At 46.4% G+C, this 567,778-nt stretch overlaps 12 protein-coding genes, 1 long non-coding RNA gene, 2 other non-coding genes and 2 pseudogenes across 33 annotated transcripts in view; 7 read left to right on the top strand and 10 right to left on the bottom strand.

Annotated features, from left to right (window-relative positions):
* Hmga1 (high mobility group AT-hook 1) overlaps positions 1 to 3,459 on the top strand; it is an 8,279-nt gene extending 4,820 nt beyond the window's left edge. For 5 of the 6 annotated variants that reach the window (XM_042684255.1, XM_042684253.1, XM_042684258.1 and 2 more), the window contains 3 exons: positions 276 to 359; positions 1,025 to 1,075; positions 2,282 to 3,459. In XM_042684255.1, the coding sequence (XP_042540189.1) occupies positions 276 to 359; positions 1,025 to 1,075; positions 2,282 to 2,335 (189 nt within the window). In that variant the 3' untranslated portion in view covers positions 2,336 to 3,459. The remainder of the gene's footprint in view (positions 1 to 275; positions 360 to 1,024; positions 1,076 to 2,281) is intronic. The other variant, XM_042684257.1, reaches the window with a different exon arrangement.
* Positions 3,460 to 3,616: 157 nt separating this feature from the next.
* Positions 3,617 to 6,029, bottom strand: Smim29 (small integral membrane protein 29). 4 transcript variants are annotated; one of them, XM_042684314.1, is made up of 6 exons: positions 5,933 to 6,028; positions 5,159 to 5,272; positions 4,756 to 4,939; positions 4,539 to 4,564; positions 4,172 to 4,277; positions 3,617 to 3,997 (listed from the first exon to the last, which is right to left on the bottom strand). In XM_042684314.1, the coding sequence occupies exons 3-6, from the start codon at positions 4,864 to 4,866 to the stop codon at positions 3,932 to 3,934; spliced, it is 309 nt and encodes a 102-aa protein (XP_042540248.1). In that variant the 5' UTR covers positions 4,867 to 4,939; positions 5,159 to 5,272; positions 5,933 to 6,028; the 3' UTR covers positions 3,617 to 3,931. The 4 variants fall into 4 exon arrangements, with proteins under 4 accessions (XP_042540248.1, XP_042540250.1, XP_042540247.1 ...); XM_042684316.1 differs by having other exon boundaries at positions 4,816 to 5,272; positions 5,933 to 6,029; XM_042684313.1 differs by having other exon boundaries at positions 4,756 to 5,272.
* Positions 6,030 to 31,135: 25,106 nt separating this feature from the next.
* LOC122111065 (diphosphoinositol polyphosphate phosphohydrolase 1) lies at positions 31,136 to 81,740 on the bottom strand. The gene is made up of 5 exons (XM_042683766.1): positions 81,367 to 81,740; positions 62,129 to 62,239; positions 36,737 to 36,781; positions 33,391 to 33,475; positions 31,136 to 31,841 (listed from the first exon to the last, which is right to left on the bottom strand). Exons 1-5 carry the CDS (start codon positions 81,463 to 81,465, stop codon positions 31,663 to 31,665), a joined length of 519 nt encoding a protein of 172 aa, XP_042539700.1. The 5' UTR covers positions 81,466 to 81,740; the 3' UTR covers positions 31,136 to 31,662.
* LOC122111067 lies at positions 77,038 to 77,380 on the top strand (annotated as a pseudogene).
* An 8,242-nt stretch (positions 81,741 to 89,982) lies between the features above and the next one.
* Positions 89,983 to 98,555, bottom strand: Rps10 (ribosomal protein S10). The gene is made up of 6 exons (XM_042683767.1): positions 98,476 to 98,555; positions 97,438 to 97,587; positions 96,619 to 96,790; positions 92,623 to 92,700; positions 90,810 to 90,865; positions 89,983 to 90,070 (listed from the first exon to the last, which is right to left on the bottom strand). The coding sequence occupies exons 2-6, from the start codon at positions 97,585 to 97,587 to the stop codon at positions 90,029 to 90,031; spliced, it is 498 nt and encodes a 165-aa protein (XP_042539701.1). The 5' UTR covers positions 98,476 to 98,555; the 3' UTR covers positions 89,983 to 90,028.
* Trnaa-ugc lies at positions 92,932 to 93,000 on the bottom strand. The gene has a single exon. It is a non-coding gene; the product is annotated as a tRNA-Ala (tRNA).
* A 3,604-nt stretch (positions 98,556 to 102,159) lies between the features above and the next one.
* LOC122111064 lies at positions 102,160 to 102,753 on the bottom strand (annotated as a pseudogene).
* A 9,485-nt stretch (positions 102,754 to 112,238) lies between these two features.
* On the top strand, positions 112,239 to 159,289 carry Pacsin1 (protein kinase C and casein kinase substrate in neurons 1). 3 transcript variants are annotated; one of them, XM_042684362.1, is made up of 10 exons: positions 112,239 to 112,336; positions 149,877 to 150,002; positions 151,022 to 151,178; positions 153,238 to 153,473; positions 153,884 to 154,039; positions 154,150 to 154,325; positions 155,078 to 155,198; positions 155,301 to 155,428; positions 156,015 to 156,202; positions 156,622 to 159,289. In XM_042684362.1, the coding sequence occupies exons 2-10, from the start codon at positions 149,940 to 149,942 to the stop codon at positions 156,729 to 156,731; spliced, it is 1,335 nt and encodes a 444-aa protein (XP_042540296.1). In that variant the 5' UTR covers positions 112,239 to 112,336; positions 149,877 to 149,939; the 3' UTR covers positions 156,732 to 159,289. The 3 variants fall into 3 exon arrangements, with proteins under 3 accessions (XP_042540296.1, XP_042540297.1, XP_042540298.1); XM_042684363.1 differs by lacking the exon at positions 112,239 to 112,336 and adding an exon at positions 141,491 to 141,560; XM_042684364.1 differs by lacking the exon at positions 112,239 to 112,336 and adding an exon at positions 142,079 to 142,146.
* Positions 159,290 to 161,920: 2,631 nt separating this feature from the next.
* Spdef (SAM pointed domain containing ETS transcription factor) lies at positions 161,921 to 168,445 on the bottom strand. 2 transcript variants are annotated; one of them, XM_042684319.1, is made up of 5 exons: positions 168,007 to 168,445; positions 165,482 to 165,679; positions 164,653 to 164,700; positions 164,388 to 164,534; positions 161,921 to 162,126 (listed from the first exon to the last, which is right to left on the bottom strand). In XM_042684319.1, exons 1-5 carry the CDS (start codon positions 168,443 to 168,445, stop codon positions 161,948 to 161,950), a joined length of 1,011 nt encoding a protein of 336 aa, XP_042540253.1. In that variant the 3' UTR covers positions 161,921 to 161,947. The 2 variants fall into 2 exon arrangements, with proteins under 2 accessions (XP_042540253.1, XP_042540254.1); XM_042684320.1 differs by lacking the exon at positions 164,653 to 164,700 and having other exon boundaries at positions 161,933 to 162,126.
* Positions 168,446 to 195,884: 27,439 nt separating this feature from the next.
* Ilrun (inflammation and lipid regulator with UBA-like and NBR1-like domains) lies at positions 195,885 to 249,522 on the bottom strand. 2 transcript variants are annotated; one of them, XM_042683802.1, is made up of 5 exons: positions 249,177 to 249,522; positions 230,518 to 230,672; positions 224,977 to 225,174; positions 218,972 to 219,300; positions 195,885 to 198,977 (listed from the first exon to the last, which is right to left on the bottom strand). In XM_042683802.1, the coding sequence occupies exons 1-5, from the start codon at positions 249,332 to 249,334 to the stop codon at positions 198,942 to 198,944; spliced, it is 876 nt and encodes a 291-aa protein (XP_042539736.1). In that variant the 5' UTR covers positions 249,335 to 249,522; the 3' UTR covers positions 195,885 to 198,941. The 2 variants fall into 2 exon arrangements, with proteins under 2 accessions (XP_042539736.1, XP_042539737.1); XM_042683803.1 differs by having other exon boundaries at positions 219,197 to 219,300.
* A 25,994-nt stretch (positions 249,523 to 275,516) lies between these two features.
* Snrpc (small nuclear ribonucleoprotein polypeptide C) lies at positions 275,517 to 290,081 on the top strand. Its single transcript, XM_042684021.1, has 7 exons — positions 275,517 to 275,556; positions 275,652 to 275,727; positions 276,050 to 276,092; positions 280,542 to 280,650; positions 283,858 to 283,947; positions 285,664 to 285,768; positions 289,740 to 290,081. Exons 2-7 carry the CDS (start codon positions 275,720 to 275,722, stop codon positions 289,862 to 289,864), a joined length of 480 nt encoding a protein of 159 aa, XP_042539955.1. The 5' UTR covers positions 275,517 to 275,556; positions 275,652 to 275,719; the 3' UTR covers positions 289,865 to 290,081.
* A 3,577-nt stretch (positions 290,082 to 293,658) lies between these two features.
* Uhrf1bp1 (UHRF1 binding protein 1) lies at positions 293,659 to 341,215 on the top strand. The gene is made up of 21 exons (XM_042683848.1): positions 293,659 to 293,936; positions 312,191 to 312,353; positions 312,453 to 312,491; positions 312,868 to 312,959; positions 313,262 to 313,451; positions 315,325 to 315,465; positions 316,103 to 316,273; positions 316,911 to 317,103; positions 319,342 to 319,428; positions 320,146 to 320,316; positions 320,655 to 320,794; positions 321,139 to 321,280; positions 322,207 to 322,400; positions 322,572 to 324,001; positions 326,628 to 326,824; positions 330,860 to 331,011; positions 331,097 to 331,247; positions 335,243 to 335,508; positions 335,915 to 336,023; positions 336,111 to 336,217; positions 336,618 to 341,215. Exons 1-21 carry the CDS (start codon positions 293,893 to 293,895, stop codon positions 336,741 to 336,743), a joined length of 4,305 nt encoding a protein of 1,434 aa, XP_042539782.1. The 5' UTR covers positions 293,659 to 293,892; the 3' UTR covers positions 336,744 to 341,215.
* A 559-nt stretch (positions 341,216 to 341,774) lies between these two features.
* On the bottom strand, positions 341,775 to 349,139 carry Taf11 (TATA-box binding protein associated factor 11). Of its 2 annotated transcripts, XR_006147988.1 has the most exons (6): positions 348,865 to 349,139; positions 347,561 to 347,709; positions 344,304 to 344,391; positions 343,885 to 343,981; positions 342,198 to 342,378; positions 341,775 to 342,064 (listed from the first exon to the last, which is right to left on the bottom strand). XR_006147988.1 is itself a non-coding variant. In XM_042683856.1 (5 exons), exons 1-5 carry the CDS (start codon positions 349,033 to 349,035, stop codon positions 342,248 to 342,250), a joined length of 636 nt encoding a protein of 211 aa, XP_042539790.1. In that variant the 5' UTR covers positions 349,036 to 349,139; the 3' UTR covers positions 341,775 to 342,247. The 2 variants fall into 2 exon arrangements, 1 of the variants encoding a protein (XP_042539790.1); XM_042683856.1 differs by having other exon boundaries at positions 341,775 to 342,378.
* A 1,330-nt stretch (positions 349,140 to 350,469) lies between these two features.
* Anks1a (ankyrin repeat and sterile alpha motif domain containing 1A) lies at positions 350,470 to 514,761 on the top strand. Of its 5 annotated transcripts, XM_042683850.1 has the most exons (26): positions 350,471 to 350,758; positions 410,663 to 410,743; positions 412,744 to 412,900; positions 415,314 to 415,376; positions 423,082 to 423,378; positions 424,507 to 424,582; positions 424,947 to 425,048; positions 425,145 to 425,246; positions 426,775 to 426,971; positions 429,401 to 429,493; positions 435,033 to 435,153; positions 451,834 to 452,426; positions 488,578 to 488,644; positions 493,515 to 493,621; positions 501,279 to 501,377; positions 502,072 to 502,224; positions 502,367 to 502,474; positions 503,756 to 503,917; positions 505,116 to 505,241; positions 505,573 to 505,644; positions 505,804 to 505,890; positions 508,800 to 508,937; positions 509,576 to 509,746; positions 510,092 to 510,190; positions 510,746 to 510,843; positions 512,212 to 514,761. In XM_042683850.1, the coding sequence occupies exons 1-26, from the start codon at positions 350,556 to 350,558 to the stop codon at positions 512,213 to 512,215; spliced, it is 3,576 nt and encodes a 1,191-aa protein (XP_042539784.1). In that variant the 5' UTR covers positions 350,471 to 350,555; the 3' UTR covers positions 512,216 to 514,761. The 5 variants fall into 5 exon arrangements, with proteins under 5 accessions (XP_042539783.1, XP_042539785.1, XP_042539784.1 ...); XM_042683849.1 differs by lacking the exon at positions 512,212 to 514,761 and having other exon boundaries at positions 350,470 to 350,758; positions 510,746 to 511,352; XM_042683852.1 differs by lacking the exon at positions 510,092 to 510,190.
* On the bottom strand, positions 418,602 to 418,708 carry LOC122111571. The gene has a single exon (XR_006148022.1). It is a non-coding gene; the product is annotated as a U6 spliceosomal RNA (small nuclear RNA).
* A 6,781-nt stretch (positions 514,762 to 521,542) lies between the features above and the next one.
* On the bottom strand, positions 521,543 to 539,166 carry Tcp11 (t-complex 11). Of its 2 annotated transcripts, none has more exons than XM_042683855.1 (9): positions 538,987 to 539,166; positions 536,493 to 536,580; positions 528,654 to 528,774; positions 525,170 to 525,390; positions 524,500 to 524,636; positions 523,844 to 524,058; positions 523,576 to 523,757; positions 522,652 to 522,815; positions 521,543 to 521,999 (listed from the first exon to the last, which is right to left on the bottom strand). In XM_042683855.1, exons 1-9 carry the CDS (start codon positions 539,120 to 539,122, stop codon positions 521,767 to 521,769), a joined length of 1,497 nt encoding a protein of 498 aa, XP_042539789.1. In that variant the 5' UTR covers positions 539,123 to 539,166; the 3' UTR covers positions 521,543 to 521,766. The 2 variants fall into 2 exon arrangements, with proteins under 2 accessions (XP_042539789.1, XP_042539788.1); XM_042683854.1 differs by lacking the exon at positions 538,987 to 539,166 and adding an exon at positions 533,942 to 534,040 and having other exon boundaries at positions 536,493 to 536,575.
* LOC122111122 lies at positions 539,098 to 544,035 on the top strand. Its single transcript, XR_006147989.1, has 2 exons — positions 539,098 to 539,172; positions 543,965 to 544,035. It is a non-coding gene; the product is annotated as an uncharacterized LOC122111122 (long non-coding RNA).
* The last annotated feature ends 23,743 nt before the right edge of the window (positions 544,036 to 567,778 follow it).

Below are 567,778 nucleotides of genomic sequence, written 5' to 3'. Positions count from 1 at the left end.
CCCTGGGACAGTGGCCAGTATGACTATCCTGCCCAGCTTCCTCATCTTGTATGGAAGCTTCTTTCTTTGGGCTTAGCAACAGCAATAAGGACCAGCATGTCTGAGGTCTTGGGTATAATTCCTCTTCTTTGAGGACAGCCCTAGAGGGGTGTCTAGCTGGTTTAAGATGGTCAGATTGGGTGGTGGCCTGCTGCCCATTGTTGGGGTGACTTAACTCCACTGGGGTGGTGCAAGTGGTAGCTGGGTCCCTGATTGTTGCCCATTTGTCATTTCAGAAGGAACCCAGTGAAGTGCCAACACCTAAGAGACCTCGCGGCCGACCAAAGGGGAGCAAAAACAAGGGTGCTGCCAAGACCCGGGTGAGGCTTGAGATGGGCTGCCCTGGGCAGATGAGAGCAAAGGTGCTCAGCAGCTCTGCGGAGGGCTGCAAGGCTGCATCTCTCACCCTGGGTCTCTGATAACATGAGTAACTGCAATGGGGACTGAGATCTCAACATGAGTGGCCCTGATTGATCCTGCCCCAGGATCAATGGGGAAATCAAGTCAGGAGTCTGTAGCTATCCTGGTCTAGAGAAGAAAGATAAGGTAGAGGAAATTGAAGGGATTCTGCCAGATCCAGACCACCAACATGTCACTTTTATTCCGGAACCTAAAGGGGTAGGTGGTAGGGTCAAGAGGAGAGGGCCACATTCACAGTGGCATCCTTTCAGGAAAATTGTTTTTTTATTTTTATTTTTTCTAAGACACGACTCATATCCTCTGAGTCACAGCTGGAGGAAGAAGGGGTCGTGGGTGGGTGGGTGCTGGGTGGGGGACAGGTGTGGCTGACCAGTCATCAGCAGCTGGCCTTGGGGTAGGCCTGCTGGAATGGGGTCCTGGACTGCCCTGAGCAGAGGTAGGCAGTCTGCCTGCCCTTCTGCCCTGCTCCCTTCCCTCCCTGCAAGGCTGCAGGCCTTGGGGAGCACAGCCCAGTGTTTTTTTTATTTTTACTTAAGGTATGTTTTTTTGCTTTCTGATCTTCTAGAAAACCACCACAGCTCCAGGAAGGAAACCAAGGGGCAGACCCAAAAAACTGGTATGTGTTCCTTGCTTGGGGGCTTAATTGTGGGGAAGAGGAGGTTAATTCTGTGTATCTACCGTGGAAAAACTACTGACACCTTTGGGGCCAGCAAGTACTAAGACAACTAGTACTGTTGTTCCAGAGGAGCCTTGTGTTTTGGTGTGCACGTAGCCCACACTGGACTTGAACTCTCCTTCTGCCTCTACTTCCTAGTACTAGAAGTGCAGGTGTGTGCCACCACATTGTCTGCCCAGGGCTTTTAAAGTTCTGTGCCTTTCAGAAGTGAGGGTTCTCATATAGTGTTCTAGAAAAGGGGTGTCTGTGTTTCATCTCATGTTCCTCCAGTTAGGGTGAATGGAATGAATCCTTAATAGGCTTCTCTTAGAGGAAGAAGTAGCAGAGGATCTCGTCTTGGGGTTCTGCAGGAAGTGGGAGTTACAAGGCAATTCTATCACTGCTCATGGGAAGGGAGGTACCATCCCATTCTTGGGTCTCCAAATTGGTTGTGGGCTAAGACAGGGCACTTTCAGGGTACCATGCAGTGACAGGCACCCCACCCCAGACTTCCTGCACCTGGCTCTTTTCTACACATATAACCTGTTTCTCAACTCCCTAAGACATTCACTCCTTGAGCTAAGCCACTGCTGGGGTGGGGGGGGGGGGGGAGTAGGGGGCACTTCTGGCCAGGGTCCAGAAGTGAGTAACAGGAAACAAGTTGTTTTGGAGTTTGTGCCTGGCACGCGGCTGTGGGGCCCTGTGGTGTCCTGACATTCCCGCCCAGTGAGTGAGCCCTGCTGTAGCACACACTTCCCTTCCTCTCCACCCTGGGCTGGGGTCAGCCCTGGGCCACCCAAGGACAACCCGGAGTCAGGGCTCCTGTGCCCACCCAGGGCCTGGCATCTCCTCCTGTTGGCCTCTTCCCATTTCCTGCCCTAGAGAGCCAAGTGCTTTCCTCCATGCCTTGGGGCTCTGTCTTGCCTGAGCCACCTGGGGGCTGAGGGGCCTGGCTCTGCTGCTGTGCCAGACAGAGCAGCATAGCATGTGTGTGGTTTTTTTCCTCCTTTTAAATCCTTCGTTTTTATGAATGAAAGCTGCACGGAGGTTGCTGACTCACCCACACACTCAGGCCTGACTCATCCCCCTTCTGGAGAGCCTGTGGGGAGTGGGGGGAGCCTTGGGCAGAGGGAGGTCAGGACCAGAGCTGCTCTGCCCTCCCTACAGGAGAAGGAGGAAGAAGAGGGCATCTCCCAGGAGTCCTCAGAGGAGGAGCAGTGACCGCACAGTGCCGACTGCTCCCTGGCCAGGAGCAGCTTCCCTCTGGGACTGGACAGCTTCGTTCAGCTCCCACAGCCCCCCTCCCTCCCCCCGCCCCAAACTGCCCCCAGTCCCCATGTGCCCTCCCCACCGCACACTACAGCACACCAGCGCTGCAGGGCTCCTGTGGCGAGTGGGGAGTGCTTTCCTCCACCTCCCCGCGCCCTTCCCACCCACGCACACCTGCCTCTCCCAGACAAGGCTAACTTCCCACTTAGCCGCAGCGTGCACCTGCTGCGCCCCCACTCCCTTGTGGAGAAATTGCTCTCTGAGCTCTTGGTTTGGGAACTTGCTCTGCTCCTCCACTGTTGCCTCTAGCTTCCCTTAAAGGGGCCTGGGAGGGCTCCCCTGGCCTTACGGGGGCCCATGCCCCATCCATTTTGACATGCCCACTCTGGCTATACTGGCATCAACAGGGGGTATTCGTCCCCCAGCCAAACTGTCCCCAGTGGCCCATACTGCTCTCCCTCACCTCCCCTGCTCCCCTGCACTGGGTTGGACAACCCCTTGTGGGGAACAGGTAAGAGGGCAAGAGGTGGGGCCCCACCCCCCCAGCTTTCCCATGGGATCTAGCATCCCCACTTCTGCTCTAGGCGGTTCCCCTCATCTGTGGGGCACTAATAAGGAGCTCGCCCTGCCTACCCCCTCCCTCGCCTGCCCACCCCCCAAGGTTCTGGTTCCATCTTTTCCTCTGTTCACAAACTACCTCTGGACAGTTGTGTTGATTTTTTTTGTTCAATGTTTCATTCTTAGACATCATCATTGCTGCTGCTACCAGCGCCAAACATTCAGTTCATAGCCTCCCATTCAGCCCACGGTCCCCTCCTCCCCCAGGATACTTCATGGGGGAAGGGGGTCTGGGGCACAGCAGGCTGGGTTGCAGACCACCCCAGTCCCAGGGAAGGTGGGGTCCTGCCCCGAGGATGCTGCAGCTGAGTTGGGGGGGGTCCATGTTGATTGTGTGAAGGGTGTAGGGGCCACTGTCTCCCCTTGTCCTGTTGGGGAGGGGTGGCCATTACTTGTCCCAGCCTGGGGCTCCCCCTTTGGTTTCCTATTTGCAGTTACTTGAATAAAAATATCCTTTTCTGGAATGGAGTTTGTGGTTTGTGTTCTAGACTTAGAATGTGTACAGAGGAGAAAACCAGGCCGCTGGCCTTGTTTTCACTCCCCACAGGCTGGGGACAGGAGGGCAATGCAGTAGCAGCAGGGAAGTCCTTTTAAGCCCTTAAAAAATAACCCACATTACCAGCCACAAAACATTTTATTTACAATATATATATATGTGTGTATGTACTGAGTGCTATACATCTGGGTTGGTCACCATGGAAACAGTTCCAAAACCCTCTTGGGGGATTTATGCCAAAGCCAAGTCCAGGCAGGCTGGAGAAAGCAAAGCTATCTCCCAGCAGCCCCACCCACCCCAAGGGGAAAGCTGCCTTGGGGTGGGTGTAGCCTTAGTCCACAGGGTTGATGGATAAGTGGGAAAGAATTGAAGGCCCAGTGCTTGGGGCAACTGTAAGACCCACCCTAGGGGTTCTGTAGGTCAGGGCTATGGGGTCAGGTCTTGACATCCAGCAAGGGCATCCGCTTGTGCTGGTAGCCGCTCTGCCAGCCGTGTACCACCTGTGGGGAGAAGCCATGCTTGAGGGTTGGGTTTGGCCTCCTGGAAGTCTGCAGGGAACCCCTCACCCTTCATAGTCATATGGAAGAGTGCAAAAGCTCTTTCCAGGCTCTGGTTTGAGCAAGTAAGGGCAAGAACAAGTGCTCCCGCCTTCACTGTCCCCTTAGAGTGCTCACCTTGGGGTCTCCCACATCAGAGAGAAGCTCCTGCTCTGCCTCATGCAGCTCCTCAGCAGGGTCGTAGCTGTACATGGGGAGGAGGTGATGGCGAAGGCGGTCCACCCTGGGGAATAGGAGGGGATTAACCCCAGCTCCACTGGACAGCAGACTGCCTCATGTCCACCTCCTGACATGAATTAGGTATTCCTGACCCTGGGGCTATGAAAGGGGTCATCCCAATGAGGAAGCTAAGAGCAGGACCGGTGAGAACAAAGTGCCCTATCTTGGATCTGGATAGCTGAGGTGTATGTATCAACAGAAAGTAGAGAACTTAGTATAGGGAAGAAATCTGGACGTGGGGGTGGGGCAGGGGCAGAACACTCACCGCTTTTTCTTCTGGATATACATTACCTGTAACAGAGACAGCACTGTGAAGGAAGGCTGTGGTGCCCAGATAGGCCCACTGTTTGGGAGTACCAACCTCTACCCCCTTCTCTCCATTAAGGAACAACTGAGATGCTATGTGCACTAGACTAGGCCCACCCAGCACATGCCTTGGCAAAGGTGTGGATGTCTATTTGTGTATGTCGGAGGCTCCTTACCACAGCCACCACCACTCCGACCAAGGTGATGAGGAAGAAGGGCCCCAACACATAACCCACCATGGAGTCACTGTTGGCTTGGGGGGCATTGGGCACTGTCGTGTTACTCATGACATCGGCAGGTGGAGAGCTGGGTGGTCAGCATGGGCAGCAGCGCCTCGGGAGGGCGCCTCCACTGGGCTCCCTGGGAGAGGAAGGGAGGTTTATCAATTCTGCCTACAGAGTTAACAACACACTCTGGTCCCTCCCCTGGAGCTGGAGATCTGTGAAAACTCAGGTCAGCCAATATATCCAGGTAGGTGTCTGCTGAGTGATTCCTCCCCCTGCTGCTCTTAGCTGGTGGGAAGGGAACCACGGAAGGCCCAGCTCCAGAGCCTGCTTCCTGCCCAGCTCCTATGCCTACATCTGGGTGGGGCCCAGCTTAGATACTGGTTCAACATTTGCAAGTCTCCACTGCTGGGGAAAGGTTAGGTGCAGTTTCTCGGCTCCTGCTCCAGACCACTGGGAATGTCAGCACCTATCCAGTGAAGCAAAACAGAAAGATTAAATAAACCGGAGGGTCCTACACCGACGCCTTAGGGTGATTTAGTCCTGAGTCCCGATTTAACCCCCCTCTTCTGGCTGAGAGCCCCAGGCCTAGACTTGTATGCCCTTCTTGTCACCCTAGACGCAGCAACGGTCTCGTGCCAGTGTGGACACTGGGTAGAGCTGGACTCAATCTTCGAGATGATGTCACCGCCCTCTGGTCCCCAGCCGGGGCTCCGCCCAGGTCCCTCCCTCCTGTCCTGGGCTGACCGCGGAGGTGGAGGGTCAGCCCAGTCAGGAGAGAGATCGCCCTGGGGCTGTTGCACAGGACGCCCCGAGTTCGTACCCCGGGTTCGCTCGGGTCTATCCGGGGGACAAGATAACAAGCTACGAGACTCGAGTCCGCGGGGCACTGGGTTTGCCGGTGCTCAGTCGCAAGCTCCCGGTCCCGGACCGAGGTGGTAAGCCCGGATGGAGCGGGCATCGGGCCGCGCCTAGGCGGACAGGGGTAGCTCTCACCAAGGTGGGAGGCTCCGGGGTGTCGGAAGAGCGCCGAGGGGCCAACCCTCACGGGGCGGCCTGGAATCTCGGCACCCCGAGGCGCGGACCCAACAGGGCGCTCCGCAGCCAATCCTCCCCCGCCGTGCCTTACCTCCCGCTGCTGCAGCGCCGACCGGAACGCCCCGAGTTGGCTCCCTGGCCCCGGAAGAACAGGCGTGCGCGTGATCAAAGGACCCGGGAGGTGGGCGGGGCCACGGCCTGGCCGCAACCAATCCCGTGGTGAAAGGAGTCTTCCGGAGCCTCCAATCCAGAGGAGGGTGGGCGGTGTGAAGGCGGGGACGGCCGGCTTGCAGGACCACCCCACAGCTGCAGGGGGCAGTCGAGGGCCGCGCGGTTGGTGGGGGTGGGCGCAGCCCAGGCCACAGCGCCAACTCCGGGCGCTGGAAGTCAGTTCCTGAGGCTGGCTTCACCTTTCTGGATGAAGCCCGAGTTTAGGGTCACTCCATGACCTAACACGGTTGTTTTTTTGTTGTTTAATTGTCTTTAGTACAAAGAGGCTTCAGTTCAACATGTCAGTTTGTACGATGCATCTTGGTCAGCGTTACGTCTTCCACCAGTCTCCCTCATCTCTCCCGCACCATCCATCCCCTCAAGTTTAGGACTCTGGCCAGGCTCGAGAGGCCTAGGGCCCAGTGGGCATGTGCCCAGTTGTGGGACCATCAGAGGAGCAGCTGTCGGGAGGAATAAGTGAAGACATAAAAAGAAGCCCAGTATGTACAGTCTTGAATGTTAAGCTTCTCGTGATCACCTCTTGGAGGTTTTGGGGAAACACCAGCAGAACAAAGGGGTCAGTGAAACTTTGGCAATCTTGGGTCAAAGCTTTCCTGGTCTGATCATCAAAATGGCCCACACTCACTCAGAAATCTGAATAAGTGGACTTTACTGGTTTCAATATCCTGTTTGTGATTACAGTTTTGCCAAATACTCCATCGAGAGAAACTCGGACAAGTGCACAAGAGAGCTCTTTTCTTATTGAATGCAGGTCCTCACATAGCTTAAATGAGTGCCCATATATATATAATTTTTTTGTCATGAAGTAAATATTAATTTGTGACAAATTTTCAAGCCAATTCACTTAGAAAGAGAACTTTTTTCAAGAAATTATGCTGAAATAACTTGGCATCCTTATTTTAAAAAATGAAATAAAGAAGAAATTCCACTCTACCTTGCATACTATACAAAGTATTATTCAAAACAAAGTATAAGTATATAACCTAAAATAATTATAAAGAAGATTATGAAGGAGAAAATCTTTTTTTTTTTTTTTTTGGTCCAGTCGTGGAGCCTGAACTCTGGGCCTGGGTGCTGTCCCTCAGCTCTTCAACTCAAGGCTAGCTCTCTACCACTTGAGCCACAGCGCCACTTCCAGTTTTTTTTTTTTTTGCTTATGTGGTGCTGAGGAATCGAACCCAGGGCCTCATGCATGCAAGGCAAGTGCTCTACCACTGAGCCACCTTCCCAGCCCGAGAAAAATCTTTATTTTGGTATGTTTTTAATTGTAAAAAATGCTGTACAGTGGGGCTGGGAAGGTGGCTCAGTGGTAGAGTGCTTGCCTTGCATACATGAGGCCCTGGGTTCGATTCCTCAGCACCACATAAGCAGAAAAACCTGGAAGTGGTGCTGGTGGCTCAAGTGGTAGAGCGCTAGTCTTGAGCTGAAGAGCTGAAGGACAGTGCCCAGGCTCAGAGTTCAGGCACCATGACTGGCAAAAGAAAAAAAAAAGCAAAACAAAACAAAAAAATGCTGTACAGAGGGGTTAGTTACATTAGTAAGGTAATGAGTACATTTCCTATTGAGCATTGTTGCCTCCTCCTTTGTTTTCTCCCTACCATCCTTTCCCTCCCACCTCCACAACTGCCCCCCCATACATATAATTTTTGCATGTATGCTTATAGTTTTATACCAAATCCTCTTCTCATCACAGATGATTGGAAAATAAAACCCAGGGGGATAGAAACCACCAAGGACAATCAAGAGAACAACTCTCACAGTGGCTCATGCCTGTAATCCTACTACTCAGGACACAAATTTGAAGACCACAGTTCAAAGCCATCCCAGGGAGGAAAGTTTGTAAGACTCTTTATCTCTAATGCTAGATTATTAGACTTTGCCAAAGAACCACACAGACATCCAGGTACAGAGAACAAAGGAAGGCTTATTGCCAGGAAAGGGGGCCGGCAAGACCCCTTCTCACAAGGGAGAAGGGAGAAGCAGCACCGGCTACTGTCTGACGTGACCTATATAACCTAGGAGGCTTAGGAGGAGCTAGAAGGGGCTAGGAGGCGGAGACCTTGGTGTGGATGTGTGGGCCAGGGGCTTCATCAGGACTTATGGCTGCTATCCAAGTAGTAAATAAGGGGTCCTCAGCTGCCCAGACCTGAAGGTCAATTTAAGGGGCTCCTGTTGCTTTATATGGTGGTAGCTGCCCCAGAGAAATGCCATCCCAAGGTAGAGGGGGTTGGAAGTTATTTACTGCTTTTACTTCATGGGCCTCCTGTTACCTAGGAAGGGAGCATGCTAAGCTGTGGAGAGGGAAGGAGTGAACTAAGCTATGGGAAGGGACTCATTTCACTAACAGCCAATAAACTACCAAAAAGCCAGAATGGAGCTGTGGCTCAAGTGGTAGAGCACAGGCCTTGAGCTGAAAAGCTGAGGGATAGCACCCAGGCCCAGAGTTCAGGCCCATGTCCAGAAAAGAAAGAAAGAAAGAAAGAAAGAAAGAAAGAAAGAAAGAAAGAAAGAAAGAAAGAAAGAAAGAAAGAAAGGAAGGAAGGAAGGAAGGAAGGAAGGAAGGAAGGAAGGAAGGAAGAAGGGAACAGCTCTCAATCAGTATATAGAGGGTAATGAGGACAAAGTCACAACAGAATGTCAGAGATCAGTAGCAAAAAGATCCTTGGGGGGGGGGGGGGGGAAGATCCTTGGGAAATCCTCAGATATTTAGAAATGGGATAAAACACTTGGATCAAAGAATAATTAGCACATATTTTGAACTGAATAGAAATAAAAAAGCAGAATCTGGAGGAGGCCTATAAAATAGAATGTCTCTATTTAGAACATCAGAAGAAAAATGAAACAAAACAAAAAAAGTTACCAGTGTAGAAATCAATTACACTTGAAAATAGAAAGGGGAGGACTGGGAAGGTGGCTCAGTGGTAGAGCGCTTACCTTGCATGCATGAGGCCCTGGGTTCGATTCCTCAGCACCACATAAGCAAAAAGAAAAAAGCCGGAAGTGGCGCTGTGGCTCAAGTGGTAGAGCGCTAGCCTTGAGCTGAAGAGCTGAAGGACAGCACCCAGACCCAGAGTTCAGGCCCACCACTGGACCCCCCCCAAAAAAAGAAAATAGAAAGGGGAAAATCATGAAACCAAACCTGCTTCTTGAGATAATCAACAAAATGGATCCAGAAGAAAAAAACACACACACACACAAAACAACAAAAGACAAAAAAAATCACCAATAGTAGGAATGACAGAGGTGAGTGACATCACTACAGGTTCTACAGACAAGAAATGTAAGAGAAAGTATTAGGAGTAACTTTTTACAATGTAGGCAAAATGGAGAATAGATGGCAGGACACAAATTATTGAATTGTACTAACACAAATTTACTGAACTGCACTAAAGAGGATATAGATACATATAGGGCAATTAGATTGAACTGACATCATCTTAGCTTTAATAGCATACAGTAATTAATTGCTCTTATCAGTTCTATCCCCTGTCTTTGGGTTGCTATTTTATACATTCATATTTATAAATTTCATACATAACATACATTTGTAATTATTGCTTCATGTTTTTGTTTTTTTTTTTTGGCTGGTCTGGGGCCTGAACTCTGGGCCTGGGCGCTGTCCCTCAGCTCTTCAGCTCAAGGCTAGCGCTCTACCACTTGAGCCACAGCACCACTTCTGGCTTTTTCTGCTTATGTGGTGCTGAGGAATTGAACCCGGGGCTTCATGCATGCAAAGCAAGCACTCCACCACTGAGCCACCTTCCCAGCCCTCATGTATTTAGTTTTAAATCATATAAAAGACTGTAAACAAAAAATGCAATAAGCTTTTTATATTTACTTATGTAGTTATCTTTGCCAATAATCTTTTTTTTTTTTTTTTTTTTGCCAGTCCTAGGGCTTGAATTCAGGGCCTGGGCACTGTTCCTGAGTTTCTTTTGCTCAAGGCTAGCACTCTACCACTCGAGCAACATGGCGCAACTTCCAGCTTTTTCTTTTTCTTTTCTTTTTTTGGTCAGTCATGGGGCTTGAATTCCAGGCCTAGGCAATGTACCTCAGCTCTTCAGCTCAAGGTGAGTACTCTATCACTTGAGCTACAGCACCACTTTGGGTTTTCTGGTGGTTAATTGGAGATGAGTCATCAACTTTCCTTCAGGCTGGCTTTGAATCACAATCCTCAGATCTCAGCCTCCTGAGTAACTAGGATTACAGGCATGAGCCACAGGTGCTAGCCCGGCTTTTACTTTTTGTGTGTGTGTGTGTGTGTGTCTGGTCGTGGGGCCTGAACTCTGGGCCTGGGCGCTGCCCCTCAGCTCTTCAGCTCAAGGCCAGTCCTCTATCACTTGAGCCACAGCGCCACTTCTGGCTTTTTTCTTTTTTTTTTCTTTTTGTCGGTCGTGGGGCTTGAACTCTGGGCCTGGGCGCTGTCCCTCAGCTCTTCAGCTCAAGGCGAGCGCTCTCCCACTTGAGCTACAGCGCCACTTCCAGTTTTCTGGTGGTTTATTGGAGATAGGAGTCTCACGGTCTTTCCTGCCCGGGCTGGCTTTGAACCGCGATCCTCAGATCTCAGCCTCCTGAGTAGCTAGGATTACAGGCGTGAGCCACCAGCGCCCGGCCTGGCTTTTTTCTTTTTGCTTATATGGTGCCAAGGAATTGAACCCAGGGCCTCAGGCATGCAAGGCAAGTGCTCTACCACTGAGCCATCTTCCCAGCCCCAGCCCAGCTTTTTCTATGTGGTACTGAGGAATCAAACCTAAGACTTCATACATGCTAGGCAAGTACTCTACCACTAAACCACATTCCCAGCACCCCCAATAATCTTTCTATTTTGTGTGTATGCCAGTCTTGGGGCTTGAACCCGGGGTCAGGATGTTCTCCCTTAGCTTTTCATTCAAGGATAGTGCTCTGCCATTTAAGCCACTGCTCCACTCTTGACTTTTTGCTAATTGAATACACACGCACACAAACATCTTCCTTATTTATATCTATATCAATAGATAGATAGATAGATATGGTGAAGCTAGAACTCTCTGCATTACTGTAAAATGGTACATTCTGTAGATGGTACATATTGTAAAATGGTACATTCACTCTGGAAAACAGTATGGAGGCTCCCTAAAAAACAAAACAACAACAAAAATAAAATAGGGGGCTGGGAAGTTGGCTTAGTGGTAGAGTGCTTGCCTTGCATGCATGAGGCCCTGGGTTCGATTCCTCAGCACTACATACTCAGAAAACTGCCAGAAGTGATGCTGTGGCTCAAGTGGTAGGGCATTAGCCTTGAGCTGAAGAGCTCAGGGACAGTGCCCAGGCCCAGAGTTCAGCCCCCATGACCAACAAATAAATAGATAGATAGATAGATAAAAATAAAACAGTAGCTGTGCTCAGTGGCTTGCACCAGTCATCCAACCACAGTGGAAAGTGTGTAAATAGGAGGATGGTGGTCCGAACTGTCCCAGGCAAAAAGTAAGATCCTATTTCAAAAACAGCTAGAGCAAAAAGGTTGGAGTATGGCTTAAGTGGTATAGAACCAGCTTAGCAAATAGGAAGTCCTAAATGAAAGCCCCAATACTATCAGAAAAATATTGTCATACAAGAAAAAGGAGAACACTTTATCTTGATAAAAAGGTTAATTCAAGGGCTGGGAAGGTGGCTCAATGGTAGAGCGCTTGCCTTGCATGCCTGAGGCCCTGGGTTTGATTCCTCAGCACCACATAAGCAAAAAGAAAAAAACTGGAAGTGGCGCTGTGGCTCAAGTGGTACAGCGCGAGCCTTGAACTGAAGAGCTGAGGGATAGCACCCAGGCCCAGAGTTCAAGCCCCAGGAGTGACAAAAATAAATAAATATGTAATAAAAATAAAAATAGGTTAATTCATCAAGAATATCCAATAATTACAAACAAAACCAAATAACAAGGAAATAGTGACAAACTAAGTGGGAAATACTTTTTTTTTTCTTTTCCTTTTTCTGAAGAGGTGATTGGAATTTTCTTACACATTTAAATATGCACCTATCTACTATTTAGTATCTAATATATCAAGAAACATACACCTTATAAACATGTATACAATAATGTTTCCGTGGCATTATTTTGTTTTTCATTTTTTATTTAATTTGCTTTGTTTGCTCTGTCTTTGGTGTTGGGTAGAACTCAGGGCCTTGAGCACACTAAGCAGGCACTGTACCACTGGGCTATACCTCAACTCCTGTTTAACTTTTTTTTTTTTAACCAGTCCTGGGACTTGAACTCAAGGGCTGGTCACTATCCCTGAACTTCTTTTGCTCAAGGCTAGTGCTCTACCACTTAAGCTATAGCCCCACTTCTGGCTTTTTCTATTTATGTGGTACTGAAGGATCAAACCCTGGGCTTCATGCATGCTAGGCAAGCACTCTACCACTGTCATATTCCCAGCCCCCTATTTAACTTTTTTTGAATAATTATAATCTTGTATAATTATGGGGTAAAAAGTGGTATATATGTATATAATATGGAATTACTAAGTCAAGGTAATAACAGGTCACCTTCAATACTTATCATGTATTCTTCCTAAGTGCAACTTTGTATCCTTGTCAAGTCTCAACCTCCCGCCCCCATGTTTAGTAGCACCATTCTGCCCTCTACTTCAATGAGTGATTTTTTGCATTCCACACATTGTGGGGTTTTTTTTTCCCCCTTCCATCATGGGGCCTGAACTCTGGGCCTGGGCGATGTCCCTGAGCTCTTCAGTTCAAGGAGAGCAATCTACCACTTGAGCCACAGTGCCACTTCCAGCTTTTTCTGTTTATGTGGTACTGAGGAATGGAACCCATGGCCTCATGCATGCAAAGCAAGCACTCTACCACTGAGCCACCTTCCCAGCCCCTCCACACATTGTTATATGGTGCAAGAAAATGGAGAAGCCACATTTGAGAGGTCAAATCTTGGAATCTTTCTTTTTTTTTTTTGTCGGTCGTGGGGCTTGAACTCAGGGCCTGGGCGCTGTCCCTCAGCTCTTCAGCTCAAGGCGAGCGCTCTACCACTTGAGCTACAGCGCCACTTCCGGTTTTCTGGTGGTTTATTGGAGATAGGAGTCTCATGGTCTCTCCTGCCCGGGCTGGCTTTGAACCGCGATCCTCAGATCTCAGCCTCCTGAGTAGCTAGGATTACAGGCGTGAGCCACCAGTGCCCGGCTTAAATCTTGGAATCTTTATTAAAAGGCTGGGGACTGCACAGCAGACTCTAGTCTCGAAGACCAGCAGACCAGAACAGGGCTTGCACCAACCAAGCTTTTAAAGGTAACAACCAGAAGCTTGGGGTGGAGACCAAGCCTTAACAAAAGCAGACCTCAAATGGACATCCTCAAGTACAAGCTCAGATACCCAGAGAACTTTTCCATCTAGGGAAGATATACCTCAAACTTCCATCTAGGGAAATCTTAAAGGATACTTAGAGGCAGGTGATTCAAGCCATTTAGGGAGATAATCAAGGTATAATCAGAGTATACTGTATATGCAAAGCTTTCCTTCCAAGGCTATCTTGAGCTCGGCATCTGCATTCAGTGAATGGCCTCTCTTACCTCTAGGCTTTTTAGCACTAGGAATAGAACTCCCTCCACCCAGCAAGAGGCACAAGGATGGCTGTAAGAAATTATTTACTCTGGGGCTGGGATGGTGGCTCAGTGGTAGAGCGCTTGCCTTGCATGCCTGGAGCCCTGGGTTCTATTCTCCAGCACCACATAAGCAAAAAGAAAAAAGCCGGAAGTGGCGCTATGGCTCAAGTGGTGGAGCGCTAGCCTTGAGCTGAAGAGCTGAGGGACAGCGCCCAGGCCCAGAGTTCAGGCCCCATGACCGGACCCCCCCCCCCAAAAAAAAGAAAAGAAATTATTTATTCTGACTCCTTACTTAAATTAGTGACAGTCTGTGGCATCTGTCTAGGAATACACAATTATATGCTAATAGTTGAGATTTAGATACCCTGCTTTCAAGAATGAACAGAGGGGGCTAGGAATGTGGCTTAGTGGTAGAGTGCTTGCTTAGCATGCATGAAGTCCTGGGTTCAACAGAAAAAAACATAAGTGATGCTGTGGCACAAGTGGTAGAGTGCTAGCCTTGAGCAAAAGTAGCTCAGGAACAGTGCCAGACCCTGAGTTCAAGCCAGGACTGGTGAGGGAGAGAAAGAGAGAAAGAGAGAGAGAGAGAGAGAGAAAGAAAGAAAGAAAGAAAGAAAGAAAGAAAGAAAGAAAGAAAGAAAGAAAGAAAGAAAGAAAGAAAGAAAGAAAGAAAGAAAGGAAGAACAGAATATCCCAGAGAAATCAGTAAGGCTATTGAGGACTTACAAAACATTGAAAACCAAGCAGACATATCAGAACACTCCATCCAACAACATATATCTTTTTCTCAAGTGCAGGAGGAACATATTCCAGGAAAAAACATGAAAAAATATGTTAACATACAAACACAGGCACATCTCCCAACAAAGGAAGCCCAGGACTGGATGGCTTTGTTGGTAAATTCTACCAAATTTCTTTTTTCTTTCTTTTGGGGGGGGGTTCGGTCATGGGGCCTGAACTCTGGGTCTGGGCACTGTCCCTCAGCTCTTCCTTCAGCTCAAGGCTAGGGCTCTACCATTTGAGCCACAGCACCACTTCTGGCTTTTTTCTTATGTGGTGCTGAGGAATCAAACCCAGGGCCTCAAGCATGCAAGGCAAGCACTCTACCACTGAGCCACCTTCCCAGCCCCAAATTCTACCAAATTTCTAAAGGAGAATTATCATCAATCCTTAAAGTCTTCAGAGAGGAGGGAACACTTCCCCATCTCAGCATTACCCTAACACCTAAGCCCCTCCCCCAGGGCCTGAGGGTATCGTATTTGCTCCAAAGCTTTTAGGAAAAGGGGACAGACAATTACCAAATCAATGGAGCCCACTTCTGACGCCACTTCCTCTCCATCCCTAGCTGCCCTTCCTGTGTGTTTGGGATCAAATACAAGTCCAGTGCTCACTCACTGCCCTCTCCGTCAGTTTCTGCTTGTCCTGGTTTTCGACGGTCTAAGTGACCAGGTGAGGCTGCTCTGTGGGGGGAGGGCGGCTTCTGATGTCTAACCTCTCTGACTTCTGTTATCTCTGTATTTTTCTAAGTTTTGCGACGCATTTCCCACATTTGTGAATTTATTTTCACAAATGGTGTGAAGTAGGAATTTGTTTTATTTTTCCCATTTGGCACCAAAACTGTAAACACTGTTTACTACAGAGCACATGCTGTCTCACTTAGAAGCATGCTTCCTTTGTGCTGACCGCATTTCCACAACCACCAGGGGTCTCGTTCTTGGTCCCATGTTCCTAGCTATTTCCGTTTCCATTCTTCACATTGTTACTTTTTTCTTTTTTTTTTTTTCAGTGCTGAGGATGAAACTCAGGCCTTCACATATGCTAGACAAGAGCTCTACTACTGAGCTCTAGCACAAGCCTTCTTTTAAGTTGTGAGTGTGTGTGTGTACATGCACACACGTGCATACACACCAGTATGAGGGCTTGAACTTATGGCCTGGGTGCTGTCACTTGGCTTTTCATTCAAGGGTGGTACTTTACTACTCCACAGCTCCACTTCTGGCTTTTTGCTGGTTCATTGGAGATAAGTATTATAGACTTGCCAGCCCACGCTGGCTTTGACCTCTATCCTCAGATCTCTACCTTTCGGGTAACTAGGATTACAGATGTGAGCCACCAGCACCTGGCTTCTATTAAGCCTTGATGCTGATGGGACATAGGACGTACATAGTTCAGTGATTTTCCTACTAGCATTTTCCATTTGCCTTGGCTGTCCTCAGTGCTTTCTCCTAAGATTAGAATTAAATTTATCTGGCTGGGATATAGCTAGCTGAGTAGCAAAAGTGCTTACCTAGCAAGGCAACATCCTGGATTTGATCACCACTACAAAAACAACAACAAAAGACAAGAAAAGTACAGTTAGAATTAAATTTGTCAGGCTGGGCACTAGTGGCTCATGTCTATAATCCTAGTTACTCAGGAAGCTGAGATCTAAGGATCACAGTTCAAAGCCAGCCTGGGCAAGAAAGTCCGTGAGACTCTTATCTCCAATAAAAACCCCTCAGAAAACTGTAAGTGGCACTGTGGCTCAAGTGGTAGAGTGCTAGCCTTGAGCTGAAGAGCTGAGGGACAGTGCCCAGGCCCAGAGTTCAAACCCCACAACCGACAATAAATACTCAGAAAAAGCCAGAAGTGGTGCTGTGGCTCAAGTAGTAGAGCACTATCCTTGAGCCAAGAAGCTCAGGGACAACCCCAGGCCTAGAGTTCTAACCCCAGGACTGGCAAAAAGAAAGAAAATGAGAGAAAAAAAAGAATTAAATTTGTCATTTCACTAAAGCAGTTGTTTTTGCTAAGTCTCCATTTCCTTGCCCATGAGCTGGGCTTCATAGGGCTGTACAGACTCAGTGGAAGGCAGTGAACAAGCCTGTCACCAAGTCTTGGAGCTCTGTGAACCTCAGTAGGAAGCCAGTCATTTTCTGTGTGGGGCATGATGCAGTCACTGCTGTTTTTAAAGCCTTGGCTGGCTTCTGAGTTATGAGGAGGAAAGTTCAGAAGGCTGCTGCCAGGCCGCCTGACCCTAGCTCACCTTCCCAGGGCTCACTGACCAGGCCCCTCACTACCACCAAGCCCATGCTCTGCCTTCCCACACCTGCATCTCCAGCTGAGCACCCCTGTGTCCCTCCTGAGCCATCTGGTGATGTTTCCTCTTTTGGGGCAGTTCCTTAGTCATTAATCTTTTTCAATCACATTTACCACTTGTATTGTTACTGCTTTTTTTTTGGTGGTTGTTGTTATGGGGCTTGAGCTCTAGGCCTGGGCACTATCCCTCGGCTCTTCAGCTCAAGGCTAGCACTCTACCACTTGAGCCACAGCACCACTTCTGGTTTTTATGGTAGTTAATTGGAGATAACAGTCTCACAGACTTTCCTGCCAGGCTGGCTTTGAACTGCAGTCCTCAGATCTCAGCCTCCTGAATAGCTAGGATTACAGGCATGAGCTACCGGCAGCCAGTTTGTTACTGCTTTTGTCTGTAGTAACTCTGTTTGTATTATGTAATTGTGTGTGTGTGTGTGTGTGTACTGATACTCAGGCTTAAACTCAGGGCTTTGTAATCTCTTGCTCAACTTTTTTTTTTTTAGGGATGACTCATTTTCTTTTTTTTTGTCGGTTGTGGGTTTTGAACTTTGGGTCTGGGCGCTGTCCCTCAGCTCTTCAGCTCAAGGCGAGTGCTCTACCATTTGAGCTACGTTAGGTTTTTAAAAAGAGGTAGCCAAGGGCTGGGAAGGTAGCTGAGTGGCAGAGCACTTGCCTTGCATGCCTGAGGCCCTGAGCTCGATTCCTCATAAGCAAAAAGAAAAAAAAAGCAGGCAGTGGTGCTGTGGCTCAACTGGTAGAGCACTAGCCTTAAGCTGAAGAGCTGAGGGACAGCGCCCAGGCCCAGAGTTCAGGCCCCGTGACCCGACCAAAAAAAAAAAAAGAGGTAGCCAAGTAAGAACATCACCACGCATGTGGTATTCAGGTAAGGGGTAAGTTTATTCATTGTTCCAGCTGGCACCAGGCCATCTTGGTCCTCCACGTGGTGGGGAAAGGCCTGGGAAAGAGAGCTGGGAGAGCTGGGAAAGAGGGAGAAAAGAGCTAGAAAAGAGAGAAAGCTAGAAAAGACAGTGTATGGGAAAGAGAGAGTTAGGAAAGAGAAGGAGCTGGGAAAGAGAAGAGAAGAGAGGGAAAGAGCTGAGAAAGAGCTAGGAAAGAGCAGAGAGAGGGTGTCTGGGCCTGCGCTAGGCCTTATATCTAGGGTATGAGTGGAGAAAGGTGTGGCCACATCAAATTCAGATGTGACCTCATCGGATGCAGATGTGACCTCTTCCAGGTGTCCCAGTTGCCTAGGTAACGCAGGTTCTGGGTGGAGACCTTGCTGCCAGGAGGGTGGAGTTTGCTAGCTATCCAAGAGCCGACCTTACAAGCTACAGCACCACTTCAAGTTTTTCTGGTGGTTTATTGGAGATAAGAGTCTCACCATCTTTCCTGCCCAAGCTGGCTTTGAACTGAGATCCTCAGATCTCAGCCTCCTGAGTAGCTAGGATTACAGGCATGAGCCACCAGCACCTGGCCAGGGATGGCTCATTTTCAAGTTGGCTTTTTGCTAGTTAATTGGAGATAAAAAGTCTCTTGGAAGCCGAGTACTGGAGGCTAATGCCTGTAATCCTAGCTACTCAGGAGGCTGAAATCTGAAGATAATGGTTGAAAGTCAGCCTAGCTAGGAAGAGGTCAGTGGGACTTCTATTTCCAATTAACCACCAGAAAACCAGAAGTAAGTAGGCACAGGTGGCTCACGCCTGTAATCCTAGCTACTCAGAGGCTGAGATCTGAGGATCACGATTCAAAGCCAGCCTGGGAAGGAAACTCTGTGAGACTCTTATCTCCAATAAACCGCTAGAAAACTGGAAGTGGTGCTATGGCTCAAGTGGTAGAGTGCTTGCCTTGAGCTGAAGAGCGTGGGAAAGCGTCCAGGCCTAGAGTTCAAGCCCCAGGACCAAAACAAAACAAAACAAAAACCACAGAAGTAAAATTGTGGCTCAAAGCGGTAGAACACTAGCCTTGAGCTAAAGAGGTCAGGGCAGTGCCCAGGTCCTAAATTCAAGCCCCATAACTGACAAAAACAAAAACAACAACAACAAAAAAAAAAAACAGCCAGGGCAAGGAAAGTCCATGAGACTCTTATTTCCAATATAACTACCAAAAAACCCTAAGTGGTGCTGTGGCTCAAGTGGTAGAGCACTATCCTTGAGCTGAAGAGCTGAGGGACAGCACCCAGACCGAGTTCAAGCCCCACGACCAATAACAACAACAAAAAAGTATTTTGGATTTGTTTGTCTGGACTGACTTAGAACCAAGAACCTCAGATCCCAGCTCCTTGAGTATTTAGGATTATAGGTGTGCCTGGATCCCTGGAGACAGGGGAGGGCATATGGATGATAGGTTACTGAACTTGTCAGTCCCAGTCCAGTGTTTGGGACTGGGACTGGAGTTTCCTGTGACCCTGCCCCCTAGCCTGACCCTATTTAGGCCTGGACCAGCTAAGGGGCGAGGACGCCATGCCACATGTCTCTGTGTTCATAGCCTGTCTCCAGTCACCATGGCGTCCTGCTTCAGCTCTCTATAGGAGCTGAATTGGTATTGTTTTTGTTCTTTCTTTTCTCTCTAGCCTGTTTCCGAACAGTGTTAAGTGTATTTGTGGGCTGCAGGCCTTTGTAACAGTTGGCTGTCTGCAGACTGCTAGCACTCTAATAAAAGACTCCAAGATTTGATCTTTCAAAATGTGGCTTCTCTGAATTTTCACCTTACAACAGTAACTGAGGACAGTCACCTAAGACCAGAGAGCCTGTCAACAGCAGGGCATCCACTTTAATGTCACTTTGTGTCACACCTTCCAGTGAATGACAGTCCACTCTCCCTCTTCTAGCCCATTTCCTGTGGATTACTCCCTCCACTGCATGCCAACGGCTGCCTAAGGCAGTGCCTCTGTGAGAATCGTGTCTCGAGTTCAGCACACAGCTAGTATTCAGGAATATGGAGCCTAATGGCTTGCACCCTCAGATTCGGAGATGCTAGCTGGGTGTCGCAGCCTAGGAGAAAACAAGGCCTTCATATCCCAGATCTGAAACTAGGCATCAAGCATGCCATCAGGCTTTTGGGCCCAATGACCAGGTCTCTAGGGATAGGAGCCTGCGTGACAGGATGAGGGGGACTGCCATGTGGAGTGGCCAGGTCAGAGCCGCCAACCCGCATCGGGGTAGCGTCTCCATACTGGCCAAGAGCTGCCCTGGTGTCCTTTTGGCTTGGTGTCCACTCAGTACCGATACCCAAATTTTGAGGAGTCCTCTTTAGATTTCTTGTTTAGCCACAAGTTGTGAAGGGTATTGGAAGCCTAGCCTATAAACAGAAGATCCCACACTTTGCATTTACTCTGAGAACAAAACTAAGAACTAAGTAGTAAACACGATGCTGGCAAGCCACCATTGGACTACTTGAACACAGAGATCTCACATGGTGGAGTGGAGGGTTCAGACTCCATCCCGATGAATGATGCTCAGTAGGGGTTTCCTGAGTGTGCCACTTGCATCAGCATGGATGAGCTCAGTTCATCATGCACATGACTCTGACAAAAGAAAGAACCCTTTGACAGGAGCCCGGAGCTGAGTGTGATGGTATAGCCTGAACTTTTACCACGTGGAGGCTAAGGCAAAGGGATCAAGAGCAAGAGGATGATAGATGGAGAGTGGAGGGGGAGAATGATGGAAGGGGTGAAACTGATTAAGATGCATCTTACTCATAAATTGACATATTGCATGAAACCCCTTTGTGTAACTACTTAAGTAATTAAAAAGAGAGTTGGAGGGCCGCGTGAGTTACATCATACTATACTGTTTTGTTTTTTTAAAAAAGAGGAAGGGGGGCTGAGGAGGTGGCTCAGTGGTAGAGCGCTTGCCTTGCATGTCTGAGGCCCTGGGTTCGATTCCTCAGCACCACATAAGCAAAAAGAAAAAAGCCTGAAGTGGCGCTGTAGCTCAAGTGGTAAAGCGCTAGCCTTGAGCTGAAGAGCTGAGGGACAGCGCCCAGGCCCAGAGTTCAGGCCCCACGACCAGAACCCCCCCCACCCAAAAAAAAAAAAAAGAAGAGGCTGGGAATGTGGCTTAGTGGCAGAGTGCTTATCTAGCATGCATGAAGCCCTGGGTTTAATTCCTCAGTACCACATAAACAGGAAAAGCTGGAAATGGTGCGGTAGCTCAAGCAGTAGAGCACTGAGCAAAAGTAGCTCAAGGACAGTGCCCAGGCCCTGAGTTCAAGCCCCAGGACTTGTGGTACAATAAATACTCTTCTTTCTGTTTGGGGCCAAGAGGGATGCCACTCCTTCAATGCTGCTTCCTAACTGCGCCGCCTGCCTCCAGCTCCTGCCTGTGCACATCTTCATAAACTGCCTCACTGCCAGGTGTCAGTGGCTCACGCCTGTAATCCTAGATACTCAAGAGGCTGAGATCCGAGGAATGCAGTTCTAAGTCAGCCCGGGAAGGAAAGACTTTTTTGTGCTGGTCCTGGGGCTAGAACTCAGGGTGTGGGCGCTGTCCCTGAGCCTCTTTTGCTCAAGCCTAGTTCTCTACCACTTGAGCTGCAGCATTATTTGTTGCAAGATGCTCATCTCCAAGAAACTACCAAAAAGCCAGAAATGGAGCTGTGGGCTCAAGTAGAAATGAGATGACCTTGAACAAAAAAGCTCAGGGACAGTGCCCAGGCCTTGAGTTCAAGCCCTAAAAGCAACACAAAGACAATTAAAAAAACAAAAAACCAACTCCCCCCCTGAAAAAAAAACCCCCAAACCCGACAAACCCTGACTTAGGTACTCTGAACTGCACCCCACTCAGGCTCCCGTGGTGCGCCCTGGTGCAGGTGTAGACGGGGAGCACAAAGGCCCTCCAGTGCGGGCACTGGCTGTCTCCCACTGCGCTCCTCAGGCGCCTTGCAGCACAGCAGACGCAAGGAAACACTTGATTCTAATTGCCCCTGGCATCTTCACCTGGCTCCTCACTTCAGTTCCCTCAATAGCAAATCTCCCGTGGGGCCACCTTTAACCCTAGAGCCATTCCCAAGAACTCAGCAAGAATGGTGCATGTTTTCTCTCATACGTAGAAGCTAGATCTAAAACACGAGGACAGAGTAAATTATACAGGACTCTAGGTATTCATACCCAGTGAGACCAAGAGGATACTCTTATGAAAGGAACACAAAGGAGTAACACTTGGGGCTGGGAAGGTGGCTCAGTGGTAGAGCGCTTGCCTTGTATGCATGAGGCCCTGGGTTCGATTCCTCAGCACCACATAAACAAAAAGAAAAAAAGCCGGAAGTGGCGCTGTGGCTCAAGTGGTAGAGTGTTAGCCTTGAGCTGAAGAGCTGAGGGACAGCGCCCAGGCCCAGAGTTCAGGCCCCACGACCGGACCCAAAAAAAAAAAAAGGAGTAACACTTATGTGCCATTGACCATACACAATATTTATTGAAGAATTCCAGGGAATGGAAACAAGAGTTTTTTTTTTTTGTTGCTTTCCTTTTTTTTTTCCCTTTTTGTTGGTTGTGGGGTCTGAACTCTGGGCCTGGGCGCTGTCCCTCAGCTCTTCAGCTCAAGGCTAGCTCTCTACCTCTTTTTTTTTGTTGTTGGTTGTGGGGCTTGAACTCTGGGCCTGGGCGCTGTCCCTCAGCTCTTCAGCTCAAGGCGAGCGCTCTACCACTTGAGCTACAGCGCCACTTCCGGTTTTCTGGTGGTTTATTGGAGATAGGAGTCTCATGGTCTCTCCTGCCCTGGGCTGGCTTTGAACCGCAATCCTCAGATCTCAGCCTCCTGAGTAGCTAGGATTACAGGCGTGAGCCACCAGCGCCCGGCAAGCAGAGCTCTTTTTCCTAAGCTCTTTTTTTTTTTTTTGGGTCAGGTTGTGGGGCCTGAACTCTGGGCCTGGGCGCTGTCCCTCAGCTCTTCAGCTCAAGGCTAGCACTCTACCACTTGAGCCATAGCGCTACTTCTGGCTTTGTTTTGCTCATGTGGTGCTGAAGAATTGAACCCAGGGCCTCATGCATGTGAGGCAAGTGCTCTACCACTAAGCCACCTTCCAAGCCCTTCCTTTTATTTTTGTCTTGTTTATCTGTCTTTGAGGGGGGCAGAGGGGGCACAGAACAGGAAGAACAAAGGGAGAACGTGTAGCGTGATACTCACTAGACACTTTGTTGAAAATGAACTGTACGACTTATGGGTAGGGACTGGAGGGGAAAATTGGGAGAGAGCAATAAAGGGGTGACATCACCCAAAAAGAAATGTTCTCTTTATCTGACATATCCAACTATAACCCCTCTGTACCTCACCTTTATAATAACACTAAAAAAATTTAAAACTCAGCAAGGAGTGGGGATGAAACCAAAAGATTAATATAAAGATCTCAGGGAAACCACTGGAAAGAAGAGACCAGACACTAATGGTGACGTGTGTAAAATACTGGCTTTTATTGGTTGGCACAAGATTACAACCTACAATTCCAGTGCCCTTCCCTCCCGCACAGCTCAGATGGAAGGAACGGATTTTAACACATAGAAAGGAACAGTGCACACACAGGGTTAAGCATTTGTTTTTACACAAAAAGGAGTTGGCTATGGGAGTGGTCAATTCTAGCATAGTACCAAAGCTTTCTTTATTTCTTTAGATTACAGGGGAAGGGTCTGTCTGTCCCCCTCTGCTTGCACCACATAGGGGCTGTGTTTGTGTAAGACCTAGGGAAAGGCTATACAGAGTTGGCCTACTGAAAAGCGGGGGGGGGGGGGGGGGGGGGGGGGGAAGTGGATGACATGTGCTGTGTACCTGTCTCTGGCCAAACCTGAGGTTGAGGCTAGCCCCGGTCCCTCTCAGCCCTGCTCCTCAACCCTCCTGTATGGGAAAAACTGTGAAGGAAGCCTGGAATCCTATCCACACCCCTAAGAAAGTTTCCTTCTACTTTCTCCACTCACTGTAGTGCCAAAGTCTCCTTAAGCACACTCCAAGACTCTGGGCAAGAGGCCAGAGCTGGGCAGGTGGCCCTGAGCAAGCAAGACATGCTTGCCTTTTCACACAGTGCCAACAGTATCTGGGAAAATAAGACCATGCACCCGCAGGCTAAGCATGTAGATTGAGGGCAAGGCCACTGTTATACCAACTCTCGATTTCAGGGCCCTGCACCAAGTGCCAAGAGGTTTAAGGACTACATCAACCCCACTCCCTTCTCCACAAGTGACCTTCCTTGGATCCCCAATTCTCCCAAACTTATTTGGGGTTATTCTTGCTGCCCTCTCCAAAGATGACTCAGTCTGTTTGTTGTTAAACTCTCTGGCTCTGGGCTCTGGGTCTCTGCCTCAGTTCTGCACATATTACTGAACCTGATCATGAGCACAAGGAGGAGGGGACAAGACAGACTCCTGACTTTGGAATTAAAACACACTTCCCTATGTAAGTTGGCCAGAGAGTACACCTGCATGTCTAGCTCATCTTTTAAACCAGAATGGTCCCAGAGTCCATTCTCTGAGGCTGACCATCTTCTGGTCCCTTTCTGAGGCTGTAAAGCTGAGTAGAACAGAGGTGATCATGGTGGGAAAAGTCCCTTCAAAAGCCTTCAGCCCCTGGCAGGTTACACACCACAGCTGGGGCTACACAGAGATGGGGCCTCACTACCACTCACAGTCCATCTTCTGCCAAAGTCCTGGATAGGATGGAAAGCTGGGTCCTTGAAATAAAGGCCAGGTTGGCAAAACCAAGTTTTCACATGCTCCCAACCAGGTTTCTATTCCTTTCTCTGATGTACCTGCGAAGGTGAGACGCCTTGCTTACTTTCATTTGCAATGAATGGTTCCCAACATCTTCAAATGTTCCTGACTTCCTTAATAAGCACTTGGCCACCTGGTAGCCATTTTTCTGAAGACAGATACACTGACTAAAATCTTGCTTATTCTACCCACCATCCTTTCTTTGATTATAAACCAGTTTGAAAGTATTCAGACCATAACAGAACAACCCAGCACTTACAAAATCATTCCACATACTTAGTCTTTTACAATCACGTGAACCGATTTGCCTTTCTAACTACCAATACTACACTATGCTGCGGGGTCCTGAGCAACACAGGCTTGTCTATAAGCACAGACAAAACAGAAAGGCCAAGTCTCTCAGAGGCCAAACTAAATTTCAGTAGCAAGGTTGTTGGTTTGACATGCGATTTCATAATGTAGCCCAGGCTGGACAGGAACTTCAGACTTTCCTTCCTTGAGTATTGGAATTATAGGCAAAAAACATTTTTTTGGGTGCCAGTCTTGGGGCTTGAAGTCAAAGCCTAGGAGCTGTCCCTAAGCCACGGTTCCATTTCCAACTTTTTTTGGGTGGTAACGGGAGATGAGAGTCTCACAGATTTTCTTCCCCAGGCTGGTTTCAAACAGTGATCCTTAGATCTCAGCTTCCTGAGTAGCTAGGATTATAGAAGTGAACCACCAGCCCCTGGCATGGCTGGAGGAGCTATTGTACTGGATTGCGGAGATGATCTGTAAGTGGAATGACCTCAGGAAAGTAAGTATGTAGTATATAATTCTCCCAGACCTGAATGTATGTTCTCTGACTCAATCTAGACTTTTCACATGTGGCCTATATTGTGCTTGGGGAAGGGTAAGATAAAAGGATGGAGTATTTAAATGATAAACCTGGCAAAATGACAATGCTATTTTCACCTTTTCAAGCCAATATCTAGGAATTTAAGTGTCTTTTCTGGTGTTGCCTCATAAGGAGTTAAGTAACATTTGGGGTTCAGAACTGAAGACTGTCAACCAAAGAAAATCTGGAGTGGTTAAACAACTGCTTGCTAGAGAAACAGCAATGACTTCCACCTTCTAGACACTGACTTTACTCTTCTGGCCATGGTGGCATCGGTCTCTTCAGCAGAGCCTCTCTGGCCTACTCCATTCTCAGTAATGATTTTCCTTCCATACAGTTCCCCTCCCCAGGGACCAGTCCCATTTTCCAAGACGAGCTCAAGCTCACCAAGTCATCACTATAATCAGAGCTTCAGGGGAAGGACCGCTAAGACCATGCGACTGTGACCTCAGGAAGAAGTGTATGCAAATAGCCCAGAGTAAGTGAGCTCTCTTTTCATGTATGAATTTTAAAGAAAACTCAGAAGACAAGCTTTTTGAGAGCTATCACTTTTTTTTTTTTCTTTTTTGGTGCTAGTCCTGGGGCTTGAACTCAGGACCTGGACACTGTCCCTAAGCTTTTTTGCTCAAGGCTAGTGCTCTACCACTTGAGCCACAGCCCCACTTGTTTTGTTTTGTTTTTTTGGCGGCTCATTAGAGAACAGACCAGATTTTCACAGAATGTCCTGCCCGGGCTGGTTTTGAACCATGATCCTCAGGTCTCAGCCTCTGTAGTAGCTAGGATTATAGGCATGAGATACCAATGCCAGGCTTAAACTGTCACTTTCTTGGATGTCCTGGTCAGCATATTTCATCCCTGCAGGATTATCAGCTCAAGACAAGAGTTTCTTGGGATACTGTAAGACATGCTCACAGTGTGCAGCAGGGCTGGGAGGTTACTGGCCTCCAAAGTAGTCTGCCTGAAATCCAGGAGCCTATGACCTGTGGTGACTCCAAGCAGTTGAACACATGGGCAATAGAAATTTTCATGGACTACAGCCAGTGCTCTGCAATTCACAAATTTTTCCCTAAAATCTCAAATGTCTTACTGCTTCAGTAAGACACCTAATGTGACTTGGGAAACAGCCATTCTGGGTAGTAAGGTCTCTACCACAAAGCTTACCAGAAAGCTAAAAAATTGATCCTCCCATGCTTTCGGGCCCACTCCAAATGTGGAGGCCTGATAAAGGCAAGGCTGAGCCACCAAAACCACAGCTCCACAGGCCAAAGGGAAAAAAGACTAATAGGTTGTCAGCTACCACATCCAGGCAGTGGACAGGTAGCACCTGGACCTATAAGTCTTATAGAGGCCCCCATGTCCCCCTAGTGCTGCACGCTGTAACTATTAGCTCCTGCTTCTGCAAGACACTCAGATTACTTTCTGGGGCTGGGAAGGTGGCTCAGTGGTAGAGCGCTTGCCTTGCATGCATGAGGTCCTGGGTTCGATTCCTTAGCACCACATAAGCAGAAAAAAAAAGCCGAAAGTGGCGCTGTGGCTTAAGTGGTAGAGTGCTAGCCTTGAGCTGAAGAGCTGAAGGACAGCGCCCAGGCCCAGAGTTCAGGCCCCACGACTGGATCCCCCCCCCCAAAAAAAAATCTGAAACAGATGAGACCATGATGGAGCTGTATTATCAATTACAGCCAATTCACATTTATCTCTTAAAGCAAAAAATCTTTTCTCCAGAAACTGTCCCAATTCTAAATGGATCTAGAATATATTTCAGAAATATTAAAAACACTGTTGTGGCAAAAATCACATTGTAGTTACTCAATGTTTTCAGTGAACTAAAACAGTTGAGTGTGGCTCAGACCGAGCTTTTTTTCCTTCAAAGAAGACAGGGCCTCAGTAAAGCATGAACACAGCACTGGAGAGAAATGAGAGACACACACCCAGGTCTAACAAAAGCCCCCAGTGTACACTGTATGTGAAGAAGAGAAAAGGAAGAAGAAAGGAGGAACAATTCCACACAGAACTACTTTTTTTTCTTCTTTCAAAACCACTAAGAGCTGTCTCTTTCTTCTAAGCCAGGCTAAGGGGTGACTTTTAACATCAAAAGATAAAACACTTGTTACCAAGGAACTTGGCTACACCGCAATCCTGTAAAAAAAAACGACTGCAAACACTCCCAGAGGCTGTGGAGCCCAGTCAAGTACTCTCCTATCTCGTGAGACTGCGGCGCAAGGCAGAGAGCAGATGTCCTGCTCTGCTACCAGCCTTGGGACCTTCCATGGTCTCAGCGAGGTGAGGACTCCTACACTCTGACCCAGCCAGGTGGCTCAGCCCAGGCCCCATCCAAGGCATATGGGCGGAGTATGCTTCCAGAAATATGCCAGGTGCCGGTGGCTCATGCCTGTAATCCTAGGAGGCTCTCAGGAGGCTGAGATCTGAGGATCACGGTTCAAAGCTAGTCTGGGCAGGAACGTCCATGAGACTCATATCTACAATTAACCACCAGAAAACCGGGACTGGTGCTGTGGCTCAAGTGGTAGAATGCTTGCCCTGAGCTGAAAAGTTCAGAGACAATGCCCAGGGCCAGATTTAAGTCCCACAACCGACCAAAAAAAAAAAAAAAAAAAAAAAGGCTGGGAATATAGCCTAGAGGTACAGTGTTTGCCTTGTATACATGAAGCCCTGGGTTCGATTCCTCAGTACCACAAGAAAAAGCCAGAAGCGGTGCTGTGGCTCAACTGGTAGAATGTTAGCTTTGAGCAAAAGAAGCTCAGGGACAGTGTCCAGGCCTCAAGTTCAAGCCCCAGGACTGGCAAAAAACAAAACAAAACTACAGTCCATTTATTCAATATGCTTGCTACAAAAAGCAAGACTTGGGCTGGGAAGGTGGCTCAGTGGTAGAGCGCTTGCCTTGCATGCATGAGGCCCTGGGTTCGATTCCTCAGCACCACATAAGCAAAAAGAAAAAAGCCAGAAGTGGCGCTGTGGCTCTAATGGTAGAGTGCTAGTCTTGAGCTGAAGAGCTGAGGGACAGCGCCCAGGCCCCACGACCAGACCCCCCTCCCCCCCAAAAAAGCAAGACTTGTGGGGTTGGGGATGTGGCTTAGTGGTAGAATGCTGCCTAGCATGAAGTCCTGGGTTTGACTTCTCAGTATCACATAAACAGAAAAAGGCTGGAAGTGGCGCTGTGGCTCAAGTGGTAGAGTGCTAGTTTTGAGCAAAAGTAGCCCAGGCACAGGGCCCAGACTGAGTTCAAGGCCCACGACTGGCCAAAAAAAAAAAGCAAGACTCATGTTTCATGGGCTGTGTGCTGATTCTGGAAAGCTACAGAAAATCTAATGTGGTTGAGTCCAGTGGCTCTTCTTTCTCCCTTATACCACACATACATCTTGGTCCAAAAGGATAACATGATCTCATACGTGTTTTTCCAACAGCTGCAATTTATAAACAAATTTTTATTTATTTTTTGTGACAGGGTCATATTATATAGTCCACATTGGCCTCAAACTCAAAATCCTCCCACCTTAGCCTCCGAAGGGCCAGAATTACAAGTATTATAGTTTAAAAAAAAACTTAAATAAAAAACACTCATTGCTTTTTTTGGTCGGTCATGAGGCTTGACTCTGGGCCTGGGCACAGTGGGCCTGGGCGCTGTCCCTGTGCTCTTCAGCTCAAGGCAAGTGCTCTACCCCTTGAGCCACAGCGCCACTTCCAGTTTTCTAGTGGTTTACTGGAGATGAGTCTCACGGACTTTCCTGTCCAGGCTGGCTTTGAACCGTAATCCTCAGATCTCAGTCTCCCGAGTAGCAAGGATTATAGGCGTGAGCCACTGGTGCCTGGCTCGCTGTTTGTTTTCTATCCTGAGATACTCTGATGGTATTTCACTAATGACATATGAAAATTTACTGTGAGCACAGACTAAACAGGAATTGTTTCCATCAAGCCTTAAAGAGTCCATTATGGGCTCTTTAGTAAGTGTCAATGACATACTCTGCATATAGGGTAGTTGTATTTCTTTTGTTACTTTTTATTTTCTTTGGGGAGTTAAAGGTTGTTGTAATGGTGGGCCTAAGTAACCAATCACAAAAGGATCCCAACTATACATCACTTACAATAACCATAATGTTTACAGTGCCAGGGTGGAAAAACACCAGTCTGGCTCATCGACATCCTGGAGCTGCAGAGAACAGCACCAGACCTAGCAATGGCAGTGTTAGACAAAGCTTCCTTTTGTTGGTTCCAAAAGCATCAGCAGTCTCTCTAGGACACATTCATCCCGCTGAAAAGGATTACTTGGCACAGCTCACTTTCTTGATTCAGACTCCAACCATCAACACTGGATTTTTAAGTGGTGGCAAGTTGTAACACCAGCCCAGTCAAAGAATCACCAGATCACTGAAAAGCCGCCCCGTTCCACAACTATCAGTTTCTTTATCAGGAACACTGTTTTGTTGCAAAGCACATCCTATCCCTAACATAAAGGTAGAATTCATCTGGAAGAATGTGGGGCTTTTTGGGTTCTATTTGGTGCTTAGATTTATGTTCTGCTATTTATTTGGACAGACCTTCAGAAAGCCCCAAGTGAGGTGAGAAGCAGTGTGTTCGTTTTTAAACAGGACGTGTGAACAGCAAGTAGGCATTTTGGTCTGAAATCCCATGGTGCTGTTTCAATCTACGGGACCCTGCTTCTGGACAGACTTCTCTTCCCAGAGGTGGCATCCTAGGAAAACTGCTGTACTACTTTTTTGGCTGTGGGTTTTAATACTGGGAGGAAGAATGCAAACTGAACATAGGCAGCAGAATTTAAAGTTCACTAACATATGTATTCCAAAACTCTGAACACTAGATGATGCAGTCTGCCAGATATATATGTTTTTTTCCCCTGTGGGAGGGAAGAGCAAAAGCTTTTCAAAGTTTGAGTATTTATTAAAATTCTTAAAGAAAACTATGATTTTAACTTCACATCTTGGCTGTGTTTCGACAAAGGAGAGGCTACTGAGAGTGACAATCTCCTGTACAAAGCCAGGAGTCCATCAATGTCTACCTCCCATCCTAGCCTCTGTTCCCAATCAAGACCATTTACTTCCCAACCAAGCAAATAGGGCTAGCACAAAACCAGCATCACTGCAGCGAGCCAAAGCATTATATAGCCATTCTAGCAAACAACTGTGTAGCCTCTAAAAGGTTGCCTTTCACATTTCAGTGGAAAGCAAGTGGACATTTCTACACATGCTTCACAGTGCAACCATAGCACTGCAACACTACAGAGATAAGTGTTTTTCCACACGGCCCCCCGCATGGAGATGGACTGGGCAGGGGTGCTTCAAAGCACAGGGCGGTCAATATCCAGGTCAGCAGGGTGTAAGGCATACATGGATAGGAGAGGCTGTTGTAGGCAAAAAGTAGCGTTATGGGAAAGATTTCTAATTGGCAGGATGGAAAAGGTGCTTGATGCTCCAGTTTTTGAGACAGTAATCACAAGAATCCAGTTCAATCTCTATTGTGAACATGTAGGGCAGAATCAGTTTCTATCACTGTTTCTCTGGATCTGGGCTGAGGCCATATGCTCCTGGCTTGGTAATGGCAAAGAAAACAGGTTTCTTACTGTTCCTTTCTTAGCATAAAAATACAGCTTAGAAAACAGAAGGCCTTGAGTCCTGGGAGTGTTACGAGGGTAGCTAAATTCTTCCTGTACTCTATATAACTACAGTCCTTGACAAAGCAATAGAGAATAAACAAGGGAACGTGCTTAGGTACTACATCAAAAGCAAACACATAAATTAACTGGAAAGGTCTCCATGCCAGAAATATTCTGAGTTATAAACAAAATTAAAAAAAAAACTTCAAAAATTAACCAGCTAAATTCCTCTAAGTCATTTATTTACATATTATATGTTCAGTATATAATGTGTAGATAAATGTATCCTGTGTAAGTGACCAACCTATTGGACTGAACAGCATACTGTAGAACAAATTCTTGCAAAAATTTCATCTTACATTGGTATCTTTTAATAAAAAAAAATAAAAATCAGAGAAAATGTCTGGTCAGGCTGGGATGAGACAAACAGGAACACTTCAGAACCCAGGGTAGGGAAAACGATTTGCTTCTCTTTAGGGGGGGAGGAGAGAGAAAAGGGAGGGACAGTTCATGCACAAAAGTACTTACATATTACTTCCCCAGCCCCCACCCTCAGTAGAAAGAAGAAAAGCCCATCACTTAACACCAAACAGCAACATTATCAATATGCCCCTCTCTGCGGCCCATCATGCCTTTTTGAAAGAAGAGGTCTGTGAAGAGGTGAAGAGAGCCAGGGTGAAAGGGAGGATCTGCACTTCAGTCTAGTTTCCAATTTCCATCTCTGACAGGAAGTCTTCAGTCATCTGATGCCTGGCATCGAGCTCTGAGTAGAAACTGAGTATGTGGGGGCCACCACTGGGGTGCCGTTGTTGGCGGAGTAGCCTTGCCTCAACGTCTCAAAATACGAGGCCTGCACAGGTTTGTGATACTGCAGCACTTTTACAGCATCTTCTATTTTAAACCATTCCCGCTTCCTTCCTGCGGAGGCAGAGAGAAAGAAACTAGTACAAGAAATGAGGACGATATTAACACAATGCTTCTCAATGCTTTTAAAATACATTTCATACAAGTTTTTCCCTTACTTTCTTTTCTTATAAAAGTAATGTGCTCTAAAAATAGAAGTGCCTTATATAGAAAACCCTGAGACTAAGTGTGGTGCAGCCACCCCAGAGGGCACTACTGCGGGTGCTTTCCTCTGCTCGTGCCCTCTGGCTCCCTTGCCTTTTTGCCTTGGTAAGTCCAGCATCCCATTCCATGTAAAAATTAATAAGAGTATCAGCTACCAGAATTACTAGTATGGTTGAATTTTAATAATACTAACTCTTGTATTTAAAGTTTTTTTGTAGAGTGCTAGCCTTGAGCTGAAGAGCTAAAGAACAGCACCCAGGCTAAGTTCAAGCCCCATGACCGACAAAAAAAAAAGGGGGGGGCTGGGAAGGTGGCTCAGTGGTAGAGCACTTGCCTTGCATGCTCAAGGCCCTGGGTTTGATTCCTCAGCACCACATAAGAAAAAAGCCAGAAGTGGCGCTGTGGCTCAAGTGGCAGAGCACTAGCCTTGAGCTGAAGAGCTGAGGGACAGCGCCCAGGCCCAGAGTTCAGGCCCCACGACCAGGAAAACAAAAAACAAAAACCCAAGTGTGAACATTAGGTCCTAAATTCAAGACCTAGTACTGGTGTAACACATGTACACACAACTGATAGATCTACCTAATAGGACATAAAAAAGGAGAAAAAAAATCGCACACAATCATTACTTTTCTTTTTTGTGCCAGTCCTGGGCAATATTTGTTTTGTCATGGGACTTCAACTCTGGGCCTGAGAGCTGTCTCTCAGTTCTTCAGTTCAAGGTGAGCACTATACCACTTGAGCCACAGCGCCACTTCAGTTTTCTGGTGGTTTACTGGAGGTAAGAATCTCACGATCTTTCCTGCCTAAGCTGCCTTTGAACTGTGATCCTTAGATCTCAGCCTCCTGAGTAGCTAGGATTACAGGCATGAGCCACCAGTGCCCGCCTGCAGTCTGGGCAGTATTGCTTTGCTGTTTTGCACTTGAAGCACACCTCCACTTCTGGCTTTTTGTAGCTAATTGGAGATTTGAGTCTCATGGACTTTGCTGCCCAGGCAGGTTTGGATCTCAAATCCTTAGATTTCAGTTTCCTAAGTAGCTAGGATTGTAGGCATAAGGCTCTCATTATTTAAGTTTTCCCATGGCATGTTCACTATGGTGTTTAACACTTCTCTAAGATTGTATAACATTTCCTCAGTGACAGAAGCAGAATGCTTGCCTAGGCCCTGAGTTCAAACCCTAGGACAGACACAAAAAACAAATACAAAAATGATATGGGGCTTATACGTGTAATCTGACCTGATTTCAGCTTTCTTTTAGACATTTCAAAATATTTCAAGTTCCAAATGTATGTCCTTATTTTATCACACGTGACCATCTATTACTTCTCAGGCTCTTGTTTTTGATTTGGCAATGCCCAGTGGTAGGGTGATGACTGGTTATAGGAGCTCCTCAGACTTACCAATGTTAACTGAGTCTTCCCAGTCTTCAAGCACCTCGGTAACAATGAGCACATAGACATATGTCCTGTGCTTCCTTTCCTGATTCTGAAACACAAAGAGAAGGCTAGAGTGGGAGTTCTTCCTTGGACAGCCTGGCTGTGATTACTTTTTTTTTTTTGTCGGTCCTGGGGTTTGAAATCTGGGCCCGGGCGCTGGCCCTGAGCTCTTCAGCTCAAGGCTAGCATTCTACCACTTGAACCACAGCGCCACTTCCAATTTTCTGGTGGTTTATTAGAGATAAGAGTCTCACAGACTTTCCTACCCAGGCTGGCTTTGAACCGCAATCCTCAGATCTCAGTCTCCGAAGTAGCTAGGATTATAGGTATGAGCCACTGATGCCTTGCTAGCTGTGAATACTTTAAGAGACATACCGTTACCTACAGGTCCAGAGATGTTAAAGACTTTCCTTACTTTTCTTTCTTTTTTTTGGGGGGGGGGGGGGGTCTGGTTGCGGGGCCTGAACTCTGGGCCTGGGTGCTGTCCCTCAGCTCTTCAGCTCAAGGCTAGCGCTCTACCACTTGAGCCACAGTGCCACTTCCGGGTTTTTTCTCATGTGGTGCTGAGGAATCGAACCCAGGGCCTCAGGAATGCAAGGCAAGAGCTCTATCACTGAGCCAACTTCCCAGCCCTTTCCTTACTTTTCTTTTTTCTTTTTTGCTGGTCGTGGGGCCTGAACTCTGGGCCTGGGCACTGTCCCTCAGTTCTTCAGCTCAAGGCTAGTGCCCTACCACTTGAGCCACAGCACTACTTCCGGCTTTTTCTGCTTATGTGGTGTTGAGGAATCAAACTGAGGGCCTCATGCATGCAAGGCAAGCGCTCTACCACTGAACTACCTTCCCAGCCCTCCTTACTCTTCTTTATTGGCTTACATTAGTTATGGGGAGGCCACACACACATATATTGTATTCCAATCAATTTCAACCCTCCATCATATTCGTTGCCTCTCTCCCTCTAAATCCTTTTGCTTTTTACCTTGCTATACCCATGGCCCTTAAAAAACAGTCTACCTGCTGGGCGCTGGTGACTCACGCCTATAATTCTAGCTTCTCAGGAGGCTGAGATCTGAGGATCACGGTTCAAAGCCAGCCCGGGCAGGAAAGTCCGTGAGACTCTTATCTCCAATAAACCACTAGAAAACTGGACATGGCACTGTGGCTCAAGGGGCAGAGTGCTCACCTTGAGCTGAAGAGCCCAGGGACAGCACCCAAGCCCAGAGCTCAAGCCCCATGACCGACCAAAAAAAACAAAAAACCAATCTACCTAGATGTGAAGGCAATCTGGCTGTAATTATCTGTCACGTAATGATTGCCAGGGTTGATTCAGCTGATCTGGCTGACTAGGCAGGTGTCCCCTTCCTCCCTCACCGCTCCATGTGTGTCCCTCCCATGCTGGGTTGAAGAGGACAATCATCCCTGATAGACAGGACGGGTCTTTGGTCAAGGTTATATGAGTAGCTGCACTCCCCTATTAGAACCTCCATACTCTCCCCTATTAGAACCTCCAAACAAGCTCTCAAAAAAGTCTACCAGGACTAGAAATGTGGCTCAGTGGTAGAGTACTTGCCTAGCATGCATCAGGCCCTGGGTTCAATTCCTCGGTACCACAAAAACAGAAAAAGCCAGAAGCGGTGCCGTGGCTCAAGTGGTAGAATGTTAGTGGTAGGGTGCAAAAGAAGCTTGGGGAACAGTGCCCAGGCCCTGAGTTCAAGTACCAGGACTGGCAAAAACAAAAAACAGTCCACCAGCCAAGTGTCGGTGGCTCATGCCTGTAATCCTAGCTACTCCTAGGAGGCTGAGATCTGAGGATCACGGTTCAAAGCCAGCCCGGGCAGGAAAGTCCATGAGACTCATCTCCAATTAACCACCAGAATACTGGAAGTGGTGCTATGGCTCCAAGTGGTAGAGCACTAGCCTTGAACTGAAGAACTGAGGTATAGCCCAGGCCCAGAGTTCAAGCCCCACAACAGAGGAAAAAAAAAAAAAAAGTCTACCCTGAATATGAAGCATACTCTTTGGCTAGGCCTGGAAAACAAAGGCTTTACAATAATCTTGCCCACTCCTTCCCCTAACTGCTACTTCAACAGGAGTGCGGTTACCTTTTTAAGAAAAAGGACCGGGGTGCGGGGGAAGGATGGGAAAGGATGGGAAGGGGAAACAAAGGAGGAGGCTGCAATGCTTGATAAGAAATGTACTCATTATCTTGCCCATGTAATTGTAACTCCTCTGTATAGTATTTTCACAATAAAAAAAGAAAAAGGACTGCATGAATTTAACTAGCTATGACACTAGGCGAGAGGACAGGAGGGGACACTATGGAGGCTTCGGCTTTTGGTGGCCCCATGATACACACAGGCTGAGTACCATACATCTCCCTTCTCCTACTCACCCTCCACCCCCCACCCCTTTTGTCCGTCATGGGGCTTGAACTCTTGAGCCTAGGCATTGTCCCTGAGCTCTACCACTTGATCCACAGCCCCACTTCCAGTTTTCTGGTGGTTAATTGGAGGTAAGAGTATCACAGATTTTCCTGCCTAGGCTCCCTTTGAACCCCAATCCTCAGATCTCAGCCTCCTGAGTAGCTAGGATTACAGGCGCGAGCCACTGGCACCCAGCTCTTTCTTTTCACCTTCATTCATACCTTTGCCATGCTTCCTCAGCTTTCCTTCCACCTCAGTAACTACTTATGTTCTACTTTTTTTTGCCTCATCTAATACTTTTCCTTATACCATGAGAGGAAGAAAATGGTAGTAATGGGGAAACCCCCCCCCTCAAAAAAATCTTATGAAAGTCCTAAGTATGGGCTGAGAATGTGGTTTAGTGGTAGAGTGCTTGCCTAGCAAGCATGAAGCCCTGAGTTTGATTCCTCAGTACCACATAAACAGAAAAAGCCGGAAGTGGCACTGTGGCTCAAGTGGTATAGGCTAGCCTTGAGCAAAAGAAGCCCAGGGACAGTGCTCAGACCTGGTGCCAGTGGCTCACGCCTGTAATCCTAGCTACTCAGGAGATTGAGAACTGAGGATCGAGGTTCAAAGCCAGCCAGGGCAGGAAAGTCCGTAAGACTCTTATCTCCAATAAACCCTTCAGAAAATCTCTGTGGTTCAAGTGGTAGAGTGCAAGCCTTGAGCTGAAGAGTTGAGGGACAGTGCTCAGGCCCAGAGTTCAAACCCCAGAACTGACAAAAAAAAAAAAAAAAACCCCACTATTCTCTGCTGTCCGGCTTTGTTGACAACTGACTGGAACACAGATGTTTTACTTCCTAGATTAGGACTATGTTAGCCATTTCTCCCAAATATAATAACAGACTTACCTCAAAAATCCCAACTAATCTTCCCAATGTCCCTTTTACTCCAGCCTAAAAGAAGAAAAAGAAAAATTAGTATACTGACATGGTTATGGTGCTGGCTTCATTCTGAAAAATAACCTAAAGCAAAACAGCTGGTGGCATGGCTCACAGGGCAGAGCATCTGCTTAACAAGAATAAGGCTTGAGTTCAAAACTCAGTACTGCCCCCCCAAATCAACCAACAGCCGGGTGCGGGTGACTCACGCTACTCAGGAGGCTGAGATCTGAGAATCATGGTTCAAAGCCAGCTGGGGCAGGAAAGTCCCTGAGACTCTTATCTCTAATAAACCACCAGAAAACAGGAAGTAGCTCTGTGGCTCAAGCAGCAAAGCGCTCGCTTTGTGCTGAAGAGTGCAAGGAGTTGAAGAGCCCAAGCCCAGAGTTCAAGCCCCACAACTGACAAAAACAAAAAGAAAAGAAAAGAAAACAAAAAAAACCATGAGGACACAGCTTGGCAGACTCCAGGACTATGGTTATACAAAGGTTTCCTGCAGTTCACATCCAGACTAGTAATGGCAGTGCGCATACTAGGAAGGAGTCCCTCTCAGCAATCCGACTAGTCTCTACTCTCTTCCTACTGAAAAGCTGACCAAACAGATCAAGGTGATCAATCAAGGCCAATGAAGGCATGTCTAAAGTATTTTGAAATATGCATTATACCATGTATTCATTCATAGAACAACCTCCACATTGGAGGTCTAACTTGATGATTTTTTTTTTGTCGGTCATGAAGCCTGAACTCTGGGCCTGGGCGCTATCCCTCAGCTCTTCAGCTCAAAGCTAGCACTCTACCACTTGAGCCATAGTGCCACTTCCAGCTTTTTCTGCTTATGTGGTGCTGAGGAATTGAACCCAGGGCCTCATGCATGTGAGGCAAGCACTCTACCACCAAGGCACCTTCCCAGTCCTGGAGGTCTAACTTGAGACAGAAAACAGTGCTGAGGTCATAGGTACAACAGTATACAGGTGAGATGCAGGGCCCATAGAGTGAGATCCTTGGCTGACTTGCTTGGCTGTAAGAGATCAGAGGTCAGCAGCCTGCAGGATATCTCAGAAGAGCACAAGTCAACAAGACATATTCCTGTGACATGTTATGACAGTAAAATGACAAGACAGTGCAGAGGGCAGGGCAACGTCAGTGGCTGCTTAGACTACCTTAATACAAACCTTCTGTCTGCCACTGTCGTTTTTTTTTTGCCAGTCCTGGGGGCTGAACTCAGGGCCTGGGCACTGTCCTTGAGCTTCTCTTGCTCTACCACTTGAGCCACAGTGCCACTTCCAGTGCTGGTACTGAGAAATCAAACCCAGGGCTTCATGCCTATGAAGCAAGCACTCTTATCACTAAGCCACAATTCTAGTCCCTGTCCTTACTTTTTAGATGTCTTCCTAATGCAGGTTAACCTTTTACTCAATTCCAATTCACGAATTTTCAAGTATAGCCAGGAGATGTTTCTTTTCTTTTTTGTTCCCCACTTCCCTCCCTTTTTTTTTTTTTTTGGTCGGTCGTGGGGCCTGAACTCTGGGCCTGGGCGCTGTCCCTCAGCTCTTCAGCTCTCCACTAGCACTCTACCACCTGAGCCACAGTGCCACTTCTGGCCTTTTCTGCTTACGTGGCACTCAGGAATTAAACCCAGGGTCTCATACATGCAAGGCATGCACTCTACCACTGAACTACCTTCCCAGCCCTCTCTTTTTCTTTCTTTTGGTAGTGGGGCTTGAACTTGGGGCCTAGGCACTGTCCTTGAGCTCTTTGGCTCAAGGCTAGCGCTTTACTACTTTGAGCCACAGTACAACTTCTAGTTTTCTGGTATTTAATTGAACATCAGTGCCTCATGGACTTTCCTGCCTGGGCTGGCTTTCAACTGTTATCCTCAGATCTCCACCTCCTGAGTAGCAAGAATTACAAGTGTAAACCATTAATGCCCAGTGAGGATATCCTTCATTTCTACCTGCCCTTTCCACACAGTTCTATTTCTACTACATATGCTTATGTTTTTATTATTCCCCAGCTTCAGTAATCAGGCCTTAAGCTCTTGTTCAGTTTCTTGCTCAAGACTGGTGCTCTAACCACCTAAACCACAAATCCAGTCTCACTTTTTACTGGTTATTGTAGAGATGGACTCTCAGACTTTTGTCTGTGCTGACTTTGAGTAGAAATCCTCCAAGTCTCAGCATCCTGAGTAGCTAGGACTATAGATGTGAGCAATAAGTAACTGTTTTGTTCTTTTAAAATAAGTTATTTCTTCATTTTCTCTTTGAATATCTAGAAAGCATACTCCTTTTCTCTGAGGTAAATTCATGAATTTATGGGTTTTTTTATTTTGTTTTGTTGGTCCTGGGGCTTGAACTCTGGGCTCGGGTGGTGTCCCTCAGCTCTTCAGCTCAAGGTGAGAGCTCTACCACTTGAGCCACAGTGCCACTTCTGGTTTTCTGAGTGGTTTATTGGAGATAAGAGTCTCACAGACTTTCCTACCCCAGCTGGCTTTGAACCGTGATCCTCAGATCTCAGCCTCCTGAGTAGCTAGGATTATAGGTGTGAGCCACCCGCGCCTGGCTGAATTTATGTTCTGAGAGGTTCACAACTCTCCTGATCCAGATTTGGGGTACTGGTTGGTATTCCAGGGGAATATGGTAGCTACAGAACCAGAGTTGCTGGCATGCTGCTTCCTGGTATCCTTTCATGTTCCAGTCTTCTTCAGGAGAGGCCCTTGAACTCATCTTCCTCCAAATGGCTCACCCACCAACCACACAAAGCCAGTCAGGCTGTGGCTTTTCCTTGGCTGTTCTGCAAATCCATGGAAGTGTCTGCTTTCCTTTTGGACCAGGCTGTCTTTTTAGCATTTATTACACTATATCTGTATTTGTTGGGAACAGAAGGTGAAAGGTGTAGAAAAAAAAACCTGGAAGAGCCTGGGTAGGGTTAGCAGTCATTCTGATTACTACTGCCACTTTACCTGCTTGTGGACCAATTAAAAATTAATGTAGGGTGGGGGGAGGATTGGATGGGGGGGGGCGGGGGGAGGATTGGGTGGAGGGGGGCGGGGGGAGGCTGGGAAGGGATGTGAAGGGTAAACAAAGGAGGAGGCTACAATGCTTGATAAGAAATGTACTCATTATCTAGCCCATGTAATTGTAACCCCTCTGTGCAGTATGTTCACAATAAAAAAAATAAAATAAAAAATAAAAATTAATGTAGGGGGGCTAGGAAGGTGGCTCAGTGGTAGAGCGCTTGCCTTGCATGCATGAGGCCCTGGGTTCGATTCCTCAGCACCACATAAGCAAAAAGAAAAAAGCCGGAAGTGGCGCTGTGGCTCAAGTGGTAGAGCGCTAGCCTTGAACTGAAGAGCTGAGGGACAGTGCCCAGGCTCAGAGTTCAGGCCCCATCACTGGACCCCCCCCCCCAAAAAAAAAAATTAATGTAGTGGCTGGGAAGGTGGCTCAGTGGTAGAGTGCCTGCCTTGCATACATGAGGCCCTGGATTTGATTCTACAGCACCACATAAGCAGAAAAAGCCGGAAGTGGCGCTGTGGCTCAAGTGGTAGAGCACTAGCCTTGAGCTGAAGAGCTGAGGGACAGCACCCAGGCCCCACGACTGACAAAAAAAAAAAAAAAGAATTAATGTAAAAATCTTCTAAATACAATAGCTACTCACTAAGTATAGGATGAACAGAATTTTAAATAAGTATTCTGAAATTTTTAAGTGATTTTTAATAATAGACACAACAGAAGCTGATAATATAGACCTATGTTCTTGGATGATTTTTATTTATTTATTTATTGTCAGTTGTGGGGCTTGAACTCTAGGTTTGGGCACTGTACCTGTGCTCTTCAGCTCAAGGAGAGTGCTACTACTTGATCTCCAGTACCATTTCCAGTTTTCTGGTTGTTAACTGGAGATAAGAGTCTCATAGATGTTCATGCCTGGGCTGGCTTTGAACTGTGATCCTCAGATCTGAGCCTCCTGAGTAGCTAGGATTACAGGTGTGAGCCACCAGCACTCGACTTGGATGATTTTATTTTAAAAATATTATTCTTATTTTTGCTAGCATCAGGGCTGGTTAAAGTCATAAGGACTTTTCTGCCCAGGCTAGCTCAGAGTCGCAATCCTCAGATCTCAGTCTCCTGGATTGCTAGGACTATATAGGTATGAGCCACTGGCAAGCGCCTTGAATTCTTACCAATTATGTCAAGAAATTTTATTCTTCACTCTCCCCATGTGCCTATTTTCTTTACTACTTTATAGCCCTATTCTATATCCATCTATCCATCTTGCTCCTGCAATGCAGGAGCCTGGTTCCAGGCAGCCCAGAATGCCTGCACCGCCACCCTCAGGTCTCAGCCTCCTGAGTAGCTAAGTTATAGGTGTGAGCCACTGGTACCCAGCTGTTTTATTTATTTATTTATTTTTTGGGTCCAGTCGTGGGGCCTGAACTCTGGGCCTGGGCTCTGTCCCTCAGCTCTTTAGCTCAAAGCTAGCGCTCTACCACTTGAGCCACAGCGCCACTTCCGGCTTTTTTCTTTTTGCTTAAGTGGTGCTGGGGAATCGAACCCAGGGCCTCATGCATGCAAGGCAAGTGCTCTACCACTGTGCCACCTTCCCAGCCCCTGTTTTTATTTTATTTATTTATTTTTTGGGTCCAGTCGTGGGGCCTGAACTCTGAGCCTGGGCGCTGTCCCTCAGCTCTTCAGCTCAAGGCTAGTGCTCTACCACTTGAGCCACAGTGCCACTTCCGGCTTTTTTCTTTTTACTTATGTGGTGCTGAGGAATCCAACCCAGGTCCTCATGCATGCAAGGCAAGCGCTCTACCACTGAGCCACCTTCCCAGCCCCGTTTTATTTTTTAAACTGGGGTTTAGTTGTTGTCTTAGGAAGAAATGCTCTTAAAGAGGATTTTAGAGTTGAGGGGGAGCTTAGTGCTTGTCCTGCATGATTTCTACAAAACAAGTAATTCAGGTTACCCATTCTGATAAGGAAGAATCTTCTTCCTCAGAGCAACTTTCATATCCCCACTCTGTCTCCAATACTGCCTCAAGCAACCTGAGAGCAAGTTATTTTTGTCTCTCATATGATTTGTGCATGCAGGATCCCATCTGACAGATGGCTCAAACATTTGCCGATAAAAATTTGGTTTATAATACATTAAGTTTAGTCTAGTCAGGGTGCTGGCATGGGCCTGTTTTTCTCAAATCATAGGGAAAGATCTACAAGTTCAATCAAAGTGCTTTCCCTGAACTTCAAAGGATACAGTAAGTATCAGCCAGGAATTGTGGTACATGCCTGTAATCCCAGCTCTCAGGAAGCTGAGGATCTCAGGTTTCAGCTCAACCTAGGCAACATAGTAAGAGACTTTGCCTCAAAACAAACAAACAGAAAAATTTACCACCCAAACAATAAAATATGCAATGTCAATTCTAATATTAATCTAGTTAACAAAATAAACTATTTTATTTTGGTTTTGGTAGTATTGGAATTTGAACTCAGGGTCTTGAGTTTGTTAGGCAGGTACTCTTATCACTTAAGCCATAGTCAAACCTTTATTTTTTAAAAATAATTTTATTGTATTGTTAGGGTGTTGTACAGAGGGACTACCATTTTATACTGTTTCAGTTGTTTGTTTGTTTGTTTTTTTGGGGGTCCGGTTGTGGGGCCTGAACTCTGGGCCTGGGCACTGTCCCTCAGCTTTTCAGCTCAAGGCTAGTGCTCTATCACTTGAGCCACAGTGCCACTTCCGGCTTTTTTCTTTTTGCTTATGTGGTGCTGAGGAATTGAACTCAGGGCCTCATGCATGCAAGGCAAGCGCTCTACCACTGAGCCACCTTCCCAGCCCCTCAGTTTGTGTTTTTGCCAGTCCTGGGGCTTGTGAATTTTCCTGCTTGGGCTGGTTTCAAACTATAATCCTCAGATCTCAGCCTCCTGAATAGCTAGGATTATAGAGTGAGCCACCAGCACTGGGCTGTCTTTTTTTTTTTTTGGCCAGTCCTGGGGCTTTTACTCAAGGCCTGGGCACTGTCCCTGAGCTTCTTTTACTCAAGGGTAGCAGTCTACCACTTGAGACACAGCCCTGCTTCTGGCTTTTTCTGTTTATGAGGTACTGAGGAACTGAACACAGAGCTTCATGCATACTAGGGAAGCCCTCTACCACTAATCCACATTCCCAGCCCTCAGACTTTTTTTTTGGTCAGTTGTGGTGCCTGAACTCTGGGCCTGAGCACTGTCCTTCAGCTCTTCAGCTAAAGTCTAGTATAGCGCTCTACCACTTGAGCCACAGTGCCACTTCTGGCTTTTTCTGCTTATGTGGTGCTGAGAAATTGAACCCAGGGCCTCATGCATGCAAGGCAAGCACTCTACCACTGAGCCACCTTCCCAGCCCTTTGACTACTTTTTAAAAGAAAGAAAAAAAAAAAAAAAGCATGAATGTCTCTTTCCTTGGAGGAAGGGGTTATTATTGGGGTAGAAACACTTGTCTAAAAGGTCTGGACTGACAGGGATGACCTCAGTGATTGTCATCTTTTCCTGGGTATGAGTAAAGAGCTCAGGAGAGTGGGCCTAAAGCAATCTACCACAAAAACCCTGGCTTTGATGTTCAATTTGGATATTCAGTTTGGATGGGTGAATCATCACTTTCTTTGCTTTTATCTTTTAGCAGTACTAAGGGTTTTTTTTGTTTTGTTTTGTTTTTTGGGGTCCGGTCGTGGGGCCTGAACTCTGGGCCTGGGCGCTGTCCCTCAGCTCTTCAGCTCAAGGCTAGCACTCTACCACTTGAGCCACAGCGCCACTTCCGGTTTTTTTCTTTTTGCTTATGTGTTGCTGAGGAATCGAACCCAGTGCCTCACGCATGCGAGGCAAGTGCTCTACCACTGAGCCACCTTCCCAGCCCAGTACTAAGGTTTTTAAATTCAGGGCCTCAAACTTGCTAGGTTAAGTACTCTACCACTTGAGCCATGCTTCTAGCTCTTTCTTGCTTTAGTTCTTTTTCAGACAAAGTCAGACTTTTTGCCTGGGGCTATTCTCAGATTACAATCCTTTTACCTATATCCTTCTCACATAGTTGGGATTATGGCTATATATTAGCATGGCTTAGCTTATTTTTTTTTTTAACTTTATTTTTTATTTTTTTTATTGTGAAAATACTGTACAGAGGGGTTACAATTACATGGGCAAGATAATGAGTACATTTCTTATCAAGCATTGTAGCCTCCTCCTTTGTTTCCCCTTCCTGGCTTAGCTTATTTGTTCAGATGGGGTATCACTAACTTTTTGCCCAGGCTGGTCTTGAAGCCCAATTCTGATCTCAGCCTCCCAAGTAGCTGTGATTACAGCCAGCTTTATTTATTTATTTATTTTTGTCGGTCGTGGGGCTTGAACTCTGGGCCGGGGCGCTGTCCCTCAGCTCTTCAGCTCAAGGCGAGCGCTCTACCACTTGAGCTACAGCGCCACTTCCGGTTTTCTGGTGGTTTATTGGAGATAAGAGTCTCATGGTCTCTCCTGCCCGGGCTGGCTTTGAACCGCGATCCTCAGATCTCAGCCTCCTGAGTAGCTAGGATTACAGGCGTGAGCCACCAGTGCCCGGCTTACAGCCAGCTTTAATAAGCCACTGTACCTCCACCACCACCCTCACACACTTTCTTTTTCTTTTTCTTTTTTTCACTTTCTTTTTCTTTTCCCTTAATATGAGAGAGTTTCTTTCCCTGCAGCCCTGACTGTTCTTGAACTCAAGATCCTCCTGAGTGCTACAGGGTGCTGGGATCACAGGTAAGCCCCACACCTGGGACTGGACCATTACCATCTGAAAGAGTTTTGTTCCCTCTACCATGGGCATTTTGACTGACACAGATAGTTTTACATAAAGTACTTTCTATCCTCCTTACTATCAGGAATATCTAGATTCTGTTCAGGTTGTAGACTTGACACACACAGAAGAGACATGCCTAAGCAAGCATGGGGAATCCAACTGACCTCTGAGTGACCAGTTCTGCTAGTGGCTCCTGGGAGACTGTCTCTTATGGACTGTGGGAAAGATGTCCTCCCATGATAAAGGAAGCCCTCATTTGCTAGTCAGGTGGGGCACTGCTGTGGTCATTTTGTGACCATAAAAGGAAGGTAAAAAGACAAAGAGAAGGAGGGAAAAAGGACAAAGGGTAAACAAATACAGCAGTGAAACTCACTGTACACTACGTTGAAAATGAACTATACAACTTATAGGTAGGGACAGGAAGGAAAAACTGAATGAGGGAAGGGGTGACAAGGTCCAAAAAGAACTGTACTCACATGTTGGGCAATGGGGGCTGACACCTATACTAACTACTCAGAAGGCTGAGATCTGAGGATCATGGCTCAAAGCCAGCCCAGGCAAGAAAGTCTGTGAGACGCTTATCTCCAATAAACCACCAAAAAATCAGAAGTGGTGCTGTGGCTCAAGTAGAATGCTAGCCTTGAGCTGAAGAGCTGAGGGACAACGTCCAAACCCAGAATTCAAGCCCCACGACCTCAAAAAAAAAAAAAAAAAAAGCATCTTGGATCAATGTCACCCCTTCTATCATTCTCTCTCAAATATGAATTTTTTTTTTGTCCTTTCTTTTTTGGTATACTGGGGACTGAATCCAGGACTCCATACTTGCTAGGCAAGCATTTTGTCACTGAGCTTCATCCTAGCCCAAACATAAATCCCCCCCCGCCCCCCCCAGGTTCTGAGGCTTGAACTCTGGGCCTAGGCTCTGTCTCTGAGCCTCTCTGTGCTTAAGGCTAGTGCTCTACCACTTGAGCCACAGCAGTACTTCCAGCTTTTTCTGTGTATGTAGTACTGAGGAATCCAGGGCTTTATGCATAATAGGCAAGCAATTGATCACTAAGCCACATTCCCAGCCCAAACATGAATTCTTTTGTTGTTGTTGGTCGTGGAGCTTGAACTCTGGGCCTGGGCGCTAACCCTCAGCTCTTCAGCTCAAGGCTAGCGCTCTACTACTTGAGCCACAGCATCCATTTCCAGCCTTTTCTGTTTATGTGGTGCTGAGGAATCAAACCCAGGGCCTTAGGCATGTGAGACAAACACACCACCATTGGGCCACCTTCCCAGCCCCCAAACATGAATTCTTTTTTTTTTTTTGTTGGTCATGGGGCTTGAACTCAGGGCCTGGGCACTGTCCCTGCAGTTGTTTTGCTTAAGACTAGTACTTTAACATTTGAGCCACAATGCCACTTCTACCTTTTTCTACTTTTGTGGTACTGGGGAATTGAACACAGGGTTTCATGCATCCTGGGCAAGTACTCTTCCACTAAGCCACATTCCCAGCCCTTTCACGTTTTTTGTTTTTGCTTTTGTCAGTTGTGAGGCTTGAACTCTCGGCCTGGGTGCCGTTCCTGAGCTCTTCAGCTTAAGGCTAGAGTTCTACCACTTGAGCCACAGTGCCATTTCCAGTTTTCTGGCAACTAATTGGAGTTTCACAGACTTTCCTGCCCAGGCTTGGCTTTGAACCACGATCCTCAGATCTCAGGCCCTTGAGTAGCTAGGATTACAGGTGTGAGCCACCAGCACCTGGTCCTTTATGTTTTTTTTGTTTGTTGTCAGTCCTGGGGGCTTGAACTCTGGGCCAGGGATCTGTCCCTCGGCTCTTCAGCTCAAGGCTAGCGCTATATCACTTGAGCCACAACACCACTTCTGGCTTTTTCTGTGTATGTGGTGCTGAGGAATCAAACTCAGGGCCTCATGCATGCAAGGCTAGCATTCTAGCACTGAGCTACCTTCCCAGCCCCTCCTTCATGGTTTTTTTTTTGGGTCCGGTCGCGGGGTTTGAACTCTGGGCCTGGGCGCTGTCCCTCAGCTCTTCAGCTCAAGGCTAGCACTCTACCACTTGAGCCACAGCGCCACTTCCGGCTTTTTTCTTATGTGGTGCTGAGGAATCGAATCCAGGGCCTCGAGCATGCAAGACAAATGCTCTACCACTGAGCCACCTTCCCAGCCCTCCTTCATGTTTTTTTAATGAAAGATTTCAAACATCAAAAGGAAAACTGCTAGGCATTGGTGGCTCACACATGGTTCAAAGCCAGCCCAGGTAGAAAAGTTCCTGAGACTCTTATCTCCAAATAACTATCAGAAATCCAGAAGTAGCTCTGTGGTTCAAAGTGTAGAGTGCTAGCCTTGAGTGACAAAGCTCAAGGACAGTGCCCAGACCCTGAGTTCAAGCCTTACAATTGAAAACAAAAACAAAATATTTACAAATCATGTTGTATCTTTTTTTGTTTGGGGGGGGGGGGTGTCTGGTCGTGGGGCCTGAACTCTGGGCCTGGGCCCTGTCCCTCAGCTCTTCAGCTCAAGGCGAGCGCTCTACCACTTGAGCCACAGCACCACTTCCGGCTTTTTTCTTTTTGCTTATGTGGTGCTGAGGAATTGAATCCAGGGCCTCATGCATGCAAGGCAAGCGCTCTACCACTGAGCCACCTTCCCAGTCCCTCATTTTGTATCTTTATTTTTTAAGTAAGATCTTATTGAACCCAACTACACTTTTGGGGCTAGGGATACATATGGTGTTTTTTGTTGTTGTTGTTGTCGGTCATGGGGCCTGAACTCTAGGCCTGGGCACTGACCCTTAGCTCTTCAGCTCAAGGCTAGCACACTACCACTAGAGCCACAGCGGCAATTCCGGCTTTTTCTGCTTATGTGGTGCTGAGGAATGGAACCCAAGGCCTCATGCATGCAAGACAAGCACTCTACCACTGAGCCACCTTCCCAGCCCTGAGTTCAGACTCTTAATACCATACGTACGTAGAGCTGGGAAGGTGGCTCAGTGGTAGAGTGCTTGCTTTGCATGCATGAGGCCCTGGGTTCGATTCCTCAGCACCACATAAGCAAAAATAAAAAAGCCAGAAGTGGCGCTGTGGCTCAAGTGGTAGAGCACTAGCATTGAGCTGAAGAGCTGAGGGACAGCACCCACGCCCAGAGTTCAGGCCCCACGACCAGATCCAAAAAAAAAAAAAAAGAGTCTGAACTCAGGGGCTCATACTTTCAGGTGAGACTTTACCATTTGACTCTCTGCCTTATGAATAGCTATAATTACAGGCAAACACCACTATGTACAGCTTTATGTAAGCTCTTGGTTCAAGTGATACATCTCAGTCTCCCAAGTGCTAGGACATACATGTGCCTCGACATGTCTGGCTGGTGTTCTTTCTAAAAAAATAAAATAAAAAGAGGGCTGGAAATGTTGCTTAGTGGCTTGCCTAGCATACATGAAGCTTTGGGTTCCATTTCTTAGTACCACATAAACAAAAAAACCAGAAGTAGCACTGTGGCTCAAGTGATACAGTACTAGCCTTGAAGATTCCCGTCTCCTAAAAGAGGTGATTAATTAATCACTTTAAGTCACTCTTAACCACTCCCTTGAATATCTTAACCTTTTACTATTCAAGTATTTATCCATTATTAACAGGATATGGTATTTTCTGCAAGCTTTTATTTAATTAAAAATATGACACCTAGCCGGGTGTCAGTGGCTCATGCCTGTAATCCTAGCTACTCAGGAGGCTGAGATCTGAGAATCACAGTTCAAAGCCAGCCAGGCAGAAAAGTCCATGAGACTCTTATCTCCAATAAACTACTCAAAAAACCGGAAGTGGCACTGTGGCTCAAGAGGTAGAGCGTTCACCTTGAGCTGAAGAGCGCATGGAAAGCGCCCAAGCCCAGAGTTCAAGCCCCATGACTAATAACAACAACAAAAATTGTGTTTGTTGTTAGATATTCCCTCCTCCCTTCTTCTGGTCAATATAATGAGTGTGAAGTTGTATCATTTATTTCCCGAACTGTTTTTGGTGCTGCTGAGGATGGAACCCAAGGCCTTGAACACACTGGACAATGGCTTTCTGCTGAACTACAGTCCTAGACTTTTTTTGAGAGTCTTGCTATGTAGCTCAGTCTGGCCTTTATCTCTTGTAAACTAGGCTGGTTCAGACAGTCCTCCTGCCTCTACCTCCTGAGTGCTGGGATTATAGACATTTACTACCATGCCATATCATTTTTATCTTTTTGGGGGGGCAGCGGGGTATGCCAGTCCTGGGACTTGAATTCAACTTAGTACCTGAACTCAAGTCCTAAGCCCTATCCCTGAGCTTTTTGCTCAAGGCTAGCACTCTACCACTTGAGCCAGAGCTCCTTCTGTTTTTTTCACCAAAAAAAAATATAATACTAATAATAAAAAATTCGTTTTTGTTGGTCGTGGGGCCTGAACTCTGGGCCTGGGTACTGCCTCAGCTCTTCAGCTCAAGGCTAGCATTTTACCACCTGAGCCACAGAGCCTCTTCTGGCTTTTTCTGCTCATGTGGTACTGAGGAATGGAACCCAGGGCCCCATGCATACAAGGCAAGCACTTTACCACTGAGCCACCTTCCCAGCCCCTAAGAAATGTCTGTTATTTAAGTGTTTCAATCTAAATTCTATTTTGTCCGATGTTACTATAACTACTATCCCAGTTTTCCCTGATATATCTTTTTAGATTTTTTTTTCATTTTTAGTCATTTAGGATTCTTGTTTGAAAACAACCTATAAAGTCTTATTATTCCAAATCTATGTCTATTCAATTAGTTAAGTAACATTTACTGTAGCAACCTATGTGAAGTTCCTTCAAGAGGAGATAGCATCAGAGTCTTTACATTTATTTCCTGTGTAACAAGCTCTGCCCAGGCACCTCCAATCTATAAACTCACTGAATTATCCTTAGCCACTCACTGAGGTGACAGCTAAGGTGGACTTGTCTGAATCAAGTGGCTTCCAGGAGCTTAAAGACTGTGGAATTTCCACAGGCAAGGCTAAGTATTTGTAGAAGCCACTGTGAACTGTGTAAAGCAAGCTGTGAATATACTTCCTAATGACTAAAAATCCTTTTCCTGGAATGTGGGGCTGGCTGGGAAAGCCAACACAACTGTTTTGGAAGACTCTTCTGGACTCAATTCATTTAGCAGAAGGTGACTGGCTCCTATCCCAGTAATTCAACCTCTATTCAATAAGGTTCCAACAAAAACTAGCTCAAATGCAGTTAAGAACAACAGGGTAGATTCTAATCTCTACACTCAGCCACTGAATTAACCATTCATCAATGGGTAGCATTCATTATAGTAACAGATAAATCAAGTAAAAAGATATATTGTCTTTTATTCTAATTGAAAAAATGTTTGAAAGGTAATTTAGCAGTAGTTTACAATATAACTGTGCTAACAGCAGGGTACCTTTAAGTTAGACCCTCTTAGTAAGTTTACTTTTGGGGGGTAAAAGTAACATTTTAGCATCTAAGCTAATCAAACATAGAATTGACTGAATTTATAAAAACTTGACCTAGGGCTGGGAAGGTGGCTCAGTGGTAGAGCGCTTGCCTTGCACGCATGAGGCCCTGGGTTCAATTCCTCAGCACCACATAAGCAAAAAGAAAAAAGCCGGGAGTGGCACTGTGGCTCAAGTGGTAGAGCGCTAGCCTTGAGCTGAAGAGCTGAGGGACACCAGAGTTCAGGCCCCACGACCCACAAAGGAAGGACGGAAGGAAGGACGGAAGGAAGGACGGAAGGACGGAAGGACGGAAGGAAGGAAGGAAGGAAGGAAGGAAGGAAGGAAGGAAGGAAGGAAGGAAGGTCCTCAGTTTGAGGACTGCTTAGGCCATGTATCCTGCCTCAAAAGATGGAAATGATCTATGAAGCCATGAAAAGACACGAAGGAACTGTAAGTACACATATCTGAGAGAAGCCAGTGTGAAGGGGCTGCAGATTGTGTGATTCCAAATATATGACATGCTGGAAAAGGCAAAACTAGAAACAGCAAAGAGATCAATGGTTGCCAGGGGTTTGGGAGGAGAGAAGAAAGAACAGGATGATTTTGAAGACAGGTAAAGTGTTATGTATAAAAGCACAAGAGAAGTTACATATCATTATAGATTTGTTCAAATCCACAGAGTGTGTAAGAATGAACTCTTGCTGGGTGTTCATGGCTTATGCCTGTGATCCTAGCTATGCAGGAGACTGAGATCTGAAAAGTGAGTTTCAAAGCCAGCCTAGACGAGGAAGCTCTGAGACTTTTATCTCCCATTAGCCACCAAAAAGCCTGAAATGGAGTTGTGGCTCAAGTGGTAGAGTGTCAACCTTGAGCAAGACACTCAGGGCCTGACCTTAAGGCCCAGCACCAGCACACACATGAAGGTAAAAGATGATGAAAATGGGGCTGGGAAGGTGGCTCAATGGTAGAGTGCCTGGGTTCAACTCCTCAGCACTACATAAACAGTAAAAGCTGGAAGTGGCGGTGTGGCTCAAGTGGTAGAGCGCTTGCCTTGAAATAAAGAGCTGAGGGACAGCGCTCAGGCCCAGAGTTTAAGCCCCACGACTGAACTCTTTCTTGGTTACTCTAAACCATTGGGTAATAATGATGCAACCATGTTGGCTCACTGGTATACCACTGTGGTATGGGGGTTGCTAATGAGGGAAACCACACATGAGTGGATCAGCAAGAATATGGAAACTATAAACTCCACTGACATTTTTTTTTTGGTTGGTCATGGGGCTTGAACTTGGGGCCTGAGTGTTATCCCTGAGCACTTCTGCTCAAGGCAAGCCCACTACCACTTGAACTACAGAGTCACTTCCGGTTTTCTGGTGGTTTATTGGAGATCAGAGTCTCTTTGAACCGTGATCCTCAGATTCCTGAGTAGCTAGGATTACAGATGTGAGCCACCAGCACCTAGGTTTCACTGACTTTTTCTGTGAGCCTAAAACTATTTTTTTTTTTTAAAGTGTGTGTGTGTGTTGGGGGAATTATGCCAGGTGCCTCATGGCTATAATCCTAGCTATCCATGAGGCTGTGATCTCAGGTTCACAGTTCAAAGCTAACCAGAGCAGAAAAATCCCTAAGACTTTTTTTTTTTTTGGGGGGGGGGGGGAGGGGTTTGGTTGTGGGGCTTGAACTCTGGGCCTGGGCACTGTTCCTCAGCTCTTCAGTTCAAGGCTAGCACTGTATCACTTGAGCCACAGTACTACTTTCGGCTTTTTTCTATTTATGTGGTTCTGAGGAATCGAACCCAGGGCCTCATGCATGGGAGGCAAGCACTCTACCAGTAAGCCACCTTACCTTCCCAGCCCGTAAGACTCTTATCTGCAATTAGCCAGTAAAAGTTGGCTAATTGGATATGAGAATCAAGTGGTAAAATGACAGCCTGAGTGAAAAAGCCAAGTCAGAGTGTGAGGCTCTAGGCTGGGATATAGCCCAGTGGCAAGGTGCTTGCCTAGCAAATGTAACGTCCTGGGTTTGATCCCCAGCACCAAAAAACCCCAACAAAACAAAACACCAGTGTGAGGCCCTGTGTTTAAGCCCTAGCAATAGCGTGCACGCATACACATACACACGTACACACACACACACACACAAGATGTATCTAATATGGTGGTCTACACTGTAATCCCACAACTCAGGAGGCTGAGATGGGAGGATTAGGAATAGAGGCGTAGAGGCCTGCCTGAGCCACACAATGAGACTGTTAAAAACAAACTCACATAACAAGAAAACTAACAACAACTAAAAAATACAATAAATACAATAAACACAATAAATACAATACAATAAAAATAATATAATAAAAACAAATTTCAATAGTTATAAACTATGACATAGTCACACAGACTACTACTACTATGCTGTATAAATCATGTGCAAGCATCAGTGCTCTTGTCTGAAACAGAGAAACTTGGTAAAACTTACTTCATAGGTAGACACTTAGCAAGATCTCAAATACTGATTATTGTAACTGCTAGAAAAGAGTAATTTGAATCAGTGGAACACCAGTAAAATCCTAAGCTGGGTCTCCAAAAGCCCTGGGCTTTCATTCATCCTCTTATCCCCTAATCAGGACAATCCCAGTAAAGTTAATAAACTATATTCAACACAAGGGTGCAACACCTAAGCGCCTCTTATTGAAACAAACTCTAAAGATATGGATACAAAATACTTCTTTAAATTTGTTTTTTCTTTTTCTGATTCTGTATTCTTTACCTTGTATACAATATGTTCTTGTGTATATCTGTGGAAGGTGAGGGGTGGACATAGAGCCCCAGGAAAAAGGGTGAAAAAACACAGCAGTGGAACACACTGGCTGCACTGGACATTGATGAAAGTGAACTATACAACTTGTGGGTGAGGGGGCTGGGAAGGTGGCTCAGTGGTAGAGCGCTTGCCTTGCAGGCATGAGGCCCTGGGTTCCATTCCTCAGCACCACATAAGCAAAAAGAAAAAAGCCGGAAGTGGTGCTGTGGCTCAAGTGGTAGAGCGCTAGCCTTGAGCTGAAGAGCTGAGGGACAGCGCCCAGGCCCAGAGTTCAGGCCCCATGACTGGACCCCCCCCACAAAAAAACAAAACAAACAAACAAAAAACAACTTGTAGGTGAGGATGGAAGGGAGGGAATGGGAGAAAATGAGGGAACATATGACACTCTAAGAAAGGAAATATACTTGCTACTTTACGCACACAAATGTAACCCCACTGTTTATCCCAATTAAAGTCAATTTAAAAAATAAACTATATTCACAATTTTATATTCCTTTAAAAATGTAGTTAGGTGAGCAGGTATGAAAATAGAAAATTGAGGAGCTGAGACGGTGGCTCAGTGGTAGAGTGCTTGCCTCCCATGCATGAGGCCCTAGGTTCAATTCCTCAACACAACATAAGCAGAAAAAGCCAGAAGCGGGGCTGTGGCTCAAGTGGTAGAGTGCTAGCCTTGAGCTGAAGAGCTGAGGGACAGTACCCAGGCCCAGAGTTCAGGCTCCACGACTGATTAAAAGTCAGGATTAAGGGAGAGTGATGGGGGGAACTGAGAGAAATACATTGAACACATGCATGGAGATATCATGATGAAATTTCCCTTTGTATAGCTAGTACTGCTAATAAAATATATGTAATTAGGAAAGAAACCTTTTCTTTTTTTCCCCAGTCCTGGGCTTGAATTCTGGGGCCTGAGTGCTGTCCCTGAGCTTCTTTTTGTTCAAAGCTAGTGCTCTACCACTAAAGCCACAGCGCCACTTCTGGCTTTTTCTGAGTAGTTTATTGGAAGTAAGAGCCTCACAGACTTAACAGTTTGGGCTGGCTTCAGACTACAATCCTTAGATCTCAGCCTCCTGGGTAGTTAGGATTATAGGTATGAGCCACCAGCACCTGGCTAAGAAACTATTTTTGGCATTAGAGGGGAGGCTGCAACCACCACCTTGCAGAGTCTTCTGTAGCTATTTTGTGAAGCCTCAAACTGGCCCTTCAGTGTGCTGCTGCACTCGTGACCTGTGCTTTCCTTTCATTCCAGCTAACTGAGCCCACAGCAGGAGCCTCACAAATAGTTACCAATGAAGCCTGAGTAACCAAGCAACTACGATCTGGGTGACAAAAGGAACTCCCAGACCTGCCAAACAGCACTTCTCCACAAGTGTGCCTGCCCCCCAGGAATACTGTGGAAATGTGTGCGGGTGTTTTTGATCTTCATGATGGTGGGGGGAAAAGGAGGCAGGGCTGGCACATAAGAGGAAGGAACCAAGATTACTCCATGTCCTACAAGAGAAAGGGTGCCTAACAATGATTCTGTAGGACTTTTCAAAGTCCTACCGCACATTCATGTGTGAGAAACTTGGTTGTAATTTCTAAGCCTAGAACACAAATATGTTGTAGTTTATGAATGTTAATATTGGAGAATGAATTAACTATGACACATTTACTAAAAAAAAAAAAAAAAAAAAAAAGAAGTTGTATAAAGTCTGGTAAGGTAGAGAACCACTCAAACTAATCATCAACTACAGAAAGAGGAGCAGGGAATGCATATGAGGACATCACATACCATAATACCTTCCTTACAGACAGAAGCCATACAATAACACTTCTCACCCAAATTTGAAAAGTTGTTTTCTAATCCAATTTATTACTTCTGTCTGAAAATAGTCCCAAAGAGGTTAAAGTAGGAACCACTGGAAGTAGCACTGTGAATCAAGCGGTAGAGCGCTCGCCTTGAGCTGAAGAGCACAGGGACAGTGCCCAAGCCCAGAGTTCAAGCCCCATGACCAACCAAAAACAAAAACAAAAAACAAAAAAAAGAAGGAACCACTGTACTTAAGGTATGCCAAGCTACAGTCCAGGTTTATAAAGAAATGCTAAGTGATACCCTCTCTTCTGGTAAAATTATTTCCCTTATTGTCTTTTGTCATTAACTTGAACCCAGATCTAACCGTTAATCCAATTTGGCTATTCCATTCTATTTATACCACTAGAAAATATTATACAGTTGACCCATTGTGACAATGAGATGTACAGGACACTATGTTGAAAATGAACTTTACAATGTCAGAGGAATGGAGGGGACCGGAGGAGTTGAGGAAGTTGGGAGGGAAGTGATGGTAGGGGGAAAACAAAGGAGGAGGTAACAATGCTTGCCACAAAATGTACTCATTACCCTACTCATATAACTGCAACCCCTCTGTACGGTATTTTTACAATAAAAACATAAAAAAGAAAAAAAATATTATACAGAGGGCTGGGAAGGTGGCTCAGTGGTAGAGTGCTTGCCTCCCACGCATGAGGCCCTGGGTTCAATTCCTCAGCACGACATAAGCAGAAAAAGCTGGAAGCGGGGCTGTGGCTCAAGTGGTAGAGCACTAGCATTGAGCTGAAGAGGAGGGACAGTGCCCAGGCCCAGAGTTCAGGCCCCACGACCGGACCCAAAAAAAAAAAAAAAAAAAAAAGAAAATATTACACAGAAACAAAGTTAAGGTCTTAGATATGCTCATGATTCTAGGAATGCAACTGATCCCAGTACCTTCCAATAAAGCAAAATTATGATTTCAGTTAATATTTCCATTTCTTTCTTTTATGGAGCCAGGGATCAAATCTAAGACCTTATACATACTAGGCAAGCACTCTATCACTAAGCAATACCCCCCAACCCCATATTACTTCTTTTTTTTTTTTTTCCTCAAACAGTCAAATTCTGGGGCTGGGAAGGTGGCTCAGTAGTAGAATGCTTGCCTGGCATGCATGAGGCCCTGGGTCCGATTCCTTAGCAACACATAAGCAGAAAAAGTCGGACGTGGTGCTGTGGCTCAAGTGGTAGAGCACTAGCGTTGAGCTGAAGAGCTGAGGGACAGTGCCCAGGCCCAGAGTTCTGGTCCTCTGACCGACAAAATAAATAATTAATTAAAAAAAAAACCCAAACCAAAAAACCCTCAAATTTTGAGCCAGGCGCTGCTGCCTCACGTCTGTAATCCTAGCTACTCAGGAGGCTGAGATCTGAGGATCACAGTTCAAAGCCAGCCCAGGCAGGAAAGTGCGTGAGACTCTTATGGCCAATAAACCACTGGAAAACTGGAAGTGGCACTATGGCTCAAGTGGTAGAGCGCTAGCCTTGGGCTGAAGAGCTCAGGGACAGAGCCTAGGCCCAGAGTTCAAGCCCCACCACAGACAAAAAAAAAAAAAATTGAATTCTGGGCCTGGGCCCTGAGCTCCTTTTGCTCACGACTAGCACCTACTCTACCACTTGAGCCACAGTGCTATTTCTAGCTTTTTCTGTGATTTAATTGGTGATAAAGAACCTCACAGACGTTCCTGCCCAGGCTGGCTTTGAACTGCAATCCTCATATCTCAGCCTCCTGAGTAGCTAGGATTACAGGTGAACCACTGGTGCCTGGGTACTTGTCTTTAAGGTTAAAATTTTGCAGGGGCTGGGAAGGTGGCTCAGTGGTAGAGCGCTTGCCTTGCATGCATGAGGCCCTGGGTTCGATTCCTCAGCACCACATAAGCAAAAAGAAAAAAGCTGGAAGTGGCGCTATGGCTCAAGTGGTAGAGCGCTAGCCTTGAGCTGAAGAGCTCAAGGACATCGCCCAGGCCCAGAGTTCAGGTCCCAGGACCAGACCCCTCTCCCCCCCCCAAAAAAAAGGTTAAAATTTTGCAAACCATTCTAACAGATATTCCTAGTCTAAGGTACCTATTTATTTAAACTAAAATGGTCACTAACTCTAATTATGTAAGAATGTATCTCTTACATATGTACATGTCTTTTCATGAAGGTACCATCTACTAAGTTTTTGCAAAAGTCAAATTGACAGAGTCACTCAATCTCAATCCCCCTCAGGTTGACTCTAGAAGCAATCATGGAGGTAACCACAGAACAGCCAGCTGCCATTTCCTGACGATGTAAAGCGGAGAGGTATTCCTCTGAAAAGAAAAGAGGTATCCCAGTGCTGGGACCAGAGCTGAAATGCACTTTGGCCAGGTGAACAAGAGCAAAAGCTGAGCACAGGGATTATGCCAAACCCTGACTAGAGATTGTGTCTATGCCAAGATTTCCTTTCACCCCTGAACTGTAACTGAGAAGGCAGGCCCTTTCTGAGTTCGCAGCTGCCAGAAACAGGAGGTTCAGTACTGATTTACTTACAGGCCTGAAACATAACACCAGAGATTTGTAGGATTCATTCTGTCCTCTAATGTAAAATTGTCTCACATCAGCTTCTATTTTAAGTCATGGTATGCTTTCTCTGCTCAAGAGAAATAAGAAAACGTTTAATTTCTTTTGCTGTGTTTTTGTGTAGATGTTCTTTGTGCTCTTTCTTATATGAGTAGAACGAAGACATTACCTCAAACAAAGCATTCATATTAGGTGAACAATTTTTTTGTGTGATTTTTATAACTTAGTACTAAGGCCTTTTAAAAAAGGAACTATTAAAAAAAAACTATTGCAGTGAATGAAAAGATATGATGATTCTAACATCTATAAGGCTGTGACCAAAGAAGCTAAAAATATGATCTGTTACCAAGTAAAAATAAAGACATGATGATCCTGGGGGCAGACACCAGTGGATCAACATCTGTAATTCTAGCTACTAAGTAGGAGGATGAAACCTAGGGGATGGCAGTTTGAAGACAGCCCAGGCAGAAAAGTCCATCAGACCCCAATTAGCTAGCAAGAAACCAGGCTAGAGGTGTGGCTCAAGTGGTAGACTACCAGTTTATTTTTTTGTTTTTTGGGGGGTTTTTTGGTCAGTCATGGGGCTTGAACTCTGGGCCTGAGCACTGTCCCTCAGCTCTTCAGCTCAAGGCAAGCGCTCTACCACTTGAGCCACAGCACCACTTCCCAGACTACCAGTTTAGTAAGCAAGTGTAACAAGTGCAAGGCTCAAAGTTCAAACCCCAGTACTAGGGCTTAAAAAAAAAAATGCCATCCTGACAAACTCAAAATCTGTCTCAAACTCAAAATCTGGTACTCATTATATCATTGCACCCTCTCCCTCCCCCTTCTCCTCCCCCTTCCCACCCCCCCTCTTCTTTTGCCAGTCCTGGGGCTTAAACTCAGGTCCTAGGCACTGTCCCTGAGCTTCTTTTGCTCCAGGCTAGCAAGCTACCACTTGAGCCACAGCACCACTTCCTGCTTATATAGTATTAAGGAATCAAACCCAAGGCTTCATGCATGCTAGGCAAGCACTCTACCACTAAGCCACATTCCCAGATCAGCACTTCATACTTTCTAGTTCAAGATTCTGCATATGATTGGCATATAAGTACTTATGCCTATTTTCTACAAAAGCCAAATGGATTTAAATCAAAATTATCTAGCTTAGGTACAGTAACTGGTCCTGTCACACTTATTTGAAGTAACCAGACAAAGATTCTAATGTCCTTAGGTCTAGGAAGGCCAAGTACAGAAACCAACCAGTCCTTCAGGTCCTGACTATACCGTATACATTCTTCATTACCCCAAATCCCTTCAGAAAATGGAACTCTCCATTCTGCTACAGGGTAAATAACTCACCATGGGCTGGGCACTGGTGGCTCATGCCTATAATTCTACCTACTCAGGAGGCTAATATCTAAAGATTGTAGTTTGAAGCCAGCCAGGTGAAGGAAAATCAGTGAGACTCTTACCTCCACTAAACTACAAAAAAATCCGGCTCAGCTAGTAGAATGCTAACCTTGAGCAAAAAAAAGCTTGCACCCACATCCTGAGTTCAAGCCCCAAGTCTGGCACAAAACAAAACAAAACCCAAAAATACCTCACCCTGTACTTTAATATTCCCTGTCATTTCCCTTATGGAAGAAATTGGAAAGAGGGTCACCACCACACTACCTACTACTACCCCAAACAATGTCCCACCAAAATAAAAAATTTTTTATAAGCAGGTCTAAAAAAATGCCTTCTGAGAGGCACCTCTGAGAAGGGAATCTTTGTGTCAGAGTTGGCTCTTCTGTCAAGAAGCCCCTAGTATACAACATGCTATACTGTTTCTTTAAATCTTAATTTTAATTTTTTTAATTATAATATTCTTGCTATGTGTAATGGCAAGCCTGTAATCCTAGGCAGAGATTAGGGAATGGCAGTTCCAGGGCAGCCCAGGCAAAAAGAAGTTCACAAGACTCCATTTCAACCAATGGTGAGCATGGTGGTGTGTACCCAGCTACAAAGTAAGCACAAGTATGAGGATTGCAACCCAGACTAGTGGGGACATAAATCAAAGATACTACCTCAATAATATTCAATGCAAAAAGGGACTGGAGGCATGACTCAAGTGGCAGAGCATCTCCTTAGCAAGCACTAAGCCCTGGGTCCAATTTCCAGTACTGCCAAAATTGTTTGTATTATCTGTGAGATGTTAAGCTCACTGAGGGAAAAACCAAGTGTGTTTTATATATTTCCATATCCCCAGAATGTGCACTGAGTATTTGTTGAATACCTAGGATACAACACACAATGATCAGTAAATAGCTATGACGGTACAGGTTCTAAAATGGAGTCTGCCAGAGCTTCTCTCTCCACAGATTCAGGTCTGTGTGATAAAACCACTGACACACTATAACTCAGAAAGTTCCTTGAGGGGCCGCTCGACGTCTTTCCCTAAAGGGGATTCTCAGAAAATGCATCACACTTTCTTTGAAGGTTAGTACAGAAAGGCAGGGGAGAATGGTGTACATGACTAAAGCAGTTACTACTCACAGGAAAACTGGACTGATCAGGATTCTTAACCGTATCAAGAGAATCCAATTTGATAATTGTTAAGAAAAGGATTTATTAAGGGATAAAAACTGCTTACAGAGGGCTGGGAAGGTGGCTCAGTGGTAGAGCGCTTGCCTTGCATGCATGAGGCCCTGGGTTCGATTCCTCAGCACCATATAAGCAAAAAGAAAAAAGCCGGAAGTGGCACTGTAGCTCAAATGGTAGAGCACTAGCCTTGAGTTGAAGAGCTGAGGGACAGCGCCCAGGCCCAGAGTTCAGGCCCCACGACTGGACCCCCAAAAAGATAAAAAATAAAAATAAATAAAAATTTTAAAAAAAAACTGCTTAGAGAATCATTGGGGGAGGTGAAGAAACATTTTGAAGGCCAAGAACAAGTCCCAAAAATTCACTGAAGAACTGGGCTCCTAAGGGAGCTGCTGCGTGGGAATGGGTCAGGAACCTGCCAAATAAGAGCCACCAGCCAAATGAGGAAGTTGACATTACAGCTGCCAATTCTAGAACTGTATCTTCTCTGTCAAAATGTGTGTCACCCAAATGATGGCTAGCTCCCCTCAGAAATGGCCTGGCTTCTTTCCTTGTTACTATAACTGAAGCAGTTTGTGTAGGCTGAGGGCATGACTCAAGTGGCAGTGTACCTGCTTAGCAAAGACAAGCTCTTCAGTTTGAACCCCAGTACCAGCAAAAAAAAAAAAAAAAAAAAAAAGCAGTCTGTGCAGAGTGTGTGTGTGTGTCTTGTTTTGAGACAGAGTCAGACTTCATGTCTAAGACAAAGTATAGAATCTTACCTGCCCAGGCTAGTGTGAAATTCAAACTCCTTCTATCCTGCAAATACTGCGATTACAAGCTGGGAATGTGGCTTAGTGGTAGAGTGCTTGACTAGCACGCTTTAAGCTCTGGGTTCAATTCCTCAGTATAACATAAACAGAAAAGGCTGGAAGTGATGCTGTGGCTTAAGTGGTAGAGTGCTAGCCTTGAGTACAGAGAGGCTTAAGGACAGCGCCAAGGTCCTGAGTTCAAGCCCCAGGACCCACAAAAAACAAATAAGCAAAAATACTGGGATTGCAGGAGTGAACCACTATAACCAGCTATGTGCAGTGCTTTCTTTTTTTTTTTTTGGGTCCGGTCGTGGGGCCTGAACTCTGGGCCTGGGCGCTGTCCCTCAGCTCTTCAGCTCAAGGCTAGCACTCTACCACTTGAGCCACAGCGCCACTTCCAGCTTTTTTCTTTTTTGCTTATGTGGTGCTGAGGAATCGAACCCAGGGCCTCATGCATCCAAGGCAAGCGCTCTACCACTGAGCCACCTTCCCAGCCCCTAAAATCAGATTCTAATAGTCAGGTATGTTGGTACAAGGAGTGTATAGTAAGACTCTGTCACGAAACACAAAGGGAAGCTGGGCGCCGGCGGCTCATGCCTGTAATCCTAGCTACTGAGGAGGCTGAGATCTGAGGATCACGATTCAAAGCCAGCCTGGGGAAGGAAACTCCAGGAGACTCTTACCACCAATAAACCACTCGAAAACCGGAAGTAGCACTGTGGCTCAAGTGGTAGAGTGCTCACCTTGAACTGAAGAGCTGAGGAACAGTGCCCAGACCCCTATGTTCAAGCCCCAAGACTGACCCCCCCCCCAAAAAAATCTGATCTGGTAAATGGCACATAATATGATTAAATAAAATTGAAGATATTATCACCTCTCAAGCTGTTCCTTGCTTGATAGCTCTGCCTAATAGACTGTTTAGCCACCATTCCACAGCTAGGTGAATAAGTGGGCCCTCCTCATCGCCTTTCCTTTCCTTCCTCCAGAGGCTAAGAACAAGCCACTTGTACAAATCCAGCCTGCTCCTCTATTTCTTAGAGCTGATACGGATCTTCTGCCAAAGGCAACAAAGGCATGTTGGAAGAGATCCTTGAGAAATTACAAAGGACTATCAGGTTGCATTAGATATACTCATTAATAAGATCCCTTTCCCACAGATAAACAGAACCAAGTCACAACTCATCACTCCCTTATTCAAGAAGGCAAGACTCAAGCCTGTAATCCTAGCAACTCAGAAGACTAAGATAAGAGGACAGAGGTTCAAAGTCAGCCTGGGTAGGAAAGTCCCTGAGACTCTTATCTCCAATTAGCCACCGGAAAAACAGAAGTAGAGTTATAGCTTAAAATGGTAGAGCTCTAGCTTGAGTGGAAAAGCTCAGGGACAGCACTCAGGCCCTGAGTTCAAGCTCCATGACCAAAACAAAAAAAAAGGCATGTCTAACCATTAAATACTATCCCTCTGTGATGCTGTTTATTCAGTGAGTGGTAATACACAGAGAGAACAGATTCAAGGTTATAAGGTACAGTTGTGGCCTCTTTTTCCTCCATGCTTACCTCCTCACAGACTTCACGAACTGCTGCCACACTTGGCTCCTCCTCAGGCTCCATGCCTCCTCCAGGGACAATCCATCGGTCTGGATGGCGACTACTGCTCACAAGCAGCACCTGAAGTCAAAATTCAAAATAACACATTCATATAAATTCAGAGTTTAAACAGCTAAAATGGCAAAGTAACTAAGAACTCTTGTATGAAAAAGCATGTATCTCCTAGTAATTCCCTCTCCTCCTGCAGTCCTTTGTTCTATTATTTCTTTTTCTAAAGGCCTTATAATACCCACCCCACAGGGTGACAAAAAGACTAAAAACCACAACTGTTCCTGATGAGTCTGTAAATGCAGAACGAGCTGGCCAGAAGAAAACTACCGGGCAGTCAGTGGTTATTGCCACAGTCTAGCACTTTCCCTCCAAGGTTCTCATTCTGGTGGGTTCCAGTTCCTGCTCCATTAGATGGCCATAGGCCAGTATACTCTAAGCTCTCAGTGTATACTGGGAACCTAATGCTCTCATCCACAAGAAAAAAGTACAAAAATGTCCCTATCTCCTTCAACTACAACATTTAAAACAATCTACATTGATATATAATTTTACTAATAAAGGTTAAAAAAAAAACTAAAACTACAGGTCAGGCACTGGTGGCTAATGCCTGTAATCGTAGCTACTCAGGAGGCTGAAATCTGAGGCTCAAGGGTTTGAAACCAGCCCAGGCAGGAAAGTCCAAGAGACTCTTATCTTCTTATTTCTAATTAATCACCACCATTACCCCAAGAAAAACACACCAAACAAACCAGAAGTGGAGCTGTGACTCCAAGTGGTAGAGTGCTAGCCTTGAGCAAAAAAGCTTAGGGTAGTGCCATGGCCATGAGTTAAAGCCTCCACCCCCTTCCCTGCCCCCCAATAAAGGCTAAAAATATAGGTTTATTAATTCAAACTTGACCACTACTCTGGTGTTGGTTGAAATAAAAGTTTGTGATTTCTCTAGTTTTACTTTCCTTTCCTTACCCTTCTCTTTGGAAAGACACTATTCCATTTTGAGGGAGATATGTTCCAGATATTCTAGGTTTAAATTCTGGAAATGTAATCTAGACCACCAAAAATCTAATTTACAAGTGACACAGCATAGTCCTAATATTAATTTGTAGATAAAGATATGCAGTAATACACATAACATGATCCTGTTTCCAATAGTGCAAAACCCTGACATTCAAGGCCCTTCAACACTGCCATTACTGCCAGAAAGCTCAGTAGTATGCTGGTAGCACAAGGGCTACCTATCCTTGAAACAAACCAGAATGCTCACCAGACATTCCATGTACTTCCAAACTTGCCATGCTCTGTAAATGGCCTCTTTAGAGGAGTCTGATCTCATTACCTATGTACACCTTCTTAAAAAAAACTAAAACCAGGGGCTGGGAAGGTGGCTCAGCGATAGAATGCTTGCCTTGTATGTATGAGGCTCTGGGTTCAATTCTTCAGCACCACATAAGCAGAAAAAGCCAGAAGTGGCGCTGAGGCTCAAGTGTTAGAGTGCTAGCTAGCATCGAGCTGAAGAGCTGAGGGATAGCACCCAGGCCCACAGCTCAGGCCCCACGACTAACAAAAAAACAAAGACCACAGGCTGGGAAGGTGGCTCAGTGGTAGAGTACTTGCCTTGCAATCATTAAGCACTGGGTTGGATTCCTCATGACCAACAAAAAACAAACAAATGAACAAACAAAGATCACACGAGTCACTGGTGGCTCACACCTGTAATCCTAGCTACTCAAGAGATTGAGATCTGAGGATCACAGTTCCAAGCCAGCTGGAGCAGGAAAGTCCATGAGACCTCATCTTCAATTAACCACCAAAAAAGCTGGAAGTGGAGCTGTGACTCAAGTGGTACAGTGCTAGCGCTGAACACAAAAAAGCACAGGGACAGCACCCATTCCCTGAGTCCAAGCACCATGCCCAGCCATAAACTGCATTATTTTCAACCACACAGGCCTAGAGCTGTAAGAATCCACTGAAAAAATCCTCCTCACTATAAGCTAATTTTGCAAGCCACACACTCAATGTACTCCTGAAAAACAAATTCATAAGACATTCATTATAAAATCAAAAGCAGGTGCTATACTCCCAAAGTAACATAAGCACATTTCAACCTACTTTTAAATGTGAAAGTTTAATCACAATGTATAATGTTGCTGACATTTTGAAAGAAATCAGGAGAGTTGGGCTAAACACTCTGCATCTAAAGCCATTGGTCATAAAAATCAAACAGACAAAAAAAAATCAACACTAAACTTTTACCTTTAGAGTTCTCAAATGAGGTTATTAAAAAAAAAAAATCTCTCTTTTCACAAAAAAAAAAAAAAAATCTCAAGGGTCTGGAACTGTGGCCTACTGGTAGAGTGCTTGCTTAGCATGCATAAATACCTGGGTTCGGGGTTGGGAAGGTGGCTCAGTGGTAGAGTGCTTGCCTTGCATGCCAGAGGCCCTGGGTTCGATTCCTCTGCACCACATAAGCAAAAAGAAAAAAGCCAGAAGTGGTGCTGTGGCTCAAGTGGTAGAGCGCTAGCCTTGAGCTGAAGAGCTGAGGGACAATGCCCAGGCCCAGAGTTCAGGCCCCACGACTGGACCGCCCCCCCCCAAAAAAAGCCCTGGGTTCAATTCCCCAGTATCATACGAACAGAAAAAGCCAGAAGTGGTGCTGTGGCTCAAGTGGTAGAGTGCTAGCCTTAAGCAAAAGAAGCTCAGAGACAGCCCCCAAGCCCTGAGTTCAAGCCCAGGACTGGCCAAATAAATAAATAAATAAATACCAGTACAAAAAAAGGCTAGAAGCAGGGCTTAGTGGTAAAGCCCCTGCCTAGCAAGTACAAGGAAGAATTCAAACACCAATAGCAATCACCCCTACCCCCAAAAGAAAGTCTATTTTAACACTACTAAAACATTTTTTTGAATGCACTGGGTATATGTAAATTATACTGTTGAATGTACTTTAATGGATCAGCAAAAGCTTCAGTGTAAGCATGAAATGATTAATAACAGCCATAACTAATTTCTACAACAATTTGAATGTTTCAAGCTCTATTCATGTAAATATAATCTAATTAAATTCTCACAATAACATTAGGAAATAGACATTATTAGTGAACATACTTCAATTTCACATTTGAAGAAATTGTGATTTAAAGTATACAACTCATGGACTGGGAAGGTGGCTTAGTGGTAGAGTGCTTGCCTCGCATGCATAAGCCCTGGGTTCAATTCCTCAGTATCACATAAATGGAAAAAGCCAGAAGTGGCACTGTGTCTCAAGTGGTAGAGTGTTAGGCTTGAGCAAAAGAAGCTCAGGGACAGTACCTAGGCCCTGAGTTCAAGCCCCAGGACTGGCAAAATAATAATAATTATAATTATAATGTATACAATTCAGCTGGTACTGGTGGGCTCACGCCTGTAATGCTAGCTACTCAAGAGGCTGAGCTCTGAGGATCACAGTCAAAACCAGCCCAGGCAGGAAAGTATGAGAGGCTCTTATCTCCAATTAGTAACCAGAAAACCAGAAGTGGCATTGTGGCTCAAAATGGCAGAGTACTAACCTTGAGCAAAAGAGATGAGGAACAGGGCCCAGCCTTCGGATTTTAAGCCCCATGACCCACAAAATAGAAAAAAAAAAAAAAGTGTACAACTCAGCTGGATGCCAGTGGCTCATGCCTATAATCCTGGCTACTCAGAAGACAGATCCAGAGGATCATTGTTCCATGCCAGGCCAGGTAGAAAAGTCCATGAAATTCCAGCTCCAAAATAATCAGTAAAAAGCTGAGTTGAAGGCATGACTCATAGTAAAATGCCATCCAAACAAGCAAGCTGAATAGGCCTGAGGCCCTAGAGTTCAAACCCCAGTAAAAGGGGCTGGGAAGGTGGCTCAGTGGTAGAGCGCTTGCCTTGCATGCCTGAGGCCCTGGGTTCGATTCCTCAGCACCACATAATCAAAAAGAAAAAAAAAAAGCCAGAAGTGGCTCAAGTGTTAGAGTGCTAGCCTTGAGTTGAAGAGCTGAAGGACAGCGCGCCCAGGCCCAGAGTTCAGGCCCCACAACCGGACCCAAAAAACAAAAACAAAAACAAAGAAACCAAACCCCAGTAAAGGAAAAACTAGGACTTGAACTTCAGATCTGATGGTAAACATAGGTTCTTTCCAATGTGACTCCTTTCGACTGCTGCAGTAGTAACCACCTGGCGCTAACACTCATGACAGTCCTGGAATTTCTACCTGAATGGACAGATTATGCTTGTAGCTTCTGTTCTATAGCACAGGGGTTCTAATAGGTTAAATTAACAAAACATGCTCAATGCATATGATTAAGTACAACACCCAAATCCACAAGGACCTGGTTTTCCCTCTACTTTTCTGGATGACCAAGAGCTGACTAGTTCATATACTGATAGGCTACTAACATGCTAGCAGTCACATCTAGGTTCATTGGGAGTACTCTAGGCTCCCAGATTCACAGCTCTTCTCCAGGAAGATAGAGTTACTTGCATGTCTTTTAAAGTTAATTTTGATGGGCTGGGATGTAGCTCAGTGGCAAAGCGCTTGCCTAGCAAGTGCAATGTCCTGAGTTCGATCCCCAGTACCAAAAAAGAAAAAAAATAGACAAAAATAATAAAGCTAATTTTGATCCTGATTATTTCCAGTCCACTAGAATTTAGTAATTTCTACCAGAGGAAGATCATTCCACAAAGATGATTCCTCAAAATGGCAAATAACCAAAAGGAAAGAAAAATATAAGCTGGTACCAGTGGCTAACACCTATAATCCTAGTTACTCAGGAGGCTGAGATCTGAGGAGTGCGGTTCAAAGCCAGACTGGGCAGAAAAGTCTATGAGACTCTTATCTCCAATAAACCACCAGAAAACTGGAAGTGGTTCAAGTGGTAGAGCTCTAGCCTTGAGTTGAAGAGCCCAGGGACAGGGTCCAGGCCCAGAGTTCAAGCCCTATAATCAACAACCACCAAAAAAGAGGGTCTGGGAAAGTGGCTTAGTGGTAGAGTGCTTGCCTTGCATGCATGAGGCCCTGGATTTGATTCCTCAGTACCACATAAGCAGAAAAAGCTGGAAGTGGTGCTGTGGCTCAAGTGGTAGAGGGCTACCCTTGAGTTGAAGAGCTGAGGGACAGCACCCAGGCCCAGAGTTCAGGCCCCACAACCAACAAAAAAGAAAAAGAAAAATCTAAAATTAAAAAAAAACAGGAAGTGGCGCTGTAGCTCAAGTGGTAGAGCGCTCGTCTTGAGCTGAAGAGCTGAGGGACAGCGCCCAGGCCCAGAGTTCAAGCTCCACGACCAACCAAAAAAAAAGACAACAACAACTTAACTCTTCTTCCACCCACAGCACTAAAAAAATAACTGAATTTGCACCCCAGGCTTTGAAGAGGAGAAAGGGTAGTAGGCTTGTATTTTAGCGGCAAGAAGAAATGCATCAGTTGTGGGAGATTAAGGAGTGTTGGCAGTGTTGGATAAGTGGGCCCAAAATAGATGCATTAAAACACAGTTATGATCCACACATATTTTTAGAAATTGTACTTTTATAACTTTCACATGTTTAGTTCAAAATTAATCTAGCTATCAGTTTTGTCTTTGGAAATGCCAGAGGTTCCTCCTATCTTCATAGTCACCATCAGAGCACAGCACCAATTATGATACTGACCTGCAACCTAACTGTTTTTTTTGTTTTTTTTTTTTTGCCAGTCCTGGAGCTTGCATTCAGGGCCTGGGCATCATCCCTGAGCTTCTTTCTTTCTTTCTTTCTTTTTCATCGGTCATAGGGTTTGAACTCTGGGCTTGGGTGCTATCCCTTAGCTCTTCAGCTCAAGACAAGCACTCTACTGCCTGAGCCAAAGCACCACTTCTGGTTTTCTAATGATTTATTGGGGAAAAGAGTCTCATGGAGGGTTGGGAAGGTGGCTCAGTGGTAGAGCGCTTGCTTTGCATGTATGAAGCCCTGGGTTTGATTCCTCAGCACCACATAAGCAAAAAGATAAAAGCCAGAAGTGGCGCTGTGGCTCAAGTGGTAGAGCACTAGCCTTGAGCTGAAGAGCTGAGGGACAGCGCCCAGGCCCAGAGTTCAGGCCCCACGACCGGTCCCCCCCCCCCCCAAAAAAAAAAAAAAAAAAAGTCTCATGGACTTTCCTGCCTGGGCTGGCTTTGAACCGTGATCCTCAGATCTCAGACTCCTGAGTAGCTAGGATTACAGGCCTGAGCCATCAGCGCCTGGCTCCTTAAGCTTCTTTTGCTCAAGGACAGCACACTACCACTTGAGCTTCGGCACCATTTCCAGCTTTTCCTGTTTATGTGGTACTGAGGAATCGAACCTAGGGCTTCATGAATGCTAGGGAAACACTCTACCACTAAGCCACATTCCCAGCCCAAACCTAATAGTTTCTGCTTCCACCACTCATCTCCCCTCCCCTTGTATCCCTGCCTCCAGCCAAAACAGTCTCACTCTGTATTTCCTGTTTTGTTTGCGGGTGGATGTGATGGTGGCACAGATTAAGAATAGCAGGAAGGAGGGCTGGGAAGGTGGCTCAGTGGTAGAGCGCTTGCCTTGCATGCATGAGGCCCTGGGTTTGATTCCTCAGCACCACATAAAGCAAAAAGAAAAAAGCCGGAAGTGGCGCTGTGGCTCAAGTGGTAGAGCGCTAGCCTTGAGCTGAAGAGCTGAGGGACAGCGCCCAGGCCCAGAGTTCAGGCCCCACAGCCGGACAAAAAAAAAAAAAGAATAGCAGGAAGGAAAAGAATGAAGAGACACTTGGTGGTCTCTTATGATCTGATCTCCTTTAATCATAAGAAGCTGCTAAAGCCAGGTGCTGGTGGCTCACACCAGTAATCCTAGCTACTCGGGAGGCTGAGATCTGAGGATGTGGTTCAAAGCAAGCCCAGGCAGGAAAGTCCTTGAGACTCTTATCTCCAATTAACCACCAGAAAACCAGAAGTGGCGCTGTGGCTCAAGTGGTAGAGAGCTAGCCTTGAGCTGAAGAGCTCAGGGACAGTGCACAGGCCCAGAGTTCAAGCCCCATGACTAGAAAAAAAAAATGCATTCTGGGCTGGGAAGGTGGCTCAGTGGTAGAGTGCTTGCCTTGCATGCAGGAGGCCCTGGGTTCGATTCCTCAGCACCACATAAGCAAAAAGAAAAAAGCTGGAAGTGGCACTGTGGCTCAAGTGGTAGAGCGCTAGCCTTGAACTGAAGAGCTGAGGGACAGCACCCAGGCCCAGAGTTCAGGCCCCACCACTGGACCAAAAAAAAAAAAAATGCATTCACAGAGTAGCAGAGGCCTTGACCAAGGTACTTCTCTGAACAAAGTTCTGCCCATCATCCTCTATTGTGCTGGACTTCATTTGTCATATTACTGATAAGGGTCCTAGGGCAGCCGTGAAGCTCCAACACTGGTAGGCATTGTCTGCTGCTAAGTTTTAACATTAGTGGTTGCTGCTGGCAGCAGGGCCAGAAAGGCTGTAACAGCAACAGAAGAAAATGCAGTATCATTAAGCCAACTTTACCATTTGATAACCATAACACCAATATTAAAGGATATGGCCTTATGAAAACCCGATGATTCTCTGCCTTCAGTAAAAGCTGGTTTTCAACTTCAGGAACTAATCTTTAGGGAGAAGACCCAAAGTCTATAGAGCATCATGATTGTTATTTGTGTTATATGTTTGCCCTTGTGTCCAATTCCTCTGGTCCTATCTTGTTTATATTGAAAGCCCAGAAGCTGTTTATATACATTAGAAAACTTAAAAGTAGGGCTGGGAAGGTGGCTCAGTGGTAGAGTGCTTGCCTTGCATGCCTAAGGCCTTGGGTTTCATTCCTCAGCACCAGATAAGCAAAAAGAAAAAAGCCGGAAGTGGCACTGTGGCTCAAGTGGTAGAGCGCTAGCCTTGAGCTGAAGAGCTGAGGGACAGCACCCAGGCCCAGAGTTCAGGCCCCACGACCGGACCCAAAAAAAAAAAAAAAAAAAAAGAAAGAAAACTTAAAAGTAAACTATATTTTTCAAAAGTGTGATTACGAGACTTTGTTGGTAACCTAGATTGCCAATTAGTGTTTTGTATGGCTCCTGGGCATCACAGACCATCTATGCCAGTCTTGATTATCTGGATTCTTAAAGATATGGTTTATTTCTATTACCCACAAAACTAACTTTCCTTTTGTCCAGAATTGAATTCATTCTACCATCTGCTTGCCAATCTCTTAAGAATACTGCTACAGGTAGCTGGGCACTGGTGGCTCACACCTGTAATCCTAGCTACTCAGGAGTCTGAGTTCTAAGGATCAAGGTTCAAAGCCAGCCCGGGCAGGAAAGTCCGTGAGACTCTTATCTCCAATAAAAACCACTAGCAAACCGGAAGTGGAGCATTGGCTTAAGCGGTAGAGCGCTTACCTTGAGCTGAAGAGCACAAGGACAGCTCCCAAGTCCAGAATTCAAGCCCCATGACCATCCAAAAAAAAAAAGAATACTGCTACAGGTAGAATCAGGAGATAGTTTCCTTGTCCTTCTGTACTCGTACCATTTATTTGCCTGTACTAATAATTTTCCTCAATCTGAGCTATTACCCTAGCACCAGGATTACTGTCAGTCCACAATACAGCACTAATTCTACAGAAAGGCACAGTGGTACACACCTTTATCTCAGCTATTTGGGAAACTTAGGTGGGAGGATCACTTGAGTTCACAAGTTCAACACTAGCCTGGATGGACAACACAGTAAAGTCCTGTTTAAAAAAAAAAAAAAAAACTGCTAGATCATCATTCCAAGATATAGAAGAACATGCAAAAGAAACATAAAAGGCTGCATGATCTATTTATCCTTACAGACAACTATGGACCTATTATGCACAGAGTGCCATACAATACTATAGAGGGCAAACCATCAGCAGGAGACATTTAAAAACTCTTACTTTATAACCTAGTGGCCTTGTGAAAGGATGTGTGCCCAATTTGCTGTAGAGGTGTGAAAATCTTTATAATGGGAGAATAAACACTAAAACGGCCTTCAAAAGTAAGCTTTTTTTTTTGGGGGGAGGGGGAGAGGAGTGTATTGAAATCTATAAAAAAAAAATAGCCATGTTTCTGACAAATTAGGCTTCTTCCCACAATACACATGAACTGGTGCCAGGATTCGTGATCTGTCATGGTAGTGACAAGAGAACAAGAAATACTGCTGCTAGCTGGTAGAGATTACAGCTCTATAATTGTAGTATGGCCTCTCATTCCACCAGTTTGGTTTTTTTATTTAATGCTGGTGCTTTAAGCCACTTTTAGAAATACATTTTTGTTTAAAAACTTTTCCATTTTATTTAACCCCTTTTTGTAGATTTGGCATAAGGAATGCAAGGATTCAAAGTTAATAGTATCAAAATGATACAAGACAGACTAAAGTTCACTGGGAGCTCATGGCTCATGCCTGTAATCCTAGTTACTCAGGATTACTTCTGAGAGCAGGAGGATCAAGGCTCAAAGCCAGCTCATAGGTATTAAAGTCCTCAAGACTCTTTTTCCAATAAGCCAGAAAAATGCTAGAATAGTATGGATCAAGTGGTAATGGGACAGCTATAAGGAAAAAAGCTGAACAAGAGTGTGAGGCCCAAGCAATGTATCTCATACCCGTAATCAGCTACTCAGGATGCTGAGATTTGAGGATTAAGGTGTTTTTTTTTTGTTTTTGTTGGTTGTGGGGCCTGGGCACTCTCCCTGTGCTCTTCAGCTCAAGGCTAGCCCTCTACCACCTGAACCACAGCACCACTTCCAGTTTTATGGTGGTTAATTGGAGGTTAAGAGTCTCATGCACTTTCCTGCCCAGGCTGGCTTTGAACCTCAATCCTCAGATCTCAGCCTCCTGAGTAGCTAGGATTACAGGCATGAGCCACTGGCACCCGGCCTGTGGATTAAGGTTTAAAGTCAGCTCAGGCAGAAAAATCCATGAGACTCATATCTCTAATTAAAAAGCTGGAAGAGAAGCTGTAGCTGAGCTTAACCAGTGGAAGTGTGACTTAAGTAATAGAGCACCAAGTGAGACTGAGAGATAGAGTTTAAGACCAAACTGGCTTGCCGGGCATCTTGACTCAGGCCTGTAATCCTAGCTACTCAGGAGGCAGAGATCTGAGGATAGCAGTTCAAAGCCAGCCCAGGCAGGAAAGTCTGTGAGAATCTTATCTCCAATAAACCACTCAAAACTGGAAGTGGTATTGCGGCTCAAGTGGTAGAGTGCTAGCCTTGAGCTGAAGAGCTGAGGGACAGCATCCAGGCCCAGAGTTCAAGCCCCATGACAAAAAAAAAAAGATCAAACTGGAAACCGGCACACTCACAAACACTAAACATTGTGCTCCAAGTTAAAGCCCTGATAGAGGGACAGGGTGGGGGAGTTGATTAAGTGGGGGAAGAGGGGTAATACGTACACATATATATATATATATATATGGAAAACTTTCCCTCTAAGTTTCCATTTTTCCGGACTCCCAAGAGTCTTTTTTTTTTTGGGTCCAGTCATGGGGCCTGAACTCTGGGCCTGGGTGCTGTTCCTGTGCTCTTCAGCTCAAGGTGAGAGCGCTGCCGCTTGAGCCACAGCTCCACTTCCGGTTTTCTAGTGGTTTATTGGAGATAAGAGTCTCACGGACTTTCCTGCCCTGTCTGGCTTTGAACCGCAATCCTCAGATCTCAGCCTCCTGAGTAGCTAGGATTACAGGCATGAGCCACTGGCGCCCAGCTCTTCCAAGAATATCTTTAACACACCATGGTGTCACTCATCTGCCCACTCCTTTGCCCACAACATCACTCTAATTCACTCCTTCACTCTATCCCACTGCTACCACAGCTCTCACTTCCAGAATAGCATTCCCCAACCCATTCCTTCTGGAAAGAAGCCCAGAGTTCATTCTGCACGTCACCCTCACACAAGCTTTTCCTGTGAAGAACAATATGGCTTCCTAAACAAATTGAACCCAAATTCCCCATCTCTTAAATCAAGGCTTCTAGGCCCTCAACTTCCTTCCTGCTGGCATCCCCCATATTATTATTGGTTAATAATATGCCACTAGCCCCAATCCACACTCAAACATTCTGGGGTGTCATGTAAAACTCAATTCTTACCCTCAATCATGCTGGGTCCTCTTTTCCTAACACATGTTGACCCCTGTTTTCTAACTAAGTACATTTTACTCATTTCTTAAAACCCCAGATTGTCTACTTGAATCCTGTGCCTCTAAAATGAAGTACCTCTAAAGCACAGGCTCTTTTACATTTTTTCTAATTGTCCATATACTTTAAATTCTGACTCTAAAGACACTTGTCTAAATGAACTGAAATGGCTAAAGGTAATTTAATCAGTTCATCAATTTAGAAAAGCATTCTTCCTGGAAAGTAGGGAACATGTCCAGTTTAAAATCATCACTGTACCTAGAATAGTGCCTTACATAAAGGACTCAATCTGTTCTTGTCAACTAAGATAGAACTTGCAGACTACAAAATGTGCTCTATAAAAAGCATCCTACAGTTTTCTTAAATTTGGATTTTTAAAATTCATTTTTAAAATTTGGTTTTTGATACTCATAAAGTTTAAAAAATTAAAAATCAAAGCCGGATGCTGGTAGCTCACGCCTGTAATCCTAGCTACTCAGGAGGCTAAGATCTGAGGATCGCAGAAGTGGCACTGTGGCTCAAAGTGGTAGAGTACTAGCCTTGAGCAAAAGAGTCCAAGGACAGTGCCTGCGCCCTGAGTTCAAGCCTCACAACCAAACAACCAAACAACCAAGCCCACATATCCATCTAGGATATGACTATGTTGATAAAGCATTTCTTGAAAATATCAATTACATCTGCATTAATGTGACTGAATTACTTTATGACCCTGAGTTCAAGCCCTAGTACCAGCATACAAAAAAAAAAAATTCTATCGACCTCCACTTCCAACTTATTCTAATATTAACTATGTTCAAAATACAGATATGACATACATTGTTGGTTTTGAACCACTATCAAATGTCATTAAAGCAGCATCTAATGCCTAATTATAGTTTATTTATGTGTCCGTAAAAAGTTTCAGGATATGCCAGGCACCAGTGGCTCAAGCCTGTAATCCTAGCTACTCAGAAGGCTGAGGTCTGAGGATTGAAGTTTGAAGCTAGCCTGGGCAGAAAAAGTCCCTGTGAGGCTCTTATCTCCAATTAACCACTCAGAAAACCAGAAGTGGAGCTGTGGATAAATGTGGCAGAGTGCTAGCCTTGAGCAAAAGAAACTCAGGGACAGTGTATAGGCCCTACATTCAAGTCCCATGACCAAGGGGGGAAAAAAAAAAGGCACAGGAAATGTGCAAAGTAAAAAAAAAAAAAAAGCCTTCAGTAGTAACTGAGGCACAGCTAGACTGGAGAACTGAAAATAAAAAGTATATCTATTTATCTATCTATAAATTGGAGAACTAGAACATTATGTATCAAATACCCAACACAAATCCTCCTAGATTGGGACTGGAGACATGGCTTAGATAGTAGGGTTCCTGCCAATGAGTGTATCAGATAGCGAGTTCAAGTCTCAGTCTCAGATGGAAAAAAAAAAAAAAAGAATGATCCTTTTAGATGTCAAAGACTCTAGTTCAATGACCATAAGGAATCCTAAGTATCCTATTATAGGATTTTCGGCAGGGGGAGTGAGGTGCTTGACTGGAATATATTGTAAACATGTATAGAAATGTAACGATGAAATCCCTCTCTATGTAACTAAGGTAAGCTGATAACACTAATTAAAATTTAAAGATTCAGAACAGATTTACAACATAAAGATACATAACTTACAATTGGGCTGATACTAAAGATTATAGGACACCCTCCAAGACACTGGAAATATACACAGTACAGGAAGCCTCTGGAAAATATTTATTTATTTATTTATTTTGGATCCGGTCGTGGGGCCTGAACTCTGGGCCTGGGCGCTGTCCCTTCAGCTCTTGCTCAAGGCTAGGGCTCTACCACTTGAGCCACAGCGCCACTTCAGGCTTTTTTTCTTTATGCTTATGTGGTGCTGAGGAATTGAACCCAGGGCCTCATGCATGCAAGGCAAGCGCTCTACCACTGAGCCACCTTCCCAGCCCTGTGGAAATTTTTTTTTTTGGGGGGGGGGGGGGGAGGGTTCCGGTCTGAACTCTAGGCCTGGGCGCAGTCCTTCAGCTCTTCAGCTCAAGGCTAGGGCTCTACCACTTGAGCCACAGCACCACTTCTGCCTTTTTTCTTTTTGCTTATGTGGTGCTGAGGAATCGCACCCAGGGACTCAGGCATGCGAGGCAAGCGCTCTACCACTGAGCCACCTTCCCAGCCCCTCTCTGGAAAATATTTAACATGCTGGTAGACACTAGCTTTCAGTATGCTTTGGCTATCAGTTCCTCCACTAGACAAGAATTTCAAAGTGGGGAATGATTACACATCATTTATATATTTAACAAACAATACTCAGCATCTCCACATTCTAAATTTTAGAGACAGAGAAGTGAATTAAGCTAACAAAATCAGACAAAAATCTCTTTCCTCCCAGACAGCTTGCCTTCTAGTGAAGAAAACAGGCAATAAAACAAAAACATAATTTTTCTGCTGGCAGTATGTCCTACTAAGAAAAAAAGAAGTATCAGAGACACAAAATGACCACAGATTAGTGTCTGATTTATCATACTGATCATAAAGACCTACCTGATACAATGGTAACTTAGCAAAGACCTGACATGAAGGATGAACCATACAGACAACATGAGGAAGAAAACAGAACAGAGGCCAGTGTGGCTGGAAGAGAGGGATGAGTAAGAGGGAGAGTGGGAAGAATGATGTCAGCCATGGCAGGGCCTAAGTGGTCACAGTTAAGACTTTGGATTTACTCTGCAAGTGTCATGATCTGATTTCTATGTTGAAAAATTATTCTAGCAGCTGTGGTAGAGAAGACTATAAGGGCAGAAGCTGGAAGGCCTATTACCTGGCAACAGTCCAACGGTAATAGTCCAGGTAACAGGCAGAATCCGGCAAAGCTAAAGTTGCACAGTGAAGGGTGAAGAGTCAATGTCTAGAGTTGGGTTCTCTGCCAGAGTGGATGTGGGTATGAGAAAGGGAAAAGTCAAGGATGATTCCAAAGTTTATAACCTAAAGGAGGAAGAAATTATTTTTCTGAAAGCATAGATTGCTATTACTCCAAGGGAGGTGAAGTTTTGTTGTTGTTTTTGCCAGTCCTGGGTCTTGAACTCAGGGCCTAGGCGCTGTCCTTGAGCTCCTTTTGCTCAAGGCTAGTGTCTACCACTTAAGCCACAGTGCCACTTCTGGCTTTTTCTGTGATTAACTGGAGATAAGAGTCTCATGAGCTGGGAATGTGGCTTAATGTTAGAGTGCTAGCATGCATGAAGCCCTGGGTTCGATTCCTCAGTACCACATAAACAGAAAAAGCCAGAAATGGTACTGTGGTTCAAGTAGTAGAGTGCTAGCCTTGAGCAAAAGAAGCTCAGGGGCAGTGCTCAGGATCTGAGTTCAAGACGCAGGACTGGCAAAAAAACAAAAACAAAAAAACCAAAACCTGGGCTGGGAAGGTGGTTCAGTGGTAGAGCGCTTGCCTTGCAGGCATGAGGCCCTGGGTTCAATTCCTCAGCACCACATAAGCAAAAAGAAAAAAGCCAGAAGTGGTGCTGTGGCTCAAGTGGTAGAGTGCTAGCCTTGAGCTGAAGAGCTGAGGGACAGCGCCCAGGCCCAGAGTTCAGGTCCCACGGCCGGACCCCCCCCCCAAAAAAAGCTGCTTTTTGGGGGAGAGGCAACTATGTGTGCAGAACTCTGTCCCAGCCGCTCCTGCTCCTGCTCCTGCTCCTGACTATAACTGCTGTTTGCTTGAGGAACAAGTGGATCAGAAGCTAGGTCTCAGCGATGGCTTTTAAAGACACCGGAAAAACACCTATGGAGCCAGAGGTGGGATTCACTGGATTCGGATCACCCTCACCAGCAGAAATGTGAAGTCTCTAGAGAAGGTATGTGCTGACCTGATTTGAGGCACCAATGAAAAGAATCTCAAAGTGAAAGAACCAGTGAGTATGCCCACCAAGACTGAGAATCACTACAAGAAAAATCCCTTGAGGTAAAGGTTCTAAGACATGGGATTGCTTCCAGATGAGGATCCACAAGTGACTCACTGACTTACACAGTCCATCAGTAACTTCCATCAGTATTGAGCCAGGAGTGGACGTTGAGGTCACCACTGTAGATGCCTAAGTCAAATGTTTTTAATAAACTGACTTATTGCTTATTATTAAACAACAACAACAACAAAAAACCAACTATGTGGGGCTGGGTGCCAATGGCTCACACCTGTAATCTTAACTACTCAGGAGACTGAGATTTGAGGATCATGGTTCAAAGCCAGCCTGGAGAGGTAAGTCCAGAGATTCTTATCTCCAATTAATCACCAGAAAACTGAAGTGGCACTGTGGCTCAAAGTGGTAGAGCACTAGGCTTGAGCAAAAGAGTTCACAGATAGTGCCTAGGCCCCAAGTTCAAGCACCATGGCCGACCAAAAAAAAGAAAAGTCAATATTTTGAGAAATGAACAGCAGAAATGTCCAGTCACTACAGCAAGCTGATTGAAAGCACCCATTGTGATCTTAGAGAAACAATATTAGACAATGAACAAGATGTACACCAAGAATTCCAACCAGTCAGGGACCTACTAGAAGCCATTTGTCATGGTTAATGCCACTGGGGGGATTGCCACCTGAGCCTCACTCCCTTCTCTAGAGCCTGTGGAAGGTGTGGTCTACAGTGACGTACTTCTAGCTACTCCACTGGGGCATTTTAGAGACAAACACTCAGGCCACCAGAGTCTGTGCCCACTGAGGATCTCTGGTTGTCTCTCATCTCTCCATCCAACCTGGTGAGTTAAAGGAAAAAAACGAGAAACAGTTCCTCTTTACTTGAGAGATACAAGGCTTCTAGTGGAAAACTCAATAAACACCCAAGTGTTAAATTTAAAAGTTTTTTTTTGTTTTGTTTTGGGTCCCATCATGGGGCCTGAACTCTGGGCCTGGGCACTGTCCCTCAGCTCTTCAGCTCAAGGCTAGCGCTCTACCACAGCGCCACTTCCAGCTTTTTTCTTTTTTTGCTTATGTGGTGCTGAGGAATCGAACCCAGGGCCTCATGCATGCAAGGCAAGTGCTCTACCACTGAGCCACCTTTCTAGCCCAGTTTAAAAGTTTTATCCTGTCTTTTTTTAGAAATAGTTTTAATGTACAAGGCAACCTAACTGAGACAAACTTAGTACTCATTTTTCCCCTTCATTTAAAATAAGACTCTTTAGGAACAGCTTTGACTTACCTAGGCATAGTGATGTCATTTAGTATTTATTCTGCATCACTGAGCTTTCTAAAAGTATTTCACAATCTTATATCCAATATAGAATAATAATATCTTACTCAGCAAGTTTGATTTCTGTTTATGATAAGTATCAAATACAAGATTATACATATATGTGTGTGTGTATATATATATATATAAAATTGGCACTAAGGTTTGAACTTAGGGCTTTGCACTTGCAAAGGAGACACTCTCCCACTTGAGCCTCTCCACCAGTCTTTTATTAACTTATTAATTAATTATTTATATGGGGGGGGCTGGTCCTAGGGCTTGTTAATTTTAGTTTATGAACATGAAAAGCAGCCAGAAGTTTAGAAAAAAAAGAATTCATTTCCACCATGCTGTTGGATCCCCACTAAACTCTAGGCTTCCCTCCCTGTCTATTTCCTTCATATTTGTAGCAGAGAACCTAGCATTCAATGAGGCTAGGTTCTAAAATTCTGGCTCTTCTCATTGCTGGACAATAAATAAAGTTCCTCAGGCTGAAGAACTCAAGGACAGCACTCAGGCCCAGAGTTTCAAGGCCCATGACCAACAAACAAAAAAAAATAATAAATAAATAAAACTGGTTGAATGTCCTAGGAAGTTCAAATTTCATTTTCCCACAATGTATGGCAGCTAGTACTTCCAGTCTCTGGCAGATCTATTAAGAACATAAAAAGTTCTCCTGGAACTAAAAAATTATTTTCCTTCCAACACAATTATATAATCTGAGAGTTGAATAGCACCCTAGGAATTATTTTGTAGTACAAAAATCACTTCTAATAAGGGAACCTCAATTAAAACTACTCTGGATAGAGAGAACTGCTTATCATTAAAATCCCACATAACAAGAGTGCCACACCCATAGTAGGCTTGTGTAATTGAACTTAAAAGTCTAAAATCAGCCCACTTCATTAATTTTCTTTTTCTTCCCAGGCTTTAGCTTTAACACCCACTGAATCTATAATTAAAGATTTACATGATTCTTCTGTTCATTAACCAATGTTCAAAAAGAAATTCACTAAAGAAAACTCCATAACAGGCAAATGCTTTAATCTACTAAAGAAACCTCTTTTAACAGTTTAAAATTTTAAGCTTCTAAAATACGAGTCTTATGGCTTGTTCGACTTGCACAGGGCAGTTGGGTAGCTGCAACTGGAAAGTTATTGTAAAACATTAGCACTATTAATTTCAGTACACCGTAAAACTTTTAACAACAAAAAAGGGAAATTAATTAATCACCTTCATAAGGTTTCCAATTTATCCAAAATACATGTTTTCAAATTCTAGTATGTTTTTTTTTAAGTCTTGCATCATTCATACAACTAAATTATACAGCATCCTACTTATAATTGGGGTGCTCACAGACTTAACCATAGTAGTGCATAGTAAGACATGTTATTATGCTAATTAGTTTTTCCTCCAGTTACCAGCCTGTGATCCCATCTGATTTCCTATAATATGACATGATAATGAAGAGAACAAAGCCTCAAGAATAGTCACCACCACCAATAGTTGTATTTTACCCAAGTATGCATTCCAAACAGTTCATAAGTTACAGCAGGTCCCTGTTCAGTAGCACTCAAGCCCAACATCTTCTTTGGGGGCTTTTCATAATAAATGCCTGGACACAAAGTATGTATTTCCAAATCTTTCCTGCTTTTCTGAAGAGGGAGACACACGCCATCCTTCAACAGCACAATTAGTGCTTCACAAATTTTCTCCAGGCAATCCTTTAAATTTCCATTTCCTTTTAAATATCTCTGGACTGCAGCTCCTGGCAGCCCAGCTGTCCCTTTCATCACAGCTTCTTTTCATAACTAACGGGTCAAGTTCCGTTCCCCCATTTCAACACGAAGCACTGTACTGCAGGCCCTGCCACCAGAGCCCACTGCTAAATGCTGTAATGTAACAGATTGGATTTCACTGTCCTTCATTGTTTCCAGGCTAACTGCCATTTTACCACCATACACACGAGAGAAATGTGTTCCCACAGGCATCTTATGAATTTCCAAAAGGAGCTATTCTTTGTGGATTTGCAAAGCATGTGCCTTTCTCTAAAATCCCTTCATCACCACAGAAACAGCGTTGGGAAACTGAGATTCCCCACAACTCCCTCCCCCGCCCCTCAAGTTACCCTAAGCAAACAAACCAAAAAGAAAAAAAAAGAAAGAAATGGATTCTAAAATACTTTATTTTCTAGGAAATTTAATCCTAAGGATCTTCCCACAGGGCAGTAGAAGACTACCAGAGCAAAGATCTTAAATCTCGCCGTAGGTTCTTTCCAGTTAAAATGAAAACGTTTCAGTCCGCAGAAATCATTTTATCAAACGTCCTTTCTTCTTGGGCCACACCGTGAGGAATAGCCAGCAAACTGGAAAAACTAAACACGACGCCCTAAATCTCTCTAAGACCTCCCCCAAACCTACCCCCGCCGCCGGGCTCACAGACCCTTAATCCCCCGGCACATCCCAAATGTGCCTAGGAAACCGACCACTTCTCGGCCACAAAGGCCGGCCTGCGCCTCGTGCCCCGCGGGCCTCCGCACACACGTGCGGCGCTGACAGGCGCGGAGCAGCCGGGCTCCGAGCAACGTCGGGGACCCTAGTCCACCGCCCTCCCCCGCGGCCAGGCTCCCAGGTGACAGGCGAGGGCCCCGGCGAGGCGGGCCCCCGCTCCGGCCGCGCTCCCACCCACTTCCCCTCGCCCCTTCTCCTTCCCCCTTTCTCGCCTCAGGAAACCCCGCCGGAACTTCTTCGGGGCCGAGCGGAGCGACACACACCCCGGGCCCCGGCCCCGGCCCCGGCCCCGGCCCCGGCCCCGGCCCCAGCCCCAGCCCCGGCCGGCGCCCCCAGCCCGGCGCCTCACCTCCTCCTCACTCTCGCTACGGAAACACAGGCACGCGGCCCGCTTCTTGTAGCCGTCGCCGTCATAGGTACGAGTCTGGTTCGACTTGAGCTTCATCATCCTCCGGGCGCGGGTGGGAGAGCGGTGCGGGTCGCGGAGTCGAGGGGCGGGGAGCCTGCTCGGGGCGGCCGCGCACGCGCGCGCTCGCGGGACGGCCGAGGAAAGCAGCGAGGAGAGGGGAGGGAGCCGCTTTCTCCGCTACACTGCTCCGCCGCTCGCCGGCCGCGGCCGCCTCATTCCCGTCGACCCAAGTTTCGCGCCTCCGCCACCGCCGTCACGAATGCTGTCGCCGCGGCTGCCACGGCCGCCGCCCCCTCTGCTGCCGCTAACCCCGACGACGATCGCGCCGCCATCTTGGGCGCGCTGCGTCAGCGGCGTAAGGCCGCTGCGGCGAGCGGACGGCGCCGCGCACTCTCGGCGTAAGCGCTGTTCGGGAATCCCGCCCTCCCAGGGCCGCGAGGCGTAAACGAACGTCTGGAAGAAGAGCTCCGCGCGGGTGCGGACGACGGCTACGCAGGCGGCGTGGGCGAGGGGCCTGGTGACGCGCGCGGCGGGAGACCGGGCACGCTGGCGGGGGTGGGGGGGTGGGGGGCGGGAGCGGGGAAGGGGAGGAAACCCCACCGTCCCGCAGCCCCGGTCAGCGGGAAGCAGGGCCCTTGCCCAAGGTCATGGCTCGAGTCCGCCGCCCCGGCTGGCCCAAGGTCGCGGCTCCGGGGCTCGGGTCCTGCCGGCCGGCCGCGGAGGCGTTGCTCTGGGGGAAAGTCTGCGGGAAGATGTGGAATGGAATGAAACGCGAGGAAGAGGCGCAGCCCGCGCTGTCTGGGACTGGGAACTGCACGGGAGCGATGCCTGAAGCTCTGGATCCTGACGGACCGGAGCTGGTCCGTTAGAACAGTTGTTTATTCTGCAGATAGCAAATGCTGGGTTGGTAGAGAGCTGGCCTAGTAGTGCAGGGCCCTGGGCGGAAAGAAAATGTACAATGCTGCCCACAGTAAGGCAGAAGTTTGATGTCTCTGAACTATCCACGTGATAATGAAGTTTATTGTTTCATTGCTTGACATCCTCAGCCCCTTCCCACCTAGCCTTCCGCCCTTTAGGGTTTTTCTTTTGCCACCCGATATTGACACTCCTCCAACCCCTGTCAAATCCATCCACTCAAGGCAGCAAGAGAAATCCTTACCACATACTGATCAAGTTGTGCCTGGTAGTTTTCTTTCTTTTCCTTCCTTCCTCTCTCCCTGTTTCTTTTTCTTTTTGGTCAGTCCTGGGGCTTGAACTCTGGGCATGGACGCTGTCCCTCAGCTCTTCAGCACTCTTGTCACTTGAGCCACAGCACTACTTCCAATTTTCTAGTGGTTAATTGGAGATAAGAGTCTCATGGACGGGCTGGGAAGGTGGCTCAGTGGTAGAATGCTTGCCTTGCATGCATGAGGCCTTGGGTTTGATTCCTCAGCTCCACATAAGCAGAAAAAGCTGGAAGTGGTGCTGTGGCTCAAGTGGTAGAGCGCTAGCCTAGAGCTGAAGAGCTGAGGGACAGCGCCCAGGCCCACAGTTCAGGCCCCACTACCAACCAAAAAAAAAAAAAAAAGTCTCATGGACTTTCCTGCCCGGGCTGGCTTTGAACCATGATCCTCAGATCTCAGTCTCCTGAGTAGCTAGGATTACAGGCATAACTTGCAATCTGACACTGGCTTTCACTCATTGGCTGGCACTCTACCACCTGAGCCACACTTCTACCCCAGCACCTGGTAGTTATGCCTGGTATAAAACTCTATAGTTGTTCTTCCTTGCATCTTAGGTAAAATTTCAAACACTACCAGGAGATTAATATGCTAGCTTTGCCTTTCACTTTATCTTCTATATTCCAGTCATTCTAAATGATCTATGTAATACTTTCTTGAACCTCTAGACTTTTTCTTTGAACATGGTATATTTGCTTTCTGGAAAGGACTCTCAAACACTGCATTTTCATTTTCTTGCTTCTCCCTTTTGTCTAGACGGGCTAGATTATATTTGCCCATTAAACAAAAAAAAAAAACAGTCAGGCGCCAGTGGCTCACACCTATAATCCTAGCTACTTGGGAGGCTGAGATCTGAGGATCACAGTTCAAAGCCAGCGCATGCAGGCAACTCCGTGAAACTCTTAGCTCTAATAAACCACCAGAAAACTGGAAGTGGTGCTGTAGCTCAAGTGGTAGAGCACTAGCCTTGAGCTGAAGAGCTGAGGGACAGGTTCAGGCCCTGAGTTCAAGCCCCACAATGAACAGCAACAACAACAAAAAGAACGATTAAAAGTAACTTCTAGGTAGCCCTCCCTAACTGCTTCTGTGCCTCCTAGTGCCTAGGTTCTGATTTATCACATCATTTGCCACACAGTTGTCATTGTCTTCTTGTATTTATTCACTGTATATTTCAGTGTTTTTGAAGAAAGGGGCTGGTTCTTAATTATCCTTATTTCACGGAGCAGTTATCATGAAACCAGGTATAGAACACAGCGCGCGCGCACGCACACACACAGCTAAACAACGAAAGAGCATCTATTGTCCATTAGAGCAGTATTATAATTGTGGAGTCATCAGTTGCCCAGTATAGAATGACCTCACATCCATGGGAGCCTTCATCCAACATACCTAAAAGCCTTCTGAATGAAGATCATACAGCATTCTCTTGATCCCACATCTGGAGCCATCTGAAATAACTTCCAAGAGAGGTGGTGAGTTAAATACAGAAGACAGATTTTTTTCACAGGTTTCTTACTCCATCTTGGACCTGGAAGTAGGCATTACTAGGGCAATAAATGTAAGAATAACAACAATAAGGTGAGGTAGGCACCAGTGGCTCATACCTGTAATCCTAGCTACTCAGGAGACAAATCTGAAGATCATGGTTCAGAGCCAGCCTGGGCAGGAAAAAACATGAGAAACCACCAGAAAACTGGAAGTGGCACTGTGGCTCAAAGTAGTAGAGTACTAGACTTGAGCAAAAGAGTTCAGGGACAGCATTCAGGCCCTGAGTTTGAAAGGAAAAAAAAAAGCGGGGAGGGTGGGGGGGGAAGAATTTTGATGGCTACTGAAGCCTGTACATTGTGGTTTATTTATATCATGTTTATTTTGTATGTTTGAATGGTAGAGCAATGGCTTAATACGTACAAGACAACATCTAAATAAATGTTTTTGATTTCAATGGAAGGTGAAATTTTCAGATATCAAAATATTAGTTGACCATCCCCCATATTAAGAAACTTAACCTCTAACTTAAAAAAAAATTGTTACAGCCGGCGCCGTGGCTCACACCTGTAATCCTAGCTACTCAGGAGGCTGAGATCTGAAGATCACGGTTCAAAGCCAGCCCCAGCAGGAAAGTCCAAGAAACTTTTATCTTCAATAAACCACCAGAAAACTGGAAGTGGTGCTGTGGCTCAAGTGGTAGAGCACTAGCCTTGAGCTGAAGAGCTGAGGGACAATGCCCAGGCCCAGAGTTCAAGCCCCATGACCAACAACAACAAAAATTGTTATTATAAAGATGATGTCGGGTTGGGAAGGTGCTCAGTGGTAGAGTGTTTGCCTTGCATGCATGAGTCCCTGTCAATTCCTCAGCAGCACATTAGCAGAAAAAGCTGGAAGTGGCACTGTGACTCAGTGATAGAGCGCTAGCCTTAAGTTAAAGAGCTGAGACAGTGCCCAGGCCCAGAGTTCAGACCCCACAACCGACGCAAAAAAATAAAAATAAAAAAAAATATATATGTAGGTGATGTAGCTGGGCACCAGTGGCTCATGTCTGTAGTTCTAGCCAATCAGGAGGCTGAGATATGAGGATCCTGGTTGGTTGAAGCCAGTTCAGGCAAGAAAGTCTATACATTTCTTATCTCCAATAAACTACTCAGAAAAAGCCGGAACTGGTGCTATGGCTCAAATGGTAGAGTGTTATTCTTGAGCACAAAGAAGCCCAGAAATGGAGCCCAAGCCCTGAATTCAAGCCCCAGGACCAGCAATACATACATACATACATACACATACACATAAATTGTGATGTACAGTGGGGTTATAGTTTCATAATCAGATAAAGACGACATTTCTTTTTGGGAAATGTCACCCCTTCCTAGTTCCAACTTTTTGTGTACTTTGATGAACTAGAATTACTTTTTTGGGGTGTGGGGGAGTGAGGCAGTACTCTTCAGGATTTAAAAATCTCACTTGATTCATAGAGTTTGTAAGTTTTGTCCCATTTGGAGGCCTGCTTAGTCCCTCAGCTTGGGCATCCTCTCCCATTTAATAATTGCTTTTAAAGATGCCCTTTTCCTCACAATGGCCTCTTTGATATGTCAGTAAACCATGCAGCGCTGATTTTTCCAGAGGCTGTTCTTTTGGACCTGTGCCATGCATTTATCGCAGGCTTCCAATAAAGCACTTTTAAGTAGAAATGGGCTCCAAGTTTTCTATGGGCTGTAACTTTTAAACAATCCCTTTCATCCCCCTCCCTGCCCATGCCCTCATTCTGTCCTCATTTCCCTTTCTAAAACTGAGCAATCAAATGATAGATTTCCCTCTCCTCCCCACTAACAGGCCCCTGTGTATTGCAGCATTGACTGAGCCACTTACCCATGACCACACCGTGCCCCAGTGTGTCACTGTGCAGACCAATTTCAGTCCACTCTATTCTACAGTGAGGACACTAGAACCTAATACTCTTTGTACCTTCAATGGATGTTACTCCTCCCCCCCCCCTTTTTTTTTTTTGGTCAGTCATGGGGCTTGAACTCTGGGCCTGGACACTGTCCCTCGACTCTTCAGCTTAAGGCTAGCGCTTTCTCACTTGAGCCACAGCACCACTTCTGCTTTTCTGGTAAGAGTCTCTCGGACTTTCCTGCCTGGGCTTTGAACTGCAATTCTCAGATCTCAGCCTCCTGAGTAGCTAGATTACAGGTGGGAGACACCAGTATCCAGTGATGTTATCCTTTTCTGCACCACCTGCCACTTTAATGTTGTGGAGTGACTTAAGTATCATTTACAAGATAAAATCTGGGTTCTTACTTTTGTGTGTGTGCACCAGTATTTTGGGGGCTTGAACTCAGGGCCTTTTCACTCAAAGATGGTGCTCTACCACTTGAGCCTCATCTCCATTTCACTGAGGAATCGAACCCAGGGCCTCATGCTTGCAAGGCAAGCACTCTACCACTGAGCCACCTTCCCAGCCCCTCCATTTCATTTTTTGCTGGTCAGTTGGAGGTAGGAGTTCAAATTTTTCTGCTGAAGCTGGTTTTAAACCTGGACTGTCAGAACTCTTGACTCCTAATTTAAGATTACCAGTAATTTAAGATTGCCAGTACCAACAAATCCACATTCTGCATATCTGTGGATGTGCAGAGATGGCTTAAAAAATTAGCCAGACCCAGAGTTGATAAAAATGAGGAAGTTTAATAAACCTTTTTTTTTTTTTCTTTCCCCTCCCAGTCCTGGGGCTTGAATTCACAACATAAGCCATCCGAGAGCTTTCTTGCTTAAGGCTAGCACTCCACCACTTAAGCCTCAGCTCCACTTCATTTTGGTTAATTGGAGATAAATCTCACAGAATTTCTTGCCTGGGCTGGCTTCAAACCATGATTCTCAGAACTCAGCTTCCCGGGTAGCTAGGATTACAGGTATTACGGATGCCTTTGATTTGCTCCTTGTAGTTTTTCTAGTTAGCCTGAGGGGCTTAAGGGCAAAAATTTGAGCCTGTCTGAGCACTCATCAGATTTCTGGCCAGCTGTGGAATGACTGCAGGGGTATTACAACCTACCAGAGGGGCTCACAGGCTTGTCTTCATCCACATACTCTGGATTCCTTATTGTTTCACTAGTGCTTTCCCCCCTATTAGTATTGGGGCTTGAACTCAAGGCTTCAATGCTGATTAGACAGATGTTCTACCACTTGAGTCATATACCTAGACCCCAAGGTGACCTTGAAGAATGTATGTACTCTGAGCCAAGCCTGATAATGCAGGCCTGGAACTCTAGCATTTGGGAAGCTGAAGCAGAATGTTAAGTTCAAGGGCAGCCTATGCTACAGACTAAGGCTCTTGTCTCAAAAAACAAAACAAAAAAATACCCCAAAACAAGCCGGGCGCTGGTGGCTCACGCCTGTAATCCTAGCTACTCAGGAGGCTGAGATCTGAGGATCGCGGTTCAAAGCCAGCCCGGGCAGGAGAGACCGTGAGACTCCTATCTCCAATAAACCACCAGAAAACCGGAAGTGGCGCTGTAGCTCAAGTGGTAGAGCGCTCGCCTTGAGCTGAAGAGCTGAGGGACAGCGCCCAGGCCCAGAGTTCAAGCCCCACGACCGACCAAAAAAAAAAAAAAAATACCCCAAAACAAAACTCTTAACAAATTATGAGGGAAAAGACTCCTCCTTGAAAAAATGACATTTTAGGGCCAGAAAATTACCAAGGCTGGCCTTGGTGGAGAGCAGAAGGGCTGGAGCAAACATTTCAGTGTGGAACTCAGTAAGGTATGTGGACATGGGGTAAACCACTTGACATCATTCAAGCCAGCTGAAAATTTGAGTAATCTTTGGCAGGGCGGCCAAGGACGTGCTGAAACAAGCATCCCCAAACACTGCTTCTGACAAGCAAGCTTCTAGTTCTTGGTGGTTCAGGTTCCAGAGCTCACCTCCCAAGTTGATCGGTATATATGGAGTTACCATCAGCTGCCATCTAGTGGCCTAAATTACACTGCTACCAGGACTTGTGGCTCTAGAATACCACCTCTGTAGAATGTATTTTCTTTTGGCAGTCCTGGAGTTTAAACTCAAAGTCCTGCACTTGCCAGGCAAGTACTCTACCACTTAAGCCCTTTTTGCCTTAAGGTTTACAAACCAGGCCAGCCTGCATCTCGATCTTATGCCTCACCTGTAGTTGGGATCCCAGGTGTACACCACATTCTGCTGGTAGAGGGCCTCACAAGCATTTTTGGCATAACTGACTCTCCAGACGCCACTCTATTGAACAGCCAGGATTCCAAGTGTGAGCCACTGTGCCTGGCTTTTTGCTATAGGCTTGGCACATAGTACACCACAAATGCTTCTCAAACTTCCAGAACCTAAAAAACACTTGTTTTGTAGGATGAAAGCCCCTACCTTAGTGGGCCAGTCCTGGGTTAATCTTGATGAGCTCCCCACAATAGCACATACCTACACCATATTACCATACTGCTTGAGGCAAGGCAAAGTTGGTATCTCGCTAAGTCTTCATGGGTCTCTTAAGCTCTCACCAGCTATACTAGGGCTCCCTTCTGCTATTGTTTGCAGTATGAAAAGTTCTACTCCTCATTTCCCATCAAACCTCTATAGTACTCATACCAAGGAAACCTGGTCTCACTCAACTACTCTGCTTATAGACACAAGACCTTGAGAAAACCTTTTCCTTTTGAGGGATTAGAAAGTGTTAGAAAGGGGGCTGGGAAGGTGGCTCAGTGGTAGAGCGCTTGCCTTGCATGCCTGAGGCCCTTGGTTCAATTCCCCAGCACCACAAAAACAAAAAAGCCAGAAGTGGCACTATGGCTCAAGTGGTAGAGCACCAGCCTTGAGCTGAAGAGCTAAGGGACAGCACCCAGGCCGAGTTCAGGCCCCATGACCAGACCCCCAAAAAGAAAAATTCCATGCTTCTAGATGTCTGGGCAACTCCTTTCACATTTTTTCTTTGCCAGTCATGGTGCCTGGGCACTGTATCTCAGCTCTTCAGCTCAAGGCTAGTGCTCTACCACTTCAGCCACAGCACTTCCAGCTTTTTCTGCTTATGTGGTGCTGAGGAATCAAACCCAGGGCCTCATGCATGCAAGGCAAGCACTCTACCACTGAGCCACCCTCCCAGCCCCTCCTTTCACATTTTCATGCCTTTCAGTATTAGGGTTTGAACTCATGGCCCCATATACTCCAAACACTCACCACCAGACTACAATGCCAACTTGTATATATTATCCTCCGGTCTCATACAAACCTGAGCCTTAAAAAGTAAATTTGGTCTATACACCTCTAGTACTTCTCCTTGCCTGTGGCAAGATTTTCAAAGTATTTGTCTCCTTTCCCTCTGGCATTTTCCAGACATTAGGGAACAAACTTTCATTTCAGATCAATGAAAATTTCCTCACTATGGGCACTGTCTATGTGACTGGTTTATGGAAGGAGCCAGTATCCCAGCCACATCCACAGTGTCACTGAACCCAACTCTGCAGGGAGCTGTCAAAGAGAAGAGGGCACAAGACTAAATACAAGTTTTAATAGCAATGATGTCAATGGACAAGGACAATGCTCCAAACCAATCCAATCTTGCCCATTTACATTCAGACCTTCAAACCATTCTTTTTTTTTTTTTTGGTCTGTTGTGGGGCCTGAACTCTGGGCTTGGTGCTGGCTCTCAGCATTTCAGCTCAAGGCTAGCACTCTACCATGTGAGCCACTTCCGGCTTTTTCTGTTTATGTGGTGCTGAGGAATTGAACCCAAGGCCTCATGCATGCCAGGAAAGCACTCTACCACTGAGCCACCTTCCCAGCCCCCTTCAAACTATTCTTGTTCAGGCAATGAAATACAAGTAAAAGGGACACATTTTTTTCTGGCTACAAGTTTATTCAACACAAAACAATCTCCATCTTTACTGGGGTGGCTGACCACGTCCACGACCAAAGCCACCTCTCTGCAAGAGAAAGAACATCGGCGTTAGTTGCACACTCCATTTTTCCTTTCTCAGGGTCTTGCCAAGTTTCTGGTCTCATTACTCCCAGCAACACCCTAAAAGCAGGCAGCCAAAGTGCTGACACCTAGGCCTGTTTCCTCATTGGCAAAATGGGAATATGGCCACCCACCCAGTGTCCACACATACATATGTGTGGGAATGACTGGGAACTAGCCATGATGGTGTTTCTACTATGCAGACTTCCTTCACACAAGCAGATCTAAGTCATGTGCTGTAAGGACTGGCACTGCAGGTGATATACAGCGTATATGACCTACACTATCCAATCTCACAATGACCTCAACGTAATTATTACTTTTATTACATCACAGATGAGAAACTGAGGCAGGGTGAGTCCGCTTAAGACCATACCTCAAAGATAATCTGATTCCAGACCAACCTTGTTCTGAAGCCTATTCAATCTCTAGTTGAATTTCAGATTTTACTTTCTCAATCTGGGAGTTATGATGATCATAAATAATGAAACAGAAAATACAAACTTGCCATATGAAGCGATTCATTTGTAAGGCTCACTTCAGGAATGTATAAATTTATCAAAGTTTGCATACTACATCTCATGTACTGTATGACTATTTGGAATTTGAGGGAAAGGGAAGAACAGAACTTAACACCCTATATACCACAGGCTGATGCCAGTACCAGCAACAGCTTATGGAAAACACGCAGGGGGGATACTCACAAACTGGAATTCAGTTGCTGACCCAGCCCCAGCCTCGGCTTTCTTGTCAGCACCAGCTGAAAAAGACAAACACCAATTTAGAGCAAGTTTGTAGAGCAAGGGAGACAAGTCACACAATTCAGCTCTTGATGAGCTACCCCACAATGCACCAAGATCACCGATCACCACCCAGGACTAGGAAACATCTTCTGAGGCACTTGCTCCCTCCTCCCCTGTGACCACGCGCCCCCTTCCACACTAACACTCCAACTCTTCACAGCCCCAGGAAGCATATTCTAACTACATTGTACCCTCATTTTCCTTTCTTTTATTTTTTTTGGGTCCAGTGATGGGGCTTGAACTCTGGGCCTGAGCGCTGTCCCTCAGCTCCTCAGCTCAAGGCTAGCGCTCTACCACTTGAGCACAGTGCCACTTCCAGCTTTTTTCTTTTTGTTTATGTGGTGCTGAGGAATCGAACCCAGGGCCTCAGGCATGCAAGGCAAGTGCTTTACCACTGAGCCACCTTCCCAGCCCTGTACCCCCATTTTTCCATCACTGAGGCACTCATCTCAAACCAGCACCTAACTTGCAGAAAGAGCTCAGTATGGGAAGAACTAAGAGGCAAAGGCAATACAGGCTCACAGAAGCAAAATCAAAGCTGAAATCTCAGCACCTGAACTGAGGATCAAAAACAAGGCCAGCCTGAGCTTACATAGCAAGCAAGACCTTAGCTCAAAAAAGGCCCTATTCTATTAGCAGACCTAGTTCAAGTGGAGATGTGCACAAAATACCTGTGAGACTTCCAAGATGAAACAACACATTCATATGTATTGTTTTAAGTAACAGTAAAACTAACTTGCTAAGTATGGCTACTAGATTGTGCATGTATTTGTAGCTAACATGGAGTGGAGTTGTCCAGCCTGTTAACAAACATGGTTTCAATAAATACCATTAAAATTGGAATCTCTTTTCACACAACACCCACAAGTTTGTTCACCACTACCCTTGTGACCACATAAGCTGCAGCATGCCCTTCCCTTACTCATTTGTTCATTTCAGTTTAAACAGAAAATATGACCATGAGGGAGCGAAGTCAAAAGTACACCTCTTTTGTAACTTCCTTTTACTTCACAATCAACTGCTTTTGCTACAAAGCCAGACTGCCAACTGAGTTGAATCCTATTACTCTGCTCACTACCTTCCCCAGAATTAAGCCCAAGTCCTTACAGTAGCCTACACTTTTATCTCCCACAGCTGCCTAGACAGACGAGCCAGGCCTACTCCCCAAGGGCCTTTGCCTAGATTGTTCCATCCCTTGGAGCCGCTGGCTTGCTTTCACCCCTTTCGGTTGTTTGTGCAATATTTTTTCCACAAGACTGCTCTTGAAAATTCTCACCTGAAAATTTCAACATACAACACCCATTCTTCCTGTTACTAAATACTAGTTCAATGAGGCGGCCTTGGTCAACAGTGCAGATGACCTCTATCTAACTCATCACTCTTCCAGAACAAACCTGTGGTTCTCAGTCAAGGCAAGCACATCTACTCAAAACAAGATTTTCCACTATTTTTGCAGTAACAGCTGAGCAAGCCTTGTCCTCCAGCTCCACTGCAGGAGCAAAGATTCGCTAAGTTCTCAGTTTTATTCTAGTTACAGGTCTTCAGGGCTCAGAGGATTTCTTCATAATTCCCACACAGAAACACAGGGAATGTGGCTGTTCTGATCTGGAGATTGGAAACTAGGACCTTTTCTGATCACTTTGGCATCTTCAAGGACCGAAGAATACAGAGTTCCTATCCCAAACCCAACCCCAGATCCAGATGCATTACTCACGGGGCACAGCACTCCGTCTGTAGGTGTCTCTGTCAGCTTCACCTCTTGTGAGTCTTGCAGGCCGCTCACCCTCCAGACCTACATAAATTAAGTCACACTTGTGAACATAGGGCAACAAGGCAACTTTCCCTGTCAGTCATGGGTACTGCACACATGGGCACATGGGGTGGGTGTCATCTCTGAGTTTTTCTTTTTTTTTGGTCAGTCGTGGGCCTGAACTCGGCCTGGGCGCTGTCCCTCAGCTCTTCAGCTCAAGACTGGCGCTCTACCACTTGAGCCACAGCGCCACTTCCGGCTTTTTTCCTTATGTGGTGCTGGGGAATCGAACCCAGGGCCTCATGCATGCAAGGCAAGCGCTCTACCACTGAGCCACCTCCCCAGCCCCATCTCTGAGTTTCTCAAGGATAACATTCTACCACTTTGAGCCACAGTGTTATTTCTGGCTTTTTCCAAGTAGTTATTGGAGATAGAATTTCACACTTTCTATGGCCCTCCCATCTCAACTTCCTCAATAGCTAGGATTACATATGCATGAGCTATCAGCGTCCAGCCCACTTGAAACTTTCTTATAGCAAACAAAACTTGCTCTCATGGGCAACCACTTACACGTGATGAGCTAATAGGGATAGCAACTCCAGCAAAGGAATTTCTATTTTCCTGGATGGGGAGGGGGAGGATATGGGAAGGGATGGTAAGGGGAAACAAAGGAGGAGGCAACAATGCTTGATAAGAAATGCACTCATTACCTTGCCCATGTAATTGTAACCCCTCTGCACATATTTTCACAATAAAAAAATTTTTTATTTTCCTACAGAAACCTGTAATCAGTAATTTGGGCTAGTGAACTCAATTAAAATGCCACATACATACAGAAAGTGCTTGTGTTGTTTCTCAACATAAAGCATTTTCTACTTACTTGCCAAATATAGATACAGCTTTTTTGGTCGGTTGTGGGGCTCAAACTTGGCCTGGGCACTGTCCCTCAGCCCTTCAGCTCAAGGAGAGCGCTATACCACTTGAGCCACAGCACCACTTCTAGTTTTCTGGTGGTTAATTTGATTTAAAGAGCCTCATGGACTTTCTTGCCCAGGCTGGCTTTTAGTGAACTAACTACTCAGCCTCCTGAGTAGTTAGTATTACAGGCATGAGCCACTGGAACCTGGCACAGCTTTTTTTTTTTTTTTTAAATAGACATTTGAATAGTGGAAACTTAGTATGACCCACATTTTCTCTAAGTGAAAATTTTAGTACAAACAGGGAAAAAAGGCTTAACTATATAACCCGGAAGCACGAAGAACTCTAGTTCCTGTTGGGCTTCTGTATATAACTCACCAGTGGGATATTAAGGTAGTTTATTTATTTACTTAATTAGGAATCTCTTTTCTGCCTAGGCTGGCTTTAAACCCTGATCATAGCCAGGATTACAGATGAGAGCCACCAGCACTGGTAAGGCAGTTATTACTTCAATTTAACATGTCAATATATGTAGTCAATGCATCTTGACCACCCTTTACAATGAGATTTTTTTTTGTCAGTTGTGAAATTTGAACTCAGGGCCTAAGTGCTGTCACTGGGCATTTGAACCACAACTCCACTTCGGTTTTTGAGTTGTTAATTGAAGGTTTTTTTTTTTTTTTTTTTGGGGGGGGTCAGTTGTGGGGATTGAACTCTGGGCTTGAGTGCTGTCCCTGTACTTTCTTTTTTTGGGGGGTGGGGTCCAGTAGTGGGGCCTGAACTCTGGGCCTGGGCGCTGTCCCTCAGCTCTTCAGCTCAAGGCTAGTGCTCTACCACTTGAGCCACAGTGCCACTTCCGGCTTTTTCTTATGTGGTGCTGAGGAATCAAACCCAGGGCCTCAGGCATGCAAGGCAAGCGCTCTACCACTGAGCCACTTCCCAGCCCCTGTCCCTGCACTCTTTAGCTCAAAAGGAGCGCTCTACCACTTGAGCCACAGCACCGCTTGCTTACAGTTTTCTAGTGTTTTATTGGAGACAAGAGTTTCACAGACTTTCCTGCCCGGGCTGGCTTTGAGCTGTGATCCTCAGATCTCAGACTCCTCAGTAGCTAGGATTGCAGGCATGAGCCACCGGTGCCTGGCTTGGAGTTAAGCCTTATGGGGTCTTTTCTGCCCAGCTGGCTTTGAACTGCAATCCTCATACCACAGCCTCATAAGTACTTGGAGTACAGGTGAGCCACCAGTGCCTGGCTTTCAGTCATGGGACTGAAATCTTGGCCTGGGTGCTTGTTCCTGAGCTAATCTTTAGCTCAAGGAAAGCACTCTGTTACTTGAGTCACAGCGCCACTTCCAGTCTTCTGGTGGTTAATTGGAGATGAGTCTCACAGACTTTCCCGTCCTGGCTGGCTTTTGAACCATGATCTCAGCCTCTTGAGTAGCTAGGATTACAAGCATGAGCCACTGGCACCTGGCTTCCAATGACATTTTTTTTTTAAAGATAGAGATTTTTACCTTTTATGTACCTTCAGGACCAGAACAGTAGTTCACACCTATAATCCTAGCACTTGAGAACTAGAGGTAGGAGAATTTTGAGTTTGATGCCAGCCAGGGCTACAAGCAAGATAATGTTAAAAAAACACAAAAAACCATAAACGTAAGCATTGTAAGTATTTAGAGCTGGGAATGTGGCTTAGCAGAAGAGTGCTTGCCTAACAATGCATGAAGCCTTGGGTTTGAATCCTCAGTACCATATAAACAGAAAAGGCTGGAAGTGATGCTGTGAGTGCTAGCCTTGAGCAAAAGCAGCTCAGGGACAGCGCTCAAGTCCTGAGTTCAAGCCCTGGATTGGCAACCCAGGAACCCCCCCCCCCCAAAAAAAAAGGTATTAATTTCATCTGGTAAATTGCCTTGAAACTTTTTTGGGGGGGGGGGGGGGGTCCGGTCGTGGGGCCTGAACTCTGGGCCTGGGTGCTGTCCCTCAGCTCTTCAGCTCAAGGCTAGCGCTCTACCACTTGAGCCATAGCACCACTTCCGGCTTTTTTCTTTTCTTTTTTGCTTATGTGGTGCTGAGGAATCGAACCCAGGGCCTCAGGCATGCAAGGCAAGCGCTCTACCACTGAGCCACCTTCCCAGCCCCTGCCCTGAAACTTATTTGCCATTAAAGTATAAGCAATCTTTAAAGTAGATAAAATACAATTGGACCTGTAGTACCAAAAATAAATTCCAGGCCCGTGTAAGCCAACTGAATCACAAAGTGTGGGTAGGGATGATCTTATTCACCAATCATCATATTTAAGATTCTTCATCTTGTCACCTCAGCCCACAACCTTGGCAGCTCTAATGAAGTTCATGTGACAAAATGCAACTACAAGCCAATAATGACCTCAGCAGTCAAAGAAAATTCCCACACACAGTATACATCCTCAGTGATTCCATACACATCTGCATTCTCCTGCCTACTTTTTCGCAATTCCTGCTCCCCTAGCCATCAAAGTAAACAATTCTTCACTTCCTTCACTTGTAAAAACATTCTTGCTATGACATTCTTTCGTGGGGACAAGCACCATCTCACTCTGCTGGAAAATATTCAGCACTCTGTCCCAGGTACAGACCAAAACTGTATTCATGTGGGGCTGGGAAGGTGGCTCAGTAGCAGAGTGCTTGCTTCGCATGCATTGAGGTCCAGGGTTCAATTCCTCAGCACCACACAAGCAGAAAAAAATAGAAGTGGGGCTGTGGCTCAAGTGGTAAAGCACTAACCTTGAGCCGAAGAGCTGAGGGACAGTGCCCAGACCCAGAGTTCAGGCCCCACGACCGACAAAAACAACCAAAAAACTGTATTCATGCTTTCTTATGAACGGCCTGAAGATGTGGATCCAGTTAAAGATTCCAGGACTTGACCAAAGGTCCTGTAAGCCACAGTCCCTCTAAAGATGACACTGATGATATGTTCTAAGAATAGTGTCTCATTGCCTTCTAAAATGCATTCTTTTCACCCCTCAAAGAGGGACTTCAGAGCAGATCCTCAGAGATATCACCATACCTTTTGGCCGAGGCCTTCCAGTCTCAGGTCGGCTGCGGCGCAAGGTAGCAGGCACAATCTCAGGGGGCAGGTGGAGGTAATCACGGAGATACTGGATACCCTCGTTGGTCAGGTACCAATAAAAATGCCTCCAGGCAAACTGTTCCTTCACGTAGCCCCGAGACTTGAGAGACTGTTGGGCAAAAAGTTACTGTTAAGACATGACTAAAGCTGTACCTCAGGGCTCACATCTGTAATTCCATCAGTAGGCTGAAAAAGGAAAATGAGTTTGAAGAGGGCTGGACTAAATATCTAGGCCCCATCCCAAAACATAATAATCCTGGATACTTGGAAGATTCTGAGATTGGGAAGACCATGTTCCAGGCCAGTTGGGACAGAAAACCCCATGTGACTTCAGAGGGAAGCTGGGAGCAGTGGTACATGCCTGTGATCCCAACAGGAAGCTCAAAGTAGGTAGATCTTAGTCCAGGACCAGGAATGAAACCTATCCTTAAAAAGCCAGTAGAGCTTTTGCTGTGGCTAAAGTGGTATAGCCTGGAGCAACAAAGCTAGGGACAGTGCCAAGGCTCCTTGAGTTCAAGCCACAATTATCAGTGCACTGAAACCAACCAGTACAAAACAAGAGCTGGAGGTGTGGCTCAGCAGAATTCCATCCTGATAAGGGCCACTCCCCAAGTTCAAACCCCAATAGCTGAAATCCTTTCAGTACTGCCGAAGACAACAGCTCTACAGAGAGCAGCAAACATGCTTAAGCCTGTCTAACCTCACTGGAATTTGCCTTCAACACTGGTTGGAAAGCCCTCCATCTCTACCCCATACCTGCATGGCCTTCATGACATGAAGGTTGGGCACATTCTTGTCTGCCAGTTCTGGGTGCTTGGGCATGTGGACATCCTTCTTGGCCACCATAACCCCCTCCTTAAAAAGGAGTTCATAAATGGCAATCCGGTTTTTCTTGGGCATCAACATCTACAAGAAATAAGTTATAAAAAGCATCTCTAAGCAGTGTGGCTAAGGCCCAATAACCAAAGTCCACCACCCTAAGGTGACCACACACCATTCATGCCACACTGCTTTTACAGAAAAGCATTATCAATTATCACACTGCTTTACAGAAAGACATTATCAATTACACTCCTGCCAGCAACTAGTAAGGGTCCTAAGACACACTGTAGTAGACACACAAAAGGGAAGGCTACAAACTCCTAACCAACTCATCAGGGATGAGTTTCTTCCCCTACCCCCTCACAATTGGTCGAAAAATGGCGCCAGAACGTTAAGACAACACGGGGATGGGGGTGTAAATCTGCTTTACCTGCAATGCTCTCACAACAGTGGTATTCAGGGTCTCAGATGGGCACCGACCCTGTAGACTCCCAGTATATGGGGACCATCAAGAGACTATCTACAGAGCAATCTCGAGGTTGTTCTCGTACAAGAGGAGGACCAAACAAGAGCCTTCGCTTCCAGACATGCTCGGTACCCAAGCCGAAGGGTTGTCTTTCGTGCCCTCGCCCCCTAAAACTACCCCCAAAACTAAGGACGTAGGAGGGTGCAGTCTGGAGGGAAAGGAAAAGCGTGCCAGAGGGACGATGACTCCCTCACCTCGCCTGGCCAGCCCCCAACACACCAGAGCTTCAATTCCCCGTGGGGCTCTCCGCCATCCGGAAAGCCAATCGTCGCTTACAAGCACCCCACTCCCTTGAACTGCGTCCCCAGCCACACTCGCTGCTTAAAAATGGGAGTGCGGAAAGGCAGTGGGAAGACCCCCGCCCCGATCCCAAGGAGGTGCGGTCCCTGTGGCGGCAGGACGGCCCGGATGGGGACCGATGGAACCCGAACTTCAGAAGAACTCACCACGGCGGCTTCAGGGTCCGAGGCCGAGGCTGGAAAGGAAGGGGCATGCGCGACGCGGCGCCTCTTCCGGACTACGTGGCCCCGCCTCTAGCCAGGACCCGCGCCCTGGTTGTGGTGGCCTTGGCGGTGCCTGAGGAACGGGTGGCTCAGTTACAACTCGGAGCGCACGCTCGAGGAAACGCCACCGAGAGCTTCTGCGCTTGCGCGCTTTGTCCGGGACTGGTCGCCACATTTAGTCTTTGCTTGATTTGAGACTCCAGTCCCTTTTTTGTCTCCGCCCGTAGTTTAACTTAGACAAATGATATCCTGCCCCTTTGAGACGGTAAAGAGGAAAATGCAGCCGGCGTCGGACTCCTAGCTACTGAGGCTGAGATCAGAGGACTGCGGTTCGAAGCCAGCTTGAGCAGAAACGTCTCCCTGAGACGCCAGTGACCACTCAAGACCCGGAAGTGGCGCTGTGGCTCAAAGCGAGCACAGAGAGGCTCAGCGACAGCGCCCAGGCCCCGAGTTCAAGCCCCACGACCGGAAAAATAAAAGCCTGGTGCCGTGGTCCGCGCCTGGGATCCTAGCTCCTCGGGAGGCTGAGAGTTCAAAGCCACCCGGGGCAAGGAAAGGCCGTGAGACTCTCATCTCCAATCAACGACCCAAAACCCGGAAGCGGCGCTGTGGCTCAAAGCCAGCACAAAGAGGCTCAGGGACAGCGCTCAGGCCCAGAGTTCAAGACCCATGACCGACAAAACAAAACAAAAACAGCCTAGCACGAATACAAAAAAAAACAAAATCCTGTTAACCAAAGATACTCACTTACTAACCTTTTGGTTTTTATTCTAAACTTGTATCCACCCACACACGAGTTGTTAACAAAAATAGGATGTATTTTGTGTGTGTGAAGTATATTTTAGAGCTTTTTTTTCTCATCAATATATCATGAATCTGGTGGGGTTTTTTTGTTTTTTGTCGGTTGTGGGGCTTGAACTCTGGGCCTGGAGGTAAGAGTCTCACAGACTTGCCTGCCTGGACTGGCTTTGAACGATGATCCTCAGATCTCAGCCTCCTGAGTAGGATTACAGGCATGAGCCACAAGCACCCAGCTTGAATTTTCATCTTAATAATTATGGAGTAATCCACTAATGAATGAATGCCTTGCTTTGTTCTGTTGTTTTGTGCTGATACTTGGGCTTTAACTCAGGGCCTTTCACTCTCTTGGCATTTTCAAGAGGGGCTGGTGCTCTATCACTTGAGCCAGAGGTCACTTCTAGGTTCTTCCTAGTTAATTGGAGATACATTGCAAGGATTTTCCTGCTCTTCAAGTGTTTCTGTGGTTTCATTGTTTAAAAATGAGTATTCTGGCCACACCTCCCTCCTTCCTACAGCAGCCTCAAGAAGGTAGTTAGAGTTTATTCAAAGTACAATGAAACCAGCATGGAAGCTTACTTGGAAGGCAGAGATGGGGGGACTGAACTTTGAGACCAGTCTAAGCAAAGAGTTGGTAAGACTTCATCTCAGCCAATGTCTGCTGCATGCCTATTTTCCCAGCTATAGGGGAAACACAATGGTTAGGTACAGTGACATGTACCTGTCACCTCCACTAACATGGGGAAACCCAAGAGGGAGATCTCAGCCCAGGCTGGACACTACCTTAAAAATAACCAAGGCACAAAGGGACTAGAGGAGTGGCTCAAGTGGTAGAGCCCCTGCCTAGCAAATGCAAGGCCCATGGAAGTGGCGCTGTGGCTCAAGTGGTAGACCGCTCGCCTTGAGCTGAAGAGCACAGGGACAGTGCCCAGGCCCAGAGTTCAAGCCCCATGACTGACCAAAAAAAAAAAAAAAAAGGACATGCAAATGCAAGGCCCTGATTTCACTCCCTCATACTGCAAAAAAAAAAAAAAGAAAGAAAGAGGAAGGAAGAGAAGCAATGAAAAGCCACCTAAGGGTTTCCAGCACTAACTAGTACAGTATTAAATGCATGATTTAGACATTGCGGGGGGGGGGGGGGGGGGGGGGGGGGTAGTGGGGGTGGGGTTTCCTCCCCAAGTTGAAAATGAGTAGACATGGTTGGTTAAGGTTTCCAGATCTCTTTGCTTTTGAAATTTCTTTTAATAAAATTTGTCAGCCAGGTGTTAGTGGCTTATACCAGTAATCCTAGCTACTTAGGAGGTTGAGAGCTGAGGATCATAGTTGGAAGCCAGCCTGGACAGAGAAGTCTGTGAGACCTCTAATCTCTAATTAACCACCCACTAAGCTGGAAATGGAGCTGTGGCTCAAGTGATAGAGGGCTAGACTTGAGCAAAAAGGCTTACAGACAGCGCCTAGGCCCTGAGTTCAAGACACAGGATGGGCGCGCGCACGCGCGCGCACACACACACACACACACACAATAAATTGCCACAGGCAGAATGAAGGAAGGCCTGGGGGAGGGGGTCACAACTGACCCCATGATGGTGTGGCTTCTTGCTGGGGTTTTGGGGACTGCGGGTACAGTGGTGCTCTAGCTATGACAAACCAGACCTTCATTCCTCAATGACACCCCCGGGCCTCACCTCTCCCCGCACCTCCCTTCACACATCTAGAATAGCCCAGCAGCTCTTCCCACTCACTCCAGGCCTCCACAGAGGAGCCATCTGTGCTGCGAGGCCCACGTGGCTTGTGGTAGGTAGGTAATGACTGCTTTGCTCCCAACATGTGTGTGCAAGTGCAAGAGCACAGGGACAGGGTTGGGAATGTGGCTTACTGGTAGAGTGCTTGCCTGGCACGCTTGAAGCCCTGGATTTGATTCCTTCGTACCACATAAACAAAAAAAGCGGGAAGTGGTGCTGTGGCTCAGTGTAGAGAGCTAGCTAGTCTGGAGCAAAAGCAGCTCAGGGACAGTACCCAGGCCCAGAGGTCAAGCCCCAGGACTGGAGGGGGAAAAAAAGCACAGAGAACTGCACATCAGCCTTTAGGGGAGCACCTTTGATTTCACCTTCCTGCCTGTCTTTTTTTTTTACTCAGGGCCTTGCATTCTCTCTTGGGTTTTTCACTCAGGGATGGCGCTCTGCCACTTGAGTCACAGCTCAACCTCCAGCTTTTTACTGGTTAATTGGAGATAAAAGTCTTACAGAAGGTTGGGAAGGTGGCTCAGTGGTAGAATGCTTGCCTCACATGCATGAGGCCCTGGGTTCAATTCCTCAGCACCACATAAATGGAAAACACCAGAAGTGGCACTGAGGCTCAAGTGGTAGAGCGCTCGCCTTGAGCTGAAGAGCTGAGGGACAGCGCCCAGACCCAGAGTTCAAGCCCCATGACCAGCCAAAAAAAAAAGTCTTACAGACTTTTTCTGCCCAGGCCTCATAGCATGATCTCGGATCTCAGCTTTCTGAGCAGCTAGGGTTTACAAGCATGAGCTGCCAGCACCTAGCACCTATTATTATTATTTTTTTTTTTTTTTGTCCATCTTAGAGCTTGATCTCAGAGCCTGGGTCCTGTCCCTGAGCTTCTTTGCTTAAGGCTAGTGCTCTACCACTTTGAGCCACAGTGCTACTTCCAGTCTTTTTGTGGCTAATAGATGGGAGTCTCATGGGCTTTCCTGCCCAGGCTGACTTTGAATTATGATCCTCAGATTTCAGCCCCCTGAGTAGCTAGAATTACAGATGTGAGCCACCAGCGACTGGTCACGTTATCTTTTTTTTTAAACGATAACCAACGTTGATTTATTTGCGTTTATTTTATGCTAAATTTATTCCCGTGCCATAAGTTTTTGTTTCTTCTGGGATACCTTTTTCTTCTGTGCAACCTCTTCCTCTGGTTTAGGAACAATTTGCTTCTTCTCAGTAAGGATCATCTCAATGTGGCAGGGGGAGCTCTTGGATGGGTTAATCCTACCATTGGCTCTGTAAATTCGGCAGCGCATCTTAGGTGCTTTGTTCACCTGGATGTGTTCAATGACCAAGGAATCTACATCTAAACCCTTCAGTTCTGCATTACTCTCTGCATTCTAAAGCATGTGCAGCAGAAATTCAGCACTCTTTTTGGGCCACTGACCCTGTGCCCAGCCCCACTGTTTGGCCTGGGCACACCTGCCAACTCCACCATTGAAACGCCGGAATGGCACACATTGCTTCTTTAACGTGACATCTTTCAGATATGTGGTCGCTTTTCCGATATGCACACCCTTGATGGCCTGGGCTGTTTCTCTGGTGTTCTTAAAGTGTACATGAAGATTGGAACCTCTTGACTTTCATGAATTTGTGGGGTTTTCTGGGTCTAGAGAGTAGCGAACCATTTTCACAGGTCACCTCTGGCTGCTTACAGGAAGGGCACCTGTTATCTTTTATTTTATTTTATTTTTTGGGGGGTCTGGTTGTGGGGCCTGAACTCTGGGCCTGGGTGCTGTCCCTCAGCTCTTCAGCTCAAGGCTAGCGCTCTACCACTTGAGCCATAGCGCCACTTCCAGTTTTCTGAATGGTTTATTGGAGATAAGAGTCTCATGGACTTTCCTGCCAAGGCTAGCTTTGAACCATGATCCTCAGCCTCCTGAGCAGCTAGGATTACAGGTGTGAGCCACCATCGCCAGGTTTCCAGTAATGTTTTATGAGCCCATCTGATAGAAGGAAGAAAGGGAAGGGTAGAGCTGAGGCAATCAATCAGTAACTGACATAGTCACTTCTCTCGGGCCCTTGTCTGACCTTCAATTCCGTTGTTCTTATTCTGCTTCCTCCCTCCCTACCAGGTATTAAGGAGCAAACTCAGGACCCTATGCTTGTGGGCAGGTACTTGAACCACACTCCTAGTCCTTTTGCTTTCCATTGTATTTTTCAGATAGGGACTCATGCTTTTGCCTAAGCTGGCCTGAAACGTTGATCCTCCTATCTCCACCTCTTGAGCAGCTAGAATTATAGGCATGCACTACCACATCTACTCTACTACTGTTTTTTTCCCATGCTTGGCAGTATCCCCAACAAGGATGCTGATCCCACAGAGCCGGGAGGCTTACAAAGTCGGTTCCAAGAGCACAGCAGCACAGACGCTTGTCCTGGCCCTCCCGTCACTTGCTGCTGCTGCTGCTCCTCCTCCTCTTCCTTCCTCCCTTTCTTCCCTCCCTCCTCCCACCCTCCTCCCTTTCTCCCTCTCTCTCCCTCGCTCCTTCCCTCCCTCTCTCTCTCTCTCTGTTTCTTTCTTTCCTTTCTCTCTTTCTCTCTCTCTTTCTCTCTTTCTTTTTCTTTCTTTTTGTTGGTGATGGATCTTGAACTCAAGCCTGAGCACCGTCCCTGAGCCTCTTTGTGCTCAAGTCACAGTGCCACTTTTTTTTTTTTTTTGTCAGTCATGGGGCTTGAACTCTGGGCCTGGGTGCTGTCTCTGCGCTCTTCAGCTCAAGGAGAGCGCTCTACCACTTGAGCTACAGCGCCACTTCTGGTTTTCTAATGGTTTATTGGAGCTAAGAGTCTCACGGGGTCTTTTTTTTTTTTTTTTGGGTCCGGTCATGGGGCCTGAACTCTGGGCCTGGGCGCTGTCCCTCAGCTCTTCAGCTCAAGGCTAACGCTCTACCACTTGAGCCACAGCGCCACTTCCGGCTTTTTTCTTTTTGCTTATGTGGTGCTAAGGAATCAAACCCAGGGCCTTAAGCATGCAAGGCAAGCACTCTACCACTGAGCCACCTTCCCAGCCCTTACGGGGTCTTTTCTGTCCCCGCTGGCTTCAAAGCATGATCTTCCGATCTCAGTCTCCTGAGTAGCTAGGATTACAGGTATGAGCCGCCGGCGTCTGGCCACACACTTGATATTCTTAAACTTGTTGCTTTCCTGAGAATACCTGCTACCTGTCTTTGAGTTCTCTTTTCCTGCCCACCTTGGAGTTTCCCCTCAAGGTTTCTGTCTTCCAACACAGGAACAGATCATTCAGTAATTTGTGCTTCCTCAGAGCCTGGCTTTCCCATGCAGCACCCTCAAGTAGCAGCTGCTAGGTCTTTAAAGCTCTCCTTGTCACCTAAGTGAGGCTAGGAGGTGCGTGTCACTCTGCCTTCTGTTGGTCAAATCAAGTCACAACACTGGCCCAGATTCCAGGGTACTGAGATGGACCCCACCCGCAATGGGAAGAGCCCCAAATGAAGCAGAATGGGGATGGATGCTGCTATCTTCAGAGATTTTAGCTTGCCCAGCCTCCAAACTGCCACTCAGGAAACTGGCCCAGGAGTGACTGAAGCCTACTCAGCCTCACCCAGGCATGCATCCGCCACCTCGGGCTCAGCTTGTGGAAATGAATTAGCTCTCCCCTTCCCTCCCATCCCATCACTCACTGGGCCCTCCCAGGGCGGGCAGGGCATATGGCCCTGCCAGTGGGTAAGTCAAGCCAAGAGTTCTGCCAGGGAGGCCCAGATGGAGCAGAAGGAAAGCACAAATCAACCCTTGTGGCCAGCACCATAAATAACGCTTCTGGGTGTGCACAGCTCTACAGGCCCTGTCTCTCCTGTCTCTGCCCTAAAAGCTCCCATCTCAGCCCATCCGGCTGACATAACCACTCCTGTGGCATGCAGGGTGAGGGCAGTGGAAGGGAAAGATAATTTGACATGGCAGGGTCATTCTGAAAGTCATTCTTTACTTCCACCTTGCTGCTCCTCCCTGCATGGACCTGACTGAGCCTCCAGGCTGTGGCTGGGGGGGTGGGGGGGCAGGGAAAGGGAGGATGAGCCACCACCTGCAGCCTTGACATTCTAATGGGGCAAAGGGCAGGGCATTTTTCTCGCTGATGCCTCAGCTTTTTTTCTGGGGTTGCTGGCAATGGTGGCCAGGAGGATGCCATATGGCGACTCTGCTACCCCAGCCAGAGAACTGGCTTTTTTTTTTTTCTTTTGCAAATAGGTGAGCAAGCCTTGGGCATGTGTCAGTTGTGTTCTGCACCTTGCTTTCTCCTTTCAAGGTGAAGATTTACCTTAATGCTTCAGGTCAAATCCCACACGAGTCCTTTTTATCTATAAGAAGCAGAACCAGCATTCTGTCTGCCAACGCTCTCAATGTCTGTGCTGTCAGGCTCACTGTGGGCCCCAGGGGATCAGAGGATGGGAAAGAAGCAGAGTGAGTGAGGAAGCCCTCTGAGACAAGAGATGACAAGTGTCATTGTTGCCCCATGGTGCTTGTTCTCCACTTACTTGATAGCATTAAATTTGAACTGAGAAAGATCCTACAGCTCTAAATTTCAAAGGGCATTCAGAGTTGGTCATGGTGACACATGCCCATAATTCCAGCTCTCGGGTAGAGGCAGGCAGATCACTGGTCCTAAAAAAAAGTGGGGGGGGGCTAGGAAGGTGGCTCAGTGGTAGAGCGCTTGCCTTGCATGCCAGAGGCCCTGGGTTCGACTCCTCAGCACCACATAAGCAAAAAGAAAAAAAAAAAAAAGCCTGGTCAGGTCCCATGTGGGAATCACCACGGATAGGGAGGTGGCCTCCTTTCCTTTTCATCTAGTGAGGTGCTGATGGCTCACCTATAATCCTAACTACTCAGCAGGCTGAGAACTGGGGGCTTGAGGTCTGAGGCCAGCTAGAATAAAAACATTCTCTAGACTCCACAATAATTAGGTAAAAGAAGGCTGGTGCTGGCACCTGTGGCTTACTCCTGTAATCCTAGCTACTCAGGAGGCTGAGATCCGAGGGTCATGGCTTAAAGCCAGCCTGGGCAGGAAAATCCATGAGACTCTTATCTCCAATTAACCATCAGAAAACTGGAAGTGGCACTGTGGCTCAAGTGGTAGAGTGCTAGCCTTGAGCTACCCCATGACCAACAACAACAAAAAAGAATGCTGGAGGTGTGGCTCAAATGGCAGAATGCCAGCGTAACAAGAGCAAGTCCAAACCCCAGTACTGCCAAAACAGAGAGAGAGAGAGAGAGAGAGAGAGAGAGAGAGAGGGAGGGAGGGAGGGAGAGGGAGAGGGAAAGGGAGAGGGAGGGAGGGAGAGAGAGAGAAGAAGAAAAAAATAAGAAAGAAATAAAGGCCAGTCCTGCTGCCTCATGATTCCTAGAAAGGAGATTGACATCTGCATTTTAAACAAGGTTTCCAAATCTCTTTGCTTTGGAAATTTCTTTTACTAAAATTTGTTGGCTGGGTGCTGGTGGCTCACCCTTGTAATCTTAACTACTCCGAAGGCTGAGATCTGAGGATCTGAGCATCTAGCCCAGGCAGGAAATTCCTTGAGACTTTTTTTTTTTTTTTTTGGTCAGTCATGGGGTTTGAACTCTGGGCCTGGGTCCTGTCCCTCAGCTCTTCAGAGCCACGGCCTATTTCCGGTTTTCTGGTGGTTTATTGGCGATAAGTGTCTCATGGACTTTCCTGCCCAGCCTGGCTTTGAACTGTGATCCTCAGATCTCAGCCTCCTGAGTAGCTAGGATTACAGGTGTGAGCCACTGGTGCCCAGCTTAATTTTGTTTTTGTTTTTAATTTTTGGAGATAAGATTTCACCATGAAAAGGTCCACGCTGACAGTGAATTTGGCATTCTCCTGTCTCAGTGTTAGGATTACAGGCACATACCACCATTCTCAGCTTTTTTATTTTTGAGAATGGTATTATAAATGTTCAGCTCTGCCACAATCACCTCCTATATATAGACGATTGATCTTAATAAATTTGGTATTAGTTGATTATTGATATTTGAATTAGCCACATGGATATTATTGTTCAGGACCCATTAGATATGTGTATTTAAGGTACAGTACCACTAGGTGGCGATAGCGTTCAAATCATGGAGACCTGTTCCAATAGTGGATACCCTAAGGACACGCTGAAAAGTCCTGCCCTCTTTGAGAAAGGTCTCTCCAAAGGGCTCAATGAGCCTCAGTTTCATCATCTGTAAAGTGAGGATGATTACCTAAATAGGATCGGATATGTAAAACCCCCTTGGGCATAGAAAGCACTCAAGTGAATTTGTATCTTTTCTAGCTTAGAGCATGCATACTGGTGGAACCAGACTGTATGGGTTTGAATCTCAGCTCCCAGCTCCACCTTTTACCAGCTGTGTGACTTTGGGCATGTGATCTAACCTTTCTGGTCTCAATTTCCCTGTCTGTAACATGAGGGCTAGTAATCATGGCTATTCCCATTGTCATAGAAAGAGCCTGGGTCAGGGAAAGGCTGTGTTGGCCTGGTCTTTGTAGGTCTTGGAGCGCACCTTCACCTACATAGGCTGGGTCTGGATCCTAAACCCAGACACTTGCCAAGGTATAGGGTTCCTTCTAGGTGGTGTCCTTAGGGTGTTTTAAAATAAATCAGACATGAGGCAGAGTCAGAGAAAGCCACAATCCCCGGGCTCCTGACAACCTGGTCTCAGGATGGAAGGCACAGCCAGCAATGGCTTCTATCCATCAAGTAGGAGATGGAACCTATTTGCAAGTGTGAAACCAGCTAGTGGGAGGATTAAAAAAAAAAAAAAGGGCAGAGGAGCTGTGAGGCTCTTTTGAAAATATTTTTGTCCCTCAGGAATGTCCTGCACCCCTCTGTGCCTGCTGCTGAAAGCCAGCTCAGAAAATAAAGCACCGTACTGGGGTAGCAGGGCCAATGGCTTTTCTCTGTTCTTTCCAGCCAGGCCAAGCCTGCATACACGTTTGCAGAAGTCAGGAATCGGGTGACTGGCAACAGCACCTGACTAGAAGTCAGAAGATCTGTTTTTAGCCCCAGCTCTGTCACTGAGGTGCTGTGTGACCTTGAATGAGTCTGTTTCCCTCTCTGGGCTGGAGCCTTTTATTGCTAAAATTGGAATACCATCCTACCTCCTTTTCCAACCAGAGATGTGGTCCAAATAGAAAACATCTCAAAAGCCTTACCTGTTCCCCAAAGCCAGCATGTTGAATGGAACAAAAGGTATCTAAAGGCTCCCGCCACCTGCCTCTCCTAGGCCAGGCATGTAGTATTAATTACCAATCCATTATTCATTCACTGATTGATTTATTTATTTCACATGCTTGTTTGGGGCTGGTTTGTCCATCTGTCTACAAGACTTTCATATCTTTCACTGGAAAAAGATATCTGCAAACCCCTCAGGGAGGGCTGTGTCTACCTCCTTGCTCTGAGTCGGGGTGTCCGAGGAAGGCGGCTTCTGACAGGACGACCAGGAGCACTCCTAGAGACCCAGATCCACCACAATTTGATGGGACAGAGAAAAATGAGGTGTTTTGAGGGGAAATAAGAGAAATGGAGAGTGCTAGAAAGAGCAGAAAACACTGTCAAAAGGGAGGAAGTCCTGATCCCCATGGCTCATGTCTGAAATCCTAACTATTCAGGAGGCTAAGGTCTAAAGAGCCTAGTTCAAAGCCAACCTGGCAGAAAAGTCCATGATACTATTATCAGCAATTAACCGCCAACCCCCCCACCCCCCATCCCACCCCCAGAAGTGAAGCTGTTGTTTAAGTGGTAGAGCACCAGCCTTGAGCAGAAAAGCTAACAGAGTCCAGGTTCTGAATTCAAGCCCCCAGAACCTGCCCCCCGCCCCAATGTCTATTCTCTGAGCAGGGGCACAAAACAGTAAGACAGAGAAGAAAGCAAGAAAGACAGAAAGAGAAGGCTGGGAAGGTGGCTCAGTGGTAGAGCGCTTGCCTTGCATGCATGAGGCCCTGGGTTTGATTCCTCAGCACCACATAAGCAAAAAAGAAAAAATTTGGAAATGGCGCTGTGGCTCAAGTGGTAGAGTGTTAGCCTTGAGCTGAAGAGCTGAGGACATCGCCTAGGGCCAGAGTTCAGGCCCCACGACCGGACCAAAAAAAAGAAAAAAGAAGAGACAGAGAAAGACAGAGAGACACACACACAGAGAAAGGAGGGAAGTTGATCTTGCATGAACATAGCATTACAAACAGAAAGTCTAGAAAAAAAACCTAGTTTAATGTATCTTTTTTTTTTTTTTGGGTCCTGAACTCTAGGCCTGGGCGCTGTCCCTCAGCTCTTCAGCTCAAGGCTAGCGCTCTACCACTTGAGCCATAGCACCTCTTCCGACTTTTTTTTTCTGCTTATGTGGTGCTGAGGAATTGAACCCAGGGCCTCATGCATGCAAGGCAAGCGCTCTACCACTGAGCCACCTTCCCAGCCCCTAGTTTAATTTTAGGAAGCATGGAAGTTCTGTGTCAGTTCTTAAAATAATGTTTTATTTTTGATTGTGCAGGGCAGGTGTGTGTGTGGGTGTTCCTTTTCCATTTTCCCCCAAGTTGTGGCCACTGAGGTCTGATTCAATCCCAGCCTGATAGAACACACTGGGCTGCCTCCTCCACCTCTCTTCTGGGTTCTGATCTGGCTCATGGTTCATGGTGCCCCAGAAGGTGAAGACCACTTCCCTTGCCTCCACTTCCCCTTTCCTATGTTTTGCCCCCTTCCCAATCTGTACATATCTTCTCTTGCCACCCTCCATCAAATGCCTGGTTGCCAAGGGACACTGCATGTCCTCTATCAGTGAGGGCCTAGGCTGGACTTTCTGCCTCTTCAAACCTCACCATCAAAGCACTGGACAAAGCTAGGCATTGGTGGCTCAAACCTGTAATCCCAGCTACTCAGGAGGCTGAGATCTAAGGATCACAGTTTGGAGCCAACCCAGGCAGGAAAGTCCATGAGGCTCTTATGTCCCTGAGTCTCATAACCACCAAAAAGCTAGAAATGGAGCTGTGGCTTAAGTGGTAGAGTGCCAGCCTTGAGCAAAAAAGCCTTAGGGACAGTGACCAGGCTCTGAGTTCAAGCCCCAGGACTGGCACACATAGAAAGTTCTGGATGATGCACAGAGACCAGGCTAATGCCTGAGAAAGGAAAGGGAGAATTTCCTGTCCTCTCTTTTCTTTAGAACCTCCTGGGGGTGTGATCAGCCTCTTTTCATTAAGACAGTTCTAAGGATCTAAGAGAAGCAGGGGCTCATAGAACTATAGCAGACCCAGGGCTGGGAAGGTGGCTCAGTGGTAGAGCGCTTGCCTTGCATGCATGAGGCCCTGGGTTCCATTCCTCAGCACCACATAAGCAGAAAAGCCAGAAGTGGTGCTGTGGCTCAAGTGGTAGAGCACTAGCCTTGAGCTGAAGAGCTGAGGGACAGCGCCCAGGCCCAGAGTTCAGGTCTCACGACCGGACCCCCCTCAAAAAAAAAAAAAAAAGAACTATAACATACCCAAAGGGGAGACATTTGGGTGGTGCCTATAGGTAACATTTATAGAAACAATAGGTACTACCAGGTGCTGATTGATGACTCATGCCTGTAATCCCCACCCCTCAGGAGGCTGAGACCTGAGGATCATGGTTCACTGTCAGCTTGGGCAGGAAAGTCCATTTCCAATCAACGACCAAAAGCTAGAAGTAGAGATACAGCTCAAGTGGTAGAGCACCACCCATGAGCAAAAGATCAAAGCAAGAGCATAAGGCTCTGACTTCAAGCCTCAGTACCAGTACAAAAGAAAAAAGAAAATAAAAATAAGGTACTGTATTTTGCATACCTCGTAGGTTTCAGGTGCCAGTCTAGGTGCCTTACATTCACTGTTTGGTTGCAGTAACTCCCTGGGGACAGGGACTGGGCAGCTGGGCTCAGGAACTGTTGGAGTGGGAGTAGGGGGGTCTGTGGGGCTCACTACCCACCTCTCACCTTTGACAATCTGGGACCTCTTCAGCTTTAGCCACTCTCCTGTCCTTTCTCTCTATTTTGCACTTAAAATACTACTTAAAACACACAGTAGCTCTTCTGCTACTGACATTGAACACGAGTCTTCTTCCCCCACAAGCAGTAGAAGGGCAGAGGTTTGGTCTGTCTTGTCTCTGCCATAGTCCAACGGATCAGTGGTTGCCTGGCACATGGTAGGCCTCCCACAGACATGTACTGAACAAATCACGTGCTTGAAGCCCCCCTCCACTGCGCAGTGTGTGACTTTCTGGAAGCATTCAGGGTTCAAAGTAGGAAGAAAGAAAGCTTTTGGGTGGACAAATCTGAGTATTTCCAACCAGCCAGCAAAAAGCCGGAAGTACTGTGCTGGGGGCTGGGGGCTCACGCCTGTAATCCTAGCTACTCAGGAGGCTGAGATCTGAGACCTGTGGTTCTGGAAGTCCATGAGACTCTCATCTCCAATATACTACTCAGAAAATGCGGCAAATGCTGTTGTGGCTCGTCGTAGCTAGCCTTGAGCACAAAGAGGTTCAAGGACAGTGCCCAGGCCCAGAGTTCAAGTCCCAGGACCAGCAAAAACGAACAAAGCCAGAAGTGGAGACGTGGCTCAAGTGGTGGAGCGCCAGCCTTGACCCTCACATCCCTAATCCCAGGCAGCAGAGAGAAGGCCTGGTGTCCTCTTTGATGACAGTAAGCCCCACTGGGTCTGTGGCCTGAGGGTTGGTGACTGCGCACGGGGTACGTGGGCAGACGAGGGCACAGGTAGAGCACCCCCAAGCCTCACCATACATTTAGGGACTAAGGGGAGACCAAACACCCAGGCAGACAGGGCGGGGCGGGGGAGGCGCAGGGGGCGGGGGCCGCCCGCGGTGCGGCGGGGACCCCCGACTCCCGGGGAGCGCGCCCCCGCCGCGCGCCTCGCCCCCCGCCCGCCCGCGGTTCGGGCTAAGCCGGTCGCCGCCTCCCCAGCTCCGCGGCGCCGCCACCTGCGCAGCCACCGCGCCGCCCCGGCCGCGCTGCCATTGGCTCGCTAAAAATGCTTCTCTAATCTGCGCTCGCCTCCCCCCTCCCTGCCTCCTCCCGGCCTCCTCCCTGCCTCCCGCCCGCTCCCCTCGCCTCGGCTGGCGCTGACCTTCCCCGGCCCGGCAGAGCCGGGAGAGACGCGGCCGCCGCGGCGCCAGCCTCCGCCTCCTCCCCCGGGAAGCCCGCCGGGCTCCAGGCCGGGCCCCGCCACACCCGTGAGGGCCCGCGGCGCCGCCGATGGTGCCCTGCGCTCCTGCCGCCAGGTAGGGGGGCTCTGGCGTTGGAACCAGAGCTCAGGTGGAGGTGATTGGGGGCAGCTGCCGAGGGCGAGGTTGGCGGCGGGGACGGTGCCCGGGGCAGAGCCGGGCTGGGCCGGGCAGGGTCGGGTCGGGGCAGGGTCCGGGCAGGTGTCGGAGCCGGGTGGGCGCGCGCCGGGCGATGCCCTGCGGGCGCCGCACTCGCGAGCTTCATCCAGGCAGTGCCAGGAGGTCCCTGCGCAGGCAGCGGAGGCCGTGACCCTGGGAGAGCGCAGGGAAGAGGTTTTTGTTTTTGTTTTTGTTTGGTGGGGAGGGGGGGGGAGCAGCGGCCTGGGTGATCCAGGTTCCTGGGCCTGTGTGTTGGTAGTGGTGGGTCTGGTACCAGCTGGGACGGGTGGGCTGCTGCTATCTTGGTGCTTAGGCTATTTATGGATCAGAGTGGGATGGGGAGACGCACAGCAGCTGATGCGGCCTGTCTGGTTGGGATTACAGGTACTTCCCCCTGTCCTTCCACCCCTTCCCCCATGGCTGAGTGAGGAGGAGAGGTGCAGGAGGAGGAGGAGGAGAGGGAGGGAGGGAGGGAAGGGGAGGAGAGGGGGTGATGCTGAAAGGCCCAAAGATGCAGCAGAGGCTCCACTCCACGCCTGGCCATCCCTGCTGGCTTCAGGCTGCCTGTCACATACTCTTCTCCCCACATCCTTTGCTTTCCCCTTTCAGGGGGCCATGCAAAAGGTTAAAGGGGTCATTAAGGTGCCAGGGACAGAGTGGCATTCCCCCTCCACCCAGGCCGAGTTTGGCCAAACCCACCTTTAAACCCCAGTTTACAGCCGTAGCTGCCTGGTAACCCCCCAAACCCAGCTCAGACCCCAGGGACAGTGACACACGTGGCTACCTTTTATTTTTCTAAGCATAACCAAAAATAGCTCCCACCGCCAGGGGCCTCTTGGCACTGCCGGGGTGCCAAATGGGCTGTCCGTCAATGGTTTAAGAAGCTCTACTCACTCTCCTGGGCATCATACATCCAAATCCCCCCTCACAACCCACTTCCCTCATCGCCCAGGTGAGATCCTTGATCCTTGCCTTCTTCCTGGTGTTCTTAGACCCAGGCTAAATCGGCCTTGTGGTTTGGTTATTTATGCCCTGTCTGTCGCCCTCTAGATCAAAGTGCCTTCAGGCTAGGAGTCTGATTCATCTCTGTCGTCACCCCTGAACCCAACCAGGCGTTGCACTAAGTAAAAGGAATGATTGCATGTGAACTCTAGGGAATCGCTGGCCGCCTGAAGGGTCAGGGGAACCCCCTTCTTGCGCTGTCGTTCTAAACCCCAGGACCAACGAGCTACCCAAAGCAGACAGGTCCATTCAGGCGCTTCCTCTGCCTGAAGCTGATGGGCAGCTATGGCTTTTGGAGCCAAAGGTTGAAGTTCTGCTGTTCTAGAAGGTTTTTTGATCCTCTGGTGTGAGGGCTCGGGGCCAGTCCTGGGAGCTCCTGGTGAAGGTCTCTTTGCTCTAGGCTTACCGGGTTGGCACTTGTGTCTTGGATGTTATCCTCTAACCAGGGGTCTCTGCCGCTGTCTCAACCATTGAGAAGAAATCCCAGGCGGGCATCTGAGGGTGGAGGGCCCACCAGGTCTTCCTCAGCCCCTGGGGTCCTCTCACTAAGCTCTGATAAGTCACATGAGCTTGTCCCATGGAGAAGAAGCATGCCCAGGTGTGGAGAAGAAGGGGCTGCTCTCAGAAGCTCTGGCCTTGCCACAAGACCACAGACAAAGTGTGGGAGGGCTGTCAACATTTGCCATGCACTTCCTGGCCCTCCCTCCCCCCCAGCTCCCTGAAGGGGCTGGGCCACCCTCCCAGCCCCCATGAGTCCCCTCCCACCCTCCCTCTGCCTCCAGCTGCGCAGAGCTGCTTTCAGTTCTCACCTGCAAGGCCTCCTCTCTCCTGAGACTTCTCTTCCTTCCAGAAGCTTCTCCTTCTTGTACTCCACCATAACTCCCCCCCCCCCCCCCCCCGGGGCCCCTATTCATGTCACAGGGTCTTTTCCTGATTTTGACTATCATCTCACCTGAGCTATGGAGACCCTGGGTGCAGGATCTGTGTCCTGTCCCCCCCCCCCCCCCACACACACACATACACACCATGTCCCATTTCCAGTAGCTCTAGCTTCTATTTGTGGAGTGGGTGAGTGATTTAAGTCTCTTCACCAACCTCAGGAGCAACCTTAGGAGGTGAGGGCCCTGGTGGGACATTCGTATGTGCCCAGTGAGGATGCTTTGGAGAATGGCTCCCTGGCAACTGATTGTGGCACACAAAGGACAGGGGTGGGGGCTCACGAATGTGGGGGTCCTCCCTGGAGAAGCAGGAGCTGTAATGCAGTTCCAAAGGCAACCTCAGGGGATCCTGTGGCGCTGTGGAGCCAGAGTAGCCCTTCAGAGTCCTGCCTGCCAGTAGACCCCAGCCTCCAGCATCCATCTGGCCCTGGGTGTGGCCTGCCTTTGGGCAGGCTACTAGCAGAGAAGGCCTGCAGCCAGCACCCCCACCATCCAGGGCAATAGATGGTGTTCAACATCAGAAGGGCAGGCTGAAGCCTGGAGATGGGCCCAAGGGAAAAACTGGCTCTGGGGAGACAGGAGCTCTAACACCAGGGAAGTGGGTGGTGCCATCTTGGAAGAGAAGCTGGTCTGTGAAGTGGGGTGGTACCCCTGTAGACCTCAAGCTCGGGCCCCTGGGCTGGGAGCATCAGAACCATGACTACTATTAACCATCACTAGGTTTAAAATCCTGAGTGGGGACTGGGGGAGGCTTGCCAGATAAAATACAAAGGCCTAATTAAATCTATTTGTTTTTCTTTTGTTGGGTCAGTCATGGGGTTTGAACTCTGGGCCTAAGCGCTGTCCCTGAACGCTTTTGCTCAAGGCTAATGCTCTACCACCTTGAGCCGTGGCACCACTTCCAGTTTTCTGGTGGTTAATTGGAGATAAGAGTCTTATGGACTTTACTGCCCCAGCTGGCTTTGAACCACAATCCTTAGCTGTCAGCCTTCTGAGTAGCTAGGATTACAGACGTGAGCCACCAGTGCTACGCAAATCTATATTTTAAATAACACATTCTTTTTTTTTCTTTTTTGTAAATTGTGTGATTTGAACTCAGGGCCTGGGCACTGTCCCGGAGCTCTTTTGCTCGAAGCTAGTACTCCACTATTTTGAGCCACAGCACCACTTCCAGTTTTTGAGTGGTGAATTGGAAATAAGTCATACAGGGACTGCGCAGGCTGGCTACAAACTGTGATCCTCAAATCTCAGCCTCCTGAGTAGCTAGGATTATAGAAGTGAACCACCAGCACCCGGCAAAGCTTCTGTGTTCATATTTGCATAGCAGCTTGTTACTGCTGCACAGCTAGCTGCCGCTGGGACCCAGCTCTTAGGGCAGTGCCAGGGAGACGGGAGCTGCTTCCTCTTCACTGCAGTCACCTTGTGCTCTTTAGATCACATACAACAAACATGATTACCCATAAAAAAAACACAACAATAACCAAAATGCACTTGACAATGGTTTGGTTTTTTTGGTTTTGAATCTAAAAGATGAAATGTAAATTGCCTTCTTCACTGGTGGTGTTTGAGTCATGGGCTGCTATATGTTTTTTTTTTTGTTTGTACCTAGTTTCTCAGTGGGCCCCTCATGGGCTATTGCCTCTCTTGGTCTTTGCTGTGACCATGTGAGTTTCTCCCCATTGTATAGATGGTACTGAGGTGCAGTGGCTTGCCTGACATCACACAGGGAGCTGGGGCTGGGCCTGGACCCACAGGCATGCAGTCTGGCTCTAGAGGGGAGGTCCACTCTGCCTCTGCATGCCGTGTCAGGGCTTGGGCAGGCTTGCTCCAAAGGCTGGGGTGGTTGATCTGTAGGAGGAGATCTGACGAAAAGGATGGCCAGCTTCAGAGGGGCAGAAGGTGGGCATTGCAGGGAAGGAGGACTCAGGATCTGGGAGGATCTGTGCAGGACATGGCAGGAGGACATGACTATAAGGCTGGTAGCCCAATGGGCCCAGATTGCTGATGCTGGACATCTTAAATAATTCACCTCATTGAACCTTCTGGGTAGGAGGTCCAGGGCTCTGCCACTCCTCCTAGGACCTGGCAGAGACCGAGCATTCCTCAGCCTCACTCTGCCACACTTGGGCCTTCCTGAGGCCACACATCCCAGGAGGGCCCACCTAGAGGCAGCAGAGGAAGATAGGAGGTGGGGACTGAAGGTCCAGGCTGATGACCCCATACTGGCTTACTACTTAGTGTCTCTCCCAGTGTGTTTCCTCTGTGTGCCAGGTACTGGGACTTGAACTCAGGGCCTGGGAGTTGTCCCTGAGTGTTTTTCACTCCAGGCTAGTACTCTACCACTTGAGCCGTAGCTCTACTTCCAGCTTGTTTGGTAGTTAATTGGAGATGAGAGTCTCATGGACTTTCCTACCCCCAGCTGGCTTCAAACTGCAATCCTTAGATCTCAGCCTCCTGAGTAGCTAGGATTACAGGCGCGACCAACCAGCACCAGGCCTTTCCCTTGTTTCTTTGCAATTTATCAGAGAAAGCAAGTGCTTTGTGCTGTAGTTTCCCGCCGTGTGGACTGTATTCCCTGGAGAGGAATTTATCTCGTTCCTCTGTCCTCTCTGGAAATTGGTAGTTGGGATTCATTTGTCTTCTGACGCCTCCTCATCCAGCCATCGGTACATCCTCCTACCTCTGGCTTCAAAGGCCCTAGGACCCAGTCCTCCTCTGCTCCCTTCTCAGCCTACACATGGAGATCCTGGACTACTGGGGCAGCATCTACTGGGGTCTCTACCCTCAACTTGGCCCTGCAGCCCAAGAGTTCTTTTTAACACCTCATTCATACCACCTATTTCCTCTGACCAATAGAGAGCTCCCTGTCATTCAGAATCAAACTAGAGCCCTGGTTTTTTTTTTTTTTTTTAAATAGCCTAGGTCTGTAGCAGCACACACGGTGTATGTGCACTGGCTGCTCACCTCCTGGGATCTTATTTCAGGCCAACACTCCATTGGTCTCTTTGCCATTTCTTTTCTTTTTTTTTTTTTTTTGTTTACTTTTTATTGTGAAAATACCGTACAGAGGGGTTACAATTACATGGGCAAGATAACGAGTACACTTCTTATCAAGCCTTGTTGCCTCCTCCTTTGTTTCCCTTTCCCATCCCTTCCCATCTCCCCTTCCTCCCCCCTTCCTTTATTAATTATTATTATTATTGTTATTTTTTACTAAATGTCTTTGTTGTTTTTTAATTTCTTTTTTTGTTTCTGAGACAGGGTCTTACTATGTAGTCCATGCTGTCCTTGAACTCCCCAACCCTCCTTCTCCACCTCCCAAGGGTGGAATTACAGGTATGTGCATTCTTGGACACTGTTTGAACATGGAAATACCCTGTTTTAGAGTCTTTTTATTTATTTATTTATTTAATTTTTTTTGCCAGTCCTGGGGCTTGAACTCAGGGCCTGGGTTCTGTCCCTGAGCTTCTTTGCTCAAGGCTAGCATTCTACCACTTGAGCTACAGCACCACTTCTGGCTTTTTCTGTGTTTGTGGTACTGAAGAATGGAACCCAGGACTTTATGCATGCTAGGCAAGCACTCTACCACTAAGCTACATTCCCAGCCTGTCTTAGAGTCTTGACATTGGTATTTGTCATGCCTGGAATCCTCTATCCCAGAGATGTGCACAACTTACATTATTCCTGCCAGGCATCAGAGAGGTATACCCAGGCCACCAAGTCCACGACAGCCCTTCTGTTCTCCATCCTCTGACCCTACTTTCTTTACTTCTTTTTTTTTTTTTTTTTTTTTTTTTTTTTTTTTTTTTTGTCGGCCGTGGGGCTTGAACTCTGGGCCTGGGCGCTGTCCCTCAGCTCTTCAGCTCAAGGCGAGCGCTCTACCACTTGAGCTACAGCGCCACTTCCGGTTTTCTGGTGGTTTATTGGAGATAGGAGTCTCACGGTCTCTCCTGCCCGGGCTGGCTTTGAACCGCGATCCTCAGATCTCAGCCTCCTGAGTAGCTAGGATTACAGGCGTGAGCCACCAGCGCCCGGCCCTACTTTCTTTACTTCTTAAGAGGCATCCTCGCTGTTAGGATCTTCTTGGTATCTGGTCTGTATCCCTTACCTGGACCCAGCAGCCCAAGGGCAGGGGGTGCTTGTCCCTCACCCCACCCCTGAACAGACTCCTCTTCCTGTGATACTGCTAAGCTCTTCTCCCTCATTTCCTGTAAAATAAAACAACCCCTTGCTCACTCAGGCACTTAGCGGTGCACAAAATACTTCCCATCCCTCACAGTATGCTGCAGAAGTAGACTCGAACTAGGGATCTTGGCTCACTGATGGACTACAGGCCTGTACAACTCAGGCAGAAAAAGAGGTGCCCCCGGCTGCAGCCTGCTCCCATGTCCCCTTCTAGAACAAGCACCACAGGCTCTCCTGCAGGGCTAGGGACCTGGACTTAGGGTCCCCTTACCCGGCAATTCTGCAAGGTAATTCTCCAGACAAGGCAGCTGTGAGCAGCCAGCACCCACAGTGCCTGGGAGGGATGCCTCCTAAGAAGGCACCCACAAGCTTCTCTATGGCACTCAGCATTTCCTGCTTTGAGCCTGACCAGGCTCTGGGATGGTGTTTATTGGTGTAATTATCATCCCATTTCACAGGAAGATGAGGTTCTTGGAGGTGGCCTAACTTGCCTGAGGTTGCACAGCCAGGAATGTGGGCAGACTGGAGCTGGGATTTCTCTCTCTCTCTCTCTCTCTCTCTCTCTCTTTCTCTCTTTTTCTTTCTTTCTCCTTCCTTCCTTCCTTCCTTCCTTCCTTCCTTCCTTCCTTCCTTCCTTCCTTCCTTCCTTCCTTCCTTCCTTCCTTCCTTTTTTTGTTGGTTGTGGGGCCTGAACTCTGGGCCTGGGCACTGTCCCTCAGCTCTTCAGCTCAAGGCTAGCACTCTACCACTTGAGTCACAGCGCCAGCCTTTGCTGCTTATGTTGTGCCGAGGAATGGAATCCAGGGCCTCATGCATGCAAGGCAAGCATTCTACCACTGAGCCACCTTCCCAGCCCTCTTTCTTTCTTTTTTAAGTCTAAGCTGTGTTTGTTAGGCAGGTGCTCTACCTCTGAGCCACACCTCCAGCCATCTTCCTTTCTGTTGAATATTGTAGGAATAAGTACCAAGTATGGCTGCAATCATCTGAACTGGGCTCTGGCTGTCCAGTGGTGAAGGACACACACTATGTCCTTGTTCTCCCCACTTCCCAGTCAGAGCACATGCCCAGCACTTAGTTCCTCACCATCCTGGAACTGGGGAGCTGCAGTAACCCAGTGTTACAATGGCAGCCATAAACTATGTACTAGGTACTATGCTAGGCTTCTTCACAAATACCCCCTTTCTAACTAGGCTGCAAAGAGGCCTTAGTGTCCCAGCCCAAGTGTCTCTATAGGGGAAAGATCACACAGCTGTCTGGATATCTGGATATAGTTTGCTCTCTCTTTCTCTCTCTCTCTCTCTCTCCTTCCACCCTCCCCTCCCTCCCTCCCTCTTTCTTTCTCTCTCTCCCTCCCCCCCTCCTTTGTCCCCCGCCCGCCCCCAAGCAGGATATCTGGTGCCCTCTCTATCAAGAGACCCCATCAAGACGCCAGGCCGCTGCAGCCTGCTGAAGGTGTTGGGTGACTGGCAGCCATTACACCTGCCCCACTTAGCCCTGCCCCAGGCGGGGCACCTCTGATGCAGCTCTCCAGTTCTGATCTCAGTCCCCCACCTTCCCCAGCCCATAGTGAGCCCTTCTGCCAGCCCCTCAGCCAGGGCCTGAGCATGGATGACTCCTCTCCTCTGGGTGGCATCAGAGGATCTGGTAAGCGCCTGGAAGGCAAATCACAGCAAGCTTTCACTCCCACTGGAAGGCTGCTGCAGGAGGATGTAAGGAGGGGCCCCCCAGACTTTCTGAGTGCTGGACCTGCTCTCACTAGGGCCGCCCATTGTCCAGCCCCCAGTATCTCTGCACCAGTGCTGGGTGCTGGAGCTCTGCTCCGAACCAGAGGTCTGGGGGAGGCTGAAGAGGGACCGTGCTCCCCACTCTAGCAGAACTGGCGGAATATTTGTGTGAACTGTGGACACGAAACGGCATAGGAGGCACATGCAAACGAGCCTACCTTGTGCACATGACCCAGCAGGGTGGCTAAAGAACTTTCCCTCTTCACCTGTGTGAAAATACGCTGCCCATGGCCGGACAAAAGATCCATCCTTTCCTCTTATTTGTCTATTTTGAGAGAAAGCCACCACCATTTAGATATCTTTTTTTTTTTTTAATTTTTAAATTAAATTAAATTTTATTGTATTTTTGTCGGTCGTGGGGCCTGAACTCTGGGCCTGGGCACTGTCACTCAGCTCAAGGCTAGTGCTCTACCACTTGAGCCACAGTGCCACTTGTGGCTTTTTCTGCTTATGTGGTGCTGAGGAATCGAACCCAGGGCCTCATGCATGCAAGGCAAGCGCTCTACCACTGAGCCACCTTCCCAGCCTCCCTCTCCCTTTTTTTTTTTAATGTCCCATGTTGCAAAGACTGAGGCGCTGGCTTGGAACTCTCACTTAAAGCTAGCCTCCAGTAATTCATGGATTACTGATCTAGTCTGTTTGTAATATGGACATCGGGATTGTTTCTGACGTGTGGCTGTGTTCCGCTTGTTTCTCAGTTTTTCCTAGCTATGATGAAACACCCGAGTCAGGCTAAGCTGGTAGGAAAGAGGTTTATTTACTCACGGTCTGGAGCTTCAAGGGCATGCTGCTGGCACTGGCTGGGCTCTGTCGAGGAGCTCAGGGCAGTCATCTTCATAATGGTGGGACCATGGGTGGGGAAGAGAACACAGCCTGAGACGGAGGCCAGGCAGTGAGGTCTCTGGTGGCTGGTGAGGGCCAGAGATGGACTAGAAAGGCTCCAGGACAAAGCAGACACACCTTTCCAGGGGCACTGCTGCCAGCCGGGGCCACCCGGGGCCTTCTTTCTCTTCAACTGTGGGGAAATGAGAGCGTGCTTCTTTCTTGGTGAGAAAGGGTCTGGATTGAGGGAAAGTCCAAACTTGGGGACAGAGGAGAGGAGTAGTTGGGGCCCAGTGGGGGAGATAGCAGCAGGGGACTGAGGATGCGGGCTGAGTGTGGGGCTCTGTCTTACACAGCTCCCCTTTTCTCAGAATGGGTCAGCTGGGAGCCGGGAAGCTGGGGGTGTTGTGGAACGTGTCTCCAACACCATTCCTCAGCCGCTGGGCAAAGTCGGTGCTGCCACCCCTGCTCTGGCAGATGAGAAAATGGGGTGGGGGTGGACTAACTGGCTGGGAAAGGCAGGGCTGGGGATTCCGGGGCATCTGTAGGCTGCAAGGGCCCCGGAGTATGGCTGGCAGAGGCCAGCTGCACACCTGCACTGTGCTTTGACTGTCCCCCCTCCCCACAAGTGAAACGTGACCAGATGTCACAGGCCGCACCGCCGAGGGGGTAATTAGGCCACGAGAGCTCTGCTCCCAGGAAGGAGCATTGGGGTCACTCCCACAGGAGTGGGTTGTGGTGAGTTCACCCTTCTCTTGCCCTCTTGCCCTTCTGCCTTCCACCAAGGGAGGACTCATTATGAGGCTCTGGCTAGATAGCTTGGCTCCTTGACCTTGGCTGCTCAGCCTCCAGAACTCTGAGAAATGAATGTGATCATTATAAACTCCCCCGTCCGCGTCTAGGCCAGAGCTTTATTTATCACCCGGCATTCCCAGGCTGGCACTGGGAAGGACTTGCAGACTCTACCACTAGCATCTGTTTGGACTTGTGTGTGACTGTCCTTGAACTACCAGACATTTCGTTTTCTCCAGCATGTGGTCGCCCAAGAAAGTGGCATTCAGGCCCCTCTGGGGAGGCTCGCTGGGACCATTCTGGGGTAGGTGGGGGCTTCTTCCCAGTGCCTTTTTTCCATTGATTTTGAAGCCTTGCTCAAGTCTGAAGGCTGGAGAGACCTTTTTTATTTTTTGTCTGTTTGCAGTCCTGGGGATTGAACTCAGGGACTTGTGCTTACTGGGCAAGCATTCTACCTCTTGTGCCACACCCACAGTCAAACTGTGACTTTTTTTTTTGGCCAATCTTGGTGCTTGAACTCAGAGCCTGGGCGCTGTCCCTGAACCTTTTTGTGTTCAAGGTTGGGGCTGTATCACTTGAGCCATAGTGCCACTTCTGGCTTTTTTTTTTTTCTGAACTCTGGGCCTGGGCGCTGTCCCTCAGCTCTTCAGCTCAAGGCTGGCGCTCTACCACTTGAGCCACAGCGCCACTTCCGGCTTTTTCTGCTTATGTGGTGCTGAGGAATCGAACCCATGGCCTTATGCATGTAAGGCAAGCATTCTACCACTGAGCCAATTTCCCAGCCCCTCACTTCTGGCCTTTTCTAAGTAGTTTATTGGAGATAAGAGTCTCATGGACTTTTCTGCCCAGGTTGGCTTCAAACTGTGATCCTTAGATCTCAGCCTCCTGAATAACTAGGATTACAGGCATGAGCCGCTGGCGCCTGGCAAACTGTGACTTTTATTGGGCTGCTACTCTCAGCCCCAGTTGTTAGGCCTTGGATGAGTTTGATTATATAGCGTGGCAGTGTCCTTGCTGGCTGCCCATCTGACCTGCCCCTGGGGATACCCAGTGTAGTAACGATTTCCATAGCCCTGTGGTCCATGCTGACCTGGCTGTTAGCTGTGATCATCGCCCACACCCTGCATCTGCCCTTCAAACAGGGCCACCACCTGGCCTCTCTCTGTGGGGTCCAGTTGTCTTTGCTGCTGTCAGGACGCCCAGCTCTGTTCCAACAGTACCAACCATTAGGTTTTCCAAGGATGGTGCCTTGAGCTGCTCAGGGCTTTCCATTTGACTTTGGTGACTGTCTCCTGGCCTGTCTTGCAGAAGACACATGACTACTGGGTTTCTGGCCTCATCCCCAAGTCTTTTAATCTCTTCTTCTTCTCTTTGTCCCCAAGTCTCTTGATCACTTCTTCCCCTGTTTGACCTGTAGGCCTGGCATCTCCCCCTCCTACTGTGTGCCATTGCCATTTCCAAACAGAATGTTAACCCCATCCTGCCCAGGGCCTTGGGAAAGGATGCTTATTCTGGCATCATGGGATTGATTGTCCTTTATCCAGTTTATGTCCTGCCCCCAGCCTCCCCCCACCCTCCAGACGAAGACCAGAAGCTCCCCTGGCTCCTGCCAGCTGTCCAGAAGCAGCCTTTCTCTCCCCACACCCAACCAGCAGCCTGGCGGGGGGGGGTCACTTAGTCCCTGCGTGGCACTCTGGAGGAGATGGTTTCCATCTGAAGGATATCGTGCAGGGGGTTCTGAGGGGTCTCTTCTGCATCTCATTCCTTCCCAAGCAGCTCCCCCATCCCCCAAGGGATGAGAAGACAAGTCTTTTTGGTTCTCTCGGTCCTTCCGGTCTGTCTTATGTAACCTCCATGGTTTGCCCCCTGCCGCAGCTGCAAGAGACGAGCGCTGATATTCTAGGAGGCCCCTCAGTGCTCACACTTGGCCTTTAGTTAGTGATGAGTCACTCTCAGCCTAGTCGCCTCCTTTGAGTCTCCACAACAGCCATCTCATTCCTGGCCTTTGTAATGGATGACTCCACCCCTCACCTCCCTTCGGCTCAGACCTCAGTTCTGCGTGTCTTCTTCCTCATGGAAAGTGTGCTCATGGCATCCCTGCTGCCTGGTCCTGCATCTGTCCTAGCATGGTGACATGTGGGGGACCCAGCTCCCAGGTCCTGCATTCAGAAGCAGTCTCCTGGAACCTCTTCTGATACCAGCTGGGCACCTGTGGGGGGGGGAGGCGGACGGGGGAAGGGGCATACTGGGAGGGCTCCCATGAGCACCTCTTGTATGAGTGGGGGTCAAGGGAGCAGGCAGGGGACAGCAGGTGAGTGCAGACACCTGGGCTTTTTTTTGAGATGAGGTCTTGCTATGGTATCCAAGCTAGTCTTGAATCTATAGGCTCAAGAATTCTTCTCGCCTTAGCCTCTGAGTAGTGGTATGTACCACCCTCTCAGCAACACCTGTGGGCAAGCCTCAGTGGACATCTGGAGAGGGCCAGCACTGGGCTGGTGCTTCAGACTTGTCCTGAATGAAGCCAGGGATCAGCCATGGTTGGATGTGAGCTGTTCCTGGGACAGGGTGGCTCTGGGAGAGGAGCTCTAAGAGTCACAGCCAGGGCGTAGAGTTCCTTAGTCCCTGTGGGACCTCTGGGCTGCATGGTACACAGCCATTGCACATGAGTTGCCTAGTCTCAGCTGAAGATGGGCATGAGGGTGTCTAGGGGCTGATGTCAATGTTGCCGCTGGAGGAGCCCGTGAGCCATTCCATTGGGTATACATGCAGTGAACTTCAGTAGGCATGGCCAAATGGATTTCCAAAATGGCCACTCCATTTTCCAGTCTCACCTGCAGTCTGACTCAGTTCTGCCTGCTTTTCTTCCTCACCAACACTTGATACGTTCTGTCTACCATGGAGGTCTGGACATTGCTGATTTCTGCCATGCAACCAGAATGGGGCACCAGTACTCCCCACTGGGTGGGAGGATGTATGATTTGGGACTCCCTGGGAAAGCTGCTGGGCTGTATCAGATATCTAAGCCCACAGATCCTCTTCACGACCAAATCCCAGCAGGCACACTGGCACACTGTCAGATGGCCACACGCTGCAGGGCTTGGTTCATTATGTCTTTTCAGGCCACGCGTCCAGCTCTGAGGGCTGAACATCACCTGTGAAACCAGCCTTATGTGGGGTCTCACGGGGACACTGAGAGGCAGCCAGGGTGACTCACCCTGCCCAACATTTCATGGTCTCCCAAATGACTTCCCCGCTGAGCTCCTCCAGGCCACACAGCCCTAAAAGCTACAGAGAATGTAGCCGGTGCTTCATTAGGCAGAGGAGGAAGCTGAGGCAGAGGCAGGAGTCTTGAACCCAGTGGGTTCCGAATCTGGCTTCCAGATGGTCTCCCAGAACCCCTTGACTAGACATGAGGCCTGCGCTTCTCTACCTTTAATGCACACAGAAGGCTCGCTCTGTGGGCCTTGTAAGGCCTGGCAGTACTGAGTCTGAACTGATAACTGCACTGCAGGCCATGCAGGGCTGCAGACTTTGGGTAGGGATGAGTTCAGTAGCACGCCTTAAGTCCTGGGCTGTCCTGGCTTTGCACTCTGCTAGGCATCTCCCCCCCACTCTCCCCACCTCCCACTTCTCAGTTGCTATCTAGATGTGACACATAAATGTTATGTTGGGACATATGAAGTTCAAGTGTCTCTTGGGGAACATGCCTCCTTTCTTCCCTCCCCTTCCTCTTCCTGTTCTCTTCTTTATTTTATTTTTTTGTCAATGTGGGGCTTGAACTCTGGGCCTGGACACTGTCCCTGAGCTCTTCAGCTCAAGGCTAGCACTCCACCGTTTTGAGCCACAGCACTTCTAATTTTCTGGTGGTTAATTGGAGATAAGAGTCCCACAGACTTTCCTGCCTGGCTGGCTTTGAACCACAATCCTCAGATCTCAGCCTCCTGAGTAGCTGGGATGACAGGCGTGAGCCACCACCCCTGGCCCCTGCTCTCTACTTCTCTTCTCTCCTCTTCTCTTAGGGGACATGCCTCCTTTTTCCTGGAGCAAGCATCATGGGACATGCCTCCTCTCTTCCCTCCCCTCCCTCTTCCTGCTCTCTTCTTTTTCCTTTTCCATCTACATTCCTAATTCCTACCCTCCCCTCCCCACAAAATGAGCAGGATCTCAACTAGGCATTAGTCAGAAAAGCTAGATGAGTAAACTTATTTATACTAATGTGTGAATGACTCATATCTCTTCCCTCAACTCTTCCAGCGCCTATTTAGATGTGCAAAAGAAGGTTTTGTTTTTTTTTTTGTTTGTTTTTTGTTTTGGGTCCGGTCGTGGGGCCTGAACTCTGGGCCTGGGCGCTGTCCCTCAGCTCTTCAGCTCAAGGCTAGCGCTCTACCACTTGAGCCACAGTGCCACTTCCGGCTTTTTTCTTTTTACTTATATGGTGCTGAGGAATTGAACCCAGGGCCTCATGCATGCAAGGCAAGCGCTCTACTACTGAGCCACCTTCCCAGCCCAAAAGAATGTTTTTATTGTTGGAAATATGAGAGAAGGATCTACAAATATAGGCTGTGCCCCTAATATTCCCTAAACCTGGGATACTGTGGGGAGCAGACATGTGTTTCCCTCAAAACTGACTAGGAGCACTGGGTTTGCCTTCCCCGAACTGAAGCACATATACCAGGGTGGAGTTTAGGAGGAGATTTGTCCATATTGAGATTTATAAAGGACAGAGACTAGCCTCATGCCTGTAGTCCTAGCTAGTCTGGAGGCTGAGGTCTGATGATCAAGATTTGAAGCCAGCCTGGACAGGAGAGTCCATGAGATTCTTATTTTCAGTTAACCACTTGAAAAGCCAGAGGTGGAGCTGTGACTCAAGTAGTAGAGCACCGACCTTGAGCACAAAAGCTAAGGGACAGCACCCAGACTGAGTTCAAGCCCCAGGGCTAGCATGCACACATACATACACACGCACACACCAAGCTGCTACTCCATTAGAACAGCTATTAAGATGAAGGCAGAAAATGACAAGTACTGGAGGAAGTGGAGCCAGCCCCGTGCATTGCAGTGGGAATGTAAAATAGCAGCTGCTGTGGAAACGCTGTCATTCATTAAAAAGTTAAACATAGAACTACCACGGGATCCAGTAATTTGAGTCCCTGTTTTCAATTGTTTGGGGTATTGAAAGAATTCGGGTACCCAGAGTTAAAAACAGGGACTCAGGCTGGGAATGTAGCTTATTTGTAGAGTGCATGAAGCCCTGGGTTCAATTCCTCAGTACCACATAAACAGAAAAAGCCAAAAGTGGTGCTGTAGCTCAAGAATTAGAGTTCTAGCCTTGAGCAAAAGAAGCTCGGGACAATGCCCAGGCCCAGAGTTCAAGCCCCAGGACTGGCCAAAAAACAAAACAAACAAACCCCCAAACCAGGGACTCATACTGATATGGTCACCCCACTGCTTATAGCAACATTATTCACAATAGCTCAAAATTAAAAAGAACCCAGGAGGGCTGGGAAGGTGGCTCAGTGGTAGAGCGCTTGCCTTGCATGCCTGAGGCCCTGGGTTCGATTCCTCAGCACCACATAAGCAAAAAGAAAAAAAGCCAGAAGTGGCGCTGTGGCTCAAGTGGTAGAGTGCTAGCCTTGAGCTGAAGAGCTGAGGGTCAGCGCCCAGGCCCAGAGTTCAGGCCCCATGACTGGACCCCTCCCTCCCAAAAAAAGAACCCAGGTTTCCATCAACAGATGAATGGAGAAACAAAATATGTACATAAAATGGAATATTACTCAGTCTTAAAAAGGAAAATTGTGATAGATGCCATGTATGACCTTGTAGATGCCATGTAGACCTTGTGTGAACCTTGAAACACTATGCTAAGCGAAGGTAACAAGAGGCAGATGCGTGTGATTCTACTGAATGTGAGGTGCCTTGTGTAGACCAAGTCCCAGAGACATAAACAAGAGCCGCGGTCAGGGGCCGGGAGAGGCGGGATAGGAAGTTGTCTAACGATGCTGAATTTCTCTTTTAGAGAATGAAAAAAAAATCTGTAAATGGATGGTGGTGATAGTTGTCTGAACTAGGAGCTGGGAAGGTGGCTCAGTAGTAGAGTGCTTGCCTTGCGTGCATGAGGCCCTGGGTTCGATTCCTCAGCACCACATAAGCAGAAAAAAAAAGTCGGAAGTGGCGCTGTGGCTCAAGTGAACGTACAAATGCCCATTGAACCACTTAAAACTAAGATGGCAATACTTACATCATGTGTATTCTATCATATTTTTTTTGTCAGTTGTAGGGCTTGAATTCAGGTGGTTAAAAGATAAGAATTACATGGACTTTCCTGCTTCGGCTGGCTTCAAACCAAAATCTTCAGACCTCAGCTTCCCAAGTAGTTATGATTACAGGCGTGAGCCAACAGCACTTGGCTATCTTGTGCCATTCTCCCGTCTACATTGCCCATGTCACCCTGGCACCTGTTAAAGCTCACTGCAACTATTGTTCTTCATGCTGATTTGCTTCTTCCTCTTGTATCAGCTTGTGCGTGTGTGTGTGTGTGTGTGTGCGCGCGCGCGCACATGCACCTGCCTTCCCGTCCTGGGGTTTGATTTCAGGGCCTAAGCACTTTCCCTGAGCTTCTTTTGCCTAAGACTAGCACTCAGCACCACTTCTGGCTTTTTCTGTTTATGTGGTACTGAAGAGTCGAACCCAGGGCTTCATGCATGCTAGGCAAGCACTCTACCACTAAGCCGCATTCCCAGCCTCAGCTTTTTTTTTTTTTTGGAGGGGGGTCCGGTTGTGGGGCTTGAACTCTGGGTCTGGGCGCTGTCCCTCAGCTCTTCAGCTCAAGGCTAGTGCTCTACCACTTGAGCCATAGTGCCACTTCCAGCTTTTTTCTTTTTGCTTATGTGGTGCTGGGGAATCGAACCCAGGGCCTCAGGCTTGCAAGGCAAGCGCTCTACCACTGAGCCACCTTCCCAGGCCCAGCTAGAATTCTTTAAAACAAAAAATTGAGCCGGGTATTGGTGACTCATGCTTGTAATCCTAGCTACTCAGGAGGCTGAGATCTGAGGATTGTGGTTTGAAGCCAGCTTGGTCAGAAAAGTCAATGAGACTCTTATTCCCAATAAACTACTCCCAAAAAGCTGGAAGTGGCACTGTGGTTCTAGTAGTAGTGCATTAGTCTTGAGCAAAAGAAGCTCAGGGGCGGTCCCATGCCTTGAGTTCAGGCCCCAAGACTGGCACCAAAAAAAGAAGAAAGAAAGAGAGCGAGCGAAATGAGGGGGGAGGGGAAGAATGGCACATACATAGACAGGTCAGTGGTCAGGAAGATGATCCTGTATGGTCTGCTGGTGTGAAGCTGTCAGATCAGCTCTAGAGCAGGTGTCAGGGGACTTAGGGGAAGTGAGTGCTCCGTGTCTGTCTCATTTCCTAGGGAAGCTGTAGGGAGACTTGTGGGCCATCGGTGTTAGCCAGTGACGTGGCGATATGAGTACAACACAGCTAATTAGTTATTAGTTTTCCCACCATGGTCAGATAGGTTTTCCTCCCTTTTCTGATGGATCAAGATCTCAAAAGGACATTTTTGTATCTATTCTCTGGATCCCACATGAGATTTCTCTAGGATAGATGTCAAGTGGTGCCAGTCCCAAATCATCATCAACGCACACAATATCACCAGGTATGCGTTGGAACCACCAGTCAGAAAGACTACTGGGTCTATCACCGTTTGTTTTATCCGTTGTGGTGCTGGGGCCTTGCACATGCTAGACAAGTACTCTACCACTTGAGCTTCACACCCCCTCAGCCCGTTTTGCTTAGTGATTTTCTACTAGGGGCTCATATTTATGCCTGGGTCATCCTGGACTTCCGATCTGACTGTATTTATGCCTCCCATGTAGTTCTGATGACAGGTGTGTCCCCACACCCAGCATTTTCTAGTGGTGGAGATAGGGTCTTGTGAACTTTTTGCTCAGGCTGGTCTCAAGCCATGATCTTCCTGGTCTCTGCCTCCTGAATACCTGGGCTTATAAGTGTGTACCACAATGCCCAACCTCAGATCTCTCTTGAAAGGATTATTTCAAATGATTGAAAATTGTGATCTCTGTTCAGCTGAGTGAGCCCTGTAGACCATGGAGAAATCAACTCAAAATGGCTTCAGTCATTGTTTCCCATATTGCTTGTTAAAATGTGACTCTAAATCAGGAAGTCTTGGCATCTGGGGTGGAGCCTGAGATTTTCCCTTCCTAAGGAGCTTCTCCTCCTCCTCCTCCTCCTCCTCCTCCTCCTGAGATTTTCCCTTCCTAAGGAGCTTCTCTTCCTCCTCTTCCTCCTCCCCCCCTCTTCCTCCTCCTCCTCCTCCTCCTTCTTCTTCTGTGGGGCTTGAACTAAGGGCCTAAACACTGTCCCTGAGCTCTTCAGCTCCAGGCTTAGTGCTCTACCACTTTGAGCCACAGCACCACTTCCAGTTTTTTGGTGGTTAATTGGAGATGAGTTTCATGGACTTTCCTTCCCAGACTGGCTTTGAACCCTGATCCTCAGATTTCAGCCTCCTGAGTAGCTAGGATTACAGGTGTGAGCCACCAGTGCCTGGCAGGAGGTAGGATTCTTAAGCTTGGCTGTCTCTGCAAATACATGGAACACTTTTTGCTGTGGTTTAAATATAGAGTTTCATTTGTGCTCTACCACTTCAGTCCCATTCCTAGTCCTTTTGCTTTTTAGTTCACTTTTCAGAACAATTTTACACTTTGTCTGATTAGCCTCCTGAGTAGCTAGAATCACAGGCATGTACTACCATGGCCAGCTCTTGGGGGTACTTTTCTGTGTGCCAGTCCTGGGGCTTGAACTTAGGGCCTGGGCATTGTCCCTGAGCTTCCTTTTACTCAAGGCTAGTACTCTACCACTTGAGCTAGAGCAGAACTTCCAGGTGTGTGTGTGTGTGTGTGTGTGTGTGTGTGTGTGTGTGTGTGTGTGTGTGTGTGTGTGTGTGTGTGTGTGTGTGTGTGTGTGTGTGTGTGTGTGTGTGTGTGTGTGTGTGTGTGTGTGTGTGTGTGTGTGTGTGTGTGTGTGTGTGTGTGTGTGTGTGTATGCTGATTCCGGGTCTTGAACTCAGAGCCTGGGCACTTGCTCTGAGCTTCTTTTGCTGAAGGCTAGTGCTCCACCACTTAAGCCACGGCTCCACTTCTCGATTGTTGTTAATTTTAGTGGAGATGAGTCTATGAAGGTTTTCTGTCTGGGCTAGCTTTGAATTGCAATCCTTAGATCTCAGCTTTCTGAGTAGCTGGGATTACAGACACAAGTTGCCAGTACCCAGCCCAGTTTTGTTTTGTTTTGTTTTTTTCATTGGTTGTAGGGCTTGAACTCTGGCCCTGGGTGCTGTTCCTCAGCTCTTTAGCTCAAGGTGAGTGCTCTGCCACTTGAGCCAGAGTACCCCTTCCAGTTTTCTGGTGGTTAATTGGAGATAAGAGTCTCACAGACCTGCCCGGGCTGGCTTTGAACCCTGATCCTCAGATCTTAGCCTCCTGAGTAGCTAGGGTTACAGGTGTGAGCTACCAGTGTCTGGCAGCTCAGATTTAAAAAAAAATTTTTTTGGGGGGGGGAGTAGTTTATTGGAGCTAGAAGTCTTATGGACTTTGCTGCCCAGGCTGGCTTTGAATTGAGATCCTCAGATTTCAGCCTCCTGAGTAGTTAGGATTATGGGCGTGAGCCACTGGATTTTTTGGGTGCACTTTAAAAATACCTTGCTGCTTAGGTCCTGCACTTGAGTATACCAATAATGTCTGCAACCAACATTCACTTCCACGAATAAATCAGACCTTCCTACAATCTTTGCACACACAACACAACCTTTGCACACACACATACACACACACACCACCACCACCACCACTACTTTTTTGTATGTCTGTTACTGGGACTTGAACTCAGAGCCTCTAGCCCTCATTAGTCTTTCTTGCTCTTGGCTAGCAGGCTACCACTTAAGCCACACCTCCAGCCCACCCCACCCACCTTGCATGATGAGTTCAGGAATAGAGGCAGAAACACCACAGAGTCCTAGGTAGGGGACTTTTGGGGCAGAGTTTTCTGTGTGCAGGGTGAGCAAAAAGCACAGCCCCTCTACCCTCGTCCTTGTGGGTGGGCGGGTCCCAAGGGGCTCCGGGCTCTGGCAGGTCACCCTCGGCTTACCCCCAGTATTATTGCTAATGCTATTTTACCAAGAGCTTAATCATCACACTAAATATAGCATGTGACTTTAAAGGTTGGCTGCAGCCTTACAGGTGACTTTTGCACTTTTTGGGGCCAATTTTTTTGCCCCCAAAATGCAGTCCTATCGCAGAGCCTCTAATACAGAACTGTCATATCTATCACAGCTAGATTTTGATGTATAAGAACTCCATCAAGACTGACATTGAACATGCTTACTTTCTTTTGTGTGCTAGTACTGGGGTTTGAACTCAGGGCCTGGGTGCTATCCCCCTTAGCTTTTTTCCTCAAGTCTAGTACTCTACCACGTGAGCCACAGCTCCACTTCTGGCATTTTTGGTAGTTAATTGGATAAGAGTCTCATGGTCTTTCCTGCCTGGGCTGGCTTCGAACCATAATCCTCAGAGCTCAGCCTCCTGAGTAGCTAGGATTATAGGCGTGAGCCACCAGTGCCTAACACTGAGCTTTCTATGACGTGGCGATGCTCACACTGGCACTGTGTAGTTGGTGACCTCTAGCTGTGTGTGACTACTGAGCATGTGACATGTGATGAAGGAAACTGAACTGCTTTGTGTCTGGGTGGTCCTAGGGCTTGAACTCAGGGCATGGCTTCTGCCCCTAAGCTTTTGTGCTCGAGATTAGTGCTCCACTACTTGAATCACAGCTCCATTTCTGGCTTTTTAGTAGTTAATTGGCGATAAGAGTCACATGGACTTTCTTGCCTGCGCTAGCTTTGAACTGCAACCTTCAGATCTCAGCCTCCTGAGTGGCTAGGATTACAGGCATGAGCCACCAGGTTGGGCTAAAGAACTGATGATTTTGTTTGAAACTGAGTTTCCAACTTCATTTAATTCCAATTAATTTAAATAGTCACATGACACTAGTGATTTCCGTACTGCACAATGTAATCTGCCCTCCTCACATGCTGGCTCAAGATGGGCCACAGAGGTGCTTGTGCATGGTAGGCCTAGAGCTGGGTGGATTCTGACTGAGGTGGCACCAGGCCCATCAATCTCAACCTTCGGGCCTCTAACATGCCACAGAGGGCCTCTGTTGTTCGGAATATTGCAAAAAGAAAATACTGCAACGAAATTGATTTTTTTACAAGCTGTGATGGCTAGAGCTATTGAGAAACCTAAAATTTTTTGCTTTGATGAGAATCGTTACAATTCAACATAGAAATTGTAGTCATCTTAGTCTGATTGGAAATTCTACCCTGTAATTAATTAACAGATGATTTGTTTGCCATTTTTGAAAATACAGAGTTTGTTTGGAAGGAAATAAGAATGATAGGAGAGAGGGAGAGAGGGAGGAAGGATGGAAGAGAAAGAGAGATGGAAGGGAGGGAGGGAGGATTGGGAGATTTGGCCAGATGTGGTAGTATACGAAGATGAATAGAGAGTTCAAGGCCAGCCTAGGCAAAGTTAGCAAGACTTTATCTCAAAACAAAATATAGCTGCGTGTCAGTGGCTCATGCCTGTACTCCTAATTACTCAGGAGGCTGAGATCTGAGGATTGTGTTTCAAAGCCAGCCTGGGCAAGGAAAGTCAGTGAGACTCTTTTTTTTTTTTTGGTCGGTCGTGGGGCCTGAACTCAGGGCCTGGGCGCTGTCCCTCAGCTCTTCAGCTCAAGGCTAGCACTCTACCACTTGAGCCATAGCGCCACTTCCTGCTTATGTGGTGCTGAGGAATCGAACCCAGGGCCTCAGGCATGCAAGGCAAGCGCTCTACCACTGAGCCATCTTCCCAGCCCTCAGTGAGACTCTTATCTCCAATAAACCACTAGAAAACTGAAAGTGGTGCTGTGGCTCAAGTGGTAGAGCACTCGCCTTGAACCGAAGAGCTCAGGCACAGTGCCCAGGCCCAGAGTTCAAGCCTCACAACTGACCAAAAAACCCCAAATATATGTGTATGTATATATATATATATATATATGTACATGTGTATGTACATAAGTATACATGTATATGTGCATATATAAGTATATATGTATATATGAAAGGGCTAGAGTGTAGCTCAAATGATGGAGTCCTTGCGTAATATGTTCAAGGCCCTGGGTTCAATCCCCAGGACTGCAAAAACAAAAAAAGCAAATCCCAGGGAGGTATGGAGCAGGACATCTCATGCACATGTGTCTGATGTTGAGGATTGTTCAAAAAATGCCCTACCAGAAACACAACTTGGCACAAAAATACTTCTGAGAGGACTTCTGTCCAGCAACTATCTACTATTCCTCTTCAGACTAGCACCATTCTTGTTTTTGTTATTGTTGTTGTTGGTGGTGGTCATGGGCTTGAACTCTGGGCCTGAGCACTGTCCCTCAGCTCTTCAGCTCAAGGCTAGTGCTCTACCACTTGAGCCACAGTGCCACTTCCAGTTTTCTGGTGGTTAATTGGAGATAAGAGTCTCAGGGGCTTTCCTTTCCTGGCTGGCTTTGAACCCTGATCCTCAGATCTCAGCCTCCTGAGTAGCTAGGATTACAGGCATGAGCCACGGGCGCCTTACCCATTCTTGTAAGTAATCCTGTGGCCAAGGATTGCTTCAACATCTGCTGCCACCCTCCTTATTCTGCCTTCAAAAGCTTCCGTCTTGAGCTGGGGTGTAGCTCAGTGGCAGACACAGCTTAGCATGTTCAATGTCTTAGATTACACACATACGCTACCCTGCCCACACACTCCAGTGCACAGCTGTTCCCAAATAAACCTAGTTCATCTTTTGAGGATCTGGTATTTGGTCTGACAGTGTGCTGTCAGCCTGTCAGCCAGGCCCAGGCTGCATGGAGCGCTGTGCAGAGCTGAGCCTATTTGAGCCACCTGTGTCAGACTGTTCTGAGCTTCCTTATCTAGTTTGGTTCCCTTGAGATACCAAGGTGAGGAAGGGCTGGGGCTACCCTGTTTGTCAGCGTGGAGATATGTTCATCCAACCAGGAAGGTCCTGAGCTCCACATTTAGAGAGAGCCTGTACCCCAGCTTCTGCACCATTGTAGCCCAGGCTGACTTCAAGACTTCAAACTCCATCTCCCTACCTCAACCTCCTTTTTTTTTTTTTTTGGTCCATTGCAGGGCTTGAACTCTGAGCCTGGGTGCTGTCCCTCAGCTCTTCAATTCAAGGCTAGCACTCTACCTCTTGAGCCACAGTGCCATTTCCGGTTTTCTGTCTGTTTATTGGAGATCAGAGTCTCACGGACTTTCCTGCTCAGGCTGCCTTTGAACCTTGATCCTCAGATCTCAGCCTCCTGAGTAGCTAGGATTACAGGCGTGAGCCACCAGTGCCCAACATGCCTTAACCTCTTGAGTGCTAGGATTACAGGGGTGCACCACCTCACCTTGCCTCATGCAATAGTACTTCTGCTTTGTTTGTTTATTCATTTGTGTTACCAAGGATTGAATTCAGGGCCTCATACGTGCCTAAACCACTGGGCTACATCCCAAGCCCTTCGTTGCATTTTGAAGTGTAATTTATGCTTTGCTGTTGTTTTGTGTTTGGGCTTTGAGAACTGAATCCAGAGCCTTGAGCTCATTAGGCAGCATTCTGTCACTTGAGCTATGCTCCCAACTTTTTATTTTATTTTTTATTTTATTTTATGGTCGGTCGTGGGGCTTGAACTCTGGGCTTGGGGCGATGTCCCCACACTCTTCAGCTTAAGGTGAGTGCTCTACCACTTGAACCACAGAGCCACTTCCGGGTTTCTAGTGGTTTATTGGAGATAAGACTCTCACGGACTTTCCTGCCCTCAATCCTCAGAGTAGCTATGATTACAGTCGTGAGCCACCGGCACCCGGCCTCTTTTGTTTTTGTTTTGTTTTTGAAATAGGGTCTTGGGATCCCTCTAAATTTGCCTGGACTGGCCTTGATCTCTTGGTCCTCCTACCTCTACCACCTGAGTACTTGGGATTACAGTCAGGTACTATCATGCCTGGGTAGGTTATGAGTTTTTTTGTGTTTCTTTTTTTTAAATGAAAGCATAACAAATCTCAGCTATGCAAATCAATGAATTACACACCTATCAGATGAAGATAACAGGCTTTGCTGTTTTCAGAAGCATCCACTGTTCTGAAATTGATTTTTCAGAAGTTGCTTTGCCTATCCTTGATTTAGTGATAGTGGTTTTGAGTGTATCTCTTTGTATAGACTTTTTTATTTTTAGTTCATATTCTAGGCAATACTGTATAGCTTTTGGCCTATACCCATATACCCATACCTGACTTTCTACTCATCTGCTCACCTCCCATCTACTGGCACCATTTCACTAAATCCAGGAGAAGCATAGAAAACTCGACCTCACTTTAAGACCCTTTATTCTCCCCGTTTAGATCTAATTGTTTTAACTAAGTCCTCTGCGTGCTCTGAGAGGCACATCCAACCGTATTTCTGTGATTGCTTCGTATCTCCAAATGATTTTTAAAAAACAGCCGGGCGCTGATTACATGCCTATAATCCTAACTACTCAGGAAGCTGAGATCTGAGATCGAGGTTCAAAGCCAGCCCGGACAGGAAAGACTGTGAGACTCCTATCTCCAATAAACCACCAGAAAACCGGAAGTGGCGCTGTGGCTCAAGTGGTAGAGCGCTCGCCTTGAGCTGAAGAGCTGAGGGACAGCACCCAGGCCCAGAGTTCAAGCCCCATGACTGACCAAAAACAAAACAAAACAAACAAACAAAAAACTCAATACAAGAAGACTCTATCACATTCATTCACCGTTTTTCTCTTTCCCCTTTTCTTTCCTCCCTCCTGATGGCCCAAGGTTTTTTCTTTCATCATTTCCTTTCTGTTCCTGGAAAGGCCTTTAGCGCTCTTTCTAGTTTAGCCGTTCTCCACTTCTGAGAACACGGGATCCCGTTCATTGCTGAAGGAGATTTTCTCCAGATGTGGCTTCCAGGTTTCAGTCCCTTTCTCTCACTTCCTGGCTTCTGACTTGCATGTGTTTTTCCTTTTAGATAATGTTCCTCTCCTTCCTTCCCTCTTCCCTCTCCCTCTTCCTCCTTCCTTCCTCCTTGTCCCTCTTCCCTCGTCCTTCTCTCTGACTCTCTCCCCATCCCTCCCTTCTTCATGTATCCTTCTCTCTTCTTCCCTTTTCCATCTTCCCTCTTCCCTCCTCTCTCCCTCTCTCTCTGTCTGTCTCTCTCTCCGACTCTGTCTCTCTCTGTGTGTCTGTCTCTGTGTCTGTCTGTCGGTCTCTCTCTCTCTCTCTGTCTCTCTCTCTCTCTCTCTCTCTCCAGATTTTGAGCAGTGAGGACTGAGCTACTCCAAGCCTTAGTTTACACACATATGGGATGATTCACTGTGTAAAGACAATTGTGTGAGCCGGGCACCACTAGTGGCTCATGCCTGTAATACTAGCTACTCAGGAGACTGATATCTAAGGATCACAGTTCAAAACCAGCTGGGGAAGGAAAGTCCATGAGACTCTGATCTCCAATAAACCATTCAAAAACCGGAAGTGGCACCGTGGCTCAAGTGGTAGAGCTTTGGCCTTGAACTGAAGAGCTGAGGGACATTACCCAGGTCCAGAGTTCAAGCCCCATGACCAACATCAACAAAAAAAAGACAATCGTGTGAGTGGAAAGCACCATGCATGCTGCCTAGGCTCAGCCAATCATACTTGATGCTGGGTAAGGATTCTTTGCATCCTCTGGTGGCCTTTCAGAGCCCCCTGGACAATCTACTCTTCCTCATTCCCAGTGTCCATGAATGTGTCCAGCCTCCTGCCCAGATCCTCGGTGGATCTTGGCCAGTTTATTCCTCCAGAGATATCCAGCCCTGCCCACCATGCCTGGGTAAGTGTTGGAGAGGACTCTGGCATTTTGACAGTCATGGTAGCATTATGCAAATACATGCAAAGTAGCAGCTAATGAGCCCTGATTGCATTTGCCCTGGTGCTGGGGAACACATGGATGACTGCTGAGATGGGGGAAGGGGCACTGAATGCTGTAAATGTGTGTGTGGGTGTGTGTGGGGGGTGGACAGGGAAGCAAGGTCGAGGACAGCAGAAAGGCAGCTGCCCTGTGGCCTGGGCAGATTTTGCCCCTTGCCTGTAGGCTGGCCCTGCCTTGGGGACAGGAGTTGAGGCCAGGTGTGAGGGGTGTAGGAGGCCTTTCTGGGACCCACACATAGGGGAATAGATGCAGATGGGGCCCGGTTAGGCTGACTGCTCTCTGTGCTGGGGAAGTGGAGGGAAGCAGGAGGGACAGCTTCCCCCGCGAGATCCATCTGGACTCTGGGAGTGTGGGAGGGCAGGGCTCCTGTTGGCCACACAGCAGCTGTCTTCAGTAGCCCAGATTGAAAGGCTTGTTAGGAGAAAGATGATCCCGAGCCGGGGGCCGGCAGGTGGGCAGGGGGCTTTGCTTTCAGCATGGGAACTCAATCCCTCCCTGCTCCCCAGCTGAGGCCTCCGCCCTCTCCAGGGCCCCTCTCTGCCCAGGGGTACTTGGCACCCCACCCTCTTGGCCTGGGGCACCCCCCCCCCCCCCGTCCTCTGCTAAGCACCTTAAGTCCTGGGAACAGCTGATGGCAGTCTTCTTCCAAGGCTAGAAGCCACCTCTGCGCTCATTTGGAGGACCTCATGCCCACCACTTGACTAGAACTTCAAGCGTGAATGACCCTGTCCTGTCCTTAATCTAAAGATAAGAACTGAACTTGACTATGAAACTTTTCGGACTTGAGTGGCTGTTGCCCAGTTAGATCTTAACCAACCCTTCTTCCCTCCCTCCCTCCCTCCCTCCCTCCCTCCCTCCCTCCCTCCCTCCCTTCCTTCCTTCCTTCCTTCCTTCCTTCCTTCCTTCCTTCCTTCTCTCTCTCCCTCCTTCCCTTCTTCCCTCCTTGGTACTAGGGTTTGAACTCAAGACTCTAAGCTTGCTAGGAAGACACTTTATCATGTGAGTCTCACCCTTAGCCTTTTTTCTTTATTTTGCCAGTCCTGGGGCTTGAATTCAGGCCCTGGACACTGTCCCTGAACTTCTTTTGCTCAAGCATAACACTCTACCACTTGAGCCACAGCTCCACTTCCAGCTTTTTCTGTTTATGTGGTACTGAGGAATTGAACCCAGGGCTTTGTGCAAGCTAGGCAAGTACTCTACCACTAAGCCACATTCCCAGCCAGCTTTAGCCTTTTTACTTTAGTTATTCCAAGGTAGTCTCTCAAATTTTTTGTCTAGGCCCAGCCTCAGACTTCAATCCTCCCATTTATAGCCTCCCACACAGTTGGGACTATAAGCTCATGCCACCACATCTGACCTCTTTGTTGAAATTGTTGTCATTCACTTTCTGACTGAGTGGTCAGTCCTTTGGATCTCTTCCTCCTGAGTAGCTGAGATTATAGGTGTGAGCCACCATATCTGCCTAGATCTTTCTTAATGATATCAAGAGGAGTATAGAGAAAACTTGGTAGGTTAAGGGTTGAAATACCAGTTCTTGGCTATACTACTGACTCACCCTGAGCAAGTGGCTCAGTCTGAGCCACTTTCCAAGTGGGCCTGGTGGCTTTTCTATGGCTAGCTGCTTTGACAGTCAGAAACACTGCTGAGAGGCTCCAGACCGGAAACGATGTTGTCTAGCTCATTGTCTCTCTGGCGTGGGGGGGGGGGGCTTCATTTTGCCTACAGCTGCATGGAATTATCTAGATCAGTCACTGGCACATGGTGGGTACCTAGGAAGTATCTCTCAAGTGGGTGAAATGCCCTGTCTCCTCTGTTTCAAGATGCTTCTCCTGCTCGTACCTGCTGTATCCCTGCCACGATGCTTTGGCAATCTGTGGCCGTCGCAGCTTCGTGGCAGCCATGTTATAACCGAGGGGTCTCAGAGGTGATGCGTGCAGGCGGGGCTCTGATTGTTATAAAGGACTTTTTGGTGGGTTTCTGTCATTTTATATCTGACTCTTTGGGGTAAGTGGGATTGCTGAGGGGCCCAGGCTGCAGGGACCCTTGCCTGAGGCCTGGAGGCGGTACGGGGCTGGGCACAGGTGTCCCGTGGGCTTAAGTCCCAGTTTCTCCATCTCCTCTGGGTTTTCTGCCATCCCTCCTTCTATGTTGTCCCTCTTGGGAGCAGCAGAGTTTTCTGGAACCTGGGACTCTCTCTGAGGAGGGAGGAGTCATTTTATTCCTACTCTGCCATAACTTGGGGTGCTAGTACTGAAGGGCTCTGGGCAGGATGTAGTCTGCACTGGAAGGAGGATATGCAGAATGGGGCACTGTTGGACTCCACCCTCACCAGCTCAAGTTCCCTTCCGGCAGCAGTGCTGAGACACTGTTGGGCAGATTAGTGCCTGAGCCTCTGCGAAAAGCAGCTCAGTCCCCTGGTTGGGACACTAGACTCTTGTCACCCAGCAGGAGTGGGGATGGAGGATAGGATCGGTGTGTGTGTGTGTGGGGGTGTTGTATGGGCAGCTGTAAATCTGTGTGGGAAGAATTTGTGTGTTGTGCATGCATGCAGATACACGTGCATATCTCTATCTTAGAAATGTGTAATGTGTCTATGTGTTACACATATGTATGTAGGTGCATTGTACAAACACATGCCATGGGTGCCTGCATCTACAGTTGTGTTGTGGGGTGCACACGTGTGCAGACACACGTGGGTTCGCCGATCACAGGTGAGCAGTGCGGCATTCTAGGAGGACCATGTGGCTGCCGTTGCCCAGTGGGAAAAGTGGGCAGAGCCGGAGTCCCAGGCCAAAGTGCCAGCAAGCCATCCTAGGAACCTTGCATGCTCAGGGAAGTGGTTTTTTTTTCTGCCGTGGGCCTCAGGTCCAGTCTGTAAAATGGGTTTAAAATCTTATTGCACGGAATTTCGAATGCATATCTCACAGTCAGCTTGGCCCGGGGAGGAAGGAAACCCCTCCAAATAACCTAATGCAAGAATTCAGTGGCTGCAAGTAAATGTTTTGCAGAACAGCTGGTGGTGAGAGTTTAGGGACCCGAGGTCAGGGCAGGAGGTCTGGAAGAGGAGCTGGAGGCAGGATGCTGGGGAGGCCCAGGGGGAGAGGCTGGAGCAGGCGGGGGGGGGGGGGGGGGGGGGGGAGTGGGGGGGCGCCCCGCAGCCTGCCAGGGCCGGGCGAGTGCCCCCTGGCGGCCGCAGGCGTCCCCTGCTGTACGCGCAGGGAGGCGGGCGCTGCGCAGCTTTGCCCCGTTGCCATGGAAACGAGCAGAAGGAGGTGGGTGGCGGGGAAGGAGGCGGGCCGGGAGGAGGGAGCGGGAGGCTGGGGGCGGGGAGCTGCCTCCCGCAGTTCTGGCGCCGCTGCCTTCGCGATCCAGCGCTGGAGGGGGACCCCAGAGGACAGAGCCCCCCTCGCCCGGCGCCAGCCCCCTCTCCGCCCGCCACCACGGAGCAGAAGGAGGATGGTCAGCGCCTCCGGCCCCGGCCTGGCCCAGCCGAGGCAGTAAGCTCCCCCCTGCCCGCAGCTGGGTGCCCACAAGGGCCCAGGTAGGCATTCCCGTGTCGGGAAGAGGCTGCGTGGGGGGACCCCGGGCTGCCCCTGACTTCCTGCCAGCCCGCCTGACAGGCGACACACAGGGGGGCTGGAGCCAGTGACCTGGTGGGGAGCCGGTTTGGGGCATAGCCTGGGTCCTGGGGGACCCTCTTGGAACCCAGTCCTCCCCGTCAGGACCGCCCCCTGTGGCTCTTTGATCCGAAGCTCTCCCCCATCTCCGCACCCAGGGCCTGACTTTGCAGACCTGCCCCTCCCCCCCCCCAGGTGGGGGTCAAGGGGACTAGACTCTCCAGGGACCCACCATGCTGCTCTTTAGACTAAAGGCGGGAGATTGAGGAGGGGAAAAGGGAGAAGGTCCCCACCCCCACTCTGCTAGGCTCTGGCCATTTGAACAAACCGCCCCCCCCCCCCCAAAACCTCCCCATGGCCGGGTGTCTCTGGCACTGGGCTTAGAGTCAGGTCAGAGGCATCCTTCCTGCTGCCCCAAGCACAGCCCTTCTCCCCCTCTCTGCAGACCCAGTGAACCCCTCCACCTTCCAAAGGACTCCTGTATCCATCCCCAGCCAGCCCAGGCTCCAGGTACTGGGGTGCCAGAGAGCAGGGGCCTGGGCTGGGTGGGGGTGTCAGTATCCCTTCCTCCATCCTCTGCTGCATTGCTCCCGGGGACACTCACCGCTGCTGGGGGAACTGGCACTGGCACTGCAGAGGAGCTTCTGCCCGCTGCCAGGGGAGGGGGGGCCTGGGGAGGAACTGGGGCGCTCTGCCTCCACCAGGAGGGGCAGGAGATCCCTGCCTAGGGGAGGCTGCAGCATGGGTCTCTCCCACCCCAGGGGTTTGCCTGGGCCTTTGGTTGGGCCCTGGCACCACAGTGTTGGGCTTCTCCTCCCCCGGCTACTTGGGGGTCATTCGAAGGATGGGGGACACGGGCTGCTCGGGCTGAGCAGCGGAGATGGTGTGTGGCATGGTTGGTTTCTGCAAATGTCAGGTGCATGTCTGCTGAGAGTGGGCCCAGGGGCTCCTACTTTGGGATCCAGGGCAGGTTTTGGGGTGGCAGGGATGGGTAGGGGATGCACATCTTCCCCCTGCTCCAGCTTGCAGCCTCTGGGGTTGGCATGTTCTGCTCCTCCCCTGCAGCCGGGCCTGCTGGCCACAGTGTCAGCTGCTGCCCTGTCCCCATGGCAGTGAGAGGTGAGACGCGGAGGGCAGGCTCTCTTCCCCCACCCTGGCCTCTCCCATTCCCACCTGGCCTGCTCTAGCCACCATGTTTCCCTGTCCGCGGCTGTCTGTGCTAACCAGACTCCCCTACATTCAGTTTCACCAGAGTGGAGCAGTGAGCTGGCTGCAGTGGCCCTGGGCCTGCCTGCCCAGCCTCCGTACTGGGGTGAGGTCTCCCCTGAAGCTCCGAGGGGATGGGACAGGACTGGGAGAGCAGTTTGGCCCAGTCTGACTGCTCCTCACAGCCCCCTCCATGTGCAGGAGCTTGGGGGAGGGGAGGCGTGCATGCGTGTGTGTGTGTGTGTGTGTGTGTGTGTGAGTGAGAGAGAGAGAGAGAGAGAGAGAGAGAGAGGGTACTGAGCACTGTCCCTAAGCTTTTTTGCTTACATTCTATCACTTGAGTCACAGCTCTACTTCTGGCTTTTTGGTGGTTAGAGATAAGAGTCTCATGGACTTTCCTGTCTGGCTCTGATGCCTAACTTTCATATCTCAGCCTCCTGAGTAGCTAGGATCACAGGCACGAGCCACCGGTACCAATGCCTGGCTTAGCAAGTAGCTCTGTGTGTGTGTGTGTGTGTGTGTGTGTGTGTGTGTGTGTGTGTGTGTGTGTGTGTGTGTGTGTGTGTGTGTGTGTGTGTGTGTGTGTGTGTGTGTGTGTGTGTGTGTGCTGGGGCATGAATTCAGGGCCTGGAGGAGATGAGGCTCTTGCTGGGCATCTCAGGGCTCTAGAACTGAGCTCCTGATCTCCCCAAGCTGTTCCTTCCTGATCTCAGCAAACTGCAGCTCCACCTACCAGCCACTCAAGCCCCAACCCCAGAGCCATCTTGGACTTACGTCAGGCTCACAATTCCAGCTGGTAGCAAGTTCTGAGCCTCAGTGTTCCCAGCCTCATCCCCTCACCCCTTCTTTGGTCCCCACTTTACCGCCCCCCCTCCCCCCCAGAGGATCGCAACAGCTGGCTACGGGTTCTCTGTCCTTTTGCCCTCTGTAGGCTACTCTTTTTTTTTGGGGGGGGGGGTCCAGTCGTGGGGCCTGAACTCTGGGCCTGGGCGCTGTCCCTCAGCTCTTCAGCTCAAGGCTAGCGCTCTACCACTTGAGCCACAGCGCCACTTCCAGCTTTTTTCTTCTTGCTTATGTGGTGCTGAGGAATCGAACCCAGGGCCTCAGGCATGCAAGGCAAGCGCTCTACCACTGAGCCACCTTCCCAGCCCTGTAGGCTACTCTTTCTCAGCAGCCAGGGTCATAACGCCCCTCTTCTCCAACCTTCCAGAGGCTTCCATCTCACTGAAAGAAAAAGTCCAAGCCCCACCCCCATCTACATGCATCAAGTCATCCTCAGCCCGCATTCCTTCACCTCCCTGAGATCTACTCTCCCCCCTCTCCCCCCCCCATCAGTCTGTTTGTAGGCATGGCAGCCAGGCTTCTGCCCCAGTGACTTTGCACAAGCTGTGCCCTCCGGCTAGATGTTTTGTTGGGCTCCCTTCCTCACCTCCCTGAGGTCTTTGCTGTAATGTCACCTCCGAATGACACTCACTAACCATCTTGCATAAAGTAACATCTGCCTAGCTTCCACCACCCCTCCCTGTGCCCCTCCCTCTTACTGTTCTCCACAGCCATTGTCAGCTTCTAACAACTCCTCCGTCTTTCTAGTTTCTTGCCTGTCCGGCTCCTTTAGAGTGAGCGCTCCACAAGGGCAGGACATTTTCTTCCTTGCTCACAGCTGAAGCCCTCACCTGCCTGCTGACAACCAGGCTGCAAGTCCAGCCAGGAGCCCTGCCCAGGGGCTGGCCTCTGAGTCTGTGTTGTAACAGGGGGTCAGGGGGGTCTGGGGTTCAGTTCTTACAGGGGAGGGCATTTCCACACACCCTCCACACCCACCCTCCCCATGGTAGCCAGTGGTCTGTGTTCTGGGGCCATCAAGTTGAACAGGATTTACTTCTTGCTTTTTTTTTTTTTCCTTTTGGCAAATCCTGGGGCTTGAGCTCAGGACCTGGGCACTGTCCTGATCTTTTGTGTTCAAGCCCAGTGCTCTACTCCTTGAGTCGTAGCTCCACTTCCTGATTTTGGGTGATTAATTGGAGATGAGAGTCTCAGGGACTTTCCTGCCCAGGCTGGCTTCCAACCACTATCCTCAGATCTCAGTCTTCTGAATAGCTAGGATTACAGGCGTGAGTGAGCCACTGGTGCAGGGTCACTTCTTGGCTGTTCTGTGGCCGAGCAGTCCTGTGAGGTGGGGTGGAGAAGGTGGGCTGCTACATACTGTCCTTGCCCCTCTCCTGTCCCCACCCCACCCAGTGCCACTGACAGAAGAGGACTATGGTTCCTCCTTCCCAGTCGTCCCTGGGTAATGTGCTGTTGGAGGAGCAGATTGCACCCCCTCTGGGAATGTCAGCCAAAGAGCAGGCACCTGGCTCTCCCCAGGTGGTCATATGTGCTATGGACTTGATAGGCAGACTGACAGGCGTACATGTGGTCACTAGTCCTCTGTGTGTGTGTGTGTGTGTGTGTGTGTGTGTGTGTGTGTGTGTGTGTGTGTGTGTGTGTGTGCTGGTCCTGGGGCTTGAACTCAGAGCCTGGATGTAGTCCTGAGCTTTTTTAGCTCAAGACTAGTGCACTGCCACTTGAGCCACAGCTTTACTTCCTGCTTTTTGGTGATTCATTGGAAATAAGAGTCTCATAGACTTTACTACCCAGGTTGGCTTCGAATCATGATTCTCAGATCTCATCCTCCTGAGTAGCTAGGATTACAAGCATGAGTCACTGGCGGACTCACCACTGGTCTTAAGAAAGGAGATAAACCAGATGGGCACCAATGGCTCATGCCTGTAATCCTAGCTACTCAGGAGGCTGAGATCTGGGGATCACAGTTCAAAGCCAGCCTGTGCAGGAAAGACTGTGAGACTCCTATCTCCAATAAACCACCAGAAAACCAGAAGTGGTGCTGTAGCTCAAGTGGTAGAGCACTCGCCTTGAGCTGAAGAACTGAGGGACAGCGCCCAGGCCCAGAGTTCAAGCCCCATGACCGACAAAAAAAAAAAAAAAAAAAAAGAAAGGAGATATACCAGGGCTGGGAAGGTGGCTCAGTGGTAGAGTGCTTGCCTTGCATGCATGAGGCCCTGGGTTCAATTCCTCAGCACCACATAAGCAGAAAAAGCCGGAAGTGAGGCTGTGGCTCAAGTGGTAGAGTGCTGGCCTTGAGCTGAAGAGCTCAGGGACAGCGCTCAGGCCCAGAGTTCAGGCCCCACGACTGACAAAAGGAAGAAAGAAAGAAAGAAAGAAAGGAAGGAAGGAAGGAACAAAGAAAGAAAGGAAGGAAGGAACAAAGAAAGAAAGAAAGAAGGGGAAAGGACAGGAAGGAGATACGCACATAGCAGAGACGGAAAGGCTGTGCCACCAGCTGCCCCCACTGCGGCCCTCACCTGTGACGCCTCCTTTTGTCCCTCTCCCTCCTGCCAGCCCTGAGACAAGGAAGTGTTCACTGGGAATGGGAGAGTGGGGAAGGGTCCTCTCTAATGGACTGGCTTGAGCAAGTGGCGCCTTGGGCCATGAGGCCCCCAGTGGACAGCACTGAGATGAGACCTGAGCCCGTGACCAGCAGGGAGGGCCAGGTAGAGGGGAGAGGGCTGCTCCTGCCTCCTGATCTGCTCACCCTGCCTTTGTCACCTCCTCACATGGTGTCAACACCAGGGATACTTTGGGCCTTGCTGGGGCAGCAGGCTGCTTAGCCTCACTTAGTCTTGTCTGCCTCTGTTTGGAAGTGAGTGAAATGCTGCCTCCTCCATCTGGCACTCCTGGCAGTGGGGGAAGACTGCCCTTTGGGGTGATTTTCTAGAAGAGAGGCAGAGAGGCTGGGGTCTTGTGGGGCAGAGCCACTAATGATGGGATGGTAAAGGGCAAAGGTCAGAGCTAGGGAGGCTGAGTACAGCTGAGGCTGCAGGGGGTCCCTGAGTGTGTGTCTAACGTGGGTCTAACAGTGGTTTGAGCACCTGTAGCTCACACCTGTAAGCTTAGCAGCTTAGGAGCTAAGATCTGAGGACTGTGGTTCAAAGCCGGCTCAGGCAGGAAAGTGAGCCTCTTATCTCCAATAAATTACCTGTGGTAGAGCCCTAACCTTGAGTTCAAGTTCCAGAACTAGCACTTGTGCGTACACACACACACACACACACACACATGGTTGTAGTTGATTCTAAGGTGTGATAACCAATCACTGCCTTCTACACCTGCCCCCGAGGGGGCGGGGTAAGTAGTACCATACCCTCACTTCCTAGATGAGGAAACTGAGGCATTGGAAATTTAAATAACTTGCCAGCTCCCACAACCAGCTGGTAGGAATGTGTGTGGGACCTGGGGAGGGAAGATGGTTCTGGGCTCCCTCTGGCTCTTTCCAAGGATGAGCTAGAAAAAGGCCAGGAGGACTGGAGGACACGGACACCCCAGTGCTGGACTGGGCGCCTGGGAGGAGGGATTGGACAGGCTCCAATCACCTGTTTCTTCTCCCTGCTGTGTGACCTTGCATAAGCTTGCTATGCGGAGGTCCCCGCCCATATCCATGAAAGCTGATGCATATGGAGAGGCAGACATATTGTAGGTGCTTAAAAATAGTCCTGCCGGGCCCTGGGCACCGGTGGCTCACTCCTGTAATCCTAGCTACTCAGGAGGCTGAGATCTGAGGATCGTGGTTCAAAGCCAGCCAGGCAGGAAAGTCTGTGAGACTCTGATTTCCAATTAACCACCAGAAAACTGGAAGTGGCACTGCGGTTCACAGTGGTAGAGCACTAGCCCTGAGCAAAAGAGCTCAGGGACAGTAGCTAGGCCCTGAATTCAAGCCCCACAACTGACTAAAAAGAAAAGGAAAAAGGTTGTAGTTGGTTGTAAGAGGCAGTAGAGAGAAGGGTCGTGGCATAACCCTGAGCTGTTGAGACTGTGCTGTAGGAAGAGGTACAAGCTGAGGGCAGAATTTGGGGGAGCAGGGAGTCTTGGAGCTGGCCCTCAGGGCTGACTATGAGCTGGAGTGTCTTCTTGGGTAACAGAAGTAGAGGATGCTGGCGGCTCTTGGGTGCATTAGCAACATCACCATTCATTAAACACCTACTAAAATAGCTTCCCCTAGCACTCTGTAGTCTTCACAAAGAACTTCCTGCCCTTGATTGCTGGCCCTTGCCAGGATGCTTAGGATTTGTTTACTTATTTTCCCAGCCTGGCTGGTCAGTGCCATGCTTGTGGTGCTTTCGTGGCAGGACTGCACTGTGATTTACTTCGTGCCCCGGGGACAAGCGTGTGGGTTGTTTGCAGCCCTTTGCGTTGACCGGCCCTGCCCAGTAATGGCCCTGGGCATTCTCTGTGTACTCTGCTGGCTGCGAGGTTCAGTGGTTCATTCTGGGAGTGGTGGTAGCAGTGCTGGAAGGTGTGTGCGCCTGTGTGCAGAGCCTTCCCCAGCTTCCCTTCTACCCTGGGTGAGATGCTGGCGGCTGGACTTCTACCTTCATCTCCAGATAGGCGCAAGAAGCTGTACTGACGTGCTCTTGGGAAAAGAGCATCAGGTCCTGAGCAAATGGGGGGACTAGGCTACGAGGTCCCCCTAAGGACCAAGGGTCCTCACCCCACCTGCTTCCAGTGTGAGGGCCAGCTGCTGGTCCAGGAACCCCTTCAAATTGGACTGAATCTTCCCTGGGGGGCTTCATAGCTTAGTGTTCAGAGGCTCCATGGCTACAGCGTAGGTCAGGTGGGGGACCCCTGAGCAAGGGTCCAGCGAGGCCGGCAGCTCCCTTTAGAGCCTGGGCTTTAATGTCTCTGTGAAGACCAGGCAATTGGCCTTCTGTGTCCTGTCTTCTGCCGATTGAGCTGTTGTTGCCTGGGGTGGCAGAGGGGAGGAAGGGGGAGCCCCTGGGCTCTGGGGCAGCCATGGCCTAGATTAGACAACTGTGATGCTTGCTGACAGATCCAGGGCAGACATTACCACCACACTCACCCTCCCCCCCCCCCGCCCCACGCTACCCAGAATCACCGTGGTTTGACCCAAGGCGGGGGAGCGCATGCTGGGGACTCACAGGAGACTTGTAGGCCACTAACGGGGGCTGTGCCTTCCTCCGTAGGAAGGCCGTCAGAGCCTGGGTGGCTCAGAGAATGAAGAAGTCCATGTCTGGGCTAGAGGGGAGGGAAGAGCTGCCGGCCTTCCAGGGAGTTGGGGCTCCTACTGAAGTTGGGAAGTTGGTGGGGCTGAGAGCAGGGGTTCTGTGTTAAGTCGGAGTGGGGGGACCTGGGGAGGGGTCCTCTGGACCTTGTGCAAGAATTCAGCTAATTCAGAGTCGACTATGTTGAGAGGAAAGCAACAGGAAAGAGAGACACCCCCTAGGGCCCCAGCAGCTATATTGGAAGGGGCAGACTTAGGGTACCAGCTGGGGATCTGAGGCCTTGCTAAGGTTCCTGGTGCTAGGGAGGTACAAGATGTGTGCAGACAGGTAGGTCTGCCTGCTGGCTTAGGAGCTGTGTGAGTCTAAGAGACAAAACACTGGTTATATAAAGCAAATGCACAAGTATATGGTCCCTCCTTTTTTTTTTGGTTGGTCATGGGGCTTGAACTCTGGACCTGAGTGATGTTCCTGAGCTCTTCAGCTCATGGCAAGTGCTCTACCACTTGAGCCACAACACCACTTCCGGGTTTCTGGCCCGGGCTGGCTTTGAACCGTGATCATCACATCTCAGCCTCCTGAGTAGCTAGGATTACTGGCATGAGCCACTGATTCTGGCTTATGTTCCCTACTTTTAACTCTAGGGGTCCAGGGGCCCATCAACAGTAGGTCCTGTGGTGATGCTGTGGTAGGCTCGCTTGTAGGCGGGCTTCTGAGAGGAGACACCGTAGAAGAGCTGGGACTGGGAGGGGCGGAAGGAGCTAGGCTAGAGATGCGGAAGTGGACATGAGAATGTAGGTTGAATCTTCAGGTTACCATGGAGATGTGAGTCGTCCCTGGACAGGAAGCTCCATCTCAGTGCACGGCTCATGCCATGGAGCCCGTCCCCTGCAGCGGGTCAGTCCCCGGGCATGGACAGAGCGCGAATCCCATCCCTCATCTATGGATCTTTCTCCTGCCTCCCAGTGCGTGAGCAGCCACGCCTGCTAACTACAGTGCCACACCAGCGCATCTCCCCACGGTCTCACCATGTCTGGCTCCTACGACGAGACCTCGCTGGCTGCAGAGGAGACCACTGACAGCTTCTGGGAGGTAAGCCTGGCTTGGGATGCCCAGGTTGCTGCCCACTCTCCCTATGCCCCATAACCTCAGGCCTTGCGCCCCAACACCTGTGCCCTCACCACGACTGCGAAAGCCAGCAGTGTCCAAAAGAGAGCAGCCCCCAGAGCGATCACATGACATTGCATAGCTGGGAAACAAACCCTTCCAGTCTCTGTTCTGGGCTCCCACACTCAGATTCCAGGTACTTCACACAGGCAGGGGCAGCACTTCACAGTTTATACAGCAGCCTTTCCTGGCAGCCCCCCACCCACCCTGTGAGGTGGGTGGGGGTGGGCCACTGAACGCAGTAGGGTGAGCTCAGGACCCCACAGCTGCACATCTCGAGATGGAGGCAGCCCAAGAAGCCAGCCGGGAAGTATTTGAGATCTGAGGGGGAAACTGTTATTGGCTCTGGAAACCCCGCCCTAAACAAAAAACTGCCAGACTTAAATTAATAAGTGTTTAATGAGATGTCTACAACACATAATATTGTGTCAAGAAGTTGCAGCTCAGCTCAACGCCTATATGACTGTATAAATATAATAGATTTAACTCACAGGCACAGCATGAATAATTCATCCTAGCCCAAGTCTAAATTATAAAGCTCCTGCATTTCGTGGTACCCAGATTATTTTTGAAGTGGAGTGAGAGCGCATAGAGACCGTGGTGTCTGATGTGCGGTGCTGGGACCCTCTCAAGGTAAAAGGTGGTGGAGAATGGTCACCAGCCCCCTCCAGCAGGTTGCTGCAGTAGCAAGCGCCCCCTTCTGGCCAGAGAAAAACAGACTGAAAAACAGACTGTGTGTGTGTGTGTGTGTGTGTGTGTGTGTGTGTGTGTGTGTGTGTGTGTGTGTGTGTGTGTGTGTGTGTGTGTGTGTGTGTGTGTGTGTGTGTGTGTGTGTGTGTGTGTGTGTGTGTGTGTGTGTGTGTGTGTGTGTGTGTGTGTGTGTGTGTGTGTGTGTTTTGGAGGCAGTAGAAGCCACTGAGTCATGCCCATGGCTCTACCACCAGGTGGGGAACTACAAGCGGACTGTGAAACGCATCGACGATGGCCACCGCCTGTGCAATGACCTTATGAGCTGTGTGCAGGAACGCGCCAAGATCGAGAAGGCATATGCACAGCAGCTCACAGACTGGGCCAAGCGCTGGCGCCAGCTCATCGAGAAAGGTTCCCCCAATGCCCACCCCATTCTCACCCTGGTACCCTAGGTGTGCCCCCATGTCCGTGGGATTTACCCAGCATCCTCTAGCTGCAGGGCCTTCCACCTTGGTTTTGTATGACTTAGGTTGGGTTAAAAAAATAAAAAGCAAAACCAATAACCTTTTTTTTTTTTTTTGCCAGTCCTGGGGCTTGTCCCAGAGCTTCCTTTGCTGAAGGCTAGCATTCTACAACCACTTGAGTCACAGTGCTACTTGTAGCCTTTTCTGTTTATGTGGTACTGAGGATTCAAACCCAGGGCTTTATGTATGCTAGGCAAGCACTCTACCATGGAGCCACATTCCCAGCTCATCTTCTTTTTTTAAATTTTGAAATAATTTAAGCTTTAGAAAAGTTGCATCCAGAGTACAAAGAGCTAGATACATTTAATATGGTCCATATGGAACTAGAGGTGTGGCTCAAGTGGTTGAGCATCTGCTGTGAGCAAGAGCACCAGGACCTAAAGTCCCCACATTAAAAAAATACATAGGGGCCAGGTGCTGGTGGCTCACACCTGTAATCCTAGCTACCCAGGAGGCTGAGATCTGAGGATCGCTATTCAAAGCCAGCCCACGCAGGAAAGTCCATGAGACTCTTATCTCCAATAAACTATCAGAAAACTGGGAAGTGGTTCTGTGGCTCAACTGGTAGAGCATTTGCCTTAAGCTGAAGAGCTGAGGGACATTACCCAGGCCCAGAGTTCAAGCCCCATGACCAAAATAAAAATATGTATATATATTTATATGGCTGGGAATGTGGCTCAGTGGTAGAGTGTTTGCTTAGCATGCATAAAGCCCTGGATTCAATTCCTTAGTACCACAGAAACAGAAAAATCAGGAAGTGGTGCTGTGGCTCAAGTTGTAGAGTTCTAACCTTGAGCAGAAGCAGCTCAGGGACAGTGCTTATGCCCTGAGTTCAAGCCCTATGACCTGCAAAAAAATAAAATATAAAAAATTTATAGTCCAGGGCTGGGAATGTGGCTCAGTGATAGAGTGCTTGCCTTGCATGCATGAGGTCCTGGGTTTGATTCCTCAGCACCACATAAGCAAAAAGCCGGAAGTGGCGCTGTGGCTCAAGTGGTAGAGCGCTAGCCTTGAGCTGAAGAGCTGAGGGACAGCGCCCAAGCCCAGAGTTCAGACCCCACGACCGGACCAAAAAAAAAATTATAGTCCATATACACATTGGACTGTAGCAATAATTTAGGCTGGTCCAGGTACAATCCAGAATTATATATTGTACCTGATTGCCATGGCTCTAGGTTCCTGCGGTCTAGCTGGTTTCAACCTGAGGTTTACATATATTTTCTAGATTTTTCTCTTCTTTAAGACTCTCTAGACCCTGAGAGGACAAGAGTGAACCTATGTCCCCTAGCACTGTGCCTGGCAATGTATGAATGTGAATGACAGGCCCCTGGTGGTCCCCTGGCACTTTTCCCAGCTGGTTGTTTTTTGTTTGTTTGTTTTTGCCAGTCCTGGGGCTTGAACTCAAGACCTGGACACTGTCCTTGAGCTTCTTTTCCTCAAGGTGAACGCTCTACCACTTGAGAGCCACGGTGCCATTTCCAGTTTTTTCTGTTTATGTGGTACTGAGGAATCGAACTCAGGGCTTCATGCATGCTAGGCAAGCATTCTACCGCTAAGCCACATTCCCAGCCCCCAGCTGGTTCTTAACCTCACATTCAGGTAACTTTTCCAGGGCACCTCCTGTGGTCCTTGGTCTATACTGGGCTTGTAAGAGGTTATAGCTGGGGCTCAGGTAAACAAGGAAGACATGGAGTAGGTACCCATTCAAATGCTGCATGAGGAGCCAGTGAGGGCTGCAGGCCAGGCATGGGGGTGGGCAATTGGAGAGGAGTTCTGGGAGAATCTGGCTGTCCCGGGGCCCTAGTGGGTAGAGAAAATAGGAAGGGTGGAAGCGGAAGTTCCTGTTGCCATTGGGAAGGAAGGGAAAGCCTCAGAGAACAGAGGCAAGAGGGAGACCCCTGGACTGGGAGTGTTGGGGTCCCAATAACCCACCACTATTCTCCCAGGCCCACAATATGGCAGCCTGGAGCGGGCCTGGGGTGCCATCATGACCGAGGCGGACAAGGTGAGCGAACTGCACCAGGAGGTAAAGAACAACCTGCTGAACGAGGACCTGGAGAAGGTCAAGAACTGGCAGAAGGACGCCTACCACAAGCAGATCATGGGCGGCTTCAAGGAGACCAAGGAGGCTGAAGATGGCTTCCGCAAGGCCCAGAAGCCCTGGGCCAAGAAGATGAAGGAGGTGCCACATTAGGGTGGTCATGGGGAGGCCCCAGGAAGGGTGTCTGTTCCCGGGAGATTGCACCTACAGGGGAGCAGCGCCACCTTCAGGAAGAACTGTCCCCAGGCAGGCAGACAACACTCCATGGCAGAAACCCAAGGAGAATGGATGTGACCCCAAGAAAGAGAGCAATGTAGGGGGATGCACTGCGCTTGCTGCCAGGCAGGAAGGTGTCCGTGGGGACAGCAGCAGTGCCAGGCAGGGAAATGTCTTCAGATGAGGGCACTGCTCCCTGACAGCTGGAGCCAAGGCTAGCGGTGCTCTGCCTCTTAGAAATTCAAGCGCATGGCTTCCTGGGAGATGAATAGGGAAACAGAGTTGATGAGTGACCGGCACATCATCTGCTCCTGCTCCTCTGCCCCTGTCCACAGTTGGAGGCAGCCAAGAAGGCTTACCATTTGGCCTGCAAAGAGGAGAAGCTGGCCATGACCCGGGAGATGAACAGCAAGACGGAGCAGTCTGTCACCCCCGAGCAACAGAAGAAGCTTCAGGACAAAGTGGACAAGTGCAAGCAGGATGTGCAGAAGGTGCGGCCTGCATAGGGGTGGCAGCGGGGGTCCGAGGGCCCCTGGTGTGCGGGGGAGAGGGAGTTGCAGGCCTGGCATGGTCTCACTACCGTCTCCCCTGATACCCACAGACACAGGAGAAGTATGAGAAGGTGCTAGAAGATGTGGGCAAGACCACACCCCAGTACATGGAAGGCATGGAGCAGGTGTTTGAACAGTGCCAGCAATTTGAGGAAAAGCGGCTGGTCTTCCTCAAGGAGGTGCTGCTGGACATCAAACGTCACCTCAACCTAGCAGAGAACAGCAGGTACTGGGCATGGCGGGCGTGCAGGGGCAAGCACAGCCAGTAGAGGGCAAGTGGCGAGCAGGTATCCCTGGCCCGCACAGCAAGGGGAGGGCAGACCTGCAGGGCTCCAAACGCAGCTGCTGCCCCGGTGCCAGCTGATACATGCTGAGTACTCTAGAAACCTGGGCTTGGGTGCTGGGGGCTTAGCTACTGCAGGGTGAAGGGAGCTGATTTGGCATGCCTGCTCCTCAAAAAGCCCACTGGAGCCAGACGCTTGTGGATCCCACTGGTAATCCTAGCTACTCAGGAGGCTGAGATCTGAGGGTTACGGTTTAAAGCCAGCTTGGGGAGAAAAGTTTGTGAGACTCTTATCTTTAACCACTAAAGCCAAAAATTGAGCTGCGGCTCAAGTGGTAGAGCACCAGTCTTGAGCAAAATACTTAATTGAGAGCCCCAGTACTGACACAAGTCTGAAATCCTAGCTACAGAAATCAGAGATAGATGATTAAGGCCAGCCCAAAGAAAAAGACATTCATGAGACTCCATCTCAATCAGAGGTTGGGTGTGCCACATGACAGGGTACTTGCGTACAAACTTCATGCCTTGAGTTTAATCCCAACTTCAATCTGCCAATAATAATAGTAGTAGTAATAGTAATGGTAACACAGAGGATTCCTGATTAAGGACATGTCCAATGTCATTGTCCCCCCAAAACAATGAGAAAGAGCTGTGGTAAATCTGTATCCTCCACCTCCCCATCTCCTCGTGCACAGCTACATCCACGTGTACCGTGAGCTGGAGCAGGCCATCCGGGGGGCTGATGCTCAGGAGGACCTCCGATGGTTCCGCAGCACCAGCGGCCCTGGCATGCCCATGAACTGGCCCCAATTTGAGGTGAGAAAATGTAAGGGTGGAAGGAAGGTCTTGGTTTGAAAAGACTCGGAGAATCCTCGGGGTATAGCCCTCCCAGCCTGTTCTCTGCCCTCCCCCCGCCAGGAGTGGAACCCAGACCTCCCCCACACCGCGGCCAAGAAGGAGAAACAGCCCAAGAAGGCAGAGGGGGCGATGCTGAGCAATGCCGCTGGGGCGGTGGAGTCCACGTCCCAGGCTGGGGACCGCGGCAGGTGAGTGCCTGCTGTCAAGCTGGAGCAGAGAGGCTCACATGCTGGCGTCAGTGAGTTTCCCTCCAGGAGAACAGATATGGTTAGATCATACCAACCATTTGTAGGGTGCAGGGAGCTGATCTGTATGGATCCCTGCTGTGTGGAGGACACTGCTAAACATGTTCCTTATACTGACTGGTTCAAGCCTTCTACCTCACTGGAAAGTGCATGATGCCCATTTTATGGATGCAGAAACAAGACCCAGAGAGATTAGGTTGAGGAGTCCACAGCCACACAGATAGTTAGTGAGCCTCAGGAGGTCTTGCTCCAGGATCCTCACTCTTCCCCATTTGATTCTTCTCCGGCAAAAAGTCTGGTCCATTACTTTACCACTCAAGAGCTAAAATAATAATGCAAAAGGATCTGCCTGACTTCCATTTAGAGCTGATTTGAGGATCACTGGCTCCAGACCCCATCTTAGGAGGCCAATCCCTGTTCCAGCCTTGGTAGAATTCGGGGGTGGGTGGGAAGCCCTGGTTAGGAGGGGGTACCTCTAAGAGGGGTAGGGCTGGGGTTATTCTTGAGGGGTCTTCCCTCTGCATTTCAGTGTCAGTAGCTATGACAGAGGCCAGCCCTATGCCGCCGAGTGGTCAGATGATGAGAGCGGGAACCCCTTTGGGGGCAATGAGGCCAATGGCGGTGCCAACCCCTTCGAGGATGACAGCAAGGGAGTGCGTGTGCGAGCGCTCTATGACTATGATGGCCAGGAGCAGGATGAACTCAGCTTCAAAGCCGGTAAAGTAGGCGGGGCAGGGACCCACAGGGAGATCTGGGCATGGATTGGGTGTGGGAGAGTGGGTAGGGCCTGAGGAAGAGACCAGAGCCAGGATTGGGTATGGGATTGAGGGCGGGGTCTGAGGAGAGGACTTCGAGGATTTGCTGGGAATGGGCCAGGACAGGATCTGTATTGAGGGCAGGGCCCAGACCAGATTAAGTGATGGCTCAAGGTAGGTCAGAGCCCCGTGCCAGAGGCTGCACAGAGATATTGGGTGGGACTGGAATGGGGCTAGGCCAGAATCTTAAGACCCAAGTCAACAATTTAGAGCATAATGGGAGGGGGCAGTGGAGGGCTGGTCCCTCCACTGGGGACCAGTGGTGGGGTGGCTCCTCCCCAAGCTCCTGTCAGCACAGGCTACTTGCATCTCCCTTCCCAGGAGACGAGCTCACCAAGCTGGGAGAGGAGGATGAGCAGGGCTGGTGCCGCGGGCGGCTTGACAGCGGGCAGCTGGGCCTCTACCCTGCCAACTACGTGGAGGCCATCTAACTGCCCTGCCCACTCCACAACCCCACCTCCTCACCCACCACCGCCCCTCCCTTCCCACCCTTGTCTCCTCCTTGCCATAGAGTTCCAGACATATTTTCCGATCAAGCTTTTATTTTTTTAAAAGTCAAAACAGAACAAAAGAAAAAAAAATACAAAGAGACAGAGCATTTGCAGGGTCACCTGGAGGCCAGGGTGGTGGGCTTAGCGCGATGGCCCCAGGGTCGGGGAGGGTCTTAGGACCTAGTCCAACATCACAACATCTGCTCTTCAGAGTCCACCAAAGAGTCTCCTGAGCCCTGAGGGATGTCTTCTGGACCCTTCTATCCTGCCTCACTGCCCCTCCTCCACCCCACCCCCAGGCTGCCAGCACCTGCCCCTGTTGTCTGAGGCTGGCTTCCTAACCTCTCCTCTCCCCATTTCCGCCCCTCCCCCAGCTTCTAACACCACCCCATTCTCAAAGGCCTTTCCTCTAGACCCCAATAAGGGAGGCCTCCCAGCCCTTAGTCTTCCACTCTGCCCTGGACGAGCCCTTCTTCTCCTCAGCCCCAGTCTTGGGACCTGTGGGGCTGGAAGAGTCATCATCCTTCCCTACAGAGGTCTGTAGCAGGTCCCTAAGTCATGGTGAGTGATCGGCTGGAGGATGTAGAGGAAGTGAGCATATAAGAAGGTGAGGGGAGGTGGACATGGCCCTCAGCCCAGGCTGTACCAACCCTCCAATGCTAGCCTCATCTGAGGGACCAAGACCCTGTATGGGCTCTTCTCTCCTGCCAGCATTGTGGTGAGAGGCTCTTCATCAGAGCCACGCTCACCCAGTAGCTTGCAGAGGTTTTGCCCCTTCCCCCTCGTAAGTCTTTTGACACCAGGCGGAGCTTAACCCCCAAACCCAGGGCAAAGCCAGCAACAGTAGCAGCCTCCTCCCATTTCCTGGGGAGGAGGCCTCCTGCCCACCCATCTACCCTCTACTATAGACTCACTGGGCTTAGCATCCTCCGTGAAACCATGGCTTGTGCCTGCATAACTCTTGGCCTAAACATTCCTTCCACACCCTCCAAGTCTGCTTGGGAGATGGAGGGCTCATGGGAGCTTCCAGGCTGGGTCCATCAAGGGAAGCCTGAAGCTGGGATTGGCAGAAAGGAGATCTGGCCTTCCGAAGCAAGATGGTTCCCACATCTTCCTTGTTACTACACCCACCACCAACATTCCTTTTGCTCCCCATCTCCCCAAGCCTGGGTCTCAGTTAAAAGCCCCTGGGGTAGGAGAGATCCTTTGGTTGTCAATAGCAGTGACACCAGAGTACTAGGTAGCAGCTCTCCTCGGGTGTAGATTGGGATTGGAAGGCAGACTGAGGGAGGGACAAGACCCCAAGTGGTAGACAAGAGACAGCAGAAGCAGTTTCTTGGAGACCTCTGGGGCCTGAGCCTGAGAAGTCTGTCCACAGGAATTTGCCACTGTTTGGCTTCTGGGCTGCAGCCGTCCATGCCCTTCCCTCTCACCCCAGGTGGCCTCGGCCTCCAGATAGAGTGTGCTACCCCAGCCTCTCCACCTTGGGTTAGGAAGTAGTAGAGCCCAGCTCTGCTCTGCTTCCTGGGGGTTCTTACAGTCCTGGCAGCCCTGGCAGAGGGCTACAAGCCCGGGCACCTAGCGTGGAGCACTCCAGGGACAGGCACGCACCCCCAGCTGCCAGCACCCCTTTCTTAATCACTGTCTGATCTCTGGCCTCTCTGCTGCAGTCTGAGATGTGGGCCCTGGGCCCCTCAGAGCCTGAAGCCAAATGCTGAAGGCCACAATCACCCGACCCACCCCCAGAGCTCCTGCTTTCCCCCCAGGCAGAAGGCAGCGGGAGCCTGAAAAGCAAGAAGCCGCCACACTTGCACCTTGGGGCCTGGGCTCCCCCTTTCTGTGCTACCGGCTTCCCAGTACCTGGGTAGGGGCTGTGACCCTGGCTGGACCCCAGGCCTGTCCCTCTCAGACCCTGGCTGCCCACTGCAGGGCAGGGACTGGAAAACGTATCCCCTTTGGAGCAGCAATCTCCATAGCTCCGTTTGGGATTCTCTCTCTCTCTTTCTCTCTCTCTCTCTCCCCCCCCCCCCCCGGGTCCCCAAGCTCCTTAGGACCCCAACTTGGGAGGGTCTCCTACCTGTAAGTCTCCTGAGCCTGGGGCCTGGCGCCACCTGTCAGCGCTGGTGTCAGGGCGCCCACAGCGAACACGGGGCCAGGCGCCTTGCTGGGCCCACACCTCGTCCAGGAGCCCCAGCCCGCTGCACCCTTGATGCTGCACGGGCCGCCCTGGCGGGGCTCAGCCAGTAATGTGTTTCAGTTAACCACCATTCCGCAGCCTGGTTGTGCCAGGAGCCAGAGCTGCCCTGCCACCCGCCACCGCCGTCCGCCACCCTCGGCTTCCTGATTCCATTAGTCCTCCACTTGTGAAACTCCGAGAAGTGCTGTGCTCTCAGCAATGCACCTGTTTTGTACATGATTGTGTAATTTAAAGGTATATAAATACAAATATATATATCTATATATCAGTTGTGACTGTATGACTGTGGATAAAACCCAGAACTGTGTCAATCTGCCTGGACGTGTCAATCTTGAGTCTGTGTGTCTTCAGTCCTGGGTGGGGTGGGGGTGGTGGGCCCTCTGAGGACTCCGTGGTGGGCTGTCTGTTAGGCATGTGGACCCTGGCCTGCAAGATGTAGTCTTGGCTGACCATCATGAACCCAAGGGACTGAGGGCTGAGCTTCTCACCACCTAGGGTCCCAGGTCTTGTCTGTTTAGTCTTGTTAAAGACCTCTGAGGTTCTGGCCTCAGGTGCTGGGCATCTAGTGACAGTACTGACCAGGTAAGCCAGGACACTCAGGTCCCAAATTCTTGGTTCAAGGGCTGGGGTACAGCTCAGTGATGGAGTGCTTGCCGAGCACACCTGAGGCTCTGGGTTTCATCCCAGCCCTGCAAAATAAATAAATATGCCACGTTCATGGTTCATGGGTGAACTCAGGGCCTCATGCTTGCTAGACAAGCACTTAGCACCATGCCACCAGCCCTAGCCTCCAAGTTGGGATTTCTTTTCTTCCTTTTTTTGAATTGTCTTTGGCTTTGTGTCAGTCCCAGCTAGATTTCTTCTGGAACGAGACCTGAGTCACAGGTTCAGCCTGGATCCCATTTCAAGGTGGCTCTAGATGGCCGTGGCTATCTTCCTACCCAGTCTCCTCCCCAGTCCTGCTTGAGCTGAGGCCCAGGCCTAGCTGGGATACCCAAGCAGGTGTCTCCAGGGACTTGTGGGAGGCAGGGCAGGCAGGGTGGAGACAAAACTAGTTCGGCAGTGCTGAGCCTAGTTCTGGCCAGGGTCCCAGTGTGTCCCTCCTTGTGGGATGGGAGACAGCCGGGATCCAGCCAGGCACAGGCCTGAGGCAGGGCCCCTCCTGCTCTGGGTCCAATCCCAGCTGACAGATGCCAGAGTGCTGTTTGCTCAGTGCCAGGAGTGAACTTTCTACAAGACAATAAAATGGCTGGAGGCAGAAGTTAGCAATACAGGGCAAGGATTAACCCTTGGTGGTCTGAGTGGCATGGGCTACCTGCCTTGCCTCTTGGAAGACTGGCCTCAGAAGCTAAGAGTATGACACGGTGAGATGCAGGCCAGTCCTGGAGCAGGTAGGGTGGAGGGGCAGGCAGAGCCTTGTCCTTGGGGAGCGATGGCATGGGTTCAGCTCCAGATTCTGCTATTCAATTCCAGATGAGCCGTGTGGCTGAGCATCACCTAACCATTTTGCTGTTCTTTTGCAAAATGGGAGACACCTACTTCATAGTTGAAATCAATGACAAAAAAGCCAGCACATAATAAGCCCTCAGGACACGTGAATAAACTTTGGGGAAATATGAGGAGGCTGTGTTGTCAGGAGAGTGGATGGTAGGCCTGGTCCCCCACCATGCGCAAACACACCCCTCGCTCCCCAGCACTGAGGGCAGTTCTCACATCCACGCCCTGGGTTCCCAGCTTCATGGACGGCACCGGTGGGGTCTTCACGAAGCAGAAACTGCAAATAAGCCTCGCTCTCTTCCACTGAGTACACAAAGCCAGGGTCTAGAGACAAGGGCTTGGGCCCCCTGGCCCATCCCAGGCACCAGGCACTGCCTGACAGTACAGCAAGATGCAGAGGCCTCCCTCCTCTCTCTAGACCTGTGTGCTGGCCCTCCTTCCCAGCCCACTCCCCCTTCCAGCCCGCGCGGGATGAAGGATACTAGATGATCTAGCCTCTCCTCAGCCTGGAGGGCTCATTGCCTCCTCCCATAAGCTTCTTCCAACCAGCTAGTCCTTAACTTTTAGTCACAGCTCAGTGCCACATTCTCCCAGGAGGTTTCTCCTGACCATCACAGGCCCCGATGACCACAACCACTTTTGTTCTGTTGTTGTGTTTTGTTTTCATGCCTGTACTGAGACTTGAACTCGGGCCCTAGGTGTTGTCTCTTTTTTTTTTGGTACTGGAGATTGAACCCAGGGTATTGCACTTGTTAGGCAAGTGCTTTGCCACTGAGCTACATCCCAGCCCTGTCCCGTAACTTTTTTGCTCAAGGCTGGCACTCTACCACTTAAGCCATAGCTCCACTTCTCTTTGCTGGTTAACTGGAGATAAAGATCTCACAGACTTTTTTTTTGGCTTGGGCTGCCTTCCAGCCAAGATTCTCAGATCTCAGCTTCCTAAGTAATTAGGATTATAGGCATGAGCTACTGGCACCTAGCCCACAACTACTTTTGATCACTGATGGTCTCTGAGCTGGACTATTCTGTGCCCAGTTACTGGGGACTTGTCAGTTCTCTTGTATCTTTATTATTTATTTCTGGGCAACCTCTGGCTCCTCAACTCAGGGTACTGAAGATGTCTCTTAGCACTCTGCCAAGCATGGTGCAGAATGGGTGGGCAAGGATGATGTAGAAGAGAGAAGGTGGCACCGCAAATGGCCGTGGTTAAGTCCCTGCCATACTGCAGGCTCTGCTCTGGGAATTTCAGTGAATTTAAGGCCAAGAGAGGATCTTCCCCTGGGAGCAGCCTGGCTCCCTCTGTCTTCCAGGGGACAGTGCATATGAGTGGTAAGGCCTAAGAGGAAGCATCCCCGTCCCGGGGTCCCAGAGAGCTCCCTTAAGCCCTGGGAGCAGCAGCTATTCCTCAAGCTCAGGGCCTGGTGGAGACAGAGGTGGGCAGGAGGGAGGGCTCTCTCAGCTCTCAGATGGGGTGCACAAATTGATAGACAAGGCGCTGGGAGATGTCTGGCTTGCGGATGATGCCTTTCTTGTAATACTGGCGGATGGAGCGGCTCAGCTTGTCATAGTTCATGGCAGGCCGGTTCTTGCGGATGCCCCACAGCCGGGCCACCTGAGCAGAGTCCTCAATTTTGAAGATGCCTAAGGGAGCAAAAGAGATCAAAGAAGGCCAGAGTATACACGGAAGGCATCAGCAAGAAAGATGAGACCAGCAGGTCAATCTTGTGGAAAACTCAAGGAACCAGTGTTAAGGCCTTCTTCAGCTCTAGGCAGGGGCTGTGTGGACCAGGACCCTGGCCAGAGTAAGGGTTAAGTTTCTGTATGCAAACATGTTCTATAGGCTCAGTAAATAGCTGAGAATGCTATGAAGTCACCAACTCCTGGTGTACCCATACAAGTGCTCACATGCACACTAAGTATGGTAGCCATGTGTAGTTCTTGGGCAGTTGAGCACTGACAAGCCTCATGTAGCTAGTCTCAATTGAGATGCCCTGGATATGTGATTTTTTTTTTTTTTGGATCAGTCATGGGGCTTGAACTCTGGGCCTGAGCACTGTCCTTCAGCTCTTTAGCTTGAGGTAAGTGCTCTACCACTTGAGCCACAGCTCCACTTATAGCTTTTTCTGCTTATGTGGTATGGACGAATCGAACCCAGGGCCTCATGCATGTGAGGCAAACACTCTACCACTGAGCCACCTTCCCAGCCCCTGATTTTTTTTTTTTTTTGTTGGTCATGGGACTTGCACTCTGGGCCTGGGTGCTGTCTCTCAGCTCTTCAGCTCAAGGCTAGTGCTCTACCACCTGAGGCACAGCTCTACTTCCAGTTTTCTGGTAGTTAATTGGAGATAAGAATCTCATGGACTTTTCCTGCCCAGGCTGGCTTTGAACTGAGATCCTCAGACCTCAGCCGCCTGAATAAGATTACAGGCATGAGCCAATGGCACCCAGATATATATATATTTTTTTATTAGGGATAGGCTTGAACTCTGGGTCTGGGCTCTGACCCTCAGCTCTTTTTGCTCAAGGCTAGCACTGTACCACTTTGAGCCACTGCATTACTTCTGATTTTCTGGTGGTTAGTTGGAGACAAGAGTCTCATGGAGGGCTGGGAAGGTGGCTCAGTGGTAGAGCGCATGCTTTGCATGCCTGAGGCCCTGGGTTCGATTCCTCAGCACCACATAAGCAAAAAGAAAAAAGCCAGAAGTGGAGCTGTGGCTCAAGTGGTAGAGCGCTAGCCTTGAGCTGAAGAGCTGAGGGACAGCGCCCAGGCCCAGAGTTCAGGTCCCATGACCGGACCCAAAAAAAAAAAAAAAGAGTCTCATGGACTTTTCTGCCCAGGATGCCTTTGAACTCCTCAGATCTCAGCCTCCTGAGTAGCTAGGATTACAGGTGTGTGCCACCAATGCCTGGCTTGGAAATGGAAACTATCTTAACACATGAGATTTCTTTTAATTTTTTTTTTTTTTTTTGGGTCCGGTCGTGGGGCCTGAACTCTGGGCCTGGGCGCTGTCCCTCAGCTCTTCAGCTCAAGGCTAGCGCTCTACCACTTGAGCCATAGCGCCACTTCCGGCTTTTTTCTTTTTGCTTATGTGGTGCTGGGGAATCGAACCCAGGGCCTCATGCATGCAAGGCAAGCGCTCTACCACTGAGCCACCTTCCCAGCCCAACACATGAGATTTCTAAGTAAGACTTAGCCAAGTAATCTCAAGAATTTTTTACACTTATTATATGTTGAAAAAAAAAGTGTCTCGGCTATGGAGGTTTTAGGATCTTAGAGTATTTGCATAAACTTACTGGTTGGTTAAGCATCCCTAAACAAATCAAGATTTGAATTTTGGATTTTTAGATTAGGGATGTGCAACGTATCTTACTAAAATTAACTCACTTTTTTTTGCTGTTTCAAATGTTCCGAATGTGGCTACTAGAAATTTTCGTATTAGACCTGTGGCTCGGGTTGCATTTCCCCTTTCTTCCCTCACCCCTCCACAATCAACGAAGGACAAGGGCAGCAGGACACCGTTCCCTACAGGCTGAACCCCTGCTGTGTTGTATCTAGCAGGAACCCTGTGCTCTGAGGGTCCTAAACAGGATGGGGCGTGGCCAGGAGAAGGCTGAAGACTCAGGCTGACCCCAGCCCCTGGGGCTGGACTCAGCCCCAAGGAGCGCCTCCAGCCTCCAGTGAGGTAAGGAACAAAAGGCGGAGTTTCTAGGCCCTCCTCCCAAAGCCACGCCCCTCGATCCCCGCCCATCAAGCCCTCGCCCCGCCTCTATCCCCCTCCCACCAACCACACCCACTCCTAAGCCCTCAGGCCAAGGCCACGCCCCTCCGTGCCTCCCACCGAGGCCACGCCCCCCGCGGTGCCCGCCGGGTGTGGTGTCCGCCCTGTCCACTGGCTGCTCACCCTTGTCCTGGTTGAGCCAGCGGATGAAGCGGCCGTAGCTGTGCGGCTTGAGCAGCAGCTCCTTCAGGAACTGCCACAGGTGGATGGGCTGCCCGGAACACGATGAGTCCACCTCGCTGTCTGTCCAGCTCTCCTCGCTGGTGGAGGCTGGAGGCCAGGGAAGGGGGGGGATGAGTGGCAGCCGTGGCCGCCCCTCCCCAGCCATGGCCCTGCCTGGGGTCCCCGCGGGTCCCCGCTGGTCCCTGCTGCCCCGTGCCCAACTTACCACAGTAATGAATGGCCCCAGGCGAGGTCCTCTCCTTCATGCAGGCCGCTGCAGGGCAAGGAGAGGAAGTTGTGGACCTAGGAGAGGTCCCACGCGGGAAGGGGGAGTGTGGAGGCTGTGGGGTGCAGAAGCCCCACAGGGGTGTCCCCTGCTGCTTCGTGCCTCTGGCCAGTGTGGGGAGGCGAGACGCTTACAGGGGCCGCTTGTGGAAGGGGAGTTAGGATTTCAGAGCTGGGGGCCTATAAAACCTGCAGGGGTCAGATTGTTCAGATGCTGTGCCTCAGTTTCCTCACCTGTGAAATGGGGCCGCTTGTTCCTGGTGCTGAGATCTGCACTTTGCTAAAGGCCTGGCATGATGATATCAGCAGCCTGTCCTGTGGCTGCCCAATTCACCAGGCACCTCTGATCTCCCCATTTCTCCACCTAGCACCCACACCAGCAGGCACTGTCATGTGCCATGTGATGGTCCTGTCCCCCAAGTCATTCCAGGCTCCTCAGGGCAAGTGCCTTGACCCAGGGAAACAGCACAGCAAAACAATAGGGCAGTTGTGTGAATGCATCACAGATGTGGGGTTTTGTTGTTTTGGGGTTTGAACTCAAGGTCTTGTGCTTACTAGGGAGAAGCTTTACCCCTTGAACAATGCCTCTGGCCCTTTTCACTACTTCTTTAATTACAAATGAAGTAAAACAAATCCTTAAAAGGTTGTTTTGTTTTCCTTTAAAAGGAAAAAGAAGCCAGGCAATCTTTTGGGTAATGCCCGGCCCAATTTGCCCACTCAGTGCCCCTAGCTTGCAGCCAAAGAGAGAGCCCGCTTGTGCCATTTCCTACCTGATTTCCAGATGTCCAGGTGGGCATGCAGCACCTCCCCACCCAGGGGCGAGCGCTGGAGGAACTGCTCCTCAGACAGGTCACACAGCTCTTTGCCCCCCAGTTCCTGGAAGGCCTTGCCTGCAGGGGGCAGCCGGTACTGGTGCTCTGTCCACAGTAGCCACTTCTGAACGTTGCTAGGGCTCCAGTCCCCGGGGTCTGGGCAAGAGACACCCTCTCAGCTTGGGAGTGGCCAAAGGTGGCCCTGGGGAGGTGGGGGGGGGGGGGGGCAGGGGTTGGAAACCCATAAGGAACTCTTAGTCCTGTGGCCCAGGACCTTGTTCTCCTTAAAGTGTGGCCACATCCAGACAGGACCCCAAGGGTCTCTCTGAAGGCAGATGTCCCCCCAAAGGAGAAGAAGGAGAGGGAGGAGCTAGGGCCCTGAAACAAACTCAACTTTAACCTAAGTTATCTCTGTAAGCCGGGTGCTGGTGACTCATTCCTGTAATCTTAGCTACTGAGGAGGCAGAGATCGGAGGATCACAGTTCAAAGCCAACCTAGGTAAGAAAGTCCATGAGATACTTAACCACCAGAAAACTGGAAGTGGCGCTGTGGCTCAAGTGGTAGAACATTTGCCTTGAGCTGAAGAACTCAGGGACAACGCCCAGGCCCAGAGCTCAACCCCTTGACCAATGAAAGAAGGAAAGAAGGAAAGAAAGAAAGAAAGAAAGAAAGAAAGAAAGAAAGAAAGAAAGAAAGAAAGGAAGGAAGGAAGGAAGGAAGGAAGGAAGGAAGGAAGGAAGGAAGGAAGGAAGAAAGGAAGAAAGGAAGGAAGAAGGAGGAAGAGGAGGAGGAGGAGGGAAGGGAGGAAGGGAGGAAGGAAGGAAAGAAGGAAGGGAAGGAAGGAAGGAAGGAAGGAAGGAAGGAAGGAAGGAAGGAAGGAAGGAAGGAAGGAAGAAAGGAAGAAAGGAAGGAAGAAGGAGGAAGAGGAGGAGGAGGAGGGAAGGGAGGAAGGGAGGAAGGAAGGAAAGAAGGAAGGGAAGGAAGGAAGGAAGGAAGGAAGGAAGGAAGGAAGGAAGGAAGGAAGGAAGGAAGAAAGGAAGAGGGGCTGGGTAGGTGGCTCAGTGGTAGAGTGCTTTCCTTGCATGCATGAAGCCCTGGGTTTGATTCTTCTGCACCACATAAACAGAAAAAGCTGGGAGTGTCGCTGTGGTTCAAGTGGTAGAGCACTGGCCTTGAGCTGAAGAGCTGAGGGACAGTGCCCAGGCCCAGAATTCAAACCCCACAACCAACCAAAAAGAAAGGGAAGGAAGGAAGGAAGGAAGGAAGGAACCCAATACTACTCTCACCATCCTGGGACTTTACAGATGAGGAAACCAAGGTCAAGAGACCCTTTGACCAGCACCCAACAAAGGGCTGGCTTTGTAGTAACCACTCAGCTCACAGGTGGAATTAATAAGCAGCAGGGCACAGGGAGGTTATGGGGAAGCTCCAGGCCTCGGGCCAAGAGAGGAGTCACTGGCTGGGTCACAGATGTCCCCTAGGCAGCTGCTCTGTGGGGGAGCCCAGAAGAGCACAGACTTGGAGCCAGGGCCAGGCTGGGGAACAGGGTTGCTGTGGGACCTTTAAGCGAACACCATGATCCAAGCCAGTGCCCCAGCTGGGTGACCTGCAAGCAAGGCTGCTCCCACTTAATAAACCCATTTTCCTGCGGAGGTCAAAACGATTTGTTCCAGTCTCCATTGTTCGGAGAATGGGTGTGGGGGAAGAGGCCCCAGGGGAGAGTTTCCTGGGGTGGGGTGGGCATGGTGTGGGAAATGAGGACAGAAGCATGGACAGGAACAGCCTCAGCTAGGGACGTGTGTGAAGGCTCCTCCATCTTGTGAGAAGGCTGCACAGCGATGGAGAGAGGATGCACGTAGAGGACAGGCCTGGAGACGCAGCAGTCCCTCGCCCACAGTACCAGCTCCGTGAGCACACGGCAGGGCCCGGCCGGTGGAGATGTTAGCCCCGTGAGCACAGGGACCTTTGTGATGTGATCATCAGTCTGTTCCCCAGTTCTAAAACAGGGCTGGCAGGTGAAGACATGCTTATAGTTGGATTTATTTGACAGCTGTTTACTGAGCATCCATTACGTCCAGGGTGCTCTCCTAGGAACCAGGAGTGTAGAATAGAATGGGAATGTGGATAGTATACACTTCAATGTGGAAGCGTGGCAGTCAGTCATAATTGCTGGGGGAGGAGGGAGACAGATGGGGGGAACGGGTGGAGGCGTTTCAGTGGGGAAGGGGTCGGGGTAGGCTTCATGGAGAGGATACCCTCTAAATCAGGAGCGGAAGTTGGTGAGGAGTTGAGTAGATATTTGGTGGGAGTGTTCAAGGCCGAAGGACCCACAGGTGCAAAGATTCTGAGGTGAATGTTGAGGAGCAGCATGGAGGGAAGCACTTAAGTGGGGGCACTAGGCAGAGATGGGTAGGAATCACCCCCCTCCCCCTAGCCCTGCCTGTGTCCTCCTGGGGGCCGTGGATGGGGCGGAGAGGCTCACCGGCAGTGATGTTGAGCAGCTTGCAGGCTGTCTCGATGTCCTTGAGCACCTCACCCACCACCATGGACTGCACCTGCTCCAGTGAGTGCTCCTCCAGGGCCAGGCCGCCAGGCACCACATCCAGGCTGCCCGCCGAGGCCTGGCTGTCAATGACAGGGCACTGCTCAGGCTCGTCTGGTGGTTCCTCCCGGGCCGTGTTCAGCAAGGGGCCCTTGGCCCCCCAGCTGCCATCCTCCGGGCACAGCATGTCAAAGTAGGAAAGGTAAAAGGCAGATAGGCCCTGCTCAGGCGTGGCAGGTGGGCTGGGGCTCCAGCCCCGCTTCTCAGGGCCCACCACCCCCGCTGCCATCTTCTCCAGGCCCGTCCGTAGCAGGGTATCAGGGGGTAGCAGCAGGCAGCCGTGGGGCATGTCGCTCAGACCTGGGCTGGCACTGCCCATGCTTCTGGGGCTAGCAGCTGCGTCTACAGAAATGAGAGGAAGGAGAGTCAGGTCTGACTGCCTCCCCATCCCCACGGGGTCACTAAGCTGGTTACAAGGATGAGGGCCCCAGTGGGAGTGGGCTGGGCCTGGGAGAGGGCTGGGCCTTCTGGGTCACTGGGCAATGAGCAGAGGAGGGCTGGCTGGGAAAGACAGGGAAGGGTAGAGGGGGCAGGGGGAGAACAAGATGGGAAATGGCAGCCAGGTTGGCCGGGCACAGCAGTCCCGACCATGTCATGTGTTTAGAACAGGCTTCTGAGACAATGGTCCCGGCTGGGTCCCCACCGTGGAAGGCACCCATTTGACAGATGAGTAAACTGAGGCCTAAACAAGGAGCCCCTAATTGCAAATCCTTCCAGCTATTGAGCCTGCTGTAGTCACACTTGGTGTCTGCCATCCTGCCTTAGACAGCAGAAGGTGGAGGGGATGGAAGACGCCACAATCACAGTCCTGAACTTTCCCTGACCCACCCAGGGAAAGAAGAAAGGACCAAGGAGCTGTAATCCTAGCTACTCAGGAGGCTGAGATCTAAGGATCACAGTTTAAAGCCAGCCTGGGGGGCTGGGATGTAGCTCAGTGCCAAAGCTCTTGCCTAGCAAGTGCAACGTCCTGGGTTCGATCCCCAGTACCAAAAAAGAAAAGACAAAAAAAATACAGTTAAAAAAAAAAAAACCCAAACAATAAAGCCAGCCTGGACAGGAAGGTCCAGGAGACTCTTATCTCCAATTAACTGCCAGAAAACCGGAAGAGGTGCTATGGCTCAAGTGGTAGAGCACTAGCCTTAAGCTGTAGAGCTGAGGGACAGTGCCCAGGCCCAGAGTTCAAGCCCCACGACCGACCAAAAAAGAAAGAGAGAAAAGACCAAGGGAGTGGGGCATAATCCCCTTATATGTGGGGGCCTTTTAGGGAGACAAATAGAGTCAGAGAGTAGCACTGCTTTTTCTTTGGTGGTAGTAGGGTTTGAACCGAGGGCCTTTGCATTTGTTAGGCTGCGGAAATAATATCTCCAGTCCTGTTTTTTCACCAGTTCATTTCAGGATAGGGTTTTGCTTCTGCCTGAGTTGCAGTCTGCCTGCTTCAGGCTTCCTGGCATTGTTCAGATGACCCGCAGGTACCACTGCATCCAGCTTCCCACTATATCAACAGGGGTCTCATTAATGTTTAGCCTGGGCTGACCTGGAACCACAATCCTCCCAACCTCAGCCTCTCTAGTAGCAAGGATTCTAGGCATAGCCTTTGTACCAGTGCCTGGTGGAGAGTAGCACTTTGGAAGTGCCCCTCCCCCCTCCCGTAACAACTGGAAGTTGTCGTGCCTACACACCCAGGACACATTCTGTTTCTCCTGGACCTCCCTCAAAACATGTGCTTCTTCAGCGCCCCTCGGCTCTCCTCCTGGAGCCTAAGCCCCGAGGATGTGCGGCTGCGTGAAAGTCATGCCACCCTGTCTCCCTGGTGGCTGCAGGAGCCACTGACGGGAACTCCTCGACCCTCAGGACCTCAGATGTCCACCTTCCCCGCTGCCCCAAGCACCACTGGGTCTCAGCAGTAGCCTCGATCCTCATGGTCCTCCAGTCTTGCCCAGATCCTTTTCTGAGAACTTCCAATGGACCACACATGTGTGAGGCAAGAGGCAGGAGATCACCAAACCCCCCAGGGTTGCAAGTTGTGGGTGATTAGTGAGCCTGAGATTCAACACCTGGAGACAGGCAGAGGAAAATTAGGCATTCAAACCTCCCCGCGCCCCCCCCACCTTCCCCCCCCCCCCCCCACTGCCCCAGCACTGTGGAGCTGATAGGCAGTGGAAGGGCAAAGTGCAGAGGGAGGGAGGTTCAAGTCCCTCCCCAGAGCACTCAGCTGGGCGCTCAGAGGTGGTGGTCACTCAGTAGACACGCAGATCCTCAGGCCACCTCTGCCACGCTGGAGGAGGTCAGCAGGGTTGAGCAGGCCTGGCAGGGGTGTGTGGCACAAGTTCAATTTGAGAAGTGGCTGACAGGGAGGAGGAGGAGGAGGAGGCTCATGTCCAAGGACAGATGGCCTCTCTATGGCAGGATTCACTGTGGAGGGGCAGTGGGGAGGGTACCGGGCACCCTGGCCCATCCCCTGTGGAGCCGGCTTGCTCTGTCTCACCGTGTGGCTGGCCGTGGCTTAGCCCCTGGAGGTGGAGTGAGTTAAGAAGCCAGCTCGGAAGATGCCTCTGGCTCCAGGGCCCGCCCGTGGCCAGCCCATGGGTAACCCTTGCAGAACTCGGACAATGCCATCTTCTCCTCTCTGGCTACGCAGCGTGGTGGACAGGGCTAAGTGGAATTTCAGCTCCACCTGCCCATCCCTCCTCTGTTTATGCCCAACTTTTCCAACCTAACATGGCAGCCCTGCAGTTTCCTGTGCTAGAGAGAAAGCCGATGAGAAAGGAGGGTGTTCCCTCTGGTTCCAACTCTTCCTGTCAAGGGTTCCTCTAAGTAACAAAGAAGAAAAGGTCAGGGTGGGTGGGGTGGGCAGGGATGGGGGGGCTGGGGTTGCGGGGGACAGAAGGCAGGTCTGGAATCATTTCAAGTCCTTCTATGTAAACACTTGTGTGTGCCATGGGCCCACATTATTTACCCACGCAGTGCCAACAGCCCGCTCTGCCCCTGGGTCCACACCCAGGCCTATGCCCCCTCCCCCAGGCAGCTCTGCCCCTGGAGAGCTTTCCCTGAGCCTCCACCACACCTTCTTCTTCTTCCCCTCACCCTCCCCCCCGCTTCCTCCTGCCCCCTCCACGTCCCCAGAACCCCCTGCCTGCCACGTTAGGATAGTCTCTGCCAGCTCCCTGGGCCCCATGCCAGGAGGCAGCTTGTCCAAGAGCAGGGGAACTTGCTTCCGAGTGGCCTCCTGTTTGCTGGGCCTCAGCCATGTGTAGGAGAGGAGGCAGCGGCCGGGGGTCTGGGCACCATGGCATGAGGTGCCAGCGGGTTGGCATGGGCAGGACAAGGGCCGGCCAGGTCAGGATGGGATGCAAGGCCCTCGATGAGCGCTGAGCTGGGCAGCGCTGGAGAGAGGCAGCCGAGGCCTGACTCTTGTCTCTTTCTCATTTTGCCAAATGGTGAAGACCAAGTGCAAAATGAAGGAGCCAAATCCAAGTCTTCTGACCCCCGGCCTAGCGCCTCATCACCCACTGAGAACCCCAAATCCCCTTTCATCCCATCCTTCATTACCCTGCTCCAAATGTCAAGGAACCTGGTCCCCGTGGAGCCAGAGTCCCCATGGTCCCCTCCTGACGCAGGAGCAGATGAGGGCTGTGTGCGGGAGGAAAGGATCCAGTGTGCTTTGGGCCTCCACCCCACGGTCTGACCACTCAGCCCAGACACCCGACGCATGACAAAGGCGAGGCTCAAGGACTCTCCTGAGGTCCTGTCTAGACACATGCAGGCTTGGTCCCTTAGACCACAACCTCTTGGGGGCTCCTGCTCTGGCCTGTCATCTTCCTGATGGTTCTGTGTACCTCCTGATCATGACCCTTCATCCTCCAGCGCTGCCTCCGCCTCCTGGCTGCTCCTCCACCTCTGGAGCTCATCGCTGTCTCATGCCGTTTGATCAGACACCCCCACTGCCACGATCAAGACCCTCCCCTGGCTCCCATTTCCAGACCTGCCCATCCTGATGATGGGTGTCTACCTCTGCAAGGGATCAGGTATTCCAGGATCATTTTATAGACCGAAGCAATGAAGCCTGGAGACGGAAATGGATTCACAGGCTGGTTAGCATGGGGTTTGGGCTCAGCAGGAATCCACAGGGTAACCACACATCCAGGCTCTAATGGGGGGGACAATTCTTCCCCAGCCTCACGCTGTACACAAGTTATGGCTATTTTCTACCTGTCCCAAATGCCCCTTCTTTCTCAGCACAGACAGCCCAAGGACTACCACCTTCTCTTCCTCCTCCTCCTCTTCCTCCTCCTCCAAGAAGCCCTCCATACAGTTCTTTTGTGACTGCTCCTGCTCCCACCATCTATGCTAGGCAGTTCAGCTCATGGTTAAATCTCCAGGTGATATCAGAACTAGGGCCTGACCAGGGTCTTAGGTCACATAAGCCACTGCTCAGTTGGCTCCTGGTCCAAGAGCCCAACCCCTGGAGACCACAGGCCAGCCTTTCCCGTGGCTCTGCCAACAGCCCTGGGCTGCGGTCTCCCGAGTGATACCTCCAGCTCCCAAACCTCGAGCTGCTCTGTCCTGGATTAAGCTGTAGATCTAGAAGGAGGCTTAGCATGCCTGCCCCAGAAGCCCAGCTCCCCTTCCACACAAAGGAAGTTTGGTAACAGCTGGTGGAGGGCAAGCTGGAGACAAGACCAGATGGGCGGGGCAGGGATTCACAGCTTAGAGTCCTGCTTTCAAGTCCCCTGGGAAGGCCAAGGAGGGGAAAGGGAAGAGGGACCCAAGTTAGCACAGCCATCTCCTGACAACCCTCCCTGCTTGGGTCAGGAATGTGTCTCTGCCTTTTGACCTCTGACCCTCCCTTAGAGGTATTTACATAAGGCTGGGCAGTCATGGGGGTGCTTAGATTCTACTTCCTGAGGACTGTGGTGGGAGTAAGTATGCCCAATCGCCCCTCAATCCTGAAACCCAATCCCAGTGGACCTGGAGCCCAGGCCTCATGAGAGGGGAGCAGGTAGGGCAGGATGACAGAGGCGGGCTCAGCTCCCAGCAGCCCTGATGCAGAAAGACATGACGGCTGGAATTGATCCCTGCTTGCTGCTCCCCACTACCCTGGCTGTCAGCCCCGGTCTACCTGTCCCACTGGGCTTCGTGCTGAAACACTTGCCTAGCCTGCACAAGGCCCTGGGTTCAATTCCCAGCATGGCAAAACAAAACAAGAAAACAAACTCCTTGTTCAGGCTGGGGGTGTGGAATGAGATGAGCCAAGAGCCATGTAGAGCGGGCAGGGGGCCTGCACCCCCACACCCGGAAACTTCCAGCCGGTCAGCACCTTGGAGAGAAGCCACAGTGCCAAAGAGAAGGGGAAGACTCAGCATACAAAGGGTAGATGAGCCAGGTCCCAAGTAGCTAGGGGGCTCCGGCTACCCATGGCAGCAGCCTAGACTAGGTTTCTATGGCGACCCCATTGCCACCACCCTCCTGCCCCTGGTCCTTTCTCAGCTCAGCCCAGCCTGGGGCTTAGAGTGACTGGTGCTCATTCCACGCTATCAAGTACAAGTCTGCCTGGCTCCCAGGTTTCTGGAAACCACAGTTCACTTCTTCTCTCAGCCCTGGTTGAGCACATACTGTGCGTTGATCTAGTTCACACTGCCCCCCCCCCCCCCCGCAAGCCTCTTTGTCCACTGCCCCTGCTGTCCATGTGGCCACCCCTCCTCTCCTCAGCTCTTCCTCGGCCCCCACTTCTCTACCACACCTCCCAGCACCTGCCACATGTCAGGGGCAAAGCTCTGCCCTGGGCAGCAGCTGGCTTTGCCACTCCTGCCTGGGGCACTTTGGCTGGCACCCTGGGCCTCAGTCCGCACAGTGGGGGCCGCTCTCTAGTCTTCCTCATTCCTGAGCTGACCAGGGCAGGCAGAGGTGCTGCACAAAGCTTCAGCATGGACTGCTGGACAAAAGCTGCCTAACCCTAAGACCATCAACATCCAGAACGAGCCGCGCAAAGGGGCCTTCCAACAAGGCCCACAGGGCCAGAGCTAGAGAAGGAGCAAGACATGCCTCCTTGGGAGTGGGGTGGGGAGGTCCCTGTCTGGCCAGCCATGATCAAAGGAAGGAAGAGATCATCACCCCTGCCGCGGTGGCGGGAAGGGAGACCCAGCCTGGCTAGGCACTCACTGGGACTAGGCAAAGGAGCTGGAGACCGCGCCACTAAATGTCAGGAAGGGCCCAGGGCGATGGGCTCCCACACAGTTGGCTTTGTGCATCATAGTTGAAAACCTGATGAGCCACTCACCTGGCTGGGTGCAGGGGGGTGGGTGAGAAGGGGTGGTGGGGATGGGCGACAAGGAAAGGGTCAGGGTAGGGTTGAGCCCTGCCTTCTACTCTCTAGCTCTGGGCCTAGGGCCAGGGACTCTGTCTCCTCTGAGACTCGGTGTGTGCTGTGTGTTAAGTGGGCTGCTGGCTGCCTGTTTTAGGGGTTGACTGAGAGGTAGGAGAGGGGGGATTCCCACAGATTGCTCAAACAAGCTTAAAGCTGGCACCCTGGGAGCAATGAGGGGCTAGGGCTAGAGGAGACGGAAGGAGAGAGTGGGGGCAGAAATGAGAAGAGAGGAAGAAGCACGTGGTAGTGGTGGTGGCTTCCCGGCCAGAGCTGAGGGTGTGGTAGGGGATACCTGGGTCTCTGACCCGAGGGTCTCCAGGCTCCCTACTCCAGGGCAGTGGCTAACTTCTATTTGCCCCTCCCTTCCCTCCAGGAGAAGCCAGAGCCAAGAACTCCTGCTCTACCCAACTCCCTCTTACCTTAGGAGACAGGCTTGCAAGTCCAGGCTGCCAGACCATCGCTAACCAACTCCTATGCAGCCTTCAAAGCCTTGTTCCTTTGTTTCCTCCCTGAAGGTAGACTACCTTATCTAACCTTCATTTTTCACAAACAAGGAATGCCAAGTGCACGGAGGGAATGTGTCTCTTCCAGGCTCACAGAGGGGGTCCTGCTGCCCCCTCCTGCCTCTGCCCCCAGTCAGCCTGAGACTCCATTCAGGTTACAACAAGTCACTTAGTCTCAAACTGTTTGTTTCTGTGCTACCAGCTTTAAGTTCCCGTGGCCTCAGGACTAGAAAGTGGCTTTTCCAGGCTTTCTGCTTCCTTCCAGTCACACTATCTGAACAACCACTGAGTGTTTTATAACTGATCCTGTGCAATAAATAAAGGTGTCTACTAGGAACTGAATTTTCAGCTCTGGACTCCCCTTCCCCCTACACACGATGCAGGGAAGGGATGATCTTTTTTTTTTTTTTTTTTTTGGAGGAGGGGGAGGCTTGATCTCTGGGTCTGGGCACTCTCCCTGAGCTCTTCAGCTCAAGACGAGCATTCTACCACTTGAGACACAGCACCACTTCCAGTTTTCTGGTGGTTTATTGGAGATAAGAGTCTTATGCACTTTCCTGCCTGGCCTGGCTTTGACCCATGATCCTCAGATCTCAGCCTCCTGAGTAGCTAGGATGACAGGCTCAAGCTCAGCAAAGAGATGGTCTTAAGGGTAGTCTCGCACGGTGAGACTCTTCCTCCTCAACACTCCATCGGTGCCCCCATTAGTCTGTGAGCTGAGGTGGCGAGACACAGGTTTGACTTCCTGGCCCCCCCCTTGCAGGTGCCAGGCCCGTTGCGGCTGTGCTGGCCGGCTGGAGGCTGGGCTCGTCTGCCTGTCTGCTGGGGCGTCTCCTCCACCTTGGGCCTGGGGCAGCTCAGCAGCCTGTTTGCTTTCTTACTCAGCTGAGCAGCTGGTGCTGGGGAGATGTGGCTTTATTGGGGGGTGCTGGGGAGGTGGAGGCAGAAAGTGAGTCTCAGCCCCAGCGAGGGAGGAGGATTATGACCAGGACCCTCACAGAGGAGGCCTGTGGCCTGGGTATGGGCTGCTGGGTGGCTGAAACTGGTAGGTTGAGGCAGGGGGCTCTGGGGCTAGCTCAATGGGTCTGCACATGCGTGCACACACACACACACACACACACATACACCCCTCCACATACACAGTCACACATATGCACACACATTCACATAAACATACAGCCTCAGGAGTACCCCAGAACACAAACCCTCAGCTCTGCCACCCACGTCCCTCTGGCCCCATTTCAATAATGAACCCGTGGAGGGGCCCCTTCCCCATTGTGGCTCTCCTCGGGTACCCAGACCAGGACTCACAGGGCGCTCAGCTCCCCCACATGCCCCAGAGCCCAGGCGGTTCTCTTAGCAGTGACTCTGTGCCCACCCTGCCTAGCCCCTCTCCTCAGCTCTGGGCTGTTTCTCCTGCTCTGCCCTGGCCCCTGCACTCAGTCTCGGGGCCCAGTGAGCCCCGTTGGTTCTTTTGTTTGTTTGATTTTGGCCGGTCATGGCGCCTACCACTTGAGCCATAGCACCACTTCTGGCTTTTTCTGCTTATGTGGTGCTGAGGATTCGAACCCAAGGCCTCAGGCATGCAAGGCAAGCACTCTACCACTGAGCCACCTTTCCAGCCCAGCCCTGTTGGTTCTAACTGGGGAGCCCCTTCTCGGGCAGAGCAGCAGGCCCTGCAGCTGCAGGACTGCTTGGGCGGCAGGCCGAGCAGAACTGGCTGGGCCCAGGGACGGACAGGGCTGACAGCTGCCTCCCCTCGGTGTACGCAGGCTGGGCTGGGCCAAGACCCCAGACACGGGAGCACCCACGCCCAGCTCTGGTGTGAGGAGGGGAAGACAGGGCAGAATCTGGAGTGGACAGGATTCTGAGGGCAAAGGGGTCACTGCAGCCTGGAAGATGGGTTCCAAGCCCAGACAGTGGGCCTCCAAGTCCTGTTCCAGGTCCTCAGCCTCCTCACAGCTGGCAGGAAAAAGCTCCAGACGGGGCAGCCCTGCCTCCCACAGCACTTACCCGTTAGCTGCCTGGAGAGCAAGGAGTCGTCGCTTCAGTGCCAATCTCAGGGGCCACAGGTGTGGGCAGCCTCAGCCACCGCTGTATCTCAGCCGGGCATCTGGGAGGGCGGTAGAAGAAGGGCCAGCAGGGATGGGGGAGAGGTAGCCCTTGGTGGCCTGTCACCACGGGGAGGGGAGGAGGTCTGATCACCTCCACAGTGATCAGAGCAGCTGAGGTGTCAGGGCCGCGGTCTGTGCAGAGGCCCAGGGCCACCTGCTGGCACAGTGACGGAGGGCAGGGTGAGGGGCGCGCGTGGGCCGCGCCGGGGGCAGGACGGCCTTGGGCTGAAGCTCAGGGCAGGGTGGACAGGTGGTGTGGAGGAATGTTTGGGAGGAAGTCAGGCGGCTGAGGGATGGAGAGTTGGCTGGGCCTGGTTTCCCATTATAAGTAATCCTTCCTTATTTACCTGAACAAATACACTCCCTGCTTACCTCAGACCACAGGCGGGCTCCTGGTTAACCCTTGCAGGCCTCCCCTTCGGCCCAGGGATCCACTCCCTCGCATCAGGGCACTCCTTCTCTTCTCCCCGGGGGAGCCACTGGATCCTTCTTACAAGTAAGGCACAAAAGCTAAACCAGGGGGCCCTGGGCTGGGGCCATGCGAAGGGGTCAGGAGAGGGCCTAGGCATCAGGCAGACAGGTGAATCACGGAGGGCTTCCTGGAGGAGGTGATGTCTTGTCCTCAGGCTCAGGATAGAGGGCGCGTTGGAGATCCCTGGGGGAGGGATCAGTGTTATCTCCTGCTACAAGAGGCTGAGCTAAGAGATATCCATTGGGTCATCTCAGAATGCTTCCCTCCCCCCCACCCTTCCCAGCCAGGTAAGTGAACTTTAGACAATGTCCATTGTTCATCTAACTTTGAAAGTAGCTGGGTAGCCCATGAGACAGCACAGGTACTCCAGAGCTTGAAGAACTGGCCACTCTCCTTGATCTACACCAATCAATGTCTTCCAAAGAAGGTTGGACCCGCCTACCATCCCTCCTCCCCGCCCCCAGCCACCCCCAGAGAGCCCAGTGTGTGGTCATTATCGTCACCGGCACCCTGGAGAGAACGTTATCAGAATTGTTCCCGGAGAAGGTGCAGGTGGGATGGAGGGAAGGTGGGGGAGGTGACCCAGGGTCTTACCCCACTCCCAGCCCCATTCAGGGCCCATTGTGCTCACTGGGCTGCTACTGATGCCTGACGGGCCTTAGCCCGCGGCATGAGGTGTCCTGTCCATGCTATCGACAGTTTTGTTCAGTATCACATACAACATGGGGAAGGCTAAGCAGGACCCAATAAATGCTTCTGAGGGGATGGAGTATCCTGGAAAGCCAGTGACTCGGCCCCAATATCCAGTCACAGCCCCCCCCCCCCACCTCCGTCCCACACAACACAAGTTTGTGATTTGTGTTGTTTTATTTTAGACAGCGTAGCTACGTAGCCCAGGTTTGACCTCAAATTCAATCCTCCAGCTGGAGGTTGCTGACTCATGCCTTTAATCCTCGCTACTGAGATCTGAATATCACTGTTCAAAGCCAGGCTGAGGAAGAAGCCCATGGGCTTCTTATTGCCAATGAACCACCAAAAAAAACCTGGAAGTGGAGCGATGGCTCAAGTGGTAGAGCTCCAGCCTTGAGCGACAAATACTCAGGGACAGCGCCCTGGCCCTGAGTGCAAGCCCCAGTGCCAGCACACACACACACACACACACACACACACACACACACACACACACACACACTAATCCTGTCTCAGCCTCTCAAGTACTGGGATTTCAGACATATGTCACCATGCCCAGCTTTGGTTTGGTTGTTGTTTTGATATAGAACCTAGGGTTCCATGCATGTTATGTAAGTGTTCAGCCACAGAACCCAAACCCCAGCCCATCACTGGTGATGTTTAGCTGGACACAGGGCTGCCTGGCCTCTCTGGCAGTTAGCGGTGATTACACCACCAGATGGTAAGAAGAGACCATGGCGCTCATCCTTAACCCTCAGGGGACGCTGGGTGACACATGGCCCTGCCCACGTGATCAGCGTGGGGTTGACTAAGGAACACATCCTGCCTTTGCCACCTTCCAGCTTTGTGACTGGGGCAAGTGCCTGACCCACGCCCCGTGAGCAGAGACTCGGCTGCCCGGGCAGGGAAGTGGGTGCGGGACAGCGCCCTGTACATCCAAGTGGCCACCTCCCTGCTTCGCTGGACACTTGACCTCTTGCTCCCACTAGCTCCCTCCAGGCACACACACAGTGCTTGCTGATGGAGGCTTGAGCATTGTGAATGTCATGTCCAAGCTCACAGCTGGCATGCAGACCCCTTGGCTCCTCCATACCTGGTAGAGTCTGTGCCCTTCCTGGTCCCTCAGGGTCAAGACCAAGATCCTGTGTGTAGGCCTCTGGGGTCCACCAGGCCTCTGGTCTCCTGCCCACAGCTTCCTGGCTGGCCCCCTCTCTATCTTGCCCTGGCCTGCTCCTACCCCCTCCATCCCAGTGATGCGCACCCCAGAGCCAACACTCTCGCCTTGGCTTGATACATAACTGGGGTTGGCCCAACTGATCTCCATCCTGGCATTTTCCTCCAGCTTGGTGAGATGGAACATTCTCTCTTGCCGGAGGGTTTCTGAACCTTGAAAGTCTACATCAGGACAAGGAGGAGGCAGGCAGGAGGTGGATGAATCAGTTAACTCTCTCCAGCTGTGGAGGAACCCCATTCTCCCAGGATACAGATTGTAGTTTATGGAGCCACTGACCCGAGTGCACTCCCACCCCAGCCTTCTCCCGCCTCCAGTGGAGACTATAGGCTGGGATGGAGACCCAGGATTGGGACTTAGGGTCACTGGTGCACTAGTGGTATGATGGGGAGGTGGCCGAGCCCCCTCCCTCTTCTAGGATTGACAAGGAGAAGCCTTGGAGGGCGGTAAACACACTAGAGAAGGGAAGGCTGTCTGTCTGTTGGTAGGTTAGTAGGTCTCCTAGTGGTAGCCAGGAAGGAAACCTAAAGTGGGGAGGGTATGAGCTCTGTAGCACCCACAATTAGTCCAGGGGGCCGGGGTGTGGCAGAGTCTGCCATTCCTTGTGTCCTGGGTGGTCCCTGTCCAGCCTCTGCCAGACCAGCTGCTGTCTGTGGGCTGAGTGCTCAGATCAACTCGCAGAGCTGCCTCAAGAGCGGCCATCCCATTCACTTCCTACTTAACCCCAGAGAGGAAACTGAGGCACAGGTGGCACAGAGCGTATGCTACATGGCAAGGAGCCATAATCAGAGCTAAGGCAGCTCTTAGCGCGGGGTGTGGTGGCAGCTTCCTCTTCTTCCCTGCCCCCAGCACCAGGTGGACCCCAGGCTGCCTTGGGGGAGGGAGGGCCCACGTCACAGCTCACACCCTGCGAGCCAGCCCCGAGCCTGCCTGCTGCCTTTCCCCCATTGACGCAGAGCCAGCCCGGCCAGCCGGGCCTTACAAAACCACAGGCGTGATAAGAGCACAATTGAGCTGGTTTTGTTACTGCAGAGGCGCCGGGGCCACAGGCCCCCAGCGGAGGGCAGTGCTGGCAACCGGGCAATGCTATCAGCAGTCCTGCCCCCCCAGCAGCCCCTTTGAAATTTACCCACCTTATCTGGGCTGCAGCTTTGCAGCGGCCCAAGTTCCAAGGAGGCCGCTGCCTTCCTTCCGCTTGGGCCCAGGGACTGGCTGGAGAGAGGAGGAGAGGCCCAAGGAAGGAACACTTGGCCCTCTAACCCTTAGGGGCCCCTGCCGTCATATCTCAGAGGCCAGCTCCCACTGGGACATCCCAGGCTGAGAAGGCCCTTCTAGGTACCTGCTCCCTGAGCTGGCCCCTCCTGGTACCAGGTGGGGAAGGACAGCTTCCTTCCCTGGTCCTACCCTGGCCTCAGCAGCCCAGGCCTGCTACAGGCACTGCCCCCCGCCCCAGCACCTGTCACACCTTCGGCAAATGTTTATTGAGCACCTACTACAGGCCAGATTCTGGGTGCATAGCAGTGAACCTACTAACCCCGCTCTCTTATGAGCCAACATCTCTTCTTGGAGACAGACTATAAACACACACAAATAATCAGAATTTAGAGTCCAGAGACAAACACTGCTGCAAATAAAGTAAGATAGAATGTGTTGAGGAGCAGTTTAAATGTGGCCAGGGTAGGGTGAGGGTTTGTCTTTTCAGATCCTATTTGAACCAAGATCCATATCTTCTTGCCATTAGAATCCCAGACTGGAGGTGGACAGGGTGGGTGGACAGAGCTAGGAGAAAGATCCATGGCCATGGTGGTGGGCAGACACCTGGAATCTCAGCTCCTCAGAAGGCAGGGGCAGAAGGGCTGGCTTTGAATTGTCAGCCTGGGCCACCGATCATGACCATCTCCATGTAAAATTTAAAAATGGACCACGGGTATAGCTCAGTGGTTGAGTGCTTGCCTAACATGCTCAAGGTTCCATTCCCAGTTCTACAGGAAAAGAAAGGAAGAAGAAAAAGAAGGAGGAGGAGGAGGAGGAGGAGGAGCGGAGGAGGAGGAGGAGGAGGAGGTAACTTTCCATCAGTCCAAGTTCCCTTCTTGGTGAGGCTCAGAGAGGATAGTGAGTTGCTTCAGGCTACACAGCACAATGACAGCAGAGCAGGAGCCGGAACTCTGTCCCCCATTTCTGCTGCTCCTAGGCTGGCCAGAGCCCTGGCCAGGACAGTTCTAGCCATTCTTGCAGTGAAGGTGGGAACTAAGCGGAGGTGTAAGCGCCTGTGTCAGAACTGAGGGGATGGCCAGGACTGAGGGAGGACTGAACATTGAGGCTTCGGTCCTGGTGAGAGGCTGTGGGGAGGATGTGGATGGAATCGAGATGCTAGGGACCTGACGATGCCAGGAACCCCAGGCACCCTGAGGACCCTCAGCAGCCCCTGTTCAGTGTCACGATCCCAGATCCCTCACCCATGGGCATGTTCTCCATCATCTCCCTGGCTGAACCCTCCACCAGGACTGGCCGAGAGGGCCTGTTCTTTGCTCAGACCCAAAGCACCTGTGAAGGGCAAGTAGCCTGCAGAGAGGAGAGACAGCGCGGGCTAGCACACGGCGCCTGCCCTTGGCATGATGAGGTCTAAGGTGGCGGATGAGTGGCGGTGCTGAAGCTGAGGGCTCTGCTGTGGGAACTGCGGGGTGCCCGGGCGCGTGTCTGGAGGAAGCGTGAGGCTGTAGGTTAGAGATTGGCTTCTAGTCAGTTCCTGCTGTGTCTTTGGCAGGCCGCCTTTCTCCCAGCTTCAGTTTCCTTCCTAGGTTTGAGAAGATCCAGGGTCCCCTTTCCAAAGGATCTGGACGGAGTGAATACAAAGCACGGTGTCTAGGCTGGGCATGGTGACTCCACTCTGTAATCCTAGCTACTCGTAAAGGCGATAGGAGGATCATAGGCCAGGCCAACCTAGACAAAGAGCAAAACTCTACCTTGAAAACAATCTATGTGCAGGGCACTGGGGCTCACACCTGTAATCCTAGCTACTCAGGAGGCTGAGATCTGAGGATCATAGTTCAAAGCCAGCCCGGGCAGAACATCCATGAGACACTTACCTCCACTTAATCACCAGAGAACCAGAAGTGGCGCTGTGGCTCAAGTGGTAGAGCACTAGCCTTGAGCTGAAGCGCTGAGGGACAGCACCCAGGCCCAGAGTTCAAGACCCATGACTGACCAAAAAAGGAAAAAGAAAACTATGCATCAAGGGAAGGAAGTTCAAGTGGTAGAGTACCTGCCTAGCAAACACGGGCCCTAACTTATGGGGGTCCCTTCAGAGCCTTCTCTTAATTTTTAAAAATATAACAGAACTCATGAGTGTTGACATTATCCTTGGTCAATCTCCCTTATTGCCCATGCAAATCCTGTGAGATGGGGTAGGGAGTTTTGAGTTGCTCCCGTGTTACAGATGAGGAAATGGAGGCCCATTTGAGATCTCGAGCATCCTCTACTGGATGATGCTAAAGATGGCCTGAGAAAGACATTTTCCCCAATGCTCCTGTGCTAGCCCTAAGCAGACAGAGTCCTTAACTTTCCCCTGTTCTCTTTACCGTTCTGTACTTCACTCAACCCCTTCAGTTCCACAGTGCAGGGTCTGCCTTCTATAGCCCTGCTCCTGGGAAGCCTTGGAGACTGCTTACCAATCTGCCTGGCTCAGCCCAGCAACATAAAACCCTGATGAGCTTAACCAATACTCTCCCTCCCCCCGCTTCAATGCATATCCTAGGAGAATGAAGAAATAGATGTATTCATGAATGAATGAATGAATGAGAGGGGCTGCTGGAAGGAAAGGCCACCACAAAGTAGCACCGAGAATGGGTGTGTGAGGACTGCCAGAGGACAAGATGGAACTCAGCCATGACAGGTGTTTCCTTGCAAGGGCTACATGGAGCCCCTGGCCCCTCTGCTGCATTGATCTAACACCCCCCCCCCATTCTCCTGGCCCACCTTCCAGCCCTGCACCTCCAAGACACAGAGCAGCCCACAGTTCCCAGGGCCTGTCCTAAGCTGATATGGGTCAAGTCGTTGCATAGGGTCTGGATGGTGGGTAAATGCCCCTGCCAATAGCAGCAACACTGCTCAGGAAGTGAAGCACAGTCTTGTCTGCTGCCAGCAACAGCCAGTTTCTCAACAGGGAAGGGGAGGGTTGGGGGCTGAACCCAGGGCCTCGTGAATGTCAGGTTAACACGGCAGCATGGAGCCACCCCCCAGCCATACTGGTCACTCTTGACAATCTGCTAAAAGTGAAAACACACACACACACACACACACACACACACACACACACACACGACACAATGCCAGAGACTCACAGAACCCTCAGAGCACTTCCATAAACTCCAGCTCAGGAGCCCCTGTCCTGGATCATGAATAACATGTGTGCAGGGCTGTTAGATTTACTGTCAGATTATAGCAAAACATCTGGCATGCAGTAGGTGCTTAGCATGTGCTTACCTCAACAAGTCAATGGACACTGACTGGATGAAGAAAAGGGCTGCTGGCCAGGGACACATATTGGATCAGAGTCAAAAGCAGTGAGGGAGCTGCTTACCTAACAATGCTCTGTGGCTCCCCAGGGCCCCATCAGAAAACTCATGGGGCGCAGAAGCCTTGAGCGAACCGACCCTGCCACCCACGTTGCCTCACTTCACAAGCATGTACGATGGTCCAGCCCTGGGAGCTCCCAGTGGCTTCCACATTAACCTCCAATGGTCACTGAGCATCTCACTGTGAACAGAACAGGCTCTGCCTTTGCAGGTGGACAGTGGGTCCTGCCTCCTGCTGTGTACATGCCTGTAGGCTCCATCTGCAGAATCCAATGGGAGAACCTTTCCTGATCCTGCCATGTTAGGCATGCTGGCCTCACAGCTCACGCCCAGTGCTACCAGACAGTCCTTCCTTCTTGCTCAGGGCCTGAGAGCTCATGTAGGACAAGCTTTGTCCTCCACAGTTGGAATCCTTGGACCCAGGGCAGATGTGGCAAACAGCTGTGTGTAGAATAGAGGAAGGGATGCATAGATGAGTAGATAAATGGGTCGATGAAAAAAAGAGTAGGTGAATAGGTGCATGGATGGGTAGGTGGGTGGGTGGGTGGATAGGTGGATGGATGGATAGGTGGGCAGATGGATGGGTGAGTGGACAGATGAGTGCATGGATGATGGATGATGAATGGATGGATGGGTGAATGAATGGATGGCAGATGGGCGAACGGATGACTGGATAGGTGGATGGATGGGTGAATAAACGGATGAGTGGATGGGTGAATGGATGGGTGGATGGATGATGAGTAGGTTGGATGAGTGGATGGTTGGGTGGCAAGATGGATGAATAGGTGGGTAGCTGGGTGGATGGATGGGTAGATGGATGATGAGTGGGTAGCTGGGTGGATGGATGGGTAGATGGATGATGAGTGGGTAGCTGGGTGGATGGATGGTGGATGGATAACCAGTGGGTAGCTGGGTGGATGGATGGGTGGATGGATGATGAGTGGGTAGCTGGGTGGGTGGATGGGTAGATGGATGAATAGGTGGGTAGCTGGGTGGATGGATGGGTAGATGGATGATGAGTGGTAGCTGGGTGGATGGGTGGGTAGATGGATGATGAGTGGTAGCTGGGTGGATGGATGGATGGGTGGGTGGATGGGTGGACTGTGGATCGGGGAATACCACTATTCCCAGGGGGTGAGTAGGGGTGGAGCTGAGGATCTATGACTTAACCCTGGGGGAAGGGAGCAGAGGTGTGGGAAGTCTTTGCTCCTGGTTCCCACATGGCCCATGGTAGCCTCAGGAAGAAGGGAGGGCGACCGGGAAAGGGTTTGCTTCCTGCTTTGGGGTTTCTATAGCTTCCACCGCACCCTGCAGTTCCAGCCAGGGCTCTGCTGCCCTGAAGTGACTCAAGCCCTGTCACAAGGGGCTGCAGGATGGGCCCCCTCAGCCCAAGTCAGGTCTCTGAGGCTGGGGTACTACACCTCCCCCTGGGAAGGACTTGTATCACTAGTTCCAAGAAGGACTAACGCACAGCTGGCCTGTGCTCAGGCCCCAGGAAGGGCTCAGGATCTGCCTGAAGTCATATTTAGAGTCAGGGGTTGCTGCTGGTCCTCTGGTGCCTGCCCAGCTCTACCGGGCCATGGAGGTACAGATGCTTCTCTAGGGTCTACCCTCCTGGTGCAGGTGACAGCCAGGCTAGCCTGGGAGGGCACCAGCCCAGCTCTGGGAGGAGGACACAAATGCAGGGCCCAGTGCTTAAGGCGGGGGGGGGGGGGGGGGGGGGGGGGGAGAGGAAAGGGAGACAGGGCGGGGCCGGGGCCCTTCTAACCTCAGATGTGTGAGGACTGTCAAAAAGGGAGTGGGTATTCCAGCCTAGGGTGATTCGGCTGACCAGAACCACGGCTCTCAGAGTGGGAAGGAGCTGAACAAATGTAGTCATTCAATTTTCGGGAGTGTGGTGGAGACCCAGAGAGGGAAGGGACTTGCTCCAGGACACACAGCACTCTAACTGTGGGCACTGTGCCACAGCTTTGCACACATGGGCTCCTTCACCCTTCTAGCAACCCTACGGAGCAGGAGTTCTATTATTTCCATTTCACGCTGAGACAAGGCGAGGTCACAGTTCGTGAGTGGCAAAACTGATCTGTGAAAGAGTCTGGCTCTAAAACCTTGTGCCTAATCTGAGGCTTTGTTGTCTCTCTGTTTGCAGCTCCAGTTCAGTCTCTCTTGGTCTCTGTGCCCTTGTAAGAATAAATAGAGGATTACTATGAATGTTTATTGAGCCCTTTCTAGGGTGCAAGCTCTGGACTGATTTTTTTTTCAGAACCCCACTCTAATTCTCATAACAGCCTTGTGGAGTGGGCATCATAACTGCTATTTGCATATGCAAGAGAAAATAACCAGCCTGCTCAGGGGCACACAGCGTGTAAGAAACAGCCAAACTCAGGCTTGGCTGCCCTCAGGACCACTCCCCCCACCCCTCCACCGCAGCCCCACCCCCCCACCGCAGCCCCACCCCCCACCCCTTGAACATTTCTGGCCCCTGCGGAAGCTCCTACGTCATGGCTGTCGGAGAAGCCAGGATCCCTCGCCCAGTCCGGGACACACTTGGCGGCAGCTGCAGGAAGCAGGAGCAGCCCAGCATCTCAGGTGTCACTCACGTATCCTCCAGGTGCTACCACCCCGCAGGCAAGGAGCCCACACCCCCTGCCTCCCTCCTCCCCCTCCCCCCCCTCACTAGGGGCCCAGGAAGGGCAGCCTTGGGGGTCTAGGCTGGCTTGGAAGGGGAAAGGAACGAGCAAATGTCTGTGTGGTGTTGGTAGCTATATGGTCTTAGCGACCTACCTGGCCTGGGCCGGTCCCTTCACCTCCCACCTCCTCGTCACCCTGTAGTCACGCAGGGTGGTAGGGACCACATGGTGTGTGCTGGGAGCTTGAATCCACCTGCCAGCTTCAGAGCAGCCTATTTGAGAAATGAGCAGAGGAGGGTGAGGTGACTTACCACGGCTGGGAAAGATTAGAGTGTGGGGCTCCCTGCTTTCCTGCGCCAGGACATTTGAGGTCAGAGTAGGTTGAGAGTCTGGGGGCGAGAGCTGGAGACCCTCTCCTGACAACACCCACAGCCCAGCGCCACCTTGCATGACCCCCTCCCCCCATAAATTGCTTTCTGTCTCTGGGCCTCAGCCTGGTCCAAAAGCTGAGAGAAACCAAGTATGGTGGTGCCTACCTGCAGTCTTGTACTCAGAAGGCCAAGGAAAGAAGACTGCTTGAGCCCACAGCTTTAAGACACAGCCAGACTCGTCTCAAACAGAAACATCAAGCTGATTTAAGGCTTAAAAGAGTTTGGATGAGGGGGCTGAGAAGGTGGCTCAGTGGTAGAGCGCTTGCCTTGCATGCCTGAGGTACTGGGTTCGATTCCTCAGCACCACATAAGCAAAAAAGAAAAAAATCTGGAAGTGACGCTGTGGCTCAAGTGGTAGAGCGCTAGCCTTGAACTTAAGAGCTGAGGGACAGAGCCCAGGCCCAGAGTTCAGGCCCCACCACTGGACCCCCCCCCCAAAAAAAAAAGTTTGGATGAGATGGTGTCTAGGGTCCTGGTGGGGTTCCTGGTGCACCCCAGCTGAATACCTCCATCCTCTGGATACTTCCTTCTGAGAAAGGTCACGTTCCAGTTTACAGATGGGGAAACTGAGGCTCAAAGAGGTAAATGGTGGCCACATCCCACAGAAAGTAGGGGTGGGGTGTGGGGGGATGATGATAAGTCCTCCACCCTGGATGCTGGGCTGCCTCTCTCTCACTCTGTCCAGCAGCCATAAGCCCCCTGGTGAGCCCACCTGTGGCTGGGATCCCGGGCGCCATCGTCTAGCCTCATCTTTGCTGTGATGGGGCTGCTGACCACTGTCATGGCTGCAGGCCACACCAGCCTTGCCTGGCTCCAGGGAGCTTCCCTGGGTGTCTCCAGGAAGTGTGAACCTGGCCTTGTGGAACCCCATATGGTAGAAGGAAGAAGATGAGGCAGAGGGGCACAGCCAGGCCGGGCACTGGGGGCCTGCCCTCTGGCTCTGCTTGGCTCGTGGGGCTAGGCCCACCCCTCCACAGCGGGGAACGGGCGACGTCAGGGGACGGGCAGAGTGGCATCAGAGAAGAGATTCTGAGTAGGGCCAGCTGATCAACCATTCAGAGGATAGCCCTGTTGCTTTCACTGCCTTGGTGGGAAATGGAGGCTCCGGCTCCATTTCGCAGGGCCTTGGGTGACGTGACTAGCTGAGGGAAGCAGGAAGCTCCTTTGCCTTTGGCTCACAACTTTACTCCCAGAACCTCCCAGGAGGGCTCATCCCTCTTCATTCACACAAGAGAGGGGGCCTTCTCCAAACACGCTCTCAGTCTCAGCAGCCCCAAGAACGGCTGCGGGGTCCTCACTCCGTTTCAGAGGGAGAACAGCTCAGAGATGGACTTGCCCAAGGTTGCTGGGAGCGGGGCACTCTGCCTCACTTCAGAAGAGGGAGTGAGGATGGAAAGGGGAGGAGAGGGGGAGGGGGGAGGCAGCACGCAGCACCGGGTCCTCACAGCAGAGACCATGGTCCTGCCTGCCCTGCCTCCCTCTGCCAGCTTCTCACTGGTGTCCGGCCAGGGGAGCTGAGGCTGTGGTCTCTGGTGGGTGCGGCCTCCTGGGAGGGGCTGTTTGTTCCTGGTGGCCCAAGTTCAGGGATGGCTTTATGGTGCAATGCCATCTGGAAGATGTAGCATGGGCAGCCTAGCTGGAACAGGGCCAGGGTAGGGCAAGGGGCCCCAGGGCACAGTGAGGAGCTGCCCCCCAGCTGTTGCCTGGTCTCCAGAGAAGGGTGGGGCGCTGGGTGAACGTGAGTCCAGAGCAGTCAGACAAAGACCCTGCGAAGCAGGAAGCAATCGGGGGTGAAACACAGAGGCCTAGGGGTCAGCGGCCAGCGCAGGCCGCACCTGGCCACGGGGGGGGGGGGGGGGGGGAGTGGGTTCCAGCCCAGGGATAAGTAACACTGCCGTTCACATCCTTTCCAAACTGGCATACTAGAACTACAAAGGGAGCATGCCTAAGCCAGCAGCCACCCAAAACCTTGAGCAAGGACTCAACCTCCCTGGAATCGTTTCCTGTACTGCAAGGTAGATCGTAGATCCCTTCTGGGGGGACAGGAGACAAATTTGAGGACAGAGATCTGGGTGTTGGGGGTGGGCTGTGGGTTCATCATGAGAACTTTGAAGACCCCTTTCTGCTCAAGCCACCTCAGGACGAAGTCTTCCCCTGGCATTCTTGTTGACTCAGACTTCAGGGCCCAGCCCTGCCCCTGGGCTCCCCTTCCCACACAGGGCGTCTGAGCAGTTCCCTCCCCTGGGGACTCCACCTTCTCTTGAGTCACTCAGACAGACTTCTTCCCAGCACATCTCTGGGATTGGTATTCTGAACAGCAATATGGCGAGGTGACCTGAGACACTCAGGGAGAGGCCAGGAACAATGCAGCGACTCAGTGCTCTGGATCAAGCCTTGTTCTTCCCAAAGGGTGAAGGGCTCCTCCCACGTGGCCCACGTGGTCCCCAGAGCCTGTGGGGCCTGTGCAGAGGCCCTGCCGCCCTCAGGGGACTCAGACTCCTGGGAGTTCACAGGTTCCTCCAGGCCCCGAGGAAGGGCCACTCAGGGAGCAGAGTAGGCCCCCACACCCCACACCCCATGGCTGCTTCCTTCTCCAGGCTTTGCTGACCCAAGGCTTCACCATAGCTGCCTCTGCCTGGTCAGACTGCGGGTCTGCAGCCACACGGAAGGACCCATGGCTGTTCTGATGGGGGAATAAAGGGACTGCCTCCCCGGAATTAACCCTCGCTAGGGGACTTCCTTCAACCTACCTTTACCCCCTGCTCACTGCCTGGAGCCTCACGTCTCTCTCTTCCATCTAGGATTTTTGCCCTGGCACTGGGAGGTGGTTGAACTTACGTGCAGCTGTAGGTGCCCATCTCAGAACATCAGCACACTGGGCGGAGCACCTGGCTTAGAGCTCTCCAGCTCTGGGCAGGGCCACCCCTCAATGCAGTGTCCTTCAAAGTCCAGCTGCTCAGCCCGTGCTGATTGTGGGAGAATCTGAGCAAGGCCAGCCACTCCCCCTGTGTGGACACCACAGACTGACGTCCCGTCCTCTCCCGCTTCACTAGGGTCTGCAGGCTTAGATGTGTGACAGAGGGCCTCCCAGGGAGGGGGAGAGCGGAGAGCGGGTAAAGTGCAGGGAAGATGGTGCTGGGGGCTCCACAGCATCTACTTTCTCCTTTCTTACAAGGGGAACTCAGAATTTCTTGGGAGAAATAATGGAGCACTCTTTGCAGACAGAAGGAGCAAGTGACTGAGTTCTGGCCAGTTAGAACTCACAGGAAGTTGTGGGTCAGGATTTTAGAGCAGTTCTAACTAAAGAAGCCTAGATTTAAGCTTTGTGGTCAAGCAAGTGAGTTGACAACAAAGCTAAAAATGGCTTTTGTCTTCCAGGAAGGACCAGGTAGGCTTTCGACCCTCCCTCAGGAGTACACATATGTACACTCCTGGGGACTTACGTGATGTCCAGGCTGGCCACGTCCTCATAGGGACCTTGGGGCTAAACCTTAGTTTTCTCATCTATGAAATGTAACAATAATGCCATATACCTTTTCGGACAACCCACTCCTCTAGAATGGGTTCTCCGGAAGACTGGAATGGGAGCTGCTGGGCACATTTCACACCTTGATCTAGAGGGTAGTCTCACAGGGTGTGCATATGACAGCAAAAGGGAGCATCCAAGCGAGCTGCCGGTGGCTCGTGCCTGTAATCCTAGCTACTCAGATCTGAGGATCACAATTCAAAGCCAGCCCACACAGGAAAGTTCATGAGACTCTTTTCTCCAATTAACCACCAGAAAACTACAAGTGGCACTGTGGCTCAAAGTGGTAGAGTGCTAGCTTTGAGTGGAAAGAGCTCAGAGACAGTGTCCAGGCCCTGAGTTCAAGCCCCAGGACCGCCATCTGTACCACATGGAAGTTACACACAACAGTAACAAAGGAACACCTTTCTGAAGGGATGGCATAGAAAGATGGCAGAATTTCCTAACTTACAGGAAAAGTGAGTAAGAAAAGATCCATGTGGGGCTGGGAATGTGGCTTAGATGTGGAGTGCTTACTTAGCATGCATGAAGCCCTGGGTTCAATTCCTCAGCATCACATAAACAGAAAAAGCCAAAAGTGGCACTATGGCTCAAGTGGCACAGTGTTAGCCTTGAGCAAAAGAAGCTCAAGGACAGTGCCCAGGTCCTGAGTTCAAGCCCCAGATCTAACAACAAAAAAACATGAAAGTGCATGAGTGTGAGCTGCTGCGTGGGCACGTGCTAGTGTAAGACTACAAGATCCTGTGGAGTGTTGGTGTGGAAGTTGAAGTAACAGGAGCGCAGCTGCGTGTCAGCATGTGGTTGAGTCCATGCTAGGAAACAGTTGTGTGTGCATTACACAGAGGGCCTTGGGCCCACTGTGCTCCTCACCATACCTCTTACACAGCCCCACCCAAGGAGAGGCAGGAGACCTCAATCCTGGCTAAAGAGCCTCTAGTGTCCCTTCCCTTCCCACAGCGTGTTTCTGCGAAGTTGTAAACCCCATTTGGTCCATGCAAATTAGCTCTGAGAGCCAGGACTGGATCCCGGGGGCCCAACCACTACCATGATTGCAGCCCACCAAGACTACCGCAGGGGTAGTCTGGGAATGAGGTGAAATTGGATCCTGTTTCTCAAATACCCAGGGGTCCTTGTCTGTCCCAGTTGGTTCAGGTGTCGGGTAGACGGTCTAGGTGAGGAGGGGCCACATTGGCAGTTAAGACTCTAGGGGAGGTAGGGCTCCCCCAAGGGCTCATTGAGCCCTCCAAGAAGCTGGACAGAGATTTGATTCTACAGACATCCCTAGAAAGCATAGTGCTGGAGCCCCTCATAAGACCCTAGCCTGCCTCTCCAAGGGAGCTCACTTTCCCCATGTCCTAGATCCTGTCTCCCCACAAGGAATACCTACTTCAGGGGGCCTAGTAGGGACTTGACACAGACACCTCAAACCCTGATGACAACTGTTGATAGGTTCCCATGACACCTGGATGCAGACGTGTCAACCACTGTACTCTGCCCTAGGAAGTAGGAAACCCAGTGGCCAAACCAGTTCCCAGCCAGAGGTTCTGGACTGTCATTCTCACCTGGGGCCCTCTCCCGTCCACAAGATCCACAAGACCCTTTGCTAGTGTGTGTGGTATTTGAACTGGGCTGGGTAGTGTCTGTTTTCAGAAATCAGGCTGGTCCTGCACAGGGTAGGCTCCTGTTTCTCCCACACATCAGTTCATCTCTTCACTCAACAAACACCTTAAGAGCCCACTGCACACAATGGCTGAGTGCCGCCTCCTTGCCTTACAGAGGAAATCTGAATATCCTAGGCCTCTTCTTTACCATACCCCAATTCCCACCACAAACCAATAAATACTCATAAAGACAAGGGTTTTCTGTAAATAAACTTTGTGGCCTAGGGAGAGTCTATAGCAGGCTTCAAGTTCCTTGGACTCTGCCTCCCAGATGTCCAGTGTTCTTCCCTAGGGACCCAGGCCACAGCACATCAAGCAGATCATAATGACAGGGTGGTCACCAGGGGTTGGATGCTGACCACATGCTAGGTAATGCTGCTAAACATTTTCACTAGCGTTTTCATTCCAACACCTGGGATAGGAACTATCCTCGTTTTACTGATTGGGACACTGAAGATCCCAATTTAGGGTGTCCCAATTGGGACACTGAGGGTCCTAATTTAGGGTGCCTAAATTATCTAGCTTGAATTCCCACCCAAGCCTGCCTGTAAGTGGAGGCAGAAGCAAACACCTGCCCTGGAGGAGTGGGAAAGTGAGGGGCCTACTTGCCAGGGAGGCCTGGCCCTTTGCAGATGAGAGGCTGGCCATGTGGTGCCCTCTGCTGGCAGCAGACCCACCCTCTACCAGCAGAAGATGGTCACATTGCCGGTGCCCAGTGGGCTACTTGCTGCTCCTCTCCATCTCGCCATACTTCCATGGTTGTGCTGAGACCAAGACCACCCCCATCTCAGCCGCAGACCCTTGCTGGCTAGTGATCGGCCTCACTGCCCTCTGATTGGGGCATGGTGTGGTGGGAGTGCTTGACTGCCTTTAGGGACTCTAGGTGTCACTGTTGTTGATCAGGACCAGGTGTACGGAAGCACGGCTCTATAAGCCTGGGTCAAACACATTCTTTCTCCTGCCGCTGCCCTGGAGGTCCTTGGGGGGAAGGGAGCACAGGAACCAAGCTACAACCTACCTTCCCTGCTCCATTCAGAACTCCTTCCAGTGTCTCCCCAACATTCCTATACTGTCTCCTCTGACCCCTCTCTCTATTCTTCAGGTGTCTCAGCTTCAGTGTCACTTCCTCAGAGAAGGTTCCAGTCCCTCCTAAAGATTACTCCATGCCCTACAAGATTACCTGTTTGTATGGGATTGTGACATGTAGGAGTTGGTTGTTCACAACTGAGCACCAGGCCCGCCTGCCCTTGACTGCCTCATCTGGCATTACCTATGGTAATTCATATAAATTACCATAATTACAGTGGACATGGAAACATTTGTTGCGTGACCAGAGAGCAGCACACCACAGGAGTGGTTAGGCCAGAAATCACAATTTGCATAAACCATGGCCACATGTTGAATATGTCAACTCCTTCAAACTGTAGAGGGGCTTGGCCAACAGAGCCCTGCTGACCACTGCCTCCATCCTCACCCAGCACTATCCACAGAGGACCAGTGCAATGATTCACCTGCAAGTGGGTTAGAAATGCCCAATCTGGCAACTGTCCTAACACCTGTTCAACTACAATGTTTAAACACATTTAAGTTCAGTAGGAACTGCTGGAGCTACAGCATCTCGGAATTAAGTGCTAGCCAGGCATTAGTGGCTCACACCTGTAATCCAAGCTGCTCAGAATCTGATGGTCATGGTTCTAAGCCAGCCTTGGCAGGGAAGACCAGGAGACTCTTATCTCCAAGTAACTACCAAAAAGCCACACGTGGAGCTGTGGTTGAGCTCTACAAAACAGGTGAGATAGCACCCAGATCTTGAGTGCAAGCCCCCCCCCCCATACAGGCATGCACCCTAAGTGCTAAAAACATGTGGTCCTGGTTTCTAAATTAGTATCTTTGTTTTCTGGGGAAATCACACTGCCTGACTAGAAGCCATTCTCTGGCCCCTTGGCCCCCAAGTTCACACACATACTTCCATCTCTAGACAGACTTGCCTGTTTCCTCCCCTGGTTTTGAAATCTGGGGCTGCCGTGAGAGCCCTCAGTGCCTATTCCCTTGGTGGCCACTCAGGGCTGGACACTAGGTGTTTTCTGAGAAGTGGCTGGGTCACAGCAGCAGGGGAGGGAGGGCCTTCTTGGGAACAGGGTGGGAGGTGCACGTACAACCTGAGCTGGGTAGGGAGGTGGCTTGAGAGCTCGTTTGCTCTGCCAAGAGGGCTGGGTCCAGACCACTGCAAGTGCCTACCCCCACCCCCAGACTCAGCGGAGAGCCCCCTCCCTGTCACCCAGCCCCCGTGGGAATGAATCAAACTAGGAGCTACCACCAAACTTGCTTCTTTCTCCCAGGGCCTGGTGACTTCTTGACAGGTTACAGCCCTAAAGACAAATAGATTCTGCCAAGCAAATAACTGTTTAGCAGTAGAGGTGTTGGGGAAGGCCCTAGAGTTGTTCAGAGCTGCCATAAGACCAGGTAATGAGGTGGGAACCCCTCTCCTACAGAGAATAAATGGCTGTGGGAGCCTAAAACACATGGATACCTGCTTGGAGGTCTCCCTGCCAGGGCCCATCCTCGACTGTTATCAGGCTGCTCTTGGGGAACATGGGTCTTGTGTTCAGCCTCACCCCAGGCTCCTGTGAGGTTTCTGTGGCCTGAGAACTCCTACCCCTCAGCTTCTGTACCCCAGACCCACCAGTTCACTCAAAACCATCATCTGGATCACAGCTCTGCCAGGCAGGGGGTAGGCCCAATTCAAGTCTTGGCGAAAGGCTGGCTCTTTAGAGTGTGAAAACAGTGTTTGCACCTAGCCCAGGCTGCTTCCTCTGGAGCTGAGCCTCAGCTGTGGGATCCCTGTGGACAAATGAGTGCTGGTTCTGAAGAGTGCCAGAAACATTGAGACGAGGCAATAAACGCACCATTTACCGTTGTATTTGTCATTTACGTTCCTTTCAGGTTGACAGCTGCTCGATGCTTTCAACTGCCATGTCACCACCCTCGTGCGCCCCCCTCCCCCACCATAAGCTGACTCAGGTTAGCATGTGGGGTGGGATCTAGTTTATTTGCCCGCTGTCTAGAGCACTTTAAGCACCCAGAAACTACGCACCATCATCTTGGGAACCATGTAAGCTTCAATCTTCACAATCCAAGAAGCCAGGACCCAAGTGGAACTAACTCCCCAATTTCCCTTTTCTGCTTTCCTCAGAAGAAAGACGCCTGTGACATTCTCGCCAGCTTCCTGTGCAGCTCCTCAAGGAGCTGAACACAGTCAGGACCCAAACAATGCTTGCTGGCTGAATACTGCCAATGTGGCGTTACTTCCTACATGCTGGCGTGACCAACAGAGGGGCACCCTGGTGACCACAGGCCATCTAGAGGCAGTTTCCTTACCTTTCTGGTCATCAGCTAACAGGCAGGTCAGCAGAACCACTGTAACCCCAAGGCACATTTTCCAAAAAGATAATGAAACTCAAGGTGCTAAGGGGAAAGAAAGACCCAGAGACAACTACTACGTTGGGGTCAAGCAGGCCACAGAGGCTACACAGGCCAAAAAACTCACAGACACAGGAGAAAAGCTTTTGTGTGTGTTAATTTAATCATACAAATATTCATTTATACAGTAAGGAAAACCTCCTCATCTTCATCTCCTCCTAGGCACCATGAGGCCCACCAGACACCCACCCAGTCCAGGTGGGAGGGGCAGCCAGTGCTGCGCCCACATTCACCAGAGGCCACCAGGGACAGCGAGGCTGGGGGAGGACAGCTCACACTTCTGAGCCCTGGCAACCCTTCCATCCTCTCCTCTCGGGGCTCAGACTGAATTTGGGGGTTTTTAACCCTAATGCCAACTTCCCCCCTCTGGCTACCCTTGGGCCACCAGTTTGAGGTTCCCTCCAGGCTGGAAGTGCCTCTAATAGGCTTAGAGTTACAGCCAGTCCTTACTACAGGGAGAGAAGGCTGTTCTAGAAAAATGCCCCAAATTCATCTGCCCCCATGGCAAAAAGAAAAAAAAGGCATGCACACGTGCATACACATCCAAACACACACGCACACACACGCACACGCGCGCGCGCACACACACCTCACTCCATGCACACAGACAGGTTCTTCCCAAACCTACAGTCCTCCCCAACTGGGCTCAAGCCCAAATCACAGATCACCTAAGGCTGGTGCTGGCCTCGCTTCTCGGGTGTCAGATGCTGGGGGTCCTGCTCAGAGGCAGCCTGCCATGTGTGAAGATTCTAAGAGGGGCAGAGGTGACTGCCTGCCTGCCACCCTAATAGGCAGGGAGCAAAGAGGAACTCCAGGCAGTTCTAAGAAGCCACACCAGTGCGGGGAGGGAGAATGAGTGGCACCGACACCCTCCTCTGGCCCTGGGGAAGCCATGCACCAGGCTTGGACTTGCTCTGGCCCTCTGCAAGGAGCTCATTTCTGCAAGGCTATACACAGAGACGGCTTGTTCTTGGAAAGGAAGCCAAAGTGCCTGAAATGTCTCTTTCTAAGCAAAGGTTGCCGACCAACAGGAAGACAAGCAGGAATGAAGGCAGGGCTAGGATGGTGGTGGCTGATGAAGGCTCTGCTGAATTGAGGCAGAAAACCTGTGCTGGGAGACGGGAAGGGCACCTGTTGTGTGTGGGGGCGGGCAGCAGATGGGGCTGCCAGGGTAGCTGAAGATAAGCTGCTTTGAGGGCACACGAGTAGGAAGAATAACTGGGCATGTGTGCACTCAAGTGGCAGTGTCCTAGGAGACGGGCACCTATTGCAGCAGCAGTCTGGGTTCACAAGGGCCCTCAGACAAAAGCCATCCTGCACCCCGTGGGGTGGACCCCCAGCATGGACTTTCCTCAGCTCTGCTAGGGAATGGGAACCTGTGTGTGTTCCAGAGAAGCCCCAGCTGCACTGCTCTTCTAAACAGGCAGTGGCTCTGGTGAACTAAAGCTTTGGGCTTGGGGGAAGAGGAGAGGCGAGGGGAAAATTTCATACAAGCTTTTTCTCACAATCAAGTGTTTAAAAACAGTCTCAGAAGAGGATGAGGAGGAACAAACACCACACTTTTTTTTGGAACTCACACCCAGACAGAGACAGACAGGCAGGCAGACCATCACCCACACCCAGGCTACAGGACCCCTTGCAGCCACTCATCCCTTGGTCTCCCTGCTTTGCTCATACCCCCGGGTATGACGGGGGCATGGTAACAGGCAGGGGACCCTGCAACCACACCCTAGACCCACATCCCTGGCTCTCAAACCAACCAAAACTCAGGGAAGGAAGGTTGAGAAGGGAAGAGAGACTTTGCATATTCATGTATCTTTGGCAGACAGCTGTTCTCGCCTGTGCAAGTTCCTCATGGAAGATACCACGGCTCAACCTGCTCAGCGTCCAGTGGGGCAATCAGCCCAGTGAGCAGCCAGCCTCTGCTCCTGCTCAGCTGCCCCTTGACTAACATCCCCAAACCAAGCATTGTACTAGGGGAGGTCCTTCCATTTCTACCTAAATTATAGTCTCCAAGATCAAGTAGTCAGTGGCCCTTTCCCATAACAAGTTCCCCATTCAGGGCTGTTATTTTCTTCTCTTAAGAGCTCAGCCTCCACAAATAGGTGGTGGGGACACCACAAAGGACAACTGCAGGGAAACAGAGAAGGCAGCTGTGTGACAACAGATAAGCATGGGATGGGACCTGCTCACACTTGTCTGCTGCACACCTGCCGGTGAGCTACCCTTCCGTGTGTGCACGTGGCACACCCACCCAGCCAGCCCAGAGGTACTGTTCCCAGAGCAAATGGGGAGCCACAAGAGAACATAAATGTGATGGCATTTCCTTCTGCCAAGAGAAACATGGAAGAAAGCAACCTGAATTGTTACACATGTGCGCACAAGGACTCCTCCTGGCTTCAAACTCCATCACCGGCATCGTCCCCAAGGCTTCCTCTGCTGGCCACACAGGGAAGTTTGATCTTCAGAAAGGTTCTGATGCTAACAAGCCAAAGGATTGACAAATACAACTGTCAAAGGTGTAAATCAACACAAGATTAAAGTGAAAAGAGGAGGAAGGTGATGACTCACTGGCTGATGCCACTATAAACACTGGGGTTAGACTCTGGAGTCAGATGACACAGTGATGTGCTTCTGCAGCACTGACCCACACAGTCCCCAAACATGCCACGCCAGCTGCAGCCGGAATCGCTTCCAGAGCAAACACTATTCTACAGAGAGTATGTTATCCCTTATTAAAAAAAAGTAAAAGTGGGGAGAGAGGGGGAAAATTAACATGTGCTCAAAACTACAACCTTTCTGTAGGCAAAATAATTTTTGTTTAAAAAGATGGCTTATTTTCCCCTTCCCGAGTGACCTAATGAGTCGTTAGATTGACGCCTAATAAACAGAACCCAAGGTGGCTGCATGGATTTCTTCTTGGTAGCCTCAACACCACTCCTGCGATCCAGCATTCACACATGCATACTGAGTTTACTCAAAACTAGTCTGTTCTGCTTCTTCCTCTTCTTCCAGGATGGGGGAGGATCAGAGCCAGGGATCCGTGCGATGTGGCCTATAATCCAGAGGAACCCTTGCCCTCCCCCCCCAAAGTCGGGCCTTCTGTCTTTTGTTAATTTTTCTTCTTGCTGACACCCGTTTAAGACTGGCCGAAGGGGTAAGGCCCGTGGAGCCCCTGGAAGAGAGTGAAGACAGTCAGTGAGGGTATACAACAGTGTAACTTGACAACCAAACCAAGTACAAGAATCTATAGTTCCCAGCAATCCAGAAGGAAGTCCCAGTCATAAATGAAGTGTAAGGATTCCCTGATGTACAAAAACTCTGAAGACCAAAGGTCAGGGCATGGAGTTAAGTTTCTCACTGAGTTACACCAGCCATTGAGAGGGGACGAGGGAAAGATAGGTAGTTCAATAGGTTGCTCAGTTGGTGCCTGCTTTCCTCCACCCAGGGTACAAAGCTTTCCTATGTTCTTGATAGCAATATCTCCACGTCTCTGCTGAGGATCCTCATATACCACTTTCAGATTCAGATATTGCTATAGCTCAGATACTTGTACAATAGAAAAATGTGGCAGCTAGGATACTGGCTTGGTAGTAGGTCCTATACTGCCTTCATAATCCTCACCTGGCCCTGAAAGCCAGGTGAGTATTACCACCACACCCATTCAAAGGATGCCTATTTTAATAAAGACAAGGAATCTTGTTCAAGGTCATCAGGCTGGTAGCAAACAGAGCCAGGACACAAAGAATACAATGATGCTTTTTATTCTCTTCTGTCTCATGGTAGATTTATTCTAAATTCTCAAATGTACTCTGGCTCCCTGGCTGGGTGGAAAAGGCTTGTCTTTTCCCTTATATTAAAAATGAGACACAAGCCGAGTGTCTATGGCTCTCGCCTATAATCCTAGCTACTCAGGAGATTTGAAGCCAACTCTGCAGAAAAGTCCCTGTGAGATTCTTTTATTTATTTATTTATTTTTTGTTGGTCGTGAGGCCTGAACTCTGGGCCTAGGCACTGTAACTTGGCTCTTCAGCTCAAGGCTAGCACTCTACCACTAGAGTCATAGCTCCACTTCCGGCTTTTTCTGCTTATATGGTGCTGAGGAATCAAACCCAGGGCTTCATGCATGCAAGGCAAGCACTCTACCACTGAGCCACCTTCCCAGCCCCCTTTAGAAAAAGCCAGAAGTGGCACTGTGGTTCCAGTGAGTGCTACTCTTAAGCACAAAGAGGCTAATTAATAAGCCCTCAGGCCCTGAGTTCAAGTTCCAGGACTAGCACACACACACACATGTGCGCACACACAAAGAATGAGACTACTCTGGGTGCTAGTGGCTCACGTCTGTAATCCTAGCTACTCAGAAGGTTGAGATCTGAGGATTGCAGTTCAAAGCCAGCCCAGGCAGAAAAGTCCCTTTAAGAGCTCAGGGATAGCATCCAGGCACTGAGTTCAAGCCCCATGACCAACAAAAAAAAGCAGAAAAGCAGAAGTAGAGCTGTGGCTCATGTGATAAAACACCAACCTGGAGTGAAAAAGCTAAAGGACAGTGCCTGGCCCTAAGCTTGAATAATAGTTTAAAAAAAAAAAAGCAGAGGGAGATATTGGTTGGATTTGGGTTGGAAAAATTGAGACTCCTCCCCATCTCAACAAACAAGCTGGACAGGTAGGAGGATCATGGTTTGAGCTGGAACCTAGGCAAAAACTCAAGTCTACAAATAACTAAAGCACAAAAGGTTGGAGATATGGCTCTTGTAGTAGAGTGGCTGTTTAGGAAGTACGAGGTCCTGAGTCGAACCCCAGTACTACCCATTCACTAGGAAAGAATGAAACCCAAGTGCTTGCCTAGCATGCATGAAGCCCTGGGTTTGATTCCTCATTACCACATAAACAGAAAAAGCCAGAACTGGTGCTGTGGCTTAAGTGGTAGATTGCTAGCCTTGAGCAAAGAGAGGCTCAGGCACAGAGCCTAGGCCCTGCATTCATGCACTAGGACTAGCAAAAAAAAAAAAGAATCAAACACCAAGATATGTCAACACCAAAAGTAGTTATACAAGTACCTTGAAAGATGGCATAGGAGTCCCTCTGCCCTCCCATCTTCCTTGAAAAGACTCAGCCAAACCTAGACCTGAAGGGCAAAAGTAACCTATCAGGCCACACCAGAGCCCCCTGGACCAGAGGAGATCAAATGGGTGGTGGTGAGAATAGGATTGGCCTCAGCCACACACTTGACAACTACGTTAAGAATCCTGAATCTAGAGGCTGCTTGCCTAGCATGCACAACAACCCCATCTGACTTTAGGTACAACTCAGTTGCAGAGTTGCCAGTGATCAGAACTTCATTGACTTTGTATCCTTTGCTGCCACCCCCTTGCCTCCACCCCCACAATGTACCTGGTCCTTAGCAGACATGCAATGAATATTTGTTGAATTAATAACTGAAGATATTTCTCAGACTACTACCTGGAATGACAGAGCACTCAAAAGTCACAGGATGTTGACCTCTCCAAAGCCAGGCTTTATAGGAGTTACGTAGGTGGGAGACAAGTGCCTGGGTGCCAAGCCATCTGTCTTGCTTTCAGGCTCCCAGGCTCCAAGAGTGGCTAAGTCATGCAGGTGTGGCTAGTCAGATGCTCAACCCTCCTTCTGCAGACCTGGGAAGAGAGCTGATCAGCTCCCTGCCCTGCACCACTCACCAAACCACCCTGGATGAGGTCTCTTTCCCCAACAGCACCTTAGATTCCTCTGCAAACCTCCTAGGTCCACAGTTCTAGGAGTTGACACAAAGTGCCTTGTGGAGGAGGCTAAAAAACAATATTCTGAGAAAAACGTCTTCTAGTCTTGGGAGTCAGATGTCACAGCTAACAAGGATGAGGAACATGAGATTAAAATGTCCATTCCCCCACTCCCCCAGCACTGATAATGCTTAACTTTGTTTTTTCATATTTAGCCTCTAAAGATCAAAAATGAGAATGTCTCTAGCTGCTCAGTGGTTTTAGTGGACAGAAACTCCTGAGGAGGTGAAGTGGAGGCAGGACAGGACAGTACTGAAAGGGCTCCAGTAAGTAGCAGAGTCTTCACAAAGACCCACTAAGACAAGCATGATTTCCCAGCTCAGAGTCAAGTAACCTAACCAAGGACACCCCACTAGGGAGCAAAGAAGTAGCTGGTAAGGCCACTTTTACACTTGCTAGCCAAATTCAGCCTTATCTCTAGCAGGCAAGCAAAGGCTGCATGCAACTGTGTTGGCAACCAAAGCCCTACCAGCACAGTCAGGGTGGGCCAGGGCAGCAAAGCGCTCTGGCTTCCATTTGCAGGGTTTGGTGATAGTCACATTACACCAGAGGCAGGAAGTAAAGCAGCTTAAAGTAAGCCGCCCTGCCTTAGCGCCTCCCCACATTCACTCATTCAGAATAACCCCAGAAGAGAAGCTTAGGTTCCCTGAAGATTTAGAACCATTACAATGCCCAGAAGTCACGAAGCCGGAAAAAAAAAATGTACAGGGGAAACTCCAAAAGCAAACAGCATTTGTTTCCTACAAAATATTTCCTCCTTCACTCTAAACGTAACTGCTTTCCAAGCCAAAGCTCCACACTTCCCGTGGGCCTCAATCAAGCACTGCAGGCCTGTGACTTGTCTCAGAATCCTTGCAGAAAGGAGTTACAGACATACACCTTTTCAGGTTTCCATTTGACAGTCTGGGGTTCAGACCATTTAGTGTGGGGCATTTAGTTAGCTTAGGCTGGTGGCTTTCATTGATTCCCTGATGACTCTGCCTTCTAAGAAGAAAAATGCTACTAATTGCCTTTCATCTAAAGAATGGCATATTAGGCCAAGTGCTGGTGGCTCATGCCTGTAATCCTACGCAGGAGGTTGAGATCTGAGGATGGAGGTTCAAAGCCATCCAGCCAAAAAATCCGTAAAACTCTTATCTCCAGTTAACCATCAAAAAGCCAAAAGTGGAGCTCTTGGCTCAAGTGGTAGAGCACTAGCCTTGAGACTTCAGGAATAGCTCACAGGCCTGAGTACAAGGTCCCAGGACCAGTAAAGGGGGAAAAAAGTAATTATAATGGCATATTGGGGTGGTTGATATTTAATTGTTGAAGAAAGGTGGCTTAAGAAACAAGATGGTTTCCTTACCCCAAATTATCTGCCATCACTTCAAGGAAGGGAAAGGACACCATCAAAATTACTTTATAATCTAGACTACAGATAACACATCACTAGTTGCAGAGGAAAAATACTGGCTTAGAGTCTAAGAACAGAGGTGCCCAAGGGGAAGCATGTTTCTTAACAGCGGGACAGAGGTACAATCAAAGTGCAAGGACTGTCTGAACGTTCTGCTGGAGTTGTAAGATTTGTTGTCAGTTATGATAGCCAAGCCTAACTTAAAGAGTAAAACATGGTAATTCAGATAATGTTCACTGTACCTAGGGGCTTAGCAATTCAATTTTTTTTTTTTTTTTTTTGCCAATCCTGGGTTTAAACTCTGGGCCTGAGCACTGTCCCTGACCTTTAGCACTCTACCAACTTAGCACCGCTTGTGGCTTTTTCTGTTTATGTGGTACTGAGAAATTGAACCCAGAGCTTCATGCATGCTAGGCAAGCACTCTACCACTAAGCCAATTCCCAGCCTTTTTTTAATTTTTTTAAATGCCGGTACGGAGTTTGAACCTGGGGCCTGGGTGCTGTTCCTGAGTTCTTTTGCTCAAGGCTAGTGGTTCTACCACTTCTGGCTTTTTATGATTAAATGGAAATAAAGGTGTCTTGAACTATTCCTGCCTAGGCTGGCTTTGAACCAAGATCCTCAGATCTCAGCCTCCTGAACAGCCAGGATTACAAGTATGGGCCACTACACTGGCACAATTCAACTTTTGTTTTGTTTTTGGTCAGTCAGGGGCTTTAACTCAGGGCCTGGGTGCTGTCCCTGAGTTCTTTTTCTCAAGACTAGTACTCTAACACTTTTAGCTACAGTGTCACTTCTGACTTTTTGGTGGTTAATTGGAGATAAGAGTCTCATGGAACTTTTCCTGCCCAGGCTGGCTTTGAATAGCGATCCTCAGATCTCAGCCTCTACCACAGTAGCTACAGCTTCTTCTGGCCTTTTCTGTTTATGTGGTACTGAGGAATTGAACCCAGGGCTTCATGCATGCTAACTAGGCAAGCACTCTACCAGTAAGCCACATTCTCAGTCAATAATTCAAATTTTATATGTGGGAAAAGCAGATCCAAGTATCAAATAACTTGGTATGAATAACACATGTTGTGCTACTACGAAGAAGGAAAACAGACAAGCCACAGGTGCATCATCAGATGGTACCAAAGAACACTGGTTTCATGTTTGATCTGAGCAAAAATTAAGGCCACTGGTGTGACAAAGCCCTGTGAATTTGACGCAGAATGCCATGCTCCTCTATTAGTAATCAAATTCCATCACACAGGGACCCGAGTTAACCATGCTAAGTTAATCCTAAGATTAGACATGCTAAAAAAAATGGTATTGATACTCAAATCTGATTTTTCTTCTGATTCCAGGTCTAATAAGACAGTTCCCCAGGCTCTACTAAACTTACCCAGAAATGGATTTTTGAAAGTTATACTGGTTGGAGCAGCCCCATACCTACTAGAAAACTAGAAAGCATTTAGGTCCATAGAAGCTGAGGTCTTACCTGTTTAGCTTCAGCCTGCCCTAATCTTTGCACTGGCCAGCTGTCACAGCTTGCTGTGCCCTGAGTGCCAGCGCTTTTAAGTTCAGATAGACTAGAGAGCAGACAAATCCTCAGCCCTGAAGCCCCTGGCTTGACAGCCAAAATAAAGCTGCCTCACAACTCATCAGTATGTCAAAAGCCAACCAGTGAGTACTAGTAGTAGTTGGGTCAGGTCCTCAGCTGTATTTCCATAGTACAATAAAAGTAGTGCAATCCATAACTTGGCTATATTTAAAAAATAATTTTATTATTACTTCAATGTGTTACACAGAGAGGGCTACCATTTTATTATTCATTTTCTGTTGGTTGTGGGGCTTGAATTCTGGACCTGGGTGCTATCCCTCAGCTCTTCAATTCAAGGCCTGCTCCCTACAATTTGAGCCACAGTGCCACTTCTGGTGATTAATTGGAGATAAGAGTCTCAGGGACTTTCCTGCCTGGGCTGGCTTTGAACCATGATCCTCAGATCTCAGCCTCCAGAGGAGCTAGGATTACAGGCGTGATCCACCAGTGCCCGGTGAGCATATTTCTTTTTTTTGGATAATGTTGCTCTTTCCTTTATTTCCCCCTAGTTTCCCCTTCCCATCCCTGAACTTGGTGCACGCGCACACACGCACACGCACACACACATACACACACGTACGTACGTCCTGGGGCTTGAACTCACACACAGACACACAGACACACACACGTACGTCCTGGGGCTTGAAAACACACACACACATACACACACGCATCCTGGGGCTTACACACACACACACACGTACGTCCTGGGGCTTACACACACACACACGTACGTCCTGGGGCTTACACACACACACACGTATGTCCTGGGGCTTACATACACACACGTACGTCCTGGGGCTTACACACACACACACGTACGTCCTGGGGCTTACACACACACGTACGTCCTGGGGCTTACACACACACACACACACACGTACGTCCTGGGGCTTACACACACACACACACACACACACACACACGTACGTCCTGGGGCTTGAACTCTTGGCCTGGGCACTGTCCCTGAGCTTTTTTAGCTTGAGTCTACCACTCTACTATTTGAGCCACAGTGCGACTGTTGGCTTTTTCTGTTTATGTGGTACTAAAAAACTGAACCCAGGGCTTCATGCTAGGCAAGCACTCTACCACTAAACCACATTCCCAGCCCTAAAAATATATTTCAAAGGGAAAATTCATAAACCTAAGCTTAGCTCCACTTATCACCATCTTCTGAAAGAACAATTTAGTTTTTTATGCTAGTACTGGGTCTTGAACTCAGGGCTTGGGCACTGTCCCTGATCTCTTTTGATTAAGGCTAGTGCTCTACCACTTGAGTCATAGTTCCATTTCATTTCTTCTTTCTTTCTTTCTTTTTTTTGTGGTTAACTGAAGAATCTCAGGGATTTTTCCCACCTAGACTGGCTTTAAATTGCAATCCTCAGATTTCAGCCTCCTGAGTAACTAGAATTATGAGTCACTAGTGTTGACTGCAAGAACAATTTAGAATCTAGTATGTATCTTGTTTTCAAAGCAAACCTAAAAATAACAATTTGCTTTTCATGATAGTTTATAGCTGCAAGAGTATAATTATAGTTTAGGGGCTGGGAAGTTGGCTCAGTGGAGAGTACTTGCCTTGCATGCCTGAGGCCCTGGGTTCAATTCCTCAGCACCACATAAGCAAAAAGAAAAAAGCCGGAAGTGGCGCTGTGGCTCAAGTGGTAGAGCGCTAGCCTTGAGCTGAAGAGCTGAGGGACAGCGCCCAGGACCAGAGTTCAGGCCCCATGACTGGACCCCCCCCCCCAAAAAAAAAGAAAGAAAAAAGAGTTCACAGTTTCTAATTGGAAGAGCAAAAATCACTCTAGCTGGTGATTTGGTCATTACTGACTTATGTGAGGGTCATATGCAGTGCCTTCTATATAGTTCTTAAAATTTAAAAAATAAAAACTTAAAAATCTTTCCTAAAAAGAGCACACATTAAATATTACTTATCTAGCTGGGCAATGGCAGCTCACACCTATAATCCTAGCTACTCAAGAGGCTGAGATCTGAGGATCATGGTTCAAAGCCAGACCAGGCAGGAAAGTCCCTGAGACTCTTATCTCCAATTAACCACCAGAAAAACAGGAGGTGATGCTGTGGCTCAAGTGGTAAAGAGCTTGCCTTGAGGTGAAGAGCTGAGGGACAATGTCCAGGCCCAGAGTTCAGGCCCCATGACAGACCAAAAAAAAAAAAGATCCATGGCCAACAACAACAACAGAAAAAATAATAATAAATACTGCTTATCTGACATGTTTGTGACCAGAAGCAATTTGGGGTTTTTCAGATTTGGATGTATTTACAGATAATAAGGTATATTGGAGATGAGGGCCTAACTAAACAGGAAATTCACCTAGCTTGAAGGTAGTATGGTAATCATTTTATACATAATACAAACTTTCACGGTATTTTCCACTTGTGCCATCACTGAAAAGGTTTCAGATTTTGGAGCACTTTGGATTAGGGATATTTGAGTCTATACAAAAAACAAAACAACGCCGGGCGCCAGTGGCTCACGCCTGTAATCCTAGCTACTCAGGAGGCTGAGATCTGAGAATCGCGGTTCAAAGCCAGCCCGGGCAGAAAAGACCGTGAGACTCCTATCTCCAATAAACCACTAGAAAACCGGAAGTGGCGCTGTAGCTCAAGTGGTAGAGCGCTCGCCTTGAGCTGAAGAGCTGAGGGACAGCGCCCAGGCCCAGAGTTCAAGCCCCATGACCGACAAAAAACAAAACAAAACAAAACAAAATAACAAAAACCCAATACCAGAAAACATTAACTGTTTTGTAACATACTTGAAAAATAAAGAACTAGCTTGTGTTTAGCTAGATTTTCTTTTTTCCTGGCCAATCCTGGGGCTTGAACTCAGGGGCTGAGCACTGTCCCTGAGCTGCTGCTGCTTTTTCTTTTTTGTTGGTCTGGCACTGTCCCTGTGCTCTTCAGCTCACAAGCGCTCTACCATTTGAGCCACAGCACCACTTCCAGTTTTCTAGTGGTTTATTGGAGAGAAGAGTCTCACGGATGTTGGATGTTTCTGCCTGGGCTGGCTTTGAGCCATGATCCTCAGATTTCAGCCTCCTGAGTAGCTAGGATTACAGGCGTGAGCCACCAGCGCCTGGCCCTGAGCTTCTTTTGCTCAAGGCTAGCACTCTATCACTTGAGCCATAGTGCCACTTCTGACTTCTTCTGTTCATGTAGTCCTGAGGAATCAAACCCACAGCCACCTGAGCCTGGATGCTTTTAGCTAATTTCTACAGTTCTGCTAGACAACTTCTCATCTATTCATTCTCTCTCCACCTACCTGGCCAACCCTACCTATATTACTTGTCCCTCCATCCTTCCTCTTCTCTCCCACACACTTCCACTTATACTTCTCCCTCCAGGTATATGACGTAAGTGAAGACGTTCCTATAGCTTCTTGCTTGTCTTACTGCCACTCCCTCACAATTGTTGATTCCTCTGAGGTTTTGATCCGTCATTTTTGGTTTTGTTTTGCCTCTCTTCTACATAAAAGCACTGTTGGCACTCCATTTCATTTCACAGTAAACAGGGAGGCACTTTCTTTTGCTTGGCTTTTAAAGGTCCTTGGAAATTCCTTGGAAATCCACCCCACCTTTGTATGTATGTCTGACCGTGTATTGAGTCCTGGGGCTCAAACTCAGGGCCTGGATGCTGTCCCTGAGCTCTTTTGTTCAACACTACCACTTCTGGGTTTATGGTGATTAACTGGAGACAAGTCTTGCAGACTTTTTTGCCTGAGCTGGCTTTTTACTGTGATCCGTAGATCTCAACCTCCTGGGTAGCCATGATTACAGATGTGAGTCATTGATGCCCACCACCCCACATATTTTTAGCCTACCTCATCCATCAAAATCAAACGGCTAACCAGTGTCCTAGAAACAACTGGGCTGTGGCTGCCTGTGTACCTTCTTGCATGTGGTTCATCTTTCTTCCAATTCAGTTCAAACCCATCACCCATCAAGATAACATTTTCTTAACCAGGTACCGGTGGCTCATGCCTATAATCCTAGCTACTCAGGAGGCTGAGATCCGAGGATCATGGTTCAAAGCTAGCTTGGACAGAAAAAACTGGAAGTAGAGCTGTGGCTCAAATGATAAAGAGCTAAGCCTTGAGCAAAAAGCTCAGGGACAGTACTTAAGCCTGGAGTTCAAGCCCCAGGATGGGTGTGTATGTATACACACACACACACACACACACACACACACACACACACACACACACACACTCAAACAATGGAAACTCAACACATTCCTACTGGTGCTCTTCATTCCTGAAGAGCTAGTCATGTCTATGTAATATGGTACATTTTTTGGACACAAGAGATTAGCACAGACCGAGTACGCCAGGAGTCATCATTTCTTGACTAAATGAAAGCTACATCTGTGTAAAGCAGTTGATTCCCACTGGCCCTTAGGTCATGGTATCACAGCACAAAGCTCAAGATCCTTCCCTTGAAGCTGAACTCTAAGGAAGCCCTCATTTTCTTTCCCCTGAGGTACAACAGCTTTTTCATATTCATATCAGTTTTGTTAGAATAGAGATTTTTTTTTTTGAGACAGGGTCTCCCTATAAAGTCTAGGTAGTCTCTAACTCTTGATCATTCTGTCTTAGCCTCCCCCAAGTGCTGAGGTTGTAGACATGTACCCTATACTTGGCACAAGCACAAGCAGTTTGAAAACTAAGTATCTATAGTCACAAATTCTCATACTTTTTGAGTTAGTCTTCTCTGTTTGAGCCTGTAATTCCAGCAGTCTTACTTTGAAATTTTTCATCAGAAATTAAAACTCACAGGAGTGAGTTCTTACAACCAAATAAAACATATTAGCAATCTTGGGAATGCTAATTCCTTTCTTGCTAGAATACTAGTAGCCCAGCATTGGAACAGCCTAAAACAAAGCTTACTGTCCCAAAGCAAATAAAATAGAGCTGGCCAGTTTTGAGGCTGTTGAGGTACAAAAAGGAGAGTTCCTGGATGTACGTTTTATTCTTAGATAGTAATGTAACAAACAAGAAAAGACATTTTCTAAGTCCAACAGTGTTTGCCTAATTTATTTTTAAGATAAAAATGGATCATGGCACACATGATCCATGCCAATGCAAACACCAGCAAAGCTGGGAGGACTTTATTGGCTCTTCTGGGTTTTCAAAAGATAGAGTCTTCATAGTATCATCAAACTCAGAGAGTCCTGGCGAGCCTCTCCTGGTACAGAATGTGCTGAACGGCCAGAGCACTGGGGCGGGTCCTTTGGTTGCTCTGTATAGCTTCCTTCTTGACCACAAATTCTTCTTTAGCTTCTGCAGATGAACAAGGAGACCTCTTCTACCTCATATACATATATAATCTAAACTACAGAGAACAGCCAACCAACTTTAGCTGCTAACACACTTCATTATGTATGATCTAGAATACTGGACTCAAACTGGGTTCTACTCTGCAACCGACCCTTAATTTGCTGTGGGAATGTGAGTATAACTTCCCTATTGCTTTGTGGAACTACAAAAGTCACCGAAGTATTATAAATCAAAAATATGAATAAAGTTAGATGTGGCGGTGAATGTACAACAAGTATCTGCTGCCGGGCGCTGGTGGCTCACGCCTGTAATCCTAGCTACTCAGGAGGCTGAGATCTGAGGATCGCAGTTCAAAGCCAGCCCAGGCAGGAGACACTGTGAGACTCTTATCTCCAATAAACCACCAGAAAACCGGAAGTGGCGCTGTAGCTCAAGTGGTAGAGCGCTTGCCTTGAGCTGAAGAGCTGAGGGACAGCGCCCAGGCCCAGAGTTCAAGCCCCACGACCGACAAAAAAAAAAAAAAAAAAAAAAAACACACATAAAACCCAAGTATCTGCTACTCAGGAGGCTGAGGAAGGATGAGTGCTTGAGCCCAAGAGTTTAAAGCTAACACGGGCAACACAGCTGAGACCTGGTTTCAAAAAAAAAAAAAGGATAATGTAGTATGCTAGGGGTAACTCAGTAGAATGTGTGCTTAGCATGTTCACAGCTGCAGGTCCAATTCCCAGCATCACAAAGAAAAAGAACCACACACAAGAATGCTTTGAACAGTACAAAGTAGTGTACATATCAGCAGACAGCAATGAGCTTGGTTCTTAGACCTTTTCTTGACACCACTAGGGGGATTTGTTTCTTCCTTTGGGGGAAGGATTCATTTGGGTTGTTATACATGGTGCTACTGTTGTCTAGTGGATAAAGACTAGAAATAGAACTAAACATCATGCAGAGCATAAGATACATACACACTTGCTCTGCTCTCCACACCCAAATCTGGCCCAAAATGTCAACAGTTGTGGCCAGCCAGCTGAGAAATCCTGATCTATATTCACTGTTTAGGGGATTACATTGTCCATGTGACACAAACCCAGATTTACACCCTTCACTTATACTACTTTCTAAACTCTATATCCAAATTAAATATGAAATTGCTCACATTTGGATGTTTATAGAAATCTTCAATGTACCCAAAAGAGAACTCTTAGTCTTTCCCCTAAATCTACCAAAGCTTTTCCTCTCCACTGATGGCAACTCTATCTTCCCAATTACTCAGGCTAAACTTTCTTGGTGTCATCCTTTGCTCTCTCTTATATCCTGACCAACCTATTAGCAAATCTTGCTGGCTCTAGCTGCAAGAGATCCAGACACGGTCCATTTCTTCTATTTTTGCTGCTACCACTTTAGCCTAACCCAGGCAAACTACCTGAACGGTTGCATTCTATCCTTGCCTTGTATTTGCCACATAGAAGAAGCTAGAGTGATCTTTTGATAATAGTAAGTCAGCCTTAATGTTTTAATGACTGATTTAATGAAAAGGGAAGAGAAGGCAGGCAAGTAGTGGTGATGTCCACCTGTAATCACGGCACTAATGAGGCTGGTGTAAGGGGAAGTTTAAGGCTACCCTCGGCTCCATAGTGAGACCCTTACCCTACCTTTCCCTCAAAAAACTCTTGCCCTGGGCTGGGAAGGTGGCTCAGGGGTAGAGCACTTGCCTTGCATGCATGAGGCCCTGGGTTCGATTCCTCAGCACCACATAAACAAAAAGAAAAAAGCCGGAAGTGGCGCTGTGGCTCAAGTGGTAGAGCGCTAGCCTTGAGCTGAAGAGCTGAGGGACAGTGCCCAGGCCCAGAGTTCAGGCCCCATGACCGGACCCCCCCAAAAAAAACAAAAAACAACAAAAAAAAACTCTTGCCCTCTGGGAATGTGGCTTAGTGGTACAGGCTTGCTTAGCATGCATGAAGCCCTTGGTTTAATTCCTCAGTACCACATAAACAGAAAAAGTGGGAAGTGACACTATAGCTCAAGTGGTAGAGTGCTATCCTTGATTGAAAGAAGCTCAGAGACAGTGCTCAGGCCCTGAGTTCAAACCCCAGGACTGGCCAAAAAGAAAAAACAAACAAGGGGCTGGGAAGGTGGCTCAGTGGTAGAGTGCTTGCCTCTCACGCATGAGGCCCTGGGTTCGATTCCTCAACACCACATAAGCAGAAAAAAGCTGGAAGTGGCACTGTGGCTCAAGTGGTAGGGCACTAGCCATGAGCTGAAGAGCTGAGGGACAGCGCCCAGGCCCAGAGTTCAGGCCCATGACTGACCAAAAAAAAAAAAAAAGAAAGAAAAAGAAAAGAAAAAACAAAACACACACACACACACACACACACACACACACACACACAACAAACAACAACAACAAACTCTTGCCCTTTCCAAACCTCCTCCTGTAACCCCTTACTAAGCAGCCAACTTTCCATCTCAATGGAGTCAAAATAAATTCCTCCAGGCTTTAAATCAAGAAGATAGCCAAGCAGAGCACCTGTGGCTCACACCTATAATCCTACTGGAGAGGCTGAGATCTGAGGATCACAGTTCAAAGCCATCCTGGACAGGGAAGTCTGTGAGACTCTTATCTCCAATTAACTTACAGAAAAGGTGAAGTCGCTCTGTGGCTCAAGTGGTAGAGTACTTGCTTTGAGCTGAAGAGCTCAGGGGCAAGGGCCCAGGCCCAAAAGCCCCACAACCAACAAAAAAGGAAAAAAAAAAAAGATAGCCAAAAGAAAATAGGATAAAAGCAGATTCCTGTTGGGGGTGGAGGGGAGAATGAGAAAGAATGTGGGCAAGCAGGGCAGATGGCGCTAGGCAGTGATAGGCCATGCTGAGAAGCTGGAAGAGTGGGCTCAACTTCCCACAAAGATAACTTGTTTCCCCTTTTCCTTCTGAACTAGCCTTGGTAGAGGCAGTATCAGTGGCTCAGATACAATTCACTATGAAGTAGACGTATGTAACAAATACTAGCCCTTAACTTTTTTATTTGGGGGGGGGGGGGGGGCTGTTTGACAGTACTCGAGATTGAACTTAGGGCCCTGAGATATTAATTAGCTTTTTCACTCTACGCTGGTGTTTTACCACTTGAGCAACAGCTCCACTTCCTTCAACCTTTTCTTTTTCAAGTAAGAACAAACAAAATAATCACAGTCCAATAACAAAATAAGCTGGGTGCTGGTGGCTCACGCCTGTAATCCTAGCTATTCAGGGGGCTGAGATCTGAGGATCTTGGTTCAAAGCCAGCCCAGGAAGGAAAGTCCGTGAGACTCATCTCCAATAAACCACCAAAAAACTGGAAGTGGCGCTGTGGCTCAAGGGGTAGAGCACTAGCCTTGAGCTGAAGAGCTCATGGACAGAGCCCAGACCCAGAGTTCAAGTCCCAGGACTAAATAAATAAATAAATTTAGGATCAGTTTCAGCTCCTCCACTCTCCCCTGAATAAACCTCTTCTCCTTTATAAAGGATAACAGGCATATGGCTGTGTTGAAGAATAGCCTGCCTTTTTTTTTCCTTTTTTTGCCAGCCACACTTTTATAGTTTTAATAGGACTTCCTCTCCTCCTTGCAGCACCTCTGTAAATTATTTTCCATTGTTCTTCTGTCCAAATAGATGCTACTGGCCCCAGAGATGAGTCAAGGCTAAGAAGAGTCTTGAGTCAACAGAGTTCCCCTGTATCCTGTTCTATCTGCTAGAGCCCAGAGATACTGTAGCCACCACAGTCAACAAGATAATTAAACAGCTTTTAACCTTTACCAATGCTGACCTCACAGTTTACCTAGAAAAATTGATGTGACAGTTTCTAACAAAAGCAAAGACCCAGATTTATGAGTCTTTGGAGGTCATCATATACTTATTTTGCTGGCTTCCTCTGCCAGCTTTCACAGGGAGGAACCAGACTCTCTTGATTGTGGGATGTAGCTGGGACATTTTCCCACCTACAGCTTATCCTCAGGGTCAGAGTACTGAGCACTTATGATCATTCAAAAGCACCTTTGGCTGGGGCTCCTAGTGACTCACTGTTGTATCTCTAGCTACTCAAGAGGCTGAAATCTAGGATCATGGTTTAAAGCCAGACTGGGTAGGAAGTTGTGTATCTACAATCAAGCACCAAAATGCAAGAAATGCAGCTGTGGCTCGATGGTAACATGCTAGCCTGGAGCAAAAGAGCTCAGGGTAACCAGTTTCTGACATTAACAGATATACCATTCAGTTCACAAAGCACTAGTCAGTCCTTAGGAAGCAGGTATGTCAAACAATCTTTTCATTTCACCCTACCAACCTTAGCACATTAAACTAATTATGGAGGCAGCAGGAAGCCATTTGCCTACTAAAACTGTGGTCCTCGCTTCCAAGAACATGGTGTTCTTTTCCAGTCTTGATGGTAGGCAAGGAGTTTGTTTAGAGTAAATTAAAACTAATGCCAACTCAGTGAACCCTGATACCAATGCATCAGGTACCATCCCTCCAACACATTAAAAATGATGGCACGTAAGGTGAACTGAAGGGCTTAGTGGTTGAGTGCTTGCCTAGCATGCACAAAGTCCTGGGTTTAATTTCTCAGTACCACATAAACAGAAAACAGCCAGAAGAAGCACTGTGGCTCAAAGTGGTAGAGTGCTAGCCTTGAGCCAAAGAAACTCAGGGACAGTACCCGGCCCTGAGTTCAAGCCCCAGGACTGGTGGCATTGGCATCATCAGCATCATTGGCATCAGCATCTGAACTGAAAACACTTCCCAACTCCAGAGCCCCAGATCTTGTTCCTCCTTTTGACATATTCATAAATAAAAAGATGTTATTTACTATAAATAACACATTTGTTTGTGTACCCTGAGTATTAAAAAATAGCTTTAGGCTGGGAAGGTGGCTCAGTGGTAGAGTGCTTGCCTCGCATGCATGAGGCCCTGGGTTCAATTCCTTAGCACCACATAAGCAGAAAAAGCTGGAAGTGGCACTGTGGCTCCAGTGGTAGAGCATTAGCCTTGAGCTGAAGAGCTGAGGGACAGTGCCCAGGCCAAGAGTTCAGGCCCCATGACTGGCAAAAAAAAAAAAAAAAGCTTTAGTCAATCAAGAAATGAAGCCACTGTTTTGTTTTCATTTGTTGGTCATGGGGCTTGAAGTCAGTCTGGTGCTATCCCTGAGCTTCCCCTCCGCCTTCCCAAAGGCTAGCACTCTACCACTTTAAACCAGAACTCCTCTTCAGCTTTCAGGTGTTAATTGGAGATAAGTGTCAAATGGGCTTTTCCTGCCCAGGCTGGCTTCAAACCCCAATCCTCAATCCTCACGTATCAGTCTCCTGAGTAGCTAGGATTATAGGTGTGAGCCACTAGTGGCCAGCTGAGGTCACTATTTTAAATACCCAGCAAATGGGAGTGCAGGAGCTGAGAATGTGGCTTAGTGGTAGAGTGCTTGCCTAGCATGGATGAAGCCCTGGGTTCGATTCCTCAGTACCACATAAGCAGAAAAAGCTAGAAGTGGCACTATGGATCAAGTGGTAGAGTGCTAGCAAAAGAAGCTCAGGACAGTGCCCAGGACCTGAGTTCAAGCCCCAGGACTAGTAAAAATAATAAAATACCTTCCAATCATGTGGCCCCTAGATTAGAATTCCACATCTGCCTATGGTTGGCAGTACTGCCAAGTTACTTAGTCCGTCAGAGCTTTTGTTTCTTTATCTACAAATGACACATGTACTACTCTGCAGCACGTTTGGCATTCTGAACAGTTAAAAATAAACACAGTGCCTGGCACCAGTGGCTCACACCTGTAGTCCTACTCAGGAGGCTGAGATCTGAGGATCTCGGTTCAAAGCCAGCCCAGGCAGGAAAGTCTGTGAAACTCTTTTCTTTTTTTTTTTTTTGGGTCCGGTCGTGGGGCCTGAACTCTGGGCCTGGGTGCTGTCCCTCAGCTCTCCAGCTCAAGGCTAACACTCTACCACTTGAGCCACAGCGTCACTTCTGGCTTTTTTCTTATGTGGTGCTGAGGAATCGAACCCAGGGCCTCGAGCAGGCAAGGCAAGTGCCCTACCACTGAGCCACCTTCCCAGCCCATCTGTGAAACTCTTATCTCCAATAAACACTCAGAAAACTGGAAGTGGAGCTGTAGCTCAAGTGCTAGAGCACTCACCTTGAGCTGAAGAGCTGAGGGACAGTGCCCAGGCCCAGAGTTCAAGCCCCATGACCACCACCACCAACAACAAAAAATATGTGTTTGATCTCACACTGTCAAATATGTACTTCAAAACCTCCTGCATACCTGACTTAAAAAAAAAATACAACACATGCCATCAAACCAAATATAAATGGGGTTTTCTCTGCTTTTAAAACATGTCACCCCTAGCAAAGATACTTGATAAATGTTCACTTGTATCCATTAAGTATAATAACAATTATCTTCAAAGCTATCTGTAATTATTTTACCCACTACCCTTCAGAGACATACTGTGACTAACCGAACATTTTTTTTTTCTTTCTCTCTCTCTTTTTTTGCCCTAGCCGTGAGGTGAAGAGCTGAGGGACAGGGCCCAGGCCCAGAGTTCAGGCCCCACACAGACAAAAAAAAAAAAAAAAAGATGAAAGAAGAACTCAATTTCTCTTTGGGAATCTACATTTTTAATGCATTTAAGTCAATGGTTTTCTTAGATTTTTAAAAAATTGTTTGAATTATGTTTAGACATTATTTTTAATGGGAAGCTACTATCAAATGATCCCACAGAGTCTGTGAGGAAAATTCATTAAATAGCATAAATCCATCAACTTCAAGAAATACCTTCATGGCCTCACTATAGTCCAATCCTTCCCAAAAGCAGAATCTAGTAGGGCCTTAATTAAAGCCGGCAGCAAAAATCAGGCTATTACCTATCCTTATGGATGCCCAGCACTGAGCAATTTAAATAGCATCAGTCCTTAGAGATCAACAACTACCAGATTCAGACCTTGGGGTTCAATTGGGGGATTAATCTAGTATTATGGTAAAAAAAAATAAGCACCTGTCCAAGACTAACGTCATGGCTCAGCCAGCCAGATCAGTTGAGTGAAGCAACTTCCAGTTCAGAAAGCAGTAGAATATCTAACTTTGCCTCTGCCAACTTTTATCTTCCCAATAACCTCAAATGCCTCAACTTTCCATTCTAACAAGACATGTTTAAGCTTAAGTTGGGTCATTTATGACTCAACGCAGTGATCTGGAGTTTAAAAAAGGAAAACAACAACAACAATATAACAAAGAGCTTCAGGCAGGTACATCTATAATCTCAGCACTTAGGAAAGAAGGTCAGAAGATTGTAAACTCAAAGTCAGCTTGGGCTACATAGCAAGACTTTGTCTCAGACTCCTCCATAAACAAACAGACAAACAAAATAAGCAAAAATACAAAATAGCTTAGAATTTTAAGTTTCTATTAATTTATTAGAATATTAAGATATGATATCTTCCCAGGCAATGTACTTCTCTATATCCTGTACAACCAATGGGACTGCAGACACCTCTGTAATGACCAACAACCAGCAAATCAATTCCTCATTCTATTACTACTCCCAAATGAAGTCCCTCTTATCAGACCATGTGAAGAACAAAGATTCACATCACCAAGTTTCTCCTACTAAGTCGCCTCTTGACCTCATACCATAAAATGCTGGCCAGAAAAATGCCATTCTTATAGTAACAGAGCAACTTGCCCCTCAAATGAACTTTACTTTTAATTGAAGGTGGGGGCCGGGAATGCTCAGTGGTGGAGTACCTGCCTAGCACTAATGAAGTCCCGGGGTTTGATTCCTCAGTACTACAGAAACAGAAAAAAGCCTAAAGTGGTGCTGTGGCTCAAGTGGTAGAGCACTAGCCTTGAGCCAAAGAAGCTTAGAGACAGTGCCCTGGCCCTGAGTTTAAGTCCCATGACAGGCAAAAAAGAAAAAAAAAATGAAGCCAAGACAGACTTAACAGTTTTATAGGGTTATACAGGTGGGAATGCAGGCTTAAATGCACATCATTAGTTATCAAAGGAGAATGCACTAAGATGCTCACACTACTAGGCCATGACAATCAACCACCTACAGCCTTGAGCTCTCAGCACCAGAGCTGTCACTCAACCAATCAAAACTAGAAACCAGGAACTATCATCAGTTAGCAAGGTGTGGGAGATGCTTGGCCAGCTAGCATCGAGAAAAACAGATCAAGAACTCAAACAACTAGAAGAGTGTCTGCAACAATCAATATTTAAAATTGCAGTTAAACAATTCTTTCAAGGCTGGGAAGGTGACTCAGCAGTAGACTGCTTTCCTCCCATGCATGAAGCCCTGGGTTTGATTCCTCAGCATCACATAAACAGAAAAGGCCAGAAGTGGCACTGTGGCTCAAGTGGTACAGTGCTAGCCTTGAGCTGAAGAGCTGGGGGACAGCACCCAGGCCTAGAATTTTAGCGCCACAACTGACCAAAACAAACAAACAAACAAAACAATTATTTCACCTATTTCCTACATATGAAAAGCCAAAATACCCCATAAGCTACTACTCTGGGTTAAGTTTCTGGGATGTAAGGAATCAATGAGTCACAAAGACTGAAAAGACATCAGTAATAAGATATACAAATACAATAAACTGAAAGCCCAATAACAATATTTAGGACAAAATAAATTGAGCTTGCCTTTTTACCCAGGGGACAAAAATCCATCCTAATAAAACAACAACCAAAAAAAAAAGTAGGAACACATTCCAAATGTATACTGCTGTGCATTGTTGTTACTCTAATATTTGTATATATTTAACAGTGGAAGTATGGCTGGTGGTATTTTTGACATTCTTGGGTTTTTTTAATGCTGAAGGTAAACTCAGTCTTCCAATACCCAAACCAGAGCAGACAGACAAACGTGAATTATAAATATGGATGAAGCAGTATCCACAGGATACTGTAGGGGGAGGGGAGAAGGGGTAGGCTTCTGTATCACTGCTGTTGGCAGAAGAGCTAAGAAATCTTAAAGAACTGCCTCTGGGGAGTGGCAATCTAGTATTCTAGGTTTGCCATGAAGGGGTATCACAAATCCCAAGGCCCACCACCTGCCCCTTCTCCTCTTCTCCGAGGGCACCTACCTTACTGTAAGTCACTACTGATAAGTTGTTTGCGTGACTGCTGGGGGACAGATTTACAGAGTTCTGTGAGAGTCTATTCTGATCTTGCTCGGTTTGGTCAGGAGCAGGAGCCCATGTGTTTTTGCTGATCGAGTCGAACCCGGAACCCCCAGGGTCTTTTAGGTTGTTTTCATCTGATTGTCGGTTCTTTTGGGGAGAGGCAAACGGGTTGAAGTTTCCTTCTACCTTGCGATGTGGCTGTGTGTTGAACTCCGTTTCAAAAGATGACAGCTGCTGTGTTACTCCTAAAAGTCCACCCACCTCCACACTGAGAATCACCCAGATGACATCTGAAACAAAAGCGAAACTCCTATCAATGCCAGTCATCATCCAAATAAGAGACAGAAATCATCTTCCATATGATGCCCAAGAGCAAGTACTGTGTATTCATCTCAGCACTTTTGGAAATGCCAAGTACAAACTCTGGTGCAGATCCAAGAAACTAAAGGTTTATCACTTGATTCTGACACACAGCCATTTTGGAAATATTACTCCAGAAGACAATCACAGAAGCACAGAAACTTCTGTTCTCAGACCTTTTGCTTTATTTTGCATGTACTTAACTAAGAAAACCCAGAAAAGGCAAAAATCCTTCAACCAAGGGCTGGGATGTATCTCAGTGGCAAAGCGCTTGCCTAACAAGTGCAATGTCCTGGGTTCCATCCCCAGTACCAAAAAAGAAAAGACCAAAAAAAAAAATAATACAGTTATAAAAAAAACCAAACAGGGCTGGGAAGGTGGCTCAGTGGTAGAGTGCTTGCCTTGCATGCATGAGGCAATGGGTTAGATTCCTCAGCACCACATAAACAGAAAAAAAAAGCCGGAAGTGGAGCTGTGGCTCAAGTGGTAGGGCACTAGCCTTGAGCTGAAGAGCTAAGGGACAGTGCCCAGGCCCAGAGTTCAGGCCCATGACAGGACCACCCCCCCCCCCCAAAAAAAAAAATCTTCAACCAAAAGATGCTTACTGGATTGGGAATGTGGCTTAGTGGTAGTGTGTTTGCCTAGCATGTATGAAGCCCTGAGTTATATTCCTCAGTTCCACAGAAAAAGCTGGAAGTGGTGCTGTTAATCTAATGGTAGAATGCTAGCCTTGAGCAAGAGAGCTTAGGGACAGCGCTGAGGCCCTGAGTTCAAGCCCCAGGATTGCCGCCCCCCCCCCCCCCCCAAAATGCCTATTGCTAGGTAGTAGTGGTTCATGACTGTAATCCTAGCTAGCTGTTCCTAGGGCTAGCACTCTACCACTTCGAGCCACAATGCCACATCTGGTTTTCTGTAGTTAATTGGAGATCAGTCTCTCATGGACTTTCTTGCCTGTGCTGGTACTAAACTGTGATCCTCAGATTTCAGTCTCCTGAGTAGCTAGGATTACAGGCATGTGCCACGAGTGTCTGGTTTTCCATTTTTTATCTGGCTTCTGCATCTGAAGAAAGGGATTTCACAATGTCATATAGCCATAAATACTGAAGTGTAGTGGCATGGGAACTGTTCTAGAGAACTGATTGAATCCAAGCAGCTAAGGGCCAGAGCTCAGTAAGTGGAGATGGAGTGACACCTGCTGTTTACGTCTGGAATTGCAATGCTTCATTCCTCTGGAATTGCAATGGTTCATTCCTAAGAGGAAGCTAAATTAGCCACTAGGGGTACTAGTAGGATAAAGCAAGGTACAACCACAACAGACACTCGTTATTAAACATAAACTCTCTACCACTTGAGCCACAGTACCACTTCTGGTTTTCTGGTAGTTTATTGAAGAGTCACATGGACTATCCTGCCCAGGCTGGCTTTGAACTGTGATCCTCAGATCTCAGCCTCCTGAATAGCAAGGGTTACAGGCATGAGCTACCGGTGCCTGGCTGATACAAGCTTTAAAGAACAATCTGATAACAGAGTCATTCCACATTTTTCTATCCATCACTCTAATGATCATTTTTCCCAAATGCATAGGTCTTACATAATTATTTATTCCTACTTTTATCTTCTCATTTAAAAAGTGCTTTTCTAAGCACAAAACAAGTCCAGCATACTCAGTCCCAGGTCATATCCTTCATTATTATACTTAGTAAACTTAAATGCTTATGAGAACTGGTCTTAGAAAAAGCCATTTGAGGGGCTGGGAAGGTGGCTCAGTGGTAGAGTGCTTGCCTTGCATGCCTGAGGCCCTGGGTTCGATTCCTCGGCACCACATAAGCAAAAAGAAAAAAGCCAGAAGTGGCACTGTGGTTCAAGTGATAGAGCACTAGCCTTGGGCTGAAGAGCTGAGGGACAGCACCCAGGCCCAGAGTTCAGGCCCCATGACTGGACCTCCAAAAAATAAATAAATAAATAAAATAGGTTTGGGGCTGGGAAGGTGGCTCAGTGGTAGAGCGCTTGCCTTGCATGCCTGAGGCCCTGGGTTCAATTCCTCAGCACCACATAAGCAAAAAGAAAAAAAGCCAGAAGTGGCGCTGTGGCTCAGGTGGTAGAGCACTAGCCTTGAGCTGAAGAGCTGAGGGATAGTGCCCAGGCCCAGAGTTCAGGCCCCACAACCGGACCCCCCCAAAAAAACAAAAAATGTCAATTTTGACCCTCAAAGTTATCAGGACTCATGTGCCAGAGTAAGTTTACTCCTGAAAAGTGTATATGTGCATTATGACTTTAATTTTTTGTGTCACTGGGGTTTGAGCTCATGGTAGGAAGGGCTCAAGTAGGAAGGGCTCTGCCACTTAAGACATACACCCAGGGGCTGGGAAGGTGGCTCAGTGGTAGAGTGCTTGCCTTGCATGCATAAGGCCCTGGGTTCGATTCCTCAGTACCACATAAGCAGATAAACACGGAAGTGGCGCTGTGGCTCAAGTGGTAGAATGCTAGCCTTGATCTGAAGAGCTGAGGGACAGCGTCCAGGCCCAAAGTTCAGGCCCCATGATTGACCAAAAAAAAAAAAGACATACACCCAGTCCTTTTTTTTTGCTTTTTTCAGCTAGGGGCAGTCTGAATTACAATCCTTGGACTACTTTTCCTATGTATAGTCTTCCTAGTAGTTGAGATCAGAGGTGTGAATCTTACCTAGCTAACATCTAATTCTCACCAAAGAAAACCAAACATAAGGGATAGGGAATAGGGGAAAACTTCAGAACATTTGATTTGGAAATAACTTTTTTTAAAATATGCCACCAAAAAGGAAACATAATTTTTAAAATAAATCAAAATTTAAGTGTCAAATTAGAAACTTCTAGGCCAATGCTAACTACACAAGAGGTACAGATCAGGAGGATCACAGTCTGATCCTGGGCAAAAGTTAGTGAGGTCCTATCTCAACCAATAAAAGACTTGGGGTAGTGGTGCATGCCTGTCATCTCAAGTACATGTGAAGAATAAATAGTAGGGTAGAGACCCAGGCCAGCCTGGACATAAAGTGAGAGCCTATTTGAAAAATAACGAAAGGAAAAAAACCCTACCTTCGAGACATCATATAAAAAATCCACACAAAGTAAAAATGAAAAAAAAAAATTCCTCCAAGGGTTGGGGAAGGTGGCTCAGTGGTAGAGTGCTTGCCTTGCATGCTTGAGGCCCTAGGTTCGACTCCTCAGCACCACATATGAAGAAAATCTGGAAGTGGCGCTATGGCTCAAAGTGGTAGAGCACTAGCCTTGAGCTGAGGGACAGTGCCCAGGCCCCATCACACACACACACACCCATCACACACACCCATCACACACACACACACACACACACACACACACACACACGAGCGCACGCCCGCTCCCTGCAAACCACGAGCATTGTAATCCTAACTCCTCAGTAGGCTGAGATTTGAGGTGATGGTTTGAAGCAAGCCCAGGCAAAAGGGAGAAGGGAAGGGGAGAGGGAGAGAGAGGGAGATAAAGTGATAATACTTAGAGCTTTACAAAAAATAAAAAAGCAAAGAACTTGAAGAAATACTTCTATAAAGATGCCCAAATAGCTAATAAGCATATGAAAAACACTCCATATCATTAATCAATGAAATATAAAGGGAAGCGACATTAAGACATTGAGTCACTATTTCTCACCCCAGTCAGAATGGCTACTATCAAAAGTAAGAAAATAAGGTAGGTGCTTATGGCTCACACCTGCAATCCTTGCACTGACAAGGCTGATATCTGAAAATGTTCGTGGCTTGAAGTCAGCCCAAGCAGGAAAGTGTGAGACTCTTATCTCCAATTAACCACTGCAAAACCCAAAAGTAGAGCTGTGGGGCTTAAGTGGTAGAGCATTAGCCTTGAGCAAAAAAAGCACAGGGACAGTTCCCAGGCTGAATTCAAGCTGCAGGAATAGACAAAAGAAAACAATAAGTTGATGCCAATGTTATGTACATTTTGCTACACTTAATCAAAATAAAAATACCCAAATACCAGTAATTCTGTTACTTGTTAGCCAGTCAGGAATTTGCTATGCTACACGATTAGAACTAGTCTTTTAAACTGAGGTTTAATACTATCTTTGATACCCTGTAGCACCACACCCACTCTCTGCTCAATTTTGAATATTTCATCAATGAAATAAGTCATGCTGGGAATATGGTTCAGTGGTAGAGTGCTCACCTAGTATACGTGAAGCCCTGGGTTTGATTTCTCAGTCCCACATACACAGAAAAAGCCAGAAGTGGTGCTGTGGCTCAAGTGGTAGAGTGCTAGCCTTGAGCAAAAGAAGCTAAGGGACAGTACCCAGGCCCTGAGTTCAAGCCCCATGACAGACCAAAAATAAAAGTTTTGAGGCCTACCTAAAGCTACACAGTGGGGCTCTGACACAAAGAATTCTACATAAACAAAAGTAAATAAAAAGGAAATACGCAAGAGGTGTTAGTAGTTTTACATATTATCAGACTGGAAGGAATATATATATTATGCGTGCAGTCTCAAGTGTCTAGACACTTCCACAACAGTGTACTTTTAGTACTCATAGCATTCCTTACCAAATTTGTTTGTTTGTTTTTATTGTCAGTCATGAAGCTTGAACTCTGGGCCTGGGTTCTGTCCCACTCTACCACTTGAGCCACAGCGCCACTTCTGGCTTTTTCTGCTTATGTGGTGCTGAAGAATCAAACCCAGGGCCTCAGGCATGTAAGGCAAACGCTCTAACACTGAGCCACCTTCCCAGCCCCTACCAAGTTTACATAATAAAATTAGAAATAACACTAAACCATTATTCACAATGCAACGTACAATATCTCATATACATCATGAATAAAAAGAGGAGTACTACTTGCCTAACATGCACGAAGCAGAATGGCTACTATCAAAAGTAAGAAGATAAGGTAGGTTAGATTCCTCAGTCCCACGTAAACAGAAAAGGCTGGAAGTGGTGCTGTGGCCTTGATCAAAAGAAACTCAGGAGCCAGGCGCTGATGGCTCACAACTGTAAGCCTAGCTACTCAGGAGGCTGAGATCTGAGGATCACAGTTCAAAGCCAGCCAGGGGAGGAAAGCCAATGAAATTCTTATCTCCAACAAACCACCAAAACCGAAGTGGAACTGTGGCTCAAATGGTAGAGCCCTAGTCTTGATCTGAAGAGCTCAGGGACAGCGCCCAGGCCCTGAGTTCAAGTTCCAGGACTGGTCAAAAAAGAAGGAAAAAAAAAAGAAGAGGAGGGGCTGGGAAGATGGCTCAGTGGTAGAGTGCTTGCCTTGCATGTATGAGGCCCTGAGTTCAATTCCTCAGCACCACATAAGCAGAAAAAGTAGGAAGTGGTGCTGTGGCTCAAGTGGTAAAGGGCTATCCTTGAGCTGAAGAGCTGAGGGATAACGCCCAGGCCCAGAGTTCAGGCCCCATAACCAGCAAAAAAAAAAAAGAAGAGCACTAGACTGAGTCAGTCATTAAATTCAACTTTTATTTACCAGTGTGGGAAGTCACACTTCATTATGCAAGTCAATGGGCTCTGTGAACAACACTGGTGGTATCAAAAGATGTTGCCTTAATTCCTTCACCCTGGCTACACAAGAACATACTCACCTCCATAGTAGAGTCCTGTAGCAGTGCACATCCGCCACTGTCCCTGATACATTCCTGCTCTGCTAGGGCTGCACATCTGGACGCTGACATCTGCAATCTCTTGGGGTTCTAGCGATCTCACCATCACCATGTTCACGTGTCCAAATTGGTCTCCCCCAACATATTTAAGACAGACCCCTGGAGGCCAAGCTTCTGCCCCTGAGTTCAAGCAAAAGAGAAAAATGTTAGGCAATTTGTGGTCCGATGCTTGGTATAACTTACTATGAATTGAAGAAGCCTATTTCTCTTAAAGAAATCTATCTATCTATCTATCTATCTATCTATCTATCTATCTATCTATCTATCTATCCATCCATCCATCCCTAAACTACATAATAATGTTTCACATGACCTGGCAAAAGGAATTGTCAAAAACAACCTCTGACCTTCAATGTGTTTTCATGAAACCGTGTCTATGGTAAAGCCAAAGTAGTTCCTTAAGAAGGTGAGTGTTGCTGGGCGCCAGTGGTTCACGCCTACAATCCTAGCTACTCAGGAAGCTGAGATCTGAGGATCATGGTTCAAAGCCATCCCAGGCAGGTTTATCTCCAATAAACCACTAGGAAAAAAAAAATGGAAGTGGTGCTATGGCTCAAGTGGTAGAGGCCTTGCCTTGAGCTGAAGAGCTCAGGGACAGTACCCAAGCCCAGAGTTCAAGCCCCATGACTGATTAAAAAAAAAAAAAGATGCAAAATAAATAAATAAATAAAAAGGTGAGTGTTCAATTTTTTGTATCATTCCTAAATGACTCCATGTTCTTGACCACATATATGGTATATTTATGTGCACGTGTGAGGGAAGCTAGGGGGAGGACACAGAATCCAGCTGTACTGGACATTGATGAAAACAAACTAAGCAACTCAAGGGCAGCGATGAGAGGGAGGGAATGAGAGGGCGAAAGGGAACAGCTCACACTAAGCAAAAGAAATGTACATTATCACCCAATGTGGAAGAAATAATTGTACTGTCAAAGCTCACAGAATTCACAAACATTTTAGACGATGATAATGATAATTTGTCTCGTGAAGGCTAAATGTGTTTGTGACTTTAAGTATCACTATTTCACAACACTGTGAAGTGAAATTTGTGAATTTTTTTTTTTTTTGTCAGTTGTGGGGCTTGAACTCTGGACCTGAGCGCTGTCCCTCAGCTCTTCAGCTCAAGCTCTTGAGCCACAGTGGCACTTCTGGTTTTCTGGTGATTTATTGGAGATAAAGAGTTTCACGGACTTTCCTGCCAGGGCTGGCTTTGAACCGCAATCCTCAGATCTCAGCCTCCTGAGTAGCTAGGATTACAGGCATGAGCCACCAGTGCCCGGCTGAAATTTGTGAAATTTATGTAATCACTTAATCTCAATAAAAATTTATTTTTTTTTTAAAAAAAGGTGTTTCAGTTGACCTTAGAAAAAAGCACACACACATCCACCAAATTGACAGAAGCTTAGAAAAAGGCCTATAAAGAACCATGAAGACGGCAGGCACTAGTGGCTCACAGTTTACATCTGTAATCCTAGCTACTCAGGAGGCTGAGATTTGAGGATCATGGTTCAAAGCCAGCCCAGGCAGGAAGTCCATGAGACTCATCTCCAGTTAACCACCAAAATAGTGGATGTGGAGCTGTGGCTCAAAGTGGTAGAGTGTTAGCAGTGAGTATAACAGCTTAGGAACAGTGCCCTGGGCCCTCTGTTCAAGACCCATGATTGACAATAAAAAAGAACCATGGAGATGGAAGTGGACACTCATATCTTTGGGAAACTGCTATCTCTACTAAAAAATACCATATGTCCAGTTGCACTTGAAAGTTTTAACCTGATAAAGTGAAAATAAGGCTGACCATGGCAGTATACACTTGTAAATTAAGCAATTAGGGCAGGAAGATCATTAGTTCAAGGCTAGTCTGTCCATACAACAAGTTCTACGAGTTTGTGCTACCTAGTAAGCCTCTGTCTCAAAAGTGATTAAAAAAAAAAAAACAAGGCAGGCATTGGTGGCTGAAGCCTGTAGTCATCATACCTACTTAGGAGACAGAAATCAGGAGGATCAAAGTTCAAAGTCAGCCCAGGCAGAAAAGTTTCCAAGACCCCACCCCACTTCCCAAATAAATAGCACAAAGCCAGACTGGAAGTGTGGCTTAAAGTGAACAAAAAACAGAACCAGAGGGCTAGGAATGTGGCTTAGTGTTTGCATAGCATGCATGAAGCCCTGGGTTCGATTCCTCAGTAGCACATAACAGAAAAAGCCAGAAATGGCACTGTGGCTCAGGTGGTAGAGTGCTAGCCTTGAGCAAAAGAATCTCAGGGACAGTACCTAGGCCCTGAGTTCAAACCCCAGGAGAGGCAAACAAACAAAAACTCTGCCATAAAAGGTTCTTGTGGTACCAGTTTTAAGCCAGACACATAGACACACACACACACACACACACACACACACACACACACACACACAGACACACACACAGACACACACACAGACACACACACACACACACACACACACACACACACACACACACACACACACACACACACACACACACACACACACACACACACACACACACACACACACACACACACCCCGGGTTGGGCTCCCATGCCTCATGACTATAATCCTAGCTAGTAAGGAGGCTCAGATCAGAGGATAGAAAATGGAAACCAGCACGAGCAAGAAAGTCTATGAGACTCATATCTCCAATTAACCAGCAAAAAGATGAAAGCAAAACTGTGGCTCAAGTGGCAGAGTGCTCTAGCCTTGAACAGAAAAACCTAAGGGATAGTGTTCAGTACCAGCACAAAACCAAACCAGAGAGTACGAGGAAGGGGGTGACATTGTCCAAAAGGCAATGTCCTCTTTACCTGACTTATGTAACTGTAATCTCTCTATATATTACCTTTATAGTAACAATTTAAAAAAACAACAAGTCGGGTGTATGGGGCTCACACCTATAATCCTAGCTACTCAGGAGGTTCAGATCTGAGAATCATGGTTCAAAGCCAGCCTGGGCAGAAAGGCCTTGAAACTCTTTTTTTTATTGTCGGTCGTGGGGCTTGAACTCTGGGCCTGGGCGCTGTCCCTCAGCTCTTCAGCTCAAGGCGAGCGCTCTACCACTTGAGCTACAGCGCCACTTCCGGTTTTCTGCTGGTTTATTGGAGATAGGAGTCTCACGGTCTTTCCTGCCCGGGCTGGCTTTGAACCGCGATCCTCAGATCTCAGCCTCCTGAGTAGCTAGGATTACAGGCGTGAGCCACCAGCGCCTGGCTGGCCTTGAAACTCTTATCTCCAATGAGCCACCAGAAAACCAGAAGTGGCACTGTGGCTCAAGTGGTAGAGTGCTAGCCTTGAGCTGAAAAACTCAGGGACAGGGCCCAGGCCCAGAGTTCAAGCCCCACAATGGAAAAAAAACAAAAAGAACAAAAACTCCTAAAGAACTTACAGAAATACAAAGCACTTTAAAATTTTTTGACTGCAAATAAACTACTGTTTAACAATTCACACTATTTTGTGCAAAAAAAAACAAAAACAAAAAAACATGGGCTGGGAATGTAGCTTAGTGGTAGAGTGCTTGCCTAGCATGCAGGAAGCCCTGGGCTGATTCCCCAGTACCACATAAATAGAAAAGCCAGAAGCAGACCCAACCCAGTGTTGTAGATGACTCAGGATACCTGTGGCTTTATAACACTTTCATTAGCTTCCTTTTCCTTTTGGATTATCAGTGTTGCATTGTTAATATGGAGGAACATGGTAACACAGGAAAATACTAACATTTTCTTCTTTTCTTTTTCTTGAAATTCTTGGTCTAAGTCTAATTTTCTTTAAATATTTTCATATGTGTGTGTGTATGTGTTAGTACTGGAGCTTGGACTCAGGGCCTCTCTTGTTTTTTTTTTTCCCCCCCAAACTGGTGCTTTACTACTTGAGTCAAACCTCCACTTCTGGCTTTTTGCTGCTAACTGGAAAAAAAGTTATCTTTCTCATTTGTTGGTTGGAAAAAAGTTATTTTTCTCATTTGTTGGTCTGGGCTTGCTTAGAACCTTGATCCTCAGATCTCATTCTCCTAAGTGGCTAGGATTACAGGTGTGAGCCACAGCACCCCACTTAGTTTTCGTTTTTAAACAAAAAAATACCACCTCAAATTCAAAAGTATTTTTTTTTTTGGTCGTGGTGCTTGAACTCAGGGCTTGGGCATTGTCCCTGAGCTTTTCACTCAAGATTAATGCTTTACCTGTTTGAGCCACAGCACCACTTCTGGTTTTCTGGGAGTTCATTGGAAATTAAGAGTCACAGACTTCCATGTCTGAGCTGGCTTTGAACCATGATCCTCAGAGATTGAGTAGCTAGGATTACAGATGTGAGCACCCACACCTGGCTCATTAATTCTTATATAAAACGTTAGTTTAGCCAGTTTTCCCTCACTATGAACTGAATTACAAACTGAAATCAACCAAATCAGAAATAAAAATGATGGAGTAGAAGTGTACAGGTGGAAGATATTTCACCACATAACCAGCATAGCTCCTAATACCAAACAATGTCAGACTGTGTTTAGATGCCATTAGGATTTAAGTGGCTTAAAAGCATGAAAACTAAACTCTTCTTCCTATTCTATAGAGAAGATATATTTTACTGGTTACCATGTTAGTTTAAGAAATTCTACATGCTGGGCACTGGTGGTTCACGCCTGTAATCCTAGCAACTCAGAAGGCTGAGATGTGAGGATCAGGGTTCAAGCCAGCCCAGGCAGCAAAGTCCATGAGGCTTTTTTTTTGTCCATCATGGGGCTTGAACTCTGGGCTTGGGCGCTGTCCCTGCACTCTTCAACTCAAGGCAAGCGCTCTACCGCTTGAGCCACAGCGCCACTTCTGGTTTTCTAGTGTTTTCTTGGAGATAAAGAGTCTCATGGACTTTCCTGCCCAGGCTGGCTTTGAACCTCGATCCTCAGATCTCAGCCTCCTGAGTAGCATGAGCAACTGGTGCCCAGCACTCCGTGAGACTCTTATCTCCAATAAACCACCAGAAAACAGGAAGTGGCGCTGTGGCTCAAGTAATAGAGTGCTAGCCTTGAGCTAAAGAGTTGAGGGACAGCGCCCAGGCCCAGAATTTAAGCCCCACGTCAGACAAAAAAGAAAAAAATAAATAAACTCTACATATGTATAAGAAAAGCTCAGAGGGCTGGGAAGTTCGATTACTCAGCACCACATAAGCAAAAAAAAAAAAAAAAAAGTCGGAAGTGGTGCTGTGGCTCAAGTGGTAGAGCGCTAGCCTGGAGCTGAAGAGCTGAGGGACAGCGCCCAGACCCAGAGTTCAGGCCCCACGACCAGACCCCCCCCCAAAAAAAGAAAAGCTCAGAGCCTCATAATCTCATCCATAAACTAAAATGCTTGTTTCTTATTCCTTAATAACTATTAAGAAAACATTTGGACCAGTATAAAATTTTACCAAATAAACATGTTACATTAATTTTTTAAAAAATCAATTAAGGAAGAAATGTCCATTATACTCTTACCAGAATTCTGGATTCGCCATGTTTTAATAAACTGAGTATCAGGAGGTATTGATTCTCCTTCTCCTATGGTGACATCTTCAACGAAGGACATAGAGGGTACGCTGATGTTTGGGCTCTCAAAGTCATAATAGGCGCCAATTGCTGCTTGTAAGTTCCTATAAATAAAGAGAAATGGGAAAAAAGACTTCAGTCCTGTCTAAAGGATCTTATCCTTACTGCCAAACCAAAGGAAAAGCTTGTTTAATGGAGTTTGTTACAAAACCTAATCCTGACACGTAAAACATTAAGTCTTCAAAAGCTATCAATTCTGGCTAAGGAACGACTGGGAAAAAAAATCCACCAGGACTAACAAATGTGTGTATCTCTTCCCTCTTAAAGTACCCATCCAAGAAGTGACCAACTATCATTAGCATCAACACGAGGAAATCTATTATCCACAAGGATTGGGAGACAAGAGGGATGGTGTGCACCTATAATCACAGTACTCAGGAGGCTGAGAAAGAAAGGTGGCTGAGGCAGGAGGCTTGAGAGTTCAAGGCCTGGGCTACATGGTGAGAGAACCTCCGCTACTGAAAACAACAAAACAAAACTGTAGAAATGTGGCTCAAGGGCTGAGAAGGTGGCTCAGTGGTAGAGCACTTGCCTTGCATGCATGAGGCCCTGGGTTTGATTCCTCAGCACCACATAAGCAGAAAAAAAAAGACGGAAGTGGTGCTGTGGCTCAAGTGGTAGAGCGCTAGCCTTGAGATGAAGAGCTGAGGGACAGTGCCCAGGCCCAGAGTTCAGGCCCATGACCGGACCCCCCCACAAAAAAACAAAAAACAAAAGAAATGTGGTTCAATGGTACAGAGTGCCAGCCTTGAGGGAAAAAGCCAAGCAAAAGCATGTGGTCCTAACTTCAAACTCCAGTGCAAACACAAAAAAGAAAAGAATGTGTAAGGAAATCATGAGAACTCTTTTTTTTTTCTTGGGTCCAGTCATGGGGCCTGAACTCTGGGCCTGGGCGCTGTCCCTCAGCTCTTCAGCTCAAGGCTAGCACTCTACCACTTGAGCCACAGCACCACTTCTGGCTTTTTTCTTTTTGCTTATGTGGTGCCGAGGAATTGAACCCAAGGCCTCAGGCATGCAAGGCAAGCGCTCTACCACTGAGCCACCTCCCCAGCCCATCATGAGAACTCTTAACTGTGACTGTGAAAGTCAACTCAGTTCCACATATAAAGATATTCTAATCTAATTTTTGAGAGTAATATACATGTATAATATATATGCATACATATGCATATATGCATGTATCATAAAACTGAAAAAAAAATCTCTCATCTCTTCTTCCCTCAACCCACAAATACTCATGGATGGTCATTCATATTACCTTTTTTTTCAACTGTATTTTTTTTTTTTTTTGGGTCTTTTTTGATACTAGGGATCGAACCCAGGACATCACACTTGCTAGGCAAGCGTTTTGCCACTGAGCTACATCCCAGCCCTCATATTACCTTTTTAATATCCTTCTAGAACTTCCTTCCGCATAGACAAGGAATTACAATACATATTCCTGTTTTCGCCTTTAACACAACTGATGTCATATTATATACCACCCATGACTTTATGCCCTTAACACTAGATCTTGAAGATATTTCTGAAAATGTACAATAAATATTCTCATTGTTTAACAGTGATATTCACTGTACAGATGTATCATTACTTAACCAATTGACTTGAGTGTTTCCAATCTTTGACTTTTCCAGAAACAAGTTTAGGCATGTATCATTTAGGATACATGCACATGTGATAAACTCCTATAAAGTGACAGTACTTGGTCAAAAGAAGGTACTTGTGATTTTCACAGATATATCCAAAGTTCCTTCAACAAAGGCTATATAATAATGCTGCCCCTAAGAAAGTGTGCATGAGCTGGGTGGCAGTGGCTCACACCTGTAATCCTAGCTACTCAGGAGGCTGAGATCTGAAGATCATGGGTCAAAGCCAGCTCAGGCAGCAAAAGTCCGTGAGACTCTAATCTCCAATAAACCTCCAGAAAACCAAAAGTGGTGCTGTGGCTCAAGTGGTAGAGTGTTTGCCTTGATCTGAGGAGCTGAGGGACAGTGCCTAGCCCCAGAGTTCAAGCTCCACAACCGACAAAAAAAAAAAAAAGTGTGCATGGCAGTGCCTACTCTACTTGTTTATCCATAGTGTTTCTTCAACATTCTAGTTTTGTCAATCTGAGAAGTAAAATATATTATTTATTGAGATCTTAGAATGTTTTTCTTGGGGATGCAAGTATTATTCAAATCCTAGTACATGCTTAGCATATACGAGGCCCTGAGTTCAATAAGGAAAGAAGCAGCTGGGCACCGGTGGCTCATGCCTGTCATCCTAGCTACTCAGGAGACTGAGATCTGATGATCATGGTTCAAAAAGCCAGCTGGGGCAGAAAAGTCCGTGAGACTCTGATCTCCAATAAACCACTAGAAAACCAGAAGTGGTGCTGTGGCTCAAGAGGTAGAGCACTCGCCTTGAGCTGAAGAGCACAGGGACAGTGCCCAGGCCCAGAGTTCAAGCCCCATAACCAACAAAAAAAAAAAAAAAGGAAAGAAGAGGGGAGGGGAATGTGGGTAAGTAAAGTAAATACCTTCTTATACGTTTAAGTGCTATCATTTAATTTCACTTTTGGAAGAATTACTTTGTAAATTTTTTTGGTGGTGGTGGTGGTGGTGGTGGTCGTCGTCGTCATGGGGCCTGAACTCTGGGCCTGGGCACTGTCCCTCAGCTCTTCAGCTCAAGGCTAGTGCTCTACCACTTGAGCCACAGCACCACTTCCGGCTTTTTCTGCTTATGTGGTGCTAAGGAATCGAACCCAGGGCCTCATGCATGCAAGGCAAGCGCTCTACCACTACTGAGCCACTTTCCCAGCCCCGGTAAATGTTTCATAAATTACTCACACAGCCTCCATTCTTTAGAAGGTATTACACCAAGTACATAAACCAAACCTTCCTCAATTGATCAGAATCTTATCACTCACTGTTCCACCATTCATCAGTGCCAGGAAAAAGGCCACAAAAGCAATTTAAGTAAGCTATGTTCATTGCAGAGATCAAAGAACTTTTTGGTAATTACATTAACTGCTTCTCTTCTGTACTACTCAAATCAGTGACATCATCATCACAATTTCCATAGCAGACAACAATCTAAATTGCATGTTTCTAAACATAAGCTAATGACACGGCAAGAAACCAGCTCAGAGAAAACACAATTGTTCTGTACAAATACTTTTCGGGAGGGAGGGGAATGAGGCAGGGGTTACCTACTGCTCTAGGTGCTTTTAGCTACCAAGAAGGAAGGCTATATTTTGAACAGCTACCTCAGTTGATCTCATGCAAGAATGGCCTGTTACATTAGTCACTGAATAGAACTACAACAATACCAATTGCCTGCCTGTATATGTGTGCAAGATAAAATTACATGGAGCAGAGGCTGGTCCAGGGGCCAAATGGCACCTGTGTGATCACTATTTGATACTAAGGCTTAAGCTTCAGTCTTCCCAGCAGTTTCCTATCTGGTTTATTGTGATCCAAAACCAGGTACGTACAAATGTGTGTATGTATACACACACACACACACACACACACACACACACAAACAAAACAAACCTGACAGGGCTGGGAAGGTAGCTCAGTGGTAGAGTGCTTGCCTTGCATACATGAGGCCCTGGGTTTGACTTCTCAGCACCACATAAGCAGAAAAAGCCAGAAGTGGTGCTGTGGCTCAAGTGGTAGAGCCCTTGCCTTGAGCTAAAGAGCTGAAGGACAGCGCCCAGGTCCAGAGTACAGGCCCCGCGACTGACAAAACAAACAGACAAACAAACAAAAAACCACCTAACAAATCTAGCCCTACCACCACAGAAGGCTCAGAAGTCCTTTTGGAATTAGTCCTTCCCTTAAGGGTCAGGTAAAAAATCAGGGAAAAAATTCTACTTTGGGGCTGGGAAGATGGCTCAGTGGTAGAGTGCTTGCCTTGCATGCATGAGGCCCTGGGTTCCATTCCTCAGCACCACATAAGCAGAAAAAGCCAGAAGTGGTGCTGCAGCTCAAGTGGTAGAGTGCTAGCCTTGAGCTGAAGAGCTGAGGGACAGCGCCCAGGCCCAGAGTTCAGGCCCCACAACTGGCAAAAAAAAAAAAAAAAGAAAAAAGAAAAAATTCTACTTTGCAATTTGTTCTTTTGAAAACATTTTGTAATAGCTGCACACAGATAATTTTTCTGCTTCTGGCTCCAGCAAGTAGCTTGATAAATTGTTTTCTGTTCACTTGGCTGTGAAATATACTTGGGAGAGAATAACCTATTGGACCATTCAGGACAACTGCTAATTCTCATCCCCAGCCTGTGTTCATCTCTTGGCTCTGCCTCCAGACAACACTTTGGGACCATTGCAACAGAAACACTTACAGAGAAGTCAAGCTCCCCTTCTAGGCAAGTTCATCTCCTCTAGTCTACTTTTACTCAAACCAATTCATCCCACAGCAACAGGAACAAAACTGCTTGTTTGTACCTGTATTTTATAGGTAATTTAGCCAGAAAATAAAAAGAAGAAACATTTTTCCAAATGCAAACAGAAACTGAAAGTAGTGAACCGGAGTTCTGGCAGGAGTCTGGCTTGGAGAATGACAAAGCAAATTCATTTTCCACACACAGGGCAGAAAGTAGACTTTGGCCCAGTGGCACCCTAAACCTAGCAGACAGGTACACAGTTCCTCCAAGCAGGATCATTTAGATTCTGCCTCACTGGGCTGAGCAAGAGCAGGATTAAATCCAATGCTCCAAGTCAGGGACAGAAAAGTAGCTTTAACTTGTACTGCAACTGAAAACAACATGGCTATTATTAGTAAACAAGAATTTCTAGTGAAATGGAGCTGGCCAAGAGACGAGAAAGGAAAACTTGGTCCTGTGTTCCATCCACTTTAAACTTCAATGTTTTTGCTCAAAAGCAGTTTCTAATTGGCTACCAGCATGTTAATAGCACTGGAAGAACAAAGGGAGACATGAGGCTGAGAACTGTCAGGGCTGCCGGCTTCAACGATATAAAATTCTTAGTGCTTGAAAACTTTATCCTGGAGATGGCTGAAACAGTCCATTTTTTGCACTGTAGACATTACCACACACAAAAACTAGTAAGAGTGTCAGTCTTTGGAGTTGGTTCCTACTCTAGGCTGTCAGGCTTTGAGCAGAGGGACTATGTCTCAAAGCAGTACTCATCTGTGAAACTGAGTGGATATTACCATCTCCCCAGTGTGTGGAGATGTTCTTGACCATCAGTTATTCATTCAACACATGTTTAATGAACACTCATTCATGTGTTAAACACTTGGTATGGGACTAGGAGTAAAAGCTAGGTATGCCTGTAATCCTAGCTACTCAGGAGGCTGAGATCTGAGGATCACGGTTCAAAGCCAGCCCAGGCAGGAAAGTCCGTGAGACTCTTATCTCCAATAAACCACTATAAAACCAGAAGTGGCACTGTAGCTTAAGTGGTAGAGCATCTTGCCTTGAGCTGAAGAGCTGAGGGACAGTGCCCAGGCCCAGAGTTCAAGTTCCATGACCAACAAAGAAAAAAGAAAAAAAAAGTCACTCATTACAATAGTGGCAGAAATACAAATAAATAGAGTCCAGACTTCAGGAGGAATTAAGTGTTAAGAGTATTATAAGCCATGCTTATATTTAGCTAGGCAACTCTTAGCCAAGTAATCAAATTCTACAGATAAATTCTAAGGAAATATGGATGCAAAATCTGGCTATAAGAATGTTTAGTAATGAGGGGCTGGGAAGGTTGCTCAGTGGTAGAGTGCTTGCCTTGCATGCATGAGGCCCTGGGTTCCATTTCTGAGCACCACATAAGCAGAAAAAGTCAGAAGTGGCGCTGTGGCTCAAGTGGTAGAGTGCTCCCCTTGAGCTAAAGAGCTAAGGGACAGCGTCCAAGCCCAGATTTCAGGCCCCACAACCAAAAAATAAGTAATGAACTTAAGCACAAGGCCCTAAGTTCAATCCCCAGTGCCACCAAATGGAAAAAGGAGTACTGGACCATTTTGTAAAATAAAAGCAATTTGCAGGGAATCATTAAAATCAAATCTGAAAAAAAAAAAATGTATAGCCATCAACAAAAAAAAAAGCTTAAATTATTCCAAGTACATGTATGGAAAAGTAGACATAAAGAAGTCTGGGAAGTTGGCTCAGTGGTAGAGCGCTTGCCTTGCATGCCTGAGGCCCTGGGTTCGATTCCTCAGCACCACGTAAGCAAAAAGAAAAAAGCCGGAAGTGGCGCTGTGGCTCAAGTGGTAGGGCACTAGCCTTGAGCTGAAGAGCTGAGGGACAGTGCTCAGGCCCAGAGTTCAGGCCCCACAACCGGACCAAAAAAAAAAAAGAATGGAAAAAATAGGGGCTGGGAAGGTGGCTCAGAGGTAGAGTGCTTGCCTTGTATGCATGAGGCCCTGGGTTCAATTCCTCAGCACCACATAAGCAAAAAGAAAAAAGCCGGAAGTGGCACGGTGGCTCAAGTGGTAGAGCGCTAGCCTTGAGCTGAAGAGCTGAGGGACAGTGCCCAGGCCTAGAGTTCAGGCCCCACTACCAGAAACCCCCCCCCCCCCAAAAAAAGAATGGAAAAATGGGATTGGAGGCATGGTACAGTTGGTTGAACACCAGCCAGTGAGCAAAAAATCAGGTACTGAGTTCAATTCCCAGTCTTGGACTTAAAAAAATAAAATAAAAAGAGTAGAAAAATGAAGCCAGGCACCAGTGTCTCACACTTATAACCCTAGCTACTCAGGAGGCTGAGATCTGAGGATGGAAGTTCAAAGCCAGACCAGGGCCCATGAGATTCTTATTTTCAATTAACTATCAGAAAAGCCAGAAGTGAAGCAGAACTGTGGCTCAAGTGGTAGAGTGCTAGCCTTGAGCACAAACAGGCTCAGGGACAGTGTCCAGGCCCCGAGTTCAAGCCCCAGAACTGGTAAAACAAATAATTTTTTTCTTTTTCTTTTTTTTTCTTTTTGTCAGCTCTTTAGCTCAAAGGTAGTGCTCTACCACTTGAGCCACAGTGCCATTTCCGGCTTTTTCTGCTTATATGGTGCTGAGGAATTGAACCCAGGGTCTCATGCTTGCAAGGCAAGCACTCTACCACTGAGCTACCTTCCCAACCCAAATAAATAAATCTTATTTCCACTCATGTGACTTTAGGTTGTTACTAACTTCTCTGAGCCTGTTTTCCTTTTTCTTTATTTCTTTCCTTCCTTTCCTTTCTTTCTGCCAGTGCTAGGACTTAAAATTAGGGGGCCTGGGCACTGTCCCTTAGCTTTTTGCTCAATGCTGGTACTCAACAACAGAAATTCCTTTTTTTTTTTTTTTTTGCTGGCTGATTGGAGATAAGAGTCTTAAAGACTTTCCCATCTGGGCTGGCTTCGAATGCATATCCTCAGCCTCCTGAGCAGCTAGGATTACAGGTATAAGCTACCTGTGTCCAACTCTTGTTCCTTCCTTTTCTGAAGGAACAGTATTCCATAATTTTTTTTTTTGCCAGTCATGGGGCCTGAACTCTGGGTCTGGGTGCTGTCCCTCAGTTCTTCAGCTCAAGGCTAGCGCTCTACCACTTGAGCCACAGTGCCACTTCCGGCTCTATTTATGTGTTGCTGAGGAATCAAACCCAGGGCCTCATGCATGCAAGGCAAGCACTCTACCGCTGAGCCACCTTCCCAGCCCCTCCATAAAATTTTTGTAATCATTAAAGTACATGTTAAATACATATTACTTAAAATATTACCTGAAATACAATAATCATTCCACTTTTGTAAAGCAACCCTGGATACATAAACAAAACAAATACTGAATTATATTAAAGGATATAAAAGCATCAAATGATTTTTTTTTTTTTGCAGTACTGGATACTGAACCTACTGGGTATGCAGCTATTCCACAACTTGAGCCACTACCCTAGTCCAAGGCTTGTTTACTTTTTATCAGTTATTCCTATTTGCAATGAAAATAAAATGTTTTATATCAGAATGTAATCCCAACCACATGGGAGATAAAGGTAGAAGGATTGTTGTTTGAGGCTATATTTAGGCAAAAGCAAGACCTCCCATCTAAGAAGTAAAACTAAAGCAAAAAAGTACCAGGACCATGTTCAAGTGTTAGAGCACTTGCCTAGCAGTAAGTGGAGTTTCAACACCAGTATCACAAAACAAGAAAGAATGTATAATATAAAATAATGAATTTATTTAAAATTTTTGAAAATAAGGTAGCAGTTTTCTGTCACAGTTCTATACAAATCCTATCCTCTAACAGGAGTTTCTATTCTTAAGACCTATTTTATATCTAAATATTTGGGGGGGGGGGGAGGGGAAACGGAAAACAAAATTTACTTTAGAAAATGAGTGACAAGAAAAAGAAAAAGAAAATGAGTGACAAGAAAGCACTCATTTCTTTCACTCACCATGCTGGACATGGTAGCTCCAGACCAGGAAAAAAAAGTCAGCAGGACCTCATCTCAACAAAACAAGCCAAGCATGACAGGTTCATACCTGTGATCCCAGCTACATGGAAAGCACAGTAAAGAGGATCACAGCACAATACCTAACCAAAACAAAAAGCAAAACTATCTGAATAATCACCTAAAAGCAAAAAGGGCTGGAGGTATGGTTGAAGTGGTAGGTGCTGACCTAGCAAGTACAAGGTCCTGAGTTCAAACCCCACTGTTGGCAAAAAAAAAAAAAAGCACCATGTCCATTATTCAATCATCAGGAGCTGGATGCTCCATAACAGGTTGTTAATCACTGACCTAAGCACAGTAATTCAAGCGCAAACCTGTAGGCTCAAAAACACTAGACATTAAAGCAAGATGGCATACATCCATAATGCCAACACGTGGGAGGCTAATACAGAAGAGTTCAAGTTCAAAGCCAGCTTGGGGCTACCTAAACTTTCAGCCAAGCACTGGTGGCTCACGCCTGTAATCCTAGCTACTCAGGAGGCTGAGATCTGAGGACATCGGTTCAAAGCCAGCCTGAGCAGGAAAGTCCACGTGCCACGAGATTCTTTTTTTTTTTTTTTTGGGGGGGGGGGAGGGGTCCGGTCATGGGGCCTGAACTCTGGGCCTGGCACCGTCCCTCAGCTCTTCAGCTCAAGGCTAGCGCTCTACCACTTGAGCCACCGTGCCACTTCCGGCTTTTTTCTTTTTGCTTATGTGGTACTGAGGAATCGAACCCAGGGCCTCATGCATGCAAGGCAAGCGCTTTACCACTGAGCCACCTTCCCAGCCCCAGTCCAATAAACCACCAGAAAACCAGAAGTGGTGCTGTGGCTCAAGCAGTAGAGTGCTAGACTTGAGCTGAAAAGCTCAGGGACGGCATCCAGGCCCAGAGTTCAAGTCCCACTACAGACAAAACAAACAAACAAAAAAACTTTCATTGTCTTACACTACTTGAACAGGTATTTACTAAGTATAAGAGGCTTAGGGGAGCTGGGAAGTTGGCTTAGTAGTAGAGCGCTTGCCTTGCATGCCTGAGGCCCTGGGTTCGATTTCTCAGCACCACATAAGTAAAAAGAAAAAAGCTGGAAGTGGTGCTGTGGCTCAAATGGTAGAGCACTAGCCTTGAGCTGAAGAGCTGAGGGACAGCGCCCAGGCCCAGAGTTCAGGCCCCACGACCGGAACCCCCCCCCCCCCCAAAAAACAAAAACAAAAACAAAAAGAGGCTTAGGGACAAAGGCATTTATTTTCTTCTGAAGCATAAGCTTACATAAAGGTAACAGTGAAGTTCAGAAAATAACTATTACTAAGGAACAATAATTAGTATGCCAATTCAAAAAAAAAATAGTACGGTTTTATATGGCAGGAAGAAAAAAAGAAGAACATTCTATATAGAGGGAAATGTTTACTACTGAGAAATGAGCAGCAGTCTAGTTTGAAAAGACTGGTAAAAGCAGGGTATCCAAATTTCACCAATGATCTTATTACCCACATCATGGCCAAAGCAATCTTCTAGATGGTCTAAGCCCATCTTGCTCCTTCCTGATTTCATTCAGGAAACATCTAACTACAATTGGATGCTTTTCCATTATTCTAATTGCCCAACAACTTCGAAACTTAACTTCCAAGAAAGCAATTTGCACACACAGGAACATAAATATTAGTGAATCCCAGGTTCTATGTAATTTAATCTATTCCTATCTGTTCTGAAGTTGTATTCAGTCAATTTATTAATAAATACATGTTTCAGGGCTGGGAAGGTGGCTCAGTGGTAGAGCGCTTGCCTTGCATGCCTGAGGCCCTGGGTTCAATTCCTCAGCACCATATAAGCAAAAAGAAAAAAGGCGGAAGTGGCGCTGTGGCTCAAGTGGTAGAACGCTACCCTTGAGTGAAGAGCAGAGGGATAGCACCCAGGCCCAGAGTTCAGGCCCCACGACCGGACCCCCCCCCCCAAAAAATAAAAAAATACATGTTTCATTATCCTATAACTTTCCTGATAGTTTTTAGGTATATGTGCTTCCTCTTAGTAAATTAGGTATAGTAGTTGCCTGCTATGCTACTTTTATGTTACTCTATCTATTAAGGACCTATCCCCAAAAAGTCTCTGGTTAAATATTGCCTGCCTATTAAATTTTTGCTTCCATCTGTAGGTCAGTGGGAGGAGGTGAAGAAACCTCATCTGTGTTTCCTTGGTTATAATGGTCATCAGTTCTGACTTGATCTATGATTGGAAACACAAATCCTCGGTGGGGGAGGGGAGATTAGGGGAGGCAAGGGGAGGATGGGATGGGAAGGGGAAACTAAGGAAGAGGCTACAATGCTTGGTAAGAAATATACTCATTATCTTGCCCATGTAATTGTAACCCTTCTGTACAGTATTTTCACACAATAAAAAAAAGCAACACAAATCCTTCAGTAATGGCACAGTAAAGGAGAGTTTCTGCAAGACAGCAATATACTTTTTACCATGTTCTTTTGAAGCTAAAGTGATGACATAGAGAGACCCTGCCTCAGAAAGGAAAAAGAGCCAGACTAGTGACTCATGTCTATAATCTTAGCTACTCAGGAGACTGTGATCTGGAGGATCATAGCTTCAAGTCTGCCTGGGCAGAAAAATCCTCAAGAATTCTTTCCCCAAAATAATCAGCAAAAAGCAGGGCTAGAGGTACAGCACAAAAGGTAGTATTCCAGCCAACTAAACCTTAGTACTACCAAAAACAAGTATCAAAATCTAAAATGAATCCAGCTGCTCTATTTTAGTCCCAAACTATATGTACCATTTAAAAGACTAAAGCAAGAACTCTCAACTTTCTCTTTTTTGCCAGTCCTAGGGCTTGAACTCAGGGCCTGGGCACTGACCCTAAGCTTCTTTTGCTCAAGGCTGGCATTCTACTACTTGAGCAACAGCACTACTTCCAGCTTTTTCTGTTTATGTGACACTGAGGAATTGAACCCAGGGTTTCAGACATGCTAGGCAAGCACTCTACCACTAACCCACATTTCTAGCCCTCAACTTTCTTAAAAATAAAGAAGAAGCAGGATACTGGTGGCTCACACCTATAATCCTAGCTATTCAGGAGGCTGAGATCTGACAATTGCAGTTCAAAAGCCCAGGTAGGAAAGGTCTGTGACAGTATTATCTTCAATTTACTACCAGAAAACTGGAAGTGGCTCTGTGGCTTAAAGTGGTAGAGTGTTAGCTTTAAGTGAAAAAGCTCAGGCCCTTAGTTCAAGCTCCATGACAAATAATCAAGTAGAAGAGCTCAGTGACTAAGGCTCAAACCTGTAATCCTAGTTACTCAGGAGAGTAACATCTAGAGGATTGAGGTTCAAAGCAGGACTAGAGATGTGGCTCATATGAGTAGAGCGCCATTAAACAAACTAAGCAAGCTCAGAGTTCTGAGTTCAAACTCTGGTAATGTGCTGGTGGCTCATGCCTGTAATCCTACTCAGGAGGCTGAGATCTGAGGATCACGGTTCTAAGCCAGTCCAGGCAGGAAAGTCCATGAGACTTTTATCTCCAATAAACCACCAGAAAACCAGAAGTGACCCTGTGGCTCAAGTGGTAGAGCGCTAGCCTTGAGCTGAAGAGCTGAGGGACAGCGCCCTAGGCCCAGAGTTCAAGCCCCACGACTGAGAAAAAAAAAAAAAAAAAGGTAGAGTGCCAGCTGTGAGCAAGAAAGCTAAATGAGAGCATGAAGCCCTGAGCACAAGCCCTAATATCATCACATACTCCAAAAAAAGAAAGAGGAGGAAGGGCTGGAGGCATGGCTCAATTCAGAGAACCTGCCTAGCAAGCACAAGGTCCTGACTTAAAATCCCAATACTGCCAAAACAGAAAAAAAAAAAGTGCGGGGAGGGAGGGATTATGGATGTAGCTCAATGGTAGAGTCCTTCCTTACCTACCATGTACAAAGCCCTGAGTTTCAACCCCAGCACCAGTACCATACATCTAACACCCTATCATTCCCTCCTCACCCTCCCCCCCCCCCAAAAAAAAATCACATAAGAGGCTGGGTGGCAGTAACAAACATCTGAAATCCTACTCAGAAGCTGAGACCTGAGGATACCAATTTGGAGCCAGCTTGAGAAAACAAACCCAAACCCAAGAGGCTTTTTTTTTTTTTTTTTTTGGGGGGGGGGTTCAGTCATGGGGCTTGAACTCTGGGCCTGGGTGCTGTCCCTCAGCTCTTCAGCTCAAGGCAAGCACTCTACCACTTGAGCCACAGCGCCATTTCTGGTATTCTGGTGTTAACTGGAGATAAGAGTTGCACCAACTTTGCTCCCTGGGCTGGCTCTGAACCATGATTCTCAGATCTCAACCTCCTGAGTAGGCTAGGATTACAGGTGTGAGCGCCGACTCTAAACTGGAGACTTTTTTTTTTTTTTTGGGGGGGGGCAGTCCTTGGGCTTGAACTCAGGGCCTAGGTACTGTCTCTGAGCTTCTTTTGCTCAAGACTAGCAAGCACTCTACCACTTCAGCCACAGCGCCACTTACGGCTTTTTCTGTTTATGTGGTACAGAGGAATAGAACCCAGGGCTTCATGCATGCTAGGTGAGCACTCTACCACTAAGCTACCTTCCCAGCCCTCAAGAGGCTTTTATATATAATTAACCGCCAACAAGTTAGAAGTGGAGATGTGATTCAAGTGGTGATGTCAGTTTCCGGCAAAAGGGCTAAGCAAGAGCTAAAGGTCCTGAGTTCAAGTACCAGCATAAACACACTCACACTCAAGTCAGATAAGAAGAATAACTAGTCGGGGGCTGGTGGCTCACGCCTGTATATCCTAGCTACTCAGGAAGCTGAGATCTGAGGATCATGGTTCAAAGACAGCCCAGGCAGGAAAATCCGTGAACTTCTTATCTCCAATTAACTTCCAGAAAAACGCAATTCATGCTGTGGCGGGTGTTAGTGCTAGCTTAGAGCTGAGGGACAGTGCCCAGAGTTCAGGTCCCACAACTGACCAAAAAAAAAAGAAGTATAACTAATTTTCACACTAGGTTTTCTTTCATCCCATCACTTTATGGTTTTATGTTTATCTTGTAGAGTGTTTCTGATAATGCTGAGATCAAAAGGGCATTATTTTACAAAATAAGTTTTCCTAATAGGGTACTGGTGGCTCACACCACCCTAGCTACTCAGGAGGCTTAGGCTAAGGATCGCAGTTCAAACCAGCCCAGGCAGGAAAGTCCTGAGACTCTTATCTCCAAGTCACCAGAAAACCACAAGTGGTGCAATGCTCAAAGTGGTGGAGCCCTAGCTTTGAGCAGAAGAGCTCAGAGGCGGCATCCAGGTTCTGAATTCCAACTCCATGAAAGGCAAAACAGCAACAAACAAAAAAATCAAACAGGTTGAAATCTAAAGATCACAGTTCAAATCTAGCCTGGACAGTAAAGTCTATACTAATTAGCCACCAAAAAAGCCAAACGTGGAGCTGTGGTTCAAGTGGTAGAATACTAGCTTTGAGCACAAAAGCTCAGGGACAGACCCAGGCCACCAAGTTCAAATCCTAGGACAGGCACAAAACAACAACAAAAAACATGCAAATAGCTACACAATTCTGTCTACATTAATAACATATGGTGATGCATGCCTGTAATCCCAGCATTTAGTAGGTTGAAAAATGAGGATCTCAAGTTAGAGACCAGCTTGGGCAAACCCAAGGGGCAGGAAGGAGATGTTATTTAAAAAGATAGACACTGGGCTGGGAAGGTGGCTCAGTGGTAGAGTGCTTGAGCTGAAGAGTTGAGGGACAGGGCCCAGGCCCAAGTTCAAGCCCCACAACCAAGAAAAAAAAGAAAAAGAAATAGCTCCACAGTTCAGTACTGTACTTTAATTCATCTGTTGACTTGTATAAATCTTGGCAGATTTTTGTTTTTGTTTGTTGGTCTCTGTTACTGATTCCATCACTAAGCTTTTTTGCTTAAGACCAGAACTCTACCCCCTTGAGCCACAACTCCACTACCAGTTTTCTGATGGTTAATCAAAGATGAGTGTCACAGACTTTTCTGTGGGACTTTTCTGTCGGGGCTAGGTACCAACCAAGATCTTTAGCTCTCAGTCTCCTGAGTAGGATTACAGGCACATGCCACAAGTTTCCTGCTTGAGTATATATGTTTTCTGTTTTGAACATTGTCACGCCTTTCCTCGCTCTCCCAGTTTTTCTCTCCCATTTCCACCCACAAGTTGGATAGTTCATTTTCAGCATAGTGTCTAGTGAGTACTACTGCTGTATTTGTTCACCATTTATCCCTCCATTTCAGTGTCTATCTTTTTTTTTTTTTTTTGGGTCCAGTTGTGGGGCCTGAACTCTGGGCTTGGGCACTGTCCCTCAGCTCTTTAGCTCAAGGCTAGTGCTCTACCACTTGAGCCACAGCGCCACGTCTGGCTTTTTTTTCCCTGCTTATGCAGTGCTGAGGAATCGAACCCACGGCCTCATGCATGCAAGGCAAGTGCTCTACACTGAGCCACCTTCCCAGTCCAGAGCTATTTCTTGTAAGACAAAAAGATAGCCTTCCTGATTTCAGTTCACAAATGAGAGTTCATTTCTTTTGTAACAAAACAGCATGCCTTCTATAGCCACAATAATGATGATGATGATGGGGCTAGGAATGTGGCTCAGTGGTAGAACGCTTGCCTAGCAAACATGAAGCCCTGGGTTCCATTCATCAGTCCTCATACACAGAAAAAGCCAGAGGTGGTACTATGGTTCAAGTGGTAGAGTGTTAGCCTTGAGCAAAAGAAGCTCAGGGACAGTGCCTAGGCCCTAAGTTCAAGCCCCAGGGCTGGCAAAATGATGATGATGATGATGATGATGATGATGATGATGATGACGACGACGACAACAACACCACCACCACAATGTAGTCTGCTGCCAGTGGCTCACTATTATTCTAGTTACTCAGAAGTTTGAGATCTGAAGGATTAAGGTTTGCAACCAGCCTGGGTAAAGAAATTTGCTAGACTCCATCTCCAAAATAACTGGCAAAAGGAAGGATTTGGAGGTATGGCTCAAATGGTAGAGCACCAACCTAGCAAGCACAAAGTCCTGAGCTCAACCCCAGTTCTGAAAAAAAAAGGCACAATGACTTCAAGTTTTATTATTATTTAATTGCCTAGATTAAAAGTATACTGAAATATGGGTGCTGTTGGCTCACACCTATAATCCTAGGTTCAAAGCCATCCTGGGCAGGAAAGTCTGGGAGACTCTCATCTCCAATAAACCACCAGAAAACAGAAGTGGCTCTGTGGCTTAAGTGAGAGAGTGCTAGCCTTGAGCTGAAGACTCCTCAGGCCCAGAGTTCAAGGCCCATGACTGGGGGGGGGGGGGGGCAGGGGGGGGGGGAGAAGCACATAGCCCAAGGATTCAATGCTCAGCAACACATCCACACACCAAAGACCCATTCACACCACCCCCCTCCCCCCCCCCCACATCAAAGGCTATAGGAGCCCTTGGGAGTTTATCTCAGTGATATAGCACTTGTCTAGCACGCTCTAGGTCCTAGGTTTGATCCATTCAACCAAAAAACACATTTTTAGAATAACTCATTCCTTTCTTCTTTTTTTTAATCTTTGTTTTTGTGTCAGTACTGGGGCTTGAACTCAGGACCTGAACACTATCCCAGAGCTTTCTGGCTCAAGGATAGCACCCTACCACTTGAGCCACAGCTCCACTTCTGGCTTTTTGGGTATTTAATTTGAGATTAAGTGTCTTACAGACTTTCCTGCCCCAACTGGCTTCAAACCTAGATCCTCAGATCTCAGCCTCCTGAATAGCTGGGATAAGCAGGAGCCACAGGTGCTGGCTGTTCTTGTTTTATATAGAAGAAACATGCTATCAGTATACATGCTATTTCATGTCCTTTTTTAATTTAAAAACTCAAATATTCATAACCCAGTTATAGTTTTGAGTTATTTTTTTCTTATCCACACTGTGACTCACCTATCCATTACTTTTCACATCATGTAAACACAATCCTAGATGCTAAACACAACTCAAGCATATAAAATTAATTACATTGGTTTTGTAGTCATAATACTTATACTAATAAACACTGACTCTAAAAAACTAAAAAAAAAAAATAGAACAATGTTTAATTCACAAGGGGGTAGAAAGAAAAAAAAATGATCCTCCCCAACCACAAAAGCAGTACCAACATGTCAAGTTTCCTATAGTGCCATGGTGTAAACAAGGGAGGAAAGCTCTGGGGGTGGTTAGTGGGCAGGCAAAAGAACAACTCCCCTCAAGATTAAACTATTTCCAGACTACACTAGAGTAATAGCTCTTCTCGGTGTGTTTTGTTGGCCAGAAAACTAAAGTAAATTACATTCCTTGTTTGAAATCATCTGGACATAATAGGTGCAAGCAAAGGGCCAGAAGTGTAGCTCAGTGGTACAGCGCTTGCCTAGCTTTGTTTCTCCAGTGGAGAAACAAAGATACAAGCAAAGCTCACAAACACTTAATTCTTCTTTCTTTTCGCCAGTCCTGGTGCTTGAACTCAGTGGGCACTGTCCCATAGCTTCTTTTGCTCAAGGCTAGCACTCTGCCACTTGAGTCACAGCACCACTTTTGGCTTTTCTGTTTATGTGGAATCAAACCCAGGGCTTCATGCATGCTAGGCAAGCACTCTACCACTAACACACATTCCAGGCAACAAACAATTCTAAAGATAGGATGCATTCAAAACCTCAGAGTATTTTTCAACACCTATTCTGTTCCACTCCTGCTTAATGATTGGCTTTACAGATAAAATACTAAAACCTACCAAAAATGCTACACACACTCACAAAGGAAAAAATAAAAGCCATACCATTTTTTTTGTTCTACCACACCTACAAGGCTCCCATTAAGAGAAGTCATTCAGCATAGCGTTAGGTGAGGGGTGGGATAAACAGTAGGAAAAGCTGGCATTGCTTTAAAACACTTAGTGGACATGAAAATAAAGAGGCACTGGATTGGGCAAGAGATGCCAAGAGAAACAAGATTCCACATGTCAAGGGACTAAATGCCCAACACCGAGCAAAGGGCACTCACCCCCCATTGCTTTCTATCCGAAGACTGGTTGCTTCACTTGAAAGCTTTTCAAAGAAATCTAATGGTGTCTGCTCTCCTCACCCTGAGTGAACTCAACAGCCCCTACAGAACATGGGGAAGACTTGCTTATCAAAAACAGCAAATACTGCTTCACAAGCCAAGAAACATTCACCTATGGGTGATAGTCTGTTCCAATTCAATCTTCTACAACCTAACTTCAAGCCAAAAATACTTGGGTCCTAGCCTGTCAAGTTCTCCGTTTTCCCAAAGGTTTATCAACCTCATTTTCTTTTACAATAAGACCCTCTCTTCACTCCTATTCTGGAGGCCCTTCTTCAAGTTCCCTAGTTGAAGGTTTCTGCCAAGGCTCCAGTGCGTTCACAAAGTTCCCTCCCCCAAAATCATCCCCTTTCCCCCACTTTTCAAAGATTTTTTTTTCCCCCTCCAGGCCTCATCCTTGAGAAAAACCATTAATAGACTCCCACCTCTCCTAAACACAACTCTAACACAAGCTATCTACCCCCCCACCATAATCATCATTTCCCCCCCCCCCAATAATCCTTTTTCCTTCTCTCTCCTTGAGTGGACATACACACCACACAAACGCGCGCGCGATCAGTTCTCAGCTCCAACTCCCTAATCTTTCCCGTGCCCCAGGTTCATCCAAAGCACCTAACAATCCCCCCCCCACACACGCACACAGTTTCCCCCAATCCTGTCATCGTCAGCCCCCATTCCAAATCCCATGCCTTCTCCACACACACCTTAAATCCCAATTTCCCGAGCTTTCTACTCCTCAGCTAGCACCACACGCTTTTCCTTCCAGTCTACCCACTATGCCACCTCTCCTCTGCCCACGTTCCTGGGGCGCTACCTTCCGCAGAACCCCATCTCCCTCCAGCTTCCACAGCCCCCTAACTCTCTTCTAGTTCCGCTCAACCCCCCCCCCCCCATTTCTCCCCTTGCCCTCGGGGCTCCATTAGCTTTGGCCGTCCCAGCGAGGAGAGCCACCTCGCTTCCCGCCCGGCCCGCCCCGCCGCCTCGGCTCGGCTCGGGTGTCCCTGCCCTCCCCTCGGGGCCGAGGCCGCCGCCGGCGCTGGCACGGCAGGCCGGCTCACCAGTTGGTCATGTCCAGGAAGAAGGCGCAGCCGGCCGGGTTGAGCTGGAAGCCGAGCAGCCGCTGGAACTCGGAGATGAGCACGTCCTTGTCGGTGGTGCCCAGGCAGCTAAACTTCTGCATCAGCTCCGGGTCTAGGTCCACGTCCATGCCCTCCATGGCGGGGGCCGGACGGACGCTCGCTTCCCCGCCTCCTCACAAGCAAGCTGCCGCCGCGCTGCCGGGCCCGGGGACCGGGAGGGGGCCCGCTGCCGGCCGGAGCCGCGACCCCGTTCCTCCGAGGTAAGCCCCGGGCCTCTCACCGCCTCATAAGGGTAAACTCACTCAGCCACTCTCTCACTCTCGCTCCCCCCCCTCCCACCCCCCCCAGCGCCGCCGCCTCCGCCGCCGCCGCCTCTAGCTTCTCCGCCACCTCCGCCTCCTCCCGCGCCGCGCCCAGTGCGCACGCGTCGTCGGCCTAGGCCCCGCCCCTTCCTCTCCCGAAGGCCCACCCTCAGTGACGTCATAACCCCGTGACGTCTCCCGCATGACCTCACCGCGGTAGAGCGAGAGGGCGGGAAGTGGGCAGGAGGAAGGTGTTGGCTGGGCTTCGGGGGACGGCCCTTGGAAAATATCTTCTCCCGCCCCGCCCCGCCCCCAGTGTCTAGGGGAGGAGCAAAAGCCTGGGGTTCCGGGATGTTCGGCTGTGACTACCCCCTCCATCTTGCAGGTGAGGAGAATGAAGGCCTGGCTGGGGCAGAGGCTATAACAAGGTCAAGCATGGGAAGTGCTCTCAGGAAGCAGCTTGCCCCACCAGAGGTTTGATCTTCACTCTGGAAGGATTTTTGGAGAGTTAACTGTCCCAGAGGGAAGCTATCATAAAACCTTTAGTCCCTGGGCAACCTGCCTGACAACTTGCGAACTATCTCTGTTATGCAATAATAGCATCTCCAGCTAAAGAAACCTGAAAACAAAACATCAGTCATAGGTCCAAATGCACACCACCTACTCCATCAGGACCAGCCCTCTCAAAGTACAAGTTAAGTCATGAGAATTTTGCAAACTTTGTTCTATCTTTAACATCTAAGGCAAAATATCAATGTACATTATGTATACACCTAACCCACTTGGCCCTGGTCAAGGTCCCATTTCAATATGGAATAAGGAACATAGACTGTCTCCTTTACAATCGCTTGTTTGAGAGGTGATAAGAAATGGTCTCTAAGCCGGGCACCGGTGGCTCACCCCTGTAATCTTAGCTACTCAGGAGGCTGAGATCTGAGGATCAGGGTTCAAAGCTAGCCCAGGCAAGAAAGTCCAAGAGACTTATCTCCAATAAACCACTCAAAAAACCGGAAGTAGCGCTGTGGCTCAAGTGGTAGAGCTCTAGACTTGAGCTGAAGAGCTGAGGGACAGCGCCCAGGCCCAGAGTTCAGGCCCCACGACCGGACCCAAAAAAAAAAAAATTGAAAATAGAGCCAGGTATGGCCTTGAACGCATATAATCCCAGCACTCAGGAAACTGAGACAAGACCATCTAGCATTCAAGACCAGCCTGATTTTAAGACCATGCTGAACTATATAGTCAAACACAAAAAAAGATAATCATAAAACTAATATCACATATCCAGTATCTAAGCAAGACACACAAATTAATGCCAGGTGCTAGTAGCTCACACCTATAATCCTAGCTACTAAGGGGACTGAGATCTGAGGATCATTCAGAACCAACTTGTGCAGGAGATTCTGTGAGACTTTTATTTCCAATTAATCACCAAAAAAACTGGAAGTGGAACTGTGGCGTGAGTGTTAGATTGCTAGCCTTGTACACTGACGCTCAGGGACAGCACCCAGACCCAGAGTTCAAGCTCAGGACCAGCCTAAATAAATAAATAAATAAATAAATAACACGTTAAGCTGCAAAGCCAAAAAAGCCCACAGTCAGGAGAGCTAATCATTTGAGAAAGCTTACTATGAGCAAAGTTGAGTTGGAAACAGCCCAGAGTGTGAGTGAGCTCACTCCCCTCATAGGAGAGGAAAAAAATTAAAAAGGAACTCACATTTGAAAAGCTCTAAGGACATCTAATTTGTCCCAGTCGCTCACACTTATAATCCTAGTTATTCAGGAGGCTGAGATCTTCCGGTCTTAGTTTAAAGTCAGTCCAGGTTGACAAATCCATGAGACTCTTATCTCCAATTAACCAGCAAAAAGCCAGAAGTAGAGGTATGGCTCAAATAGTAGAGCACCAACCATAATCAGAAAAAGCCAAAGGAACCTCAAAAAACAAAATAAAATCCCTCTTTATGCCAATATATGATCATTAATAATAGACTAAAATATAAAAATAGAGATAATTCTCCATATTCAAAAACTTTCATTTTATCATATATTCATATACATCTTCCAGATCTAGATGTCAATCTTTTGCTCATTCGTGCATTTTCTGCAATTCTTTTTTTTTTTTTGGGGGGGGGGGGGTCTAGTCATGGGGCCTGAACTCTGGGCCTGGGCACTGTCCCTCAGCTCTTCAGCTCAAGGCTAGCGCTCTACCACTTGAGCCACAGCACCACTTCCAGCTTTTTTCTTTTTGCTTATGTGGTGCTGAGGAATCGAACCCAGGGCCTCAGGCATGCAAGGCAAGCGCTCTACCACTGAGCCACCTTCCCAGCCCCGGTACCAGCTTCTTTGTACTACCTTTTCTTTTCTATTTTACGACTTCTGATGCCTTGTGTCTCTTTTTTCCCTAGACTCGTGCCCTTTGGCCTAGATACATCAAAAAGAGTCCTGTCTTCTTTTTCCCTTTTTTCCTTGGCCCCTTTAGTTTACCAGAGGGAATAAAAAATCTTCCAAGTAAACATTATCTCCTTACCTCTCATGAAAAAAAAGAAAAACAAATAACTATAGTATTTACATTTTATTATAACTATTCATTTTACCTACTAACTATCTCAATATGTGCATCATCCTGCTGTCTACAATCTCATATATAGTTGAGACAAGAAAAAAGAAAAAGGGAAAAGGTATTTAATACTGCTCAGCCTAATTACTTTTACTTATTTACTCCTCACAATAAACTGAAATCAATATTATTACTGTTCTTACTTGCAGATAAGGAAATTCATATTGATGGTTTAGAGAGTGTGTTCAAGGAGAGACAAAGGTTAAGAAACTCAAGATTTAGCTAGGTGTTGTGGCTCATGTCTGTAATCCTAGCTACTCAGGAGGCTGAGATCTGAGGATCATGGTTCAAAGCCAGCCCAGGCAGGAAAGTCCGTGAAACTCTTATCTCCAATTAACCACCAGAAAAACAGAAGTGGCTCTGTGGTTCAAGTGGTAGAGCTCTAGCCTTGAGCTGAAGAGCTCAGAGACAGTGCCCAGGCCCAGAGTTCAAGCACCACAACCAACAAAAAACAAATCTCAAGATGTAAGTCCAAGACAGAAAGAAACCTGAGCCTACCTCTGTTCTACAGATTTCTTTTAGTCTGAAGGACTTTTACCTTTTCTTCCTGCTAACCTCCACTGTGTTTCTGTGGAGCCATTATTATTGTGTCTGGTTCCTTTGATGATTTTTAAAATTTTTACTTTGTATTGTTATTATAAAGGTGATGTGTAGAATGGTTGCAGTCACATAATTCTGGTAAGGAGTACTTTTTTTTTTTTTTTTTTAACAATGTTACCCCTTCCCTTGCTCTCTCCATATACAACCTTTCATGATTTTTCAAGACCTTTTTTTTTTGTGTTAGATTGTTTTAAAAACAGGGTCTCCCAGCTGGGCAGGCACCAGTGGCTCATACATGCAATCCTAGCTACTCAGGAGGCTGAGATCTGAGGATGTGAGTTTAAAGCCAGCCAGGATAGGAAAGTCCCTGAGACTCAGACCTCCAATAAACTACTCAGAAAAAGCCGAAAGTGGCGCTGTGGCTCAAAGTGGTAGAGAGCAAGAGAAGCTCAGGGACAGTACCCAGGTCACAGAGGCAAACAAACAAACAAACTGTATCTCAGTAAGCAGCTCATGCTGGCCCTTAAGCATGTGATCCTCTTGCCTTAGCCTCCTGAGTGCTAGAGTAACCTCCATGTATCATTGCACCTGGCTAAGTCCCAGATTTCTAACTCTTAAAAATAGTGTTCTTTGGGGCTGGGAAGGTGGCTCAGTGGTAGAGCGCTTGCCTTGCATGCTCGAGGCCCTGGGTGCGATTCCTCAGCACCACATAAGCAAAAAGAAAAAAGCCGGAAGTGGCACTGTGGCTCAAGTGGTAGAGTGCTAGCCTTGAGCTGAAGAGCTGAGGGACAGCGCCCAGGCCCAGAGTTCAGGCCCCATGACCGGACCCCAAAAAAAAAAAAAAAAAAGTGTTCTTAACATGGAATGTGGTGGCACCTGAAATTCCAGCACTCAGGAGGCTGAGCCAGGAGTAAAAGGAGTTTGAGACCAGTCTATAGTACATAGTAAGAAGACCCTGATTCCAAACAACTAAAGGAATGAATTATTGGTACTAACAAAATCACAGATTAATTTTGAAAACATTCCATTGAGCAAAACAAAACAAACAAACAAAAAACCAGAACAATACATGATGTTTAATTCCACCTTTATGAAGTTCAGAAAAAGGCACAACTAATGGAAAGTAACCATCAATGGCTTGGGCTACAGGAAAGCTTAGTAGTGAGGGTCAACAAAGAACCTTGGGGACAGGTTGGCAGATTTGTTCTATATCATAATTGTCAAAACTCAACAAAGAAGCCAGGTGCTGGTGGCTCACACCTATAGTTCTATCTACTTTGGGGCGGAGATCTGAGGATCTTGGTTTGAAGCTAGCCTGGGCAGGAAAATCTATGATGCTCTTATCTCCAGTTAACCACCAGAAAACCAGAAGTGGTGCTATTGTAGAGTTTGGTAGAGCGCAGAAGTGGTAGAGTGCTAGCTAGCTTTGAGCAAAAATAGCTCAGGGACAGTGCCAAGCCCTAAATTCAAGCCCCACAATGAACAAAACTAATAAACAAAAAATTCAGGCTGGGAAGGTGGCTCAGTGGTAGAGTGCTTACCTTGCATGCATGAGGCCCTGGGTTTGATTCCTTAGCGCTACATTACAGCGCCCAAGCTGAGTCCAAGCCCCACAACCAACCAAAAAAAAAAACCAAACTCAACAAAGTATATATTTTAAATGGGTAAATGTTATTGAATGTTAAGTATCTCAATAAAGCAAGTTTGGTTTTGTTTAGCTCACCTTTTGGTTTTATTACCATGTTAGTATACTGCATGTGGTAGAGATAAATATTTGGCATAAGTAATACATGTCTGGCATGAATGAAGGAATGTGTTTTTTTCTTTTTTCTTTTTATTTATTTATTTTCGTTGGTTGTGGGGCTTGAACTCTGGGCCTGGGCGCTGTCCCTCAGCTCTTTAGCTCAAGGCGAGCACTCTACCACTTGACCTATAGCGCCACTTCCAGTTTTTCTTTCTTTTTTAATAGAAAAAGGATAAAAGCTACTCATTTGGTCCATTCCCACTAGCAGGGTTTACCTATCAGGTGGAAAAAATGTTCAACATAAACTTGATCCTGAGATGACACAGTTCAGCCCTAAATATATGCATGAGTGATGTCACCCTGGGTAGCCAAGGGGGCCTAGGCAGGCAGCTGCAGGGAACAAGGCCTCAGGAGAAACCCTGGGGCACAGGCCACTCCAGGACAGACCTGTCTGTGATGGTCACATATCTGAATCCCTTCCCACATCTCCACTCATGGAAAAGCTGAAAAGTTCCATGAGAAATGGGGCCTTTGTATCAAAAACAGACTTTCAAGGAAAAACATAAGAACTGTTTCCTGAAACCAGATAAAAGGAAGCTGTGTTGGAAAAGTAAATGCTTGAAAGGCCAATGTCGATTTTGAAGTGCCACAGAAACTGGTGGTGACAATTCAGAGCATGTTCCTTACATGCCCAGTGGAATTTTACTGGATTTAGGTGCCTCCAGTCTCCTTACACTTCATTCTGCAGAAGCTCCTAGGATCCACTGAAGGCAGTATCAGTTTCTACAGAAAAAGGGAACTCTGTGACTTTTAGGTACTTAAGTGGCTGAAAACATCAGGGGTGCTTTCTTGGAAAAGAGCAAAAATAAAACAAAACAAAAAAAACCCTGAAATCTCTAAGGAGGAATTCTATATTATAAATGATAATTTCAGCCTGTTATAAAGCATCTTAAAATATTTTCTTGGTTGGGGGAATGCATGGAAGAGACCAAGAGTATAAGTGCAAAATATATTTTTCTCTTTCTTTCTCCTTTTCTTTTCTTTCTTTCTTCCTTTCTCTCTCTCTTTCTTTTTCTTTTTTTTTTTTTTGGGGGGGGGGTCCGGTCGTGGGGCCTGAACTCTGGGCCTGGGCACTGTCCCTCAGCTCTTCAGCTCAAGGCTAGCGCTCTACCACTTGAGCCACACCACCACTTCTGGCTTTTTTCTTTTTGCTTATGTGGTGCTGAGGAATTGAACCCAGGGCCTCAGGCATGCAAGGCAAGCGCTCTACCGCTGAGCCACCTTCCCAGCCCCTCTTTCTTTCTTTTTCTTTGTTGTTGTTCTTGGTTGTGGGGCTTGAACTCTAGGCCTGGGCACTGTTCCTGAGCTCTTCAGCTCAAGGCTAGTGTGTATTTTTTTTTTTTCTAGTTCGGGGACTTAAACTCAGGGCTTGGGCACTGTCTCTGAGCTTTTCTGTGCACAAGGCTAGCACTAGCACTCTACCACTTGAGCCTTAGGGCCACTTCTAGCTTTTTCTGTTTATGTGGTTCTAGGGAATGGAACTCAGGGCTTCATGCATGCTAGACAAGCATCCTACCACTAAGCCCTATTTTTTTTTTTTTTTTGGTCAGTCATAGAGCTTGAACTCTGGGCCTGGGCGCTGTCCCTCAGCTCTTCAGCTCAAAGCTAGTGCTCTACCACTTGAGCCACAGCTCCATTTCTGGCTGTTTCTGCTTATGTGGAGCTAAGGAATCGAACCCAGGGCCTCATGCATGCAAGGCAAACACTCTACCACTGAGCCACCTTCCTAGCCCAATTTCTGTTTGTTACTAGCCTATATTAGTTGTACAAAGTATAAAGAAATAGTTCAAGTTCCAGGTTTCGAGTCCTGGGTCTCAACAACAAATGTAAGAAAACATTTTAGGTTCTGGCTTTTGAGCCCTGGGTTTCAGCACCAAGTGTAAGGAAATATTTTGAGTACCAGAAATATGAAAAAACAAAGCGGGGGGGTTAAAGCCAGGCGACTGTGGCTCATACCTGTAATCCTAGCTACTCAGGAGGCTGAGATCAGGGGATCATGGTTTAAAGCCAGCCGGGGCATGAATGTCCTTGAGACTTTTTTCCCCCTTGGTCAATCATAGGTCTTGAACTCTGCGCCTGGGCACTGTCCCTCAGCTCTTCAGTTCAAGGCAAGCCCTCTACCACTGAGCCATAGCACCACTTCTGGCTTTTTCTGTTTATGTGGTGCTGAGGAATTGAACTCAGTGAGGCAAGCACTCTACCACTGAGCCACCTTCCCAGCCCCATCCTTGAGACTCATCTCCAATAAACAACAGAAAACTGGAAGTGGTGCTGTGGCTCATGGTAGAGCACTTGCCTTGAGCTGAAGAGCTGAGGAACAGCACCTAGGCCCAGAGTTCAAGCCCCAAGACTGACAAAATAAGGGCAGAATGATGAACTCACAGTCCAATAGGTTTATTGGACTGGTACTGAGAAGGGCAACCATTCTTCAGCCTGGCTGGAGAAGAAGAATTGGCCTTATTCCCTTACAACTAAGGTCTCTATTTGGCAGAGAGAATGAATGAACTCAGACAGGGCAGGCATCTGTGGTAGTTGTTCATGGGAGGTGGGCAGGATGGGAACAGGGGAAGGGGCTTTTTGTGTGGGTATGGAAGGGAGGGTGGGAGAGCAATCCTATCTTGTGTTACAGGTAAGGGAGTTTTTACAGCATCTTATTGCCAAACAGTATGACCCTCAGTTCACAGGTTATCTCTTTTACAGCCACAGAGTGTGTTTTGGGAAGGGAAAGGTGAGGGGAGATGATTCAGTGTGATTGGCAGGAAGGGCAGTTCTCGGATTTTTCAGAATGTGACTGTCAAGGGGAAAGATGAACACTTCCAGTTTTCAGCATAAGGGTTGTTTCACCGTGTACATTTTCACACATATATACAATGTATTCTCACCCGCCTATACTCTTCTCCCTTCCTTCTTACCTTTCTTAAAAGTATTTTAACTTGGCACTAGTGACTCAAGCCTGTAATCCTAGCTACTCACAAGGCAAAAAGATGTGAATCCCAGTTCAAAGCCAACCTGGGCAGAAGAGTTTGTGAGACTCTTAATTTCCAATTAACCACCAGAAAACCAGAAGTGGTACTGTAGCTCAAAGTGGGAGAGCGTTAGCTTTAAGCAAAAGAGCTCAGGGACAGTGCCCAGGCCCTGACCAAAACAAAACTATTTCAACTATTTCATACATGCAAATAATCTATGCCAGCCATATTGGTCCTCATTCACCCTCTTTTTTTAACCTTCCTGCCTCTTGATGGGGTGCCCACTTTCCCATCTGAGCCTGTTGTATCCTCCTGAAAGTTCTTAACTTTCCATGGTTTTAGCCAGGCACCGGTGGTTCACACCCATAATCCTAGCTACTCAGGTGACTGAGATCTGAGGATCGTGACTCAAAGCCAGCCCAGGCCGTGAGACTCTCATCTCAAATAAACCACCAAAAAAAAAAAAAAAAAAAAAAAAACGGAAGTGGTGCTGTGGCCCAAGTGGTAGATCATTCACCTTGAGCTGAAGAGCTCAGGGACAGCACCCAGGCCCAGGGGTTCAAACCCCATAACCGACGGAAAAAAAAAAAAAGTACAAGTGTGGTTTTACCTCTTAGCTTCCTATCCAGGGAAACACCGTAAAGTCATATAGCCATAACTGATTTTGAGCTGAACCTTTAGATCTTTTGCAGTCATGCTGCTCATTACCTTGCAATGAGCTGTTTTGTTAGGTAAATTCGTTTACTCTGACCTAATAGATCACTTAGATCATGGGGTAGTCAGCAAAATCACTCCAGAAGGAAAGGTGCACAGCAACAGCCTGTTCTGGGTGACCTCTCAGAGGCTGAGTTAGAGCAAGCCTCTGAGATTACTTGCTCTGATGATCTCTCTAATCTGGCAACCCCCAGAATTGGAAGATATCAGTGACTTTACAAAGCCATTGTCTTGGTGGATTTCCCAAATGGTTCCCAACTAAAAGAAACCCCTAAGAAGATCCACTTTGTGGTATGCTCTACCATGTCCAGCTGACGGAGCATCACTTTTGTTTTGTTTTGTTTTGTTTTTGGGTCCGGTCGTGAAGCCTGAACTCTGGACCTGGGTGCTGTCCCTCAGCTCTTCAGCTCAAGGCCAGTGCTCTACCATTTGAGCCACAGCGCCACTTCCAGCTTTTTTCTTTTTGCTTATATGGTGCTGAGGAATCGAACCCAGGGCCTCATGCATGCAAGGCAAGCGCTCTACCACTGAGCCATCTTCCCAGCCTCGGAGCATCACTTTTATCTAGCAGCTTCCACATAGTAAAATGCAAACAGTACAGTGTTGGTGGCCATATCTGTAACTCCAACGGGGGGGGGGGGGGGGGGGAGGGCGGGGAGGGGCTGAGGGTTTAAGGCCAGCCTGGGTTATATAGCAAAAAAAAAAGTTTTTGAGACTGGGAACGTGGCTTAGTGGTAGAATGCTTGCCTAGCATGCATGAAGCCCTGGGTTCAATTCCTCGGTACCGCATAAACAGAAAAAGCCAGAAGTGGCACTGTAGCTCAAGTGGTAGAATGTTATCCTTGAGCAAAAGAAGCTCAGGGACAGTGCACAGGCCCTGAGTTCAAGCCCAAGAGTGGAAAAATATTTTTAAATTTAATTTTTCATTTAATGTATTAATGATCCAGGGGTTAGAGGTGTAGCTCAGTGGTAGAGCTCTTGCTTAACCTGTACCAAGTCCTGTTTGGTTCTCAGCACCTCTCAAAAAGAAAGAAGGAAAGAACGAAGGAAGGAAGGAAGGAAGGAAGGAAGGGAAAGGAAAGATACTCCTGGTTGGGAATATGGCTTAGTGGCAGAGAATTTGCCTAGCATGCCTAAAATCCTAGGTTCCATTCCTGAGAATCAAACACGAACAGAAAAAGCTGGAAGTGGCTTAAGTGGTAGAGTTCTAACCCAGTCCAGGCAGAAAAGTTCTTAAGTTTATCTCCAATTAACCACCAAAAAACCAGAAGTAGAGCTTCTAGCTCCAGTGCCAACACACTGTGAGTACATTGTGAGTACACAATGTAAATTTGTGAGGTACATATACGCTTATCACAAGAGAGGAACACCATTTGATAGGGATTGGCATAACTCTTTACTGAGAATTAAATCAAACTAATCAAGAACAAAGGAAATGGGGCTGGTAAGGTGACTCAGTGGTAGAATACTTGCCTTGGATTCATGGCAAGCATTCCTCAGCACCACATAAGCAGAAAAAGCCAGAAGTGGCGCTGTGGCTCAAGTTGTAGAGTGCTAGCTTTGAGCTGAAGAGTTGAGGGACAGTACCCAGACCCAGAGTTCAGGTACCACGACAGTCAAAAAAAAAGGGGGGGGGGGGAGCTGGGAAGGTGGTTCAGTGGTAGAGCACTTGCCTTGCATGCGTGAGGCTCTGGGTTTGATTCCTCAGCACCACATAAGCAGAAAAAGCTGGAAGTGGCGCTGTGGCTCAAGTGGGAGAGGCACTAGCCTTGAGCTAAAGAGCTTAGGGACAGTGCCCAGACCCAGAGTTCAGGCCCCACAACCAGCAAAAAAAAAAAAAAAGAGCAAACAGTCTTGAAAATACACACTCAAGTTTTACAAAATGGAGTCTGTGTTTATAGCTTTAAACCACAAAGAGGTTGGAACTTATATTACCTGTTAGTCAACAATTATGACTGGGGTAGGCAGAAGTTAAACTGTTTTGATGGGGTATGATCTTTGTCTCTGAGTAGTTTGGGGGAAGGAAGCCATTATACAGAAGGTCTGAAACGCTTAGCAAAGTTTGAAAGGTCAAATGGCACTGGAAAGGACTTATATGTGTCTGAGTGCTGTGATTCAGAGGCAGATGTGTCTAAGATCTGATTTACAAGGGACTCCTGACTCCATCTTAACTCCTTTAAACCAAAGCTACTTCATTTTGATTTTCTTTCCTGCCACATTTTCCCTTACCTAAGTTGGGAAAGATTAAATTTGCTTTTCCAACTTTTCTGCTGTTAGATCTCTTCATAGAACTTGAGCTGTGCGGCTGGGAAGGTGGCTCAGTGGTAGAGCACTTGCCTTGCATGCCTGAGGCCCTGGGTTCAATTTCTCAGCACCACATAAGCAAAAAGAAAAAAAGCCAGAAGTGGCACTGTGGCTCAAGTGGTAAAGCACTAGCCTTGAGCTGAAGAGCTGAGGGATAGTGCCCAGGCCCAGAGTTCAGGCTCTAAGACCAGACTCCCCAAAAAACAAACAAAAACAAAAACAAGAACTTGAGCCTCTAGAAGGTCCCTTTCCTTCCCAGAGCCTACCCCATACCCTACTGAACTGACCTGAAGTTCTACATAAATATGACAAATAAGGTGCTTTCCTGAGGGAGGTCTGCACTATAAAAAGGGACTTTAAAGACAGTTTGGAGGCAGATGTCTGTAGGTCAGTTAGTGATGTGTTAGGAAGAAGAAGGGGGAAGTTAAAACAAAGTTATGTTTGCAATGATTGTTAGGTTCCCTCAGACTTTTAGAGGAGATTCCAAGAAATCCAGAAAATTTTTGGTTAACAGGAACTTAAACATCTAAGCAAACCAAAACACTCACAGTACTCAATTTCATTTGAGCCTCAGGAAAACCCTAGAGTTGCTCTGGGTCTCTAGTCTATAGTCCAGGAGATTCACAGGGGCAAGTTAAGTAATTTTCATAGGATTGCATAACTGGAATTTGGAGAACAGAATATGAAGTCAAGTCACCTGACTCAGCCCAGTGCTGTATTCCTTTTCTAGAAAAGTCTTCATCAACAAGGTTTCATGAGTCATCAACATCTCTGGAACCAATAGCAAATAGATTTTCTTCTGGTAAGTTCTTCCTCTTTTTTCTTACCTTCTCCAGCTTTCCTTTGGCTCTCACTTCTGCTTATATCACTTCTTGACTTTTCAGAAGATAGTGGTGGTAACTAATCTGCCACAACCTTTGATTTCAAATGTTCTCTGCACATTTCTTTTCTTGCCTAGTCATGATGGGTATCTCCCCACCCACCAAGTCACTTTAAACAAATCCTATTTACCTTAAAATAGTGCTGGGAGAATGTAGCTTCGAAACAATTTCTTGAAATTCAGTGTCACCAAGGTTCACAACTCACAGATACTACAGTGTGAATTATGCCCCATCAGATTATACAAGGGAAACCCAAGAGATGGTCTCCCAGGAACCTCCTTTACAGAAATTTAGGTAAGTGGTAGATTTCTAGGATATGGAAGATTACAGCAGAAAGAAGTCAGGGACACAGAGATCACTAGAGTCAAAGGGGAAATGGAACAGGTCTAGAGACTGGTAAGGTCTAGAGTCCAAGAGGTTAGAGTCAGTCAACAAATGCAATAAGCATTTGTTGCATAACTAAGCAGGAAATAGGACCTAACCTTAACCTGGGCAGTGGCTACCTGGACTTTAGTGTCATGTGGAGAAGAAGAGTTCTGAACTTGCATGAAAGCCAGGCACCAGTGGCTCATGCCTTTAATCCTAGCTACTCAGAAGGCTGAGATCTGAGGATCATGGTTCAAAGCCAGCCTGGGCAGCAAAGTCAGTGAGACTCTTATCTCCAATTAGCCACCATAAAACCAGAAGTGGCACTGTGGCTCAAGTGGTAGAGCTCTAGCCTTGAGCTGAAGAGCTCAGGGACAGTATCCAGGCCTAGAGTTCAAGCCCCTGCATGAGCAGGTTGATTCCAGTCACAAAGTCAGAGGCTTGTGAATAAATAGTGATCAGAGATGCTAGATGGACTTCTTATAAAAATTACTAAAAGTGGGCTAGAATGTGGCTCAGTGCTAGAGTGCTTGCCTAACATGCATGAAGCCCTAAGATTGGTTTAAAAAAACCATGCATGAAGTTCGATTTCTCAGTACCACATAAACAGAAAAGGCCAGAAGTAGCGTTGTGGCTCAAGTGGTAGAGTGCTAGCAAAAAAAGCTCAGGAAGAGTGCCCAGGTCCTGAGTTCAAGCCCTAAGATTGGTTTAAAAAAACACTAAAAGCAAGCCAGGTGTTGGTAGCTCACGTCTGTACTATTTGGGAGGCTGAGATCTGAGGATTGTAGTTTGAAACCAGCCCAGACAGGAAAATTCAGAAGAATCTTCTCTCCAATTAATCATCAAAAAGCTGCCAGAAGTGGAGCTGTGGCTCACATGGTATAGTGCTAGCCTTGAATGAAAAAAAAGCAAAAACAAAAACAAAAAAACTCAGAGATAGTGCTTACACCTGAACCACCACCAAAAAAAGGACCAAAAGTTGTGTGCATTGTTTTTTCAGTGCTGAGGATTGGAACCCAGGGAAACATTATATTTTTTAAACTTCTTTTAAGACTTAAGTAAAAGCAGTTATTTATTTCATGTACATAGAAGGTTGAATTGTTATAAATCTGCTGGTTCATAAGACCAAGAGGACTTGGACATCTACTGCTCTGCCATCAGCAATATGAGTTTTGGTGGGACAAACTATTCAAATCATACCAATTGAAACTGGCCTGTTTTGGAGAGGGTCAGATAACCACCTTAGTTTCAGCCTGATAATATGCAATCTCAATGTGAGTGAATCCCGAAGGATTGAGTCCTGCCTTTTTTCCCCAAGGTCAAGCAAAGTACCAAGTGTGTGCTTATCTGCATCCACGGGCAGGTCACTCTGACCTTGGCCCCCAGTAAACAACAGCCCCCACAGCCAGCTTCTACTGTGGGCCTAGCCAAGGAGACGGTAGCCTCTTTTTTATTCTCTGCTTCCTTGTTAAGCCCTATATAAGCCCACCCCAAAATCCAGTCCCTTGCACAACCTCCAAACCTGCAGGAAGTTCTGTGCCTCCCTTTTCCGCAATAAACAGTCATCACCTGTTGACAATTGAGTCTGGACTATTCCTTTGGGATTCTCCTCCATTTTCCCAACAAATCCATTTTGATTTTTTTTGCCTGGTCTGTTGGAGCCTAGTAAAAAGAACAATGGCTGGGTACCAGTGGCTTACGCCTGTAATCCTAGCTACTCAGGAGGCTGAGATATGAGGATTGAGGTTCAAAGCCAGCGCAGGCAGGAAAGTCTGTGAGACTCTTATCTCCAATAAACCACTAGAAAACCAGAAGTGGCACTGTGGCTCAAGCAGTAGAGTGCCTGCCTTGAGCTGAAGAGCACAGGGATAGTGCCTAAGCCCAGAGTTCAAGCCCCATGACCAACAAAAAAAAGAACATTTTTTTTTTTTGCCTGTCATGGGGCTTGAACTCTGGGCTTACATGCTGTCCCTGAACTTCTTTTGCTCAAGGCTAGCATTCTACTGCTTGAGCTACAACACCACCTCCAGCTTTTTCTATATATGTGGTACTAAGGAATCAAATCCAGGACTTCATGCATACTAGGCAAGCACTCTACCACTAAGCCACATTCCCAGCTCCAACAATGATCTTGTATAAATTTTATTTAATAGACCTGTAAGTAGACTGACTGAGCTACACCATGATGAATTACATTGTTTGACAAATTTGCTGAACTACTCAATTCTAGTGACAAACTGGAAAATTAAACTAAGATAAATCATAGTTTGTGTAAGGTTTGCCAAAAGGAGACCACTACATAGTTCAGGCAGAAAAGACTATTCGGGGGAGGTGTGGCAAAACAAATGTGGAAATGACCTCAGAGCTTGGGTCTCTTGCTGACTCATAGCCAGGTGATTGACTGTCAGGTGATTGAAATTACAGGTGATTTCTAGTAAGGCCACTTGCTATCCTTCATGAAGAGGAAAGGAAAGGGCAGACCTAACAGTCCAGCCCTTTCATAGTTATAAAGGGGCACCAATTCTCTCTGGGTACTTCCTGCTGACAAAGGGATATCATTTTTTAGGATTAAAAGGTAGAAATGTCATTCAGTCGAGGAGAAGGCAGCAGTAGCAGTTCCTTCATGATGAATGTTCATATGCATCTTTGGATGAAGTCTGAAAAAAGTTTTATGAGGCAGGGGCTGAACAATAAGAAAATAAAATTAGAGAGCACACAAATGGCAGAAGGAATGGCAGCCATCCACTTAGGGAAGTGAAGGAAAAACTGAATAATTTGGAGATGACAAAAGGAACAAGGTGGAATGGGACACAGAAGAGAGCAGTCAGCTCAGTATTTCTCACTCATCTTCTTTAGGGATGTGAGACAGCTTTACCTTAGTAGGTCCAAGAAAGGAGCAGGCATACCTGGGAATCAGTGTCAATCTAAGAGGGCAGGAGCAGAAGCTTTTTTTATACTTTTTTTTTTTTTTTTGCTAGTCCTGGAGCTTGAACCCAGGGCCTGGGCACTATCCCTAAGCTTCATTTGCTTAAGACTAGAACTCTACCACTTGAGCCACAGTGCCACTTCCAGCTTTTTCTGTTTATGTGGTACTGAGGAATTGAACCCAGGGCTTCATGCGTGCAAGGCAAGCACTCTGCCACTAAGCCACATTCCCAGCCCTTTTTCACTCTTTTTTTTTTTTTTTTTTTTTGATGGTCGTGGGGCTTGAACTCTGGGCCTGACCTCTGTTCCTGTGCTCTTCAGCTCAAGGTGAGTGCTCTACCATGGTAGCCACTTCTGGTTTTCTGGTGGTTTATTGGAGATGAGCTTCGCAGACTTTCCTGCCTACACTGGCTTTGAATTGTGATCCTCAGATCTCAGCCTCCTGAGTAGCTAGGATTACAGGCGTGAGCCACTAGCACTCGGCTCCTTTTTCACTCTTGACAGGTGAAACCACTATGGCTGTCATTGAGTTTAACTGCAGTGAGAGTGGTCAGCAAGATGTGCTGAGGGCCTGTCCACTTAGGATGTAAACAGATGGATCAAGGGTCTTGAGGAAGACTTGGATTTTTGTTAATTTTGAACTATCCTCCATTTGACACTCTAACATATTACTACCCAGATAACAGATGACTGGTAGGCAAGGGTAAAAGTTTCTGCCCAGCTACAAAGCAGACAGGTATGGACATTAGATAGGCATACCTACGAACTATTTTCTGATGACCTTCAGACTCTGATTACTTTTGTATGGGACAGGCACAAATGACTCCATCCAGGACCTGATACCATCCCCTCTTATCCCAACTGCTTCTGGAAGCTCACTCCTCCCCATGATAAGCTTATCCCAAAGGGTGTCTTTTCCTGGCTGGGATAATGTCTTAGTTGGAATCCTTGCTCATTGCTGGGATGTCATGTCCAGTTGGCTGAATTCCACATTGGAGAGGGGTGATTGACAGATTAAATGAGTCTTTGCCTATAGCCCCTTTATTTCCAATTAAAGAAACAAGGACATCAGTAAAAATAGTCCTTAAGCAGGGCTTACCTGAAACTTAAGAATCAAAGTTAAATCTGACAAATTTGTCAGAGCCATCTGTCCTTCTGTGGGCCTGACTAATTGCTATAGAAGATCAATTCCACAAGTGCAAAACTCAATAGTAGACATGATAAAAGTTTCGAAACAGCCAGGCACCAGTGGCTCATGCCTGTAATCCTAGCTACTGAGGAGGTTGAGATCTCAGGATCACAGTTCAAAGCCAGCCCGGGAAGAAAAGTCCATGAGACTCTTATTTCCAATTAACCACCAGAAAACTGGAAATGGCGCTGTGGCTCAAGTGATAGAGTGCTTGCCTTGAGCTGAAGAGCACAGGGATAGTGCCCAAGCCCAGAGTTCAAGCCCCATGATCGACAAAAAAAAAAAAGTTTCAATACAGCAACTGATCAAACAATCTAATTCATTTTATTTATTTATTTATTTTATTGTAAAGATAATCTAATTCATTTTAAACTGAATATAGTACTTTTGGATACCTTAAATAAAGACAGAAACTACTGTTACCAAGTCTTTGTAATTATAATGAAGAATACAGGAAAACGGCTCTGTATCCCAGGCAGTTCACATCCTTTAGACCATACTTTTTTTGTTGTTGTTGCTGTTTCCAGAATGAAGGTACGAAAGGAAGGATTGAAGAGTGAATGTTTGAGTGATTGAGTAGTGTAATTAGGAAGAGGTGAGAGGGAAGGATTCCTTGAAGGCATTTTTCAGTCTCCTAGAGAAGTTTTGCCTTAAGGGAGAAAATAAGAATCCAGTAGAAGGGCTGGGAATGTGGCTTAGTGGTAGAGTAATTGCCTCGCATTCATGAAGCCCTGGATTTGATGGCAGAGAGCCAAGAGACAACCTGAATTTATGGCACCTCTGACCATTTACCATTGGGTTGGCAGAAAGTGTCCAGGTATATTGTAATCAAAAGTCCCATTTTTGGGTTACTGAGAATGATTGTCTTCTGGCTTTGTGGAGTAGTCTGGTGAGGATGTAGGAGTCTGATCAGGATGTAGTGGGAAGAAGTCCTGCAAGGATGGAGTAGGGAGGAGTGGTAAGGACATAGAGGGACGTTTGCCCCCTACCTACTGTTTCAGGGCCTTTGCTACTGCCATAGTAGCAGCTCCACCTCTCTCCAAGGCGAAATATCTAAAATGTTATCCATCTGGGGCAGATACTGGCATCGATAGAGCCTCCCAGTTTGGTCAAAAACTGCACAAAAAGCATCTGAAACCTGGTGGGACTGGCAGCAAGGGAATGTGGATTGATTATGTGAGCTGATTATGTGGCTATTTCTACCACTAAGCCAGACAAGGAGGATGATGAGGATGATGGATATTTGCTGTGGTGGAGTTTGTGGATGAGCATCTCAAGGAGGTAAAGCAGATGGAGCCCTTTTGTTCCAGAGCTAAAAGGAAGCTTCTGGGAGGCCAAGACCTACCATCACCTAGACATTTCTGGCATGACACCCCAGATCCGTTTCCTTCTAGGAGGGTCTGTAATGACACCTCAGATCCATCACAACCAAGAAGAGCCCATCACGACTCAGTCACATCTTCCAGGAGGGTGCGCCATGGTTCCTCAGACGCTTTGCTCCCCAGGAAACCTCATTGTAATTCTTCAGGCATATTTCCTAGGAGAAACCATCATGGCTCCTCAGGTATCCCTTCCCAGAGAGGCCCACAATTCCCATGATGCACCTCTCCCTTGGAAGACTCTTGACTCCTCAGAAACTTGGCATCTCAGAAGGACCTGTTATGACTCATCTGATTTGGTATCTAAAGTTGCTCATTCATTGCTTAGAATCCAAAGTAATAAAGCTCCAAAAGGCACCTCTAGCACTTCTCCACACTTGAAGGAACCAGGACCCTTTAATTCCTTGCACTCCAAGAATAGAAAATATGAGTATGACTAGGACCTTTCTCCTACTTGAAAAAAAAAGCAAGCAAAATCCCATTTTGGAGGTAAGAGCAGATTGATTCTGACGGTAACTTCCAGAACGCCTCTGATTCAGATATGTTACTTCCACAGAACCGACCAAGATACCAAAACTCTGATTCTGACCTCTTACCACCAAGGAGGAATCAGAAGACCAAATCTTCCGATTCTGAACTGTCTTCACCTCAAAGGAGTTGGCTTACTGGAAAGAAGGCTGCACACATGTATTCTGGGGCTAAAACTGGGTTGGTGTTAACTGGCATTCAGAAAGAGCAGGAAGAACTCCAGAAACAGTACCAAAGAACCATGTCATTTGAAGCTGAATTTGTTGAAACTATATCTTTTTTTTTTTTTTTTTTGGTCGGTCTCGGAGCCTTAACTCTGGGTTTGGGTGCTGTCCCTCAGCTCTTCAGCTCAAGGCAAGCACTCTACCACTTCTGGCGTTTTCTGCTTATGTGGTGCTGAGGAATCAAACCCAGGGGCCTCGTGCATGCAAGAAAAGCACTCTAACACTTCAGAGTGTTAGGAAACTGGAAGAAAAAGGAAGGGAATAGGCCAGACTGGATCTTCCACTGGCAAGGACTGTTTATTGAGATACAACAGAGAGGAACATAGACTTTCCCACAGGTATGGAGGTTGTGGGGGGAGGCAGGGCTGGAGTCCTGGGTTTTATAGGGTCTGAGCAAGGAGACAGTTACATGAGTTTTGTATAGGGGAGTGACTGCAGGTGCAGGCAGAGAATAGGGTAAGTATTCCCTTATCCAAAGACTCAAGTTTTTTAATGTTCAAACAGTTCTGGATTTGTCTAGACTAGACAGTGACCTTCACAGGATAGTTTTTACTCTTCCAACCTCTTAACCCTTTCCCTGGCCTCACAGCTTGGCCTCAGAGCCAACTAGACGCACAATGGAATATTTATAGCCAGGCCCAAGTCTGATTGCCCTGCATGTGTCAGGCAGTCAGCATGGATCTTTGGTGGCTTGCATGATATCTGTATGCACCTGGGAAAACAGGGTGGGAGTCAGTCCTTCAGGGAGGCTAAGGCAGGAGAAGCACAAGTTTTGGGTCAGCTACATAGTGAAATATGGATACTAGGTCTAAGTAACTGTAACACCATCTACTCCTCACTGCCATCTTGGTGTCTTAATAGATGATGGGAATTTTCCATCCAGTTCCCATAACTCTAGAGGTGATATAGGTCATTCTTTGATTTGCAGATGTATCATGGGTTGTTTAGGAAAGTCTTGCTCCAGGGAATTCTTGCCCTAAGCCCCTGATTGTGTTTTTGTTTTTTTTGGTCAGTTGTGGGGCCTGAACTCTGGGCCTGGGCACTGTCCCTCAGCTCTTTAGTTCAAGGCTAGCGCCCTACACTTGAGCCACAGAGCCACTTCCGGGTTTTTCTGCTTATGTGGTGCTGAGGAATCAAACCCAGGGCTTCATGCATACAAGGCAAGCACTCTACCACTGAACCACCTTCCCAGTGCCCTCCAAGAGACTCTTAGCTCCAATTAACCACCAGAAAACCAGAAGTGGTGCTGTGGCTCAAGTGGTAGAGCATTAGCCTTGAGCTGAAGAGCTGAAGGACAGCGCCCAGGCCCAGAGTTCAGGCCCCATGACCAACAACAACAAAACAAAACAAAAAGACAGATTTAGTGGTAGAGTGCTTGCCTAGCATACATAAAGCCCTGGGTTTGATTCCTCAGTATCACATAAACAGAAAAAGCCAGAAGTGGTGCTGTGGTTCAAGTGAAGAGTGCTAGCCTTGAGCAAAAGAAGCTCAGGGAGCCGGGCGCTGGTGGCTCACGCCTGTAATCCTAGCTACTCAGGAGGCTGAGATCTGAGGATCGCGGTTCAAAGCCAGCCCGGGCAGGAGAGACCGTGAGACTCCTATCTCCAATAAACCACCAGAAAACCGGAAGTGGCGCTGTAGCTCAAGTGGTAGAGCGCTCGCCTTGAGCTGAAGAGCTGAGGGACAGTGCCCAGGCCCAGAGTTCAAGCCCCACGACCGACAAAAAAAAAAAAAAAAGAAGCTCAGGGATAGTGCCCAGGCCCTGAGTTCAAGCCCTACAACTGATAAACAAAACAAAACAAAACAAAAAACTAGGCCTCACAATACTAAGCTAGTATTCTACTACTGAGCTATGTCCCTCCTTCTCTCACACACATTCATGCATACATACAACTCAGGGCCAGGAGCTTTACCACTTGTGCCATACCCCAAATCCTTTTTGTTTTATTTTATTTTTTGTGTGTCAGTCATAGGTCTGGAACTCTGGACCTGACCACTGTCCCTGAGGTTTTCAGCTCAAGTCAAGCTCTCTACTATTTAAGCCACTTCCGGTTTTCTGGTGGTTAATTGGAGATGAGTCTCATGGACTTTCCTCAGATCCTCAGATCTCAGCCTCCTGAGTAGCTAGGATTACAGGCATGAGCCACTGGCGCCCAGCTTAATTTTATTTTTGCATGAGCCACCAGCACCTGGTTCAGGACCTTAGTTTGTGATGCCAGCACCACAAATGTAACTCAAGGCTAGCACTTTACTACTTGATCCATAGTGCCACTTCCCACTTCCCTGTCTCTTTCTCTCTCTCTTTCTTTCTCTCCCCCCTCTCTCGCTCACCCTTCCTCCCTCCGTCCCTTCCTTCCTTCCTTCCTTTTTGTCGCTCATGGGTCTTGAACTCTGGGCCTGGGCGCTGTCCCTGAGCACTTCAGCTCAAGGCTAGAGCTCTACTACTTGAGTCACAATGCCAATTCTAGTTTTCTGGTGGTTAATTGGAGATGAGTCTCTTGGACGTTCCTGGGCTGAACTGGGACCCTAGTATCTCAACTTTGTGAGTAGTTAGGATTACTGGTATGAGTGGCACCGAGCTACTTCCAGTTTTTTCTGAATAGTTTATTGGAGATAAAGAGTCTCATGGATTTTTCCTGTCTGGGCTGGCTTTGAACTGTGATCCTCAGATCTCAGCCTCCTGAGTAGCTAGGATTATAGGGATGAGCCTCCAGCAAACTGGCAAAATATTTCCTTCTAACTTTACTTATTTTTTTGTTTATGTGGTACCAAGAAATCAAATCTAGGGCTTCATGTATGTTAGGTAAATACTCTACCACTATGCTACAGTCCTAGCCAGTCACTGAGCCCTCTTGCTCAGGGCGAGTGCTCTATCACTTTGAGCCACAGATCCATTTCCAGTTTTCTCTTGGTTAATTGGAGATAAGTCTCACAGACTTTCCTGCCTGGACTGGCTTTGAACCTTGATCCTCAAATCTTAGCCTCCTGAGTAGCTAGGATTATAGGTGTGAATCATCAGCACCAAGATGAGGTTTTTTGTTTTTGTTTTTTGACAGTCTGGGGCTTGAACTCAGGGCCTGGGCACTGTCCCTGAGCTGCTTTTGCTTGAGCCTAGCACTGTATCACTGGAGTCACAGCGCCACTTCTGGCGTTTTCTGTTTATGTGGTACTGAGGAATTGAACCCAAGGCTTCATGAATGATAGGCAAGCATTCTACCTCTAAGCCACATTCCTAGGCCATGGTGTTTTTTTAAATTAAGCTAAAAGACGTGGAGTACCGTGCATAATGATCATGAGATACTTCCTTTGTTCTAAGAACAAAGGAGTAAGTCATTTCAAAATGTGTTCTTTGGTTGTGGAGGCCAAATCCACACACATTCACACACATGTAACACATATATGTCTACATACACACTAGCAGGCATACCAACAAGCACATATGAACACACTCAAACACATAAACACACACATACTCATGCATAAGCCACACATACCTACACATGCATATTCATGCTCTTGTACTTAAAACTCATGCACATAGACTAGTGCATATAGACTTGCACAAACTTATACATAAACACATGCACAAATTCATGTGTACACACACTGACACCCACATGAACAAACGCTCATGTACACTTATGCATACAAACATTATTGTCTGGGCTCAGATCTTGTCTTTGCCACTTATACCTATATAATTTTGTTCAGATTACATTGTATTCTTGGATCTCACGTGCACACACATGTGCACAGAGCACATATGCTCACGCTTGGCCTGCACACTCATGCACAGCTCCACATACATACACTCACGCAAATGAACAGTCATGCACCCTCAGACTCACGTATCACATATATGCACAATCATGCATATGTCTACACATCCACATACATCCACACTCACACAATCACAAAACCAAACAAAAGACTTCAAATTCCATAAGATAACATAATAAAAGCACACTTAAAGTTCTGACACCAAGCCAGGCACCTGTGGCTCATGCCTGTAAACCTAGCTACTCAGGAGGCTGAGATCTGAGGATTGTGGTTCGAAGCTAGCCCTGGCATGAAGGTCCAGTAGACTCTTATCTCCAGTTAACCACCAGAAAACTGGAAGTGGTGCTGTGGCTCAAGTGGTAGAGTGCTTGCCTTGAGCTGAAGAGCTGAGGGACAGTACCCAGGCCCAGAGTTCAAGTCCCACAACAGACAAAAAAAAAAAAAGTTCTGACGCCAACCATGTGCTTAGTACACGTTACTTTCCCTTCTCTCTCAGGAAAAGCCAAGCCACTAAAAATAAAATGCCCTTACTGGGTGCTAGTGTCTTATGCCTATAATCCTAGTTACTCAGAAGGCTCACATCTGAGGATCCAGGTTCAAAGGCAGACCAAGTAGGTAAGTCTTTGAGACTTTTGTCTCCAGTTAGCCAACAAAAAGCTGGAAATGGAGCTGTGGTTCAAGTTGCAGAGCACCAGCCTTGAGTGAAAAAGATAAGAGATGTGCCCAGGCCCTGATATCAAGTCCTTTTTTCTTTTTCTTTTTTTGTCAGTTGTAGGGCCTGAACTCTAGGCCTGGGCATTGTCCCTCAGCTTTTCAGCTGTAGACTAGCACTCTACCACTTGAGCCTCAGCCCCACTTCTGGCTTTTTCTGCTTATGTGGTATTGAGGAATCGAACCCAGGGCCTCATACAAGGCAAGCACTCTACCAGTGAGCCACCTTCCCAGTTCCTCAAGCGCTAATACTGGCATCAAACAAACAAAGGACAATATGCCCGAGGGCAGCAGAATGGTGTGTGTGTGTGTGTGTGTGTGTGTGTGTGTGTGTGTGTGTGTGTGTGATTGCTGACCACAATGCTATCTTCTGCAGGAGTGTTGCATTATCAAGAGGTCAGGCCATTTATGTTTCTGCCTTCAGCTTTTCAGCTTGACACCTCTAGAGTAAGGCTAGATACATATACTTTGCTAATAAAATGAACTCAGAGAAAGAAGCCATACTTATCGTAAAAAAAAAAAAAAAAAGGGCATTTCAAGAGTAATAACTCCTTTTCAGTAAAGAACTACTCAAAACCTTGCTGCCAAACCTGTTCTTCTGCTTTAGTGATTCGTGCCAGTCTAGCTTCTTCCTGATGCCACAACCTGTTGGTCTGACAGCTTTAGATTAATAAAGAAGTTCAAAAACCAACATACTCTCCAGGCCCTGGGACTTTGACCTCTTCTATTCTTAGCAGCAAATCCTCTGTTTATTGTAGGGAGGCAAAATAATCATAGCAGAATTAATGAATAGTTCTTTCTTCACCTGTCCAGGCAAAGAAGGATGGTGTCTACTGTCACCATGTGGTGTCAGATGGGCACCCTTATAGTGGTCCCAGTGTTCTTTTCATTTTCCTGGCTTAGATGTCTTCAGAAACCCAGGGTGTTGGAAAGTCACCTGGTTGATTTCATCTGCAGGATAGAGTAGGCCGAAGATTGTTAATTACCTCTCCCAGCTAGAGCTGTTTATCATCTGGCATCTGATTCAACTTAGGAGAACTTTTTTTTTTTTTTTTTGGGTCCGGTCGTGGGGCCTGAACTCGGCCTGGGTGCTGTCCCTCAGCTCTTCAGCTCAAGGCTAGCGCTCTACCACTTGAGCCACAGCGCCACTTCCGGCTTTTTTCTTTTTGCTTATGTGGTGCTGAGGAATCGAACCTAGGGCCTCATGCATGCAAGGCAAGCGCTCTACCACTGAGCCACCTTCCCAGCCCTAGGAGAACTTTTTAAACCCTATGTTAGGGTTCCAGATTTGGGAGTGGGGGAAGCCAGGCACAGGTGGCTCATGCCACCAAAAAAAAGAGACAAGTACTTATCTTAGGGTGAACCCTAAACTTTTTTTTTTTTTTTTTTGGATGTGGGGCTTGAACTCTGGGCCTGGGTGCTGTCCCTGAGCTCTTTGGCTCAAGGTGAGCATTCTACCACTTGAGCCACAGTGCCAGTTCTGGTTTTCTGGTGGTTACTTGTACTTGAGTCTCACATTCATGCTGGGCGCAGGTGGCTTACACCTGTAATCCTAGCTACTCAGGAGGCTGAGATCTGAGGATCGAGGTTCAAAGCCAAACCAGGCAGGCAAAGTCCGTGAAACTCTTATTCCCAATTAACCACCAGAAAAGCTGAAGTGGTGCTGTGGCTCAAGTGGTAGAGCACTTGCCCAGAGTTCAAGCCACATGACCCACAAAAAACAGAAAAAAAAAAAAAAAAAAAAACCAAGACAAAAATGACAAAAAGGAGTCTCACGTACTTTCCTGCCCACTGACTCCCAGCCATACTAAACTTTTTGTTTTTGGATTTTTTTTTTTTTTTTGGTTGTTGTTGGTTATGGGGCTTGAACTCAGGACCTGGGTGCTGTAGTCCCTAAGCTTTTTTTTTTTCTTTTCCCCAGTCTAGGGCTTGAATTCAGGGCCTGAGGGCTATCCCTGAGCTTCTTGTGTTTAAGCTAAAGCTCTACCCCTTGAGCCACAGCTTTTTTTTTTTTTTTTGTCGGTCATGGGGCTTGAACTCTGGGCTTGGGCGCTGTCCCTGTATTCTTCAGCTCAAGGCGAGCCTCTACCACTTGAGCCACAGTGGTTTTCTGGTTTTTGAGTAATTTATTGGAGATAAGAGTCTCACTGACTTTCCTGGCAGGGCTGGCTTTGAACTGTGAACCTCAGATCTCAGCCTCCTGAGTAGCTAGGATTACAGGCGTGAGCCACTTGGCACCCGGCTGAGCTATAGCTTTTTCTGAGTGGTTTATTGGAGAAAAGAATCTTCCAAACTTTGCTGCCCAGGCTAGCTTCAAACCAGGATCCTCAGAGCTCAGTCTCATGAGTAGCTAGCATTACAGGCATGAGCCACTGGTGCTGGGCGATTTTTTTTTTCTTTTTTTAAAATGTTTTCATTAAGGTGATATATAGTGGAGTTATCATTTTTAAGTCAGGTAATGAATACATACTTTTTTGGAAAGTGTTACCCTTTATTTTCCCTCAGATTTCTCCTCCTATTCCTGCCCTCAAGTTGCATTTTATTTTCCACAGAGCCTACTGAGTACCACTGTTGAATTTGTTCACCCTTTGTCCATACTAACATTTCACAAGCATTGTCATATATAATTCTTCTTGAATACCACAGTGAGACAGGGTAAGCCTTGAAATGTAAAACAATTTGCACTTGGCTTTATTTTGCTGTATGTTATCTTCTGACTGTTATTATATATCGCTTTTATGTTTTACCTTCTAGTGAACTGTGTGTGTGTGTGCCAGTCCTGGGTGTGTGTCAGATCCTTGAACTCAAGGTCTGAGAGCTGTCCTTGAACTTTGGGGCTCAATACTAGCCACGGCTTGACTTTCGGCTTTTTTGGTGCGTAATTGGAGATGAGTCTCACAGACTTGACTGTTTCGCCTGGCTTCCAGCCGCGGTCCTCAGCTCTCAGCCTCCCCCTGAATAGACAGGATACAGGAGTGAGCCACCGATGAGGGCTTACTGCTGTTTGTTTTTAAGTCATTTATAGAAGCGAGTACGCAAGGACCCTTCAGGGCAGTTGAGAATGAAAACCAGGGGTTCCGAAGCTGCTCGAATCTCGTCGGGACCTGTCGTCCTCCCCTTTCCCGCTCTACGGTAGGTAAACGGGAAAGCGGAAGTCCCGCCCTCTCTAGGCTTGCAGATATACTGGGCTTCTCCTGGAGCCGTCGCGTTATTTCGTCACTTTCCAGGCGTCGACGCCTGGTTTTTACGTGGTTTCCTGGCGGCGCGGCACGGAGACAACGGCCCACACAGCAACATGCCCAAGTAAGTCGGGGGCTAAAACTGGAGGGGGCGGCGGAATTTATTATTTGGATCCCCAAGAGAGGGTCGTAGGGCGGATCTGGCTCATGAAACCTGGAGGGAAAGGTGGGGTTCCTCCGGGAGAACGGAAGTTCCAGATACCCCGGTTAGCGTGTGGGTGGGGGACGGCCGCTCTGAGGCCGCAGGAAAAGCCGTTTTTGTCAGACGCTTTGATTTTGAGTCTTGAGTCGCTCAGTGACTTTTGTCAACCGTCAGCGAATAGCACGTCTGTGAATGGGTATCTCCTGACTGGTCGGCATCTTTTTTCTCTTCCGTTTCTTTCTAGGTTTTATTGTGACTACTGCGACACATACCTCACCCATGACTCTGTAAGTGGTGTGTCTTTTCATGTTTTCTTTTAAAGCCTTATTGTAATTAATAGGATTTCTTTATATGTAGGCTTATGCTTTCCAACCTGTTGAAGTTTAAGACATTGTTGTAGATTACTACAGTATATGTTTGCACTGTTGTAATTTAAGAAAGTTTGCAGGGGCTGGGAAGGTGGCTCAGTGGTAGAGCACTTGCCTTGCATGCTCGAGGCCTTAGGTTCGATTCCTCAGTACCACATAAGAAAAAAGCCGGAAGTGGCACTGTGGCTCAAGAGGTAGAGCGCTAGCCTTGAGCTGAAGAGCTGAGGGACAGCGCCCAGGCCCAGAGTTCAGGTCCCACTACCGGACCCCCCTCCCCCCCCCAAAAAAAAAAAAAAAAAAAAAGAAAGTTTGCAGCAGCTAGTGCTTTTACTGGAGATCAAAAATATTAAAAATAGTTTGGAGATGGATGGAATATAAAGCTAAAAAGGCAAAAACAATTGCATACATGATTTTCTTTGAAATGGAATCATATACTTTTTTTTTAAAAAAAAGCGTATCTTGAATATATAACTTTAGCCTGGTGCCAGTGGCTCACGCCTATAATCCTAGCTACTCAGGAAGCTGAGATCTGAGGATCACGGTTCAAAGCCAACCCCGGCAGGAAAAGCTGTGAAACTCTTTATCTCCAATAAACCACTCAGAAAACCGGAAGTGGCACTATGGCTCAAGTGGTAGAGTGCTAGCCTTGAGCTGAAGAACTGAAGGGCAGTGCCCAGGCCCAGAGTTCAAGCCCCATGACTGACTGTCAGTCATGGGGCTTGAACTCTGGGCCTGGGCACTGACCCTGAGCTTTTTTTGCTCAAGGATAGTGCTTTACCACTTGAGCCATAGAATCACTTCTCTCTTTTCTGTTTCTGTGGTACTGAGGAATTGAACCCAGGGATTCATGCATGCTAGGCAAGCACTGTTTCATTGTCACATTTCCAGCCCACTTTTGACTTTTTATGTGGTTAATTGGAGATAAGAATCTCACACACTTTCATGCTCAGGAAGGCTTCAAACTACAATCCTCATATCTCAGTTTCTTGAGCAGGTAGGATTACTAGTATGAGCAACCTGTGCCCAGCTGCATCATATCCTTTTGATTATCATGTATTAGTTGTACAGGGAGTTTCATTGTTTCATGTGTGTGACCTTTCTACACACAATAACAAATGTATCCTAATCAGCCTCACCTCCCATCATTTTCCCTCATGCCTCTTCCCCTTCTTTTTTTTTTTTTTTTGGGTCTGGTTGCAGGGCCTGAACGCTGTCCCTCAGCTCTTCAGCTCAAGGCTAGCGCTCTACCACTTGAGCCACAGCGCCACTTCCAGCTTTTTTCTTTTTGCTTATGTGGTGCTGAGGAATCGAACCCAGGGCCTCAGGCATGCAAGGCAAGCGCTTTACCACTGAGCCAACTTCCCAGCCCCCTCTTCCCCTTCTTAAAGCAGTCTCGATGAGCCAGACATCAGTGGCTCACACCTGTAATCCTAGCTACTCAGGAGGCTGAGATCTGAGGATCTCAGTTCAAAGCCAGATTGGGCAGGAAAGTTGATGAGCCACCAGAAGTGATTCGGTGGCTCTAGTGGTAGAGCACTAGCCTTGAGCTGAAGAGCTCAGGGACAGGGCCCATGCCCAAAGTTCAAGATCCATGACTGACCAAAAAAACAAAACTTGACAGTTACTACTTTACTTTCTTATACAAATCACCTCATATTTTAATATGTTGAAGTGGTTTATTCATCTTTCCATTTTGTAATTCATAACATTAAAAGGTTATGAACTTGAAGAGCTGAGTTACTAAAATTAATATTTTTATTGCTTCATTATGGACAGTTTTAGTGAAATTGGCTTTTGTTCCCGTGAGTTTAATTGAAATATACAGTGATTTACTTAGGCGGTGCCAGTGGCTTATGCCTGTAATTGTAGCTACTCAGAAAGCTGAGATCTGATGATCCAGGTTTGAAGCCAGCCAGGGTAGTAAAGTATGTGAGATTTTTCTCTAATAAACTACTCAGAAAAAAGCTGGAAGTGGTGCTGTGGCTTATGTGAGCTGAAGAACTCAGGGACAGCGTCCAGCCCAGAGATCAAGCCCTATGACCGACCAAAAAAAAGTCTTAAAAAACATAGCTCAAGCCAGGCACTGGTATCTCACACCTATAATCCTAGCTACTCAGGAGGCTGAGATCTGAGGATCAGGGTTCAAAGCCAGCCCACGCAGGGTTGGCTTATGGAAGGTCCATGTGACTCTTTATCTCCAATAATCCACTAGAAAACTGGAAGTGGCACTATGGCTCAAGTGGTAGAGTGCTTGCCTTGAGCTGTGCTCTTACCACCTGAGCTATGCTTCCAAGTCTGAGCTGAAGAGCTGAGAGACAACACCCAGGCCCAGAGTTCAAGCCCTACAACTGACCAAAAAAAAAGCCAAACAAAAACAAACAAACCAAAAGGTGCTCAGTGGCTCTTGTGTCTAATCCTACCTTCTAAGGATCACAGTTTGAAACCAGCTCAAGCAGTATAGCTCTTGAGACTCTTTATCTCCAATTAACCACCAAGAATCTAGAAGTGAAGCTGTGGTTCAAGTGGTAAAGTGCTAGCTTTGAGCACAAAAGCTTAGGTCCTGAGTCCAAGTCCTAGGATCGGCACAAAAACACACACATACACACACACAAACACAAAAAACAAGAGTTGCTGGGTGGGAGTGGCTCGTGTCTATAATCTTTGCTATTCAGGACCCTGAGATCTGAGGATCTTGAGGCTCTTCTAACTAATCACCAAAAAGGCAGAAATGATGATATAGCTCAAGTGATAAAACCCTAACCTTGAGCTGGGTGCTGGTGGCTCACGCCTGTAATCCTAGCTACTCAGGAGGCTGAGATCTGAGGATTGCGGTTCAAAGCCAGCCCTGGCAGGAGAGACCCTGAGACTCCTATCTCCAATAAACCACCAGAAAACCGGAAATGGCGCTGTGGCTCAAGTGGTAGAGTGCTAGCCTTGTGCTGAAGAGCTGAGGGACAGCGCCCAGGCCCAGAGTTCAGGCCCCACGACTGGACCCAAAAAAACCCCCTAACCTTGAACAGAAAAGCTCAGACAGTGCCTAGGCCCTATTTTAAGCCCTAGGACTGGTACATGTGTGCACACGTACCCATTTACCCCCCCCCCAAATACAAAGAAAATAACCCCCCCCCCCCAAATACAAAGAAAATAAAAAACCAAAGGCTGGTGGCATGCAGTAGTGGAGTGGTGTTTCCTTAACAAGTGTAAAATCCGGTCAAACCCAAGTACTGCCAGAAACATACAAAATTCAAAATGTATAGTGTTATTTATTTATTTTTGTCGGTCATGGAGCATGAACTCTGGGCCTGGGCGCTGTCCCTGGGCTCTTCAGCTCAAGGCAAGCGCTCTACTGCTTGAACCACAGCACCACTTCCGGTTTTCTAGTGGTTTATTGGAGGCAAGAGTCTCATGGAGTTTCCTGCCCAGGCTGGCTTTGAACAGTGATCCACAGATCTCAGCCTCCTGAGTAGCTAGGATTACAGGTGTGAGCCACTGGCGCCTGGCTGTATAGTGTTATTGTATGTCCATTACATCTGAATAAAACTTTTTTTTTTTTTTTTTGCCAGTCTTGGGGGCTTGAATTCAGGGCCTGGGCTTCTTTTGCTCAAGGCTAGCATTCTACCACTTGAGTCACAGCATCACTTCAGGCTTTTTCTGTATATGTGGTATTGAGGAGTAGAACCCAGAGCTTCATGCATGCTACCACTAAGCCATATCCCTAGCCTATATAAATATATATGTGTGTATATATATATATATACACATACACATATGTATACACACACATATATATTGTCATTATTAAGGTGTTGTACAGAGGAGTTACCATTTTTTAAGTCAGGTAATACATTTCTTTTTGGACAGTGTTGACTTTTTTTCTTAAAGGGCAGATTATAATTTAGGCTTGCGTATATATGATCTTGCTGTAATTACTCAACTCAGAGAACTCATAGACAATAAACAAATAAATGTATTTGTTGGGGCTGGAGTGTAGGCTTAGCACACATGAAGCTCTATGTTCCATCACCAGCACTGCCAAAAGCAAAACAAATGTCAGTGTTCCAGTACTGTTACAAGAATAGGCAGCCTGCTGACAGGCCAGTTTGTTAAACCCTTGTCTAGATAGTAAATAGAATATATAAATTACTATATTGTATTGCTGGATAGTGTATGTGGTATGTGGTGTGTGTGTGTGTGTGTGTGTGTGTGTGTGTGTGTGTGTGTGTGTGTGTGTGTGTGTGTGTGTGTGTGTGTGTGTGACAGATGCTTTAACATCTGGCTAAAGTTAGCTGGAATATTATGTAAAGGTAAAGCTTTATAAATTTTTCAAAGTTTGTTTCTGTGTCTGATAATGACCTTTTTGTTTTACAGCCATCTGTGAGAAAGACACACTGCAGTGGTAGGAAACACAAAGAGAATGTAAAAGACTACTATCAGAAATGGATGGAAGAGCAGGCTCAGAGCCTGATTGACAAGACAAGTATGTTTCATTCTTTTGTTCCAAGTGAGAGAATGTTCCTATTCTTTCTCATCCCTCTCTTTGTTGTTTTTCACAGCAGCAGACTCATTCTGAATAATAAGTAGAGGCATTTGCCCATGTTGAATGAAAGAAATGGAAGGCCATCGGTTTCCCAGCAATATAGGAACCCATTAATATTAATTATTTAGGCTGAAACATCAGTGGTAGAACTATCAGGATTGGTTAGATTGGGAGGTAGAGTAAGGGAGAAGAGGGGAGAATAGAGTTGCCTAGTACTTTTCTGTTGATGTGAACCAGATTTTGTAGAATATGTCGTTATTCACATTTTTTTTTTTTCTGGTCTTGGGGCCTGAACTTGGTCTGAGTTTGCTTGTCTCTGAGCCTCTTTGTGCTCACTTGAACCACAATGCCCCTGCTGTCTTTTTCTGAGTAGTTTATTGGAGATAAGGACTTTCTTGCCTGGATTGGCTTCCAATCATGAACAACAGATCTCTGGCTGCTGAGTACCTAGGATTATAGGTGTGAGCCTGTGGTGTCTAGCTTGATTCATAAATTTTATTTTATTTATTTATTTATTTATTTTTTTGGTCCAGTCGTGGGGCCTGAACTCTGAGCCTGGGCACTGTCCCTCAGCTCTTCAGCTCAAGGCTAGCACTCTACCACTTGAGCCACAGCACCACTTCTGGCTTTTTTCTTTTTGCTTATGTGGTGCTGAGGAATTGAACCCAGGGCCTCATGCATTGCAAGGCAAGCGCTCTGCCACTGAGCCACCTTCCCAGCCCGATTCATAAATTTTAGAAAAAAAATTTTTTTGGCCAGCCTGGAGCTTGAACTCAGGGCCTGGGCACTATCTCTGAGTTTCTTTTGCTCAAGGCTAGTGCTCTGTCTCAAGCTATTAACACCACTTCTGGCTTTTTCTATTTGTGTGATACTGAGGAATCGAACCCAAGGCTTCATGCATGCTAGACAAACATTCTACCACTAAGCCATATTCCTGACCTAGAAATGTTTTCTGTTTGAATAGAAAAAGGTGGAGGTAGGTCTGTGGTTCTTGCTTATTAATTTGAGAGACATTTATTTATTTATTGCTAGTCTTGGGGCTTGAACTGATTGTCCTTAAGCTGCTTTTGCTAAAGGCTAGCACTCTACCACATGAGCTACAGCACTACTGCTTGAGCCACAGTGCCACTTTCTTTCTTTCTTTTTTTTTTTTTTTTAATTTTTTTGGGTCCAGTCGTGGGGCCTGAACTCTGGGCTTGGGCACTGTCCCTCAGCTCTTCACTTCCCAGCCCTGCACTAATTTTAAAAGCAGTAAATCATAGTGATACAGTATTTTCACTCAGAAATGGGAAGGATAGGGGCTGGGAAGATGGCTCAGTGGTAGAGCCCTTGCCTTGTATGCATGAGGCCCTGGGTTCGATTCCTCAGCACCACATAAGCAGGAAAAAAAAAAGCCAGAAGTGGCGCTGTGGCTCAAGTGGTAGAGCACTAGCCTTGAGCTGAAGAGCTGAAGGACAGCACCCAGGCCCAGAGTTCAGGCCCATGACTGGACCCCCCCCCCCCAAAAAAAAGAAAGAAAAAGAAATGGGAGGGATAGAATTTTTTTTTTTTTTTTTGCCAGTTCTGGGGCTTAAACTCAGGACCCTAGGGCACTGTCCCTGAGCTTCTTTTTGCTCAAGGCTAGTGCTCTACCACTTGAGCCACAGTGCCACTTCAGCTTTTTCTGTTTATGTGTTACTAAGGAATTGAACTAAGCCACCTTCCCAGCCTATATGTATGTATGTATGTTTTAATATTTATTTGTAATTCTTAAGACAGATGTTAATGATCTTCATTTTATTTCTTTGATCTTGCCTCACATATTCTGAAAGTTGATAGTATTGGACTTTTTTTTTTTGGGTCCGGTTGTGGAGCCTGAACTCTGGGCCTAGGCCGGTCCCTCAGCTTTTCAGCTCAGGGCTAGCGCTCTACCACTTGAGCCACAGCGCCAATTCCGGCTTTTTTCTTTTTGCTTATGTGGTGCTGAGGAATCGAACCCAGGACCTCAGGCATGCAAGGCAAGCGCTCTACCACTGAGCCACCTTCCCAGCCCAGTAATGGACTTTTTTTTTACCTTTCAGTATTGGAGTTTGAACTCAGATTTGTGTTTGGTTAGGCATTTGAGACAGATCCCAAGCCCTGTAGTGAACTTTCTTTTAAAAAGATCATAATCTTCAGAGCAGGCTCTTCCTTTGAAATCTTTGGTTTTTCCATATCTCCTACTTCATTGCACTAATTTAAAAAGCAGTATACCATAGTGATACAGTGTTTTATATGGTACTAAGGAATCAAACCCAAGCTTCATGCATGCTAGGCAAGCACTCTACCACTGAACCACATTCCCAGCCCCTAGAAATCTTTTAAAGCCTTACTATTAAGCATGTTTTGCACATTGAAAAAAAAATTGAATAGCTTGAATTGCTTATAAACCATATATATGGATTACAGATAATTATTTCTCATTGGTAAAAAATATTGGCTAGGTAGAAAGTTTTCATTTAATTTCTCATAGTCTTGTTTATGCCCAAGCTGATCTCAGACTTCTAAACTGAAGTAATCCTGCCTCAGCCTTCCAAGTGCTGGGATTATAGGTATGCTCTACCACACCTAGTCCTGTAGTTATTTGGCGCTATATTAAACATTAAATAAAAGTAGGCAGGCATGTTGGTGTAAGCCTGGAATCCCAGCTACTTAGGAGGCACATGGAAAGATTGCTAGGCCACCCCAGGTAAAAAGTTAGCAAGCACACAAGACAACATCACAATCAACAAGCTGGGTGTGAGGCGCATGCTTGTAATCCTAGCTATTTGGAAGGAATAGGTAGAAGGATTATATAGAAGGATTATTATATAGCTATCTAGGGCAAAAATGAGACCCTACCTGAAAAACAACTTAAAAGGGCTAAGGGTGTGCTTTAAGTTGGTAGAGTACCTACCTAGCAAGTCTGAAGGTTTTCAATTCAGACTTAATTATTGCACATACACAAAGCATGTGTTCTAAATGAATATGTTCTAGAAAAGCTATAAAAACCTAAATCAGTCATAATTACAGTTTTTAGTAGATGAAAATTATTTCAAAATTAGTGCCACAATTTAGTAATTAAATTTACAATAAAAACTGGTTGTTTTGAATTCTTTTTTTTTTTTTTTTTTTGTCTCATCTTCGAAGCGGCTGCATTTCAACAAGGAAAGATACCTCCCACTCCATTTTCTGCTCCTCCTCCTGCCGGGGCAATGATTCCACCTCCTCCCAGTCTCCGTAAGTTTATTGCAAATAAACTGTAATTATTTCAAATGCTTATTGAATTAATATGTAGATAGTAAAAATTACTTTAGTGGAGGTAATTCTATTTACAGCTATTTTTGTGTGTATGCTACTACTTGGGCCTGAACTATGGGCTTGGGTGCTCTCCCTGAGGTGTTTTGTGCAAGGCTAGTTCTACCATTTGAGCCACAGCTCCTATTCAGGCTTTTTTAGGAGGTTAATTGCAGATAAGAGTCTCACAGACTTGCCTGGGCTAACTTTTTTTTTTTTGGGGTCCGGTCATGGGGCCTGAACTCTGAGCCTGGGTGCGGTCCTTCAGCACTTCAGCTCAAGGCTAGCGCTCTACCAGTTGAGCCACGGCGCTACTTCCAGCTTTTTTTTCTTTTTGCTTATGTGGTGCTGGGGAATTGAACCCAGGGCCTCATGCATTCAAGGCAGACGCTTTACCACTGAGCCACCTTCCCAGCTCCTTGACTGGACCAAAAAAAAAAAAAAAAAGAATTAGACCCATCATGCTATTTAGTGTACACTATGTGGAAAATGACCTATGTTTCTTGTGGGCAGGGATGGGAGTGGGAAACGGTGCAAAGATAGCATGACATTGTCCAAAAAAAGAAATGTATTCTGTTCATTACCTAAATTAAGAAATGGTAACTAATGGCAAATAATAAAATTACATCTTAAAAAAAAATAACAAGCAGGGTGTCGGTGGCTCATGCCTGTAATCCTAGCTACTCAGGAGGTTGAGATCTGAGGATCACACTTCAGAGCCAGTCTGGGCAGGAAAAGCTGTGAAACTCTTTTTTTTTTTTTGCTCGGTTGTGGGGCCTGAATTCTGGGCCTGGGCGCTGTCCCTCAGCTCTTCAGCTTAAGGCTAGCGCTTTACCACTTGAGATACAGCACCACTTCCAGCTTTTTCTGCCTATGTGGTGCTGAGGAATCGAACCCAAGGCCTCATGCATACAAGGCAAGCACTCTACCACTGAGCCACCTTCCCAGCCCCTGTGAAACTCTTTTTTTTTTGGGGGGGGTCCGGTCGTGGGGCCTGAACTCTGGGCCTGGGCGCTGTCCCTCAGCTCTTCAGCTCAAGGCTAGCGCTCTACCATTTGAGCCACAGCGCCACTTCTGGCTTTTTTCTTATGTGGTGCTGAGGAATCGAACCCAGGGCCTCAGGCATGCAAGGCAAGCGCTCTACCACTGAGCCATCTTCCCAGACCCCCCTGTGAAACTCTTATCTCCAATAAACCACTAGAAAACTGGAAGTGGTGCTCTTGACTCAAGTGGTAGAGCGCTAACCTTGAGCTGAAGAGCTGAAGGACAGTGCTCAGGCCCAAAGTTCAAGCCCTATGACCGATCAAAAAAACAAAAAAGATTACATACACACAGAAAAAGAATTAGAACTAGGTCATGAGACCTTATGAGTTAAAAAAGAGAAACTATTGACTTGTAAGAAACTTTTTTTTTTTTTTTTGGGTCCAGTCGTGGGGCCTGAACTCTGGGCCTGGGCGCTGTCCCTCAGCTCTTCAGCTCAAGGCTAGCGCTCTACCACTTGAGCCACAGCGCCACTTCCAGCTTTTTTCTTTTTGCTTATGTGGTGCTGAGGAGTCGAACCCAGGGCCTCTGGCATGCAAGGCAAGCGCTCTACCACTGAGCCACCTTCCCAGCCCCTTGTAAGAAACTTTTAACTCCAAGTTTCATTCTCTATTCTAGCGGGTCCTCCTCGCCCTGGAATGATGCCCGCTCCCCACATGGGAGGCCCTCCCATGATGCCAATGATGGGCCCACCTCCTCCTGGGATGATGCCTGTGGGACCTGGTAAGTTGGAATGTCTTTCCTTCTAGTGTCCTCCATTGTTTGTTCTTCAGTTAAATGTAATTTTTTCTTTAGCTTTCTAAATATTATTGTGACTTCTGTTGTAACAAATTAGGTTTGGTTAACCTTTAACGATTAAAAAAAGTATTCATTTTATCACTATAATTGGATGGTATCCAGTGACCGTTTTTTAGTCATACTTGCTAGGTTGATGCTGTGCCAGTAGAGCCATTCCACTCCAAGCTGGTATTGTTGAAAGCAGGAGGTCACTGCCTCAGTCGTTCTCCCTCCCTCCTGTTTTCTTCTTACCTCATCCTCTAGTTTTGCTAAAGAGTAGGGTTCCTCCTGTTGTAGATTTTTTTTTTTGGGGGGGGGGCGGTCCGATTGTGGGGCCTGAACTCTGGGCCTGGGCGCTGTCCCTCAGCTCTTCAGCTCAAGGCTAGCACTCTACCACTTGAGCCACAGCGCCACTTCCGGCTTTTTTCTTTTTGCTTATATGGTGCTGAGGAATTGAACCCAGGGCCTCAGGCATGCAAGGCAAGCGCTCTACCACTGAGCCACCTTCCCAGCCCCCTCCTGTTGTAGATTTATTCTTACAACTTGATTAGGCTCAGTCATGTGGGTGGCTTACACCTGTATTTATTTATTTATTTTTGCCAGTCCTAGGGCTTGAACTCAGAGTCCCTGAGCTTGTTTTGCTCAAGGCTAGCACTCTACCATTTGAGCCACAGTGCCACTTCCAGCTTCTTCTGTTTATATGGTAGTACTGAGAAAGTGAATTCAGGGCTTCCTGCATGCTAAGCAAGCACTTTTACCACTAAATCACATTCCCAGCCTTCATACCTGTCTTTCTTTCTTTTTTCTTTTCTTTTTTTTTTTGGTTGGTCATGGGGCTTGGGTGCTGTCCCTGTACTCATCAGCTCAAGGCGAGAGCTCTACCTCTTGAGCCACAGTGCCACTTCCCGTATTTTTCTAGTGGTTTTTTGGAAATAGAGTCTCACGGACTTTCCTGCCCGGGCTGACTTTGAACCATGATCCTCAGATTTCAGCCTTCCTGAGTAGCTAGGATACAGGCGCCGGTGGCTCACACCTGTCTTTCTAACTACTCAGCATACTCCCTATTTGAGCCAAGGTTCCACTTCTGGCTTCTTGGTGGTTAATTGGAGATAAGTCTCACTGAATTTCCTGCCTGAACTGATTTTTTTTTTTTTTGGCCAGTCCTGGGGCTTTCTTTGCTGAAGGCTAGCTCTTTACCACTTGAGCCATAGCACCATTTTCAGCATTTTCTGTTTATATGGTACTGAAGAATTGAACCCAGGGCTTCATGCATGCTAAGCAAGCACTCTACCACTAACCAACATTCACAGCCCTAGAAATAATTCTTTTTTTTTTTGGTCAGTTGTGGGGCCTGAACTCTGGGTCTGTCCCTCGGCTCTTCAGCTCAAGGCTAGCACTCTACCACTTGAGCCACAGTGCCACTTCTGGCTTTTTCTGCCTATGTGGTGCTGAGGAATCAAACCCAGGGCCTCATGCATGCAAGGCAAGCACTCTACCACTGAGCCACCTTCCAAGTCCCCCAGAAATAATTCTTCTTCTTATTTTTTTTTGGGTTCAGTCATGGGGCCTGAAGTCTGGGCCTGGACGCTGTCCCTCAGCTCTTCAGCTCAAGGCTAGTGCTCTACCACTTGAACCACAGCACCACTTCTGGCTTTTTTTCTTTTTGCTTATGTGGTGCTGAGGAATCGAACCCAGGGCCTCAGGCATGCAAGGCAAGCGCTCTACCACTGAGCCACCTTCCCAGCCCCAGAAACAATTCTTATCTCACACATTTTATTGCTTTGCAGAATAATTAAGTTATGTAGTTAGTTGTAAATGTGACTGACATAATCAGGTTTAGGAACAGAGGTGTCTGATACCTACAATTCAACTAGAAAAATATGATGCAAAGATAATTGAGTAGCTTTCTAGACAGAAGTATTTGGCATGCCTGCTGTGGGTATTATTTGGAAGTATGGATAAGTACACATAGAGTCCTTGACTTACTCGATTTATAATCTAAATATAATGAAGTGATTTAGATGGCTTAATCTTCCTAAAGTCAGAATCACATTCAGATGTCCAGGGGGTTAGGGATTTATTGAGCTTGCTTTCAGCTGGCATGTCATGGGTTTTAGTTCAGCTATTTGGGAGGGTGAGGTAGGAGGATCGCTTGATTTTAGGAATTCAAGATCATCTTGGGCAACATAGTAAGACTTTTGTCAAAAAGAAGGAAAAGCTACTCAGGAGGCTGAGATCTGAGGATCATGGTTCAAAGCTCAGATCTCAGCCTCCTGAGTAGCTAGGATTATAGGCCTGAGCCACTGGCGCCCAGTGAGGGGTTTGTGTTTTAACTAAATAGCTGAGGGTTGGGAAGAGCTAGGAATGAGTTGGGGGTATATATAAGCAACAGTAGTCATGGATAGGTAAATATTGAAGCTGAAAGATGAAAACATGGATGTTTATTATACTTTTTTCCTGTTCTTTTGTATAGTGTTTCAGCATTCTTATAATGAAAAATTAAAGAGTCTATACTTGTATATGAAATCCTAATGTTGACATCTAATTTAGATTAAATCCACTATAGAGAGCAAAGAAAACAAGTTTCAGGTGTCCATTTTTTAACCATTGGTGTTCCTGTAAGAAATACTTAAATATGGGTTATGTTAAGCATGAATCTTTGTGCAATTTAGGAGTTAGCATTTATTCTGTGTTTCTGTTGAAATTGATCTTTAAGAAGGTCTGAGCCTGGTGCCGGTGGCTCATGCCTTAATCCTAGCTACTCAGGAGGCTGAGATCTGAGGATTGCAGTTGAAAAAAGCCAGCCTAGGCAGGCTGTGAGACTCTTATCTCCAATTAACCACCAGAAAACCAGAAGTGGCGCTATAGCTCAAGTGGTAGAGCGCTGGCCTTGAGCTGAGGGACAGCACCCAGGCCCAGAGTTCAAGCCTACAACTGACCAAAAAAAAATATTAATAGTTTGTAAAATGCACTAGAAAAATAAAATTTATATATGATAATTGCTAAAAATCACATTATTGCCTTTTTTGTTTTCTTTTGGTTGGTCGTGGGGCTTGAACTCTGGGGCTGGGCGCTGTCCCTGCTATCTTCAGTTCAAGGCGAGTGTTCCACCGCTTGAGCCACAGTGCCATTTCCGGTTTTCTAGTGGTTTATTGGAGATTCAAGAGTCTCTCTGACTTTCCTGCCTGGGCTGGCTTTGAACCGTGATCCTCAGATCTCAGCCTTCTGAATAGCTAGGATTACAGGCCTGAGTCACCAGCGTCTGGCAGCCTATTTTTTTTTATTTTTTTTTTTGGTCGGTTGTGGGGCTTGACTCTGGGCCTGGGTGCTGTCCCTGTGCTCTTCAGCTCAAGGCGAGCGCTCTACCGCGTGAGCCACAGCGACACTTCCTATTATTATTATTTTTTGACTTGAGCTAAGTATAGTTACTGACAGGTTCTTAGAATGGGCCTTTTGTTCACCTTCCCTACAACTGTGAATGAACCCTTCGTAGTAAGGTTGTCCCTCTGCCTGTGTATATTCGTGAAATAGCTCCTGTTTATATACTGGCTATACCTGGTAAGAAGAGTTAACTGAATACCATGTGATGTACTTGTGAATTTCCCTGGGTGAGAAAAAATATCAGTTTAGAGAACTAGTGTCCTGGTGACTTCCGAAGTCTATTTATAGTTTTCCTTGCTATTATTACATCATGACTACTATATGGTTCTTGTGTTGACTTTTTTTGTTTGGCAATGTCTTTAAGTCATTTACAAATATGATGAATTTGTTGCATTTTCTTCTGTCACGTAAATCTTTTGGCAGCCTTTTGCTGGGGAAAGGATTCTTTTTAAAATTTTAATTGAAGTCTCATCAAGCTTGCTCATAAATACTTTCTCACTTCCTTTTTTTCTTATTTTTTTCCATTTCTTCTGCAGCTCCTGGAATGAGGCCACCCATGGGAGGTCACATGCCAATGATGCCTGGGCCTCCAATGATGAGACCTCCTGCTCGTCCCATGATGGTGCCCACTCGGCCAGGAATGACTAGACCAGACAGATAAGAATAAAGGAGGGGGGGGCCTTATCAGTTTTATATTATTTGTTCAACTTCACCAGGAGATCATTGGTGACACTGGGTGTTTTCCAACAGCATGACAAGGAAGACTTGCTTCCTTTTATCAAAAGAATAGATTTGGAGGAGAGAAGTGGGACAGAAAAAACAGATTTCATTTGTATTGTGAAATGTGAAAATAAAACTATTAGCTCTTTTAGTTAAAAGTGTGTTCCCTTTTTTTTGTCTTTATTCTTTGTATATCATAAAAGAGATAAAACATTCTAGTTGCATTCTAGCACATTCTCTTCAGCATGTTCTCTGTGTGGATTCTTGTTTCTCAGCAGTAGAATAAGTTTCCACATTCTGCCTTTGTTTAGTAGTTATCTTAAGTAAATAAATTCTAACCCTGTAGAGCTTTTCTTTCTTTGTGGAAAGAAAAGGTGCTGAGAATCAAACCCAGGGCTCATGTGTGGCCAGACAAATTATCAGTTATCTACACTCCCAGCCCTGGAGAGGTTTTTCTGATTAATATAATAAACAGATTACTGGGTAACACTTTCACAGTTGTGGGTTTTTCCTGTTGAAGTAGGGGACAGTACTTCATGTTGGATGCATATCAGCTAAAAATGCCAAGAATTAACTTTGCCTCAGCTTCTCCTTTCTCTGGGCTCTCCTCTTTTTGGCTCACACCTGTAATCCAAGCTTCTCATGAAGCTGAAATTTGAGGGTCATGGTTCAAAACCAGTCTGGGCAGGAAAGTCCATGAAACTTCTCTTTCCAATTAACTACCCAAAAGCTGTGTCTTTGAGCAAAAAAAAAATCTCAGTGACAGTGCTCAGGCCCTGAGTTCAAGCCCCAGGACTGGCGCGTGCACACAGAAAATTCTGAATAATTATGCTATTATTTGGTACAGAAAATGATTTAAGAATGCTGTCACGGGGCTGGGAAGGTGGCTTAGTGGTAGAGCGCTTGCCTTGCATGCAAGCCTGAGGCCCTAGGTTCGATTCCTCAGCACCACATAAGCAAAAAGAAAAAAGCTGGAAGTGGCACTGTGGCTCAAGCGGTAGAGCACTAGCCTTGAGCTGAAGAGCTGAGGGACAGCGCCCAGGCTCAGAGTTCAGGCCCCACAACTGGACCCCCCCCCCAAAAAAAAAAAAAAAAAAAAGCTGTCACATCAGTGAGCTGCTAGTATAGGATATTTTTAGAAAAGCATCTAGAAAGGAAGCCACTGGCACTATTCATATTCAGTATAGTGTATAATTTAAACTTTTACAATGTAAGCAGAAATAAAATTGTTTTGGAGAGGGCAATTTCACAGTATCAAAATTAAAATACCTGTACCTTAAACTTAGCATATCCATGACTAGGAATTTATCTTACAAGTAAACTTGCACAAACACAAAATGATACATTAAAAGGTTATGTGTTAACAGCAAGCATTTTTAAGTAGAATACATATTATCTACGATAAAGAGCATACTTAACAAGTGTGATTCATTCGTACAGCTGCATATTCTATGAATGTGGTACATACCTGTAATCCCAGCACTTCGGTCTGAGTGCTGTTTTTTTTTTTTTTTGGTCAGTCGTGGGGCCTGAACTCTGGGTCTGAGTGCTGCTGTCCCTCAGTTCTTCAACTCAAAGCTAGCGCTTTACCACTTGAGCCACAGTGCCACTCCCAGCTTTTTCTGCTTATATGGTGCTGAAGAATCGAACCCAGGGCCTCGTGCATGCAAGGTAAGCACTCTGCCACTGAGCCACCTTCCCAGCCCAATCCCAGCATTTCGGAAGTAAAGACAGGATTATTAAATTAAGACGATAGTGTGGGCTCCCTAACAAGATGTTGTTAGACCAAACAGGACCTTTTAAGACCAAAAGCCAGTTTGGGCAGAAAAGTCTATGAGACTTATCTCCAATTAACTAGAAAAAAGTTATGAATGGAGTTGTACTCAACTGGTAGAAGCCTAATCCTTCAGTGAAAAAGCCAAGTGAGAGTGAGGCCCTGGGTTCTAGCCCTAGTACCAAAACAAAAACGAAGTTGGGGGGGCTGCCTCACATCATAATCCTAGCTACTTAGAAGGCTGAGAATTGCAGTTTGAAGGCAGCCAAGGTAGATAAAGCATTTGTATAGGTGTACACAAGACGCTACTGGCAAGACTTATAAGGAATGACAATTTGGAAAATCACATTTGTTTTCTATTCTATAGGCCAATCTAAAATTAGTGTAAATGCATTTATAAGTCCAGGCTGTCATTGTTGTTACTGCCAGGGATTTTTAGTGACTTGTCAGAACACTGAACTTGATTCCAGGCTGCACAAGAAATGAGATCCTTACACAGAGCCATTATCCTCTATGGAAAAAGTCCACTGATGATGAAGCGTTTGTCCCATTTAAATAGCTTCTGTCAGATAGTATCTTAGCTTCTAGTTGGTTGGTGAACAATAGAAAAAAGCCTGGGCTGCTTTCTGTTTATCTGACAGTATCCTTAAGGCCTATAAGCATTTAATAAGAATAACCAATTGGAGACATTTTCTTCTCCTAACTGGAAATTGTGAGGTTTAGACTTTGTGGATAGAATTAAATGCAGAATCTACAGTAGTTCATCAGACAAGGGTAGGAATAAGGTAGATGGAAATGTTACTGACCTTACACTTTGGGGACTCGAGATTTCAAATTTACAGAAAATCTGCAAGAACCACACACAGAGTATAATATAAAAAATAATGTATTCAAGTTAGCCTATTAGTATTTTGCCCCATTTTTACTCCCCTTCTCTATGCAGGTGTGTGTGTGTGTGTGTGTGTGTGTGTGTGTGTGTGTGTGTGTGATGGGGCTTGAATTTGTGTGTGTGTGTGTGTGTGTGTGTGTGTGATGGGGCTTGAATTTGTGTGTGTGTGTGTGTGTGTGTGTGTGTGTGTGTGTGATGGGGCTTGAATTTGTGTGTGTGTGTGTGTGATGGGGCTTGAATTCTGGGCCTGGGTGCTGTCCTTCAGCTCTTCAGCTCAAGGCAAGCGCTCTACTACTTGAGCCACAGCACCACTTCTGGTTTTCTGGTAGTTAATTGGAGATAATCTCATGGGCTACTTTCCTGCCTGGGCAGGCTTTGAACTGTGATCGTCAGATCTCAGCCTCCTGAGTAGCTAGGATGACAGGCATGAGCCACCTGTGCCTGGCTGGACAGCTGTCTTGAAAGTACAGGTGACCTTTCTTCCAAGAGATGCCCAGACATCAGTGGCTGAACTTTAACAAGCAGGTCAGTCTTAACAGTCGCTGAGCCCAAGAGAATGTGAGAAGGTGGTTTTGAGCCAATTCCCAGCTTTTTAACTTTGTCATCATGAATGCCCGTGATGTTAAAACACTCATTTGCACCTGTTATCAGTATTGGCCGTACCCATGGCTAGGCTGTGTGCTAAATTCTCGACTTTGCTTTATTAGTAAACTTTCTTAGTTTCTACCTCGACGTGTCCTCTAAGTTTTTTCTGGGACATCACCAAGAAGTACCCAAGAGCCTAGCAGAGGCCTCCCTTTTGGGGACCTCCTCCCCGGAGCCTCAGGATCCGGTACCACCACGCGCAACTAACGTATTCCTGCACGTTTATTTATTTATTTTTAATTTCGGCTTCTCCGGATGGATGCACCGGGCGACAGGCCAGGGTGTGAACCTTGATAAGGCGGGGGAAGATCCTAGCCCGCCCCCCGCCGCGCGCGCTCCCGCCACACCCCGCGCTCGGCCCTACGTCGCCGCGCGCGCGTCCCCGCCCCTCCCCTCCCCTCGCTCCGGCCGCCGCGAGCCAGTCGGGCGTGCTGCGAGCGCTCGCCGATCGTCCAGGCCGGCGGCTGTGGCGCCGCGAGGGTAGGTGGGATCGTGGCGGAATTCCCTGTGCGGAGGCCGGAGCGAGAGCGCGTGATGGCGGCTGCGGTGGCGGCGGCATCCGGTGCCTGCGCCGTGGCGGCGAGGTGAGAGGCCGCCTCTTCTCCGCGACTGAGGAGGCCACAGCTGGCCGCCCGCCCTCCGCGCGGGCCGCGGCTCCGGCATGGCCGGGATCATTAAGAAGCAGATCCTGAAGCACCTGTCCCGGTGAGAGCGCCCGCGCCGCCCCGGCCCGGTCCCGGTCCCTTCCTGACCCCCGCAACCCACCTCCTGCCGGAGCGGGGCTCCGTGGTTGCCCTTTCCCCCTCCCTGACCCACCCCAACTCGAGCTGGGACAGCCCCCGACCCGCGCCCGCCGGCGCCGACCGTTGTCACCACTCCGTTTCACCCTCGCCCTCCTGGGCCCGCGGGGTCGGGGCGCTCGCGCCGGAGCCCGGTCTTCTCCCAGCCCGTCAGCCCCGGTCCCCTTCCCTCCCGTGCCTCCCCGACCCTTCTGGCCTGCGGCCTCCGCTCCCAGAGCTCGGAGCGGGTCACCCCATCCGGCCCCCTCTGCCTCCTCGGCCTCTGGACGCGCCTCCCGCCTCTTAACCCGCCCCACCGCCTTCCCGGAGCCTTTCTCCCCCAGTGGCTTCTGAACCCCGTCACCCAGGCCTCCGTCCCTCTCCCGAGGGCGCCCTCCCCACCCCCTTTCCCAACGCAGACACTGGCTTTTTGCTTCCCTCTCCTCTTCAGTCTGTGTGTGTGTGTGTGTGTGTGTCTGTCTGTCTGTCGTGGGCTTGAACTCCAGAGCTTCCCTCTCCTCTTCAGTCTGTCCCTGTGTGTGTGTGTGGTGGTCGTGGGGCTTGAACTCTGGGCCTGGGCGCTGTCCCTCAGCTCTTCAGCTCAAGGCTGGTGCTGTACCATTTGAGCCACAGCGCCACTTTCGGCTTTTTCTGTTTATGTGGTGCTGAGGAATTGAACCCAGGGCCTTGTGCACGCGAGGCAAGCGCTCTACCACTGAGCCATCTTCCCAGCCCCTATCCCTGTTGTATTACCCTTGAAAAGATGTAAACCCTGCACCCAGGCCCTTTCTCTCCTTCAAGCTGCTTTCTCCCTCCTAATTAGAGAAAGGTCATGAGAGTTGGGGATAAAGTTTCAGCAACCTTCCCATTAAGAAGACTTTTTAAATTTTTTTTTCTGTCAGCCTGGTTTGAAAAGTACTATCAATGTTCGTTTACTTCTGCTTTGTTATGTCTTGCTATTTTACTCAATATGTTAGCAGGACTTGAGTGGCTGGGCTGGCAAGACAGTTTCATCTATGAATGAATGACTGATGTTACGATTACAACTTGTCAGAACTGGTGGCCAAAAAATTTGGTAGCTAGTTTTTTACTTAGTTTTGTGCTCCTCATTCCAGAGGTCAGAATTGGTGGTAATAGTTGATAATTTAGCCAGCCTTTGTTGCTCTACAATGGTCATTGAGTTTTCAGGATGTAAGGGGTCAGGGAAGAGGCCAGTCAGCATGGAACACTCAGGCCTTGTACTCAGGTCTTTCCATTGCCCTCATAATGCGCGCACGTGTGTGTGTGTGTGTGTGTGTGTGTGTGTGTGTGTGTGTTAGTCCTTGCCACTGTGTCTCTTTTTTTCTGGATGGCACTTCTGGTATACTTTAATGTTAGGCTTTAATTTTCAACTTGATTCAGATACATTTTTGGTTAATCACAACCTTATAGAGAAAAAGCATATTGAAAACTAGAGCTGGAGAGTGGCTTTCAATCTTTTATCAGAATAACCTAATATATGTTCTTTCAGGTAGAGTCAATCCAGGTGTTTTAAGTAAATATTTGAAATAAAGAATAAAGATTGCAGATTGGCCCTGGGCACCAGTGGCTCAGGCCTGTAAAAAATCTTCTTACATGGGAGGCTGAGATCTGAGGATCATGGTTGGAAGCCAGCCCAGGCAGAAAAGTCCCTGTGAGACACTTATCTCCAGTTAACCACTCAAAAACTAGAAGTAGCACGGTGGCTCAAGTGGTAGAGTGCTAGCCTTGAGGACAAAGAGGCTCAGGGACAGTACCCAGGCCCTGAGTTCAAGCTGTACAACCGAAAGGAAAAAAACAAACCACAACAAAAAAAAACCCTACAATTGTGGGACTGGGACCTAAGACCAGAGGAAAACTTTAATAATTTGAATAAATATCTGTTATTTTTTTTGGTGTCAGTCCTAGGGCTTGAACTGAGCCTGGGCCCTATTCCTGAGTTTTTTTTTTTTTTTTCTCAAAGCTAGTACTCCACCATTTGAGCCACAGTTTTACTTCTGATGTTTTGGTAGTTAGTTGGAGATATGAGTCTTATAAACTTTCCTGACACATCAGGCTTCAAACTGAGATCCTCATATCTCAGCCTCTTGAATATCTAGGATTACAGGCATAAGCCACTGGCACTGGGCTAGAAATGATCTCATTTTTATAACATTGATCTAAGATTCTAGGATTTTTCCCTTTTTTTTTTTTTTTCAGTCCTGGGGCTTAAACTCAGGTCCTGGGCACTGTCCCTTCTTTTTTTTTCTCAAGGCTAGCCGCAGTACCACTTTTGGCCTTTTCTGTTTTTGTGGTACTAAGATGTGGAACCCAGAGGTTCATCTGTGCTGGAAAAGCACTCTACTACTGAGCCACATTTCCAGCCCAAAATTACCTTTTTTTTTCTTGCTTATATCAGCTATGACAGTAGATATCATCATTATATCTCCGTACACGTTTGTGCTATATTCTCATCAATTTCACCCCCGCAACCATCCTACTTCTTAAGAAGTAACATGTTTTCTTACTCTGTTTTCACAGTGGGAAATAGTCTGTCTCAACAGTATTCAATCTTGTTTTGTTTTGTTTTGGTTGGTTATGGGGCTTGGACTCAGGACATGGTGCTGTCCCTCTTTGTAAGCCTCTTTGTAATCAAGGATAGCACTCTACCACTTAAGCCACAGCACCACTTTTTTTTCTCTTTTACTCTAGAAGGAGAACAATAATACCATCTACTGTAAAGGTTATTGTAGGTTGGCATGGTTGTGCATACCGTGCTTATAATCCCTGGCTAAGGCAAGAGGATACAGAGTTTCAGGCCAGGCTACGTGGTTAGAACTTGTCCCAAAACAAACTAGTAATAACAACAAAGGTTATTGTGAAGGTTAAATGAATTAATGTATGTAAGGACTTAGCACTGTGCCAAGAACGTAATAAGTTCTCAAGAGAACATGGCTTTTTATATTTTTTGGGTATAATTTGATACAAGCCTGAATAGTGTGTGTGTGTGTGTGTGTGTGTGATTTTTTGGGGGGGCTTACTAGGATATGAGCTAAAAGCTTACTTTTTAGATGAAGTTAGTTTGATAGACATTGAGGGATTTTTCTTGGATGTTGAGCTAAGGACAGAAGAAGAAGAGGAAAGGTTCTATTGTAGCTGAAGTTTCAGGGCTCAAGGATGAGCTCATAGGATGTAAATATGGTTAGAAAGGCCAAACTTCTGAGGCCTTCATGTTAAGTTTGGAAAAGCTGCCTAATTGTATGACATTTGTGTGTCTGTCTTTTGCAACATACATATACACTAACCACATATATATCATTTGTGTGTAAGTGTCCTTTCTACCACAGAGGTTCTAGCTTGCTAACCTTAATGAGGAAGGGGAAAAGAAGGTTCTTCTATGAGACCCGATGTTAAATAAATAGGTGTTTGATAATTATTAGTTTGTGATGACAATGCCATTTTACCCTGAGGAGAATGTCTTTCAGAGAATCTTCCAGTGACTCCCAGTTACATCTATTTGTGATATGAGGTTTCAGATAATCCAGTGTCTTGTTGAAATGCTTCTTTCTTATTGGCAAGATACCATGGTAAGCAGAATTTTAGGGAAATGTTACTCAAAATGTTTTCTTTTTTTCTCTCTTTTTTGCTGATACTGGATCTTGAACTTGACCTCCTGCTTTCCCTCCCTTAGCTTTCTTTTTTTTTTTTTTTTTGCGTCCGGTCGTGGGGCCTGAACTCTAGGCCTGGGCGCTGTCCCTCAGCTCTTCAGCTCAAGGCTTAGTACTCTACTACTTGAGACACAGTGCCACTTCCAGCTTTTTTTTTTTTCCTGCTTATGTGGTGCTGAGGAATGGAACCCAGGGCCTCATGCATGCAAGGCAAGCGCTCTACCACTGAGCCAACTTCCCAGCCCTGAAGACAGTTTCTTGAACTTTGCTGCTTGAACTGGCTTTAGCCTTAGTCCTTTAGGCCTCAGTCTCCTGAGTAGGTAGAATTACAGATGTGAGATACTGGTATTTGATATTTCCTTAAATGCCTATGCTAGGCCAGGCTCTGACCTGGGCACTTGAGAGTACAGCAGGGAAAATATAAATGTCTTTTTTTTTTTTTGTCAGTCATGGCACTTGAACTCTGGGCCTGGGCACTGTCCCTGAGCTCTTCAGCTCAAGGCTAGCACTCTACACTTGAGTCTGGTTTTCTGGTGGTTTTATTGGAGATAAGAGTTTCATGGACTTTACTGCCCAGGCTGGCTTTGAACTGTGATCCTCAGATCTCAGCCTCCTGAGTAGCTAGGATTACAGGCGTGAGCTACCAGTGCTGGGCTATGAATGTCTTTTAAATGCTTCAGCCCATTGCTTTGATGACTGCTGATCAATACACATAACTTTAACGCACGGTATTCATTTAGACCTGAGAACTTTCTCTAAAAACACAAAGTAGAGCTGGGCGCTGGTGGCTCACGCCTGTAATCCTAGCTACTCAGGAGGCTGAGATCTGAGGATCGCGGTTCAAAGCCAGCCCGGGCAAGAAAGACCATGAGACTCCTATCTCCAATAAACCACCAGAAAACCGGGAAGTGGCGCTGTAGCTCAAGTGGTAGAGCGCTCACCTTGAGCTGAAGAGCTGAGGGACAGCGCCCAGGCCCAGAGTTCAAGCCCCACGACTGACAAAAAAAAAAAAAAAACACAAAGTAATTATTCATTTAAAAAATAGCCCAAATAGCCCAAATTAGTCAGGCTTAGTAGTACATGCCTGTAATCCTAGCGCTTGGGAATCTAAGGCAGGAGGATCATGAATTTGAGGCCAGCCTGGGCTACCAAGTGAGTTGTATAATGAGACCCTGTCTAAATAAATAGGTGGATAAACGCAATTGATTTTTCAGTAAATTAAGTTCTTGTTTGAGATCACCTTTCATTGTACAAGTAAGACATATGATCAATTGTGAAGTAACTCAAGGGATTATGGCTAATGAAAAGAGCATGAACTTTGGAGCCGTAGAAACCAGATTCACTGTCTAGCTCTGCCACTAAGAATCAGGGTAGCGGTTCTGAGCCTTCCTTTTCTTATCTGTAAAAGATAAGAATAAAGAAGAAAAATTCATAGCTAGCAGGTTTTTTTTTTTTTTGTTGTTGTTTTTTAATGGGTCATGAGGCCTGAACTCTGGGCCTGGGCACTGTCCCTGAGCTCTATCAGCTCAAGGCAAGCGCTCTACCATTTGAGCCACAGTGCCACTTCTGGTTTTCTGGTGGTTATTGGAGATAAGTAAGAGTCTCATGGCCTTTCCTGAGCTGGCTTTTTTGTTGTTGTTGTTGTTGTGGGGCTTGAACTCTGGGTGTGGGCGCTGTCCCTGTGCTCTTCAGGTGGCAAGCATCTGCCACTTGAGCCACAGTGCCACTTTCATTTTTCTGGTGGTTAATCAGAGATAAGAGTTTCATGGATGGGCTGACTTTGAACTGAGATCATTAGAGCTCAGTCTCCTGAGTAGCTTGGATTATAGCCACCAGCACTTGGCTGCTAGCAGATTTTTTTAGAGGATTAGGGTACAGTATTTCCTACAGTATATGACATTGAAATAGCTATTTAATAAGAGTAGCTATAACATGACTAGGGGAGGTATGGACACTTTCACAGCATGAATGACAGAAAGCTGACTGGCCTGTTTAGAAACCCATTGGAAGTCTTTTTTTTGTTTTTGTTTTGTTTTTTTTGGGTCCGGTCGTGGGGCCTGAACTCTGGGCCTGGGCGCTGTCCCTCAGCTCTTCAGCTCAAGGCTAGTGCTCTACCACTTGAGCCATAGCGCCACTTCCGGCTTTTTTCTTTTTGCTTATGTGGTGCTGAGGAATTGAACCCAGGGACTCAGGCATGCAAGGCAAGCACTCTACCACTGAGCCACCTTCCCAGCCCCCATTGGAAGTCTTAATTATTTACTCTAAATGACTGAGTGAAAAAGTCATGGCAGATAGACTTGATGTAGGTATTTAGAAAATGTCAGTATTAGGTGTAATTAGAGGCATAGGTTTTAAGAATTCCTTTTGATGAATGAGTCTTATTGAGTTCAGCTTCTTCAGGTTCTGATGCAAGCCCCACTCTCCTTACTGCTTAGAGTGCTGCAGAGTGCTGAAGAGCTGGAGGCTGTTCCCATTGGACGATACCTAGTTCTAGCTTCATAGAGGCTGTCTACTTGCCCAATCTCTTTAGTGAAGGCTTGCAGGCCACTCTCAAATTGTAGGTCATGTTCTTTGACACTAGACTAGTTATGTCACTGTAATCTCTCAGCTAATTACTTTGCATTTTCTAATAACTAGTCAAATAATAAATGCCTTCTTTTCTTTTGGTACCAATTCTGGGGCTTGAACTCAGGGACTGGGCACTGTCCCTGAGCTGTTTTTCTCGAGGCTAGCACTCTACCACTTGAGCCATAGCGCCACTTCTGGCTCTTTCTGCATATGTGGAATTGAGGAATCAAACCCAGGGCTTCATGCATGCTAGGCAAGCACTCTACCACTAAGCCACATTCCCAACCCTGTTTCTCTTATTTTCTTGTGTTGCTTTAGAATAAAGTGCTTTTTCCAGCAATTGGTGACTCATGCCTGTAATCCTAACTACTCTTGGAAGTTAATATCTGATTATCACAATTCAAAGCCAGCCTGTGCAGGAAAGTCCACGAGACTAGTATCTCTAATCAGCCACAAAAAAAGCCAGAAGTGGATCTGTGGCTCAAGTGGAAAGTAGTGGAAAGCCAACTTTGAGTGAAAAAGCTAAGGGACAGCATCCAAGTCCTGAGTTCAAGCTCCAGTATGAGTACGCACACACACACACACAAATGAATAAAGGATTTTATTTACATAGCAAATATTTAATAATAGACATCTGTACTAATAAGCATTTGCAAGTCTGTGAGAACTTAATCCTCATCATAACACTATGAGGTAGACATTAAGCTCATTTTATAGGTAAAGAATTGAGGCACAGAAAGGCTTACTTGCCCAATCATAACTAGCAGGTGATAGAACTGAGATTCTAATGCTGGCACTCAGATCCCAGGGCTCTACTCTTTGGTCACTGTACTGCTTCTCATCTACTGATGATTTCAAAATGCACATAGCACCCACTGGCACCAAAAACCCCTGAAGAAGCAGAATATTCTCAGCACTCAAGAAGCCCATCAGTGCTTCCTTCCTGTCATTTCCTCCATCAGAGTGAAACCACTGGCCTATTTTTGTGTTTTATATAAATAGAACTGTACATGTAGGCTTTTATGTTGGACTTTTTTTCTCCTTAAATACAGGGCCTCACTCTATTTCTCAGGCTGTTATTGAACTCATGGGCTCAAGTTATACTGAGTGCTTGGACTACAGGTGTGGTCTATAACATTCAGCTTTATATCTTGCTTTTCTTGTGTGGTGTTGGGTAGGCAAGCACCCTACCAGTAACCTGTATTTCCAGTCCTATTTTGCCACTCCTCCCTTCCCTAAACCCTGGGTTGTTTTATTTATTTATTTTTGGTCGATTTTGGGACTTGGACTCTGGGCTTGGGCGCTGTCCTTGCGCTCTTCAGCTCATGGCCAGCCCTCTACCGCTTGAGCCACAGCGCCACTTCTGGTTTTCTAGTGGTTTATTGGAGATAAGAGTCTCAGGGAAGAGCTAGGAAGGTGGCTTAGTGGTAGAGTGCTTGCCTTGCATGCATGAGGCCCTGGGTTCCATTCCTCAGCAACACATAAGCAGAACAAGCCGGAAGTGGCGCTGTGGCTCAAGGGGTAGGGTGCTAGCCTTGAGCTGAAGAGCTGAGGGACAGCGCCCAGGCTCAGAGTTCAGGCCCCACAACTGGCAAAAAAAAAAAAAAAGAGTCTCAGGGACTTAACTGCCCGGGATGGCTTTGAACTGAAATCCTCAGATCTCAGCCTCCTGAGTAGCTAGGATTACAGGCATGAGCCACTGGCACCCGGCAACCCTGTTTTTGTTGTTTTTTTTTTTTTTTTTGGGTCCGTTCGTGGGGTCTGAACTCTGGGCCTGGGCACTATCCCTCAGCTCTTCAGCTCAAGGCTAGCGCTCTACCACTTGAGCTACAGCGCCACTTCGGGCTTTTTTTTTTTTTCTTATGTGGTGCTGGGGAATCGAACCCAGGGCCTCATGCATGCAAGACAAGCGCTCTACCACTGAGCCATCTTCCCAGCCCCCCCTGGGTTTTTATGAGACAAAATTTCATTATGTATCACAGGCTGGCCACAAACACAATCCTTCTGCTTCAGCCTCTACATCAGTGGACATATAGGCATGAGACACTATATCCACCTTGAGAGTACATGACTAGAAATCAGGAAACAGACTTGGGGAATTGGAGGCAGATGGGCAAGGAAATCTAATTCAGGCAGTATATTAAGGGGGTTTCTATCTCTGTGCTCAGGGCAAGTTCAGTTGTTTCCAACAACAGGTTCTATAGTTAAGGGAGAATTAAATAAAATATTGCATGTTACCATGCATGTTGTATGTAGTTTGTACCTACTTGCCATAAAATTAAGGACTGAATATATTTATTGGATTGTGTTTATTTGCCTACTTTAGTAATCATTTTACACGTATGCTTAGTTTTTATATAGTGCATTGGTTATATGTAAGTTTGGATGCCAACCCATAATATAAAAAATTATAGAGAACATTGGTGGCTAGATATCAGTGTATTTAAGTCTAACTGAATGGAAGTATTTTGTTCCCAAAATTTATTCTTAAATTTTATATTTGGAGTGTGTGATCCAGTACAAACAGGGTTATAATGTTGACTGGTTTTCTGAGCTAGCCCACAAAACCCACAGTGAATTAGCTACATATGATGGATTCTGAGTCTTTGTGGGTTGTTTGGGAAGTCTGAAGGAGTGAAAGAGGAAGGATACTCTCCTGGAGTAAGATCTCAGCAAGAACTATTTTTGTTTGTCATAGTGATTGAGGAGTGTGACCAGTGTTTGATGTGTATGTGTGTGTGTGTGGCGGGGGCAGGGATGCTGATGTGTTTCAGTACTCAGAATAACCCCACAGAAACAATTGTCCCTTAGCTAGGTTCTAGTGACTCATACTTGTAATTCTAGCTAAGTCAGGGGCTTCAAGGTTTGAAGCTGGCCCAGGCAAAAAAGTATGAAAGACTACATCTCCAATGAACCAGCAAAAAGCCTGGCTATTGGGGGTCTGGTCAGAGATCAAGAAAGGCCAAAGGGCAGCAGGCAGCTGTGAGTTACTGTTGCTGAGGCGTGCACCAAATCCTTCTTGTAGACTGGTCAGTAAGAGAGTATCTAGTTAGGTGAATGGGGGAGGGAGAGGGGAGTTGTGAAAGTCCATAATATAGATCTTACAGGCCTGACTCCTGATCAAACAGAATGTTAGGGCCTTTGCCAAATAGATCAGGCTTTTAGTAAGGCTCTAGGCTTAGATGAGGGTTACAGGGTTACTGTGGAGAATTAAGGAATGGGAATCAGTGAAGAATCCTCATTTTATTGATTTGGCACAATATTGGGTGATGGTGTGTGTGTGTGTACGTGTGTGTGTGTTGTGGGAAAATAGCATTTGATTTAGAATGAAGTAATTGTAAAAGAAAAAGTAGCCATTAAAGCAATGAATGCAAATCAACGCTGTGATGAGATACCACTTCATGCCATAGGTAGTTGGGAAGATTGTGATTTGAGGCCAGCCTGGGCAAAAAGTTACTGATACCCCATTTCAACATGGGAGGTTATAGGTAGAAGAATTTGTAGTCAGAGGTTGGCCCTGAGCAAAACCACAAAATGCTATCTGAAAAGTAATGAAAAGAAAAAAATTGATGCTTGGTGTTGGTGGCTCATGCCTGTAATCCTAGCTATTCAGGAGTTTGAGATCTGAGGATCATAGTTCAAAGCCAGCCCAAGCAGGAAAATCCGGGAGACTCTTATCTCCAATTAACCACCGGGAAGCTGGAAGTTGGCGCTGTGGCTCAAAATGGTAGAGTGATAGCCTTGAGCAAAAGAGCTCAGGGACAGCTCCCTGGCCCAAGTTGAAGCTTCATGACCAATTAAAAAATAATGAATATAGTCCTAAGTGATTGATATTGAAACTAGAACATATAAAATTTCTAGGGTGGCCAGGCACTGGTGGCTCACATCTTAATCTTAGTGACTCAGGAGGCTGAGGTCTGAGAATCAAAGTTCAAAGCCAGCCCAGGCAGGTAAGTCCATGAGACTCTTATCTCCAATTAACTACTTGAAAACCTGAAGTGGCGCTGTGGCTCAAATGGTAGAGCACTTGCCTTGAGTTGAAGAGCTCAGGGACAGTGCCCAGGCTCAGAGTTCAAGCCCCATGACTGGAAAAAAAAATTGTAGAGTGTACCAAATAAAATGATCACTTGGAAATTTATAGCTCCTTGCATTTTTTTCCTTGTCCATTCCTTCCTTTTTCCCTTTCAATAATCTATTTGGGTCTCAATGTTTTGCCCAGCTGGTGTTAAAAATTCCTGGCTCAAGCAAGCAGTTTTTGTGCTTCACCTTCTAAACAGCTGGGACTATAAGCATGCCTTGCTTATCCTGGCTTAAGATGTTTTAACCTGGCTGGGAGTGTGGCTTAGTGGTAGAGAGCTTGCCTAGCATGTGTGAAGCCTGGTTCAATTCCTCAGTACCACATAAACAGAAAAAGCCAGAAATGGCACTGTGGCTCAAGCGGTAGAGTGCTAGCCTTGAGCAAGAGAAGCTCAGGGACAGTGCTCAGACCCTGAGTTCAAGCCCCAGGACTTGCGCGCGCGCACACACACACACACACACACACACAAAGTAATAAGGACTTGCGCGCGCGCGCGCGCGCGCACACACACACACACACACACACACACACACACACACACACAAAGTAATAAGGACAGTGTGATCTTGTCATAAATAGAAGTTTGGAAATGAATCACTGTATATAAAGTGCATCTCAGATAACAATTTAAACACATAACATTGTAAACAAATGTAGGAAGAATTTTCTCCTAAAAAAACCCCATAAAATCTGAATGAAGAATTCCACCAGATTGGATTGGAGCAGTGCTGGCTACAAGAGTGATCCTTTGTTTTACTGAGATGATGCAGGAAATTCCTCTGTATTAGTGATTTGTTTTGGAGTTGTGTTGTCTTCTCTTGAAGATAAGCCTATGGTGTGTGACTGAGCAGTGAAAATACTTTGACACTGATGGTTGTAGGAAGCTTGGAAGCTGAGATCTGGGCTGTGATTACCTTCTCAGTGCAAAGGCTTGTGAAGGGAGCAGCATCTATTTGTGGGTCTTTTTGATTCTCCTTTGAGAGTTCTATTTCTGTGGGATCTGAAGCTGACCGACTATTAGAGCTTACAATATTACTGACTAAAGATTCTGAAGTATAAAGGATAGGGTGGTGGGAATGTTGAATGAATACTAGTTAAGTTTCATTTCTGCTATTTACGTAGTCTTGACTTCCTACTGGCTAGCTATGACTCTCTTGAGCAAACCATTTAACTTCTGGCCACTTGTTTCCTCATTTGCAAATTATAAATTTGAGATAATAATTATCTAATATCTTTTCTGGTCCTGAAATTCTGAGGATCTGCAAATCTAAGAATTCTCACATCCTGGACTGGGAATACAGCTTAATGGTAGAGTGCTTGCCTAGCATGCATAAAGCCCTGAGTTCAATTCCTCAGTACCACATAAACAGAAAGCCATAAGTGGCTCTGTGGCTCAAGTGGTAGAGTGCTAGCTTTGAGTAAAAGAAGTTCAGGGACAGTGCTCAGGCCCTGAGTTCAAGCCCCAGGACTGGCAAAAAAAAAAAAGTTCTCACATCCTGACATGGTGGTACATTTTCACAAAGATGTCTGAGAGCCTTTCTCTGTTGTCTCTTTGGCAGATTGCAATCCTTTGGCAGTGATGAAACTTTGATAAATCTGTTTTTCCAACTCGATTTCATTTTAGCATCTATATTCCATAATAGTAACAGATGGCCAAAAAATGTTTTCCCACATACTTGAAGTGGAATAAATATAAGGCTGCCATTAGCCTTTTTAGCCACTCTTGAACTATGAATAATATCATCATCTATTCGGAGCACAAATGGTGAATAGTTTGTACAGGGCTTATGGAATATGGAAAAGAGGAGGAGGTCTACGATGCAATTCTTCTTAGGAATTAAATTCCAGGCTGGAGGCATGACTCAGTGGCTGAGCACCAGCCTAGCAAAGAAGATGAGCAAACTGGAGACACTGAGTTCAGGCCTTTGAGACCTTGGTACTGATAAAAGAAAAAAAAATTCAAATTCCATTGGCTACTTGGGAAAATAAGACTGGTTATCAGAGATAACTTGGTCCAGTTGGTTTCATAATCACATTGCTGAAATTGAATCTAGTTATACTCTTTTTTTCTTTTTTGTCCTTTCTTTATTTCTCTCTCTCTCTCTTTTTTTTTTTTTTGACAGTGCTAGGGCTTGAACTCAGGGACTGAGCACTGTCCCTGAGCTTCTTTTTGCTCAAGGCTAGCCCTCTTACCACTTGAGCCACAGCAACACTTCTGGCTTTTTCTTTTTTCTTTTTTTTTTTTTGTCATTTGTGGGGCTTGAACTCTGGGCCTGAGCACTGTCCCTCAGCTCTTCCGCTTAAGGCAAGTGCTCTACCACTTGAGCCACAGAGCCACTTCCGATTTTCTAGTGGTTTATTGAAGATAAGAGTCTCACGAACTTTGCTGCCTGGGCTGGCTTTGAACCATGATCCTCAGATCTCAGCCTCCTGAGTAGCTAGGATTACAGGTGTGAGCCATCGGTGCCCAGCTGCTTCTTCTGGCTTTTTCTGTTTATGTGGTGATGAGGAATTGAACTCAGGACTTTATGCATGCTAGGCAAGCACTCTACCACTAAGCCACATTCCCAGCCCTAGTTACACTCTTAACAAGCAGAAAGCTTGAGCTTTTGTTCCCTGTTACAATAACAAAAGAACTGAATTTTTGCTTCCTAATTGTTGAAGTAGTAATTTCCTTGGTCAGCAAAGCTCCACCATAACAACTAGCTCTGTGGATCACCTTTCAAAGCTACTTGTTATTGCAGAAAAGTACAAGAAAAATCAGGAATTTTGGGGGGAGGACAGTTAGGTGTGCTGGGTATTAATCCTAGTGCCTAATATATACTAGGAAAGTTTCTACCACTACAGCTCCAATTAAGGGTGTGTGGGGGCTGGGAAGTTGGCTCAGTAGTAGAGTGCTTGCTTGCCTCCCATGCGTGAGGCTCTGGGTTTGATTCCTCAGCACCACATAAGCAGAAAAAGCCGGAAGTGGCGCTGTGGCTCAAGTGGTAGGGTGCTAGCCTTGAGCTGAAGAGCTGAGGGACAGCACCCAGGCCCAGAGTTCAAGACCCATGACCGACAAAAAAAAAAAAAAAGTGTGTGTGTGTGTGTGTGTGTGTGTGTGTGTGTGTGTGTTTGTGTGTTTGTGTTGGTTGGTGTTGGGGTTGAATCTTAAGGTCATGGGCCACTGTCCCTGAGCTTTTATGTTGAAGGCTAGCACTCTACTGCTTGAGCCACACCTTCACTTCCACTTTTTATTTTATTTTTTATTTTTTTGTGGTTCATCAGGGAGCTTGAACTCTGGGCCTGGGCGCTGTCCCTCAGCTCTTCAGCTTAAGGCTAATGCTCTACCCCTTGAGCCACAGCACCACCTCCACTTTTCTGGTGGTTTATTGGAGGTAAAAGTCTCACAGACTTTCCTGCCTGTGCTAGCTTTGAATCATGATCCTCAGATTTCAGCCTCCTGAGTAGGTAGGATTATAGGTGTGAGTCACCAGCTCAGGAATCAAACCCAGGGCTTCATACATGCTAGTCAAGCACACTACCACTGAGCCACATTCCCAGCCTGTATTTTTTTTTTTTGGTGATCAATTGGAGATAAGAGTTTCATGGAGGCTGGGTGTGTGGCTTAATGGTAGAGTGCTTGCCTATCATTCGTAAAGCCTTGGGTTCAATTCCTCAGTACCACATACACAGAAAAAGCTGGAAGTGGTGTTATGTCTCAATTGGTAGTGTGCTAGCCATGAGTAAAAGAAGCTCAGGGACGGTGCCCAGGCTCTGAGTTTAAGCCCCAGGACTGGGGGTGGGGTGAGGGAGGGGAATCTCAAGGACTTTGCTGCCTGGCCTGGCTTCGAACTGAAATCTAGGATTATAGGTATGAGCTTTCAGTGCCCAACCCAATTAAGGCATTCATACTGCTCTTTTGAGAAGCTAATAATTTGTTGTTTATTTATTTATTTTTTTTTTGGGTCCGGTTGTGGGGCCTGAACTCTGGGCCTGGGCGCTGTCCCTCAGCTCTTCAGCTCAAGGCTAGCACTCTACCACTTGAGCCACAGCACCACTTTCCGGCTTTTTTCTTTTTTGCTTATATGGTGCTGAGGAATCGAACCCAGGGCCTCAGGCTTGCAAGGCAAGCGCTCTACCACTGAGCCACCTTCCCAGCCCCTGTTGTTTATTTTTTGTTGAATCCTAAAAGTAAATTGATAAGTGAAAAAGTGTATAGTTAAATAGTACATAATGATACTTTGGTTGGTGGTGATAGGCCAAACTAACTGATGGAACATATGTACCATACAGCCTCCATGTGTAGTAGGCTATATTATCCAGGTTTGAGTACATATACACAGATGTTTGTTTTCATCGTGACAAAATTGCCTAATGCATTTTTCAGAACTTATTCCCATTGTCAAATGGTACAGTCACTATTGTTCAAGGAAACAGCTTGTAGGAGTCATCATGTATTACTATCAGTCCTTAGAGTATAAATGGGAAACTTTTTTCCGCCAACAGTCGTTTGGATAACATCTTCACAGGCTATACAAAATTTACATGGGAACCAGTGACTCATGTCTGTAATCCTTGCTACTCAGGAGGCTGAGATCTGTGGTTTGAGGTTCAAAGCTAGCCTAGGCAGATAAATCTAGGAGACTTTGTGTGTGCAGTCCTGTGGCTGGGGCTTGAACTCAGGGCCTAGACACTGCCCCTGAACTTTGTGCTCAAGGCTATCACTCTACCACTTGCGCTTTTTTGGTGCTTAATTGAAGCTGAAAGTCTCATAGACTTTCCTGCCTGGACTGGCTTTGGGCCATGATCCTTAGTCTCAGCTTCCTGAGTAGCTAGCTAGGATTACAGGTGTGAGACACTGGTGCCTAACCTAGAGGCTCTCATCTCTAATGAAGGAGCAAAAACCATAACTAGAGTTGTGGCTCAAGTGGAAGAGCACCAGCTGAAGTGGTAGAGTGGAAAAGCTAAGTGAGCATGAGGCCCTGAGTACTGGCATAAACGCGCGCGCGCGCACACACACACACACACACACACACACACACACAAGTTAAAGACTAACCTGCTATATTTGGTCAAACATTTAATTATCTTTTACCTAGTGTTTTGGCTAGAGCTGTTCTTTTTTGTAAGGTGAGTAGCATTAGCTAGTATTGACCATGTTACTACTTGGATCTGCTTTCTAGGTTTGTGTCAGTCTAAAGCATAGTCAACTTTTGGGGATGATAAGTTTTGAAAAGAACTGCTTGCAGCAGGAAGTTGTTCGGGACACAGATCAGTATTTTAGTGCATGTCTCCCCACAGTGAGAAAATCATCATTGCTTAAGTAATGTTTACAGAACTCAGGCAGTGGGAAGTTATTTTACCTAGGTTTCAGCTCATCATAGCTTTGCAGATGGATGATTTTTTGTTGTACTTATCAGGTGTGTCATCTGGTTCCACATTCAGTGGTGTAGCAAAGATGTTCAGTTCCATTTGTTTACTTTTCATGTCCTTGAGTCTTTCATTAAATTTGTTTTGCACCAGTACATTCAAGTGTCCTAGAAGGCTTTTGACCTTCCAGAGTGGAGAAATGCACAATAATACGTTTCCTTTGAGTTGTGCTTTACTAGCCTTAATTTAGTTGTAAATGATTTCACATTTGAAACCAATGGTCTTAAGAAGCTGGACTTTCAGCTCTGAGAGGTACTTGGTAATGTTCACTGTGAGTGCTAGGTCACACAATTGCTATCACTGAGTTCCCTGATAGATTTTCCCTTCATCTCCATGAACTGCTTGATTTCAGCTCACAGTTTATAAAATCTTATGAACATGTTTGACTACTTAGCACTACACTTCCTCTTGAGTCCACACAATATAGGCAGACAAGCTGCAATGAGAAGCACATTTGTCCTATCATGCTTGTATGTGGCCTGTCTGTCCTATAAGGGATGCTCCTTTCCTGTCCCTTAAAATTTACCTTACTGTTATGATTCACTCAATATGTATTTATGTTATGAGTAAAGCCCTAGGTTTATTGAGATTTGAGTGCTGTGTGGGGTTGGCCTTGACAGGGTCAGGCCAATTGATTCCATGGACCTTTTTTTTTTTTTTTTGGTTGGTTATGAGGCTTGAACTCTGGGCCTGAGGCTGTCCCTCAGCTCTTCAGCTCAAGGTGAACGCTCTACCACTTGAGCCACAGCGCCACTTCCGGCTTTTTCTGCTTATGTGGTGCTGAGGAATTGAACCCAGGGCCTTACACATGCGAAGCAAGCATTCTACTACTGAGCCACCTTTCCAGCCCCAGTTTTTTTTTTTTTTTTTTAACTCAGATGCATATACCCATGGACTTTTTGAGTTGCTGTTTAGTTGTTTGTTTGTTTATTTGTTTTTGGGTCCAGTCTTGGGGCCTGAACTCTGGGCCTGGGCGCTGTCCCTCAGCTCTTCAGCTCAAGGCTAGGGCTCTACCACTTGAGCCACAGCACCACTTCTGGCTTTTTTTCTTTTTGCTTATGTGGTACTGAGGAATCGAACCCAGGGCCTCATTCATGCAAGGCAAGCGCTCTACTATTGAGCCACCTTCACAGCCCCATCTATTTAGTTGTTTTGCATGTGGGGATTCAGAAATATCAAAAGTTTGCCGAGTGCTGGTGGCTCACGCCTGTAATCCTAGGTACTCAGGAGGCTGAGATCTGAGGATCGTGGTTCAAAGCCAGCCCGGGTAGGAAAGGCTAGGATTATAGGCGTGAGCCACCAGTGCCCAGCTGAAATTTTTTTTTTGGGGTCCAGTTGTGGGGCCTGGGCACTGTCCCTCACGGCTAGTGCTCTACCACTTGAGCCACAGCACCACTTCCAGCAGAAAAAGCTTTTTTCTTTTTGCTTATGTGGTGCTGAGGAATCGAACCCAGGGCCTCATGCATGCAAGGCAAGCGCTCTACCACTGAGCCACCTTCCCAGCCCCTCTCCCTCTCCTTTGCCTTCTCCCTCTCTTTCTCCCTCTCCTTCTCCTTCTCCCTCCCCTTTCTCTCTCTCTCTCTCCTTCCTTTCTTCTTTCTCTCTCTTCCTCCTCCTCCTCTTCCTCCTCTTCTTCCTCCTCTTCCTCTCTCCTTCTCCCTCCTCCTCATTATAGTGCTTGAACTCAGGGCCTAGGCACTGTCCCTAAGTTCTTTTGCTCAAGGCTAGTGCTCTACCACTTTGAGCCACAGCTCCATTTCCAGGTTTGTGTTTTTTTTTGTCAGTCATGAGGCTTGAACTCTGGGCTTGGGCTCTGTCCCTGGGCTCTTCAGCTCAAGGCAGGTGCTCTACCACTTGAGCCACATCGCCACTTCCAGTTTTCTGAGTCGTTTATTGGAGATAAGAGTCTCATGGACTTTTCCTGCCTGGGCTGGCTTTAAACTGTGATGCTCAGATCTCAGCCTCCTGAGTAGCTAGGATTACAGGCATGAGCCATCGGCACCCAATATTCTATTTCCAGTTTTTGGGTGGTTAATTGGAGCTAAGAGTCTCATGGGGATTTTTCTGCCTGGTCTGGCTTCAAACCTCGATACTGAGTAGCTAGGATTACAGGCGTGAGCCAACAGTGCCCAACTTAATCCTGCCAATCTCAACCTTCCATGAAGCACTGGATGACAGGCATGTGCTACTGCACCTAACTATGGATTAGGAATACGTTTTGTGAACTTTTCTGCTTGTGGCTGGCATCAAAATAGAATCCATTCTTACCCTCCTAAGTGGCTAGGATTTCAAGTGTGAACCACCAGCACCTTGTAACACATCTAACATCTTACATAGCATGGCCACTAGCTGTTCTTTAACTTTTTCTTTTCTCCAATTTTAGAAATGTTACTAACTATCGTATGCTCTTAGCAAATTCCCACGAACATAATAGCTTTGCATCATCATTCATTTCAGGTTCACTAAGAATCTTTCCCCGGACAAAATCAACTTGAGCACCCTGAAAGGGGAGGGTCAACTGACCAATTTGGAGCTGGATGAAGAAGTTCTACAGAATGTGCTGGAACTGCCTACATGGTTAGCCATCACTAGGGTCTACTGCAACAGGGCTTCTATCCGGGTGAGAATAGGGATCAGAGTGATGCTGTTGTCTTTGGCTGGCAGGCCTACCTTCTTGGGGCAGTTCCCACAGCACTGAGCCTTTGCTTTCCTCTTTCAGATTCAGTGGACAAAGTTGAAGACGCACCCCATTTGCTTGGTAATGGCCTTTATTGTTAGCAAGTAATCAAATGGGGATAAGTAGGGTGTGTTTTTAAAAGTAAGGAGAGGAGGTGGGGAAGAGTCATGACAAGTTGACCTTTTTGGGAGTGATAGGTGCTTCGTTAGGCTCAGAGAGCTATACTGACACAGTAACTGTTGTTTGGTCTTACTCCAGAACTTCTCTCTACAATAGAAATTAGCACTGAGAAGTCTGAGTTTTTGCTGTTAAGACTCTTAGATTTAATTGTTTTCCCTTGGACTTCTGACATGTAAAGTCAGAAGTTCAGTTCGTGGTGACTGTTGGGTAATAGTCAGTATGTGTGGGTTTTGTGTGTGGGTTTTGTATGCTCAGCTCTGCATGGCTTTCATTCCAGTGTCTGGATAAGGTAGAGGTGGAGATGAAGACGTGCGAGGAGCCTCGACCCCCCAATGGACAGTCACCCATTGCTCTTGCTTCAGGACAGAGGTCAGTTGCTGAAGATCATATTTTTAGTTAAAAATAAGAATTTTATTTTTATTACCACTTTTGGAAGTGGTGCTGTGGCTCAAGCGGTAGAGCACTTGCCTTGAGCTGAAGAGCACAGGGACAGCACCCAAGCCCAGAGTTCAAGCCCCATGACTGACCAAAAAAAAAAGCAACAAAAGGAGACATAAAGAAGAATAAGCACTCATAGTTCTCATGTTCAATATCTTAGTCCAATGTCTTCTAGTGTAAATTCTGTATAAGGTCTCATATGACTGATCATTGGTCTACCTCATTTGTTGTAGTGAGTATGGCTTTGCTGAGAAAGTGGTGGAGGGGATGTTCATCATCGTTAATTCCATCACCATCAAGATTCACTCCAAGGCCTTCCATGCTTCTTTTGAACTGTGGCAGCTCCAAGGCTATAGTGTCAACCCCAGCTGGCAGCAGAGTGACCTTCGTCTGACACGCATCACTGATCCCCGCCGAGGAGAGGTAAGGGCTTTAGTGTTTTGAGGGAGAGAATCAAGTTGGAGAATTAAAAAAAAATTAGCCTACATTAGTTATACAGAAGAGGGGTTATTGTTAAATATTCATGTGTGTCTTTATCATATATATATTCTAATCAGTCTTGCCCAAAGTAGCAGAAATTCTTTTTTTGTTGTTGTTGTTGGTCATGGGGCTTGAATTCTGGGCCTGGGTGCTATCCCTCAGCTCTTCAGCTCAAGGCTAGCACCCTACTACTTGAGCCACAGTGCCACTTCCGACTTTTTTCTGCTTATGTGGTGCTGAGAAATTGAACCCAGGGCCTTATGCATTGGAGGCAAGCACTCTACTACTGAGCCAACTTCCCAGCCTCAGAAATTCTTAAAAAGATGTTCTTTCTGTAAGAAAATAAAAAGGCAGAAAGGTGAATGCATCAGTCCAACAAGTTTTTTTTGTTTTGTTTTGGCTGGTCATGGGGCCTGAACTCTGGGCCTGGGCACTGTCCCTCAGCTCTTCAGCTCAAGGCTAGTGCTCTACCACTCGAGCCACAGCGCCACTTCTGGCTTTTTCTGCTTATGTGGTGCTGAGGAATCAAACCCAGGGCCTCATGCATACAAGGCAAATGCTCTACCACTGAGCCACCTTCCCAGCCCTAGTCCAACAGTTTTTGGGTCCGGTCGTGGGGACTGAACTCTGGGCCTGGGCGCTATCCCTCAGCTCTTTAGCTCAAGGCTAGTGCTCTATCACTTGAGCCACAATGCCACTTCCGGCTTTTTTCTTTTTGCTTATGTGGTGCTGAGGAGTCGAACCCAGGGCCTCTGGCATGCAAGGCATGCACTCTACCACTGAGCCACCTTCCCAGCCTCTAGTCCAACAGTTTTATTCAGGAAGGGCAACCCAGTCTTCTTCAGCCTTGAAGAGGAAATGGCACATATCCCTTACAACTTGGGTCCCTTTAAATATTAGGCAGAAAAAGTGAAATCACATGGGGTAGATGGGAACAGGGTGAGATGGAGGCAGGTGGGAGAGCAATCTTATCTTGAGTAGAGGGTTTCAAGGTTTCAAACATATCTGTGTTTGCCAGGAGGGTCAGGGCAGACATGGCCTTGGTCTTAGGCTTTCTTCCAAGACCCTCTGGTGTGTTTGTTCAGGGGGAAGGGGAGTGGAGGTGATTTAACAGGGTTGGAAGCAAGGACAGTTCTAAGATGGCTCTCAGTGGGGGGGGGGAAGGTGAGTGTTTTTAAGTTATTTTTCATCAATTCTTTTAACCAAATCCTTTCCTTGAATACAGATTTCTGACCTACTACTTTTTTTGGAGGGGGGGGTCTGATAGTGGGGCCTGAACTCTGGGCATGGGTGCTGTCCCTCAGCTCTTCAGCTCAAGGCTAGCGCTCTACCACTTGAGCCACAGGGCCACTTCCGGCTTTTTTTTTCATTTTGCTTATGTGGTGCTGGGGAATCGAACCCAGGGCCTCATGCATGCAAGGCAAGCACAATACCACTGAGCCACCTTCCCAGCCCCTAACCTACTATTTTATGTTGTTAGGATCCCAACTTAGGAAGATGGAAGTCTCTGACTTCCTGGACTTCCTGCCTCTTGGTTAATGTTATTCTCTGTATGCAGATATTTAGCTGGGTGCCAGTGGCTCAAGCCTGTAATCCTAGCTACTCAGGAGGCTGAGATCTGAGTATTTTGGTTTGAAGCCAGCCTGGGCAGAAAAGTCCTTGTGAGACTCTTTAACCACTCAGAAACGAAGTGGAGCTGTGGCTCAAATGGTAGAGCACTAGCCTTGATCACAAAGAGGCTCAGGGACAGCGCCCAGGCTCTTGAGTTCAAGCCTCACAACCAACAACAAAAAAGAAATTTTACTTTTTCTTTCAGGTTTTAACATTTAAGGAAATAACTTGGCAAACACTTCGAATTGAAGCAGATGCTACAGATAATGGTGATCAGGACCCAGTCACCACCCCACTGAGGCTTATTACCAACCAAGGCAGGATCCAGATAGCTCTCAAGAGAAGAGTGAGTTTGTCCCCTGTCCTCATGAAAGCCTCTCATTTCTTTTCCTAGACAGCCTGGGTGGTACTATCCTCTCATTGTAGAATTAGTGGCACTTGGAAAGACAGCAGTAACAGGAGAACCTGCAATTCAGTGTTGCATAATGCTGTTAGTGAGAGGGCATTTCCAACGCCTGATTTTAAAATTTTGGATACCACAATTTTTACCCACATTTAGGCACATTGACATAGGGCACCTGGCAGTTGACTATTGCTGCTTTTTGTTAGTCAAGCAAACCTGAGTTCTTGTTTTTGTGGGTGTGCCAGTCCTGGGGCTTGAACTCAGGGCCCAGGTTCTATCCTTGAGTTTTTGTGCTCAAGACTAGCACTCTACCACTTGAGCCACAGCTTTATTTTGGGCATTTTGGTGGTTAAATGGAGATAAGAGCCTCACAGACTTTCCTGCTCAGGCTGGTTTTGAACACAGTCTTTAGATGTCAGCCTCCTGAGTAGCTAGGATTATAGGCATGATCCACTTGCACCTGCCTAAACTTGTATATTCTATAGTGCTTGCTACTCCTAAACTGGACATCAGTCGCTGTGGGATTGGAACGATACAAGCTGCTAAACCCCATGTTCTCTGTTCCTTCTCCCCACCCCAGACCAAAGATTGCAATGTGATAGCCTCCAAGCTGATGTTTCTGCTGGATGACCTGCTCTGGGTACTGACTGACTCACAGCTCAAGGCTATGATGAAGTATGCTGAGTCGCTGAGTGAAGCCATGGAGAAGGCAGCCCAGCAAAGAAAGAGTTTGGCCCCTGAACCTGTCCAGGTTACACACAAAGTGGACACCCTTGTGGGGGTGGGGAGGTAGTGGACCAGACTTTATTTGTACCAACATAGGTGGGACTGGCACTTTATTTGACTTGAACCTTTTGTATTTCATTTACTCTGATCCCTGGGTACTGTTGCATCAGCTACACAGGCTAAGCCACTGAGGAGGAAAAGTAGAAAAAGCCTTTTGATCCTGTTGGGACTTTCACTGTCTCAGACAATAGACCATAGGCAAGTTGTTAGAGTGGGGTGTGATGAGCACTGTAACAGAGGGGATCATTGCCCTGAGAGCACCAAGAAGGGGCATCTTTCCGTGCAGTTTGCAAGAGAGCGTTTAGGAAAGACTTGGAAGAGATATTTTAACATCAGTCAGCTAATTCCTGGTGGAGATTAGCTTGAAAGGCAATTCAGACATGAGAAGAAAATTCAGTTACTAGACTAATTACAATTAGGCATTTTGGAGTGTGGATTATTTAGTTGGGAAAGCATTATGCTACTAGGCAAGCAGGAGTGATAGGGAAGGGATATTCTGATAAACTGTGGTTTTGCTCAGATCAGGATGAAGCTTAAAGAAAGTCCATGAAGGAGAGCCTCTCAATATCCGGACTTTCTTCTTTTCTCTGTATCACTTTTAGATTACTCCACCTGCACCCAGTGCCCAGCAGACATGGGCCCAGGCATTTGGTGGCAGCCAGGGCAACAGTAGCAGCAGCAGCAGCCGTCTCAGCCAGTACTTTGAGAAATTTGACGTGAAAGAGTCCTCCTATCATCTCCTTATCTCCCGCTTGGACCTTCATATTTGTGATGACAGCCAATCCCGAGAGCCAGGTACTGCGAGGCATGAGCCTGGGATGAGTGCAAACCATTTTCTAATTTTGGACAGAGCCCGAGATAGGCTATTTTCTAGGAGCACTGTAGAGTCTATGGGTTGGTTTCATTTTATCACAGATGTTACTTGGGCCTCAGCCATTCTGTGGTAGCTACAGGTTGATGTGAGTCAGTGCTATTATTCAGCCTTTAGGGGTCACCTGTCATACTTTTTCAGTGCTAGGAACTGAACCTAGGGCCTTGCACGTGCTAGGCCACTGAGCTATACTCCATCCTAAAATTGCCTTTTTTTTTTTGGTCAGTTGTGGGGCTGGAACTCAGGGTCTGGGTATTGTCTCTGAGCACTTTTGCTCAAGGCTAACACTACTGCTTTGAGCCACAGCTCTGCTTCTGTGTGCCCCCCCCCCCCCCCCAATTGGTTAAATGGGTAAGAGTCTCACTGGCTGGCTTCCAACTTTGATCCTCAGATTTCAGCCTCCTGAGTAGTTAGGATTACAGGCATGAGCCACTGGGTGCCTAGCTATAATTGCCTCTTAATAAGACGTTGATTCAGTTCCCTTTGCTTTCCCTTTCCCCTTTCTCCCTCTCCTCTCCTCCCCTCCCTTCCCCTCCCCTCCCCTCCCCTCCCCTCCCCTCCCCTCCCCTCCCCTCTTTTTGTTTTTTGTCCTTTCAGAAGTCTTAAGAGCAAATAAATGAGAGTTTGGTTATATTGCTTGTTAATAAGAGATGTGCAGCACAGTCTTCTCCAAGTATCCAGGCCATGTAATTCATGCTAAGACATGAATGATTGTAGACTTAATTTTTTTTTAATTGTGAAAATACCTCACAGAGCGGTTACAAATCAAATTGTTGCCTCCTCCTTTGTCGTCCCCCCCCCCCCCCCCCCCCCGCCAGAGTTGTAAAGTTCGTTTTTCGACATAACGTCTTGTACATCTCATTATTGCAATGAGTCCACCTGTATCCCTATTTAAACAATTTTTCTCCCTTCCCCTCTACAAATTATACCAGCATCAAATACAGTGAAAACAGGGGTTATACTGTGGGAAAGGGAGACTTAATATTTTTATTTATTTTTTTTTGTCGGTCATGGGGCTTGAACTCTGGGCCTGGGCGCTGTCCCTCAGCTCTTCAGCTCAAGGCGAGCGCTCTACCACTTGAGCTACAGTGCCACTTCCGGTTTTCTGCTGGTTTATTGGAGATAGGAGTCTCACGGTCTTTCCTGCCCGGGCTGGCTTTGAACCGCGATCCTCAGATCTCAGCCTCCTGAGTAGCTAGGATTACAGGCGTGAGCCACCAGCGCCCGGCTTGACTTAATATTTTTAAATTAAATCAGTCTGCTTGGTGCAATTTAAGGGAGTTTTGGATGAGATTTTGTGTGTGTGTGTGCATGTGCGTGTGTGTATGTTCGTATGTGCACCAGCCCTGGTACTTGAACTCAAGGCCTGAGCACTTTTCCTGAGCTTGTTTTGTTCAAGACTAGCGCTCTTCCACTTGAACCACAGTTCCACTTCAGGCTTTTTGCTGATTAATTGAAGATTAGAGTCTCATGGACTTCTTTGTCCAGCCTGGCTTTGAATAGCAATCCTCAAATCTTATCCTCCTGAGTAGCTAGAATTACAGGTGTGAGCCACCAGCACCTGGCTGAATGAGATATTTTTAAATATGAGACTAATAACCTAGCTGATCATACCTTGGTGTGGTTTACTCTGTGAATATTTGAAACCTGTCAGCCATTTAAAATAGAGACAATGGAGTACTCTTTTTTTTTTTTTTTTTTTTTTTGGTCCTGGGGCTTGAACTCTGGGCCTGAGCATTGTCCCTCAGCTCTTCAGCTCAAGGCTAGCACTCTCCTGCTTGAGCCACAAGACCACTTCTAGTTTTCTGGTGGTTTATTGGAGATAAGAGTTTCACAGCTTTTCCTGCCTTGGCTGGCTTTGAACGGTGATCCTCAGATCTCAGCCTCCTGAGTAGCTAGGATTACAGGCATGAGCCACTGGTGCCCGGCTCTTCTACTTTTTTAATTTTGAAAAGGGGGATCTTTTAGAGCATGTCTGTTTACTACTGCAACTCAAAAGAGTAGGGCTGAAGTTTTGAAAGTCACCTGGCATAATGGCCTTTGAGCTACATTGTATCACCAACTGGGCTTTCATGCTGTCCCTCCAGAGGACTCCTAAATCCTTCAGGTGGTGGTTAGGCTTCTTTGTTCCAGTGCTATTCACCCATATTTTTCTCTTGTAGGTGTCTCTGCAAATAGACTCATGGGCGGTGCCATGCAGCTTACTTTCCGCAGGATGGCATTTGACTACTACCCCTTCCACTGGGCAGGTTAGGAGAAATCTGAATGGGTTCAGTTGTAGCATGACTAAGAATATCAAGGATGGATTCCTGGTTTCATCCCTGACTGACTAGGAGGTGTCAGAGATTGCAGTGCATGCTCAGAGAGATGTTGGGAGTATCCAAGAGGACATCTTCTGGAAACATGGATGGTCTCATACTGATGATTGATGAGAGGAAGTGGGGAACAAGTGCCTAAGGTGCTGCTTTTTTGTGCCTGTCCTGGAGCTTAGAACTCAGGGCCTGTGTGCTTTTGTGTTCAAGGCTAGTTAGTGTGTGAGCCTCTGCTCCACTTCCACCTTTTTAGTGGTTAATTGGAGTTATGAGTCTTTCAAGTTTGTCTGCCTGGGTTAGCTTTGAACTGTGATCCTCAGATCTCCTGAGTAGCTAGGATTACAGGTGTGAGCTCAGCTAATGTGTTGCTTTTGATTCTGCCTTCCAGCTTCTTATCTCCACTAGGTTTACAGTCTTTCCAGTAGACCATGGTCAAAGATGACAGCAGTCAGCAACTGGCCTTTAGCATTCTTAGGGAAAATTTACATGTAGAGTTCAGAAAAACTTGGTTATGCTCAGTGGGTAACTTTTCCTTATCCTAGAGAGAATTCTTGTAGGATTGGGAATGAACTGTGACTGTACTGACAGGAAGGAAAAATTGGAACATTGGACCATGATTTAGAGCTGAATTCTTTTTGCTTCTGTGTTGCCCAGGTGATAGCTGCAAACATTGGGTACGGCACTGTGAGGCCATGGAAACCCGAGGCCACTGGGCCCAGAAGCTGGTGATGGAATTTCAGAGTAAAATGGAGAAGTGGCATGAAGAGACAGGTCTGAAATCACCCTGGCATCTGGGGGTAGATTCTTCCTTCCGGAAGAAGGCAGGTGGGTTAAAAGAAACTGCAAGACTGTAGTTGCTTAACCCCTTGCCATTTGTCTTTGAGAAACAATGGAGATAAAACAATAACATATCTAATCATTACATGGTGTGATGGTGTATTTTTTCTTATTTATGTCACTTTTTCTAAAGGTAGCTGTCATGTTAGAGGGAAGCTGTCATTATCTGTCAATGGTCTTTGATGCTACCTTGGTCTTAAGGAGAATTTGATTGGGTTCCATCTAGGTTAAACACTTCTACTTACAGCATTCATGATTTTAGGATTTTTCACCTTCCTAATTCTATCAAGAGTGAATTAATAGAATTCCCATCTTTTTATATTTAGACTCATTTTCTAGTCCTCGAAAGAACTCTCTTGAAAAAAATCCTTCTCAGGGCAGACAGGCTGCCTTTGGACCTCCAGCATGGAATCGCTTACGCTCTAGCTGCATGGTTGTGCGAGTGGATGACCTGGATATCCACCAGGTAAGGATATTAGAAACATGGTTAGAAAGTTCACTTAGAAGACATCTAGCACAGTGTGAACAAACTGGAATCCAGGGACTATTTGCTTCAGTTCTGAGTAGATTGACAGTTGGGTCTGTTTCTTCTAAGAAAAGGACTTGGAAAGTCTCCTAGTTTTTTCCTGAATGACTTACTACAACCTCCTGCTGAAAAAGTAACTTGGGGAGGATTCCAGGCAGGTGTGAAAATTTTAGGAATGCATGACAAGCACTGTGACAGGGAAGGATGGAGCAGGTACTTCTCAGAGGAAAGAATTCTGTTGTGAGTACTGCTCTAGGTATTAATAGTAAATTGTGATTGCCTAGGTTTCTACAGCTGGACAGCCCAGTAAGAAGCCATCTACACTTCTTTCCTGCAGTCGCAAACTCCACAACCTCCCTACTCAGGTCTCTGCCATTCATGTTGAGTTCACAGAGTATTACTTTCCAGATAATCAGGAGCTTCCAGGTGAGCATGAGTGCTGGCCATTTCTTCTTTTAAACTTTGTCAGCTTTGTTGTATGTGTTGTTAGGATTTTTGCATAAATTTGCCCTACTGCTGGTGATGCACACCTGTAATCCTAGCTACTCAGGAGGCTGTGATCTGAGGATTGTGGTTTGAAGCCAGCCCAGGCAGGAAAATCCCTGAGACTGTTTTTTTTTTTTTTGGTTGGTCATGGGTCTTGAACTTTGGGCCTGGGTGCTGTCCCTCAGCTCTTCAGCTCAAGGCTAGCGCTCTGCCACTTGAGCCACAGCACCACTTCTGATTTTCTGGTTGTTTATTGGTGATAAGAGTCTCATGGACTTTCTTGCCCAGGCTGGCTTTGAACCACAATCCTCAAATCTCAGCCTTCAGATTAGCTAAGATTACAGGGGTGAGCCACTGGTGCCTGGCTTCCCCGAGACTTTTTTTTTTGGTTGGTCATGGGGCCTGAACTCTGGGCCTGGGTGCTGTCCCTTAGCTCTTAAGCTCAAGGTTAGCACTCTACCACTTGAGCCACAGCTCCACTTCCGCCTTTTTTTCGGCTTATGTGGTGCTGAGGAATTGAATCCAGGGCAGTATGCATGTAGGCAAGCACTCTACCACTGAGCCAACTTCCCAGCCCATCCCTGAGACTCTTAACTCCAATAAACTACCAAAAAAGTTCGTGGCTCAAGTGGTAGAGTGCTAACATTGAGCAAAAGAAGCTTAGGGATAGTGCTTAGGCCCTGAGTTCAAGCTCTAGTCAGGTACGTGCGCGCGTGCGCACACACACACACACAAAACAAAAAACTGCCCTGTATGAATATGTATCTTTGCTCTATTGACAACAAAATAAATACTGGCTAGTAAATAAGAAGGCTCTTACTAGCCTCTGCTTTATACTTGATGATTCTTTTCTTTCTGCATTACAGTTCCCTGTCCCAATCTCTACATTCAGTTAAATGGTCTGACATTTACTGTGGATCCTGTTAGTTTGCTCTGGGGAAACCTTTTCTGCCTAGATTTATACCGTAGCTTGGAGCAGTTCAAAGCTATTTATAAGCTGGAAGATTCAAGACAGAAAAATGAGCACTTGGACATTCGACTGGATGCCTTCCGGATGAAGGTAGGTAAAGTGGGATTTCTGTCCCCTGTTGATAACCATAGCTGCATTTTCCCCATGACTATCCTCCATGGTTCTCTGTCCATTTGGTGGAAGTGAAAACAAAACAGTTTCCCAACCCAAATGGTCTTTCACATGAGCCATTCTGAACTACATTTTATTTTCTCTTTGAAGGTGAGCTTCCCACTGGAAAAGAGACAGCAGGCGGAGTTGCATCGACCCCAAGCACTTGTCTTCTCTGCATCAGGCATAATTGCCACTAACACACGTCATGCCCCACACTGTAGCTGTCCAGACCTCCAGAGTCTCTTCCGGGGTTTTGCTGCTGCTGAGTTCTTTCATTCTAATTATGACCACTTTCCTAAGGTTCCTGGTGGCTTTAGTCTTCTGCACATGCTCTTTATACATCATGCTTTCCAGATGGATTCCCATTCTTCTCACCCTCCCCAAAAGCCTAAGGCTTCCCAAGACCTCTGGTCCATCTACTTCACCCAGATCTCCCTAGACTTTGAAGGAACAGAGAACTTCAAAGGCCATACCTTGAATTTTGTGGCCCCCTTCCCTTTGTCCATTTGGGCCTGTCTGCCTCTCCGCTGGCAGCAAGCCCAGGCACAGAAGCTCCTTTTGGCCTCAGAGGGGAGGCTGAAACCATCTGCTAGCTTTGGCAGCCCTGTCCTTTCTGAAGCCCTTGCCCCTGAAACTGTGCCTCATCAGAGGTCAAAGACTGAGCATGATTTAAAAAGCCTGTCAGGTCTTCCAGAAGTCATAGAGATTATCAGAGAAGGCCGTGGTGCTGTGGACAACAAAGGACCTCTGACAGAGTTGGAGGATGTAGCAGATGTTCACATGCTTGTACACTCCCCTGCCCATATCTGTGTGAGGCTCGACCACTACCAGTACCTGGCCTTGCTCCGACTGAAGGAGGTGCTGCAGGGGCTTCAGGAGCAGCTGACTAAGGACACTGAGGCCATGACTGGGTCTCCCCTACAGGACCAGACAGCTTGCATTGGTGTCTTCTTTCCTAGTGCTGAGGTAGCACTGCTCATGCATCCTACCCCTGGGACTGTGGATGGTGACTCTGCAGGTTCAGATACCACTAGCCTCATAGATTCAGAGCTGTCTCCATCAGAGGATCAGGAACTAAAGTCTGATGCCTCGTCAGACCAGGGCCCAGCAAGCCCTGAGAAGGTGCTTGAGAACAGTAACATTGAAAATGTTGGTGCAGCTCAGCCACATAGTAATGGAGAGCTGCAGGACTCAGATCCACCTGCACAGCAACTGGCAAGAAAGGGCCATGAGGCAGTAGAGTCCCTACAGGCTAAGCAGCTGAGCAGAGCCCAAGCCTCCACCTCACCAACTGTGTTGAAGTCTCCAGCTGGCAAGGTTCCTGCTGTAAACGGGCCAGGAGACCCCATCCCTGTGAAGAACATTGAGGGAGAATTATCGAGTGCTATTCACATGACCAAAGATGCTACCAAGGAAGCTCTGCATGCCACCATGGACCTCACCAAGGAAGCGGTATCCTTAACTAAGGATGCCTTCAGTCTGGGAAGGGACCGAATGACCTCCACAGTGCACAAGATGTTGTCCTTGCCCCCTGCCAAGTGAGTGGTTCTTTGCCTCCTTTAGTTCCCCTGTCTCCTCAAGTTCTAACCACTGGGGTTAAAGTTTCCTTCTGACTACACTGAAAGCACCATGATGTAGTCCAGGAGAACACATAGAATGGCCAGCTCAATGAGCAATTGTCAAGTCAATGTTTATTACCTCTTAGAATCAGATTATCTTCTCTTTTACTGATTTATAATTATTGATATAGATGTTATATCAGAAGAACAGTTCTGGATCTATATAATTTTTATTGGATTTACTTTTGTTTATTTATTTGTAAGCTAATGTAGCCCAGGCTGGCCTGGGATGGTCTTTGAACTCATGATCTTCCTGCTATTATCTCCCAAGTATTGGTATTATAGGCATGCGTCACTATGCTTGTCTTGTCTTTTTTTTTTTTTTTTTTTTGGTGCTTGGGGATTGAACCCAGGGCGTCATGAATACTAAGTGCACTACTACTGAGCCACACCTAGCACAAATACTATTTTTTTGTTTGTTGTTACTTATGATCCCTTCTTTATTAGCCTCTTGAGTTCTGGGCTTATAGTTAGGCACCACCATGTCCCAGCTTTTGTATATTCTTTTTGGTGGACTTTCTAATCCCCAAGTGTGTGCCTGCTCTCTCTTGTTTCCCTCTCTCCTTTCAGCTTTCCTTCCCTCCTTTCCTACCTTCCCTGCATCCTTCTCTGCCATACTGAGGATTGACCTAAGGGGCCATGCTTCCATTCTACCTCTTGAGCCACATCACCAGTCTGTTGTGCTGCCTTTTCTAAATGGAGACGAGTAGGCTGAGAATGTAGCTCTGTGGTAAAGCACTTGCCTAGTTTGTGCAAGACCTTGAGTTGGATCCCTATTACTGCAAATCAAAACAATTTCCCCCCCCCAAATTGTCTAAATGGACAGTATAAAGATACATGGGGAAAGGAAGAGGTAAAAAAGGCAAAGGAAAAGCATGTGATACAGCTCTTTTGAGACATCAATAATGACTTTCTTTTTTTAATTAAAAAAATTTTTTTTTATACATTTTTTTTTTTTGGGTCTGGTCGTGGGGCCTGAACTCTGGGCTTGGGCGCTGTCCCTCAGCTCTTCAGCTCAAGGCTAGCACTCTACCACTCGAGTCACAGCGCCACTTCCGGCTTTCTTTTTGCTTATGTGGTGCTGAGGAATCGAACCCAGGGCTTCATGCGTGCAAGGCAAGCGCTCTACCACTGAGCCACCTTCCCAGCCCCTCAATAATGACTTTCTAACTGCCCAAACTGGTGGTCTCTTTTCAGTCCATCTGGACTCCCATGGCAGTTAAAGTTGCTAGTGAGTTCATTTTCAGCATATTTTTGGAATTTGTGTTTTAAAATTAGCATACATTTGTTTTACAAGAGAGGGTGTTTCAGCCGGGCGCTGGTGGCTCACGCCTGTAATCCTAGCTACTCAGGAGGCTGAGATCTGAGGATGGCGGTTCAAAGCCAGCCCGGGCAGGAAAGACCGTGAGACTCCTATCTCCAATAAACCAGCAGAAAACCGGAAGTGGCGCTGTAGCTCAAGTGGTAGAGCGCTCGCCTTGAGCTGAAGAGCTGAGGGACAGCGCCCAGGCCCAGAGTTCAAGCCCCACGACCGACAAAAAAAAAAAAAAAAGGGGGGGGTGTTTCATTGTGACATTCCATACAATTATACCATGTATCCTGCTCAAACTCGCTTCCTCTACTATTCACCCATACCTATATCTCTAAAACAATTATAACCATTTTTATTGCTCTATATGCAAATAAACTTATTTGAGCACATTCATCCTCATTCACCTTCATTAGTCTCCCCTTTCCTGTCTGGTATCCAGTACCCAACCGAGTTTCTTTCACTTCCTTTGCTCTCTTCAATGAAACCCACTAGAGCTAGCCTGAGCTACTTTCTAGTCTCACTTTGTGACTCTGTGCCTCTGTTCCTGCTATCCCCTCTCTACTTCCCCCAGGTAGAATGCCCTGTACTGACCACTTTCACAAAACTGTTTTTTATCTTCTTGTTCTTTTACTTAGCCTTTCTTTTATGGCAGGTATGATTTATTCTCATATGTGTGTAAATCTCTCTCCCAATAGATTATAAATTCTTTGAGACACAGCATGTCCTTCTCATTATTTTCTCTCTTCTGCGTTCCTGCCCGGAGCACACAGGATGACTGTAGTACCATCAGCTTCCACCCAGGATGTTGGTAACTGGTCTCCTTTTTTTGTGCTGGTCCTGAGGCTTGAACTCAGGGCTTGGGTGTGCTGTACACTTTAGTCACAGTTCCATTTTCAGCTTCTTGGTGGTGGTTTGGAGATAAGAATCTCCTAGACTTTCCTGCCCAGCCTGGCTTTAAACAGAGATCCTCAGATGTCAGCCTTTGAGTAACTAGGATTACAGGCATAAATTACGAGTGTCGAGCCTGATGTTCTCTTTTGTGGTTGAAAAGAATTTCATCCTTTACAATAGGCAACAGAGGAAAGCCAAATTTATGTTCACATTTGTGTTTGAGTTGGGAAGTGTATTGCCTGGAGATAGGAACAAAATGTTTTCAAAGCCACATTTGTACATTTTATTTTCTGTTTTTTTTTTTTGTTTTGTTTTGTTTTTTGTGTGTGTTTTTTTAAATAGGGAGCCTATGGCCAAGACAGATGAAGGAGTGGCAGCCCCAGTGAGTGGAGGTGCTGCCCGACTCCGATTTTTCTCCATGAAGAGGACAGTATCTCAGCAGTCATTTGATGGCGTCTCATTGGATAGCAGTGGCCCTGAAGACAGGATTTCAGTGGACAGTGATGGCAGTGATAGCTTTGTGATGCTCTTGGAGTCTGGTATGTGGGAACAAAGCTACAGAAGTCCAAAAAGTCTCTGTGCCAATACTCAAACTAGGATTCAAGAGGAGCTGAGACTTGATAATAGAGATAAAAAGAGAGCGAGAATTCAGTAGAATGTGGCTTTGACTTTATCTTGACATTTTCTAGGTTATTGGCTAATACTTGACTTTTAGCATAGAATGAGATTCCAACTAAAGGAGAAACTAGTAGCCTTACATCTGTGTATTTGTAGAAATAGGGTTAATGTTGTATTTGGTGTCAGTAGTTTATTTTCTGGGGTTCATTTTTGGTTTTGCCTGTATTGTCGGAAAGTTATATAGAGATTTTTGTGTATAGATAAAATGAATAACTTCTAGGAATTAAATCAATCACCTCTGGAATTACACAGGTTCTTTTATATTATGAAATGGAAACTTTTTAAAGTTTAAAGTTTCAAGATAACTTGAGAGTATCTAAAAAGAGAATTCTTCCTCCCTACCTCCCTCCCTCCCTCTCTCCCTCCCTCCCTCTTTTTTCTTCCTTTCTTCCCTCCCCCCTCCCCTTTCCTTTTCTTTCTTTCCTTTCTTGCTGGGGACTCCAACTCCAGGCTGTGAGCGTGCTGACAAATGATCTATCACTGAGCTACACTCTCAGCGCCTTCCTTTTTTTAAATTGAATATTGACAAATTATAATCCTGTGTGTTTACAAGATAGAAAATGATATGATGAGCAATGTAGAATTGTAAAGTCAAGCTAAATAACATATCCATTATCTCAAATACTTATCATTTATTCTTCCTTTCTAGCTGAACCATTGTACCCTTTGACCAACATCTCTCCATTCCCTCCACTCCCCAGCCCCTGGTAACCACCATTCTGCTCTTTGTGTTTGATTGTTTCAGATTTCATGCATAAGTGAGAATATTGGATTTTTGCCTTTCTGTACCTAGGTCATTTATTAGCACAGAGTCCTCTAGGTTCATCCATATTATCCTAAACAACAGGATTTCCTTGTTTTTAAAGGCTAAGTAGTGTTTCAATGTGAGCATACATCATGTTTTCATCATCTACCTATTAGTTGATAGACATATGTAGGTTGATTCTGCAACTTGGGGATTAAGTGCTACAGTGAACATGAGTGCAGGTGTATCCACAGGTATACTGATATAATTTCCTTGGCTACATATCCAGAGGAGGGCTTGCTAGATCATGTGGTAACACTTTTAGTCTTTTGAAGAGCTATCATATTGATTTCCATAGTGACTGTTGATTTACATCTCTTCACCCACATTGTTCTAGGTGTCCCTACATCTCTACATCTTTGAGAACACCTGTGTTCTCCCCTCCACCCCCCCCCCCCCCCCCCCGCACCACCCCATTGTGGGGAATTCAGGGCCTGGCACTGACCCTGAGCTTTTTTTTGCTCAAGGCTAGTGCTCTACCAGTTTGAGCCACAGCACCACTTCTGGGTTTCTGGTGGTTAATTGGAGGTAAGAGTCTTATGGACTTTCCTGCCAGGGCTGGCTTTGAACTGTAATCCTCAGATCTCAGTGTCTTGAGTAGCTAGGACTATAGGCGTAAGCCACTGGTGCCCATGTTCTTTTTGATATCTGACAGGTGTGAGTCGAGAATTTATTGTTATTTCAGTAAGACAGTGCACTATGTCTTAAGCTGGGTGGAGTGTACCTATGTTTTTAAAAAATTATTCTTTAAATTTTGTATGTAAAACTTGAACTACTTACTCCAACTAGAGAAGATAGAATCCAGTAGTGAATCCTCATACATGTTACCAAATTTCAACATTAACTTACAGACATTCATATTTCATATGTACACCATTGCCTACTTCTCTTCATCCCATTTTACCTTGAAACAAATCCCAAACATGCCATTTTTATTTTTAAAAAGGGTGTCATTGGCCTTAAACTGCTCTCCACTGCCTTAGTCTCTGGAGTGATAGGATATAGATGTGCTCTACATGTTCATGTAAAAGATATTGTCTTTTTTTTTTCAGTCATGAGGCGTATACTTAGGGCCTGGGTACTGTCCCTGAGCACTTTTGCTCAAGACTTAGGCTTTAACACTTTGAGTCACAGTGCTACTTCCAGTTTTCTGGTGATTCACTGGAGATAAGACTCTAACGGACTTTTTTTTTTTTGGTCAGTCTTGGGGCTTGAACTTTGGGCTTGAGCACTGTCCCTACACTCTTCAGCTCAAGGCGAGCTCTCTACCACTTGAGCCACAGCATCACTTCCGGTTTTCTAGTGGTTTATTGAAGATAAGAGTCTCTTGGAGTTTCCTGTCTGGGCTGGCTTTGAACCGAGATCTTTAGATCTCAGTCTCCTGAGTAGCTAGGATTACAAGCGTGAGCCACTGGCACCCAGCTTAGTAACACACTTTCTTGCCTGGGCTTTGAACTGTGATTCTCAGATCTGTCTCCTAAGTAGCTAGGATTACAGGTGAAAGCCACCAGTTCTTGGACAAATATTTTTTTATTATTATTATTATTATTTTGTTGGGTGTGGGGCTTGAACTCAGGACCTGGGTGCTGTCCCTGAGATGTTTTGCTCAAGGCTAACACTCTACCACTTGGAGCCACAGTACCACTTCTTCATTCTATCTGAATATTTTCTATTTTTTTTTTTTTTTGGGTCTGGTCGTGGGTCCTGAACTCTGGGCCTGGGAACTGTCCCTCAGTTCTTCAGCTCAAGGCTAGCACTCTACCACTTGAGCCACAGCGCCACTTCTGGCTTTTTTTCTTTTGCTTATGTGGTGCTGAGGAATTGAACCCAGGGCCTCATGCATGCAAGGCAAGCGCTCTACCACTGAGCCAACTTCCCAGCCCCTATTTTCTAAATTTTATCTGAATATTTTCAGTTATTCTTTGCTGGGAAACACAAACTTTTTTTTTTTTTGGCTGGTCCTATGACTGGTCATCTGAGCCTGGGTGCTATCTATGAGCTCCTTTTTCTCTAGGCTAGCACCCTACTACTTGAGCCACAGCACCACTTCTGGCTTTTTCTGTGATTAATTGGTGAAAAGAGTCTCATAAACTTCCCTGCCTGGGCTGGCTTCTAACCATAATCCTCAGATCTCAGCCTCCTGAGTAGCTAGGATTTATGGGTGTGAGCCACTGGCACCTGGCACAAACTTCTTTTTTTAGACAGGGTCTCATTGTGTAGCTCAGGCTGGCTGGCTAAAATGTTTGCTCAAGGCTAACACTCTACCACTTGGAGCCACAGTATCAATTCCTCATTCTATCTGAATATTTTCTAAATTTTTTTTTTGGGGGGGGGGGGGGTTGGGTCTGGTCATGGGGCCTGAACTCTGGGCCTGGTAACTGTCCCTCGGCTCTTCAGCTCAAGGCTAGCACCTTACCACTTGAGCCACAGTACCACTTCCAGCTTTTTCTGTTTATGTGGTACTAAGAAGTTGAACCCATGCATGAAGTTGAACTTCATGCATGATAGGCAAGCACTTTACCACTAAGCCTCATTCCCAGCCTCTTCCTGACTTTTTATCTCACAATACTGAACACCAGCTCTTCATTCCTGTGGCCCCTCAGCCCTCCACATTCACTCTTCTGCTTTCTGTCTGTAAATTTTGTGAGTTTAAGTGGAGTCATATACAGTGTTCATCCTTTTGTGACTAATTTATTGTACTGTAATATATATTATGCTAGATTATATTCTATGTCTTATATTCCACAATTTTTTTAGTATTGTCAGAATCCTCTTATATTTTAAGGCTGAGTACTGTTCCACTGTATAGACATACTACATTTCATTTATCTATTCATCCACCAGTGGACAGTTGGGTCCCTTCCATGGACAGATTTTATTAAATGTGACAAAATACCATTATTATACATTTAAAAATCTATAATTCCTTAAATTCACCAAATATCTAGTCTTCAAATTTCCAGTTGTCTTACTAACGTCATATTTGTTTTCACAGTTGCCATTGTTTTTAGACATTGGATTTGAACAGGTTTTTTTTTTTTTGTTGTTGTTGTTTTTACTTCTTAACTCTTTTGTTATGTTTTTCATGCAGAGTCTGGTCCAGAATCTGGTCTACCAGGATCTTTGCCAAGTGTCCTGAATGATGCTGGTGGTGACACGAGCCCTGTTATAGATAGTTGTGGCCAAGGGTCCCCAGCAGCCAACAGTTCAGTTTCACCCCCTGGCCACCTTGATCTTCACCCGGTCAGCTGCTCTACTTTCTTCTGGGCAGGAGGTAGGCTCTGGGCTGGATGTTTGAGACTTGGCACTAAGAACTCTTCTTTGACAGGTCTCAGTTTTGGTCTTGAAGGTGAATGAAGTGTCTTTTGGGATTGAGGTACGTGGTGAGGACCTGAATGTAGCCTTGCAAGCAGAGGACCTAACCTTGCAGCAGCTGGGCACTGTAGGACTCTGGCAGTTTCTGCACGGACAATGCCCAGGTAAGAATGGTAGCCATGTGATGGGATTTATCTGAGGGCAGCCAGGATTAACTGGTACTGGTTCCTGTGTCCTAAGGGCAGCTGCTTTAGTGTCAAGCCCTTAAATCTTTTTCGTAGCAGCCCCTGGGAGAAGAGAATCTCCAATAAAGCCTCTTTCCTACAGGGAGCCTCTCGTAGCTTTTTCTGGGGTTTTGAATTCACTGGCCAGTCTCCCATCTCACTGGCCAGTGACTCCTGGGTTTACGTGAGGATAGTGTCCATTCCTTTGTTTGTATGGCTGCTAACAGAAAACTCTTTATTTAATCAGAGGTCCTCTGTTATTCAGATTCATTTCTTTGGTGGGAATTATCATTTATATTTTTAAAAAAATGATGGGAGTGCTGTGCACTGGTGGCCTATAATCCTAGCTACTCAGGAGGCTGAGATCTGAGGATCGCGGTTCAAAGCCAGCTTGGACAGGAATGTCTGTGAGCTGTGGCTTAGCCTTGAGCAAAAAATGCTAAAGGACAATTCCCCCGAGTTCAAGCCCCAATACATACACCAAAAAAAAAAAAAAAAAAAGGAAAGCCAGGAGTCAGTGGCTCATTCCTTTAATCCGAGCTACTCAGGAGTCTAAGATCTGAGCACCAAAGTTCAAAGCCAGCCTAGGCAGGAAAGTCCGTGAGACTCTTACTTCCAGTAAACCACCAGAAAACCAGAAATGGCGCTGTGGCTCAAGTGGTAGAGTGCTAGACATGAGCTGAAGAGCTGAGGGACAGCACCATGGCCCAGAGTTCAAGGCTCACAACCAACCAACCAGCCAAAAAAAAAAAGATGGGAAAATCTGGTCTTCCGTTACAGGCTTTATTTAAAAATTATCTTTAAAAAGCCGGGCGCTGGTGGCTCACACCTGTAATCCTAGCTACTCAGGAGGCTGAGATCTGAGGATCGCGGTTCAAAGCCAGCCCGGGCAGGAGAGACCGTGAAACTCCTATCTCCAATAAACCACCAGAAAACCGGAAGTGGCGCTGTAGCTCAAGTGGTAGAGTGCTCGCCTTGAGCTGAAGAGCTGAGGGACAGCGCCCAGGCCCAGAGTTCAAGCCCCACGACGGACAAAAAAAAAAAAAAATCTTTAAAGATAGAACAGATACTTAAGAATACTTGTAAAATAAATGTAACCTACTACTACTACCACCACCACCACTACTACTATTACTACAAAGAACACACATAGCTACCAGTCTAATATATATAGCAGCATAGTTACCCTTGAAGTCATATCACTCTTCCTACGGATCCTTCCCTGTTCTATCCTGATCCTAAACACTGCTGAATTTTGTGCTATCATTCTCTTGCTTTATTTTGTAATTTTTTTTTTGTACTAGTACTTGAACTCAGAGCCTTGCTCAGGTTTTTTACTCATGATTGGTGCTCTACCTCTTGAGCTACACCTCTACTTCTGGCTATTTGCTGGTTACTTGGATTTGTCTGCCCAGGCTGGCTTAGAACCTCAGATGGTTAGATCTGTTTCCTGAGTAGCTAGGATTAGAGACGAGCCACCTGTGCCTGGTTTTCCACATCTGTTTTTGTCATATTATTTTGCTTTGTAGGTTTTTGAGTTTTTTAAATGTAATTATAGTTTGTATTATTTTATGATTTGCTTCTCCTCTTCCCCTTCCTCCTTTCTCCCTCTCTTCCTTCCTTTCCTTTTTTTTTTTTTTTGTTCAGTCGTGGGACTTGAACTCTGGGCCTGGGCTCTGTCCCTCACCTCTTCAACTCAAGGCAAGTACTCTACCACTTGAGCCACAGCGCCACTTCTGGTTTTCTGGTGATTAATTGGAGATAAGAGTTTCACAGACTTTCCTGCCTGGGCTGGCTTTGAACCTTGATGCTCAGATCTTAGACTCCTAAGTAGCTAGGATTAAAGGAATGAGCCACTGACACCTGGCTTTCCTTTTTTCTTTTTTTTTTTTGGTGCATGTATTGGGGCTTGAACTCAGGGGATGTGGGAATTGTTCTTTAGCATTTTTGCTCAAGGCTGAGCCACAGCTCCACTGATTTGTATGGTTAACTGGTGATAAGACTTGTCTCATCGACTTCCTGCTGCAAGCAGAAAATTCTTTATCTTGAAATCCTTGTGTCAGACTCCTGAGTAGCTAGGATGATAGGCATGAGCCACCTGTGCCTGGCTATGATTTGCTTCTATTCTGTATTATGTTTAGTTACCTATAATTAAGTTATACTACTATTTAAATATACTACATTTTGCTTTTTTATGTTTTTTTTTTTAAAGTCTTATTGGAGATAAGAGTCACATAGATTTTCCTGCTTGGGCTGTCTTTGAACTATGATCCTCACATCTCAGTCGCCTAAGTAGCTAGAATTACAGGCATCAACCACCAGTGTCTAGCTTGTATTTTGTTTTTGAGAGTCTTGTTAATTTTGTTTGGGCTAATTTTATACTCTGTTTTTCCTGTCTCTGTCTAAGTAGCTAGGATCAGTGAGGGTTCTATGTTTTAAGAGCTTTCCTGGCCAGGTGGCAGTGGATAATGCCTGTAATCCTAGGTACTCAGGAGTATGAGATCTGAGGAGCACAGTTTGAAGCCAGCCTGGGCAGAAAAGTCCCTGTGAGACACTTATATCTCTAACTACTCAAAAACTGGAAGTGGAGTTGTGGCTCAAATGATAGAGTACTACCCTTGAGTACAATGAGGCTCAGGGGCAGCACCCAGGCTCTGAGTTCAAGCCCCACAACCGACCAAAAAAAAAGCTTTCCCTTGGCTAATATATAGCCCCTCAAATTCAGAGCAAAGACCCCCCCCACACTCCCCAACTCCTTCCTTCTGTGGTTTGAACTAAGGGCCTCTGGCTTACTTGACAGGCTCTCTACCACTTGAACCACATTTCTAGTTGAAGGCCAGCTTTTTTTTTTGGGGGGGGGGGGGTCCAGTCATGGGGCCTGAACTCTTGGCCTGAGTGCTGTCCCTCAGCTCTTCAGCTCAAGGCTAGCGCTCTACCACTTGAGCCACAGCGCCACTTCCGGCTTTTTTTTTCTTTTCTGCTTATATGGTGCTGAGGAATCGAACCCAGGGCCTCAGGCATGCAAGGCAAGCGCTCTACCACTGAGCCACCTTCCCAGCCCCGAAGGCCAGCTTTTTGTTGGTCCTTCTCTCTTCCAACTTGGGAGGCATTATAGCAAAGTAGCTTCATGGATTTTGAAGCCAGATTACCTGGGTTTGTGTCTTACCATTGTGTCACTTTGGGCAAGTTATTTTCTGTGACTTGGTTCTGAGGGAAAGAATTTTAGAACTTAAAGTAGATAAGGCTAAAAAGTGGTGGACATGGGCTGGGAAGGTGGCTCAGTGGTAGAGCGCTTGCCTTGCATGCCTGAGGCCCTGGGTTCGATTCCTCAGCACTACATAAGCAAACAGAAAAAAGCCGGAAGTGGTGCTGTGGCTCAAGTGGTAGAGTGCTAGCCTTGAGCTGAAGAGCTGAGGGACAGTTCCCAGGCCCAGAGTTCAGGCCCCACGACTGGACCCCCCTCCCCCCCCCCAAAAAAAGTGGACCCCCCTCCTCCCCCCAAAAAAAAGTGGTGGACATAACACAGGACAGATGACATGTGGCCCATCATGGTGCTTCTTGTTTCCATAGTGCCTGGATTCCTGCTCAAATGGGAGTCCACCCAATTAAAAGAGCCCAGGTGGCACAGGCATGAAGCCATCAGCAGAGCCCAAGGGAGGAGGTATGGGAGGAGTTCAGTACTACAAAAATCACCCTCTGAAAGGACTCCATTGGACTGTTCTTTCAAGCCCCTCTTTGAATAGAGAATGTCATTACTTTTGTGGCTTTGCTCTATCTGTTTTAAATGTTTTTCTGCCTTTAAATTCTTTAATGGGCAGATAAAATGAATACGATGATAATCCTTTTGACCACAGTGTCATTATCAATATACAATATATATGTAAAGTGCTCAAAATAGTTCTTGTGTTGACTTATTTTCTTTGTCTTTCTTAAAGGTGCAAGCTTCCAGGAATCCTCAAATTTGAAGACTGGCTCTCACAGCAGGCCAGCTGTGCGCCTTCGCTTCGAAGTGGGCCCTGGTGCAGCTGTTCACTCCCCGCTGGCCACGCAAAATGGCTTCCTGAATTTCTCCCTTCAGGGCTGTGACCTTGAGATGCTCACTTCAGTGCTCAATGGTCTGGGGCCCTTCTTGGAGGATGAGGAAGTCCCAGTGGTGGTCCCCATGCAAATAGAGCTCCTGAACTCCAGTATTACTCTAAAGGTGAGAGAGTCCTTGGTTTTTGTCTAGTCTTCTCAAGCCTGAAATTCTAGTACCACAATTGTTAGCCTATTATCATGGTAATATTCAGCAAAGATCAAATGAGAAAATACTAGTTTTCTCTGCCAGTGTTTAGGGGCACATAAATGTGTGGATTAAAAGGCTTGGTTGGGTAAGGAAACCTTGTTCCTAACCTGACACTGAATCTGGCATGCAGCAAACTCATGTGCAAGCCCTTAGGTTGTCTGGCCCTGTTTTGGCATCTTTAAAATGGGAGACATTTAATTATGCAGACGTGTGGAGAACCAGTGGCATACAACTGCTTCAAGTTGAGTGGGGGAAGCTGGTTTGTTATCTGCATTGCCCTGAGCTGAAAGGAGGACATCATATAGTTTTCCTCTTTCCTCAGGATGATATCCCCCCAATCTATCCAACGTCTCCTGGCCCTGTCCCTATCACAGTGGCCATGGAGCACATTGTGCTAAGGCGGAGTGATGACGGTGTATTCCACATCAGTGGTGAGTGTCATTGGCCTCCTGGCCTCTCTGCCTTTTTTCTCTTGTGAGTAGCAGTTTTGTTAATTTGAACTTTGCCTTTTTTTCCAGGTGCTGCTCAGGATAGACCATTGGTAGAAATTCCTAAAGGTGAAAAGAGCCATTCTGCAAAAGAACAGGTGTTCCTCATGCCCACAGAAGAGGTTTTTGGACAGCAGGTGAGAACTGTATCTTCCTAAAAGCTTAGGCGCTACGATTGTGAAAGCTGATTAAAAAAAAAACCCTGGAGGGCTGAAAGGGCTACTTTCCCATTGTGTGACCTGTGTGGTTTGGCCTCCTGACCCCTAACAGCAGCTTCTGAAGGTGCTATCTGGAGGATGTAAGCCATAGCTGGTGCTGAGTGGCTGCTGCTCACATTCTCCACCTATTGTGATCCCTATACTGAGGAAATCCGAAGGGCAGTTAGGCTCTTGGAAAGGTCTGGTTCAATTCTCTTGATCACTGACCTGACCTGTTGGTTTTTCTGTTTGAGTTCTTCCTCCTTGTTCCCCTTCTCTGGATGTTGTTGCCAGATGGTATTACCATGTTTGCTAATGTGAACTTCTTATTGCTCCTTAGGTGAAAGAACTGCCTACCCTACAAAAAGAACTCACAGAAACTAAACAAGCATTGGCCAGTGCCAACCAGGACAAAGAAAGACTTCTCCAGGAGATTAGGAAATATAACCCCCTCTTTGAGCTCTGACAGCAGTGGGTCTGCCATCTGTGCCAAGGAGAGAAGAGATCACCAGCAATAGCACCATCTAGCACAGAGGGCTTTGTCTGTTGTGGGTGCCAGAGGGGCTGAGAGTGTGCACTTTAACTTGTTGTGTGCTTTCCACTCACTGTTCTAACAGGATGGATGATAGGGCAATGCAGGACCACATCCTAGAAAATAGGAGTAGCTTTATATGTGGCTCAGCATCCTGTCTTGGCTGTATAAGGCCTTTAGGTCCTCTGCATACTAGGTGGAATTTTCACATGGTAGGGCCATTTTATCTTGTTTTGTAGTTGACATCTTTGGTTCCCTTAATGCCCCGTGAGAACAAATGGCAGAAGCCATTTCAGTGATGCACACAGCCACCAGATTCCATGACATAGAACTTCTGCAGCAGACCTGAAAAGTCTTTGGCCTGACTTTTAGCCAGGCTAGTGGAGGAGGACAGGAAATAGCTAAGCAAAGGGGTGGGAACAGGAGGAGCACAGAATAAGAGATTGCTGGACTCTGCCTGGTTTGTAATGGGAACCAGGCCCTTACTTGGCTGGTATGCCAGTCAGGTATTTCAGGTCAAGCTTCCATTCTGTTGTAATTTCATCATGATGCTATGGGAGAAAGTTAACGGTTGTGACTCAGCCATATCATCTTTCCCTTCTGTAACATAATTTATTTGAAATTCAACTCAAGGAAAAAACAACTTAATCTGAGGTGGCTGAAGGCATATTGTGGTAGGATCAGTAGGGAGCTCAGTTCTGAGCTCCTACAAGTTATGCCTACGTCCTCCACAGCTGTCCCTGAAAAGCCACTTCCTCTGTCTCCCTGGGTTCCTGGTCATCTGCTTTCCCAGCACTGTGATTTTTTTTTTTTGCCAGTGCTCACCTCAGCACTTGGTGGTTTGGGTGCTGTGTGTTTTAAACTTCCACATAAACATGTCAGCCTGTTGACTCTCATTCCTGTTACTGTGGCTTTTTAAAATCATGTACTTTTAACTAAAGTAAAAACAAACCCCTTCTTCTAATCTACATTTTCTCCCTTGCCCTGTAAGAGTTGTTTCTCTTTCTTTCTTAGCTAACTTTCCAGACTCTTCTTTTACCCATACTGCTTGTTGGTACACAGAAGTTCATCAGCTAACTCACCTTGGGTTGGCAAGATGACAAAACAATAAGTTGATGATGTCATTGAAGTCTTAATTGTACATGACCTTTTGAAAGAAAAAAAAAGTGTGATTTTATGAAAAAAAATCATGCTTGACTTGTATACTTGGTTTTTGTTTTCTTTTTCTTTTTTTTTGATGGTACTTGAGTTTGAACTCAGGGCCTCATGCTTGCTAGCCAAGCAGTCTTCCAGTTGAGCCTCATCCCCAGCTGTGTGTGCTCATGTGTGTGTCTGAGATAAAAGTCTTGCCAAGCAGCCCAGGCTGGCTTCAAACTTGATATTTTTCTGCCTCAGCCTCCCAAAGGTTGGGATTATAGGCATGCACCACCATGTCTAGCTATCCTCTAGTTTTTTGGAGGTTAAAAAGAAACATGCATTTGTGAAGAGATAGGTCTAATTTATTCAGACTTTTGTCAAGTCTGTTTACAAAGGCAACCTTTAAAACATTTACTATGGGATTGTGGAAATTTGTCAGGCTTAGGAAACAAAATTAGACTTAGAAAAAAATAAAACATCTCTCTGGACGTTTCCTAAGAATCTGTTCATAGTTCAACTTTTAAGATTCTTAAAAAAGTAATATTTTACAACATCATCAAATATCCCTAAATCCCAAGCAAATCAGAAGAGATAAACAAGTCAAGAAAGGAACAACATAAAGATGATAAAACATGTAAGCTAAGAAAGGTCAGAAGCAGGACTATGAATACCCACAAATGGATGAGTGAGGTTCAGCATAGCTAGTAGATGGTAATGTATTTATGGAAGAGTGGCCAACTACTATGGCAGCAAGCTGTTAGAACTCAGGAAAGACCTGGAAGCTTTGTACAGAGGGAAGAGGGGTCAATGTGCTGCTCCAGCCAAAAGTTTGACTGTCCTCTAGGAACCAACAGGCAGGGTACTCTGGACAACACAAGACAGCATCTCATGTAAAACCAGTACATTTAAATTACTGATGTATACCTAGTAACATCATCAAATATGTGGTAAAGGGACCAAAGGTCCAGAGAACAGCAAAAGAGATCTGGAGGCAGAGGTATTTTATATGTCTTTGAAATATAGCTGCTGTTCTGCAAATATGAAAGCTGACGGGAGTGTTTGTCAGGAAAAAGGACCCTAGATCTAGGCTTTTATCTCCCCACCTTGTGGAAAAGGAAGTACTTTAACAAATCAGAAACTAGGAGTCTGTTGTCTAAAAAAGTATTCTAGGAAACTGTACGTGGGTACGGGAATTTTAAGAGGAATATTTGAAATGATGGCCTCCTAAGAGAATTAAAACGAGTTGCTTGGTGATACACAACCAAGAGGGCAAATATGTCCTCCAGTCTGCCTCTTAGTGCTTTTACAACCAACATGTTGAACCGATGGATTGCTCATCTTCTCAATGTGACATTTCTAATATTTTTACAGGAGGAAAGACAAGGGATAGCCATTAGCTGGAAAATAGAATTATTCGACCTTGGGCTCGCCTGAGTTGATTTAAAATCACATTCAATTCTTTTCCTTTCTTGCCCGCCATATTCTACTTGTATCCCTCCATGCAAAGAAAGCACCTAATAGGCATTGCCTGGTATGCCTTACCTTAAACTCATAGAAATCCATCTGGTAGGTATCAAGGAGACCCCTTAATGGCCAAAGCTGTCGTTTCTGGTTCTCTGAACTTGAGTTCTTGTCTATGCGACATTGTGTCTTGAAATCTTCCCTTTTGAAATGTGGTAGGGTAGTAAATATCCCATGGATTTTAATAAAAAAAATCATCTTGTATAATCTCATATTATTACTCATGGAGGGGATTTTTTCACAATGAAGAATTATGAAGTGGTAATCTTCAGGTTAAGTGTAAAATTGGAGACTAGAATTAAATAGTAGTATACTCCCCTCTCCACAATTGTTTTCTGCCTTGGAGCTGTAAGACTGAACAAGAAATAACCATACCTCAAGGAAACGTCTGGAGGATAGCACTGCTACCTCTCCGAGCCTGTAGCCACTGCACATTGTCATTTCAGCTGTGAAGCATTTACAGTGGCGTGCCATCTATGGTCATTTGGATTTTGTTTACATGCATGTACTGGTTATGCTTTTGTGTGTATGGACTAGAGTTAAATCTAACTGGACAGAAGGCATGGCTGTCAATCTCAAAATTCTTTTCAACTCACTGGAACAATTAACCTAAGTCTCTGATGTAAGAAAAAGTAGATTCTGACATGATAGCTGCTTTTGACTTTGTAGTTCACTCCTTTTCCATGGTTCTGAAAGATATGTATTATAGATGAGGGATAAATTCTTTAACCCTCACATACCTCTTCTTTTACTTAAAACTCATTTATGTAGTTACTGGTAGAAAGAAGGTAATTGGAAGTATTTCCGTATGAGAACTTGGTTACATTTACATGCACATGAATGTATTCATGTATGTATGTCAAATTGTGAATTTTGGTACACAAGCTAGTATGATGACATCTGGTTGACAACTGTAAAAGTGTTACTGTTCTGTGATTTATCACTTTTGGAGAGTCTGGTGATGTACCATCCTTTCAGAGATGGGAGTTTTTGCATAGCTGCTTCCTGACCTGCCAGAATAGGAATGTTGCATTCACCTTGGTGCAGGTGTTGGTAGTAGCTATCATTCAATGGGCGTTGGTCTCCCATGGAACAAAAGGAGATGCATTGGTATAAGCTTCAACACAGATGCTTAAGTTTCCTCTCATTTGGTTTGAGCCTTATCCAGTACCCCCAATTGCAGTAGGTGAAGTTCCCATGAGTTAAGTTCCTATTATTGCTCAGAGAATATCTTTTTTTTTTTTTTTTTGTCAGTTTATTAGTTTTGGTGAAGACTTAGCCTGAGTCTTACAGCATTTCTTTGTGAAATGCTCACTGAAGTGTCTTCTCCATTGGCTAAGCCAATAAATTTTAATGTAAAGATACTAAAAATCAGATCTGTCCAACTTTGTAAGTCCAAGCTGTTTCCCCACTTGGGTGCTAAACAGAACTGGAATTTTTTCTAAGACCTGCTCAGGAAGCTTTAAAAGAGAACAGTTTCAAAACATTTCTATGACACTGCAACAACAGATGGGAATGACTTCTGGAGGATTGCCAATTATGTACAGTAGCCTTATTACTGCTAACAACACTGTCAATGAAAGGTCACTCCATTTCCCTCTGTTTGAGGAAGCAATGAGAATGTATGTAATGAACTGGAATCCTGGCCAGTATTGGGAACCTTAATGTTGCAATATCTAATCAAACCCTGAGTGTACTGGTTCTGTGAACCACTTAATAAAAGGCAAATTAAAACTTATTAAACAATATTGGCTGTGGTATATCTATAGTATTTGAAATGTGTGACTTTTAATTTTATTTGTGTTTTGAGACAATGTCTAGATATGTAACCCAGGCTGACCTTGAGCTCTCATCCTGTCTCAGCCTTCTGAGTGCTGAGGATTTTCATGGTTTTAACCAGTGCTTGAAGTGCTTATTTGTGAATTTTTTTGTTGGTTGTGGGGCTTGAACTCTGGGCCTGGGCAATGTCCCTGAGCTCTTCAGCTCAAGCTAGCACTCTACCACTTGAGTTTCATCACCACTTCCAGTGTTCTGGTGGTTAATGGGAGGTAAGTATCACAGACTTTCCTGCCCAGGTTGGATTTGAACCATGATCCTCAGTTCTCAGCCTCCTGAGTAGCTAGGATTACAGGAAAGAGCCACCGGTGCCTAGTGTGAATTAAAATTTTAATGGATCTCACAGAAAACAGGAAAAGCTCACAAAATTTTATGAAAAAAGCTAAGAGCAATTTTATTTGGATACCATTTAAAAAAAAAGATCAACCTCTCCCTGTTCCAACGAGCTAGACACAAAATGAATAACATATATCAAGTTGGAAAAGTTTAATGATCATCAAAAGTCACAGAAAATTTTTAGTGTTAACAAGCACAAATTATTTCACTAACCATCATATCTTCCATGGTAAGTATCACAAGTGATAGTTTCTGGTTGTTTCATCTACTGAAAACCAGAGGTAATAACTTTTTTTAAATAGCAAGTTTAAGCTTCAATGGGAAACCACCATCAGAATTCTCAGGGTTTTGTCTGAAAGCAGCACGTCTGTTTAAAAGATGCTGAAGATCCATGAACCTTCCAATGAGCTGAGAGACTGAAATACCTCAAATGTCATAAGAGGCCAAAATTAATTACAAATCTGAAGTAGACTGTATGCCTTTTAGGTGCAATGAATACTTGTTTGGATAAAGACATGAAAATTGTCACCATGGAATATTCAGAAGACAGCTACTTACTGAAGCACCAGGACATCCCCTGTCAGCAATGGGCCTTTCCAGGATTGGTTTTAGAAGAAGATTATTTTTTTGTGCTTTGAGTTAGGGATCTGCCCCTTTGACTTCAACCTTCGAACAGCCTCCCTCATGTGTTTGGGCTGTAGTGGTGGCATTTCTCCCCACTTCTCACACACATCCAGGGCTGCACAGGGAAAGGAAAAAAACATCACACAAGAACTTACTAGCCACAATCCTTAATTGAATTTCAAAATTCTGGCTAATGCTTTTCTATGTGTCTATATATGTGTCTGTTTGCTGGCAATGGGGCTTGAACAAAGGGCCCCATGCTCTCGATTAGTTTTTTTTTGTTGTTCAAGGTAGTTGCTCTACCACTTGAGCCATACCTCCACTTTAAGCTTTTTCTGGGTTAACTGGAGATAGTCTTTTCTGCCCATGTTAGCTTTGAATCTCAATGCTCTGATCTCAGCCTCCTCAGTAGCCAGGAGAGCTGTTAGCCAGCGGCAACAAATTGTGGTTAATGCTTTTTAAATGTAGTAAGGAAATCACAATATTACCCTATTTGTGTTTGTGTATGTGCCTGCCAGTTCCAGGGCTTGAATTCAGCCTGAGTGCTGTATCTGAGCTTTTTGGATTAAGGCTAGTGCTATACCACTTGAGTCACAGCTCCACTTCCAGATTTTTTCAGAGATAATAATCTTATGGAGCCGGGCGCTGGTGGCTCACGCCTGTAATTCTAGCTACTGAGGAGGTTGAGATCTGAGGATCACAGTTCAAAGCCAGTCTGGGCAGAAAAGTCCGTGAGACTCTTATCGCCAATAAACAACTAGAAAACTGGAAGTGGCACTGTGGCTCAAGTGATAGAGCACTCACCTTGAACTGAAGAGGGCAGCGATGGTGCCCAAGCCCAGAGTTCAAGCCCCAGGACCGGAAAAATAAAAAAAATAAATCTGGACTTTTTTGCCCTGGATGGCTTTGAAATGTGATCCTCATATATCAGTCTCCTGAATAGCTATGATTAATAGATATGAGCCACTGAAACCACCATTTTCCCCTCTTAAGAGAATGTTAGCTTTAGCAATCACATAGGGTACTTTATTATAGGTAAGAGTTTAAAACATACATCTGCATAAGAAAAGTATTTCATGAGCTACAGGTGACTAATGGGAAGTAGCTAGGCTTTTTTGCCTCTCCCCCCCCTTTTTTCTTGGTCGGTAGTAGGGCCTGAACTCTGGGCCTGGGCACTGTCCCTCAGCTCTTCAGCTCAAGGCTAGCGCTCTACCGCTAGAGCCACAGTGCCACTTTGGCTTTTTCTGCTTATATGGTGCTGAGGAATCGAACCCAGGGCCTCATGCATGCCAGGCAAGCACTCTACCACTGAGCCACCTTCCTAGACCCATAGCTAGGCTTTTTATTGATGAACAAAGTGGACAGTTCCTAGAGGTAACAATATCAGGGATAATCACAAAATCACACTTGTTAGCCATACACAAGGAATGAGAAAAAGGAATTTCCTAAATGCTTCCTTGCCCTCCACTATTGAAACTTTCAAGAAATAATGGTCATGCTTCTCTGAATACATGAGCAGCTTCTAGTGAACCCGGGAACTCACAGGTGCTTTTCGAAAGTTCCTTGGTGTAGATATTCTTGTAAATCAAACCAGCATAAGTAACCAACAACCACTACTCACCTTCTTCCACTACCTCCCCGACGAAAACCTTGGAAATACCAGACATAGCAATAACAACATTCTGGGATACAGATGTGCCAGTGATGGACTGGATTAGCTTTAAAGAAAGACAAAATCTTGTGATTACAATGGTAAAATACTCATTTTGGAATGTAGTGCCAATAAGTGTGGTATGCACTAACGCAGTTTCCTAAAGGCTAAATGCTGAAACCAAGACGATTAAGTATTCCAGTGGATAATGGCTTGTTTCATACTATACTTTGCATACAAATTGGAATTGGTCAGAAAATTAAGAAGGATGTTATTTTTACTTTCCCACCTAAATTATTTACTGATTTGCTTAATATCTTGCTTCAAAACAGAATCTGGTTTAGTTTCAGTATCTGATCAGGAAATAAAGTGTGGTGGTTCATTCTTACCCTTTTAATGGCTGCTTTAGGAAAAGCTGACCGGCGATACATTTCATAGCGGTTCAGCTGCTCCTCAGAAAACGAAGAAACCAGGATTCTAGGCAATTAGGTAATTAATTGGTTAGTAAAAATGGACGCTCAAATTCTTTTTTTTTTTTTTTTTTTAAATTGGTCGTGGGACTTGAACCCTGGGCCTGAGCGCTGTCCCTCAGCTCTTTAGCTCAAGGTGAGTGGTCTACTACTTGAGCTACAGTGCCACTTCCGGTTTTCTGGTAGTTTACTGGAGATAAAAGTTTCATGGAATTTTTCTGCCTGGGCTCGCTTTGAACCATTATCCTCAGATCTCTGCGTCCTGAGTAGCTAGGTTAAAGGCATAAGCCACTGGCCCCCGGCTGGATGCTCAAATTCTTACAGTATTGATATAATTTATATCAAATTGATTGTAAATATAAAATTACATTAAATCAGAGTTTTGAACATTAACAGATTTAGAGAAAAGTTATTTGCAAAAAATATAGAATGTGATTAATACTCAATGTATAATTATTAAAAAAAATAAAAAGGCCCAAACCAACTAGAAAATGAACAAAGTTTGGGTATCAGTGGCTTATATCTAAAAGCTACTCAGGAGGTGTAGATTCAGAGAATCACAATTCAGAGCCATACAGGGCATAAAAGTCCACAAAACTCCCATCTCCAAAATAACCAGCAAAACACAGGGCTGGAGGTGAGGCTCAAGGAGTAGAGTGCCAGCTGTGAGCAAGCAAGCCAAGGGTGCAAGGCCTTGGTATTAACAAAAACAAAACAAAGGATACAAATGGGAAATTAAAAAAAATACCAAAGGCCATAAATATTATTCACTATTAACTAAGGAAATTAAAATGATCAATGAAAACAAGATAACATTTTTTTCATAAATGTAGAAATATGTATAAAAAGCCTTTGAAAAATATTCACATGACTGAGTTAGCAATGCAGTTCTAGCAGTTTATTTATTTATTTTTTTGGGTCCAGTCGTGGGGCCTGAACTCTGGGCCTGGGCGCTGTCCCTCAGCTCTTCAACTCAAGGCTAGTGCTCTACCACTTGAGCCACACTCGCCACTTCCGGCTTTTTTCTTTTTGCTTATGTGGTGCTAAGGAATCGAACCCAGGGCCTCATGCATGCCAAGGCAAGTGCTCTACCCCTGAGCCACCTTCCCAGCCCCTCTAGGAGTTTATATTAGGACGTGTCCAGAGATGTGTCAAAATACATCAGAATGTACTAGGAAAATTGAGGGTTGGAAGGGATGGGGAAAATGATAAAAGTGATACTGGCTGGGTGTCAATGGCTCACACATGTAATTCTAGCTACTCAGGAGGCTGAAATGTGAGGAGTGTAGTTCAAAGCCAGCCCAGGCAGGAAAGTCTAAGATTCTTGTCTCCAATTAAATACCAAAAAGCCTGAGGTGGAGTTGTGGCTCAAGTGGTAGGGCACTAGCCTTGAGTTAAAAAGATCAGAGACAAGCCTGGTGTTAGTAGCACACCTCTGTAATCCTAGCTACTCAGGAGACTGAGATCTGAGGATCAAGGTTTGAAAGCTGGTGTGACTTTTCTGCCCCAATGAGACTTTTATCTCCAATTAGCCACTCAAAAATCTGAAGTGGAGCTGTGGCTCAATTGGTAGAATGCTAGCCTTGAGCACAAAGAAGCTCAGAGACAGTGGCCAGGCCCTGAGTACAAACCCCACAACCGACCCAAAAAAAAAAAAATAATGGATAGTGCCTATGTTCTTTGTGCAAGCCCTGGGACCGGCACAAAAAGATAGGGGACAGTGATATAAATCAAGATGCATGGTACTTTCATTTGTTAAATGGTAGCTCCTTTGTACAACTACTTAAAGCTAACAAAGTTCAACAAGAGCAGTGACAGGTGATAGGTAAAATTATGGTTGGTTCATCCACATCCACTGTAGCCATTAAGAACAATTTATGGGCATATCTGCTGACATACCCAGATGTTTTAATTTTACATAACCTACTGTCTCCTTCTTTTCCTTCCCCCTTCTCCTTCTCCTCCCATTCCCTTCCTTTCCCTTCCCTTCCCTCCTTTCTTTCCTTGTCAGTCCTGGGGATTGAACTCGGCCTGGACACTGTCCCTGAGTTTCTTTTTGCTGAAGGCTGGCATTCTACCACTTGAGCCACAGTGCCACTTCTTGCTCTTTCTGCATATGTGGTTTGAGGAATCAAATCCAGGGCTTCATTCATGCTAGGCAAACACTCTACCACTAAGCCACATTCCCAGCCCCTCCTAATGTATTTTCTATAATATACTATTTTTCTTTTTCTTCCTTTTGGGGGCACTGGGGATTGAATTCAGGGCTTTACCCTTGGTAAGAAATGGCCTAAATACTTGAGTCATGTCTCTATTTACTATTTGTGCATGCGTGTCTGTATGTAGCCCTGGGGCTTGAACTCAGGGCCTGAGTTTCCCTGAGTTTTCTTGCCGAAGGCTACCACTCTACCACAGCCACAACTCTACTTCTAGCTTTTTTGATGTTTAATTGGAGATAAGAGTCTCACAAACTTTGCTGTCTAGGCTGGCTTCAAACAACAATCCTTAGGTCTCAGCTTCCTGAGTAGCTAGGATTACAGGTAAGAGTCACTGGCACCTGGTGTCCTTGAGCTTTTTTGCTTAAGACTCTGCTCTATCACTTGAACCACAGCTATACTTCAGGCTTCTTGGTGGTTAACTGGAGATAAGAGTCTTAGAGACTTATCTATCCAAGCTGGCTTTGAACCTCAATCCTCAAATCTCAGCCTCCTGAGTAGCTAGGACTATGTTACCCTCCCCTTGCTCTCTCCCAGTTTTTCCCTTCCATCCCACCCACAAGTTGTATAGCTCATGTTCAACATTGTGTCTAGTGAGTATTGCCTTGGTTATTCTTAAGGTAGGTAGAGTCTTGCTTTATGTCTGGGCTGGCAAGAGCTGTGATCCTAATTGTGCTTTCTGATGTCACTAGGGATTGACAGGTGCATTCACTGCCCCAAGACCACCGCTGGGTTAACAAACTTAAACCACTGCACCAAGCCATTGGTTGGGATAGAGTCTCATGAACTTTTATGCCTGGTTTGGCCTTGAACTGCAATTCTTCCCCCTCCTCAAGTAGTTAGGATTACAGGCTTGAGCCAGTGTACCTGGCCACTTCATTTTAAGACAAATAATTAAGTGCCAAAAGAAAAAAAATGTGAATTTGCCTCGAAATGGGGACTAATCAGAAAGTGACTCACTGCATCTTTTGAATCTCATCTTCATCCACCTTTTGCTTCCTCTCTTTCTTTTCTTTGGTATCTATTTTCAGCTTTTTGGCAGCAGGAGTAAGTAGTGATGTGTCTTCCCTTTCAGTTGCTGTTAAATCTGAGGCATCCTGACTCTTGAGCTGGAAAAATGAGAAATCCTGTTGTATATCTGGCTTAGAATCTATTGAGCAGTGCTTTGGTTCTAAGCAGTTAACGTAGCATGAAGTGTAAGACAGTCTTTCTCTTACAGGAAGATTATTTTTATTTTTTTATTTTTTGGGGTCCTGTCGTGGGGCCTGAACTCTAGGCCTGGGTGTTATCCCTCAGCTCTTCAGCTCAAGGCTAGTGCTCTACCACTTGAGCCACAGCGCCACTTCTGGCTTTTTTCTTTTTGCTTATGTGGTGCTGAGGAATCGAACCCAGGGCCTCAGGCATGCAAGGCAAGTGCTCTACCACTGTGCCACTTTCCCAGTCCCTTAAAGAGAGATTATTATAGCCTAGCTACGAAAGAAAATAAATAATTCTATCTTCCACCTGTTTATCACAGCTCCTGTGTCTGTTTACAAGGGCAAGGAAATGCCAAGGATCAAAACAACCACTCTCCTCTGGCCTCCTCTTTGGACCTTATTTTTTTTTTTTTTTTAAGGGATGACAACGAAGTCCTCTCCATCAGCCAGCAAATCAGACCTTTAGATCAACAGGATCTCTTTTACTAGAGTTGATTACATATAAAAAGATCAAGTGCATTCTCACTCTAAGACTAGGACTCTACCTCTAGAAATGGAACCCATAACGCTGAGATTAATGTTGCAGGGCTAGGCAACAATACTGGGTCCTTCAAGTGGTAAAACTGACAGGTTTGCGGTTTTAATATTAGCATAACCAGTCATTAGTAGGATTTAAATGTCCCAAGAGGTTAAGAACAAGATTTGACAACAAACTTCTTCAAAATCTGCCTTTAGGTGGACTCTACCACCTTTAAACACAAAAGCTGAGGTCGAAAGGGGTGCTCGCAATCTTGGGTTTTAATGATGGCAGTAAGTTTTAGTATGACGTTGGACCTTAAATTTCCTCACCAGGAAAAGAGAGGTCTAACTTAAATTTCGTCAGGAGGTTTAGTCCCTAAAGGCGAGGATTCAAAACATCAGTATTTCGCCCCTGGAACCGAATCTCCTTCGAGATTGCAGATTTAGAAAGAATTCACCGGTGTGGGAGGAGGCGCTAAGCCTGGATTCGGGGCGAGCAGGCCGTGACAACCCCGACAGTTCCTCCCCGCTCGCCATCCCGGTCCCTACCTCGCCTTCCTCCGCTGCGGCCTCTTTCGGGTCCGCGTCTCCGTCCCCGTCCGTTTCTTCAGGTACTCCATCGGTGTCCGTAGGCCCTGGCTCTCTGGGAGCAGCGGTCGGCTCATCTGACTCTCCCGTCTCCCCACTTTTGTCTGCGGGCGACTCCCCGCCATTGTCCATCTCCGGAAGGAGCTGAGAAATCGCGGCTCGGTCGGGACGTGGAGATGAGGGTCCCGCACAGAGAAGCGCGCACGGAGGAGCCCGAAACTTACTTCCTGTGGTCGCGCCGTGATGACATCATTCCTACGGCTCCGCGGAGGGGCCGTTTAGAGGCGCGCGCGAACGATTTGACTGATTTTCTGATTCTCCGCTCTAGGAAACACGCTTTCTTTCTGGAGGAACGCAGCTTTTTATTTGTTCATTTCATCCTCTGTAGAAATGTTTACCTAGTTAGTTTACCTCCTAAACTAGCTCCGTCCCTCTCTTTACCCTACCCGCCCCCCCGGGGGGGGGCTTAAACTCAAGGCGTGGGCGCTGTCTCTGAGCTTTTGTGCTCAAGGCTGGCGCTCTACCACTTAAGCCACACCTCCATTTCCTTTTTGGCTTTTCGATGGTTAATTGGAGATAAAGGAGTTTCACGGACTTTCTTGCCAGGGCTGGCTTTGAACCACGATCCTTCTACCTCAGCCTCTAGAGTGGGTACTGGCCTCTGGCTACTAAGTCTCCCGAGTTTAGTTGGGGGACACCACTGTATGCTGGAGGTCTTGGAATGAGACCACCTTGGGCTGACAAACTTTCAAGCAGCTACTCATCTATTTCACGTGCACCGAGACGCGGGGCTCTGTTTATAAAGGAACTGTAGCATTTCCCTTTTAAGTGTATAGCAAGCATCTAAACGAGGCGAGGGGGGAGTCATACAGTTTTAGCAGAATTTATCCATTTCACTCAATTATGACCACCACCTGCCTCCAGTCAGGAACAGGGCTAGTACCAAGGGACAGAATACACATAGGTATTTACCAATTCTCCATTTATAACTTAAAAAAATGTATCAGTTTGTTGAATATTACCAAAAAGAAATCCTACCTTGAGGGAAGTCTCTTTTGAAAGTTTGTTTCATTTAAGTCTTTTCATAGACTGGAAGTAAGATTTCTATTTAAAATTTTTTCTCCCTTCATCGCAGCGCTAGGCTCCCTCACCCATTACAAATCTAATTTATGTATCCTTAAAGAATGGACTTGGAAATGTAGGCGTGCATTACCAAATTCCTTTGTTTCCATCCTGCCTGCATAGCCTGTTTCCAGTCCCGCGAGCTCCCAAAGCCTTTGGGGGAAGGAGTGCGCTTCTGATGGCGCGAACCCCTAGCCCTGTTTCCTCTCCCAGCAGATGGCGTGGATCCCGGGCTCGCCGAAGCCGGCGGGGCACCGCAAAGTCCACCTGTGCAACTCCGCGGAGCCCCGCCCAGCTAGGTGGGCAAGGGGGCGGGGCGAGGGGCGCGGTGACGCGTGACGCCGGATCCCGGAAGTGACGCGCCCGTACGGGGGGGGGGAAGAGCCAGGGGGGGGGGAAGAGCCAGGGGGGAGGGGGTGGTGTCCCCGGCTGGTCTGGGGGGTGCGTTGCCCGGAGACGGAAAGTTTGGGAGCCTGTGCAAGACCGGCGGCGGCCCCGGGGAGGGGGTCCAGGGGGTGGTGACCCTGGGGATGGGGAAGGAGCAGGAGCTGCTGGAGGCGGCCCGCACCGGGCACCTCCCGGCCGTGGAGAAGCTGCTGTCCGGGAAGCGCCTCTCCTCAGGCTTCGGGGGCAGCGGCGGCGGCGGCGGCGGCGGCTCCGCGGGTGGCGGCGGCGGCGGCGGCGGCGGCAGCGGCCTCGGCAGTTCCAGTCATCCCCTCTCCAGTCTGCTCAGGTGGGTGCGCGGGGCCCGGCCGCCTCGGGGACCGCCTCCCCCGCGGGTCTCCTGGGTCCCCCGGGATCCCGGTGGAGGCTTCCGAGCCGCGGGCGGGCGGGCGGGCGGGCGTGCGGGCGGGCTCGCTCGCGGTGCGCCCCGGGGCGCGGGTCCGGAGGGGGCGCGCGGCTGTGCGCGGCGCCGGGCTCTGCCGGTCTCGCGTCCCGACCCGACTGCGAAGAATGGTGGGAGTGCCCAGGTGGCAGCCTCCGCCGCATGGCACAGCCCGGCTTCACCCTTGCCCGCTCTAGGGTGCCAGCTGTCGCTTCTCACAAAAGCCACTTTCGAGCAAATACATACGAAGTCTTCCCACCTCCCGGAGAAACTCCCACGTCGGGCAGCCTTGGCGGCTGCCCTGCAGGAAAATCTGTTGGTTTCCTTCACTTACGAACTTGGAATTTTCTACCAGGCTCTGTTGGATTGGGCTTTTGTTTAAATTAAAATTGCTTCTGGATTTATCACATTCGAAATATCCGTCTTTGAGCCGTTCTTGTGCTTGAAGTTTAAATTGTTCCTTAATAGTCTCGGTGGATTCGTCTAGATAGCATATGCCTGGTTTCATGGAGCGCTTGCACGTGAAGAAATAACGTGTTTAGGAAACTAGGCGTTTTCAACGTTTTTGCGATGTTAAATTTATTGGCTGCAAGGCTTGGGGAAGGGGAGAGATCACTTTTGTGTGGCTTGGAAGGGAGACTGGAGATGCCTCCACTGTGTGAGTAAAATGTGTTTGCTCAGCAGGGCTTTCAGAGTCTGTTTTCCTTCCTTGTTCTGCTGAGGTTTTTTAAGAAGTGGAAGTTCATTTAGAAATGGCTTTATTAGCTTTTGTTCCCTATTAGTTTATGCAACTTCAATTTGAACTAATGTGAACTGAAGAAGCCCAAGGCTCCAATAAATCTTTAGGTATTAAGCACAGAGGACTAACCCAGATCTTTTTTTTTTTGGGGGGGGGGGGAGGGGTTCTGGTCGTGGGGCCTGAACTTTGGGCCTGGGCGCTGTCCCTCAGCTCTTCAGCTCAAGGCTAGCGCTCTACCACTTGAGCCACAGCACCAATTCTGGCTTTTTTCTTTTTGCTTATGTGGTGCTGAGGAATGGAACCCAGGGCCTCAGGCATGCAAGGCGAGCGCTCTACCACTGAGCCACCTTCCCAGTCCTAACCCAGATCTTTATAGGAAGATTTTTTTTTTAAAAGCAGTGTAAAACAAGAACCCTCCCCAGGAGCTTCCCATGGGGAAGAAAATAAAAAATCCAGTACTGTTTTGCTAGCTATTTCTCCAGCTCTTGGAACAATACTGGCTTATAGTTGATACTCAAGACAAGTTTGATACATAAAAAGTTATCAATTAGAGGATGATCAATTTCCAAATACACATGGTGGTACCCAGTGTACTTGTTGCTAGTTGAGAGAAAAGGACACCACTTTGGGAGGTGAGCCTCACTCACTTTGAGTTCAGGACCCTGGGGAAGTGAGGGTGTAAGCCGATTTTGAAGGCTATAAGGTCTTGGGTAGATCAAGTATGGTGGGCATAGCCAGGTGGGTGGGCACACCATGCTCAGAGGCATGGAAATGAGAAAGATGACTTTTCTGGTGTTTATAGGGCATAAGGAGAACTTGATTAGGTAGGCCCCTTGAAGATAATTAGTATGGATTAGTAGACGTCTTATGTTTATATTTGTAGGACCTTAGATTAGAACCAGGTGACTCACAGGTGCTCAATAAATGGAGGCTGAATGTATGAGTTAGGAATTCTATTTTTATTTTTGCCTGTCTTAGGATTTGAACTCGGGCCCTCTCTCTTGCTTGGCTGGCACTCTACCACTTGGGCCACACCTACAGCCTATGAGTTAGGTTTTGAATCCTACCTAGATTCTTTGGCACTTTTGCTGTCTGAGAGGTGAGGAAAAGACTATGTAAGTTTGGAGGTGCCTCTGTCTCTATAAGGAGTTGATGATGTAACATTTGGAAGTTTGCCAGAGATACTTCAACCCTCCAGCGGGGGCCCCAGTGGCTCACATAATCCTAGCTACTCAGGAGGCTGAGATCTGACTATTATAGTTCAAACAAGAACATCTTTGAGACTCTTATCTCCAATTAACCACCAAAAAGCCAGAAGTGGAGTTGTTACTCAAGTGGTGGTGCTCTAACCTTGAGCGTAAAAGCACAGGGACTGTGCTTAAGCCCTGAGTTCAAGTCCCAGGACTGGCAAACAACACAGACACACACACACACACCTCCCTTGCATATCCCCCCCCCCCCACCTCTCCCTAGCATATCCTATGAAAGCAGAAAACTTTGATATATCTTTCTCCCTCCAGTACATTTATGAAGGCATTCTTGGTGCTTTCATTTAGAGAGTGGTAAAATTTTTCCCAAAGATTTAGTTGCTATGGAATTAAGCAAGACTAGGAGGTCTGTTGAGCACAGTGTTTTTACCTTGCTTTTCCTGCTAATGTATCCAGTCTCTGTCATAAAGTATGGGGGAGGGGGTGTGCTAGGTGCTGATGGCTCATGCCTGTAATTCTGGCTACTCAAAAGGCTGAGATTTGAGGATCATCATTCAAAGCCAGCCCAGGCAGGGAAGTCCCTGAGACTCTTCTTATTTCCAAGTAACCATCAGAAAACCTGAAGCAGAGACGTGTCTCAAGTGGTAGAATGCTAGCCTCGAGCAAAAAGAGCTCAGTGACAGCACCCAGGCCCTGGGTTCAAGCCCCGTGACAGATTAAAAAAAGAAAAAGTGTGGGAAGTGTTTCCCTTCCCTAGGGTTAGACCTGACTTCTCACTTGTTCCTGGGTCCATTGTAGGGACTGTAGACTCCTAAGAGCTTCCCAGCCTCCCAGTGCTGCAGCTCCTCAGGGCAGGGAGGATCTTCAGGCACTAGTTACATTATGTCTTTCATAAATTAGAGGTGATTCTGGTTAGACCTACTGAAAGATTTCAGGGCAAATGAAACGATACATTTAAATAATCCCTAGGTCAGCATGTCTTCTCTTTGTTGGTTTGAAATGAGTAGAGGTCAGCCTCCTGTGCCCCAAACCTCTGTCTCTGCCAAGGACTCTTAAGTTATTTAGTGAGAGCTGTGGAATTAGCTTTAGGTCTGGCCTTTAACTGCTATGTGCTATCTCACTAGTACTGACAGCTGCAGCTTACCTTTGTCCAGCTGTTTAAGGAACTTCAGCTGCAGTCAGCATAGATGTTTCAAACCACTTGTGTTTGTTTACTCAGATATTTATGATTCCTTCCTCTTAACTTCACGGAGACTTTGTGCATCTTCTTAAGATACAGAATGCCTCCTTTTCTCACTCCACCCCTTCCTCTTACACTGCTTGGGCTTAGGTATTAGCTTCTTAAAACCCTCCCTGATGACCCTAATACACACAGATCTCTGTAGCCTCTACTTGGGGACTCATCTATAGAATGTCGTGGGCTGGGAAGGTGGCTCAGTGGTAGAGCGCTTGCCTTGCATGCCTGAGGCCCTGGTTTCGATTCCTCAGCACCACATAAGCAAAAAGAAAAAAGCTGGAAGTGGCGCTGTGGCTCAAGTGGTAGAGCGCTAGCCTTGAGCTGAAGAGCTGAGGGACAGTGCCCAGGCCCAGAGTTCAGGCCCCACAACCGGACCAAAAAAAAAAAAAATAGAATGTCGTGGTTCATGGACCTTTCACATCTAGCTTTTATGCTTTATCTCTTTGGTTTATCAGTGTAATATTTATGCATAACCATTTTTACCTATTGAGAGTCAGAAAGTAGTCAGCCAAGAAGACTTCCACTGGAAAACAAGTTATTACAAATTAAAGTTACTCTGATTAATGTTTAATATCCATTTATTCAAGCAATGTAGCATTTTACTAAACCAGGCTGCCTGGATTCACAACCCACTGCCACCACTAGCCCGTGCTTGGCTTTCTTTAAATTAGCCACTTTGAACCTTAGTTTCTGCATCCACAAGCTAAGATTTGGGTATTGTTTTAGGTCATGCATGCAGGCTGACCTTACCACAATTCCTGACACATGCTAGGTGCTCAGTGTTAGCCATCCTCACATCATCACAACAGTTTTGCCATGTTGCACTTGCTTTGTTAAAATTTCAATACCAGACCTTTTATTTATTCATTTATTTATTGTCAGTCATGGGCTTGAATTCTGGGCCTGGGCGCTGTCCCTCAGCTCTTCAGCTCAAGACTCACACTCTATGACTTGAGACACAGCACCACTTCCGGTTTTCTGGTGGTTTATTGGAGATAAAAGTCTCATGGATTTTGCTTTTGTGGCTGGCTTTGAACCGTGATCCTCAGATCTCAGCCTCCTGAGTAGCTAGGATGACAGATGTGAGCAACTTGTGTCCTGCTGCCCAGACCCATTTTAAATGGTGCTTTTATGCTTGGTGATCTGCCATGACAGATTAGAAACAGTAAATAATGGAGATGCTGTTCTACCATATGGTCTCTTTCCATAGAGTTTACAGTGATAGGATATGTCTATATGACAGATAAAGTTTATCCTCTCCCTCATAAGTTGAGGCTATTGACATAGATGTAGTTGTCCACACCTGGGCTCCACACACTATTGTAATAATATCATAGTGCTATATAGCTAATGTTTATTTTGACTTGTAGCCACTAAATAATGATTAAATTATACTCAATATAACTTGTTATAGACAGTAGAAAACTATAAATATATTTCAGTTTTCTATCAAAATGGTTCAAATATTATTACTGGATAGACAGGCTGAAGCAATAGATTAGCTAGATATCATAGTAGTGCAAAGTATCTAGCCCTACAGAAGGTCTGGATACTGTAAATTATAGTTTTTATAATATGGACTCATTTTCTTTCTTTTTCCTTCCTTTCTTTATTTTTTTTTTGGTCGGTCGTAGTGCCTGAAAGCTAGGCCTGGGCGCTGTCCCTCAGCTCTTCAGCTGAAGGCTAGCATTCTACCACTTGAGCGTCAGCCCCACTTCTGGCTTTTTCTGCTTATGTGGTGCTGAGGAATCAAACCCAGGGCCTCATGCATGCAAGGCAAGCACTCCACCACTGAGCCACCTTCCCAGCCCCTTCCTTTCTTTTTTCTTAAAAAAATTTTTTTTATTGAGATGAGGTGATTACATAAATTTCACAAATTGCACAGTATTGTAGGATAGTGATACTTAAAAGTCACAATCACATTTTAACCTTCACAAGGCAAATAAATTGTCATTATCTTGGCCTATAAAGTTTGTACATACTATAAGATTTGACAATATAACTATTTCTTCTGCATTGGGTGATGCGTACATTTCTTTCTTTTTCTTTCTTTTTTTTTTTTGTGCTTGTCCTGGAGCTCAAACACAAAGGTTGGGCACTGTCCCTTAGCTCTTTTGCTCTAGGCTTGTGCTCTACCACTTGGCATACAGCTCCACTTCTGTTTTTTTTTTTTTTTTTTTGGGTGGGGGTGGTAGTTAATTGGAGATAAAAGTCTCTCTTGCCTAGGCTGGCTTTGGGTCTCAATCTTATATCTCAGTCTCTGAATAGCTTTTAGGGCGTTTTTGGTGTTTTTGTTTGTTTTTTGTTGTTTATTTCTGGCTGTTTGGCACATACCAGGTATGTAATATGGAGAGTTTACTTTGTTTGGGATTACAATGAAACTACTAATTTCCAGGAAAGCAATTTCTGTCTGAAAGTATAGTAAGATTTGGGCTAAAAGAGAAGTCTAATAAGCAATACGCCTTTGTGAAAGATCTGAGGGAAGGAAATGTTAAAAGAAAATGGGGGCTGGGAATGTGGCTTAGTGGTTAGAGTGCTTGCCTAGCATGCATGAAGCCTTGGGTTTGATTCCTCAGTACCACATAAACAGAAAAAGCCAGAAGTGGTGCTGTGGCTCAAATGGTAGAGTGCTAGCCTTGAGCAAAAGAAGCTCAGGGACAGTTCAAGCCCCAGACTGGCCAAAAAATAAAAATTAAAAAAGGGTCACATAATCACTTCCAACTTTAAGATGAATCAAGAACTCTGTACTGGTGGTGTATGGGAATGGAAAGGTAAAGTGGAATGCATTCCTCAGTTCAGCTGCCCAGAGAAATGAAACCAAAGGAGACTGTCATGGTTTAAAAAATTCTGTTGTTCATTTCTCAGGCATGAGAAGAATGAAAAGAAAAGGTGAAGTCAAGAAGCTTGCTGGAGAAATAAGATAATTTGTAGCCAGTAGCAGTAGATGTGGCTATAAGCTCAGTTTTTATTGTATTTAATGAAAAAAGAAAGAAAAATCATAATAAAAGCAAATACCCTAAAATAGACATGAATTTCCTAAAATACAAAATGGCTCTGAAATAAGGAACAAACAATGTGTGTATTTGTGTGTTTGCATGTGCACATGCTTATGGGCACATGCCAGTCCTAAGACAAACTCAAGGCCTAGGTATTGTCCCTTAGCTTTTATTTGCTACTTGACCCACTGCTCCATTGATGGCTTTTAAATGGTTAATTGGAGGTAAAAGCCTCACAGACTTTGTTGCCCAGACTGGCTTCAAACTGCGATCCTTAGCCTCCTGAGTAGCTAGGTTTACAGGTGTGAGCCTGGCTCCTAGCCTGGCTCCTAGGTAACATTTCTAAATTACCTTAATTAAAAACTGTTTACTGCCGAGCGCTGGTACTCACTCCTGTAATCCTAGCTACTCAGGAGGCTGAGATCTGAAGATTGTGGTTCAGAGCCAGCCTGGGCTGGCTGTGAGACTGTAAGAATCTGAGACTCTTAACTCCAATTAGCCACCAGAAACCAAAAGTAGCGCTGTGGCTCAAAGTGGTAGAGCACTAGCCTCGAGCTGAAGAGCTGAGGGACAGTGCCCAGGCCCAGAGTTCAAGCCCCATGACCGTCAAAAAGAAAACAAAAAACTGTTTTCTAAGATTTTTTTAAAAACACTCTCCCTTTTGACATTTCTATAGGGTAGAATTTCCTATAAAAGAGAATGTGGTTACATTGTTAAAACAGAACAAGATAGTATGCCTGTGGTAGTTACTTTATATTAAAAATCGTTGGGTTGCAGGGTAGGGGGTGTGGAGTGGGTAGGTCAGTGGCAGAGCATTTGCCTAGCATGCCTGAAGCTCTGGGTTTGATATCTAGCACTGCCAAAAGCAAGACCAAATACCATCCAGAAAACTAGCATGCCTAATATTAAACTGAGTAGGGCATCTACTTGTAACAAAATATAATTTACAGAAATGTAATAGGTCTGTGGCTTCCATTTGTCTGAATTCTTCAATTAGTTTTTTTACTGCATTAATTAGAAAAATTAGAGATAGGAAACAGTGGGACACAATCTTGCCCTGTGAAGATTTGGTTTGTATCCAGTCAGCTTCAGCATGCATTATGGTTCCAGTGAAAGGTGCATCCTGGGCCAGAAACTTCCAAAGGCTCTTACCTCTTCTTGGTTTATTCACGCCAAACAGTATTGAACTTAGTTTGCAAAAAGGATATCCAGATTGTTTCTACCCTAGTCTTATTACTTACTCCTCATAGTCTAGATTACTTCTGTACTAGGAAAGCAAATTTTACTGGGTTTTGTAGCCCAAAGACACCAAAGAAACCCCAAAAGTAGATGTGGCAGAGTTTGTTCTGGAAAGTCTGCCTCTCCTGCTGATAGCAATTGGCCTCCCTTTTGGACAGCCCTCAGCAAATGTTTGCCACACCGATTTCCAAAAGATTACTGGAAGATTTCCTGTGGCATAGAAAATTATATTGTGTACTATGTTACATTCATAGAACATCTTCAAATAACTTTGGTGTGGTTAGTGTTAATGGTAGTAATACTAGAAATTATATGGTATGGCTTCTTATTTAGCCTTTCTCAGTAATTTGTAGATAAGTTCATTTGGTTTACAAATCACAAAAGAGGGTTTTTTCCCTTTGGTTTGTTTTAATAAGTCAGCTGTCTGTGCTTTAAAAGCAGTTGTATCTGTTGATGATATTACTACAACTTTTAAAGCTGTGAACGTGACTCAGGAAGTGGAGCTGCTACTCAGCTTGCTGAACTGGAGCGGCAGTGGCTCTGACCCAACTTTTACCTTGTGACTTAGGCAAGTTAGGAAACATGGAAAGTGGGCCTAGGATATACTTGCCTTTGATTTTATAGTTTTATTTGTGTGTGTGTGTGTGTGTGTGTGTGCAGATACTGAGGCTTGCACTCAGTATCTGTGCACTATCCTTTAGCTCTACCATTTGAACCACAGCTCTACTTCCAGTTTTTGGTGATTAATTGGAAATAGGAGTCTCCTAAGTTTCTGCCTGGGCTGGCTTTGAACTGTGATCCTAAGATCTTAGACTCCTAAATAGCTAGGATTAGTAGTGTGAGCCATTGGTGCCTGGCTTATAATGCATCTTGATCAATGTCACCCCTTCCATTAATCTCCCCATCTCTCCCAACCGCACTGTATGTTTTTAAATTCACATAGTCATTAAACATACAGATGAGGTAAAGTCTAATACTTTGATGCATAAATCTAATGAATAATGATTATAACTGATATTACCTCAGATATTCATCATTGCTTTGTATGGGGAACATTTAAAAATCCTCCCTATTTTGAAATATCCCATTATTGTCAACTATAATTATCTGTATGGATAAGATTTCTTAAACTTAATTAATTAATTAATTGCCAGTCCTGGGCCTGGAACTCTGGGCTTGGGTGTTGTCCCTGAGCTCTTGTTTTGCTCAAGGCTAGTGGTCTACCACTTAAGTCACAGCTCCACTTTCAGATGAGTCGCACGGATTTTCCTGCCTAGGTTGGCTTTGAACTGTGATTCTCAGATCTCAGCTTCCTGAGTAGCTAGAATTACAGGTGTGAGCCACTGGGGGCTGGCTTAAGGGTTTTTTGTTTTTTGTTTTGTTGGGGGGCTTGAACTCAGGGGCTAGTCACTATCCCTGAGCCTCTTCGTGCTCAAGGCTAGCACTCCACCAGTTGAGCCATAGTGTCACTTGCAGAATTTGAGTGGTTAATTGGAGTTAAGAGTCTCATGGGGACTTTTCCGCCCTGGCAGAAAAATCAAACTGCAATCCTCAGATCTCAGCCTCCTGAGCAGCTAGAATTACAGATGTGAGCCACCAGTGCCTGGCTCTAAGATGTTTTTTTTTTTTTTTTTAAAACACAGGCATGTAGCCGGGTGCCTGTGGCTCACGCCTGTAATCCTAGCTACTCAGGAGGCTGAGATCTGAGGATCGAGGTTCAAAGCCATCCCGGGCAGAAAAGTCTGTGACACTCTTCAATAAAACCACTTGAAAACCGGAAGTGGCGCTGTGGCTCAAGCGGTAGAGCACTGGCCTATGAGCTGAAGAGCTGAGGGACAGTGCCTAAGCCCAGAGTTCAAACCCCACGATGGACAAAAAAAAAAAATACAGTCATGTTTATAGTTTGTTGTATACTCAGAGGGATAGTGGAGATACTTTGAATATTCAGCTGTTAAAAATCAAAGATACAGAATTGAAATTGGAGACTCCTAATTCTGAGGCCCTTTATTTCCCTGGGTCCTGTGACAGGAAAGTCATGGCTACCTATATTCAGAAAGTTGCCTTTATGCAAATTCATTTTATTTTTTCCCCTCAATACTACTAGGGCTTGAACTCAGTGCTTTGTACTTCCTAGGTAGGTTTTCTATGGCTTGAGCCATACATAACCTCTAGCCCTTTTTAGTCTGGTTACTTTTGATATAATGCCTTGCTTTTTACCCTGACTAGACAGACCCTCCTGTTTATGGACTGGACCATGCTTCTGTTTACTGCAGCTGGGATGATAGGCAAAGGCCACCATACCTAGCCATTTCTGTTGAGATGGGAGTCTTGTGAACTTTTTTGCTTGCACTGGCCTAGAACATACGTGGTCCTCCTGATGACAGTCTCTTGTGTTGCTGGAATGATAGGCAAGTGCCACTGTGCTCATCTACTGGTTGAGATGGGTGTTACACAAACTTTTATGCTCTGGCTGGCCTCAAACTTTTGACCCTCCTCATCTCTGCCTCCCAAGTAGTTAGGGTTAATGGTGTGAACCTACCATGCCCTGCAAATACATGGGTTTTCTTGGTCAACGGAGGCCTCATGTGTTCTAAAAAGGCAAAATGTGTCATTAATAGCATAGATGGATGGAGCGGATGCTCTAAAGAAATGTTCTTTTGGTCTTCTTTTATGATGCAGATTTTGAACATGCAGTTGTGTGAGACTGAAGCTGTGGCACTGCCACAGGTGATGGCTCCATCCTTTGTGTGGCTGCACAGTGAGTAGAGCAGCACTGTGTGCAGTGGTCAGCCAGGCCTTTGATCGTGACAAGAGAAGAAGCAGCTCCAATAAAGTCACACCAATGACAGTACCTGTGCCATTGCTGAACATTTACAGACATTGGGTAGCAGCCATCTTACATTTGCAAAGTATTAAATACCTGCTTACTAGGATTAAGAAAGTACTTTTTCTGTCTTTTTTGGTGTGTATATGCGTGTGTGTGTGTGTGTGTGTGTGTGTGTGTGTGTGAGTGACTGGGGATTGATGCTTCATAGGCAGGTGTGACACTTGGGCCGTGTAGCCAGCCCCTTTTTGCTTTAGTTATTTTATTTTTTTCTGATCTTGGGGCTGAACTCAGGGCCTGGGCCCTGTCCTGAGCCTCTTTGTGTTCAAGTTTACCCCTCTACCACTTGAGCTGCGGTGCCACGCCCACTGAGTAGTTTATTGGAACTAAGAGTCTCACAGACTTGGGGCTGGGAATGTGGCTTAGTGTGCTTGGCGAGTATGCATGAAGCCCTGGGTTTGATCCCTCAGTACTACATAAACAGAAAAAGCCGGAAGTGACACTGTGGCTTAAGTAGTAGAGGTAGCCTTGAGCAAAAAGAAGCTCAGGGATGGTGTTTAGGCCCTGAGTTCAAGCCCCAGGACTGGCCAAAAAACCAAACAATTAAAAAAAAAAAAAGAAGAAAGAATCTCACAGATTTTTCTGCCCAGGCTGGCTTTGAACTGCTACCCTCAGATCTCAGCCTCCTGAGTAGCTAGGATTACAGGTGTAAGGCACTGGTGCCTACCTTTGCCTTGGTTACTTTTGAGGTTGGGTCTGACTTTATGTACTTTCCTCTGTAGCTGGTGTACACCACTGTGCACTGTGCCCAGCCACTGGATGAGATGGAATCTTGTGAACGTTTATGCAAGCATGCTAGCCTCCAGCTCTTCCCCATCTTTGCCTCCCAAGTATTCCGAATTACAGGCAGAATTATTTTATTATTTTACTTTTTATTTTATTTTATTATTAATTTACTAAAATAAAATATATTTTTTATTTTGTTATTACTGTCCTCTTTGTGTGTTTTGTGACTTTCAGCCTTGTGACATTTGTTTAGATTTTTTAATTACATTCCTTTCATTTGTACAGAAAGTTTTATTTTTTAATTTTTTATTTTTTTATTTTTTGGGTCCGGTCGTGGGGCCTGGACTCTGGGCCTGGGCGCTGTCCCTCAGCTCTTCAGCTCAAGGCTAGCGCTCTACCACTTGAGCCACAGCGCCACTTCCGGCTTTTTTCTTCTTGCTTATGTGTTGCTGAGGAATCGAACCCAGGGCCTCAGGCATGCAAGGCAAGTGCTCTACCACTGAGCCATCTTCCCAGCCCCTGTACAGAAAGTTTTAAAGTTTAAGAATGTTGTTGTTGGGGCTGGGAAAGTGGCTCAGTGGTAGAGTGCTTGCCTTGCATGCTCGAGGCCCTGGGTTCGATTCCTCAGCACCACATAAGCAAAAAGAAAAAAGCCGGAAGTGGCGCTGTGGCTCAAGGGGTAGAGCGCTAGCCTTGAGCTGAAGAGCTGAGGGACAGCGCCCAGGCCCAGAGTTCAGGCCCCACGACCAGACCCCCCCAAAAAAAAGGAATGTTATTGTTATTGTGTGCGTGCAGATCCTGAGGCTTGAACTCAGGGCCTGGGTGTTGTCCTTCAGCTCTTTTGCTCAAGGTTAGCATTCTACCACTTGAACCACAACTCTGCTTCCAGCTTTTTGGTGGTTAATTGGTGATGAGAGTGTCACAGGGTTTACTGCTACTTCTGGCTACAAACCGCAACCCTTAAGATCTTAGTCTCCCAAAGTAGCTAAAATTATAGCCATGAGCCACTGGCATCTGGCAAGAATGTTAATTTCTTTCTTTCTTTCTTTTCTTTTCTTTTTTTTTTTTTTTTGGTTGGGTCATGGGGGCTTGAACTCTGGGCCTGGGTGCTGTCCCTGAGCTCTTCAGCTCAAGGCTAGCACTCTACCACTTGAGTCACAGCACCACTTCTGGTTTTCTGTTGGTTAATTAGAGATAAGAGTTTCACAGACTTTCTGCCCAGGCTGGCTTTGAATCTCAATCCTCAGATCTTAGCTCCTGAGTAGCTAGGATTACAGGTTTGAGCCACCGGCCGCCTGGCAGGAATGTTAATTTTTTTTTTTTTTTTGGGTACGGTTGTGGGGCCTGAACTCTGGGCCTGGGCTCTGTCCCTCAGCTCTTCAGCTCAAGGCTAGCTCTCTACCGCTTGAGCCACAGCGCCACTTCCCGCTTTTTTCTTTTTGCTTATGTGGTGCTGAGGAATTGAACCCAGGGCCTCAGGCATGCAAGGCAAGCGCTCTACCACTGAGCCACCTTCCCAGCCCCGGAATGTTAATTTTTTAAAGAAATATATTTTAGTGAAAGTATCAGAAAGTGTTAATTTTATCTGTGAAGAGCCAAGTAAAATGGTACTGTTCCTTGAGGTGTCAGATATTCAGAAAATACAAGCTAGTTTATTTGGATGATACTTTTAGACAGATCCTTCGAGGAAGGTGCTCTACCTGTTGAACCATGGTCCCAGTCAAAGATCCTTCTAAAGGAGATGTCTATCTGCACACCAGCTCTGTTTGCCCTAGTGAACCAGTCTGTTTATTTGTTTACCTTTTACCGAAGTAATGGTTCATTATAATTTTCTTTTCAGCTGCCTTTAAACATGTTTCATTTCTCAAGTTATTTTTCCTTTTATGTTATATTTATAAAAAGTCCAGTAACCAGAAAAGATTACCAAACAGGGCTTTTCAGAGCTGTTTATGTGAATGGCTAGAAAAACCTTAGACTAGTGTTTGTTTTTAGAGCTTAGCTCTTTTAGGTCTGCTAAGCCTAGAGGATCCCCTGTCCTGGCTTTGTTCATAATTACCCATAAGGTGTTCACTGCTCTTCTGCATCTAGCCTGACAAAGTCTGTGTGGACTCTTGTCCTCTTCGGGTCAAAGGCCACATTCAATCTTCTTTAGGTCTCCTTGAAACCCTGATAAAACTTCAATGCAAAGGCCAGCCTCTCTTGTAGTATTTGAAGTAGGTAATGCGCAACTGCTCAGTGCCATTGCTATAGACTGTGCCCTAGGTGTGTGTGTGTGTATTTGGAATGGGGTATGTATCAGGGATTATCTCTTGAACACTTTATATTTTGTTGTATCTACTAAGAACTTTACAGTTGTATTTTTCAGCTTGCCTTCATAGATTACCTTCTGGGTTGTTCTTGTTAGTCCATTTTACAGATGAAGAAATAAAAGTTTAGAGAGAGCCAGGTGGCTCACGCCTGTAATCCTAGCAAGCAATGCAGGAGGCTGAGATCTGAAGATCTCTGGTTCAAAGCCAGCCTGGGCAGGAAAGTCCATGTGACTCTTATCTCCAATGAACCACCAGAAAACTGGTAATGGTGTTGTGGCTCAAGTGGTAGAGCACTAGTCTTGAGCTGAAGAGCTAAAGAACAGAGCCCAGGCCCAGAGTTCAAGCCCCATGAACGACCAAAAAAAAAAAAGTTTAGAGAGAAATTAAAGTGACTAGTCCAAAAAGTGCATGGCCCTGAGTCTAACTCCCAAAGGGTCACTTAAAAAGCACTATGACAGGGGCTGGGAAGGTGGCTCAGTGGTAGAGCACTTGCCTTGCATGCTCGAGGCCCTGGGTTCGATTCCTCAGCACCACATAAGAAAAAAGCTGGAAGTGGCGCTGTGGCTCAAGTGGTAGAGCGCTAGCCTTGAGCTGAAGAGCTGAGGGACAGTGCCCAGGCCCAGAGTTCAGGCCCCACGACCGGACTCAAAAAAAAAAAAAAAAAGCACTATGACACTTGGAGATTTAGATTTTTGGGATACAGTTACTTACTATTAAGCTTGGGTAAAATTCTATTAAAAGATTAAGGATTTATTGACTTTCATTTAATAGTTGCTTTTGTTCTTGTAATGGCTCTGGGGAGGGATCATACTGTGGTTACTTACTGTTGAGCAAAACAAATACAGAGAGTTCTAGGGACTTGCCACAGTGGTGATCTGGTGTGTAGAGAGTGTGGTCTTGAACCCACACAGACTGATTCTTCAGTCTTTGATCAGAGTTTCTATGTAGCTGAGATTTCTGCCTTTAACCAAGAATGTAACAAGAAATCCCGCTGGAACACTTAAATGAGGTAAACTTATTTGTTTTTACTCAATGCCAATTTCCCTGGAATATAGGAAAGTTAGATATCTTCAAACATATGCCAAATATTTTAATATATTAGTTTAGAGTATATGTGAAATAAAGCCATGAAGAGAAGCTTCCCCTTGTCCAGAAAATTCCAATCTTCCTCAAAAACAGGCTCATAGCTGGGCACCAGTGGCTCATGCCTGTAATCCTAGCTACTTAGGATTGAGGTTCAGAGCTAGCTCAAGCAAGATTCTTTTTTTTTTTTTTTTTGGTCGGTGTCATGGGCTCCAACTCTGGGCCTGGGCGCTGTTCCTCAGCTCTTCAGCTTAAGGTTAGTGCTCTACCACTGGAGCCACAGTGCCACTTCTGGCACTTTTCTATTTTTTTTTCTACTTTTCTATTTATGTGGTGCTGAGGAATCAAACCCAGGGCCTCATGCATGCGAGGCAAGCACTCTATTGGTGAGCCACCTTCCTAGCCCCTATCAAAGTGGTTTTTAAGGAGTTTTATTTGGATGGGTCAAGTGATTGTTGATATAGTTTGAAACCTGTTGCTATTCATAATCCTTGGTGCTTAATCTTCCCAAGCCTTCCATGTAGGCATTAGTTCCTGTTTAGTTCCTGAGACTCAAAGAGGTCAAGGATTGAGGTTTCCCATTTGCAAGGCCTTTAGAGTCTATTTTATATGGAGCTATTGGTTATCAGAGATGTCTGAGATGCTGGTGTTGGGAGACTGAGGGATGATAATATTCCAGCTAAGTAACTTTGAAAAGACCTATGGGTCCTATATGCTTAGCGGAGATAGAGTTGCTCTGTCACTTTCTACTTACCAATGCAAATTCTTGAGATCTAGAAATTGGCAGAGATTCCAGATTTGTTGCTTTATAATCTCCATTATTGCATGTTTAAGACAGGACTAGAGAATAATTTTCTTGTTAGTTACTCATCAGCCATCCTTTTTTCCATCATTATTAGTCCCAGAGCAGTTTTTTCTAAAAGATTTTAAAGTAAAGAGTGTATAGGAAATCAGATATTTTTTTGGCTCTTTAAGCCAGGGTCTCACCATGTAGCCCAGGTTACAGAATCTTACAGTCTTCCTTCCTGAGCTTCCTGTGTGCTGGGATTATAGGCATGTGCCATCATATTCATTTAGGATCCAGTTATTTTTTATTACTTAACATTTTGTTGACCAAGTTGATAGAGCTATCTTTTAAAATGCCTTTCCTCCCTCATTGTGATCTTTAAGGCTCTCTTTCCAGTTACCTCTCACTAGTATGCCCCCTCTACCCGCCTTGTGCATGTGTGAGTAAATACTGGGGCTTGAACTCTGGTCCTGGAGCTGGGAAGGTGGCTCAGTGGTAGAGTGATCACCTAGCATGCATGAACTCTGGTCCTGGGCACTGTCCCTGAACTCCTTTTGTTCAAGGGTAGTATTCTACCACTTGAGCCACAGCACCATTTCTAGCTTTTTCAGTGACTAATTGGAGGTAAGAATATCACAGACTTTCCTGGCCAGTCTGACTTTGAACCACCCATCCACAGATCTGTTCCTGAATAGCTAGGATTATAGGTGTGAACCATCAGCGCCCAACTAGTATGTGCTCTTTTGATGACTTTATAGCTGAAAGATGAACATGGCAGTCCAGGTATTTACTTGCTGTCATTCAATTGGTAGATTAGTGAAGATCTATTTTAGTTTTTTAGTACTGAGGTTCATGCTTCATGCTTGTGAAGCAGGCGCTCTACTGCTTGAACCATGCCTCCACACATTCTTACTGTGGATATTTTTTAGATGTGAGAGTCTTTTTGTTCCAGTTTGCCTGGACCACAATCTTTCTATTTACATTTCCCACAGAACTCAGGCCTCTGTGCCCAGCTTTATCTTTTGAGAGGGGAATCTCATGAAATGTTTTCCTAGACTGGCCTTGAACCTCAGTCCCCCCAACCTCAGCTTCCTGAGTAGTTAGGATTATAGGTATGACCCACTAGCACCTAGCTTAATTTTTTAAAGTGAAACGTCACAGGTATTTGTAAAATACCTGTGTATTTGTAAAATAATGGTTCCTCCTGTCAGGAGGAACCATTTGGTATGATGTAGTAGAAGCTGAGTAGGTTAAGTACCTACTGCAATCTGTGAAAGTGGCTTCTTTCTTTTCTTTCATGACTTTATTAGCATATGTTAGTTGTACAAAAAGTGGGTGATGTTGGGACATTTTCATTCATGCATACATTCATGCATACATACGTACATATATACATACAATGTATCCTGATCAAACTTTCTATATCACTCTTGTCCTCCCTTCCCACCTTATTCCAAGGGGTTTCAGTATGATATTTCATATTCTGTGTACCAACAGCTTTCATTGAGATACTTTATATCATCTTCAATACATAGTATTTTGTAATATATTTTGAAAATGTCCAACCAAGAGTGATTAAAAAAATGTTTTTTGAGGGTGAATATTTGGGATTTGAACTGCTTTTGCACTTTTGCAGGAAACGAGATCTAGATAGCTGGTAGATTGGTGTGAGGAGGGAGGGGAACTTCCTCCTGTCTGCCCAATAGTGAGTAAAACAGTGGGAGTGCATGGAAGCTTCTTGCTGGTTCAGTGGAGGGGAGCTTGGTGAGGTTGGCTGGTTCCCACTTGTCCTGCGTATAGGTGCTGACTTACATCTCTAGGCAATCAATCTCTAGATCCTAGAGATCTGGATAGACAGATAGGAATTTCAAAAAAATAAAAACTTAAGTTCGGCTAGTGGGAGCTGCGATCTGAGAATCACAGTTTGAAGCCAGACTGGCCAAAAAAGTCTGCGAGACTCTTATCTCCAGTAAACTACTCAGAAAAAGCTGGAAGTGGAGCTGTGGCTCAAGGGGTAGAGTGCTAGCCTTGAGCACAAAGAGGCTCTGGGACACAGCGCCCAGGAACTAAGTTCAAGACCTAGGACTGGCAAATAAACAAAACTTGTTCAGTGTCAACAGAATACTTTGGTGTTGAGCAGATGTGTTATGATTGAGTGATTATTAACTCAATAAGTCTTTGGAATAGTGTGTTTCATTAAGTATGATACTATCTGTGCCTTTGAAACATTGTGATACACTGATGGTGAGGGGCATTCATTTGGCACACTGCCAGTGGTTTTTTGTTTTGTTTTGTTTTGTTGGTTGTGGGGTTTGAACTCTGGGCCTGGGCGCTGTCCCTCAGCTCTTCAGCTCAAGGCAAGTGTTCTACCACTTGAACGACAGTACCAATTCTGGTTTTCTAGTGGTTTATTGGAAATAAGAGTCTCATGGAGTTTCCTGTCCCGGATGGCTTTGAACCATGATCCTCAGATCTCAGCCTCCTGAGTAGCATGAGCCACTGGTGCCCGGCTACACTGCCAGTATTAGATGACCCAGGGCCAAGTCACTGCTTTCACTATGCAAACTTGTTTTGGTTTCAGAATCTTTTTACTTGGGCTGTCTTGTACACAGGAGAAGAAAATTTTCAATTGTTATTATAAAGGTGATGTGTAGAGGGGTCAGGTAATGAGTACATTTCTTTTTGGACAATGTCACTGTGTCTTTCTTTTCTTTCTTTTCCTTCCTTCGTTTCTTTTTTTTTTTGTTGGTCGTGGAGCTTGAACTCTGGGCCTGAGCGCTGTCCCTCAGCTCTTCAGCTCAAGGTGAGCGCTCTATCACTTGAGCTACAGTGCCACTTCCTCTTCCTTCGTTTGTTTCCTTCCGTCCTTCCTTCCTTCCTTCCTTCCTTCCTTCCTTCCTTCCTTCCTTCCTTCCTTCCTTCCTTCCTTCCTTCCTTCCTTCCTCCCTCCCTCCCTCCCTCTCTCTCTCCTTCCTTTCTCTCTCTCTCTCTCTCTCTCTCTCTCTCTCTCTCTCTCGTGCCAGTCCTGGGGCTTGAACTCAGGGTCTAAGCACTGTCCCTCAGCTCTTCAGCTCAAGGCAAGCACTCTACCACTTGAGCCATAGCACCACTTCTGGCTTTTTCTGTTTATGTGGTGCTAAGGAATTGAACTCACAGCCTCATGCATGCGAGGCAAAAGCTCTACCACTGAGCCACCTTTCTAGCCCTATTTCTTTTATTAGTAAAAAAAATGATTGGAACTAAGGATGTAGCTCAGTGCCAAAGTTTACTTAGCATGCACAAGTCCCTGAGTACTGATGCCAGAAGCCCTCCCACATACAGTGAAGTATACATGTGACTGCTTTACTATGAAGTGTGCAGATCTATGTCTATCAATACACCTATGTAACCTTTTCCATGATAACATTTGTAATACTCCAAAAAGCTTTCTTCTGTCCCTCTTAGCCAAAAATGCCCCTTCTTCAAGGAACCACTATTATGAGCTCTCACCACTGAGTTTTGCCTGGGATTGTTTTTATTTTTCTCCACCATCTCCTTTAGTCCATGCAGTGGAGTGAGAGCAGACTGTAGTCTTTAGGTGCCAATAGCTACATTAGATACATTCCCAGACTTACATAAATCTTCCCATAAAACCCTCAGACCTGGGCTTTTGAAACCTATCCCAACTCAGCCCCATCTCACTGACTCCAGAGTCTGTTTTATAGTGTTCAGTATCTTCAACTAACACTTGCTGTAATCATTATCAGATTATAGAATCTTTGGTTGTTTATATAGGGGTACTCATTTCTAGTTGCATTTAAGTGATCAAAAGATTTTTGCAATCCTACTACTTCGGAGGCTGTGATCTGAAGATCGCCATTCAAAGCCAGCCCTCTTATCTCCAGTTAATCACAGAAAAAGGGGAAATTGCACTGTGTCCCAAATGGTAGAGCCCAAAGGACCTCATGGACAGCATTCTAACCCAGAGTTCAAGCCCCAGGACCAGCAAAAAAACAAAAACAGACTGTTTTTCTAGTGGGGTTGTGCTATAAGGACTATGGCAGTTTCCTCATTTAACAAGTGCCTTCTTTATGCCACATTGCCTGCTGGCCAGAGGAGTTGTAGAGGGAAAAAGTTTCTATCCAGCCTTTCTCCTGTCTCTTGATGGAGGAGACAGATAATGATCTGTAATCTCAAGCTGAGTGCTATATATGACTATGACAGACTGCACCAGGCTGCACAAGAGTCTCAAGGAAACCAGCCTGGCTTGAGCCCTAGAAGAGGCAAAGGCTCTGAGGAGTGTAAAGCTCAGGAGCAGTGCAGGCAGAGAAAGGAAGGCCAGAGTTGTTCCAGGCTAGAGAAGTACTTCCTATGTGTCAAGCACATAACTGCTGGTAACTGCTTGGTACATGGGAGGAGGGAAAGATTAAGTAACTGGGGGAGGAGGCACAGGGGAAAACAACCTATCCATGTGAAGGTGTTGGGTTTTACAGTGAACGTAATGGTGGATTTGCAATTCATGTAGACCACTGGGCTGGGAGTGCAGAAGACAGTTAACAGTAGGTATGAAGAGGAAACCAACTTGAATGATGTTCAAGTGAAATGAACAGGACTTGGTGACTTTCATTTGTAACGGATGAGTTGATCTCCTGACTTTACATTGAATTCCAGTATTAAAATATAAAATGGGAAAGTGAGTTTTTACAAAAGGTTTTAGTTTTTGTAAGTCATAATGGGAATGAAATAGGCTTTTCCTTGTTGGTGGAAGGACAGTATTTATTTGCTCCATTGTTTTGGTGTGCATGACTATATATAAGGCCTAGAGTGGTGTAATTTTTTTTTAAAAACTAGGGCCTTATGTTTATAATGCATGCACCGTATCTCCAGCCCTTTTTGCTTTGGTTATTTTTTGAGACAGGGTCTCTTTTTGCTTGGGCTGTTATAGACTGTTATCCTTCTGTTTACACTTCCTGTTGTGCTTCAGACTACAGATGCCTGTCATAGCACCCAGCTTTTTCTGTTGAAATGGGGGTCTCTTGCATGTTTTGCGCAGGCTGGTCTTGATCCTCCCATTCGTAGCCTTCTGAGTAGCTAAGATTACAAGTATGAGTTGCCATGCCCAGTTGTATGATAATTTTTCTTTTTGTCAGTTGTGGGGCTTGAACTCAGGGGCTGTGCCCTATCTTTGAGCTTTTCTGCTCATGGGTAGTGTTCTACCACTTTGAGCCACAGCCTACTTCCAGTTTGGGAGGTGGGGTGGGGGTTGTCATCCAGGGCCCAAGGCCTCCTCACTCACACATAAAGTTCTAGACCTTGCCTGTGAGAATGTCCTCTCCTGAAGTTGATGTGTCTAAGACTGAAGATGTCTAGAGATGGCAAAACAAGCCCCCTGAGCTCTATGATTGGTGGTTTCTGGAGTCCTGGCCCTAAGGGGTCGTCGTTCAGAATCCAAACCATACAGTTCATGCTGAGTTGAAGCTGTTCTCTCCAGTCAGCTAAAATTCAGACCTCTCCCCACCCAGACTCCAAATTTCCTGTTACATAACTGCCTGACAGTTTAAAATGAAGGTTGGTGGTGGTGTGGAGGGCAGAAGCTCCTCATTCAAGGAATAGAAGACTAAGGACAATGCTGCTACCAAGCCATGCATAATAAAATTGTAAGGCAAGGCACATTTCTTCCCCCTAGAATTTGTATTTTGCTATGAGTTCCTGGTATTCCTGTGTTTGGGTTGTATCTTAGACTTTTAATGCTTGCAAAAACACAAGGTCTTGTTTACCCAAAGAGTAAATAAGCAGGCTACTTGAACAGCAATTTAGGAAAGCTGAATATGTATAATCTCAGTTCAGTGTTGTGATGAAAGAATACACTCATAATCTGACACCTTTAATGAAATGCATCATCATAATAGTGTTGCAAAGTAATTAGGGAAACTCATCCCCCAAATTACTATAATTAGTATTAATTTTTGCATGGTGAAGTAAAAAATCAAATTTCCATAGTTTCGTCTTTATTTGTTGGTTCTCCAGCATCTTTAATTAGTATTCCTGTCAGTATTTTTGTTGATACCTATGTGGCTGCTCCTCATCATTTAAATGTTGGGGCTCCCTGTATGAAAACAGGAAACCTGGGTTTTCTTCTCTAGCAGCCCCCTAGAGAGTGCATGGTACTCAGGTTCATTCTCTTTCCCCACCCAACTCAACCAGAGACTAGACCATGTGTCTTCTCCCTGACCCTTGCTGTTCTGGGAGTCCTGAGCCTGCGGAGAACAGGTACTTGAGATCATGCTGTTGGAGTGAGAGAGGCTTCAACCCCAGAAGAGTTGGCAATGCATTTAATAAGTGAAAATATCTTGTTTATCTAATGATAAAGATGGAAGAGAGACATATATTTATAGAACTGCCTTCAACTATAGAGCTGGTTTTAAGTTAGAAAAAGGCCCTAGGAGTAATACTTTGATATCTTGCTTAGAGGATTTTTGAACATGAGTGAGTGAGGCAGACTTTTTTTTTTCCAGGCTTAAAAAGTTTCTAAAAATGATTCTTAGACTAGGCAATTTTTTTTTTCCTGGGTGGGCTTGGGAACTATCCCTAAGTTTTTTTGTTTTTGGTTTTTTCCTCAAGGCTAGCACTCTACACTTGAGTTCCACTTCTGTCATTTTTTGTGCTTTATTAGAATAAGTGTTTCACGGACTTTTCTGCTTGGGCTGGCTTCAAACTGGGATCCTCAGATCTCAGACTCCTAACTAGCTAGAATTACAGGCATGAGCCTCCAGTGTCTGGTGAATTCTTGGTTTTAAAATAATTATTTAGGGCTGTGCTAATTCCAGACCCAAGCTGTTTTCTCTGTTAACCGTTCAAAGCCTCTGAAGAATCTGGGGGAAGCTCCATGTCTTCATCTTAGTAGCACACTGAGAAGTCATACCACAATATGCTTTTCAACAAATATTGCTGAATTAGAATCAAATTTGTATTAATATAAACATGAAATTTACTTTGGATTGAGACTACCACTTCTGTTCTCAATGGAGCCTGCGATACAAGAAAAATTAGACAAAATGTTCTCTATGAAGTCTCTATTTTAAGAAGAATGATTCAGAGAGGAACCTAGGCTTGAGAAACTTCCAACAACAAATGAAAGTGAGTTGCCAAGTCTTCCAATGTCTCATCTTGAAATTTCCGCTGGGCGCTAGTGGCTCACGCCTATAATCCTAGCTACTCAGGAGGCTGAGATCTGAGGATTGCAGTTCAAAACCAGCCCAGGCAGGAACATCTATGAGACTCTTATCTCCAGTTAACCACCAGAAAACCGGAAGTGGTGCTGTGGCTCAAGTGGTAGAACGCTAGTCTTGAGCTGAAGAGCTCAGAGACAGCACCCAGGCCCAGAATTCAAGCCCTACGACCAATAAAAAATAAAAGAAATTTCCCTCATTTTGTCTCTTTGTCCTCCTTTGCCTCTGAAATATACTCTGCCCCCATGAAACTGAAAAAAGTTTCAGAGCACTCAGAGTCCTGTCTGTATTGTTCAGCTGGGAATTGGAGTGAATAAAAATAAGGGCGGAAATTGGACTACAGAGTTTTGGGGAAGTCCCTCAAGTTATTTGGAATATTCCATCTTGGTCTTCTACCGCACATTTATTGAGCACCTGCTGTGAACAAAGACCTCCTTGTTTTCTAAGGCACAGCAGCTTCTCTGCTGCCTGTAATGGCTTGTCCCGCCTTTCCGGGCTGCCTATCCTGCAGCTGCTGCGTTGGTTTGCATGTGGGTTGTATTGGAGATTTGGCCCTCAGTGTGGCTGTATGGAGGTGGTGGTCATAGGGAGAGGAGAGATCTGATGGGACCTCTCAGTTCTTTCTGGACAGTACTGACCCTGAATCCTCTCTGGCTTCCTGTCTCACCATGCACATACTCTTGTCATGATGCCAGTGCCACACCCTTGAACCTTCAGAGCTGTGAGCTAAATAAGCATCTTTTCTTTATAAAGTACTTAGTCTTCAGGTATTTCCTATAGTAACTAAAAACTAACGTTCTATCTTACCTTACTTGGTGCCATAGCAGAATGGCCATGTTTAAGGGAGGGCCTTTCCTTTTACTGTCAGACATAGATCTCTTTTTTTGGGGGGGTGGGGGTGGGCAACACATACTCCTGTCTGTTTCTTATTTATTTATTTTTGGTCGGTGTGGGGCTTGAATTCAGGGCCTGGGCACTGTCCCTGAGCCTCTTTGTGCTCAAGGCTCTACCACTTGAGCCACAGCACCACTTCCTGTCTGTTTCTTTATTTGGCCCACCACTAACCCTCTTACGGTACCTGGGTAGGCTTTCCTTAGGTCTGTGTCCTCAGGTGGGGGGAAGAGCAGGGGAGAAGGAAGATTGTGAGGAGTTGCTCTGAAACCAGCTGGCAACTTTTCCTTTCCTACATGCATGAAGGATAGACTGCTGCTAGAGAAATGTGAGGGTCCCACCCTCCCCCTGGCTGAGTGGAGAGGTAGAGTTGACTTGGGGTGTCTAGATGTCAGTGATATTTCACTATCTGCCAGAACTTGGACCCCTGGGTTCCAAATCACTTATCACAATTCTTATAATCACTGAATAGATTCAACTTGATGCTTGAAAATTAGTTTTGTAAGATAATTCACATTAATGTGCCAATAAAATGGCATTCTGCCTTGCTGTTTCTGTTAAACTAACCCACCTTCCAGTGGTGTGATGTAAGAAAGGATCCCTTTGAGTAGAGGCATTTTGCTTGCTTCCTGCAGGATGATGGGGAACTCAGCTCTATACTGCTTCTCCTCTGGACTGAGCCCACCTCTTTGGTCTGGTTACTTCACACTGATTTTGAGGGTGGAGCCATGGGTGGTGTTAATAAGCAACCTGCAGAACTCTGGGATTGTGTGGTCCCCGAAGTGGAGGAGAAGCTGTCCCTCCTTTCCAGGCACTCCTCCCCCTGCTAGCATGTGCACCACACCACCTCTTCTGAAGAGCTCCAGAAAAGCCCCATCTTGTTCTTCTTTCTACCCATTCTGCTATATGTCTAGGGCCAGCCTTCACTTGCCCTTCTAGAGTTTGCTGCTGTGATTGAAGTCACAACCTGATACTGTGGGTGTGGAATGCTTCCTCATTGAAAATCAAAGATGTAGATAGAATTCAGTGCTGATGTGGGCTGGTGACTCCATTTGAAGGCAAATGTGACTTGGGAGGGTTGTGTATAATCGTAGGAGTTTGGGTTCTTTAGCTGATGGACCTGGGGCCAAATGCCAACTCCCTGTTTTGCAACGAAGTTATTAAATTCTAATTGTCTCAGTTTCCTTACTTCCCAAATGGGGGTCACAATAATATTTACCTCACTGGTCATTGTGAGGAAGCAAGGAACTAATTAGCCCACAACAAGTGGTTGTTAACAGCCCCTGGTACATGGTTTGTGCTTGTTAAATGTCAGCTTTATAACTGTTGTACAAGGCTAAGCCAGTGGCAGATAAGGCTCTGCCAACAAGTTCATCCCTAATGCATGCGCCTCTGCATTCTGAGTAGAAAATGAGCAGGGGAAAAAAAGGCAGCAATAGGTCTTGCTTGTCTGCTTCTCAAAAGTCATCTCGTGTAGCAAGCACAGCATGTGCTGAGTGAGTCTCCTTCGAGATGCTGCCGAGGCTGTCTCCTGAACTTCATAGTCCATTAAAAGCCTTCTGTTTTCTGTCACCTTCTGATTTGTTCAAGTGTTAAGTGATTGCAGACATCTATTTTTTTTTCCTTTTAACAGAACACCATATAACTATAGCATACTAACTGTAAATCTGACCAGTTGCTATAACATTTTAAACTTTATATAACAGTTATGGCTGGTTCTTTATGAACAGACTTGGAAGTCAGTCCTTAAATGTTCCCCAGAAGACCACTGTTTATAAGAGAAAATGAAATATTAACATGGAGCAGCCTTACCTTGAGGCCAAACTCATTCCTGTGTCTCTGAGGCTTTTTTTTTTTTTCAACAGAGAGAGGGCTTGAACTCAGGCCTCGCGTTCTCATTTGGCTTTCTTCCTCACGGCTGACACTGTGTCACATTTCCAGTCAGCATTTTGCTGGTTAATTAGAAGTGGAATCTTGCAGACTTTTCCGCTGGCTTTGAACTGTGATCCTCAGTTCTCAGCTTCCTGAGTAGCTAGGATTACAGGTGTGTGTGAGCCACTGGCATCCCACTGTCTTTGAGGTTTTTGCTGACCGGCTCACTTTTCCCCTCACTGCTTCTACTCTTAGTTTTTTGTTTTTTTTTTTTGGGTCCGGTCATGGGGCCTGAACTCTGGGCCTGGGCACTGTCCCTCAGCTCTTCAGCTCAAGGCTAGCTCTCTACCACTTGAGCCACAGCGCCACTTCCGGCTTTTTTCTTTTATGCTTATGTGGTGCTGAGAAATCAAACCCAGGGCCTTAGGCATGCAAGGCAAGCGCTGTACCACTGAGCCACCTTCCCAGCCTCTACTCTTAGTTTTGTACGGAATCCTTCAACACTATTTAATCCATCAAACATTAGGTACCTTCTTTGTACCTACAGTCATGCTGTCTCCAGTTCCCTTGCATCTGGGCCCATTAAGATTCCAGTAAGATCTGTTGTACACATGCCTTTTTCCCATAAAGCTTTCCATGCTGTGCTTTTTGCCAGCTTCTCGCCTCAGCTTAGGTAAGGCAGTAGGTGGTAGTTAAGTGCCTCAGCTCTGGAGTTGTGCTGTGTGGGTTCAAATCCCAGTCCTGCCACTTGATAGCAGTTTGACTTTAGGATGACTGTTTAGGTCTTTATTTAATCTTCAGAGCAGCAGTAGTAATCGTGGCTATCATAGCATTGTTCAAAGAACCAAAGATGCAATCCACAAGCACACTTACATATATTCTTAGCATATAATAGATTCTTTTTTTTGGAGTGGGGGGGGAGAGTGGAAAATCATTTTATTTGTCCCAGGGAGGGGGCAGCATCATCTCAGAACTTCTAGAGTGCTGGGTTCTTGGTGAGGGCTATGACTATTATGTTTATGTCACAGCTTATAGGAAGTCTTCCTGATTCTGCTTGTAAGGGCCCTTGAGCCTGACCTGTGGCTCTTATCATTGTACTTACTATGCTGCGTTGAAATTTCTGTTTGTTTTTATTCACCTTCACTCTCCCTTGTCCTTCTCTTCCCCCTTGTGAGGCAGGTACTGTATGACTTGAGCCAAGCCTAGGTCTGAACCTTGAGGTTCATTCTGGAAGTGAATCTATCTAAACTTACAGATTCCATATTGATAGCCACTGTTGGCTAGTAAAAGAACCAGGAGTTTTTGTTTGTTTGTATTTGTTTTGTAAACAGATGTTAAGGGGAGTAGAGGTTTATGGAGAGACTCTAAGGATAAAGATGTCCTCCTCCAGAGGACTTTATTATTATTATTTTTTTGAGTAAGACTAAATATAAGAATAAATACACTTGCCAGACTGTGGCAGGAGGGTTGGTAGTTTGAGGCTAGCCTGAGCAAGGGGGCTAGGAATGTGGCTTAGTGGTAGAGTGCTTGCCTTGCACACATGAAATACTGGGTTCGATTCCTCAGTACCACACACGCAGAAAAAGCCAGAAGTGGCTCTGTGGCTCAAGTGGTAGAGTGCTAGCCTTGAGCAAAAAGAAGCTCAGGGACAAGCCCCAGGACTGACCAAAAAAAAAAAAAAAAAAAACCAAAATAAGCAAAACAAAACAATAAAAGAGGCAAGAGCACTAGGATGAAAATTTCTATATTTTAAGGACTGTGCTAATACTAATACTGTACATGAGATCTCATTGAATCTTCACAAAAGCCATACAGATTTCCACTTTATAGATGAGGAAACTGAGGTAAGATTGAATAACCTGTTCACGTCCTAGGCCTAGAGAGTGTGTGAGTTGGGATTCTGTCTGGCTTCAGAGCCCACATTCCTTAGATGCCATGAGAAATTTATGCATTTTGTAGCCCACCCAATTCAAGGTACCATTTTCATTCAAGCTACCATGTCCACACAGGGTTGTTTTGTCACAAACCTTCCTTCCTTCCTAATCTGCACACCTGGCTTTGTGTTTCAGCAAATTTTCCAAGGTCAAAATCCATCCTTGCAAAGATGCAGCACTGTTTGTCCCTGATGGGAGGTGAGATAGGACAGTGCCTCTCAAGATCAAGCTTGTGAAAAAGAGGGATATTTTCTCACCCCAGGGTAAAGGGAAGAGCCAGAGAGAACTGTAGAAGGACCCTGCAAGAGCTGAAGGAATGGTTCTGGCTACTCTGTGGTAGTGAAGGGAATGGTGGTCAGCCCTTGGAGTGCTTCTGAGTTGGAAGAGAGTAAAAGCAGGAAGTGGGTTTGAAGAGTCTGTGTGCTTTTGACCTTGTGCCTAAGTTCCATAAGGCAAGGGAAAACTAGTGGTATCTCCAGGGGCTAGGTGAGGGGCTATGTGAGGAACGATGTGAGGGCTATGTTTTCTAAGCATTAGAGAACACTGACTTCAAAAGTTTGGCAGGAACAGGAACCGGAAGAATAGAAACAGAACAGGCATTTGAGGGGCCAAGGTGGCCAGCAAAGCCTTTCTCTTCTGCTGGGAGCTCTGTTCTGACCACATCTGAAGAGAATGCTAGGACCTGTTGCAAAGGGGAACTGAAGATGGCCAGTATGGTAATGATAACAATTGTCACATACTGAGTGCTTGCTGTATGCCAGGGACTGGGAACATGTATTTCCTGTTACATCTTGTTTGAGCTGTACAGCAACCTCAGAGAGTAAATACCAAACTCCTCTTTATATATGAGGAAACAGAGGTTTAGAGTTTTAAAGCAACTTGTCTAGGGTCAGACAGTTGTAGAGCTATAAACTGAGTCTTGGAATAAAATGAGCAAATTAATTATATAACTCAGGAAAGGTGTTTTTCCTACTGAGAGCAGAGGAAATGATTCTGAGTTCAGATGGAGAGGAGAGTAGATCAGTTTGACCCTTAGTTTGGCTCTATACTGCTTTCCACCCTTCACCACCACCCCTCTCTGCAAATTTGGGCCTGCTACAAGCTGTTGGAAGGAAGGATGTCTGCATTTTTTTTCATGGCCCAAGTCCCCTTGCAGAGAGAAAGAAGGTTTCATAAAGTCAGCTTTGTGGATAATGAGTGTTTAGGGATGTTGGCTTGGTTCCACAGCCTTCCAGGATCTAGTTGTACTTGGCATAGAATAGAGGGTGTGTGTGTGTGTGTGTGTGTGTGTGTGTGCGCGCGCGCGTGTGTGTGTGTGTGTGTGTGTGTGTGTGTGTTTCTTTTACTCTGTGTTTATGGGTGTTAATATGAACCAGCCAGCCAGGCCTGTGAAGTCTGCTCAGAGGCTGGTCTTTAGATACATTTTCTTTTAGCTTTTCTTTCAACTGTCTTTAGGTTTCTTATTATGATTTTATAGGTCCCACAGACTTGAATCTTATAGCCCTCAGTACAGATTATAGTCCTCATAAATGAGTTGAAGATTTGTACATATTCCCTGCTTCCAAAAGCGTCTTCAGGGTGAACATAGCTGCTTTCCAAAAAGCTACTACAATGCATTTTCCTGCTTGTCTCTGCCATTAACCCCATCTAAAGGAGACATTCCTTGGGGTAATTTGTTTCAGTTTCATATTTCCTGCGGCAGTGCTATTTCTGTATGTGGTTTGGCAACCATTGGCCAAGGGGCTTTTGAATTTCCAAATGGGTGGCTCTGCCATGGGTTGGAAATGTGTTGGAAGTGACGAGGTAGGGAGATGGAATGACTGGAGAGGCATCTGTTCGTCTGTTCATTCACTCATATCACCTGATTGTCGAAGATTTTTTTTTTTAATTTCTAATTTTTTTTTTGCTGGTCACAGGGCTTGAACTCTGGGCCTGGGCTCTGTCCCTCAGCTCTTCAGCTCAAGGCTAGTGCTCTACCACTTGAACACAGCGCTACTTTGGTTTTCTGGTGGTTTATTTGAGGTAAGAGTCTCACAGACTTTCCCACCTGGGCTGGCATTAAACTGTGATCCTCAGATCTCAGCCTCCTGAATAGCTAGGATTAGAGGCGTGAGCCACCTGCACCTGCCTCTACCATCACTTTGGTTTTTCCTACCCAATAAATATATATCTTTTAGCTTTTGTTGAAGCCTAATGTTTTAAAACAGGTAACCTAGCAGTTACTGTAATATTTATTTCTATTAGACTTTCTGTAGTGTTCTCATATTTTTTCCTTAATTTACAAGGAGATTTCTAATTCTTAGTACCTTACTGGTTTCTATTAGTTATAGTTGTACATTATTCTTCGTTTTTCTCAGAAGCTTTGACTATCTTAGCAGGCCCTTTTATGTCTGAATGATTAATTTTTTTTTTCTTCTGAGTCTTCTATAAATGCTCTTTAGTACTTTTTTTTCCTCCAAGTAGTGTGGTCCTCCCACCCTAGTTTCTGCTCATAGACTGTTTGCTAAAGTCTTTTTTTTTTTTTGGGTCCGGTCATGGGGCCTGAACTCTGGGCCTGGGCGCTGTCCCTCAGCTCTTCAGCTCAAGGCTAGCGCTCTACCACTTGAGCCATAGCACCACTTCCAGCTATTTTTCTTTTTGCTTATGTGGTGCTGGGGAATCGAACCCAGGACCTCAGGCATGCAAGGCGAGCACTCTACCACTGAGCTACCTTCCCAGCCCCATTGCTAAAGTCTTATATGACAAATGACATCTATAGTGATTGTTCCTAGGCCCAGGGATGGCACTTGAGCCACTCCCTTCACCCTTCTGGTTTAGTTATTGTTTTAAGTAGGTTCTTAATTTATGATCTACCAGCCTGGACTTGGTCATCCTCTTTATGCTTCCTGAGTAGTTGGGATAACAGGGGCATACCACTACTCCCAGCTTCATCAATTGCTAACTTTTTACCTTTCTGATTTCAGCCTCCCAAGTAGCTAATATTACAGATGTGAGCCATCATGCCTCTGGAAGAAAACAGTACTTTTTATTGTGGAATCTTAGACCCCTGGGCTATGGACTTTAGAGGTGTAGAATGAGCAAAAACAAAGTGTTCTGCTATATAAGTGAAGTAGATTTCATGTTGGAATAATCACATCATTTAGATGTTATTTAAAGCAAGCTCTAGGATTCACTGGCAGACTTGTTACCTTGGTTTTTCTACCCCGCCCACCCAACTCCCAAGAGGAGCAAAGCTGTTCTTGGAGCTGCTGCTAGACACCAGACCCAGTCTCTGATTGGAGGCTTGACCTTACTTCCTCTCATTAGTTACCAGGTATTAGCCCTAGGGCTTGTCTGTGGGCAGTAGAGGCATGGGTCCTGCTGTTGAGCAATTTGTAATTATGGTACAATATGAAGCAAGTGATAATTATTGTATAGTGGTTATAAGGTGGCCTCTGACATACCTGCTGTATGACCCTTGATCACTTAGTGTATCTTCGCCTCAGTCTGTCCATTTGCAAAATGGGGTCATTCCATCAGGATCAAATAATCATGGGATGATGCTGGGTATATCTATGCACTCAGTAATACAGCTATTATTGTACTAACTGTACAAGTGCTGCAGGAGTTGAGAATCGGAGGTGAGCATGGTCAGGAGAGGTTTCCTTCCTTGGGCATAGAATAGTCATATTGAGAGAACACCTGGAGGTGGTGGATATCCCAGAAGAGGGCAGTGTGCATATGTCTTAGGGCCCTGTTATATCTTAGAAGCTGACCAAGGTAAGAAATTAGGTTGTAGATTGTGTGTGTGATTTGGGGGATAGGTAGTAGGATGAATTCATAAATAGGCATAAAGAGTAGCTTTTAAAGAGGGATAATGTGTTCCTGAGCTGTGGAGGGACAGCAGGAACTGAAGTTCAAGGAGACAAGTCAGGTGTGTGTTTCCAGGCTGGGTTGAAGGGAGGAGCAGCAATCAGAGTGGGAGGCCAGCCATGAAGCTGTTCTGATAGTGCATACCATTTGAGTCTGGAGAGGGGGGAGGGGAGGGAGGGAAGGACATCGAGACAGCTCTGCAACACGTACAGTTAGATGACTGATGGAGGCACTAGTGCAAAGTGTCCTGGATCTTCAACCCTGAGAGAAAGCTGCCAAAGGGACAAGAATAGGAAAGAAATGCAGGTCAGTAGAAGATGCAGCGAGTGACAAGCTAGAGAGCAGTTTCTCACCTGTTCCCTAAAACTAGAGGAGCCCCTAGAGGGCTTCTTTTGAGCGGATGGGGTTAGGGAAGGGCAACAGTGTGAATCTGGGATCAGGAGGCAGGGCTGGTATTTCTTTATGTGTGTGTGTGCTGGTACTGGGATTTGAACTAAAGGTCTGGGCACTGTCCCTGAGCCCTTTTGCTGTAGGCTAGCAGTCTCCCAATTGAGCCACAGCTCTCCTGCTGCCTTTCTGGTGGTTAATTGAAGATAAGAGTCTCATGGATTTTCCTGCCCTGGCTGGCTTTGAACTACAATTCTCAGATCTCAGTCCCCAGCCTGAGTAGCTAGGATTACAGGTGTGAATGACCAGGCACCCTACTAAGACTAACATTTTCCTGGTTGATTCACAGGGCATCTGGCTGTGCACAGCCTGCTTTGTGCAAGTTGCACATGTGGATATTGCTTCCTGGTGGCTACCGCACAGCTTTATTGCTTCCCTTCCCCCATCCTCTAATCACACAAGCTTTTTAGAGTGTCTGGTAGAATTTGGGTTCCTTCCATAAGGGACCCTCTGAAGCTTGATAGAAAGCAGGACTGTTACCTTTCCATCTCTGTATTCATGGACTGATGACTCTGCTCTTATATGAGTGTCTAGCTCTCCTGCTTAGATAGGCCACACTTAGACACTGATGAGGATGCAGCCCAGTGGAAGAGGAGAGCAGCGGGGAGCCCTGAGCCCCACAGGAACATTTGAGGGGCTCAGATTTTCACGCTTGGAATCAGCCTGTCAGAAGTACTCTGTCATAGGCAAGCTGTAATAGTATGATAAGGAAGAGCCCTGGTTCCCCCAGGCCACGGTTTTAGCCCAAACTTGCAAGTAAATGCATTATCCCAGCAGGGTGGATTGGTTAAGGACCCTATCCAAGTCCGCTTTGTCTCTCCGTCCTGCAATTATTCCTTTTAGAGCTAGTCTCTCTCTCTTTGTCTCTCTGTGTCTCTCCCTCTCCTTTCTCCCTCCTTCCTTTCCTCCTTCTGTCCCTCATTCCCTCCCCTCTCTCTCGTTCATGCATTGTTCCATGTACTGTTCTCATGCTTCTTATGTCATACCTTAACTCTTCACAGCCACCCCTATGGAGCGGGTACAGTTGTCATCGTGGTTTATAAATGAGGGAACTGAGGCATGGTTAAGCAGTGTACACAGAGTTGCAAGTCTCACACTGAGGTGGTTGGGACAGAATCCTAGCAAGCTGGCTCTGGGATTGTCGTATTTACTACCACAGCCTCTCTCCATGTAGCTGGAGCCATTGTTTTGGAGGTGGCATCAGATCCCTCTTTGGGGTACTATTGAAGAAGGTTTTTTTTTTGGGGGGGGGAGGAATATTACATGGTCACCGAGGAGGGAACTGTTGCTTTTATTATTATTATTTTTTTTTTTCAGTCGTGGGGCTTGAACTCTGGGCCTGGGTGCTATCCTTCAGCTCTTCAGCTCAAGACAAGTGCTCTACCTCTTGAGCCACAGTGTCATTTCTGGTTTATTGGAGATAAGAGTGGTTTGTTGGAGATAAAAAGTCTCACAGATTTTTCTTCCCAGGCTGACTTTGAACCATGATCCTCAGATCTCAGCCTCCTGATTACAGGTGTGAGCCACCGGTGCCTGGCTAACAGTTGCTTTTTATAGTCTATGAACCTTTTTAAAAAAACTTATATTGTGAACATTGGCTGTGCCTATTTATTTAGCTGTGTAAATTTGGGCAAGTTATGTCACTTCTCCTAGTCTCAGATTCCACATTTGTGTCACAAAGACAAGGTTTGATGAAGTGACCCCATTTACCTCACCTCTAGTACGAAGAGATGAATTAATGCCTAGTGCTCCATAAAGGCTTTTCTCTAAAGCACTTAGAATAGTATTGGAGTATATAGCATGTGCTCACTCAGTGTGAGAAACACACTAGAAAGCTTCTAGTCCAGTTTGTAATGATGGTGGTGGTTTCATTTAACCCTCTTTGGTTAGATTTCATCTATTTTGACTCTCATAAACCAAAAGTACCTTGTATGGTGGGGCCTTGATTAGATTAGAACAGGTAAAAGAATGAAATTGTCCCACCCATGTTTGATTTCCCTGCCACAGCTAGCTGCCTAGAAAGGTTCCCACCTTTCTGGAGCATATCTTGCGATAAGCCAGATGGGGCACTTGACTGCCTTCTTTTTACCTGTGTGTACTTAATAGATATACAGGTAGATTTCTAGCTTTGGGGGCTGTTTTGGCTTTCATTATTGTCATTTAGTATACTTAGCTGTCTGCTTCTTTGTGTAAAACATTTTGTTTGCTGGGGGCCCATGGCTCGAGCCTGGCTCTTCCTAGCTACTCAGGAGGCTGAGATCTGAGGATTGCTGTTTGAAACCAACCTGGGCAGGAAAGTCAGTGAGACTTTCACCTCCAATCAAATCACAGAAAAGGCTGGAAATGGTGCTGTGGCTCATGTGGTAGAGTGCTAGCTAGCCTTGAGCAAAAGGAGCTCAGGACAGCGTCCAGGCCCTGAGTTCAAGCCTCAGGGCCTGCAAACAAAACAAAACAAAACCTTTGCTGGTCACGTTAATCAAAACATTCAACCTCTGCCTTTATTGAAGAGATTATACTGATTCACTATGATTTTTAAGTTATGAAACCCAGACACCTAAAAATGCCATTAGAGCTTTCTTTCCATGTTTGTTTTTGTGAAATTTTGTCTAACTCTCTGTGCTACATTGTTTATGTTCTGAAATTCATGAACTGATCTTTCTCTACCCCATCTTGGATTTCAGATTCATTTTAATAAATGAAGACTGTTGGCTTCCTGTTGTACGAATTAGTATTTTCCAGAATAGGGAGTTGGTTTCTACATTTATCTAATGTAAGGTTTTTTGAAGATTCAAATTTTCTCCCAGTTCTATTGGAATATTCCTTTTTATTTGAAACAGAGCCATGTTGTATAGCTCAGGTTGCCTTTGAACTCATAATCTTCCTGTCTCAGTCTCCTAAATTCTGGGATTACAGACACGTGTCATTATGCCCAGCAAAATTTTGTTTTTAATTTTAGTCTTTACTGTTTTCTCATCATTGTTTGTGGAGAGACCAGTGGAGAGGGGGTAGGAGCCTCTGGTGCTGGGTTTGGAGGGCCAATAGCATCAGTAGACAGAGCACAGGAGAAAACCTTGGCATCAGGAAAGCAAGTGGATGCTCTAGGTAGTATTGCCAGCTAGGAGGAGCCCAGCAGAATAGAGCCTGGCTCCAGCCCTACTTCATGCTCTGTGACCTGGGCAGGCTACTTAATCCTTCCAGCTCCCAGATTCCTGGCATGTGAAAAGGTTTGCTAGCATTCACAGCACTAACTTTCTTTGGGGTTGATGGGGGGCTTCTCTGATTAGACTTTGTCTTCTCCCTGTTTTGTTCCCCTCTGAGGAAGCCAGCTCTTCTGCCTTTCTACAGTTCTTCTGATGCAAATTAACAACATTTTTTGCAAACTTGGGGAATATTGTATCTCCTAATAAGTCTCATTTTCACCCCATTTGCATGTTCATGGTCATGATCTTGTATGGTAAGATATTCATAGGAATGACCCTTCTTCTGGACTAGTTGAGGGAAGAGTTTTTTTTTTTCTTTCAAATAAAGACTTTTTATGGTGGATGGTACTGAGGTTTGAACTCAGGGTCTCGTGCTTCCTAGGCTGGTGCTCAACTACTGGAGCTAGGTCCTTAGCCCTTTTGCTTTTGGTACTTTTCTTTTTTCTTTTTGCTGGTCCTTGAACCCTCTGAGCACTGTTCCTGAGTTCTTTTTGCTCAAGTCTAGCACTCTACCACTTGAGCTACAACACCACTACCAGCTTTTTCTGTGATATATTGGCCATTAGAGTCTCAGACTTTTCTGCCCAAGTTGGCTTTGAACTGTGATCCTTAGATCTCAGCCTCCTGAGTAGCTAGGATTACAGGTGTGAGCCACTGGCACCCAGCTTTGGTACTTTTCAAATACAATCTTGTGTTTATGTTGGGCCAGCTGGGGCTACAGTTCCAACACATAGCTAGGATTTTAAGTGCTCCCCACCATATCTAGCTCTTTTTAATTGGTTGAGATGGGGTTTCACCAGCTTCCTTCCCCTAACCCAAGGCTGGACTTGAACTGTGAGCTTCCTGAGTTCTGTCTCTGCCTTCTGAGTAGTTGGGATTACAGGCATAAAGATTGCTTTTATCTTGGATTTTCATGGCATTTCAGCTTTGCAGGTTCTCAGTTTTATTTTTATCTACAGAACCTTTGCCTTTCTTTTTTCACTTCTTAGAAATGACATTGTTTCTTGGACACACTGTTTGTACCTTGACCCAGATGGCTCAAGATGAGTAGAGGAGGGAAACTGCTGTACCTTTTCTTCCATTCAGTTCAGAGCAGAGGATGAAGCCAGTTGGCTTCATGTACTTCCTTCATCCAGGAAAGTCCCTGAAATGTACAAGCAAGTCTGGGAAAATACACTCAGATAGATGTAAGAATTGGCTCAATAAATACCCTTTCTCTTATTATCACTTCCAAAAAGCTAAAGAATAGGAAAATGGATGAGTAAGAGTTAAAAACAGTGAGAGATTGATAATTATATGACTGTTCTTTTATGTTGCAGAGATGGGAGAGATTTACTGTAGGTAATTGATAATGTCTCAAGAAGGGTGAATAAAAAACAGAGGATGAGGCACCCAGTGGAAGACTAAGTTTTAGTCTCTGTACTAGAAATTCTGGCACAGGTTTGTTGGTTTTGTCTCTTTTCCATCCAGTGCAGCAAATTAAACCCTGGGGCCTCACTCATGCTAGGCAAAGCACCCTACTACTCAGCTATATCCTCACCCCCTAGGCTTTGACTTCAGTCCTCGTCCCAGTTCTGCCTTAGAGCAGCTTTGACCACAGTGTCCTCTTCTACTAAATGAGAGAATTCATCTGGATTCTTTTTCAGGCCCCTTCATTTTTAGGATTCTGCATGTAATAAGTACTGGAGTTAAATTCCCAACTCCTCCCTCCTGTTTGCTTTTAAGACAGGATCTCATTTTATTAACTAGCTCCAAACTCCTAGGCTCAGTGATCATAATTACTGTGCATATTGCCTCAGTCCAGAATAGCTGGAACTACATTTACACCCTACTGCACCTGCCTCTGTAAAGTGATTTTTTAATTTGCATTTCCTCATCAGTAATGATATCAAGCATCTTTTCATGTGCTTACAGCCATTTATATAACTTTGTTGGAAGAATGTCTTTAAATCCTTTGGCTATAATGAATTGGTCTATATATCTTTTTGTTTGTTTTTTGTGCTGGTCTTGGCGCTTGAAACGGGGCTTAGGCACTATCTTAGAGCTTCTTCTTTTTGGTTGGTCATAGAGCTTGAACTCTGGGCCTGGGTGCTGTCTTTCAGCTCTTCTGCTCAAGGCTAGCGCTCTACCTCTTGAGCCACAGCAACACTTCTGGCTGGTTTATTGGAGATAAGAGAGTCTCATGGACTTTCCTGCCTGGGCTGGCTTTGAACTGTGATCTTCAGATCTCAGCCTCCTGAGTAGTTAGGATTACAGGTGTGAGCCACCGGCAGGCACCCGGCTCTTAGAGCTTCTTTTGCTCATGGTTAGCACGCTATCACTTGGGCCACGCTGACATCTGGCTTTTTTGGTAGTTCATTGGAGATAGAGTCTCATGGACCTTCCTGAACGCGCTGGCTTTGAACCTCAACCCTCAGATCTCATGCTCCTGAGCAGCACCCACAGCTGTGTGTGTGTGTGTGTGTGTGTGTGTGTGTGTGTGTGTGTGTGTGTGTGTGTGTGTGTGTGTGTGTGTGTGTGTGTGTGTGTATGTGTGTGTGTGTGTGTGTCCCCAGCTGGGTGTGTGTGTGTGTGTGTGTGTTCCAGTCCTGGGGCTTGAACTCGGGGCCTAGGCACTGTCCCCTAGCTTCTTTTGCTCAAGGCTAGTACTCTACTACTTGAACTACAGCGCCATTTCTGACTTGTTCTGTTTATGTGATGCTGAGGATTGAACCCAGGGTTTCATGCATGCTAGGCAAACACTCTACCACTAAGCCACCTTCTCAGCCCGTAAACAAAAGAAGCTCAGGGACAGTGCCGAGGCCCTGAGTTCAAGTCCCAGGACTGGCAAAAGAAAAAAGAAAAAAAAGTTCCTTTTTAAAAGTTTTGGTAATATGAAATTTATGTCAGTGATCATTTTGTGACTACTTTCATAGACTTTATTAGCTAAGTCAGTTTATTATGTTTTTAAATTTGAGATCAGCTATTTGTAATGGATTTCAAAATGCAGAATGTCAGAGGGGTCATGTGTAGAGTGATGAGAAGAAGGCTGTTTTGGATTTAATCATGGAAGAACGATACGACTGTTTTGGAAGCAACTGCTTGTCCTTTAAACATTTGGCTTTGGGGGTATCATACCAATGTGTGGTTTTGACTGTCTGACATCTTACAAAGGAGTTTTCCAGGCTAATGTCTGGAAAAATCCTATCCAGTTAGACGAAATTACTGCAGTTGAAAATTTTCAGGACTGAGGCTGTAGCTCACTAGCATGCCTGGTACGGCGCGGGTTTGATCCTTTGCACTAACAATTGATCCTTTGCACTAACAAACTAAAACAAAAGCAAGAAAACAAAACAAGGAAACCTCAAACAGAACAAAACCCAACAAAACCAGTCATTTTTATTTGAGAGCCTTGTGGTTTTCTTTGAACAGGGCAAGCTGCAGTGTGCAGCTGACGTTTTAGGGTGCTCATTCTAGACACTATGGCCTTACTCCCTTGCTGGATTGGCATTAGAGGACTGATTGAGCCAGGGAGAAGAATGGAGAAACTCCAGATATATAGCTCAGAGAGCTGAAAGCCATTTTTTTCTTGTACACGCTTCATATATTGAAGCATTTTTCCTGAAGGCTGATGAGGAAGGAAACATTCGAGTTCCCAGAATACTTAGAACATTAAGGTGAAATGGGTGTTTGAGTCATTGAAATTGTACTTTAGCGCTTGCCTAGATCTTGGTTTGGCATTAAGTGATTTTGGCCTTGCTCAGGCCTCTGCCTGGTCATGTTCTCATTGTGCTCACACCAAGCTCAGGGGTCTTATCTACAGCCCTTTTCCCGGAAACTCGCACAGAAATAAAATCCTTGCCATTTTGCCTCCGTCAGTGTTGGAAACTGGGCTGTGTGACAGCTGGCTCTGAGCCAAACTGCCCTTGCTCTTACACATGTGAAACCTGTTTCTCTTGGCTGAGGTATATAAAGGAAAAAAAAAACTGTCTACACCTTCAGTTAAAACAATCTTGCTTTATTCTCCTCTCCTTTCATCCTTACCACAGCCTTATTTTCTCTCCTCTCATTTTATTTTAGAAATGAAAAGCTGTGGGTTAGTTCCTTTTCTGGTTATTTCAAACATGGGGCTGCTCAAGTTTCTTCATTCTTTAGTTTGTCTTTTATAGCAGCAGCCGTGTCACCCCAGTGTAAGAAGATCTTTTGAGTTGTGACTGTTAGACATGTTTACCTGCAGATCTGACTTCACTTTTGTTCTTTTCTGCCCAAGGGCCAACTGGTTTATATTTTAACATCCTAGCTTCCAAATCAAAAGCAGACTGCCTTGATGCTAGTTTGCATTAAAAACTGCTGAGATGGTATGGAGGGGGCTGGGACTTGCTGATGGCAGATTTTGTCATTTGCACATGAATATGAGATAAGAACTGCTCAAAAGATTTGGACTCTGCTTTCCTGTAGCTTTACTTGCTTCCTATTTTTAAACTCAGTCAAGAGCCCAGAGGATAGAATATGCGCCTGCCTAGACACCTGCTCTGTAAGAGTACCTTGGAAGAAAGGTGTGTTCTCTTTCACCTTCCCCTCTAGGGAAGTGCTGATGGAACTGGCTAGTCCCTGGGCTTCTGAGTGTCTGGAACTTGTTCTAGAGTGCTTGGTACCCTCTGATCTGTAGAATGCATTGAAGGACACATGCCAGCCAGCTTTCACCTCAGTGGGAGACCTCAGGCCTGGACAATGCTCCACTGCCATGGTGGTGAGGATTGCAGAGTGCTAGCCTCACAGCCAGTCACCTTGGCACACAAGGGAGCACTCAGGGTGGGGCTGCCAAGGGAGGCTGGCAAAGGCCCTCCAACTGTGGATGGCCATGGACACACATCTGAGGTCGTTATCTTCCAGTTTTCTCCATTTCTCCCAGATCAAGTGGGGAAAACCTCCAATCACCCTCATACGTAACCCATGCTGGCTTGGAACTCATGAACCTCCTGCCTGTTCCTCCATGATACAGTCACGTGCCGCACACACAGCCCTGGCCCCCATGGGTCTCAGTGAGCTGAGGAATTCCTGATTCCTGGCTGGGACGCAGCCATTATAAAAGTGCAGCAGGAAGCACTCCTCATGTGTGGTGACGCTGGTGTAAACAAACCTGCCACAGCTGCCAGTCCCATCAGGTGATTGACCAATCCCATCTAGGTATGCAGGCATACTCTGTGATGTTTCACACCTATACAATCTCCAGAGCACACATTCCTGTCATTAGGTGATGTGTGGCTGCACTCTTTACTGTAAGGTCCGTGGATAAGATAGTCCATTCCTCTAATTCTATTACAGCTGGGAATGTGGCTTAGTGGTAGAGTGCTTGCCTAGCATGAATGAAGCCCTGGGTTCGATTCCTCAGTACTACATAAACAGAAAAAGCTGGAGTGGAGTGGCACTGTGGCTCAAGTGGTAGAGTGCTAGCCTTGAGCAAAAAAAAAAAAAAAAAAGAAGTTCAGAAATAGTGCCCAGGCCCTGAGTTCAAGCTCAGGACTGTGACACCGGCCCGTTCCCCCCCCCCCCACCCCCCCCTGCCCTCCCGCCAAAAGGTGCGCCCTCTAAGACTCTTATTTCTTCCCTTACTAAATAGAAACACCTGCTTCACAGCCTAAAGGCAAATAGCAATATACAGTAGTCTCTCCATATCTACCTTTTGTTTCTTGCAGGGTCAGTTACCCATAGTCATATACAGTCCAAAAGCAGTAAATGGAAATTAACAATACATGATAGCTGTTCTCACAATATATTGTTACAATTGTTCTGTTTTAGTGTTACTATCATTAGTTTCTCAATGTGCCTATATTAAACTTCATATGTATATGTAGGAAAAGCATATTACCAATAGGATTCAGTACTGTTGAGGTTCTAGGCATCCACTGGGATGTTGAATACATCCTCCATGGGTCTATAGGAGGTACTGACCTATGGGTACAGCCCTTAGCAAGGTGCCCAGCACATGGTAGGCCTTGTTTCTGTGTTTAGATGACCAGAGAAGAGGATATGTGGCTGTGGCATCTGAAGGGCACTTCAGGCCTGGCAGTGGGGAAAAAAGGTTGGTGGGGAAGGCAGAAGTTGTGGGACATGTTTAGAGAACAGGTAAGCTTGCCATCACTATGCAGGAGTAGCAGTACAGATGGCATTAGAAAAGCATTGTGCTTGACCCACACATAGCATCAGTTCTTGCCTGAGTTGTTTTGGCCTTGTTCTGAAGGTAGAAGGGTTGCTACCAGAGATTTTAGAGTGGGTCAGTAATGATCAGACTCACAGTCTTTATGCTGTCATAACAGAGCAGTTGTTAAAATGATGTCCCAAACAACTGAGCAAAGCCCACTACCTCATTACTTTGTTCTGTAGCTCTGTCCTGCTCATTGGATGCACTCTTTTCTCTGTCATTGAGGTTCCTGACACATCATCACTTAAATGAAGGTTTTACAACATTTCTTTCTCTGCAACGACCTCTCTTCCCTTTAGGGCACCTGTTTTCTTCTCATCAGAGACAGGAAGGGTCTGTTATGGCATTTATTTGTAATTAAGTTAAATGTAGTCAAAGCAAATGCTTTTACTTCTTATCCCTTTTAAAGCACATTTCAAGCCATTTATTTCTAATTGCAGTTTAAAAGCCTTTTTTTTTTTCCCTTAGAAGAATTTTAAGCATTAAGCAGATTGGGAACAGTCCTTTTAGACTTACTCAACTGGCCCCGAAACAGTCTATTTATCTATTTATTTTAGAAGAAGAGGACAGGGAGGATATCTGTAATCTTCTCCAAAGAGGAAGATATGGAATGGGGTGAAATTGTTTTGTGGAAAAGTTCCCTGCCTCGGCATCCCCTGGGATTTGGAACATATCATCCATGGGTAGATGGGCAGATGGGAGCTCCTTGTGAACCCCAGGTAACTGCCCCTCACGAGTAATGTGTTGCTCTTTTGTCACTGATGGCTGTGATCTGAGCTGTACCCTTAACGATATATTTGTTCTTGTGTCCTTCCCCTGAGAACTTTATTTCTGTCTCATCTGGATTTTTTACTTTTACTTAATTTTAGTTGTTTCTGGTATTCTGGATACCCCAATATTTCCTACCTTACTTGCTTGTTTTCTCTCTGGGTTTGGAAGTTTTATGAAACAGCTGTGTCTTAGAAACTCAGGAATAGTTACAGCATTAGAATATTAACTAATTGTCCTGAGAATTATGTTTTTTGTTTTAAAAACATTGAATATTAGGCTACCTAAGGGCCAGAACTCTGGTTTTAGGCTTTTTTGATTTTCTTTTGAGTCTCAGATAATTGTGTTTTGTTTTTAGCAATATTAGTGTATGCACTATGAGGGAGTAGTTAGTTAGCTTTTGCCTTCAGCTCTCAAGTAAAAGAAAATAAAAGTATTTGGGACTGTACTAAGGATGGCTAATGCTTTTCATCTATTCACATGGTGTTTATTAATGGTTTCCCTAGTCTGCTAAGGAAAAAAATATCTGCAAAGTAGATGATGGTCCAAAACTCAGCCACAGCAAACACAAGAGTCAGAGCATTTTCTGTTTCCCATGGGCTATTTCCCATGGTGGTCATGTAAGAAATATGACTGCTGCTCCCTGCACTTGTGGGCAGTCACTGAAGCCACTGACCAGACTTGGAGGAAGTCCCATGTCTGCACAAGTATGTCATCATGGTCTGGTGAGGTGGCCACTGTTGCTCTCCTTTCTAGAGTTGGCTTTTCAGGACTGTACGCTTGGCTTTCAGGACAAGCCAGCTATGTGGACTCAAGAACAGAATGTTTATGCTGTCTGTTGAGTACGTTGTGTCTCTAAAGTTGAGATTCCACAATGAACCCTAGAAAACAACTGTCCCTAAATTGAGCAGACAATGAAAAGATTAATTACACATTCCTTATCTTGCTGAGCATTCTGTTGATCCACTAGTATAGTTCATGACCTGAAGATGGATCCAGGAAGCCCAAAAGGTGCTGTTTTTCATAGTTTCTCTTAAAAAGTTTGTTTAATCACTGTACAGAATATTCAGGGGAATAGGCTCCAAATGGCCTTTATCTCTGAGGACTTTGCACATAACACACACAACAAGGATGGGAATTTGGAGGAAAAAGAAAATCCTGGGTTAATCTGCATCACTTTTTATAATTAAAAACTTTTTTTCTGATGATTCTTAGTCTTTTCTATATTTTGCATATAAAATTGAATGAACAAGGATTAGTAGTATTCTGACATTTCCCCAAATAAAAATATCATTTAGGGATGGAGGTGTAAAAAGTGGTAGAAAGCTGGTGCAAAATCAAGAGATCAAACCCCAGTACCAAATATATATGTAATTTAAAATATGTCTTCCTGATAAAAAATTGAGACAAGCAAAAAAATCTATAAAATATCTCTCCCTTCTGTCTCTCTGACAATTTTTTTTCTTTTGGTGGGTTATGGGGCTTGAACTCTAGGCCTGGGTGCTGTGCCTCAGCTCTTCAGCTCAAGGCTAGCACTCTACTACTTGAGCCACAATGCCACTTTCTGTTTTCTGGTGGTTTATTGGAGATAAGAGTCTCACAGACTTTCCTGCCTTGGATCCTTAGATCTCAGCCTCCTTAGTAGCTAGGATTACAGTTATGAGCCACTGGCACCTGGCTTCTCTAACAATTTTTATTACCTTTAAGTAGTAGTACAAAAGTTATAATTAACTTGTCCACTTATGAGTGTAATACATCTTGATCAGTCTTGCATCTTTCTTCCATCTCTCCTATGAACGTCATGCTAAGCCCATATTTATCTTTGTAAGAGAACTATCCAATCTGGACACTGAGGGTTCATCCCTGTAATCGTAGCTCCTCAGGAGGCTGAGATCTGAGATTGCGGTTTGAAGCCAACTCCGGGCAGAACAGTCCCTGTGAGACTCGTATCTCCATTTAACCACTCAAAAACCAGAAGTAGTGCTGAGGCTCAGGGACAGAGCCCAGGCCCTGAGTTCAGGCCCCACAACTGACAAAACCAAAACCAAAAAACCTGTCCAATTGTCCCTGGAAGCTGATGTGTCATTTTGTATTCCCACAAGCAAGGAATGTTATTCTTGTCTTTGCCAGGACTTGGTGGTATGTTATAAACTTTTGCAAGTCTTGTTTTAATTTGCAGTTTTCTAATGACATAAGATGTGGGGCATCTTTTCCTGTTCTGTGTTGGGGTTTCTGTGTCTTTTACCCATTTTTAAATTGGGTTTTCTCATTGTTGAGCAAGTTCTTTATTTTGGGTATGTATTTTTTATTAGATGTGTTTTATAAAGATTTTCTTCCAGTGTTATGGCTTGTCTTTTCATTTTCCCCATTGTTTATCAGAGCAGACATCTTTAATTTTAATGAAGTCCGGTTTGTCAAGTTCTTCTGTCATGGATCTCAACTTTGATGGTGTATCTAAAATGTTACCAGCATTCCCAAGATCACCTAAGTTTTTTCCTATCCCATCTTCTAGACAGTTTATAGCTTTTCACTTTAGGTCTATGATCCCTTTTAAATACATTTTTATGAAAGATGTAAGTTCCATGTCTAGATTTCTTTGTCTACATGTCGATTTCCAGTTGTCTCAGTCCCCTTTTCTCCACTAGATTCCTTTGCTCTTTTGCCAAAAGTTAATTGATTATACTTATGTGTGTCTGATTTTTTATATTCTGTCAATCTATTCTTTTGCCAATGCCAGTGTCTTGATTACTATAGCTTTATATTAAGTCTTGAAGTTTGGTATCAAGTGTAAATCACAGTCTTATTTTACTATTTGGTATGAAAAATAAAATTAATGCCTACTAGGTATCTGCTATGATATCCTAATATATATATATATGTATATATGCATATATATATATATACACACACACACACACACACACACATTTAGTAGACTCATTACAGCATTTCTGGATTTCTTTGTACTCTAGACATTAGCAGGTGACAGGATTTTCCACTTGTTCTTTGATATATGAAACTCTGTTGTTGGAAATCACTGCCTCTTGTAAATTTAAACTCTGGTAAGCAGAAAGTTATTTGTGGGAAAGCTTTCTAGTCCGGAAAGTAATTTGTTTTATAATCCTCACGATGAAGCCTCATACTTCTCAGCTGGGAGATGTGACATAGTATGGGGCTGCTTTTTAGCCAGATGTTTGTCAAAGTGAGGCCTTACTTTCAGAAAGACTCTTAAGGACAAGGTACTGAGTTTCATTTCCGAAAATTGGTAAAAGAATTTGACAAATAGAGCAGATTTGGAACATTGATTGAGCACAGATTTTAGTATCATTTCTAGACAGACTCTGGGATTAATCTAAATTTAAACACATTACAAATAGAGCCAAAGAAAGTGAGAAAAACCTGGGCTTAGTTAAAGCTAAAGTGGTGTGTGTGTGTGTGTGTGTGTGTGTGTGTGTGTGTGTGTGTGTGTGTGTGTGTGTGTGTGTGTGTGTGTGTGTGTGTGTCTGTGTCTGTGTCTGTGTGTCTGTGTGTGTCTGTGTGTGTGTGTTCCAAAGTAATTTGCCTTGTTCAGCTATTTTTACTAAGGGAAGTTAGAACTGAGTGGCTACAGTGCTTACTAAATTATGGAGAAATAACTTCTTTAAAAATCAGTTTCAGCCAGGTGCTGGTGGCTCACGCCTGTAATCCCAGCTACACAGGAGGCTGAGATCTGAGGATCACGGTTCAAAGCCAGCCTGGGCAGGAAAGTCTGTAAGACTCATCTCCAGTTAACTACCAGAAAACTGGAAGTGGTGCTGTGGCACAAGTGGTAGAGGAGTGCTAGTCTTGTACTGAAGAGCTCAGGCCCAGAGTTCAAGCCCCACTACTGACAATAAATAAAATTAAAAAAAATATATATATATATATATATTCCCAGCTGGGCACTAGTGGCTCATGCCTGTAATCCTAGCTACTCAGGACGCTGAGATCTGAGGATCGTGGTTCAAACCCAGACTGGGCAAGAAAGTCTGCGAGACTCTTACCTCCAATAAACCACTAGAAAACTGGAAGTGGCCTTGTGGCTCAAGTAGTAGAGGGCTAGCCTTGAGCTGAAGAGCTGAGGGACAGCGCCCAGGCCCAGAGTTCAAGCCCCACAGCCGACCAAAAAAAAAAAAAAATCTATCTATGTATCTATCTGTCTATATATCAATATATATATATATATATATATATACACACACACACACACACACACACACTCTCTCAATAGATAAGCTTAAAGCAACAAAATTATATCTATAGCCCCTGTGTGTATTTTCAGAAGTAATCACCATGTTTCCTTCCTGTACTGAATGTAACTTTTAGCAAGGAAATAATGTGCCAGAGGAGGCTGCCGAGAAGGAGGTCCTTGCACCCTGCTCTTCTGGATTCACAGGACATGATGACACTGATGAGGAAGCGTCTGCTATGGACTACGTACTGGGCAGCTCAGAGGCAACTCCACTTCTGGGGTGTTCCTCAATCCCCTCAGTGCTCTGCAAAGCCCATAGGCTTAACCTATTCACTCATTCTTTGTATCTGGGACTTGGTAACCTCTAGTTGACCATTCATCTCCCCTACCTCAGCTGTCATTTAAACTAGTACTACAAACTGCTGTGTACAATTCCTACAGCATCTTCTAAAATTCACTAGCCTTTGGAATCACTGACCCATTTGGTACCTCCCCAGGGGCTGTGCTGAAGTCCTAGGGCCAGTTGCCTTTTAGCTGCTGTCATTGAAGTGCTCTCTTTAGAAGTGAAGGGTGGGGAAAGAGAATTATTGATTTTTCTCCTCCAGAAGCTGGAAAAATCCAAAACCACATGTGAAATCTCTGTTTAAGAAGGAAGCCAAGCCCATAAATAAGTGGTTCTCCAGGACCTTTCCTACAGGAAATCTTGTGAATCTCATAACTAGAAGAAGCCCAAGTCTCTATGGACTAGAATTGGCTTTGTGTGTGTGTGTGTGTGTGTGTGTGTGAAAGAGAAAGAGAGAGAGAAAGAGAAAGAGAGAGAGAAAGAGAGAGAGACACATTCTGGCACTTTCTGAAAGAATAAAGACTGTTCAAAACTATTGCGATAGGGATATTGCAGTAGTGGAAGGGGAAAGAGGAAAGAGAGAGGAGGGAAAGTGAGAGAAAGAGGAAAGTGTAAGTGCACTACCAAGCTTAACTCCAAATACGGCAAAGGCTAGTGGAGGTTTAAGGCCTAGGAACAGGATGAAAGAGTCTACGGATGGAAGATTGCTTATTGATGTCTAGAGTCTTGCTAAACTGACCCAGCAGGATTCTTGGTCAAGATAGACCAAGGCGGGGGAGGTGTTTAGAAGGAACTTTATCAGATATCAAGGGGCAGAGACTCTTGACCTTACTTAGCAGGATTCTTGCTGAAACTGGGCTCATAAGGCCTGTGGGGCTAAGGTCAAGGCTTAGTAAAAGATGGCTCAGAGAAATTTGACTTTGTCAACTTTGGTCAAGGAGAAAGTCTGGCAGTGTGTGTTTTATTAGAAAAGTAATACATGTCTCACCCCCAGAACTAATCAGTCTTAGCAGTTTGGTGTGTTAGTATAAGCTTAGACAAATACTCTGTCTGTACAGAAGTGAGGTCATACTCTGTACTGTTATGCAGGTGTGTTTCCCCACTTCACACGTCCCCAATGTTTTCTTATGTCAGCACACACTGGCCTCATTCTTCACTCTGCCTGCCGTACTGCAGTTTACACAGAATTGTAAGCTGGAAGTGACTTAAAATGTCACTTATATTTCTAGTATAAGACTTTCCCCCACATGTATTACTCTCCACAACTCAGGGTAGGAGCAGGGCAGAGAGTATCTTCTGTTTACCTAGGGACCTCAGTTACTCAGGTGAGCACCATCTCTGATGATTTACTAGAGACTTTGTGGTTACTGTGTGTTAAATCCTAGATTTAGGTCAATTGCATCTGTGGTAAATGAATCTAGATTTTTATATTCAGCTTACACTCACAATGCCACATCGTCTGTTACACTTTGGGACATTAGGGAAATATACGTGCTATCTAAAGGACCTAGACTCCAAGAGTAATTTCATTTGAAATGGTGATTTCTTTTGCATGTATTATCTCTATGTTGAAAACAGTTGTCATTTTAATTTCTTCAAAACAAAAAGATGATCGTCTTAAATACTTTAAAATTAATGAATTCATTAATTCAGTCTATTTGTATCTTCTCACCCAACCTTTGGTGGTACTGAGGTTTAATTCTGCCTTCTACTTTGCCAGACAGGTCCTCTGTTGTTTGAGCCTTCCCTCCAGCCCTATTTATTTATTTATTTGTCAGTTGTGTACTTTGAACTTCGATCTTCAGATCTCAGCCTTCTGATAGCTAGGATTACAGGCATGAGCCACTGGTACCTGGCCAGTTTGTATTTCTTATTGTGAAATGACCACTTTTTTTTTTTGGTTAGTCGTGGGGCTTGAACTCTGGGCCTGAGCACTGTCCCTCAGCTCTTCAGCTCAAGGCTAGCACTACCACTTGAGCTACAGAGCCACTTCTGGTTTTCTGTTGGTTTATTGGAGATAAGAGTCTCACAGACTTCCTGCCTGGGCTGGTTTTGAACTGTGATCCTCAGATCTCAGCCTCCTGAGTAGCTAGGATTACAGGTATGAGCCACCAGCGCCCGGCTGAAATGACCCACTTAAGTAAACGGTGTTAGTCTGATAATCAGGTTTCTGGACAGCTGATCTTTTTTTTTTTTTTTGCCGGTTGTGGGGCCTGAACTCTGGGCCTGGGCACTGTCCCTCAGCTCTTCAGCTCAAGGCTAGCGCTCTACAACTTGAGCCACAGTGCCACTTCTGGCTTTTTTTTTTTTCCTTCTGTTTATGTGGTGCTGAGGAATAGAACCCAGGGCCTCATGCATACAAGGCAAGCACTCTACCACTGAGCCACCTTCCCAGCCCTGGACAGCTGGTCTTAAGCCAGCTGCTTCCATTCACTTCCCTGCGGCTTGATTTCCTGCCTTGAACATCATACTCTACTTTGGCACCCTATTGGATTCCTGTGATCCTGGGAAGAAATAGAAGGACAAGACTGGACCAGTGAGGGGTGGGGAGCATGAAACGGGTGGAAATGAGAGACTATGAGCTTCAGGAGGTTCTTCATATCCAGGAAGGAGAAAAACAGTGTAGTAGTTCTGCCCAGTGATTTAGAATTCAAGCCAGAATCTCCTTTTTTGAGCTCTGTGACTCTGGGTAAGTTTTTTACCTCCATACTTGTCATCCTAAGTTTGTTTTTTTTATTTGTTTTTGTAATCTTTCTTTTCTTTTTCTTTTTTTGTCAGTCGTGGGGCTTGAACTCTGGGCCTGGGCACTGTCCCTCAGCTCTTCAGCTGAAGGCTAGCCCTCTACCACTTGAGCCACAGCGCCACTTCTGGTTTTCTGGTGGTTTATTGGAGATAAGAGTCTTATGGACTTACCTACCTGAGCTGGCTTTGAACCGATATCCTCAGATCTCAGCCTCCTAAGTAGCTAGGATTAGAGGCATGAGTCACCAGCTCCTGGCTCTAAGGTTTTTTTTTTGTTTGTTTTTTGTTTTTTGGGTCCAGTTGTGAGGCCTGAACTCTGGGTCTGAGCACTGTCCCTCAGCTCTTCAGCTTGCCTAGCGTGCTACCACTTGAGCCATAACACCACTTCCAGCTTTTTTTTCCCCTTGCTTATGTGGTGCTGAGGAATTGAACCCAGGGCCTCTGGCATGCAAGGCTAGTGCTCTACCCCTGAGCCACCTTCCCAGCCCCCAGCCCGAAGTTTTTTGTAAGAAAACCAAAGAACATAAGAAACCAGCCAACAGGGGTGGGAAGGTGGCTCAGGGGTAGAGCGCTTGCCTTGCATGCCAGAGGCCCTGGGTTCGATTCTTCAGCACCACATAAGCAAAAAGAAAAAAGCCGGAAGTGGCGCTGTGGCTCAAATTGTAGAACACTAGCCTTGAGCTGAAGAGCTGAGGGACAGCGCCCAGGCCCAAAGTTCAGGCCCCACGACCGGACCTAAAAAAAAAAAAGAAACCAGCCAACAAAAGAGCTGGGCATGGTGGTACACATCTGTAATCTCAGCTTTCTTTGGAGGCTGAGGTAGAAGGATCTCTGAGCATGGAAGTTTAAAGCTAGCTTAGGCAGCATAGCAAGATCTTGTCTCAAAACAAAACAAAGCTATAATAGTGTGTTATTTAATCCACTTAGGGTATATTATTTAGGTTATAGTAAACAGTAACAAATGTTAGTTGTTATGTTTCAGCCTGAAATACACCATCCTTAAAGGGTCTTAAAGTGTGGATACAGTTATAGATCAGAAATAGTGAACCTAGGGTAAACTGAATCAAATAGCAGATAAGGAAGCCCGCCCTCCCACCAAAAAAAAAAAAAAAAGGAGTGCAAAACCATTGGGGAAATATGGATTGTAATACTTTCATTTATGTATTAAGCCTTGTGAATACTTTGAAATTTCAGCAGAGACATTATTGGTATTCATAGGTTGCCTTGTCAGGGTGCCTGTCCTTGTCTATGTTGGGGTAACTGTCTTCTTTCACACCTTCTGCACTACTCACCTTCCCCCTCTCATCACAGGCATTGGCTTCCTTTGCCTGCAGTTGATTGCAGTGATTGAAAATAGCAATCCTGGCAAATAAAGAGGCTCTTCAAGGAGCCTGCTGACTACAGTGTATGGTATGTGTGTGTGTTCACACATTGATGAGTAGAAAGAAGTGCTCAGATCATAGAGCACTGAGAACAGCTTTGGATATAACTGAAATTCTGTTCTGAAGCAATTGTTTTTAGAGAAGAGAGAGGATAGCCTCTTGCTGGTGTCCTGGAACCAGGAGACCTCCTTCCAGGTTGATCATGAGGATCATGATACAGTGGGACATTACCTTTCCTGGTCTGTCTCCCTCCTGGGGGAATAAACCCTTCAAAGTCACAACACTTCTCCACATGCTTGAAACACAGATACACATGGCTTCATAACTTCCAGGTTACCTTGACAGGACATTCCAAATCTGTCAGGTAGCTTCAAAATTCATGCCAATGGGAATGACCACGCACTTGCCCACCTGAGTTCCTATCTGGAGAAGCAACTACTTCTAGCCCTTGATACTTTCTGCTGGTGTTTCTTCCATATTTCTTTGTCCAGCTCCCACTCACTTCCCAAACTATATTTAAAAAAATCTCAAAATAATCTTTTCCACTTCAAGACAGAGTCATCAGCTGGTTGACCTTGTCAGTCTCATTGTCTCCTATAGAGGTCTCCTGGGCTCCCAGTGTCCCCCAGCCATGATCCTTCTAACCATTCTTGAGGCTTGGCATCCCTGCACTCCATTTCCTGGATACTTGTCTTCTCCTTTCTCAGTTTGTTCATTTGTTTGGTAGCCCACCTCCTGTATTGATTTCCCGGTATAAAGTAGAATGGGAGATTCTGCATGTCCCAAAATACCTTTGTTTGCTTTTATGAAATTGACTGATAATTTATCTGCTGTAGAATTCCAGATTGGAAATGATTATATTTTAGGATTTTGAAAGCTGGGCTCCTTTGTCTCATGACTTCCAGAGTCACTGTTGAAAAATTAGATGCCACTCAGAGCTTTGTTTATGAACTGGTTTTATTTCTCTCTAAAACATGTTATTCTGAATGAGTATTGAGGAAGGTCTTTAAAACTCATTGTATTGATTACAGGGTAGACTTTTAGAAGTTGAAGGAAGACTGAAGGTGTGGCATCCACTTCACTTTCTCAGCTCTCATAACTTCTTGACCTCTTGTGTTTACTATTATCTTTTCTAACTATTCCTTTTGATTTTTCTTCTTGTTTTTAGTTTTTCAATAGGGTTTTGGAAAGAGCAGAAGTGAAAACATTTGATTAGTTTTTCTTAACTAACCCAACTCCTTTGGCACTAATGTGAGAGTTTCTGTGATTGAGTTTTTGCAAATTTTGTCCTTCTTCAAAGGTTACAAACTTGTTTGAGAATGGGGATGTTTCTTATTTCTCCTTTTACCTTCAACCATTAAGCACATAAAAGCATTTTGGTAAAGATATGTCAAGTTCATTTGCATGAAATGGAGTCTTTTCTGAATTAGACTGTCTATGAACAATGTCTTAACTGTTGGAAAGCTGCCAGTGCTCCTTGAGCCTCAGAGATACATCTGACATTGCAAGAACCCAAAGAAGAAAACAGCGAAGCCCTCTGGAAGAAGAAGACTAATGAGACAAACTCCTGTTTAGACCTTATGACTTGAAAAATTGATGGAGCACTGCCCTGAACCACTGTCTTTCCCTCAAATTTATTGCTCTTGTCTTTTTTTCATAGTCTGATATGGAAAGCCTTTTCAGACCTAATGTTCTGAGTGTTTTTGACCTCCTGAGAACAAATGGAGGAGGAGACCCACAAAACTGCAAGCTATTTTCTCTCAACTTTCAAGGCCAAGGGTCTGAGGGGAAACAGCAAGGGTCTGAGGGGAAACGGAAGAAACAAGCCCCAGAGGTCAAATGTGGGATTCTGTTTCAGTTCTCATTTAATTAGCTGCATAATAATCAGCAAGTGATTTGAAGTTAAATTAAACAAGTCATTTGTACTTTCTTATGGAGAGAACTTTTTTTTTTTCCCTCCAAGCTGGCTTTAGACCTCAGACCTCTGAGATCTCAGCTTCTTGAGTAGCTAGATTGTAGGATTATAGCCACTGGCATCTGGCTTCAAGGCTTTTATCTTTTTTTTTTGTCAGTCGTGGGGCCTGAACTCTGGGTCTGGGTGCTGTCCCTCAGCTCTTCAGCTCAAGGCTAGCGCTCTACCACTTGAGCCATAGCACCACTTCCAGCTTTTTCTGCTTATACAGTACTGAGGAATCAAACCATAGGCCTCATGCATGCCAGACAAGCACTCTATCACTGAGCCACCTTCCCAGTCCCAAGGCTTTTATCTGTTATGTTCTCTACCTGTCCTCCTATCCTAATAATACTACTTGGCTCACCTCTCCTCTTCTTCAGTTCTCTTTTTAAAGGTTACCTTCTCAGAGAGGTCTTTCTTAGGGTCTAATCTAAAACCCAACCTGTCATGAACTTTATTCCTTCTTTGCTCCTTTCTGGTACCAGATCACTAATTGATACCATGCTACATGTTAATTTACCTGCCGCTTCTCTCTTCTCTATCTTAGAATTCAGGCTTTCTCCTCTGCGTATTCAGCCCGTAGGGCAGTGCTTTGCGTGTGGAGGACACACTTCACAGGATCTGTTGGCCAAGTGTTCCTTGATTAGGACCTCATTTCTGACTTGGCTCAATATATGTTGTATGTTTCATTAGTTCTCCAAATCATTCCATGTATAAATATGCAGTCAGTTTCAAAAGAGATGGAGTAAGACCTCCTGAGGTGGGATTTAGGAGCCATGGGTCAATCACCCTCTTCCTTAACCTTTCCAGTATCCCTGGATGCCACCCTAAACATAGGTACTTCTGAGACTCAAGGACAAGACTTGTGTTCCTTATCATGTTGAAGCAGTTGAGGTGCTTTTTTGGCACAGTAAGTCAACTCTCAACCCTAATGCCCCTCTGAAACTGATTGAAACTTTAAAAAATTTCCATGAATGATTTAAGTCTTGAAACTTCTTATTACAGAACCTACAGATGTAGAGATAGTGGGTTGGAGTATTTGTGAATTGTTTTAAGATCACATACCTGACATGACAGGGGCAAGGTTTTTTGTTATTGTTGCTTTGTTATTTATTTTTTATTTTTTGTGCCAGTACTCCGTTTCAGGGCCTGGGCTTTGTCCCTGAGCTTTTTTTGCTTAAGGTTAGCCCTCTACCACTTGAACCACAGTGCCACTTCTGGCTTTTCTGAGGGTTTACTGGAGATAAGAGTCTCATGAACTTTCCTGCCCAGACTGACTTCCAACTGCCATCCTCAAATCTCAGCTTCCTGAGTAGCTAGGATTACAGACGTGAGCCACCAGTACCCAGCTTGCTTGGCTTTTCAATCACAGCTTGTACTGTATCACTTGAGTCATGCTTCCACTTCTGGCTTTTTGCTGGTTAATTGAATATAAGAATCTCAAAGATTTACCTTCCCAGACTCGCTTTGGACTGATCTTAGATCTCTGCCTCCTGAGTAGCTAAGACTATAAGTGGTGTGAGTCTTTGGTAACCAGCAGGGGGAAGTTTTGAACTCTGGTTTGCCAACTACAGAGCATAGCCTGTGTGTGTGTGTGTGTGTGTGTGTGTGTGTGTGTGTGTGTGTGTGTGTGTGTGTGTGTGTGTGTGTGTGTGTGTGTGTGTGTGTGTGTGTGTGTGTTGGTGTGTGTTGGTGTGTGTTGGTGTGTGTGTGTTGGTTGTGGGCCTGGGCACTGTCTCTGAGCTCTTGAGCTCAAAGCTAACACTACCAGCCACTGTGACACTTGGGCTTTTTCTGCTTATATGGTGCTGAGAAATCGAACCCAGGGCCTCATCATGAGTGCAAGGCAAGCACTCTAGAACTGAGGCACCTTCCTAGCCCAGAGCACAGACTCTTAACTTCCAGTTCCATCACAAAAATGATGTGGCTTCTGCAAGAGTGGTCAAGATTGTCCTAAGTTTGTTCAGCAAGTCAAGGGCAGCAATTTGGTTTCTGCAGAAGCAGCACAGATTAAACTTTGTGTAAGAATCTTCTGGACTGTGGTTTTTTGTTTTGTTTTGGGGAGTTCTTGTTCTTTTGGTGTATTGCATTCTGTTTTTGTTTGTTGGTGAGCAGCCCTTAGGTACTTACTGTTTTAAAAAAAGCCCTGTAGGCCAGCTGTGATAGGGAGGAAGACCTCAATTGTAAATAGCTCTTTTCTTGAGCTGCCAAAAAGGAAGAAACTTGGGTGGAGGGGATGTTACTACCATCCTGTCTAGAGCTAAAATTCCAAACAGGGAGATTATAGTTCTTCATTTTCACTTAAGGCTTGCTTAATATATTCCCCAGGCCCCAGAATTTCTAGATTTTTTTTTTTTTAAAGGAAATGCTAACTAGGAAAAAAAATATGGAGAAACAGGGGAAAGGTCAGAGATATAGCTTTCTTTAAGACAGTTTCTTTTTTTCCTTTTTCCTTTTTTTCCTTATCTTTTCTAGCGTAAGGGAGTTTTAATGCTAGTATAGGATGTCCAAGCTTAATCATTTGTAAACCAGAGTCATGAAGGTAAAGAAACGTTGGGAGGCTTGATGAATCCTTCCTCCTTGCTGAGATAAGGGGCAGTTTAGCTCTTAGTTTTTAATGTTCTTTTGGAAGTGGGTTGAGGTTCTACAGAGGTAGGAGCCAAGTCCCAGTGGGCTGGGCTGGTTGCTGACAGGCCTGTGCTCTCCTTGCTCAGCACTGATGTTTCACGCCCTCAGCTCCTGTTGGCTTATTCAGGTCATTTTGCTTTTGAATTATGTAAAGCTTTGTACTGATGTGTGTTTACTTCATGTTGTCATGCGAGTTTTGGATCTGCCACTGATTTGGCTTTTGATTTGGGACAAATAATTTTTTTTTGGTCCAAATATTAGGACTCAAACTTAGTACCTGATGCTTTTGCTTATTGGCTGACACTTTACCAACAGAGCCATGCCTCCAACCCCTGGGGCAGGTAATTTGTTTTTAGATTCATAGTGGCACTTATTTTTTCATGAAATAGACTGTCTTGCATGACAGTTTACATTGAAACTATCTCCTAGATTTTTCCAGATCCAATTTACTTTACAACCTCTGCTTCCTTGTTAGGCACAGTGATACAAGTTTCAGTTTTTGAAAATGAGGTCATTGTATAGGTGTGACAAAGAAACAAAACTGTAATTCCTAGATTGGAAAGTACTGTAGAGTACTGGTGGATAAGGTGTCAAGATCTACTTCAGGCTCATCACCTTGTAATAGCCATCCTCTAGCAATGAACAAATAACCTGGGTACCTCAGCACACATAGTCCATTTCCCCCCTTCCTCCCTTCCCATTCTCCTTTCCTTCCTACCACTCCCCTCCCCTCTTCTATTTTGTCTGCCTGCCTGCCTGTTTGCCTCCTTCCCTCTCTCCTTCCCTCCCTCCCTCCCTCCCTCCCTCCTTATCTCTCTCCCTCCCTCCTTCCCTTCTTCGTCTCTTTTCCCCTTTACTCACCCACCCTCCCTTCTCCCCACTTCCCTCCTTCTCCTTCTTTCCTTTATTCCTTTTTAGTGGTGCTGGGGGTTGAACTCAGAGCCTGTGCTTACTAGGTAAATGCTCTACCACTTGAGCCATGTCTTCGCCCATCTTTGGCTTTAGATTTTTTCCGATAGGATATATGTTTTTGCTCCCGGAGGCCTCTCATCACAGCCTACTCACCTGCTGCTCTCATGTGCGGAAGTATGCAGGAGTTCCCTTTTCTCCACACTTTCCCTGATGCTTAGCTTTAAAAAAAAATAATTGCCATTCTGACTGGTGTGAAAATATCACATTATGTATGGTTTCGATGTGCATCTCCCTGATGGTTAGTGGTGTTGAGCAGTTTTTCATATAATTGCTAATCATTTGTATGTCTTGAGAAGTACCTTTTCTTTCCTTTTTTTTTTTTTTTAGTCAGGTTGTCTGGGTGTTAGACTCTTATCAGATATATGACTTGCAAATACTTTCTCCTACTCCAGATGTTCTTCCTTTGTTGGTTGTTTCCTTTGCTTTGCAGAATCCCACCATTCGTAATTTAAACTCATACTAAGATTTTTTTTTTTCCTATCATGAGACTTGAACTCTAGGTCTGGGCACTCTACCATTTGAACCACAGCGCCACTTCCCATTTTCTGGTGGTTAATTGGAGATAAGAGTGAAGTGGCCCTGTGGCTCAAGTGGTAGAGCGCTAGCCTTGAGCTGAAGAGCTGAGGGACAGCGCCCAGGCCCAGAGTTCAAGCCCCATGACTGGCAAAAAAAAAAAAAAAAACCCACAAAAAAAGAGTCTCATGGACTTTCCTGCCCAGGCTGGCTTTGAACTGCAGTTCTCAGATTTCAGCCTCCTGAGTAGCTAGGATTACAGATGTGAGTCACCAGCAGCCAGCTAATCCTAATATTTAAAATCTAATATCTACATGTTTATTAAAGTGACCTGTCTTTATTTATTTTTAACATCTTGATGTACTTTTCATCTTCTTGGGGTCACCATGTTCCCTTTTGGAATTATTATACAAAACCTACATGAATTACAGTTTCACTGTAAATGTTCTAAACAGAATGAACGGGTAACAAAACATGGAAATCTGCATATTTCCTTCCACAGAGGTAACCACTGTCAGTATTTAGTGGTGTCTTCTAGTCTCCATCCATTCACAGCGGGATGTACACAAACATTTGTGAAAAGGGTCTCATATTCTGTGTGCTCTACAGTAACTTCTGATTTTCTTTTACCCATAACACACTGTGTTTTGGGAACTCTTTCCATGTCAGGATATACGCTTCCAACTTCTTTCCATTCCATTCCTTTTGTTGTTTCTTTAATGGTATATAGTATTATTTCATTTTACGGTTATTCCTAATATTTAAAGCAGTCCTATGCAAGCATATGTCTTTGTACAAATGCACAAGTTTTCTGTTGGATAGGTGCCTGGAAATGGAATTGCCAGCTCAAACACTATTTTTGGTTTTGATAAATGTTCCAGATTGTCTTCCCACAGGAATTTACTAATTTTACCTCATACTAGTGGTGCTGGTGAAGAGGGTTTGCTTTGTCATTATTTTCATTTTTTTTTTCAGTGTGATAGGTGAAAAGCCATACGTGAATACTGTAATTTGGATCCGTCTAGGTTGTGTCTCTTTAGATCTGACCTTAAATGCTTTCTGCCTTTTTAGAATTTCTCAGTGCTACCAATGACTTTACAAAAATCTTTCCTTTTTGCTTGGGCTGAATCTACCACTCTATCAGTGTAGGGTAGCAGATATTTTCTGTCTTCATAAAATCTGAGGCAGGAGATGGAATAAACTTGTACACTCAATCCATTGTCCTGAGGAATTTATTTTTGAATGACACCTTAACAGTATTTTATATTATTATTATTATTTGCCAGTCCTGTGCTTAACTCAGGGCCTAGGCTCTGTCCCTGAGCTTCTTTTGCTCAAGGCTAACACTCTAACCACTTGAGTCACAGCACCACTTCTGGCTTTTTCTGTTCATGTGGTACTGAGGAATCAAACCCAGGGCTTCATGCATGCTAGCCAAGCACTTTATCACTGAGCCACATACCCAGCTCCTTGTTTTTTTGTTTTTCTGGTTTTTTTTTTTTTTTGCTTTTTAACATTTACTATACTATATATACAACTAGTATATAATATTTTACTCAGTGTCCATCGTGTAGTTGCAGTAATTTCTTTACTGATATCAAGCCCCAAAATGCTATTGTTGTAAATAATGTGGGACTAAAAGCTTAACTGGCAACAGTTTATAACGTTAGTGCTGTCTGTCAGTGATTTCTGAATACAGAGATGCTCTCTGGGTTTAAGCCCAAGAACCACAAAAAATAAGCATATAAAATCTGAAAGAGTGTTACTGTGTTCACATACTACACAACACACACATAATACATGTCAGATGTGACAGGGCTGTCCTCTGCTACTTAATATCTTAGAAATAAAGCCTTTTGAGGCTTTGAAGACTGATGTGGCATTTTTGTTTTTCAGTTATGGTATTTCTGCTTCGGTAAGACACTCACTCGTGATAGATTTTGTTAGTTTATATACATTCTGTCTCTCTCTTTCATATACACATAGATACATACAAATAAGCCATTCTTCAGGACCCCTGAGGGATTAGTTCTAGAACCTCTAAGGTTACCAAAATACAAACTACACTTTCCCATACATTTTAAGTCATCTCTAGATTACTCATAGTACTTACTACAATGTAAGTGCTATGCAAACAGTTTTGTTTTTTTTTTTGTTTGTTTGTTTTTTGTCGGTCATGGGGCAACTCTGGGCTTGGGCACTGTCCTTCAGCTCTTCAGCTCAAGGAGAGCACTCTACCGCTTGAGCTACAGTGCCACTTCCGTTTTTTTCTAGTGGTTTTTATTGGAAATAAGAGTCTCAGAGACTTTCCTGCCCGGGCTGGCTTTGAACTGTGATCCTCAGATCTCAGCCTCCTGAATAGCTAGGATTACAGGCATGAGCCACTGGTGCCCGGCACAAACAGTTTTTATAATGTACTGTTTCAGGAATAAAAAGAAAACAAAGGTCTGTGTATGCTTATTTTATTTTTTGGTCGGTCATAGGTCTTGAACTATGGGCCTAGGCACTGTCCCTGAGCTCTTCAGCTCAAGGTGAAGGCTCTAACACTTGAGCCATAGCACTACTTCCAGTTTTCTGGTGGTTAATTGGAAATGAGTCTCAAGGACTTTCCTGCCTGGGCTGCCTTTGAACCACAATCCTCAGATCTCGGCCTCCTGAGTAGCTAGGATTCCAGGCGTGAATCATCGGTACCTGACACAGATGCATTTTTTTTGTTGCAGTTGTTGGTCATAGGGCTTGAACTCTGGGCCTGGGCATTGTCCCTCAGCTTTTCAGCTCAAGGCAAGTGCTCTAACAGTTGAGCCACAGAGCAACTTCCAGTTTTCTGGTGATTTATTGGAGTTAAGAGTCTCACGGACTTTCCTGCCTGGGCTGGCTTTGAATCATGATCCTCAGATCTCAGCCTCCTGAGTAGCTAGGATTACAAGCATGAGCTACTGGTGCCCGGACATAGATTCATTTTTTTATGAGTATTTTCAATTCACAGTTAATTGAACCTGTGGATGTAGAATCCACGATTGTTGGGAGCCAGTTGTACTCACAAAGGAAAGACAGTTGCATCTTAGCATGTGTACCTTGCTACTTCTTTGATGTTGGCCCTTGCTGGTTGAATCTCTTTATTGGATGGTCTATGTTGAGTGTGGTCTCTCTCTGGGTTCAGTCTCCAGGACAGGGAGGGTACTCGCCCTACATGGCACTGAGTACCTGCTCTGGCTGAATAGTTTGCTTTCCTGATGCTTTGGTGACTTCCCAGTGAACTGGGAGCACTCAGAGGTGTAAGTTGTGGCTACAGAAAGAAAGAGGGTTAGAACAAGCTCTCAGGGATGACACTGTGGGCTTGATGCTTGGCTCTTTATATCCTCTGGGCTATGTACTTCTGTAGTATACATTTGAGTTATTTGGAAGACCTCTAATTTGATTAAAGACTATAGAGAAATTTTTGCAAAGTATCTGAACTTGTTTTGTGACTTCAACCTGTGAAATGTCTCCTTTTTCCCCTCTGATAGCATGTGGAGAGGGCCAAATGTGAACTGTGTTGACAGCACCGGCTACACACCCCTGCACCATGCTGCGCTGAATGGTCATAAGTAAGTACTAGTGAGCTACCTTTCTGCCTGCTCTGTGTCTGGCTTTTGGAGTGTTCTTTTGCTTCCTATTGTCCTTTGTTGTGAAACAAACGAACACAAGCTAAATTTCACCCATTCAGAATCCCCCCCCCCCTTTTTTTTTGGTCAGTCATGGGGTTTGAACTCTGGGCTTGGGTGCTGTCCCTCAGCTCTTCAGCTCAAGGCGAGCACTCTACCGCTTGAGCTACAGCGACCACTTCTGGTTTTCTGGTGGTTTATTGGAGACAAGAGTCTCACAGTCTTTCCTGCCCAGGCTAGCTTTGAACTGCGATCCTCAGATCTCAGCCTCCTGAGTAGCTAGGATTACAGGTGTGAGCCACCAGCGCCCAGCTCTCCTCCTTTTTTTTTTTTTTTTTTTTGCCAGTCCTGGGGCTTGAACTCAGGGCCTGGGCGCTGTCCTTGAGCTTCTTTTGCTCAAGGCTAGCACTCTCCCCTTAAGCCACAGTACCACTTTAGGCTTTTTCTGTATATATGGTACTGTGGAATAGAAGCCAGAGCTTCATGCATGCTAAGCAAGCACTGTCCCACTAAGCTACATTCCCAGCCCATTTTTTCCCATTAATTCTCCTGCCCCTCCTGAAAAGTGTTTAGCTAAAGGTTGAATTTTACCTTTTTTTTCCCCCCGCTTGTCCTTTTTTCTTTGAAAGATTCCAGTGCTATTTAGTGCAATGCTAGCAATATGGAGAACAAATTTGGTGTGCTCAGGTCAGAAGGGGACTGGGATCTCTTGGCAGACTAACCCCTTGATAAACAAACGACTCAGCGGGCATGGGAAACTTGTCTTTACTCTGTTTCCTCCCCGTTGCCATTATTTTGCCTCATAAAATTAGCCCTGTAGATAAGAAATAGGGGAAAATATGTACATAATAAACACTGCCTGTTTCATTTTCTTAAGTATAAGGAAGTTTCTGGATTCTTGGGTGGCATTCATCTGGAAATACGACATTTTTCTGAAAGATGTGGGCCCAGGGGTGAAGTAGTCTGAGGGCAAGGCAGAGGCTTAAATGCATGGGCTTCAGGTAAGGGAGCTGTGGTAGCCCAGCACAGGGTAAGCACAATTAAGACCTCTTCCCTCCTAAGTAATGGAAACCTGAATTGAAGTGAATGTTGAACTCAAAGGACTATAGCTTGTTAGCCAAGTTCATATCCACACACTGCTTCTTATTTATAGTGAGGATTTTCTTTGGCCTAATGTGCTTAATGAGTGCTGTTGCAAAAAGAGAGCCAACTCCTCTTTCTGGAGCTATCAAATGATTCCATATGTGTCTGGCTTATGTTGACAACAGCTTGAGTTCTGCCTTGCCTGTTCATTTGCAGCTCCAGAACCACCAAATTATGAATCACTAAATTTGAATAACATGGTGGAACTTGTCTTGTTTGACTACTTTCTTTGTGTATGCCAATCATGGGGCTTGAACTCAGTCCTGGGTACTGTCCCTGAGCTTTGTTTTTACTCAAGGCTAGCTACCTCCAGCTTTTTGGTGGTTTAATTATAGCTAAGAGCCTCATGGACTTTTCCTACCTCAACTGTCTTTGAAGCATGATCCTCAGATCTCAGCCTCCAGAGTAGCTAGGATTACAGGAATGAGCCACCTGTGCCCTTTGCCCAGCTGTTTGACTACTTTTATGTAAATTCTATCCCTGAGTGCTACTTTAAACATCACAAACCAGAAAATGGTTCAAGATGTAGGGAGGGAGAACAGAGGTTTTCAAAGTAGTGGGAAGCGGATGGATGGGTCATTGAGAAGGCCCTCCTGGGAGGCACTGAGTCATTGGCTCATGATGGTTCTGACACAAAGTTCTGGGAAGATGAGGAAAAAGCCTGACAGTGAACTCAGGAAGAGACAGCTTAGTCAGTAAGATCCTATCTGGGAGGGCCTTGTGCTACAAATATAAAGATCTGGTAGCAGGAAAGACTTTGGGGTTCTTTTGCAGACTCATGATTGATTTTTGCCTTCTAGGGATGTGGTCGAGGTCCTCCTGAGGAATGATGCACTTACCAATGTGGCTGACTCAAAAGGCTGTTACCCTCTGCATTTGGCAGCCTGGAAAGGAGATGCCCAGATAGTGCGGTTGCTCATCCATCAAGGGCCCTCACATACCAGAGTCAATGAACAGGTTGGAAGAAGAGAAGCTTTCCTCCCTATATTCAGCTACAGATGCACTGTGGCTGTCCATCACCATTACAGTCACAGAGTGCATACCTCAGAGCCATTTCATCCATATCCCACACTCGTCCTCCTCACATTCATACTGCTGTACCAGGAGGAAACATTTTATATGTGTCTGACTAATGCAGATTTGGAATAGTACCATAATAATCATATACACTATACATGCAGAATTTGAAATAATGAAATCATTCAAAATTGCATAGTACCAATTTAAAACTTGTGGACTGCATAAATTGAGTTTATGCAGTCAACATTGCAATGCAATGTTCTCAGTGTTTGTCAGTACTATGTGAGTCATTTGTTATTTTACATACATCAGAACATGCAGGAGTGGCCAGATATAGTACACATTTATAATCCTAACAACTGCATAGGTAGAAGCAGAAGTATCTTGAGTTCAAAGCCAGCACTGATAAGAGTAGTGAAGCCCCATCTCAAAAACGAAAATAAAATGAAAAGGGCTAGGGTGTGGCTCAAGCAGTAGAATGCTTGCCTAACATGTGTAAGGCCCTGGGTTCAAGCTCCAGTGCCACAAAAAAAGAAAAGAGAAAGGAAGGCAGGAAAAAAAAAGTGGAAATACAGGTTAGTACTGAAAAATAACTAACAAGTCAGAAATGTTATTGGAGGTCAGAAGTCATCCACTGGAATGAAGATCATAAGAAATAAATGATAAGTGAGAAAGCAGAGATAATTCTTAGAAAATGAGAAAGACAGGATGTGCGTGGTGACACACATCTATAACCCTAGCTGCTTGGGGAGTAAATTCTGAGAGGTGTGAGAGGCCAGCCTGGGCAAAAAGTTAGCAGGACCCAAACTGAACATCATGGCCTGCATCTGTAATCCCAGCTACACAAGAAGTATGGGTAGGAGGATTATGTTCTGAGGCCAGCACCCCTCAAAAAAAGTGAGAGACCCTATCTGAAAAATAAAAAGGGATCGGAAGTGTGGCTTTAGTAGTGGAGTGCCTGCCAAGCAACACTAGGCCTGGAGTTTAAACATTTTTTTAAAGCAACATTTGAGGAAAATACATAAGGTACACATGATGGTTCACATGTCTGTAATCACAGCAGTTAGGAGGCTGAGGTAGGAAGACTGAAAATTTGAGGCACGCCTGGACTATCTTAAAAGGAACAACAAAACCTCCACAGTCTTGAAGTGCCAGATTTAAATATTCCTAGAATACATTTCTTTTGAGTTATTCCTTTGGGAAAATGATAGTTGAGTTATGCAGCGCTGAGACAAGTCTCCCCCGTGAGTCCCTCCCTGGATCAGAGCCTGGCTGGGGGAAGGAAGGGCCCCCGTGGGGGCAGGGAGACCTTTCTCTATATGACAAGCCAGTCTCCTGTGTTCCGCTTGACACTGAGCTGAAGCAGGTGATTTTCTCATTGCTTGGATGAAGGAGATGCTGCTCTTTCTCATAAGATGAGGACTGTTCAGTGACTTTGCTGAGAGGAGATTGTTAAATTACTTACAAGATTTAACAAGATTTTTCCTCAAAAAGTAAGAAATCAATAGGATCCAGGTAAGTTCTTAGTAGGCTGTTAAGAGCATGACTTGATTCTGAGAAGGTCCTCTTCTCTCTGAGCGGAAGTCAAGTCCAGTCCCTAGATATCTCCATCTTCAGATTGTAGTTATGTCACCCACTATGCCTCTCCATGTAATGGGTTGGGCAGGTGAGCAACAGACACTTCAAATAATCAATGAGAATGCTGGCATAGAACATTTGGGATGCAAATTGTCTCTTTAGAATTGCCTCTGTAGACTCTAAATGCGATTTTACTCCTCCTGACCTCAGTGATAATTTCTTTTCTCTGGAGGGAATGTATAAAGAAGCTTGCTTATAACTAATATTCTTAAACATTGAAAAATGGGATTGCCCATTAAAGTACTTTTTAAAGCAATTTTCAGCAACCATTTCTAATCCTGCCTTTTGCTTGGAACACAGCTGCTTGTATTTTTGAGCCACTTGAGTGTGCTAGCTTGTCCAGCTCACAGCTGCCTCCTGCCTGGAGTATTCATTGTTATGTGGAGTCCAGCCCAAGTATTTGAGTATCTGGCAGGCAGGTGGGTGGGGAAGGGGCTGGCAAGATGACTACGGTAGCTTGAACACCCTAATTAATGTAGGTAGTTATAAGCACTGCATTGATTTATTTAAAGCATAAATGTGGTTCCCACTGGATGCTTGGACATAAGTGGGTACTGAAGTATTGAGGTTGTCTTCCCCATGAACTTCTTTGTGAGGCATCCAGAAGGCAGATTCAAGTTATTCTAGCATTGGGCCCGCCTCGGGCAGTATATTGCTTTGATATATTTCATCCATTTTATCATCACCTTTTCTTTTCCTCTCCTTTTTGTAGAATGCTCTTGAGATCAAAGAACTCAAAAAGTACGGCCCCTTTGACCCTTATATCAATGCCAAGGTGTGTACTTTGTTGCCAGGATTTCTCTGCATCATTCTTTCTCCATGCTGTACTTCTGTGGTCCCCTCTGGCGTCTGCTCTTGTCCACTCAGGCTCCTCCAATCACCCTCACTGTTGTTGCTTCAGCACGTCTGCTTTGGCTGTTTGGGAACAGGAAAATGCAGCTGTCCTGCACATGGTTTTATTTATTTTTAAATTTTTTTATTGATAATATAAAGGAGGTATACAGAAGGGTTACATGGTTTTATTTTTAAAACCCCTACTAATTCTGGAAAGGTGGACCATCTGAAATGGCAGCAACAGGGAAATAGAAGGGCCCATTGTATAATTAGTTTGCTACTGCAACTTCTAAAATCATTTAAATTTTTTTTTAAAATAGCACTCAAACGGGGCTGGGAAGGTGGCTCAGTGGTAGAGTGCTTGCCTTGCATGCATGAGGCCCTGGGTTCAATTCCTCAGCACCACATTAAGCAAAAAGAAAAAAGCTGGAAGTGGTGCTGTGGCTCAAGTGGTAGAGCGCTAGCCTTGAGCTGAAGAGCTGAGGGACAGCGCCCAGGCCCAGAGTTCAGGCCCCACAACCAGACCACCCCCCCCCAAAAAAAAAAAAAAAGCACTCAAACAAATTAACTTACTTTTGAATAAGCACAGAAAAACGATTAACTTTGAAAGTCAAATCTGACTTTCTCTCAGGTTTCAATAGCCATGGTGGAAGTAGGCGTGTGTGAAGACTCTGCTTTAGTCTTTGGAAAGCTCCTGCTTACCACTTCCCTCTTGCATCTAAGAGCTTCTGCTTTAACACATGATGCTTTACAGCTTCAGTCCAGTCTCTCTAGCCATTACCTTCTCTTTCTGCTTGTTCATCCTTGACCCATGTAGGGCTATGAAGTAGGAAATGATGTAGCTGGTTATGCCAAGGACAATGGCCTAGTAGTATCCAGGGCTGCAGTAGGGTTGATAGATGTGTGATGAGCAGCCTAGCCTTCTCTGCCCTCAGGTCTTCCCTAGGGAACTTTGAATCTTATCAGCTGCATTGCACCAAAAAACAAAACAAAACAAAATGAAAACCTTGCAGAGCAGAAATTTCATGCTCCCCCTCCCCAATAGATTTAGCAAATAGCAGTTCACCAAGGGCTGACCCTGGATGTCTTGTAGGAGATTTTAGCTGTTGGGCCTTAATGGAAGAGAAGCACTTTAATCCTAGGTAGTACAGCATCTCAATCTGTTTGTTTTTTAATGTTCTTGTTTTCAAATGGAAAGATACTATGTTTTAGATGCTTTGGGTGTGGAGGTGGGGAGTAGAACAATAGAGTAGAAAACTTATAGGTCATAAGCTTTCTTATAAGATCCAAACTTGAGTTCTGGGCTGCTAGTTTTGAGTTTTGTTGTATTAAATAAGTTGCTTGATTTCTCTGAGCCTGGTTTCCTCTTCTATAAAATGGGATGTCAAACCAAAAGCCATTAGCTCACTAATCCCAGCCTCTTGGGAGGTTGAGCTGTGAGGATTGAGGTTCAAAGCCAGCTCTAGCTGATAAATCCAAGAGACAATCTTCAGTTAACTAGCAAAAATACTGGACTGGAGGCAAAGCTTAAGTGGTAGAGCACTGGCTATAAGTGAAAAAGCTGTGCGAGAATACATGGCTTGAGTTCAAGCCCCAGTACCTGCACAAAAAACAAAACTTGCTACATTGTTAACTCGACCTGTGTTTGCGAGGTATGTGCTTTACTACTTGAGCCTTGTCACCAGCCCTGGTTTGGAGGATTTTTTTCTTCTTTTTATTGGTTTGGAGTTTTAATAAGATAAAGTTAAAAATCTGGTAACTAGTAATAGTTGAGGCCCTAATTTTTTAATGTACATAATGTGGTATATTTACAAAAACATTTGGAATCTTTTTGTTTCTAGTAGGTGATGATTAGTGAAACATTGCCAAGTTAGACTCTTCGGGGCTTGGTTTTGCGGGGAAGGACCTGAGGTTATTATTTCCTAGTGGTGGTTTAGTTAGCTTGTAAAGCTATGATTAAAGGCTATGACTTTGGTTTTTAGAAGTACTTTAATTTTGGCATGCATAAAAGAAAATTGTCTGAATGTAATGCAAACCTACTCCTGTCTTTGGAAGCATGGTTGGTTGCTCCCTCCCCCTCTCAAGACCTAATGATGCCCACTGCTGGAAGGGTCAGAGCGGTTTGCTTATGCTGAGTGTTCGGGTCTTTTGTAGCTGATCCTTCTGAAGCCAGTTCTGTCTAGCCTGCCCAGGTTTGTCCTGACTTCATGGTATTTTATTAACTTGGCTCATGACTAGGAATTATTTTTGCTAAATTACACTTCAATGCTAAATCCTATTAAGTACCAGTAAAATTTTAGAACTTTTAGCTGGCATTCTGGGAACAGATGTGGTTTTGTGAGTTCTTTTAGTTGTTTTTGAGCCACTCACTCAGTACATGGCATTTTTGTTACAACAGCTTAAGAAGGTTCATCAATTTTTTTTCCCCTCTCCTAATTTTTGAGGTTGAACTCAGAGCCACACACTTGCTATACGGGTAGTGTACCCTCTGAGCCAGACATCCAGCCCAAATTTCCATGAGTTGTGATAGCTTCTGTAGCATTTGAGGCCTTTCCTTGTTCAGCAAAGGAACACTGAGCAGGCCAAATGTAAGTCACTGTAGTTAAGGTGAAACTGTGAAAATGTTTATCCCCTACCTTATAACCACTTTGATGCCTCTGAATATCATGGAGTTGGCAGCAATTAGTTTTAGGGCAGGTCTATTCTATCCACTTAAAGAGGCTTTGCACTCTCAGAGCTGGAAGGGACTTGAGTTTATCTAGAACCACAATTCTGAGTGCTGTTGGGCAGTATCAGAATCATGTGGGAAGCTTTTAAAATCTGTTTGGGAACAGTTCCCAATTTGCAGTGAAATGTGGTGTGTGCTTCTCATTACTCCAGTGGTTAACATTTCCCAGCTGGCCATCTCTGTATGTATACGTTTAATTGTTGCTGTAACTGAGGACAAACTACTTGTAGTGAAGTCATGAATATCATGACTCTTCAATCCTAAATGCTTCCATTTAGTGTTAATTAGTTCTTCAAATTAAATCTCCCAAGAACAAGGAAATTTATTTATGCAACCATGATTATTAAGTTCAGAAAATGCAAAATTAAGACAATATTATCCAATACATGATCTGTGTTCACATGCTGCCAATTATCAATAGTGTTCAGAGCACTTTCCACAAATGTGGAATGCTTCACAACACTGTGTGGCATCCTGGTGCAGGGGCCATGCTAATCTTCTCTGTACTGGTCCAGTTTTAGTACATAGGCTGCTGAAGCGAGCACTAGAGCTTGTTTTTTGTTTGTCTTTTCCCTTTGCACTAGTATCCAACCCAGAATCATGTAAAATGTGGAATTGTTCTTCCTTTTCTTACTCTTTTATGACATTGGCTCTGTGTGTGTACGTATGTGTGTGCATGCGCATGTGTGTGCGTGTGTGTGTGTGTGTGTGTGTGTGTGTGTGTGCTCACGTGTACACAGCAGTACTATAGCTTTCAGTTTTCTTGCTCATGGCTGGTGCTCTACTATTTGAGTCACGTCTCTAGTCTTTTCTGCTCCAAATGGCCCTGAACACTATTCTCCAGGTTTCAACTTCTTCTGTAGCTAGGTTGACAGGCATGAGCCACCAGAACCTGACTTGACGCTGGCATTTTGTAAAAGCATAGGCCAGCTGCTGTGTGAACTGCTCCTTAGGTTTACCTGGCTGTCCCTTGAGATTAGATTCAGATTATCCATTTCTGATAGGAATGGCACAGACAGAGCTGCTGTTTGTAGGGCATCATATCACAGGGCATATAATGTCAGTTTGTCTCCTTGATGAGGATAATAACTGAGTTGGTGCCTATGGGTTTTTGTTTTGTTTTGTAATACTGATGATGGAACCCAGGATCTTTGCACATACTAAACAAATATTTTTCCATTGAGCTATAACTCTAGTCTTTGTTTTTCTTTGAGACAGAGTCTCATGGTATAGTTCAAAACAGCCTTGAAGTGATCATCCTCCTGTCTCAAACTTCCAGTTACTGTACAACCAGACTGGCAGAGTCTTAATAATATTTTTCCCTCGCCTTCCCTTTGAGGTGTTTCTTGGTAAGTCTGAGATTATACATACTACCAATTATTTTTCAGCTTCATGTAATTCCAAGTGAAGTTGGTTTGAGAGCCACTGATCAGGAATGATCTTGCTCTATCCCTGAAAGGTTGGCCATCTGTCCTTTATTTATGTATTAGTTTTTCTTAACAACAGACAATTCATTTCTGCGTGGTAGCCTCTTCTTAGATACCACTGATTTCTACTTTCTTATGTTTAGTTGATGTCTGTATTCCTAAACCTTTCGTTTTGGCTGAAATTCTGCTTTCTAGAGTACTGGAGAATATAAGTCTGACTCTTCTTTTACATTATAGATTTGGTTCTCTTGTCTTTCACATATCTACAGTCTCATAGACCCAGTTTTTCCTTTCCAATTTGGATGCTCCTAGAGCCTGTAGAATAACTGTAGCCCAGGTGTCCCTAATGTAAACAGATCTCTGTCACCAAGGAATAAGAATAAATGTGCCCTAGAGGTGTAATCCAAGCACAGGAAGGTGATGATCCTGATATACTTCCAAGAAGAGAAAGGAATAGAAATGTTTCTGTATAATTTTCTGCTGCTTGTAGTTTGTGAATATATAATATGTTTAGATTGATTAATTGATTGATTTATACTTGAATGGACTCTTCAGATACGAGAATTAGAGAATTAGCCACAGAGATCTCTTTTTTCTTAGAGGTACCAATCATAACAAAGAAAAGTGGGAGGGAAAGCCAGGGTGGGTAGGAAAGAAGGGTTTTAGGTTATTTCATCTCATTCCCTTTCCTTATAGTAATATGCATAATATATATGATTCCAAGAACTCTTGAGGCATGAGCACCTGTAGTGTCACTGGAAAGGAGTAAAAGGGAAGGATTCCAAATGGCTCCTTGGAATCACCTCTTTCTTGAGGATCTCTGAACCAACACTTAACTGTTTCTTTTTTTTTTTTTTTTTTGGTCATTCGTGGCATTTCAACTCTGGTCCTGGGTGCTATCCCTGAGCTACCACTTGAGCCACAGCGCCACTTCTGGTTTTCTGATGGTTAATTGGAGATAAAAGTCTCACATGGACTTTCCTGCCTAATCTGGCTTTGAACCATGATCCTCAGATCTCAGCCTCCTGAGTGGCTAGGATTATAGGCATGAGCCACCAGTACCCAGCTTTAATGATTTCTTAACCCAACAGTTGTCAAGCTCAAAGAGCAGACTTAACCTCAAGAGAGTTATAAGTACTAAACATATCTAGCAAGAGTGAAATACACTTAGGTACTTTCTATACAAATATGGCCATAACTTTTTGCATATGTGGTCGGACCATTATTAACAAGGAATTTTTCAGTAATGATCCAGATTTTTTGCCTTTAAAGAGGCATCTTTGTGACACCTGCCTTTATTCTTGTAAAAACAAAGCAAAACAAAACAAAAAAACTGTGTGTTGGGGGGAGGGGAGAGGTAGAGTAGGTGCTAGACACTGAACCCAACCTATGCCTGTTAAGCATGTGCTCTAACCCTGAGCCTGGACTTTGCTCTCAACCTTTGTATTTTATTCTCACTGAATAGAATTTTATATTTCTTCAGTTCCTAATGTCACACTGTTTACAGATTCAAGGACAGATTATTCTGGATGTTGGGAGACAACTTGGATGTGAAAGAAACAGTACTATTTGCCTCTGAGTAAACAAGTTTTTCTGGATTGGAGTTTTAATAAGAATAAGCCGACTCCTTGGCCCTTGCTGTCATGCTAATCTTGAGATGTAAAACCCAGAGGATACGCTTAAGATTCTCTGGGCGCTAATCTTGAGATGTAAAACCCAGAGGATACGCTTAAGATTCTCTGGGCTGCCACTCTGCCCCAGAGTTCTACAAAGCTCCTGTGAGTCCTGTTGCTGTAGCAGTGTGATTTTCATCAGGAGAGTGAGAACTGACAGCTCTGGGTTTGCTCAGGGAACTCATGCCACCAAATAGGAAATGAGCATTCCAAGTGGTTCTCCAGTTGGTTTGTTTGGCATAGGGAGCCCCAAGTCTTTGCTTTCTGCCCAACAGTTGCCCTTCCTTCAGACTTCTAGGTTGACATAGAACTCATTCGTGGGGCCCAGGGTGTCACAGGAGGCAGTTGCTAGTAGGCTGGGTACGGTAGCCATGGAAGGCTGCGCTTTCTCATCAGCTGCTGTTCCTGAGCTGTGCTGGAGCTCAGTGCCCCTCCCTCTGCATCTTCTGTTTTATTTATTTGTGTGCCTTTCTCTTTGCATGTGCTCTTGCTGCTCTCTTTTCTGACCTCTTTTTCATTTAAAATGTCTTTGCTGTGATTTTGCCCTCTTGGGGCCTTGCTCCCAGCAGCTCTGGATCTTTCTGGTACACTTGGTATAGCTGGAAAAAATGATGCAGTCAAATGCCAGATCAAAAGCAGATGGAATTGCGTGCATGTTTGGGTAACTCCTAATACACTACTTTAATGTCATTAATTGAATTAAACAATGGTAGCAGTACTTGATTTTTACCTCTTGACCACTGAGAAGTGCACAATATTAACGTGATGGACAGCCTCCCACTTAAGCTTTGTTTCCCCAAAATGGCAGAAGCCTCTTGGAGAAATTTGGGGATTTCAAAATCTTGTGGGAGGATTATTTTCATTGGGGCTTCTCAACAAGGAGAGAAAGAAACATAATTAAAATTGCTAATGTTTTGCTTCTGATAGCTGAAAAAGCCCAAATATTTTTTCCTGTTACATTAAGACCGCGTGTTTAGTTTTAAACAAAATTGTCCCTAGAAGGTTATAAGTTATGAATCTGAATTAATGTCAGTGTTACGTTTTAATATTTTGCACCTCTCATAATCAAACATTCCAGGTCTAATTGTACCCTTCTTACCTAAGAAGTGCTTTCCTGTGTGGGCTTTTGTTTTAGTGGAGTAGATACTGCATGTATTGATTGGTAAAGGCTCCTAGAGTGTTGGTGCTAGGCACAGGGCAGGGGCCATGTCCCTTCACAACTGAGCGAGTGCCTTGCTCCACTGGAAATGGCTGTTGGCTGATACCTTGAGAGTGGTGCCTTTTTAGTACTTAACTCTGTTATTTCCATTGTTGGCTGATTGATTTGCATGCAAGAAGTTACACAGATGACCAAACCCCTCACCTTAAAAAAAAAAAATTGTGTGAAAGGCAGGGGATAGCTGAAAATTCCAGAATCAAAAGCGCAAGGTTGAAAATGCATAAACTGTAAAAACCAACTGAAGTTTAAAATGAAACAATGGCAGTGATATGATTAGTATTCACATGCACTGGGACTTTTACAAAATGCCTGCCACATTCACTCTCCCTGCAGTTTCAAAATGTAGCCTTCACAGCATGAGGGACTGCAGATGTTTGGGGGACAACCTCTCCCCTCTGGAAGGAAATGGGGAAGCAGTGGCTGAAGGGAAGGATCAGGCTTTCCCCAAGAGTATGCATGGGTTCTGACTTGTATTAGTCTCCAGGTTATTGCTGCAATTTTTCTCATTTAAATTTCAGTGGTTTTTATGTGTGATCATGCTGGCCAGGTACTGGTCTGTCTGTCACCTTTCTGATGCCATGCACTTGTTAACCCTTCAGAACAATGACAACGAGACAGCCCTACATTGTGCCGCCCAGTATGGCCACACTGAGGTGGTGAAGGTGCTCTTAGAGGAGCTCACTGACCCCACCATGCGCAACAACAAGTTTGAGACACCTTTGGACCTGGCAGCACTCTACGGGAGGCTAGAGGTGGTGAAGATGCTTCTCAACGCACACCCCAATCTCCTGAGCTGCAACACAAAGAAGCACACCCCTCTGCACCTGGCAGCAAGGAACGGTCACAAGGCTGTGGTCCAGGTCCTCCTGGATGCTGGCATGGATAGCAACTACCAGGTAGCAGGGCGGATGCTTCTCCCAGGTGCAGGGGATTTAGCTATTTTGGAAAAGGCAAAAAAGCAACATGCTGCTGCGCTCTTATTATTTAGCACATTTCACATCATGTTTCAGGTTCTTCCATTTATTGAATTGTTTTTATGTGCTACTTTAGAGACAAATGAGCTCTTCCCAGTGAGTCTGTTATTTTTATTTTTTTCCTTTTCAGGGAATGATATCTAGTCTTTAAACCCTGAAAAGACATACTATGGCCTATCTTTTAAAATCATTTTCTCCCCGACATATATGTTGCCATGGCCACCAGTCTTTGATGTGATGCTGCTAAGATGACAGCATCTGCCTCCCTTGCTCACCTTCCCCATTCAGGGGATGGGTCATTAATCATCACATTGACCACTCCACATTTGTTGATGTTTTTGTTTGTTTGTATTTTTTTGTGTTGGTCCTGGTGCTTGAACTCAGGGCTTAGGCGTTTCCCTGGGCTTCTTTTACTCAAAGCTACCACTCTACCACTTGAGCCACAGCCGTACTTCTTCTGGCTCTTTGGTAGTTTAGTGAAGATAAGGGTCTTAGACTTTACTGGGCTGCCTTTGCACTACAGTCCTCAGGTATCAGCCTGCTGAATAACTAGGATTACAGATGTGAACCACTCAAGACCAGCTATAATTGCCTCTTAATAAGATCTTGATTCAGTTCCTCTGCTTCCCGTTCCTCTTTCTCCTTCCCCTTTTCCCTTTCCCCTGTGCCCTGTCCCCTTTCTCTTTTCCCCTGTCCCCTTTCTCCTTTTCCCTTTCCTTTCCATATTTGAAATGCTCTTCTTCCCTTTTGTTTTCTAATTCCTTCTATGCAGGAAGGTAGAGGAAGAAGTTTTAGGAAATTTCCCTGCTCAAGTAGCTCCAAGAATAATTGTCATTCACATTTGTCCTGCTGGTGGCATACAAATAAATGGCATTTGTGTATGTGCCATGATTGTGGTTTTAGAACCCACATAAGAACAGTTGGAAGGATAGTGATCAAGGGCTTTGCGTAGTTTATTTCCTGTCCCTTCTTACCTATGTCCCATTTGTCCCATGAGGCCATGCCAAACTGTTCTGATGACATCCTGCTGCGCTCTCATTTGCTTTCCAGACGGAGATGGGCAGTGCTTTGCATGCGGCTGCTTTGTTTGGCAAGACGGATGTGGTGCAAATCCTGCTGGCTGCAGGTGAGAGGTCTGCATGGCATGCTAGGGATGGGGTTGTTTCTCCCTGGCCTCCCCAGAGGGAGGAAGTTTTTGCTAGCTGCATTTGAATTCCATCTGTGTGTGTGTGCGCACACGTGTGTATGTGTGTGTGTGTGTGTGTGTGTGTGTGTATGTATGTCTGTGTCTGTGTGTGTGTGTCTGTGTGTGCATACACACGCTGGTTGATTAGGAATGTATGAACTGCTCCTAAATAGTTGGATTAAATTTGACTGTGGATGAAAAGTATTGGTTGTGCTTTTTGGGAGCTTTAGTTGTCCTGGAATTTGACCTTCAAAGCTGGCTTAAAGAAGCTCACTCCCTTGGTCTACCTGGTATGTCTTTCTAGGAATTGATGTCAACATAAAAGACAACCATGGACGGACTGCCCTTGACACCGTGCAGGAACTGCCCTCTCAAAAGAGCCAGCAGATAGCAGCACTTATTAAAGGTACTAGTACATCTCATCATCTGGGTAACCAGGGATGTTCTAATCAGACGAAGGCAATTGTGTTTTATGCAGCTTCTTTTTGTTCTTTTCATATAGATCACATGACTGGAAAAAGAAGTACGAAAGAAATAGATAAAGCCTCCACACTCCAGCCGTCTCTCCTCCCTAGTATTGACTCCATTGCACAGAAGTCTCAGGGTGAGGCAACTTTCTCTGCCAGTCAAGGGACATCCTGCTTGAGAAGAGCTGACTATTCTTAGGCGCAATGGAAAAATCTTTATTCAAATAATTTCAGGGGGGTTGTGAGTACTTAACAGATTTATATTCAGTTAATTTTTTTTAACTACTATATGAAGTTCTATTGGACATATCTTAGGTCTTCAATTGTGGATGTCTTCTTTCCTATTTAATTTTGATCTCTACTTTTACAGTTGGTTCTGGACTGTGTAAGTATCCTTTTACAGTTGGCTCTGGGCTGTGTAGGATCTTCTGAGGTCTCAATGAACTCTTCCTATTCTATTATACATTGTGTATAGTTGACCAACAGTGTATACTATTGGTAGATGTGCAAATAGCTGATTTTGGTAGTAGATCATTTGGCTAACTAATGTAGTCTGGTTGCATCATCAGCCAGATTCCCTTTTCAGATTTACTGACCATCATTTTGGGTCTTGTGATGAGTGACAAAGACAAAACAAAGCAAAAATGACATCGTCCCCTACATGAAAAATCATAAAAGAAGGCTAGAGAAACTGAACAAAGTTAGAAATGGAAAAGGAATGGGCTGGGAAGGTGGCTCAGTGGTAGAGGGCTTGCCTTGCATGCCTGAGGCCCTGGGTTCGATTCCTCAGCACCACATAAGCAAAAAGAAAAAAGCCAGAAGTGGTGCTGTGGCTCAAATGGTAGAGTGCTAGCCTTGAGCTGAATAGCTGAGGGACAGCGCCCAGGCCCAGAGTTCAGGCCCCACGACCGGACCCAAAAAAAGAAATGGAAAAGGGAAAGGAACCTTCCAGAGGAAAGCAGAAGTAGATGGTTAATAGTCTCTGACCTGTGCTGTGGATTCCTGGTCTTCCTCATCCTTGACCTCGTAGTTTTCTAATAGTGGATTAACCATTCACTGAACTCCTAGCTTTCAAGGGGTTTACATTTGTAGTTTTGACTATTTACAAGCCACCAGAGATGTTCTGAGGTTGGTATTGGCCTAGCAAGTGAGTCAGCTACATAGTGCCTCCTCTCAAAGAGGCTTTGCTCTCCTCTATTTTGCCTGAGCACATGGAGACTGCGTAAAGAATGTAAATAATTACTCACGTTTTCCACTTATACTTCACTACATTTTATGGGCTATGTTTATTTGGAATTTTGTAAAGGTCTTGAGAGGAATCCATGATAGATTTCAGGTGGAGGTTGTTTTTAGTTTGTTTTGCTTATTTTTTTCTGATATGGGGGATTAAACCCAGGTCTGCATATATGCTAAGCAAGAGGTTTACTAGTGAGCTGTATCCCTTCATGTTGAATTAGAGAAAAACCAGTTTAGATGTGAGGGTATAAAAAGCAGCCCTGTATATGTATGTTTTTATGTATTCTTGTTGCTAGAACTAAGTAATCGTTTTTCTGCTCTTAGTGTTTGTCAAGTTCAGATTGCTAAAGAGGCTTTGGGTTGGTGCAGTGGTTAGAAGGCGTGATGGCACCCCTTTTTATTGACTCTGCCTTCCAACCTCCTCTTCAGGTGATGTGGAGAAGGCAGTGACTGAGCTGATCATTGATTTTGACACAAATGCTGAAGAAGAGGGTCCCTATGAGACCCTGTACAATGCTGTCTCCTGCCATTCCTTAGACAGCACAGCCAGCGGGCGATCATCTGACCGAGACTCCGTGAATAAGGAGGCTGAGGCTGCAGGAGCCAGGACTGCTGGGATGAGGCCTGTATGTGGCTAGGAGTTGAACCTGTCTGAGAGCTCTGTGGGGCACTGGAAAGAAATGTGGGAAATGTGGTATCTGCTGGCATTTCAGACACCTGGAGTCCATGTGTTTGGCTTTCTACTAGGCTCTGCCATGTCACTCTTGCTCAGTATGGAAAAACTATATAGATCACATTGAACTAGAATTTGATTTTTCTAATTTCAGTAGAAACAGTTGTGTCTTTCCATTTCTTAACTAACCTAAGGCAAATTAAAAGCATTCCTGTTTAGCTTTAGTGTTGCTTCTACCTTTGGGATGTTTGCTGTATATGGTCTCCTCTCTAAGGAGCAGAAATGAACTGATGTGAACTAAAGAACTGTGAGTTCTTGTCTGCTCTGAGCGCATGCTCACCTTCCATTTCCCTGGAGAAATTATCCATGTGGATTTGAGCAGATTCTGTAGTCAGGGGTATGGCAAGGCTTAATCAGACTTCCATTTATGTTTTAGACATTAGATTTATTAGTTTGTTATTTATTAGTTCTGTTTTATCTAATTATAACAGCCTCAGCCTTGAAATTATAAGATGTGATCAGCCCTCATCCTATCCTCTCATATCCTCTATTCTTAAGTTCCATCTTCTTTTCTTGTTGCTTTCACTTCTAGTTTTGTACTTGATTCTCAACACCCTTGATTCTTCCCTTTTCTCCTAGAGTTATACTGTGAGCCAAGGCCTGAATCTCTGTCCCTCTAGTCCTTCTTCTACATTTCCAGGCATCATAACTGAGGTTTTAGGCATTGCCCATTGGCTCAACTGCCCGTTGCTCCAACAGGATTCCAGTGCTACCTCTTGAGATCTTTTTTCTTCCTGTTGTAGAAGTTGGCCTTCCCTTTTAGTCAAGTCTAACATAGGGTCATTTTGATACTTTTTTGGCTACTAGATAATCCTTGGTCTTTCCCATTGTGCATTTGGAGTAGCCTGATATTTCTTGGAATGTTGGGTTTTGGGGTATTCTTACTCTGTTCTGAAGTAGTCTCATGGCATTTCAATGTAGATCTTGGTAAGCCTTTCAGTCTTGTGGCTTATCAGTCTTATCGAGGACTGAGACAGAACTTGGAAGTGGAGGAAATAGGTGCATGCCCTGAACACCACTAGCATTGTGCTTCTGTAGACTGAGCTAGTTGTTTTTACTTCTTTGGTTCTAGGCACAAATACATTAATTAAATCCAGGTGTGGAGGCTCATTACAGGTGATGACCATTAGGGGGAGCTGGAGCCCTTGTAAGAAGCAGCCCAGGACTATTTGCAGTAGCTGAGTAATGCAGTTCCCATGATTGATTCACAGGCACACATCTCTTTTGTTTCATCCTGCCCTAGAACCCAGCCTCCCCTGGTTGGCTAAATAGAAACTGATGTTTTTGTTTTGAGATAGCGTTTCACTATATAGCATAGGCTGGCCTTGAACTTTTGGGCTCAAATGATTCTCCTGGCTCAGCTTCCCACATAACTGGGACTATAGCCTGACTATCTCATCTGGCTAAGAGTTCGTTTGAGCTTTTGCTAAAGGTAGGGATAGACTGATGGCCATAACATTGAAGTTTGAACAAGAATTTGTGTTTTCTCTTAGATCACTTTTCTCATTGCTTACTTAATAGCCTTGGCTTTAGAACTATTTCACTTTTCATCTGGAGTTCTTTCTTTTTAGAGTATAGTGAAAATTGAGTCTTAACTGAAGTTTTATATACCAGTAATAGGAAAGACATTTTCTAACAAAGCAGTTACAAGTTTTCAGTGTTAGTGTTTCTCCTTGTGGTCTAGGATATGAGAGAAGTTCTTTATGGTCTTTGCTTCTATCACTAAAATCTGTAGAATATGCTAATAGACTGTGCATGTGTGCACAGGATTATACTCTGTTGAGAAACTAAACTTTAATTTTAGTCTCTTGAGTAGATATGGGGAACTTTTTTTTCCTGCCAAGGGACATTTGGATATTTATAACATCATCTACAGACCATGTGTAATCATCGGTACAGGCACTGGGGCCACAAGCAGCTGACAAAATGTGCCTGTCCTGTGATGTTTCAAATGCTTTCACGCACCTTAGGTGCCCCAGGCCAGACAGCCCTACCCCTGCTCTAGAGGGAGTTCTTTGCATTATTCCTTTCCATTTCAAAGGGCTAAAATAAGGACAAATAAAAAAAGTTAGATACTTGAAAAAAAAAAAAGAGAGAGATGGTGAATTTTTTTTTTTTTGGTCTAGTCATGGGGCCTGAACTCTGTCCCTCAGCTCTTCAGCTCAAGGCTAGCGCTCTACCACTTGAGCCACAGCACCACTTCCGGTTTTTTTCTTTTTTGCTTATGTGGTGCTGAGGAATCGAACCCAGGGCCTCATGCATGCAAGGCAAGCGCTCTACCACTGAGCCACCTTCCCAGCCCTTTTTTTTTCTTTTCTACAGAGGGAACGTCCACCGCCACCAGCCAAGCCACCACCTGACGAAGAAGAAGAAGACCATCTCAATAAGAAGTATTTTCCCTCGACAGCTTCTGAGGTAGAAAGTTGAGGGTTTATTCCCGTCTCTGACATAGGAGTTTGTTAGAAAGTGAATCCATGTGTGCTTAAAGAAGGCTTTTGCTTTCTCATTATTTTGTCTTCTTTACTGTTGAACTCAAGGCTTTATGTACCAGGCAACCACTCTACCACTGAGCTATATCTACAGCCCATTTTCTCATCAACCTTTTGCTCACTAAGTTTGTATTGTATAGATCAGTAAATTGGATCAAGACCTTTCAAACTCAGTCAAAAGTATGAAAAGAATTTTAATGTACTTCTCCCACCAATAGGCCAAGTATATAGATCCGGCATACTACATGGAAAGTATGATTCGAACAGTTTAACCATTCTCTTCTATGCCTGTACTGTTTTTTGGTACAAAAGGTAGTGTCCCTACTCAAACTACCATCTAGACTATGCCACATGAGCAAGCCTTGGTAGTTCAATCCTAACACCACTTTTGTTTTTGCATTCTACATGTTCATTTCACTTGAAGATTCTGCTAGTCAAAACATGAATTAAGTCATGACAACCCAATTAGAAAAAAAAATAGGAGTTGTGTAGGAGGGGCAGGCAGGGAAATCAAAGGCTATTTGAAAAGACTAGTCAGATAAGTTAAAAGAACTGTTTTTGGTTGTTTGAGACTGGAAATCAAACTTGGTATCTAAGCCTTGCTTTCAGCTCATTCACTGGTGCTTTACAACGTAGTTATACCTCCAACCCCATAAAAATGGTTTTAATAAAGAAATATTATGGGGCAAATAACTCAGTCTTTAACTTACATATATGAAGAAAATTATGTTTTCTTTGATGTTTCATTTTCAATGTTTCTTTTTTATAAATACATATTTTTATTGTAAAGATACTTTACAGAGGGGTTATAGTTACATGAACAAGGTAATGAATCCATTTCCTATTGAGCATTATTATTCCCTCCTTTGTTTTTCCCCTACCATCCATTTCTTCCCCACCTCCCCAGATTATCCCTCCCCCCCTCCCCTCCAGCAATGTTGTAAAGTTCATTTTCAACATAGTGTCTTGTACATCTCATTGTTACAATGGGTCATCCTGTATCCTTATTTCAGCATTTTGTTATTTCCCTTCCTCTCCTCAAATTAGAAAAATGTATATACAAGATGCAGGACATGGTTCAACATGTTTCTTTAGACATTTCCTACCATCCAGAGAATACATTTATTGAGTATTCAAAATACTGTATAAGTTTAAAGCTGGAGGTGTGACTTAAGTGGTACTTGCCTAGGAAGCCCAAAAACCTAAGTTCAAACCCCAGTACAGCTGGAACAACAATAGCAACAATTAAAAAAAATAAAAACAAAACCATTAAAATCAGTATTAAAGGTAGAGGAGGAATTCTGTTAGGTTCAAATTTTCTCCTTATTTTTCTCTCCCTTACTTGAAAAATACTTATTAGTATGTCAACTAAGGGTCTTTAGAATTGCACCCTCTTATTACTACCTCTGGGTAATAGTACATTGTTAGTTGCTCAAGGACATGCAGTGTTTTTGTGTATGCAGAGGTCTGTTTCATGGCTTCCTTTTTTACAGGGAGAATCCTGAGAGTATAGAGTATCTTCGGTAGGTCTCCATAAATGTCTGGTACCACCTTTGGGACAGAGACCTCAATGAAAATTAAGGATAGGGGCAAGACTCCCAAAGAAATACTAGGTTACCAGGACTTTTATTCTCCTAAGACTTTCTAAAGCATCCTTCAAGAGGTGACAGGGTATGAGGGGATCACTGTCTTCTTTTCAGTAGGAGAATCAGTGTGAGATTTCTCTTCTAGAACATGCTTCTGAATAGCCAGCATAGCTAACAGCCAGCTGAATAGACCAGCACAGTTGGTATTTGGAAGACCGAGAGAACCCTGAGTTTGCTTACTTACTGACTATAGGAACAGGCTACGGAGAGCCTATAGCCCGAGTTAATAGTTTAAAATGATCCAGGTATGTTTTATGTCTCTATCATGGTCTGAATGAGTAAGACTTCTTCAAAAGTGGGATTTATTTATTCATTTATTTTTGCTCTGTAGTCTTAACTGTCTTTACTTCTTATAGCCCTGAGTTTTAAAACTGTAATCCCAGCTACTTAGGAGATGAGATCTGAGGATTGCAGTTTTGAGGGCAACCTGGGCAGAAAAGTTTGTGAGACTGAGCTCTGATTAACCTCCACAAAGGTTAAAAGTGGAGCTTTGACTCAAATGGTAAAGTGTTAACCCTGTGGGAGGGAATTAAGGGACAGTGCTCAGGATCTGAGTTTGGCACCCCCTCCCCCCAAAAAAAAAATCACACACAACCCCTCCCCTCAAAACTTCATGTCCTAAGAGATTCTGTTACATGAAACTTTAGGATTTTTTGTTGCGTATTATTATTATTGTTTGTTTATTCGTGTGGTGCTGGGTTTGTACCCAAGGCCTCATGAATGCTGGGCATGTGCTTTGTTACTAAGCCAGATCCTTAGCTCCAACTTTGGTTTTGTATTTGGCAGTCATCTGCCCCAGTGTTTTATGCCCTGAATGTTAAATTCCCGAGGCACTTGTCATTGTGAGATAACTCATAGAAGCCTTTAAGGAAGCTAAAATCCATCTGTGTCTGGTTTTAACAGTACCTGTCAAAGAGCGTGTGTGTGTGTGTGTGTGTGTGTGTGTGTGTGTGTGTGTGTGTGTGTGTGTGTGTGTGTGTGTGAGAGAGTGTGTGTACACACACACATGCACACAAACCCTCATATACACCCCCACACCCATAACACAAACGTGGTTGAAATGTTTTTTGCCCCCAGGAAGGGGCTGTCAGCTGCCTGGGATGACTGGTCTTTGTGCTAAGTTTCTGTGGGGGTTGCAGCTGCTATGGTATCTTCCAGAAGGCCGCCCACACTCCAACTGGACATTCCATTGGGCACAATTAGGTAGATGGTGGCTGCTCATACCTTTTTTTTTTTTTTTCCATTGCTTTCTACATGGCAGAAAATGTATTTCTTTCCAGCTTTGATTTATTGCCAGGCCTGGAGGAAAGGGAAAAGGAGATTAAGGAGTAATTTAGTAAAGAGCACAATCCTTTCTGTTGAAAATCAGTTGTTGCCATATTCACTGACATAGCTTCTTTGGTGAGAGCCAGGATGGTTTGCAGAAAAGTAGTTTATTGTTTCATTGTGGGATTTTTTTTTTATCCCTTTGCTGGTAGAGGCCAGCCCCAAGAGGAAAAGAGCACCCTTCTTTATTGTCTGGTAGGAGTGAAGGGGCTGTCAGCTGGAGGAGGAAAAATGTTCTAAAATGGAGAAAAGCAATATAGTTCAGAACCCAGGGAACTGTATTTTCTGACCATGGCTCTGCCTTGAACTCACTGTAAGTTGGGACTTAGTGTGTTATCTGCGAACAATAGGGCTGGAGGTTTAAGGTCCCTTCTAGCTGCTTTGATGGTTTTGGTGCCGTTGTCCAGCACAGAGCCAGGTACACAGTGAATGCAGGCCCATGGGCTTCATTGTCCAGCTGGAAATCCTCTGTCCTGTCCTGCTTGAGAAGAAAAGATATAGGTCACACTGTCAGTTACCTCTTACAGAAGCAGCCTGAGGCTTTATGAGGGCTCTTGCTAAGACATAACATGCAAGGAATCAGATTTCCAGGGCCCAGCCTAAGTCTTGGCTATGGTGGAATAAGCCTACACAACACAAATTCCTGTCTGTAAAGCCTGTGGTATTAAGTTGACACAGTGTGAACTTCTTAATGGCTCCTCTTTGTTCCTGTACTTGTATTCCTATGAAAGGCTAGGAATAGTAATAAAGGCAAATGGCTCATTGTAGTGAACCAGCTTTTAGCTTCCAGGTGCTTGCAGTTAAGTGGAGGGTCCCACTGTGCTTAGCAGACTTTTGAAAGAGCCCATCATTCTGACTTTAGAGTGGCAGCCTTGTTAACAAACAGGAGCTGTGGCCTCTCATTTAGTCTGAGGCTAGGAGAGTCCTTGTCATCTCATTAGGCTGTGACATAGCGAGCTGTGCCTTATGGAGGCAAGATCCTGATGCATCACAAATCTGATAGGTTTCATAGGTTTCCACTAAGCTGTGGGATGCTCAGATTGGGAGGTTTCTCTGTGTATGGAAAAGTCACATTTGTAAGGCCTCATTACTTGTTAGGTGCAAATGGAATCCTCTTCCCTCCCACCTGGTTTGTAATAAATTACTTGTCTTAGCCATACTGTTCAACAAGAGATTTTTGCGCTTTGGTTGCTATTCTAAGAGCTATTGTATATGATTATTAATTTGCCTGAGAAACACAATGGCATCTTAGGACAAATAAGCAGAACTGTCCTCTAGAGCAAGAACCTCCATCCTCCCAGTATGGTTATAGTACTTCATCGAGGTTTCTCTGGCTTGTTTTCAGGAGGAAATCTCAGCTATTCTGGAGCCATGCCTAGTGGTGATCACCAGACCCTCAGCTTCACAGCTGCAAGTGTTCTTCCACTGGAGATGCTTGGCTGCTTGAATCATGGCCTTCTCAGTAGACAGAATCTTGCCATAAAATTCTTACCTCTTAGCTGCTTGACTCTTGAGAACAGAGATTCGAGGATGTAATTTAAGATTTTGTTACCTATGTGATAGGAAGCCAGCTTTAGGGAAATTCTTCCCTCCCCTTCATCCCTTCCCTAGCCTTTCCCCAGACCCATGAAGAGAGGCTCACAACAAGATAGACTTACAGATCATTTTGTTTCTAATTGGTAGATATTAAGGATCAGTCAGAAGTTATTTTGCTTCCATCTTGGAAAGATGGAAAGGTTACCAGCCTTTGAATAGTATGTGTGCCTGTTGGAAAAGAAACATGATATTGTGTTCCTAACAGCCACTTGGGAAGTGTTATTCTCAGGAAAGAGATTGTGCAAAACACCATGGAGAGGGAAAGGCAAGGGGAGGGGAAGGGTCATAGATTTTATGTGTTGTTCTTTCAAGGATAAAATGAGGTAGGGAAAGAGGAGCATTCCAATCAAACCACTGAGATTTGACCTAAGGCTGAGTACTTCATGAAGAAAAAGGTTTGCTTATCTCACAGTTTTTGGAAAACCCAAGATCAAGCAGCTCCATCTGGTTAGCTTCTACTGAGGGTCTTCTGGCTGCCCCTCACCATGGTGGATACATGCCATGGTGGGAGCATTCAGAAGCAAGAGTTGGGGAGGTGCCAGGCTTGGTTATAACAACTTAACTCTGTTGGTACTAATCCAGTTCCACAAGACCTAGAACTCCAGAGAAGCAGTCTTAATCCATCCATGAGTAGATCCAATCGTGAATGCTCCCACAGCCGAACCTCCCACTATACCCCATTTCCCAAAGATATTTCTGTTCTTCATCACCTCCACTATGGGAACCAAATTTCCAGCACTGAATCTTTGGGTGGCAAATGATAGCAGATGCAGTTCCCTGTGACACTTGAATTACCACCTTCTCTTCCCCTTAGAGGCAGAGGAGGTGACAATCTTAACTTTGTTCAACACCACCTGTCTGGGTACTCAGGGAATACTGGGTATTTCTCTCTCATAGGTCCTGGCCATGAGACCCAGAATTCAGGGGAGTGCGGCCAGGGAAGAAGATGAACACCCTTATGAGCTGCTTTTAACAGCGGAGACGAAGAAACCAGCATCAGTGGATGAAAGAATGAAAGGTACTCCCCACCTCACTCCCCACGGCAGAAACAACTCCAGAAAGATTTGAAAAGTGTGTACTCTTGGGTGGAAGGGGACAGTAATGTTCTTTGGTGTTGCTTAGGTTCAGGCAGCTGAATTTAGCAGCAGGTTTGGCAACATGGTCTTTTATTTTTCATACCTGTCCCAGGTTGGAGGCAGCTGCCACCCTCTCCCACACACAGTGAGGAAAAGATTGGGTCAGCCTGAGTGACAGCTGTGGGATGAGGGCAGCACACACTGAGGCTCAGTCATGAATACCTCAGCTGGTCGGCATAAAACAAGCCCAACAAGTCAGTCCCTTTGGGTTTGGGCTGATGGCACAGACTCTGCCTTTGAGTCCTGACCTCGGAATGGGACACTCCTAGCAAAGGGCCTATGGTTGGCTGCTGTCCGGTAACTAGAGTGCTTGTTGCCTTGGCCTACTTTCATTGGCTCTGCAAAATTCAGTTTCCTTGGTGAGGGCGGGAATGCGGCAGGACCGGGTCCAGCCTGTCGCAGAAGTGCAGTGGGACCAAGGTGAGAGTGTGCTGCTGCAGCACTGGGCTAACAGTGGTTCTCTAAGGAGGAATGGCAGTGCGGTTTTCCACTGTAGTGTGAGGGACGCCCTGTGGTCTGTCCCAGCTTCTGTGGCTTGCAGGTACTCGATGCTTTATGGCACATGAGTAAGGCCTCTTTCAGTCCTGAGACAGCCCATGGCTTCTGGAAGACTGGGCATGAGATGGCTTCCTTTGAAATGCCTTCGCTAGACCTTTCAGAGGATGCAGGTGCCTAAGAAGATGTGCGTGTGGTATGGGCATGGCATTGTAGATCTTATTTTCTTATCATTTATCATGTCTTTAATTTTATTTGTTTAGGTTTTTTTGATACAGACTTTAAATTCTGTGTGTGTGTGCCTGCATGTGTGTGCCTGCATGTGTGTGTATGTGTGTGTGTGGGGGTGTACATGTACATGCCAGTACTGGGGCTTGAACACTGTCCCTTGAGCACTGTCCCTTATCTTACTCATTCAAAACCAGTGTTCTACTGCTTGAGCCAAAGCTCCATATCCAACCTTTTGCCAATTAATTAGAGATGAGTCTCATGGATTTTCCTGCCTAGGCTGGCTTTGAACAGTGATCCTCAGATCTCAGCCTCCTGAGTAGTTAGGATTATAGTTGTGAACTACCAGCATCTGGTGTGGCTTTGGACTCTTGATCCTCCTACTTTACTCTCCTGAGTGCTGGGGTTACAAACATGCACTACCACTTCTGACATATAGAAACTTTGTAGTCATTTTTCCTTCTTTCTACATTTTTTTTTTCCAGGGCTGAGAACCGAACCCAGGGCCTTGCGCACGCCAGGTGGGCGCCCTTCTCCTGGGCTAAACCCCTAGCCCCCTCTACATTTTTTATTAACATCAGTTAGTTATACAAGGGAGTTGTGATTATTTGCATAGTAAGTTTTGTTTTGTATCTTACAGTTTTCATTTAGAGCTTTTAAAATAGTTACAATTTAGATACAATAACAGTTGTTTGTGTGTGTGTGTGTATGTGTACGCACGCAGTCCTATAAATTTTGACAAAGTTGTGTAATTGCCACCACAATCAAAATACAGAGCTGTTTGATCATATGAAAAAAATCTTCCCATGTCTCTATAAGAAATCCCTCACTCCTCACTCCTTAGCCCTGGCAACTACTGTCCCGATGTGTCCCAATGATTTTATCCTTCTCAGAATGTTGTAAAAATGGACTCAATTCAGCATGTGCTCTTAGCATAACGCTTACAAGATTTGCCCATGTTGTTGCAGATACCAGTGATTTGTTCCTTTTCATTGTGAGTTCTATTCAAGGGACATTGGGTCATGTATAGTTTTTGACAATTATAAATAGAGCTACTATACATACACAGATTTCTGTGTTGAATATGTTCTCTTTTCACTTGGATAAACACATTGCAGTAGGATTGCTGGGTTCTAGGACATCTCTGAGGTTATGTAAGGAAATTGCCCAAGCATTTCCCAGAGTAGTTGCACCATTCTGCATCCCCAGCTGCAGGACATAAGAACTCTTGCTCAGGGTATCCTTCTTAGTGCCTAACATCATTAGATTTTTAAAAATTTTAGCTCTGCTAGTAGGTATGTTGTGATATCTTCTGAGGGGTTAAATTTCTATTTCTATAGTTGAGCATCTGTTTATATGATTGTTTACCATCTGATGAAATATCTGTTGAGACCTTATGCTCATTTTTAAAACTAGATTTCTTATTACTGACTTGTGAGTTCTCTATATACTTTGGACATAAAGTCTTTATCAGATGTATTTTTTTCTCTCTGTCTGTGACTTTGTCTTTATATTAAGAGCGAAATTCTTTTTTTTTTTTATTTTTATTTTTTTTTGGGGGGGTCCGGTCGTGGGGCCTGAACTCTGGGCCTGGGCGCTGTCCCTCAGCTCTTCAGCTCAAGGCTAGCGCTCTACCACTTGAGCCATAGCTCCACTTCCAGCTTTTTTTTTTCTTTTTGCTTATGTGGTGCTGAGGAATCGAACCCAGGGCCTCAGGCATACAAGGCGAGCGCTCTACCACTGAGCCACCTTCCCAGCCCCAAGAGTGAAATTCTTAAGTTCAAAAGAAGTTCAATTTATACCCCCCTCTCCATATTTTTGAGTACTAGGATTTGAACTTAGGGCTTCATGCTTGTTAAATAGGCACTCTACCACTTAAGCCCCAAGCCCTGTTTATTTTAGTTACTTTTCAGAAAGGGCCTTTTAGTATTATGCCTGGGCTGGCTGGACTATGACCCTCCTATTTATGCCTCCTGTGTAGCTGGCATGAAAGGCACAAAGCTTATTAGTTGAAATGGATCTTACTAACTTTTTGCCCAGTTAAATCTCAACCTATGAATATATGTATAGTATAAATACATACATATTTATTTTGTATATATTATATATACATACAAAATTACATTAACATATGTATATATTAAATGTATATAAATAGAAAAAAATAATTTTTTTTCTTTTTGCTGGTCTTGGGGCTTGAGCTCGGGGCTTGAGCTCAGGGCCTGGGTGCTGTCACTGAGCTCTTTGTGCTCAAGGCTAGTGCTCTATCACTTGAGCCACAGCACCACTTCTGGCTTTTTTTGAGTAGTTTATAGAAAATAAAAGTCTCATGGGGACTTTTCTGTCCAGGTTGGATTCGAACAGCAACCCTCAGATCTCAGTCTCCTGAGTAGCTAGGATTATAGGCATGAGCCACTGGTGCCCGGCTTAGTATATATTTTTATTTTTATTATTTTTTTTTGGGGGGGGGTCCAGTTGTGGGGCCTGAACGCTGGGCCTGGGCACTGTCCCTCAGCTCTTTCAGCTCAAGGCCAGCGCTCTACCACTTGAGCCACAGCACCATTTCCGGCTTTTTTTTTCTGCTTATGTGGTGCTGAGGAATCGAACCCAGGGCCTCAGGCATACAAGGCAAGCCCTCTACCACTGAGCCACCTTCCCAGCCCCTGGTATATATTTTTAATCACAACATTTACAGAGGATAGAGTGGAGCTGTTCATTTGTTTACAAGCAAATGAAATGAAAATTAACCCCTACAGCAGAGGTATTATATGCTCTCTTTGACAATGGCTCTTCATAGAAACATCATCTTTATCATGAACGAGGAGGGAGATTCCAGATCTTTGTCTCTTTTTAGAGGCTTCATCTGGAGACACTACAAATATCTAGCTCAACTTTTGGAAGAAAGAAAAAAGGAAGATTAGACCATCTTCATGGGGGAGCGGGGAGGGGGCTGTCTGTTGTCTGTCAGATATCAGTAGGCATTTTGTCTTCCAATTCCCACCCTCATCTTGCTCATTCCTACTGTGTATCAGTGGGTGAACCAACCCTTGAGGGGATGGTGTGGGAGGTAAATTTAATTGAACTATAGTGCATGAGGCGTGCCTGCCTCCAGGCTAGCTTCTTGGATCACTCAAGGAGCTTTCAGACAAAGGGGCTGAGACATTAACTATGAAAATGAGCTGCTGGTATCTCAGCAAGCCCTGCCTGTCCTGTCAGCCAGGTCGGAGTAGCTGGCCTGGGAAAAGCACCTGCTGGGTTGGTAAAGGAGGCAATCATATGCTGTGAGATAGCTAAATCCTTCTTGCTGTTCCGTTAATGTCCTTATGCAGCCTTTATGAACGAATTGATCCGTTTGCCAAAGACTGTGTGAATGAGACCATCAAAGCTTTCAGCCTTCTTTAATATATATTCCAGAAGCTATACTGTGAGGGGTGGGGTGGGAGATTTTTAAATTACATTTGAAAATTATATTAGCCACTGAAAAAGAAAAAAAACAACATAAATAAATTGAGAAATGAATATAAATATAACGGTAATGCTCTGCTCACCTCTCTGCTAGTCACAGTTGCTGAAAGTGTGGTGTGTACTTCAGGCTATTTGCTGTCTTATATAGAGTCCCTGGGAGAGATTGTTTTGTTTGCTTTTAACCTAAAATGAGATCATATGTTACAAATGATTTTGCAATTTTTTTAAATATTTCCTTCACTTACAGATCATAGTTCCAGTTTTGTCTTGGTTGTTAAAATCTACCTTATTCTTTCTTAGTAGCTGCTAAATACCTCATAACTCACGGTTTCATTCTGCAGTTGACAGATGTATAAACTGTCTCTGGTATATCTGTTATAAATTATATCACTGTGGATATTCTATACATGTAGAATTCCATACTTACAAGAGTATTTCCTTAAAAGAGATTGATAGTAAGTAGAGTTAGAGTACTCCTGACGTTGAGATTTCATTGCTGCACTAGAGAGCCCTCCCTCCATGGCAAAGAAGCACACTCCTCCTCCCTGCACATGGCACCTTTTACCCCATAATAAGAAAGGTGAAAGGACTTTTAAAATTGATGTTTGCTAAATGAGATGATAATGTTAGCATTGATATCAAACATAACATCTATAGTAAATGACATATTAAAACATTCATAAAAAAAGACATTGCCCTTACTCAAGAAATGTTAAGGGTCTTGTCTCCTTCCTGGAGCCAAAAAAGGCCAAATTCTATATTATTCAAGTTAGTTATAACTGGATGAAAAAATTTCCTAATTGCATGTTACTGTTAGTAAGTTAAAAATTATGCTACTATAAAAAGAATAGCACATACTATCACACTTATATGAGTAAGTAATTCTGTAATTACAATTATTTATAATCCATTTTGATATATCTATCTAATCATTCTTTTCCCATACTGTATTCATAACATCTTCCTTGATAAATATATGACTTTTGCATTTAAAAAAGTTGATATTTGCCCAGTCTAGTAAAATTGTGTATCATATTGATTAGGGTTATGTACTTACTTTGTCTCTAAGTTGCCTGTCTTTTTTTTTTTTTTTCTTGCCAGTCGTAAGCTTGAACCTAAGCACTATCCTGAGCTTCTTTTGCTCAAGGCTATACTCTACCACTAAGCTATATTCCCAGTCTTTAATGGTAGCTGGGCCAGTTGGTGCACATCTATAGTCCCAGCACTAGGGAGTCCTGAAGCAGAGGATCCTATGAGTCCATTTGCTTGAGTTCAGTCTGGACAATGTAGGAAGACCTTTCGTCTATCTCAGCCCCTGCCCCCCTCCAAAGAAATCAGTAATAGTAAATACTCTTCATTTAAATGCTTTTAATATTTGGCCAAATTGGTAATCAAAGGAAAGTGATACTCAGAGCAGTGGTACTTAACTCATTTGTTATAAACAAGGATACAATATATTCAGAAGAAAGTTTCAGGGAGGAATTAATACGGATAAAAAGTAGATAATACATCTCACATATTTTATGGTGCACACGTTGCACTTCAACTAGGGAAAGAAAAAGGCAGAAATAAGCATAGAAAGCAAAAAGTGATAGGTTTGTTTCTTTAAAGATCTATAACAATTGTGATCTAGAAGAGAAAAACTACAACATGTAGGAATGATGTAGAAAATATATAACTATAAATTCAGAGAATAAAAATTTAGTAACAAAGTTTATAGGAAGAAATTCTGTGGCTATGAAGTTGCTTCCCTGACCCCAACATTGAGAGTTATCTGGGAAAGTCTGGGCTTGATGCTGACATTTGGTACCTGGAAAGGAAGGATGCTAAGCCCCCTGTACTATACTGGTCAGTCATGTACAATGAAGGATTTCCCACCCATAAATGCCATGTGTACCTGTGGAAATGAAGACAGCTGGGGGTAAGAAAGCTTTAGTGGATTCAGAGAGTAGAAAGACTATCTCCCAAAAGGCACTTAGCCCAGATGGTTTTATGGTAGCTTTATTCAGATAGGTGTTCTTTTGTAACAAGGTGTTTGAACTACAGGAGGGAAATAAAGCTGGTTGAACTGAGAGCCAGGTGTTCTGTACAGCCTAGTTGTTTATTTCTCATTATTACTTGACTGTTCCCTGGCCACTCTGGACATGTCACTATTCCAAGACACAGTGGCTAACTTCCAAGGTTTGACAATAAATAGAAAGTAGGCAGGAGGTCTAAGAGTCACAATGTTATCCATACTGCTCTAACACTTGGGTCTGAAGGAAAGACTCACTTAGGGTGGACAGTGATGCTGATTCCTGAAGACTGTAATACTCATGAACTCTGGTATGATGCAGTCACACTTCTGAGGTTTTGAAGATGTAGTTAAGTCAGTATTCTCTCTGTACACTTTGTGCCTCCATATGGAAGGAAACTTCTTTAGCTTCTTCTTCAGCTCCCATTTCTACAGCACTGCAAGTTCCTAGAGCCTTCAAAGAATCCCACAGTTGAATTGCATTGGAATGGCATTCTCTCTGGTATGCTTCTACCACAGTCCCACATTTGCTGTTGGTTTAGTGATTAAAATAGGTACCTGTGTTCAGTCTTTCTTTACCTGGAAATTTAGGCTAGTTTTCATGGGAGATGCCAAGAGTCAGAATTTGCATGGTTAAGTTTGTAAATGAGACAGTTTAGCAAGAAAGTGTCAGTAGTCTTCTCTCACCTTGCTTTAGGCTGTATATGAACTGTCTTGCTCTTACAAGCTTATGTTTCTGAGTTGGAATAGTTCACTTTTCTTTCCATTATGTTCATGCCTTGTGAACTGTGTGTCTATATTTTCTTTCCTCCAAATGTATTGACAGCTATTCATATACACGCACATATGTGATACAAACATAAAATAATTTGAAAAGGGCAGAATGTTCAATTAGTATAAAAGTAACTAGGTCAGTGTAAAAGATAAGAAATGGTGTTATGAAGAATTTGGCATTCGAACCAGGCACTAAAATAGATAATTAAACTTGATAGGCAGAAGTAAGTGGAAAGCACATTCCAGGCAGGGCGTGGCATAAACTACAGTGAGTGGTGGGAGACAATAGAGAGTGTGTTTGCAGAATGGTTAGTGATCCAGCTTGTCTGGGACAAAGGGAGCTTGTATTGGATCTCAAATATCAGTCTTTATTCCAAAGATTGAAGTGGTGTTGACGCTTTTTGAATGTGGTGACAGGATTGTAGACTTTTAGATTGTAAGAGTTAGGAATAGGAACACCCTAAAGTTAGAAGAATTCAAGGAGTCTCTAAAGATAACTAGGCTAAACTAGCAGGTAAGTAGGAAGAAAGGAAGAGGATGGATGGGTGAGTCATTAAAGCACCATTAAGAAGACTACATATCCTCCTGCAGGAGTTTGAGGGGAGGGTATGGAGGATAGTTCTGAGGTTTTGAGCCTGTGTTAACTGAGAAAGTACTGTGCGGCTAAGAGGGAGCTGAGGGAGGGGCATGCTTGAGGAAAGATGTTAAGTCCAATTTTAACTGTGTTAAGAAAACATATGTGTACAAAGACTCCATAAACACTTACAGATGCGGCTGATATTCAAGATAATGTTGTTAGAAATACAGATCCAAGGGCTGGGAAGGTGGCTCAGTGGAAGAGTGCTTGCCTTGCATGCATGAAGCCCTGGTTTCGATCCTTCAGCACCACATAAGAAGAGGAGGCCGGGAGTGGTGCTTTGGCTCAAGTGGTGAAGCGCTATCCTTGAGCTGAAGAGCTGAGGGACAGCACCCAGGCCTAGAGTTCAGGCCTCATGACTGACCAAAAAAAAAAAAGAAATACAGATCCAATTTAGAAGCACAAGAAGAAAGAGAGGAGGATAACTCGGATGATAAAGTATCTTAGAAGTTAAGGCTAAATGTGACAGAAAACCCAAATAACTACAGTTTAAACAGGACAGAAGTCCAGAAGTAGTAAAAAGTTCAAGACTGGGTTCAGGACCCAGTGTCCTCCTCTCACCTCAGGTTCAAGATGAGTATTCACATTCATGCCATCAGCACAGGGATGGGGAAAGACTTTTAAAAACAGCCCATTCACTTATAATATCTTCCAGCACTTTGTCATGTGGTTATATCTAGGATACGGTAACCGTGAGATAGAAAGTACAGTCTTTATTCTAGATGGCAGGCAAGCTTTCCAAAAAGCCCAAATCAAGAAAGAAGGGTAGAGTGGGGATTGGGGACACCAGTAACACACTGCCTAATACTGTAGAAAAACCTGGCAGGATGAAGACTAGAGAAAGCTTTAGGCAGTTAGAAGAACATTAGTAAATCCTAGATAGGGAGATACTTTTCTGAAGTTACCCCCAATGTTTGAGATAGAATTAAGAATAGTTAAGGAAAATTGTGCCATCTAAATCTTCTTAAGAAATTGATAGAACAGGGCTGGGAAGGTGGCTCAGTGGTAGAGTGCTTGCCTTGCATGCATGAGACCCTGGGTTCGATTCCTCAGCACCACATAAGCAAAAAAGAAAAAAGCCGGAAGTGGTGCTGTGGCTCAAGTGGTAGAGCGCTAGCCTTGAGCTGAAGAGCTGAGGGACAGCGCCCAGGCCCAGAGTTCAGGCCCACGACAGGCCCCCCCCCCCAAAAAAAAATGATAGAACATAGGTGCTAGGGTGACAATGATGGCTTGAAAAGAATAGAAGAGCCAGCCATGGTAGTACACACCTGTAATCCTGCACTCAGATGACAAACCTTTTAAGACTCTGTCTTAAAAACAGGGCTGGTGATGTAGCTCAGTGGTAGAGTGCTTGTATAGGCCCTTGCACCAAGCCCTGGCACTGCCTGTCCCCCCCCCCCCAAAACAAACAACAACAAGAAAAAGGATAGAAGACATGAAGAATTGGTCATATGATATCATAGTTTAAAAATAAATAAATGAAGGCTGACTAGGCCTGAACAAAAGGGCAACTGGGCTTTGTAGTCAGACTTACATTTAAATCAATCCTTCCTTCCTTCCTTCCTTCCTTCCTTCCTTCCTTCCTTCCTTCCTTCCTTCCTTCCTTCCTTTCCTCCTTCCCTCCCTCCCTCCCTCCCTCTTTCTTTCTTTCTTTTTCTTTTTCCTTCTTTCTTTCTTTCTTCTTTCTTTTTTATGGTCAGTCCTGGGGCTTGAACTTGGCCTGGGCGCTGTCTCTGAGCTCTTCAGCTCAAGGTGAGCACTCTACCACTTGAGCCACAGTGCTACTTCCAGTTTTCTGGTGGTTAATTGGGATAGGAGTCTCACTGACTTTCCTGCCCAGGCTTGCACTGAACTGCCATCTTCAGATTTCCTCCTGAATAGCTAGGATTACAGGCATAAGCCACCAGCGCTCGACTTTTTTTTTGGGGGGGGGGGAGGGGGTGGTGGGTCAGTTTTAGGGCTTGTACTCAGGGCCTGAGCACTGACCCTGGGCTCTTTTGCTCTACTACTAGTGCGCTAGTGCTAGTGCTCCATCACTTGAGCCACAGTGCCACTTCTGGTATTTGAGTGGTTAATTGGAGATAAGAGTCTCATGAGGACTATTCTGTCTGGGCTTTTTGAACCACAGTCCTCAGATCGCAGCCTCCTGAATAGCTAGGATTACAGGTATGAGCCACTGGTGCCCAACCTCCTACATTTAAAATTTTAATCTCCCACTTATAGGCATAGGCTGTTGACCTCGAAGGAGTCATTGAACTTTGTTTTTTCTTTGTCAGTTGTGGGGCTTGAATTCTGGGCCTGGGCACTGTCCCTGAGCTCTTCAGTTCAAGGCTAGAGCTCTACCACTTGAGCCACAATGCCACTACTGGTTTTCTGGTGGTTAATTGGAGATAAGAGTCTCACAGACTTTCCTGCCCGGGCTGGCTTTGAACTACAATCCTCAGATCTCAACCTCCTAAGTAGCTAGGATTATAGGCATGAGCCACTGGTGCATGGCTACTTTTTTTTTTGAGGTGCTAAACATTCTGAGTGCACCAGTGTCATTGAACTTCTTTTTTTTTTGGTCGTTCGTGGGGCCTGAACTCTGGGCTTGGGCGCTGTCCCTGTGCTCTTCAGCTCAAGGCCAGCACTCTACTGCTTGAGCCACAGCACCACTTCCATCATTGAACTTCTTTTTTTTTTTTTTTTTAATCATTGAACTTCTTAAGCCTCAATTTCCACATGTAAAAAAAGGATAACAATTCTTATTTCATGTTCATTATGAACTTTAAAAAGAAATTTCTTACCATAGTGTCTGGACAGAATAATTAGTATTTAATAATGCTAACTATGAGAAGCCAGCTGAGTTAGACAAATTGCTAGGGAACTCAGTCAGTTGTTTCTTATTTAAAAAGGCTCAACATTCCAACAACTGCAGAAGAGAAAGCAAATGTCTCTGTGAGTACCAGTATTGGAACTGGCAGAAGATCAAGGGGGAACAAAGGAGGCAAGTGTGCTGTTAAATTAGGCACTTAGATATCACGACTGTTTGGAAACTGATACAGCAGAGCTGGTTTAGTGAAAAATAGGCCTGAGGTCAAGTGAACAGACCTTCAGGAGGAGTTCAAGTAAATGGGAATATAAGGTACTGAGGTAATCAGGACTGAGTCAGTGTGAAACAGTCTTAGGTCCCAGTGGGCACCAGGATGAGTAGAGATGGTTCAACCTAAAGATTCACTACTACTATTTCCTGTCTGGACCAAACTGGCAAGGCTACTGGTTCTTCCCTGGTATTTGGGTTTTATTCCATCTGGTTTACAGAGCTACTTAGAAGAAACCAATTTCTTTTTGTAGAGTTGGGGTCAAGGAGAGGGAAGGAAAGCAGCCTCCATACATAGTGTTCACATGAAGACAATGCTAGCATGAAGAACAGCTAGGAAGTGGCTGTGAATGAAAATGATAATGCTAGTAACTCCCATTTACTAAATGCTTCTTAGGGGGCCAGCCACCGTGCTGAGTTGATTCAGACAGATTGAATCATTGTAAATCTCAAGACAATTTTTCAGGGAATTGTGGTGCTTGTCCCTGCAAAATAGATGAAGAACAGGTTAGGCATTAGAGCTGGGACTTAAGCCCTGGTCTGACTAAATCTAAAACCTGTGTTTTTAACCTTGAGACTAAACCATTCATCAGAAGTCCTGCTGCTGTTCACATTTTTAACATTATAGGACTCAAAGGGATCATAGAGATCATCTGATCATAGGTTCAGACCATCCTAAATCACAAACCTAGTTATCCCAGTCATTTATGTTTCCAAAGAGACTCACAGAGGAATAATCACAAGGCTGATACTATAACCTGGGCCTCTTGAATCTCAGTTCAGCCCTTGTTTTCTTTCTCAGGCCACTGTGGACCAGATTAGATTCTGTGTTTCTGTCTTATCTAAGTCTTCAGCAATGTCTGTATAACCCAGTGCTAATTTCCAGCCCTCATTTAAATGGATATAGGTAACTGAAAATGTGCAAAAGTTAAAGTGTTATTATTCACAAGCCACCCAGATTCCTATGGATCATCACAATAATTAAAACGCTACACAGACAACTTGTTTATTCAGCTCACAGGGTAAAATGAACATAAACACCCAGAATAAATAAATATCAGAAGTTAATGGTGGGCACAGTGGTTTAGATCTGCAGTCCTCTTGAGTAGCTGGGATTGTAGGGAGAGATCTAGAGGATCCTGGTTAGAGGCCTCTTGGACTCCTCTTCCTCTCCCTCCTCCCTCCCCCCAAAAAATTCACAAGACTTCATTTAAGAAGCTGGATGTGGCTGGGTGCCAGTAGCTCACATCTATAGTTTGTAGCTGTTCAGGAGACTAAGATCTGACGATTCAGTTTGAAGCCAGCCAGGGCAGGAAGGTCCATGACTCTTATCTTCAGTTAACCAGCAAAAAGCTGGAAGTAGAGGTGTGGCTCAAGTGGCAGAACACCAACCTTGAGCAAAAAAGCTGAGCAACGGTGCCCAGGTCCTGAGTTTAAGACCCAGGTCTGGCAAAAAAAAAGCCAGATATGGTGGTATATAACTGTCACCCAAACTACAAAGGCTACAGGGGAAGTATAAATAAACAGAAGGATTGTGGTCCAGGCCCACCTAGGCAAAAAGATTCCTATTCAAAAAGAAGGGACACCAAAAGGACTGGATATAGTGCACACATGCATGCACACACACACACACACACACACACACACACACACACACACACACACACACACACACACCAAAAGGACTGGATATAGTGCACACATGCATGCACACACACACACACACACACACACACACACACACAATGGGGGTTTGGGATTAGCTTACTGTTGTGTTCTGTTCAGTAGAGCATCTGAAACAGCCCTCCCTCCCTGTGTGAGGTTTCTTGTGTCTCTCGTAGAAGGGACAAGTGTAAGGGCTGAGGAAAGTAGGGTAGGTCCTCAGAAGGAAGAACTCAAGCCTCAGGCTCTCTTCTGCCACTGCAGAGTCCTTGACATGAGGTGTATTCTACCTTTTATAATGTATAGTCTACTTCCCTTCAAGCCTGGCAAGCACTGACTACTTCAAGGCCAGCTGGTAAGCCCACTGAGACAGGCATGGTGTCTTTATCTTCGTGTCATCTGTGAAACGCGTAGTTCATGCTTATTGGTAAGATCAGTGGTTACAGCAGCACTTCTGGGCCTGGTCTCATTGTTTCAGCTTTCTCTCTCCATGTCACCTTCTGTCCCTTTCTCTGCTATTGAAAGTTGTAAAAATGATAAAAGTAATGGCTATTCAGAAGCGTTTTACACCTTCAAAGTGCTTTTGTATATAGTGTCCGATGATCCTGTGACAGCCCTGTGAGGAGAGGAGAGGTAGCCAGACTCACCTATAAGACTGTATGTTGTAATGGATCCTGCATGGGAAGTAATGGCGATTATTGATGTCTATTGAGAACTTGGTGTGGATCTAAATGTTTTATATATGCAATTTATTCTCACAACAGTTCTATATTATTAAGATCCCAAAATTATAGGCGAGACTAATAGGACAGAAGTTTTCAAATAATTTGCTTCTTGATTATATATTTTTCTCTTAACCCTATATTACATTATTACTGCCTACTCCTTAGAGGCTGTTATCCTGACATTGCCCAAGAAAGAGGCCACTGAGAAACAGTGATTTCTCGCCTATAATCCCTAATACTTGAGAGGCTAAGGTAGAAGGATCACAAGTTCATTGTTTGCCTGAGTTAGACAGCAAAACTAGGTCTCAAAAAAAGAAACAAAAAAACCTCACACAGATCTTGGGGTTCTTATGTCTTGATGATCTTTTCAGAAAACAAGGTATCTATCCTAGGGAATTGGCCTGAGTGAACTATAATTCTCTTTGCATGAGTCTTACAATCCATGATATATTGGTTCCTGTGATGGAACTCTTAAGAGTTATAATATTTCCTTCCTCCATAACTTTCTATTCCTTCTTTCTTCCCACTTCCCTCCTGGCATCTCTCTGGGATTGAGTTCTTGGCATCTGCCTCCCTTTCTTCATTGATGGTCGGCATGAATGAGTTGCTGTTTGACAGGGCTTTCATTGTCAGCTCCTACAGCAGCAGGCAGAACATTCTATGTGGCCTGAGTTCTGAGGGCCACCAAGCAGGGCGAGCCAAGCAGCCTGTTGACTATCATATTCTTTTCCTGCTGGTTATCCCCTCCTACAAACTGTTAAAAAGAAGATAAAAGCTGAGCTGGGCACTGATAGCTCATGCCAGTAATCCTGGCTACTCAGGAGGCTGAGATCTGAGGATCATGGTTTGAAGCTAGCCTGGGCAGGAACGTTCATGAGACTCTTATCTCCAATTAACTACCAAAAAGCCAGAAATAGAGCTGTGGTTCAAGTGGAACAGCGCTAGCTTTTAGTTTAAAAAAAAAAAATAAAGCTAAGGAACAGTACACAAGCCCTGAGTTCAAGTCTCAGTATCAGTGCATGCATGTGAATGCGCGTGCACACGCACACACATACAGAGCTAGAAGCTGAAGCAGAGGAGTAGTAAGTAAGAGCCTGTGCTCCTGTGCCAGGGTTCTCTTGCATTCACATGCTGTCAGAGGGACTTTGCACCTTGGACTAGGATCTGTAGACAGCTGACCATTACAATCTAGTTCCATAGATGGCAAATTTTGCAGCCTGGTTGACTCTGAGCAAGTACTTTTGACCTGATCCACTCTTAGATGGTCATGTATCATTCACTTTGTGGTCCCAACATGCAATATCACTAGGCAGCTTTATACTGGCTAACAGTTGTGATAAAGGGTGTTCAAAGCCATGGAGTTTTGGCTTCCTGAGCCCCTAGTTAAGCTGAATAGAACCCAAGCTCTCAGCATTCCTTCCCTAGAGAACTGATTCCAGTTATTGAGGGCTTGTTCATTGCTCAGGACCTGACCTTTGTGGTGCAGGATTTATGAGTTGGGGGTATGAAAGTTCCAAAGAGGTCAAGTACAGAAGAGGGAGGCGGCAAAGTTCATACTTGTGGGCTCCTGTGGGCTACTAACCAGCCATCAGGGGTGAGAACCGGCTGTCCCTCTGCTGCCTCTGCAGCTTTGCCAAAAGCTGTGGAGACTGAGCCACGCGTCTGGGGAAGCAGCTCAGACCGCAGAAATTCAGCCTCCTTGACAGAGATGGCTGTTGGGAGACTGTCTGAGATTCAGCCCTATGGGACAGCAATGTCACGTTTGCATGGTGGACATCATGTTTGCAAGCTGCTACTCATTTTTTACCCCTCCTCCCTGACTAGCTTTCCACTTGAAGACTGAACTTCCAGAAACGGTCTCAGGGCTCTGAGCAGAGGGAAAGTAGTGCTGTTGTACACACAGTAGGATAGGTGCCAGGCAGAGCTGTGTAGCATCCCCAAGGGGGAAGAGGTTTGTCACCGTGGCCTGCTGGGGACTAGGGCTGTCATCACTCTCATAGCGGTACACGGATTTGTATTGTATTGATCATGTAGTCCAACTCATTATTTTAGATGTGGGGGCTCAGTAAGATAAAGGATAAAGTCACCACTGCCAAGGCCACACAGCTGTAGAGCAGCACAGCCGAGAGCATAGCCAGAACTTCCAACTCCTCCCCAGCCCCCACCACTTTGGATACAACACTGCCAGCATATTCTTCATCTGTGAAAGTACTTGACACTTTCAGCTCTAAAGTTTTCTGATCTCAGAATTCATCAGTTCTTGGGTGGACAAACTAGGTAGTTATTCAGTACATGTGCTACTTAGAAAGAAAATAAGCTTTGGAATGTGACCTGGTGCTAGAGTAGGCATAGCTTTTGCTTAGCATTCAGGCAAGTCTTTCATGGGACTGAGTTCTTTCAGGGAGAACCTCTGGGTGTCCCAGTGTGTGCTGATCTGAGACACAGATTTAGTCAATTTAGTGCTACTTCAGGGCAGAAGTCTCTGAGTGTACAGTAGTCGTTGGCTTTGTGAGCCAGCCGTGTCAGATTTCTAGGATGTTGGGGAGGTCTCCAGAGGACTGCAAATGTCTCCTGGCATTGACAAATTAGACCATTTCGTTTTTTCACTGGATCAACTAAGGTTAAACTTAAACAAATATGAGCAGCTGGGCAGCTTTGGCAGGAGTGAGATGTGCATATTCTCAAAGAAAAAAAAAAAAAGAAAGAAAAGAAAAAGTGTGTGTTCCCCAAGGAAGGAAGGAAGGAAGGATGAGGCGTGGAACTGAATGGCCTCCTCCAAGGAAGGAAGCAGTTATTTCTCTGCTGTTTCATTTTGCACTTTCAGTTAAGGAATTCCAGAAGTTGCAGGTTGTGGATCATGACCTCTTTTTTTTTTTCCCTTCTGTTGCTGCTTGCCAGAGGAAGGAGGGTGGGTGGCTCTAAATAACACTTTGGCCTTTATGGAAATGTATCAGATGTTCCAGGAGTGAGTCTGCTGCTTGTGTTCTCTCTTTCTGTGCGTGTGTGTCTGTCTGTCTGTGTGTCTCTTTCTGTTTCTCTGTCTCCCTCTCTTTCTCCCTCCATTTCCCTCTCTTCCCCCCCCCCTCCTCTTCCTCTCCCTCCCTCTCTCCATGTTCACTTACTCCGTCCTTACTTGTGTCCTTTCTGTAGGATATACTTAGCACTTCTCCTCGCCTTATATAGCAAGGTCTGGTCGTTAATGTTAACGGAGATCTTACAACAGGGACGGCTGCCAGATAGTATTAATCAGGCCAGTGTTTGGAATTTCATAAATGCTCTGACTTTGGGTACAAATTAAACATGAAGAACAATATGAAACTGTTTTCTTCCTTCTCCTTTCTCTCCCGGCTGTTCCCAGCCTGTCCAGCTTCTCTCTCTTCCTGTCTGTTTTGGAATTACTCTGCTCTGCTGTATGCTTGCTGCATTGGAACTTTGTTGATTTTTGCCACGTTTAATTTTTTATTTCTCTCCGTCCACTCCAAGACCACAGGCGGAGCAGCAGTAGCCGGAGCCAGGACTCTGCAGAGGGGCAGGACGGGCAGGTCCCAGAGCAGTTCTCAGGTCTCCTCCACGGCTCCTCCCCAGTATGTGAGGTGGGGCAGGACCCTTTCCAGCTGCTTTCTGCCACCGGCCAAAACTATCCAGACGAGTCCCCCCAGCAGGGCGCCTGCCACGAGGCCAGCATGCAACTAGAGGAGACCAGTTTGCACACTCCTGGAGACCCCCAGCCCTGCATCCTGGACCAGAGCAACCGAGTAGATTACCCAGCAGGCCTGCCCTCCTCTACCAACAGCCGAGCGCACCCTGAGACTTTGACTCTCATAGCACCTCTGCACCCTGGTGGTGCTGAAGAAGAAGGAGACCGGAGCGGGGCCAGAAGCCGAGCCCCTCCCACTAGCAAAGCCAAAGCTGAGCTCAAACTCAGCCGCAGTTTGTCCAAGTCTGACTCTGATCTCCTGACCTGCTCACCTACCGAGGACGCTACAATGGGGAGCCGGAGTGAGTCTTTGTCCAACTGTAGCATTGGGAAGAAGAGGCTGGAGAAGTCACCATCCTTTGCCTCGGAGTGGGATGAGGTAAGGCCGACGTGACGTCACAGAACTGGGCTGGTCAGGCCCAACGTAGCCCACCACAGCTCTTGGGACCAGGATCTGGGCCAAGGTTGCTTTGGTTCCTTTATTCCATGCCTAGTGTGTTTCTGCCAGTAATGAGGATGGCAGATCCCAGAGAGCCTGGGTCACAGAGGACAGGTCCATGAATGGTTAAACTTGAGGGTGGAGGCCTCAGCAGAGCAGGGCTGAGGGAGGGACGGTTCCTAGAAATGACATGCTATTTGAAAACATTTGGAGCCCATAAGCCCTATTGGGAGATCATGCTTACCCTTAAGGTACCAGAAGGGTTTGAACTCTTCTTATGAGTTGTTCTAGAAGCAGAGGGAAGACCCAGGGTTAGCAGAAACCTAGGTGTGGACACAGGGAGAGGGAGGACGTGGGGATACGCTGCTGAAAGGATGTCAGAGTGGGACTTTTCTATTCTGGGCTACTGTGATTATTCTTGCTGTGTTCCCCTGGAAAACCAGATGTCTCTCCCAGCAAAAGCGTCCTGCCCATCCCACATTCCTGGGTTGGTGAGACACTGGGCTTGGTGGTTCAAATTAAGATTGTCCAGGAAAAAAAAAAATTGCAGTGGGAGGTCCAGGTTCCTTTCATAACCATTGTCACAGAATAGTTGGAACTATGTATCCAGATATTTCTCAGTGACTTGTGGCATGTGTGACTGGGTAGAAGAATGCATGTGAGAGATTGGTAAACACCAGAGAATGTTGGAGTGCCACTCTTGTAAGCTTCTTGCTGGGAGGGAGCTACCCTTAAAGTGGACTCAGCCTGTCTCCCAGGAGTAATCTTGAGATGCATTTAGCTCTCCACAAGGAGGGCACACCACAGTTGTCATGTCCATTTGTACATTCTGTGGATTTAAGGCCCAACCCAACTATGTTGGGTTGACGCTCCAAAGTTATGTAAATGAAAGCCAATCCCATTCCCAGGGTGGGAACCGGGACTGGGCAATTCCCTTAACACTGTTATCTCCAGATAAGATGCAGCTTAGGTCTCTGTTTAGTAAGAGACTGGAATCCCGGCACAAAAAGATTTCATTACTTATCAACAAAGACTTGGTGAGTCTATACCAGATGCCCAGCCACTAATGGAAAATCACCATGAGTGAGGTAGCTCCCAGGGTCCCCTAGGAGATTGCACACACACACACACACACACACACACACACACACACACACACAGTGTGTGTGTGTGCGCGCGCACATGTGCGTGTGTGCGTGTGTGTGTGAGAGAGAGAGAGAGAAAGAGAGACAGACAGACAGAGAGAGAGAGAGAGAATTTTGATAACTTATAGTCAACCACAGGACAAAGCATTTAGGATTAGGATGGAGATCTATGAGGTATGCTCTGAACTTGTCAAGAGCAGTGGGAGACCTGCAGAGAAAGATGTGTGAGGGTGGAAGGAGGCTTCCAGAAAGAACACAGAGAGGTGGAATTGGACATGGAATGAAAGAATTAATTCCTGCTGTGCCTCAAACCAGATTGAAGGTAACAGGATGAGGAGAGAGAATAGCCAGTAGAGACAACATCATGAATCAGGGAAAGTTGAGGTCATTTGGTTTCTATAGTATTGAGTGTCCATAAGGGAGAATAAGAAGGAAAGATAGGAGGCAAGATATGAAGCAGACTGCACAAGAACGTTGAACTTGAGGCTAAGAGATAAGTAGCTGATGTGATATCTAGGAGACAGGATCCCCAGATTCTTCAAAAGTGCCAATGGAATCTGTTGCTGCTTCCTTACAGCACACTCTTCCTCGAAAGGCCATGGCACTTGGTGATTCTTTGCAGCCTATTCATGTCCTGTTAGCATGCTGCATTGCCAGGAATTTTATAGGTTCTGCCATTTTCTCCTGGAAAAGAAGCAAAACCACTGAGCCCAACCTGGCTGAAGCTATTCATTTGGGCTCATAGGTAGTTTCCTTTCTGCTCCTTAATATGGAAAAGTTCATGTGTTGACACCACTTTTGCAGGTGGAGATTACTCCTATAGTTCCCTGGTTGTGGGGAGCCAGGGGATCCTGAAGGTCTAGGTGATGAGGGCCAGTTGTGTGGTTACCTGAGGTCTCAGAGGCAAATTCAAAGATATTAAAGGCAACTGAGGTCTTACTGGAAAGAATTTAGAAGATTGAGAATTGCTTAGTTAACATCAGTAGGACTCTAAGGGTAACCTTGTAACTTTTCTTTTTTCTTTCTTTCTTTTTTTTTTTTTTTTTTGACAGTACTTGGGATTAAACACAGGGCCTCATACATGCTAGGCAAGTTCACCCCCAGGTAACCTCAAGACCCTCAGTATTGTTTTTGAGTCTCAGTATACTTGGAGTCTAACTCAGGAGTTTCTTTTAATGACTGGCATTAAACTCAAGCCTTTGGCAAGCTTTCATTTAAAGAAAGAAAAGCCTTGGTTAATGTCTATGTCCCACCCTGCCCAGTGTATGACGGTTGCTTTGACTTACCCTGTGCAGGCTAATGTTTCTTAGTCAAACTCTTGATCCTCTGTAAGTGGGGAAAACTATTCTAATGGAGATTGGGCTCAGCCCAGCTCCCTAATGAGACCTGGGAAAGAGGAAGGCTCCTCAGGCAGCTGTGATCCCAGCACTGATGGAGTCCTATGGTGAGTCTGACAGGTGCTCCTAGAAGGTAGTATAGGGCTAGATGGGCTGGCACCACCATCAACTCCACTTTGGTACATGGATGGGCTCACTAAGCCTCTAGGTCACTTTTGTTATGTGTGAAACAGGCTGTCAGGTTTGTGTTTCAGTGTTTTATAAAGTAAGAGAGTGTTTAAATACACAGTTTCTGGCGTGCGTAAATTTCTGATTCCCTGGCAGATATTAATATTATTGTTTTGCCTGGAGGTTTGGAGAATTGGAACAGAGGCCTGGAATGGGTTCTGACTTTAGTTAAGGCAGTACCCTGGTGGTAGTCCTCAGGGGTTTGGAGGTGACATGTGACTGGGAAGCAGAGGAGTTCATGCCCTTTGACTGATGCTTGTCCTGCATAGACCTGCCCCCACACCAGAGAGAACAGACCCCCAGTCGGGGAAAGTCAGTAGACATCTCCTAAGAGAGGTTAGAGAGTAACCCATTGTCAACCCATCAGTTGGTTGGGCTGATGTTCTCTAGTTGAGAAACATACCTGACTAATAGATATGGACCATGTTTATTATTGTTGGTTTAACACAGCCCTATTGAACTGCCCTGGACCGGAGGATTTCCAGGTTAGTGTCAGTCCTCAAAAATAGTATCCATTAGTGGTAGTAGCATTCTTCTTATAGTTTTGGTATCAAAGAAGTAATAAGACATTTGCCTTTTAAAGAGCTCAGCCTAAGAAGGCCTCTAACTCAAGCTCCAGTTTTCACCCTTGGGGCATACTAGAAGGTAAACTGAGAGTCAGTCTGCATATAAAAGAAACTTTAAGCCAGACAGGTGCTGGTGGCTCACATCTGTAATCCTACCTACTCAAGAGGTTGACATCTGAGGATCACAGTTCAAAGCCAACCCAGGCAGAAAAGTCTGTGAGACTCTTATCTCCAATTAACTACCAGAAAACTGGAAGTGGAGCTGTGGCTCAAGTGGTAGAGCACTAGCCTTGAGCAAAAATGCTCAGGGACAGCACCTAGGCCCTGCGTTCAAATCCCAGAACTGGCACCAAAAAATAACTAAATAAAAAGATTAGAATTCTGATTATATATTCTGTCATGGTATCTGCCATGTGTAGTAATTAGGTAAGAATATTACAAATCAATAAATATACTAAGGTCCCAAATTTTGATATAAATCAAATATTCCCAAATTTTGATATAAATCAAATATTAACATGGTTTATTCATAGAAGGATGCAGGTGATTTTTCTCACTTCCTGTCTATATAAGTATTTTCCCCACATTTTATTAGCATTAATTAGTTGTGTAGGGATTTCATCTTGACACGCCCATATATGTATACAATGTTCCTTCATCAGACTCAGACCCCCTCCTATCACTCTCCCTTCCCAGACAGGTTTCCTTGACCACATTTAAAGTTTCTTTCTTTCTTTTTTGTTTTAAATCAGTCATGGGGCTTGAACTCTGGGCCTGGGCACTGTTTTCTTTTTTTTTGGTGCTTCAGTGGAGATATAGGAATCTCACAGACTTTCCTACCTGGGCTGGCTTCAGATGTGATCCTCAGATTTCAGCCTCCTAAGTATCTAGGATTACTGGCATGAGCCATTGGTACCCAGCTTCTTTTTAAGGAAAAGAAAATGTGTTAGAGATGGAGCCCAGAGCCACCCACATGCTAGGCAAATGCTTTGCCATCACACCACCTCCTATTCCTCTCAGATCTTTATTCTGAAAGGCTCAGTAATCAGTAGTATGGTTATACTATAAGGTTGGCTGGCTCATTGCTTAAACTATCGTCTGGCCATTAGATGCTGTAGTTACTATTTTCTACCTGCCTTTCAAATCCATTCCCTTCTCTCTAGCTGCCTATGTGCCCTGCAGTAATAGGCTGAGAGAATATTCTATTGGCTATGTCCTTCTACTGAAGGCCACATTCCTAAGAGGAATCTCCTAATAGCAGTTCTGTCCAGGTTCTAATAAGTAGTTTCCTCCTGTTGTTCTCCCAGCCAGGAGCTCCTCATTTTGACTAGCTCCCTTCCCTTGTTGCTCTTCCTGTATCCTACTTAAACTTACATAAATAATAATCCCCTTATCAAGCTCCTTCCTTTGCCCAGTTAGAATGTGACATCTTTTTCCTGTAGAGACCCAGTTCTTGTTACCTCTCAGAAAGCACAGATGGTTGTGTGCTGTAAACATGGCTGTAGCATGTTCATCAGAAACTAGTTTTCATTTGCAAATGCACTGGAAGGTTTGGCAGTTCAGGAAGCTGGGGACTTGGACTGGAAGCCTTGGCCGCTCAGGAAGCTGCATAAATAATTATTTTACTGTACGGTTTATAAAATATTAAGAAAAAAGTCCATACACGTACAGTACAAATAACTTTTTTGCTTTCCAAAAATTGTCCGTCTGTGGTATTTTGAACCTGAAGATCCAGACCCTTGGATATCAAGGGCTGGCTGTAGGAGTAACAAGAATAACTTTCTGGTTGGGTTGTGGTTTGGATGTATAAAGTCCATGGGGTCAGCTAGGTCTCTCTCATACCTGTCTTTGAATGGATTGAAGTTTATGAAAGAGAAAACCACAGAAGGCTGCTTGTCTACTCCGCATAAACATCTGAGTCATTTCAGACTTGGCTGAAGGCTTAAGTGATAAATCTATGTTTTGTAATAAGCTTTCATAAATATTAAACAAGCGGGGAATGGGTGAAGAGCAGGGACATGCTTTGTATGCATTTTGCATAAGCCAAGAATAATTTCTGGTTAAGAATGTCTGTTTTGGGAATATCTTGGCCTTGTCTGAAATGGTAGCCGAGGGGATCCTGGGCTCTTGAGACATGAAGTGCCCCAGCAGGGAGGGCACCCTTCCAGCCAAGTCCCTAGCCGCCCTTTGCAGCACTGTCCCATTAAAGGCATGATGTCATCAAGAGGAAAGATGATTGGTTCAGCTCCAGGGAGGCTTTGGCTGCTTTTAACCCCTGAGGGTTGGGTATACAGAAAGAATGGCATAGCTGTAACTTCCCCAGATTTGAGCTACCACTGATAATTGCTGAGCTTCCCACACACATTTCTACAGTGTACATTGTTCTTACTCTGTAAACAAGAGCCCTTTTTACTGAGCAGAGCTCTCCTACTCTAAACAAGAATGTGACGCTCCCACCTCTGGGGACAGATTGGAGCCTGGAATGTCTATTTAAGTTGCTTCCTGGCATACAGTGGAGTCACAGCCTTTATCCTAAGGAAACATCCTCTAGTCCTTTGGTAGTCTGTTCATTCTTTTTTTAATTTCATTTATTTTCTAGGCAGCCCTCCACTTCAGCCTTTCTATCAGATCAAGTGATTTTTGTTAGCTTAGACTGATAAAAACACACCTACATTATGCACTTCTGCCCTTGATGGTCACAGAAGAAACATGGGATGGTGGGCAGGGAGTGGGGGGTGGGGGTGCGGGCTAAGCTAGGCCAGTCCTGGCTCTGTAGCTAACTTTGCTGGGAAGACTGTTAATCTCCTTCTGTCCTTGGGAGCCAGTCAAGGTCATCAGCTTCTCAGGGGTTTCTCCTTGTTATTCCTCCCTTTTCACTCATTTTTTCCCCCTTTGTTCTTCCCTCTTCTGGGTTCTTGCCCAGCTCCCTTCTTCCTCTAACTTTCCTCATTCTATTTCGCATTTTTCTTACAGCCTTTCCTTTTCTGCCTGCTCTTTGCCACATAAGTTTCTTCTGGCTTTCTTTTTAATGTTTATGCTAGTGTTTTCCATGTTTATATTCTTTACAGGGACTGTGTCAGCACCTGCACTGCCTGCCCCCTCCAGTGTAGTCCAGTCCTATGTACCACAGCCAGCAGGACCCCAGTGAGAACCTCAGAGGCTGTCTGTGGGATTCGAGAGTTTGCCAGCAAAACAAGAATTTTCCTTTCCTCCCCTTTCTGTTTTGCTAGTTTTTTTTTTTTAAACACTACACCAAAAACAGGTGATAATGAATGCTGATGAATAGATGAGAAATCTGTCTTTATTCTAGTGCATACAAGTTTAGAGAATCATAAAAAGAAACATTTTCTGCTATTTTTTTTTCATTTGAGACTGGGTCTACACACACACACACACACACACACACACACACACACACACACACACACACACGTCTTTTGGACTTTAAGGTGGAGTGCTGCAATAACAAGCGAGAATCATCATGCTGGCTCATATACTTTCATTCTGGTTTTGTATCTTCACTTTTTGTTCCTCTAGTGTTAGTTAGCAATAGACATTAGACTGAGTTTATAAGACTTAGTGAATACTAGTTTGTCTTACTTTTTTCTAAGCAGAAAGTATGTCTGAGACATAAAGTATTGCTACATAATTAATAATAATATAAAATTGAAAAACTGTATCTATTATTACACATTCAGCCAGTTTGTTTAGTGCCTGCCTGGCCTAGGCACTGTTGTAAGTGCTGGAGACTCAGCAATGTACAAACCAGACAAAACCTTACTTTTATGGGAAAGAGAAATGAAAAAGAATAAATAAGAAATTTTACATCATGCTCAGTGGTGCTAAGATTGCTCATGGGGAAATAAATCTGGGACAGGGAGGGAGATTCTGGTAAGGTTGGGGCAGGCCTGGAGGTGGAAGAGAAGCTTGAGGGACCTGAGCTACTTTCTCTTCATTGCTGTTGTAAGAGAAATTTAAAATTCTGTCTTATACTTACATTGTCATAGAAATATTTCTTACAACTTGACTTTCACTTTTAACTTTCCCTTTCTTTCCTACCCAATGCTGCTTTGCTTTTTTTCTGATTCTTTTAAGCGTGTAGGATGACTTTTTTTTTAAGAGTATATACATATATGCATTTTTTAAAACTATGTTGAGGGGCTGGGAAGGTGGCTCAGTGGTAGAGCGCTTGCCTTGCATGCCTGAGGCCCTGGGTTCGATTCCTCAGCACCACATAAAGAAAAAAGCCGGAAGTGGCACTGGGGCTCAAGTGGTAGAGTGTTGGCCTTGAGCTGAAGAGCTGAGGGACAGCACCCAGGCCCAGAGTTCAGGCCCCACGACCGGACCCAAAAAAAAAAAAAACAAAAAAACTATGTTGAATTAGAATGAGACTGGAATTTCTAAGACTTTCTCAAACTTGATCATCCTTGTCATCCTCCTGGGCAAGGGTCATTGGGAATTCTGAAGAGAAGAAGTCTGGGTCATTATCTGAGGAAATACATTTGAATATGTGACGATCACACAGTTAAAGCAGAAATCAAATCTCATCTCCAGAATTCTAAGGCAAGGGGAAGGAATTCAAAATTACTAAGGCCAAGGATGGCAGGACTGTAGACAGCAGGAGGTCCAGTGCGAGGAGGACAGCAATTACTACAAGGAGTCGGGAGGTGAGTCCAGGCATCAGCGACTCTATGTGGAGCCCAGAGATTGACTGATCCCTGGAGGGCCGTAGCCACAAGTAACTGGACAGGGACATCTTACTTCATCTTAGGAGCCAAGCTGTGGTTCCAGACACACAGCTGCAGCAGATCTCAGAGAGGGATGATGGTGTCTTTAGACATTCTCTGGCCCTGGGCAGACTTAGAGCAGGTTGTTTTGGAGGGAGTTAAAGATGGTCTGTGTTATGTGTGTTTGCATGAGAGAGAGAGTGAAAGGGAGATGGAGATAGATAGATAGATAGATAGATAGATAGATAGATAGATAGATAGATAGATAGATAGATTTAGATATCTATAGCTCTATATATCTAGATATGGATATGAGTGCAGGAAAGTAATTAATCTGGCCCTCACTTGGGCATATTTTGGACTGTGTCCCTCAGAAATGTTAGAGCTGTTTTCTGGCCCATGGTGTTGGGCTAGCACTCTCAAAGCTGTGCTCTCTAATCTCAGCTTGTGTTTCAGTGGGAAGCCCTCCCTGCCTAATGTTCCTCTGCGTTGTCAGCTTTCTTCCCCTTTGATGCTTTCTTCTGACAGTACCAAGTGAGTAGCTGCTGAGTAAGAAGGAAGCTTGAGCCTAGCAATGTTGGACAGGCCCAAGGTGCCAAGAAGATCTTCCCCGGGCCTCTTGCTAACTTGCTCATAAGCTCTAATGACCCCATCTCTGGCACCACAGGGTCCACCTGTCCATAACTCAAGGCAGCCTGTTTGTTTGTCTGGACAGGTGGTAAATTGCCTCAGCTCACTAGGGGCCTGCAAATGACAATTTGTCTAGCAGTCTGTTTTTGGCTGCCCTGATTTCAAGAGCCAGGAGACTTTAGTAAACACTAAATGGTATGTTTTGTAAATGTCCTGGTTCCTTTCCACTTTGGATCTTGTTATTTTCCTCAGAACATCCCCCAAACCACGTGAATGTTGTATATCTGTTGAATGTGGACATGTCGTCTAGGGGTTGCTACTGGGAAATAGCTGACATTGGAATGTGGGATCCTGGAGAAATTCTCCTTCTGGAGCTAGTGCTGCCTCTGTTCTGGCACAGGGCAATACAGAACTCTGTGAGACTTGAGGTATAGTAGGTGAGGAGAGTTCTTTTTTTTTTTTTTTTTTTTTTTTTGGGTCCGGTTGTGGGGCCTGAACTCTGGGCCTGGGCGCTGTCCCTCAGCTCTTCAGCTCAAGGCTAGCGCGCTCTACCACTTGAGCCACAGCGCCACTTCCGGCTTTTTTCTTTTTGCTTATGTACTGCTGAGGAATCGAACCCAGGGCCTCAGGCATGCAAGGCAAGCGCTCTACCACTGAGCCACCTTCCCAGCCCGGAGAGTTCTATCTCACCTCAGCCTTCCCAATTACTGGGATTTATGTATAATGTCCAGCAATATGGCTGAAACTTTAAAGCACCAAAAAGCTGGGTGCTGCTGGCTAGCTACTTAGGAGGCTGAAATCTGAGGATTGTGGCTCAAAGCCAGGAAAATTCTGAGCCTCTCACCTCCAGTAAACCACTAAAAAGCCAGAATTAGAGCTGTGTCTCAAGTTATAAAGTGCTAACCTTGAGCTAAAAGCTCAAGAACAGTGCCCAGGTCTGGAGTTCAAGTCATAGGACACACACACACACACACACACACACACACACACACACACAGTCATAGGACACACACACACACACACACACACACACACACACACACACACACACACACACACACACACACACACACACACACACACACACACACTGCACCAAAGAACATAAAATGAACAATAATCCTCCCTCCTTGATCACAGTATCCAGTTCTCCGTAGTCAAGTCATAGGACACACACACAAACACACACACACACACACACACACTGCACCAAAGAACATAAAATGAACAATAATCCTCCCTCCTTGATCACAGTATCCAGTTCTCCGTAGTTTCCTTCCAGAAATATTTGTGTATTTATAAGCAATTCAGATATGTAAATACTTTTTTTTTTTTTTTGTCATGGGGCTTGAACTCTGGGCCTGGGCGCTGTCCCTCAGCTCTTCAGCTCAAGGGGAGCGCTCTACCACTTGAGCTACAGCGCCACTTCCGGTTTTCTGGTGGTTTTATTGGAGATAGGAGTCTCACAGTCTCTCCTGCCTGGGCTGGCTTTGAACCACGATCCTCAGATCTCAGCCTCCAGAGTAGCTAGGATTACAGGCGTGAGCCACCAGCGCCCGGCTTTGTAAATACTTTTTAAGATTAAAAAATCACTCTTAAGTGTATGAAGAATTTTCTTTTTCATAGTTTATAATATTCCATTACTTATTTAAGAGTTTCTTGTCATTAGAAATTTTTGTTAATTAAAAATATTACTGAGCCTGGGATTATGGCTTATGGTAGAATGCTTGCCTAGCATGCATGAAGCCCTGGGTTTGATTCCTCAGTACCACATAAACAGAAAAAGCTGGAAGTGGCACTGTGGCTCTAGTGGTAGAGTGCTAGCTTTGAGTAAAAGAAGCTCAGGGACAGTGCCCAGGCCCTGAGTTCAAGCCCCAGGACTGGCAAAAAAATTAAAATTAAAAAAGTATTGCTGAGATGTAGATACTTTACAAATTAAGCTAAATTTCTAGACGCTGAACAGCTGTAAAACAGCTTGGTGCATATTAAATTTGCTCTTTCACCCATAGCATATTTTTTAAAAACCATCTTTTTCTATATTTTACCAACGTGGTAGCCTTTAAACTCATTCTCATGAAGAGATTGGCAGTGTTATCTTTTTTGTCATTATTTTTGCTTGGGAGAGGATGTCTTTTTTTTTTTTTGGCTGTCATGGGGCCTGAACTCTGGGCCTGGGCACTGTCCCTCAGCTCTTCAGCTCAAGGCTAGTGCTCTACCACTTGAGCCACAGCACTACTTCCGGCTTTTCCTCTTATGTGGTGCTGAGGAATGGAACCCAGGGCCTCATGCATGCAAGGCAAGCACTCTATCACTGAGCCACCTTCCCAGCCGGACAGGGTGTCTTTTTGAGACAGGGTCTTACTATGTAGCCGGCACTAACCTTAAACTTGCCATCCTCCTGACTCAGCTTTCCAAGTGCGGGGATTATAGATGGGTACCACCATGCAGCTTAACAATGTTCTTTTCCTTTAGTCTTAAAATGCATGTCACTTATTATGAATGAAGTTGGCATCTTTTTATACATTTGAAAACATCATTTTCTAGATTCCTTTTTTTTTTTGTTTTTGGTGCCAGCACTAGAGTTTGAACTCAGAGCCTGGATGCTATCTCAGCACTCCTGCTCAAGGCTAGCATTCTACCACTTGAGCTATAGCCCCACTTCTGGTTTTTCATGGACTTTCCTGCCCAGGCTAGCTTCAAAGAGCTACAATCCTCAGATTTCAGCCTCCTGTGTAGCTAGGATTATAGTCATGAGCCACCAGCGCTCAGCTTTTTTTCTTTTTTATTGTATGATTTCTCTTTCCTACTGTTTCATAAGAGGTTCTTCATGTTCGAAGAAATTAGTCCTTTATATGTGATATGAGTTGTTTTTTGGCTTTATGGTATTTTAAGGGTTTTTGTTGTTGCCTCTTTTTTTTTCAGTGCTAGGAATGGAACCCAGACCTCAAGCGTACTAAGCAAGAGCTACATCTCCATCCTCTGACCCTCCCTTAATACCATTTCCATCCCAAGTTTTTCACATTGTGTAGAGGCATCCAGGTTTTTAACATGCAGAAAGTTATATTTTTTATTTTTTCTTTCTTCTCTTTCTTTCTTTTTTTCTTCCTGACCTAGGGCCTGAACTCTGGGCCTGGGCACCGTCCCTGAGCTTCAAGGCTAGCATTCTACCACTTTTGAAACACAGCACCACCTCTGGTTTTCTATCAGCCTCCTGAGTAGCTAGTATTAGAGGCATGAGCCACCAGCACCCAGCACATTTTTTCTATAATTGAAGTCTTTTTTTTTTTTGGGGGGGGGGGGGGTCCGGTTGTGGGGCCTGAACTCTGGGCCTGGGCTCTGTCCCTCAGCTCTTCAGCTCAAGGCTAGCGCTCTACCACTTGAGCCACAGCACCACTTCCGGCTTTTTTCTTTTTGCTTATGTGGTGCTGAGGAATTGAACCCAGGGCCTCATGCATGCAAGGCAAGCGCTCTACCACTGAGCCACCTTCCCAGCCCATTTTTTTCTATAGTTGAATGTGTCATTTTTTTTCAATGATTTCTGCATTTTGTATCCTAGTTAAAAAGGCCTTCCCTTTAGGTTCCAAAATAAACTACCTTCTAATTTTCTTCTAGCGCTTCTATAGTTTCACTTTTTAGGTTTAAATATTGATTTCTTCTGGAATTTCTTTTGCTACAGGGAGTAGTATGAGTCTTGTTGATTTTTTTTTTTTTAAAGCAATGCTCTGATCTATCTCACTGTTTAATTCAGTTTTCCAGTTGAGCAATACCAAAATTTTGAGAGGTAAAATGACTGGCCTAAGATCTTGAGGTTGAAAAGAGAAGCCATTTAAGTCTTAACAAGATCGTATTCAGAACTTGGCACAAATGTCATTTTGGCACTAATTGCTTATGTTTTAATCCAAAGGATCAGAATACTATTTTACTTTTCCCCTCCCAACTCCAGAAAAATATTTGTATGTGTGAAGGAAAGTCAATGGGAGAAGGGGCTCCTGGGAGAAGCATGAGGTTCAGACATTTTCACTATTAAGGCTTAGAACATTTCCTTCCTTTTACTGCTGTCTCAGACAGAAGACTGTTAGAATTTTCTTCAGTGACTCTTGAAGTGAGCTGAGGATTTTTGTCAAATTTTAAATTAGAAAATTGGAAGGAATCTAATTACCATGTAGTCCAACTCCCTTATACATAAAAATCACTTACGTGTTCTCTAAAAATGACTTGCCAGCTTCTTCTTGAAAACTCCAAATCAACCACCATTTCTTGTGAAATCATGGAAAATCTTTTCTCATTTCCAGCCAAAATCAGTGCCTTGTGCCCCTTCTCCATCTCTTCAGATGTTATTCTCCCACTACTTTGGTCCCACCCACATTCTCTGAATCTGTCCTTCAGTGTTCTCCTAAGGTTGTATGACCCTGTTAGAGAAGCTTGAGCATAATGAACATTATGTTGTGTATTTCACTTGTCACATGGTGCCTGATAACACTTCACCTAGGAATTAGATGTGCCTCACTCACTTGGAAAATTAAGAGGTGCATCAGTGAACTCAAATCAAGGACAGTATGCATGATGCTCCTAGAGCTGCTTCCGCCCCATCAGGAGGCTACTTGGAAAGCTGAGCTTGGAATGGAGGTGCTTATAGCCTTTTAAAGCTTCCTCTCCTTCTGTGATTCCTGCCTGGCAGGTACAACTCAACTTCTCCCTGCTGTGCTTTTTGGCAAAATTGATGCATGTGTTTGCATGTGCCCCTCACATACCAGGACTGCCTGCTTTCCTCCTAGCAGAGTACTTGGCCTGCTCTGAGTCAATAGATCTTTCTTGGGCAGTTCTCAGCCTCAGCATCATTCCTCATGATCTTAATTTTCAGGTGCCTTTGTGCCAAGTTTTTATTTGAAATCAATAGGACAAGTAAGGATTGAGAAAGCCTGTAGAGTATAGATAACTCCAAGTCCTTGTGTGCCCATGCTGAACTCTTTCCCTTTTGCCCCTCTGAGTCAGTCATCAAGGTCTCTTCGTGGCATCTCTCCTTCCTCTCCATTCTCCTCTTCCTGGATCACTAGGATGCTACAACTGCAACTTCAGTCTTGGTACTACCCAGCCTGGGGCTGGTGATTTCTCCAGAGAAGACCCTGAGGTCCAGACTCAGGAACTACCATTTGTCTGCATCCTATTTTCTGATGTTGATCAGTTCCTTTACTTTCTTTTCCTCTGCATTTTGGCTTATATCATTTCCCCTTTTGTGATACCATTCTCCTTTGGTTTTTGTTGAAATTGATCCTTCTCTAAAGGCTTTCTCTCATTTCTTCCCTACTTGCATTAGGACCTGCAGTGTGCCTTGCTTTGCTCTAAGGTGCCTAGCTTTGTTCTAAGGGCTGGGCATACAAAATAAAATCATAACCATGATCAGTACCCAGCTTTTGAGTGATTTAAAGTCTAACGGGAGAGACAAATATTAAGTAAATTTGAAGAAATAAAAATCATAAATGGAAGTAAGTGCACTTAAAGGGCAGAGCATACAGGGGTGGATGTGAGATTGACTGCTGTCAAGACCTCTGAGCAGTCAGCTATTCAGTGTTGGAGAGGAGACCTGGAGGAGTTCACTGTCCAAACAGTGAGGGGTGACTCATCCTACGGAGCGAATGGCTGCCTCTGTCTGCCATACCTTGCCCCTCCCACCTTGAGACAGCAGTCTGCTGTGGCAGCTCTCTCCTCAGGCACTAGATTGGCACTGCCTGCATTGCTGCTCTTGTCTATGTGTGCATGGCCTGTCTCCCCAGCCAGATTAGCACCCTTTCCAGGATAGTAATCATATGACATTTTCATGAGCCCTTAGGCTCCCCAGCCTACAATGGGCATTTAAACTGCAATGCAGAGATTAATGACCTCAGAAGCATGGGGAGATGTTGGATGTTTTAAGTCCTTAAAATGTCACATCCTTCAAAAGCTCTCAAGGCTTGGATTGCTGAAGGCCTTTCTGTGCTTGAACCTAGATAGTTTTTTTTTTTCTTCTTTGAGAAAAATGTAAAAATTAAGCTTCTCTCCTTCTCATCCTTAGAATTTTTTTTTCCTTTTCCTATTCTCTGGTAATAAATAATAGCCCTTTTATGCCACAATTGAAGGATTGTGAAAAATATTGGGAATAATTTGCTTTACAGATAGGAGCACAAAAAATGTACAGACATCAGGAGAAGTGTACAGCTAATGTTTTACAGATTTCTCACATAATTTGATAGGTTTTCTCTCTCTCTCCCTCCCTCTCCCTCCCTCTCCCTCTCCCTCTCCCTCTCCCTCCTCCCTCCTCCCTCCTCCCTCCTCCCTCCTCCCTCCTCCCTCTCCCTCTCCCTCCCCCTCTCCCTCTCCCTCTCTCTCCCTTCCTTCCCCCCCCCTTTTCCTTTTTCTTTTTTTTTGTCCGATGTGAGGCTTGAAATCTGGGCCTGGGCACTGTATTTCAGCTCTTCAGCTCAAGGCTAGCACTCTACCACTTGAGCCACAGCACCACTTCTAGCTTTCTGAGTGGTTTATTGGAGATAAGAGTCTCATGGATTTTCCTGCCCAAGCTGGCTTTGAACCAAGATCCTGAGGTCTGAGCCTCCTGAGTATCTAGGATTACAGGCATGCGCCACCGAGACCCAGCTTACTCTCTCATTTTTTAAAGTTGAAACTGTTGTTTTACTAAAACATGCTGGTTTGAAAAGAAGAGATAGAACTTAGTATTTAAATGTCATTCTTTGCCTGTCTTGTCTCCCATAAATAAAATAGTTAACATTTCTGAAGAATGGGACAATAGGAGCCCCCTGGATAATGTGACAGAGGGTGTTATTTCAAGGACCCTACAAATAAGTCAGGACTATTTCTTGGCCCCCTAATCTTTTGTTAGATTGAAAAAGAGAAAAGAGCCAAAAAGATGTAAGTGTATCTCAGAAAAATAAACCAGCTCCTGGCCAGGTAGCTGCCTGCATCCCACAGATCCCCAGAAGGACTTGGTACAGTAGAGTAAATGCATAGCTAAACAGAGCATTGGCCAGCTCAGTGTGTTTGAAGCCATTTACTGGCTTTGCCTATTCATCAGAGCAAAGAGTCAACATTGCTGACAGCATGAATTTGGCGAAAGAATTTTCTAAAGCCCACTTAAAAAAAAAAAATAGAACTATTACTGCTGTTGATCCAGAATCAGGCCCTGATGAGTTTTCCCTGGTGTAGTGTTAACCCCAAAGCTCTGGCTGTGCTCCTGACCAGGTAATATTTTCTGTGTGCTGAATTCCTCCTGAAGGTTCGATTCAATTTGGCCTTTATTCATGCTGGGCAGCAACTCAAGTGGCCTGATTGTAAGGCTGGAGCATAGTGATGGATGCATTTGTTTCACTGCTGACAAAGACTTTAGCGTAGAAGCTCTCGGCTCCCTTGAAGACAGAAACAGATTGATCAATGAAAAGTGAGCCTATTGGTTCTTATGCAGAGATGCATCAAAGGCTGTGTGTTCTGGAAGGCATCCACTTCCTGGGCGGAGTTGAGCAGCCTGGATGTGCAGCCTATGCCACAGCAAAATTGAGTCTCTTGCCTGGGACAAGCTCCACTAAGGCATTTGTCAAAGCTATCAGTACTACATGTCAGGACCCACAGTCCCTCTGGCTCACAAAGCAACATGTGAAGTGAGCACCTCTGTTACTGGGCTCCTTGCTGCTTATGTGACATTGTGAGAGCATGCTGTTAAAGGTTATCTTTGTGGTTTACTCTTTTTTTTTTTTTTTTTCTTTTTTTTTTTTTTTTTTTTTTTTTTTTCATTTCATTTCCTCATTGTTGCCAATTTAATAGCAATCACATTTTTTACTTAAAAAAAAGTGGGGGTTAAAGAGTAGTTTTACTCCAGACAATGTGGTTTACTCTTATAAAGATGTTTGCTGATGTGTTTCTTAAAGGTGAATGCATTTTTACTACCTTGGTATTCCTTTTACCACTTAGTTTTGCTTTTGCTTTCCTAGTGGTCCCTCATAAATTGCTTATCCTCTGTTGTGGGTGGTTTTCTGCTTTGCATCACCATGGGTATTTGGTGCTGTGCTCTGTGAATGTGTGTTTCTCTTTTGGGAGTCAAACCTCAGCACAGACTTGGGAGGTAAATAGTGTAGAAGGTACCAACAGTCTTGAAGTTCCTAGCTACAATCCAGTCTTGTTTCTCGGGACATACTAAGTTGCATGAAGAGGGCATGCGGGCCTACAGGTTATTGTTGGCATTGTCAGAGTCTGAAACAAGTAAATGATAAGATTCCTGGGTCCAGACCCAGCAGATGAAAAATGCTGTCTGCATTTGGAGAATACATTGAGTTTATGCTGTGCACTTTATTTGCTTTACTTTCAGACAGTGTCTCTTACTTGTACTAATTAAAATCCATATCTAAGCCTTTGTAGGCCAAGTTATTACTCATGCTGGTATCATACATTGAATCATTTGATAAATTTTATGCAATAAGGTAATTGTGTCTATATTTCTTCAGTGTTGAGCTGGAAAGGAAGCGAAATATCATAAATCTCAATGAGCTTGGTAGGAGACAGTCAGATCTACAAAAATGAGTCCAATGAGCAAAAGTCCAAGCTGAGCCATGCAGTATCACAAAAGGCCCAATAGTTCATCCTTTCGTTCTTTCCTTTCTTTCTTGGTAGCTTGGGAATTTGAACTTAGAGCCTCCTGCTTGCTAGGCAGGCATTGTACCATTTGAGCTATGCCTCCAGCATCAGGCCTAGTCCAGATCCTTAACAATGGCATTGTGAACTAGAATGGGCACTGCAATTTAAGCTGATATTTTAGAGCAAATGAAGCAAACAGCTCAATTGACACTGGTGTTAGTGAGCCTGTGGGACTCATTACTCTCCAAGGAGGTAGAACAGGTTGGCTTGGGAACCATCTTGCCCAGGTAACAGGCAAAAAGGTGTGGCCTGGCCTCCCTGGAGCCCTGTTCTCAGCCTTGCTGCCAGTGGCTGACCAGGCTACCTGGGACGGAACTCTTTATCAGCAGGTATTTATTAGTTGCCAACTATGTGTCAGGCACTGAGGTAGGTGTTGGGTACAGGAGGTGGAGTTAAAGGACTCGGTTCCTTCTTAGGGAGCTTCCTTGAATGAAGTATGATTCCTGAATGCCATGTAAGGAGGGTTTCAGAGCAGCATGCCGACTGCAGGTAGGGGTAAGGAACCTCTTTCATTATGAATTACTGGTTTTGGGTAAACTTTATGTGTTAAATCAACAAATATGCTTTTCTTTATACCGTATATGGGGCTGAGATGTTAGTTGCTTATAAATAAAAGAATTTATTCTTATGTGATTGTCTTCTCAGGATGCTGAAGTGCCTAAGTATGCCCTCCCCCCCCCCCCTTTTTTTTTTTTAGCAATATCATGTCTCTGGGCTCTGCTTCTGCCTGTTTAGTCCTAAAACTACATTGACAGTAGGTCTTTAGATTTAGCTTTAACAGAATTCTTTCCTGCCTCCAGTCTGGCTGCATACAATCTGGAGGTTGCCATCCTGGGGCTGTCAGAAATCAGCCAGCCTCACTTCATTTCTCAGTTTCACAGTTGCTTTGCTGGTCATCCCTTTGTCTGTAAAATAAAATAAAACAAGAATGTTTTCTGAAGGTTCCCTGCAGAGGCTGGAAGGTCAGTGCTTGCCAGCTTCATTCAGAAGTCCAGCCTTGCAGAAATAGAGCAGTGTCATCGGCGATGCCCTTCACAGGTGGCTGTCCTCTCTCCACTTGCCTCCTGCTTTGCATTCTGAGCAGGGAGGCTGTTAGCACAAGGTTCATTTAAAACCCCAGTTGAAGAGGTTATCATAGCATCCTAATTCTAGTGAGCAGCTCTAGTTTTCCCTTCAGCAGTTGGAGTAATTAAATGTCATAATGTATCAGGGGAGTATCAATTGTGAACACAGATTTCATGTCAGGTGCTTTTTTTGTGTTCTTTGGTTAGTATTGGACATAGTACTAACTTACCTTGGCAGCATCTTTAACTGGGACATTCTGTGAATTAAATTGGACTCTGACCAGCCTGAAGGGTCTCAGGGCCAACTCTGCCTCTGGGACTTCACCTGTCACAATTGGCCTGTTGAACAGCTAGACTTCATTTCATGTCCTACTGCCCAGAAAACTAACAGGGTGTTTTTGCCTTGAGCTGGGAGGCTGTTTTGCTTTCCTTTGTAAAATGCCAGACTTAGAAGGGTTCCTAAATATGAGTGATATCCTTTATAGGTAGTAAACTGAGGCCCAGAAAAGATATGGCCTACTCAGCTGTACATGACCTTTGAAAATAAACCTCTGTTGCCTAGTAACGTCTTTGAAACCGATAGGGCACTTGATATTGGCTCGTTGAGTAAATGAGTAAACCCAGGTCTCCTGGGATTTCTTTGAGTAGCAGAGTTAATTTACCTTTTTTGGTATAAACTGGAGTGTGTACCAAATCTGGTTTGGGTTCAGTGACTAGTATAGAATGTTAGAAAATACCACCTTATTTTCTTGAACCGGTACACAAAACTGGTCACCTGTCATGTTGCCGGTGCCAACAGTGTTATGACTGTTCTGCCTCCCTGTCATTTACATCCTCCCAAGCGGAGGTTCTCAGAGTGATTGCAGAGCAGCTCCATTAGCTTCACCTGGACGCCTGTGAGAACTGCAGGCCCTCTCTGTTCCCAGCCCTTGTGACAGGAACTCTGGCTGGGCAGCAAGCAATGTTTGGACAAACTCTCCAGGTCATTCTTCTGTGTAGCAGCATTTGAAAAGCGCTGCTTTAAGAGCTAAGTCCTCACTATGTTCCCTCTGGTGGTAAGCATAGTGTGCAGTATGATCACCCAGTTTGAACACTCAAGAACCAAGCATGGGGTTCCATAACACCAGTAAGCAAGTAAAATTTTAATGCAAGTTTTATTCAACACGTTTAATGTATACATTGTTGTTATTGTGCCAACAGTAATTAGGTAAATGAAAAGCAGTTTGTATAAATGACTGTAGTAAGTATTGCTCAAGCAAATCAAGTTTTTTATTGTTTTTCCCATATGAGCTTTCTGGTAGCTGTTAACCGCTTTCCTTTGGTTGGTTTCCCTCATTGTGTGGATGTATATGACTGACATGCTCACAGGTACACTTGCCCATATCTGACATTCTGACTCTCATTTCCCAATTGTTAGGCTTCCTGTGGCCACCTGTCTTAGACTGAGTTCCCTAACAAGCACATTTAAATGGAAATAGGTCCTTGAGGAGGTAGTCCTAGGAAGCACTACAGGGGAGCAGAAAGAGTGAGAAAGAAAAGAAACGAGTGAGGGGTTTGTTATCGTGCAGGTGACCCCTTGGGCCCCTGGGCTTGAGTTGAGGAGCTAGGAATGCATTGCCTACCCCCACAGTGGAACAGGGACAGGGGATGTGAATCTCCTAGATAATTATACAGGTCCTGGGAGCTTTGGAGCAGGAGAGGACCATACAGATCCACAGGAGGCTGCAGTTGAAACAGGAAGACTGAATGGCTTAGTAGTATGGAGTGTAGCACAGACATGGGAACATATAGCATCTGCCTCTCTTAGTGAATGGGGTCTTGCTCCAGGGACCTGGTTCTGGAGGGGAGTCAGGGATAGGCAGCACTTGGGTTGAAGGAAGCTGTTAAGGGAAGCAAAGGAGAGGGTGCTGGGAGAATAGACTTTGGATCCTCTGGGCCAGGGAAGGCAGGGTGGAGTAAGTGAAAAGAACTGGGCCATGAAAACAGCTGACATCAGGTCTCTTCTCTGGCCAAGGTGGAAGGAAAGTTGAGGGTTTGGGGCATTGGTAAAAGTGGGAAGCACAAGATAAACTTAAATTTCTTATCAACAAAATCCTACAGACCTTCAATCCCCACACCAAACCCTGTCTCACTTTTATTTTCTGGTCTTCAGGCTATAGAGAATGGTCAGATGCCTCCCAGCTTGGGAAGAAAAGGAGTTTTGTGCCAGGCTGCCTTTGTGGTGATTGCAATGTCTGTTGCATGCCTCCCAGGGTGGTGAGGATGGGGACAGAGGCCTGCACTCTTCAGATGCAGTGCTCTATGGAGGCTCGTTGTCCTTCATGCAGTAGGCGGGGCCCGCAGTGAAAGGAGAGAACCAGGGACTAGGAGGGATGTTGTGATGGTATACATGCTATTTCCATGCCTTTTCTGATCATGTCTATCTTTTTTTTTACATTCCAATTGTCCTTTCTTTTCCTTTCCTTCCCTTTCTTTCTTTCTTCCTTCCTTCCCTTTCTTTCTTTCTTCCTTCCTTCCTTCTTTTCTTTCTTCCTTCCTTCCTTCCTTCCTTCCTTCCTTCCTTCCTTTTTCTTTCTTTCTTTCTTTCTTTCTTTCTTCCTTTCTTCCTTTCTTTCTTTCTTTCTTTCTTTCTTTCTTTCTTTCTTTCTTTCTTTCTTTCTTTCTTTCTTTCTTTCTTTCTTTCTCTTTTTCTCTCTCTCTTTCTCCCTTTTTCCTTTCTCTCTTTCCTTCTTTTTTCAGTCATGAGGCTTGAACTCTGGGCCTGAGCGCTGTCCCTGAGCTCTCAAGGTGAGCTCTCTACCATTTGAGCCACAGTGCTACTTCTGGTTTTCTAGTGGTTAATTGGAGATAAGAGTCTCACGGACTTTCCTGCCTGGGGTGGCTTTGAACCATGACCATCAGCTCTAAGCCTCTTGAGTAGCTAGGATTACAGGCATGAGCCACTAGTGCCCAGCTAATTGTCCTTTCTTTAAAAGAAATAAATAAGGAGATGTTTGTCATGTTAACTTTAAAGATTTCTCCTTCTTTCAAAAAATGTTTTTGTGTGAGTGCCAGTGCTAGGGCTTAAACTCAGCTCCTGGATGTTGTCCCTGACTTTTTTGTACTCAAGGCTAATGCTTTACCACTTCAGCCACAACACCACTTCTGGTTTTTTGGTGTTTAAAGATAAGAGACTTATGGACTTTCCTTCCCTGGCTGTCTTCAAACTGTAATCCTCAGATCTCAGCCTCCTAAGTAGCTAGGAAAACAGGCACAAGACACCAACACCCAGGCATTCAATTTAAAAAAAAAAATTGTAGATTCCTGGGAAGTTACAGAAATGGTACAAAGGGACCCTTTATTTACCACCATCCCCAGTTTCTGCCAGTGCTGTCACATTATATAACTTTGATATAATATCAAAACAGGAAAGTGGTATTGGTACAATCATAGCCTATCCATACTTAACCAGTTGTACATGTGTTGGTATGTAAGTTCCTATGCTCTCCACCAATCAGGAAGCAGCCGTACTATCCTGTCTCCACAAAGGTCTCATTGTGTCACCCCCTGGGGCCAGTGCTTACCCTTACTTACCATGATGAACACCCAACCACCTTATAACACCTTGATTTCTCCCTGTTGAAGTGGGACTTGCAGAGTCTGCACTGAAGCCACCTCCCGAAAGAGGCAAGGTCCCATTTCTGCCTAGGGATATGGGGAGGGAAGAGTGACATAGCTCATTTTGTCCTCCGTCCTTTTTCTTCAGGGCTCAGTCCTCTGGAGGCTTAAGTGTGGTGTTAATCTACTTGGGCTACTATCACAAAATTCCATAGACTTAATAGTTTAGACAGCAAGCAATTATTCCAGAAGCAGATCAAGGGGCCAGCCCTGGATTGGACACAGCTGCTTTGCCCTGTGTCCTCACATATAAGGACATCTCCTCTTCATCGTGAGGGCCCCCTCTCCCAAATACTTCAACATAAAGTTGGGGTTGATACTTGGATAAGGATTTGAGAAAGACACCATTCAATCTGTAGCTTGTGTTTTCACCAGGAGCTACTCCATATTCTGCCTCTTCCCTGTCTCTAAATCACTGGGGTATGTGACAAAAGCAAGAGATTCATCCGGAGAATTGCTCAGGCTCCTGCCTCCCACGGCCTGACCCTCCTGCCCTCTGCTTCTGCTCACCTGGCAGGCAGAGCCCAAGGGCTATATGTGATGGTCTCCCTACCAGATGCTCTCATTTATTCCCACTTCTGGGAGAAGTTTTGTGCCTCACAGCTTTGACTAGAGCCATCCTGTTTATTTTCCACTGTGAAGGAACATAGTTGGAATTCTGATGTGCGCGCGGGCACAGGCACACACAGCCTAGCTCAGAGTAGCTGAGAAAAACAAGTCTTGTTGATTGCTGTCTTCGGTCTGAACACATACTTTGTCTACAGTATTTCATTTGTTGTGTCTGTAAAAGGTAGAATATGAGAAAGACAGGCTTCCTGCACCTCCTTTAACAGTGGAGCTGGGCCTTGCTCCCACATTAGTGAACTAGATCTTTTCTTGGCTCCTCTGACCCAGCTTCTCTCAAGATGTAGAGCTCAGGTTGTAGCTTCTACTTCTTTATGCAAGACACTGCCGCCCCGGCACCTACACTGTCCTTGGCAGTAATCAGTGCCCACAAAACAGCTGAGATGGCAGGGTTGTAGCTGCTCTGGAATCTTTGTGTGGGCTGAGGCTGGAAATGGTCTTGAGAGGGTAGGTGGCCTAGAGATCTCCCAGTGCAAAGATGTCGGCCTAGTCATATGGTTGTATTTCTTCTGTGTTCCCCTGCCCTGAATGCCACGTCTTGATGTTCTTCCTAAGAAAATGTATGTACTCTGTAATTGGCAGTAAACCCAAGTGCTGGTCACAGGGCCCTCCCCAGGGCAGGTGACCACAGAGCCCATTCTGAAGGCTGGGCTCTTTCTGGCTATCCTGCATGTTGAAAATTAACAGGAAGTCTAGTCCAGCTGTTGCATGTTGATTGCCACGTAGTATATGTATTCCCTCAGGAGCCCTGGTACTGATGGCCCAGTGAGTAAGAAGCTTCCTGTACTCTCTCAGTGCCAGGGCTGCCTTCCTTCAGATGTTGGCCTTTCTGTGGGCTTCTCTTTCCTCTCCAGCCAGTTGATTCTCTTGCCCTGAATTGTGGCCTCAGAGTCTAGGGTTACTCTAGGGACATCAGGTTGTGCTCTCTTGCACTTGTCTAAGAAAGGCAAGTGTGTCTATTATTTAGGAAGACTGACAGAGATAACACTTTATTCACTTGCTTGTGGTCAGGTCAGTGGTGGTGGTGATCTCAGAGGAGCAGGAAAGGGGAGGCATTCTGGGAGGATGTGCTGTTTCTTACATTTGGAGGTTGGTGTGTGGATGAGCCCATTTGCCAATACTATGGAAATCATAATATGATAAAATACACTGGAATTTAAGAAATATTTCTCTCTTTTCAAAAGGGAAAAATCCAATAGTTGGTCGTTGAGCTTAGTACAGGCTGACATGAGAAGGTATTGACATGGGTCTTAGCAGAGAGGTAGTGAAGATGCAATTAGAAGAATTTTTTGTGGGAAGATGCCCCCTGGCCAAGGAAAGCGTCTTAAGTTAACTTAGCAACCTGTTTTCCTAGCTTGGGAACTGGCTAGACTGAGGGCAGTTCTTTTTTTTTTTTTTTTTTTTATTGTAAAGATACTATACAGAGGGTTACAGTTACATGAGTGAGGTAATGAGTACACTTCTGAGGGCAGTTCTTGTTTGCTACCTGCCATATGTATGAATGGAAGCTAGAAGTTAGACACCTATGAGGCAGCTAGCCTCTGAGATGCCATTGAGAACCTGCTGCCTGTGGTTTGTAAATGGGGGTCAAAGAGGCCTGAGGGTGGCTGGTTGGCCCCACCTACAGCAGTCATCAATGAAAGCTTAAGGCATTATTCAAACAGGATCTACCACCAGGAAAAAAGAAGGACCAAGGACCAAATGTATATTAGGAGTGACCTGGATTGTTCACTAACCTTCAGGTAGGAAAAAGCACCAGAGAGAGTTTAGCCTTTGAGAGGTAGGACTAGGACTTCGCTGATAATGAAGCTGCTTTGAGTAATTGCTGCACAGGACACAGAGGTAGTGATTCTAGGAGACAGCCAGCCCCTTTTGAGCTGTTTACATGTACCGTTGTTGCAATAGAAGCCCCTCTTATAGGACCTCTTGGGATGGTGGTTGTTCAATTAATCATAAAGCCATGTTAAAGAAGAAAGTCATTTAAAAGAGGAATACAAACATGTTTATTTACTCCAAACCAGAGATGTGTATGCTCGTCTTTTAATGAGGACCTGGGGACTTTCTCTTTTTTTTGTCAATGTGAATCTGCCAATTCAGTTCTCTATGCTTTTCTTTTATTATTAATGAGCCACATCCATAATGCACCATTCACAAAAATTTCTAGTTTGACTTTCTTAAAAGTGAAGCCACAATTTAGCCAGTTATGTGAAGCAATCTGAGCATAAAATTCTCTTAGAATCTCTTAAGCTTAGTTCTCTGACTGTATTTAATTCAAGAACACATTTTTAAAAAAAGTCCCACTGTTGTGTTTCTGAAGTTTCTTCTTGGTTGTCATAAAAACAGCTTTCCCAATTGCCTCATTGTTTTTGCAATGTTTGATTAAATTTCTTTTTTTCTTTTTCCTTTTTTTTTTTTTTTTTTGGGGGGGGGGGGTGGTGCTGGAGATCAAACCTAGGTGTTTGCACATGCTAGGCAAATGTTCTACCTCTGAGCCTGAATGTTCAGTTTTCATCAGCCAATAGGATCATCATAAACAGTTTGGGGAGTGATCCCATTTGACTCTTGGTAACATGCATCCCTTGATGAGTAGAAGCAGAAGACTGTGGTGAACTAGAGAAGCCTGCCAGCTATGAATGAGGCACCGGTTGTTACCATCCACTGAGGGAAGAGATGATGTTCAGATAGATGATTGGCAGGCCACTTGAGTGGAGGTCACTAACAGACCTGCTGAGTAGTATTGTCATTCTTGTTATGATGACCAAGCAAAGACTATGGGAACACAGGTACCTCATCCATAGCTTCTCTGGCTGCAGAAGCTGCAGCACCCTGCCCTCTCTCACATGAACACCTGGGCTTACAGCCCCACTCTGCTAAGAAGGTGTAGGCCTGAGTGGAATTCTGGTATTGCCTTGAGTTCTCAGCTCCATGCCCTGGAGGAGAGGAAGACCACACCTCCCTCACATGAACGTTTTGTCCTGAGTGGAGAAGCTGCCTCCAACTGAGTGTCCAGGAAGCAAGCTATTGTTCACATAGCACATTGTAAACAGTTTCTGCCAGGAGGAAGCCCTTTCCCTCTGGCTTGTCTTTAAAAAAAAAAAAAAAAAATCACAAAGGTCCTGGGTTTTGATGCATTTGTTTTTAAGGTAGAATTCTGTTTATTTTGGAATTGAATGAATGTGAATCACGAGTGCAGATCCTTTCTAATCTCTGTTCACTGAGTGAGACAGGAAGAGAGTGGGGTGGAATATTCACCTGGCATCTGTGGAGTTACAAATACTACAGATGTTTCCCAGACTAAGGAAGACTGGTATCCAGTCAGGTGATGTCTTATAGTGTAAGAAAAATAAATGATAATGACCTTGTTTTCTAAAGATTTGGTTTTGGAGGCTCCTTAGTATCTCCTGCTCTGGCCTGGAGAGAGTCAGGACTAAGATACCTCCCAGCAGCAGGGCACAAGCAGCTCGCGCCTATAATCCTAGCTACTCAGGAGGCAGAGTTCAAAGCCAGCCTGTGCAGGGAAGTCAATGAGACTCTTACCTCCAATTAGCCAGCAGCAAAAAGCTAGAGTAGCAGTATAGTTCAAGTGGTAAGAGTACCAGCCATGAGCAAAAGAGCTAACTAAGTAAGGACATGAGGCTCTTAAGTTCAAGTCCAAAAACCAGCGAAAAGAAAGAAGAAAGAAAGGAAAGAAAAGAAGGAAGGAAGGAAAGAAAGAAAGAAAGAAAGAAAGAAGGGAGGGAGGGAAGGAAGGAAGGAAGGAAAAGAACCTTCTGGCCTCAGAGTACACAAGCCCTGCCTTTGGAGGAGGAGGAACAGGGCTTACCATCTGTGCTACAGCAGAGAGAGCCTTGTCTCCCAGGATGATGTCATCAGGGAATGAATGAATTATATAGCAGGACCCAAGGCTCTAAGGCTGCACCCAGCTTGCTCAGGCTTGTGTCTTAATAAATTAACTCCTTGTTAGAGCTCTGTCTGAAAACCAAAGACTGTTTTTGTCTTTGGACACCTCATCCATAATTTCAGACATTGCCAGTGTCCTGGACTATCAGCATCATCCTTTTGAGGAAATGGAGGCTTAAAGAAGAAAAACTTTGTCATCAGTGGTGGTACCAGCCTGTAATCCTACCACTTGGGCGGCTGTGACAGGAAGAATATGAGTTCAAAACCATAGTGGGCTGCATAATAAATCCCTATCTCAAAAAGGAGGGGGGCAAAACAAGTGGGGAAAGAAGAGAATTTGCTCCTAACAACAAGCCTGTGAGTGAGAAATTTTTTCACGCTTTATGGTAAAGAAGGTAAAAGTCAGCAAAGTTAAATGATTTGTCTAAGCTTGCATAACTAATGAAGGGGCAGAACCAGAATTTGAACTAGGATTTTATTCTAAACTGCTTATTCATCCCACTGCTATATGCTGCCTTTCTTGGGTTTTTTGTTGTTTTTTTTTTGGTCAGTCATGGGACTTGAACTCAGGGCCTGGGTGCTGTCTCGTATTCTTTATTCTTTCCTTATTTTTGCCAATACTAAGGTTTGGACTCAGGGTCTCTAGCTCTCTTGGGCTTGCTTGTTCAGTTTGCACTGTACCACTTGAGCCATATCTCCAGCCTCACTTTTTGCTGGTTAATTGGAGATGGAGTCTTGTAGATTTTTCTGCTTGGTCTGAATTCAAACCATAATCCTCTAATTTTCAAGATAAGTGACCTCCCAAGGAGGAGAGGGATGATCAGATAAGCTTTCAACATATTTGTACTCCATTCTCTTATTCCTTCAATACTCTGAGAGTATATTTGACTTTACTGATTCCAGGGTATAAGGATACAAGTATGTTCTACTAGCTAAGTACTCTAATCCACTGCTTATCATGCTGAAATAACTCACCAGTGTGAGGATCAATTTCTTTGGAGCCTGATTCATATGAACCAGTTTCCCAGGGTTTGCTTTTCCTTGGGGATACTGGTAATTGAGTTTTCGGACTGCCAATACTAGGGGTTAGTGTGGTTCCAGAACAGAGAACACCATGCCACATCACAGAAACTGTGGGAGAGCTCTTAACCACAACACTTGGTTAGCAGGAAGATGGGAGGTCAGCCTTCCCACATTCCTTTCTGTTTCCTTTGCCTGTCAGGCATCTTTGCTCATTAGCATGTTGAATAGAAGTCCTTTACAGATGAAACTTTAACTAGTGTTGATCTTATAATTTGTTATTTTCCAAAAGATTTGACCCAGAAAGAGATTGTTTTTCTCCAATAATTTATTCTGAGAAACTTTGAACTACAGTTACCTGAAAGGCTTGAATAGTGAATGTCTATATAGCCAAAATGTGTGGCCTCAAGTCTATAGTTGGCATCTTGCTATATTTGTTTTATGTCATCCATTCAGGTACCCAACATTCAGAAATTTAGCAATCCATGCTATGTTGCATTTCAAGGTAAGTTGCAGAAAGTGTGTGTAGTTAACTAGAGTTCAGTAGCTATTTACAGCTTGAGGGGTATAAGAGGCACAAAAATTTTTACAAAGTGAATGCATAAATCATAGCTGTTATTCCATAAGTTTTGACAAATAAATCTAAACTCAAGATGCAAAACATTATTCTTACCCCAGAAAAATTCCCTCTGTCCTTCTAGTCAGCTCTTACCTAGCTCCTAACCCCAACATACATTCTTCTGATTTTTTTTTCCCCACTTTTACTTTTTTTTTTTTTTGGGTGGTTGTGGGGCCTGATCTCTGAGCCTGGGAACTGTCCCTCAGCTCTTCAGCTCAAGACTGGCGCCCTACCACTTGAGCCACAGCTCTACTTCCAGCTTTTTCTGCTTATGTGGTACTGAGGAATCGAACCCAGGGTCGCTTGCATGTAAGGCAAGCACTCTACCACTGAACCACCTTCCCAGCCTCCCACTGTCAATTCATTTTTTTTTGGGGGGGGGGGGGAGTGTCTGGTTGTGGGACCTGAACTCTGGGCCTGGGCACTGTCCCTCAGCTCTTCAGCTCAAGGCTAGCGCTTTACCACTTGAGCTACAGCGCCACTTCCAGCTTTTTTCTTTTTGCTTATGTGGTGCTGGGGAATCGAACCCAGGGCCTCAGGCATGCATGGCAAGCACTCTACCACTGAGCCACCTTCCCAGCCCACTGTCAATTACTTTTATCTGTCCTAGAACCTTATATAAATAGAACCAATGTAGAGGAATTTAGTTCCTTAAAATGAACTTTGGGGACTCAGTCAACTTCATATACCTAACTTCTTCGTTTTTCACAAGTTCGGAGAGAATTAAGAGTGTATTTGTATTGGGGCATATTTTTTTCACATCTTAAGGATATATAACTGGGTGCTGCCCTGTGGTATTTGGGCGTTGATGGACATTGGCCGCTTGCCCAGGCTGCATTGCATGGCAATTATCTGCATGGACACATAGGGTGGTTTCTCTAGCCAGTTTTGTCCATAGCTAGATAGACCAAGTGCAGCACTTTGTCATAAAATTTCACCTGAAAAAGAACTGAACCCAGGAAAAGTTGCTTGGAGATCGGAGGGGAATTCAGGAAGTACCAAGAGGCAGTTCACCCAGCTGATTGGGTTAGTTGTACCTTGCTTAGGTCCATGTGCTTTTTCTTGCCCCTCCTACCCATGTCAAAAAAAACAACCTGCTCCTGGGAGGAAAGGAGATTGAGTAAATTGTAACAGCACCCAAATACATAGTCCTCATTAATCATTTCAATTCTTGTCCCACTTATTAAAGCCAGTAGCTGGCACATGACACAGTTATATGGCAAGCAATAATAAAGATAATTGAAATCTAGGCCTCTCAGCTTTTCTCTTCTTTGAGCTGTTTCTTGGGGCTTGGAGCTAAAGGTTGCTTTTAGAGTAGTGTGTTCTGATATGAGAAGGCCATGTGTTTCCTTTCTGTTGTGTTCTTGTCCTATGACAGGAACTCAGCCTTGGGTGGGGAAAGGGCCAGCTAGTGGCTGTTGGAGCTACTCTGAGCCAGTATCAGCAACCCCCCAGGTGTATGAAGATAAAAAAGCTTGGTGAACTAAGAGTGCAGGGGAACCAGATTAAGGTTAGGAAACTGAATGCTTCTGTCCTGTCCCTCTCAGTCGGTCTAGCCTAGGGCAAGCACTGAGGGCAGGTTTTTGTCCAGGAAAGACAAAGCACTTTTGAAACAAAACCGCTTTGTCATCCCCTAGCCTAGTTGAAAAGCAAGACTTAGAAGAAAAGGGATTGGAGTGGGGAAATAGAACAATAAATATGGTAACCATCTGAGTGCCCTCCTGTTCTGAGAATAGCAGCCTGCTTGTGCAGAGGTCACTCATGGTGAGTGGAATGGCAGTCCGGCCTGTCTAGGAAGGACGACCCTGAGCCCACTGGCAGATATTTATTCATCTCCTCCTGCAAATCCCCTTTACCCCACCCTGCCCTGCCTCCTCCTTCTAAAAGCAGTCCACAAGGTTAGAAATCGGGACAAATAATTTACTCCAATCCATCTTTGTCTTTGCTGAGGCCCTGTGCATTCAGTCTGAGAGGGAAAGAAAAAAAACTTACCCAGCCCCTGGTAAGTGACCCTTCTTCAGATAGGGAATCAAAGCCCACTCTAGGTTGAGAGCCTCCTGTCTGCTGCTGGGAGGCAGCAGGAGACAGAGATGGTGATGAATTCTTATGTGGCTTCTGTGCTGGGAGTGCAATCGTCAGCATCCTTAGGGTCCCCACACAGCCCAGTATCCACAGTCAGTGACGGGTGAATGAGCATCTGGGAGGCTAAGACAGTCAAGGCTCAGTTCCTCAGCCCTGTACACGCTGTCCAAGCAAGGCCAGAAGGGAAGACTTGCCACTTAGTGCCCCTTAGCAGGGGGCTGAGTCCCCTAGAGGCCTGGCTGCCTATGCACTTAGCAAACCTGTGAGCAATGCCACCCAAGAGAGATTGGAAGTCTGCCACTAGGAGGGTGGGGGGGAGTGGGGAGGGAGTTGATGCACCTCTGGGCAGTAAACTGAGACTAGGCAGGATTGCCCAGGGTCACTGGGAATTGGGGGGTGTCACAATGAGGAAGGAAGGGAGGGCTAGAGAATCCAGACTGGTTCTGAGGTAAAAGTGTTGGCTGCCTTTCCCCTGTTTCTCTACTAGTATAGTAGTGACCAGCCTGGTGAGAATATTTAACCCAAAAGAGCTCTCACTGTTTGTTAATGGAACACCTCTAAATGCCAGCTCAGTATAAGTCAGAGAAGCACTGTGAGAAGTGGGTCTTGCACTCAAGAGTTCCTCAGTATCCTGGATCACACCATTAAAACAGTGAAGCAGAAGCCACAAGGCAAAGCAGAGAGTCTGCCAATGAGGTCCTAAGGATTGGGGTGGAAGAGAAGATGGAGGTGTCTCCGGCTCTGGGGATGGGCCCAGAGGAACAGATGTGTGTTTTCCATCTAGCCACCAAGTCCTAGGGTGCCAGCAGCTCCTGGGCTGCAAAAAAGGAGCCAACTCAGATATTGGTGAATTACAGAAACATCACCTTTGATACTTGTGTAAAGGAATGTGGGAGGCAGCTGGATGCCGGTGACTCACGCCTGTAATCCCAGCTACTCAAGGGGCTGAGATCTGAGGATCGCAGTTCAAAGCCAGCCCAGGCAAGAAAGTCCGTGAGACTCTTATCTCCAGCAAACCACCAAAAAACTGGAAGTGGCCCTGTGGCTCAAGTGGTAGAGTGCTCGCTTTGAGCTCAAGAGCTCAGGGATAGCCCCATGCCCAGAGTTCAAGCCCCACAACTGACCAAAAAATAAAAAAAGAATGTGGGAGGAAAGCAATTTCTTTCCTTTCTCTTTCTCTTTTCCTTTTCTATGAGTCCCTGATTGTAGGCAACAACAAGACTGGTACCCATGGGCATAGCCATTGCTTGTAATTTGTCTCATCTTCTAGAAGGCGTATTTCCATGGTGCTCCTGGTAGCACAGAAGACTCATGGAAACTTAGGAAAGTTTTCTTTCCTAACCGACTCATTCTTAGTGTCATTTGAAAAGCCTATCACCATCTGAGTGGCCCCACAGCCAAGGCAAGAGGGGAGGGTAGCAGGGAAGGAGGCCTGTCCATAGACAAGCCCACCTCCCTTTGCCTTCTGGGATCCCATGGCTCTGTGGCAGGTGTCAGATGGCTTGAGCAGCAGTATTGCCAGTGTTTGTTTTGCTTTTTTCCCCTAGCCATATGGATAATACGTTTTATACAGTCCTGATGGAAGAGGAAGTCTAAACAGAATCATCCTGCATACTTCCTGAAAATAGAACATTTCCAAGAACCATTATAGTGATAACTTTTTAGGCCTTATCTTAACCAACATGAATGCACATTTTCTATCATAGTTCAAGAGAAGTGCAGTATTAAAGCATTGCCATTTCTCAAAAATGTCATCCAAACAACAGAAAAAGCAGAGAACAGTAAGCTCTTCCCTTCCATTACATTCCACCTGCCTCTTCTTTCCCTAGGAGGCAGATGTTGCTGAGAAGGTAGCCTAATCAGATTATTTCTCAGCTCAACTTGAGTGGTTAAAATACATGAAGTATGTGGATCAGAGTGGTCTGCATGCTGTCTCTCAATGCTCACTCTTCTTTGGTAGGCTAAAGAAGTCATGGTCTCTTTCTCTGTTGGTTGGGCTGTGAGATGATGAGGAAAAGGTGAGTTTCAGATCCCCTGGGTTTTCAAACCTGGGTGTGCAGCCCCTTCAGTCTGTGAGCTTCCATTTCAGCAGGTTCTGATTGTAAAGAAAGGGTTCTGGATTACAGGCTGTCAATAAACTATCTATCCAGTGTTCTCAGTTCCACTGTAAACTAGAGTCTTCTCAGCTTGACTTGGCTATGACAGTCCAGAGAACTATAAAACACATTGTCCATGGTTGGGTAAAACACCTGACAGCACTAGCATTTCCCAGAATCTCTGCAGTCTAGAGTCTACACAGCCACTGAAGGGGTAGGTCAAGGAAACCAGGATGTGTTTGCCTTTGTAGAGACATTTGGTGACAACCAGGAAAGAGCTGAGCAGAGAAGCAGCAGGGTGTTCTGCTCTACTCACTCATATCAGACAGTACTCTGGCAAAATATCAGGAACTGTGCAGCCAGGGGAGGAGAATTAGAGGCTGCTGGGGGTGGGATATTAAGTGATGGTAATTATAAAATACATAATATAAAAGACTTGACATTATTTCAAAGAATACTTTGGAGTCACCCCTCTATTTGAGCTCTCTTTCTACCCTTACTATTCCTTAGTATTAGCCAGTTTGGAGGCTTGAGCTCCGGATCTGGATGGTGTCCCTGAGCTTTTGTACTCAAGGCTAGTGCTCTACTATTTGAGCCACAGCTCCATTTTTGGCTTTATGGTGGTTAATTGGAAATAAGAATCTCATGGACTTTCCTGCCTGGGCTGGCTTCAAACCTTGATCCTCATATCTCAGCCTCTTGAGGATATGAGCCACCAGTACCTAGCTCACCCTTGGTATCCTTTTGGCCTTGGAAAAAAAAATTTTTTTTTAATTGCTGAGCCTAGATAAATCAGAACTACAGTTCATTCATTTAATCAATAGACTACTTGTTTACTGGGTACCAGGCTCAAAGGGTGAAATGGTAAGGAAACACAACTCTAACCCTCAAGGTGCTTGCAGTAGTGATTCTAACACATCTACACACCCACTTTGGCTAGGAGAGGGATCCAATTGATGGAGCTATTCCATGAATAAGTGCCCTTCTCCCCACGTCAGAAGTCTCCATGCCTGGAACAACCTACTTTTTGCTTACAGATGTCACAAGAAAGGAAGGAGGCAAATAGGCAGGTCATTGAGAAACTGCTCTTTGCCACTTTGAGACTTTCTAACTTCATCAGGTAGCCTAGGCTCTGAGAACTAGCTCTGGTGTATCACTAGTGCCAGGATAGACTGTGAAACTCATGGAATAGCTTGGCCTAGAAGAGAAGAGCTATCTTTGAGTAGTGGAAGAGAAAGCGCTCCAGGAAGACAGATACCATACTGTTGATGTTACAGAGCACAATTTAAATCTGTAAGAAAACAAAGGTTCTGAATAGGAGCTTTCTGCAAATGAGGTAACCCAACGAGATGAACTAGTAAGCACTCCAATTCTGGAAGACCTTTACCAAAATTGGCATGGGGTAGGAGATGAGATCCTGCTGACTCCTGCAGCGCTGCTGTGCCCCAGGGAACCTCAGAAAATACACAGGAGTTACTCTGTAGGCCTACCTACACATGCATACAAAGCCACGTATAAAATAGTATTCATTATAGTGCTGTTTAGAATGAGAAAAGACTGGAAAGGAACCACATATCCAGAGGACTGGTTAAATACTTTACCATACACCAGTCTTGTGGCTCATCCATTGTGAACTGTGAAAAAAAGATCTGTTATTCAACAGCAGAAGTGTGACACTGAAGTACACATGTAGAATGTCTCTCATAGGGGTGGAGGGCATGGAATATGTTCTCATGTTTACCTGGATTTGAGTAGAAGCAATCTAAAAGGATCCATGAGAAACTGATTCCATCACTTACCTCCAGAGAAAACTAGGCAACTGTGAAGCCAGGAGGGACACTGTACTCTGAACAGCCTTTTGAATTTTGTATCTTTTGAATTTTGCTTACTAGATACCAGTATCTTTTGAATTTTGAATAGCAACTATTAATAGTTCCTTCCTTCCATCCTTCCTTCCTTCCTAACTTTTTTTTGTGCCAGTCTTAGGGCTTGAGCTGAGGGCCTGTGCATTGTCCCTGAGCTCTTTCATCTAAGGCTAGCACTGTACCACTTTGAGCCACATTTCCACTTCTGGTTTTCTGGTGGTTAATTGGAGATAAGTCTCATAGACTTTCCTGCCCAGGCTGGTTTTGAACTGCAATCCTCAGATCTCAGCCTCCTGATTATCTAGGATTACAGGCGTGAGCCACCAATGGCCTGCCATAATTTTTTTTTTTTTTAATTAGACTGGAGGCTTTGGAGGATGCTGAGTTGTTGCATCTGAAATGGCAGGGCTAAAGTAAGGGCTGCCTAAGGCTGGCCCTTTCCCCAGGGACAATGCAAGCCTATACTGGGGCAGTCTCTGAACTGCTGGGGCCTCAAGTAGAGGTACCTCCCATTTCCTCCAGGAGACATACCTGTTGTGCTTCCCTGTGCTTTTGCTGAACTCGGGGAGATTTCAGTCTGTGTTAACAGGCAGTCTGAGGCTGGGTCATTTCTGTGGCTGAAGGAAAATACCTGCAGAGCTCTTGGCTTCAGGAGAGAGGTGATGCTTGCCTCATGCTCTTCTGCTAGGTGTCAGCTGGTCCTCTTTGTCTGCCAGCTGGAGGCCAGCTGGAGAGTTGTTTTTCTGATTGTCAGACTCAGGCTCCTTATTTGCACTTAGAGGAAAAAGCATCCAAGTCCCGGTACAAAAAGTCCTCTTTTTAATTTCTTTGGAAAAAACAGTGAATGAGCTCATTATCACTGCAACCCAAGTAGGAAGGGGAAGGGAGAAGGAGAAGGCTGTTCCTTCTCACTGTCTGGACTTGTCCTTGGTCAGGTTTTCCGGGGTATAGGGCTCAGACCTGGCCCAGAGTGACCAAAGCCAGATGGCTGGGACAGGTGGCCTGAACCAGGGGTGGTGCTGAGGACATATGGATCCTTTGGGGTCTGCTGCCTCTGCTGTGGTCCAGGGTAGGGGAGTATCTGTGTCCCTTCTCTCAGAGCAGAGTTCTATCCATGACTGCTGGCCTCCATGCAGCAAAAAGGGAGATTCCGGGGCTGGGAAGGTGGCTCAGTGGTAGAGCGCTTGCCTTGCATGCATGAGGCCCTGGGTTTGATTCCTCAGCACCACATAAGCAAAAAAAAAAAAGGTAGAAGTAGTGCTGTGGTTCAAGTGGTAGAGCGCTAGCCTTGAGCTGAAGAGCTGAGGGATGACGCCCAGGGCCAGAGTTCAGGCCCCACAACCGACAAAAAAAAAAAAAGGAGGTTCCTGTGTGCAGGTGCCTTAGACATTCTCCGTACCCCTGAGATGGCAATCACACAGTGTCAGTTTTCTGTAGAGTGTTTGCAGTTTGCCAGGCACAACTGTAGGCACTTGGATGTGGTGTGGAACAAAGCTGGCACACTCTTCTCTCAGGGAATTTAAATTCTAGCTTGAGCAGTGAAATGTGCAGGGCTGGCCTAAGGTTGCCCCCTCTACCCACACTCTTCTAGGGCTGGGAATGATACACCTATGCCCAGAAAAATGCTCTTTGGCATTTTTACCAACTGAGCCCAAGTTGTCACCAAGTGCTTCTTCAGAGCACTTCTTCACACCTGTGGGTGAGGCAGGAGAAAGTGCTATAGATGAAAGTTCTGATTGTGCGCATGTTGGTGCTAGATCTTGAAGTGTCCAGGCCTGGGTGACAGTGGTGATAAGCTGGCAGTGCTGACCCCAGGCCTGACTGCCTGTCCTCTTTGTTCCTCTTCCTTCCACTTCAGATTGAGAAGATCATGAGTTCCATCGGAGAAGGGATTGACTTTTCTCAGGAACAGCAGAAGATCTCAGGTACTGTACCAACCAGCCATTTCCCTTATGGACCAGGGCCTCTGGCTCTTTCGAGATCAGGTTTTCTTTCTGACACAAGACAAGTGTTGGAGGGGGGAGCGGGGGCAGCTGTAGACAGCAACATGCTCATACAGTTAAGTGTCTCCCATGTGTGGACAGCCACCAGGCTGATATTGTTGACTCAACTCCTTCTGCATATTGGAGAGGAAAGAGTGTAAGGTGAATCTGAGACTGCCTCTCAAAAGGAAAATGGTTTAATGATGAATTGTCACATACTCCCTATTTTTTAAGGTATGGGCTTTGTCAGATTGGTTCAAACTGCTCAGGGCGCCTTAGTGCTGGTATCCTCAGCTCCTGAGATGGCTCTGGAGCCAGCTTGTCATGATCACATGGTTTTCATCTGCCTCATCTGTGGCTGTGGCAGAATGTGGGGCTGGACCAGGGTTTCAAACTGTCTTCGTGTGTCAGCTAGTGAGTTGACTTTTCTGTTTCCTCCTGTGTCTGTTCCTGTTTTACAGTTTTCTCAGTCATCTGCCACCTTTACCACGTGTCACTGCTAATGGCCACTCTTTTCATGTCTGTGCCCTTGGGATGGGGTTTGTCTCCATCCCTGTGTGAAATGGGACCAGGGAGGCAACTGGGCTGAGCTCCCATGGTGATGGGGTCATGGTGTGTTTGTCAGGAATCTGTCTTTAAAGTGCCTGCCAGGGCAACTGTCACACCTGGAAAATAGGAGTGTCTATTCTCCTGGCTTGTCTCATCATCACTGCTCTCCTCTTCAGTCTTGAGAGCCCTCCCTTTAGCCAACTTACTTCCTAGGTTCTAGCAGAGGGGCTGTGCTGAGTTTGGCCATGCTTGTCCACTCACTAGCCTGACACATGTGGACTATGCCGTCATCCACATAGCTCTTCTGGCTAGGAGCCTGTGGAACCTTTTCCAGGCAGATTCTTGCACTCTACCGAATGATCTCACACTCTACTGTCCTGTGCAGACTTTTCCAAAGGGCAAGTGTTCTGATGGAAATAGTTGTTCAGAATTGAGGCACTGAAGCTGTATTTTGGGAACAGTCAGGGCTGGAATGAAGAACATTCAGTTCAGTTGAGGCCACCGTCTGCTTTCCTGTCCCCTCTGTGTCCAGGGAGCAGGAACTGAAATTACTTGTGGTGTCTGACTCAGAACACCACATCCTTGGATGTGACTGGCCAGGAGTTGTGACAGCACCTATGGAAGAGCCTTCTCCTGAGCTGGCCAGCACTGAGCTCTCCCTTACAGTCTAGTCGCACCCATGGGAGTTTGAGTGGTGTTGGTTCTGGACCTCACCACAGTTTGTCTGAATGTTTTCCTTCCTTCCGTCCGTCCTTCCTTCCTTCCTTCCTAAGTTCCTCCTTTTTTTTCTTTTGTACTAGTACTGGGGCTTGAACTCAGGACTGGGCTTTCTTGCTCATGGCTGGTGCTCTATGGAGCTACATCTCCAGTCTGGCACTTTACTGGTTAATTGAAGATGGACTCTCATTTCTGCATGGGCAGCTATGAACTGTGATCCTCAGATCTCAGCCTTCTGAGTGGCTAGGATTACAGGCATGAGCCACTGGCGGCTAACTTACTGCTTATTTTTCTGAGCTACCCTCCCATACACCCTGCTTAGGGAAATCTAAAGCAGGCACATGCTGGTGACCACCCAGATGGGAGTCTCTTGCCTTGCTGCAGGAGAAAACCCCAGCATACAGTATCTACACTGCTGGGCCAAGGATCATAGAGAGGTTTGCTCATGCTTGGGCTCTGATTGAGCCATGAGGAGCTGTGCCCAAGTCCTCATAGAGAACCATCTTTTAGCTCAAACCAAAGCATTGACCGTTAACTTGGAGTGGTTGGCATTGGAGTTCAGTTGTCCTTGGGTTTACAGATGGGGAAAAGAGGCCTGCACTCCAACGCTGGCAGCTAGAAGAGGTGTGGGTCATGCCACAGGCCTCCTGAGCCAAGTGTGAGGCTGCTCAGCATGTCCAGCTTAGCAGAGGGTCCTTCCTTAAAGGACCAGAGCCCTGCTCCTGTTTGAGAACCCCTGGCTGCCAGCACTGGATGGAGTTAGTTCCTTGAATCCCCAACAGACATGTTTACAACTCACTCAACCCTCTGCCACCTTCTCAGGAGTCCAGGAGCCATAAAGCATTCCCTCCCCTACAGACCATTCTGGCTTCCTTCCCAGGAGGCCTGCTCTGTCAGGCAGAAGGGAACTGCTTCTCTTGCACTTGCTTTTGCTAAAGTCATCCTGGTTTTACTGATAAATATAAGATCCTTCTGAGTTCTGATTGCCCTGGACACAAAGCCTATTTTTTGCCAATGCCTGTCTGCAGCCTGTTGGGACACAGGTGTCTCACAGGATACTACAGGGTGACACATGGTCCTTGTCTATGTGTGAACTTTTTTGTCCCTCCCTAGCATTCCTGGATTTGGTCCTGGTCTCCTCGGGGCCTGGCTGTTCCTGTCCCTTGCTGTCACTTCCATAGTGTATGTGTTCTTGTCTGGGCATGGTGCTTCTCCTATGGGCTCTGGAGAGGTTTGCCATCCCTTCCTTACCAGTTGTCTGGTACACTCACCTGAGGAATGTCAGGAGCAACTGCTTTGTTTTGTTTCCTTAAAGTGGCAGGTGGAAAGGTTCTTTGTTTCTGGGCTATACCCTTAGACAGTGTCATTCCTCTGTCCCCTCTCTTGGCTGTCCTAGAAATTGTTGGCCAGAACAACAGGAACCATCCCTCTCTATTCTCTGGGTAGGGAGTTCCTAGCCCCTCCAGCTCAGGAGTTTCATCATCTCCCCTCAGGTTTGCATTTGTATCATCAACATCACACACCGGGAACCTGTCACCCTGCTCTGATGCTGGTCTGCTTTTCTCCTCCCTCAGCAGTAGCGGCAGCGGCAGAGGCAGCGGCAGCTTCTGCTCCGATGTCCGATCCCTGATGTATTTTCCTGAGTATAGAAGTGGGGGAGGGAGAGAAGGGAGGGAGGGGAGGGGAGGGCCAGACATGAGAAAGAGCAAGGACTGTGGAGCTGGCAGCAGGCAGCGTGGAGCCCAGGAGCCTTTAGACAAAGCATTTGTGCTGCAGCTCTGTGAGCACACATTCACCAGCAGCAGGCAGGACCACAGCTGCCGGACTGGGGGATTAAAGCAGGAATGAATCAGCAGCCGGGACCACGGGACTTCATGGACATTCAAGAGCCTGCCGCCTAGGTTCCTGGAGCAGTCTTCCCCGTTCAAGGACAGGGGCACTCCATGAGCCCCTAGACTGCTGCAGCTGCATCTAGAGGGCACTGGCTTCCTGACTACTATCTATTCAGCAGAAGACATAGGAGGGGAGGCAGAGGGTTTCTTAAGATAACCAAGCAACTTGCATTGTCCTGCCCTGAAGGGCAGAGTGCCGGAGAATGGCAGAATGACTTTCATCGTGTCAAGAGTTCCTTGGAGGTGATGTTTTTGTGGTTATTTTTCCTGCCTTGCATCTTCTTTTTTCCTGCCCTTTTCCCTTTTCCTCCTTGTACCTGTTCTTGCCACAAGAACCAGAGAAGTAGGTGGGGGTAAAGGCATTTGGCTCAGAACATCCAGGGAAGGGCTGAACTTTGTTCCCCTGCATCACCACAATCCCTGTCCTGACCAAAGAGCATTGCAAATAAATGTCATCCAGAGAGGAGACTGACAAGATCCGAGACCCGGGAAGACAGCTGCATCTTTATCACTCAGCCAAAGAAAGAGCACCCCAGAACGTGAAGAGACTTCAGCTGCCGCAGCTCGACTAACAGAGAACCGCTTCCTTTTCTCTCTTTTATCTGGTTGGGTTTTGTCTTCTTTAGTCAAGAACTGAATTCTGCCTGCCTGCTTTCTACTGGAGCAAGGCAGGCAAGTCACAGGAACAGCCACTATCAGAGGAAGAAAATGAACGCACAGCCCCTGGAAGCCAGCCCAACCCAGGAAGGCAGCTCTTCAACCAGCGCCCTGGCCCCAGAGATGCTCCACTCACTGGCCACCAGTCTAGCCGTGGATGGGCCCTAGTCTTCTGGCCACACAGTCGGGTGGAACACCATGCTACTGTTCCAGCAGAGCCACACCTGAGCCTGGTCCTGCACCCTGGCCCTTGTGCCCCACTTGGCCCCTGGCTGCCTTGAGCCTCTGAGTACACAGAGCCGGGGCCATGGTTTGCTTATTCCGAGACTGCTGGGGGAAAACAAGTAAAAGTCTCTTTTCTCCCCCTGCCGTGTTCTGTGCTGCTTGTGTTGCATGTGCTGGGTCCTTGTGAACAGCAGCCGCTGCTTCCTTCCTGGAGCCCTCGCTGTGTGCCTGTGCCCCTCAGCTGCATGAAGATGTGTGCTCTCTCCTGACCAGTTTCTGCTGCAAGGTCACAGAACTTGCCCCCCAAGGGGCTCCAGAAGTTGCATGGATGAGAGGAGCCGCCAGGCTTGCAGGCCCTTAGGAGTTCCCCCGGCTCCCTCTTGTGCCTTTGGGGACAGACTTTGTGCCACGCCTCAGTGTGAACACTGATGAGGAGTTGCCCTGGAGACTGTTGGGGGTTGGCTTCCCCTGACCTGGGGGCAAGATCGTGCATGTGCCACAGTGGCCCAGGAGCAGCTTTGACCCCAGGGGTGTGAGTGGGCAGCAGCCACCCAAGGTGGGGTAGTTGTGTGTGGTGCCGGGCAGTCCTGTCCCTGGTCTGCACACAGAAGACAAGCTGTGTGTCTGCTGCTCTCTGGTCTCTTGTACTTAGTTTGGCTGCTTTATGGTAATGACGATGATGTGGCAGTGCCATCTGTCTTCCTCTGAGTGCCGCTGCTACCGCCTTAATGGGTTTTCCCTTTTCAAGCGTCTGCCGATTCCTCTCTCGTCAGGTTCTCGGACGCTGGAGCAGAGCGTCGGGGAGTGGCTGGAGTCGATCGGGCTACAGCAATATGAGAGCAAGCTGCTTCTGAATGGCTTTGACGATGTCCGCTTTCTGGTAAGTGCCTACAGGCCACTTTGCAGCCATGCTGGTACTGGTACTCCTTGGTGCCTCCCAGTCTCACCAGCCCTGCTGTAGTTTTAAACTGTATATAGCACTGTGTCCCAGGGAAGAGCTAACAGAGGTGATGTGGACACCAGGAAATCAGCTGAATCCATGTGCCTGCTTTCCAGACATTGATCCCTTCTACTTCTGTCCTGACATCCATGAGAAGAGCCTCAGGAGCATCCCAGACTCAGACCCTTCACCCTTCACCTCTCAGACCTCAGTCCACATGCTGTACCAGGAGCTTCGGTGATTAAACAACCAGATTCCCCCTGGTGATTCCATGTCCTGTCTCAGCTAAAGATCAAGAATTCCCCAAATTTGCTATCAGTGAATTATCACTGAAGCAATGGCTCCTTCTGGCCCATTCCCTAGATGGAGGCCAGCACTGCATGGTTTCATGTTCTCCTGGTCTCTGAGGTGCCTTGAGAGAGGCTGTTGCTTTGCTGAGGTGTCATTCCACACTCTTTGAGAATACAAGGGGGTCTCTCTGGCTCCCTGTGGAGTAGGGTCCCAGCTGGGACTCTGGGCTTAGGAGCTAGTGTTCCCTCCATCATCCTAAAAAGTGACTCACTGTTCCTCCTCTAGAAGCTGTGCAAGGTGTGGCCTGGGCACAGGCCAGTCAAGAGCCTCCACATCCCCAGGAGTGGGCCTTTGGCCCGGACTGCTGACGTTTGTGGCTGGTCTAGGAGGTTTGTGTGTTAGCTCAGTGGCTTCCCAGCAGCCCTGAGGTGTGTGCTGATATTTCATGCCAGGAAGTGTGCAGAGGTTAAGTGGCTTGCCCAGGGGCACACTGCTAGTAATGGGCAGAGTAGAAATGCGCACTCATGTGGTCTGGGTCCAGAGGCCATGTGCTTACTGCCATGTTACATGGCCTCTTTGTACAGGGGTGTGGATGTGAATCATCTGGGAAGCTTGATTTGAGGTGGATCTAGCAATCCTCACACTGCCCTGATCCCCTTTACTGTCCGGAAGGTCTGTCCCCAGCTCTTACAGCCCCTTAGGATGTAAGCTACCCCCAGAAGATGCTGTCAGCTGTGTGTGTGTGCTCTGTGCCTCAATTGAGAGGTAATGATCTGAGCCAGCACCCACTCCCCGCCTTGCCCTCTGCATGCAGCAGAGCCAGTGTAGGTTGAGTTTGGTGCCTGCCTGGAGAGGAGCCCTGACTGAGACTGCTCACCTCACTCAAGCCAGCTCTGCCTCCAGGACAGCAAGGAAGTCTGCAACAAACCACCCTCCCAAAGCCTGCTTCAGGCTGGTGATCCTTCTGCTTTTAAAATTTTTTAAGTATTAAAATAGCCCTTTTCTTTTTCTTTTTTTTTTCTTGTTGGTCATGGGGCTTGAACTCTGGGCGTGGGCGCTGTCCCTCAGCTCTTCAGCTCAAGGTGAGCGCTCTACCACTTGAGCTACAGCGCCACTTCTGGTTTTCTGGTGGTTTATTGGAGATAGGAGTCTCATGGTCTTTCCTGCCCAGACTGGCTTTGAACCATGACCTTCAAATCTCAGCCTCCTGAGTAGCTAGGATTACAGGCGTGAGTCACCAACACCCGGCTTATTTTTCTTTCTTTTAAAAAGTTTAAGTATACTTGTGATTATTATTATGTCCTGACTCACTATGTTCTTTAAGAAAAAACAAACAAGTCAGAATGGGACAGAGGAGATGTGCTCAACCAGTGAGCAGGGCTGGGTAGCCCCTGACACTGAGGGCTTTCCCTGTCCGAGTGCACCCTTTCATCCAGCTGCCCATTTGACGGGCAAGTGAGGGTGGTTGGGGATCACAGACTACCTTTCCAGTACTTCAGAGGTGCAGAAGCTGAGCTCTGAGTTCTCTCAGCTCTCTTTTGCTAATTTTGGAAAGGGTTAGGTGCCCAGCCCTTGAAAATCCCTGAGACTCCCTAGAACCGCCTCCCTACCCCTGCCTGACCAGTCTAGAGAGTGGACATTTGGGGAAGTGTGGCCCTGGGCCAGATGTCCACAAAGGTGCAGAGCTCTGCTAGGATGTACTTTTTCCAGAGGACCCTTGCTGCAGGATTCCAGCTGCACAGCCCTTCCTGGCCCTTCATGGCTTTGGGTGTATTGGATAGCAGCAGCCTACTGCTGGGCATGTTACTTCAGATACCTGGAATAGCCTGAGTAGCCATGCTCAGCATCCTGGATAATTGCATGTCAACTGCCAGATGGACCCTAAAGCTGATTAAGTTTTTGCAACCAGGAGGAGCAGGGGGAGCACAAACATTAATCTTATTGCTTACGGTGTTTCTGTCGTGTTAGCTGTGGTTCATTTCTACATAGTTTGGTTTGCAGTAAGCTATGAATATTCCCCTTGGATCTGAAATACCCTGAAGATACTCTTCTGGATGCAAAGTAGGCTCCAGATGTGTTGGGAACATCTGGGGTACTGCTGTGGAAGTGCCCTCTGACAGGAGTGCAGGTTCCCTATGATGCCATGCAGCTCCATCTCAGGGTGAAGAGACTTTACTGTCATGTGGTCTGCTTATCCTTCCTGTGCCTGAAGTTGGATAATTTACTCTGCTGTCTTCCAGTGACCAGGATTTACCACATTATGAAATTGCAGAGCATTCATTGCATTGTTCAGCCTTGATTCAGATTCTTTATATTGAGTCAAAATCTGTTTCATGCTTTCTGCCCATGGGCTTTTTTTTTTCCCCAGACCTGGAGCTTGAATTCAGGGTCTGGGCACTGTCCCCTGAGCTTCTTTTGCTCTAGGTTAACACTCTACCATTTGAGCCACAGCGCCACTTTCTGGTACTGAGGAATAGAACTCAGGGCTCCATGCATGCTAGGCAAGCACTCTACCACTAAGCCACATTCTCAGCCCTGCCCATGGGTCTTAAGTTCACCTTTTGGGCCTCACAGAACACATTTAAGCCTTGTAGGAAATTAAAGGCTTCTCTTTTGACTTCCTAAGTCTTACATGGACTTAATTCTCTATTACTCTTGCCTTTTGATTTGGAGGTCCCACTGATGGGACCTAATAGGACGACACCAGATCCAGGAAGACATGCACAGGAAGGTGGTTCCCATATCTGCCAACCTGCCTAATGGCATGCCCATTGCAGCTCCCTTACCACCACATTTTTGTCAGAGGAAATGGGCTTTTTTAGGATATAGAAGGAAATCTGCACTAGTGGCTGGCACATGTGTAGCTCTGGGTTACTCGTTCAGCACTCACCTCTCAGCACAAAAGCATTGATTGCATACATGATGGTGGTCTGAAACTGGAGTATTATGACAGACCTTAAGAACTGTTTTGAAGGATTACCCGATATGGGTAGTGTTCATATTGCTGAGTGGAGAAATGGAGCCCTTAAAACCTATGCACTATGGTGTGTGTGTGTGTGTGTGTGTGTGTGTGTGTGTGTGTGTGTGTGTGCGCGCGCACGCACACGTGCACATGTGAAATGGAGCCCCTAAAACCTATGCACTATGGGGTATGTGTGTGTGTGTGTGTGTGTGCCCGAGCCTGTGCTAGGCCTAGGGCTTGAACTCAGGGCCTGGGCACTGTCTGTGAGCTTTTTTTGCTCAAAACTAGCACTATACCACTTAAGCCACAGATCCATTTTCAGCTTTTTGTGGTTAATTGGAGAGGCTCCTGGACTTTCCTGTATGGGCTGGCTTTTAATCACAATCTTCAGATCTCAGCCTTCTGAGTAGCTGGCACCCAGCTGCAATATGATCTTAATGCTTCACAAAGAAACATCCACTATCTATGCATAGGAAGTGAGAGGGAAGAAGCCAGAGTGTTTTTGGTGGTAGCAAAGAAATGGCTTCACTTTCCTTTGTGATGCATAGTCTGTTTTCCCCATCCTACCATGAATGGACATAAAGTCAGAGCAGCAGGTAATATGGTATTTTAAGGAGCATTATGGTCCAGATGGGGAAACAGTACCTAAAGCGATAGAGCAGCCAAATGTTGGGCTGAGATGGAGGTCCTTAGTGCTGCAGGAACAGAGGGGAAGAGCCTGAGCTTACCAGGCTTCTACATACCTGGCCTGGAGCTACAGGTGGGACCTCAGAGAGCAGAGACACCAACCTGTGTGTCCAGCCTTGGCCCTGGGACTTGGGATTTGGGGAAAGTCTAGAGAGAAGTTAGGTAAGCCGGGCGCTGGTGGCTCACTCCTGTAATCCTAGCTACTCAGGAGGCTGAGATCTGAGGATCACGGTTCAAAGCCAGCCCGGGCAGGAGAGACAATGAGACTCCTATCTCCAATAAACCACCAGAAAACCGGAAGTGGCGCTGTAGCACAAGTGGTAGAGCGCTCCCCTTGAGCTGAAGAGCTGAGGGACAGCGCCCAGGCCCAGGTTCAAGCCCCACAACCGACAAAAAAAAAAAAAAAGAAGGTAGGTAAGCAGGAGCAGAGCTTATCTGTGGTGGGAAAGGAGGGCTGGCTTAAGAATAGTGCATGGCCAGTCCCTTGGTAAGGCAGGAGAGATGGGCTTAAAACCACATATGAGGGAGTCCTGAGGTCTACAATGCTGTGGCCCTCACTGGATAGAAATCCCCTAAATCCAGGTGCACTTTGGCCTCCAGAGCATGACAGAGCTGGTATGGTGGGCTGGAGTAGATATGGGAAAGTGGAAATGAGCCCATGGCAGGCTTGGGATGGGTTAGAAACAATCTTCATCACAAAGCTGTTACTTCTTAGGCCATGGTCAGGAAGACTCCTGCTCCTCCTCTTGGCTTCTTTTTCCATAGGTTTCTACCATGGTCTCCATGTTGTAGAGATATGACAGGTGACATAGAGTGAGCCCTGATGGGGCTGAAGACACTTTTTTATTGGCTTCTGTGTAATTTCCCATACAGTTCTCAAACCCCTGAGATGCCCTTCCAGTTCCTGCCCTAGCCCCATGCTTCTACCATACCTCCTCCTTTGTCTTCTTCCTTTCTAGGTCCATCCTGAGCAGGGTACATCCTGGTGCTATGCTGTGTGTACTGAGTAACTGCACAATTACATAGTCTGCTAGCCTCTGCACCCAGCTCTCTGCCAATCTCTGTATTAGCCACTGCTGTGCAGAAACTCTGTATCCAGTTAAAGTAGAGCCCAAAGCAGGATTGGTGGAGCTAAGGCTGGGAAAGGAACACTCCTGTATCCTAGACTAACTAAATCTTGTCATCTGAGGGCCAGACTCCTCAAGTATCCCAGGAGTTGACACTGCTAGCCTGGGCCTCCTGGGCTCACAGGCCACCCTCGGACTTAAGCAGTCCTCTTATGTGGAGAAGGAGCAGGCCACTCCGTGCCATTTCCAAGGCCCTCCTCGCCCAGCATGTAGAGTTATGAGAGTGATGGAGCTGGTTAATTCAGGAGCCAGTTCTAATTGCTCCAGTCTGCTCTGGCCTACTCTGTGCCCTTTATAAAAGAAGGAAACTTAAGCATGTTTTTGTCTGCTCACCAAACTGGCTTTTTTTTTTTTTTCCTGATCCTGAGGCTTGAACTCTGAGCCTGGGTACTGTCCCTGAGCAACTTTTGCTCAAAACTAGCGCTCTACCACTTGAGCCACAGCACCACTTCTAGCTTTTTAATTGGAGATCAGACTCTCATAGACTTTTCTGCCTGGGCTGGCTTTGGATTACAGTCCTCAAGTATCAGTCTCCTGAGTAGCTAGGATTACAGGCATGAGCCACCAGCTCCTGGCTTAAATTGGCTATTGTTTAATATGAAATTGTGCTAGCAGCCACTCCCTCTTTCATGGCTTCTACTGGTTGTGAACGGTAATAGAGGTGTCCTTCCTGGTATCCCAGATGTCTGTGTGTTCCCTTAGCCAAACCATAGCCTGCCTGTGGTGGCAGTTGCTCTTGCCACCTATTTGCACAGGTTGTATAAAGTGGATGGGGAAAGTGCAAGAGGAAACTCACCATTCTTCCTAGAGGTGAGGAACCCAGGAGAGCTGACTTCTCCAAGTCCTTCCCTAGAACTTGAGACTGGTTCCTCTTTTCACATGTGTCTTCTGATGCAGATTCCATTCAGCGTCCTTCCTTCATAGCATGAGCTCAGAATGTGACACAGCAGCAGAGCTTGAAACCACACATTGACATGGAGTGTGGACAGCTTGAGGCCAAACCCCACACATACACACCTTTTTTTTGTTGTTGTTGGCTATGGGGCTTGAACTCTGGGCCTGGGCGCTGTCCCTCAGCTCTTCAGCTCAAGACTAGCACTCTACAACTTGAGCCACAGCACCACTTCTGATTTTCTGGTGGTGTATTGGAGATAAGAATCTCATTTACTTTCTTGCCCGGGCTGGCTTTGAACTGCCATCCTCAGATCTCAGCCTCCTGAGTAGCTAGGATTACAGGCATGAGCCACCAGCACCCGGCAAAGGCCAATCCCTCTTGACTCCAGACTGACTCAGGACCAGCAACTACTGCTGATTAAAGGGTAAATATGGCACCTCGAACTCAGCCAAGACTTCAAAAAAGAAAGGTATTCCAGGAAGACAGGAGCAGGTGGATGAGATGGATGTCACATTGGTCCACAAAGGAAACAGGGACACTCACAATGTGCTTGGGAAGATGACAAGGGTGAGAAGTGTTTCCCTTTAACTGGGAAGATTGCTCCTCCAGCCCTGTGCACCTCCCAGAAAGCACCTCCTAAAGGCCACAGCCAAGAGCCATCAGGAGGCTTCAGGAACTAGGACTGAGATAAGTTGTGCTTCTTCCCAATGGCTTTTACCAGGACAGCCTCTCCCTTGAAGGGAGACAAGGTCTGAGTGGGGTTCAGGATGGTCAGGAAAGCAGGAAAGTGTGAGTGCCTCCTGTCACCAGCTAGGTTGAGGGAGACAGTGTTTATGTGGGCTGTCTTGGAAGCATTGTCAGTCCCAGAGGAGGCAAGGTCAGCTCAGCCAGGCAATGGTGGGCAGATGCATGTAAGAGAAGTCATAGTGCACCTGGTCCCTGTCAGGGGTCAGTTCCCAGGCCCAGGCAATCCACTGTTTAACCCTGTGAGAGCCCTGACATGGCTTCACTCATATGGGGAACTAGTCCTTTAGCCTCAGGGCCACAGCTGCCTTTGGAAGCTGCTGGCCCAGAGAAAGCCCTGACCCTCCTGGATGGGTGGGTGTACACAAGCTGGAGATGCTGCTTTTCCCTTTCCTGTCCTTAATAAGATTTGAGGTGACCAACAGAGAGCCCTGTCATCTCTCCCAGTGGTTTTCCTAGGGCCTGGGCCAGGATGGAAACAGATGTGCCCTCTCCTGCCTATCTAGGCGCACATCCCTAGGCATGATCACTTAGCCTCAGTGTTGGTTCTGGGAATGGCAGGAAATTGCCTGGGGTGGTGGCTGTCCTTTCTATACCCTGCCCTGGTGTGTATATGATCTGCTTTTCCTGGCATACAATCCTAAAGATCTTAGAATGTCCTTTGGGATGCTAACAAAGTAGCTGGTGGCAGGGTTCCTGGAAACCCTCAAGATAATGGGCTGCCCAGGGATCTGACCTGGGTTAGACTCTTATCCCAATACAGCTTACACTGTCCTTCTGCCTAAGAACCCCAGTCTCCCTCCCTCTTGGTTCTGGCATTGGGCTCTATGAAAGGCTGACCTGGCCAGCCATCAGTTCAAAACACCCTAACATCTTCCTCTCTGTGCTTAGGGGTCTAATGTGATGGAAGAGCAGGACCTGAGGGAGATTGGCATCAGTGATGCACAGCACCGGCGGAAGTTGCTGCAGGCTGCCCGCTCCCTGCCCAAGGTGACTGCCCACAACCTGCAGCCTCAGCCCAGGCCAGGGCCAGTGCCATCTCCCTGATACCCCTAAACCAAGAACCAGGACAAGCTTGGCTGTGGTACATGTAGATCTTACCAGGTAGCATCTGCCCTCCTTCAAGCCCAGTAGGGCTCATAACCCTGTTCCTTTCCTCACAAAGTTGCAAGCCTAGAAAATGGCAAATATCAAGGGACCATGGATACCCTGTCAGGCAGACGGGGGAGCTTCTATGGGTGTTCCCAGTACAGGAGCCTGGTACCACAGGCTTGGTGTGTCACTAGAGCCCAGGCTGGCCCATCCTGACCCCCAAGAGGCCTTGGAGGAGTTGGCAGCAGAGACAGCACTGTCTCCCCATGGTACAGGAGCTATTAGGCCCAGGCCTAGTGGTACTCCCCATGTTTCCCTGGTTCCTCCCTCCACAGCACACACCACTGTCTTGTCCCTGTAGGTGTATGACTACCTTCAGAGCCCAGGTGGAGGCATTCTACACTCCTCCATCTCACCTCACCTGCAAAGCTGTCTTCCCCAGATCTAGTGGCTCCCACCTCCCAGAACAGTGATAGAAAGAGCTGTGCCAGGGAAAAGTTGCTGAGGTGCTAAGGGGCTTCCTTGGTCTCCCCTAGGTCATCAGTTCTCATCCTGTGAGTCTAAGATGTGATTGCTTCCTCTTGGTCTGCAGGTGAAGGCCCTAGGCTATGATGGAAACAGTCCCCCGTCAGTGACCTCCTGGCTGGACTCCCTGGGGCTGCAGGACTACATCCACTCATTCCTGGCCAGTGGCTACAGCTCCATTGACACTGTGAAGAACCTCTGGGAGCTGGAGCTTGTCAATGTAAGTGCCAGCACACCCCTCTTGAGGCATGCCTCCTTTGGTGACCACACAGCCATGGCGGGAGGCAGGGCTGGGGGAAAGTGGAGAGCAGGGAACTAAGGGTCCTGTCACCTCTGACTGCCTTCCTCCCACTCACTGCCAGGTCCTGAAGGTCCACCTGCTGGGCCACCGCAAGCGCATCATCGCCTCCCTTGCTGAGAGACCCTACGAGGAGCCGCCCCAGAAGCCTCCAAGATTCTCCCAGCTGAGAGTGAGTGAGGGGAGGAAAGGCATACATGCTCATGCTTTGTATTTTTAGGAATTCCTCAGAGACAATGTGACCTCTGTAGAGAAGGTGGCATTCCTGCCCTCTCTCACTGAGCTCAAAACAAATGCATCGACATGGGTTATTTATTAATTATTAATTATATCCTGAAGTGTTTGAGATGGCCTGTAATCAAAGATCAATTTAAACCAGGTGCCAGTGGCTCACGCCTGTAATCCTAGCTACCAAAGAGGCTGAGAGCTGAGGATCATGGTTCAAAGCCATCCCGGGCAGGAAAGTCCATGAGACTCTTATCTCCAATAAACCACCAGAAAACTGGAAGTGGTACTGTGGTTCAAGTGGTAGAGTGCTAGCCTTGAGTTGAAGAGCTAAAAGCGCCCAGGCTCAGAGTTCAAGCCCTACAACCGACCCCCACCCCCCAAAAAAAATCAGTTTAAATACAGGACTAAATAAAGTAGTCTCAGGAATTACTGGGACCACATCAAGGGGTTAGATTCAGCTCTGTACCCAGCAGCTCAGGAGCTCAAGACAAAGCTGAGGGTTCTGACAAGACATCACCTACTGGCCCAAGCCCTGGGATTTGTACCTCCAGGGATAGGATTGGGAGAAACCTACACTTTCAGAACCTCACAGATGACACATTGTTCAAGCCAAGGGATGGGTTGGGCTTGGATTAGGTTGGGCTTCATGGAATCTGCCAGATAGGGCTGTATTGTAATGGTAGATAACATACAATGGAGACTGGACCTGCACCTCAGAAAGTGGGTACTGTTTCTCCTGCTTTACGCATGAGGAGGCTGAAGCCAGCCCTAAACCAAGAGCCAGACAACGCTTAGATCTTAACATTGTGGCGTCCTTTCATGGAGGCTGTGGCTGCCAGTGCTGCTCAGTACACAGAGATCAATGGTGGATCACCACAGATAATTTCATATCTGATCATTGTGGGTGTGGCTCTTCTCCCAAGGGTCTTTTAGCCTGTGGCTGTTCGAGGTCCCCACAGGACAGGGTCTTCAAGGCTTTGCAGCTCTAGAGAGGCTTCCTTCTTGCACCAGCTGGGCAGGGCCCCGTCCCAGCCTTCACTTCAGGTTTCTGGCTGGTAGGGCATTTGATATCACCTTAGTTGCTGTTGACCCCCTAGATCCTTGCTTCTTCTGTCCCCCTGACTCTGCAGCCCCTAGCCATTTCCAGTGTGTCCCCAGGACCAGCCGATACCTCCAATCTGAGGCTAGGCTGGTGGTGTGAACTTCATGGTTTCTCTCCTTTCAGTGCCAAGATTTAATCTCCCAGACATCATCCCCACTGAGCCAGAATGATTCTTGCGCCGGGCGGTCAGCAGACCTGCTGCTGCCTCCAGGGGACACAGGCTGGAGGCGGCATGACAGTCTACATGACCCCACAGCATCCTCTCGAGAACGCTGCCGAGTCCAGGTGGGCAGGCAGGCCAGGGCCTTCCAGCACCCTGTTGGGCTGGCATCAGGGTTGGGAGGAGATGTCAGCCTGCTCCGCTGACTTCCTACCCTGTGCACTGTGTGAGGTCCCAGGGTCCTCCCAGACTCCCTCCCTCCCAGGTTCACCTACACAGCTCCTCTGTAACTGCCTGCCTCCCACTACCCAGCCCCACAGGTGGGCACAGGGTTTTCTCAGGAGAGGCTTTGTGTTGTTTATGGGCCCCAGAGACCTACAGTGATTTGCCATTGACTGCTGGTCTACATACCCCCATCCTAGACAGACACACACACACACACACACACACGGTCTACATACCCCCATCCTAGACAGACAGACAGACAGACAGACACACACACACACACACGCACGCACGCACGCACGCACGCACGCACGCACCCTGCCTCCTTTATTCTCACCCTGCTTGGTCCCCAGAGCTTCCTCTGCAACCTCTTCAGCCCAGCATTCTCCCATCCCACCTGCCAGGTCTTAGTCTGCTCCTCTGCTGCCTTTTAGAGGCCCATGGTGGGCACAGCTGGACATGCGGCAAGGTGCCTCACCAAGACAGGGTTGGCACCATTTTGAAGTCCAAGTTTAGTCTCCTTTCTTTCCCCACAGCGCAGCCATCGGCTTTTAGAGTAGAAAACAGTGTCTAGCAGTTTCAGTTGTTCTGTATGGAGACTGCATGTTGCTGGGAATAGAAATCCAAAATGGTTCTCAGTCTTTCCCTCCTCTCCGTCTCTTATGCTGGGACCCTGCTTGTGCACCTGTCGCTCTCACCTGCGTAGACGTGACACTGCCCCCGCTGCTTCCAGCAGCTAAGTGTGTCTTCACCATGGTGCTCCCCAGTTAAGGGACCCAGCTCCTGCCACTCAGGCAGAACAACCCACAGCTTGTGTTTCCTCGTGTACAACCTGTTAGGCGGCTATCCCCATTTCCAAGACTCCTAGACACCACAGACCTTCCTGGCAGCCCTGCTGCTCTGCTTTCCTCTCGGGTCAATAGCAGCTCCCCCTGTCACAGTGCTTCTGGTTACTCATCTGGGCCCTGCCCTTTGTACTTGACCCTCACCTTACTGTTGTCACTGGTGTCCTCACTTGAGTGTGGTAGAGCCCATCAGTGAGCTTGTGAGCTCTTCCCTACAGCAGGTGAGCCATGTCCAACTGTGTGTGTTCTGCAGGAGGAGCCCCGGGAGGCCAAGCTGACCCTGCGACCCCCCAGTCTGGCTGCCCCATACGCCCCTGTGCAGAGCTGGCAACACCAACCAGAGAAACTCATCTTTGAGTCCTGTGGTTATGAGGCCAATGTGAGTTGTTCCTGCCCTCCCAGCTTCCCTGCTCCCTGCACCTTCTCAGCCAGTCCCGTGAGGCCCTCAGGCCCTCTTTAAGGCCAGATCCCAGAAGCTGTCTTCTACTCTGCAGCCATTCCCAGCAGCAGAGGGGAGGGGAAAAGGCCTCTGGAAAATCCCCAGTGATCGTAAGAAAGTAAAATTGGGGGTGGGGTGGGGGAGGTGCTCTGCTGCTAGCGTTAGAGGAGGAGGAGTTTTTGAGAGGTAACCACCTGATAGGGGGACGCTCACTTTGGCTGGTCACCCTGCATGGCAATACAGGTATCTAAGCCCACTGCTCCTCCCACAGTACCTAGGCTCCATGCTGATCAAAGATCTGCGAGGGACAGAGTCCACACAAGACGCCTGTGCCAAAATGCGGGTAGGTTGTGTGTGGGGAAGGAGGCGGCTAGGACAGAGAGCAGGAGATGGAAACACAGCTGCAGCCCCCTGGTACTGCCATGCTGCATGCCACAGAAGGCTGGGAGGAGCCGTGAATCAGGAGAAGGAGCAATCTCAGGACCTCCCTTGTTTCCTGTAGAAATCCACGGAGCACATGAAGAAGATTCCCACTATCATCCTGTCCATCACATACAAAGGTGTCAAGTTCATCGATGCTTCCAACAAGGTAGGCTTCTCACAAGGACCGTTGGTGGATGTTGGTTAGACTTTGTGCTGCTTTAACCCAGTTCTTGAGAAAAGCAACTTAAGGGAGGAAGCATTTATTCCTTCTTTTTTTTTTTTTTCTTTTTGCTTATGTGGTGCTGAGGAATCGAACCCAGGGCCTTAGGCATGTGAGGCAAGCGCTCTACCACTGAGCCACCTTCCTAGTCCCCATTTATTCCTTCTTACAGTCCTAGTGGCTTCAGTCAATGACCTCTTGTTTCTTAGTCTGTAGGGAGGCTGAACATCATGGCTGTGGTAACATGTGGCAGAGGCTGTTCACCTCAGAGTGGCCAGGAAACAGAGACACAGGGAGGCACAGGGACTAGAAAATCTCCACTGACATACTTCCTCCAGCCAGGCCCACCTCTTAAGTTTCCAGCACCTCCCCAGATAGCGCCACCAGGGAACCAAAGCTCCATGACATGATCCTTTTGAGGGGACAATTCATATCCAAACCATGATGTTCTACTGGCCTACAAAAGATGTTCATCTCATAATCCAGGTGCATTTTGTCTATCTCTAAGAATACATGTATTCTTAACACGTTTTTCTGAAGTCCAAATTCAAAGTCTCCTGTGAGACTCAAGGCAAACTCTTAACTATAAGCCCCTATTTAAAAAATCAGAAATTAACCTACTCCCAAGATAAAGTGGCATTCCCATCCCAAAAGGAAGCAATAGAATAATAGCAAGGAAAGGTCAGACTTCCTCGCAAGCAAGACCAAAACCCCAGCAGGGCAAACACTAAATCCTGTAGCTCCAAGGCTGGCATTCAGGGACTGTGTCAGGAGTTTGAGTAGACTTGAGCAGTCTTACGGCCTCTTTGCTGACTATAACCCACATGGCCTTTCTCTTGGACTGGCTCTATTTGCTGCCTTCATCTTCTCAGAAGAGTTTTGCATTCCTGGTATCCTTAATTTTCTGTGGTCTCTATGTGCCTTTAGTTTCAGCCTCACAACTTCATTGCCTTTTCAGGGGCTATCTTCAGGAGCTCTGACCCTGCCATATATTGCCTGGCCTGCAGTCTGTCCTTTGAAATCTGGGTGGAAACCTCCATGACCCTATAGCTCTTGCATTCTGCATACCTGAAAAACGAGCATCAAGTTTTCCATGACCTCAAGCAGTAGCCAGGCCTCCTTAGACCACAGCTGCATGGTCTCTGAGTGCCTAGGTTGCTCAGGACTGAGAAATGAAGTAAAACACATTCCTAGTTGCCCTCATGGAGCAGAGTGCCCGGAAGTACTTTCTTCTCAAGAGAAAATCTTTCAGATGAATTTTCTTTCCAGAAACCATGTCTTCTGTAAAGCTACAGAAAAACTACATGCTTTTCATTTATTTCTGCCTTAATTTTTCTCCCTATTAATGTAACCCTGACTAAAAGCAGCTGTCAGTAAACAGGCCACAGCCTGAATGCTGAGCTTCTCTGAAATTGCCACTACTAGTTAAATATTCCATCCCTTTAAACTCGACCTCCCTCAGTCTCAGGACAGGGACAAAGTGGAGCTAAGTTCTTTGCTATAATGTAACATGAATGAACTTGAGGCCAACTCTCACTAGAGTCCTCATTCCCATCTGAAGCCTGAGCACCATCTTTACTGTCCTTACATCAGCATCCTGGTCTTCCAAGGGTCCCCCAGAATGACCATTAAGTTCTTCTCATATTTCCAAACTTTTCCACATTCCTCTCCCAAACCAGCTCCAAAGGCTTAAGAACGACATGGTCAGGTTGCATCCCAGCAGTGAATCTGGTAGCAGTTTTCTATATTAGTTACTTTTCACTGCTATGACCAAATACTAAGAGAATCCATTTAAAGGAGGAAGAATATGTTTGGCTCATGGTTTCAGAGGTTTTAGGGCATGGTCCCTTAACCTTGTCACCATGGTCCTGAGCCACAGCACTTCCTGGTGGTGGAAGCAGGGGAGCCTGGCTTTGCATGGCAACCAGGAAGCAAAAAGGAAGGACTGGGGACCAGGTATGACCATCAGAAGTACACCTACTTCCTCCAGTCAGGCCTTCCCACCTGAAGCTTCTAAGACTTCTCAGAATATTACCGCCAGCTGGAATCAAGCCCTTAATACATGACCCTATCTATCTATCTATCTATCTGTCTATCTATCTATCTATCTATCTTTTTTTTTTTTTTTTGGCCCGTCATCTTCGTCATCGTCATGGGGCTTGAAATCTGAGCTTGGGCTTGTCCCTGTGCTCTTCAGCTCAAGGCATGCGCTCTATCACTTCAGCCACAGCACCACTTCCGGTTTTCAAGTGGTATATTGTAGATAAGAGTCTCACAGACTCCCTGCCCAGGCTGGCTTTGAACCATGATCCTCAGATCTCTGCCTCCTGAGTAGCTAGGATTACAGGTGTAAGCCACCTGTGCCCAGCTTACATGACCCTTTTTGCAGGGACTCACCTATAATAGCAGTCATCTCCCTGTGAGAGACTGGGCTCCAGTCAGCCAACTCCAGAGCCCTTTCTCATCTCTTCTTCCATCTTCCTACCTGTCCCCATAGTAACTCCCAACGCGGGTTCCGCTGGCTTCAGTGCTCAGAGACCTTTAAGGGTGAGTTTCTCAGTGAACAAAAGGTTCCCCATGACCTGCCACTTCAGGGTCCCACTTTCCTGACACTCTTCCCACTTCACCCCCACCCTGGAAGATGGCAAAGGCTGGTGAGAGCTCATGGTTGGCAGTGAACATTTACTACTACTTGGTAGTTATTTGAAGAACGGAAACCCCACCCCTACTGAGAAAACAAAATGTTTTTTTTTCCCCCTCATAGCTAGTGTGCTATGCTGGTAAAAGCCTGGGGTGATAGTGCTCGAGCACACCTCAAGGGAGCCATGAATTCCAGAACATGCTTTCCCCAACAGAATGTCATCGCAGAGCACGAGATCCGGAACATTTCTTGTGCGGCCCAGGACCCAGAGGACCTGTGCACCTTTGCCTATATTACCAAGGACCTGCAGACCAGCCACCACTACTGCCATGTTTTCAGCACAGTGGATGTGGTGAGTGTATCAGCAAATGAGAAGGCAGTAGCAAGCAGGGCCGAGGACCACCCAGTTCCATGCAGGCTCCCAAGTGATCAAGATACATAGTACTCATAAATTGAATTATTATTGAGTTGAAAGCTCCTTGTACTAAAGATAATAATCAAAATACCTTTAGTTCTGCAATATACATATTCTATCTTGGGAAAAGCTAGAGGCCGATTTGCAAAAGTATCCACCTATCCAGCCATGGGCCCACTGAGGCTAGGTCCTTCTCTATGAGAAGAGAGCTCAAGTCAGTGTGAAAGGGCAATACAGGTGGGAGTAAGGCAAAGCCACCCACCTGCCAAGCAGGAACAAGGAGAGGAAGAGGGGAAAGGGCCCAGGACGTGAGGTGGCTGGTGTGTTCTCATGCAGTTTGGCCCACGTGGCTGCAGGTTTTACCTTCACCCAGGATTTCTTTGAGATAGAATTATGCATAAGGAAATACAAAGTGTGTTTTGCTCAGATTGTTCCCTAAGTCCCACTTGCATTAGAACAAATTTGTGTTTTTAAGACAAATTTGTTCTGTTTGCCTGTGAGGCCAGGGCAGAAAGAGCAAAGGGAGGAAGCGGCTCCTAAGCCCCATACTCAGGTGCTGCTCTGCTTCCGCCTAGAACCTGACCTACGAGATCATCCTGACACTGGGGCAGGCATTCGAGGTGGCCTATCAGCTGGCTCTGCAGGCCCAGAAGTCCAGGACCTTGGGGGCCTCTGCAGCTGAGATGATTGAAACAAAATCTTCCAAACCGGTGCCTAAGCCTCGGGTCGGCGTGAGGAAGTCTGCAGTACGTGGTGCCGTTACCCACACCTCCCCCTCCCCTGTGGCTCCCTGTTCCCCAGGACTCCAGGGCTCAGGGCAGAGCTGGACAAGTGCAGGGCTTTCCCCCATCCTGCACACAGCTGTTCCCAGGAAAGTGGGCCCCTTAGCTCCCTACCATCTGCCAGGTCTCCATATGGAGAGCTGAGCTCATCTGGCATGAGGTAGGCAGACCTCTGCCAATGCACTGCCAACCCCCCTGCTTCTTCCGGGCCCAACACAGGGCAAGGCCACCATGGGGCTAGTGGGGATGGCCGTGTGAGTGCCCAGTGACATCGTCCTTGTGTCTGTGTCTGCTTTGCTCTGCGCCCAGGTGCCGCTGCCCCCTGATAGTCGCTGTTGTTACTGTCACACCTGCACCACCCACCGTCCTTCCTACCTACCGCTGCCGTCTCTTAGTCCCGGAGTCAAGGTCTTTACACCTCCTGCTGTCTGTGTGTCCGTCTCCCTGAATGCTGTCTGTGTATCCGTCAACCCGAAGTCACCGTGAGCTTTCTCGGAGTGTGGTGGCCTCTTCCTCTGCCCGCGTGACATTGTCCTCTCTCTTCCTGAGATTCCCTCTTGCCTTTCCCCACGTGTGCTTTGCTCTCCATTTCTCTGTGTCCTCCCCACAGGACTGGGGTGATTGTTGCACTCCTGCCTTGGGCTGAACTCTGCCCTACTTGAGGGCTGGGGTCACCAAGCCCCAGAGCCCCTTCCTGACCATTATGACCAGCTTGGGGTTTAGACCAAGAAGCTTAAGTAGGGCCAGGTCCCTGTACCTGAGTAGCCCCAAGGAATGCCTGTGGGAAGCAGTCCCTGGAAGTAGCCATCCCTAAAAGGCTCCAGTGAGGTGACATTCCCACTCTACCTTCTAGGAGCCTGCTCTTTGAAGCTTCAGCCTGGCTTGGGGGAAGAGTACACTGGGCCCTGTTTACCCCTGGCTCAGAGTCCTGCTGACTTTCCACTCCTTTTCCTTGTTTGGCAGCTGGAACCACCTGATACAGACCAAGAGGCCCCATCTCATGCCAGTGTCTCCTGGATTGTGGACCCAAAGCCAGACTCTAAGCGGAGCCTCAGCACCAAGTATGAGACCACTATCTTCTAAACAGCCCACCCTGTCTCCACTAGTCTCACTGTGCCTTTGCCACCCGATCTTTCTGCTGTCTCAACTCCTTCCAGCTGCCACCGCCATGGCCCCACATCTGCTGGGACCTGCCCTCCTCCTGGCAGCAGCTCTAGACACCGCACTCCCAGCTCCGTACCCAGTGCCACCCAACACTGTGAATTCTCCCTTTGGGCTGGGGACAGCTGAGGGGGAAGTTGCCTTTGAGGTGGGTGCCAGGGCAGCTCTGCAGAAGGCCCTGTGAGCCTAAGGGGAGGGACGGCCAGCCACACGGCCCCACTGGTGGCCCTTCTGAAGTGGCTCTGTCTCTTCTGTCCTGAGCCACAGCTGGGTGCCAAGAGCTCTCTGTCTTCACCTTCCTGACACAACCAACCACTGTGACCACCCAGTGCCAGAATTCCCTGCACTTGTTCACAGCTGGCTGCAGCCACTGCTCCCCTCAGCTGCTCTCGGGCTGGCTTGCTCTCCTGGTCAGGCCCTGGTGAGACCCTGAGCTCAGTGATGTGACAGAGTGCTTTCTGGGAGGCCAGAGGTACAGGCCAGGCCCTTGGGCACATGCTGGCTCCAAAGTGGGACAGTGAGCCTCTGAACACACACAACTCCATGCCAAGGAGTGGGGTGGGGGGTGCCTGTGGTCAACCGCTCATGACTGTACCATAGAGGCCCAGGTCTGGAGGGCCTAGACCCAGCTCTGGAGTCCAGCTCACCGAGGAGAACATCCTGTGGGAGCCAGCATAAGGAAGCCTGTGTCCTGCACACATGTGCACCTTCTTCCCTCAGAGCAGAGCTGCCTGAGCACAGGGCCCTGCACCAAGCCACCTCCATTGTCTCTGGGAGCTTTCTGACACTTCTTCATGTGTGGGGACCCAAGCTAGCCGTGATCCAGCCTTCCCCTGAGCACCCTCTCTCAGCTCTCAGTCTCTCAGTCTTCCTCACCTCAGTGCTTCAGCAGCTGGCATCGTGGAGCTGAGTCATGGAGGAAACCTGCATTTTCCAATGCGGGCAGCTCACATTAGATGGCAGGGGACAGGAAGGAAGCAGTTCCCACAGGAAATGGTACAGATGTAGCCGTGTACAGTAGGAAAGCCAGCAAGTTAGAGTCACCAGCCAAGGTGATAAGCCAGGGTGGGTCCTTCTGCCACTTGCTGTCCTTGGGTCTTCCTGAGCAGATGACTGGGCCAGAGGCAGCAGTGGGCTGTGGGCCTTGGAGGGTGCCTGGGGAGGCTGTGAGGGACCTCTGTTCTGCTTCTGTGTGTCCTTTCCATTTCCTCCACTTGTGTAGGCCTGTTGGTTAACCCTTTCCTCCCCCATTGTTTGCTTCTGCCAAGCTGAGCCACTGAGGAACCGCACTGTGCTGCAGAAACACAGACGTGGGGCGCACAGGCTCCGTCCCCACCACCACCACCTCGCCTGCAGCTCTGAAGACCCAGGCCCAGCCCCTGCCTATAGGAGCTGCTCTCGGCTGCTTGGCCTGGGCCTGCACCACCAGGTCTTTCAGAGTGAGTCCTGCCCCGGCTGCGGAGACGATTCCAGGCCTCTAGCCCATGACACTCCAGAGGGCCAAGAAGTGATTTGCTCAGAATACAAATGTTTTTAATAGAAAACCTTTTTATAAAATGAAATTTTAATACTTGGCTCAACCTCTAGGTAAAACTGCCAATTTGAGACAAACGGCCAGGGGTTCAGAGGACAGAGGAGAACTGAGAGCAGCCAAAAAGGCTGTCTGTGCAGCCCTCTCTCCTTGATCTTGGCACAGCAGGGCTGTAGGGGCGAGCAGCATGAGTTGAAGGAGCAGACTCAGGGCAGAGTTGAGTTCTTAGTCTGTTCACACCTAACTTCTCGTCCCTGTTTAGAGCTGGGTAAAAACACAGCCTTACAGGCTTCTGGGCCAAAGCAAAGGTTCCCATTATCTTTCTTGGGGCCCACATGAGAAGGTCCAGTGGCCAAATAGAAATGAGCTTGTAGTTTCTGGTGCCTGGAAGTCAGGGTGGTGCAAGGAGCTTCTCTGCGGCTCACTGCCGATGGCCAGCGACTGCCCCCAGGCTGGCTGCCCCCTGCTCTCGGGCATCCTGTGCAGCCAAGCTTGAAAAAGAGACGCAGCAGTTTTCATTTTGGGCATTCCGGGTAGGTCAGTGAAGATTGCTGCTTATCAACTTATGGCTCATCTGAGGAGGTAGGTGGACAGGGCTCATTGGGATTCTCCAGATTACTGGTTTGATTCTCCACAGCTGGACATATCTCTGTGCAGGTGTGGGAAAGGCTAGATCACCTGACAGTCTATTTGGTTCCCCTCCCCCGCTTTTGTTGCCTTGGGAGTGACTGGCTGTTGTCCTGGCCCAGCCCTGCTGCTCAGATCTTTCTGTCAGCTTGCTTTGCTTTTCATAGTGACTTGGGTGATGGTCTTCCTTCTGGAATTGAGTAGAAGTGTGGGTGCCTGCTTCCAATAGGGCAGAGAGGCAAAGCCAAGGCAGCCACTGTCCGGGCCCTTCGAGTGAGGAGCAATGAGGAGTACTGCCCATCCCTGCCTCCACCTCAAGTACCTTATAGGCCTCAGTTCATCCCATTCCTGTCATGGGTACTCGTGCTTCCCAGCAAGGGCTGCAGATCATGACTCTGCTGTGCACCTGCGTAGGGAAGCACACCAGACACCCCCCACCGTGGAGGGGCAGAAGTGGAAAGCAGGAACTGTGGGTCTCCTGTTTGCTCCGCACCCAGCACAGCCAGTGCTGGAGTGCACCCCTCTGCAACTAAAAAGGACCTGGAAGTTAAACTTCATTTCCCACCCTGGCACAGCTTAGACTGTGCAGGAATCCCCCTGAAGATGCATGGCCCTGCTGCTGGGCACCTCTGCCTTGCCCCTCAGACCAGGCACAGCTTGGGCAGCTCTGCTGGAGGGCATCAGGCCTGAAGGGAGACGTGTAAACACTACCATGAGTTCCTCAAGCTGTACTGCTTTTAAATCGCCTGGAGGCATTTATTTCCCTTGAAGCTGCTATATCTTATTTATATTCAGGGTGTTTTCATTATTGGAAAGCCTTGGTCAATCTGCTCTGGGTCTTGTTTTGTGATTGGTTTATTTGTGAATATTCCAGAAAGGAAAGTTACTGGACCTGTCCTATGCTTTCTCTTCCTCCTCCTTCACTGCGCCTTGGGGCCATCACTCCTGTCCCTAGGAAGAATATGGTAACTTTCGAGACAGGTGTCCAGTGGAACAGCCCTAGCTTTCACGCTTCCCCCGAGCACAGGACACACAGGTATGGGAAACTTGGTCGCCATGCCTGTAATGTGAAGGAGCCTGTTCAGGTGGGGAGCTGTAAGACACACTCAGTACCTGTGCTGGCCGCAGGCTCCCTGCTTGCCTCTCCTGTCCCCTCCCATCCTCTCCGCTCGCCCGCTGCCCTGGGCAGTAGGCCCAGCTCTGCATCTGTACCGCTGCACTTCCCGCCTAGGGAGATCCCTGAGAAGCCTTGGGTTGAACAGGCATCACGCATAGGTGCGGTCGTCAAGACATTAGAAACTAGTCTGAACTTGGTCGGTTTTTGAGGTGCCCAGGCCTGCACAACACAGTTCACGAGAACGTTGTTGCTAATGGCATGGCAATGAACTATAACAAAAATGTTATTTAATCTTTGTCTCCATATTTTGATACTTGAATGACTTCCCCTTTTGTTTTACTGTACATAGAATTGTCTATCTGTCTGAATTTGTCTGAATTATAAACACCTTGTGGTACCAAACACAGCCAACCTGTGCAACAACATAGACTGACCTCACTACACACAGTGTAAATATTTCTGGGCTTCCAGCTTCGGTTTTGTTATTTTCGTAACTGTACAATTTAGAACAGACTGAATTAATAAATGAGAAGCAATGTCAAACTGGCCTTAGTTCTTTTAGTATGAGTTGAAAAATTTTGTGATGGTGCTGGCATTTGAACCCAGGGCCTCATGAATGCTAGAGCCACACTCCAGCCTGCTGCTCCAGATGTGTGTTTGTATTCCAGATTCCACAAGCAGCTTTAAAAGTTGCTGTTACTAGCTCTGCACACCTCTGAGTTGGCATAACCTGACTGAGTCTTAAGACTCAGAAAGGCTAAGACACCTACCTACACAGGAGGGCTGGAGAGGACTTAGAAACTAGCTCAGTGGCTCCAACTTGTCCCAGCCCCTACTTGTCCAACACAGAGCACTCCTATTCATGAGTTTTTATGAAATGTTCCCTTTATTAAATATTTTGAGAAAGACAGTCACTAGTCTGGTGATTGTCCAACACCCCATTTTATGTGCCAAGAAAATAAGGCCTAGAGAAGGAAAAAAATTGTGTCATAGCCAGCTAGCTGATGGCAGAGAAGGAAACCTAGGCTCTAGCGCTAAGTTGGAGCGTCACTGCCACAGCGCAGTCACCATGAAAGCAGACAGCAGCCCGGCAGAGAGGCGCCGCACCCCACCGCATCCCTCCCTGCTGTGACAGTCTCCTAGGCAGGAAAATCTGACAGCCCGAAGAGACAGGTCTGGTCCTAACCTGTGCCACCTGTTCTGCTGGGACATGGCAACAGGAAACATTGCCACTGTCACAGTCCTTTCTGATGCGACCCAAAACACCTTACATTGCCTATAGTCCTCCAGCCCAAGGCTGTGGTGGCTGTGGTGCCTTTGGACCTGGAGTGAGTCCATGCTGGGCATCCATGCCTGCCGTTGGCACCACAGGCAGCACACCACCTGACCACATGGCAGGGGCTGAATGGAAAGAGAAGGACGGGTTGGGGAGTAGATGGGGCACATCATAGCACCACATTCGTCCTTGCCTCCACCCATCACCGCTCTCCACTTCCCCCAGCCTCTCAAGAGCATCTACATGCGGGGGTGTGAGGGCCTGTGGGAGGAAGCGCTGGCCCGAGCGCACCACTGTCCACATGGCGACAAGAGCAGAGTGCGTGGCAGACCTCTGTGGAGTTACGGCATTTTACATCATTTTTTTTCAATTCAATGTATCAGTTTTATTTGCACCGGTCTCTTTTTGGTCGGTCGTGGGACTTGAACTCTGGGCCTGGGCACTGTCCCTCAGCTCTTCAGCTCAGGGCTAGCACTCTATCACTTGAGCCACAGCGCCATTTCCAGCTTTTTCTGCTTATGTGGTGCTGAGGAATGGAACCCAGGGTCTCATGCATGCCAGGCAAGCACTCTACCATTAAGCCACCTTCCCAGCCCACAATTCATTGTTTTATATGATGTACATTAAATATAATGACTACATTTTCTTAGCCTTCCTCCGTTCCTGTACCTTCCTTTGCCCATCCCCCAGAACATGTTTTCACTTCTGATATTTGCTTTGATAAACTAGCTATTCAGACCAGTTAGGCCTTCAGCTTCCTCCCCTAAGAGAATACCCTTTTTAGTTAGTTTGTGTGTAAATGCATTGAGCCCTGTATATGTGTTCATGCCTAATTCTATTTTAGATCTAGCTTCCACATGTGAAACATGCATCATTTATCTCTGTCAACATGGCTCACTTAACACAATTTGTTCCAGGTCCATCCATTTCCCTTCAAATGACACAATCCCATTCTTTCTAATGGATGAGTAAAATTCCATTGTGTACAGGTAACACTTTTTTTTTTTTTTTTGGTCTGGTCAGTCATGGGGCCTGAACTCTGGGCCTGGGCACTGTCCCTGAGCTCTTTAGCTCAAGGCTAGCACTCTACCACTTCTGGCTTTTTCTGCTTATGTGGTGCTGAGGAATGGAACCCAGGGCCTCATGCATGCAAGGCAAGCACTCTACCACTGAGCCACCTTCCCTGCCCAGGTAACCACATTTTCTTGATCCACTCATCCATTGTAGTACATCTGGGCTGTTTCCAGAACTTGGCTTTGTGAATATTGAAGCAAGGGACATAGATGGGCAAGTGTCTTTATTTTTTTTTCCTGTCTTGGTGCTTGAACTCAGGGCCTGGTGGCTGTCCCTGAGCTCTTTTTTTGTTCAAGGCTAGCTTTCTACCCCTTGAGCAACAGTACCACTTCCAGCTTTTTCTGGGGGTTAATTGGAGGTAAGAGTCTCAACAGTCTTTCCTGTCCAGGCTGGTCTTGAACCGTGATCCTCAGATCTCAGCTTCCTGAGTAGCTAGAATTACAGGCATGAGCTACTGCTGCCCACTGAATGTTGGATTTTGTCAAAGGCTTTTTCTGCTTTTATTGAGATGATTATGTGATTCTTGTCTTTAGCACTGATAATGTGGTGTCTTGTTTATTGATTTACATATATTAAGCCAGCCTTGCATCACTGGGATGAAACTAACTTGATCCTAATAAGTAATTTTTTTTGATTGTTGAATACTGTTAGCAAGTATTTTACTAAAGAGCTTTGTGTCTGTATTGGGTCCCTGGTTTGGGGAATGAGTGTGATGCTGGCTTCATAAAATGTGTTTGAGTAGTAATCTTTCCATTTCTATTTTATGGAAAAGTTTGAGGAATACTGTTCTTCTTTAAAAGTCTTAGAGAATTCAAGCTGGGTGCCAGTGATTCATGCCTTTAATGGTAGCTATTTGGGAGGCTGAAACCTGAGATCGCAGTTTGAAGCCAGCCTGTGCAGGAAAGGCCATGAGACTCTTATCGCCAATGAACTATTCAGAAAAAGCCAGAAGTGGTGCTATTGCTTAAGTGGTAAAGTGCTAGCCTTGAGCAAAAAGAAGCTCCGTGAAAGCTCCCAATCCCTGAGTTCAAGCCTCAGGACTGGCCAAAAAAAGTCTTACACAATTCAGCTGTGAATCCATAGGAATGTGACTTTTCTTTATTGGGAGACTATTTATGGGTCTAATTTGACTCACCTTAGGCAGCATATATGTCTATAGGAATTTATCCATTTCTATAGATTTTCCATCTTATTTGCATATGGGTTTCAAAAATAATCTTTCATAATATATTGGATTTCTTGAATGTTTGTAGTGGTTTCCTTTTTCATCACTAATTTTGTTGACTTGGGTCTCTTTTTTTGTCAAATTAGCTAAGGGTTTGTCAATCTTATTTTTCAAAGAACCAGTTTTTATTTTTGTTGAATGTGCATGTAATTTTTCAGTCTTTTAATTCACTCATTTCTGCTCTGATCTTTACTATTATCTCTCCATCTAGTAATTTGGGGTTTTGTTTTTCTAGCTTTAGTAGTTAATTACTGAGTAATTTACAAGTGATTTACTTGAGTGGTATCTTTCCTCTTTTTGTAGGCCCTTCTAACTATGCACTTTCAACACTGCTTTTACTATATCCCAGAGGCTGTGGTATGTTGTATTTTCTTTGGATTGCAGGAACTTTCTGATTTCTCCTTGTATTTCTTCAGTGACCTAGCTGTTACTGAACAGTGTGTTGTTTGGTCTTCATGTGTTTGAGTGTTTTCTGTAGTATCTTTGGCTGTTGAGTTCTAGTTTAATTCTGTTGTGATCAGATTGGAAACGGAGTTACATCAACTTTCTTTTTTTGTTTGCTCAAGCTCTTTGTGTAACCTAGGCTATATTTTTTGGGGGGTGGGGGGGTGGTGGTCCTGGGAGCCTGAACTCTGGGCCTGGGCGCTGTCTCTCAGCTCTTCAGCTCAAGGCAAGCGCTCTACCACTTGAGCCACAGCACCACTTCTGGCTTTTTCTGCTTATGTGGTGCTGAGGAATGGAACCCAGGGCCTCATGCATGCAAGGCAAGCACTCTACCACTGAGCCACCTTCCCAGCCCCTCTCTGCGGTTATGTTGTCTGAGCTGTCCTAGTTGGAGTTCTGTATGCCTCAGTCAAATGAAATTTTGTTCCTTGAGGTTGGGGAAGTTTTCTGTTTTGTTGAATAGGTTCTCAGTGCCTTTAGTTTTAAATTATTCTCCATTGTTTATTCCATTATACATAGATTTGATCTTTTGGCCAAATCTGCTAGTTCTTGAATGTCCCTGTCGTATGTTGTTTTTTCAATATATTTGACTGTTTGTTGTAAATTCCTCTGCTTTAACTCCTGATACCTTGTTTTCAACTTGTGTTCTATTGTTTATACTTTTAACTGTGTTTTGTATTAGGGAGGTAGAGCTCTCATACTTCCCAGCTCTTTGTTGATATAGCTCATGTCCTTCATAGAGCTCTTCATGATTTCTCATTATATTGATATAGTCTCATGTTTTGCATTTTCATTGTCTTGTTTTTCTGCCTTCTCTTGGTATTATTCCAGTTTTTCAAGTATATGCTCTTATTTCATCAGCAATTTTTCTTATCAGTGCTTTAATGATTTCTTTTTTTCAGTCGTGGGGCTTGAACTCTGGGCCTGGGCACTGTCCCTCAGCTTTTCAGCTCAAAGCTAGTGCTGTACCACTTGAGCCACAGTGCCACTTCTGGCTTTTTCTCCTTATGTGGTGCTAAGGAATCAAACCCAGGGCCTCATGCATGTGAGGCAAGGACTCTACCACTGAGCCACCTTCCCAGCCCATTCAATGTTAGTTTGCCCATTCTTCTTCACTCCAAGTCCTCCCCTGTGTTGTTGTTGGATTTTGGGAATGGCATCTTGTCTTGTTTATTCTTAAGTGTTGTGATCTTTCTCTGATTTACAGATCTAGGTTCGGGGTTTGTAAAGGCCATTCACTTGTGGTGGGGAACAGGAATGTGAGAGCTTCACCATGGTGGTGGTAGGGATCAGCACCACATTCTTCCGGAGCCTTCTGGTAGCTTTTTCTACTTCTGACTTTTGGGTGATTAATTTGAAACGGGTCTCATGGACTTTTCTGTTTGGGCTTCAAATCATGATCCTCAAATCTCATCTACCTGAACAGCTAGAATTACAGGTGTGAGCCACTAGCATCCAGCCCTGATGACTTATTTCTAAGAGAGAGGAAAAGAGGGAAGGAGGGAGGGTAGATTTTGTGTTTGGTGTTAACTGAGTTTGCCTAGCCAGTCAGTTCATTGCTGACAAGGATATCAACACTATTCAGTAGGAGAAAAGCAGTCTCAATAGTGCTGGGAAAATTTTCTACATGCAGATGAGTAAAGTCATACCCTTTCCTTATACCATTTAAATATTCATGTAAAATTGTAATTTCTTAATTTAAAAAAACTAAGTGAACGAAGCCAGTCATTAAAAGCTACATGTTGTATTTCCATTTATATGAAATATATAGTATAAGAAAACCCAAGACAGCAGATTGCTGGGGCCAGGAGCTGGAGTGGGATTCTTTCAGTGGTGATGAAAAGGTTCTAGACCAAATAGTCACAATACTGGTGCCAGCTGTGAATGGACTAAACATCACTAGTGGCAAACTTCAGGGTAGATACGTTTTAGCGCAATTTAGTATAAACACAATTTAAAATTCCCTCGTATCAGTGGGCAGGGTCAAATGGTCCTGTTTCTGCTTATTTAGACAGAATGCCTGTCCTTTTCCATGTGGAAGGACAAGGAAAACCAACTCAAAATGAGTAAGTTGATTACTCCCGATTTTAATTATGAAGTGCAAAGCGCGGTTCTGTTACCAGTGTAGCGTCTGCACCTCCGGAGAGGCATCTTCACAGAGATGCATTTGCCTCTAAGACACTGAAGCTTCCAAATGCGGACTTTAAAAAAATTCAAATCAGAGGATCCACCTAGCCAAACCTGTTTTTTAAGCATACCACTTACTCTGGGCGTCCCCATCCCAGATTTCCAGTTATAACGTGTCAATGATCCATGTCCTCTAGCATGCTGGTCACATTCTGCTGACCTTGTTCTGTCATTTGTCTAGGACCTTCCCTTTAAAAGTGAGTATTAGAAGAAAATCCTGGGCCTAAGGAACTCAACTCCCTCCTTATATCATTCCTAAATTGTGTTAAGTCTCAGCAACTTCCATCTCCTAAAAACAGTGAGGACATTATTTTTTTTAACCTTGCCTGGAGAACATATATAAATGAGTCTCTACATTTTCTTGTCCATTATACACAAGGACCCAATCCGGATCAGACATTTTCCTAGTGTAAACCATACTACGTTGGACTGGTCTGTGGAGGCAGCCTGAAAACACTGGATTAGAACTGTACAGAGAGGAGTCCAGTCCAGGTCTTTCCCAGCATCTCTCTCTTTTGACCTCTGTGACATCACCACCACAACTGCCTGTGCTGGCAGCAGGAGGGAGTGTGAAGGCATGAACCAGTCCTCTGCTCAAAACAAGATGCTCAAAACTAAAAGACTAAAAGAACAGGAGGCTTACTAGGCTAGGAAACTGGACCAGGGATAAATTAAGTCAAGTTCATTGCTGACTGAATGAACTCTGCCTAATCTGAGAGAGATCCCAACACTGGAACCCATCCTCAACAGAACAGAATGGCTGCTTACATCTGTTTCCCTCCTGCCTGCAGGCTGCACACTACTTTGGACCAAAGAACATGCTCAAGTTCTTCCTATTCCTTTATGTGGCACCTGCAACCTCAGGGGATCCAGTCCTGGAATGAGCTTCGTAACTAATTTAACCATGTCCTCTCCTAAGATAACTGGACAGCAAAAGGCTTGCTGAGAAGCCCTGTACTCACATTTTAGATAACTCTGCAGTTTGCAGAGCACTCAAATGCTTTACCCTTGGAAAACCCAGCGCTGGCACCTGTGTGTTGGTTGTTATAATTGTGTGCACATGGCCAGAGAGGGCTTGTTGGTTTCTTATCTGGCTGTGGGTTGATGTGAAAGCCTGGCTCAGCTGCAGCACACTAAGAATGGATGTTGCTTGCAGTTCAGAAGTTTATTAGGGAGAAGGTTTGTGCCAATTGTTCATATGCTTCATCTCTACAACCCTGATGTGCTGACTGGTGGGGGCAAGTGGGGGAATTACTGCTCTGCTGGTCACTGGCGATGTTACCCAGGAAGATGATGGGCTTTCCTCCTGGATCCAAGGTGCCAGAGTGCCAAGCCAGTAATATCAGAGAGACTCCACCTTGGTTTTCACAGCCTGGGCTGGGGAGATGAGGTTTTTTAAGATGTCAGTGTAGTAGGGACCAAACACCTGCTGATTGTGATGTGTGAGGCTGACAAACTTCTGGCCCAGTTCTGCTAGTTCTGCTTCAATGAGAGTAAGGCCTCCAGGAAGGTCTAACAGAGATCTCTGCACACCAAGAACCAAGCAGCATTTGAGAAACAAATGGATCCGCTGATCTGTAAGCAGGAAAAGACAATGAGAAGGGAAAGGGATCGCAGATTTCAGGGTAAAACATTGGCCCTAAACTCCACTCAGGCCTGTTCTAAGTAAATTGAGATATTCATCAACCTGTGCATTCACTCGTGGAAAAGAAGATTTGCTCTGTTTGGCAAAGAAGCTATCAATGACAAAGCAAAAATATTAAAAAAAAAAAAAAAAAGATAAACTAGTGAACTAGTAAATTTCTGAGAATTCAAGATTGTTAAAGCAGGCAGCAGATACTAGGATTTTCATTAACAGGAGGCTCTTAGGCTGAGGTTCAGGGCAAGCTGGCCATGTTCATGGTCTCTATTCTAATGTGGGTATATTCCAGCATGGGAAAGATAACTGCTATGGTTCTCCCTTCCTTGTTTGAACAGGGGGATAAAGGGATTTCTTGGACTGAAGTCAGTAGGCCAGAGTGTCTTGACCAGGTTAGCTGGATAGTATCTCTCACCCAGAAGGCACAAATTCCTGATTATGAATCTTCCTCAGAACCATAGTCAGATATACCCCCATGTGACCTGAAAGGCATATATTTTTAACCCAGCAAAACGGTGACTTCATTGCTCAGTAACTGGCTTCCTGGGTTGGGATCCCTCCCATGTTCTTAGCACCCACAGCACTCACCAATGACGCTACGGACACAGTTCTCCTTCTTGGCAATATTCTGGAGCTGTCCCATCAGAGATGTTGTGCTGTCGCTGCTCAGAGCAGCAAGACCCATGATCTTGAGGCTTTGGTGGATTTCCTGAGATACCTGTTCACTCACACTCTGCATTGCCTCCTCAGGCCTAGATTATGAAAGGGAATAAGCTGGCACTCGGTATGTAGTCCTGACAGATGCACGGACACTCAGGAAGCTACACACCAAGGTTAGGCCCACCCGAAAGAAGAGTCCCAACCCCTGACCCACGGCCAGCAGCAGGACCCATTGGGCAGCTATGTCTTCAGTTGATACCCACTGTTCTCTCTACATGGTGCCATGTCCTTCTTAAAAATGAAGATAACCATAAGCCAATTCTGGAAAATGGCTTCATTCTGCCCTAGGACCCATTTAGTATTCTTTGGTTCTTTAAGATTTTTCATGGTCATTTGTACTACATGGCCAATTATGATTACAAACCTGGCCTTCTTTTCTTTTCTTCTGAAGTCCTGGGAATCAATCCTAGGGCCTGACACATGCTAGCAAGTGTTGGACCACCGAGCTATATCATCAGCTCTGATTCTTCTTACTTTGTTAAATGACCTGCACTTACTAGATGCTCGATCAATAGTGCTGACAGACTGCTCTTGCATCCAGCCCTCCATCCTCCCTCCAGCTAATAATGACTTGGCAGCAAACCATCCTCTACACTACCTTTCTTAGAAAGCCTACCTTTTTCACAAGCCTAAGATCACTTATGGAAAGAAACCAACGTTCACTGTCAGTAGTTCAAAGGGCCTTTCTGTGGTTTATAGTGGAGAGCAAGCAATAATTCATTTTGTGCTTACTTCCTAAATGCTACATACCACTTCAAGTTAAAAAAAAAAAAAAAGATCTCTGCAGCTTACCTGGAATTAAATTCCTCCAAGAGGGACTTAGTGATGCGTTTCAGTTTATCCACAAACTGGGGTGAGCCAAACAAGACACTTCCAGAGAAACTACTGGCCACTAGCAAGACCGACGCCAGGATGGTTAACTGGTGCAACTGAGACTCTAGCTCCTGTAGCCGGGTTCTATCTGTCAACAGGGTCTGTGGATCAGGGAAGAGGAGGCTGTGGGGAGAGGCCTGATTGGAGCCCTGAAGACATCAAAAGGCAAATCCTCCCTTCTTCCTACCTCGGGGAACTCTTCATTTGCAGGGTCCCAGAGAAGGAGGTTCAGGAAGCCCTGGGACAACACCATTGCAGGGTTGAGAGGCTCTTGGTTATTGGCTGCCTCATTTGGAGAGGGGCCAGCTGCATTGGCAGAGTCGGAAGCATCAGGACAGGTTGGTGGCGCAGTGAGGTCTGCTGCTGCCTGGGTCAGCCATTTGGTGGTGTGATTGAGGAGGCCTAGGACAGGGAGGATATGTGTGAGCATCTTCAGCATCTTTGATCTCTGGGGATTCAAGGCCACCTTCTCCTCAGGATACACTCCTGCTTAATACACGTTTGGGATCTTCTTTCTCCCTGTCCTGACTTGAGGAAAAAACTTTCTATTCTTTTTATTTATTTTTTAACACACTGATTTTTTATTGTTATTATAAAGATGATGTACAAAAGGGTTACAGTTAAATTACATCAGTCAGGTAAAGAGTACATTTCTTTTTGGACAATGTTACCCTTTCCCTCGCTCTTTCCCAGTTTTTCCCTCCTGTCCTCATCCACAGGCTCTATAGTTCATTTTGGACATAGTGTCTAGTGACACTTTCTATTCTTGAAGAGGCTCAGAATCCTCTCAGGAGTCATATGCAAGGCCACCCCTTCCCACTTCTGCCCTCACAGTGAACATACTAGGCTGCTCGTTGAGGAGCTCCTGGAACACAGCACGCTCGTACTGGATGGAATGCTCCTGGGGCTGGGGTTGGAGGCTCTGGATAGTGTAGTTCACCATGTCCATTTTCATCAGACCGAGAACTTGGAATATCCCCCTGACATGGAAGAGAATATAACAGAAAAACCTTGTGAGGGGAAAAACCCACACCAGTGATTAAATCATTGTTAGAAGGGAGGGATTTCCAAGCTGACTTAGTTCTAACCCTTCATTGACAAAGCTGACGAGGGGTCCATGATCCTGATGCGTTTAAGTGGCACAACAGTATCTGCTAAGTCTCACTGCAGACCTTGCCTGTCTCTTAAAAGGGATAACCAGAGGCAGCAATACACCAGTATATCAGCAGTCCTCGCTGGGAGGTTGGACTGTAGGTGATATCTCTCCTGGCTCTTTGGACCAGCCATTTTTTTCTAAGGATAACCAAAATACCCTGTTTGAAAAGTTCATCTTTGGAAAAGAAGACGGGGAAAAAACTCAAGCAGATCACAATTAAGAAGATCACAGCAGTACTGTCTGGTTGACAGCAGGGAAGAGTTAGTTGTGACTATGGTTATAATCTAGTATCTGACCCAGTTTTTCACAACCCCAGAGACTGGGGTGGATTTCAGGGGAAATAATCAAGTTTCATACCTCAATAGCCGAACTGAGTCTGTAATGTTCTCAAGTTTCTGCACTGCTTCATCTCGAACTGGTGCACACAACAAAGTCATTACGTTGAGAATGTACTTAGAAAGGTAAGCGACATTCAAGGCTCCACGTTCGGCTTCCTGCTGGAGGAAATTCATGTCCAAAGCTTCTTCAATCTCAGTTCTTAGGCGGTTTTGGCGTGGTAATAGCAGCGACAACAAGATCTGCCCAGGAAAGATAAAGGGAGATGCATTCTGCTTAGAGGCCCAAATCTGCTCTAGTGGGCAACCCTTTTAGCTACAAGACATTCCAAGGATTCAGAGTGTAGGTTCCTAAATTTCCTACAGAAGATTTTTCCTTGTGTTTAGGAGCCAATGATAAAAGTTTAAGAGGATCCATTACATAAAATAGTATACTGTTTTCTAGAAAGAGTGAGATTCTTAAAACTTGATAAAATTGAGAAGTGTAAACTTGATAAAATTGAAAAGTGTGGTAAAAATGAGTGTAGGGTACAACAGATGTAAATGTATGATAGTGATGAAATCTTTTCATTTTAAAAGCTAGGTATGTTTTTAAATCATTTTATTTCAGAAGACAAAGGTGAACCAGGCCATGCAGTTTTAATGAGTCAACCTCAGAATACAGGTTCCTGATAAACAGGAACTCTGTAGTTCCATAATAGGTACAATGAAGGCTTGATTGGACTAGTGTGTTGATAGCCAAGATAACATTTAGCAATGAAAGTTGCTCCATAATATCTATTCAGTTGGTAAGCTATGACAGTGACAAATTTAGTGCCTCTCTGTTCCATGTCTATGCTTCAGTGCCTACTTTGTAAAAATGGCATTGGCCCCTTGCAGTAGAGCTGGTTGGCACAAGGCCTTCGCATTCATCTGCAGAGGGTGCTTCTCCATAAGAAGGGAGCTCTCTTTCCTGGCTCTGGTGTATGCTGATCAGCAAGTTTCTATATCATGCAAGTTTTTCTTAGGTCAAAAAACTGTGTGGTTTCTGTTTCTTGATTGTACTATGACTGATTCACAAACTGATACAATTGGTAGGAATGCATGAGTTTAGAAGCCCATGGTCACATATGCATTGGATCTGATGAGCAATAGGTTGGAAGTACTGTAGATGCTATAAAAAGAGAGGAGCAGATGAGCTCCAGAGGCCTGTACCCTAGTGCTTTCTGGAATGTCAGTGGTCTGGAGCATATCAAGGTAACAATCCCTCCAAGATGGAAGACGGGCTTAAACTACATACCATGAAAAAATGGCACAATACTGGATAGGCCTTTTGCATTCTCACCAAAAGTGAGCTTGCTACTCTACTGTCTCACTTGGGATAAAGTTGTGGATTAGAAGTGAGTACTAGAGCACTCTGCGGCACCTTGAAATGCAGCCCAGCCATTCTATCATCTTGGGCTTTGTGATCAAGCAGATCCAGCAACTTGTGCAATGTCCATAGAAATTAAGGCTGTGTACAGAGTGTCTTATAAGCACCAATAAGGGAATCATAACGCACACCTCTAGATTTTCAAAAGATTTTGGAAAAAACAGCTTCTGATTTCTTAATAGAAAGGCCTTGGTAGAAAGGAAACACCTCGTGACCTGAACTAACCACTGTATGATGACCTGAGCTTCCTGTTACACAGTGTTTAATATACCTAGCCAGTAGGATAAGACTGGACAAGCAGCAATCTATCGTCTAATATAAAAGGGCTATAAGCAGTGAAGCATTTACTGAAACTGGCAAAGGAGACAGAATGGAATAAGACAGGAAGGCTGTGAAATAAAACTTGGATGTTGGCAAATGATTTTTCAATAACAAAGCCAAGATGACTTAATAGAGAACACAGGGTTAAACAAGGCTAGAAAAACTAGAAATCCACATGCGCAAGAATGAAGTTGCACCTTTACCTTAAATCATATAATTCAAAATGGATCAAAATCCTAAGCATGAGTGAAGACTATGAAATACTTAGAAGAAAACATAGAAGTAGATAGTTACAGTCTTGAATTTGGCAAGATATTATAGTGAAAACACAAGACACTAAAGAAAAATGAGATAAATTGGACTTCATCAAAGTTAAAACTTTTTTTTGCCAGTCCTGGACCTTGAACTCAGGGCCAGGGTGCTATCCCTAAGCTTTTGTGCTCAAGGCTACCGCTTGAGCTACAGCTCCACTTCTAGCTTTTTTGTTGGGGGTGGGGGGTCAGTTGTGGGGCTTGAACTCTGGGCCTGAGTGCTGTCCCTCAGCTCTTCAGCTCCAGACTAGCTCTCTACCACTTGAGCCACAGTGCCACTTCAGGCTTTTTCTGTTTATGTGGTGCCGAGGAATTGAACCCAGGGCCTCATGCATGCAAGGCAAACACTCTACCACTGAGCCATCTTCCCAGCCCCACTTTTAGCTTTTTGATGGCTAATTGGAGGTAAGAATGCCACAGACTTTCCTGCCCAAGCTAGCTTTGAACTGCAATCCTGGTTTCTTAGCCTCCTGAGTAGCTCATCTATTTGGGTTTGGACTAAGGACAAGGGAAATATGGATGGAATGAACAGATGAAGGAGGGAACTACAGATATTAGAGCTTTGTGACCAATTAAATAAAAAATAGAACTATAAATTGTTTGTGTTTATTGTATATTAAACATTAAGTTCATCTTCCAATTATTTCATACACAAGTTGGAAATTAACTTTGCATTTTAGTCTGCAGGTAACAGGTTCTTCTCTGGCTCTGTGATTGAATGGGGGTGGGCAGCAGTGATGGACACAGGAACTGTGTGGGCAATGGGGCTCAGTTTGGAGAAGGATGAGAGCTTAGAAGGCAGATAGCTCTATTACTAGCTAGAAATAGAGGTATTTGGCTTTGTGGTTTCTTTTTTAATGATTTTTGATAAGGAAATTAATTATGGGACTAACATCTCATCACCTTTGATATGCTGTAGTGGTTTAAGTTGCAAGTCTTGTCCAGACTTAAAGGGTTACGATTATACACGGGTATAGAGATTGCTGTGGGTCACCAATACTAAAAACACTGGAAAGGGCTTAGAGCTCTTCATGTTGGTTCCTGTGTACTTACTAGCAGAAGCCTGCAGTTCTGTGGCTTCACTAGAACTAACTCCTGCAGTGAGTTTCTCCAGTTCTGCTTCTGCCATGGGTGGTGGTCAGCAGCTCACAGACAGCCCCTCCCCTGGCACCATGTGCTCTCTCAGTGATGGCCAGTACTTACTCTCCGTCCCCAAAGGACAGTGGATACCCCTTTCTATTTGCTATTCCAGATTTCTTTAGAGACTTTTTTTTCCTTCTTATTAGGCAAGTCCTCATTTCTGCAATTTCCTGCTGGAATTTTATGTTAAATCTTCCCTGTTATTGTCTGATTTGTCTTACTGATTCCTAGACCAGTTCAGTTAGGATTTGCTAGCCACTGCCCTCCAACAGCTGGGGATGAACAGGTGCTTTACATCTACCAGTGGAAAGTGAGTTACTTACCTCTCTAATTTCTTTCAGAAGTTCAAGAGCACAACTGAAGTCAGGAGGCGTAGCTGATAGCTGCTCTTTAAGGTGGTCCCAAAAGTCATTGTGCATTGTCTCCTTGACCTTACCTTCCAGACTGAAAGAGGATTAAATGAGCAGATTATTTTCTCTACCCCAAAACTGTTATGGGGTCCTATTCTTCTAAATCCCAAACAGTATTTGATATAGAAAAAAAAAATCATCATGTTGACAAATGCTAGAAACTGAATGACAGCAGGGTTGAACAAGCTAAGGCTTCAAGGGCATCAGTAAAGCCTCTCTGAGGCGCTCCTCATGGTCCTAGAGAAGGCCTCCCTGTGCAGCAGGAAAAATGTGGAGTAAGTCAGGCTGAGTTTCAGCACGGACTGTTTAACATCTAGACAAATGACCTAGTTGCTGAATATATGTGGCACTGAATTCGATGATCTTTCATTTGCTCATACTCCTAAGGTCTAGGAAAAGATTCTTCTTCTTTGATAACACCTGAATGTCAGAGATATTTCCAAATCAGCCAATCTAAAATGAATTCACTATCCTCCCTGCTCACACCTATTCATCCCACATTCCCAGTCTTAGTGTCATTGTCATCTAGCCAGATACCAAAGCTAGACAATCAGTCTTCTGTTGTTTTCCTTAAGAATACAAAATGTAGCCAAGTGCTGGTGGCTTGCCTATAATCCTAGCTACTTGGGAGGCTGAGACCTGAGGATCATGGTTCAAAGCCAGCCCAGGCAGAAAAGTCTGTGAGACTCTTATCTCCAATTAACTACCAGAAAACGTAAAGTGGTGCTGTGGCTCAAGTGGTAGAGCACTCACCTTGAGCTGAACAACTCAGGGACAATGCCCAAGCCCAGAGTTCAAACCCTACAGCCCACCAAAAAAAAAAAAAAAAAAATTACAAAATGTAAGGGCAATCCAGTTTAGAAAGAATCTTTCCAACAAATGGTGTTGGAACAAGTACACATCCATGTATGAAAAATGAATTTCAATACATACCTAACATCCTTCACAAAAGTTAAAATAGATCATAGGTATAACAGTGAAACATAAAATCCTAAAACTCGAAAGTTATAATAGGAGAAAAATCTAAGGAATCTTGTGTTTGTCAAGTACTTTTTAAAGACAACAATAAATGCACAATCCTTATAAACTGTTAAGTTAGACTTCATTAAAATGAAAAACTTCTGTTCTATATCTCAGACACTTAAAAGAAAAAAAAAGACAAATCACAGACTGGGAGACATATCCTTTAGTGAAGGATATGCATCCAAAATACACAAAGAACTCTTTAAAAAAAAATCAATAAGCCGGGCGCCAATGCCTCATGCCTTCCTAGCTACTCAAGAGGCTGAGATCTGAGGATTGTGGTTCAAAGCCAGCCTGGGCAGGAAAGTCAGTGAGACTTTTCTCTCCAATTAACCACCAGAAAACTGGAAGTGGCGCTATGGCTCAAGTGGTAGAGTGCTCGTCTTGAGCTGAAATGCTCAGGGACAGTGCCCAGGCCCAGAGTTCAAGCCGCACACTCAGTAAAATATATAATATCATCAGAATTGCTAATTAAAATAAGGACATTCCCTTATACCCTACTGAAATGGCTGAAACCCAGACACTGAGGGCACCAAATGCTGGGGAAGATGCAGAGTGAGAGAAGACTCGTTCAATGCAGTAGCAATGCAATGGTTTTTGAAGGCAACTTGGCAGCTCCTCATAGAAGTAAACATAACCTTACAATAGGATCAGCAGCCACACCTTGGTATTTGTCCATATGACCTGAAGACCTATGTCTATTCATAATTGCTAAAGCCTGGAAGTTTTCAATATGTCTTCTGGTTGGCAAATGGATAAACACCATGGAGTATTATTTTTTAAAAAATTAGCTGTTGAGTCATTAAGAAATATGAGGGGGGTTGGGGAAGCAGCTCAGTGGTAGAGTGCTTGCCTAGCATGCATGAAGCCCTGGGTTCAATTACTCAGCACCACATATACAGAAAAAGCAGCAAGTGGTGCTATGGCTCAAGTGATAGAGTGCTAGCCTTGAGCAAAAGAAGCTCAGGGACAGTGCCCAGGCCCTGAGTTCAAGACCCAGGATTGGCATAAAATTAAAAATTAAAAAGGAGGAGTTCCACATTAAAAAGAAAGAAGTATAAGGAAGGTTGGACACTGGTAATCCTAGCTGCTTAGGAGGCTGGGATCTAAAGATCACAGTTCAAAGACAGCCCAGGCAGGAAAGTCTGGGAGACTCTTTCCTTCAATAAACTACTCAGAAAAAGAAATGGCACTGTGACTCAAGTGGTAGAGCTCTAGCCTTGAGCACAGAGTCTCAGGGACAGTGCTTAGCCCTAGGTTCAAGCCCCAGGACCAGCAAAAAAAAAAGAAAAAAGAAAAAATGGAGGATGTAAAACACATATTGTTACATGAAAAGAAGCTAATCTGAAAAGGCTATGGCATGTATCCAACAGTATGACACTCCAAAAAGGCAAAATTGTGGAGCTGGTAAAAAGACTGTTAGTTCCAGGGACCGGAGGTTGAGAGAGGGATGAATCAATGAGGCATAATAGATTTCCGGAGCAGTGGACTCACTGTGAATTACAGAACAGTGGATATACATCACTTTAAAAAATACAGAGAAAAAAAAAAAAGAAAAGAAAAATACAGAGAAAGTATAATACAAAAGTAAACCCTCGTGTCACCTATGAACTTAATATTTAATCAGGTTTAACAACTGTGCCCCAATAAAATAAGAGTAAACAACAGGGAGGGGGATAGGAAGGAACTTATGGGGGCTCTGTGCTTTACAATCATTTTTCAATAAATCGGAAGTTACCCTTAAAAAACAAAACTATTATAGCTGGGTGCTGGTGGCTCACGCTTGTCATCCTAGCTATGCAAGAGGCTGAGATATAAGAGATCCTGGTTCAAAGTCAGCCCAGTTAGGAAAGTCCCCAAGAGACTCATCTCCAATTAACCACCAGAAAACCAGAAGTGGAGCTGTGGCTCAAAGTGGTAGAGCACTAGCCTTGAGCAAAAGAGCTTGGGGGGCAGCACCTAGGCCCTGAGTTCAAGTCCCACAACTAGCAAAAAAAAAGCCTATTGTACACATGTCAGTTGCCATGGTGAAACCTGTTCGATTAAAGTGCATGAAAAAAAGTGAGGGGGAAAAAAAAGGATGAAACCTCTTTGAATTGTTTAAAGGAGAAAGAGGCATCAGGGAGAATGATGGTGGTGATAGTGTTTGGTGATAGTTTGATAGTGTGCATTGTATGCATGCATGGAAATGTCATAATTAAACCTCCCTTTCCAATAATACACACTAATAAAAAATCTTTTTTAAGGCATCACTGGTGGCTCATGCCTGTAATCCTGTATTCAAGAGGCTGAGATCTGAGGATCACAGTTCAAAGACAGCCTGGGCAGAAAAGTCTCCACGAGACTCTTATCTCCAATTAAACACTCAAAAACAGGAAGAGGAGCTGTGGCTCAAAGTGGTAGAGCACTAGCCTTGAGCAAAAAAGAGCTCAGAGACAGCACCCAGGCCCTGAATGCAAGCCCCCCAACCTACAAAAATAATAATAGCGCTGGGTGCCAGTGGCTCATGCCTGTAATTCTAGCTACCCAGGAGGCTGAGATCTGAGGATCGTGGTTCAAAGCCAGCGGGGACAGGAAAGTCTGAGAGACTATTATCTCCAATAAGCCACTAGAAAACCAGAAGTGGTGCTGTGGCTCAAGCGGTAGAGTGCTTGCCTTGAGCTGAAGAGCGCAGGGATAGCGCCCAAGCCCAGAGTTCAATCCCCACGACTGACCAAAAAAGAAAAGAAAACCAGAAGTGGCGCTGTGGCTCCAGCAGTAGAGAGCTAGCCTTGAGCTGAAGAGCTGAGTGACAGCCCTCTCAGGTCCGGAATTCGAGTCCCAAGACCGACAAAAAAAAAAATGTGTTTTTCCTTCATATCTGCCTACATTCTCCCACTTTTCTCCCTAACATGGAGACATTTAGGGTTCAATTATATGGTCCTTTGAGTTTTTTATTTTGTGTAAGTCCTGTGTACTTGCATATTAATAAGTCTGTATGCCTTTCTGTTAGCCTTTGTCAGTTTATTTCATCAGACTCGATCAAACCTTCAGAGGGCAAGCTTGAATTACTCTGCAATTTTGGCATAGGCAGAAGAGTAAAATCTCTGTTCATTCCTAAGCTTGCAAGTGGAATCCTGGTAAAAGTGACAAAAAAAGCCAGCAAAGAAAAGCACGTTTGCCTAAGTCCACTCTCTCAGACCCCAAAGTCTGCTCTCCCAGTGTTGTATGAAGTGTCGTTTGAAAGCTGGCAAGCATAGCTGTCTGCTTCCCTTTCGAATGTGTGAACAGGAGAGAATGTATGAGCACTAGTTCTTGTCTATGTGAAATCAATAGTCTATAGTCTTAGATGTGAAATAATGAGACATAGAAGTCAGGGTTAGAATAAATAATCCTTTAAACCAGATCATTCAGATCTCGGGGCCATCATTTGAATGTCCCTTCCTCTGATTGGAGTTTCATTTCCTTAGTCAATTTCTTGCGCTTAAAACTGCTTTTACTACAAAGCACCAAGTCCTCACTTGGGCCCACAAGCTCGCTAAAGCAGGATAAAATCTAGGTATCCATGCCTCCATTTTGCATGTCCCTTTTCCTCTGCAGTTACTCAGGATTCCAAGAACAAGATAAACGTCTTTATGACAAGGTAACAAACTGTAGAGAACAGTAGACCCTCATGGGACAGGTCACCCCCAAACTGAGGTCAATGACCTGCGGTGATGAGGCTGCCCCTGGGATCTGGGCATCACTTGCAATAGTGGCAGAGATAGTAAATGCTCCGGGATTGCTTAATTATGCATACCTGCGCCCTGTCCCAATTGCTCCTCTCCATATATCCGATGCTGAAATGCTCAAAGAACTCCTTTCCCTAACCCTCACTACTATTCATTCATCTCTTTAACTGGCCTACTGGGTGAGTGTCTGGACCTGCCATGTTGGAACCTCCAGAGTGGGGCCCCTGGCCTGAAACTCTGGTTACAAGCTCAGAACATCTGTAAAACATCTGTTCTGAATGCGAATGACTCTTAGCTACTGGGGTACCCATTTGTTAGTGATTCTCATTTCTACGAATAGCTGTGGTATTCCAGTTTGCCTTGTCCACCTATGGGGCCTATTAGTGAAGGGGCCAACCAGAAGGCTGGGAACCTCAAGAAAATGGCCAGACAGAAACGTGAGTTGCGCCCCATTCGCAGCAAGCATACCGACTGTTGCGTTGTCTAAGCTCTTCTTTCTTTTTGCCTATCTTTACGAGTGGTCTGAGTCTTGAAAAGGCTGCACCTTTTGCTTCCTCTTCTGAAGACCTTGGTTAAAGCCATAAAATATTTTGTTAGGTTTTTTTTTCCTTTTTGTTTTGTTTTTGCTTTGGGCAGGTACTGGGCCTCGCACTTGATAGACAGGCACTCTATGACTTGAGTCGTGCTCAGCCCTTGTGAGCTTTGGTCTTAGGTAAAAATTAATTTGAATTATCTTGTGTCACCTGCAGACATACTTTTGGTTTAGAAGTCTGGCATATATTCAAAGCATAAGAATTTTTACCCTTCTCTCCTAAGCTGCAATGGAAATAGTTATTCTGAAAGAAATTGCTTTATTAAAACATCTCAAACAGCTTTAAATGGGATAGAGAAATTTTTTGTTTTCCATGTTAGAAATAAACTCCCAGATATAAAAGAGAAAATTGATACAGTTGGACAAGTGCCAGTCCCTTTATCATGTCAGCCTGCAACCCAGTGCCTGCCCCAGGAGACTCCTGGCCACTGTGAGATCCCTTAAGGCAGTGGCAAGGCCCCTCACCCTCTGAGGATTTTGGCCTACTCATGCAGCCCCAAGATCAGAAGCAGGTTCTCTCGGATCTGAATCTCTGCTCTTCTGCATTGCCTCCCTAAGCTCTGGTTCTTTGAGGCACCACAGGTTACTTTGTCCTGTGAGAGGGCATAAACTTCTAGGGGAATGGCAGCTCACTGGCAAAAGCTGTGATTTCAAAGAAGCGGATTGGATACTGCTGTAGGGACAAACGTTTCTTTGTACTCGTAGGCAAGAAAAACCCTCAGCTTATATATTGGGTCAAATAAAAAGGCACAGTAAATGGCCACTTATGACAAAAATCATTGGCTAAGACCTCCGAGCCCAAACCCAACTTAATGGTAGGTATAGTAACTATTTGGAGGCTACTGGAGTGACACACACAGCAGAGCAAGACACCTGTGGAAGGACAGGCTGACAAAGGAATGGGCCTGTGCTTGATGCTGGGTTCCCCACCCACCTCAGGAAGTCGTGGCACAGTGACAGCAAGCTGCACTGTGTCACGCACTGCCTAGCATAACCCCGTGGCGTTTCTATTGTGGGCTTTAACCTCCCCTGGAGAGACCCAAGATTCAAAGGGGGGAAAAAGTGATCTCTAACTTCTAAAGCCTGTATACTAAGCTGGGTTTTGGTGGCTCATGCCTATCATCCTAGCAACTCAAGAGGCTGAGATCTGAGGATTGTGGTTCAAAGCCAGCCCAAGCAGGAAAGTCCATGAGACTCTTATCTCTAATAAACTACTCAGAAAAAGCCGGAAGTGGCACTGTGGCTCAAATGGTAGAGCACTAGCCTTGAGAATAAGAAGCTCAGGGACAGAATCCAGGCCTTGAGTTGAAGCCCCAAGACTGGCAAAAAAAAACAAAAACAAAACAATACTAGACCCTAGAAGATACAAATGCTTTGTTGGCTCTACTGGCTAATGCTCTTTCCCCTGAAGGCAGTAATCTACTTAAGTAAGTGACATTTCCAAATACCTAGCTAGCTAATGAAATTGGTCACCAATGTTCAACTTCCTGGCACTCAGCTATTCAGCTATTTTATAGAAGCTTCTAGATTTTCTCCTACGTTCATACATGTCCTTTTAAAATCCTGTAGTGAATTTCTGCTATTTTGTATCACCTCTGACATACACTCACCTGAAACCCTTCTCTGTGTTTTACCAGATATCCTTCACACTCTCTCTTGGAAGCAATGAATTGTCTTTGCCTTTGAGATGTAAATTTCTTTTCTAAGTCATAATAAAAGTTGAGTATTCCTACTCTGAAAATCTGTCATCTGAAATGTTCTAATATTCTGGAAATTTCAATGGGCATTGTACTCAAAGCCTTCAACCCCTTCTTGTTTTATTTTTTCAAAATAGGGTCTTGCTTTATGTCCATGCCAGCGTAGGCTGCTGGGGATGACAGGTGTGTGCCGTTGCATGGAGCCATTGTGCTTCCCCTGTAGCTGGGATGGCAGGCGTGTCCTACCATGCCCAGCCACTGGTTGGGATGTAGTCTCTAAAACTTCTTTTTGCTCAGGCTGGCCTTGAACTTTGATGCCCTGATTTTTGTCTCCCAAGCAGCTATGATTAGAAGCTTGTGCCACAGTTCCTAGACCAAACCAGAGTGTTTTTAAGCACCAAGCTACTTCCTCTAAGTCTGAGATCTGAGAGTACCACATGTATTCCAACAAATACTGTTGTGATTTATTCACTGGTTAAATAACATTTGCTTCTTGAAACTCTGATTCTAATAATTATAACTTACTACTCGTCTGTTTAAGCTGTGCAGACTTCTCAAATACAAATACTGTTAAAAATGCAACTGAGGTGCAGCAATGGCAGACATGTTAGCATGTAAAATGGTGGGTTTGATTGTCAACACCACAAAAAAGTTTCAAGTCTGATGAGAAGCCCTTACTGCTAGGTACTGTGCCAGAGGAGTGAAATGGAGAGAGTAAAAGAGCCAATACCTGCTCAGAGGTAAAGTCTTCTCCTCCGCACATGTATCATGATTTGTCTCAACCTTGTTGTCTGTCTTGGAAACTTCAGTGACTGTCTCTGTACATAAAGAAATTTAGGGTGAATACATCTGAATTTGTTTTCATCAAAGATTTACTCAACCTCAGGAGATTTGTGTCTGACTTGCTTGACCACACTAGTTATCTGTGTTCTGAACTCTGCCCTCCTGCAGTACAGGAAACTCAAGAGTAGTCTAGCACAGATGGGAGGAGGATGACCAAGTTGATTTAAAAATCAAATCAAATGAAACTCATTAAAAATCACTCCTTTAAAAATAAAATTGCAGGGCTAGGAAGGTGGATCAGTGGTAGAGCGCTTGCCCTGAATGCATGAGGCCCTGGGTTCCATTCCCCAGCACCACATAAACAAAAAGAAAAAAGCCGAAAGTGGTGCTGTGACTCAAGTGGTAGGGCTGAAGGACAGCGCCCAGGCCCAGAGTTCAGGCCCCACGACCGGACCCAAAAAATAAAAAATAAAATAAAATTGCACCAGGTGCCAGTGGCTCACACTTATCGTCCTTGCTACTCAGGAGGCTGAGATCTGAGGATCGTGGTTCAAAGCCAGCCCAGGCAAGAAAGTCAGTGAGACTCTTATCTCCAATAAAAACTGCTCAAAAAAGCCAGAAGTGGTGCTGTGGCTCAAGTGGTAGAGTGCTAGCCTTGAGCTTTTACAAAAGGTCAAGGACAGCCCAAGCCCTGAGTTCAAGTCTCAGGACCAGCACACACACACACAAAAATAAAATTTTCAAAATAAAAAGTTGAAAGGGTTGGCCCTCACTTAAACTAAAAAAAAAACCTTTGAATCTTTGTGCTTGTGTAATAAAAGGAAAAAAAAAAAGTGAACTGTTTCTAAGTGGATGTTTGAAGTTCTCTTTATTTCTGAAGTCTCCAAAAATAGTTTCAGCCAAAATGGCAAGATGTGATCAAATGCATTTACAGATTCACTGCCAATTTTTTTATTTTTACTTTTTTGGTTGTGGGGCTTGAACTCAGGGCATGGGCACTGTCCCTGAGCCTCTGTGCTCAAGGCTAGCCCTCTACCACTTGAGCCACAGCACCACTTCCGTTTTTATTTTTGTCAGTCATGGGGCTTGAACTCTGGGCCTGAGCGCTATTCCTCAGCTCTTCAGCTCAAGGCTAGCACTTTACCACTTGAGCCACAGCTCCACTTCTGTTTTCTGGTGGTTAATTGAAGATAAGAGTCTCACGGATATTCCTGCTTGGGCTGGCTTTGAACCGTGATCCTCAGATCTCAGCCTCCCAAATAGCTAGGATGACAGGCGTGAGCCACAGGCACCCAGCCACTGCCAATTCTTAATGCTAAATGAGAGTGGAAAAGAGATCTTAAAAGGAGGAGTGAACTACAACCTCTTACTGAAGGGACCAATACAAATAGTTTGCCTCCGCTGTTCCATTTCTTGAAGTAACAGCAGTAAAGAAGATGACTCAAAAAGTAAAGATAAAATATAACATGTAAGATTTTTTAAAAATCCAGATCCCAAGGACAAACAAATAAGATGAAGTAACAACCTGGTCAACCTACTATGCAATGCATTTCAAAAATCTTCTAAAGTAGGTTTACTGAATTATCTTACCTATGTACTGATTCATTTAAATAACCAAACATATATACAAATAAATTGGTTCTGGCATGCCTAGCAAGAATGAGACCAAATTCAAAGGCCAGTATTGCAAACTAACAATAACAACAACAAAAATTTACTAACAGGGCTGGGAAGGTGGCTCAGTGGTAGAGCGCTTGCCTTGCATGCCTGAGGCCCTGGGTTCCATTCCTCTGCACCACATAAGCAGAGAAAGCCAGAAGTAGTGCTGTGGCTCAAGTGGTAGAGCGCTAGCCTTGAGCTGAGGGACAGCGCCAGGCCCAGAGCTCAGGCCCCACAACCGATCCTCCCCCCACCCAAAAAAAGAAAAAACCCTACTAACAAACCCTCCCCCGCCCAGACTAGACCGTTCACCCCACATCCAGGCCCTGTGGGTTGAGCAGGCGCCGCCGCCGGCGGCCTGCAGGGCGCCCTTTTCTTATCCAGCAGCGACCCCATGCGGCCACAGGCGCCACGACACCAACTCCACGACTCGGCTCAGGCTGCGGCTCGTGGACAACCTGATGGGTGACTACGCCCTGAAGGCCGGCCGGCTTTCCGGGAGACAGAGCATCACCCGGAGGCCGGACCTCCCGCCTGTGCCCCAACCCGAGCCCCAAAGACCCCACATCGGCCACCGCGCGGAGCTCCACACGAAGGCGGCTTCTTCCATGCAAGGCCTCTGGTCCCTGGGGCCCTCGAGAAGAGCGGGGACGGGAGGGGGGGCGCGTGGGGGCGGGGCCGGGGCTGCGTGGGGATGGGGAGGCGGGAGGCGCGGGAGCGGGGGGGCGGGGCGGGGACGCGCGGCCCGCCCCGTCCCCCCCCCCCCCCGCCCCGGCCTCGGCGGGACGTACGTGGGGCGGGGGCCTGGGGGCCGCTGTCCTCCTTCCGGGGCGGCCCTGGCTTTTTCAAAGGCTCCCGCGAGCCGGTCTCGGCCACGCCGGCGTTCTTCGGGGGCACGCTGTCTTTCACGTCCGGCATCTTGCTGGTGATATCTGGATTGGGGAGAACGGACCCGCGGGGGCTGTCAGGTAAAGCCCTCCGCCCCCCAACTTCCCGGGGGCGGCGATCCAGGAACGTGGACGGCGCGGGGAGGGTGGACAGCGCATCAGGGCTTTTCTGGGGTCACACCAGGGGCCAAGGCGCCGATCGGAGCCAGAGAGGTGAGCGTTGGCCACAGTGAGGAAACTGAGGCAGCCTGCGCTTTCCCCCGCCTCGCTCACCTCCTCCACCGCCGCTGGCCGCCCTCGCCGGCGTCGTTCCGCGGCCGCGAGGCCCCTCTGGCCCGTACCATCCGGCGGGCGGCGGGAGGGGGCGCTGGGGAGGGGACGGCCGCGACCAGCGCAGCCGCGGGGGCCCCGGGCCGGCGCGGCACGTTCCGCCGCCCCCCTCGCCGGGGGCTCGGTGGTACAGTCCGGAGGTTTGGAAACAAACCACCGGCTGCCGTCTCCAGGGCAACGGAGCCCGCACGTGCTAGCCGCCGGCCTCCCTCGCGAGCTCGAAGCCCGGCAGGTCGGTTACAGCGGGCCGCGCGTTCATTGGCTTCTAGAAAGTTCACCTGCAACTCCTCTGGGCGGGAAGGATTCTGTGCGGCCTGTTGCAGGTAGCTAGAGAAACAGCGAAGCCCAGAAGGCCGGCGGGAGGGGAGGGCCGCCCTCCTGGAAACCACCCCCCCCCCAGCTGAGGCGCCCTTCGGCCCTTCCCGCCGGGCTCCGCACCCGAGGCTGGCCCTGCCCTGGGACCCGAGGGCTGCGCCTCCTGCTCCTCTGTCGCTCCACCCCCCCCACCCCCGCACACATTTTTTTCTATTCCTGTAATGAGTTTTGAACCCAGGCCCCTGTCTTGTGCTAGACAAGGGCTCTACTGCTTGAGCCACATCTGCAGGGCTTTTTCCTTTTTTTTTTTTCCTTTCCAGTGCTTTTTTGCTTTCTTTTTTTTTTTTTATTGTTGTTTTCCTTACTTCCCTAACAGCTGACGTTACACGCATGAGGCCACTTCCTTGACTCCTCCTGATTCCAAGTCTGCTCTGTCACCTCTGGAGTGAGGTCAGGACCAAGGGAGCCCCACACCCACAAAACTCTGAATTTGTGGAGGGAAAATGAAGCTCTGTACACATTGACCCACCCTTTCTCATCCAATTTTAAAAGTTTGCTTTTAAGCTGGGGACTGGTGGCTTCCACCTGTAATCCTAGCTACTCAGGCTGAGATCTGAGGATCTCAGTTCAAAGCCAGCCCGGAAAATCAGCCCCCAATTAACACCAAAAAGCCAGAAATGGAGCTGTAGCTCAAGTGGTAGAACATCAGCCTTGAGCAAAGAAGCTAAGGGGCAGTGCCCAGGTCCTGAATTCAAGCCCAAGTACCAAGACACACACACACACACACACACACACACACACACACACACACACACACAGAGTTGTCTTTTTAAAAAGCCATTACTCTTGTTAGAGTGAACCACTTATTGTGAAGTCCGAAGTTATAAAGAGGCTGAAAACATTTTTAAAATTCTCTACAACTCAGAACATAAAGGGAATAGCCTAATAAAAGTTAGTTTATTGGTGAATACCATAAAGTATAAACTAATATATATAACCCTGCTCTGGGCTACTCCATGTTATAAAGCAACAGTTTTGACCTAAGTTACTCCAATTTCAATGTCAGGACAGAATGGCTCCGCATCTTGTTTATACAAGGAAACAACCAGTATGCATATGAGCATGTCCCTTAGCTTTTTTGCTCATGGCTAGCCCCCTACCACTTGAGTCACAGCTCCACTTTAGGCTTTTTGCTGGTCCACCAGAGATCAGAGTCTCATAGACTTTCCTGCCTGGGCTAGCTTTCTAGCCACAATCCTCAAATCTCAGCCCCTGAGTAGCTAGGATTACAGGTATGAGCCACTGGCCAGTGGCTTTTGAGATGGACTCTTGCTTTTTGCCCTGGACAGCCTGGATTGGGATAATTCCATAGCTGGGATCATAAGCATGTACCATCAGGCCCAACTACTAGTTGAGATGGGTTTTCATGAACTTCTTACCCAGCCTGTCTTTGAACCATGATCTTCCCAATCTCACATTACATTTACATGACACTGCTATAAACTGTCCTTACCAAGGCCTGCTATTCCCTTCAGCAGTTGATGACTCTGATAGCAGTTGATAGACTCTTCAAATGCCTTCTAACTCCAGATTCTCCAGTAGGATTTGTAGGAACTAAGTAAGACTGCAGGAACACTTGGGTGGGTGGGTGGGTAGATACTGCAGCTAAAAGAGAAAAGGTTGGGGAGAAGGGAGGAATAGCAGGGAAAGACAAAATCAGTTTCCCAGGTCCAGACTAGGTTCAGCATTTCATGATCTGAATCATTAATAGCTTGAAAAGTAACCAGGCAAAAGCTAGAGTGGGGGAGGAGATAGGAAGAAATAGCAAGAGATATACTCTGCCTCCCGGGGGTCTTAGTTAATAACTGATTTTTACTTAATGGTTTACACAGTGCTTTTACATTGCAAATCCACATCATTGGTGAGCAAATAGGTAAGCGAGGTCTTGACCTTGGATGGTGGGCTTTTCCTTAACTCACCATCCACTTGACTGACTGAAAGCTATCTATAAGCAAGGCAATACAATGTACGATAGGCTGCTAAGCACCTGGAATGGGGGGAGGGGGAGGTCAGTGAAAGGGTAAGCGATCTCCTGGGTATTCAGCTGGGTTCAAGTCCAGCTTCCATCTGGGGATTTTTGTAGGATCCTGGGATTTACCCCACCTGTGGTCTCTTTGATTTTCCTTCTACCTCAGGACTCTCCTAGTGGTATAATTGGATTTATCTACATATGTCTATTATTCAACAGCTAAAGTATCTCGGGGATAACCCAACACTTTCTCCCATTGACGTACACATACCAGGAGTGGAGGCATGGCTCCGGTGGTAGAGCTCCAGCCAGTAAGCAAAAGTGTCACATACCAAGTTCAGGTCCCTGACTGGGACTAAATAAATAAATAAAAATAAAGCACATACCTCAAAAGTCTTATTTCTGCTCCCACTGAAGCATGCTCAAAGCTGAGATGTATGACTTTTCTGCTCTATTCTACCCATTTGTTTTACTTCCAAGGTCTGTGTTCCCTCCTCAAATCTTTGAGTAGCATATTGTTCTAGAAAGAAGGGCTTGCTTACCCATTGGCCCACCTCTGTATATCCCAGTTGGGATATGCCCCAGTTTGAAGATAGTCTATAGGAATTTCAAGCCTGCAACTAGAATTTTCTTGTGCCTCCAACATCCACTATCATAGAGGAACTAGAATCCATGCTGGACACTATGAGCTAGTCTCCTTTATTAAATACTATTCTGTGTCCACTGACATTCTGCAGAAAGTCAGTCTTCACAAAGACATTCTGAAGAGAATAGATGGAGACAGACACAGGAGAGATTGTTGTAGGCAGCTGCAGGAGGTAGACTCAGATCTTAATAGAAATCCTGGATACAGATCTGGTAGCTAACAAAAATTCATCCCCAACCCACCCCCCCAACACACACACACAAGCAATTTCCTTTTACAAAGAGCCACTTTGGCTCATTGAGGTTAAATGACTTGGCTAAGGTCGCCAGCCATTTATGGAAAATTCAGAAGAAGAACTCATATTGCTGACTGTTTATCCTACAATGTATAGAGCTAATACCGTAAATAAATATTTACATTTCCTGAAGAACAACGTAAATGATAGGCCAGGGAGTGGAAAAAGTCAGAGACGGAGTTAAATACAGGCCAAGACTGTAAGCAGAGTGCAGCGTCCTGGAAGATAAACAGCTGCAGCAGAGGAGAGGACGCACAGGGAGGGAGAATGTTTAAATGGAACCACTTGGACTCGTGTAAACTGAGACTGACTTCGTGATGGCGTCCCTTACCGCTCAGAACCACACATCAAAACCATTTGCTCTAGTCCTCTGACAAACGTGTTTTCTTCTAAGAGGAGAATGAGGCAAGTGGAGGTAATCTAGGGGTGGCCTTTTGGAGCTCAAAGGATGACAGATGGGAGCACATCTTCAGGGAAGGAAGGCTCAACACAGAGGACAAAGAAGGTTCTGGAAACTGTGTTTTAGCCAAATTGTGCACCCTCATCAACATGTAATATGTGCCACCCATCCTTTGCAGTGCTCTTCCTTCTATCTAGCATGCTTTTCCCTGCTCTCATGCCCTGAGCTTTCCCACCTTCCTGGCTTCCTCTCCTGTACATTTGGCTTACCAGGCCTACTTTCCTCAGAGAAACTTCTAGGGCCCATTTTCTTTATAGTACTCATTGAGCTTTATAATCATGTTTGCATAATTAATTTTTATTGAAATATGTCTGGCTCTCCTGGGAGAAAAGGAGGGACGTCCAGACGGGAGCCGTGTGACGCTCAGGTCCCCTCTGCGCCCAGAAGGGCAGCAGGGGGCAGTGGAGGCACAGGAGAAATCTTAGATTCTCCCTCTGCTGCATCCCCCCCCTCCCCCAGCAACCCCAGGTCAACAGCAGCCACAAAAACTGACTTGAAAAAGTCCCCCAGACAATCCCGCCTTGTGCCGCCAGCTCCCCACTTAGAGCCGTTTCTACAGAAGCACAGTGAGCTGGTTTTAAACTCCGGGAAAAACTGGCAGGCTCTTTGTGGGTTTAAAAAAAAACACACACCTAGTTAGAGGGACAATTAAACCTTTATGGGCCCCAGAATGAACCTACGCAGACGTAAATAAGGGTCACTCTTCATGACTGGAGAACCCACTTTCTGGCCACAGACGTATTTTGTCGCCATCGCAGGACGGGGCTGAGCTCACGTCTGATCGCCGTTTTGATCCAGGCAGGTGACAGGGAACAACGGGAGCCAAGTCACAGCGTTGACCTGAAGTTTGGCACCAGTCCCCTCTCTCAGAGACGGACGCAGCACAGGCCCCGGGCTTAGCGGCTCTCCATACATCACGCAAACTCCCCAAGCCTTTCCAGAAGAAGATGCCAGGGGTTTCTGGTCAAGAAGATTCATCTTGCTTCCTCCCTGGGTTGCTCCGGGGGGTGGAAAAAAATAAAATATTTGCCCATTTGTCAAAGTCCAGACTGTTCTTCCAACACAAGACAATGTGTTCACGCATTTGCAGCCCAGTGTCCTCGAATGGTCCGAATGAATTTTGTTTTTTAATCCAATAATATCATTAGATGCGCCAGGGGGCTGTCTTCTGAAAGGGCCGTTTGAGCGAAGTCTTTTGTTCAGCGGAGCCTTTTCTTTTGTAAGGCAAATAATCACCGACCAATTTGTTTTCGAAATCTGAGATTTCACACGGGAGACTTTCTTCAGCTTAGACCCACGCGAGTTGGCCGCCTGGCCCATTTGCTTTTCTCTCTGCCTGGGGTAAAGACAAGGTTTTCCTCAGTAGACATGACTGAGTAGAGATGAAGGTCTCCAGCAACGTAGAAATAAATCAGTCGCAACCACTCGTGCCATCCACAAGCCTCAAAATGATGCCAAGGGCCGAGTGTGATGATCTGACAAAGGCTCCGGCCCCATAGATGGAAAGACCAGTCTATTTGAAGTCGGTCTCTAAAGCAATACAAAAGAAAGGGCTTAGGGAACAATATTCCAGGCTTTCTTTTTATTGTGGTGAAATAGACTAATATTTAGCACTATATTCATAAGCATACAATTCAGTGGCATTGAGTAAATTAAATTTCCAGTGTTGTGTAACCATCACCTCCTATCTCTACCAGGAAGCGTTCCCTCTGTGCCCGAGAACTAAGAAATCCCCCTTTCCCTCCCCGCGGCTCCCTGCACTCATGTCTAGCTTCTCCTCTCCTCCCTGCAGTTCGTCAGGTGTTTTTCTGTTGGGCTTTTTCATCTTTTCACAGTGAGAGAAAGGATGTTGTAGCCTCCCTCCCTCCTCATCTTCTAGATTCTTCCCAGTGCCATCTCCCTACCAGCAGCCTGGGCTCATTTAAGCTTGCAGGGGGGAGGGGGGGCTCCAGCCCCCAGCGGGAACAAAGGGAGGTCACTGGGTCTGGGGCTCCCTTAGCAGCTCAGGAATGGCCGGAATTTTCTGACTTCAATAGTCCGAGGAAGCAGGAAGCAGGGACAGGGTGAACTCCTTGGCGCTTGTCATGCTGGCAGCCTGCATGTGAACTCTCACGGACCTGGCTGGCCTGAGAGAGGGGGGCGCTGGGAGAGACCCCCCCCAAGGGCCCTCAGGCACCCACAAACTCCGTGCTATGGATTTTCTCCTTGAAAAGGCCCAGCGATGGGACTCTCAGCCCGGCCCCATTTACATCAACCGCAGCTACTCTGGCCAGCGCAGGGCCAGTGCCGCCCCGCGTTCAGTGTAGGTTTTACTTGGCTCACAACGCTTTCAAACCCAAAGCTGCCTTCGACCGCCGCACCCCCCCCCCCATCTTTGATTTTTATTGTTTCAAACCTAGTTTGGAGCCTGTAATCCTAGCTACTCAGGAGGCCAAGATCTGAGGATCCCACTTCAAAGCCAACCCAGGCAAGAAAGTCCTTAGACTCTTTTCTACAGTTAATGACAAAAAGCAGGAAGTGAAGCTGTGGCTCAAGTGGTAGAGTTCCAGCCTGGAGGGAAGAAGCCAAGTGAGAGTGTGAGGCCCTGAGTTCAATCCCCTTAATATAAGAAAGAGGGAAACAAGGAAGTAAGGGAAGGAAAGAAGCCGGACAAATGCCTGTAAGTATTCCTATTCTTGGTCAGCTGTTACTTAAAATCAGCTTCTAAGGTAACAACTGGTTAGAAATAGACAACTACAAAAACTCATGTCTGCAATGACTTCATTATCTTGGCAGCCAGAGTTCCATCCACTGCTTGCTTCTCCCACTATCCCGAGTAGTGCTGGATAAGGAAAAACTAAAAATTCTTTTTTTTTTTCTGTCTTTTTTTCGGTCATGGGGCTAGAACTCTGGGCCTGGGCACTGTCCCTGAGCTCTTCATCTCAAAGCAAGCACTCTACCACTTGAGCCATAGTGCCACTTCCAGTTTTCTGGTGGTTAATTGGAGATAAAAGTCTCACAAACTTCCCTGCCCGGGGTTGGCTTTGAACCTTGATCCTCAGATCTCAGCCTCCTGAGTAGCTAGGATTACAGGCATAAGCTACCGGTACCCGGTGAAAAGCTAAAACTTCATGAAAAAACTCTTTCCTTTCAGAAGACTTTTAGTATGTATCTATAGCTCACAGTGTGTCACATGACCATCTATAGTTACAAAAAGACTGTGGAAATCTACTGGACTGCTTGTGCCTTTAATTAGGTCAGACACGGTGCAGTGTTGTAAGGGTCTTTGGTCTCTTTGAGAAGCCGTCCTGGAGGGGCTTTGCTGCCCTCACTCAGTCAGAGTTGAAGGCCGGACAACCAGTACTCAGCCCAGGCCCAATAAAACTTCAGCTTCAGTTGATGACAGAAATGGAGACTTGATAATGGAGACAGAAAGTTTGGGCTGAGAATTTATCAATGCTATTGACATTATCAATCCTAATGACATTGAGAGTGATTTGATAGCTTTTGACTTCATTGTTGTCATTGATTTGTCGCCATTGTTTTTCAGCATTCTTTTTCATTAAGGTCTGCTCTCATCTTTAGTAGTTCTTTTGCTTTTCCTACCTTACTTAGGGTTCCTTTTCTTTTCTTTTGGGGGGGTCTGGGCGTGGGGCCTGAACTCTGGGCCTGGGCGCTGTCCCTCAGCTCTTCAGCTCTTCAGCTCAAGGCTAGCGCTCTACCACTTGAGCCACAGAGCCACTTTTGGCTTTTTTTTCTTTTTGCTTATGTGGTACTGAGGAATCAAACCCAGGGCCTCATGCATGCAAGGCAAGCGCTCTACCACTGAGCCACCTTCCCAGCCCTGCTTTTTTTTTTCTAATTCCTTAATGTGGAAGCTGAGGTTACCGGCTTGAGACCTTTCAACACTGATTTGGTGACATCCACACATTTCCCTGCATTGGATTTTTGTTTTCATTCCACTCAAAATGCATTCAAGTTTCCCTTTTGTATTTTTCTTTGACCCGTAAGTTATTTAGAAGTATATTATCTAGTTTCTAAATATTTGGGGATTTTCCAAGAATCTTTCTATTATTGGCTTGTAATTTAATTCCATTGTGGTGACAGAACATTTTTTTTATGACTTGAATCTTTTAAAATTTATTGAGACTTCTTTTATGGCTCAGAGCAGGGCCTATTTTGGTAAGTGTTCTTTCTGTGTCCGAAAGGAGTGTGGTTTTTGCTCTTGCTTGACTAGAGTAGCCTATGAATGCTAATTAGGTCCATTTTATGGATGGTGTTACTCAACTTTCCTATACCCTTATTTTCTACCACTAATATATCAATTAGTACGAGAGAATATTAAAATTCCCAGCTATAATTATGATTGCTATATTGTCCTATCAATTTTTGCATCATGTATTTTGAAGTCCAATTATTAGTTAGGCACATACACTTTTAGATTTATTTATTTTTTTTATCGGTCGTGGGGCTTGAACTCTGGGAGCTGTCCCTCAGCTCTTCAGCTCAAGGCAAGCGCTCTACCGCTTGAGCCACAGCGCCACTTCTAGTTTTCAAGTGGTTTATTGGAGATAAGAGTCTCACGGACTTTCCTGCCCCGGATGCCTTTGAACCATGATCCTCAGATCTCAGCCTCCTGAGTAGCTAGGATTATAGGCGTGAGCCACCGGCGCCCGGCAACTTTTAGAATTTCGATGAGTTGACTGTCACTATTTAAACATAGTAATATTCTCTGCTATAAAATCTTTGGCTAATAACAATCATTTCATCTTTCTTTGATTAGTGTTAATACGGTATATCTTTTTCCATCTAATTTTTTAACCTATCTTTGTCTCTACATTTAAAGTATGCTTCTTATAAGCACCCTATAATTTGGTCTTGCCATTTTATCCAGTCTGACAATCTCTGCCTTTTAATTAGAACATTCAAACCATTTGCTTTTGTTTTTCACCTCAAAGAAATGTGTGGGGTTTTTGTTTTGTTTTAATTGTGGTAAAATACACATGACATAAAATCCACCATCTCAGCCAACTTTAAGTATACAGTTGAGTAAAGTATATTCTCATTGTTGTGCAACCAGTCTCTAGAACTTTTTCATCTTGCAGAATTAAACCTCTATACCCATTTTAAACAACTCTACATTTCTCCTTCCTCTGGCCTCTGGCAATATCATTCCATTTCTGTTTCTTTAACTTTGGCCTCCTCTACATGCCTTCTTTTAGGTAGAAATCGGACAATTTAGACAATATATTTGCACTTACTTATTTATACACAGGTTTTTCATTATGCTGCCCAAGCTAGTCTTAAAACTCCTGGGCTTAGCCAGGCACCGGTAGGTCATGCCTCTAACTAGCTACAAGATCTAACACTGAGATCTAAGGATCACAATTTGAGGCCAGCCCAGGCAGTTAAGTCTGTGAGACTCTTGTCTTCAATGAGCCACCAAAAAGCCAGAAGTAGAGCTATGGCTCAGGTAGTATAGCACTATCCTTGAACAGAAATGCTCTGGAACAGCAGAAATGCTCTGGAACAGTGGGGGGGGGGGGGGAGGGGGGTGTGCGCACACATACACACACACACACACACACACACACACTATTGGGCTTAGGACCAAATAGGACTACAGGTGTGGGTCACCATGCTTGATTAGATTCTTTATGAATTTTTGTTTTATTTGGCAGCACTGGAGTTTGAACTCAGGGCCTTGTGCTTGTTAGGCAGGTGCTGTACTACTTGAGCCAATCCCCCAGCCCTTTTTTGTCAGTTATTTTGAGATGAGGGTCTAACTTTATGCCCTGCAACCACACTGTCTCACTGGCAAGACACGTGCACACCACCATGCCTGGCCATCCATCAAGATGGAATCTTGAACTTTTTTGCCCAGGCTAGCCTTGAACTTCGATCTTCTGATCTCTACCTCCCAAGTAACTGTGATTACAGACTTAAACCATAGGGCCAGGCTAAGCGCATTTATCTTTAATGTGACTATTAACAAAGCCTAAGGCTCTCATCTTGCTCCATTCCTCTTTTGTTTCTTACTCTTTTCCTGCCCATTTTAAAAAATTGATATTTCTTTCTTTTTTTTTGTCGGTCGTGGGGCTTGAACTCTGGGCCTGGGTGCTGTCCCTCAGCTCTTCAGCTCAAGGCGAGTGTTCTACCACTTGAGCTACAGGGCCACTTCCGGTTTTCTGGTAGTTTATTGGAGATAGGAGTCTCACGGTCTCTCCTGCCCAGGCTGGCTTTGAACCGTGATCCTCAGATCTCAGCCTCCTGAGTAGCTAGGATTACAGGCGTGAGCCACCAGCGCCCGGCTGATATTTCTAATGATTCCATTTTATCTCCTTCCTTGATCTAATAGCTATAACTTTTTGCCTTTTTTTTTTTTTTTGGTCAGTCGTGGGGCCTGAACTTTGGGCCTGGGCGCTGTCCCTCAGCTCTTCAGCTCAAGGCTAGTGTTCTACCACTTGAGCATCAGCCCCACTTCCGGCTTTTTCTGCTTATGCGGTGCTGAAGAATCAAACCCAGGGCCTCATGCATGCAAGGCAAGCACTCTACTACTGAGCCACCTTCCCAGCCCCAACTTTTTACCTTTTTATATCTGCCTTGCCCATTCCACATGTGGACTTTTATTGTTATTTGTTGTACTTACCCATGTTATAAACTGCACAATACATCATACTTTTTTTTCTTTTAAAAAGCTTTATTTTCATGTGGTCCAAGGCTTGGGAAGGGCTCAGAGGTTGTTAGTTAGGAAGCTACCCAGTGGCTGGAGAGAGAGGCTCATGCAGAAGCCCTGATGTCAGCCTGTGCAGAGACGGCCTTCAAAGGCTGCTGGGCCCTGGGTCTTCTACATGTGTTTGAAGGTGAGACCTTCGAAGAGACACTCGCGCGGCCTGCGGGCTGCAGCCTGTAGAGGTTGGTTAGGTGGTCTCCCATCTTCTTGATGAGCTCCAGTAAGTCACAGAGATGGGGTTCATGCGAGCTGAGCACAAGGCATGAAGATCCAAAATGGCTTGGTTCCGGTTCTTCGCCAGGGCTAGGGTGGCTTTCAGGCTTCTGCAGATTTATCTGCCTCATCTTTTTTTTTTTTTTTTTTGCTGGTCATGGGGCCTGAACTCTGGACCTGGGCACTGTCCTCAGCTCTTCAGCTCAAGGCTAGCACTCTACCACTTGAGCCACAGCGCCACTTCCGGCTTTTTCTGTTGTATGTGGTGCTGAGGAATCAAACCCAGGTCCTCATGCATGCAAGGCAAGCGCTCTACCACTGCCACTGAGCCACCTTCCCAGCCCTTACTCGGCTCATCTTTTTTTTTTTTTTAATTGTGAAAATATTGTACAGAGGGTTACAATTACATGGGCAAGCCGGGTGCTGGTGGCTCACGCCTGTAATCCTAGCTACTCAGGAGGCAGAGATCTGAGGATCACAGTTCAAAGCCAGCCTGGGCAGGAAAGTCTGTGAGACTCTTATCTCCAATAAACCAATAGAAAACCAGAAGTGGCGTTGTGGTTCAAGCAGTAGAGCGCTTGCCTTGAGCTGAAGAGCTCAGGGACAGCACCCAAGCCCAGAGTTCAAGCCCCACGACTGACCAAAAAAAAACAAAACAAAACATAATTACATGGGCAAGCATTGTTGCCTCCTCTTTGTTTCCCCTTCCCATCCCTTCGCATCCTCTCCCCGTCCCCCCACCAAAGTTGTAAAGTTCATTTTTCGACATAACGACTTGTACATCTCATTGTTGCAATGGGTCCTCTTGTATCCCTGTTTTAACAATTTGTTTTTTTCCTTCCCCGCCACATATACCAACATCATATATAGTGAAGGCAGGGTTATACCATGGGGGAGGGACATACAAAGCAACAAAGACATAATCTTATAAATATGTTAGAAACAATCGCATGAAAGATCTCTCTCTCTCTCTTTTTTTTTTTTTTTTTTGCTGATTGTGGAGCTTGAACTCTGGGCCTGGGTACTGTTCTGACCACTTGAGCCATAGCACCCACTTCCAGCTTTTTCTGTGTATGTGGTGCTGAGGAATCGAACCCAGGGCCTCATGCATGCAAGGCAAGCACTCTACCACTGAGCCACCTTCCCAGCCCCTCTCTTCTTTTTTTTTTTGTCAGTCGTGGGGCTTGAGCTCTAGGTCTGGGAGCTGTCCCTGAGCAATTCAGCTCAAGGCTCATGCTCTACCACTTGAGCCATAGCGCCACTTCTAGTTTTCTGGTGGGTTTTTTTTTTATTGTGATTAAGTGATTACATAATTTCCCAAATTTCACAGTATTGTGGGATAATGATGCTCATTTAAAGTCACAAACTCGCTGGGCGCCAGTGGCTCACGCCTGTAATCCTAGCTACTCAGGAGGCTGAGATCTGAGGATCGCGGTTCAAAGCCAGCCCGGGCAGGAGAGACCCTGAGACTCCTATCTCCAATAAACTACCAGAAAACCGGAAGTGGCGCTGTAGCTCAAGTGGTAGAGCGCTCGCCTTGAGCTGAAGAGCTGAGGGACAGCGCCCAGGCCCAGAGTTCAAGCCCCACGACCGACAAAAAAATAAAAAAAATTAAGTCACAAACTCATTCTAACTTTCCTGGAGCAAATTGTCTATCACGGTCTATAACATATAATGGTGTACACATATATACCATATATGTGATCAGCAGCATGGGGTTATTTAGTAGTGGTTTGACCAGATGAGTGGAAGTTCTTTGTTTCTTAAGTCCTGTTAATTTTGTCGTATCACCTAACATTTTGGATTTAGCATCCACTTATCAGGGAGACCATGTATTGTTTGTCTCTTTGCTCTTGGCTTACCTCGCTCAACATGATTTCTTCTAGCTCCATCCATTTCCCTGCAAATGCCATTATTTTTCCTTTCTAATGGCTGCATAATATTCCATTGTGTATAGATACCACAATTTTTGGATCCATTCATCTGTGGTGGGGCATCTGGGTTGTTTCCATATCCTAGCTATTGTGAACAGTGCTGCAATAAACATGGAGGTGCACGTGTCCTTGTATATTGGTTCCTGTTGTTCAGGATAGATGCCTAGAAGTGGTATGACTGGGTCGTAAGGAAGGTCAATATTTAGCTTTCTGAGGACCCTCCAGACTGCTTTCCAAAGTTGTTGTATAAGTGTACATTCCCACCAGCAGTGTAATAGGGTTCCTCTTCTTCCGCATTCCCTCCAGCATTTGTCATTGGCTGACTTGAGGATGTGGGACATTCTGACTGGGGTAAGGTGGTATCTCAGGGTTGTCTTTATTTGCATTTCCTTCACAACCAGGGTTGGTGAACATTTCCTCATGTGTTTCTTTGCCATTTTTATTTCTTCATCTGAGAAGTCTCTCTTTAGTTCCCTTGCCCATTTAGTAATTGGTTTGTTAGGTTTGGGAGAGATTAGTTTCTTGAGTTCCCTGTATATACTGGATATTAACCCCTGTCTGATATATTGCTGGTAAATATTTTTTCCCAATTAGTTGGTTGTCTTTCTAGCTTAGTTGCGATAGATTTAGCTGTGCAGAAGCTTTTTATTTTAAGGTAGTCCCATTTGTCGAGTCTCTCTCCAACTTGTTGTGACCCTGGGACTCTGTTCAGGAAGTTCCTTCCTGTGCCTATAAGTTCAACTGTCTCTCCTACTCTGTCCTGCAGTAGTTTCAGAGATTCAGGTTTAATGTTAAGGTCTTTAATCCATTTTGAGTTGATGTTGGTACATGGTGATTGGCTGGGGTCCACTTTTAGTCTTCTGCCTGTGGCCGCCCAGTTTTCCCAGCACCAGTGGTTGAAGAGGCTATGTTTTTTCCATTGTGTGTCTTTGGCTCCTTTGTCAAATATCAGCTGACTGTAGGCCTGTGGATTTATTTCTGGATCTCCTATTCCATTGGTCTTCAGGTCTGTTTTTGTGCCAGTACCATGCTGTCTTTGATATTATAGCTCTATAGTAGAGTTTGAAGTTCAGTATGGATATCCCTCCCGTGTTGTCTTTATTCCCTAGAATTGTTTTGGCTATTCTAGGTCTTTTGTTGTTCCATATGAATTTTTGGACTGTTTTCTGTATTTCAGTATACATCATAATTTTCTGTACAAGCAGTTGTCCTTGAAGAAGATATAAACAGTTTTTTAAAAATCTTAAATTAAAAAAAAAATTGCATTGGTGAATTTGCAGAGAACCAGATTTAAAATCTTTCTGAAGACATGCTATATAGAATTTTGTTTTTAGCCAGGTGCCAGTGGCTCACACCTGTAATCCTAGCTACTCAGGAGGCTGAGATCTGAGGATCGTGGTTACGAGCCAGCAAGGGCAGGAAAGTCTGTGTGACTCTTGTTTCCAATTAACCACCATGAAAAAAGAAGAAAAACCAACCAGAAGTGACACTGTGGTTCAAAGTGGTAGAGCACTAGCCTTGAGTAAAAAAGCACAGGGACAGTGCACGAGCCCTGAGTTTAAGCCCCACAACTGGAGAAAGAAAGAAAGAGAGAGAGAGAAAGAAAGAGAGAAAGAGAAAGAGAGAAAAGAGAGAAAGAGAAAGAGAGAGAAATGTTTTTTCAATACTTGATTCTTGTGCCTAAAGTTACTTACTTTGAATTGTTTCCTGACTTGACACAAAGTGACAAATATGGAATCAACCCCTCTGTGGCAGAAACCAGCGGTGTCCAGCCCGCCTGGCACGGAGCAAGCCCTGCTGCAGACAAGGAGCGAGGGACGCATGGAACACTTCTGGACGGAATGTGTTTCTACCTCACCAGACTCTCACCATTCACCTCAATATCCTCACCAACTTCCGTGACCCTCATTTGAGAAATTCTAGCTCCGGGCCTCTCCGGCCTCCACTGTGGGCTCAGTTGGCCTGATAGTGTAGCAGCGTTTCGCCAGGCGAAATTCCCATCTATCCACATTCCCCATCTCTACAGTTGAGGCCAACAACTGAAAGAAGAGCTTTGGCCTGTGCAAAAACAAAACCCCAAACACCCACGTGAGAGTGAGAGGCGCTGAGTTCGAGCCCCAGTAGGGACACAAAAATAAAACATGAAAAGAGAGGAGGGAAGAGGAGGATGTGGTTTCCTGTATGAGTTGACGTGGAGAATAGATACTCAGATAATTGGAAGAGGAGTTATAATAGCTAGCACTCTGAGAGTGGCTTGCAATGTAAGTTCACCTTCACACCCAGATCTTCATTCACTTGGCCTTTCCAGCCCGTGGGTCCGATTAGAATCTCTGGATGGAGGAGGAAACTTGACCTGGTGACCTAGGTGGTCCTGCCCTCTTCGGAGGGATGGAACTTTCTAGATTTGATTCCCAGGACCTTGGATTAACACTAAAATAATTCTAAATGGGGACAGATCCTTGGGGAGGGAGCAGGCGGGCGATGAGGAGTCCGTGGATCCAGGCGGTGGGCTTGCCTTGTCCTCAGCGTGTGACACTCAGCCCCTCTGAGGTGGCCTCCAGCGCCATTCAACCCCCACCAGCCCGGACGCTGCTCCCACTTGCACGCGCAGCCGGGGCTGCACTTCTGAACTGGAGCCAGCCGTGAAAGGCTTGGAAGGGGGCGGGCTGTGGGCTGGTGTCAGTGCCTCGTTTCCCTAACTGCTTTTTCTGGCCTCAGGGAATCCCTTGCAAGTTCGTAAAACTTGGACATCAAAGGGCATCGCAGCCATTACCCAATCAAAGCCTCGAGGTGCTCCTTGCAGTGGGGAAGCGTGATTAACCCCATTTTACAGATGGGGAAACTGAGGTTAAGTGGTTTGCCCCCCAGCTACTGAGGAAATGAGCCTCCCAGTGGGCCTTAGAACTCAATGGTTTGTTCAGATCACCTATAGGCGATGGTTTCTGCTGAAATCCATCTCTCAAAACACCTCCACTTTTTTTTTTCTTTTTTTGGTGTTAGTACCAGGACTTGAACTCTGGGTCTAGGCACTGTTCTTCAGCTTTTTGCTCAAAATTGGTGCTCTACTCCTTGAGCCATGGCACCACTTCCACTTTGGGTGGTTAGTTGAAGAGTCCCATAGACCCTCTTGCCTAGACTGGCTTCAAACCTTGATCCTCAGATCTCAGCCTCCTGAGTCACTAGGATTACAGACAGGAGGCACGGGTGCCCGGCTTCAACACCTCCACTCAGAAAAGGTCTCTTATTCCTTCAGAAAATGGATTCCTCAGGGCTGTACTCTACATGGCACATTGCTCCGAAGTTGGTCTTCTCTCAGAAGCAGCAGCTCCTGCCTGCAGGCAGGAGAGAGGCACCATAAAAATAGCTGCAAGCGAGGAGTTGGGTGCAGTAATTTAGGAAACAATTTGGGCCTTTCAGAAATTAATGTTATTTAAAGGTGCAGCTTCATCTACCCTACCAGCCTCCCGTGGGAGCGCTCGCCGAACCATCTCGTTCAATCGGCTCATTTTCTTTCCCCTAATCCTCCCGGCTCTGGCGTTTGTATGTACAGCTCAGGTTCCCGGGGACTCGCAGCACGAATAAAAAGCAAAGACCTTTCTGGCTGGCCAGCCACCTCTCCTCTTTTCCAAACAGCATAAAATTGCTAATCCTGTTTATCCTTCACAGGGGTGTAAAATTCATGTTCTAGCTGTGAGGGGGCCCGTGGAGGCCTTCACCCAGCCTCCTGTCCTCCATTTGGCTCCAACCAAGATACAGGGATATTGTGCCCTTAGTCTTTGAGAGAACCTATTAACACCTACTGGTTGTTGGGAAACAATTTGCCCAGGCCTGCTGGAGGGGGGGGGGGGGAGACCAAAAAAAAAAAAAAAATCTTTTAGCCTGGCTACGGTGATCCCTGAGTCCCAGAGATTTCAAAGACTCAGGTGAGTGTTTTCAAAAAGCCGGTTCCGTGCCTTCCCCACTGCGCTGCACCCGTCCCAGCGCCAATTATAAGCCACAGAGGCAGGAGGCCGTATTTACGTAAATAATTACCAGATTTCGGAGAGTCAGACGTGTTACAGCACACACAGGAGGCAAGCCCGTAAATTACATTTAAAGAATTAAGGGTCAGATTGATCTTATCTCTGTAAATCCAGCTGAATTCCGGCAAGCTAAAGGAACATCCGGTAGCCTGAGCCTCGGAAGGCAAGGGCCCCAGAAACGGGTGATCCTGAGACGTGCCCCCCCACTCGCGCCCCTGCTCGGCTTCTCCAGGCTCCCGTTTTCAAGCTGGCTCTGGGAAGCAAAGGATGGCAGGAACAAGAGCCGCCCTGACTTGCTCTCTGCCCAACCTGCAAAGGAGGAAAGTGGGAGAGGGGTGTGGACACCTCACTTCCTACCCGCTCTTTTCCTTCTGGACCACACAAAATCTCCTGAAACAACACTCATGTGCTGGTAGCAACGGGAAACAAGATGGAAGAGTGGCAGGACAGGGGCTGTGGCCGAGACCTCTGCACAGGCCAAGCTTTCATAGTCTCATTTCCCCGACACAGAAATGGCTGGCCCTGTAGCTCAGTGGTAGAGTGCTTGCCTAGCATGTGTGAGGTCCTGGGTTCAGTACCCAGCATGGTAGCAACAGAGTGATGTTTTGAGTAACTACTGTACTGCGGTGCCGCTGCAGAGTATGATGGCTGAGGGCTCTGGTCCTGAAGCCAGGATGTGTGAGTTTGAATCCTGGCTCTGCTAGGAGCAACTGACCTAGTTCCCTTGGGCCTCTGTGTTCTTACCTGGAATGTGGGATAAGATCACTGCTGCTTAGAATGGATGACAAGGAACAGAAGCCATTCATGAAGAGAACTTAGGATGAGGCCTGGTACACTGTAAGTCCTCCTTAAGTGCTGGTGATCTCAATGATGATGGCTGTGATAGGCATTGGGGGGCCTCCCTTCTGATGGTGGGTGCAAGCTGGTGGAGATCTAGGGTCCCACATAAACACAAGGTGTGCAAGGGAGTTGTAAAGACTTGTAAAGAGCAGGCAGAAGGCGGCGTGGCTGGGGCAGGCAAGGGCTTCGTGGAGGAAGCAAGGCTGAAGCTGGCTCAGGGAATATGTAAGGTTTGGCTGGGCCTCTGCAAGGCATGGAAGGGAGGGGGCAGCTGGAGGAGGCTGGAGCCCCAGGGCTGCATGGGAATGAAGCTCGGAGCCAGAGTGTCTACACGCCTGATGCCTCTTCCAGGAGAAGCTCAGGGCTTGAACTCACAGCCTGGGCGCTGTCTCTTAGCTTTTACTCTCAAACCTGGCACTCTGTCACTTGAGCCACAGTGCCACTTCTGGCATTTAGCTGGTTAATTGGAGATAAAAGAGTCTCTTGGATTTGTCTTCCCAGGATGGCTTTGAACCATGATACTCAGATCTCATTTTTCCAATGCTAGGCGGAGTCTACCGTTCAGCTCCATCTCCAGGCTGGGTTCAGTGCCTGCCTGTCAGCCAAGAGCACCGGGCATTAGCGGCACTGTGTGGCTTGTGATGAGGGCATGGGGACACCTTGGGGACCGAGTTCCAGCTCCTTACCCACTGAGTCCTTCAAATATCCCTCCTCTGTGACAAGCAACACATGGCTGGGCGCGTGTCAGCCCCCAAATGACAGTGGATGCTGACAGTTTACTTTCCTTCCTTAAATGAGCACTCCCCCCCCCCAAGTCAAACCTGTCCTCCCCTTCCCCTGACCTTTGGTGACAGTAGCCTGACTAGGTAGCCCAGGCTGGCCTCAGACTCTCCATCCTCCTGCCTCAGCTTCCCAAAACTTGACTTTTCCAAAACTAAGGTTCAAGTTCAAGTTTGTCTCAATGAGTGCTGAGCCTCCCATGCTCCCACCCAAAGAAACTCATATAAAAGACCTCACTGTTGGGTTTTATCACCATTGACTAAGCCCGCCATATTTCATATGCTTTTCTTCATCTGGGCTTTATGGCATCATAGAAAGGTAAAGAAAAAGATACCTGCCGCAAGAAGAAATCACACCGAATCACACACATGCATTGTGTCTTCCCCGGATGGCCTGTCTGTCCCTCCGAGTGATCCTCATTGACAGACAGAAGAGATCATGGAGCCTGAGATGGGCTTGGGGGCAGGAGACTTATTTTTTCAGGGGCTGATTTTTCAAAGTACCATGATAGGTACTTAAGGTCCTGAAAGCAGCCTCCTGAAAACAGATCAGAACCTGGCTTTTAAAGCATTTAAAAAAAAAAAGTGTAATTTATGTGGAGAAACAATGAGAAACAATGATTAAATCAAAGCTGACCTCAACAGCCTCCCCTCCCCACACCTCCCCATCTGCAAGCAGCCCTGTTTCCAGTCCTCCGCTGAGCTCAGCCTGCCTGCTCCAGACACCCAGACCTCACACTCTATAAATCGTCTCTGCTCTTGCCTTGGACTTGCTGACTATATGTATTTTGGGGCCCGACATTAATTCCCTCATCCTTGGCTGGTGACATTAAGATTTGTAACTGATAGAATGTGTTTTTAATGTATTTCCTTCAGGTTGCAATTAAAGAAATGTAATTCTTAGGCACTTACAAATGGTTCTACTTCCATTTTTTTTTAAAAAAAGAAGAAGGTACTACAGAAGAATTTCCCAGAATCCTTTAGGTGGACTGGGCAGTTGGAGGGGCCAGGAGCCAGAGGGGTCAAGAGCCAGAGGGGTCAGGGGCACTCTGGCACTCTCTGCTTACCTCAGCCACTTAAGTCTTCTTCCTCTCCCTCTCCTTCTCCCTCTCCCTTTTCCTTTCGTCTGTCTGTCTGTCTCTGTCTCAGTCTGTCTGTCTGTCTTTTTCTCTCTCTGTTTTCCTGGGTCTGAACGGAGAACAAATATTTGTCTACGAGATGAGGGCATTGTAAGGATTAATTGGTTGGTGCCTTTGAAGATGAAAGACACTCTCTGCAGATGCTAAGTAAACTCAGAACGTGTCTGGTTTTAATGAGCCAGGTGAAGCCAGTGGGGATGGCTGGAGATTAACTGGGCCTAGGCCAGAGCCTGCCTGCGTGGGCCAGGCTCCAGTCCCGGTTACCTGGGCTCCATCCATCACTCGCTTCCTGGGCTCCTGATCACATAGGTTTTGTATAAGCAGAAGCCGGCAAGCTGGGATTCAACCCAGGCTCTCCTGTCCCGCAGCAGAGCTCCTCTCCCTCATTACCTCTCCTTCCAGCACATGCCTTGGGCAATTTATTACACCCAAGTCTGGGGTCCCCACTCGCAAATGAGAATGGCGGAGCCCCCATCCCACAGGGCTGTGGTGAAGACCGGTTAGACACGAGGCTTGTCAGACACCAGCTTCTAGGCACGTTGCACCCAAACTCGCTGACCCTCACCCCAATCCCAGGAGGCAGAGGCTTGATAGCATCCCCACTGTCCAGATCACACAACAGAGACATGGACGGGTTACCTTAGCTTACCTGAGATGCAGGTTGGTAAGCACTAAGTTAGACAACTGCTAGAACTGTTAGGACGGAGTATGGCTAGACACAGTGAACACATTGCCTGAGACGTGGCCTGATTCGTCAAGCAGCAAATAGAAGAGAATGTCCCATGGAGTGACATCGGCCGATGAGCTCGGGGAAGGCTGGGGCCAGGACAGACGGAAGCCGGGTAGACACACACTGGGGCTCAGGCCTCTGGGAGGGGGCCAGGTGTGAATGCACTAAGTCAGGGTGCAGGTATGGAAAAGCTGTCAGTCTGGGCCTGCTCGGGGTGATCACACTGGGAGAAAGATCTCACCCTGAACCCCGGGACCTCAACATGAGCGAGGAGGCCCAGACACTGAGGCTTCTGGGCCTCATGAGTGCTGTCTCAAGCAATCAACAAAACAAGGGGCCCACATTAAAGTATGTTAAGCCTCTGGCCCAAGGGGAAACTGAGGCCCGTGGAGGTATGATTTCACTCCCAGCACTATGACATCACAGCTCAGACACTGACTCAAGAGGGGAAGCCACTGTGATGCAGGCCGGGGAAGCCCCGGCAGCACGGAAATACCTTCTGTGGGTGATGGAAAGGGAAACGGAATTTTGTTTAAATATGGGGTTGTTTGGAAAAGTCTGACTAACGTGAAGGTCCCTATTTAAGAAGGAGGTGACTTCCACATTGAAACTTGGTTGGCCCGCCCACACCCACATGTTGACTAAGGCCTGGAAAAACAAACTTCCTGCTAGATCCGGATTCAAATCACCTGGGAGCAAAGGCCTCACCATACAGTCCATGAGCCGCCAGCCCGAGCCAAGAAAAACCCTGGGCTTGTGTTTATTAAAGGGGCAAACAGATCCCCAAAGGAGGCCCAAGTCCTAGCTGGCTGAGGGCATGGGCCCTCCAGGAAAGAACGTGAGGATGCAGAGGCCTGAGCATTGCTTCTGAGAACCCAGGGAACCTCATTTCAACATAAAGAACAACACAGTGGTGCACATTTGTAATCCCAACATTCAGCAGGCTGAGAAAAGCAAGTGGAGAGATTGAGGCTAGTATGGACTAAATAGGGAGTGACCCTGTCTTAAAAATTATCAACCAGGCCGGGCGCTGGTGGCTCACGCCTGTAATCCCAGCTACTCAGGAGGCTGAGATCTGAGGATCACGGTTCAAAGCCGGCCTGAGTAGGAAAGTCCAAGAGACTCCTCTCTCTAATTAACCATTCAGACACTGGAAGTAAAGCTGTGGCTCAAGTGGTAGAGAGTGAGCTGTTAGCAAAAAAAAAAAAAAAACCCTAAGGGACAGTGCCCAAGCCCTGCATTCAAGCCCCCTCTCCCTCCTGTTTCTTTCATTATAAAACTGAAGCTTCACTTTCTCTAAACCCTGTATCACAAGACGGGTCTGCCACCCACTAGAAGCCATGTTGGTTTTCCCTGTGCACAGCTGCTCAGGTCTGTCTCTCTGTGTCTTCTTTATTCTCTGCACGTGCTCGGGTGGCGGCTCTTGGTGCAGGTGCCTTTGTGCTTCTTTTGAAGTTGGATGAAGAGCGGGGAATGTGAAGCGGGTGGAATGTGGTTTCCTGTGGCCATGTCCACGGCCAGGGGCTTCCCCCGGACATGGGAAGGAGACCTGGATTGTGCGTTCCTGTCCGCTCCTCCAGCCCTTGTGCCAAGGTCATGCAACATAAGGATTTGAACATCCAGAGGGCTAGCTCAGTCTAAGCTTGCCATTTTGTGGATGAGGCCCAGATAGGGATAGCAGCTTGCCCGAGGTCGCATTGCTGGTGATGACAGAAACAGTGCTAGAATCCTGGTTCTTATCCACCCATATGGATGGGAGATATGAATGGACAGCGGACTCTTGGCCTCCAATGCTTATTCAGAGTTCATCTCCCCACATCCTCCCAACCAAACCATCTCAATGGGGGCAGGGCAGGGCTGGCTCTGGCCTCTGTTCTTTGCCAGATGTGTGGTGTATACAAGCCATGCTGCCTCTCACAGCCCTGACTTCTTCTTTTAGAATCACGGTAAGAGACTGTCCCCTGCAGAGCAACTCAGAGAGCTCGCAAAAATCCCCAACACAATACCTAAAACTTAGAAGGAACCCCGCAGAGGCAGGGTTGAGAAGTTCAAACTCATGAGCTGGGAAGGTGGCTCAGTGGTAGAGCACTTGCCTTGCATGCATGAGGCCCTGGGTTCGATTCCTCAGCACCACATAAGCAGAAAAAACCGGAAGTGGTGCTGTGGCTCAAGTGGTAGGGTGCTAGCTTTGAGCTGAAGAGCTGAGGGACAGAGCCCAGGCCCAGGGTTCAGGCCCCACGACTGACCAAAAAAAAAAGTTCAAAGTCAGCAGGTGACAAGCTCTTTATGTTCATTTTGGGCACAGAGTATAGCTGTGCAGAGTAATAACTGATATCTCAGGTCTGAGATGGCTGCCCCTGCTCCTGCCACTGCGTTTATAGTCCAGTCGGTGGGAGAGAGGAGGCAGGACGCAGAAGGCCCACACCTCCCTTTCAAGCCATGATCTGGCAGTGGCACACATCAGCCTTTCTGAGAGTTCCAGGTTACATATCGCTGGGCATGACTTCATTAGGCGGCCGCAGCTAGCTGCAAAGGAGGCTGGGATGTAGAGTCTCTAATTCAATGACGCTCAAGGGAGATTTCCCCCCCTGCTGGTGGCACACTTGGCAATGTCAGGAGACATTGTTAGTCACAAGGGGAGGAATGGAGAGTGACAGGGAGAGGCCAGGGGTGCTGCCAGCGGCCCTAGAACCTACGGGACAGCACCCACGCAGGAAGGGCCCGCTCCCGTGAGGAGGTCAGCACGGGGTCTAGGGCAGGATTTGGGGGTTGGCTCCACTCCTGGGGTAGTCACATTCACAGCGTCCCGTGATTGGTGGGGATTGGAGTGGCAGCTTTTCCCAGGGCTGGCTTTCCAGCAGGGGAGCAAAGTTTTTGGTCAACAGGCCTCCTCGGACTAGCAAAGAAGACAGGAGGATTTTGGTCCAGATCATCTCCAAATCCCTCCCCCACCCCCCACCCCACCCCCCTCGGGCCACTGAAGAAAGCAGAGATCTCAGCAAGAAGCAGCGCGCTCCAGCTCCATTGGCCTCCTGGAGAGGCGGGAGAGGCTGCTCGCCTTGCAGAGGCTTTCCCTCAGATCACTTCTGAAGCCCATTTCTGATGTCCAAAGACTCAAATGGGAACAGGACCGAAAAGAGGGTGAGAGACAAGGGCCTTGGATGTCTAGGGGGGTTTTGGGGGTACTAGCCAAGCAATACTCAAGTTCAGCCCGCAAAGGGAGGGAGGGAGGGGCTGCGTGGGCCACTGCTACCTCCTCGGCCAGGCCCGGCCCTGCTGAGCCTCTGAGGTGGGCAGACTCCAGGCATACTCCGGGTGCTATGGCCTTAGACAGCTTTCTCAGTGGTTTGGAGCAGGGGTGGGGGCGGGGGGGGCATCGGGCACATTCCAGAAACTATCCCTATCACTCGCTGGAGGTTATCTGCTTTAATCTCTCCTTCAGCCTCACGTCCTCCCCCTGCGCGGAGGCTCAGGAGGATGGTACAAAGTACTCAAGGCCACACAGCTCGGGAGCCGCTGAGAGATAAGTTTGGCCTCAGGAATGTCTGGCGCTAAAGCCTATGTTTTTCCCACGACCGTCTCTGATCTGGCAAGACGAGGAGGCAACCTCCTGTTGCCTGTCTCCATCACCAAAGAGGAAAGAGGCTCAGCCCGGCTCAGTCTCCCGCTCCATTCCCTCAGCCACAAGCCTCAGTCCGTGGACAAGAGCTGGGAAAACGGGCACTCGGCGTGGTCAGGGTTCTCATCCACAGCCACACAGGCAGAAACAAACACCTCCTGCAGGTTGCGGCTGGAGGGCTGAGTGGAATCGGAGGAGCAGGTCTGGGAGGGATGGCCCATGGGCAGTGCCACGGGGCAGAAAGGCAGCAATGGCATGAAGATGCATTCTTAGATCTGTGCTCCTTTGAGCAATGCTACTCCTCAGGCCACGAGCTAGCATTAGTCAGCAGGAAGCCCATCCAGTTCTGTGTCCTGGCATCCCTTCCCGCCCTGGCCCCGGGTCACTGCTGGGAGGGGCCGGGCTGGCCCTCGCCCAGGAATGACCTTCTCGTGTCGAAGTCCAGCAGCCAGGACATCAGATTTTCCCAGGCTGGCCCCACCATGAAGGCTCCTGAAATAGCTCTGAGGTTCTGTGCCACCTGTCAGGGAGGGCAGGGGCAGGTACTACGGGCTGTAACTACCAGGATGGTGCCTCTTTGCGGGGAAGTAAGTGGCTCTACCTCCACCAGGAGCTTCCTTCTGCCGGCAGCGGAGCAGAGGTGGGCCTCAAAGAGAAACCTGTGGAGCCGGGCGCCGGTGGCTCACGCCTGTAAACCTAGCTACTCAGGAGGCTGAGATCCGAGGATAGAGATTCAAAGCCAGCCTGGGCACAAAAGTCCTTGAGACTCTTATCTCCAATTAACAATTAACCACCAAAAAACCAGAGGTGGTGCTGTGGCTCAAGTGGTAAAGCGCTCGCCTTGCGCTGAGGGGCTCAGGGACAGCGCCCAGCCCAGAGTTCAAGCCTCACGACTGACCAAAAAAGCAAAAACAAAACACAAAACAGGGAGAAACTGTGGCCTTGGCTGTGAAAATAAGTTCAGTGGACCTGACCTGAACGGAATTACGATAGAAACCATCAGATGATCCAAACAGGAGGACATCCTGCAAAGCATCGGTGTCAGAGCAACAGTATTCACAAGAGAAACAGCCAGGAGAAACAGCTGAGCTTCACCAACAGCTAGAGCAGAACACAACTCACTGTAAAAAGACGTTCTGATCCATGCTCCAGCACGAATAAGCCTTGATAACGTGAAGCAAACAAAGCCCCCCCCACAAAAGACCCCCTTTAGGCTGATTCCTTTTCTTTCGGCTGATTGTGGGTTGAGATCAGGGTCTGGGTGATGTCCCTGAGCTCTCTTGCTCAAAGCTAGTGCTGTCACTTTGAGCCTTAGCTCTACTTCTGGGTTTCTGGTGGTTCATTGGAGGTAGAAGTCTCACAGACTTTCCTGATCGGGCTGGCTTTGAAACACAATCCTCAGATCTCAGCCTCCTGAGTAGCTAGGATTATAGGTGTGAGCCACTGGCACCTGGATGGGCAATTCCATTTATTTGAAGTGTTTAGAATAGACAGATGGTAGACATCAAGTAGATTCGTGGTCTTTATGGGCTGGGAGAGGGCAGAAACATGGAAAGAGACCACCGGTGGGCAGGGAGGTTCTTTTTTTGAGGATGGTAAGAACTCTCTGGAATCAGATAGGGGCAATAGTTGCACAATGTCATGAATATACTTTAAAAGCAGTGTACACTTTTTTGTACATTTGGCAGGCCTAGGGCTTGAACTCAGGGCCTGAGCACTGTCCCTGAGCTTTAGTACTCAGGCTAGCACTCTGCCACTGGAGCCACAGCCCCATTTCCAACTTTTCTTGTGGTTAATTAGAGATGAGAGTCTCACAGGGACTTCCCTGCCCTGTGATCCTCAGATCTCAGCCTCCTGGTTAGGATCACAGGCATGAGCCACCAGCGCCTGGCTTACAGTGTACACTTCTTCTGCATATGTGAAAATGGAGTACTAGAACCCATCAGTAGTGTTCGAACGAGGGGGAAGGGAGATGAAAGAGAGAGCTGGAGGGGATCGATTGATGGGGTGCGTTGCTTCTGTGTAGAAATGTTACAATGAACCCTCTATATAACTAATGTATGCTAATAAAAATCTTAATAAAAAAGAATGAATTTTATGGGATGTGAATTATATCTCAATAAAAATGTTTGTAAAACATTACAACTAGTGTGTGGTTTTCACTTGGACTCTATATTATTTTATTTATTTATTGCTGGCCCTGGGGCTTGAACTCAGGGCCTGGACACTGTCCCTGAGTTTCTTTTGCTCAAGGCTAATGCTCTGCAATTGAACCACTACACCAATTTCGGTGTGTTTGTTTTTTAATTTATTGGAGATAAGAGTCTCAAGGAGGGCTGGGAATGTGGCTTAGTGGCAGAGTGCTTGCCTAGCATGCATGAAGCTCTAGGTTCGATTCCTCAGTACCACATACACAGAAAAAGCCAGAAGTGGTGCTGTGGCTCAAGTGGTAGAGTGCTAGCCTCAAGCAAAAGAAGCTCAGGGACAGTGCCCAGGCCATGAGTTCAAGTCCCAGGATGGGAAAAAAAAAGAGTCCCATGGACTTTCCTGCCCATGACTTTGAACTGCTTCCTGAGTAGCTAGGATTATAGGAATGAGCTATTGGTGTCTTGCTTTCTGTATTATTTGAAAAAGTAGCTAGTCAGGACAACATGAAGGCAGTTGGGACATTCCGACACAGCAGTGTATTAAATGGCAGTGTTATCCCAGTGTTGGCTTCCTGAGCCAATGATGGGGCTGAGGTCAGGCAAGATCCCTGTCCTCGATGGGTGAATGCTGACGTATTTAGAGTGAAATATAAGACATCTTTCATGTGCTGTCAAGTGGCTCAGAAGTTACAGATGTGACCAGAAGTAACTACTCAAGGCCACGTGACTAAAAAGAGACACAGTTTAAGAAAGTTGAAACAGTTGGCCGGGCATGGTGGCGCACATCTATAATCCCAGCTACACGGGAGGCACACATAGGCGGATCAGATTCCCAGCTCAAGGACATTGAGTCCTTTTCAGTGGTCAGAACATGTTTGGGGTGGGACGGAGTGTTGGGATGTCTATTCTTTGTGGGGGAGACCAGAGCTTCATGCTGCCTCCTCCTAGAGAGAAAACAGAGTCTCACAGATGCTGGAATAGGAAGCCCTTTAAGGGCTAAGTTAGAGGAGCAATGATGGGTACAGAGGCTTGAGAAAAGGAAGGCTGGCCACCAGAGGCAGGCCCTCAGAAATCTAGCTTCTAACTCACTGGCTGCAAGTAAGGCTGAGAAGTCTTCTTGTGTCAGGGCACCTTGAGGTTCTTGAGGTGGCAGTGGGCAGCCTCCAAACCAAGATGGCATCTAGGGTCAGAGGAGAGAGGATGGATGGGCAGGACCTGATTAACTAGCCTGACCCCCAGCCACTCATATGTGTCATGCTAGCTTCTTAGGTGGCTGAGATCTGAGGATCAAGATTCAAAGCCAGCGTGGGAAGACAAATCCCCAAGACTCTTCCTCTCCAATCAACTAGCCAAAGGCTAGAATCAGAGATATGGTTCTAGTGGTAGAGCAAGTCAGAGCACCCAGACCCTGAGTTCAAGCCCTAGTAACCCCCCCCACACACACACACACGCATGCACGCACGCACGCACCTAACTTTTGTGAGTCCAAGATCTTGGGTAAGTCCCAGAACATCCCTGAGCCTCAGCCCTCAGACAGAGGGGAGGATCTGGTGAGCCGGAAGTCAGTGCTGCTAGCTCCACACTTAAACTGCTCAGCATGGCGGACTGTGGGCTGCTCCGAGCCAGGGCACGGGCTGTGGAGAGAAGGTCACGCAGAGAAGGACTGCCTGCTGTTTAGCCACCTTCGTCAGGAGGCAGCTCCCCCAGGGCCACGTGCCCAGGCCACATCAAGACCCAGCATGTGGCCACGGCCCTCCTGCCTACTCAGCCGCCATCAGACAGGCAGGCAAACAAACAGGACGCTGGGGAGGCCCAGACACCCGGTGGAGAGAGGAAGGCCTGGGGAGCAGAAACCCAGGCCCGGGCCCCACAAGGCCAAAATAACCTACAGATTGAGTCAACCAAGACAACACACGGGTCAAGCCAGTGTGGGGCAGAAACCAAACCCCAGCCAGATCTATTATTTAACCGTTTGTCACCACGCAAACATAAAAATGGCTCCCCTTCCCCCCTTCCCAACTTCGGAGTAGCTGTTTGGCGTCGGGAGTCGTCTGAGGTCGGCCTGGCTTGGACCCTCTCCACCCCCCGCAGCGTCCACACCACGGGCGGTGGCAGAGGCAGGCGCAGGCAGCCTCTCCTCTAGGGCCCTTGGCTCCAGATCTTTCCCCATCGTGTCTCGGGAGTCTGCAGACAGCCCTTCTCTGGCTGTGAGAAGGCTCAGCGGAACCCCGGGGTGCCCTGAGGATGGTCCCCCATCCACTTGTTTTCTGCCTGCCCAGGGCCATGGCCGGTTTCTGTTGGAGACCCTGCATTTGAGGGGGACAGCCTGTACCCCCTCCACCCCACGTCCTAGAAGAGTGAGCTATGGAATGCCTGCCATTCAGGGAAATGAATTAGTCCCTGAGGCCTGGGGGAATTAGGAGTCCAGGGTGGCTTCGCCGTCCCTTTAGCTTGGCACAGGTGGCGCACTCCACCCG

The sequence above is a fragment of the Dipodomys spectabilis genome, unplaced genomic scaffold (genome assembly GCF_019054845.1).
Source record: "Dipodomys spectabilis isolate Male_0828 unplaced genomic scaffold, ASM1905484v1 ptg000085l, whole genome shotgun sequence".
Lineage (NCBI taxonomy): Eukaryota > Metazoa > Chordata > Mammalia > Rodentia > Heteromyidae > Dipodomys > Dipodomys spectabilis.
This window is presented reverse-complemented; position numbering and strand designations above follow the sequence as displayed.

Bases quoted from the DNA above. Each gene is read 5' to 3' on its own strand.
- Rps10 (XM_042683767.1), bottom strand. From the start codon at position 97,587: ATGTTGATGCCCAAGAAAAACCGGATTGCCATTTATGAACTCCTTTTT. The intron at 96,791-97,437 runs GTATGGGGTAGA...TTTGCCCAACAG, and splicing joins ATGTCATGAAGGCCATGCAG to TCTCTCAAGTCTCGGGGCTA. The intron at 90,071-90,809 runs GTGAGTATCCCC...TTTCTCTTGCAG, and splicing joins CAGCAACTGAATTCCAGTTT to AGAGGTGGCTTTGGTCGTGG.
- Ilrun (XM_042683802.1), bottom strand. From the start codon at position 249,334: ATGGAGGGCATGGACGTGGACCTAGACCCGGAGCTGATGCAGAAGTTT. The intron at 230,673-249,176 runs GTGAGCCGGCCT...CTTTATTTATAG, and splicing joins TTCCTGGACATGACCAACTG to GAACTTACAAGCAGCAATTG. The intron at 219,301-224,976 runs GTGAGTATGTTC...CTTTTGTTTCAG, and splicing joins TACAGGACTCTACTATGGAG to ATGTCATCTGGGTGATTCTC.
- Snrpc (XM_042684021.1), top strand. The intron at 276,093-280,541 runs GTAAGTGGTGTG...TTTGTTTTACAG, and splicing joins CATACCTCACCCATGACTCT to CCATCTGTGAGAAAGACACA. The intron at 280,651-283,857 runs GTATGTTTCATT...TCATCTTCGAAG, and splicing joins GAGCCTGATTGACAAGACAA to CGGCTGCATTTCAACAAGGA.
- Taf11 (XM_042683856.1), bottom strand. From the start codon at position 349,035: ATGGACAATGGCGGGGAGTCGCCCGCAGACAAAAGTGGGGAGACGGGA. The intron at 347,710-348,864 runs GTAGGGACCGGG...TCATTTTTCCAG, and splicing joins CCGCAGCGGAGGAAGGCGAG to CTCAAGAGTCAGGATGCCTC. The intron at 344,392-347,560 runs GTGAGTCACTTT...CTAATTGCCTAG, and splicing joins GATGAGATTCAAAAGATGCA to AATCCTGGTTTCTTCGTTTT.
- Anks1a (XM_042683849.1), top strand. From the start codon at position 350,556: ATGGGGAAGGAGCAGGAGCTGCTGGAGGCGGCCCGCACCGGGCACCTC. The intron at 425,049-425,144 runs GTACTAGTACAT...CTTTTCATATAG, and splicing joins GATAGCAGCACTTATTAAAG to ATCACATGACTGGAAAAAGA. The intron at 435,154-451,833 runs GTACTCCCCACC...GTCCACTCCAAG, and splicing joins AGTGGATGAAAGAATGAAAG to ACCACAGGCGGAGCAGCAGT.
- Uhrf1bp1 (XM_042683848.1), top strand. From the start codon at position 293,893: ATGGCCGGGATCATTAAGAAGCAGATCCTGAAGCACCTGTCCCG. The intron at 313,452-315,324 runs GTAAGGGCTTTA...TTTTTCTTTCAG, and splicing joins CTGATCCCCGCCGAGGAGAG to GTTTTAACATTTAAGGAAAT. The intron at 336,218-336,617 runs GTGAGAACTGTA...ATTGCTCCTTAG, and splicing joins AAGAGGTTTTTGGACAGCAG to GTGAAAGAACTGCCTACCCT.
- Pacsin1 (XM_042684362.1), top strand. From the start codon at position 149,940: ATGTCTGGCTCCTACGACGAGACCTCGCTGGCTGCAGAGGAGACCACT. The intron at 150,003-151,021 runs GTAAGCCTGGCT...CTCTACCACCAG, and splicing joins CCACTGACAGCTTCTGGGAG to GTGGGGAACTACAAGCGGAC. The intron at 156,203-156,621 runs GTAAAGTAGGCG...CTCCCTTCCCAG, and splicing joins TGAACTCAGCTTCAAAGCCG to GAGACGAGCTCACCAAGCTG.
- Tcp11 (XM_042683855.1), bottom strand. From the start codon at position 539,122: ATGCCGGACGTGAAAGACAGCGTGCCCCCGAAGAACGCCGGCGTGGCC. The intron at 528,775-536,492 runs GTATTGGCTCTT...ATCCTCTTTCAG, and splicing joins AAGACTTTACCTCTGAGCAG to TCTGGAAGGTAAGGTCAAGG. The intron at 525,391-528,653 runs GTAAGTAACTCA...TTTCCTGGGCAG, and splicing joins TTCTGAAAGAAATTAGAGAG to ATCTTGTTGTCGCTGCTATT.
- LOC122111065 (XM_042683766.1), bottom strand. From the start codon at position 81,465: ATGATGAAGCTCAAGTCGAACCAGACTCGTACCTATGACGGCGACGGC. The intron at 62,240-81,366 runs GTGAGGCGCCGG...TTTTGACTTCAG, and splicing joins GTAGCGAGAGTGAGGAGGAG to GTGCTGCTTGTGAGCAGTAG. The intron at 31,842-33,390 runs GTAAGTCTGAGG...CTGCCTCCGCAG, and splicing joins GGAAGACTCAGTTAACATTG to GAAGGAAGCGGGAATGGTTT.
- Smim29 (XM_042684313.1), bottom strand. From the start codon at position 4,866: ATGAGTAACACGACAGTGCCCAATGCCCCCCAAGCCAACAGTGACTCC. The intron at 4,565-4,755 runs GTAAGGAGCCTC...TCTCTGTTACAG, and splicing joins TCGGAGTGGTGGTGGCTGTG to GTAATGTATATCCAGAAGAA. The intron at 4,278-4,538 runs GTGAGTGTTCTG...CCTATTCCCCAG, and splicing joins TATATCCAGAAGAAAAAGCG to GGTGGACCGCCTTCGCCATC.
- Spdef (XM_042684319.1), bottom strand. From the start codon at position 168,445: ATGGGCAGTGCCAGCCCAGGTCTGAGCGACATGCCCCACGGCTGCCTG. The intron at 165,680-168,006 runs GTGAGCCTCTCC...TCTCTTGCCCAG, and splicing joins GCTGCTCAACATCACTGCCG to ACCCCGGGGACTGGAGCCCT. The intron at 164,535-164,652 runs GTAAGTTGGGCA...CCTGGCCTCCAG, and splicing joins TGGGGCCATTCATTACTGTG to CCTCCACCAGCGAGGAGAGC.